This window comes from Echiichthys vipera, assembly GCF_963691815.1.
Source record: "Echiichthys vipera genome assembly, chromosome: 1".
Classification (NCBI taxonomy): Eukaryota; Metazoa; Chordata; class Actinopteri; order Perciformes; family Trachinidae; genus Echiichthys; species Echiichthys vipera.
In genome coordinates, this window is record NC_139826.1 from 12,801,691 (window position 1) to 13,378,406 (window position 576,716).

The window sequence follows — 576,716 nt, forward strand, 5'->3', positions numbered from 1 at the left end:
TGAGAGATCCACTATCTCAAAAGTAACTTTGAAAAGGGGCCAACTTTTCATGGCTGAGGGCAAGGTCATTAACCCCAAACAAATCATCCTCAGAAAGAGCGTATTTAAAATGCATGTCTATATTTTTTTTCCTTTTCAGAAGTTTAACCCTGGTGTATAATTTGGCTTCAGAACATTACTAATCTAAAGGCGTTTCATAACCATAGTTAGCGTTCCCTGTTCTGAATCAGTCGATGAGTTTGTAAACTTTGAGCATTAGCCCCTTGGTTTGGTTTATTTTTACAGTGTCCAAGAGAACCAAATTGCATTGCTACAAACTATGCAAAAATGTGGCTAATATTGGTCCGATGTGTTGGGGGCTAGAAAGTAAAAACAGGAAGAAGGTTCTGTCCTACTACCACTACAGTACATCCAAGATTTCCATTTAAATGAAATCAAACATTTTTCCGCAAGCAACATTACTATGTCTGCTCTACTTGCCGGGATTTTGCTGTGCTCTGCCTGTGTCTGTCACCAAATTTAGTAGCTACGTGTTTGACCAGATGCAAGTGACTTGAGTAATTTAGCTCAAACTTGTGGATTACACCCAGCAGTTGGGTCAAATGACATTCTCAACACAAATTAACCATACCAAAGCATACCTGTGTTTGTTTGTTACCTGACGACACTCAGATATGCCCCCAAACAACCTGCAATGGCTGTGTTCACACCCCAAACTTACCGTACCGAGGGGGTAAACGCTCCAGGGTTTGATTCAGTGGAATTAAACAAGGCAGGTGTGAAAAAGCCCTTAGATGGCATCACAAGGCAGAGCTTTAAGGGGAACTCCACCGATATTACACATCAAAGTATGTTTACAGGTCTTGGGGATCCCTTCTGCATGTGTGGAAAAGTTTCATAAAGCCTTTTGTGGCTCCAGAGGGAGCTGCATGAAGTCTGATAAATTGCCTCGAGTCATATAACTTGAGTATGCGTCAGCTGGGGCAGAAGACTACAAGTTTAAAAATAAAAAAAAAAGAAATCCGGAGTTGTGGAGTTACAAAGAAGTGAGCTTACCCGCTCCTCGTCTCTGATTGAGGCCAGCAGCTCGATGATCAATAACACCCAAGCATGACACGCCTGAATCCCTGACCCAACTGTTGGTGGTTGAGTTGCATTGTGGGTATTGTAGGTGACAGATTTTGACAGCGAAGGTGAATGCATGGAATAAAAATTATCCCTGGTTCTGCTTCAGTGAGTTTGATACTTTTTTTAAACTGTCCATAGTGAGTTCAACAATATTATAGGAGCGCAATACTAAATCAGTTTCTCTTTTAATTGGGAATGGACTACTAGCAGTTACTAGCTAGTGACAGGTCATCCCATATACTGAATGTCATTAATTGTTCATCACAGTCTCAAGAGTTTCTATTAGCAACAAGCCACTCGCCTCTGTTTTTACCTCTTCTCTCACCCTCTGACAGGCTCATGTTAGGGAAGACTCACCTTTTTGACATTTGGCAACTACTCACCAGAACAAATGACAACCTGTGACCATGATAATAGGATATCCCAGAACAAGGGTTACTCCAGGTGCTGACTGAGGAAAATGCTGACAGTTCCGTACTTGAGAACATCAGTGGGGCACAATCACAAAGACTGAAAGTCCTAATGAAGGTTCACATTTTTTTTTACATTTTATACATTTGATCTGGTTTATTTTGGTATCACATTGCTATGATGCAAGCAAAGAACTATACATGACATACCTACAGTATGTCATGTCCTCATCACCCACAGTAAGTGAGTTGCATCTTCCTATACTTGACATTGATTGGTTTTGTAGATCAGCTCTCCCATCCTCTCGCATCCTCCTGCATCCTCTCACATCCTCTCGCATCCTCCTGCATCCTCTCGCATCCTCCTGCATCCTCTCACATCCTCTCGCATCCTCCTGCATCCTCTCACATCCTCTTGCATCCTCTTGCATTCTCTTGCATCCTTTCTTTCTCACCCTCTTAGAAAAATAATTTAGTTATCGCCAACTGGGCTTAGCCTTGGCACTTTTCCTAGCAGTGGGGAAGGAATACACATGAACTTTGCTCTGATTTTGTTGTGCAGTGTTTAATAATGGACAAAAAACCCTGAAAACTAAACTATATCTATACCACTTGACAACTTTGCTACTTGTTTCTCCTCTGCCAGAACTTCCTGTAATTGTTCCAAAAGAAGCTATCCAAAAACTGCTTTCACACTAGTAGTAAATCAGACCAATTTGACCAGCTCTTTTTGTCGGACAAAGGTTCAGCTTTTTGGAACCTTCGACCACGGCAGGTTTCACACCTATATTTTTTAGTTTGGATCAAACTGAAAAGTCAGAGAGTTCGGAGCAATCGTATGTGTGAAAAGGCCATTATTCTCATCTTGGGCACCCCATTATGCAAGTGTGACTGACCTGTAGCGAAACCCTTGGCAACAGAGATAGCATTATAGGAATGACTGAATGATGCATATTATCTAAATCTTAGCAGTGGGTCCTTGGTATTCCAAGTCTGTGTACATTCTTCCAATATGAAGCTGTTCAATCACAGAGACAGTGATGTCATGCTGTGTTGCTATGCAGTGAAATCACTTCCTTATAAGAAATTAACAAATACCTAATAAACAGCTGTTACACAAGTCAATAAAAGCTTAGTGTGGAGTCAAATTCAAGCCCTGATCGGACAACTTGGTGACCTCAGACAAGTTATGTGTTCGGGTAAATGAGCAAGAAGGAACATTTGCTCAATGCACCCCCATAGCTGTTTTCATATACTTAGTCCTAATTAACTCTGAATCTATTTACTGCACAGGTGCCAGTTACTTTGTGTATCCCATACATACTGCAGTGAGCACTTTGTTTAATCTACCATGCAACCACACTCCCTTGAGGTTTCAAAGTCGAGATTATAACAGCAGGCACTTCAGTGGGTGTGGTCGCCTGCATCAGACACGCAATGGGAACAGCACTGCTCATTTCCACTTGCAGCAGCAATCCCCTCACCAAAGGGAGCAGTTGGCTATGTCTTAATTCAAACTGCATCGTTGGCTGTATAACATGGTATCAACGCAATAGACCTAACAGCAATGACAAAGAAACAAAAGTAATATTGTTGAAGAGAGCATAAATACTTCAGTGTTCTCAAAAGGCTTGGAAGAGCCACGATTTTCAAGGGAGGATTTGTTGTTGCAGTTCCATGGGGAGAGTTGAAAGGATAGAATGGTTTCATTTGGGTCAGGTCAGTCATGCAGTTTGAGCCCTAGAGTACATTAGAAAGAGCTGAAATAACGCTCTTAGACAGGGCAAGGAGCTGACTTGAGTGCCACGTCTGCTCTGTAGTGCTTTTAACACGCCCTGTGGATCCTCTGGGTTCATTAAGCAGTTTGAGGGTCATGTCAGAAGCCTTGCCACAACCTGCTATGACATAGGGAAAATGCCCTTGACTGATAGAGAAAAAAAGAAAGAGCTACAGGTAATGCCAGTGGGAAAACACTGAAGGGCAATTTCTGTGTTAGCCATTTACAGAGTGAAAAGGCAGCTGCAACATAAGCCTGGGTGTGCATGGTATTTAATTTCCATGCAACAATAATCCAAAACTACACACGCTAGCTATACATATGGTATAGTAAATGTGTAGGAAAAAAGTTAAACTTTTTGTAAAATAAAAACTTACATTATCTTTCAAAGTTCTATTTCTGCGTTTAGTCATCTCACACAAAGAGTCTTGTTTTAATGGTGGATCTACTTCGCAACAAAACTTTTTATTTCACATCTCAGGCTTCTGTTGCTTCTTACAGCCTGTGTGTTCCAGTGATAACAGAGAACGGGATTTAAGGTGATGATATGCAGAGGCGTCATTCTCATCTAGCAGACGGATGCTGCAGTGCGGTAAAAAATGAATCCCTTCAGCAGTGAGCACGTGTTGCTCCATAGCTGCTTCCAACTTAGAATTCCCCAGAGATAGACTAAGTCCGCTGGCACTTATGCCAGAAAGTCACTGCCTTACATATCATTGCTCTGTTCAATAGCCGGCTGAAATATGGTGAGGTTTTCTCAATCTGTTTTTGAAGTTTTAAAAAGACAAAGACTATAAAGGATCTGAAGTATATGTGAACCTGCACCAATAGAGGGCTCATTATTTGTGTTCAGTGTAAGAAGTCCTCAGCCTCATAAGAAATTCATATGTAAAAATCGATTTTTCTTATATGCAAAATGATATACTCTCAGTTTAAAAGTTACAACACTAAGCTTCAGATATGGATTTCCTGTTTCCGTTTTGATGAAGGCTGATGGAAAGTGAAAACATGATGGACAGCGATGGGCAGTAAGGGAAGACTGTCCTTCCTGACACAGAACCTAGAAAATCAAAACTGAAGCAAAAAGAACACCAAACTGATGAATGTTGCCATCTCCTTTTCAAATTTGGCACACCTATCCACTTGGTCTCAAGGATGAACTGATAAGATTTTGATGTTCAGAGATAAAAGGTCAAGGTTACTGTGACCTCACATAACACATTTAGGGCCATATCTCAATAATTCACACATTCATTTTGACAACAATTGACATGCCAATTATTCAACGCCATAACTCAACTCAATCTTGGAAATGTGGTGATTGAATAGATCCTTTATGCTGCTAGGTTGACGATCTATGTGAAGCATCCACATAAAAAAATACACTTTATACCAGGGGTGCCCAATTCTGGTCCTGGCGGGCCACAGTCCTGCATGTCTTAGGTTTTTCCCTGCTTTTACACACCTGAGTCTAACGATTATTAAACCTGTGACGCGCTTCAGCTGCTTGATAACAAGCACATCATTAGAATCAGGTGCGTTAGAGCAGGGAGAAACCTAAAACAGGCAGGAAAGTGGTCCTCCAGCTCGCTTTATACCTTTTATTAAATCCCCTTGAAGTCTTATATAGTATGTCTTTATATTAAATAGGAATGTGTGTGTGAAATTATTGAAACCATTAAATTCCTTTTGTCAAAGTTGGCGGTCACTTAAGCACAACAGTGAAGCAGTCAGCTCCTCTGCTCAGGCACTGATGATTGTTTTTAGGATTTAGCACTTTGACCATGAGAGCACTATCCACACAAAAACAGTGAATCTCAGTGTTTCATATGTTGAATATCAACTCATCTGAACTGTCGGCAACCTGTTCTCATACCCTACTCTTCATAAACTGACACTTTTTGACACTCCATGGTCGCAGTTTTAAACATGTGGTTAAAGTTGTGAAGTCGGAAAAGAAATGATCAGCGTTACTTAGGTTTAGGCATCAAAAGTATATGGTTAGGTTTAGCAAAAGATCATGGTTTGGGTTGAATTATTATCATTATGGATTATGTCTGTTATGTCATTAAGTTTCAATTTCACATGAGATGGTACATGAACTATGGTCTCACAGGTGAAAGTTCGGTGTGTGTATGACCCAACCATTCTCCTGGCATCATCCTTCCGTGGAGTTTGAGCCTTGTTACACAACGTCACGCCGGTGCGTGTCATACAGACTAGAGCAGGGGTGGGCAAACCTGCTCCTGGAGGGCCACTGCCCTGCATGTTTTAGGTTTCTCCCTGCTCTAACACACCTGAGTCTAACGGTTATCAAACCTGTGCAAGCCTCAGCTGCTTGATAACGAGCAGATCATCAGCTTTTCACAAACCAAAAGTGAATAGATAAATACACTTTACCTATACAGTGGTCAGGTAAAAACACTTTTGGCATATGTTAAATGTCTCCTCCACTTTTTAGAGACACTATCCCTGTAGTATTGTATACAAGCTTTGTACACGACAAGCTGATACTTGATGTCTTTGGTCTCAGTGCATTAATGTGTACTCACTCACACTTGGTCTTTCCACCCACAAAGGAAATTGTGCATTTGGAGCCACGTTATCAATTATTACTAGCAGTGGAGATGGAAGCAGTGAAGTGCACCATTCTCTCAATCCAATGCAATAATCACTCATCTAGATTCTATTTCCTGATTATTTTAGAGGATGAACTCCTTTAACAAAACAACTGTACAGTTTCTCATCACACAGCAGAAAGCCCAACAGAAGTCAAAGCAGTAAAGCAATCATTTCAAACCAAGGTTGCAAATGAAATACCATATATGAATGTTATTCCAAAGTTGATAAATCAAGTTTATTTTGCATATAATAGCATATATTTTAATTAATTCTGCACAGAATCGGTTGAAGCTGAATAATGGGATGGTTGTCCCAGCCTGTGATACAATGCTTACCCCTGAAGTCGTTGAATGGCTCTGGGGTCACACGTTGATTAAAAAATACTTCAGTATAGTTAAGACCTCTATGGTTATTGTCAGCTAACTAAGTAGTATGGCACACCTGCAGATCTCTAGTTGTTGGATTTCATCAAGAGAAGGTGGCAAGTCATTCAGCTATATATATAAATATACAGTATATACATTATACAAAGCCACATGTGATGAACACTAACAATACAGGCACTTTTTAGGGTTTATTAAGCCCCGTAAGCCCTTCCACCGCCAATGCCTCAAATCAATATTTAATGTTCATTTTCACTCCGTCTCCTGCTTAACTATAGTGAATTGGTAGCCATGTGCCAAACAGAAGCTGGCAGATACCAGAGTCAAATATATGACTGCTGGACAAGTCGAGTCATAACTCATCACTTTATACTTTTCTGAAAGAGACAGGTCATCCTGTGGTCCTGACACAGACATGAATCCTTACCCGAATAAAGCCATCCTAAAGCCCATCACCTAGTCTGCAGACAGGTGCTCTGAAACAGATACCAATGCTTAGAGCTACAGAAGCTGTTTATTTTCCTCCCTGACAAAAGAGGCCAAAGAAAAATATCTGAGGTCAAAAAGAAACGAGGCTGTGCAACAATAACAAAGACAAGATAAAACGGCATAAAAACACTGCAGCTACTTCACAGACACCACGTACCTACAGCACAGTCAGTCGACTTAGCATTAACACAGTCTGCATTTTTTAAACATTACCCTGAGCTGCCTGTCTAAGTATTTCCAGATTATTGGCATATAAAGAGTGAAATGTACAGCCTGTGGTTTATCCATCCTACACATCTTCACGCTTGGCCTAATGCTTTCTGTCCACACCCTGATAGTGGAGCACTCAGCCAGGGGATTGGCTGCCCACGTGGGTCCTTGCCTGTCAATTGATCAGGGCCTGACTCCAGCTTAGTGCACCCTCACTGGAAACCTCAAATGAGGCGCAGCACAAATGCATTCATCTTCATCCGAAGAGCACAGGATAAAGTATCAGGGAGTTTTTGTGCAGCAGAGATGGTTACAAACAAAGGACTGGCTATTTGCAGAGCTTCAAGTGCTATCACTATCACACAATATCTGTGTTTTGTGTCCATGGCTACATCATAGGCCCTCTCACCATATCTAAATACTTACTGGATGTGCCATTTATGTTTTGGAGTGAGATGTGCCAGCCATGTAGACTTTTGCAGAACTATAATTTACATACTTTACCTATTTTTCATTTTGAATATTTTACAAGTTATGGAAGTACTATGTCCTCAATTTTTGTGTTAGTCAAACCATTCTTTTTTGATATATCTCTTTGATAAATCACCGCTTGTGGTGAAAACACAGGGGACCTTTGAGGCTTTGATCTGTGTTAAAATTGAAGATGTTTGTATGCGGTGTACCAGTCAATACCAAAGAATAAAAAAGCCTGCAGATAGAAACTCCTGGATTTATTCTGGTCAGTGTAATTTATTAAACTGTTGCTCATGCCCATTTATCATAATCAATCAAAGGGTAGCTGGGCCAAAAGAGCAATTTAGAGCACTGCAGAAGTATGCCATTGCTGAGTCTGTAATAAGTTTGAGGAAGATTATATAAGGCAATATTGGACCCCGGGGTGCAGTTTGTGTCAGAATGTAATGAATCATTCATTACTTGAGATCCATAGCTTACAAATTTGACCAAAAATGCAGATACTGTAAATAGTAAAAGATGAAAATGAGAAAATTCCGCGTGAACGATTTGCTTAAAAGCAAACACGAATGTTGTTTTTAAAAAACAATGAATATTTCAATTGCACCAACTTGCACCAACATGTAAAACATGTACCGTGAAAGACCCCATAAAACTTTCAGTTCATCTAAGACAAAAAAAAAACAGTAACAATATTCTGTGGGTGCTATATAATTGGCAACTGCTTGCTCTGGGCAGACATTGGATCCCTACACTATTGATTATGAGTAACACCAGATGCTGGAGTTGGATGAGCGATGAGCAGTGAGAGGATGGAACTGATGAGTGCGCCATGAGGGGGTTGTTTGTCTTTTGGCCAGGGAATTGTGTCAAGACTCACAACCTCTAAAATCCATCAGAAACTTGCTGTCCAACAGACTACATGTTCATTAAAGCACATTAGACCAGCAAATGCTTCCAATCCGAGATAGTGTTAAATTATGCCATTTACTTGAAAGGGGAACACCGCCAATTAAAAATCCTGATATGTTATTTCCATGGTCTAGCAAATTCAATCAATATTTTTGAACATGAGCTACTCTCCCTCAAAGCCAGAAACCAGAGAAGTTAAGTCTAAAACTTGTATTAGAGACTATGTATACTATAAGTATAAATTCTGTAGCTGCTTCATAGACAATGAATGGGACATGTTGTATGTTTTCTTTATTATACCCAAATGAGCTTCATTCTATTATCGTGTTGTTAAGTAACCTGACTTGTCAGATGGTTTGTTTCACAGAACAAGCTGAGATGGCATCTTTAGAAATTGATTGGGAAAGGGCAGGTGCTTTCAAATATTCCTTGCAAGTGATTGGATGAACCATTTGTCCATCAAGAAAAGAAGAGAGAAAACACCTTTCCATCGAGAAAAGCATTATGTGCCGTTCTCTTCTTTCCATGAAGAACAACTGATGATATCGTAGCCTCTAAGCAAGCCTCCACAGTTGCTTTGAACGAGTGGTCACCTCTCGTGTTGTTGTCCCGCCCTCTCAGCTACTATAAGTTTCTCGGGACGCTGATTAGCCGGATATCTTGTAGCCAAAACACAAACACTTGACAAGATGGATATTCATTTGACATGTGAATGGGGTTCTCACGTCTTATCTCAATATCGCGAGAGTTCGGCTGCTGTATGTAAGGACTGGGTAAAAATTAGGACCCAAATGCAGTCGTGGAACGATTGATGCAGGCTTTATTTCTGACACCCTGGGTAACCTCTTTAGTCAGAGTGATAAATAAAAAGGCTATAAAAAACTCTTTACCCATGAGTTTGGACGAGGGAATTAAAAAGCAAAAAAGACGTGGCAAAAATCATCAAACAAATAAACTGGAAAGCTCTCCCGAGGCAGGAAAAGGCTATAGGCTATAACTGCACTGATCTGAATATCTATCTTTGAAAGTTGCACAAAAGAAAATCACTCATGAGGAGGAAAAACAAAGGCACTATGAAACTTAACTAGTAACAAGCTGCCCAAAAAACTTAAGAAAACAAAAATTCACTCTTCTTCAGAGGTGCTTTAGAAATCAGAAATATAGAGGAGGCAATACTCAGAGACAAGACAAGGCTGTGGAAATGGTTGGCAGTACAGAACAAGACAATATACTCTGGCAACAAGACAGGGAAAAACAAGACTATATACACATGAGGGAGGATGACACAGGGGGACACAATCAGGTAATCTGGGAACACAACAGATCAGTGACACAGGAGGAAGGGCAAGTGACCTGAAACGAGAGGAGAATTACTTTTCAAAATAAAACATGAATCTCACAAGACAAAAAAAACAAGATAGGACACCTCTCACAGACACTGCAAGGCAAGTTGTCAAGCAGCTCAATACAACTGTATACTTGATGACATCACACATTTGAGTTTGGTTCGGGAGAGAGTTGTTGATGTTTACTAATATTTTTGGACTGTCTTAGACCATAGGAGTAACATGTATGAATTTGAAAATGGGTGTAGTTGTTTCTTGAGCAAAGTCATCAAAACATATCAATAATATATAATAAAACTATCACACAATTATAGCACTGATCTAGCACACACTATTATATAATCCTTAATGACTTTTCAGTAGCTCTTATGTTAATAGCAGAGCATGATGAAATGTATTTATCTAATGGATAACATACAGATGACATCATATTTGAGTGTACAATAACACATAATCTGATCCCAGAGTCTGTCTTAATTGTGATAATAACTCATGACACAGATTTTCCACAATATAGGGAACGCTGATGATTTTCAGCATATCTTGTCAGGTCTGCTGATACCACACGCAGTGAACAACCCACAGTCCCAGCAGAGACATGCTGCAGCTGCTGTGCTGGTGCCTCTTAGATCTTCAGGACTTGGGCGATGTTTTGCCCCACTTACATGCAGCAGCTTTGTGAATTAAAGAGGCTCTACAATAGACCCTGCTTGGGTTGCAGTGGATAGCAAAGCTTTCCTGTGGGTCTGAATTAGTGTTCTTGGACTTGTACCCAGAGTCCCTGTAGCCAAACAAAGCTGAGAGAATTATTTGTCTTTGCTGCTTCACCACCAGCAGAGGGGGGTGTGCTCAAGTCAGGAGGAGCGTGAGAGCTTCAGCTTTGCCGGCTGAGGCCTGGCATCTTTCTTAGCAGCCACACCCTGATATAAGACATGCAATGACATGTAATATTCATTTGAACATAAATGGTGGTATACTTGCAACATAACTGTTACATTTATACATAGTTACAGTTGAACAGTTACACAAATATCTTTTGTCATGAAATCATTTCTTCTACTTGTAAACATAAAAGATTGGAAACATAATAATTAGACATTACATCAGCTTTGACCAACTCCAGTAGCTTGTGCCAGATAACAGAGATGACCTCGCCTGGATGTTTGAGATTCAAATAAGTCTTAGCCAGTATCTGCGATAGACTTTCAGAAAGGTTCTAAATTGAGGTTTTTACTTGTACAAGCTGTCACTTAGGAAACAAAACTGAAAAGCATCCTGGCTCAGTAGATCCAAGTTAGTCGTGTCACTCCTCCGCAGCGCAGAGGGCTAATATTTAACGTTTTTTTTAAATGAAAAAAACAGGTTAAAGAAAGCCTTTCTGCAGGGCTTTATGAAGAGATGAATTATGCACATCTACTGGCTTTTGATATCCATCCCACAGGGCCTTTTCTCTTTTCATTAAAACTGTTTTTCCAACTATGCATCCCTTTTTGGGGGGGAGAAAATTACTGGGCAAAATGCTTTGGTTGAAATCAATCTTATATAGTGCAACATTAAACAGTTTGTGTCACTTTTTCTGAGGCTGATGGCTGTAAGCTGTGATATTTTACACCATAGTCTTATTTGGCAAGGCCATTGTGTAGAAGTGGCACTTTGATCACATAGAAAAATCAATACAATCACAAACACACTGAAATCAATTGTAAACCAAGAGTATATATCCCGAGAAGGTTGTCTGAGGCATCAAAGGTATAGCAGGTGGACTCTCACCTCAGTGCACAGCCTATTGTGATGTGCCTCTGGAATCCATACTGTAATGGTTAAACAAGAATAGTCGAGTAAATGCAGTCCGACCGGGTATTAGTTTGTCAGAAAATGATGAAAAATGTGATCAGTTTCCCAAAGCCTAAAAAGACCACCTCAAATGTCTTGTATGATCCAGACCTCAAAGATATTCAGTTGACTGTCAGAGGACAAGAGAAACAAAATATTCACATTTAAGAAGCTGGATTCAGATGATCTTGAGTGTGTTTTCCTAAAGAAAATTACTCAAACCGAATATTGATTAGTTGACTATAAATTTAGTTGACAACTTAATGATTAATCTTTGCAGTTGAAAGTCTGACATCAGAGATAAGTGTGTAAGTGAAAAACATAAGCTTTTGTTAATATATCCAATCACTAATCCTTCCCCCATTAAGACGGGACTTCTTGGCAGAAAAAGCCTTTAACTTAAATGCTAAATGCAGCTGTAACAAATTGGAGACACCAATTATGTCCTCAATTGAGACGTTGTGCCCAAGTAATTTGTTAAAAGTCTGAAAAAGTCATTCTCAGAAACAAACACAAACACACACGAACCACCCCACAAGGACACTGGCACTGTTTTCTAAATCGTAATCAACACCTAATTCATAATTAATTAATGGCGTTGGACCATCGAGTGGATATATCTCTGTGTCGCATCTATGTTAAAAATAGGCTATCTTCTCAGCTGTATTCATTAGCCGTGATACAGTGAGCCCTCGCAGCGCGCCATGATCCCGCCATTTGGCAAGGAAAGACGGGTTATAATAACGATGAGACACGGAGCTCATCCATATTAGAAGAGTCTTTAATAAACTCAGACCGAGAAAGACACTCCTCCTGCTCCCGGCTCCCTCTACTCCGCTACCGGACCGAGTCGATGCGCGGGAGGAAATTCATATAGCCCCATCTTTATCAGCATCAGCACCGCCTTGACGACAAAGAGAGCACCGCGAATGAAGATGTGCTCCGGTAGCAGGAGAAGGAAGTCTTAAAGTCACTAATTCTGCAGTCGTGCCCGCCTGGAGGCAGACAGACATCGGTCCTCGGAGACTCTTCGGGGATGCGCAAAGATGTGAGAGTCAAGAGCGAGAGGCATTGTGATTGGCCATACTCTTTCTAAAAGCATCAGGCACGGCGAGTCATGTTTGCTCCAGCCAGAGCATCAACGGGGTGCCATCAAACTTGAAGGAGCTTCATGGGTGTCGTTCTCCGTCTGCACAGTCGATGCGTTCACAGCACCAACCTTTAACTTGCATCATTCCCCTAAAAGAGGCGGACGCGCTTTCCGTGGTGCTGAAAGAGAAAGACCTGGCTGATCAACTAGTGAAGAAGAGGAAGACGCTCTCACTTCGCTCACCTTCTGCTGAGCTTCGCCGTATCGGGCAGCTTGAGAAAGGTAAGTCCAATACCGGATGTGTTGTACAGTAAAACACGCAAGCTGTTTTAGTCATGTCTCTGAGATATTGTATTACTGCCTCTAAATTCACTCTGTCTGCTCTGTGTCTGTGTGTTGTCCCGAGTGCCTGCTTGTGTTTTATTTTGAACTTTGATATAGATTATAGATTTACTATAGCTACAAAGTTAGAGTATCAACCACTCCTGAGTTGATATGGCTTACTGTGCATGCTGTAGAGGGGGAGAAGTCTGGATTAAGTATTGACCCACAGATGTCACAGATTGCCTGTTGATATCACTCTGCTCATCATTATGTTACTTTACAAAATTTCCTTTGATGGCCATTCAGCTGTTCCCCTCCCACAAAAATAGCTGTTCCTTTCCGCACCCAAGTTTGAGAATGGATGCAGTGCTTATATTTTCCCTTTTCTATTTATTTGCTTTGAGGTTGCAGTGCATTATACCATTTCGTTACTTTGAATTCCAACATAATTCATCAGTTGAGATGGGACCATGGGTTCATTGCAAACTTAATAATGTTATTACCTACTATAGTTTGTTTTCTGTGCTGTAACATATTTTTACACACATGTCAAGATATGACAAAGGACATATTTACTGATGGAGAGACAATGAGGAATGTCTATATCATAGCTAAGGGGCGTTGTTCGGCCGATATAATCCCAACAAATCACAGCCTGAAGTGAGCTATTGTTTGAGTAGCATGGTTACCAAGTATGGCAGTACTAAGGCGCTGGGCATATTCCAATTTAAGCCATTTATAAACAAAAATCATCCATAAAGCATTGTTCTTACAAAGAAATAGGCCCTGCTGGCTGGAGGTTGCTATGGTAAAGTATCTTGACTTAACCTGTTGCTGCCCTTTTAGCTTGCCCGAGAGTAGCCTATTGTGTTTTTAACGTTAGCTTGTAGGGATCGCAGGGGTTTCTCAAACTGAATAATTACAACATACAGTAAAAAAACAAAAACTCCTTTGCTAGCTCACTCTTGTTGTAACTAAGATATCAACTAATAAAATACATTTTAAGGGGACAGATTTAAGCAACAGAGACTTTTGAGTTATTACCCCCTGGTGAGTAAGCCAGTCAGCATAAGCTAACGTTAGCTTGTAGAGGTCATGTTTCCCAAACTGAATAATTACCAAATATAAACACTAAACTATGTTGCTAGCTCAATTTTGTCGTGATATCTGCTGATAAAAATAACCTTTCCATGGACATATTTAGCTACTACTTCCGTGAACATGTAGTGTTAGCTTAAGCTAAAGATAGCACTCTGTCGCCACCTTACACCACAAAGCTGCACAGCTGATTGACATTTCCAATAACAGAAAGCATTGTTAAAATAAGACTAAACAATCACTTAATAAATATGTTGAATTTTTCTTCAAGTTTATGTTAACTCCCTATTCTGTATCAAAAGATAAAAGTAGAGTGATATAGAATTGTGACAAGGAATTGGACGTCATAGCCGTGATATACAGGAATGATATCGATGGCTTAATTTGAGCTGTCATTTTTATAAATGCAAATAATTCACAGCATGGTTTGACAGTGCTGTAGGCATCACATGGCATTCTTTGTGTTGGCTAGGGTATGTACAGTAAAGACGCTTTGTATTGCAGCAGTGACTGAGCGAGCCAGCCAGCGGTTTGTGTTGTTCTCTAAATTTTCTGCCTGCTGGTACCTGATAACTTCATGCAGCACCCTTCTGTATTGTACAGCTCCGCTAGTGCTTCCTGGGTTTCCAAAATCAATTTATGTTTAGTGTCTTTAAAAAAAAAGAAAAGAAAACTTTGTAATTTATTACGAGGGTCAGTGATCCATTCTACAGTTTTAAATTACTTTTATTTATTATTTCTTAGCCTCTCAAACCTGTGGCTTGAGTACAATCAGAAAACAAAAAGAACAGGGCGAAGTTTATGTGTGCTGTTGTTCGGGTAACATAGGATTGATGTATTCACTAGACCATACACATAGCCACTTCACAATAACTGGCCACAGGCATGTATTTTGGGTTATGTTACTTTTATAGAGCAACTGACTTTGCTTCAGCATCTTGTACACAACCTTAAGCTTGGTTGTGACTTTAACACTGATGGTTTTTCCAGAGTGTTGTCTAAATGAATCAGAATAAAAACTGTTAACTTATCATGTAATACAAAGGTTTGGATTGTATATGTGCCACTAACACATCATATCATACTTGTTCTCCACTGCTTTTGCATATGTATGTTGATTATCAGTAAAAATGCTGTACTTACGAGTAGCCTACTGTGATTTAATTGCTTAAATTAATAACCCTGTCGAGCTGAAAGCGTGCATAGGTGTCATCAAAACCAAAGGTCAAAGTTTTTTTTCACTTTGTTTGTATTGAAATACAAGCTGCACGTAGCTTAAAGTATATTGTATTTAGTGTACATTGTATTAGTATAGAGTCAGGGAATCTAACTTTATCAAATACAGCTTTAGAGGATAGTTTGTATTTAAATGTTCTCATGGACGTACAAGAATTACTGTGTCCATTGCATAATTTGAGTTGAGATCTTCTTCCTTAACCCAGCTAGACTTTGTAATTAACGCAGAACACAGGTGTATTTATATCTGAAAAGCTTGTTGGGGTACTTGACCCGTGTGCCAGATTTTTTACAATTCACTCCTTGCAAAGACAAACCCTCCACAAGATCATAAAAAGAGATGCAATTACTAGTAAGGTTGCTTAGTGGCTTTAATCAATTACTGTGCCATCCTCCATCCAGAGAGATGGGGAGCGCAGGTGTCATCAAAGCAGAATGAGGCTCCTTTGAGGTGGGAAATGCAAGACTGAATGACTTCACTCAGCTGGGTCACTGGACACACAGCAGAGCTTTGACGCGTACAAATTGTGCTTGAAGATGCTGTGTTCATCCTGGGAGGCTCAGCGGCTGGCAGGGGACCAGCCGAGCAGGGACATTGCACTCCAGATGGCCCAGAGAGGCCAGAGGAAGAGAGCTGTCCAAACCCAGCTGGGAGTTAGGGAAGCTGGACTGCAAGTAGTGAGTGTGTTTGTGTGTGTACGTTATCGTGGGAGGGAAACCGTAGCAAGACAGAGCAAAACAGATATGTATGTATGTGCATATGAGTGTGTATTGAAGGAGTGATTGGGAAAGAAAGGGTGGGTGAGAGAGCGAGAGAGAGAGCGAGAGAGAGAGAGAGAGAGAGAATGAAAGAGGCGCCTGTGTGTGTGTGTGTGTGTGTATGTGTGTGTGTGTGTGTGTGTGTGTGTGTGTGTGTGTGTGTGTGTGTGTGTGTGTGTGTGTGTGTGTGTGTGTGTGTGTGTGTGTGTGTGTGTGTGTGTGTGTGTGTGTGTGTGTGTGTGTGAATGCACGGAAGTAGTGAAAGGAAGAGTGTGGGAGGGAGAAGAAATAAAGAAAGATGAAGGAGTGTGTATGTCTGTGTGCTTGTGTATTTGCATGTGTGTGCGTGTGTGTGTGTTTGTGTGTTTACACAGAAGGAGTGACAGGGAAGCAGAAAGGGTTGAAGATACAGAAAATGAAAGAGAGAAAGAAACAGGCGCAAATGTGTGTGCGTGTGCCTGTGTGTGGGTGGGAGAGAAAATGAAACTGGAAGAAGCCGGAATGTGTATATCTATGTGTTTGTGTGTGATTTGAGAGAGAAAGAGAGAGAGAGAGAGAGAGACAGAGAGAGAGAGAGAGAGAGAGAGAGAAGAGAGAGAGAGAGAGAGAGAGAGAGAGAGAGAGAGAGAGAGAGAGAGAGAGAGAGAGAGAGAGAGAGAGAAGCAGGAGGGGCCAAAAACAAAATGTGGGAAGAAAAAGGGAAAGTGAGTGTATGAGGGGTGAGAGTAGAATGTAATGAAAAAATGTGGGATGTTTGCTTTTGTGTGTGTGTGTGTGTGTGAGTGTGTGTGCGTGTGTGTGTGTATGTGTGTGTGTGTGTGTGTGTGTGTGTGTGTGTGTGTGTGTGTGTGTGTGTGTGTGTGACAGTGTTATTCACTGCTAGTATTAGGCAGCAAATCAAAGCTCCATGGAAAATTACACGTAGAAAACAAGTAAAATGGAGTGTTACCTAAAACCGAATTAGCTTTCCATTCAGCCAGTCAGCTCTGACCTCTGACCCTAATGTATTCACATGCTCGTACAGGATCCCTGTGATGTGCATATGTCATTATGTATGTGTTTTATGGCACATGGCTTCAGGCACATGGCCTCCTGCTGTGAGCTTAGAAACTGATATTCACTCCCCGCTCTGATTGAGAAGACGTGTTGCATGTGGGACGCTATTTTTTCTTCCCTTTTTGTACTGCATGTTACACCTCAAAGGGAATGCTCTCCTTCCAAAGTGAAGCCACCTGAGAACAAGTGCAGAGCATTATGACGACAGAAACACAGTGGCTTCGCAGAGATAACTTCGCCTCAGTGTTTCCATTTGGGAAGTCGCTAGAGAGTCCGCGGAGAGAAAGCGTGCTCTTTTCTTTCTGCCACATCTGCTCTCTGATGGAATGGAGCATGATCTGCACTTTGATCACGATGAATTATTCCTATCCTTGGCTATAAATATGGTCTGTCTTCAGCACCCGTTCTCTCTCTCTACTTAAACCAGGAATCTGTGCTCGCCTCAGAGTAGCACTCTCCTGAGTGTGTCACTGCAGGGCGGGCGTACTGCAGCTCTGGTTTTCTTCCCTTACACAGTGAAGAAGCCAGAAGCCCTACCTCAGTGATGACTGTGATGCATATATTCAATCCAATACAGCAATAGCACTATTTCGTACTCAACATTGTATATAGGTAACAACTAAAGTGCTTGCGTTTGTGAATCTCAATTACAATTTCACAAATAAACTGGATATTAACATTTAGCAGAAGGGCTGGCAGGTAACTTATTCTGTTAAATTGTCCCACAGGACTAACTCTGTAACATTATATATTATATGTTAAAGCATTTTAATAAACACAACACTTCAGGTTAACACCAGCAAATGCCTGTGTCTGGCTAGCCTGCACTCTGCTATGGCTTTTGTGTCTGTGGACACTCAACAGTAAATTTCTACAGCATGAAACCAAACTGCACGAAAGATAGCTCCTCAGCTTCATGAGTGTCGCTGCATTTCACTAGAATTCCCTTTTAATATCCCGTATTGGGAGATTTTCATCTTTAGTGATTATTGAGAAGGTTGAGGGGCTGTGAAAGTATCAACAATACTCAGCCCATAAAGAAATGCACACAATCCACATTCAGTATATATGGTACCAGCTCCAGAGGGAAAAAGCGCCCAAATGCTCCACTGTGTTCACCAGATAGTCTCCAGCCGTGTCTGTCTACTGTTTGCTGCTGAGCAGGTAGTGAACACTTGGTTTTTAGAACTTTTTTGCTGAAAACAGCTGCCCACTGCAGACCAAAACAATGCTATGAGAGCTTTGAGCGTGAAAAAATGAAAAAAATATTATGTCCACCAATTGCTCAAAACTATGTTGTTATATTCAAAATGTTTTTGTGCCTGAAGAGGGGAAGAATCTGTGAGCTCCCTCCTCTGGCTGTCTGCTTCAGTCTATTTCAAAGTTATTCCATCATTTTTCAGATTATCTTGCATTTGCAAGGAGAGGGCTTCCTTTCTTCTTAAGGTCTTTGTTAATTTAACCTGCTGTTTTTTAGAGGCCTGATTGATGTTACTTCCTGTTAAAAGGAAGGTTTTCATCGCCACCGTTGCTGTTGCTGTTTGCTCATGGAGTAAATTGTTGGGTCTCTGTGAATCATAAATAAATCACACAGTGAGGTCTCTAACTTCTCTATTCATTAAGTGTTTTGAGATAACTTTTGTTATGATTTGAAGACTAAAGCTGTGTATGGCGGCCCCTGGATGTATCAAGGAGAAAATCTATGAAGTTTACCGCAATCTCAATGCTGATTGGCTGTTGCGGCGCAATGCTGCCTGAAAAGTTCGATATTTTCAACTTTATTCGCATTGCTTCAGATGCCCCAGTTGCACCAGAAGCTTCAGACGCGTCATTCACGCTCCGTTAGCGCCACCGCCACCTGAATCGCACATCATTGAGCCATTTACATTGATTTTCAATGTAGAGTTGCTGCTCAATTTGCGTCAATTCATTTTAAAAATTGATATTTTATCATTTTACGTAATAGCTTTTATCAATGTTAACCTGAATTAGGCTATTTGCACAAGATATTAGCATTAGCATTAGCATTAACATGAACTTTAATCTGATCTCAAAATTTCCTCGGATATCTAGGTACAAAAATATTTTAGTACCAAACATTACTCAAACAGGAGTATACAGTATAGTGCATATATGGGTAATAACAGCCATAGGTGTAGATTTATGGATGATTTGAACAATTTCGTCATTTTTACTCCATAAAGCAAGCAAATAGGTAAGATCCTTGAGATTGGTACGTGTGTAGCCTGAATAAGCAACCCGTTCTCACTCTTGTCAAACACGACAGCTTGTTCAAGGCACCATTTAGTATCTGTATGAAAAGCACTGGGCTTCCAACTGCTGGGCCCCAGCTCTGTGAGATGACAGAGCTGTGAGTGTGACAGGGAGGATAATAACAAGGATTTTCGACCAGGAAATTCATGTTCGTTGTGAAACCAAAAGTCAACAATGAAGAAACCTATTAAACTATATAAGTTAAGTCATGCTCTGAACATACAAAACTAACGATATTTATGACTTGATTACCTATGTCATACCACTTATTTTAACCCTAACCTGATCTTTTCCTGCCCCTTACCAAATTGATTTGTTGCCTTAAACTAACCATACCTTGCACGTTGAATAATGACTCAAAGTAAAGGGTCCTGACCAAGCGGCTGCATGTGACAAGCTGGGAGTAAGAATGCGTGTGAGATCAGCAGTCGGCTTATTATGGGGAATCGTGACATTGTTATTATTAGTTAAATTAGCTCCTGTGTGTGACCCCTGTGTCAAGGCCACTTGTTATGATGTTCTTTTTGTAAATACAATGCATCATTTTTATCTGCAAAATTCCTGGTAGAAGCAGCTTAACCAGCACAGAGATACACAGGCAGATGGAGCTGCAGGCTCTCAGGTGAAAGTGAAATTGCAGGTGCAAGTGCTTAAAACTGAGTAGTATAAAGTCGAGTTAAACTCTATATACCTGTTTTAAACATTGACTGTACTCTCCCTTTACATTAAAGCACAGAATTTGAAATATCACTTCAGATGCTATATAGTGTATACTGTACTATGCAAAAATATATTACAAATGCAGGAGGAAAATGACTGGCTGAAATGACAGTGCAGAGATGCTGAAAGCGCACATGCAGAAGACGCTGAAAAGCTGACCAATCAGAGCAGACTGGGCTTTTACAGGAGAGGGATTTAAAGAAACAGTTTCTGTTTGAACATTAAAGCATGTAAACACGTTCTAGTAGAAACTCAAAATACAAGTATGAACCTGAAAATGAGCATAATATGGGGCATTTAATGACCGGACACTTAATAATACATTTATAATTCAAATGAAGAGTATTACTTATTATCATAATGACAGAATATTTTCCATTTTGGATACACAGTGTAGATTACATTACCTTGTTGAAATACAAACACGGAAGTAGACCATAATTCATCAAACCGGACCTAGCCAATTGAGCTAGGATTAACTTTGTGTTAATACATAATTTCTGATTCACAGAGGCGTCTGCAAGCTCTTACAGTCATCATGCAAATGCCTGTGATGTGTCAGGAACAAACTCTTGAATCATTCTTGGACAACATGGAAGTAGTGACAAAGAATGGCTCCAGGCTGGGCTTTAGGAACAATCAACAGAGACCAACTCTACATCTTTGTGTAGCCATGCCTCCCGCTGGGACGTGGTGTGTTTCTTTTCTTAGCATCACTGCTTGTGCTGGAGAATTTGGCTGATTTTGACACAGAATACAAATTCCTAGTTCCTCTGCACAGCACCTTCACATTGTCTCACAGCCTCACCCACAAAGTATGGCGCTATCAACCTATCACCTCTAATGGGAACAAAAGGTCAGGCCTTAATTATTCATTCGGGATGTCAAACAATGCTTGCCGGCTGTTATTTAGGGTGGGGGAGACCCATTGAATAATTCAGAGGCAGGATTCTCTTTCCTTCGAAAAGCAGCCCGGTGGTTCCGATGTTTGTGAGAGTTTTATCTCCATGCAGGAGCCCTCTGTCATTCGTTATGCGACCTTGGCTGTCACTGCAGTGGCAACATGGGTGGCACAGAAGGTGGCAGGGACTTGTGTTCTTCCTGTATCTGCAGGCCTCCTCCACACAGCGAGAGTGAGTAGGAAGGACTGCAGGGAGCTGGCTGCTCCGTGTCTAAGTTCCCCCAGTGTCTGTTTACAGTACACCATGTGCCTCGCTGTGTGCTGGTGCCAATGTATTTAAAAAAAAAAAAAAGCAGATTACTCCTTTAGACTGAGTTATTCATGTTTTTCACCCATAATATGTTTCTGTTTTGGTACACATGCAATGTCAATTGATCTTAAGCTGCTTTCTTAAGATGTAAGGGGTGTTTATTGCAGCTGAAGAGGCAAAAGCAGATATTAATGCTATTAAAGTGCATTAAACTGACGAATGTAATGTGAGTCACTTTGCTAGAAGGATTAGAGCCGGGATCCTAAGTAAGGAGAGAAAGTGAAAATGTTCATCTTGTTATGTGAGAGGCAGGAGGGAAAGATGAGACACAGTGAGAAAAAGAGTGTGTGTGTGTGTGTGTGTGTGAGAGAGAGAGAGAGAGAGAGGGAGAGAGAGAGACCAACACACAGACACAGTAAGAGACAGAGAGAAAGAGAGAGGGATACAGTATGTGTCTATCAAGCAACTGATAGCTAGCAGCCCAAAAGAATCAAATAAGAGGTTTGTCAATGTAAATGCAATTAACAGAATGACCAATCTTCCTGTGGCCACTATCTTACTTATGTCTCTAGCACTCAGTGCAGGCAGAGAACATTTTGGCTGTGACTGCTCTGTATTATACATTAAAGTCATAATCCGTAAGATTTGAGATAGCTTGTTTCTGGCGGCGTCTTTGGCGGTAAGATGTAATTGCGGTAAGTGAGCTTGCTCTTTCAGAGCCCTCCATCTTGTCACGTTCATGGTCATTATGCATGTTAACGTTTTGTTTTGTTTTTTCTCTTTTGTAAACTTTATTAAAACACATTTACCTCTCCACTTCCAGTCTGTCCCCATTATGTTACCCTCTTAAATCCCTACACACACACATGTTCCTATTACACTTCTGTCCTTATTTCAAGCCGGATTTAGAAGTTAGAAGTTCCCGATTTCCTATTACAATGAAACGCAGCATAACCGGCAGTGACGAATTCGGCCGGCAGACCAACTGCTGTCAGCAGCGTCAGTAACATGGCGGCCTATTTACATCTAGGGAGGGAATGTCGCCACAGACACGAATATTGGAATACTCAGCAAGAAGGAAAGTAGAAGTGCTTTCATTAGTTGGTCATATGATCAATCACCATTGTTTTAACCCACTCTGTGATAGATAGTAACTTTAAGGACAATTATCTAGATGAAAATCTTACGGATTATATAGTTCAATTCAGTAATCAGCTGTATTGAAGGATGCTCCAACTGAATCTGATGAGGTTTTAGAACGGTCACGAAAATGAAATGCTTTACTCAATTACTTCCTGAAAACAGAATTGTTGAGTAGATAAACTGCAAGTGTTACACAGAACAGTTTTGTTCTATATAGCAAAAGAGAGACAATAGACACCCAATTATTACATTTCCTGGCCTGACAATTAGCATGTATTGCCTCTTTACTAGCAAATCATGTTTTGTTTAAATGTGTGTGCTAGTAGTCTGTATGTGTGCCTGATATAAAGCATAGTACTCGCTGTTGCATTTTGGTGAAGTTAATCAAAACAAGTTAGAGTGGATGGATATATATATATATATATATATATATATATATATATATATATATATATATATATATATATATATATATATATATATATATATATATATATAGCTATAGTTATAAATCATCGTTATTAAGTGTGGGTGAAAAGTGTGCCAAGACCAAAGTGCACAAGTTTTGGAATAAACAGCTGACTTTCCCCACCACCTGGACTTTGGTTCAGGATCCAGGCTGATGTATCGGGGAATGAAAACAGAATGTTATTTGGAGACGCAGATGCTCACGGGTCAGCTTGTGATGCCAGTATTTCTTTGTGAGATACTGCATTTATTGCCACCATACTATGTGCAGAGCAGTGACAACACTCGTTTATCTTTGGAGCTAAAAAATGGTTTAGGAGAAGCACCTTTCATCCGTAAAAAGTGCAGATGATGTGGATTGCCCCAAAGTAACTGAGGGGTGAGGCGCAGCCTTTTCTTTCAGACTTTCAAAGTGACTGGTTCAGAGGCTGGGCCAGGTTCTCTGTAAGTCTGACGACAGCACGGAGCCTGAAAAACCCAGAACCAAGGACACAATCTTGCTCGCTGCCAGCCTCTCGCTCCACTGCGGGAGTCTTAAAATGTTAACTCTTCTAGATCCACACATGCCCAAGTGCCAGGGTGTTGATCAATCAAGCCAGAGTGTAGCTGCCCATGATAATTACAGTAATTTATTTTACCCAAGCCAGTAAAGACTTGGCACCGCATTCAGGTGTTTCTGGATGCAGCAGCTAGATCTTAATTTTTACTGTAGGTGGGCTCAAATTGATTGATCGTTCCTTAATAGAATAATCAGATAAAAACACCAATTAGGAGAATAAATGCCAGTTTACAGTCAAATTAAAATATCACTTATCCAAGTTTATCCAACAATGGACACAATGTCCTAGAAAAATGCAATTCAAAGCTCTTCATCAGCACCTACACTACACTGCTCTTTGTAAATGTAGTAATCATCATGCAACAATGGCAACAATGTGAAACGTTAAGTAAAGGCCCAGAAGGCTTCAAAGTTCAAATTAGTGTGATGAAGGTGCTCTTTGGTTGTTAAGGATATAAGGTCAAAGGCGATCTTCTGGCATAATGCATCCATACAGATGACAATTTCATAGTGAAATTGTAAAAGCATGGCACAAACAGCCTTGACCTGAGAGTACCCTGAAGAAGGCTGTTTGTACCATGAATTAGGCATCTGAATCAAAGCCTTTTTTATTTTTCTCGGGCATTTCTTCTTTTATGAATAACTGAAATATATTGAAGTTGATATTCAGATTATAATTGCTTTAGAGTTAAAATCAAATTTGACTTTTATGTGGACAGATTTTATCTGACAACATGAATTTTTAAATTGTGTTCTGTATAAAACCATGTGTGTTGTATAACTACAGTATCTACTATATATTTATATTATATATATAAATTTTCCCCTATTTACAGTATAACCCCTTATATGATCGTTTTTCCAACTTAAAATTGGATTACTTTTCCTAAAGTGACCCTATTAGAAAAAGGTTAAACACTGACCACAGTATGCAGTCACTCCTGTGCACTCCCGTGTCTCTAGCAGGTCTCTAGCGGAGATTACACCCACTCCCAGCATTTATGATATACGGTATGATATGACTGATATTCAACACAGTACCATGCTCATAGACTGTGAAACACCAACCCCGAATCCTCCCTGTGCTCCAGGTTAGCATCAAGTGTATGTGTTAAAGATAGCACCAGGCCAGGCCCTAAACAGGTTTAATTATGCTGTGAAAATCAGCCTATTCAACATGGGAGTCAATGAGAAACTGCTCTATTGGGCAAACTACTCCTACTGGCCATTCGAAGAACTGCAGTTGTTGGCACTTCCTTATTGGATCATCAGGAAGTTGCTGTGGTGGGGGCTTGGTTAAACTAGTATATATACTATTATAGTAAATAGTAAAAATACTCCATACTCCATATAAGCAAAACAGCACCTCCATGGTTTTGCTCCAATTTTCCAGAATGTAAAATGTCATCCAAATGACCTTAATATTGTCCCAATGCAGTATGGCCACTGAAATTATATAGAAAAATATGTAAAATAGACATTTTTATATAATTGTAACGGCATATATATCATCCTGTTGTCAACCCCTACTTCAAATCTTTGTTTACTTATGTGGAATGCAATCAGAGTGGGGGTCATCTTCTATAAAGGTGCTGCAGAAGACAGTGCCCCACACATTCAACGAAGGGAGCACCTCCCCCGCAGCAGTAGCGCTTGTGAAAGCTGTTCGGGGAGCTGAATCTTGTCCTGATCCACCTGAGGCTGCAGCTGTGGCATGCAAGCAAACAAGATGCCAATTCTGCAGTAAAAAAGGACTGTAAATTACTGTCTCATTTCTCATTGGGTAGTGCATAAGAATATACAACTATGTTGCCAAAAACATTCTAGGCTGTAATTATTTATTTACTACAATTGTTTCCCTTCAGTATCTTTTTAAATGTGAAGAGGGAAAACCCAGATATTCACAAGCTGATAGGTTTTTGGGTTTAGTGAACACAGGTTACACACTTTCTGTTTTCCTCAGAGCTAACATTACCAACAACACAGCACACCCGTGTTTCCAGACAAACTGAAAATGGAGACAGTGATAAAATATTTTAGCTCCATTGATCTTCATATGAAAAGCTAGCTAGGCTGGCTCTCCAGTCACTGAATCCATCAGTTACTTGTTCATATCATTTGCAATATGTCTACAGTTAGCAGCTTGGACACTGTCCAAAGCAAGAAACAACTGTAAGAATCCCAGTTTGAACCAGAAACCCGATTTCTGATAAAGGCAGAGTGAAACGCATGGTATGATAAAGGCAGAGTAAAAGGATATAATATTAAATAAGGCAGGTAGGTTTTGTTACTTACTGCTCTAGCTTAGTAAAAAGTAGAGATGCACCAATCCGATGCCAGGATCGGATATCGTACTTATACTTAATATCATACACAGCAAGTTGGCTTTCAGGCAGCTCCTATATTTAATATTACATTTTAAAATACGTGTTTGCAGTGCACTTTACATGGAAGTGTTATTTATTTATTTTTGCTGCTAATGTTCACTTTGTTATTTGTTAATAAATCATTTTAAGTACATTTATATCTGTGTTAATTTGTTACCTTTTTTTTAAAACAAGGCTCAATGTTTATGTCAAGCCCGATGCCTTCACTGACATGGCAAGGTATACGGTTCATTCATTCAACAGTAGTATCAGATTGGATCGGAAAAAAATGGATCGGTGCATCTCTAGTAAAAAGAACGGTTCTTATCACTCTCCCTCTTCCTTTTAAAAGCTTCCACAGTTACTCCAGTTGTTCCACTGTCCCTCGCTTATGCCGACGTAACTTGAAGATAGCTTCTCTAAACTGTTTGTTGACTTGCCTCTTAGTGAATTGCTCTCTGGTAGGCAGTATTGTGGTTCATTGTGGAAGGTAAGAAGGAAGTAGTGAAGTTGTGAAATAGTGAAGCTGTGAGGCGCCGATGTTGACGATTTGGATGGCAAACTAAGCCTAAGATTCCGTCTTATTATTTTACTACTATTACCATTATTTAAAAATGTAAACTGAGACCTTTTGACAAATTACGGAGTCAAGCTTAGCGTTAGTTCAATCAGAAAAACTGTCACTGTGCTTATTCTATCTATCATTTTTTCTCTGTCTGTTCCTGCTTCTAATGCAATCGGCTGACTGAGGGTGTTCGCTCATTCAGTTAAACCAATCACATTTTGCCACAACCTCTATGAGACTATCATCTTGCTGCTGTCAAAGTTTAAAAGGGTTTCTTTCTCTCCTGTTGTCGGTTATCATTTTAGTGCCAGATCGATGCAACCCTTCCTCACCCACCCCCTTCTTGTCTCCATAACAACCAGTCTTCCCAGTTGGTCCTTCCAGTGAGCTCATCAGACGTCCCACTCCACATCGCATCCATCCAGATCTTCAGCTATTGCTCTACACCCATCCATCACTACCTAGACTCCACTGGGAACAGAGAATATAACACAGTAACCTTCAATAACACAGAATGGAAACATTTTACAATTTTACCATACCTCAAGACATGTTGTGCTGCAAGCTTGATGAACTCGCTCTCTGAGCTAAAAATAGCACACACAGATGTGCCACATATAAGACAAAGGAAGTTCCAAATACAGTGTGTACTGTAGAAATGTTGATACATAACCACGCAAGGTTCTGTGTGTAGCTTTTTACATGCAAACAAACATTGCAAAGCCAGGGATTTTAACCACTGACATACAGGTTGGACTGTAAATAACACCTACATACAGCAATGTGTTTTACACAACTCTTTTCACACAGTACCATGTTGCTTTAAGTAATTTTGTGCATATTATGCAATATATTCACCATTGGACTGATACGGTTAATCGTTATTTATTATTTGAGGTAAATTATTAAAAAAGTTCCTTATAATCAATCATGTATCATTTGATTTGATGGGTTTAGTTGCAGTGAAATTGACCTTTGAGCGGTAATCATTCAATCCGTCTTTAATTGAGTCAGTACAAACATATCTACCTTGATTGTTATTTAATGTTAATTGTTCAGTGATCAATTTTGGTATCACCATAATTACACACCCCCCCCCCCCCCTTGTAAAAGAAAAATGAATCCTATTTTTTTTGTTATGTGCTTCTCCATATGATTAAACAAGAACCAGAGGCAGTGAGTCTCTCATTTAATTAGAGTTTCATTTACCACATTTAATTACCCACAATTTCTGCCCTCTTTGACCCTGCAGGAAGCCTCATATGACTAATGAGTGCACTTACCTGATTTCCTTGCTTGGGAAATCACATCAGCGTCTATTTCCCAACATCTGCTCGCAGGATTGCAGTATATTTGGTGACAAAAGATTAAAGGAACTTTTTGGCGGGATGAGTTTGTATTTACCAGGGAAAGATTTCAAGCCTGTATTGAAGGCCGCTGTGATGCCTCCAGCTGGTCACATTACTCCAGCCAGACACTTTGATCTTCCAAAAGCCAATGTTGCCACAAGTTGTCACAATTATTACTGTGTACCTGTTAACATTACATGCACATTAGAAAAAGGCTGATGAATTGCTCTGACCTTGTTGGATTTCATTTTGCACTGGATATATCATGTGAACGTTTTTTAAAACAGGTGCGCAACAATTTTAGCCAGCTCTCTTCACATGCAAATTATTCATGTTTCATTTTGGACATTGTGTGTTTTAGAGTTGAGGCTTGTATACTCCCGTAATAGGCCTTTCGGTTTTAAAACAGGCTGTCCCTAGTTTTTTTTAACTGAATGATGAAATTCCTTTTTTCTTTTGCTTTGCTTTCAGATACCATGTATCACCATCCTTTCTTACTTCTGGTTTGCTGGCAAATTGTAGACAGACAAATTGCAAGTTTCTCACTTTTGCTTCATTGAGCTTTTATCACACTCACAGCTGGTGTGTGCAAAAGGAATACTAAGAGAAAGGCTTTTTTGATTACAGCTTCGTACTGCATTAACTTTTTGCTTCTGCATAAGATTCATGGGAGAATGACCTGCAATAAAATGGATATCAGTGTACCTCTACACCGAGAAAAAAAAAAACTCACAACTTACAATATGTGAAAACTGCATGATGCTTTACTGGGATGCTTTCCTCAGGACACACCAGCAGAAATACGTGAGTGACCTCTTAACACTACATTACGTGGCAGGACTGAGGAAACAATTGGAACGCCAATTAGGATTCTTTGTTGTGGTAAAGAGCAAAATTCCCTCGTTCAACAAAGCCATGTCTCAAAGTCCACCTAGGGAGGAGGATGGTGGATTAATGGGTCAAACAAACAAGGTACTTTCAACCAGGAGACCGCTGTTTGCTTAACATACTTTTTAACCCAAACCATGATCTTTTCCTTCACCTAACCACTGACTTTTCACGCTTAATTGATAATGTTTTTGTGATGCTGGCGCATCATTTTAACACATTACGTGCCACCACTATGTAATGCGGTGTTAAGAGGTTGTGGTCAACAAATACAACATGGATACACATGGACATACACTCTCATATCTCAGTTACTGCCAGGGTGCTGTTGTGCTTTACATTACATCTATCAAATGTTAAGTTATACTCAATTGTTTTTTTTCTAAAGAAACTTGTTTTTCAGTTGTATGTGCTGCTACACACCCTCAGCGTGCTCCTTGGAGCAAAACGCGTTGTGTATAATAGATGAGTCTCTAGATTTCAAGGTTAGAACCCAGAAAATTTCACCTGCTGAATACTTAAAGTACTTATAAGATGCATATTGGTCATGTTTTGGTGCATGTTTTGCTCTCTTTTATAATTGGCATGCAAATACGGATTAGAGTCACAAGACACATTTAAAACTTTAAAAATGCTCTTGGCATTTAAATCTGAAGAAATCCACATCACTTGTACAACACTGCTAAAAATAAGTTGCCTGTGACCTTTAGTCATTTGACAACTGTAGGCAGAATCGGTCAACTGTAGGCAGAGTGTGTTGCAGTATTTGTGGCCAAGTTCTTCTTTTTCTTCAAATTTCCACGAAGAAGCATGCTTTGTGAAAGTGGACTGATGCCAGGCTGAATAACTGTGGCAGGTTGGGACAAACTCAGTTCAAGTTTGATCTCAGCCACTCGTTTTCAGCCATGTTGTTTCTCAGCGTCTTGTTATGATATACACCTGCTGTTTAGCACATTAAGCGGTGGAATATTATTCTCTCATTATAAATGCTTTGCTTTAAATATTAATAAAGGGTGGCTATTAATATTTTAGATTGAGGATTCCAGCATTAGTGTCCGACAGGAAACCGAGTGTTGGTATCTTCAAAATGGCTGTGATAAGTAAACTCTTGCCTGTGCTGTTTCATATAAATAATGATCAATCTATGAAGCCATTAAAAATTCACAATAGCATTCAGTTACTGTTAATCATCTTCCAATCACATGTGAGTCAATTATGCTTTAGCAATTCCAGCATGGTGTTAAGGCAGCTATCACAAAGGGTACAGCAGGGCATGGTGGGCCAGGAAACGTGTTACTCATTTATAATAACTCCACATTACCAATTTACTGTAAAACAGTAAAACATCTTTATATCTCATATAACTCACCTTGTCCCTTTTTCAAGGAAAACTACTCTTCTTGGCAAATGCTAAATGTATTTACTGGCTGGACTTTGACACTAGAGACACAGCTTTTGCACGTTAAGACAAGTTGTTTTGTTTGCAGTACATTAAAACCATCTGTGACCTGGATCTAAGTTGTCCTCATTCAGTAAGTGAAACACTTGTGGTTAGGTTTTCAACAGAATAAAAAAGCACTTAATGATACCAAAGCATCAGGATACCCGAAGACCACAATATTTCCCTGACCATGGGTTTGTGAGTGCCTTAACATAAATAAAAAAAGTTGAATAATATTTTAGTTAAGTGGATTTGGTAGGCAAATACATTGTCAGGAAATTAGCAAATATTTAAAGAACTAGAAACAAGCCAGAGTGTTTGTTTTCCTATGCCAGAGTAAGTTTGGCTATGCCAGACTATAAAAGAGTGAGGGCGCACAGCCGTGCACAAAAAAAAACAAGCAACAGGTTCGTTGATGCACATGCGCTACTTACACAGGTTGTCTGGCCCAGCCGTTATTTTAAGCACATCCTGCCTCATCATTCATTCAGGTATACTATCCAGTTCAGATATTCTCACCTGCACCTGCAACAGATACTAAAGGTTGAAAGAACATTACTCATTCCCTTTTCCTGGCCACACTTCCCCAGCTGGTTCAGAAAATTAAACTAACACCTTCTTGATCACAAACCTGCTTTTGTTACCTGCCTGTTTCATATGCTCTATGATCCTGCTCATGTTAGTACGGAAGCCCTGAAAGGCAAGATGTTTTTCGGTTTCAGTTTATCTCCTACATGTAAAAGATAAACCTTGAGGCTTAAGTAGACTGTTTTGAGGGTGAGACTGCAAAATGCAGCATAAAGAACATGTTTTACTTTATTAGTGTACTACAAATGTCATGATGGGACTGTGCATAGGTGCCAACTTGGGTTAAAAAGTGTAGATATAAGGTCTGATGAAATCATATTGTGAAGAGACTGCGTGTTCCACATGGCTACTTAATATTTACATTAATGGATGACGTAATCATGATGGCTGCAGTTAGTGTATGTAGTGTACCTATGTATAAAAGATGCATATGGATGCAAGAAGTGCAATTTGTAATATAGATGTCACAACAAATAGCAAGTTAAGTACACAGGTGGACTTATATATACATATATTTGAACATCACACGTCTGGACATGGCTGATACACAGGAGGTCTGTGTGTTTTAACTGTAGCAGACTGCTGTTGTTTAAGGTGATTTAAGAGGATAAGCATTAGATCTACAGTATCAGTCAAAAGTTTGGACTCTCTTCTTCATTCACCTTTGACTGGTAGCCCACTGTATGTCTCCGTGTAAAATTATGCACGGACATACAGTACCAGTAATGGGGGTAGTGAAGTGAGCTGCTGGACACAGATCTTGTGTTCATGAACACAGGACAATGAAATTGTAAACATGACTAACAGTGCAGAATGCAAAGGGTGCGGGTATAAATATGGAACAATTAATGTGACAGGCTGCTTTATATTCATGCAGTAGGTGGATGTGACGATATTCTATAGTTGGTGTATGCAGCAATACTTAAAAACAGTGAGTATATAAGCTATGAAATATAGGCCCTAGGTAAGTTGTAGGTGGATGCTTGGTGTGACAGAGTTATTGCACAGGGATTGTTCCTGACTGGGTCATAACGTTAAGACATAAAGACCGTCTTTGTCCACGCATAATTGCGCATTGATCATGGAGCTAGCTCAATTCACTACCTGCGTTAATCATGTGTCAAAATAATGTGTGGATTCAGGTTTAATTGCAGTCACATTCACTTCACCAGTGTGCATGTCCGGGAGTGTGTGTGTTTGGCGCTGACGTGCTCACTGTATGTTTATTTTCTCAACATCAGCTCCTGTTACCATCAAAAGATCTGATGAAAAGCTTCAGGTGTTAGGTCAAAACGCATTTTATTTGTGACTGATAGCTGATGTTGACTGTGTGGAAAATAAGCAGTTCACTGATCACACGTCATGCAAAATCTCTGCACCACACACAAACACACACGCACGCACACACGCGCACACACACGCACACACACACACACACACACAATAACACACACACACACACGCATGCACGCACACACACACACACACACACACACACACACACATTAACTGACTTGACAACTCACGTTACAATATAGCCTATAATTGTGATTAATAATGATTAATGTGGGTAGTGAATTGAGCCCTCACAGCCAGTTTCCAGCTCTGTGCGTAATTTTACATGCAGGCATACACATGCAATCATGAGAAAAGTGTGTCCAAACTTTTTACTGGTACTGGGAAAATCTCATCTTTATCTTTTTAAATCACCTGAAAACAACAACAGTCTGCTACAGTTAAAGCACACAGACCTCCTGTGTATCACCCATGTCCAGACGCATCAGCTGTGATGTACAAATAATGTCCAGGTGTGTACCTAACTTGCTATGTGTTGTTACATTTATTTTACACATTGCATTTATTGCATCCAGGTGCATCATATGCACAATATGTAGGTTTACACTGCCTGCAGGCATCATGGTCACATCATCCATTGAAGTGAAAATTAAGTAAACACGTGGAACACACAGTCTCTTCACAATATGGTTCCATCAGACCTTATATCTACACTGTTTAACCCAAGTAGGCACCAAATTGTTTTACATACATTTGTAGTTCACCTATAAGATAAATCATGTTGTTGCTGCGTTTTGCTGAACTTTCACTTCCCTTTGCATCGTGCCTCAGGCAGGGCTTTCTCACCCTCAAACAGCCTAATTAAGCCTCAGAGTGGGAAATTAACTTCTGATTCATGTGTTGCTGACTGATAATGCCTGCCGTACTTATGTACAGGTGACAGCATCTCAGTAGAAGCTCCATTGTAGAGTTCAGTGTTTAATACATTATGGGCATCTCAGCCAAGTTGACAGGGAATTGTTTTAGAGGAACTGATAAAACGGCAACGGTTGCAGGGCAAATATTGCATATCCTTAGTATAGATTTACAAAACTTGGTTGTTTAAACATTATTTTACTTTATCACAGGCATAGGTGTTGTATTTTCACCTTTATTTGACAGAGGAAAGTGTAGAAATGTGTGTGTGTGTGTGTGGGGGGGGGGGGTGCAGTTATCTGGCATGAGCTGTAATCCACTACCAGTGCGCTCCGTTTTTATTTTATGTTCCTTCTATGTTGTTGTTTTTTTTTCATTATCACAATACAAAACTGTGAATTAGGTAACCCTGAGTTAATACTGCACTTTCTTCCAGAAACATTTTCTTGTGTGTTGTCTGCTCTCCTGAAATTTTGTGAAATGAGGATGGATTTTCAAATGCAAATTTGTGCGCACAAAGACAGAAAGAAACCAAAGGAGGCATGTGAGAAATGCATGATCGGATTCCTGTAGCAAGATAGACATGTACTTAGTATCCCTAATGCTCAAATGTTATCAAACTTTAGTTGCTTAACAAGAAGAGTCGACTAACCTTTCCACTTGACAAGCTGGGAAAAATAGCACATTCAGTGTGTGCTTCCACTACATAAATTAGCTAACACTACATAGTGTTTGCAATCAGAATCTACAAAAGAACAAATCCAGGCGGGCATTTATCACTCAGTAGTGATAAGGTGGAGGTAAATTTCAGCGATATAGCCGCAAAAAGGAAACATTTATGAATATCAAGAGACTGTGTAATAAACCATATGCTTACAGCTTTATTGTTCTAATCCCACAGAATGCCACAAGTGCCAGAAATAAACGCTGGACACAAATAAACTTTGATTTCTACAAGTTTTTTGCAGCAGCGCAGATCAAATCAGCTCAAGATCCTCCTCTGAATACTATTATTGTGTATGTATTTGTGATTGATAAAAGACTTTTAAAAATTGCCATTGTGCATACATTTTTTTAATTATTAATATTAATCAGCAATTTTTATTTTGGCTCTCATTAATTTCTTATAGAATTAAACAAATCTCTTGCCTACCAGCCTTTTGGCCTCTAGAACGAGTGTTTCGTAACTTGTTTGGGAGAGACCAAATTCTCCAGTCACACTATTAAACATTTGTTGTAAATATCCTACTGTATCACTTGAAAATGTCTTTGTGGAAACACCATTCACCACTCATCTATATTAAAGCGTAAAAAATAAAAAACAGAACATGCTCATGTTGCCCCAGCAACACCAGCAGCCATAATCCATGATTTGATCCGGTGAGTTTTCATTTGTGGTTATGAAACAGCCTCATATCCGAGAAACAAATACAATTCAGAAAAGGAAGGCATTATACCTTGCAATAGTGGGATCATATGACCATAACTGGCATGGCCATGGTTATCCTGAGGTCTTACTTTGTAATCACATCTCCCACTTCCATATCTCTCTTTCTTTACCTGCACAGAAAACTAGAGAAGCCCCTTTACACCAAAGTGATGAAAAAAAGATCTTATAAGTCATTACAATGAAAAACGTTCCTCAAATAATGACTGAGTATCACAAAAAAATGACTTAGCAAAGGATTTGTGTATAGCTCTTTTTTTAATTCATTTTTAGTTTTGTGTAATTTTATTTTCTAGTCAATGGGAAAGCAGTTTTAGAATAATCGATAACCAGCTGCAGGCTCAGGCTGCATTATTGTCGGTTTGAACCTGTTGGGGGAACCTTTTGATGAATGCATTTGTCTCTAATCTATACATAATAATCCAACTTTATTTGTATTGCTAAGATGAATCTCCAAAATAAGTAGTGTCTACAGTTGTAAAATAAATAAAGTGGAGTAGAAGTATCGTACCATAAAACAGAAATACTCAAGTACTTATTATTATTATTATTATTATTTGTACTACAAATACCTTAAAATTGTACTTTAGTTCTGTACTTACTTTCCACAACTCTCCTAATAACTATTAAATAAGCAACTGCAAGGTTTTAGTTGGTGTACCCAGCCTCATAGTTATGACCAGGTTGGATAGTTTTTATTTTTTTTAAGTCTCACATGAAATCAATCAGGGCACCTTTTGGAGACACTCCTGCCCCAGTTGTATTTCATCCATATTAAATGTGATGTGTTTATCTTTCTATGAAAATGGTTCATGGCAGAGAAGATGTTGTAAGATAAAGTCAACCGTCCGTATAATCTGAAATGCTTAACATCAGAGAACATGCTGCAAATCATTTCACACTGTGATGTTGATATGGTGATTGATGGAGTGCTGGTACATATATTTCTGTCAACGTAATTAAAGAGCAAAGACATGGTGGAAAATTTAATAATGTGGACTAATCCGGTGATTTACAGTAAAATATGGGACCTATTCACAGAGGTATAATCAAGCTGATTTATCTGCTGCTCTTTCCACTGAACATATTGATGTCGATTAATCAAACCTAAAGTAATCCCAGCTGGCTTTGAGTTCTTAATGTCAACTGGGTTCCTCTTTTATAGCCTGTGGAGGGGCTGGGAAATAATAATTGTGTTTTAAAGTACTTGGCGGGCTTCAAGAGAACGGGCACACCTTGAAGATTTTAATTTAGAGGACTGAACTTCTTTTTGGTTTGAGATTGACCTTGAGCCATTCTATGCTGGGAACGGTGTACAAGCAAACTTAATTAAGTATTTCTGGATTCAATCAATTTTCATAAAAGGTTTAAATAACCCCTTTCTGCTTCTGTTTTGAGGATTTAGTAAATTCTCTACCAAAGTTAGGTACTGTGCCTTAAGGTTTTGTGAACCGTACTTTTTTTTGCTGAGTCATGTTCAGAGTGAATGCATAAATCTTGCCTTAAGTCAGACAAGTACTGTAGACTAGATCTAGCACCGCAGGTTTTCGTGTGATGTTAGAGCTGATGTTGCACAGTTGCTAGCTCTATTCAGCAAAATGACTTGAATCAGTCAGTGCCAGAACAGTGAGGTAAGGTGAGATGTAAGTAGGGTTTCCCAATGCACACGCCTCAGCCTTAAGCTCTCTTGTTGCTCGGCAGTTCCACCATTTGGTCCAAAGATGGATTGCCATGAAATTTGGTGCAAACATTTGTGGTCCCTAGAGGAGCACTCCTAGTGACTTTGGTGAACCACTGACTGTTCCTACAGTGCCACAATTAGGTGGCCAAATTTGACCTTTAGTAACATCTCTTGTCTATCCTTGACTGTTGGTTAGAATTCCATTACATTTGGTACAGGTTTCCATGGTGCCCAGAGGGCCCTCTCATAATCCAGTGATTGATTTATGTTTATTTATTTTTAAAGTTAAGCTGTAGATTAGGACATTCATGGTTCCCAGACAATGGTAATTGTCGCATCATCATTTTTTACATTGGAGATTGCCCAACTTTTTATGTTACTTTTTTATTTGGCCAGTGTGCGTTAAGACTAAATACCTGCAAAACTAATGACATCCCCCTCACTTTCGGTTGTACTTGTTTAGTGTTTGCATTCTGGCATTGTCATATCATTGAGCATGTTCACATACTGACATTTCGCTCAAAGAACTACTATACAGCCTCAAAAGGCTGCAAATTTGGCTTCAGAGTCTTGGTCTTGCCAAAACATTCTATAAAGGTCTCTAAAGAAAGAGTATAACTCACACTCTTAGCACCGGGTGTAGCTGTTATTTGGCATAGTTAATTTTCAGTGACACTACAAGACTGGCAGATAATAGAGGAGATACACTTCCATTGTAGAGCAAAACATCAACAGTGACATGTGACTAAATATAAACACAGAGCTAGATAAGGAACTATACTGTATCAAGTGCAGCAGACTTAGCAGAATATAGCAGTGATTTTTTTTTTTTTTTTAGCAATGTAGTTCTCAAGGTTATAGTTATAAGAAGATCCAACTATAGAAGGCTGCTGAGTATAGCACAAAATAAATAAGCAAAATTCTGATGGTGTGTTAAAGTCACAGATGTGCAAAGAACCTGCAATTGTGACTTCCAGCTTGTGGAAGCTGAAATCGCTGCATGTGTGACTGGCTGTAACCTTTCTGTTGACAGGCTTGCTTTTGATAGGTCCGACCTTGACGCACACTGAATGAAAGGCAAATAGGAGCAAAGGCCAGAGACAGCAGGGTCATTTCATTGCTGTCCAGTGTGAGGCTTTTTTCTCACTAATTTTAGCTATTAACAAACTGCTTGCGGTGAAATAACCCAGCTCCAGCGCTGTCAACGAAAACAGCACCAGTAGCTGCTTCTACTTTGTAGTGCTCAAGCTCACTTAATGAGGTTAGTCAGGACTATTCAGTAATAGCAATAATTAGTTGTTTCTCTTCAGTCAGTCGGTCTGGGCTCCTTGGAGCAAGGAATTACTGACCAGATGCACAATTTAAAAAGGCAAGATGTTGAAAAAGAACATCGATTTATTTTTCTCAGTGGTTTATTCAGCAAACTTTTAACTCCCACTGGCAACCAGACATCAATAAAGAAACTCCTACATTGTGTATATTTGACATCTTATAGATCAAATTCAAATGTGGATGTATTTCCGTTCTTTCCTTCTTCTTTTTTTTTTTTTTGGTAACATATTTAAGCCAGAAATCACACCTGCACTCTTACACACGGCATGATACTGCATATCTTTACATCTAAGTTTTTATGTTAGATTTTGCTATATCACATTTCAATGTTAAGTCTGCAGAGCATAACAAATAACTTAAATCTTGTGAATTGTCTTTTCATCACGGTGTCTGATGTAATTAAAAAGGGTTTCAGACTGCGATGATCCCAGGAAAGATCCCTTCCGCTCACAAGTTGAATATATTCCAAAATGCTGACACGAAACTAAACTACAGCAGACATTACAGACACTAACACACAGTGAGGAGTGTGTCAGATTCAATCCAGCACCAGCTAAATTGCATCCATCAGTACTAACAGATGTGTTTTGTCAAAATGCTATTTAACAAAGTGCTGACTGCCTGCTCCTAAATCTACATTAGGAATGCTGGGTGAAATCCCCTCTAATAAAAGGAATTTAAAACCTCCTCTTACTTTTTTTGAAATGTTTTTTTAGTCCTTTTATGTTTTATAGTTTATAGTAGTTTTATAGTTATGTAATATAGTTGTAGGGATATAGTTGTATTATATTCCTCGCTCTGTATTCGTATGTTTTGGGATGCAGTGGTTGGGAACTGGTTTTACTTCTGTAAGGCTGGAAACCTGCACAACCAATCTCAACCTTTTCAGAGGGAATGGGCAACCTTTTTACCAGCTATTGACCCATCTAACAAATTAACAGAAAATACTCTCTAATCTGCCAGAGCGGAGGAACTCAATGTAATGGGTATGTTTTTTTTTACTGGCAATAAATTAGCTACAGTCTAGTGTCTCCCCCCTCCTAAATTCCATTAAACTAAGGCACCTCCTGGTCACCTGAATCGAATTTGATTACATTAGTGAAATATACATTTTCAAATTTGTTAATCTCACCCCAGATTTTCTACACATGACGGGAATTAGAATGAATATATGCAACAAAATGTGATCCTTTTTAGATTGGTTTGTGTTGTGCACAAATGTCAGGTGCGTGTGGGTGGTTGTGGCTCAGCGGTAGAGCGGGTCGTCCTCCGTTCGCCCTGCAGACTTCACCCGCCAATCCTCACACTCCTCTCTGATGAGTCTGCGGCCATCGGCCTCATCAGGGATGGGGGCGAAAGAGAGTACAGAGAACTGTACCATTACTTTGTGGACATGCCAGCTGGACCACCTCCAGATAAATGCAGGGAAGACTAAGAAACTGGTGGTGGACTTTCGCAGATCCAAACATCATCCACCCACACCGGTGAATAGACATTGAGTCTGGTCTTACACAGGAACCTCATACAGAGACTCTGGTGCTTTGGAGTGCAGGGGATGCTCCTGAAGACCTTCTATGACTCTGTGGTGGCATCAGCCATCTTTTTTGGTGTGGTGTATTGGACAAGAAGAGACTGAACAAACTTTTTAAAAGGCTAGCGCTGTCCTGGGGTGCTCGCTCAACTCGGTGGAGGTGGTAGATGACAGGAGGAGGGTTATGGCTAAGCTATCATCTAGGTTGGACAACATGTCCCACCCCCTTCATGAGACACTTGTGCAACTCCCTCATTAGCAGACTGATACATCTGTGGTGTGTGAAGGAGAGGTACCGCAGTTCTTTTCTTCTTGCAACAGTCAGACTTTACATTCAGCACTGCTCTCACAGATCATACACACACACACACACACACACACACACACACACACACACAGACGCACACACACACACACACACACAAACGTGAATGGGTGAATGTAAAAAGTAGTGTAAAAGAGCCTTTAGTAGTCAGAAGACTAGAAAGGCGCTTTATACAGTAAGTATGAGCCAATTTACCATTTACCATGCTGGGAGGAGCTAAACCAACTGCCGGAGATCTTCCAGTCATGACATTTGCTTAAAGGCCTTCAGTAAGGTGTGCATGGCCTTTCAGTTGTTTGTGTCTATAGGAGCATGGCAGAACAGGCAAGGTTGGTGTATATTGTCCATATATCTCTGTGTTTGCTGCCTTGTTGATTGTTTTTTTTTATTGCGTGAGCCGAATTGTCTTTTCTGTTTAATTGTTTTTTTTTGTTGGGTAGGACCTTTTGGATCGACATTTTTTAACAATAATATACACTGCCGGGTTTCTTGATCTGTAATAATACATCATGGTTTATATGTTGTATATTTGATATCTGAATATGCAAAATAACTAGTAACTACAGCTGTAAAATAAATGTATAGTTGAAAGTCATGTTTGCCTCAGAAATGTTATGGTGTAGAAGCAGGCCTACTGTTTAAAGTAGCAGAAATATTAAGTATAAGTAAGTGCTCTTAAGATAAGAGATAAGAGAGACTTTATAGATACAAACATTCAAGTTACAAAATGATTCAATACTACAAACAAATAATGTAAAGATAAAATTATATACAGCAGTAAAAACACCTCCCTAGGTGGAAGTAGTGAGAAGTGATAATCCAACAACCACATGTGCTTGTGTGTGTGTACGGTTGTGTATGTATTTGCCTTGATGGGGGGTTGGGGATGGGGTATCGTTATGGGTGTGGTGTCCCTGTGTGTGAATAAAAGGGTGGGGGAGGGGACGTGCCCTTTGGTCTGTGCTTGTTATGTTGAGCTTGGGGGCAGAAAGGTGTTTAGGAGACTGAATGAAGTCGATTGTCATCTCTTTTGTTTTATCGACTTTGAGAGACAGGCTGTTATTGTGTCACCAGAGTGCCACATGCTCCGTCTCACCTCTGTATGCTGTCTCATCATGGTTGCTGTTGAGGCCTGCCAGTGTTGTGTCGTCCACAAGCTTGATAATATGATTAGAGTCATATTTGTGGAGCATTTCTTGGTCATTAGTGTGAACAGCAGCAGGCTGAGCGCACAACCATGCGCGTGGTGGCTGGAGGTGATGTTCCCCATGCACACTGATCCAGTTACAAAGGGAGGTGTTCAGGCCCAGGGGATCCAGCTATCATACAAGCTTCTAGGGGATGATTGTGTTGAATGCTGAACTGAGATCAATGAACAGCATCCTCACGTGAGTGTTCTTGTTACCAGTGGTGGCTGGTGGAATTTATTTCAGGGGAGGGCTTTGTCAAAAATAAAGCAGACAGAAAAATATAACCTGTTCTAGCAAGAAACAGTGAGATTGCAAGTTAATATAATGTACACAGACACAGTTCATATCGTCCCTACTTGGTTCCTATCATTAACCTCAAAAATATAGTTTTAAGATAATGTTTGTCTCTGTTTTGTTAGTGAACAGAACATAACTAAACATACGTTGTTTTCTTTAAGATGTCTTCATATTTTATTTTGCAAAGAATTGTATTGTATTTTCAATAAGGAATCTTCAGGCTTGATCTGAAAGAGCAAAGGAAAGCAGCATTGTTCCTGAGCATCATAACAGGCAGTTAGCTGTGACGTTTTTACAAACCTTTTGTTCAACGATCAATCATATTTTTTTCCTCTCTAACCGGTTGCCTGGTCAACTGTAACATCGCTAATGGGCTCCAAGTTGTTTGACAACAAGTTTATCTGATATATTATCTGATCTGACAGTCATCAACACCAGTCGGCTCCATATTGTGGTTGCCTCCCTCATTTTCCTGTCACGCGTAGGCTGTCAGTCATCCATCAAAGATAAAGATATCGCCCCAAGGTCCCATGTGTTCGTCCCATAGACTGAGTAAGCTGCATGCACAACCTATTAATGAGTGTGTATATGGAAGTGATGGGCGCTCCACATATCACTGTAAATCTCGCCCGAGCCCTGTAAGTGCGCAACATTTCCTCACCTCTGAAGCGGCAGGATCTGCAGAGATAGAGATGAGAGATAAGATAAATATTTCAATCCAGCCGAAAATGCGTTACAAGCTACTCATTGACAGCACAGCTGTAATCATAGGATGGAAATAATAAATAAATCAATTTAAATGAATATTTATTAATTTCGATGTAGAGCAGGAATTGCATTACCCACTATTTATTATACAGGTAAGACAGGGCTTGGTTGAGGGTAGATGAAATGGATTTGCCTGTGGATCTGCTGGGGTGGTATGCCAACTGGAGGGGGTAAAGTGAGGTGGGGAGACAGATTTTGATGTGGTCCATAGCTTTTCGAAGCACTTCTTTGTAATTGGTTTGAGTGCTACTGTACAGGGCAGTTGACATTTAGGCACTCTTAACTTTTTGGGCATTAGGATAATGGTGGTCTTAAAGCATGAAGGTTCAACTGCCTGACTCATGGAGATGTTGAAGATTTCAGTGAACACATTTGACAGCTGGTCTGCACACTCCCTTAGCATCCTGGCAAGCGTTCGCCTGATGTCAGGTGTGGACAGAGCACCTGGTGAGGGGGGACCTGTAGTTCATGTCTTTGAACTGAGCATAAAAGTCATTCAGTGCCTCTGGAAGGAATGTATTGCCGTCACAGTTGCTTGGTATGGACTTGTAGTCAGTGATAGCATGCAAGCCCGACCATATACGTCATTTCTCCTGAAAAGCTTTTCAACCAGTTTCACAATCAGTCTGTAAATAGGAACACCATCACAGAGATGAAGTCTCAGTAGCCAGAGTCTTTGATGTTTGTGTAGAGCAGGTCCAGAGTGTTTGTCCCTCCTGTTCAAAAGTTTACACGTTGAAAAAATCCGGCCACAATGAGGATATTGTCGGGATGTGTCATTTGGAGATCACTGATGACCTTGTATACTGTAGAACAAATAGTGCCTCTGTGTTTGTGCTGGGAGGGATCTACCAATATGATACCCTCCATAGATACATTCATATACTCCACCAACAGCGAACAGTGGCCGTAGACCGCAGTAGCATTTGTTTTAGTAATGTATATACTTTTTTTTTTTAACCAAGATTGAGATGAATTGCAGCTCAGTAGTTATCACTAGGCTACATAAATTTCTTTTCTAACTAATTAATTACTTTCTAACCGTTACATTGAAAAGATCAGGGCACCTGTTTTTGGAGAGACTTCTGTCCCAGCTATATTTATTCTATATGGTATATGATTTTTATCTTTCTAAGAAATGGTTGAAACCACAGAAGATGTTAAAGCCAACTAACCGTATGATCTTAAATGTGTTAACATCAGAGAACAAAATCATTACACACTATGATGTTGATTGTAACAATGATTAATAGTGCTGGTACATGAAAAAGAAATGCAAATAATACAAGATGGAAAAATGGTAAAATAATGTACACTAATCCTTTGCTTTACAATAGAAAATATGACCTGTTTGCAGAGGGATAATCAAGCTGATTTATCTGCTGCTCTTTCTTCGGAGCATATCCATGTCTAATTATCAAACCTAGAGTCATCCCAGACATCATCCAACAACCAAAAGATCATAGGTTTGATTCCAGCACCAACTAATTTGCATCCATCTGTCGTGTTCTGTCAAAATGCTGACTGCCTGCTCCCTAACTAGGTGAAATGTAAAAACCCACATCTCATGAAAGCAAATGTTTGGCACCCAAAACTGCTTTGTTGTGGGCAAAAGCAACTGACACCATGCTATAGTGTGACACTATATATTATGTAATTGTATGTGTTGGGATGCATTGGGGGGAATTGGTTTTTACTACTGTAAGGGTAGAAACCTTTACACATTCACCATTTAAATCCTTTCAGAGACAATTAGCACCTTGTTACAAACCATAGATCCATCTGTAAAATGAATAATAATTAAAAAAAAATGTTATCCATAATCTTCTAGAGAGGAGGAATAATGGGAATGTGTCTTTTTGTGTTCTTTTCAGAATTAATTTTTTTTCTTTAAATGAAGGTCCCCCATCCCTAAATTATATGAATTAGGGCTTCTCCCGCCATTGTGAAATATAGCTGATCAAATGTATTCATTTTGCACCATATTCTTTCCAGCTGATGGGAAATAATATATGCTACAATATCTGACTCTAAGAATTGGTTCCCCATGTTTTCCTTTTATGACTACCTAACCGAAGAGGATAGAGGGAATTGTGTATTTATGCATTTAAGTGGTTAGCGTTAGTGACAATATATGTATGCATTCACATAATTCATATTTTATGACTAGAGCTGTGCTTGCCTGTAGGAAAAGGGCTACTTGAGCCTTACTGAGTAAGAATCTTATTTAAATCTCTGCAGTTACTTCAATGTCTGTTTAATACACTGACATTCATCATTTTCGCCTACCAAATGTATTGTTGCAGTTATAGGACAGATTATACTAGGCATACATTAAATTGTTGTGGCAATCTTAGGTACTTCATTTAATCACATGTAGAGTGTAACATTACTGTCACTAGGACAAATATTAGACTATCTTAGTATCTTAAAGGGCACATAGTTTCAGATTCATACTTGTAATTTGAGTTGCTACTAGAACGAATGTTAATAAATGCTTTTATGTTAAAAAAAAAAAGCATTTTGATACTTACTCAGACCTTTTTCAAAATGTAAATGTCTCATCGGAAGACAATTACTGAATGTACCTGAGTTTCATCAAACACTTAGATATACTATCCTCCCTGTCCATTGGTTCAGGAGTGTAAAGTGTATATGCATTTTCAGTTCAAAATCAGCCTGGAACCTTTGCTGCATCCCTTCCATCCCTCCTGACTGATTATCACTGAGTCGATAAAGCAGAAATATCAGAAAAATAATCTTTTAAACTTTATTTCCCCTCAAATTCTCAGGTGGTCCTGGGTCATGAAGCTATCCTGGGGGGAGAATCTTTCAAATCTTTTTTTTAAACCATCCATTTTTGTGTGTCGTATAGCCTCTAGTAAACATTACTTTCAAGGGAGACAGATGTTTTGCACTTGCATTTCTTACAGATTCACAGTGGTCTACAAAAACATGTAAAAGATACAATGCAACATGTAACTGAACCACTTTGAAAGCTAGAACTGCAGCAAAAACAGTTTTCATTTCTACTTTCAAAATGTTTGATGGAACAATAATTACACTCACACACTTACTATATTTTGTTTATGTTGTACAGGTTGAATAAGAAAATAACTTTTTTAAGTTTTTTTAATGATGTTATGAGAGGTATGATAACATCTTTCACCCATGCTCAATCATGAGCAATACAAACTGCATAAGAGGAAGGAAGGCATCAGTTCCAGGTCTGGGTAGCCTATGTAAAGTTGTAATAGTGATAATGAAATGCTACCTTGGTATTTCTGTCTGAAAAGACTATCGAGGAAGAAATGGGCAGGGCGAAAATGTGCAAAATTTATAGTTTTAATTTGAAATAAGCATTAGCACAATAAGCATTGTAAAGAAACTCCTTACTTAAGAGAAACTGCCCCCAAAAGAGGTTAAAAAAATACATCGTAAATTCATATATATCAATTTGCATTATACTGATTATTCTTGGTCTCAGCTTTAAAGATCAAATAAATGCATGGACATTTAACCAGTAGGGACTGACAGACAGTTTTCATCAGATTATTTTAAAGAAAAGGTATATTAAAACATCAGGATCATTTTCAGGTTTTTGTATGAGAGTAGGGCCGGCGCGGTAGGGTGGTGATCACTGTCACCTCACAAGAGGGTTTCTGGTTCGAATCCCAGATGGGGCCCTTCTGTGTGGAGTTTGCATGTTCTTCCCATGTCTGTATGGGTTTTCATGAAAGTGATGGATGTGGCAGCATACTTTAATCTCGTCACTTGTATAAGGCGCTCACACCTAGAGAATGACTGTGAAACTTCAGGAGAAAAACAAAAGTAGCCTGCAACCTGGAAAATATAATAATAATAAAAATATATCTCAGTATGCAGGATTAAATCAATGATGACTTTAAATTCAATTACTTGAAATTATCCCACCATTAAAGAAAGAATTAACAATAATTAGATTGTTGTTTTAAAGCAAATGTAGATGTTGTTTGTTAGAGGTGTATCACTTCTGTGACGTGTCCTACCAGCTGTGCTAATACGAATCAATGCTGTGCCTCCCCCCTCCATACTGTCTGAGCAAATGTGAAGAAAGGTCACCTTTTGTTTATTCATACCTAATGTTAGAAGCTGCATGTATAGATATAGGATGACATTCCAGTGTTTATGTATTGTACAGCTACAACATGACAGCTCCTGCACCTTCTCGGTATGTGTTCATGTTGCTGTAGTTGCTGACAAGTCTTAGAAACAATGGCATAGAGACTGAATGATTCCTTTTTCTGCATCAGGACAAATGCATTTTAAGGTTTTTTGTGAAGGGATGAACATCATTTGTAAATGTTCATATCTGAAAAAATGGAAAATCCAAGAACTGTAACTGGTAATCTAACCCCTTCTCATCCCAGCTCATCACATACTGTCATTTTGTCAGGAACTTCAGGCGTCACTTGTCAATGCACTGTGGATCACTGCCCATCAAATAAGTGATGCTTCACTACAGTCACTGTTTTAAACATGAGGAACACATTGTTAACATTGTGAATTTATACAAAACTATGTGGTTAGGTTTAGGAAAGAAAAGGTTAGGGTTAGGAAACGATTGTGTGTGGAGTTAAAATATGTGCATTTGTAACAAAACAAAAGTGATGCATGGGACGGACGTGACATGTGTGGCCTCCTGGGTCTGATGTTTGTTTGATCCATCCACCACCCCAATCTGTGTCCTTGTGCAGAATTTGGCGCTCTTAACACTGATGCACTTGTGTGAAGCCTCTAATATCAACGTGGACAGGTTTTCAGTTGAAAGCTGAGGGTCGTGACAGAATGGCGGTATTTAATGCCCTTGGAATGAGAACATGCTGGGTATTCTACTTTGTGAAGGGCTCATTGCATGGATGGAATATGGTCTCAAAATATCTAAAATGCAAATCACCTTCAAAAAAACCCAAGGAGCACTTTAGGTTTTCTGAAAAATTATTTTACATGAAAATGTTTATTTAAAATGACCAACGTGTTGTGACCCACATGAGCTTCATCAGGGTCATTGTCAGCAGTCACTTGCACACTTACGTTTTGTTGCACTAAAGAGTGGGGTGGTCACTTTAAATACATATTGCCATGTAAAAATGTTTTTAATTTTGCACAAACCCTTAGGAGACTTGCAGTCATGGTAGGGTCGCTTCCTGCCTGCCTATTGGCTTGGGAGACACACTAATAAAGCCAATCCACAAGCTGTTTCCTAGACAGGGCTTTGTCAGCCACAACAAACCCGAAACACACAAACAACTGTTCAGTATGTCTGATGGGGGCTGTGCATTCAACATAACAAGTCCAACGTATGAACTTGGCAAAGCAGATGCAATTTCACCTATCTCTCACATGGAGAGGACAAAAGGCATCTAGCTGTATATTCCTAAATCTAAAAGAACTTCCAAAAGTTCTTTGAACAAAAAAAGGGTTTTGGCCTGAGAGTAGCCCCACTACGGCCACCACGAAGCAGCAAGTAACTGGGATGCACAACAGGGCAGTTAGTGCACAGACTCTCTTAGCTAAGGACAGTGCAGAGAGGAGTGCTCCAGAGGCTTAAAGGGATCCTCCACCAAGGCCTTGAGCACCAACAGTAGTTCCCATTGAGGGTTCCAGGCACGCATCAACGGTGTTGCCTCCTGACCCCTTGCAGAAACCAAAGGGTGGCCAAAGACTGGTCTGTTACCAAAACCCCTGTGGTAGAAAGACGTGGCTGCTGCTTACGCCTTAATAGTGGCATGAGACAACCCTTTATTTATCAAACATTGCAAAAAGGAAAGAATAGAACCAACCACAGGGGATTAGGCCACTTTGCCTTGTTACAGGTTGTGATGGATCCTGCTCTTGCTGCCTGGATGGTCTGCACAACCTGTACGGAGCGGCCAGCCCCCCTCAGCCTGTCCGTCTCGGGTGCTAGGCATGGAGAGGTTGTCCCAGAGTGGGCAAAGCCCCCAGTTCTGAGACAGAGTTCATCAGAACTCAGGGATGGTCCAGGGCTCGGCTGCCACCATTTAGGTCATTTCTGCATATCACCTCACATGGCAACCCGAGGCTACCAGAACAACTTGTTCCAATCTCACGCTCTGCAAAAGAGGAGGGATTAGACAAAGTGGTAGAAAGGTTGTGAAATATTATAGACCTATCAGTGATGTGAGTCTGTCAGTCTGTGAACGCATTTACGCCGGCTTGGCTGCAAAAGATGCAACAGCTAATATTGTGTCATTGTGTTAAATCCATCTCGTCTCATGTATGGAGACACAACCACGCCCTCAACCCAAACTCTCATCTGCAGCAGTGGGCAAATATATGTTCGCTGAGGAGAAAAAGGATAGCAGTAGTGTGCACTGCCTTACTGATCAACACATATTCAGGTAAGCCTGTCCTGGTTGACCCCATACGCTTATGATAATGTTAGTGGGTGATTGCATGCTGTTATTGGAGGAGGGTATTATAGAGTCTAGTAGAGTGTAGAGCCTGTGAGAGGTAGAACATGTTACGTGGTTTTCATATACAACCACTGTACAGGTACTACAGATCAATATCCATAGTTGGTGAAAGCCCCTCTACACTGCTGCTGAATCCTTAAAGACAGAAACTCACCTTTTCCTCTTCACTCATGCAACTTTTATAACAAAGTTCAAGCACCATATAGGTATTTTAGCATGCTTTATCCCATTCGGCTGAAAAGGTGTGCTGTGGGCTGTCCTGTGAGTTGTTGTAATGTGCTGTGGGAACCTAGAATCGCAATATTTGTTGTTCTTTTCTCTCTTCTGTCCCTGTAACAGTGGTGTTATGTAACTTATCTGTTACCATTAGACACAAAATTAACCACCTCACATGCCTGACTCTTATTTATTCTTACCATAGTTAGTTTCACAACCATTTGCAAATATATATTATAAAAGAAAAATCTTAAAAAGACTGGTTGTTTATAAATTCATGAGCAGAGAGCAATGTTTTCTCTTCACAAGTACTTTTTTTTTTTTTAAGAAATGCTCTGTCTGTTAAAATAATACAGTGATTGACATTATGGAAAAAACATGCAAGGTTAGTAGTCACTGGCCTCATGAATTATTGGTGGGAGGAATTTAAAAACCACTCTTAATGCACCTTTAAACCAGTCAACCCACAGGGGACCTTATTGTTCCTGTCTGTCTCCATAATGATTATTGACTTCAGCTAAACCTCACATGCCCTGCACAGAACCCTTTGCAAGTTGTGTAGTGGATATTCCACTGTGTTCAATTTTATCGTGATCTATTGGAGCTGCCAACTCTGATCACCGCAAAGGTGCTTGTGAAAACGTGTGTTCCTGCACATTACAGTGATTTCACAGGGGGAGGAGACACAATATTTCCAACATTGTTTGTAACAGATCTATGGATTTTCATATCTTTTACTTTTTTTCCGTGAGGCTTGCCTTCATGAGTGTTCCAAACTCTGCTAACTGCACATCCACCAATCCATCCATCTTCAACCGCTTGTGCCTATCGGGGTCACAGGGAGGCTGGAGCCGATCCCAAACAAAAACAGACAATCATTCACACCTATGGGCAAATTAGAGCAATTAATTAACCTAACACATGCATCAGACACATGGATTCAAACCACCAACCCTCTTGCTGTGAGGCAACAGTGCTAGAGACCACGCCACAGTGGCACCCCCTAACTGCTTAACTGCCGAGGCTTGCCATAAATCACTTGTTTTAACTTGATACACAAGATCTGTTCATGAGTAGGTTTACAAATTACAGTGACAGGGTGATGTAGGACCCTGACATGACTCGAGTATTCAAAAAAAGCTGTGTGACAAATAAATATTAATAATAAAATGTTTTATTTTTATTTCTTTATATTAGCAAAACTGTATGGAAAGGGTACTCCTGCTTGAATTGGCTTTTAGCTCCATTATTCTGTTGTCGGTGGGGTCGATGGCCAAGGCAACTTGTTTTGTTTCCAGTTAACAACCTCTGCTTCTTCTACCCTGATGACTGGTGGATTATGGCCATGCATAGTACATAACACCAATTTCTGACCAACTATGCCGTAGCCTAGTTTATTCCCTCCAGCTGATGGAAATGCGTTGATTCAAATTTACTTTCTGCAACATTTCAAAAGTTTGCTTCAAATTTGCTTGACGATTGAATGTAAACATGGTTTATGGCACCCTAAATTTTCACTGCTTTGTTTTAGTGTGCGATTGACCTCTAGTCATGCCTCCTTCATTATCCTTTCATGGTAGGAACATGTATTTTTCTCCTTTTCATGTACTCAAGATATGATGGGACTGTAAATCTCAGACATGAACCAAGTCAAGAATCTGCATCTATTTATTTACTTTTAGATATCCCCAAATGATACACAAACAATTAATCTTACACAACTACTAAAAAGAGTAGATTTGTTTCATCAAACAAAATAAAAACAATCAAAAAAAAATATCTCAAAGGACTGTGGTTTTGACCTTGCTCATTAATTAAATGTGTATCCCCCCCCCCCCCCCCCCCCCTTCATTTTCTGATGAAGGATACAAACTGCATGTATTTCATGTAATGTTCCAACTCCCAAGGACCCATTGTTCCATTGGGACAGTGATTAGACAGGAACATGAAAGAAATTCAAAAGGGGAAATGCATTTAAGTTCAGTGATCTGCCTCGGTATTCAGGTTGTTCTTTAACACTACCAATGGTGGCTTTTGCTCGTTTCACACCAAACAAGATGTTGGCACTTTGCTTGCCTTTCTTTCCTACTAGACATTTGCATGGAATTAATGAGTACGTTTTAAAGTAAATGTGGCAGGCTGTTTCAATGGTTTTGTTTTTTCAAATTGAAGACTGACTATGCTTGCTTTCCTCTCATCAGTGGACTAGAATCCCAAGGGAGTAAAGAACCCAGTGCTTTTACCATCAAGCTTTGCTTTGTAATGAACTGAAATCAAAGAATAAGAAAATCAGGAAAGAAAGACCAGTAAGCTCCCACAGAAGCATCTAGCAGATGACCAAGCCACTGAGTATGTGCACTTTGCTCTGGGGAAACTAGGATTTAAAGACCTTAAAGGTATGTTAGATCATGGTAAGGGAATGGTGTTACCTGTCATGGGCCCCATGAGGCCCTCACTGCAGGATGCAGTGATAGGTCAAACCATCATTTCACATGAAAACTGGGATTTAATAGGAATGCTCAACAAACTTTTGACACATTTCGCTGTATAATGATAACTGTAACTGTTGTATGCTGCCACTTTTATTTTTATTTTATTGCTGTGTTACCACCACAAATGTTAATGAAACACACACACACCAACCTCAGGTGCAGATTGAGAATCTCTTTCATTAACCAGTGTGTGCTACTGTGACCATGTCTGACATCGGTTATTGGGAGGGATAGTGGGATTTATGTTGGGGGTTTTGTTTCTGTTACTTCACCTTGAGGCTGAAGCACTGATATACTCTGTAACTGCTGTACTCTTTTGCTTTGATCATCCGCAAAATGTAATAAAAAATAAACCAGTGTGTGCTCATATTTACATTTAAGGCATGCAGCTAAGCCAATGTAATTTTCTTAGATAAATTGGTTTGTGGTTGGACCTCTTTGAGACATTGAATCAAGGCCAAACTGTTGTGAAATTTGTCATTTGTCATGTATATGTGTGTTATTGTTTCATGTGTGCTCAGCTTTGCACTAAGACCAGTTTGCAGGTGTCCACATGTCCAGATCCCTGTAATCAATCCACTACTTGCACTCAAGTGCTGAAACAGATCAATGACTACAGTACACTCAAGCTAAGGCTACATCCACACTAATATGTTTTAGTTTTAAAATGATGCCTGGGATCCAAACTACTTCGTGTTCTAAAAACAAATAAAGACTTTTGGAAACACTAGCCCTGCTTTAGTTTAACAACGACATCAGCCTTGACTATACCTGTGGTTGATCCCACATGGATAAGGACTCACAGCTGTTTGTAGCAGCTGTTCTTTTTTTGTGCAGTTTTATGATGCTACTTTTTTATTTTATTTGAGCGAGAGTTACCATGTCCAGCAGTATTATCGTCCTTCCACCTGTTTATGAAGGCATGCACTGCAGTGTACATGAATGGTCTGTAATGTGCGTTTTTAGCTGTGTTACAGGTTTTCTAGATTGCTAAAACATTCTGATCTTGATTGTCTGGGCGGACGGCTGGTTGGCGGTGCTTGGTTTTGGCTGACTTGATCACAAACGTTTTCATTTTACAGCTAAATGGGAACACTGAAATGTTTTTCTGAAAGCATTTTATGCAAGTAATAGGCAATGGAGTAACATAATCATGATTAATATTTGATCAGCGCTGCCTGGTTTCACAGTTTGATCAGAGTTCAGAGATTGACACTGCGTCAGAGACTGCTCAGCTTTTTTCTTCGGGCATGGTAGGAGCTAGCAGAATATGTAGCACAAGCCATTAGGAGCACACAGGGAGAGCTCTGGGAGCAGACAGTAACAGAAGGTGGAGGTAGAGATACATTACTTTTTAACAGAATGTCTGTCTTATGTGCTGTCAGGATATTGTGACAGTTTTATGGAATAAATGTATTTTTCAAAATGTTCAGAATTCAGCGTTAACACGGGTCTCATAAAGACTCAAAACACTATTGGATTAACTGTGATAAACTAAAGGAAAACAACTATTCACAATTACTTACATTATTATGAATCTCTAATTCACCTGTATGTGTGAAAGTCCTTTGCACAATTCTTCAGTCAGCAATCAGTCAAGAGCAAATGAACTAAATGAGAAATTTTGACTCTTTATTTTGTTTTGTAGATATTTCTACACGTTTTTATATATTTCTTTGGTTACCTGTATGTTTACAGTATATGGCTGTTGTGGTCCAGACAAAAAGACTGGCATAAATAATTATATATAGCAACAATTATTTTTGAGTAGCCTTTTTTTAATGTGGGAGACATTCTTTATCGATTCTTTGGTGGACAGTGAATGCGATAGAAAAGCTGTGCCATAATGATAGAATTTGTTCAGTCTAGGTGCTTATGATAGGAATGGAAACAGCAGTCCATGGGCATGTAAAGACTGAAGAATGTAAAGACTAACCTTTTTTGAAAAGTAATAAAGTAGTAAAATCCTCTTGGGAAAAAAAGAATTAAATTCCTTCTTTGATCTGTTTTCTTTCCTATTTTGGCACATACACTATTATAACTTTGTGAACAACAAACTAAGGCTGAACTGATTCATATTTTTAGCAGTATTTTGTATTTTGTTGTCGATTGTAAGGCAAGGAAAGGCAACTTTATTTGTATAGCACCTTTCAACAACAAGGTAATTTAAAGTGATTTACATAAAACAATAAAAGCATTGGAAAGAAACTAATTTAAATAAAAATGAAAGAAAAATGAAAACAAGGAAATTATGCTGCTATAACGATTGACTATAAAGTCAATGCAAATTGAGGCTTCTGAGTTTGGAATCTAGATTGTATAATGAATGATTCAAAGAATATATGCATTGCAAGTTGTTTTGTTTGATGAAATGATTTGCTATTGTTGCCTGTGTGAAATGTTTTGTCAGTATTAGAGCAATTTGCAAATATAATGTGTGTCCAGTGACTTTCAGTTTAGGCCTGTATGTGAACTGTTTTGAAAATGAGAAAAACTGTAGCAAGGATGGATATTTGTTTTGAAGCTGTGCTAAAATACTTCTGAAGACAGAGATTGTTTTCATTTTAAAATAAAAATGAAGAAATATCTTGACTCAAACTCTGCTTTCTCCTTGCGATAATGAATAATCTTTGTACATGTTGACTAACACTAATGTATAGTGTCCAGTATGTCTAGAAAAGAGCCATGGTGGGGCATCTGTTTTGTTGATTTTATTGGAGACATTAATCCGAGATATGGGATGTGATGGTCGTTGTGTGTTTGTTTCATTGAATTTTACGCTCCCAACACTCAGCTCAAACCTTGTCCGTACAGCTGATTCCTTTAATTCCAACGTTCCTCTTGATTACTTGCTCCCCCTTTGACAGGCCCATGAGGCATAACATCAGAAATACCTCAATGCTGAGTTGCACCAACATTGCACCATCTGTTTCTCAGTGTGTCAAAGCCTAAAAGTTCCTCAGCCTGTCTCCTCCCTTCCATCTTCTTCTTCCTTTCATGATTGAGGTGCATCTAATCGTAGATATAAACAGTGCATACTGTAGATTTTGGCTGGGTTCACCCGATTATTCTGTTCATGGGAGAGTAGGCCTTCTGCATGTAGCTTTTAATTAGCTGTGAGTTGTTGGTGAGATTCAGTGCACCATTACTACAGGAGCCCATTGAGGTTTTAATTATATAAGCTTTAAATAGCAATGAAAGCATTATACAATGCAGTCTAAAGGTTGGCCAGATGAGCCATTTGTCCAATATATCAGGGTCAGGTGTGTTGCTGGTAGAGCAAATGGGCTGTAGCTTTGACCCTATGTGTAATGGACAATCCAACTAGAATATTATTATCTAATCTGATAGAAATTTAGAATTGAATTACAGCTGCAAAAAAGCTTTTTGAACAATGCCGAAACCACACACAAAAAAATCCCATGCCATATGAGAGGAGCATTCATTTCCCAACTATGAAAAGAAATGTTAGCAGCGCAATTATAAGAATCCAAATCACAGAATCACATCAAAAACAAGGTATAGATTTTTTCTAACTTGAATTTAAAGCATTATTTAAAAAAAAAAAAAGGAGTTTGGAAGTCCCTTTTGTTCTACCAAATAGGCTTGCATGTCATTTATCTAGTCTACTATGCTGGTCATTGGGCTGCTGCGAGGCCCTTTATAAATAGAAACTAATCTGTAACCTCATCTGAGAGGTGTGTAGCGGAGCACAGCAGTACCCTGTGGCAGGTATTGGGCTGACATGATATGGTGAAGATGTGTTGTATTTGAGCATGTCTGATTGTGCTGGAGCTGTCAGCACCTGCTTTGCCTGAGCTGGTAGCTTTCCTGAGGCCAGTGTGTCAGGTCACCGTCACACAGCTTTCACATTTGTGAGGGAGTTGGGAGATGTTTTTGGCGGGGTAGTACTTTGGGAGTTGTTACAGCACTGTACGTTTTTATACATGTATTTATATATAATATGCATAATTATGCCATTTTATTTGACATTATTTATTCATTTGGCTTTATTCCAAATGGTAGGGTGCTGCTTGGAATGGATCCAATAGCACAGCTATGGTTCAGTATATGTCCCACCTAAAAGTAGAGGGATGCATCACAAGTTATTGTGGTTAACATTGTGATTAGAAACTCAAAACCGGTTGTGCACACTTTCTGATTGTATGTAGGTTTGATCTCACATTTACAGAAACGTAGTGTATTGATTTACTTCATGAAGATATTGGGTAAGTAGGTTTTATTGTCTTATTTCTGTTGCAGCTGATTATTTCCCACAAAAAATTCAAATAAAGCTTGTATAATATGACCATGTTCTTCTTACCTTTTAAGGGACATAATTTGTGCAGAGTGCCCAATTCTTTTGCCAAATTCTCTGCACAAGTTTGTCATGCATTAAAGAATCTGACTCATAAAGAAAGTAATGGTCATTTTTGTTTGGGCATTCCCTTTTTGCTGTAGAATAGGAGAATCATTTTATACATATTTACAGACCTTTTCTATTACTAAGCAGCAGTGTAAGATAGCTAGTAGGGTTGATGGCTGATCTCCTACACTGATAAGGCTCATCACAGTGGTGTGAAGAATGCATTAATTCGTCCTAGAGATCACCGGCTGTCATAAATAAAGACGATTAGCAATGCTTTGAAAATGATCCTATATACCAGCTCCCGTTCTCCCCTCATCAAATTCCCTTGCACATAATCATTAATTTATAAAAGAGGCGTGGCAACAGCTTCCATTTCTTTTTGTTTACTAGCCAACTCTGTGAAACACTGGAGGGACTGGATATGAATGATATTTAAAAAATGATCCAGGATATTTTCTAGGACATCTGATATGCAGTTAGATATTAAAAATTGAATTAGTTAGCTTTTTTTTGTCAATTCATGATGTGAGGAATTCTTCCCATATTTGTTAGTCGATATGCTGCACTGACAGGAGGGTTAAGCCTGTGAATATTCGCATTTGTCCAGGTCATCATTACCCTCAAAGCAATTTAAGTCAAAAGCAACTGGACTTGGTTATTTGTCTAGGAAGACGTTTCACCTCTCATCCAAGAGGCTCCATCAGTTTGTGTACGCATCTGACCAGGCTGGGACTATTCCCTCTAACAAAGGGGGGGGGGGGGGGGGGGGGTCAACACACACACACGCACACACATCTGTCAATCGCACTAACTGTGCTCATGAGAGAGATTAACCACACCAACAGCCAGCCCAGTAACCAATTCCAGCCCCAACACAGTGAGGCTTGAAATGTTTGATTGAATGATTTTATCTAACGATAGAAAAAACACATACAACACTGTACTGCAGTAACCACATATGTTATAAATAGCTGAGGATAAAAACGCAGTTAAGCCTGAAGGTGTATTTCCATTGTGGTCCTCTAGTTGATAAAAGACTTAACACAACACAGGATAAAGCCACACATAAGCAGGACAAGTGCCAACAATACAATCAACATATAAAAAGCAGGCCCACCAGCCATGCCAATGTGCTACTGTCTTTTTTCACACAATTGACACAATTTGTCATCACTATCACCAGTTGAGGGTGGAAAATAAAGCATCAAGCTGTTCTGTCCTGGACCTTAATTAAAGAACTCCGGTGTTCTTAGGTACTTGAAAGTGATGGTTCAGTGAGTGCAGGGTGTTGCAGCAGAACACTTGATGAAGTAAAATTAACATGTAAAAAACCAGAGCTTCAGAATCTAAATAATGCGCGTGTGGGGATTGAGGAAGTGACGTCAGCCAGACGCGAGACTGGGAGAAAACTACAAAATAATAATAATAATAACGTAACTAAACGAGACGAAAGAACGTTATTTCGTTATTGCATTATATATTTCATCTGAGTCATCGTCACATGCCCAGCATTTTCGTTTCGTTTCGTCTCGTCTCGTCTAGTTTTCGTCACGTTATAAAGGTTCGTTGACGGCAATATTTCGTCATCATTTTCGTTGACGAAAGCAACACTAGTGCAGACTGAAGCGTGTCTCCGGTCTGATCTACCAGGGACCGGGCAGCACCCTGTACAGCTTCAGAGGTTAAATCTCTGACGGCCAGACCCCTGGTTAGCACTAGCATCACTTTCCTTTCAGCACAACAGCAGAGTAGGCTGAGCCGGTGGTTAGCTTCAGTTCCTTAGCCGCCTTGGCTGAAGCGGATTGAAGCGATGATCAAAAATGTGACAAATGTGAGCAAGTGACACGAAACTCACGTGCTGGGCAATTTAATTGCTTGCATTGCTTTTGGTGTGAATGCACAGTTAATGTTAGACAAAGAATATGATCAGTGTTTAATTCAGGAAAAAGTATTGTATACTAGTATGTCATTGTGTCTAAGTAATAAATCATTAATTCACTGTTTAACCAAGATTTAACCTTATTGGGCAACAAACTTTGACCCACCCTCACCCATGTGATGTATCCCCCTTCATACCATCTTTTGTAAAAGAATGTCCCCTCTGGGATGAATAAAGTACAATTGATTGATTGATAGGTTGATTAATATTAATATTGTATTTAAACAGTAGATCCGTTTGACTGGCATCATTTTCATTTGAAACTAAAAAGCACAATTCTTTGATGTGTATGATACATGCACATCAAACACAGAATCATCCCCATTACCACTATGACACAGAAAGTATCTTTTCCTGCATAAAATGGGACGAGTTATGTAACTCCTTGGCATATACATCTGTTTGGAAGTAAAGTACAAAGGCAGTGTCTTTAAAATGAAATGTTGTTTGATCATAATGAGATGTTTGTGTCAAGTTGTGACAGCTGCAGCAGTTTTTTGTTTTTTTTATCTTTTGTTTTAGTAATTCAGAGTAAAGTTGACTGATAATGCGGCTTTTATTTCAGCTTTGCTCGGTTTCATACTTTGGTTACACACACGAACACACACACATGCACGCACACAAACACACACACACAGACAGGAGAGGTGAGAGAGAGAGAGAGACATCTTTCAAGAACTGCCGCACACTTTAGGCTGTTCTTATTCAAGGTTCATATAATATCATAAAAAAAATCACAAAAAATGCGTGCATTTCATATATTTTTAACTCGAAATGAGTACATTCAATTCATGTCCAAATAATAAAATGAGCTATAAGACTGCTGATCTCCGCACCAGGAGTAATATAGCCGTTTCCAGCATGTTAATTTAACAGCATAAGAACATAAGATATTATTCGTATTTTTGTGCATTACTTTTCGTATGATATCCTACGAACCCGTTGATGAGAATACGTTGTAACCTACACTTCACTCTAGCTGTTCTATTTAACAGAAATTTATGATAAAGTTAATCACAGCATTCTCATGAATGGCTGAAACATATTTTGGAGTATTTTGACCTTCTATTCTGATGGTGGTCATCTTTCCCCCTAAAGTATCGAGCGCCCCAGGGGTATATACTAGGACCTGTTTTCTTCTTGCTGTACTTATTTTTCTAAACTTTCATTTTGAGAATCACAGTAGCAAGATTATCCAATCAAGACAAAAACTGATACAATAAACAGATCTTAAACTCCATTTTTGTGTGTTTTTGCTGTTTCCAATCTTACTGTTTTTTTTACCCCACTTTGTAACCCATGTTTTGGAAATAGGTAAGATAGGAAAAGTGCTTAAATTGCAGTAAAGTGCAAGTAGACATAAGTAAAATGTCAACAGCAGTAACCCTAACTCTCACAGTAAGGAGGGTTGTGTGACACAGTCTTAGTTTAACAACATATCCGGAGCCGCTGAAACCAAACACTTGCTCGAGGCCAACAAAACAAGGACACTCTTATGAAAAGACTAAAAACCACACTGACATAAATGCATGCTTTTCTTTTGATGAATCTGTGCTCCATTGCCATTGCTTGCACTGAATTTAAAGGAGTATAAATCTGAATGATAGTTTGTGCTTTCAAAAACATTTCCAATAGTCATAAACAACAGATGGATGTTTACCTGACCCCAATAGCTTGTACAAAACGGAGGTGATGAAACTGTGGGGTGAGACCTGAAATAAACAATATGGAAATGGAAGTGAAAACGTGGAATGATTTCCTGTGATAAGGTTACATTTGGTGGTTTTGTACTGTCAGTATGAATGACGCTGGGAAGCAAAAGGTCAAACTGTTTAGAAAACAGAATGAAAGGATAGAATAGTTTATAAGTCTCAGCTTCCCATCATGCATTGAATGTTTTCATGACTCTGAACGTGTCAGAGTGATTACATTTCAGGAAATATGCGAACAAAGATAGTCTCTAACCATCAATGCAGTTAAAATATGATATTTTTAGAATATGCCTAATATTTAGCTCCCATAAAAGCTGGAATTGTTTGTGTCCAAACCCATATAGTATGATACTAGTAGTAGCACTAGTAATGTCTTAGTTTTTCAGGGATTCACATGGTCATGTATGGTTATGTAACTTATGTGCTACCTATGGGGACTTTGACACTCTTTCAGCTCAATGAGCTGATGACTCAGCTCATCAGCTCAATGACCAAAGTGTCTATAATCCCAGGAAAGAACGCACTCATGATTATTATGGCTTTAATAGAATGAATCAAAGTGCATGTCTACTAATTAAAAAGTTCTCTTCAAAGAACAGCAATATAAATTAATATAGTTGTAATGTATGCATTTATTCCCATTGAGCAGTTCTTCATAAAAGAAACACAACATATTTTGCATAATAATATATAGGGATTGTTATTTCCTTCTCTTTATATGAGTTTCCCTCCATTAACTTTTTCCCCTCTGTTGCTTAGGAAGTGAAGATCAGAGAAAAAGCAGAAAATGTGAAATAGCTTCTCAGCTGGTTTAAAACTCAACACTTGTTAACTCAACCAGGCAGAGGGTACAATATTCTCATTATGCGTCAACAATGAAATGAACCTGACTGTGTTTACCGAGCTTGCTTCCACCATCACATAGAAAACTTGCATCTACAACATGTACAATAGGATATTGTAGAATAATATATGTATTCTTCTTTGTTCTAGCTACTTTCATTCTGCAGGGCTTGTAATGACTATTGCACTGCACTGAAATGTTAAAAACACACCTTTTGAGTACTGTAATCACAGTATGAAGAGAGACAGAAATATAAAAAAAGTATATCTATCCTTTATATCATATATATAGTTGCCTGTTTATAATGACTGAGAAATCCTTTTTGTGGCCTATGGTGTGACAACTCCATGACTAGTTTAATCACCGCAAAATCGAATGATGTTATGTTGTTCACACTGATATGGTTTCCATTTAGCCTGGCATCACCTTTTATTCCATTTTCGATGTTAAGCGGCTTTATTAACGGTGCAGACTAAAATGCCTCTGTACGCAATAAGATAGACCTACAACCAGACAGAGCAACAAAACAACATAGCATTGAGCAACACCTGCAAGTTGGGGCGTGTTTGATCTGTTTTGAAGCAGGAAAAGGTACAGTCGGGTCACACACATTCTCAAATTCAGTTAAACCGTACACTCAAGTGTGTTTCTGAATACTTTTTAGTGAAAAATAGGTAATAATCTTGTGTATCTAGTATGTGATCAGTACTGCGTTGTTTGACAGTTTGATGTGAGTTTAGGGAGCCTTTTAAGCGGTGCTGGGCGTAGAAGGCCAATTACCTTCAGTAGCTCCATTCCAGCATATGCTCTTCTGTCAGTCACCATCTTAATCCCGCCCTACATGAGATAAACGATTATGATTGGCCTGTCAGATATCAAGTTGCTGGAAATCTGTCTGAATGTGAAGGGGGATGGGCACATCTGCCAGAGCCAATGAAGCATGATCTTGGCAAATCCCAGACTAGGTTCCACTGCTAGAAAACATCAGCCCATAGAAAACATTTCATTGTAGAAATTTCTTCTCTTAATATCCAAAGACAATTCTGAACTTTGTATTGAGTTCATTCAAAAAAGAAGAGGCTCTCTTAACCTGAAGTAACATCTATACCTTCAGTCAGTTTAGGCATGATGACTTGTCTTTCAAAATAAATAGTTGTCCCACCAGCCCTTGTTGACACTATTCGAATAAGCTGAGCCATTCCTCGTCTTAGTGGAACAATGTTGTAGCTGTAATGCATCAGCAAACTGTGCTTCACTCCTGCTACGGCTGCATTTGCACTGATTAAAGCCCAAAAGCAAAGTTTGGGTATGCAACCCACAATGGCTAATTAAAAAAACCCTGGATGCAACACAAACAACATATCCTTCATCATTCTCTCTTTAAACACAAATGCACACACCCATACTCATTTTTTCCATTCTCCTGCATGTTGAGTTGTTAATGTCTTGTGTGTCATTGTTTGTTACTTGATTATATGGTAAGACATTGTAATCAGCCTTTCAGGATTTGTGTTTCACCTGTGTGTTTGTACTTCACCATATATTTCATCGTCTCTGTATTTCATAATCCATATAAACAAGATGACAGTAAAAACTAAAACCCTTGTATATTCAAGCATCACGTCATGAAAAATGTCAGATTATCATTTATAGCTTATTTATAACTTCCGATTTTAGCACGGGGTGCAGCCTGAAAGTCAAGTTCTGGACATCACTAAAACACGATGACAATACATGCTTGACTAGTCACTGAAGCTCATTTGCATATTAATTTGAAGAACTATTCTACATGGCTTATATTCTGTATGAACACAGCCTCGAGTTGGTCTGCGCTTAAGCCAGTTGAACTGGAATTGTGTTTACCAAACTGTATCCTAACAGGAATTAGGTGTCAGCTCATCTTGCTTCTATGTTGATTTTTGAGAAACTTACTTTAAGTAATCAAAATTCAGAGATTTTTGCCTCGTATTAAAATAGACAGAGGTGTTGGGTTCAATAAATAATACACACTACCTTATTTTGTCCTTCTGTCCGTCTATAACCCAAATTGAAGTGCCTGTCATGTGAATGTGCACAGTGAAACAAGTCTTAATGCTGAAGTAAACACTATAATCAAGTTAAAAATGATAGGATTACTTCATATCTCCTCAACACAATATTGGAATATGTATTTTCTTTCAACAAATAAGTAACTTTTTTCTTTAATCTAAGACAGCTGGTTTACACTACAAGTAGACACAGTATCCATCTGAAGAAACCATTCACTTTAGAACAGTTATTTACATACATATACCAGACGTCTAGGCATAATTCAGATCATTTTCCCAAGTAAAAATACTGGAATATCAAAATACTCTATTGCAAGTAAATGGCCTGTATTAAAAATACAAAAAAGTGTGTAAGTAGTATTGGTAAAATGTACTAAAAGTCTCAAAAGTAAAATAACTTATAATTCCCCAAAAATGTGAAAGTTTTACTGTATATAAAATTGGATTGTTATAACTGATGCAGTGTTAGCATTTTACTCTTACACTTGGTTGTAGATCATTTTAACTATAGGCCGCTATTAGGTAATTTAAACTACAACAGTGCATTATATTTGTAAAGTTGATAGTAATTTAAGTTATGAATTAAGTGCAGTGGAGTAAAAAGTACAATATTGACCTTGAGTACAAGTAAAAGTTAACGTAACCTTAGTTAAAGTAACATAAATTGGAGATGCTCATGTAAAAGTGCCTCAGCCCTTTGAGATTTTTGAGGAAAGGTGCACTATAACAAAATGTATTATTTTTATTATCAGGTTTGCAAGCTATTTCAGTGAATGTATTTAGTTACTTTCTACTACTGCCATTTACTATACTGTTTGATTTTTTTTCCCATGTAAGATTGTTGCAGAGAAATGAAAAACACACTCTACCTCTTGTCACAGCCCAGGCTCAGTGGGCTGGACAAAAGGGGAGGCCCAATGGGATTTAAAGTCATTTAAACATTGTTTTTCTTTGAAACTAAGACAAAAACATGATGAATGAACCTGTAGTTTGTAAGTAAGTGGTGTTTGTAATGCTGAATGTATGTGTGGTGTTGTGAAGATGATGATGATAGTGAGAGGGGGCAGTCTAAATTACCTATAGAATCAGGTGCACAACATCATTTTAGATGGATTTTCCCATCTTTAGCTGCAGACAATAAAGTGACATGTGAAGGGACACCACACAAGACAGCAGGACTGGAGAACTGACAGGGTCAGATCCGATCCAATCCTATTATGTCCATGCCTCTCTTTGCCTCCTGATCTTCCTATGTCATCGTTTTATTTGATTTTTTCCAGAACATATTACATTAACGACCCACTGTGTTGCATCATGCTGGGGATGAAGTGGAAGATGGTGGTGGACTCTCTGCGTGGACGGAGAAGGAGGCTGCCCTGGTTCCTTTGGTTTGTCCTGCTGTTTGCTGCTGGAGGTCTGGTTCTCTTCATCCACCAGCGAGATCTGTCGGAGATGGTCCAGCAACAAGGCCCAGGTTAGTCTCTACTTCGCTTTTGAAAGAGGAGCACACACTTGCCTGTATTGAATGCAAAACACGGCCATTACTTTTCATGAGGAGGTGCAAGAGTGCCATATCCATGCCAAAACAAAGAGCTGTCCAATCACAGTAAGGTTGATGAGGAATATATAAATAGTGATCGATTATATCATTAAACTTATTTGTAACTTTTTTTGTCCATGGTCATCAGTATTTTGACCTCTTAACTATACAAATGACCTCAAAAGTTTGAAAAACTTTCCTTGTTATACATTTTACATTACCTCTGATCAAATGAGGAAGGTTGAGCTTTATGGTGATATAGTGTTAATGTATTCTATAACAGACCAACGCTGGTTTTGCCCACAGTGTGATTGGGCAGACCTTCAGCTGTGGTCTGCCGATAACTAATGGAGTTAGGTAACAGAGCCAGTTAAACTAGTTTTCTACACTGTGTTGAAACCGGCTGCTGACTTGGCTTATTGAGACAAGCTGTTGCTGTGACCGTAACCATGAGATGACATATCGTTGGCTGTTGCTTCCATCAATTGTGGCTGTAGCAATGGCTGGGCTTTGGTTGTTGCACATTAGTTTAAAGTAGTAACACTGACTATAACTGACTATAGTATGAGTGTGTGTGTGTGTGTGTGTGTGTGTGTGTGTGTGTGTGTGTGTGTGTGTGTGTGTGTGTGTGTGTGTGTGTGTGTGTGCGTGCGTGCGTGCGTGCGTGCGTGCGTGCGTGCGTGTGTGCATGCGTGTGTGAGCTTGTGTGTGTGTGTGTGTGCGTGCAGTAAATTGACATGTTAGTGCTGGTTGAGCATTGTAGTGAAGCTATTCCTGAACTCCTATGTAGATCACTAACATATCTTTCATATCAGATATAATCACTGCAGGTTCAGATCTCATGTGGCATTTGGTGATAAAGTCACAGTACAGTTTCCATAGCCCTTTTCATACAGTAGTACCAGAGATTGTAGATATCGCCTGAGCAATAACCTTATCCTCAGCCACAATTTTAACCATCGCATTAGGGCAGAGTAGCTACAGCTGCGGCTACAGCCAGTGGCCCTCAGATAGAGTTTCCACGGAGATAGAGGGGGGCCCTACTTTCAATTTCCAAATGAGTCAAACCTTTGTCCTCATAAAGGGACCCAATGTGCTTCTGCTTGGCACTCAGCATTAAGGAGATTGGGGTTTAAGCTGCCGTGAGTGTCCTGACCGTGTAAAACAAAGCTGCTTCATGTCTCATGAAACAGGAGATCAGCTGCTTACTTATGTCCCTTTGGCTTGTGCTACACTTTCAACCTAAATGACAGCAGGATTAGTTGTTTTCTGCATGTTCCTGCTGTTTGTGGAACCGCCCCCTGACTTGTCTTGAACTCAGATTTATTTTTATAGACATCAGGGACTCATTGGTGATTTTTCCTCATTTTGCCTTCAGAAACTACATTTTTTGGGGTTATTCTGTGTAGGCATTTTGGATTGAACTCTTTAAGATATGTTTGTGATTTTCAAAGAACATGGAGATAAAGTGGTTTAGCAGGCCCTCTGGGGATAAATCTGTAAACCAAAAAAAATCCACTTTTTTCACCAGTTGAGAAACTAAATCACATGTTACAGTACGAGCCACTTAGCCAAAGGGGACTTTCACCAACCCTCTAATTTCCCCCTGATTGTCAGATGCTTTCAGCATGCGTTCAATGACACAAACAGCAGACCATACACAAGCACATATGCAACGCTGACACACACATCAAATAAAATACAAACCATGACAACCAGTATTATTTGGTATTTATGAGAAATATCAGACCAAGACCCAGGTAGTCAGAAGTTGGTTCATGCATTTTTGGATTACTCCAATTTGTTAGTCTTACATATTGTGAATGTTCACTTTTATTCACGATTCAATGACTTAATTAATTTAGGTTTTTTATTAAAAGGAACAAACACAGTTTAAACAGTAGTGAAAAGTGTTTGTAACGTATACATGCTGAAAATGAAGTGTGGCTTTTCAATGTCTCTCTCTCTTGTGACTTTCTCACCATTTTTTGAGCATGTAGCATATGTCTTAAGATAAGGTTTGCAGCCTAAGCACATCCTTTTATCTCTTCTGCTGTATCGCGCTTGAATATTGAAGTAAGAATTCTGGTTTACTAAATCATGCATGAGACTGTGTGCTGTATACTGAACACAGCGGCTGCACAGTCTTCACAGCCCCCTTGCTAAAGCACAATGAGCAAGCAGTATCTTTGCCTTAAGCTATGGTGCTTCACCCAAGCAGAAGCTCATATCTAATAGAGCTGAGTTATAATACATTGGGTGTCAGCTTTTATCTGCCTCCCCCTCCCTCTCCACCTCTTTATTTGGCTTGAAGTGTGCTTGAGACTGTTGTATCCTATGGTTTAGATGGCCTGCACAATGGTTGCTGAGAAAACTGCAGTTTAACTGGCAGCAGTCTCCCCCTGATCTCTTCCACATAATTGGTTAAGGACAATTGGAGAAACAGCAGCCGGCCTCCCAGAGAGACGAAACACCTTAAAAGCCAGCAGTTCAGATAAATTGTCTGCACAAATTTACACCTCTAGGCATTTTTCAGATGAGTGTGGCAGTAAGGATCAACTGCTCTGGTGAGTAGAAGGTCAGCCTGTGTATCGCATCACAAATCTTAAAGGGAAGCACAAATTAAAATGTCCAATATGTTATTTGTTGAAAGTTCAATCAATATATGTGAACATGAGCTACTCTCTCTCAAAGCGAGAAAATAAGTCTCAAACTTCTTTCCTAATTTATTGTTTATGCAGCAGTTCCACATCTACATACGTGATGGCATCACACAATTGAGTTTTAGCACTCACAATTTTGGATTTGGGAGAGAGTTGTTCATGTTTACTAACACTATTTACTATACTTTCTAAGACCTTGGGTATAACATGTATGAATTGGGCGTAGTTCACCTTTAATGCAGAGAAATCGATAAATGGAGCAGAAGAGGCAAAATTGCTGTTTCATTGCATGTGTGTTGGGAAGAATGTAGAGCCTTGAATTCAGTATAACTGATTATAACAGGCCATTTGTTAAGTGCCTTTAATGAAAGTTGTCTGCATGAACCTGAGTGCATACAGTTTAGCATTGCTGACCTTGGCTGGCTCTCACTTTTCAGAGAGGTCTTGCACAAACCCTGAGCTATGTTAAAGTCCCAGTCGGCAACATTTGTTTGATCATATTCACTGAAGCCAACACTATGCTCCGATAGAACAACATAAATCATCCGGTCTTAGGAAAAAAAAAAAACACACGCCTCTACAGGCACATAGAGCTTGTTGATTGTTTTGTAACAATTGACAGCACCCCTGTCATCCTGTCCAACTTTAACACAAGTGGCCTGTTGAAACATGTTTATCTGATGGTTCTCAGTTGAGATTTTCCTTTTTCAAATAAATAGTCCAGATTAAATGAATTCATTTTGCATCTTTTTTCACTCAGCCCACCATGTTGCTCGACCCATCAGCTTCAGCTGCAGCATGCAGGTGTCAACAGTGTAGAGCACTGAAAATCAGATGTAAATGACACTGGCAAAGCCCTGTTCAGTATGAATGTGCCATAACACCTACTTAAATAAAAATCAAGGGTGTGAAAACAGAATTAAATTCAGTTGTTGATAGTGGTGGAAGATTCCGGACAGGTGTGATTGGAAAAAAACTGATATTTAAAAGATTTTCCTTAGCATGACAAATTGTTGTACGTATCTTGGTTTGCTTTTGTAACCATTATACAACAACAACAACTACAACAAATTATTATTTTTCTAAAAACCAGGAGAAGTACAATAACAGCTCAAATTACTATGTGTAATGTGAAAGAGGTCGGTAGTGATTAACCCACAGATACTTATCACCAGATTCTGTAGTTCCCCTCAGGTGTTTATGCTTTTCACTTGCCTTTTACCTTATTTTCTCACTCTCATTGGCCCATAGTGTTGGGTGTTTTTTTGTCCACATCAGGCAGGTTCTTTCACTGAAAAAAGCTATAAAAGAAAAAACCCACTGTACTGTACCTGCCAGCAGATAGATACTCGCGTTAGCTGGAGAACATACAGTAGTGGATCATTTATCAGCTAAAGAGCCATACACATACATTCAACAGGTGGCCATGAAACTCAACTACAAATTATTGATAATGTGACGCTGTATCTGCTCAGTGAGCAATTGTTTGTTAAGGAAGTTGTCATTTCAATTTAAGACACAATTCAATGTCAATGTTGAGTTTCTTCACTTTCTGTGTTTTTACTATAAACTAAAAAGCTGAATGTAAAAAGAAATAAGAAACATCCTCTAGAACAATACAGTACCTTTGATTTTTGTAGGGGGGGGGGGGGGTTCTGAAAATGTCAGACTCCATTGACTGCTTCATGAATGAAACATAAAAGCACATCACTACTTTCCTTCCAATGCCATGTTACATTTAATCTCATGATATTTTCCAGTCAATTCTACCAGTCAATATCTACTTCTGCTACTGCTACTTAGAAGAAGAAGAAGTAAAAGGTCCATATTGATGGATGCAACATTTAGGCAGTATGCCACACAGTAAGCTGGCAGCTTCAGAGGAAGCATAGTGTTCAATAAATCACTGAAGAATAAATCGTATAAGCTGTTGGAGAAACACAGAGAAAGCATTGCACATGCAGGAGAGGTTAGACTATATTATACTCTAGGCAGAGGAGGTAAAGTAATCAAGATAAACAATATCTTTAGATGCTTAGAGGCTTGCTTTTTTTGGCTGTGATCATGCCAAGTTTATCATGAAACACAATGCTTTTCTACATGCAGGCCATATAAAATACAGTAAATACAAATTGAATAAAAATAATCATCTGGCTGTCCACTGTTGGCAGCCCCCTCCAACTCCCCTTCTCTATCTCCGTCCACATGGAGCCTGCCAGCAACCAGGCATATTGTTTCACGCTCTGAGGTAAAATTTGATCTCTCCGTCAGAGGTCCAGTAATCCCTTAAGCCTTGTCTGTTTGCAAAGTCCAATTTAGCTGTCTCTTAATGTAATTAAATTGTGCTGATGACCCTCAGAGCAGTGGAACGGCACTGTATTTGAATGCAAATCCTCCACTGGATGTTTGTGGGGGGAAAAAAACAGGATGTTATTTTACCCTGCTTTTCCATTCTTTCATCTGAGTGGCAAAGCTCCTTTAACAAAGCCTGTTTCTGCTGTGCTGGCACTATTCCACTATTCCTCCCAGAGCCGGAAGATCATTGGAAAGCAATTCTTGGCAAAGCCATCTTTATTACAGTGGGTTTTTTTTAACTAAACTTAAGTACAATTTTCTCCCTGAAAACAAGGGGTATTGTGTCTTTTGAGGATAAATACCAAAACATACCTTGATTGAAATGTTAAATCAGTGCAAGCTGAGCTTTGCCATCATGCTCAGTGTTAGGACAACAGGACATCTGTATCCCAGCAGCAAGTATTATAGCAACCATGGATCCTCATTCAGCTCTGCTTTTCCCTGTTCATCTCACAGAGCAGAGGAAACCTTACTGGGAACCTCTGGGATCCCCTGAACAGAAAAAAAGAAAAACAAACTATTCTCATGCATGGATAGCAGGTACCTGCATCACAGTCTCTCCAGCCTCTTCCAGACTTGGGCCATGTCAATTGGATTTAAAATGGAGCCGCTCAGAGGCAACTGCAAGGTCATGTGGTTTTCCATTAACATTAATGCCCGGGGTTTTGCCACGGGAGCCCTGCAACATAATCTGTTTTTCCTGCCATCTGATCCTGCTCGCCAATGGCTTCTATATGCCAATCTATACAAATAGATTTTATTTTTCACGTTCCTGGTCCAGCAGAGGTCAGTGTAAAAAATACTGTCTAGGGAAAAAATCCAGTTAGACACAATAGCTTAAGAACTAAATGTTGCTTGAAAAAAGTAAGACATGAATGGTTAAATTAAAGTTTAAAAAACAGACAAATAATGGAACTTTGTCAGTATCTTTTTGATATTGTCAGAGACAGGCTTATCCGTGTGGCAGTCCAATGGCAATGGGTGCGCAACCACCAATCACATTACTGCAGAGCTTCCCGATGAAGTGTTCCTCACTCTCTAAAAGTAAAAGACTTCAAAACAGCTGATCTTGTGTTGTCCAGAAAACCATGAAATATGACACGCAGACCCAAAAGCAACCATATGAGAGGAGGAGAGAGAGGACGTTGATTGATCCAAAAGAAAAGAAAAAAAAACATGCTGTGATTTTTCTTTCACACTATCAGAGTTGAAGATGCATATTTGAGCCACTGACAAGCAGGCAGGGTTCAGACCCCCACTGAGCAGCAGAACATGGCTTGGCCGTCCTGCTTGTGGCGGTGGGGCTTTCAGGTTGCCCTTTTCTATAATGACACGCTGGGTAATATTGAAAACTCCAAAGGAAATAAAAACAGAACAGGGATAGAGTACCAGGTGGATCCAACAGTGGGGAGGATTTTTGAAATTGTCTTTGAAGAGTGTAATCGCAGATGCTGCCTCCCAAAGCTGTCGTTCTGTCCCAATCTGTCACTGCATGGCTCAATACACTCTTTGTTGCTGTGTGAACACAAAAAAGGGTTCATCTTTAGGAAGCCAGTTTCAGATAAACATAGACAGTTGGGAAATCATAGACATAACAAAGGCCAAGTTCACAGTGGCATTCATGCTCCAAATTCCAATTTTCTGCCCATATCTGATTGTTTTGGATGACTGACTATATCTATTGTAGGATGGAGAACCATATCCAAAGGCTATACAAACCAATAGAGATTTCGAAAAATGACATCTGTAAAGATGTCACATCTGTTTTTGTGCCTTTCTTGCCTCTCATAGAAAAAGAATACATATTAGTTTAGGGCCGCTTTGAGTTCTGACTGACCACTGAAATGCCAACTGAGACACAACAATGTATGTATTGAAACTGTGTTTCTGTAATTATTACGAACAGGTCAGCACGCAGTCAGCCAGAGACTGATTAAACTCAGGACTTGGCTTCTTATTGCTTTTACATTGTCCTGGCCAGGGCATGAAATTTGCACCCTCCCACACACCAAATGCAGGTAACTTTTGGGATTGGCGGGTGAAACTGTCAATCTACCTGCCACGTTGGCAAACAACACTGAGCACCCTTTTCTTGGACTTTCAAAATAAAAAATGAGAAGAAGAAGAATAAAAAATATAAAAATGTGGCAGCGTATTGCTGGCGTGAAGAGGCCGCTGGCTGCAACAGAACAAAAAGAGGATGAGGAGGACGATTAAAAATGTGTTATATTAAAATATGTTAAATATAATATAAATGTTTGGCAAGTGGAGGAAGCAAAGGGGAGAGTCTGCTGCTCTTCCTCTTTAAGGACTCAGAGCCCTCAGTCTATGGTCTGTGAAAAGGGTTTTTCAATCAGTGTCTGACCTTGACATTACAGTGGAATGTAGTTTGGCTTCTGTTAGTTATTATGATTGTTATTTTTATCATTTATCTGAATGTTATTTAGTCAAAATCGTCAAAATATGTCTTATCTTGAAAAGCAAAATAAACGTAAAAGTCATTTGTTATAAATGTAATGTTTATTGTTGATCTAAAATTTAAAAAAAAATGTTGAACCTGGATATCTAATGACGCTACAGTGACAAAGAAACAGTGACTAATGGATTGCAGTTGGGTGTTAACTAAATAAATATCAGTGACCATCAGTGAGATGATATTTCTGTTATTTTCTATTCTAAATGCCTGCCACACCAGGTGGATACAGTTGTAAGTCATTAATGCAATTTAGTTGGTTAACAATTCAAAAGCACTTTAATGTGTATTCTATACAAGTTCAAGAACCATTCTTATGCATTTTCCGAGTTGTTCACTTTTATTTTAGGGACAAAAAAAATTTGGCTGGTAAAAAACCACTGTGACAGGTGGATTTTTTGTGGCTGGTAGCCAAAAAAGTTAACTTCAGTCCCTGGTTCTGGCTGTCTGGGTCCGGAGTCATTCTGCTATCTTGTTCCCATGGGAGCATCAAATTATCTGGACCGGACTGGTTATCAAAAACTGCTTAATAACAACAATGTGACTGACACATGTGGAGCCAAAACTGACATCTCTGCTCTGTATCCAATAAACTGAGGGAGGGAAATAGATTTTATTTGTTTATGTTTCCTTTTTTGTCATATTAGCCCAAGTCAGTTTCAAAGACAGTAACTGGATTTTTTTTTTTATACCAATTAGTGTTCAGTCGGTTACATTTGCATCATACTGCCAGAATAAATGAGTCAAGAAATGCACAGAGCCTCAGTTATATTGTAACTGCTGCTGAATAAAGTCTACAGTATGTTATACACATTGCATACTATAGTGGTATACTTACTATCAAAATGGTTTTGCTTAATCACCACTTTCAAATATGAACAGTATGTGTTCCATTTTGTTATCTGGATTTTATCGATTCTGCTATTAGGTCCGCCAGCCACTAGTGTCGCCGTAGAGCATTTCTAGCTGTCTTTTGTTTGCTTGCTGGTGCTGCCTCAATCAGTTGGCTAACAACGTTAAACCGGGAGAAGGCAAGTTTACCTTACAGGTTTACTGTTGACCACATAACGTTAATGTTACTACGTTATTAACTTTAACCATTACACTGCATTTGAGAGGCTGGAGGAATTTTGATTTATTTAACAGGAAGAGCTCGCTGACATTAAACATTTCTTCTTTCTGAGTGCCCTGAGAGAGACAGCAGCACGACTAACAACTTTTCTGACAAACATAATGAGCAGCCAATACAAAATACATGACAATAATACAATTAAAATATATAATAAAAACGAGTAAAAGAAGCAGATATACATCAAAATAGAGGATAATCATGAATGTATCATGCAGAATATCTACAGCCAGATGCATCTGCCTCCAAGTTATTATCAAAGGTCTTTAAATCCTCCAATGAGAGCAGGACCTGGAGTTTCAGGTGTAAATAGTTTCAGGAAATGGGAGCGGCAGACTTTCTTTATTTACACTAGATTATAAGATGTCATTAGTTGGGACTTTGTGTAATTATACAATATGGTTGCACTTCAACCCTATTTTATTATTTATTAAAACCATAAAAGACTTGATAAGGACTTGCTGCTTCCCTCAGAGACTTGAGACTTGTGACTTGTTACTGCTGCTGTCCAGTCAGAGCCATATATTGTGTAATTGATTATTTTTTTATTAATTCAATCCCAGTCAACGGAAAACTCACAAGATGTCAAAAAATCACACCTCCCCTTTAAAATTATTCAGTGTGTAGTGTATTGTATAGAATCGTATTGTTGGCTGAATTTTGTGCATCGTATCGTATCGTAAAGTGAATCGCTACAGCCTTATTAGACATGGTATGGCTATTGTTATTTGGACAAATATACTGATCATCACAAATGTTTGGCGAAATACTCGCAAAAGTTCTAATTCAGTGATCCTCAAAAGGAGGGTCAGGGACCCCTTAAGGCTCATTTATGCTCCCATTTCGTACGTAAATAGATAACGTGTGTTATCAACGTTCTAATCGTCACTCCCCTCTTGCTTTCATGCATCCTTTACGTTGGAATGGACGTTGAGCAAAACATCCTCTAGAGGGCGTCGTTCAGATTAAAAAGTTACTCCAATAAAGTTTGAAAAAAATAAATTAAAAACTAAGCTTATTACAAGATATATTGTGTCATACCTCTCCCTCAAAAGAAAGACAAAGAAGTGATTAAGCATATTTGTAATACAGTTTACCTCTCTGTCTTCTATTAATGTTGAGTATTGAACCAAATCAATCATCTCTACAGGCCTAAACGTTAGTAGTCATATTTCCGCTTTCCTTAAGGTTGGTGGAAATATTATCCACTCCTATGCCTGTCTGGAGTCAGAAAGAAACTTTGTCTGTACAATTAATTTCATCAGACAGCTCTGATGTGTTGCGTAAGCTGTATGGTTTTTCTAGAACCACTGCCTCCGTATGGGTCTGTTCATTTCAAACATAATGTTCCTTCAAAAAGCTTGTCTTCACAAAAAAGCTTCATCTTAAGTATTTCCAACCAAAAAAATGTGTGCTTTTGAGCTTTGTAGCTATCTTTCAGTAGGTTTTGAGAGGCATAGACAGGAAGAGACATACAAAGAGAGAGTGGGAGGAGAGAGGGAGGTTATATAACCACCGTTCTCACCAAGGAGACATCTTGTGGTTCAAAAGCAAAGCAGTGATAATAAATGCTAATGTTCAAGGTTGTCATCCGCTCAAGATAGGACGATTATGCAAGATGGGTTGTTGTAAGCACAACAGAACTGTACATACATTTTATTTCTCTGTTAAACAGGTCAATTCATATCTGTGAGTATTAAGTGACTCTCTCCCACACATAATGGCACCCAAGGTTCAAATACGTAGTTACTGTGAAAGATGTTACCTGCTTCTAAATTCTAGTGAACTGCCTCTGTATTTCATTAATATATTTATTACTTCATTTGTTCAAATGGCTTCCAGATTTCTCCTGCAAAATATTTGAGCCATGGAAATGAAGTCTATCTGGTTTGCCATGAATGATCTAAAGTAGAACAGTCAGGACAAAAGAAATAACAGCTGGCAGACCAAGGTCAAAATGTAACAGAGGAAATGTGATGTGTTCTTTGTGGAACCTTGGCATCTGGGGCCTGATGTTTTTTGATAAAAAAAAAAAAAAACCCTAGTCTTCAACCTACGTTGTGTAATTTGTTTCACAGTAGCATGGTGTTCTTGCAAAAGCTTCTGATACTATAGGAAAAGCTTTCCTCTAAATCGTATCAGTATAAGCTACAATATTCTACAAGATCATGCCATTACCCGCCCCTATTATGATCATGGATATTATTCCGGGAGGGATTCTACATGATTGTTCCCAAAGGACAAGCTTGGCCTTGGGAGCTGTGATCCATTTCTCCAGACTGAAGCCAGCATTCCAATTATCAAATCAGACTTGAACCCATCCCCTGTCTGTCAGCGAGACATGTTGAATGGATATCATTGTGCACTGCTGAGGCTTCCATCACTGTAATCCCTCTACAAAGTGCAGGCACTCTTAGAGGAAGATGAAAGAGCGGAGGAGAGAGTGGCCTATTCACAGTGTGTGTCACTGCAGAGGGCACAAGAAGGGAAGTCAGTGGAATCAGTGGCCTGAGCTGACGACTCCTCAGCCCTACCCCAACCAGAAAAGAACAAAAGATTAAGCCCTCCTGCTATCCAGAGTGATAACAAGCTGTCAACTTCTAAAATGTAATCTGCTGACTCCGGGAGAAGTGGTGGTGTCAGTGGAGTGGTCCGCCATCTGATGCTTATCGCCTCAATTGCGTGCCATTGATGGAGAGAACCGTGGCCCTGCTGGCAGATACACAAAAGCCACCTCTGTCTGCCACCAAACAAAGAGGTTCGCATGAGCAAAGGATTCCATACCAGGCCAATTTTCGACATATTTATATACCTATATCCCCTCAATACCTCGCCTCTCTCCCTCTCTCTCTGATGCGGGCCACAAAGGAAAGGTGATAGGAATGATAAATCCCATGAAAAGAAGCCAATAGACTGGGGATAATGAGGCATTGCCCCTGACAATGCTGACAAGTGATGGGAGGCTCCCTTCTGTCAACTTGTCCCTCAAGCCCTTCCACTCCATCGGGGCACAGATTGTTAAATGTGAAAGCCATATTGCTGCCAACACCAAGTCCTAATGCACACTTCAGTGGGCATTTGAGGCGGCAATATTGGAGCTGTCACCAAACTTCAGCCAGTAAATCAAACCAACCTGGACATTATTCAGCCTTTTAACAAGGGGATTGACATACAGCTAGTTGCCCGCACCCACTGTTTCTCATCAAGCTTTTGCTGTTCCACCCCCCTTTGTTTCCAATGCCCACAACATTACTTTCACTGCCAGATGGCTATTAAAACATACAGGGCCATCTTTGATCATATTAGCTATAAATATTGACAAGCTGTTTTTTGTTGTTGTTTCTTGCTGGATATGTGTGGGGGTTGCCTCTAATAGGGTGAAGAATCTAATATTCCTGTTCATACATAAAGCCACTTGAAATCTTGGTAGTTCTGAAAGAGAAAGAGAATTAGTCACACAGGAGTTATTTCAGACTGTTTGCAATTTGATTTCAGACCAGGGCCAGAGGGTTTTCCCTTGTGGACTCGGAGCTATTGATCCTGAAACACCAGTCATATGATATGAAATAGATACTCTTATTTTTTTCAGGACAGCCAAGTGAAAGAGAAATGACTTTGACCTGGTGCTATTTTGGATACCCCAGAGTCAGTCTGTGCAGGCTGGTTTGATGGTGTCTGGTGCTCAGAAGTAGCGATTGATAATTATCAATAACCAAGACAACAGAACAAAGTTGTACACATTTTTATAGTAACTAATGTTGTATACTAATGTTGTATACAGTATTAGGTATCTTATGCATCCAGAAAAAAAACATTTATGTTTCACAACAAAATACTTGTTGTTTTACTGAACATCAACATGCGAACATGCTTTCAATGACAATAAAAAAACTCAGGTAGAATGTTTACCATGTTTATCATCTCAGTTTACCATGTCAAAATGCTAACACTTCCTAATCACCACTAAATGCAAGATATTGATGATACGTGCGTGTCAAAAAACTGAAATATTTGAATTGTGATGTGATTATGATGCTAGATTAAACTTCAGGGCGTCAACGTTATTAAAAATATATCCACTGCATACTAATGTTAATGTCAGTCCATCCAGTAGTTTTCCAAATATTTCAAGAACAACTAATAATGTAAACTATCAGCATTCATCTTCTTGGGACCATGAATATCAGTGCCAAATTTCATGGCTGTCTATCTAATAGTTGAGATTTTTCAGTCTGGACCAAAGTGGTAGACTTACTGAACATCCAAAAACCATGCAGCAAGCTCAGCTAAAATTATACAGATATTGCTAATATAGATATACCTTTTTCAACCTCACAAACCATGAATAATTAACATTCCTTCCTTTTGTTTACATTTACTGCTGGAGTACTATTAACAACTCTCGTCTTGAGGTGTAATCCAGATTGCTTTGTCTCATCAAATATGAGAAACTATGAGCTCACTCTTTGACAAAAAAGTCAATTTCCTGCCTTGTGGCTGGGTTACTGGTCTGGAAATGAGTGTGGCCGTGCCAATGGCTTATGTGTGTAAAACCAGAGGGCCAAAGAAAGGAAATGATCAAGACCGAAGATCCTGTTATGTGTCTTGCTTGATTCTTTTTTTCTCATCCATCTATCCTGAGGTAGATTGACATTATCAGGATGATGATATTCAGCACCATCCAGCTTCCCATTGACCATACCACTATTGTTTTCATGCTTCAAATGAACCAAGCACAGCCTCAGCTTGCACTTGGCACTCAGCACTATGTCGTTTTGTTAGTCTCATTGCTTGTAGATCTATCCAGTTGCGTACTTGTAGTGAAGCAAGTCTGTATTTAGCGACCATCAGAGTTGCATGAGGCAGTGAGGAGTAAATTAACTGTCCGATGTGGTTCACACATCTCTGTATGCAAGTGCAACGTTAACCTTCCCATAATATAAGCTGGTGTTCACAAGTATGATCAACAACACCACTTATAAATGATCTATTTTAATTAAATTAGTGCTAGTATTATAATCACAGCATGTGCATTTTTTTTTTTACTTTATAAACATGAAGTGCAAATGGAAAATTTCCCCTTTGTGGGATGAATAAAGGATTATGAACTGAACATGTTAAGTAGTTATAAAGCTCAGCAGCTCTTACAATGTATTAAATGTATTTTTAATTTGACTATTTAAGTGTTTTAATTAATACAAATAACTGATTTTCCACGTTCTGTCATCTAATATTTTATTCCATTACTTTACTTGATGATGTTTGAGTTTTTAAATGTCAGTATCAGTATCGAGATATTTTAGGCAGGTATCGTACCAAAGTCATTATTTTGGTATTGTGGCAACATTGTTTTCACAACAATAGCTATAAAATAGGAATTTAATCAAATTTCTTATCCTTCTGTTATTACAAAACACATTTTTGTAGTTCATGGCATAAAAACATCTCTTTACCACATCTGTAAGGTGCTGGAAAAGCTTGAAAATAAACCTTATAAGTGCTTGAAAAGTGCTTGAATTTAATCTTGGTAAAGGTGTAAGAACCCCGAAAATACTTATGGGAAAGCTAGTGCAATATATATAATATTAAAATCATGGTTGTTATATTATTGCTTAAATGAAACCGTGTTCACTTCTTATCATGTGCAATATTAAAATCATGGTTGTTATATTATTGCTTAAATGAAACCGTGTTCACTTCTTATCATGTGCAATATTAAAATCATGGTTGTTATATTATTGCTTAAATGAAACCGTGTTCTCTTCTTATCATGTTCAATAAACTAAAATCACCTCACCCTTTGTATCTCTACTATGAAAGCAGTGGAGATGAATAAGGTATAGAAAAGTACTTAAGGGAATGTCAAGAACAAGTGAAAAACACGCAGACAGGGAATAACCCCTTTAGATGTTGGGGATGTGTAACATTACTTGTTTTCAGGTTACATGGGTTAGGTTCATAGAAAGATCATGTTCTTTCAAAATTATCTTACATACTGTTTTTAGTGTCAAATGTTACTGGAAAGTCCACCATATTTTTGCTAGTAACATTAATAGTTATAACGTCTCACTGGGATAAGTGTTGAAAAAACATCAACTTAACATCAACAAGTCTAACTAAGACAGAAAACAGAACCATCCTCCTGGAAAAAAGTACCAACTCACATTTCCTTTCTCTCTTTTCTTCCCCATGAGAAAGAAATCTCTGAGCTGCTGCTGTCTTGTCATCTTAACCTCTGACCAGTCGCCACTAGCCGGCCTCAGACTACCTCTGACTACAAATGCTGTCTCCAAAACGCCCCCCCCCCCCCACCACCACCACCACCTGCTCCCACGCCCTTGCCTCCAATGATCAAAGGACAAGTTATCATCAGTGATCATAGTGATCAGATCCATTCGTCATATTTTTGCCTCTGCTGGCCATTGGTTTCCGATGCAGAAGACCTTAGTGTGTGTCTATCATAAATTAATTCAGGTGCAACTTTGCATTCAGATAACACACCGTATGATTTATCCGACTTATTTTTTGTACATAGGCAACATTCCCAGTGGGGCACTTATTTCCAAATCCCAGCCATTACACAGCTCAGTATCTTCCCACCTTATCGCTTAGCTCCAAAGCTTTGTCCTTCTTTAGCTAATGGCTTTCAACAACCTAGTGAGAGGCCATTAATGTCAGTTCAGGGGATGTAGCACAACAGCCTCAACATAATTTCTGACTCTATTAATACTGTCAGAAGATATCAGCATATGTGATGAGGAGACTTCTATAAAATCATAAATGAGTGCTTATTTTTCCATTGACAGTCTGTACTATTGAATGCATTTCCACTTGACACTTAAATGAACTTCTGTAACACTGTCATTACTTGAGTATATCTGACATGTTTGAGGTAAAGCCAAATAGAGAAATTTGTCTGGGGGTTTTGCATTTTCTTTTTTTCTTTTCTTTCGTCATTTATTCTAGTACCTTTTAACACATCTTTTACAGAAAATTGAGACGCTTTCAGGTAGCTGCCAGGCAATTTGCTGCCCTTTTCCCCACAGTCAGAAGCATTTTTTGCTCATTGTGTTTTACTGCATTAGACAGAACCCATAACAGGTACAGGCCATTAAATTACATCAAGACAAATTGAGCTATTCACTACCCATTTCCAATTTTCTGGAGGTTGGCATAAAAGAGAATTAGACATAGATCCCCTGATATTTATTTGCTCATATCTCGGTAAGTCTTGAGGCGTTTTGTCCTCCTCTACCATAAAATACAGCACTGCTTGTGTTAAGAAAACTGGCTTAAGTGAGGCAGAGGCCAAAGGACTTAACCTCCCTATATACAGGACTGTCTTCCATTTATAAATGCTGCTGTATCACATTGGGGGATTTTGTCCACCTCCACAATGGAATTGATACACTCACCCCACTCTACTGTGTCTCATTGGTCTTGTATCCTCAGACAGTTGAGGCACAGAAAATAGGACCCCATCTCTCACACCTCCATCTATTGATTATGAATCAGACTATATTTCATGACAGAACATTTCCTTTTATTCGCTTCATTGTGGGTGTTTATGTGCAAAGAGGATTCCGGAGGATCCATACAAAATGGTAGGAGCGCTGTTAAGAAATAAGCCCACTTCAATAGAGGGATTTGCAGAGCCCACTCAGAGGTAGGAGGGAGCCTTTCAAAGACGCCCTTTTTCTAAGGCTGTTTACTGCACTGTACTCTACACAGTGACTGGCACCACTCAGCATGTTTCCCTCAGCCTACAGCCAGCACAACTAACACCTTATTCAAAGCATTAAGGCTCCACCAAAGACCTGCCTGTCAAAACATGATGTTTCTGTATTTATTGTTTTTAATTGCTAAGAAAAAAAACGTTAAAAGCTAAAAGCTTCATGGTGAAATCTGTAACCACTATGACTTTTTTTCTGCACTATTAACCAAAATGCAATACTGCCTCTGTCCACAATGTGAAATATGCGCATTTTTTTTCAGTTATTAGTTTCTGGTGATCAAAGAAAATGAGTGCCTTTTCTTTACGTGACACTGTGACAAATAAAGATTCTGCTAAAGGATCGATGTAGGCTTAAATCTGACAAATACGTGCCCAGCAATGTCTGTCCCATCATGGTACGACTGACCCTTAAATGGCAACTCTATCAATTCAGTGTCAATCCTCCTCCCAGCAGAGGCACAGAGGGAAGTGAGGCAGCATTAATTATGAGCCTTCAAGCTCCAAGGGACAGTTAATCTTTGTCATTTTGCGACTGGAGACATTTGGATCTGCCACTAAGATTGGAGCCAGGTCGCAGCTCTTGACCCTTAACTAAGAATAAGAATTCAGCTCACGCTTATGGAAAAAAAGCTATTCTACTTTTTTTCCACACATCCCCCCCCAGACTGTTTTAGTCTGTGCAGCAATGTCTTCTTTGACTGAAAATTTTCTCTGATTTAGAGAAAAAAAAAGAATAGATAATAAATCAAGATAGTTTGAACTCAGAAACTGAACTAATGCCTTTTTTTGTATTATAAAGCGTTGTTAAAATAATGTAACAGAAGTTACATATGTATTAATTAATGTCTATCTAATTATTTCAACTTTCCTGTAATTTAATTTGCTAAAGCACAACAACTATACTACAAACCAGTTGGAAAAAATAAGTGCCTCCTTCCTCCAATGATGCCACAGTAACACACCGAGGCTAGTGGGGGCCATCATGACCCAGGTGTAAAGAGTTGATTGATTCTTACAGGCGAGCCAGGCAACAAAGCACCACAGAAAAAACCAGGGAGGACTCAGTGAGGGAACATTTTGACAGAATTGGGGCATCGCCTCGATCATACCTTCTCAGTGCCCTTTTGTGTGTGTTTAATATCTTCGGAACAAGACAGGTTTCACTGCAATAAAAACGATGACGATAATAAATACAAGCTTTTTTTTCCTTTTCTTCTTTTTTTTTTACTGTGAATGTAAAGTCCAACTATTCACATGAGGCAGGCCCTCATGGGTTCATGCATACATTGTCTGCTGACAGCAGGCTGAGGGCACAAACTCTCCGCGTTAACAGTCTAAGCTGCACTGCAGTATGCAGAGTCACAGGCACAGGTGTAGAAAATATAAAGAGGAGATTTCAGAGCTGCTTAAGCTGTTAATTCTCTAAATGCCTTCATGCAGGTTATATTCAAATACATGCCCTGTTTGCCTTTCATCTGCTCCCTACCACATGCTCAATCTCTTGCTTTGACAATGTGCTGCACCTCCAAGATGTTGAATGGTGCTCTCAAGAGAATATGCCACCAAGCGCACAGGCATAAAGAAGAGGGTAACTCTCGAGCTGCTATAAAGATTAATGAGGCTCCGGTTGTCCATGTCAGTTTTAGGCCATCTCTGCATGGAGACAGGCGTGGGATGTTTGAGGATAGAGACCTGCCGTGCAGCGTCTCCTGGTGTGAGCTCTGTCCTTATCTTGAAGACAGGAAGATGTGGTGGAGAGGAAGGCAGATCATGATGTTGGCAGTGTGCGTGTTTAGGGGGTGAACGTGGGGCTTTGATGGAGTGGCACTGTGCAGAGCTGGAGCAAGGGGGATGTGTTGACTGTGTAAAGTTCAAAGGCATCATCAACTTCATCTGTGGCATCAGAGGGACTCAGCTCAGTTAAACTCCAGCACAGCTGCTCCATCTGGACACCTAGTTTCTGCCATTATCATTTCCACAGTAAAGCTGTACAGTAGGAGGAGCGTAGTGAGCTCACCACCATGTTTACAAATGTGGATGACACATAATGAATGGTTGTGTGGAGTAATAGGAGACCGAACATCATTCTTGCTATAGTTCTATTGCTGCTTTAGCCAATTACTGTAAAGTACTCCAATCACATTCCACTTTTTTTATTTGTATATGCTTGGCATATTCTGTATATGGCTAACTTCTGACTGATACCTCACAGCTATTTCCTTCCGCAGCTTTTAGATTAGTTCTTCTAAATATCAGGAACCTGTACTGTACAGATCTTTCCTGGTAAAAAGCTCTTGCTGTGCAGAAAATCCATTATGTTTACAGATACGGTAAAAGCTGCTTCATACAGTAAAGAAATACAGGAATCACTCAGATGAGTGAAACAAATAAAACATCAAAGCTGCCTTCCCATGGTTCAAAAATAAATCTGAAAGATGAGTGATGATGAAAAATGTCCGCTTTTTTACAGTATAGGCTTCAGCCTTGTCTATCATTCCCACCACCATCATATTGATCCAGTGCCCACACTGGCTTGAACATTAGCCAAAAGAAAACTATTTGATACTCAAACATCGACATATGTTTCAAATCGTTGATCAAATAAAACCAAACTCTGTGTAAGGAGAAATTGTGTAAATAATATTTTATCTTGCAGCTGTCAATGGAAATACAGTAGAATGTATTTGAACTATTTAAAAAGTGTGGGTACTGCGGCTAAATGTTTTATTTGTAGTTACTAGAAGAGCTTGTGGTGTTGTGAGGAGAAGGTTTGGGAACAGCCAGAAGTAACATCAAAGTAGGACTGCTGTAAAATAATGGTGCATGCATTGACGGCTCATCACCAAATATGTCACCAACTAGAGAATCAACATTATCTTTAATCATGACTTATTTTTTATTCCAACCTCTACTTGTATTCATGCCTATTGTGTGGATTATCCACCTCTAACAGAGCGTGGGTGAGAAATTAATTTCCTTGTGTTGTCAGCACAGAGGTGTTAATGCATTTTTTTCTGATTGATGAACAATTGATGGATTAGGGATGGGATGTGGGTTTTCACACTTCGGAGATGTGCGTGCTACCTTATTTTTTTTTTTAGCAGAGGCTGAACATATTATTCAAAACAAAAGATTTAAGCACACACATTTGTGTGCGTTGATGTTGAATGTTGTGCATTCAGGAAATGGGAAGAAAATTTGTCAATAAAGAGAGGAACTTTTCCTGGACAGCCATACATTAGTAAATGGGTTCATAGAGAAGGTTTTATCTGGCTCCTTACAGCTCCTGTCATGTTTTGAGTGACTCTCCACCAATCACCACATCAGAGAGATGATTACCATGTTCAAATTTGAACAGCTGAGTAGGTAGGCTTTACTGTTTACACACTATTTAATTGGAAGGGCAGTGTCGTTCTGAAATACAGGTGCTGACCATGGAATAAGATATGCAAGGAGGCCTCCATTCTGACTTCATACTAATCACCTTGAGAAGGTACAATGCCTGAAGTAATGGGATCATGCATTTAAAATTTAGTATCCACTGACATTTTGCCAGTTTAAAATCTTTTTTAGAAAGATGTATTTTTGCTTGAAACTACATCATATGTCTTATCAAAGTGAGACAAAGCTGTTAATTCAAAAAATTACAAATTACTCCTAGTGGTGCACTATAATTGCAATGTTCCAAAAGTCACTGGATGAATGCGTCGCAAAGAATTAATCAGAGCAAAATGTATAAAATATCTTTCATCACCTCACTCGGGTGCCACCTGAACAATGCAGCACTTTATAATATCGGGCCTTACTTCATCCTATTTGTCACTGTCCACAGGGAGACAAAGTTATCTGCAACAGGGGATTAATCTCTTGCTTCTCTGCCTTCTCTGTTTCAGTGTGATGCCAAAATCTTGAATACCCAGAGAACAATCTTTTATTTGCTCTTGTCTACAGTTTTGCACAGAGATGAAGTCGTTGATAAGTCATGGCCTGTGGAGCACATGTTGGCTGATAACACATTACAACAATGGTATTTTTGCCATGGACAAGCAGTTCAGCAAATTATGGTTTAGTTTTCAGTGATTATATTAATTCACACGTAGCAACTAATGCTGTGATTAATGTGCATAATTAAAAATGAAATAAAGGGTCATAACCTGTATTTAAACCCGCAACTTGTATAATGTTATTGTTTTTCCCCCAATATGCGTAATGTGCAGGTTATTAGAGCTGATATTGTTTCATAAATAATAACCTAACTTAATATGTAAACAAAACGAATAATCCCAACATTCATTTTAATTGGATTATAGTTAACATATCACACAGTTGCCACATATTTTGTTGCTCCTATACTTCATTTATTATATCATCAAAATGCCACATTTATGTATCTCTAGTCTATGATTGAATATCTCTACAATGAGTCATCATCATCAGATTATATGAATCTCACCTCTGATACAGTAGCTGTGTTCGAAATTGTTCCCTCATACACTCACTCACTATCCCCTATATAGTGTTTATTAAATAGTGCACTCTATAGGGAATGATCAAATGAGATTTCGGATACTACACTGGAATTTTCTAACAAATCGTTGCATCAGTACATGCGCTGGATATATGTGTGATGGAAGCGGGTGCATCCAGCATCATGTAAACAAACGGAGCTGTAAACTCATTTTCACTTTGTTTATGATACAAACTTGCACTCAGGAGGAGGGTAAAAGGTTGTATTTATGTTGCTTGTTTATTTCAATGTTGAATACCGAATAAATTGTTGAAAATTTGATGGTGTTCATGTGTGGTTTTGTTAACAATGGTCATGTGTCTGGATTGCCAGCTGTAATAGCCCACGGTTAATTAATTTCAGGAGCGAGTAACAGCAGTAAGCTTGTGAGGAACTAGTCAGCCCGTGAGTAACGGTTGTTCGTAACAGTTGTTCGTAATGGTTGTTTGTGATGGTTCGTAACTGCAGTTAGCTCTCTGGCTACCCTTGCTGCCTCTTCTCCTCCGATGACGCATTGCATTGCACAATGTAGTGTACATCGTATGTACACTCAAATTACTTGTGCATTGTGGGTATTTTATAGTGGACTATATAGTGAATGATATTAGCCATGGAGAATTCAAACAACGCTACAAAATGGCGTACACACAATGTAGTGCACTACCTCTATGATAGGGAAAGATTTCGACCACAGCTAGTGTTTTTCCTGGCAGTGGATATTGGTGCTTCCCTCATTTTCGTAGACATCTGCGCTGGCAAAATTACCACACACCCTCCGTATCACGTTCCTCCAAGTCTTATCTGTTCTTTTATCTCATGATACTATCCTCTCTTGTCACCTGATGCACACTTGGCCAATCAAGTTACTGAAAGTCCTCTAGTTTGGAGGAACACATGGTTACCCTTAAAAAAAAAAACAATTGTTTTAATCTCTGTAGGTGAGTGAGATATGTAGGGCAGAGGGAGCATGAAGGTGAGGCCTCCCCACGTAGCCAAGCTCATCTAATGAGTTGGCTTAATTTGGCCTCATGGTCCGTCTCCCTCCGGTCCCCCTGCTCAACAGAGCTAGAGGGGTCAGCAGGCTCAATATTCCCCTCTTTAATTACTCACCTCATTAACACAGGGCTCCTCTCACTCAATGGACGCTCAACAGGAACCGTGGCAACCTCCTCTCATAACACAGCCTGATCGATTGGGCTCGCTCTTGTTACAGCTGTTAACATTATTGGCACAATCAGAAAAGATGACTGGGATGGAAGCTCAGGATGTGTCAAAACAGGAACAAGAGGATTTTAATATCCGTGCAAGGTGTTATCAGTCCAGGGGGAAGATGAAATAATGTACTTAAAGGGAACCTATTTTGCTTTTATGTTCAGCATACACTTATATTAATAATATTTCTGCTATATATATATATATATATTTATATAAATATATATAGCAGAACTTTTTACCTTGAAAATTGAGAAATAAGGGATTCTAAGCCTAAAACTACACAACAGTACATGTTCCAGCAGGAATTTGATCTGAAATTCGGGGAGTAGTTTATGTAGTAATGTGCCTGACGTAGATAACCATATCAAAAAATCTGGCACAAGTTGACATAAGCTTGAGCGGAGAGTAGAAAAACTGTTGAAAATGGTCACAAGGATGAGTCTATCTATATGATTATCCAGAAATGCATATATATATATTTACCTAGAAGACAGAAATCAAGGAAAAGCCTAATAGGTGCTGTTTAAAGAGGCAATCTTCAGCTCTAGTTTATTTAGGATTTCTTTTTGAGTGAAAACAATGGGATGGTGCTCAGCATGTAGCGGTCTGGAGTCTTGTTGCTGATTAAAGTTTTCAGAATTGTGTGCATAGCTCCAATTCTTATGTATGTAAAATACACTAGAATACAGCATTTTCTTCCCCAGGAATGCCACCATAGAATAAATATTGCAATGCTGTCCTCAGTGGGCACCAAGAGTAAATCACCAATGTGTTACAATGACTTCACAGGCATTTAATCAAACTTGAAAATCTTTCAGATTACAGCTTTACTTTTGCCGGTGAAGATAATTCATGGTTTCACTGGTGTTAGCTCTTGGCGTCTTAGATTCATACACAACTAAACAGTCAAACAAATTGGAAAACAGAAAGCATATTTGTCGTACGCCTTTGGAAAAGAACTGAGCACTTCTCCCTCTAATCCCAAAGTGGCAGATTAAAAAAAGTTTTGAATAATGCATAAACACAAACCTCTTTCAGGGAACACTAGCCTCTCTGCTGGCCAGTGATAAATCATGTCTGCAGTATCAGTCCTGCTAAAGTTAAGAGGACAATAAGAAAGGTGCTACGGAGACAATGATAAATACTTATCCTTTTCATGAGAGATGGGGGAGGGGATTTTTGGATCCGCTTTGGTCTATCTTGACATCTGTATTATTGATTCTTTCTTTTGTGCTGCTTTGGCTTCTAATTGGATCCATTCTTTGCCTGTGTTCGTACCATATGGTCGCTTCAAATTATACTATTCTTCTATATCTTTTTTGTTCAAGTGTCATTTCAAAGCTATTTTAGTATTTTACTACAATATGACTGGGACACAGTTAACCCAAACGCTGTCTAAATCTGAGCCAGAAGCTAGTGGGTATAGTAGCATCTAATATTGGCATAGAGGCATCTAATATAGTGACATATCACTTCCAGACAGTTTGTTCCATTTATTTGATTCCTCTCCCTGGAAAGAACCTATTGTGTTTGAGGCCTGGAGTTATTGCAGCCATTTGTTTGCTCAAGAGAAGCTTTTTCTAAGAGCCGCTACAGTAGAATGTGTTTTCTGAATATGGCAGGCTGCTTCCGTTGTGGAGGTTTGATGTGATTAATATTGTCATGGACAGTATTAATGAAAATCTATTTTTAACCCCCAGACAAAAGTGGAGCTTCTGCTGGTGCAAAAAATAGATTGAGAGCTTCAGCTTTGTGGATCGAATAAAACAAAAATGAAGAGGTTTTTTGTGATTATTCCATGACTTTTGACTAATTCCTCTGCACATGCTGCTCTCTTCTTATTGTATATTCTCTGTTTAAATGTCACAGTCATGAGATAGTGTGTTCTTCCTGTTTGCCACTGTTTGTTTTGCTCTGATACCCTGTTGTTTATGATTTGCATAATGTGCTGATACAGTACATCTGTCAGGATACACTGTTAATGCCTATACCTATATGGTGTTACAGTAATCTGGACCACTTTCATTACAATCCCTGAAAATTTATTCCTTGGCAAATAATTATGTTTTTGATCCACGCTGCATGCTACAACAACGTCTTGTGTGTCTTCTGAGGGTTTATGAGACAGAAATACAGAGAAATGTATTAATCACCGTACTGCTGTCTGGGTTTTCTATAGCAGTTCTTCAAGAAGTATCATTAAGTGTGATCCCTAAACAGTAAAAATGTGCGTGTGTGTGTGTGTGTGTGTGTGTGTGTGTGTGTGTGTGTGTGTGTGTGTGTGTGTGTGTGTGTGTGTGTGTGTGTGTGTGTTTGTGTGTGTGTGCGTGTGTGTGTGTGTTTACTGACTCAGGGGACACATTTCAAACCGAAGACCAGTTAATTGGGTACGGCTCGTCCAAATAGTGACAAAAGATGTGCCCCCAATCTGGACTTTTGAGCCAGTGTTTGAGGATATGGTTATGGTGAGGATTGGAGTTATGGCTAGAGTATAAGTCTCCAGCAAATTAATGTAAGTCTATCTCATTTAGTGAGTTCCTTTATACTTTAACCAGTACAAAAAGCATAGTGTAAAAACGACAATTCAGGGTTGTTGTTTTTTTTTTTTTTGTGTGTGTGTGTGTGTGTGGGGGGGGGGGGGGGGTGTTATGTGCCTGATGAGTTACCAGAGGAAACTCCAGGAAGTTACTGCTCCCAGCCAAAAAAATTGGGAGTGGTTGCCTTAATTTTTCGGTTTTTGTATCGATTACACAAACGAGATACAGTATATCATGTTAATTAGTGAGCTTTAGAGGCCGCCTCCTACAATTTCCAGTCTTTGTGCTAACCTAACCAGCTGCTGATGGTTAAATTTACATTTGGTTAAATTTTAATGTAAAGAAGCAGCACATTATTCACTGGTATGCACTGAGCTGTAAGAATGTGTGTGCATAGTTTTAGTCCATATAGCCATGTTCATACCAGTCAACAGAGGCCTTCCCCTGGCTTGTGATGCCAGCATGCATGGTTTGCTGTGCAGCCACCCATTCATGTGTGTTCTTATGTGCCCTGTTTACTGGCACTGCTTAGTCAAAATAATCGCTCCATTATCAAAATGCACTTTCATCTCCATCAGCTAGGCAGAAGTGTTTTATAATCATTTTGAGACTGATAGTCTAAAATGCTTCAGGGTATCTTCATGTCAAATGGGAAAACATAAACATACAGAAGGAAGTAGAGGAGGCACAATATGGATTTATTAATTTATTAATACAGATAACTGATAATTACCTGCCTCTCAAAACCGATAATTGCACTGTTAAAAAAAAGAAAAGAAATTCATAGTTTTTGCGCACATGAGGGTAAGGGAGGCTAAGGTGTAGTGAGCAAAGATGGATGATTGAGTATTCTCTAAACTAACCGAATCTAACTGGCATCACTACAAAAACAGTTGTGACTCTTCAAATGTTCATTTATTTTTCAACATCTGCGATGTGATGTACTGACTTTTACCTGGTCCTCAACCTACTGTTCGAAGCTGCAACTTCACAACCACATTACAGCGCCACATATTTTAAACTGTGTATTTTAAAAACCTTCCCAGTTTTTGAGTTTATAAAACTTCCTGGATAAGTATCTTTGAATCCTCACATTATCTTTGGGGCCTGAGCTGCTTCTCACTTCAAGTCCGTCCTCTCTACAGAACTCGCCCCAGTCAATTATTGTACTGTGACAGACATAGGACTCTCAGCAGTTCATAATCTATTAAATTACACCTTCTCAATGAATATCAGTCACCTATGGTGTATTAATATATAAACTAGGTGAAGCGAGGGGCAATAGCTATTTGAAAAAACACATTTGGTTAATGAGCCCTGCGTTTCCACAGCAGCATGGGGGAGCACATTGGAATATATGAATATACAGGCTTGGAGTTCTCCTGTTGAGTGGAAAGTTCCCTGTTTTCGGCCCATGGCGCTTCCTGTTATGGAGGTCTTAAGGGGCCACACAGAAGCAAATGGAGAGAGTCATTATCAGTAGTTTTCCTCAGCAGCAGGGTGGGTCAGGAGTTTAGATTAGTATTTTAATGAGAGGAGCACTGGAAAAGCACAGCAGGAAGACCTATCAGGTGACACTCGGAGTATGTTAATGATTAATTACAGTCTCAAGAATGCATTGGGATCATTCACGTGTTCAGTAAATGAGGAGCCTGTCAGAATGTTATCCTAGTTTTGATACTCTCCCTGTATCACAGTTTTCCCCAAAGTCATCCAACCAAATGGAATGTGATGATAATTAATGAGATTTCTCAAGCTCATATTTAAGAACATCGTCCAGTGAAAGCTGCTATTAAAGCAAGCCATAGGGGCCCGTCAGGCTCAAATGACACATTCCCATTGTTTCATTGTTTTAATGAAATCCTCATTATACCTTGGCAACATATCATATTCAAATGTTTGTTTTGAAAATGAATATAGATTAGCAACCGTTAAGTTATAGACAAATTAATTTGACCTTGATAAGGAACAAGCTGGAAAATGCATTACATACTCATAAACAAAATGTTCTCTCAGTATGTGATGTATTTTCTCTTCGTCTAAATAAAGTAAAGCAAATGTGACAAGACAGAAGTCTTAAAATTTGTGGGCAATGATCATGATGAATATTACCCAGCGTTGGTTTTTATCATACCATTTAATTACTTAAATTTAGAAATTAGTGCTGCCCTCCGATTAACCCTTTCTTTATGCTGGCAGGAACCTTTATTTGCATAACAACTTGTTTAAGCCGTATACACCGTATACTTGTAACAGCACCTGATAATTAATCACACACAAGTCATGTGAGCAGAGTAAACATGTGCGCCCAGGTTAGAAAAAAACAGGCTTCGGTATGAGAAATAGAAGTTGGTGACTGAGTGGAACAAAAAGTGCGATGTGACTTTGTTGGCAAGGGAATGAAAAATTATCTGTGTAACATTTACTGCTTTTATTCATTACAGTATTAAAAGGCAGTGATAAATCTGTATTGAGGAACAAGTGACTTTTTAACCCTCTTCCCTCAAAGGCTTTTAAAATGTATCTTAGAGACTATTTGTGACATTTAATGTCTTCCATAACTGACATTAACTTTGTGAAAGCTGCACTTAAACCTTGATGTGTGTCACAGGTCGGAGTTGCAGTGCCGAGGTAAGTCATTGTAACTAACAAGTAGGGGGTGGATGGGGATGGATATGATTTTAGGTCCCCCTAGGAGATGATCTATGGGATATTGTGAGTCAGGCTGGGTGGGGCAGAATGTAAATAATTTGTAATAGTGTGTCTCTTCAGGTAGACACTACTGCATCAGAGGTGCAGAGTGCTGGAAAAGAAAACCTATCAGTATCACACCAGGTGTACCCCTGATATAGTGTGTTCCCAGTAGAGAGGTTCACAGTGAGGTTAGAAACAAGGAGTTCTCCTCACACAAGTTGTAATTTTCAGACGATGTTTAGTGTAGGAGAGGGAGCTGGAGTGGTACTTTCAGGCCAGAGAGGGGGAGCATCTCAAATGTAACCATGCAGCAAGGTTATTTTGATGGAATTTACTCCAGTCAGTAAAAGGCCGGACCACATTACTGTTTTATTGTATGTACGGGGCAAAAAAACTTTCCTAAACTCATTCACAGCCAAAACACCTAACTCATACGTACACTGTTAAGCAAGAAACTAAATTATATTCCAACCTAAATGTAAGATTATTTTAAACCTCCATTCTGGTTAGCTCCTGTATTTTTGTCTCTCATATTTAGGAATGCAGTAAGTGCATTTCGAGTATGAGCATTGCATACCTGTTTAATTCCCATGATGCTGGATTACAAAACTATCTCAGTTTGAGGTCATGTTTTTGTTTTTTTCAGCCAATTATGTCTTCCTGCATGCACAAGCCAAGTCTTATACAATTCAAGGCCAGTGAAGCAAAACCTTGAACAAAGCTCAGGCTGGTAGTGTATACATGTAATTACCACCCAGGGACCATGCTTAGTGGTTCATGGCATCCAAAACACTGCCTGCCCCACACTTTCTTAATTACTCTAATTATGCTGCTGATTCTTTTCGCAGCTTTCCTTGTGATTCCTTCCAGAGAAAAAGCCAGTGGGAAACACACATACGATTTTAGCAAAGCTTTGTAAACGAAAACTAAAAAGCCCCTGTTGTAACTGTGTGGCCATTACAGACTAAATGCAGATTTGAACCATACTATACCAGTATACCATGCTTTATATTGATGATGTTTGTGGCTTGTGAGGCTTGCATGAATATGAAAACATATTATACCTGGTGCCTTCAAGAAATATTAGTGGTATGTTTGATTGTATGTTTTAGCCAATAGCAGTTGGTTTTGAAGTGAATGGTGTGTAAAATTGCATAGTTTAGGCTACAAAAATTAACTCAATTGCACAAGTTTTTGCCAGTAGATGATGCCATCCCCATTGTTAGCAAAATGACCAAAATGCATGCCCCTTGTTATCCTATATCCCATATCTATGAGGCTTATAACCATAAGGCCATTTAATGGTGTGATAACGTCTAAAGCAGGGGATAAATCCATGACTCTGTCCGTGGTATTGAAGTAAGAGACAGAGTCCTGCCCCTCTGTCGGTTTCATCTGTGATCTGTAATACTCTCTAAACTATAAAAACCGGGTGGGTTCCAGTCGCTGATTCGGCTGTTCGCTAGTCACTGGTGAACCAAACAAGCACTCCCCCATGTTAAACATGCAAACATGCAAATCACATACTGCTTTTATTTCCTCAAATAAAACATGAGGGTCCCTGTAAAATCAAGCAGGAAGTTAAACATCATTATCTCCAATTGCATTCCCATCATAGTGCTGCATTGTTAGTTGTGTGGGCAAGCACATGAATAACGGAAGAGACAATGAATATTGTTTTCATCATGTTTTTTTTTTATTTCCATATCATACAACAACCTTTTATTTATACTATGATCACCGTCCTCACAGTGCCTGATTTCAATTTCTGTTCTGTACCCCACTGCAGATGTATATCTGCAGGTAATTCATGATTATATTGACACCATGCATTTCACCACCAACAACAGCTTGTGTAAAACTTCCATTTATATAATGGATAATGTGGTGCACAGATATCCAAACAGTATTGACCTTGAGCTGAGTAAAGTGAAGATAATACTGACTCCAGGGGCACTGCCCTGCACTTGACCTACTACTACTCTGTCTTCATTGGTAGTGGAAGCGATCAATAAAGTATCACACAAAAAAATAAGTTAAGATATATTTCAATTTTATTAATTCTGACATTCCTCCAATATCAGGAATGCCATTTGTAGGGGGTATAGATGACAGAGGATCTGCAAGTCAGACTATCCCCTTACATTGTCACAGGGTAATAAACTCACAGCTCCTGCTAACAGGACATCTGGCAAAGTGGTAAATTATTTTTTGCATTACTGTAACAAGAGAGCACATTGTTCACTGGGGAAATGGAACTGGTGGGTGCCAAATCTATTAATTAATTCAGAGATTCCCATAATGCCATGGAACTGCTCTGTAGATTAGCAGATTGGACCACAAACAAACTGTCTTTTTTTAATGAAAGCGCACACCGTGGTCGTATTTCACTTAACGGCTGATGTCAACAGATGTTATGTTATGGGCTTGTGCTGGCTCTTTTATTTCCCTTGGCTTTGTTTCCTGTTTAGTGCACAAAGCTGCACAAATCCCCCGATAAGTAGCCATTGTAGCTGCCTCATTCTTTAGCAGAGATTTATTTACCAAGCCATTTGGAAAATTAAGTGAAAAGGGAAAAAAGAGAGTTTTTGTTTGTGATGAAGCTGAAGACTTTCTATGGAGAGAGGATTTCTTTGCTGCAGATAATAGTTTCTTCCTTGGAGACAACACACAGCAGTATGCCAAACCCAGCTCAGTAAATGAAAGGTTGCAAACAGTGGAGTGTTATCCCTCTGTAATAGCAACAGAACCACTCTACCAGCCAATAATGAATGGAACAGATAATAATGTAACCAACTATATTATTCAAATGATCCCTCACTAGTCAGAGCTGCGTGTAATGATGCTCTCTATTTGACAGTCTATGAAACTGCAACCATTCATTCCCAGGGCAAAAAAAATTCAGAAGTAAATGACGTGTTAATGCATGGCCTCTCATGTCATTGGGAAACATGAAAGGCCATGCTCGTTGCTCTTTTTGGCCAAAATACTCATTCACAATCTCTTTATTATAAAAGAACTGTAAAAATGGATGAAATTATTACGGTGACATCAGTGCAGACAAGTTAATGCAGTAACACCAGAGAACAATTTGAGAAAGTTTTTCCAGAAGCAGATAACATGACACCAGCGGCAAGAGTGAAAAGAGTATATGTTTAAGTATTAGTTTATCACTGCTGCTGGTGCTCTTTAAGTAAAACTTTTTCAGATAATTTGCTACTTTGTGACACAGAAAAAACTATGATAACCCTGGGTAGATATAGTGTACGGCTTCTGTTGATTGTACTTGTTAATGTTTAACCATGTGGTACGAGATGTCATCCCATAACTGAGTAGTCAAAGGGTCAATAATACAAAAGCCAGGGCTTATAGCTCTAATAGGGTTGGCGAATTGTTTCTATTTTCATATCGCCCAAACAGGCCTGCTTAAGATTGATTGTCGAAGGGGCAGTGGTGTGGCTCAGCATCTGATGGATCTTTGAAATACTCAAACCTTTAAGCTTTCTACAAGCAATACAGTTTTGTCAATACATATTAATGAAAGAGTGTGAACCTTTTATTTTTTTTAAATATTTTAAACATTTAAAAAATGATTTAATAGCAATGGCTTCTCTTATTGAACAATGTCTCCCTTTTAAAAGTATCTGTGTCTGTGTCAGTGCTTGGGGCGCAACAGAGCATTGTGTTCCGTTTAACATTATTATCTTATTTTTTTAATATCACAATCCAAATCATATCCATAATGTTAAAGGGAAACTTTGTGTCACTGCAGCGTGGTTGAAAATCAACAAAGATTCTGTTTAACTACTCTTATAAAGTACAGAGCAAAGTTATGGAGAACGGAGATTTGGGGTGTGTGGACGGCAAATTCACTCATCACTTGTGCAAACGAATGGAGCTCAGTGGTTGGGCATGCAGCACCACCAGTAACCTACAAAACTGCCATAACAATGGCGTAGGAAAAAAAATAATTATCCATCATCCCTTTCATTTTCAATATGGGATTGAAGAGATCATGAAATGTCTTTCAACAAGGTAGTGATCGCGTACCTACTGCCTAGGCAACTTACTGCCACAGTGGTATCAAAACATACGCTACATCTCTTTAAGGTGCATTAAAAGTAGAATTTCCTGAAAATACTGTTCACAATATAGAAGTTGAAATGCTCCAATTAAAAAAGATCCTACCTGGGGCCCACGGCTTTGGCACAGGTGATTGGGATGTGTAGTGGGAAGAGAGATGACACAGCAGAAGACAGTCTGCAGCTCACAGGCTGACTGCATTATCTTGTCTACCCACCCACTTGCAGGGAAGAGTGAAGGAACCAGCAGGGCAGATGGGAATCTGACTCATTTAAATAGGCCTAGGAGTTGCCAGTTGGCGTTTAGCCTGTGAACTGAGGCAGAAAATAACACCTTCTAAATAATGAAATAAGCCTTCATTTAATGAAAGATTCAGGCTCCATGTCCTTTTACTAAACCTGAAGGCCTTGGATGAGGATTATTTTACTATGGCAAAGATTCCCCACATACTAGTGAGTGATGATGTGCATTATGAATATTGCCTCTGTCTTTCCCCTCTGTCATAGTTCTTTGAGGTCTCTTCCTCCTTCCGCAGGACCAGAACTGTTTTAATTTGTTGTATAAAATAGAAAACTGGTTGTTGCTGACACTTAACAAAGCAGCTAGACAAAAGAAGATTGTCAACTTACAAGAAGGACACAACATTAACAGACACAACATTAACAGGTAACAGATGAGACATATTGTCTGATAGCAGGAAAAAACATACTGTAAGTATGACAAGTATAGGCTCAAAGCCAAAGATGTGTGTGCATCTGGAGAAGAACAGTAAATAAGATTTCTACTGTGAGCATCGAACCATCATGTTCTTCTAATTAGCCTTTTCTACTGTGCATTCCAGTGTCCTCACCAGCAGTCAAAAAATGTGACTTAACAACAGAACATGTGAATTCAAAGCAGCGCAGCCTGCACCATTCTGTGTTATTGGTAATAAACAGTCCCCTAAAAAATTTTTTACAAGCATAATGTGATATAACAATCAAAAACACTGCTCTACAGTCTCCGAACCACTGTGGGTCCATTTTGAAGGGTTGCAAGTACTCAAATGCTACTTTGATCAACCTCCTTTGGCAGAGGTAGGAAGTGACTACTTGTACTCTCAAAGAGTGTAACTTAATATAGAGACAACACTAACAGCTTTTCAAGTCAGTCTTTTCAAGAGTCAGTCTGTTGTCTACTCTGCACACTAACTCATCACTACATTGAGCACGCACCATCTGTCATTTGTGTGGGCCTTCCTCTGTTAATATCTAATGCCCTGGTGCCTTACTCTATATGCATACCTTTACTTTGCACTATTGCATACTGCTTGTGGATTGAGACATCCGGGTTCAAAATGAACCACATGCGATTGGACAAGTTAGATACAGTTTCTCTGCTTTTAAGATGCACTGCCCTCTTACTCATTGCCATGTAACGGTCAACCAAATGTTATGTAATGTTTGATTGGATATCATTTTCTAAGTCAGTGGTGCGTGACCGTAGGCCTTTGCCTTTTTTAAAAGGGATGACCTACTTGTTGGTACCAGACGCAGAGCAGTGCCACATTATTCCTGTGTGGACAGCTTAGGTGATTGGCTTCACAGCAGAAGACCGTGGAAGACAAGGCAAGGCAGCAAGGCAAAGAAAAGAAAAGTTGACAGGTGTTTGCTCTTCTATCAATCAAGCTAAACTACTTGGCAAGACAGAGGGTTCCCTGAGATTACATCTTAGAGCACCAAGTTGTCACATGATGCAATACTAACAGCACTGTCTCCAACAGTGATATTCCTTGCCAAAGTCTTTGAAACAAGTAGAAGGCAACAGGATCTTTTGGTCTTCCTGCAACTGTTCCTTTGGGCTCTGTTTTCATTTGGGCACCTAGACATCCCATGCACCTCCTACCAGCTTTCCCTAGATATGTTTATATTTCTCCAATGTTGGTCTGATTATATGGGAATTGCAATAGGCTAATCTTGTACTTTGAATGCAACCTTTTGTTTTGACTTAAGGGAATTCATAGACAATATTTTCTGCTGAGCATTGGATTTTATTTCTGGTCTGAGCAAACGACTCATTATGATAATTTGGAAAATGAACTGTGGGTAGCTGAATTTGCACAACAACAGTCTGTGTTCTTGTGAAGTCAATGTGCTTTTTCTGTTTGTTAAATGATTCTTTTCATGGTTTTAACTATATTTAAATAATAACATGAATGCAGAATAAAGTAGATTATTTTAAAGAGCTAAATACAATACATACAATACAATACAATAGACCTGAATAAGGGGAGAGAAAAAATACATTCATTTTTCTTGGATCTGTCACATCTTATCATAAATATGATAAAGTAATCCATGATGACACCTACATGCGGATGCAAAAAAAACCTTATTTAAGCATTCTCTACCTCTTTATGTAAATGTGATACTATCCCTCTTCCAATTAATATTTCATGAACTTTACCCAATGTATTACACATTGCTACAGAAAAAACAACAACAAATTGCAGACAGCAGAAATGAAGCAAACAAAGCAGGAGAATTATTATCTGAAATAAGAGGCTCTTTGACAGGATCCCACAGTAGAGGTCAGATGTCTTCGGTCTGAGGCGCTCCCCGCTGATTGGATTATTCGGCTATTCAAGCAGAAGCAATGCTTGGCACACAAATGTAAAGTGAGAAAATTCAATGTGTAAGGTCAGATGAGATGCTAATAGAATAGAAGAATTGCCCCTTGGAAGAAATTCAAAGGGGAGGCAACGTATATAAGATATTTTGAGACTAAGGGCATTTCTAACGCCATCTCAGCTCTCCTGCTGTAAGAGGATGGGACTCAGTGTGGGATAATGAGAACAGCATGATCAGCTTTTATGTAGGCAATCATAAAAGCAATAATCCCTTCCTATCCAAACAATTCCAATGTCTACATGCTTGTAGCTAGCCAGTCGGCCTGCACCAGCCACTGGCCAACGTCTTTGGAAAGCCTTTGACTGTTCCAGTGGCTCTTTCAACTCCTCTGTCTCACTCACTCTACCACAAAAAAACCTGATCCTACTACAAAAATGTAACCCTCCCTATTACACAAACCTGTGGCAGTCAGTGGCCACCTTTAATTAGCCGATGTAAGCAGAGCCATATTCATAGCAAGAAAAGCTGTTCCTCTTTCCAAATTAGTCTGTCAATCACAGAACATTCCCAAGACTCTCCTATTTCCCCCTGCTGCTGATTAATGGCATAAAGTGAGTTTATCAATGTGCCATAAGAGGAAAGCAATTCATTACCCACATCTCCAGGTTTCAGCAAAAAGCATGTCCTGTCTCACTACTAGTGACTGTCCACAAGCAGTGGAGATATAGCATGCACACAGTAATGGTTCTTGTTAGTATGCTAATGTGAATATCTGTTAAGCACACACCTACAATTTCAGCACAACACGTTATGAGGCAAGCAAGTATCCCCTCCAGGTTGGCATGCATCATAGGAGAGGCACACAGGGAAGGGTGGACATTAATCAAATCACCAACAAGACAAACATTTTTTTTTTCACGATTAGCAAATTTGAGCCTAGGGATTTACAGCTGGTTACATATGCAGTAACCCTGTGGTGACTTTAAACAAATCTGCTTTGAATATTGATCGGGCGACATTTATTCACCAATCTGCTTATTATTTTACGGGCTTGGAGAGACTTTCTCACTGATGATTTATGACGAAGCCCGTGTCATATCTGCTTTGTGCACTTATCTTTAAATAATCGCAATAAAGGGGATTCCCAGTAGGTAAGCTGTCAAGATTGATCCTCCAGTTCTAAATATATATTTTACAAACTGGCTTAAAATGCTTTCCTAAATTGTGTGAATGTTCTAAACTACTCAATCAAACATCAATTCTAATTAGGCTAAAATGTTCCATTGATTTAGTGAAGAACATTTTTTCTCAATCACTTAACTGAGCACTTCACAAATGATTCAGAGCTTTGGATCTGCAGATTGATAACTTATGAGGAGCAATGTGATGTTTTATTTCATATCAACTTCAGCTGCTTCAGACTGCTTTTTGGAGTCGATGTTGCTCCGTTCATTTCATTTTATGACATGGTTGTTTAATGAACCTGGGCAGCTGTGTACTTTGCATAAATAACCCACATGTGGTAGTGACACCGGAGTGCCCTTACACTGTATCATTCAGTGTTGCTATAGGTAACAGCACTTTATCTGGTGAAGCAAGGCTTCAGTGACTCTTGGAGATGGCCCTAAATAGCTTGTGCCTTTTATCCTTGTGTCTCTAACTTTATCTTGGCAGCTGTGCGATATCGTCTGAGGGAGAGCTCCCCAGTGAGGCCTTAGGCAGAGTATGAACAGAGAGGTTCTCCATGGTAAAGATCTGCAACACGGCCAAGGAGAAGCCAGTGTTATAGAGAGAAGGGAGTGAATTGCTGGCCTAAGGGTGCTGAAAAATCTTAGAACATTTGTAGTACACATACCTTGAGCATAAACAGGTTTGGCTGCATCATGGAACACAACCCACGATTCTGACTTAATCATATTCAGACCAGTTATTATTGAATGAATAACATTATTTATCCTTTTATACATACATGAATTACATATGGTTATGCCAGTTGGCCAGCAACACATTGAGTTATCCCGCCAATGCTGATGTGCTTTTTATGCTGCATGTTATGGTATCTATCACTGCTAGATAATGACTACATCATTAAGACCAGTTGGACAAGTTCCAATTTCACAAAAAATAGGAATGATTGCAGCTAATGTGTGTGTTACTGTGTCAAATAAAATCTCTTTGAGACTTAAGAGAAAAAGGTTTACGAGCAGGTTTGGACTTTCTTGTTCTATATAAGATGATAAGATACATGATGGCATGGAGGAATAAGCATGAGCCAGGCTTCAAACACACAAAAAACAATACGGTCACCAAAGGTCACAATGTGCCTGGAACAGCCGTTCTTTTTGACTATTCAACCTGTGTCTCACATTGTAATAAACACATGCTTTATAAATAAGAAATGTGTGATTTATTTGTCCATGAATCTTTAATTCCTAATATGCTTTGCAAACATCAGCCCACTCTGCCTACTCTGCTTTTAATGTCTCCTCCACCAGCCTAACCAAAGTTTCTATGGTTACAGGGACTCTTTGATGTTCACATGTGCACCTGCACCTGTGCAGCATTGTCTGCGATTGCAAAGTAGTGGTAGACAAGACAGGTTTTGTAAACTGACACTGGACATACTCAACTACTGGCCACACACTTGGAAAACTTAAATTAAATATCATTAAAGGGGATTTGTGAATGTGGAAAAAAATAAATAACTTGTTAGGTATCATACTATTTAGTCACAGACCTGAATTAACTTTATTTTTGACCACCAAAGGCAGAAAATATGGATTCATGTTTGGTTATAATTCAATAATATATACAATTCACAGATATATAACATTTTATTGTGTATTTATTTACTGTACAGTTGTTTCCCTCTGCACAGGTTTGGATAATGCCATCATATGTGAAGCATGTACTGTATGCATTGCACTACAATGAGCAATTTTGTTTTACATAAGTCGTACCATCTTTCTAAGCTGACCTCACAAATGTCAACATGATTTCCTGCACTGAAAAAATATGGTGATCCTTAGGATGATATCACAGATATTACATGAAGATTTTCTGAAATTATATATATTTATTTACACACTCCACCATAAATATGAACACATAATGTACAATTCTGTGCAGCCAAATACACAACGTCAAGGAAATGCGCCACCCTGTGCATGACCCGTATCAGTGAATCGGATTAATTTTCTTCAATGAGAGATACAAGTGGGAGAACCGTGTGGGAAATAACATCAAATTACAGTTTAGTCTACAGACTAATAGCAGAATATGTTCGAATGTTGGTTCTATTACCATCATGGAATTGCAGATTGTGATCTCTTGTGAACTCAGTGTTGGCAGCTATTACTTCTTATTTAATTTGCATGTCAAATGAATCAGGAGTGCCCCCCCTCTCATTTACCAGTCTATTACTATAACAGCTATTGAGAGGACTGACACATCTACACTCCCTATTCCTGCGCGCACACTGTCACACTATAATGCAGCAATGTCTAATGAAAAATTCTCAGTGTACAGTAATTAGAGCTCCCCTCTTTTGTAAGAAAGTCTTTCATGAGCATGGTGCACGAAAATGAATTATTCCTGACATTCATGTGATGAACAAGCTGACAGGATGTTATCAGTGGACGAGAAAATTAAGGCAGCCATTGTTCTTAAAATATGTTGTATATTCAGTGGGAGACACATCTGTCTGTGTCTATATTTGGGTTTATGTCTATTTTTGACACTTAGATGTTGGTTATGTTTGTGGGCATAAAAGCATTCACATGCATAGTGCTGCATGTGTGGTCAGATACAGATTGTCTGTGTTTTTTGATTACTCGCGAAGCAATTCACTTCTGCTTTTACGATGATGAAATGAGGCCTCTGAAAGAAGCAGTGCGAGAACATGATGGTGATAAATTTATTATCAAACAGGGCTTAGCGCTGGGGCGGAATAAACATGAAGCACATTATCTCATGATGAAGATGTTGGGTCGACTGTCCGTGAATACTGAAAGCTTTTTTTCTGAAGAGAGGTTTTGAGCACTGGCTAGTGATTAAGTTGCAAATCGAGTAGAGGCAGCAGGGGTGCAAACTGCAGGGAGGATAATAGCCTGTTGTTTTCGGGGTCAGGGAAAACTAATCATACAAACTCCCCCTCTATATCACTACTCACTCATTCTCAATTCTACTCAAGAGTAAAAATTATGCACCCACTAAATTTGTTAACTTCCAAAATGTTGGGCAGGGTGCCATCTGGAAAGAAATGATGTCAGGAGAAGTGTATAATTCATAGCAGTATGGTTTTGCTTTGTGAGTGCTGGGAAAGGGAGTTGGTTCAACAAAGTCCAAATGATGTGGCCTCTATTATTACAGTAAAACAGCAGTTTTGATGTGAGCATATTTGGAGATCAGACTGTGGGTGATTCTCTGAGACGGGTGCCTTTTGGGTCATACAACTTTTGCTTTGGAAAAAAATACTTAAATATATTAAATGTAAATAAAATAAATAAATTAAATTATATGTACACACACACAATATATATATGTGTGTGCATATATATATATATATATATATATATATATATATATATATATATATATATATATATAGACACATATATATTGTCTGCAACTAATAAAAAAAAAAAAATTTAATAATGGAATAATTAAGCAATAGCAGGAGCTGTGGCAATATTAAAGTGATGGACATAGTATTCTAATTTAAACAGTTTCTATTAACAAAAATGATCCATAAAGCATTGTACTTACAAGGAAACGGGCCCTCCTGGCTGGCCGTTGCTGGGTTTCTGGGTCTTTTGCATTTGAACTCTTGGTGTCTTTGCATTCACCATCATTGCAGCTAGATAATGACTAATGGCACTGTAGCAACACTTTCTTCCTATATATAGTATTGTTGAACCATACAGAAGTCCTGCCAACTTCTTTAAAGGCACAGTTTCTGAATACAGGCTGTGTATATTTCTCTCTGGATTGAGCATTTTGATTTTTCACAGTATTTAGCACCTCGGCCTGCTTTATAAACAAAAGAGGCATGTAAATCCTACTTTTTACAATATGGAACCTTCAATGCTGCCACAGAAAATGATCTGCTGCTCAGTTTGTCTCACTGCCAGCAGTAGCGGACCTTGAAGTCATTACCCAGCTTTGGTATTAAAAAGTCCCCTGAGTTGGGACTATGTTACACAGATAGCCCCCATGCTACAGAGCTTATATAAGGGTTGTATCAACTTAGAGATACACATGAATGGTGCCTGCGGAGCCAACAAGCTGCCAAAGATTTTATAGCCACTGCTTGGAGCCCCATTAAAATAACACTCTGAACCCGGCTATAACTCACAATCCTGGAACATCTCCACATTGACCCATTGCTGCTTTGATTGGGCTTTTCTGTCAAAAGGTCTGTCATCACCATAGGGGAGGTTTATGAGGCATAGCGAGAAGCAGTGTTTATTTTATGACAGGCATATCAAATGAAAAAAGGAGACGAAGACAAGAACACAAGCAATGTCATTAATTCCTCCACATAGCCATGAAATATTGCCTTGTCTGCTGTGGTCTTTTCTACATGGGGTGTTGTTAAAACTCTCCTTTATAGTTCAACATTGCCTGTTTTGATTCAACCCATTTAATTCAGGCAAACTTCCTCATGGTCGGCTGGACCTTATTGCACCTCTGGCCACTTACTACACGTCCACGACAGAAGCATGTGTGTGATATACTGTGCTAGAAAAAAAAGGATGTTGAACTTATTAGCACAGCTGGTACAGCCTTGTGGCAGTATGTGTAGAACTGACTGACTGAACTGAGTGTGAATAGTCGGCCATTATGCCTAAGCATTAAGATACATTTATTAATATTCATAGTAGAGGGAGATCTGATTATGCTTACTCAAATTTTAGGCGGGCCTGCTGTTTTTCTTCTGGAGAGTATAAATACATTTTTTTTTATGTTTTCAATAGTAAATGTTATACATATTTTGTAATTATTATGCATTACTGCCAAGTATCAAGTCTTCATATGCAGTTTGTTTTTTTGTTTTAATCTTATTAGGATTTCATTATTTCCCGGCCTCTTATGATAGGCAACCCGTAGTACCATGATGGACCAAACTGAAAACACAAGATTAATGCCTGCACGAGTGTCATTTTCCTTTTATTCCATCTCTTGCAGTTGCTGTTATTATTCTTGCTTATTTACCCTGCTGTAAAATCTATCAAAACTACTCTCAAGATGCTTTATGAAAGAGAAAATTCATGCGGTGTCTCCTGAGACAAATCTGCATAATAATCTTCATGAGCAATATTGAAGATTAACTCCTCCAGCAAATCTGCAGAATTCCACATCACCTTTATTATACGTGCTTTGCTTATGTATTTGTATCTGAATCTGAATCTGAATCTGTTTTCAAGACACACAGCACAGATGTGACAGTGTCCTGTGAAATAAATAGATAAAGTAGTGCTTTAATTAAGATGTTTAAAGTGCAGTGATGCACAGGATGAATTGGTAGATCAGTCAATCTGTTCAATAGCAGAGAGGTGGCAGTGTCTTCTTTATTTTTATCAACAAACTGGATTCAATGCCTGAGTAGACGAAAATCTCAAGGTTTCTCTCAGTGTCATTCCTGCTACAGAAGTGTCGTGGGCCTCCTTCTTGAAGTGATTACAAACCTTGAACGTGCAAAGGCCCAAACTGTGGAAATTATGACCATGGTTTGATTGCTTTTTTTGTTCATTTATTTATCAATGTAGTCAGTTGCCTCTCTTATTCATTCAGAGAAGACCTACATAGCATGCATAAGTACTTGATGCAGTCTTCTCCTGTTAATCTTTTGACAGCCAGTGTTGGTTGTTCCTACGCAAACTATGACGAAATCCAGATACAGATTGCATAATAATGTCAAGTGTTATGTGATAGTAGTCAGTGTTTTTAACCACAGCCTTTTAGAGTTCATACCCTTTAACATACCACATACCTACGTAGATCTATTACTTATAATTACTTTGTATATTACACAATGTATGCATTCAAATTTTAAAAGGGACATATGCTCTATTTTCAGGTTCTTACCATAGTTTGGGTTTCTGCTAGGAGATGCTTTAATGTTAAAAAAAACAGGCACTTTCTACCTATATATAGTATGGCTGTGACATCACAACCGTACGGAAGTCCTGAGGGCTCATTTAAAGGCACAGTTTCTGAATACAGGCTGTGTGCATTTCTCTGTGGACCGAGCGTTTTGATACTTTCACAGTATTTAGCACCTCGACCTGTTTATAATCACAAGAGACATGTGAGACCTTTAAACAATTCAAAATACACTATTGAGTATTTACATTCGGATTACTGTGATGTCTTTCCAGTAATTGGAATGGATCATGATCACCATCATTTGCAGCTTCATTATTATACATCTGTGTCATATTTAGTTATTGCCAAGCCTTGTGTGTTACTATAATCACACCACTTTCTTCTGTAGCACAGTGGCAAAAATAAGACATTAGAAGTCTGGCAGTTGTATTAAAGTACATTAGGCAGATTTATCGTTCTCTCTAAGAATGCTTATTTGAACCAAACATCCATTTCACATTTCCAATGAGTCATGCTCGATTAAATTCAATGTGCTGAAGATGGAAGAGAGCATTATGAAGCCAAGCGGGTATGTGAATTAATTAAAGTCCTACTTTTTAATTCAATATAAATGTCAAACTCTGTGTGTGACAGGATATTGAAATAAATCAGGCTTTAATATTGTGATATCCTCCTCCTGTGACAGAGATCCACTTTTCTGCATCACATGTTGTCTGCTCCACGTGCATGAGAGTGGGAGGAGGTCTGGAGGCTCAGACTGTCTGTGCGCCGATCTAGAGCTGTTTCCATGTGTTTGACACCAGAGCAGAAGCGCAGCATTGAAAAATAGCTCCAAATCATTCTTAAGTACAGTGAATCACTGCCGGAAAACTGGATTTGTTGTGGCTACTTAACACTCTGTTGTCATTGTTGATAGGAATATATATTTTTTTAGCATTCTGCCACATCCGACAGAAAATCAGTTGAATAAAAGTGACAGCTAATCCCTGGTTTTATATGTACCTTTGTGGCAGCTTTATGAGGTATATATAGCAAAGACAGGGATTCACTAGGAAAAAAAACTCATGGCTTCCCCAGCAAGCCTTTTGTTTCTTAGATGGGTTTTTTTTAGGGAGGGATAACTTCACAGTCTCTGTGCCAGTCAGGAAGTCAAATTTATTTCTATACAAAATCTACTTTAAGACCATGGAAAAATTCAGTGCAACGACAAATGTGAGCAAAACACAAGGCAAGTCATGGGCCAGTACATAGTTCATTATATCACACAGCACACTGCATAAAACTGCATCAAGCCTGTCATAATGCTAGCAATGTCAGCATTTACACATATACCACTTGCAGTAACACCAGACAGAAAAACATGAGAACTAAATTCTTTCTAAAGGTAATGGGAATGAATAGGGAATGGCAGCAGTACCACTAATACCCCCTTTTCTACCAAAATAAGCGTGTGTATGCAAGTTTTTTTAAAAGATGGAAAAACCTGGTAAAAATAGGAGATTGACTCTTTTCCCGTTGCCAGTTGTCTTTTCTGGTTCGTCATGTTCAACGTTGCGAACACAGTAAAAACGAAATAGAAGAAAGCAGCATGGACGCGGTGACTTTTGTATTTGTATCTTTAACTTATTCTGCTCTCTTTCAAAGTATGTGCCGATCATTTGGATCGATGTCCTAGCGCTGCTTGGGCGGAGTCAGACAGAATTTGTGGCTGAGATTACTAAAAAGTCACACAAGTTACAGACGGAGAAGACACCGGAAAAGGGTCAAAATGTGTGTGTCTATTTGTCCTACGAATACCAGTTGTAACCTTCCCCACTAAAGACAAAAGCCAGATGTTAGTGGGTGTTAGTGGTTTTTTTGCCGATGGGAAAGGGGCCTAGTTCGCTGATCTAATTGGATGTATGATCCAATAATACATTAAACATATTAATTTAGGAGCAAGGGAGAGATGGATAAAGTTTGATCTTATTTATTAATTTTCATTAGCGCACAGGGTACAGACAACAATGAATCCAAAAATAATTGAGATATAACTTTTGCACAGTTGCATTAGCGGTAGCTGTGACAGTATGAGTGTAATATGTACTGATAACAAAGTACCCTGTCCTTTAATCTCTTCTACCTCTGGCCAAAACGTATCAGTTGGTCCAGTTCCTGAGTTGCAGGTAGTAATCATAAACCAATTTATATTTTAATGAGCATGACATTAGATGGAAGTGTTGAATGCGCCATGCTCAATGATGCTAAGCAGAGGCAGGGATGGAAGTTTTGAGTCCTATTAAAGGAAGTAGAAAACCAGCTGACTATGATTTGTGGTAATTGGCAAGGCGTTCCGCTTGAGTATGCAGACACAGCCCATTCAGTCACACTGTGTGGCTTCGATTCAAAAAGCAGCAAAAACTATAATTATATTTATTACTTTTGCCTACACAAAGTGAGTGCAATCGATCCCAACTGGAAGGCTTCAGTCTCTCACAAGATATGACACTCTGTAATATAACACCTAATTATTTTTGCTGTCTGATCTGGAGCCTGGCAGCATTCACATAATGAGCTGCACTTCTGCCCTTCCCAGTCGAATTGTTAGGCTCACCGGCTGTAACAGTACAGTGGTAAAACTGGGAAACTATACAAAAAGGTATGCTCCCCTGGAAACAATATTACTAAAAGCTAGAGTATGACCAGCAAAACTTCACATTTGTGCCATGTTGCCATAGCCACTCACAGGAGAAGCAAGAGTAAGTTGGAGGACATGGTGTATCAAGCAGTCAATAATTAAGAGCAAAAAGCAATTCATAACTGACTTGCTTACATACTTGGTACAATTCTTTAAGTTTGATAGAAACTACATTTTGTCAAAGATCCACACTTAAATGATTTGCCTGATTTGACCTGTTTTTAGGGCATTGTCAACATCTACACACTATTCAAGTATCATGGTAAAAGATATACAATAATAGCACTCAATCAGCAGTAGATGAAGCATTGAGAACATTTTACTAACATTAAACCTTGCTTATACATCTGCTAGTGCACATTTTCCTTTTATGAATCCCAAATCAACGCAAAGCACCACATGAATATTGATGCATAGGAAGTAGCTTGCTGATCGATTGGTTTCTTTACTGTGAATCATTCCAACGCTCCTGGTATTGGCCTGATTAAGCAGATCAGAAATCCTTCAGCAGTGACCTATCAACATTAAATACAGTTTCTTCGTCTGATATAAGTTGAAGTCTTGTCCAGCATGTAATGAAATATTCAGTGTTGTTAATACTGTATTATCACACGGAGTGATAAGACGGCAATATGTTCGGTATGCACACTCTTAATAGCTGTCAAATAAATGTATAATTTGTATGTGATATTTGCCTAATAACTGTAGCAGGGTAAAAGTAGCTTCAAATGGAGAACACTGGATTTACAGTATTGAATGAAAACCACTACAACTACACTGCCTTCAATGCCTGCGAGAAATATCAGAATCAGTTGAAATTAGTTATTAGTGATAATTAGAATAAGCGTGTGTGGAGTGTTTGTCAACAGTATAAAGAATTGAAAACGGGGATTAAAAAAAATTGCTTTGATCCCTATATTACATATAAGGGATGTTTCATTTATTTTGAATTAAACAGTATTATCCCACTCATAAAATCACATAGTGCTCCTCTTCTCTGCTGTTCTCTGCTTTTAATACTATTTCCTATATGTCCTAACATACCAAGTGATGTAAAATGCACTTTATAAAATTATATTTTGTTTCCTCCATAATTTACTTGTGCACCTCTGAGTCTAACCCTTAACCCTAAAAGCATCAGTGCTACGGACAGGCACTTTAGCTCATCGACACAATTAAAGCTATGTTGAACAACACTACAGGCAGCACTGTGAATGAACCTCACCAAAAAAATGTGTCAGTATTTTGCCAACGAGTAATGTTGTCAGAGAGCTGGAGGATAAACTTCCGTCTCAATACATGTACCTTGTTAAATGTGAACATTACATTACTGGTCGGCTTGTTGTAGTTCAAATGAATTATAAAAAAACCTCAAGCATGTGAACTTTTCTATTTATATAATTATAGAGAAAGCTCCTGTTATTAAATCTGAATACATCTCTAAAGGCTATTATGCTAATTTCTACCGTGGTCTGCAGGTGGGAATAGCTATGTGGCATAACATTTGCGATTTGATGGACACTTTCTCCCCAAATGCCTCACAGTAACATACCCTCATACTGTTCTGCCATACAGGTTTGCATTTCAATTTAGTCCTCCGCTCTGTGATCGACAGCTTATCTGACACCATCTGAATTGACAGTCCCTCCTGTACTGCTGCCAGCAGTTCAAAGCAAACATTAATAAGTATTTGCAAATGGTATTTGAGCCATCTCTGATCTGTTAATATAAGACAGGAAATCTATTACTGCAATGCTTATATCTATAGGATTAAATGTTAACACAAACCCCCCATTAATTGAGGGTAATTATAGAATATTGATGGCCTGTTTTGCTGGATCACTGATTAAAATGATAATGATATTTGCCAGCATTAGCAGCCATACCATGATTTACAGTGTGAAAGCCAGTTCAGGCAACTCCAGCTGTTGTTCTCATGATATAATAAGGTTTTTTATCATGGACTTTGTATCAAAGGAATAAAGGACATTATGCTAAAGTGTGAGGGAAGTTAGAGAATGTCAGACAAAGATAGATAGTGTATTTGTGTCGTTCTAAACTGTAACATTTTTGTTTGCCACTGTTTCTCTTTTTAGTTTGCCTACTTACCCACGTCTGTTTATTACGCATGCAGCTTATTACGACACATATTTACGTCAGTGACCGCCAATGGGCTTAGTACAAAGAGCGAGAAAGTCCAAGTTGGGAGGAGGTTGGGGTGTATGGATGGGTCAGACAAACACAGGACTTTTACCCAGGAGAACGCTGCTTGTGTCCCGTGTGAAACCAAATGTCAACATTACAACATACTTTAATACGTAACTACGTGATAGACTTATTTCATTGAAAATATGTACACATTTTAATGCAAACCATGATCTTTTTCTCAATCTGATCAAGTAGTTTTGTTTACTTAAATTAAGCAGCTTCCTTTCAAAAAGTTAACCACCTTTAAAACTGCGACAGTTTCACAATGTTAAATAGAGCAGTCATATATTTCATGACCTCAGGTATGCGGACATGGTGGCACAGCAAACCCAATTGCTGTGGAACCAAATTATTTAAACCAGAACCAGAGAAATAATAGTGATAAACCAGGTTATAATGCTCTTTATGTATTTGTTGCAGGGATAACAGTGGGAACATGAGGGATTTAAACTCATACAGCAGCCTATTAAAAGCAACGCTAATGAGCAGCAGCACCCAGTGTATTTTCTAAGCAGTGTTACTTTAATAGCATTAGACAATGTTCTTGCCTGAAAACATTCCTAAATATACTTTTCACCCTTCAGCTTTGCCTCTTGTTGCTGAAAGCCTTCGATTTACCCTTGCCAAAAATATTTAAGTGATAGTTCTATTCCAAAGACACTAATAGAAGAAATTAATTATATAAACAATCACTGTCATCTGCATAATGGTTCATGGAAGGGTATGTATGTGTAAGAGCTTTATACAGTAAGTGCAGACCAGCCACCTACAATGATTTCCTTCATTTAAACAAGCCGGGCTATATTAAACGTAGATTAATTGCCAAGGTGAACACTTAATTTCATAAAATATAATTTCCCTAATGTTTTATTTAATACAGGTACATAATTAATTAAATCGCCAGCAATTTATTATGAAGCAACAACACAGGTTGTAGACACTGAATGGGATAATGACATGAAAGTTGTGCTAAAACAATGGCCTGGATTCATTTTTTTTTCCAAACTGAACTGCATTCAGTTTACATTCACCATTCCTGCATTGACTAGAATGAGCAATCAGAAAAATTGAATTGACTCCTCAATCATTATATGTTTTCTCACGTCATCTGATAATCCCAACACCCTCTCACTGTTCCCACATTGATTTTGGTGTGTGTTGCCTTGGGCAAGGCCTCAAAGCCAAGCTGTGTAGTCATGCTGAAGGAAGCTGGGGCCAAGGGCAGTCCTCACTGAGGCCCTGGGGCTGATGGCTGTGGGCAAGAGAATAAAAGACAGAGGCCAATAGAGGACCACAGGACTCGGGTCTGGCATTAATTAACAGAAAAAGAGATGAAGAATTGCTTTTAGGGCAGAAAAACAGTCTAAAGGGATTGTCTTGAGATTGTCTTGAATGGGCCCTGGAGATTTCTCTGTTTCATGGTAAAGAGGCTTAGTTGCTCCTCGCCCTCTATTGGGTCCAGCTACATGATGCTAAGAGCACTGTGCATACTGTATGTCCTTTTAATGTATTTTTCTTGTTCTTCTAAAACTGGTCTTTCTCTGCCTACATGTGCATGCTTTTCACACAGAGAGAGAGAGAGAGAGAGAGAGAAAGAGACAGAGGTGGAGAGAGAGAGAGACTTGTGAATGTTCTCATTCAGAGAGAGAGACAGACAGAGAGAGGGGGGGTCACACATATCTATACACTAAAAAAACTTAAAGCTCACTAATTAACACAAGTGGTTCTGGTGGGCAAATTTTGTTACCATCAGACAGAGCCATGCTGTGTGTTTCCAGTCTTTTGCTAAGCTCAGCTAACCAGCTTCTGGCCTTCCTCTGAATATTAGACATTCAGAGCAGGTTATCCAGATGTAAGTGGATGGGTCAAACCAACCAAAATTTGCGATATTACTTTGCTGAAGAAAACAAGACTGGATGAGCCTAGTGGTATGATGGTCAAAATGATAAGCAGTAGATTAGATATTTGAATGAATGTGTCACTTTAGTTATGTTACAAACCCTCAATCTTTATTCAAACCTAAACAAGTAGTTTCGTTTGAATTCACAATGTTAACCACATGTTCACCTTGTTTAAAACAATGACCACAGTGGAGCGTCACGAAGGTCCTGATAAAGCATCTGTATGCGATAATTGGGATGGGTTGGGATCAGGTTGCAAAAATAAAAATTGCCAGCGTTACAAACCATAATTGTCCCATGTTTACCTGCTCCTTGCTACGTTTTTTACACATTGGGTAAATTGACAAAGAAACTGATGGACTGTGGAATATGTACCTAACCTTGTATCCTCTCTATTCCCTTTTCCCATCTCTTTTTATGTGTGACCATTCAATCATCTGTTTATGCTGATGCCTGGCAGGTAAGCACCATCTCTACTCCTACTATTACTTTCAACTAAACACCACTCTGAATAAATCAACAAGCCTCACCAGCCTTAAAGGGTCCATATTAAGTCAGTTCAACACCTCATTAAACCAACAGTTGAAATCATCTTTTAGAAATGTTTCCAGACAGCCACACAGGCATCACTTGAAAGTATGCAGAACTAAGTTGGCCGAGAGTACATACAGCAGTCCTTAACAGTGCCGCATTGTTAACTCCAAGAGTTAAGTAATGCAAGTATTAGTGAATTTCTTCCTCTCACAAGAGCCCTTAGATTTGGTTGCCTGTAGGCATTTGTCGTTGGCAGACTTGAAAACAGCAATGAGCTAAAAATTGATTTCAAAAGAAATATGAAACAGATTTCGGATGAGTTCCACAAGGTTGCTTGTTCACAGAGAAAGCACATAATAGATATGCAAAGTACATCCCTATGCACTGTGCAGCAAGGCAGAAAACATTTCAGCGGAGCTTGCATACTTGCATTTGTTTGAAGATATCAAGGCTATTGTTTTTTCCCTTGAGGATTTTGGCTTGCTGGAGGAGGACATTTTTATGAATTGTTTGCTATTTTGAGGTGGTTGCGCAAAACGTGTAATGAATCTGTTTATGAGCAGCTACATAAAAGTAACCTTAGAAAATGAATATTGTTGATAGGGTTTAAAGAATGCTTAGAAACTGTGGGCTGAGGGCTCTTTGTGTAAAGTGAATATTCACTCTTGTATTATCAAATCACAGAGAGAATGGAGACAGTGATCAAGTTGTTCCTTGATTCTTAACTATGAGGGTTATTTTATATTGACCGTGTTGATAAGGATTTGCTGAAGGTAATATGATCCACTTTGAGTACCAACAAGCCTGCAGACGTCGCTATCCGAAATCACTTATGTTATCAGTGCTTTGCACTTTTTAAGCTAAACATAAAGGACTGAAATCTTATAGAGCCGTGTGATTTAGTCTCAACCACACCCTCGGAGGCCATTTCAGCAAGGTCCCCGAACTATGAAAAAATAGTGTTTGCACTGTAGTGACTTTCTAATCACATCCAATTTATGATAGCCATATTTTTTTTCTTATCCACAACTCAAGACGGAGGCGGATCTTTGATGTCCACCCAATTTGTCACATACAGCTGTTTTGTCAGGACCCTGTGGCATCACTTGTCAACACACTGGGTAGGCCTGCACGGAAAACGTTAACGCTCTACTGGTTAGGTTTAGGCAACAAAACTACTTGATAGTGGTTAGGAGAAGATCATAGGTGGGATTACAATAATTGCGTTTGAAACAGAGAAACATGGGACACACAGGACACAAAGGACACACAGGACATTAACAAGACAAGAACCATAGTCTCCTGGGTGAAATCCAGTGTGAAGTGTCTGTGTGACCAATCCACCACCTAGACATCCTCCCTTTACAGATTTTGTTGTGCTTAATTCTGGAGCACTTAATATCTAATATTGTCTAATATCATCATGAAAGGGTTTAGAGTTGAAAGCCTGGTGCATTTGATACCGACACTAGAGGTGCGCATCCGTAGTAAATGCAGAGGCCGGTAACAAAAATGGCAGTATTTGGCACCCTTGGAAATGAGAACCGGCTGATATGATACAGGGTATGTAGGATGATTTGATTCGATATTGTATCTGTAAATTGCGCTAACTAAGTCAGAAATCTACTTCAGTGGCACTTACATACACCAAACTCCCCAGTTTACTTCCTATCTATAGCCGTAAGGTTTTTATAGATATGTTTGTGATATACTGTATCATTCATAGTCTGATCACATTATATTCCTAAAAACAAGATGAAAATGGATGCTACCGTATTTATGGAGTGATAAAAAGATATATCCAAAATCCCCCGTTGATTCTAATAAATCAATAAAATTAAACAAGAATTTTGAAGCTGCCTTTATCCAATGTTCACATTTATGTTCTGCAAATGTATGTAAATGTATGCATATTTAAATTGATACCTCATTTGCATATTTAAACGAACCATTTCAGAAAACTTGTAATATAAGTTAATTGTCTTAATGTAAGTTATCCGTTGGGGAATGCATTGTGATAAAAAAATAAAATAAATCCTTGTGCCACATTGGGTGAGCATATTAAAACCTGGCTTGGATATTAGAGCAAATGGGGATTAGTTGAGTGTGAGTGAGTGTCACTGGGTGTTGAAGTGTGCTCCTCCTATCACAGATGTGCCATTCATTTAGACACATGATGCCTCCAGAGGGCTCCACATTGCTCAATGCTAATTTCTAGAATCCCATAACAATTCTTCTCAACACACCCACTTAACTATACTCAGCAGCACTGTACTGTATTGTATTATGCTGTACTGTACATCCTAATACCCAATAATTTCACCAGTAGTCTCGTCAACAAACTACGATAGCTGAGTATTCCAGATACAAATGACTTCCTCAGTGTGTCAGGAAACTGAACTATATTGACATTTAAATGCTAGGAAGATAGCAAAACCAGCAGTGAATGCCTGATTTGTATAATAATGCTGCTGCACCCAAGACATGTTGTCCCAAACGGAAATAATTTATCACGTGCGGATGCAATTCTATAAAAATGATTTGCCATACACATAGCAGCTACAACAGTAATTCACTGGGTGGTGCTGTAGTGTGGACGTGTCACGCTGTAGAGAATGAAATAAAGCTGAAGCGGTCCCATTTTTTTTGTGATATACTTTAGAACAGACGGTAATTAAATACTCTGCAAGGACAGTCCCCCCTCCTATCTGTGTCCAGTCACAGTAGTGTCCTCTTGATTTCCCCCTCAACCCATTTTTCCATGCCCCCACCCACAGCTTGTTTATTGCATTTGTAGCACAGTCCTCGATTTTCACAGGGCAGGGACATGACACATCAGCTGCCAGCGTATTGTTGAGATGACTCTGTCAGAGGCGTCCGGCTTGTTTGTTGCCGCTGCTCTGCTGAGACAGGTGGGCTGCGTTGTCCGCCTGTTTGGCTCCCATCTCACACTCCCAACTAGTGCAGTCTTCCCACAAAAATTGAACACCATACCATAAGATTGTCTCCACAAAATGTGACCATGCCGTCTCACAGTCTGTGGAGATTTATCAGGGTTAGCCTCCCATGGCTCAGAGCCACACAGCCAGACCTGAATATAATAGTGTTCTTACCCGCATCCCACCTCATTGATGAATCAAGCTCATGCAATGATTCAGCCATGCTAGCACGTGTGTGAGGCAGGGGAACACACATACACAGGCTTATGCATCCATTTGTGGGCAGAGTACAGACCGCTGATGGAGTACAGTGGCTCTTTGTGTTGAAAGATCGATGGCTAGTGACAGACAAGCGTCTTCATAAGGTTTTTCATGAAAGATAATCTTTTGAATTGATTTATATGCAGTTTATAGGAGCCCTGATGGAGGGATTTGATGAGGACAGACAATAAGATATAGCTTTAAACTTTAATGTGCTACAGTATTGTTTTGTTTTTTTCTATTAACAAGCATCATTTTTTGGTCTGGGCGGCACAGGGATGGAGTGGTTAGCACTGTCACCTCACAACAAGAGGGTTCCTGGTTCGAATCCCGGCTGGGGCCCTTCTGTGTGGAGTTTGCATGTTCTCCCTGTTTCTGCGTAGGTTTTCTCCGGGTTTTCCGGCTTCCTCCCACAGTCCGAAGACATGCATGTGTTAGGTTAATTGATGACTCTAAATTGCCCATAGGTGTAAATGGTTGTCTGTCTCTGTTCGTCTCTATGTGCCCTGTGATAGACTGGCGTCCTGTCCAATTGGTACCTCGCCTCAAGCCCGATGTCAGCTGGGATCGGCTACAGCCCCCCCGCGACCCTGATAGGGACAAGCTGTTGAAGAGGGATGGATGGATGGATTTTTTGGTCTTTTTGATCTTGGTTTTTGGCAGCGTCAGATGCACTGATACATAGCGTCCTATTGGTGCTGAATTGGATTTGGGTCAGAGCCTTCGTCATCCAGAAACTGTCTACACACTCTGGTCACACAAGGCCAGGCATTGTCCCTTCACCAGGAGTAACTGAGGGCCCACTGCACCAGCGTAAGGTCTGACAATCACTCTGAGGATTCCATTCTAGTACCTAACAGCAGTGAGGGTACTGTTGACTTTGACATGGGGGTCTGTGCGACCCTCCAATGATATGCTTCTCTACACCATCACTGACCCACCACCAAACCAGTCATGCTGGATGATGTTACAGGTAGCATAACGTTCACCACGGCGCTTCCAGACTTGTTCACACCTGTCACGTGTGCTCAGTCAGAACCTGCTCTCATCTGTGCAGAGAACCAGGCACCAATGGCGGACCTGCCAATTCTGGAATTCTGTTTGCGAATGCCAATCAAGCAGCAGGGTGCTGGGCTGTGAGCACAGGTCCTTCTAGAGGACGTCTGGCCTCACGCCACCCTCATGGAGTCTGTTTCTGACAGTTTGGTAAGAAACATGCACACCAGCAGCCTGCTGGAGGTCATTTTGTAGGGCTCTGGCAATGCTCCTCCTCTTCCTCCATGCAGATAACCGTCCTTCTGCTGGGTTGATGCCCTTTTACGGTCTTGTTCAACTCTCCTCGTGTAACAGCCAGTCATTTGTAATCTCCTCCATGCTCTTTAGACTGTGCTTGGAGACACAGCAAACCTTCTTGCGACTGCACGTATGGATGTGCCATCCTGGAGGAGCTGGACGACCTGTGCAACAAGGACACTAGCCTGACTTGGTGTTATAATAAGATTATTAAACGCTCCCGGTAACACATAATGACTAACAGCGAATGCATTGAATGGCTATTGCAGAATTGCATCAATTTAGAGCCAGATCCAAGGCCCAAATGTGACCTCAAAATATAAGTAGGAAAATTTGTTTCAATCTACCAGCCTTTTCACGCATTATTTTCTTTGGTTTCAAGGTCTCAGGCCTCTAGGCTGAGGAGTACTTCTGTAAGACCATGTTTCATTGGCAGCTCAGTGGATTATAAGCTACATGGCTGAAATGTGTCACTCACAGTGGATTGGCCTTGAATCTGTTCAGCCTATTTGTCAGTTGTGCAGAGAAGCCCCCTTCCCTTTGTTCTCTGTTTCTCTCAAGCTTACCAAATGCATTGCAGGAGCTACTGAAAGATGTGGCATCCTCTGCATTAACTGTATAAAAGCTGTGTGATCGCTGACTGAGTGACTTGCTAAACTTTTCTGCTTACTATATGCTACTGAACAATACTAATTTGTTTTCTAATATTTATCTGGCCCTTTGGCAGACCATTCACAAATCTCAGAAATTCAGATATTTTCCCATCCTTATAATTATGTGTTCATAGCCTTGTGGCATTGATTATTTATCCTGCTCTGCCTCAGTGCTGTCCTCCTACAATGATCAAATAGCTAGAGGATAGACAACCACACAGGCCTTATTCACCAGCCCACTGGCCCATCATGATTATCCACAAACCCGGGTAGAGGCAGCACAAAGCAGCCTGATTACCACCTAACCGCCGGCTACTTACGCACAGTATGGATGGCTCTGATGGAACTGTTAGCTTTGAAGTTACTGAAAATCCCATGCCATCTTAGCCAGTGCTTTTATTTGTTTTACAACGTCCTCATTCCTTCAAATATTTTCTGTTCTTGGATATAACTCGTTAAATTAATTTTCCAGACCTTTAGTCTCATTAAAAGGGAAAGTCAAGCTCCTTTCTGTTGTGGAATGTTATCGTGTTATCAGTCAGACACTTAAAGGTGACTTAACTATTGAGCTCATTAAAAAGAAAAAAGATCAATTAATTAGCTGTTTTTTTCCAGTCAGCTCCAGTTACACTGATAATGGTGTTAGTTTTTATAGGATGAGGGTTGTGGGGTTTGATGTATGCCTTGAGCTGGCTGCCATGTTACAAGTACAGACTAGAATTGAGAAATGGGTTTCAGCTCATTCTTACACCTGATGACTGGCTCTTACAGTCACACATCAAAGGCTGAGAGCGCTGAGGAGAGAAAGGTGATTCTTAAGGACTACTATACCAAAAGAGCAGCAGAAGACAGACTGCTACTTGTCAGTCTTAGATTTTGACATCACATACCTACAAGTCGAAACCTAAGAAAAGTAACACTTAATTTGTCTGTGCTGCTAAAATGCTTCCCTATATCTGTTAGTTTTATAATTAAAAAAAAACACCGTCTGAAGGTTTTATGTCCACTAATATGTTGTCCGTTATGTGCATAAATCTTAGACAGTCTGTCTTCAAACAATCAACGCAATGACTCATACAAGCGAGGACTTTGAATGACAACTGGGACATCTGAAATCTGGCACACTGTGGTCAATTGTCTGTATAACATTATCAGATAGTTTTGTCAGTAAACTATTAGTCTTAAGTTATGTCTACTCTAGAGTAGACAAAGGGTGCACTCACACCGTCCATTTGTACTGTGCCCAAGCACGATTCATAGCTAATGTCCAGTTAATTTGACCAGTGTGCGTACAACTGTTCCACTCCCAAGCACAGCACACTTGCCGGCTGCGGCCCGGTAAAATATTCTAAAACAGTTGGACAAAACTGGACTAACAAAACTTGTATAAGCAAGAATGATTCGCGCCGAGGCTCGGATCATTTCAAGTAAGTGAGTGCAGGCTGGGCCTGGGTCGTGGGGGGAGGGGCAGGCAATCACGCTAAAGCACAGCACGATTCATCTGGGCCAAGTGTGAGTGCGCCCTTAGATTAGACACAACTAATGCCAGACTAGACTACGAATAATAGTTAGATTTACTTACCTACTTACCTTTTTCAAGCTATCGGTTTACTAGTTTTTTTTTAAGTAAGATCAACTTGTCGGATTTTACAGTGTTGTTACCATCCACTGAAATGGCCACTGCCTTATTCATGATTGCATGTGGTGCAGAGCTAAAGGAAATTGAAACTCAGTGGTGAACAAAAAACACGAGCTGTAGATGTTGGGTTCGCTTTATATGTCAATACATGTTAATTAAAGGGGACCCTTTTATGCCTTTTATATCTGAATACATCTGTATTCCTCTTTTGTCTAAAACAATTCCTGTTTGTGCCTGTCGCTTCAAGCCCAGGCTGCGCTGATCGGTCATTGTTTCTCAGTCTATTGCATCTGTGCTCTCGACTTCTCTACACCGTCATTGCAGACGGTATGGAATGACTATAACAGCACTGTAGCAGCACTTTCTACCATATATTCTGAATATGGGCTGTGGGCATTTCTCTGTGACCAAAAGTTATCCATTTTATACTAAATTAAGTATCAGTTCAAGTTCCATTTCAAAAAGAAAACACACCTTTTCAAACCACAGCTGTAGCTAACATCATTATACAAAGCTTGTCTAAAGCTTTAGCAAGCAGTACAGAACAGTTCTGAGACTGGAGTTAGCCCATCATAGCGGCTGGCAAAGCAAGGTCACTTCCTTTCTTCCCTGCATCGAATGCCAGTTGACAAGAGAAAAACATAACCTTCCCTTCTCAGACACTTAAGAGAGAAACTACTCAAGAGTTTAGAGGACTACTGCTCCTTTTTTCATGACGCAATGCTGAGTAAATACTTGTGCACCTTAGAAACTTATTTCATGCTACTGGAACATTTCTGTACCCAGCTTGTGTAAGCTTGGCCACATGCTCTGTCTTTATGTATGTTCATTACACTCAGAGTTGAGTAATACTCATCAGAAATGAATGAATAATGAATTAAGAACACTGATGCAAGCCTATATAAATGATTTACAAAAAGTAGGATGTTAAACTTATAGCTCTCTAATGCAGGACATGGTTGATTTCTGAAACACTTTGTGTTTTGCTTAACATTAGTCAAAATTAATTAGTTGGGAAATCTTCATCACCTTTTTATGTAAATGTTGCAATACAATATAACATGTGATGTCCTGCTTATCTTTGCATGCTCCATAATGAATCAGTGGAGGGATTGTATTGGTATGGAAGACAGAAACAGTGACATTTCCAGGTGGCTTCACTGATGGAGGAAAGACAGCGAAGCAAAAGGATTTGAAAACTTGTGACAATCGCTCCTATTTATATGCAAAGGAAACAGATTTATGGGCCAAAGATTTTGCCTATAAAGTCTTTAAAGTGTAAAGGATTTCTTATTCCCATTAACATTTCTCGCATGCATTCCTATGACAGTGACAGTTTATGTTTTGAGTTGATCTTACATCATTTCCTCACCATACTGACTTTACCTTTACTGTGATAGGTGCAGTGAGCTATTTCCAAACCACCAAAGTGCCAGAGAGCTGTAATAGGTGACTTTTTGCAACATTAACTATTTATTGGAATTCTGTGCTGCACCTTCAAACCCTTCCACCCCCACCCCCACCTTGCCATCCATTATCCTTGAGGAAGAACAATGCATGGATGTGAACACAAATTCCAGGAGAGGATGAATTTGAGTCCATTTTTCTAACCCGACAATACATTTGTCATCCTCACCTCCTGAGGAACGCTGCTACCTCCCAGGTCTCTGATTAAACAGGCGAGAATTAATAACAGGTGTCTGAGGAAGCGAGGAACTGCCTATTGGAAAAGAAGGTTTCTTGGGAAGAAAGGCCAAGCAATAAGCCACAATCTGCAATTAGAGCAAAGGAGCAGCAGGTACCTCTAGCCAGAGTGTATTTTCAATGTCACATCGCCCAATAGTTTTAGGTGCTATAGTTGTAGAGAAATACAGTATGGCCAGACGGAGCCAGATGAAAGGTTGCCATTAAGTAAATAAGGGCCTTGATACAGTCACAGTGAAGGATTGCTCACTGTAAATTGCCACAAAGAAAAGACATTGTAATAGTTGCATGTCTTTCACAATAAATCTACATGAAATCAGTGATTTATGTCTGTCCATAAGGTGCCCTTTAACTGCAACCGAGAAGGAAAAAAATAGAACACTCAAGGTGCTCGCTGGAAGCCAAGGTAACAAATTCAGAAGAATCTTTGATTACCTCTAATGTGGTTATAGGTAATGGTGACCTGTCTCTAAGGAGCCAAGCCAGAGCTAAATTATATTTCAAATCCATTAAACCTTACCTCAGATCCATGATTTGCTTCCAGCAAGCATCTACCCAGGGCAGCGGGTAATTGAATTTCAAACCTGAAGCCAGGAAGCAGAGAGGCCCCTGAGCTAAGTCCCCTGCATGAGGCAGAATACTGTTATGCATAAAGTCATGATATATTTGTGCCTATCAAATCTTGTAATGGGCTGCTCTCTGGCATGGAGAAGAATAACCCCATTTGTTGAAACAACACGTTCGTGGAAAAAATTAGATTGCTATGACCAACAGACATAAGCAGTTATTAAATTTAGGTATTTAACCTGACTCCTGCTGAGGAAACTTTAACAGGATGGAGGGACATGCTTAATTACACAGAAATCAAAATTTGAACAAGGCACCGTTATGCTATGCTTTGATATATCTGATTAATTTGCACTTACTGCTACACAGGTTAGGATCATCAGGCCCTGAGGCTTTTCACTTCGTATTTTTTTAAATGTAGATTGCTGCTGCTACATCCCATCATTACAAACCGCATATTCAACGACCTCAGATCAGTTATTGAATAAGGTAATGGATCAAAAACAGAGGTAATAAAAAATAAAAGATCCTATTTAGTGGGGGTTGAAATAGAAAGCCCTTCTTCATAAGCTGCTTTAATTCAGCCTGGTGACAGCCAGACTGAGCCGTAACCTTGCTGTGTCTAATTGCATAAGGTGGGCTGAACTCTCAGGGAGACTCTGGGCTGTTAATAGGGGGATCATGCACTCGGGGGATAGTATTGGCTCCTCTTTCTCTTTGCTGTCATCCCTGCTATTTCAAGACATCCTTCACTGCGGAGTCAAGACAGACGACACCAAACTCAATAGTGAATCAATCACTAGACCAATTTACCAATTAGGCTCATTGTACTCTATAAATAAACACACCCCATGCTCTTCTCCTTGAGAAATACCATCTCAACATCCAGTCCGGCAATCAGAGCACACAGGCAAAGACATCATTGATCAGGGACCTCTGTTATACTGTTGCTTTCTTTGGCAGGGAAATCGTCTCCTGATTAGTTGTCATGTTGCAAACAAACTAAATATACATCAGCACCAACTCTCTGCTGCAGTATTTGGGTGTTTTGGATCTGAAAACTGGGATTCGAACATAGTTATTACCACGGTTTGACGTATCCTTGCACATTACATGCAGCCTTGAGCGTCTGTATAAAAGGCACCAGGTATTTAAATGTAAACCCAGCAGTAAGAGCAAGCGCTCTAGGAGCAAGAGCAACAAAGTCAGCAATTTTACCCAGGACACTGGTTTGCATCCCATTCAATTCCTGTACGTCACTTATTATTTTAAGCCAATCCATGATCTTATCCTAACCTTACCAAAGTAGTTTTGTTGACTAAATCTAACCAAGTACTTTTGTTGGAAGTCCAAACTTTGAGCACATGTTTGGTGTGTTTAAAATAGTGACATAGTCGAGCATTTTAGTTTGCTGGGGACCATCCACTGCAGGGGTTCTTACCTAGCATCCGTATGCTACAAATATGAACATGTTGATTACATACACTATTCGCTTGGTTTTTATAACTTTAGCATGCATAGTCTTTGGCTAATGAATGCTTAACACGTGCCTGTAAAGAATTACCCAAGTGTTCACCATCATTAGTAATGCAAGGATTCCCCAGGGTATATAGGTTTTTTTTATCTGTTTCATCTTTGCAAATTACAACTTCATACAAAAAGTCCTGTTCTCAACTACTGTGGGAATTCACTCAGGTGACATCTAAAATGTTTGGAAACACCAGAGTGAAGATTTCAAGACGTAATATATAATTTATAATGGAAAGAGAGGCTTTGTAATAATACAACAGCTCTTGGCATCATCGCCTCCCCTGGCAGGCCTTCTCCTGCTCTCAGCCTCAATGCTGGAGCTGCCACTGTACTGCCGCTGCTGGTGCACTGCCTGCCAGAGCTCCAGCATGCTCTACCCACCTGTCACCATGCAGAGAAAAACATTTCATTCATACTGCAGATACATGTCACTAGTTCTCACAGAGAAACACAAGCATTTACAATAACTGTCAAATCACAGAGTTTGGGGGTAAAATACAGTACCTATGGCTTTTTCCTGATATAGGTATCTGTTTTTCAAGGCATTAGCATACAGCAACTGTCAGAGCCAGGATCACTTCATTTAGCAAGTACAGTAACATTTACAGGCATTGTCCTGGTGGTATGTAGGTGCAGAGACATGTCTAAAGCCAAGGATGAAGCCTAATAAATACTGACGTACGTGGTATGCGAGCAGCAAATGTAGAATAAAGAAGACAGTGCAGGATTGTTGAAGAGGGTTTTTTTTTGATAGTTTGTTAACTTCTAAAACATATTACTCAGTACACTGCAGAATAGAAGTGCTCTGAGAGTTACTGTGAGTCTTTCAACACCAGTGTTGCTTCAGTGGACGACCTCCCAGAAACTAAGTGCATTCCCAGAATAGAAAAAGAACTGGTTATTGACTCCGCAGTACGCCCAAGCGGGCTTCATGATTTAGTGCAGTGAGCCGTCAACTCTCAGAGCAATGTGCAGCAGACAAAAAACATTTTATCAATATTCCATCAGGCAGTAGCCCTCTCCCTGTTAATATAATGCCCAGACGCATCTTAGCACCCCAGAAGATCGTGTTTTCAGGCAGCAGCTCAGCTGAAAGCCTGCTGCTGGTGGCTCATGGGACAGTGTTGAATTAATTGGAATGCCATTGGCCATGGCAATATGTTGACAAGCACGTGACATATTTTTTTTCCTATGTCCTTTATTGATGCACTGTAAATTGTTTTATCTCAGAAGATTTTGTGACTTGCAGCTAGCTGTTTAACATTGATGCGTGCAAGATTTGATTACAAACGTGATCTCTTTCAAAATAGTATCATTTAACAGGATAGATAAAACTAAATAGAAAATGATTATTTACGTGTATCATTCAATATTTCAGTAAATTCTGAGGCTATAAATTACAGCAGAGTCCCTTCATGTGGCAGCGTCTATTGCAAATTTTTAATTTGTACATGTTATTCCATTGCAAGAGTGCTAAAACTCAAATTTGTGATGTCATCCCTCTCTGGTTGCAATTTAGCCACTGTTCTCCCTTATAGATTTGATTACTATACTTATTTAGTGTCAGGACAGAGGCCTAATGTCAGATAATACATTGCCTTAGTTACTCTATTAGATTCGTTCAAATGGAGGGGGAAACACACAACACACTTTCATACACTGTATATTGTCTGATAAGTGCTCTTTCATTTATAAGAGCATGTTGAACTCCATACTTAACATGGCGCGAAATATGAGGGCCATTGTAGGAGTTAGGGTAGCGTTCAACATTAGATATGGAAATAGAAAAATTAAAGCAATCAGACACTTAAATCGACCTTGTTATGCTCTGTAGTCTGAGACTGAGTAAAATATCTAGTTGATTGGTTTAAAAAAGAAAGTTCATCACCGCTATAATGACTGAGTTTATAATTTGTTAATGCGACCATGCTTTTTGTTTTGCATTGTACTGATGAGAATTTAGCAGGCTGTCATGCTTAAAAGCCCTTTTTCCAAGACATGTTAATGTTTTCCCCAGCACTGCTTCAAATTCATTCCATGTACATTATTCATGTCTGCTATTTAGCTCTTACCTAGAGTGACATTGAATGGGTGCACCAGTAGAGTACTTTTTAAATTTTGAAATATGCAGATTTACTAGCACCTAATAGTCAGAAGTACAATGTTGAAACTTATCGTGTTAAGGCCGAATACGATATTATGCTTTAACCTTATATTGGAAGGCAAGTGAGAACAAAATTGTTCTTATAGTAACGACCTTGGTAGGTAGCAAATGGTCAGAGTTAGGGGGTACATCTGCAGGTCCTATGTTTCCCGGGTCTTATGTTCCGCTTGGGGAACATTGGACCCTGTTGGGGAAAAAGGGTCCGATGTTCCTCGGTCACATAAGCCTATGCCTCCGCTGATTTAATTCAGCATTTTGTTAGGGCTAGGGGTTATGATTAGGGTCAGGGTTAAGGGGTAGTGTTAGGGTCTACATAGGCCTATTTGCTGGGAAACTCAACACTGACTGTGGAAAAAATAACAGACCAGGGAACATAGCTTCCTGATTGAAACCAATGGATGATTATCATTTTGTCTATTTTAGTAAAATTACTTTATCCTGCAGAAGTTTATCTGACTTATTAGCTAAAATAATTGATCAAACAGCGGGTGGACACGTTAGAATTAATACATACAGTAAATGATGCCATATAATACAAGCACTGCAATAAATGTAATAATAATATTTGAGGTCATAGTTTGTGTTGCACTACATTATAAAGTGCTGTTTTTAGGTTATTCTAAAACCATAAATGACCGCAGAGCTGAATTAACAGCTCATTTACGCACCTTAAGCTTCACAAAAGGTTTCATTGCATTGCTTTATATTGCACAGGTGTTGCATCGAGTGTGCCCACCCTTTCTATAGCTTAAAGTAACTCTTTCATTGTGCCAGGAATTCAGCTTCCTGATTGAAGCCATAGACTGAAATGAGAAAATGTGATATGACCGCCACACCATCCCATTGCTCCAGCCACTTTGAAGCTTACTGCAAATTACTTGCCTGAGCTGTCACAGCTTGTTGATTCTATTTATTGCACAGAAAGCCCAAAATAAAGCACAACTTCAGTTAATTTTATTGGCAATTGATGATTGATTAGGAATATTCTAGCTCACACGAATATAGCGCAATTCAGCAGTGCTTTTTAGTGTCCAGTGTTGCAGACAGCCTGTGCTAGATGAGTGAGAGCCTCAATATTAAAGCGCAATATGCATCCTGCTTTGTTTTTCCCAAATTTTCTATGACAATTTGTTGAGCTGGGACTGAGGAGGCCACAGGGACGGAGGGGTTTCTGGGGCGAAATCAGCAAGGCAGCGATGTGTAAAGGGACACAGAATGTGTAGCGCCACTTGTGTAGTGGATTATGATATTCATCATATGGCAGCTTGCCATTAAACGTGGTGTGGTAATCCAAACAGCCCTCTGTGATAAGTAGATGGTGCTGAACAGATGATTGCGGCCCTGAGGAGAGTGGAGTTGAGCTGCTGAACCAGAGCCCAGCAGAGGAGAGGGCCACAGGCTGCACTGGGATGAGCACTCTTCACAGCCATCAGAGAAATAGAGTCTTTACTCAGAGTGGAAATCACTGGAGCCATGCTTTACAATCACAGTAGGCTAATTCACCACTAAACACTATGATCAGGATCTTCTTTATGGTTAACGCAATTGTGAGTCTATTGTGTTTTACATAAATTGCAATAATGTTTAAAAAAAAATATGATTGTTTGAATCAGAATCAATGTTTTTAGGGAAGCACCAATCCAATACTGACTTAAATACAGTTGGATCAGGTATCAGTGACAATGGGGACAATCTATTTGATACAATCTTATGTTTATATATTGTATACCAAATTGCTGGTAAACATATTTATTTATTTGAAGAATAAGTAACAATACACTAAATGTATGTATTTATTTGTTATATTTTGATTTTACAGTTAGGAAAGCAATGTTTTAGTGAAGTCTGATGTTGCCTTAGCACCCTAAAGTATGATCCCGGTCACTTCCACACCGTAAAACAGCTCACTAATTAAACACTGGTTTGTATCATCCAATAAATAAAGTATACGTAAGTATTGTTATCAGGACTGAAAAATTCATACTACTGCATTCCCAAAACATATGATCAGTTCAAGATTATAACAGGTTGTGTCATAGCTTGCAGCCCTTTGTCTTACTTCATACATGTAATGAATTACACAAGCAGTTTCAGATGTGCACCATAGGCTCTACAAATCAAATGCTTAGATTTTAAATTAGTCTAGTTTGGCGTAAGGTTGGAAATTAGACTTGACTTTAGCAAGCAAGTGTCAAAATAACATTACCTGATAAGCTAACATCAACAAAATATACCTCCACAGACAGAACACTATTTGCAGTGAAGTAAAGGCAGATTTGATTTGAGTTGGTTTGATTACTAGCAGCAACAGCGATGCTAATATGTTTTCACCTGTGTGTGTGTGTTTGTGTGTGCGTATATGCGTGTGTGTGTGCGTGTGTGTGTATGTGTGTGTGTGTGTGTGTGTGTGTGTGTGTGTGTGTGTGTGTGTGTGTGTGTGTGTGTGTGTGTGTGTGTGGCAATAATTGTTAGTGTTTGAAACCAACCAAACCATTTCATCATAGAATAAGGGTTGGGCAACTACAATGTATTGCACATAACACCAGGACTCATTACTATTTCATAAATGTGGTGGCAGAACTGTACATTTAAGGAAGGACTGACTGAAGAGTGTCCTTGAAGATGAAACTGAGGTTGCCACATCCCAGTAGTCAGGAAGCTTTACTGAAAGCCAGCTGTGAGCCGAGGTTGAAAGCATACATTTTGGACAGCAACCACATCATAATTCTCTCCTGGCAAAATGAAATCAACCCAAAGTGTGAGCAGGTGACCCCGGCAGAATGCCGAAGCTGTGGGATGTGCAAAACTTGCCGACACAACACATTATATGGTACCTCAGTGTTGGCACAGTGGCAAATGAGGGATTCAATAGGGAGCACTAGAGCAGTGGCTTGAGTGGCAGACTGCTCCTAAAGCCCCTGCTAGTCCTAATGAGGCAGCTTGATGTAGCAACTAGGTCCACTGGGCGCAGGAAGGACCAGATGTCGTCCGTACACTCACTCATTCCTTCCAGCACAGCCTGCATTCACCGTTCAGCCCATCTGCTGCTATCAAGCACAGTCAATATTTAGCCACTGGGAAAAGGACAGACATGCTCTGCACCTGGATCATTATAGTGCCTCTGGTAAATTGGAGATATTTCTTTCTCTAAGCCTAACTATGTTAAAGTAAACAACCCAATTTCAGCCCACACTCCATAACCTCTTGGACTCGACCTCCTGATGTTCCGGATACTTCGTTTCACTTCCCTTAACAGTGTATACTAATGAGGAGAAAAGATAACACATATCAGTGCTAGATTGCATCCAGGAACAGTTGAATAAGCCCCGCAGCTCATGTTGCATGACTCAGCAGTGAATCATTGGTTGCCAAGGCGCCACTGAGCAACACTGACATGCAATATGCCAATTCTCGCCTCAAGATGAGAGATTAACAAATTACTGAAAAGGCAGAAAATAAGAATCCATTTCCTGCAGAGACAATTGTTAAATATCTCTCTCAGTTTGTCTCTTGGACACTGTGTGTGAAAATGGTCTGTTATATAATCAAGCTCAAGGCCTCATGATCTGTAAGTGTTACCAGACTGTGAAATGCAGTGAAGTTTAGTTAGAGGTGCAAACTTTGTACCAGTTAGAGGCTTCTGAAAATTAGAAGTAAAATAGAGCTAAACCAATTCTAATTGTTATATAATTGTATCTATTGCAATAATATCAGTAACTGCATATACAATACCTAATGAGTGCAGTGTCTTTATAATTCTACTATTTATTATATTATTTATAATTCCCTTATTTGGGGTCCCCCTTGCGGTCATGTGGTCTAAAGTCTGAAGTGGCCTCTCATTGGTTAACAAGTTACCTGTACCAAGACTATGAATCATAACCATAGACTGTATATAAAGATGGATGTTAATTCTTGACCTCATTTGGAGCCAGATTCTAATTATGTGGTATCAATGTCCTGCCAATTAATCACAACATGTGTGTGTGTGTGTGTGTGTGTGTGTGTGTGTGTGTGTGTGTGTGTGTGTGTGTGTGTGTGTGTGTGTGTGTGTGTGTGTGTGTGTGTGTGTGTGTGTGTGTGTGTGTGCGTGTGTGTGTGTGTGTGTGCATGTGTGTGTGTGTGTGTGTGTGTGTGTGTGTGTGTGTGTGTGTGTGTGTGTGTGTGTGTGTGCGTGTGTGTGTGTGTGCGTGTGTGTGTGTGTGTGTGTGTGTCTGAATTTAAGAGGGTAACATATAAGGGACAGACTGGAAGTAGAGAGGTGAATGTGTGTCAAATAAAGTTTACAAAAGAGCAAAAAAAAGTCAACACACATAGGGACAGTAAACGTGACAAGATGGAGGGCTCTGAAAGAACAGGCTTTCCTACAATTACATCTTACCGGCAAAGAGGCTGCTAGAAACAAGGAATCTCAAGTATTACAGATTATTACTTTAAAACAAAAATGATCATAAAAATAAACACTTGAACAAACATCAGCATGATAACAAAAACTACCTGAAATGACAGGAACCATAAAAAAAAAAAAAAGTATTCAAAGTGTACTTTGAATTTTTTAGTTCGGCCCACGTCCCATGGTGACAGGAGACAGGATTTCTGACCTATGCCAGCCACCAGGGGGGCAATTGACATATTTTGGCTTTTCTTTCGGGGAGCTGTCATGGCATACATCTTTTTAAACAGTCTATCACGATCATAACATTTAAATGCTTGGAGTGTTCCTCTATATGCAGTTTTCTCCATTCATGGTGGTAATGCACCTTGATAAACACTGCAGATTAAGTATCAGATTTTACTGTGACCAGTTAACTTTCATAGCATTAAAAGCAACAGTAGGATCTAAATATCAGAGGGCCCAGCTCTGGCAATTCATACAAACACGTGTTTTGCATGTATTGTGCTGTAGACATCTCCTGGGCAATCCAGGGCAACTGTGTGCTCATTCTCTGAGGAGTGGGCATGGTGTTGAACATGATGAAATAACAGTAAAACTGCTGTATACTATTACCCTACTTAGACAGTTCAAAGATTGAAACACAGGGCATACATTATATTAGACATTACACACTACTTAGTTTCCTCTCGACTCTGAGAAACCTGGCAAAAATCTTTATTTCCTCAACATGTTAGAGGGTGCTCTTGCGCAAGTTCGTGCATGGGTGCCCTGCATCTTTGCCCACATTAGCTAGTAAATGATTTTAAGGTGGGACAGTATGTAAAGAACATATATAACATAACATATCTCATATTAGTTGTCCTCTCATCATGAGCCTCTGCTCTGGTGTTTATTTGTATTCAAATTCATAGAACAGCATGCAGCAACACCAGTCTGCTTACATGAGGAACTTGAAAGGATGTGTTCATGTCAGCCTCAGCTTCCTGGCAAAAAGAGGGGAGTGTTGTTTCACCACTAATTCCTCAGTTATGAATTGGATCATGGCATTACCCTGGGTGGCTCTGATCAACTGAGGAGCCAGAGTTCATTTGCATTCTGTGGAGCTAGTACTATACAGTATGTGCTTGACTTGTACTATTATGGAAATGAAGGTTGATCAGCCGTCATTGCTTCAAACTTTCCTTTATACTCAGAGCGATATATGCTAAAATATTTAACACCCTCTGCTCTGTTTTTCAAGTCATAGGTTAAAAGAAGAAATAAATGCCTTCCGGCTCCTAGAAGCGTTAAGTGCAACAAAGGGTTATCTTGTATTACTTAACATACTGAAAGAAAGTCCAAAACCTTTTGGATTACTTTACTGCTGCACTGAAGCACAAAAGCAATGAATCCAAATACAATTATAAAGCTCTGAAACAGCTACATTTAAAAGTCCAGAGTGATGAGCTGAAACTAAACGGGCAGTCTGCGGCTTGGGCCAGATGAATAGTTATGGCTATGGCTCTAGCTATGGGAAGGATGTAACAGAACTGCATGTCGCCTTTCTCACTAACCATGAATCATATGAAAACAATCCAATTTCCAAATATGTAACCATAACCCTACCTAAGTTGCCGCTCATGCAGTTGTAAGCCTACCAATAAAAACCTAAAGAAGAATACCACTAACAAGTACATTATTAATTAATTAATAAAATAATGATTTATCAACATGTGAAAAATGTAGTCTTTTCCACCTTTGGAAAGACACAGCAAGTACATTGAAAATGAATGTGTTTTATAAAACATCTGCTGTGGTTTTCTATGGACTGACATCTCTGATCATTTCCACTTCAGTCATTCAGCACCACCAGAGCCAGAATGGAATAATACATTCTTTCATAAATACATTTTGCGCATTGTGAGATTTGCAGTCGAATCAGACTCCTCAGAGCAAATCGTTGAATAGTCGACTATTTAGGGTCACCCCTACCGCATTTGTATATCTGCTTATGGCTTGTGGTTTAAATGTCTAAATGTATTATGGACATAGGACTACATGTACTAGGGTGTTGTCACATCACAACATCCATTAGCCCACTGCCACGTTTACGTGTCATTGGATACACATCTAATGGGGCTGTTATGAGACCAATGTGCCTTGGGGGCCAAACTGCCCTTTTCAGTTTTGCGCTTTTTTTAATTACAAACAGTAGAGGAGACAAAGGGGAAAGGGGTTTAAGCAGGGTTTATTCTCCTAAAGCTAAGGCTGACCAGTTAAAAAAAATACTTTGTCAGACAATCGCCTCTTTTTACCAACCAAATTCCTCTTGCCATTGAGGAGAATTTTGTTGTGCCTATAGCTATCATTATTCGTTAGTAGTGCCTCCTGGTCAATAGTTTGAGGGTAAATCGAGGCCCGCAGAGTGCCGAGTTGTCTATCAGCTCTGTCAGCTCTGGTGCCCTTCAATTTACAGCATAGGGAATGAGCCTTTCTCTCCTTGTAAACATCGGATGATAAGGCGAGCAACCCTCATAATCTCCTCTGATTTCCATGCTCCACTACTCTGCACATCATACACATCTTGGAGAGTTCATTTCCATTTGGATTGGAGGCCCAGTTCAGGGATTTCTTCTGTCATTTCAGCCAAATGCCTTCAGCGAATGAGGCGCATTGCACTGCTTTAATCTAAATAAACACCTTCTGCACTGTGCACCGTGTTTACTGTCAGAAACATTTTGGTGTTATTGGTCCAATACAATGTTTATGAAAGTGCATTAACCCTTGTATGGTTTTCACTTTTGGGACCCTGTGATATCCCTCAGGTCAAACTGACCCGGGACATATTCAGGGGGTTTTGAAAACAAGTCTGAGATAAAATTTTACTTAACTCATTAACATATATTGTCTTTATCTCAATTTAGATAATAGAGATAACATAGTGTATATGTTCAATTATTGCAAGAAGTCTCTACTAAAACCTAAGTAACAATGGAAGTGTGGTTTGTTATTTTTGTGCGTGGACACATGACAGAGGGCAAAGAGTGAGGGCAAATAGCATCTCTGTGCTTAGATTATAGTATATAGTAAGTTAAATTATATTTCTGTGTGTGTGAGAGTATGTGTGCATGACTGTGTGTGTGGGCATATTTCTGTGTGTCTCTGTGTATGTGGATCAAACTGACCCGAAGACCAAATGAAGGATGTAAATGTGTGACGAATAGTAGCATGTGTGCTCTTTTATTCATTTTTTTTGTTTGTTTGTACATGTTTATCATATAAAATAAACTAAGGCCATTGAGTTTAGGGTAGAAAATTTTATACTTTTACTTTTACTTTCTTCTTCAAAAACTTGAACAGGTCAATTTGACCCGGATACCATACAAGGGTTGAATTAAATTGAGGTAGCATCCAAACCGTCAGCTTCACCTTTTTTCAATTGTTCCCATCAAGTGAGTGTTTTTGGTACAGAGGATCTTGTGAGTGAAGGAATACTCTCCCTTAGAAAAGTTATACAGCTATAAGGAAGTGCAAATAGTCAACCACTTGTGTTTATACTGAAAAAAGAATATTGAGTCAAAATGTATTTAGATTCTATATATTCTGTGCACTATTCTGTCATCTGCTTTTCTCAAACATATGCAGATGTACTGTATAGTGTTATTCATTTATCAAGTAATGCAAACTGTACAGCAATAAGCTATGATCTATTTTGGTGAGCTATGAGTTATCAGGATGCGTTCTTCTTCCATCATTATTTCATCAGCAGTTGATCCATCTTCCATCTTTATCTCCACCATGGCGCTGAACCTAAACAGCCTCTGAGCAATCTTCCCTTTAAACGGCTTGTGACCTTTGGGTGATGCTGATGCTGAGCCGCCATCAGAGCTAATAATATCTCATTAGAATACAATACCCAAGTAAAAGCCAGCAAAGCTATGCCAGGGGGATTTACCCAACACCCACAGTGCCTGCCAAAAGCAGAAAATATCCATTGGTATTTCAAAAAAGGTAACTTCTCAGCATACACACCAAGGTAGCATACACTCAACTATAGTGTGCTTTTTCTTTTTTTTATAATTATTAAAGCTGATTTCATCAGAGCTTGGAAGAAAAAGAAAGTTTCAGTAACATATGGTGTTTGTTGGCACTTTTCAGGTAAACACTTTGGTACTGAAAATATGAGAATCTTCAAAGTTTTATTCGTTTTCTGACTGCTTGCTGTTTGTGGGCGGCTCTTGCTTGCACCATTCTTTCTTGAACCCAGTAGCCAAGCAGCCTCCCACTAACAGATGTTGACACCTGAGCCTGCACTGTGTGCAGTGAGAGCTGCATTAATTCAGTCAAGGGGATAAAAGTTACCTGCAAAGAGAGGAGGGAAAGAAAAAAGAGATGGTCTTAAAGCAGATGGTCTCAAGTGTGTATGCATCTGTAGCTTGTGGAGTGGTGAAAAACAACAAAGTAAGAAAGAGTAGCAATGTAGCAGAAACAGGGTTAGTACTGTTACCTGATGGTTTTTCTCACATGGTTATAACACCCAGTGATTATTTAATTATTGCTAAAAGTACCCCATTACTCAAAAATGTATTTCTGTCATGTTTATGTCGTCTCAAATGTCTGTGCACTGAGTTCACTCTGAGTTCTGAGATTCAAACCCATCCCAGGCAAGCTATAGTTGATAAGTTAACTTATCCATAAACCAATGACTTAATCACTAAATGACAGGAGAATGACTTCGACACAAAAGCAGACTGTCAGTAATAACAGTACAAAGAGAAAACACCTAGATGATAGATGCTAGATGCAGAATTTCTCAATAAGCAATATGCAGAAAAGATGTGCATCAAGTTCAATGTTAAACAAAATATGAATCACAGCAGAATAGGTTTTACATACTTAAAAAAGTGTCTGGAATGGATCGTTGGCACTCACCGTGGCTGATGTCTTTGCGTCGTCCTCCCTACACGATCATTGTTTTGGTAGTTACAGCGAACTCTGGATCACTGACTTACTTGTTGTTTTTTTTGGGGGGGGGTTATATTTTAACAGTTCTTTTCCTTTTTGTTTTCTATGTCTTTTTCTATTTATTTATAGTATTCAAAATATGTATTCATCATGTCTATTTTGCACATACAACATGCACAAAGCACTTGATGTCCACTGTGGCACAACAGGGCATGCTTACTTTAAATATTATATAAATAATTTTTCAATTTAACTGTGCAATGGAGGATGACCAAAGTAAGAATTACATTGTGTGGTGTAACATCTGTTTTTACTGTTCATATGACAATAAATTAATTGTGTATCTTTAAACTATTACATCAAACATTTGGCTTATTTCATGAAACACGTTGTGTTTCCTGATAAACAAGCTGATAAAGGTCAGCCTTGTGTTGATCACTGCAGCTTAAACAGTCATAAATATAAAAGTTTTTTGTACAGTCAGGGGTTAAAGAGAGAGTTGGCAGGTGGGGGAACCCTAAGATCCAGTGTGGAATGAAAATGTTGCATGGCGGTTATTTAAAAGAAAATATGTCACTTTTAAAGCTGGTTCCTCTTTTACTGCTGTTATTTTCTCTATTCAAAGCAGTGGTGAAGAACAGCAGGAGCAAATGCCAGGAGTTGAATTTTCATTAAAACACAATTATGACTGTTGTGTTAGCTGCATGCCAAATTAGTCAGAGTACACAGGCCAAATTGCCTCCCAAGTTACAGTATGACCAGTTGCTGACAAGGAATTTAAATGACTTTTTTTTAAACAAAGTCCAGCGCAGTGCTCACTTCACTCACTTACATTCCTTCCAGCAAACTTTACTGAGAATATTGAGGGCAAAACAGCATCACCATCTGTTTTAAATCCATTCAGAACCCAATTATGTTCCAAACACAAAAACAAATATATGAATTGAATTTCTAATCTAAATTATTAGCAGCACTTACAATACTTTCGCATAGGTCATTTTCTCTGTCCGTTTCAATAGATTGAGAATCTGAATGAGAGAAGCCATCAATTGAAAAAATGGCAATAGACTTAAGAGACCTTTTTTCAACACAAACACAAGTTCATACATTTTTTTTATGAATGGTAAACTCATATCAATGAATATTTGAATTGAATTTAAAATTATTTTTGTGTATGTTTTTTTTGTTATGTTTTTTCTTCCTGCAATGGTATGGTTATTTTGCTTTATTATTTATTTTTTTGTATTTGTTTTCTGATATAATTTTATTTACATATTTGAAAGAAACATTTCAATCAATGAAGTGATGCTTCAAAAAACATTGCATGTATATTTTGTATTTTCTTAACAAAATAATTGATAGAAAACAGGGGTCACTCAGGGGTCAGTGCTGAGTTGAATATGCTGTGTACATAATCAAAAGGGTGCATCATAAGCTGATTGTATGATGAGAAAATCAATCATAGCAGTCAGAATAAATCAAGACTTTATTTCCCTTCTTGTGACATTCAGGTCCCCCGCCCATTCAATGGAAACATGCGACATTGCATGAGTAATATAACATCTCAAATTGACTTTAAACACAGTGTAAACACAAATATTATGTATTCTATTGGAATGGTCAGGGGATCTGAACAGGTTGAACAAATATTCTCACCTAAAAGCACAAAACTGAATTTGAGTGGAGATAACTTGGGTTTTAAAATAACTTAAGAGTGCCCATAAAAGTGGGCAGTGATAGCAATAAAAATAACAAATGCTTAGTCTCTTCTGTGCTATCAGTCGGCTGAAAGGAAACAACTTGGGGTTCTGAGACATGTAATTCTCCATGGAAAGTTAGAGTCATTCACTCGAAGGAAGAATGAATGAAAGAAACATGGCCAAAAGCTCATCTCAGTACTTGATAGCAAAAACAGCCTTTCTCTCAACCTGAAGTGGGACCCTAAGAAGATTGCATCAGTCACATTTCTTTCTGTTCTAAGATTACTTTGATATACAGTACGCAGCTGTAGCCAATCCTATTACTCCCAGACGCAGAGGACCACTGAGTGTTCTCACCAGCTCAGCGCTTTACACCTATGTGGAAAATGATAATTTTGCAGGATATCGTCATGGTCAGGTTGTTACTACCTTACCCCTTTGCCCTCTGATTGGATGTTGTAAATTGTGTCACGCCTGGCCTATAAGCTTGCCCTTATGAGTGCCACTCAATCTCCCCAAGCAGTTAGAAGTAAGTGCTACTGGGCAGCCTATAGGGAGAATATGTTTTCAGTGCAGAATACATAAATCTGAAAGAGAGGCTTTAAATCAGGAGAGATTACACTCTCCCATTCGCCTTGCTCCATCCATGTGGCATTTGTTTAAAGTCAACTTCATCACTATGTACAAAAGCACACAATCCCTTGGCAAAAGTGTTTTTTTATTCCCTGTAATTGCTGAAGATCGATAGAAGAAGTCAACGATCCACAAAGCTCAGAGGTTGATCAGGGGTCTATTTAGAGCAGCCGGTGTATTTGGTTTGCGATGACTCGCAATAGCATCGAACCCTCAGTTGTACCTCGAGTTCAGGCATGTTAGAGAGATAGGTGCCGGTGTTAAGGACTCACTGATAAGATGGTGGTGGTAGGTTTGGCAACAGTGGTGTTGATGGCGGTAGCAGAAGTGTAAAACTTGACTTGCGAAGTGAGGAAATGAGGTCAGCGGTGCTTCCACTACGAACGCTTCCAAGAGTTTGTTTATGAGTCACAGCTGTGAGTTAATGCAAAGTGAATAGGGGTTTTACAGAGTGCACTGCAAAATCCCAAACTGTAATATTAAACTCACATGGTGCGGAAGAGCAAGTAATCAATTACAAGCAGAAAATAAATTGGATGGAAGGCAAGGAAGGGATGGACAACTGATGACATATTTATCAAGGCACAATCACCACCGAGGAATTTTCCAGCTCCACGCTCACTGAGTGACAGATGGAGAGTGCTGCCTCTATAACAGCTTCCCTGGGAGACATGCAGGTTTTAAGGAAATGGGACCATGCAGTACATTTGAGTTATTTTGGGGAGGAGACTTGTGTTTCAAAGCTTGTAGGCATGTAAAAAAGAATTCATCTTTTACCTGAAATTATAAAATGGGGGAGGTTGATTTATGCATCTCATCCCAACGAGTGCTTTTCTAAATAAGTCGGAATTGAAAATTACAAAATAAAGCTCATGAATCACAAAGAATGAGCTTCTCTCACCTTATTACCACTATATTAATTTTCACAGAAGCTACACACAGACACTAATTTAGTTGATAAAAAGGAGGAAACCACATTTCTCTGCTCTACGCATAGCTTTCCGTCGAAGGCTAGGATATTATCTTCCTTACTGACCAAACAATGCAGCTCCTCAGGCTATACTCCCTCTCAAGATGTGATAGCCACAAAGACAGTCACTGTGAGACATGTTTGTTTTTCTGGCCCACGGTGCCTGCCCCAAATGAATCACATTAATGTTTATTTAAAGAGATTAATTCCTTTAACAGTGTATTATTCATCAGGTTTTTGAGGGCATCCTGGCTTATAATGTAGCTTGTCATTTTCTCCAACTGACTGAAGCAGGGCTAAATTGTCCTGAATAATTCAGGGGGCTGGTAAATAAAACAGCAGACAGGGCTGGCATTTGCCTGGAACAGACTGAAAGGACTCTTCTGTCTCCAGGTGAGGAGTCTGCTCCTCTTTCAGATGCAGGGATGCAAGAGAGAAATGCACATTTTTCAAGCTTGGAAACACTTGGCCTTCGTCCAACACAGGAAGCTACTGTAGGAGATGGAGGGAGGAAAGGAGGAGCAGAGGACGAGCAGTTGGCAGCCCGTGGTTGTGCCTGGAGTGGGAAACAAACAGTACCAGTGAACAGAAGGTAGGACCTCGGAGGAGGGGAAGGCTCTGAGGGCAGGACAGCACAGCACAGCGTCAGAGCAAATACAACCTGTGGTGGTATATTCAAGACATGGGGCACAGTTTGGAAAGATGTCCTCTGACATTATCTGAAATTGAATAATGTTATTATTCATTTTAAAAATATACATTTGTTTACCGAATCAGGAGTATGTAGTAGTAGGTATGCACTTGGCAAGGGACACAAATCACACAGCGCCGGAGAAAGTCTGGTTGCACAAGTTAAAATTCTAGGACAGGGGAAACAACATGTGGCTTGTTTGTATTCCTGCAAACCAATCACAGTTGTCTTGGGCTTAGCCCCAAATGCCACAGTGTTCCTTTGCAAAATAGATAGCGGAGATAGCAGAAGGGGAGGAAGAGGCCATTTGAAATAGGTGGCCAATGGAACCTATTTCAATAAAAGGTCTATATATAATGTTTCTGACTAGGGAACCAGTTCAAATGTATCTATCCTAAAAGAATATGAAAATGGTGATCAAAAAATACAATTTAAATATGGTTAGGGAGATGCAGAAAACATACCAACCACCAAGGGTGCTCAGAAATCCACGTGGGAATGCAAAGAAAGAACAATGAATAGTGCAAAGATGAAAAATGATTTGAAAAGAACAAAGGAAAATTAGGCATAAATACAATAAAGTACTAATATAGCATATTCACCATGCAATATTTATCTCAGGTATTCCAGATCATTGCTATGGTTGTCCATTTGTACTTTAAGCCCACAACCCCACACCCCTTAAAATGATTATCAAATTTCACACTTCGGTGCTTTCTCAGTATAAAAATAAGTTGTACAAGACATCTAAATGGGGAAGCACATGCGCAGAGTTAGCACACCCTGAAGGAGGCTCAGTGAAGTGTCTGGTGTGTTTAGGCTACTTTCTATCCCAGCTTTAAATATATTTTAATCAACCTGAAAATGTCTGTCCCTGTGTATGTTCCCCAAATTGAATGTCTTCCTACATTTTCTTAAGTTAAATTATCCAAGATCACATTTATTTAAATTGGCATAGGATCAGACAGAGGATGTCACAATGTATTAATCTGCTCTACCATCACAGTTATGGATCAGACTAGGTTTATTGTGGTGAGACCTGAGTTACTTGGCCTGTTGCATAGGAACGATATGGGTTTTTTGTTTTGTTCAGAATGACTTAATGTAATGAATGTACACTATACACTAGCTGGACTACATATTTTATAGAGGGGATCCTGGGAAAACATGGATTACATAATGGAAATGGCAAATGGTAACAGGGCAAATAGATGACTTTAGACAAGTGAGCATAGGCATAATAATAAAGATGGTAACCAGGGTGTATTTCCTATACACGGCATGATAAGATATGATTGCTAGAGCACGGCCTGCCATGTCATGACAGGTCTGTTATAAGGAAATCTCAGAGACAAAGTGGCATTGGAGAGCTGTGTTTCCTACAGTGGATAATTGCCAGCAGAGAAGAGTCCAATTTCACTGGGAGATCTTGTTGTTGTTGTTTTTAATGGCAGTTGACAATCAGAGTCCTAGGGACATTACTGCCACTCTCAGCTTCAAAGTGTGGATCTCAACTATTAATCCTTTTTGTCATATAAAATCTGAGTTATTATAATTATAATAAACTAAAATGATACAGGCTCTATTGACTCTTCTACCTGACACTGATTACATAGACCAGTTAGATGCCTATCAGGTATCTTAAGTGTGCTGTTTAAGTTATTGTGATGATAAGTGTTATTCTGTTAAATGTTACTTCCTCTTTAGTGCATTTGCCTGTATTTCTCAATGCTGAGGTGACGGTTTAAATTTGTAGTTTAAGTTTAAATTGAAAAGAAACTCTCCTTTTGTCTCAGTTTCCCACTGCTCTCGCCACGTTCCTATTGAATTATACTCTTGGGCTCTGATTTACTTAATGCGATTTCAAGATCTTTTGTGTCTTTGCTGAGCGTATTAAGCAAGACTTTCCACCTCTTTATTTTCTTTCAGACCAATATGAGCTGGAACCCACAGAAACAATAGATGCACCTGCAACACATTGAGTAAAATCTCCTAACAGCAGGAGTTAAAGAACCTCAGGCTCTTAAGGACTGAAACAGAGTAGGAGCAGATCAAAAAACATGTTCAGGGTTATTTCCCATTGCAGAGCCATGAGTACTGCTGGCACTGAGTATATGCCAAGATGACTTGATGTTTGCTTTATTCATTTATTCGTTTATTAGTTTTTTGACAGGGACAATCCACAGCTGGTTAGCAGTACCTTAGGTAGCTATAAGCTAATTTTCATCAGTAGTCCTCTGGGCAGGAAACAAACATGATAATAAGCCACAACATGAAGATGCCACTACATCAACATTCCACAGAATTAATTAAAAAATCAGCCTGGCAACAATAAAATAGGACATACATTTATAACAAAACTTTACAACATTACATGTAAAATCAACCATCATTTATACATTTATACTAATGATGAGTACATAATTGGGATGATTTTAATCCTAGAACACCATTGTATGTGATTTTCATTATGCTGCGATTTTATGTGTCAAGGGTCTCTCGGTAGCTTCAGCATTGTCTTTGACATCTTTGATGGCATGGGTGTTTTCCTAATCCAAAACACACTTTTTCCTACAGGCACATGTTTGGGTGATTTTCACCCAGCATTAATGACAGAAGGTAAAGTAGGGTTTTGGTGGATTCTACCCAGGGGAAATGTTCTTTGTGTGCCAAGGACCCTGAGCCTTCACCAGGAATAGGTAGACCAAAAAATAAGTTTCAATCTTCATTTTTTTTTAAGAATTTCTTGTTTCCAAATTCCTACTTTTCCAGTAATATTAGAGCATTTTTATATGGTCCCCTCATTATGATTTTCTTTCATTTTGTCAGACATGACAGTTTAAAATAAAAGAACACTACTCAAATTTGTCATGTATAGTCTTGTTTTGATATATGTTGGTGACAAGTACTTTTTATTGGGTGTATTATCTTGGGTAAAAATCACTCTGCATTAGTGATGGTGTTTTGAATTTTAGCGATTGTGTTTTAGGGTTAAACAGGATTTTATCTTGCATTTAAAACCAGCAAAGCTGTCCCACTCTCTCATCTCTCTTGGTCCTGAGTTCCAACACTTAGAGGCTCTAAAGGAGAACAATTTGCCAAACTCTGTAGATCTGTGCTGTACTGTATATTCACCTCTATCAGTCATCCTAGTTCTCCTGACATTATCTGGGCGCAATGATGACTCATTTAATGGAGGAGCGGCCTCTAATAAAATTAAATACAGTTACAATGAATACATAGCAGTCAGCGGTATTGTAGGTACCCATCACTCAACACCGGGATAACCACTGTTGGACTCAACAGTCTTAAGTACATCTTCTTCCAACCCACGTGCAGCCTCTTCTATGACTGCTTCCCTGTTCCCAGAACTCCTGTAATCCCACTTTAGCATGGTGATGTTCTGTTTGACCTTTGATGTGAGCCAAGTAATTGGTCATTTGTTGCTTTCCTCTGACATCTAGTGGCATTTCTCTTGCCATAACCTGCAGGGCTTGGATGGGGTTTGACTTTCTCCTCGGCACTGTCTCTGAGCTTGTGTTTGAATTTCATCAAGTGTCTCCAACACTTTTTGAGTCTGGACCATAAACCACACTACTGTAATGAAGTACACACTGAATCAATGATACACAGAGAGGCATTCAACTCCACTTAGACAAAACTTGTGTTTAGAGCTCTCTGACCCCTTTACACAAATTTATGAATAGGGTTAAGACATCTCCATTCACACTTGTGTAAATTATGCATCTCCAGCTGACCATGTGTGTTCAGATTTCCTTACTGCCTATGTCGCTTCATTTAACAGGTCAAAGGTCCCTGCATACCATGATTATGTCCACACTCTTGCCTGTCACATAAGTGTCTGTACAGCTGTCAACAGTATCCAGCACATCTCTTCCCATAGAGGCAAAATTATGAACTCATCATAAAAGATCACAGAAACAACCGCCACACCCTTAATGACATATTTCCCTGTTATGTCCTCATCTGCTATGCTTCAGGACGTAGTAAAGTTTACAAATATGCCCAAGACTACTGCAGCAAGTTGTTTGAGTGGTCTGATCACAATGCATTTTGGTGATAGTGACCCACATTAATCAAAGACACAGCAAGTGAAGTGGTCTAAATGCTCTTTAGCCGTGATCATTGGTTAACAGAAAAACAGAAGAGATCAGTGTGATAAATAATAACTTGAAAAATTACTCAGAATTACTTTTAAAGGACACCCTCAAACTAAAGTTATATGAGGTAAAGGTGCCTGCAAAAACCCTCTCCTGAAATCTCGAGTGAGTGTTAGCTCAGAGGAGCTCTTATTTCATTAGCAGCTGGTCTCTGTGAGCGTCCCCACTATAATACAGGCTTTGCAGTCCCCCAGGAGAAACCAGAGTGGCTGTGCCAAAAGTCAGGAAATGAATCACCATCTCTCGGTCTAATCCCTTCCGCCACCTTCACATGAGACTGAGAGGCTATACGGCTCTAGTCTCAATGTAGGATGTAAACACCATTGTCTGGACCACTCTTCATTGTATATACAGTACACAGCACTGGATTAGGGTTTGTCTGCGTCCTCCACAGACACAACTCCAACAAACCATCCTGAGCCTCCAGAGGCAGTCACTCACCATTACCCAGCCTAATCACTGAACATGCTGCTGTCTCCCATTAATGGGCTGACAGTGCTGGACGGCATCTGGAATGGGAGTTGAGTGGCACATGGCTTGCTTTACTGAGCACCTTATTGGCCCGTCAGCGCGGGAGCAGTTTATTGTTTTGTTGTGTAATCTAATGAAATACCCTGCCTTGTAGTTACCATGTGAGGAAAAGGGGCTGGTCCTATATTGAGATGAGCACCACTGGAGAGAGAAACGACTCTAGCTCTACCTCCACAGTGGCAATGGACGATGTATCTCTTTCTAGATTGAGCCCTTTTATAGTATGATATGTGCAAAGTCCTTACCCAAAGTAAAAGTGCAGGTGATGTTGCAATAAGCTTTATCGATCCCATCCTCAGATAATACAACTGTATGCAAGCTGAAAACCATTGCCTTTTGAGTGGAAACTTCTGCTTTGAAAAATAAGGCAAGTGATACATTTTACATTACATTTTTTATTTTAGTTTGAGAGCTGGTGATTTCAACTATTTCACTATTGCAAGCTAATGTATTTCATAAAAAGGAAAGCTTTGGGTGTAATTAATTAGGCTCTATTAGTTCCTAGCACCAAAGATGCCCTATAACAAAAGAAGAAGTACTAGCTATGCCAATGGCATGCAATGGTTTTCACTTCCTTTATCATGAATGGGTGCAGCTGCCTATCCACCCCAATGCCCCCTCATCATTTTGAAGGGCTGTGAACATCATGAATAATGCCTGTATATTTCCTTTTGCTAACATTAGATATTTACACAGACATGTTTAGCATTACGAAAATTAGTTTGCTAGGGCGTTCACAAACATTAGATTAAAAAATGAATGCTATCTGTGTTGCCAGATCTCGAGTGTCATTCGAGAAAGGTCACGAATAAAGTTATTTTCCTCCGGATTTATCTCTGAAAAATGCCATTTTAGTGTCAAAATGTTTGGAAGCTATACGCCTTGTGAAAAATGAGTCTAGTATTTACTTTGGTGACAATGGGGCGAAGTGATCGGTCATAATCTGTGCTCACGTTCACTTCTCCCATTAGACTCAGGACCTTGTGCTAGTCTCCCAAAGGGGCTGGGTAGTGGCAAAACCCATGTGACACAAAAATATGAAATGTCTCGTAATGAACCCTTCTCTTTTCTATACGTCTCTGCTAATACTAGTCCTTTGTGAAGAAGGTCAGCATACTGAACAATTTTAAAATCACAACTAAGAGAAATGATGAATTAGTAATAAGTATATAATATAGTCTTGAATGGAGTAGGATTTCCTCCTCTCTGCACATCTATATCACAGAGGCTTGGAGGCAGGGACAGGGCAGTAATGGGGATCATGGAGAGAACTGATCTCCTTTGATTCACTTACACTGTATGCCTTTTCTGTGATACCTGGATGTCTGGATATGCTGTAGAAGTACAATACACTGAAAATGGCTTACTTCAGCATTTAATTTCTTCAAGATCAGTTTTCTTTTTTAAGTGTGTCTGACATCTGGGTCTATTGAGTGGTGGTCAGCACAATGTTTGCCAGAAAAAAAAAACAGAATGGAATAGAATAAAAATATAAAGCATATTCTGTACAGCTACTACAGTACCTCTACTTTACTGAAACCTGGCAGCTAGACAGTCAATCAATGCGTATGGTTATTAAGACTGAATGTATGTATGTCAGACCTACTTTCATTTCTGGCATTGATATGTTTTAGCTTGTCCCTGCCTGCCAATAACTAAAACATACTCTCCAAAAGATCCTTCCCAAACATCTCTTAATAAGGCACCCTGTGGTAATACGCACAGTGGTGGAGGAAAAAAAATGTCAAGATGTTTTCTGCCTCCCACTGAGCACAGAAATCCATAGTAAGAGTGAAGAATTGGCTGCAGTGCCCATTTGGCTACTGACCTAGAAATTAGCAGTCATACTAGAACCATTCAGAGAGCATAAGTCTTTCCTCACAAAGTACCAAAATACCTTTCATGATCATTGACAGAACCCTTTGTATAACTTTACAGTTTGCATACAGAAACCAAGGGAAAGCTAGAACTCTGTCTAAGATTATTCAGGTTCTTCTCAATGTTGGTGAAATGTGAATACAAGCTATTCACAATGGCACAAGATACTATGAGATTATCTTTTTCCCACAAGGGCAACAACAAAAGCCGTATACCCATTTCGCTCACCATTGTAATAGAAACACTATTTGATCCAAAGCAGCTTGATTGAATGATCAGACTCTCATTGTCTTCTACCTGTCAAGAAGCAGAGAAATGGGGACGTTTAAGAATAAGTGTGGCAGTCTCTTCAACCCCAAACAAAAAAAGCAAGTGATTAAATACATTGGCCAAAAAACAGAAATCACAGAATTTGTTTTGACCCAACATTAGGCCTGGGTATCAACCAGTACCAAATAGCAATGACCCACCAAGTAAAATTAAGTCAAACAATACCTACATTAGATCCTTTTTGTACACAGATCTAGAACAACAATACTATACGGTGTTGCCCACAATCACAGAAGCTGCAACGTAAAACAGTCTGTTATTTGTCACTTATTTAATAAATAATTTAATAATTTGAACACTTTTTTAATGTATTTGTGTTAAAACCATTTGGATGGGGACGAGTGGTGGTGGCTTTTTACGCAAACTTAATACCTCCATTCATATGATGGGTTACAAAGGAAGAAGAAAGATAAGATATCAAATGAAGTACTCAAACAGGGATCTGTGAATGATGCATCACCAAAGTTGAAAGTTAGAATACGTAACCCTTTTGTTGTATCTTGCCTATTTTGTTAATTTGTTTCTGTAAATTTTGACTTTTTATTATTGGTAGTGGGCGTGCGTGAGGACATACACAGTAACATCACTGCCATGGCAAGAACAAGCTGAGCATATCTGTAAAAAAACACAAACCAGGATTTTGTTGACTTTGTCCTATTTGTGGTCCAATCTGGCAGTCTGTGTGTACAGTATGTATGTGTGTGCTCGAAAGCGAACATCAGCTCACACCCCCACACACAAACCCTGGAGGAAGGGCCATGGATCATTTTAGACAATGAAGGTGAGTGCAGCGAAGTGGACAAGAGAATGAGACCATACCAAACCTGTGAAAGCATCTTTAGCTGTTCAGTCACAGACAATGTTTGATCAATTGATCAACAATTACACCAAAATCTGTCCCCCACCGTCACCCCTAAAGACACACACATACACCCTCTCATCCCAAAACAGACAGACACTTTAAGATCTTAACATTATCAATCATAGCACTGAGCCTGCATAGTTGTGCTCCAGGCTCAACACTCAGTAAATATCGTCAAACTACAAACTAGTGGTATGTAAATACGCCTGATGTAAATAGTCTTGATTAGGAATTAAAATTCCATTAAGTCAAATTGATTGTTGACCTTCTTTCGCTTAGGGAAAACTATTTGAGCGGTAAACTCTTAAAACTATTATGCAAAACGGCTTCTTCCAAACATAATTTTCAAGAGAGATTCAACTGCAAATATGAATCATTACCCACCAGTGTGGATAAAAAAAACAGAAATATCCTCATATCATTGCCATGAAATTATTATTCAGAAGTGTCACTTAATGCACTACATCTACATTTGCTGTCACTGAATGTAAGTTGCAGGGAGCAGTGTCAGAAAGAGAGACAAAAATGAATCCTGTTGAGGATATTAAATTATGAGGATATTAAAACAGCTCTTCGGGGGGGTACGAGAAACCGTCCATGAACCAAAGGATTTTAATAACAATAAAATATTGCTTTGGTTATTCATAATAAAAAACGGCATGATCTTTTCACACTGCTTTCTTTCATTTTGAGAATTATTTATTGGTTTCTGGTGAACTGCAGTTCAATGAAGTGGCATTTTGAGCTGAGCTTGTCTTCTTTATCCAATTTACATATGAAGAATTGCTGTCTTTTCAACTTGAGAGCTTTGTGATATTATTCCCTGCGTACAGTGTGTTTTTTTCATGCAATCCTACATGTGATAACAATCTTGAAAATATTTTCAGTTTGACATGAGACACATTGAAACATATTTATACGTAAAAAAAAAATGACCTAGTTGCTCATTTAAAAACATTTGTTAAATGAGCAAAATCATGCTTTTAGTTAATTTTTTGTGTACACATTTCTCAACAAATATGGTTTATCTTGAATCATGTAGAATATATACAGAGAGATTATATCAAAAGACTGTAGCAGTACTTTACATAAATGCTCTGATGCTCACTTTTCCTCATTGTAGATGTTTGGATCTGTAATACAGTTGCTTTTGTTGTGGGCGGCACTGCAGTGTGGGGGTTAGCACTGTCACCTTTCATGTTCTCCTGTGTCTGCGTGGGTTCTCTAGCTTCCTCCAACAGTCCAAAGACATGCAGCTGTTAAGTGAGGTATGAATGTGAGCGTAAATGGTTTATGTGTCTTGCGATAAACTGGCGTCCTGTCCAGCCTGCCACGACCCCGTCAGGGGTCATGGCAGATGACGGATGTTTTTTGTTGTGCTCACGTCATGTTGGATGAAAGTTACAGTAGCCATGGGAAAGATTCCAGATGATTAAAATTCCCAATTGTTCATGTCAATGGAATATGAGGCCATTTAAAGTGTACAGTATATATTAATGAATGTAATTTTCCTGATGAATGAACAGTTATGACTGTCTCTGTATTCTGCCCAAAACCCCTCAATCCCATTAGCCAAGAGTGAGACTACACCAGCATTTTCTCCTGCAGTAGCTCCATATGAATGATTAGTGCTACAGTCCAATAAAACAGCAGCTGGCAGTTAGTGTTTTTCTTACACAAACTGATGCTTTTTTCAATTCAATACCACATGAATGTACAGTACATCAAATCGATGGATTACTTTATATTCTAGGTAAAGGTTCATTTTTGTATTGTTAGTGTTGACATTTGTTTTGAGAAAGTGCTTTTTCTACCACCACTGCAGCCAGCCACATTAGTTTTCAGGTCTTAAACTAATCCCTATATATGTGTGACCCAAAGGGACTACTGCATCTTGCAAGCTTTTTAAGGTTTTCCTCTATCTTTGTTTTCTTTCCTGTTGATGTCTCGATAAATCGCAGTTGTACAGCTTTGGGAAATCACACACAAATACGATCAATTTCTTCTCTTTGACTGAGAATCAGCAGACTCTCATTTCATTTGTCAAGCAGGATAGCATCCATCGATTGGTCAGTCGTGTGCAGCCGCACCATGACAGCTTTTCAGAGGCTGACTCAAATCCAGCTTTGCCCGGGCAGGTCTGCAGACGGCCCAGGGCCTGTGACATACACCAGCAAAGCAGTTTCATTAGAATAAGCTCCACTCACTGCTCTTCTTTCCACTCTGCTCCTTTTTATTATTCATTTATTTAATTGCTTATCACTACTGGGTTGCAATAGCATACTTCAAAGTCTGTTTTCAGCCACACAAGGAAGCTCAGCACCAAACATTAGTGATACGCTTAGACAGTAACTGGTGAATATAGTGGAACATTGCAACTAAGAGCCTGATATTTCCTTCACCGTCCTCACCTATAAAACAGCCATATAGATTGACTGTTCAAGCAGCTTATAAGAATGCATATTTATATGTTAGTTGCGGTAGTAATTAGGAGCAAACGAAGAAGTCAAGTGACATGGAATAAGAGCCCCAATGTTGACTTGGAGAGGTGAAGTCACTCCCCTTTCAGTGGACCACCATGGAACATGTTTTAGAAATAATGGAATAGAGAAAGTGAAGGTAGTGAAGGGGAAGTCATAGAGTGTGGTCTTAAGTCATAGAGTGTGGTCTTTACCTACTCTGTAAAGTGTCCTGAGATAACTTTTGGTATGATTTGGCACTATAAATAAAATTGAATTGAATTGAATTGAATTGAAGAGTGAAATAATTTGATCCGACTTGAACTGTGCCACGAATTACACATATGATGCCCGTCAATTTAGAAGATAATTTTGAAAGTCAAGAAAGCCAATTTTTCATAAAACTGTTGAATTATACGCTTGGGAAAAACGACTCACTTCAAATGCCTGTGTGTGTCTGTATTTTACTGGGATGTAATATTATTCACACAAAACAATGGGTCTTGTTCGTTCTTTTGCATCCAAGTTGATAAAAAGATACATTGGATAAAACACAGCAGGTGAGATAACGTTACGTTGGTTTTGGAACATCGCTAGGTTATCCAGCTAGCTAGCCAACAAGCATTGGGACGTACATTGTGCGTAAAGAGAGAGTAGTTCGCTGAGCAGTTTAACACAAAACTAAATGGTGCTACGACAAACCCGAGAGGTAGTGTGACTTTCTTGACTTGCAAAATTATCTTTTAAATTGATGAACATATGTGTAATTCAAGGCACAATTCAAACATGATTGATGATTAACTCTAACCAAGTAGTTCTGTTTCCTTACTTAAGCAGTTCCACTTACGTTATTCATGTGAATAAAACTGCCACTGCAGTTATGTGTTCTGGTAATGTGATTAAAAATGTTTTGCAAATTTTGCCAAATTTTGAAGAACAAGATTAAGGTCACAACAAGAAAGGTAAATAAAGAAAAGTGTATTCGTTCATCTCCTTGTCTCTTTGACATAATAAGATCGGATTTTGGTGTTTATTTATTTAATATTGCATATTATCCCTTTGTCTCATTAGACTATTTTTAAACAAGAATACACAGAGTTGGTAATAAAATAACTCCTGAACAGGCACACTGGAGATCAAAATTAGAGAACAAATTAAAAATACTTGATTCATTCTAAAATACTGTTAGATTTTTTTATTGTTTATAATGTGATATAATATGAATATCTGCTGTGTCTATACCACTGCTGTACTAGCATGTATTTTTTAATAACCAAGGCACTTCAACAAAGAATCTTTATTTTGTGAAAAAAAAAACAGTGAGCAACATTAGAGAACACTTTCAGATCCCTCCCAGTTATTGGTGTTAATCTGGCACCTGGTGACAACTGACTTCATTGTTGGACACACCCTATTTATCCGTCAGCTCTCCCGGTTACTGTCAAAGAAACCCTGAGAAAGCAGGTTGTCCAGATGAAGGCCAAAGGGACGACCCTCTCAGTCATCAGAATGAGGTTGGGCGTTCCAAGCCTGTGAGTTCAAGAATATTGAAACTTTACAAGGACACAGATTCATTAACGTCCGTCAAAAAGGCCGGTCGTCCACGTACACCAAATAAACAAGAGGACAGGATTATGAGAAGACTCTCAATGGGGAATCGGTTCAACACTGAAGCTGGAGTTGCTCGACAGCTCAGTGCTGAACAGGGAAAGGATCTGTCTCGACACACAGTGTCTCGTCGTTTAAGACAATTTGGACTGAAAGTATACTCTGCAGTGACCAAACCTCTCATGAGCAGAAAAAATAAAAAGGCTAGACTGTCATTTGCTGAGGAGAATGTTGTGTGCCCCAAACTAATCAGTGTTAGCCACATCCTTTTGAAAGCGACTCTCCCGGATTTCTCTGTTAATGGTTCTTACAATAGAAAGTCTTGATGGCTTATTTGATCAGTGTATTTGCCGAAGAAGACCTTATGATGATTTTACGCAGGAATTACACTATATACATTTGGTAACACATCCCACAGATATCAGTTTTTATTCTTTATAATCCATGGCGTTATCTTATTTTCTCCGGCTCTGTCCTTAAACATGTGTGTGTGTGTGTGTGTGTGTGTGTGTGTGTGTGTGTGTGTGTGTGTGTGTGTGTGTGTGTGTGTGTGTGTGTGTGTGTGTGTGTGTGTGTGTGTGTGTGTGTGTGTGTGTGTGTGTGTCTGTTGGTGTGTGTGTGTGTGTGTGTGTGTGCCCCGTAGAAACCTAGAGATGAGCTTCTGCTGGTGGGGGGACACTGACTTTTGCCTGATGTATTGTTTTCTCCCAAATTAAGACATAAAAACGTGTGTGTGTGTGTGTGTGTGTGTGTGTGTGTGTGTGTGTGTGTGTGTGTGTGTGTGTGTGTGTGTATGTGTGTGTGTGCCCTGTAGAAACCTAGAGATGAGCTTCTGCTCTGCCATGTAATTATGTACTCCTCTTTCACCTCCTTCCACTCGCCTACTCTCCAATACCTCTTCTCCTCTCCCCTTTTTTTCCTCAGCCCTCATTCTGCAGCAGCTCCCAGCTGAGCCGCAGGTGGTGGCAATCTCTGCCTGTCCCACTGCTCTGACTGTATACACACAGAGCTGAGAGCTGGAGGGCTGCTGCCCAATAACACAGGCTTTACCTCTCAGACAGCACAACCACACTGCACACGCCTGCAGGAACAGCACAGACGTGTGCAGAAAAACACACGTGCATATACCAGTGCTCTTGCACATATTGTTTAAACACAGGCACACATGTATTCATGTGAAAATACACACTCAGCTGTATGGTGTTTCTCTTTTATATCAAATGTTTTAATTCTACAACTCTAGCTCTTACCCTCTTCTTCATCACAAAGCTTAAAGCTGCACCAGACATGGTTTTGGTGTACAAATGTCTCATCCACACTCAGTGAAACAACCTTCAGTCAAGCAAATGAAAACCAAATTCTGGGCGAAGGTAGCTGTTACAAAATCAGAAACCAAAGTACAAATTTCTTCAAAAGGACGACGTGTTCCAAGACAAAAAAAAGTAATCATGTTCAGCAATAACTAACAAAAACTTGGGCTGCATGTGTTTTAAAGGGGGTCTCTGCCCATATTCAAATTTCATACATGTTATTCCTATGGTCCAAGGCCTTTTCTGAGATAAAAAATATTTCTAAACATGGACAACTCCCTTCCAAATCCAACAACTAGAGCGCTGAAACATAGAGTTTTTGATGTCATCAAGTACTATAAAGTGATTGAACTTTTCATGGCCATGGAAATAACATATTGGAGTTTTTAATTTAAGTGGTGTTCTCCGATGAATGAAAGGCAATTTTTCGGTGTGAAAGATTAGCTAAAGGATTATATTACCAATTGAAGTATGTTCTCAGATTGCCTTTAAATTAATCAGTGAGCCTGACACTCTATCAATCTTTACTTTGCGTGCAGTTTCATCACACTTTTAATTTAACATTTATTTTCCATATCCCTAAATTTAGCTTTTAATTTGGATACCTCCACTTTTGTGGCTTATGCTTAACAGTTTAGGATAGAATGAGCTGATGAGTGTCTCTGTTTTCTTTAAAAGAGCTATATTTGAATCATGTAATCTTTTGAATAATCAGATCATAAATCTAATCACATCACAATGTGTTATTTAAATTTTCCATTTTCATGTTTTTTCAATTTTTAATTAAAATCCCATGCTTTTTCATTAGATCAATTTCTAATTTGAGTGAACAGTCATCACCAGAAGCAGCTTTGATATGACTCTATGGTTTCATCACAATGTCTACAATTAGCTCAACAGGAAGCATTTTGTTATGGGAACATACAGTCATCTACTCTTTCTTTCCCTCTAAGTCATTTTCTCATGCTCTCTCTATAACGAGTACAGCTCCTTCTGGAATCTCTCTTTTTCTTATGGGGGCGCTGGTTTCATTGTATATGACGGTGGCCTTTCGTTTTGCTAATGTAGGTGATTTTCTCTCTATGAAAGCACTGTAATCCATCTCCTGCTTGCATGGGGGTGGCGATTTATTGTGGGCACCTGGCGTTAACACACCACAGCTAAGAACAGATGCAGTGCTTTAACTGATAACATGCCTGAATAAGATGAAGCATTCAGATTAGCTGTGGTGTCAAATAAATTGCATGCTATTGGAGTAACCCTGGAGTTCTAAAACAGTGTCCTCTATATCAGATCTGCAGTGGGTTTTGCCATGACAGAGCGCAGGGTAGCTTCCACACGGGATTCTTAGCGTGCTTCCTTTTTGACAGCTGTGCCTTCACATGTGCACATACATACAGTTCTCTCCTGTCAGTATCATGCTAATATTTTCTCAGTAGTTTCTTTGAAAAACCTACATGTGCAAATATGATCAGCTGGGTTTGATTTCTTAAAAAGCCAAATTCTCTCTGGTGGATCCTTTAACTTTATGGCCTGTCATCAGGGTTTGACAGGCATAATCCAGAGAGCGAGAGCATATAACTTTATGCTGTGAAATTCAATTCCACTCTAATTTCCTGGTATTAATGTCTAATTTCCTGCACCATGACCATGTTCACTAGAAAATTCCATTTCTTTCTCAGAATAAAAACATTTAGGACTTCAATTATCTAAGGGGTAATTACAAATGCATGCCTGTAGCTGCATTAACGTTGTAATGATAGTCTTAGTTTGGGAAAAAAAGTGGTTTGAAAATGAGATATCACCACATACGGGGTTGCTTTAGGTTTTTGCTGGAGCTCAGGATTCTTTCTTTTATAGCATTTTCTGTGAGAGGCTCCTGTTTCACTTTATTTTTGGTTCAAAGCATAACACGTGCTGCTCCGTCCCTATTAATGCTCTGTCAGGTCAGCAGCTTGAATCAAACGGCCAAGAGAGTATTTTTTTTTTTTGTTGACTTATGAGAACTATTGATTGAGTGGTGCTGGTCCAAGTCCTGGCTTTCTCCTATAATCACTTAATCAAATTTCCTCAATAGGCTATGTTTACATAGACCCTACTGACAGACCCAGGGGATGAGAGCAAAACAGGGACATGCATTCTGAAAAAGCCAATACGTGCAGTGCATCTGAGAATGGATCTTGACAATCAATGGCTACATAACTGAAGTACCCATTTGCTCCGGAATATTGTGGGGAAGGTGGCATCATGCTAAACAACCATACACCTGCCCCCAGCCCCAGCCCCACCGCCAAACTTTTTGCCTTTCACTTCCACAGACATTAGAGCCGTCTGTGTGGTGGTGAGATGATGACTGCAGCTTTTCTTTATTGATGGGAACGTCTATGAATATTTGAAGGTCCTTTCAACTTGGCATGAGAAGAAATAGGAAAACAGCGGCCTTTGTGGGTGGCATTTATCCTGCTGCAGCACAATATGCTCCTCTTCCTAAAAGCCCTTTATAACAGCTGTGTGAATCCTCCTCTGTGGCGAAATGTCAGTATCACCCAAAGGCCCACCAGCCACGCCCACTACAAGAGTGTAATTCACATCACACCTTTATTTCTCTCCTTCTATCTATTTAATATGAATGATTTTTGCAAGAAATCAGCCAGAGATGGCTACAGTGGGAGGAGGCGAATCCAGAAATATTGCTCCTCTGATTCATCTTATAGCAGATGGCTGCCTTTGTGCGAGCTTGCCCGTGCGTTTGTGTGCATATTAAACAGAATCCGTATAAGAGCTGTGAAGAGAGGAGAACAGAAAAATGGAGGGAAAGATGACCAGAGATAGTGAGAGGCGCCCACACAGCGGGGGTTGCTGCCAGGTCAGGACGATTCGCCTTTCCACCAGCTCTCTCCACACCAGTTACTTTGGAGTAAATCCAGCTCCAACTGCCTCCGGTGAAAACAGAGCTGACCTTTTCCACTTCTCGGAGCTGCAGGATATGGACTCTGAAAGGGTTGTCATCCTCTTCTTGGCGTCGCTCTCACTGATCTTTATTGCTTTTTCATGTTGTAGAGCCATTCAATCATCATAGTGCACGCAGTGTTATTTAGAATTTGTGTTCTCCCATATTTTTCTGATCCAGACATGCATGTTAGCATTTCAGCAAAGGGGTCGCAGCGCAGGAGTAAGCCTCCTGTATTCTCTCTCAGACAGTTATGGGTTCAAGCTTCTCACTCACTGCCACTTCAGGGATGGAAACATTCAAAAAGCTGCAGCCTGCCCTGTCATCACTCTCCACAAACTCACCCATGTCACTCCTCCTACACGCCACAGCTCCTTCTGGCTGCTTCTATTCAACTCTGATATTGGTACACAGGGCTATGATTCTGCTGGTGTAGGAATTGATGCTTATTTTATTGATCACTGCGCATTGCTCAGAACTAGCGCATCACCTACATGACTGTAATGAAAATGTGGCACCAAAGACATCGGGAAGGTTTCTACAGGCCACACAGCCGTCACCTTAAAAGATAGTGATTCATTTGGTCTAAAACCACCGATATCACAAGCTGTCCATCAACTTGAGACTGCTTGGCAATGTTAATATTGTCCTCTTATCTGTCTCACATTTCATCGACATAGCACAGAGAAAAAAGAAGCTGATAGTGCTCAGCATCTTTGATCATGACAGTCTGTCTTACTCTGCTCCCAAAGGGATGTGACTGCATATTTTTTTATTTTCTTGATATGAGGCCAAAACCTAGATGGATAAAACATTTTCTCTAGATTTTGCAGGAAGACAGTTGGAATACACCTTATAAAATACCCAGACAGATAAAACAAAGAAAACAGGAGCAACTCCTGGTATAAAACAAATCATTAGACCTGAGGTGAAGTCATCTCAATGAACTGAGAGAACTCAATCACCATGATGAAGATGATTCTATTTCTCCCAGGTTTTATCTTAACTTTGAAATCCCTCACTTTGGTGGCAGAGCATCTTCTGGCTGCTTTCATTTTTCCACATTATGACCTTATCCCTGGGTACTAGTGACAGGCCGTCTCTCAGGAGCCAATCTCGCCTCTAATGCTAAAGTTTAGGAGCGAATGAAATTGGAACTAGATGTGAAAAGCTGACAAATAAGGAGAGCGCCTCCCCACTTTTCGTTTGTCACGGCTGAAACATTCGAATTGAGCTCCAGTGTATATGATGCTGTAATGAATGATGCCTCCCAGGTTTCATTTGCAATTAAGGTTTATTAGCAGATGTACAGTCATGTTTAATATGTGCTGGATGTGGATAGTGGGACCTCTGTATGACAGAAGGACACCCTATGGACCGGTACTCAACACATACTAAAGGTGAGACGGTAATCAGCTTACATTTGGTCTCTGTAGTGTGGCCAAATGGTTCACGTCATTCAGCACTGCAGACAGGTTCACATTTGTACCAATGGGAGATGTGCGGGCATGTTAAGATTATGCTGCTGTAGCTATTGCTGTGGGTGAATGTATAATGTGCCTTTACCACTGACACACTGTCATACTGAAGACGAGGACAGGAGTGGTATATGGTCTTATTACAGAGCAGTAGCTACAGCTTCCTCTCATATTTCAACAGATTCTTGAAGCCAGTAACTGCAGTTTGTACATATCTCATGTAAACCCCTAATGCTGAAACATACCAAGATTCAAGGTTCTTTATTAGTCATGTGCACAATAAGTGTATTAGTTAGCAAAATATGAATCAAAGACTAAAATAATAGTGTGAGAGTGCCAAGATATACAAATAAAATATGAAAGAAAATGTGATTTGTGTAGAAAGTGTTGCAAATTAATAAAACTGAATAATAACAGGATGTAAAAAGAATGCACTAAATGTTATATCATAATGAGAAGTAATATATGTGTCAATGAAAAGTGATGTTGCTATTTTTCAAGCAAAACCCCACCTGCATCTGTTTATTCTAGTTTTGTCTGTGTATACTTGTGTGTTCTAAAATAGAAGTTGGTGCAAATATAGCTTTTTGTAATTTGCTCTAATGTAATATTTCTAGAACTCATATTCCCTTTGTTCTATGTTGAAGTTAAATTACATCGACCATACTATGGACACTAGTTGTTAATTGGTTGATATTTTTTGTCACAGCATTCATTTGAGGTTCAATCTAAATGCATTACATTTGCATGACCTGTGTATTACTAAATACATTTAATGTAGCATGATGCTGCACAGTAGCTTTTCTACCTATACACTGCTCAAACAGCTATACATCTCATTTACAACTATAACTCTACCATAACCCATAATATGAAAGGTAAGCTCTGCTCCTGAGCATAAAAACCATTAACTTCTAATTTCAGGTCACTTTTTATAACTTTCATGAACGCTGGGCTTATGATCCACTTTGGTTAAATCATCACAATCTTTCACGGTTCCTGGTAAATGTTTTTATTGTAACCGTTTGATCCGGTCCACACGAACACCAGAGAATCACCTTAAACACAGGTCATGGCATTAGATATTCAAATGAGGAAGCTTCTGTTACATCAAAGTGCCATAACCTTCAAAATGATGGAAACACTCAATAGAAGGCACTCGTTCCATGCTGTCAGGCGGTGCAATTACCGCACTGCACTGTGGGGGATGAAGGGTGCATCATAGCACAAATAACACTTAAAACTTGCTGTCTCCTCGCTGATGGCTGGTGCAGTTTTATTTCTGCTAAAGGGTATCTAAAATACTCTCCATGTTAACTGGGTTGGATAGAGAGGGGTTGAATTAGGGATTTGGGGACTGGGACTGGGAAATTAAACTTAAGCCAAGAATTATTTAGATAGCACCTTTCAACAAGTCAATTCTGCTTTTCATTAGACATAAAAGGCCTATACACAAGATGCAAAGGAAGGAACTTAAATGTATTCTCTGTGACTTTGTCATAACAAGCCACACTTTACATCTCACCCTTTCCTTTTACACTTTCATATTAATGACAGCCAAAGTCCATCTGTGGCTTTGGAGAGCTGATCGAATGACTTGTCCATTTTCTGTAGAACCATTGTGAAGATTAATGGCAGGTATTAAGTCTATAGCCATATCAAACATCAGCTACTTAAGTTCCTTTGAATATAAAAATTGGCCATGGGGAATAACATTATCACATCAGCACATTATCTCACCTGCTCATTTCTGCTGTCTGACAGCCATTATTATAAACTGGCAGCCATTGTTCTTCACATTGAAAGTGTGATTGTACAGTATAGACCATGCTGCTTTCACTTTTATAAATTCCCTCCCTCCTTTCTTATATTAATGTAGCGCAATATTATTTTGGTGGAATGGTTAAGCGTGTCATTTATTCATTACCTGGCCAATCCCCGCCAGACTGAACCTCGGGGCCGTCAGGCGAACCTACAAGCTGAGGCTGTAATACGGTTTTAAGTGTCTGCCATTAATAATGCTGCACTGACACGATGCAAGGCTGATCTACCCTGGTATGTGGGTTTGTGGGCCTCCATCATTAGGCGGCATGGCTGGCAAGGCCGTTGACTCCCTCGCTCCTCTCACTTCAGCGGCTGTAAGTCCCTTTAAAATCTGTCAATCACGGAACAGACAGCTCATCTCCCTGGTAGCTTTTGTCACTGTTGTTCACTTAAGGCCAACATGGACAGCTCGCTATTAGACTGATGCACAGGACAGTATAATGGATTAACTAGCGTGACAAGATGCTTCCCAATGTACAGCTCATGCTAATGTCTAAGCCCTATTGGGATGTTTCCGAAAGTGAACCTTAATCATATCCTCTTTTTTTTTTCACTTCAAGTAATAATTCTATTTGCAGCTTTCATTTTGTTGATTGTAATCACCTGATTCTGGAACTTGCTCTAAAATGAGAAAGTTTTCTCCTGCTTCTCTGCCTTTCTTATTCTACAGCTGAACAGTACGCTAAAATATGTTTCTGAAAACATCTGAGGCCAGAAATAGGCTATGCAGTAACAGAATATTGATTCATATTTGACAGTTTGATCGGCGTTCACAAGCAGCAATTGAAACTGCGGTAGAGACTCCTCAGCTCGGATTGGTTGTTAACCTTTAGACACGGTGGAATCTAGCAGATGCCATCAGCTGCACCAGGAGGCAGATGAACATGTTTTTTTTCACAGACTATCTGTCTCATGTACCGCTGTCAGGACATACAGTAGTGACAGTTTAAGAAAATATGACATGAGTTTCCTAGAAATTGCATTCATATTAAATTATTTTTCCCAAATACATTTTGATAGAAATGTACTTTCTGCAGATATTTTCAATTCAGATTCAAGTTGTGACATGCTGGTATATTGCACGGATGTGGTGAGGCAACGGTGGGCATTCAGATTGCAGGATTTTGACACTGCAGACAAGGGTTTGCGTTCGTGCTTGTGATTATGTTTTTAAAGTTAAGGAAAGTGATACAAATTAGAATGGAAACAGGATTTCTGGAAACAGGGTTGCAAAATCACAGATGTGGTCCTGGTACAGTAGATAATTGGAGGCTGATGTACTGGGATTCTTTAAATATAAAACAACAGAGGACAAAGCATAAGCATTGAGATTAGCAGTAGAAGAACAGGTGCAACTGATACTAGATCAGCATGTGATTATCAGGCACTCCAATATATGAATGACTGACCTCAGTTCATGAATAATTATAGTGTGAGAGGCTGCAGTGAGCATCCCCTGTCTAACCACTTCTCTTTCTGTTTCATTTTATTGTCATATTTGGGTCACATATTGTTCTGCTGCGCTCCTCTGGCATTCTGTTTTTGTTTCTTGTGCTTCTGTGCATTTTGTTTTTTGTCTCCCTCCAATTTCTTGTTATCTGTTTCTCTCACTGTACCCGTTGGTGTCACTGCCTCTCTCTCGCTCTGTTCTCCATCTATCTGTCTTATCTTTCTTTCTTTTTTGTGTTTTCACCCCACGCCCCATGTACAGCCCACCAGAGTTTCTGTCCCGGCTGTCGACGTTGCACAAACTAAGAACTGCTACATTTGTTATACGTCCATTGTTAGGCACTGAGCAAGGCAGCAAGTTCAAAGTGAGCATCATTCGATAACACAGATCTACCGAAGAGACAGTGCTCTCACAATGCACCGCCGGCCAAAATCCCGCCCCGACCAGAGCCCTCATCAGTTCAACCTGCCTTTCATGCAACATCAGAGCTGTCAGTCGATCGACCCGCTGAGAGCAGAAACCGGTCAAGTTCTGCAACAAACAGTCTCATATCACAACATACAACAAAACAAGACAACAATACTCTGCTATAAAAGCAAGCAGTCACAGCGGGGGGAAGGAATAGCTGCTTTCACTTTTTCATTGTAGGCATTTCACTGATGCTGTGAGTGCAATGATAAAATAAGCTTAAAGTTTTAGGTCAGCAACATCAAACAGCCAGCAGCACAATAACAGTGTTGGGGGAAGGTACATAGTTTTAACCTAAGATGACTGGGCATGGAGCTGAAGTGTACACTTTCTGGAACGCACAGTAACACAAACTGGTAATACAAACTGAAGCTCAGCGGCCCATTAGAGCCACAGTCCTCTACTGTTCACCAGCAAATACTCTTTTCTAAAGCTGCTGAGAAGTGAAGGGAACCGTCCTCCTCAAAACGCCACTATTATGTCTCATCATTCTGTATATATAATATTTAATACACAGTGAAATTTAGTGCTGTAATTAAGTGCTGTAATTAATCTCTCTTTGCTAAACCCCAACCTGTCTCAGTTGTATTACTTCTTTATAAGATGTTTTTTTTTAATGGGAAACTGCTTTAAATGGATGATAACAATGAGACAGTGACAGCAGTTGCAGGACAGTGAGTTTTCTCCGTAACTGTCTTGTGAAGTTGCAGCACTGGATTCTCTCTCTCTCTCTCTCTCTCTCTCTCTCTCTCTCTCTCTCTCTCTCTCTCTCTCTCTCTCTCTCTCTCTCTCTCTCTCTCTCTCTCTCTCTCTCTCTCTCTCTCTCTCTCTCTCTGATTCTGAGGGACTTCAGCCAAATTGTGTCAGGCAAAATAGCAGGGTTGAATTTCCTTTGTACCCATTCATTTTATAGTACAAAACATACCAAATTTTGTAGCAGCACACACCACTTTAAGTGCTCAAATCTGCTCTTCCTGGCTGCTTGACTTCACTATGTTGTGACTTCTGTACATTAACGATCTGCAGCAATTACAAAGGAAGCACAATATGTTTGCATTTAAGTGTAAGCAGTCTGGACACGGTGGTGGCTCTAATTGCTGGACATGCAGAATAAGTAATAATAATAATATTGTATTGTTTAGCCACTTTTCATTTCTGCAACTAAATAAAATACATTTTACATTTTCAAGTTATTGGGTATAAAATGTTAGTCAAAAAGTAGACAAACTAAACAAATTCAAAAAATAACACTTGATGGGCCTAACACAAGATTAAAGAACACAGAACATGTACAAGACTCAACAATGTCACATTCATTATTTCGTTCATTATTGCACATGTATCACACGTCACCTCTACTGCTGCAGCAATCTAAATAGTATGTTAACATTGGATCATGTGAATTACAGTGTCACTTAACTAACTTAATATAACTTAAATTTCCTTTTATCTAAATTATATGTTTTTTAGCCTAGAGTTCCTAATCTTTCTATAATCAATTGCAATTTCGGGTAAAATCAAGACATTTTTGTCATTAGCTGCTCCACCACCATTTTCTTCTACACCCCTTTACATAAAAAAAAAAATCTAACGCAGACTACACTAAAAGCAAATGGATCAATCATGCTTGGAGGACGGCAATAGAGACGCACTGCTGTATTGTTACAACCTGTGCAAATTAAGAGCAATCAGACCCACTTCTCTCTCTTCCACTTGAAACAAGTGGATACGAGGTACTACAATCATTTGTCATTTAGACTATTTTGTGCTTCATTTTTTTTGTGTCTGCTGATCTGAGATGTCTCACTGCACATTCCTTGGACGAGAAATGTGAAAATTAAGGAAACTAAATGAAAAAATAATAATAATAAGATAGAGGAAGGAATGTAGTTACCTAGTTCAAATTATAATCATTTACTCTGCTTGCTACTGAAAAATGTAATCACATCCCTGGTGTTGGGTTGGGTTGAGGCTGCGTGTTGTAGGACTTTCCCCTCAGGTGGACACAGCTGACAGAAGGCCTGTAAGAATTCACTGCATGCATGAAACTCTCACTCCTTTTCATTGATGGTGTTTCTGCCGTTTATTTCCCTTTTCAAGTCCATACCCTTCTTTATTCTCACTCTCTCCCAGTACATCTAAACCTCACTCCCTCCAACTTTTTACCTTATTCATCTCATGTTGTTCAAGCTTTTTATTTCCACCACATCTGTCTCCCCTCCTTCTGTCTTTCTCACATCTGCCCCAATCCCCCCCCATGACAAGATATATGTTTGCTCTTCCACCCTCATTCACATGTGTGCACATACACACGCCCCGATGCACACATCCCTTTCTCTCTTTCTTTCTGTCCATCTTATCTGGATCTCTACCAGGATGGCAGTTCTGGACCGTTGCTTGCCCTCCTCGGGGGAACACAGCTGAGCGGAGAGAAAAGAGGAGCAACGCCTAAAGCCCAGCCCCCTTAGCCTTATCATATAGACTTACACATATACACGCACACACACACACACACACACACACACACACACACAAACACACACACACTGTCATATGCTCAAGCCGCCAACAATGTATGGAGTTTAAATGAGCACTTGGGTTCTTTCAACTTTACTAAATTGCGATTCTCATGGGTACGTTTCCTGAAGAATCACACTTTTCACTGCAATTTAAATTGCATTCTTTTTTTTACTACTAAGGCCTTTGATTGTACAGAATTGGAACAATTGAACTGTTCTTGCAGAAATTTCTAGGTGTGCATGGCACTGTTAAAAGAAGGCAGCGCTCCCGTGTTGACAGAGTGGACAGCTACCTTCTAAAAAGGGACATTTTTTAATGAAAGACATGCTGCTTGGCAGATGGCTCGCAGACAAATTCAGAAAGACCTTGGCCTACACTGCATGACAAGCAAGAAAAAGTTAGAACATTCTCTACCTCTAAAAGGGGAGAGACTGCATGTAATTGCAAATGAAAAGATCTTGTTATGACAGTGCCTGGCATTGTGTTATTTTCCTTGTTTTCTTGGAAAAATTGTTTTAAACATACACACAAAGAAACCTGGTCCTAAGGTGTGTTCAGACAGAAAGAAAAGCTAATGTTCTTCTGCACTATGAGACAAAAGCTACTTTACTATGCAGCATTCAAAATTACATACTAACATATTATAAGTATGACGTAGAATTAAGCAGTGTGCGTTCCAACGGCAACAGTATGTACGTTATGTGTATGATATACCATAAATGCCCTGATATATACACAAATTCATGCGTGTGCGATGTGAGCTTTCTGGGCAAACTCAACTGCCCCAAACGGATTGTATGATATCGTACGAAAAGTAATTTGTATGATATCTTATCATATCAAATATGTTGATGAGAATATGTTGAACATTCTATGTTTACTAAAGGGTATATTCAAGGGTAAAAGAGTAGATTTTAAGAGGACAGTGCCTTATCTTAAATTTCTGAATAATTCCTCAAGACAGACTTCTAGAAAGACCTATTTATTTTGGTAAAAATGATAAGGATAGGATAACAGTTGGTACATTTCCAATTAATCAATTAATAACTTGATCCTTGCTGAACAAAGAGGATTTTTGTCAGTGCACAAGAGGTCAACTGGACATACAAAAGTGTGTACTCTGTCTTTGTCTACAAAGCATATAATTTAATATATACATCTGATAAGGTTTATAATATAATTGCATAATTATACAGTATATCTTGAATATTTGCTTTGGTTTGAATGGAGCTTTTGTTTTAAATAAATATTAGGAAATTACAGACCCATGAAATTAAACATTACTGTCTTGTATTCGGAAAATGGACCAGGAATTAATCATTTTCCACATAAATGCAGAATTGCAATAAAACAGTAGGTATAAAGACACGCAAATATGCCATGCTATCACCCCAGAGCCCAGGAAGTGATCTATCTTTTTGTTATCAGTTTGAATGGTCTTAATGGAGGCTTTGTTACTGCTTATCAAACTCACAGTGCTTAACAAGGCATTACCCCAGCTAGCAGTATCATGGCAGAAAATCTGCCCACTATCAGGAGCCTGTAGGGCAAACACTACCTGAAGTGTGTGCTCAAAGAGTGCACTGTGAACACAAACCCACACAAACGTACAGTACGTATGCATGCAACACATATAACATACACATGGTCCTGTTCATAAGCGCACACACACTACTTACGCCTGCCACCAGCAGCAGTGGGTAGTCCCGGCGAGACAGAAACACACTAATGGATAATGACAGGGTTTGACAGCAGGAGAGTGAGCTGAGTCACTTTGGGTGCGCAGGCAATGAATAAAAGAATGGCAGGGCGGTCTGAATATCCCTCACTGACTAGATTTCCTTTGATACAGTACTATTCCTGCCAGTCTACCTTGGTAATCCTGATCATTACACTCTGCTGTCCCTCTATTGTGAGATTGGCAGCAGGAGCCAGTGCAGGAGCAGAACAGGAGGAACCAAAGCTGTCCTTGATGGATCCAGAACCAGAGAGAGGTTATAACCAGTAGTAGGTATAATTTGAGTTGAGGATATAACTGTAGACCTCTCTTTTGGCAAACACAAGCTCTGATAGATGAACACATATCAGCATCTCTTCAACATGGCAGCCTCTTTTTCCCAAGATGTAGGAGAGCATCGGTGCTACTGAAATGTGATGTTTTTGATGAAAGATGTGGGGTTTTTGCCCGTTCCCCACCTCCAGAACGAGACAGGACTCATGCTGTTTTGCTCCTCCGATGTGCTTATAGGAAGATTCACTCCTTTTATGTTAGAAGCTATGAGTCTGTGAAAAGAAAGTAATTACAAAGTTTTGTGAAAATGTTTTTGATAGTGGTTTGGGCCGTTTGACAAAGCAGGACCAGGAGCAGGTAGTGCCAAAAACTGCAGTTCCTCAATTAGCCACTTGAGTCTTGTTCCCCATAGACCCCCATGTTAAAATGCCCAACTTTACAACCTGGTACATTAACAGCTGTAATTTCTATAGCTAGTTTCAGTGTTCATGACAACTGTACAGGGTGAATTTATAACTCACGTGTTTAAATTATATTAAGGCTTAAAGTTCTGCATAATTAAGAGCTGGCTGCATTGAGTGACAGGTGGGTGCCATAATATAAACTGTAGGCTTCATTTGGCCCATGTCTGCTCCAACCACGCTCCACCTCTTTGGTCATTTTTGGATTGGTCTGGAGTCAGGCACTGCCAAGACGGCGAAAGCCAGAGCAGCCCACATTCAACTTGTTTTAGGCTCTTCAGAATCCCATGGGTGACGTCACGGAGACTACGTCCATATTTTATACAGTCTGTGTTTGACAGACGTATTATCAGACAAAAATTACTTGTTGCATCAGCTGGTATAAAGTAGATTGACTCTTTTGAAAAATATCCCATTGGAAAGCAGCCAGTCATATCATCCTGTTGTCTTTGGATGCATCTGTCCCACAGCGCTAGGTCCAGTTAAAACCATCAGCAAGCCCCTGCTCTGGCCAGCATTGGCTTGTTGTTCACAAGACTGTGCTTTGGCCAAACTTATCATTTGTATTGCTCCACTCTGTTCTCCCAGAGCCTCAGACACAAACAGCTCTGACAAAAGGCCAGCTGTCTAGTTTGTCTGATTAACCCACTACTTCTTTAGCTAGACAACTTGTGAGATTTATTCTAAGAATCACAGACTTGCATTTTTTACCCCATTCCCATTACAATCAGACATGTTAAATGTTGAGCTCTCTGCGTCAGTGTCACATTGAGACATAAATGCTATTCCAATTATTTTGCACCTTCTCTGCTCACTGTCAAATTACCAGCGCTGGGAGCGTAGCATGGCTCTCACTGCACCTCTCTGGCATTCTCCCTGACAGGGAGAAGAAAGAAGCCTGAGAGAGCAGAAAGAGGGAGGGCTTGGGGCTCAATGAGCACTTTAAATGCTGAAGCCAGGTAATCAGACAGATTCAGTGAGACCAGGAGGGAACTGTGGGATCGAAGACTTTTTGCTACAGATGGTTTTCAGCTGATTTTCCAGGCAAGACTGTAGGTCATGAATACCTGACAAGGTAATTCACATATGCACACAAAAAGCTTACACACTGAATTTATGCTCCCATTTTTGTTTTTTGTTTTTTTGTTTTTTTTACATCATAGGCAGTAGTAAGCTTAGCCCTAGTCCATAAATACAGGAGTATTTCTTCTACGTGATTTGGGTTATAATCCGCACACAAACTAAGTTTTGTGTCACTGGAAAACTTCTTCCAGGGTGAAGGTTTTCAGAAACACTGTTTTCAGTTATGTATTGTAGACAGGGAGAGATGAGTTATTGGCTTGTAACATCAGAGTGTGCACCGTTACCTCATTTGCGAGGCATCTAATATGAGGCTACATTTTGTAGGGGCCAAAACCGTGCTGGTTCTAACAGCTTATAGGACTCATTACACGTTGACACATCAATTACAGTTACTATTCCACTATATTAAGAAACAGATGCATCTGAATAGGGTACAGAGCGATCGATGCACCATTGCAGCGAGAAAGAAGCCTTCTTGTTCTTCTCAAAAAGCTTGAGACTGCATCATTTAGCTACAGATTTCAGACATTTTTCTGTCATATTCAGGTTCAGTATCTGCCACGGCATTGTTGGATTTATTCAGGTAAATCTTTTTGGTTTTGTTTTCTTCAACAATAAGCAGAGCAATGGACTGGCAGTCAGCAGCATGTAAGCTGCAGCAAAAACAAACTGTTTCTTAAATGACACCTCAGCACTGGGGACCTTGGGGCAACAGCCACCTGACGGGTGTAAGAGTTATTTCAGGCATAAGGGAGTGTCAGTCAGTGCGACAGCCCTTTGCAGATATCACACACGCACACATACACACACCTCATTAGCACAGAGCTGTAGAAGGGTTGAGTAAGTGTGGCTGTGTTCAGATGTTCACACACACTTCACTGCCTGTCAGCCCAACCACACAGAGCACTGTGAGACGAGAGGCTCATGTAAAAGAAAAAAACTGAGAATAAAACTTTAACTGTCATTATTTCCAGGGTTATTACCGTGCAGAGCTGAAAACAGAGAGAAAACCTGCTGTAATAGCACAGATTGCGTAGGTGTGTTGTCATGTTTATTGTTTGCTGCTATTTTTATTGTTTTGCTGGTTATCAAAAATGTAGCTGGGGAGCGATGCAGAGGGCACGGGCGGAGGCAAGAGGAAATTATAGGTTGGAAACTGGAGGCCAAAGGTGGTGCACAGCAGAAGAGCAGAGTGGAGGGGAGAGAAGAGATAAGACACTTAGGGAGGATGGAGTAAAAGACCAGCATTTGGAAGGGGAAAGAATGATAATGGATGGAGAGGAAAACTGGAAAGAGCCCAAGGCTAATCAGGAGTTGCTACGAAGGCCTAGAATGGTCTTGTTTGTGGTGTGTTTGGAGCCCAGCGGTGAGCTAGCAGGCATGTTACGAATGCATGGCTTGAAAGCCACTGACCAGAATGGCCGGGTCCTATTATTCCCAACTCATAATGTGCGCTTTCTTACGACAGCTTATCTGAGCTATTTCCTGTTCAGTGTTTCACAACCGCAATCATCTATTTTTTCTGAGCTGGATTTGTTTTACTGGAGAGGCTTATATGTCATTTTATTAGCACTGTTTGTGTAATCCCAGACAATTGTTTATCCAGGATTAAGGGAATTTGTGATTTCACTGAAATTACTCCTGTATCTTGACCCTCATTCAACTAAAAAGCACTAAAACGTGTGTTGCTTAACCACAGGGGAGACAATGCAGCGTATTATCAGTGTGATATGACATTTATGTGCTATACTTTATATGTACTATATATCAATATTGAGCTAGATATTTCAGTGATTTATAAAATCATCTATTTCGTCATCATCATCCTCTACTTAACACAAACTCTATCTTTCTCCTTTCAGCAGCATTTGGGGTTTTAAATATCTTTTTAGGGTAAAAAGAAATCAGACCTTTTTCAATTTGTTGACTTTATATGACTGTGTCCAAGAAATTATATTAGTCTCAATTATTGTCTGAGAAGTTTCATGAAATACAGGAATATGGGTAGTATTTAATTGATTTCATTTACAAATCCTCTTTCTTCATGTTCATGCGATGGACTAACGCAAACTGCTGGCAGAAGGTGAACACTGATGCTTTGGTATTCAGACGTGGTCCCTTTGCTTTACTCACATGTCTGGACTCATCAGTTTCTGCTGTAATCAGTAGTGCCCTGACAGGAAAACAAGGGGTGTGTAGGAGAACGTGAAGCTAACTCAAATGAGAGGCCAGGGTAAACAGTGACAGGGCCAATTCCAGTTCCCAATCTCACTGGAAATAGAGGTGAACAGGGGAGCACAGAGGCTTAACGAAGACATAGCTGCATCTGATCACAGCACCTCAGTGTACCAACCAACACGTCACAATAAAAGGATTTGGCACTTACTTTAATCTACAAGAAATGAGAAATTGTGGAGAAAAAAAAATTATAAGAGGTCATCAAACAATTAATTTAATCCCTCGCAAAGCCAGTGCACAAAGCCTTAAATGGCTTTGTGAAAAGAAAAATAATGAATAAAAAATACAGCACTAGCAGTGCCAATTAAGTTATGTTGAATTCTCTTATTTGTTTGAAAGGTACAATCAAAGTCTGCACCACGTTGCCAATAAAAGCCATTAGGTCACTCTCAAATCAAAGAAATAATATAGTGGATAATGAAAACTTTAGTTTTACTTTGAAAGTGCACAGAGATAGATTTCCCAGGCAATTCCAGTTTATCACTAGGCTATAGCTTTTTGCAAATTAGATAAAACTTGAGATAATGCTGACAACTATTTGCGTTTGAATCGAAAATGTATGAACAGATCCAGGGGGATAATGCTTCAAAGCAGTAAATCAAGTAGTCAGTCATGTTAGGGTGTTTTGAAGCAAATAGGAGTGGGGAGCGTTATGGGAGGACAAGTGAATGACATTTTTTAGGAACTAGATTTCTGATACATGAATACAAAGCTTTGATTCCAATAAGAAAACTATGGTGTCCAAGAAGTGTGGAACAAACTGCATATCCAAAATACGATAAACACAAAGGCAAAAGTATAAGCAGTTTGTTTAGTATACAGTTGAAGCTTTTGCCGAATCTCCATCCTTCTATTTCACTGACTAATTTTCTTTTCACAGTATGTCTGTCTCCTCTTTGACTCAGTTCTCAGGCTATACTGTAGATACGTGGGAGCACACCGTTTCTCTCATATCATCAGCAGCTTTGTTTATCTAGCAGTGGCTGTGCAAGTTCCAGGACATCTCCCCTCACAAATTTCAGGCTTCTTACCAGAAAAAAAAAAGAAAAAATCTCAATGCATTGACTTTTCGATTCCATCGGCTTCCCGTTGTCATCAGCAAGGGAGTGGTTCACAAATGGAGTACTGCAGTGTGTACTCGCCTAGGTCAAGAGCTCTGCAGCATCTGAATAAGATATGTGTCAATTAAAGACTCCTGCACCTTGTCTCGGCCAAGATAATTCACTTAACCCTGGGCTCGCAGCTGACAGGTAGCATTTGTTTACACATCCCTCTTCATGCATGCTGCGAGGCCCCGTCCTCTACATAGTATTAAAACACATCGCCTCCCACCACACCCCCACATACAGCTCTTTGACTCTCTGTTTCCATGGAAATCTGCCCTGAGAAGTCTTTGCATCTCCTAACCTTGAAAGTACCCTGGTAGCATCGATTGTGAGAATATATCATTGTCCAAATGAATTGTCATAATGGTAAACAGTGGCACATTTGATACCCCCTTTCAGCAGCTTCCTATCTGTGTAGTTCATTATTTCCCCTCCTGCTGTGTTCAGTGCCCGGCGTTCTCAGCATGACAAAATTATTTGAAGATCGCACAGAAAAAGAAGCCCAAGATTGGAGCAAATTAAAACATGACATGGATTGTTATAGCTACTGACATTAATGCCCCATAGAGGCAGTTTCCCTTTTTTTTGGCCTAGTTTGGAGGGTTTTATTATTAAAGCACTATAGAGTATAATCATTTAAAGAGGAAAAACCTATTGCCTAAATTTCATAATTTAATCACTCTGAGATATATCCAATCTTTTTGAAAATTTTTAAACAAAAATAAAGATAACCCCAGTGCTTTTTATGAGGTGTCACAGTTTTCAAATAAATTAAAAACATTTAATTCAATACTAAATCGGAATGTAACACCCTTAACCCATGCATAAACTCATACTGTACATGGCAGTGATGTTATGATGAAAGTAATGATGCATGAGCAAAGCAGCTGCACTGCCTCAGAGCAGGAAAGCAAAGTGCTCTGAATATAGTGCAAAGGTGTTAATGCAGCACCACAGCTTCACGTCATAAATAGTCTTCTACCGTTCTCATTTTCTAATCCCACAAGGAATTGCATTGAGGAGGGGAGCTTGAGAGGCAGGTTAATACACGTTAATATGCACCACAGCAAGCTGCTGTTTATAATATTATATTGTCCTTCATTATAAAGGGAAAGCTTCAATTTGAATGCAGAGATGATCTACACTTAAAAAAAATGCCCTCACAGTTATTGTCAACAACTCTCATCCAATGCCCTCTTTCATGTCACCCTCACTCTCATCAATGCACTAGAAAGTTAGAGTGCCATATTACCACGTGTGGCTTCATTAACAATAACGTAGCTCTAAAAGGAGCATAATCATCTATGACCTTTATCCAACTCAATTGATGAAATTGAAAAAAAAACTACACCACAACCCCTACCATAAAATCTGTAATTAATTATCCTGTGCTTGAAACTAACAACAAATACAGACTATTAAGGCGTAATAAGGACATAGAGCCAGAAACAGAAATGTCAAATGTGTACAGAAGGCTTCACCATGCACAATGCAGCAATAATGAGACGGGTTTGTCATCTGGCCTGAGAAGAAGACATTTAAGCTGTGACGCTTTTTAACCTTTGTAGGTGGCATGTATTGTGATGCCAGTTGCTTGTTCACTGTGCTCTGTCACTGAATAGTCCAGTAGGTAGGAGAAGGAGAGAACAAATTCCAGTGACTGAGGAGTGCTTTGTTTGAAAAACATAGCTAAAAGTTTTACTTGCTAGATATCATTACCTGGGGGAAACAACCCTAACAACCCCTGCCGTAATATTGTGATCACTTTGTGCTGTGTAAGAAAAAAAACAGCTAACATTGTATTCAAGGCCAAATGTTCTTAAAATTGCTATAATCCCTATTTTTGTATCCAAGGAGCACTGTGTAGGTTTTTCTCCCATTATGTGGTAAAATTGTATATTGCATGCAAACAAATAGTGCTCTCTGGTGCCTTCCTTTTTTAAACGTGTGTATCAGCCTGGTTGCAACTGCAGGATGCGCTCTGTGCCAAAAAGCTGTTTAATTTTCGTTTTAATTTTCTTTCGCTTTTTTTGCGACGAGTGAAACGTATCACTCATAAAGTCAAAAGCCCACAGGGAACCCGTTTGCAGTTCTCCTAAGTGTTGGGTGTCTTGAGTAAGTCTCACTGCACTCATGAAGCTATTTTCAGGGGGGGGGGGAAGCTCTAAAAACCCACTGTACGCAATCTACCCAGCAGGAGACAGCAGACAGATATGGTTAGCAACTAGCTGGTGGACCTAGATGAGCATTGAGCAGCTAAAGAGACAGATATTTCCCTCAGGAGCTTGCAGATGAGTAGAGGTGAGGGAATGTTAGAATAATATTTATCCGAGGTCCAGAAACAAGACTTCACATGAATGATAATGTTGCACTATGTCTGCTGGTTGTTTAAATAAGTATAAGTTTGCCATATCAACATGTAGTATGTCAGTGTTGTGTGCAGGGATTGTTTCCAGTTCCCTTAAATGGACAAAAAAAGTAACTTATGGCAAGTTAAAAACATAAAAGTATAATTAAGTACTCGATCTGTAGCAGAATAGATGTGAGTGCTATAATATTACATATTACATATTTTTATTTTTATGATGATGATACATTCATGTGATTAGTGTAAGCAGCATTTTGATGTTGTATTTGGTCAAGGGGGAGCTGATTTAATAACTTTAGTTAACTGTTAAGTAGTTAAATATATGGCAATGCATCATATTTTATAAGCTGATCATATGTTTTGTATGTAAACTGTTTATCTGCAAAGTCTGCAAAGCTCAGTCTGCTCTGATTGGTCAGTGTTTCTGGGTCTTTCATATCTGTGCTCTCGGTTTCTCTACACTGTCATTGCAGCCAAGGGACGACTGCTGCGGCACTTTCTACCTATATATAATTGTGATATCACAACTGTACATAAAATAAAATTTAAAAAAGTCATCTCTCCACTGTCTGTAATAGAGACATTAATAATCCAGTACAAATTATGCCTAAAACTAAGTACACTACATGTAAGTACTTTTACTAAGTTACTTTCCACCACCAGGCATTGGACATAAATCGTGACGTGCAGAATTGCCAAATAAGGATTAAATTCCTATGATATTGCCGAAGTCAGTGCATTTCCCTGTGCAATTAATTCAAAGCACTCTGAGTGTTTCACATAAAACTTGAATTAATCAAATTAGAGAGGAAAGTCTGTTGGTATTAATCTCTTCTAATGCTAAATCCTACTGATCTGATATGACGTCATTCTACTGACACAGTGGTAAGAATCTGTTTATTGGTGTCCTGGTTGTTTGTTTCGTTTACAGTACAGCACATCCATTACTGGTTGAACTAAAGTTGTATTATTGATTCATTCTTGGCCAAACCTGTGCTTTGAGTTGTGAACAACTAAGAAAGCCTTAAAGCTTCCAAGCCTCCCTTGAAAACACAAGACAGCCCTCAGATGATAATACACAAATTTTAGACGGGTTGGTTTGGTCTTTAGAGAGCCTCCACAAACCTCAGTCTTCAATCACTGATTCCTCACCCGTCACCTCCTCCTCTCCAGCACCTGCTCTCTCTGGCCCAGTCCTGGAGGATTTCGGCACCAACTGAAACATTGTTTTATCTCTTAGCACAACAAGTTAAGACATCAATGGACCAGAGCTTAAAATGTAAAACCTCTGTTCTCAAGTGTTTTTCCTTTCATAAACCACCCCAGTATGCCAGAGCCCTCTATTCTCACACAGAGTCAAGTGGAGGAGGAGCATGTGTGCAGAGTGCAGGTGTGGGCGGTTTGTTGGGGAGAGAGGAGAGTGCAGCTGGTTGGGGTCACAGTGGCTCAGTGTGCTGAATGACTAATGAAAGGTTTATGGTGGAGCAGCATGACTGCCTCTTCTGAATAGTGGGCTAGAGGAGGACACGCCTCGTCTGGCTTCTAACACCCTCCTGGCCTGTCTCTGGTTAAAAACCAGGCATTTGACAAGTTCTCCCAGAACACAGGGGCCACAATCCTTCACTTAATAAGCTCATTATTTCACATTGTTTTTGTCCTTTGCTCCTCCTCTGCGGCGATGGAATGGAAAGGGTGTTTGATGTGTGTCTCTGTTAGAGAGTTGTACAAGGGTCTTTGAGAGGGAGGGATGATAATGGATCTGCTAATGATGTGGCCCTTGCTTATATGGATACTTGCAATACTGCTGGGCTGTCTGCATGAATATTCAGAGGCTCTGTCTTTGAGAGAGAGGTGGATGCTCAAGGTTACTTTGGAGGGCAACAGAGGACGAAGCCCAAGAGCCTCTTTTGCTTTTAAATCAGCTTCCGTCGTCAATGAAATTACACCTGAGAATCAAAGGCAAATTTATCAGAGGCCCTCTTTTGATCAACGCTTTGAGCAGTAGATATAATATTTGTATGAGTTTACCAGAACCCCTTAGAGCTTCTAAAAGAAGACACCAAAGCGGTTTGACATTTAATGTCTGGGGATAAAAACAACTTTAGCTTTAGTCGTTTCAGAATTCCCCCATGGTACATTTATCCCAAATCTCTCCATTAGAGCTGCAGAGAATCCTTTCTGTGAATGCTACAGTATATTGTAATACATCCTCTAATGCCTCACAAACAACTTCCAAATTATACCTGCAAGAAACGTGGCATTGTTATGTATTATTAGATCGTTTACCAAATCATTTTTGAATAACTTGGGCTTCTGCCATAGCGTCTACATCTATATGTGGAATAACCCGGATGAATTTTCTGCAGCTCACAGGATGAAACCTCAGTCTTAACAATTCATCACTGTTTCACCGCACAGCAGTAAAAAATCAATAGCATAGTTATACTGAGTGGAATTGACTGAGTGTGAAATTGCAATCAAACAGCAACTATTACCTTCAACCAAATAGACACTACAGAGATAAATGATGTTTACAAATCCCCCTGAAATTCAGTTAACATTGTTATATTGCTTGTTTCAGTTATGCTCTATCATGGCAGAATGTTGTTCTCATGAAATGTAATTTGAGAGGAATGTATTTTCAGAGCCAGAATTCATTCACTATGTGATTTTCAAGCCTAGATTTATCAAATCAAATCAAGCCATGTCAGATTAATTTTCAGAACAACTTTAACAAGATACCATTGTCACAGAGTACTGAACCGAACAACTGGGCGTCCTGTATGCTCAGTTCAATGCCTTGGGCGTGAATCTAATTTAACCTTGTTGCATATCATTTTTTCCTGTTTCTCAAAATCCCTTTGCAGAACAAATGGTATAATTGAATGTCAAATATTCAACTAAATACATGCATTGCATCAAATATGTGTGTCCCGAATTCTGTCGGTGGTTCAGCGGATTGGCACAATGAGGGCTTTAAAATGTTGCTCTGCGTGAAGGTGCGATATGGAATGGGAAAGTGTGACAGTATTGACATCAACAGCTGTGACAAACTTGTAACAACAGCCAGACAAAACATCTCTTGGGGGAAACCAATTAAAGCTTTGGAGATTTCAATTACCACCTTAATGGGCTTTTCAAGATCAATAACTAAGTGTGTATCTTGACAAGATGGACAGGGCTACAAGGGGCTTGGGCTGCTCCATCAGTCTGGAACCGCAGACAGTGAAAGGACGTGGCTTTTGTGGATGTGTTTCCCTGGTGATGACATCTGTGTGTGCTGTGATAAATATTCATGTGTTTCACATGCGCAAATGTAAACTGATATCAAAGATGCGCATCCTACATAAGCTATCATTAGGGTGAGCAGATCAAAAAGAACAGCAGCATCCAAACAAGATTAGGAAATGTCACACGCCACCTCCTTAGCCCACTCCCCTTCATTTTCCTCCTCCGCCTCTTTTTCCAGTGTCTCGTTCAGAAGAATGAAGACAAGAAAAAGATTCAACACACAGAGCGAGACAGCAACACAGAGCTCTCCAGCGCATACTAATCTAAAACAACATTGTATCTGGCCGACGCATTTTATTCCCTCCCCACTGAGGCGTGTTTAAGTGTGAGATAGGGCTCTGCAGATCTCATCACTTAGGGAAGGTTGTGGCCTGCATCTACAGCACCCTCGCCCCCCCAACCCCACCCCGCCTTATGCAGGTTCCTATCACTTCCACCCTTGAATTGGAAGTGACAGGCCACTCAGGCAGAGGTGTCTTCGCTCCCCCCATCAGCAGCCATGCAGCTCCACTCAGAGCTGTCAGCCTGATTATATATCAGCAGGATGGGGGGGGCCTAAGGAAAGGAGATGTCCAGCTGGAGACAGACCACTAAACATGTCGTCTGTCCGGCTGCCACACATCTGCCAATACACATACCACCTGTCCCCAAGGCTGCCACAAAACCAATATGTATGTCTCTATCCCTCTCCTGCTGTCCTCTGGAAATTCAGCAAACTCAATCTTTCTTTTCCTCTGTTTTTTCTCTGGTCTGCAATTGACATCTTTTACAAACTCTGTTTCTCTTCGCTGGTTAACTTCCTTCCTTTTACTCTTTTTTGCTTGCTTGCATCTCATTTTCCCTTTCTTCCCTGTCGTCAGTGCTTGCTACTGGGAGCAGAACTCATTTACCAACTTTTCATGCTTGTGGCAGCTTATTACACAGATAGAGCTACCTGCCTTCACTCTGTGGACTAGTAGAGCAGTGGTGGTTTTCCTGGGGATCAGAAACAGTCTACTAAGTGATAGGAAGTGTTCAATTATTGGGAACCTCTTGTGCATCTAAGACGCCTGATTCTCTTCTACAAGGACAAAAATACATGTTGTTTACTTAAGTGCTGATTTTGTTTTGTCTCTTTTCTCTTCTCTCTCCCCAGGAGTGAAGCTTAGAAGCACTCCACGGCAGTCCAGAGAGGTACATGTTTACTCCATTTCTCCCAAAACACAGATCCGCAGGTTGCTCCCAACTGTTATCTATTGCAAAAAGTGATTGTCAGCCTTGTTCCTCTCAGCGTGTCTGATAGTATCTGTGTAGAGAGGCCGACCTCACACTGTGCATTCAGCCAGTAAGACTTTACTGAGTAAACGATTCCAGTCGAACCAGGCCTGAGTTCCTCAAGGTGTGATCACAGGTAGCTTTTTTTCTTGTATTTATCTTTTGGATAGTTCACATTCGTTATGGATGAATGGTAATGCAGCATTTATAAAATGAAGTCACATGGATTCACAAGAAGCTAATTTATTCCATTAGGCTTTTCAAACTTTAGCAGCTACTGGATAACCAGGATAGCCCTCACCCAAAAAAAAACGTCTGTATAGTTCTATGATGCAAGCAGCTTTAAAGGACCCGTATTTATGTTTGTTGTTAGGCAGCGACCTCTAATGACTGTAGTTATTATCGCGAGAAGAAACAAGTAAGTAAGGTGACAGTTTTAAGAGCCCCAAACAGCGCGTTAGGAGAAAGGCTGGGGTTGTGGATGGATGAAACCAAAAGTTAACAGGGACATTTGTAGGACATTAACTTCTGTCTGTGACTTAGTTCTGTCCGTGACTCATATTAAGCCAATCCATGATCTCTTTCTAACCCTAATCAAGTTTGATTGTTGCCTTAACTGAAGTAGTACAGTTTCACAACACTAAAAAGAACAGTCTTATCATTTTTGGAGTCATTGGCAACGCCCTAATCTGTCATTTAGGTACAGTATTCTGACGTGTGGGGTCAACAGTAATGACTAACTCTGATTATCCATTCCTTTCCACGTACAACATTGATTGTATTTGCCCCAAAACAATTAAAAACAACAACAATCAACAACAATTGCAGCGGGAAAAATGTGTCCTACGTTTTCCACTCAGCATTATAAAGTTATGGATAGCTTACAGCTAAAGGGTCATATGAGATGAAAAGAGAGAGCAACATTATGTTTGACTCCAAGATTATCCATAAACTAGGTTTCTAAGTCAGACATGCAGCGCTCATACTACCATATCTGCTCTCAGCTGACCCCTGCTTGCTCTGATCTCTCCTGTGACTGTCAGCAATGATGAGAAACTTGCATCAGTGCAAACCCTGAAGAACGTGATGTCTGGCGTAAAGGTTGCTGCCCCGTGCTTACCTTGCACATTAAACAGACAGAAAGGAACCACTCCCTCCTTTTTCCCCCTCCAGATGTCCCTGCAGATGAAAGAATATGGTCATTTAAGTCAGGAGGGGGATGAGCCAAGATTCATGATAGTCTCATCACCTTGTCTGTTGTAAAATTAAAATTATACATCCAGTCCATTGGCTTTATGATGCCATTACAGCATTTAATTGAAATAAAATGTCAGAATACATAATGGCCTCAGGCATCATCTGATGGTAATAAGGCAGTAGATGATTCTAATTTACATTCCCCATTAAGTGTTTATAAGACATTTATTTGATATTACAGCTCAGTTTATTGATAGGTCATGGATGGCGCTAGGTAGTGTGTGACATTTGCATGTAACAAAGTTAGAACTTTGTGTAAGGTGTGGTGAAACAGCACCATCAAATGGCCTATGTGAATACTGCAGACAGCATGTGAGGTAAATGGGACTGTTTCTGATAATGCAGCACAGATTTATAACCTCATTAAGTAAAAAAAAATCAATTCATTGTTCTTGCACATGTATCCATATTATCATCTGAAAATGTTGCTGTTTGTTTTGGTCACATCTGTTACTTTCTACTTCAGTCTGTGTTGCTATTGTTTTCTAGACGCTTTCTACGCAGGACAAAGAGAGAGGGAAATCTGAAAATTATCAGGACCACCTGACAACAAAAGGCATCTTGTCCAGCCCGATTCCTCCAATGCAGTTCCCACACTTTGAGAAAAATGGACAGACAGCCACCCCAGGGTCTCGGGAGCAGAGTAGACAGACACCCACCCCAGGGTCTCGGGAGCAGGACATAACATCCCTTCGTGTCTCCAAAAGACAACGCAAGCTGCTAAAAACAAGTCCACCAATCTATCATACAACCAAAAGGGATTCTTCATCCTCCTCTGCTTCCTCCTCCTCAACCTCAGTTTCCTCCCCTCCTGCCTCTAGCTCTTTCACCCCTAATAGCTGGAAAAAGCTTGCTGATATTCAGACAGAACGCCGGCAACTGATAAAGGAGATGTGTGCCAAGTACAAAAGCAGCATCTCTAAAACCATCACAGGTAATCATGTGAGAAACCTCTTTGTGGAGGACAAGTACAAGTTGTTGTACTGCCAGGTGCCCAAGGCAGGCTGTTCCAACTGGAAGAGGACCCTGATGGTGCTTTCAGGCAAGGCCTCCGATGCTCAGAGCATTCAACATGACACAGTCCACGATGGTCATCATCTCAAGGAGCTCAACAGCTTTGACCATCAGGGAATAATGCACCGTCTGGAGACCTACACCAAAATCATATTTGTCAGAGAGCCCTTGGAGAGATTGGTGTCGGCTTACAGGGACAAGTTTGAAAATCCTAACAACTACTACCACTCCCTGTTTGGGAAACCCATCATCTCCAGGTACAGAAAGAACGCATCCTTAGAAGCCCTGAATACAGGCAATGGGGTCACGTTCAAGGAGTTTATCCAGTACATGCTGGATGTTAACCGGCCTGTGGGAATGGACATCCACTGGAATCAGGCGAACCTGCTCTGCAACCTTTGTCTCGTAGACTACGACTTTATTGGTAAGTTTGAGAACATGAAGGAAGAGTCCAACTTTCTTCTGCGATTGACTGGTGCTCCGCCCAACGTCAATCTGCCCAGTTTTAAAGACAGGAACCCAGCTGACAAGAGAACCTCGATGGCAATCACAGAACAATACTTTTCACAGGTCAGCACGTCGGAGAAACAAAAAATATATGACTTCTACTACATGGACTATCTGATGTTTAACTACACCAAGCCTTTTAAAGATTTACATTGACTGCCTCCTATCAACTCTTGAATCCCAGTCACATTTCACGTCTACATCACTACCATGATAATCATCTTAACATTAAAGAGGCTAACTCACATGCTCACATGGATATGCACCTAAGCAGAGATATCAGATACTAAACTTCCTCTGAATTTAGCAAAAGCTGTTTTTATGGATACATTTCTACCAGATTATTTTCTTTTTCAGACAGCTGTGTGATTGAAAGGTCCATTTGATATAAATTACTCTAAATTCACCTGAAACAGTTATTGGTTATTGGTTATGTATTCAGAACTAGCACATGGGGAGGTACAATATTAACATTATGAATGTTATGCTTCTAAAAAGAAGTTTATTGTTGATCAACAGGCTTTAAATGATGCCTTACCGTGAGTCAAATAGGATTTGCAAATGTGTTTTATGGTTTGATTTGACATAGGCACCACATAGGTGCAATTTAAGCTCTAATCATAGCCCTGAAGTAAGAAGTGATTTCTAAGATAAAGATCAAGTAATGATCCCTGCAATGTAGACTGCTGTGCTTGTTCATTTGAATATCCACTTGAAAAATTTGCATTTACTATTGGACTTACAGCAAATGAGGCATCAGTATACCTCGCTGTATCATACAAAGACAGATATTTAATGTAAATGGTTTTACTTAACATGAGCCGTCACAAAATGAAACACTATAAATAGTACAAATCTTTGAAATGTGTCAAGTGCTGCCCACTCGGAAGCTGTGTGCACTTATTGTAGCATTTTTGTACCTCTAACTTTGTCGGTTATGTTTGTGCTTTAGTCTAAGATATTCATGTGCTGGAGGTCCCCTATCACTAGTGGTATTTACGTGGCTGGCTGTTGTTAAATGCAGGACATCCAGGTACTTACAGGGAACAAAGTGTTGCTGCCAATATCTCCTAATGCCTGTAAGTGATACAGACACACTAATCATTCAGTTTCCACAGAGTGCTAATGGCACTGAAAGGAAATGGGTACAAGTCAACCAAAAGACAATACAGATGGTTAAACCTGATTTCATAACACTCATTTTAAGAGGATAAGAAGAAGAAAAAAGTGTTGCCAAACTACTCCATCTTTCACACTAAACACCCCCTGAACAGCAATTACTTCATCTCACAGTCAGTACTCCATACCCTCTGTATGTATCACATCTATTCTACACCTCCATATAGGCTTTTTCTGACACTACTGTGTACAATTGTATAATGGGCATTCAGATGACTATATATTTTTCTATGTATTTCTAAAATATATATATTCAGTGCTTTTGGTGTAGGTATGTTTCTTTCCTTCTTCTCATTTCTTGTTCTTCCAGTATTAACAGTGTAGAGTTGTTGTGTAGAAGAGGTTCTTTCCAAAACGAAATATCCGCCAGATAACATTCAAGAAACTTAAGTGACTGCCATTTAAAATGCAGAACATAACAATGGTTTGATTGATGAATTGATTGATTTTTTTTTCTTTAAACGAAAATGGATATATACATTTTTGGAAATTAGCTCTTTTATTACCTATCCCTGATCTGTTTGGTCTTTCTATATGATAATAGACCCTGTACAGATGAGCTGCATTCCACCTAGTTACCCATCCTGGCTAATGACATTTTTACCCATAGCAACTGCACTGTGCATTTAACGTAAGACATGAAGACATGAAGACATGAAGACATGAAGACGGGAGGATTACTGATGGACCTGTTTGTTTTACAATCTTTTTACCTGCAATCTTTGGAAACATAACACTGCTAAAAGACACAAATCGAAAGGTAAAGTTTCCTGTGTGTAACATTACTAGACTGGTATATTCCCAACACATCACCCAGCTGGCACTTAAGTCAGAAAATAAATCTGTACTATTATGAACTATGTGATGCAGGTCATACCACATTACAATGTGCACTAGTGGAAAGAGACTGAGACTGAGCACAGAGCACAGAGACTGACGATTCTTATGACCTGAGCATTCATACCTTTTTAAATTAGGGCTCTATTACAGCCAACCCTTTTGTAAAATTTAACATGTCTAAGAAGCGGTACAATTTAATATGAGGTGAAAAAATGGAAAAGAACCATTCATCAGATAATCACATACTGCAAATGTCCAAGGTTATTTTGACTTATGCTGACCACAGCGACGTTTTGGCCAAATTAAAGTTGGTTTAAAGGAGAACTACATCCATTTTCAAAATTCATACATGTTTTTTCTATGCTCTATAACAGTCCAAAAAAATAGGAAACATGAACAACTCTTTCCCAAATATAAAAACTACACTGCTAAAACTGAATTTTGTGATGTCATCAAGTATAAAGTGTTGAAATGCTCCATTGACAATGAATTGGGAAAGATGTTATAGACACTAAGAGCACCCAATGGAATTTTGTGAGCGTATTAGTAGCCTTTCTGTTTCACAAAAACTGCCACTGACAACACTAAAATAGAGTACAGTTAATTTGGGTATACACAAGGAAACAAACATTCTGTGAGTCTACAAAACCAGTAGTCTGGCTTACCGAATGAGTGCGTATAACGCCTGACATCCGGTACGGCACCCTTCTGCTATGAGTTTTACAAGGGTACTGATACTGCGTCCAGGGTTTGGATAATCCTCCAATAATGGAGCTTAATCTTCTATGTAGCAGCTCCAGACTTTATACTTGATGATTTTACAAGTTTGAGACGTTTTTAGTTTCTGACTTTGAGAGAGAACAGCTCATGTTCACAAATATCAATTGAACTTTCCTTGCCCATGGAAATAACATATTGGAGTTCCCCTTTAATCTTGAAGTAAGTTTAAGCTTACTGTGCAGTTAGTGTGATGAAGAAAAGACTACATGTGATGACTAGGACACCAAAATACTGAATAATGAAGATGCAAATGAATACTGGGAGTAAATAAAACCGATAATCTCCCATAAAGTAGCAGCCACTATTCAGCTATACGCCTTGTAGTTCACTGGAGATGTGTTATTTGTAACAAAATACTTTATAAAGAGACGTATTTGAGAAAATGTATATTATTTAAATCTATATACATTATAATCAACTTTTGAAGAACTTTAACAATCTTGGTGGTATTACCCTTTCACGGTGATGGTAATTGTATGAACTATGTCAGTATACTGTGTTGGCTTTTGCAATTCCAAAATTGAATCTTTGTTGAGGTTGTGATCAGATTCTTTGTAGGTATAGCCAATATCTGGCTAAAACAGCTATTGCATTATGATGAGTATTACTCTTGCAAATACTTCGTCCATACCTGCCATTTAAGTTTTCTTGGTATGTGGGTGTATGGACAGATTTATCAAAACCGTAATTACAGTAACAAGTGAATGTATAACTGTTTATTGTTGGTGCAAAAGTGTATAAAATATGATCTTAAGCCCTTTGCCTTATTTTACACTGCCAATCAAATGGTGTATTTCAGGAAGACATTCTTCAGGAGGTTATTATTTCTGGCTAATGAGTGTCTACTAATAAAATTGTGTTTAGCATTTTCAATGTTTGTTTTCTTTTCTTCTTTTTCTCCTTGTTTATTGCCTCAAGGACAATGCTGATTCTGACCTTTAGAGTCAGTTAATGAGCTAATAAGTTCCAGGATGAGAATCTGTATTGTAAGGCTTTGCTTTGGATTATTGTTTTTTGTTATTTTTTGGTACATTTGTATTTGTGCCATTTTACACTCATGATGATGATTTTTAATTCTGAAAAAAACAGGACTACGCATCTGCAGCCATGTTACTGGCTCGAGAGGCTGCAGGCACAGCAGAGCTTTGAGGAAAAGACTGGTTTTAGCATGCTAACATGCTTGCAATAACATCTTGAACATTCTGTTGTTCGGTATTATGTTAAACATGTTCATCACGTAGTGCAACTGATGGGAATGTCACTACTTTTGCAGGTATTTAAACAAAAGGAGTAATTTTGACAAGATGAAGATGCTAAATGAAATGTCAACAAAGATATTATAATTCATCTGGAGGGGGACGTGGATGTCTTTTCAAATTTCATGGCAATCCATCCAATCCGATTTCATTTGAAGTCACAACCTCATTTACCATTAATTTTATTTATTTAAAACTTACAAAAACACATTGAGGGAAAACCCTAATTTTCAATGGCCTCCCTATAAACACAGTGGCCCTCATTTATCAATCTTGCGTGAAAACGTGCGCAGATCTGAGCGCAGAATTGGTCGAAGGACAGGACTCACGTGTGATTTATGAAACATTCGTATCGGACCAATCTCAGCGTACGAATGAGCGGGCCTTGATAAATGCGGCGGCTGAATTTGATTGTCATTAACATGTTACGGCCTTAAATATTCCTGGTTCGGAGGCCTCGCCCACTGAGGTCAAACATGGAGACAAGGAAGACGGGGAAGAAAAGAAACTTTTCAGACACAGAGATGGGCATCCTGACATCTGAGATGTAGCAAAATAAAGATGTGCTTTTTGGCAGTCTTAAGAGTGGAATAAAAGGGGCCCATGAAAAAAGCTGTATGGAAAAGAATAACTGAGGCAGTCAACCCGAAGCAGCGCTCCACTGTGGCGTGTGTGCGTGTGTGCGCACTGCTGAACCTGCGCTCCTGCTCTGTAGCGGGGTTTGCCAGCGGGGTTATTAGGTATTCCGTTAGAGGATAACCTTTTTCAACTACAAGAACCATACCAAAATGTTAATCATCTGATACCTTGTTTGATTTAATGCAATTTATCGAGGGTAGCCACTAACCGAGGAGATGACTTGATGTATGTACGTTCGTTTGATAAATGAGGGCCAATGAATGAATCTGAAAAAACAAATATGCACCAAACATAGTGATATAATGCAATGTCAATGAATGTCTGTAGAGTTTGTACCAATCCATCTAATAGATCAAGATGGGGCATATTTCCCAAAATAACTGCAAATGTAGGTACACAGCATCTGGCTCTGTCCCGTTCCAGCTGTGCTTCTGCGCTTAGTGCCACAGAGGGTCTTAAAGGGGCTAAGCTCCTTCAGTTGTATTTTTTGTGCCTATGGTTAAGCGTTATGTATCTATAGACAAATAGCAAAACAACTAAATTATTGGCAGAGACACATGTGACTACTGCTTTACTGTTGTTTGAGAACATGCGCTGCTGATGTTGGAGGAGATCGATAGACATGCAGAAAAGTAACCAAGAGCCTCAGTTTGCCTTCTTATCCTGATTGATTTAAAAACCCTAACCCTAACCCCATTGAAGTAAAACTTTCAACCCTAATTTCACCCCCCACCCCCCCACCAGACAGAAGGGAGACAACGACAGGTAAGTGAAGGGATGGAGGGAGAGCTGCAAGCTGCAAACAGCCATTTCCAAACTCCTGAAGTGCTATGTTCTGATGTGAGTGCTTTGATTAATAAATTTATTCTGATTGATTTGCTTTTAAAGCAGTAGCCTTTTGTCGTTGTTGTTTAGCCTTTCTATAGCATAGTTAAGTCCATACATTTTTATTTTTTGGAAAAAAATGTCAATCCCTCTCACAATTTTGAAAAGCCCCTTCAGCCACTTCACCTGGCTCCGGCTCCGTCGCAGACTACAGACTACGGCAGCATATTTTGTGTATTACAGGCATGAATGCATATTTGGATTTAGCTCATTCAAACCTCCTCTGTGATCTGCTGGTCAACATGAATTTATGGGCTGCAAAGACATCAACATAAGTAAATGAGAATAACTATATGGACTGCATTCAAACACAGTAGGTGATCACAGAGAGCAGGAGAGAAAGCACTTGGGTTTTAGAGGGGATCTGCAGTATGTAATGTATGACAATATGCAGTACTTTATGCACTGAACTGATTTACTGATTTAGGTACAGCTTTAAGGGACTTTAAGTTAGCCTAGTACTGAAGTCACATTACTAAAGAGGTTGATACACTTATGTTATTAACCAAGAGTTGTAAAAGTATTTGTTTGATGTTTGCACAGTGAGTTAAATTGTGTGAGACTGTTTCTGAAGTGTATAGTTATTTGTCTAAGAGAATATTTGTAAAATTGAATGCAAATTGAATATTCCAAATTAATTTAATAGTACTCTCTGATCTAAAGAGTAGCCCTGAATATATTTTTGTCTGATAGCATTTAAATCGCACCTGCCAACATAAATCATCATAAAATAAGGTAACATAAAACATAAAACTAATCTTGTGTCGGTAGTAGTGAGCTACTTATAGCTCATTCATTCTCAACCACCGGTCAATGAGTATCGTATCAACAGATATCACAGGGATAATAGAGCATCTAATACCGACAAAACCAGCTCTCAAAGATTGTTTGTTGACAAGAAAATGGTTTCAGTTTCACTTTAAAAGAAAATAAACCCCCTCTCTTACGTTCAGTTATGTGTCATCTGTCTGTGATGTTCGCCAGGGGGATTTTGTAATAATTACATTTTCCTTTGGTGCAGTCTGACTCACCTACTTCTACTTCATGTAGTGGTTTCCAACATTTCCCAGGACAGCCTTTGAAAATTCCTAGAGAATAACATGTTTCATCCAGCTGTTGGTTTTATATGAGGGAGGAAAGAGAAACAACGAGAGCAGCACAGTTTCCAATTTTCCAGTTCAGCTTCTAACAATTAAGTTTTATAGTCACAACAAAGAAAGTGTTGACTATGACTAAAATCAAGGTACCGTTTTTACTGTCTGCCCTTTGATGGATTCCTCTGAGTATGATGACTTGACATTGATGCAGAATGGCAGCTCTAAAGAGAAGCTTCAAGGCTTCAGGAAAAAAATCTGTCACTTATTAATTTACTTCCAATGGGCATAGATCATTTAACATTTTTAATTTGATGTCATTTGATGGTGCATTCCACTATTTTTGCCTGGTAGAGAGTAAACTCCAACTACAAACTCACAACAATAAGAGTTGATGAGTTATATGATATGAAGATCTTCTGGCTCACGTGTTATATCCAGCAGAGTCCTCTCTGATAGTCAGTCCAACGTTATATGAGCAAAGAGAGACAGATGTTTTTTTGGCTTTCTAGATATTCGACTTTTTCGACCACTGGCTCCTTTACTTTTGTAAATATGGAAATTACTAAAAATGTACGTCACTAGTTTTGATGAACATTCCACAACCAGTGTAACACCAGGCCAGAATCACTAACCAGATTTATTCATCTGATTTAACACTTTGCAGTTAGAGTATCTTCATGAAATAATATACTTTATTAATCGCAAAGGGGAAATTTTGACATTGCAGCAGCTTGGAGAAAAAAGACAAAGACAATATGCAGAAAAAAACTATGCGATACTTCTCGACAATAATATATGCAACCTTGGTGTGTATAAATACATGACCAGCTGGATCACAGTGAAATCATCTATGTTAATGTTCGCTTTGTTTCTTTTAGTGGTTGAATTGCATGTCATGACATTTTAACCAGTCAAAAAACAAACCCGGTAAATAATAAGATAAAAAACACACATGTTGGGGAGAAGTTGGCTTTCACGCCTTTCTTTCAGAGAGGCTTTTCAGACAGAAATAACTTTGGTTTATGCACCAAAACTATTGGTAAAGTTTAGGAAGAGTTAGTGGTTTGGGTTAAAATAAACCTTCTCTGGCAAGAAGCCCTGTGCTAACTCACATGCCAAACTTGTCTCTGAATTTTACATATTATAACCAGGAATTTCTCAACACATTTAATTGTTACACCCTGGTATGTGCATCTCATCTGGGGGAATATTAACCACCTGTAGTTACAAACTAGAATTATTACCTTGTGGTTGTTTGTCTCCGCCAACCAGTCAAGTTTCAGTTTACATCCAAACTATCCAGACTTACATAATATATGTAGTGACTTTGAAGAAGTTAAATAAATAAGTGTATTTTTTGGTGAAACATTGATGCTTCACACACATCTACAACTGGGCAGCACAGAAGATCTTTACCACAGTTTAAAGTCAGTCAGTCATCAATTCAGTATCCGACCAAATGTTGTTCCTTCTGTTCTGAGTTATGTCGTTGAATAAAGGACAGAAACATTATGTTGTCACAGTGAAGTTGACCTTTGACCTTTTGGATCATCTCTTCATTTTATCCTTTTAGAAATGTATGTGAAATGTCATAATTAAAGAAAAAAGATTGCCTTCAGCCATGGACGTTGCCAACGTGGAGGCCTGACAAAAAGGCAGAAAAATTGAGCTTGTGTTCAGCTCGACGGCAGGTAGCAGATATTATCTCCAGCGTATCTATGTCTCAAATGGGTTTCAAGTTACCTAGTTAAACCCGAAGCACAATAAAATTGGAATTAAAGATATATTTAAAGACAAACCCTAATTGATTAAAAGTTCCATAATAAACCTTTTGACCTTTGCTGCCAATAATTTATGTCCAGTATTTTTAACCATTTACATTTGCTTGTTAATATGTACATAAACACAAGCCAGTTGGGAGTTTTTAACCCTTCAGTTCAGCCACAGTCTACCCACAGGGATGTCTAGATCCACTATGTGTCACAAAGGGTTTTAATTCAGATTACAGCCCCTGAGGATAAGTAACCTCACTTCACCTCACACACCCACACTGTTTCATGTCTAGAAGTGAAACTTTTCATTTTGAGTTCTAAGTGCTTTTCAAATTGGTGCTTTTATTCTTCCATCATATGTAGCCAAGTGGCGCCTGTTCTGAGAGAAATTATTTGCTTCATTTCCATTCTGTGATTAGATCCGAGTAGCGGCCGTATGGTGCCTGAATATGAACTAATTTGTATGATTCTCACACGCTCTACCTACATTTAAAAAGGGAGGAAAATCTGTCACAGCAGCATTTTCGTCATACTAGCATTTTGCCTTCCAATTGTTTTAAGAACAAATAGTATTCTTTTGTTGTTGTTGTGTGGGTATGTGTGTGCGTTTGCGTGAACGTTGCGACTATGTTTATGCTTGTGTGGCAGATGAATATTGCAGCACAAATTGATCACTCTGTAGAGTTAGAAATTTGATTAAATGCTCAAGGCTGATTTCCGCAACAGCTCTTGTATAAGTCATGAGAGCACTTTGGGGGAAGTTAAAACTGTGAAGGAAACAAAAGCCATCCATTTACCTCATTAGTGTGCGTGGAAAATCTTGACATGCTTTGAAGAGAACGTGCTTGTGTAGTTAAATCAGCTTAAGGGCCCAAAGCAGACATACAAGGCAGGCAACCAAACATCTTCTCCGAGTGATAAACAACCTCGCCTTGGTTTGGAGGACTGTAAAAAAAAAAGAAACTTTGCTCCATTTTTCAAGTATTACTATTATAGGTTCCTCAGTTAATCTACATGTTTGCCTTGGAGCCAGCATTAACAGGGCTGATGACAAGTTTCTGCTGATTTGTCGACGACAGAGCTTCATCGTGCAAACATTCACAGTTACACACACGTATAGTACAAAGACTCAGTTGCTCACACACACTCACAGGCTCTACAATGGCAACAACTGCATCAATGCCATAAGCAGAACAAAACCAATTTGAGGGTTTGACTACTCGGTTCCTTGGGGCGACATTTGAGAGACAGAAAAATATCTCCTCAAGCGTCAAATACAAAACTTCTCTGATTTACATGCATGCCAGGTTAATTCTCCCAATTTCACATGAAACCCTTGTTTGTTTTGGCAAAGCACGCTCCAGACACGTCTCTCAGTGATATAAACCTCATTAAAATGATTTGCGGGAGCTCTGTTATTAATCAAGCAAAGCAAAATGACAAGTGGGAAATAATTTTACGGAGGAAATCTCAAAGTCCTGTTGAGGATATGTGCTTCCCCCGACCCGAATATCCCATTTGATTAACTATCTGAGCGCTTTAATCAGCATGCTGCTCATGCTGGAAACAAGCACTTATGTGTCATTTGGCAGGATGGAGCCAGTGAGAATAGTTTTAGTGAAATAAAATCTGAATCTTTCACTTTGTATTTCTTTTCCTCCTGTGCTCCATCTGGAACTTCCAATGCCATAAATCACTTCCAATTGTACACTGTTTGTTTTTAATTTCTCAAAAAATTGGACGCTCTGAGGTTCGGAAAGAAATATTTAAGAATTATTTAAATGTACTACACAATTCAGATGGGTGTCACTGAGGCAAACATTTTACAAAAGGTCGTTATGTTATTACTGTATATTGAAAATGCTGGAAAGCCTTGCTGTGTATTGTTTCATACTGTAGACATATTGTACATAACCACAAGATGGCAGTACTGCATCTGAAATATTACAACACTGGTCTTGCTTTTGGAAGAACAATGCACCCTTTCAAGCACACAGAGCTCTGTGCCGCAATGTGAGCACTGGTACCCAATTTGCTGCCGCCACCTGTCATGCTTCTGTTTTGACACTAAAACACCCATGAAAGCCACTGCAAGTCTTCTAATTAAGCTATACGCTGGTATTGACATGAATTATGCAGCAGCTTTAATGAAGTTGAATCAATAAACACAGGATCTATATTGAAACCAGCCACACAAGCTGCTGTGGGCAGAGTGGTTCTCTAACCTTGGGGCGATGTATATCTCTACCTGGCTGACACAACGGCTCGGAATGGCGGAAACATTTGGGTTGATGAAATAATCCTCCACTCTGATTTCTCACATTTAAACGACCACAACCCCCCACCCCCACCCCCGATTCTAATGACAGCATATTGTGGATGTATTTTTAATGTATCACATCAAGGGTTGAGGCAAACATCTGGTGGTGATGCTGATGGACAAGAGGAGGAAAGAGGTACGCAGACATGACAGTGTTAAGAGCAGGTGAGGAAATGTGAAGATAAACCATATTTATTAATCCATTAGAACATTTTAAAAAACATACACACACACACACACACACACACACACAAACATCCATAAGTTAAGTTGTAGATCTCTTACTTTTGTAAAGGTAATATATCAACTGTTCACAGTCCTTATAATGATACAGAATCGTCATTTCTCTCATTGGCATTAGAACAAGGTGTGCAAACTTTTGCAGTTGATTTGTGTTGCAGCATTGGTCGCTTGTTCCCAACAATGCCTTCCAACAGTGAGCACAGTGTTCCAATGTTGAAAACAACATTGCCAACTCTCTTGGCTGAGCAAGAAGTCAGATGACATCACACAACAGTTTGTAATTTAGTATGTTTTCTGTGTCAAAGCACGGTGATCATACTGTTTGTATCAGACGAGAAGATGATCAGCATGGATAATACCAATTTGTCTCCCACAGAAATATTAAACATTTTCCATCATGGTCCGAAAAAATGTGTTCGCTACTGTTAGGTTGCCAAGGACTGTGAGAAATCCTCCGACAGACTCTGTATTGGGCAACAGTATCTGAAACTTAGTGAGAAAGCTGCTGAGAGGGCCTGAGACATAAATTGTTTGCAGTGGTGGAAGAAGTAATCAGATGTTTTATTTGGTAGAAATATCCTTAGATATACTCTGTTACAAGTCCTGCACTCAAAATACAACTGAAATAGAAGTATAAAAGTGTAAGGAAACTATAAAACTAAACTTTACTTAAAGTACAAAAGATGACAATACCACTCATTAAGCATAATGACTCATTTCAGAATAATAAAGATTACATCATTCGATTATAGTTATTGATGCATTCATGTGTTCATCTGTTTAGTGTTGCAGCCGAATCAAGGGATCAATAAATGTCTTTATCATAATAATATCATCATTTATTTGTTGATTATATTTTGTATTACTAATCTGAATCTGCAAAGTAATTAGTAACTACATTTTGTGGAGTAAATAGTACAATATTACCCTCTGAATTGTGTAAGTGTTAGGCAGCAGAAAATTGAAATACTCAAGTCAAGTAAAAATACCTAAATGTACTTAATTTCATTCCCATGTGTTTATTTGCTGGGAAACAATATTGTGCCCTTTCATGTCCAAAACCCCACTGGTGAACAGACCTCCAATCACTCCAACCAACAGAAGTCTCATTGTTATGTCTTTTTGAGTACACAACTGTAGCGCCAAAGTCTTCTTCACGTATTCCCAACCAAACAGTGTTGCTTCTTAAGCAGAAACAACAAACATGTATGAGGAAACACCTTGTGCTGGGATCCCCTGCAGTTTAAAACAGCTTAGCTTCTTTATCAATAAAGGTGCATCACACATCAAAGAACGCTTCAACCTCTCAAGTTTTATTCACTTTGGAGCAACTCTCAGAGCTTCAACAGTATTGAAAGCATTTTCACGTTCTCCTCTTATTTCTTCATTGCTGGCAGCTCTCACAAACACCCAAAAAAAAGGCAGCCACTGTTTCTCTCTACTGCTCCCTTTCAAGGAGAGAGCAGAGCTTTCAATGAATCAACCCCCCTGCTCCTGCCGTGTTCTGAACTGTGTCTTCCCTTCGTCAAGCAGCGTGAGTGATAGAAGTGACAGAGAAGACACCTGCCCTGAACCACCGCTGACAGAGAGGGGGAAAAAGAAGGAGAGAAGTGGAGGGAGGGAGGCGCACTGCCTGATGGGAGTAACGCACAACGAGGCAACAAACTTGCAGAGACTATCACTTATAGTGACAGGCCAGGAGGTGCCGTGCTATTAGCAGGCCGTAGGGTAGGCCCTGAGCGCGGCCCGTCCTACCTACGATGGATGGGCCTCTCTCCTGGGACTAAATTAATACTGGGAGTCGAGTGAATTGCTTTTGGAACAATGTCCTCCTAAGGAGCTAATCAGACAGGAGTTATCTAGAAGTGCCTGTAGGCTGGCTGGCGTGGCTGCAGCTCTGTGGCTGCCTGGCAGAAGGCAGGTGCACCATGCCGACTCACAGCAGCTCATTCCCGAGCAGGACACAGTGGTTATTCATTACTCTGGTGATGATGAATCCCAACATTCAGAGTTTCCAAGCAAAGAGTTTTACTGGTAATACTAACAGTAAAGAAACATGGCAGGTTTAAACTGAGCCATTTACAGAATTAATTAAAACTAATTTGGACAATATAGTAAACTTTAATTGATTATTCAGCCAAAAGAGGGCATGAGATCAAGCTGTGGACATTCATTCATCCATTCATTCATTCATCGTCAACCGCTTGACCCTGTCGGGGTCGCGGGGGGCTGGAGCCGATCCCAGCTGACATCGGGCGTGAGGTGTTTACATATTGTCACCTTATAATGCTGATAGGGTGAATGTGTTGGCAAGCAATGACTACAGAGCAACCTTAGCATTCATTTGAATGTTTCCAGCCAATATTCGCTCTCTTTTTAGCTCTGTTATGCTCTCCACTGAAAACTGAGGGAGATATCTGGCTCTTTAGCTGCTGAATGCTTCACTATGTTAGCTAGCTGCGAAGTTGTTTTTTTCCATTCTGTGCTGAGCAGTTTGTGAACAGTCAGATGGGTGAGAGCGATGACAGTGAACCCAACAGCCCAAAAGACTGCAGGACAAATGAGCTTAAACGGTGGAATACTTTTATGCTTTTTACTTGAAGAAAGCAAAGTAGTATGTTTGGAATAAAAGCTTGTGTGTTTAATATACTCTATGCAACTGACATAGCAACCAGAGGAAACTGATTTTTGAGCATTGGATTCATATTTCCAGACAAAGATCTCATGTCTGACAGTGCTTTTCTAGTCATCTACACACACAGTGGCTTCACAGAAGTGGAGTAATGCTCCATATCAGAGGTATGAACTGACAGGATGAGGTCAGAGCAGAAACAGAGGGGGAAAACAACACTGAGACACACATACACACACTAGTGAACCGTAATGATGTGTAAGAGAGAATCAACTCTGGTTGCATGCATAATGGAAACCCAGTATTACTTATGGCCACTTAACCCAAAGTGTTGGTGAAAGAAAGCGATGTCTGTGGGGCTCTGGCATCTCAGCCTGCATCAGGCCAACCCGGGAGAGATCAGCGCCTCTGGCGAGCCCAGTCCCGGCACTGTCTTACCCTCTGGAGGACGGCAAACACATTTGGACTGATTCACTGCACAAAACAGATACATCATAGGTTAACAGGACTGTAACACCATATGCAACAAAAAGTGTGTGAGTGTGTGTGTGTGTGTAGAAATATGTATTTGTGTGTGTAGAAATATATATAGTATATATACTGTTCAAAGGTTTTTAGGCAGGCGGGAAAAAATGTAAACTAGAATGCTTTCAAGAATGGAAGTGTTAATAGTTTATTTTCATCAATTATCAACATGCAGTGACTGAACAGAAGAGAAACCTAAATCAAATCAATATTTGGTGTGACCACCCTTGTGTGTTTGGGCTCGTTGTCCTGCTGCAGAATACATTTGGGGCCAATCATACGCCTCCCTGACGGTATTGCATGATGTATGAGTATCTGTATCTGCCTGTATTTCTCAGCATTGAGAACACCATTAACCCTGTCCAAATCTCAAACTCTATTTGCAGAAATTCAGCCCCAAACTTGCAAGGAACCTCCACCATGCTTCACTGTTTCCTGCAGACACTCATTATTTTACCTTCTACTACAGCCAGATATTTCAAATTTTGACTCATGAGTCGAGTGATTTGGCCTTGGTTCCACGTTGGAGGTTCATCTTCCATGATGACCACTTCTGTCCAGACTCCTCAGGACAGTGGATGAGTGGACCTGGGTCCCACTGGATTCTGCCAGTTCTGGGCTGATGGCACTGACATCTTCAGATTTTGAAGGGAAAGAAGCTTGATGTGTCTTTCATCTGCTGCACTAAGTTTCCTTGGCCGACCACTGCGTCTACGATCCTCAGCGGTGCCTGTTTCTTTCTTCTTCTTCAAAAGAGCTTGAACAGCACATCTTGAAACCCCAGTCTGCTTTGAAATCTGTGTTTGGAGAGACTATGCTGATGCAGTATAACTACCTAGTGTCTTGTTGCTGTGCTCAGTCTTACCATGGTGTATGACCTATGACATGAAACTGTCTTCCACAACCTCACCTCAGTAGCCTAAAACTTTTGAATAGTAGTGTATTTACAGTATATATACTGTATAACATTGACTAATTTAAAGTCAGAGTTTCTGAATATGGACTGTGTGCATTTCTCTGTGGATGAGCGTTTTGGCTTTCACAGTATTTATATCGCACCTCAATCTGCTTTATAATAAAGACATGGAAATCCTACTTTTTACAATACAAAAATTTCAAAATAGAAATACTTACATTCAAACAAAAGTACAAGGCAGAAGTGTTATCAACAAAAAGTAGTCAAAACATTGCTCCTATTACTGATATGATATACTGTATGTCCCATTCTTAGCTTGTTAATACTGTTGTGTCAATGTATAAGGAGAACTTTCCTGCTGTAGCTGGTCGACAGCCTGGTAGTTTAATCTAGTCGTGAGGTGATTAATGGTTTAGGAAAGAAAAAAAAACAAAAGTTCTTCTACAAATTCTATATTAGTTATATTGTTGCTCTAATCTTCTCTTCTCAAAACATACTATTATCCCTCTGACTTGCACTGGCCCGCCGGTGGGCCATGCCGACTTTATGTCTTTTGGAGGCTGTAGCAGGCTCTAAAGAATCCATTGGTGCTAACCATGTCATGTTAGACTGTCAAGAAAGGGGCTAAATCACGCTCCAAAGTTACACTAAATTTTCCATTTTCAAAGTGGTCCCTTTACCTCTGACCTCAAGATATCTGAATAAGAATGAATTCTATTTGTACTCACGAGTCTCCCCGCACACTTTATGTTCATTCAGACAGAGAAACATTTCTGCACACCGGGGTCCCTAAACAATCTTGGAATAACACATATTGGTTCTGACTGGAAAGCTGAGACTCTTATATTATTTAATGAGCCAATGTATTCATGTGTGATGATGTTGGTCCCCATAGTGGCCATTTAATTGTAGCGAGAGCATTTAAAAAAATAAAAGAAAACTTGACCTCACTGTAAGAAATGAGCTGTTGTGACCTCTAGGACAACCAAAGCCTTGTGAAACTTTACAACCACAAGCTAGAGAACTTGAGCAGTCAGAGGATGGATGGATTTCCAGAACAGAAGTACTCGCCATCCAATCAGTGAAAAATGCAATTCCTGCAGAAATCTCCAAATGTCAAAAGCTTATGGCCCCCCTCAACATCCCCTGTCCCCCACCCTCAATACTCCCCAACTAGACATTGACATAGTCACATGGGTTGTAAGGGTCGTAAACCAATCTTTAATCATTATATTTCATAAACAGTATCGCTATATTTATATACTGTAGAATCTTAATCTGAAAAGTAAACGTATAATGTAGTAAAAAGGTACAATATTTCCCTCTGACATGTAATGGAGTAGCAGTATAAAGTAGTATTAAATTTACTTTAAACAAGTACAGCACGAGTAAATGTACTAACATTCCACAATCAAGTGCAAACGAAAGCTCATAAGTGAAATTATGCTCTCTTATTTATGCTAAATAAAAGCTACAAAACTATTTTAAGAAAGTCTATCCCTCCATATGGTATGAGTTTAGAGATTATTTTACCACCCACTGTTCTGTTTACTGTAAGAGAAGTAAAACTCAAAGGACATGATGACACGCAAAACTGCGTCATTCTTTGTGTGGCTGTAACCAACAAAAAATAAAACATTACCGTTCAGAGTATGAAAACTGGATTTTGGGTAGGATTGCATGTTGTGACCATAAAATGTCATCAGCCAGCAGCCTCAGTCCCTATCAGGCTGTCTGCTGCACAGAGCACTCTCCTCTAGCCTTGGGCACTGGCCACACTAGCTGGTGCACCCCCCCCCCCCCCCCCCCCCGCCTCACCCTCTCACTCTTTCTCTGTCTGTCTCTCTTTCTCTCTGTCTCTCTTTTACCAGGGTGCAGTGACCCACCCTCCACTCCCCTCCCTGTCACCCTGAGGCGCTCAGCTTCCATAGTGTCAGTGCGGAGGCCTCAGTGTTGACAAAGCAGCAGGCCTTCAGAAGACACATCAAACCCTGTCCCTTCTCTGTGCTGAGCTCAGTGCACAACAAAAGGACAGGGACTCCAGTTTCAGTCTCAGGCCATTACTAGACTCAACAACATGGCTACAGACAGAAAAAGGCCCTTGAGGATGCAGTACGTATCACGGGTTACAAACACGAGCCGGATCGGCTCAAACCGTTCAAGACGAGATTCGTGTTCTGTGACTGTTGTGGTGACAGTGTTGTGATGGATGATTGTAAATATAAAGCATAAGTCAGGGCTGCGGGTTGATGCCATCATGACACATGCACTCTAATGAGGACTGTGGGTGCTCCGCAGTGCCAGGGACTCAGCCCAAGGCACGTTGAGCGGGGGGGGGAATGGTATGTGATGCATACCAGATGTGATTGGAGACATCACACTGTTCACGTTGTTACTGCTAACCAAATAGTAGCAGCAACAAAAGCAAAATACCATTTTTCTTCTGTTCACATATTCAAAGCATGATGCTGGATATGTGTAAGACTGGTTTAAGCCAGAAGCACAATAACACATTTCAGAGGATCTTTTAAGAATTTCAGAGAGTATTGCACTTAAAATAAGTGCCTGTTAGGAGAGGTGGTGAAGAATATGACAATGGACATAAAATGAAACCACACAGTTTCATCCCTAACTTCCTGACTAAACACAGTAAATACCTCAATTCTTGGCATTTTGTGAATGTATCCATTACATTCAGGTCATAATTTAACCTTTACCCACAAACAGAAGTTTGGTTAGAATCCTCCTCCAAATACGAGAATGGCCTCTATCTGAAGGCCTTCTTCACAGGTAAGTTGTTACTTACAGCTTGTATAAACTCTGTGATTAGAGCCTCAGACCACATGATGGCAGCAAAAGAGATTCTTTAGCCAAATCTCATCTACTGGTCCAGATTTTGATGTTTGTAAGACCAAAGAAGTGATGTAATGATTGGATTTATTAAGGTGACTCTGAACTTGAAACAGAAATCCCCTCTAGTTTTTTATGAAGAAAAAAAAATCAATTTTGGTTTGAAACAGGACATCAGCACTTGAATCAATAGTTAAGCTGTCACTCAGTTACACTTTAATTTGCCCTGTTATATATATATATATATATACGTATATGTATGTGCAGAAAATTTCTGAGGGCAGTGGTTGCTAACTGAGTCACTCCCCAAGGAGTCGAAGGTAAGTGTTAATTAAGGGGATGTGAGAAAGTATATAGTGAGGAATAAAAAAACATTTCTGTTGCACCAAAGTCTGTTTATTTTGTCAGATATTTCTAAAATCATTGTTTTTCACTTATAAAATACTAAATATATTACCCTCTCAAGCTTATTGTTTAGCAATTCCTAAGAATAAAGTTACAAGTAAAGTCCTCCAGCGACAGCTTTACTTGAGTAACATACAGAAGTATATGTTAAGTGTCAGATAAATAGTAAGTCAAAGGGATAATAAGTAAAAAATATGAATTGCCAAAAAGTAGCGCCTGTGGATGTTCTATTATTAGAAAGCTGCAATTTACTGTTGGAGTTATAAGATGGAGCTAATTTAAGATGTTACACATTGATAGGCATATGATGATGTATTTTTTAATCTATTTTATTACATGATATGTTTGTATAATTTTAGTTTGTCAAGGAGCAACTATACAAAAAAGTATACTTAAATGTATTATAAATATAATTCAAATTTACAAAAGTCATTATACTTTTGACCTTTTTTTTCTGACTCAAAGTCAAGGACTACTTTAGTACACTCTGCACTTGAAGGCGACAAAATAGCCCAAAGTACAGTTATATATTAAAATGTACTGTGTACACTCTTTTACAACTATAACTGAAGTATAATATTTTTTCACAAGAGTAAATTAATATTTTTTTAAAGTACCTTATTTCCCTCTTTACGTTGGTTAGAAGTATACTTGAAATGTACCTCTGCACTTACACGTGCACTGCTCTTTATGGGGTAAACATCTACTGTGTTGGATGTTTCCACCAATCATGTGATAATCTGAGTGAATCAAAGAGATCATTTGACAGCACCAGGGTCAGTGCAGCTTCACCTGTAAAAGTGAGATTTGACTCATAACAGTAACTCTCAGAACAAGTACACAGAAAGTACACACTCTCTTTGTGCTCAGCTTTTTTGGAAACTTAATTGCTGGCATTAAGCACTTGAGGGAATTCTGCTGTGCTTGTTAGGTGTTTGTGTGCAACACAACCCCACACGTTCTATTAATAAACTGACACCCTCTCTCTCACTCTCTCACTCTCTCTCTCTCTCTCTCTCTCTCTCTCTCTCTCTCTCTCTCCCTCTCTCTCTCTCTCTCTCTCTTTCTGAAATAATGAACAATAAGTGTCGCTGCTGCACCTCAGACATACACCAACATCAAGCAGAATGTCAAATGGCTGGAAGAATGGAGCGATTGACAGCAACCGGGCTCCACGAGGCATGCAGATTACCAAAAGCAAGTTCTGAATGTTCTTTTCAAACTTTCTCCACATGCCAGAGGGGGAAGCAGGAGTGTTGATCTCATGTGAAATGCTCTAAAGAGATTTTTGCAAATGCCCGCATTTAGAAGGGCGGATGTGACTGTATTGTGTCTACTGTTTTCACCTCAGTGCGTGAGTACAGTTTGCAGGTGACCTGGATTACGTGGATCACAAAAAGACGCCCATCGGCCAAATTACCTCAGGGCTTTGATGGAAATCACCTGAATTTGAGAGTTTAAGAAAAACATATGAATAAGATTATGAAATGAATAGCTCTCACAAAATGATCAGAATAAAATAATATGTTGTATATATTAAGTGACACCACAATTGCTAATGTAGGTCATTAACAAACAATAGTAAATAGATGGAGGAAACTAAACCTTTAAGCCCAGACAGAACAAGTCTTCTACTAACCTCAACCTCTGAATCTATATGGGCGCTTCCATGTACAGTAATCTTTCAGTATGATGGTTTATGCATACCATTGCTCCTAACCAGAAGATGGTACTATGTCCCAGCTTCCTGAGATCCAGCATCATTAGTGTTTAAAAGCAAAATGTATTGATTGATCAGCGTGGGACCCTGACCTATTGCACAATCTCCAATTCCCACAAGACACAAACATAAATCACACATTTAGTTCATCAAACCACTGCTTTTAAGTCTAATGAAGTGTTTAACTGTGTTTAGAATAAATGAACATGGCAAAATGGTATTGTAGCATGGACTAAGATTACTTCATAATCTGTCAAAGTACAGTAAATAGGGTAAGGGAATGTTTATGAGGATTTCTTAGTAAAAGTGTTTATGCTACTTCATGTTGTAACTAAAGAGTAATACAGGATATGTTAGAAATGCTTTAAAAGTCATCTACTAGTAAAAAGGACGAAGCTGTGATCACAGAGAAAGGCACAATATTGTCCTGTCTCAGCCACTTTAGGCAACACTACTAATAGCACCTGCTTTTGAACCTACAGGCAAAGTTATTCGTATAGGGTCATGCATTAATTCACTTCATTAACATATGATGGCTGAAGGAGACTTTGAATTTTGTGACTGATTTTCAGTAGTGCCTTTCATGTATGCAGATTATAATCGTTCTTATTAATCATCTTAACTCGAAACTTAGCAAAATCTATATAGATTTAGTGGAAACCTCCTTTAAGGAAAACCAGAACAGAGCTGTTATCTCTGTCTGTGCGTGCATCAGGGAGACGAAACATCAATAATCTCATTACTTGGGTCAAATATTACAACCAGATCTGCATTTTTCATCCCTTAAAATGAAACGTAATGTCTTTTTGAATCATGGCGATGTTGATGTGTCAGAAATAGAGATTTTTTTTTTTTTTTTTATGAAAAAAAAGAGCTTGGAGTGTCATTTCACCTGCTGATGCTGGTCAGGGGGGCAAATGTTTGGATCTGTTGTAAAATCTCAGAGCTGCATGCAAATCTTCAAGATGACCTACTTCTTCCCTTCGACATAGACACTCCGCTAAAATCCATAAATTAAGGAAATTAACTGATGGGGCCGGGGGCCACTTTGTAAGCTATTTAAATCTTTAAATTTACAACATCCCTGCATACTTCGTGTAATTGAACTTACCCCGGGCTTGTTTCCTTTAATGAGAAAAAAAATCCAGTTTCCCCTCCAGTCTGTACCTCTGGAAACAACAAATCTGTGCCAGAGGGGAAGATGGGATCGCTCTGAGGCGCGCTGAGGTCTGTCTAATTAGACTTTGCCCGCTTCGAGGAGAGACGCATTCTCACATTCCCACTAGTCCTGCTGTCAAATCGCAAGCATAACAATTTTATTTCCTTTTTAAATACTTGTCATTTATTACTTTATGCATAAAGTAGCGGTAGAAAGATGCTATAAGTCCTCAGGACTCCAGGGAAATCTTATTTTGGTGTTGCCAGATGCCAAGCAAAAATAAGACAATTTAAAGTTCCACAGGATCAATTCGAAAGTATGTGGATTTCTTTGTTTGTTTGTTTTTAACAATATGTTTGTTTTTTAAACAATAAAAACGGTTCTCAAAAAGTGAGACTACAGTATATTTCCTGTGGACCAATAATAAGTTCCCACACTGGTTGGCGCCAAATATCAAGAAACGAATATTACACCTCTCTCAGGATGCTGGTACAGAGTAATTACTGGGCTCAATGTTGCATCAATTATTCACAGTTATTTACCCGCAAATAAACAAACATGCAAATAAATAAATAATCTTCTCCTTGGTGAGAGCACCTGCTTAACTCTTAAAATACGCGCACCACTTTAGCGCTTTATCACCTGCAGTTTGTCTTTATATGTTTAAAAAATAATAATAATCATCATCCAGAACTTAATTTTTTTTCTAAAAAAGTCTGCAGGCAGCCTGCTTTCATCAGAGGGTGAAGAGAGGGGGGTGTTCTGGGCAGATATCTCCATCTAAGCCCTGCGCTATAATTGAAATGGCGCATTTGGCTGCAGGCGGGTTGTGAGGGCGCTTTCTGCAGCAGCATGCATGCATGTCCATAGACGTCATTTGATTTTAATGGCCTGCAGGAAATTTGGCGTTACAACTCCAGACATTAAGGCAAGAGAGAGAGGGAGAGAAAGAGAGAGCGGGGACGCGGGGAAAATCACCGCATGAAAGATATTGGTTCAAGGATATCTCTTCATTTTCAACATATTTTTCTACTGGGACTTTATCAACAAGTTACTGCGCCTTTATTGCATGTTGTCTGGGTGAAGGACTATGGCAGCTCGCCTGGCTTTAAACTTTAGATAGAGGCTGGAGATGGAGATGGAAATGTATGCCTACTAGCTGGAACTGCCTGGGGAACTATTACATCAGACGAAATGACAATGATTAAAATCTGCTTTTTGCTGCTCTAAATCTATTGAGCGACAGTTGCCTGTTAGGTTTCCTACCCCGTCTCAATCACAACTTCACACCGTTAAGAGGAACGGTCTACTTTAGCCGGGGCAAAAATAGATAAGTTATTGTATCTGTGCAGTCATAATTTCGAGAATAGGGGGGGTATCACGTTTTCCTTCCTTGAGAAAATTGCCTGGGCGAGAGAGCGGAGTTGAGCTAATTGTAGCCTAATCCCTGGCCCAGAGGCGCTTGGGCAGCCCGGAGCAAGAATTTTCTTTTTTAGCTCTGCTCTGTTATTTAGAGACGGATTATTGGCTTTCTTCTTCTCATAACAAACCACAGGGGCAGTTTCATTTGGGCAAAAAAGCAGACAAGAAGCTGAAACACGAAGCAGGATTCCAACAAGAGCGCACATTTTTACGCGTATCCAAATAAGAGCAAAGAAGGGGAAGGAGATCATCTCATCTATGTACAAGGTAAGGACGCTTCCTGTGCGCTTTGGTACAAAGAAGCTTGGTGAGGACAGGTCGAGCCAGCTTTGCAATAGAGCCTTTAAAGCCACAGAGACTCTGTGCGAGCAGCCCATCCCGGCCACAGCCTATAGTGTCTTTTAGAAGGCAGTTTTGTGTGGGATACGAGCAAAGACTTGGCAGCTCCACGCGGCAGTATAGATTCGTACAGGAGCTGGATGGTGGCGGTGTAGTTGTACCACAAACTCGGGGGCATTTGGAGAAAATATTTGAAAATTTTGCGGGTTACGCGGAGAGCAGCTGGGACTGACCGCCGGCACGGATTTCCTCTGGATTCCCGACAATGTTTGAAACGGTAGGACGAACATTTTAATATTACAGAATCTAATGTTTTTACCAACAGTGCTGGCTATAGTCTGCACAGTTTCCGAAGAGTGTATAGTCGAACCGGTGCTAAAGAGTAACGTGGGTACTAAAGAGGTTTTCCTTCTTTTCTCACAGACTGGACAGTAAACACGTGTGGGTTGTATCAAGCGGGTGATGAATTACACGTGTCGGGATTATGCTTTTTAATTGTACAGCAGGAATAAGACGCCATGTTGAGCATTTGGTAGAATTAAAGGCAGAGCACGGCTTGGTGTTCGTGTGGAGTGGGATGTTGTATCGGATTGTTCCCTGTTCCAACGTTTCCGTGACCGTTTTTTGGTCATTTTAATCGTGGGCTATTCGGGTTTTGTATGAGGATGTATTGGCCACAGCACTTGAACGGGGTCAGTAGAAGGAGACAGCAACACTGCAGCTCTGAGGGGAAAGTTGATGCTAGGAGCTGCTGTGATTTTGTGGAGAAATGTATCATATAGTGTGTGTGTGTGTGTGTGTGTGTGTGTGTGTGTGTGTGTGTGTGTGTGTGTGTGTGTGTGTGTGTGTGTGTGTGTGTGTGTGTGTGTGTGTGTGTGTGTGTGTTGGGGGATGTAGACTGTAGACTGATTATATTTTTTAAATTGATGGCTTTATGGGTCTTTTTCCTTTTCATTTGCTCCTTGTTTTTATGTATATTGTAATTGAATTTGGTCAATTGATTGGCTGAGAGAGTGCGTGTGTGTGTGTGTGTGTGTGTGTGTGTGTGTGTGTGTGTGTGTGTGTGTGTGTGTGTGTGTGTGTGTGTGTGTGTGTGTGTGTGTGTGTGTGTGTGTGTGTGTGTGTGTGTGTGTGTGTGTGTTACCAGCGGTGGGACAGCCCCGTGTGTACCCCAAACTTCTTAAGTCTTTCCAAGTTTTTTTCCCCCTTTTCCTGGGAAACGTAGTCCCGATCTTGTAATCGTATTAAACGAACATGATATTGCTGTGAGCCTGAAAACACCCTGAGAAAAAAAAAAAAAGTCTCATTTTGAGCCGCCCAACGGCGCTTCTCTCAGTGCCGGGGGGCTGATCTGGCCTTTCACAACGGCCTTCAGTTTACCAGTTATGACAGTAAAACAGCTCATATATGCGCAACGACTAACTCATAAATTCGGCTGATTTACTGGAGGGTGGAATGATATTATTTCAACCTGTTTAAACCCAACCATGTGTGCCTACTTGTACCGCGGAGCTGTGAGTATTATTTAAACATTTGTTGTAAATTGCGTCAGGAAAGGTCTGCATTTCAACCAGAGCCCGGAGGGGAAGAGATGAGTAATGATAGCAGGCAAACTGTGACCTTTAGACACTGATCGTTAGGACAACATGAAAATAAGAAGTGATACCGTTCAGAGCAGCATAATCCAAACCTTCCATTTGTATTTACTCATTGTGTGATTTACACTTGGACTTTCTATGTGGCCAGTCTGATATTAGGTGGTGCACCTGCAGCTGTTGGCAAACAATTTACGCGCCAGTAAGATGGAAATAAACGCCTCATCTGCTCTTCTGGAAGCAGTACGGGAACAACTAGAAGCGTGTCGAAGCGAATTTAAAATATTTATCATTTGTCAAACATTTCAGCAGCCAATCAAAGTCACACACTGACCTCGGAGTGCACCAGCCTGCTGTGGAGTCAGCTCTCCCAAATCTGCGCCTCCGCAGTCCCGCAACTTATTGAATTGGCCTGTAGCTAGATAGTGAGAATTTAAATATGTTGTACAAATGATTTCAAACACCATCCTACTGACACTGAGTCACCGCACATATGGAGTGGGATACTTTATGGTCAGACCTGTTAGTGTGGACAGCAGGGGGTTCCTTTTGTGTTTTTTACGCGTATTCGGTTACAAAGTTATATCTGGTGTTGGAACAGTCACACGTATCTGTAGTTACACGACGAGTCACCGCTCTTTTGTTTTTTTTGTTTTTGTGTTGAATGTGTGTGTGTGTGTGTGTGTGTGTGTGTGTGTGTGTGTGTGTGTGTGTGTGTGTGTGTGCGTGTGTGTGTGTGTGTGTGTGTGTGTGTGTGTGTGTGTGTGTGTGTGTGTGTGTGTGTGTGTGTGTGTGTGTGAAGAGGGAAAAGTTGCCCCCCCCCGTGTTTTCTTCGCTCTCAGATTGGTGGTTGGTGTGTCTGTGCGCATCACGTCTAACACATAAGGCGACCTTTAATTAGAATATTGCAGCAGCAGTTTGTTTTATTCCCCTGGAGGCTGACACCTAGCATTCCTCCCTCTGTGTGTGTGTGTGTGCGTTCGTTTCTATCTGTCCATCTCTCTCTCTCTCTCTCTCTCTCTCTCTCTCTCTCTCTCTCTCTCTCTCTCTCCCCGGTTCTCTCTCTCTCCGGTTCTCTAATAAGCATCCTCCTATCCTCGCCTCCGGTGCTGCAAGAAAAGATGCAAACATACTTAATTAGAGCGGTGGCAATAATTTCCAGGCTAAATATGCGACCAGACAGACATGGAAGTGATCTGATACAATTCAGAAAGGATACTTTCTGCTCCCCGGTGTAGGATCACTGTGGTGTTGTTGTTTTTGATTTGTTTTTTTTTTAGCTTTACCTCTACTCCCATGGCTTTTCTGTACACTTGCTTTCAGGAGGGAAGAAGCATGTCACGGCTGTCCCTGACCCGGTCCCCGGTCTCTCCTCTGGCCACCCAGGGGATCCCTCTGCCGGCCCAGCTGACTAAGGCGAACGCCCCGGTGCACATCGATGTCGGGGGACATATGTACACCAGCAGCCTGGCGACCCTCACCAAGTACCCAGACTCAAGGTAAGACACTGGCTTTCTCACATCAGCCTCATTGCTGGAGTTAGTTTATTCATTCATACCATTAATCTTATTTATGGAACATCATTGTTATTATTAAAGTATTATTGGCACATTGAAGAGTGAGATTTGCATCGTGTTGCTTTTGTTTTGAATGTGAATTTAGCATTTTATGTCTCCATTTCTACATTTTAATGGCAATCCCTTTCTAATTAAATCTTCAAGAAGATTTCCATCAGTTTACATTTTTATTTAACAGCTTCATTTGGCATTTTAGTCATGAAAGTAATTATGAAGTTATTGACTGGTGTTTGTCTTGCTTCAGTCTAATTGGATGTATGCTGTTAACAAGTCATTTAGCTGACTGGCATGAGGACAACTGCAACCTCTATACTATTCTACACAATTACCCTCAGATGCTGCATATATTTTCAAATCATGTGATGACATTTCTCTACCCCTCATTATATCTTAGCTCTGGTGGCTTTAAAATTATGAATTTGATTGCTTTTTGTTTGCTTTATTTGTGGTTATTTTAATTGTTTAATAAATACCTTCAAGGCTTTTTTTTAATCTCCTCTCACGCGGTATAGTTGTATTTGGATATTCAGCTGACAAGTAGCCCACAGATGCTTTCACAAGTTTTAATTGTCATTTGAATGGTGGAGAAGTGACACGAACATTTCTGTGTGCACTACACAGACCAGTTCTTTTTGGTCAGTGGATCTGGGTTCTGTTAATTCTTGGAGGAAAAACAATGACGTAAAGCTTCATGGCCCTGTCATCAAAGCTGATGTGGGACAGTTTCAAATCTCAAATCCAGCTCATTGGTTTGTTACATATTGATTTTCTTAACTATTTTAGAACCAGCATTTACGACAATCAGATCTTTATTTCTGAGTTAGTTTAAGGTTATAAGATGCGTATATTCTAATAAAATATCTATGATTTTTATACTGTATATTTTTATTTTATGAGAAAACACAATTATTATTGTATTTCTTTTTTTAAATAACCTAGAACATGGCTTATATTGCAATGAAACTCTGAAGTGCCAACACGTAAAAGAGTGACTTTCTAATCACTGAATATATGTGTGGACAGGCAAAGAAAGGAACTCCTGCTTTCTCGGGCATCTGAAACAAGGCTTTTATTTTTGATGCCCTTTAGTTGTTAGATTTAGTCATGATGATTCCGGTTGTGTAAGAGCTTGTTGGCAATCCACCCTCCCACTTTATTCACGCTTTTAGCTCCATCCACAAACAAGGTGACACAATCGGAGATAGCTCTGAGTGGGAACGTACAAAAGTAATGATGAAATATCTGTACTGTTTTCCATTGTAGGAATTCCTTTGCTTTAAAACTATTTTTTCCTCTAATGCAGTGTCATTCACTCCATTATACAGTCTTCAATTCTGCATCAGCTGACAGAGTCCCACGTGGGCCAAGGTAAACATTCGCCAGGTTGTTAGAAAATCTGCCAAATTGGCTACAGGAAACAATCCCCATAATCCCTTGGTAATAAAGTCTTGATATTCATAGAGGCTGCTGACAGGAAATCCCTGGCAACTCGCCTTTTATTCCTGACAAGTAACATGAAAAATAAAGCTCATCCCAGACAATGGTTTATTGGGCCACAAGACAAGTGTTTTTCTTTTAATCAAATGTGCAAATGTTATTCTATTCTTGACCATCTTGAAGCGAAATTTGAACTGAGATTTCCGTTTGCTCTAAAGCATGTTTGAGCACATTTCAGAACGTTGTTAAAAAAAAAAGCAGCACTGTTCAGTTCTTTTACATTCAGTGTTCGTGTATTGCTATTGTGTGTCTTTATTTTCTTCTTCTTTACACTTTACAAAGAAGTTATTCATAGGGAGAGACACACAGGGCACCATGCAAACGGAGAACAGAGACGTGTCAGAAAACCCAAACAGTGTTTTTACAGTGAGAGTAAAGACCGGATACCAGTGTGAGTGTTGGTTGCAGTGCTCTCTCCTCATTCTCTCTCTCTCTCATTATCTCTCTCTCCCTCTCTCTCTCTCTCTCTCTCTCTCTCTCTCTCTCTCTCTCTCTCTCTCCTTCACACATGCTCCTTTGCACCCTCTCCCTTTCTATTCCTCTCTCTCTCCGTCTCTTTCTGCATCTTTCTCACTCTGGATCACACGTGCATACACTCACAGTTTCTCTCTCCCAGCCTCCTCAGTGTACAGTTTGCCTCAGGGCTCCACTTTCCACTGGAGCCAGTGGAAGGAGGGGCCCTTTTGTATGAATTAGGATAATGGCTGACAGCAGAAAGCAAAACAATTACACTGGCATAGGCGCATACGTTGCGCTCGGCCATGCCCGGTTGAGCAGAGCATGGTGGCAACACTGAAAACGTGACGACTAATAGAGCAGGGTTAAAGAGAATAAAGTTGATGATTACTTTTAATAGATTGCTCCCTAAATAATGTAGCATGCCAAGAGAAAGTTAGTCTAGTAACTAATGTGTGGTCGTTCATCTTCTGTGAGGGCCATATTAAGGGACAGGGGTCATGAAACATTGATGCACACTCTGTGTAGCTCTCAGAGAGGACAGTCTCAGCAGTCACTTGAACAGAAGATGAGGAAATTATGGGAAATGTTCAGAGACAAAGAAACTATTTTGAAAGGACCACTGGACATTTTTCTCTTTGAAGACGAGTCTTCTGGGTCTGCAGACGATAGATCTGTACCGGCTTCATACTCTTTTAGAACTCTTCTGTATCTAGTGGTTGACTTTTTCTGCAAGCTGAAATCACCATTATTAACACAACAAATAATATCTCACCATTTACAGTTAGCATGTGCTATATTTCCTCTCATTTTTATTCCATTTCATTGTTAGGCCTCAAGTGATTTGTGCTTTTTAAAGAGGCTGAATGGCACTAACACATTGCCATGATCTAAAGTAAAATGAGCTGTTTGATATAAGACTTTTAGTTTTAATCACTTAACATGAAATAATAATGAGAGTTAATAGGTTGCTCTTGCGCAGGAACAGTCGAGTTATGTAGCTCCAAAATAACAGATATAATGTTTTCATAGATAAACACTGTGAAGGTTAGCAACACATATTATAAGAGTGAGAGAAATAGATAAGAGTTATCAGTGTTTATGATATTGAGTTTCTTAAAAAAAAAAAAAAGCACATCAAGGACCTATGTCGGCAAATATTGGGCAATAGAGCCCTACGTGATTTATTCCCAGAGAAGCATGTAAGAGGAATTTCTGTTGCTGTTTTAGTGTTGAAATGTAGACTTGTGTAAAAGTAGTATGAGTTACACTGGAACCTGATTTGTCATTGTCACAGATTCTCTTTAAGTCATAATATTCATCCAAATTAAAAATGCATTCCTCATTTTAAAACTTTAGCTGAGAACTGTCAGTTTATATAATGTCTTTAAGCAGGACTCGGCGAAAACAAAGACAAGCCCAGTAGCGGTCAGCGTTATTCAACTCTGCATTAAAAAAGCTATTGTGGGCAGCTCTTGATGTCAGGCTGGACACACTCATCGACATCCCTGGGTGGTTTTGCAGGAAGCTGCTGGGTGTCTTACATTTATTAGATGTCCATTAGTGTAACAGTTTCTAGATAGCATCAGTGATACCTGCGCTGCGTCCCCCTCCCACCTCCTGCAGACACGTCTCTGGCAGCTCCGAGCTGCCAGCCAGCTTTAGTTGCTGCAGCAAGGATCCTGCCAGATATTGCCCACCTACTGCCCTGCTGCCTGCCCTCATTTGGCACTGCTGGGGTGGGAGATCTGAGCTGTTCCTGTCCTTGATAACCTCCCACACCCACCACCCTCCCTCTCCCTGACTTTTTCTCTGTATTTCTATGGAGTTCTGTCATAGCTTTTTTTTCTCCCTCTCTCTCCATCTTTTCCTGTGTTCTCTTTCTTTCTCTGCCTCTTTTCGTTTTCGCTGTCCTCTATTTCTCTCTTCTGATTTCTTTGTCTACTTTCCCTCTCTTTAATCTGCTCGTCTTTTGGCCTGTCTGTGTGTGTATCTTCTCTATGTTTCTACACACCCTTTTCTCTCTCTCTACCTGTTAAAAACACCTCCCCTCCCCTCCAATTCAGGGACTTAACTGAAAGGGGAAAAATGAGGAGACCAACAGAGAAAGAGAGAGAGTGAAGGGAGCAGAAGAGAGGGAAAGAAAAAGAAAAACAGGCAGCATTTTAATTGCTTTTTAAAAAAGTGGAGATGAAAAACAGAGTTAGCCTGGAGGGGTATGGTGAAATTCTAGCTGGAAGAATTGCAAGACCATATGAGAAAGGAACACCTCGGGCAAAACAGGGAGATGAGTATTGGTTTTTTATAAAGCATTTTGCATCGATTTCCAGAGAGAAAGCGAGTAAGGGAGAAGGATGGTGACGGAGGGAGAGAAAGAAAGAAAGAAAGGATGGCAGGAGCGGAGAGAGGGAGGGAGAACCATCTTTGCTCTGCTTCTTCACACAGTCAAGTCAAAGAAAAAGAAGCATGGTGAATTTGATGTGATAGCTTCAGTGTGTGGAGCCGACACATCGGGGTCAGGAGATACCTGATACAACTATTAAATACAGGCTCATACACTTTTACAAAGTAGAGGCTTGTAATTGTAAATTCAGTGAAATAAGTGTGTGAGTGAAGCCAGCCCTGCTGTTTGTTCATTGACATTCCCAATGCGGCTCCCTTCCAGTGTCTTGTAATAGAGTTTGACAATGCCAGTGCTCAGGCAGTGTTATGTGTGTATTGGTCGGCGCATTTGCAAATAGGCTGTTGTGATTTTTTATTTATTTTTTGTCATACAACTTTGTCAACCGACCTAGAAGCTGTTTCCGTGATTAAAGAGCTGATGACATCAAGATGATGATAATAACAGCAATGCAAAGCCCTGCCAAGAACTGTTTCTCTAAAAGACGAAGGGAATGTGCAGTGAAACCATTAAGGAGGTTACGGGCAACAGATTCCTTATGTAAATCACTGGTTCAACTTATTTGCACTGCACAATCATGCCAGGTTTCTCTGCTGAGGGAGTTGCCAGCTTTGGTTCAAAATGTTTCACGAAATCAAAGCACATTTTTAGCACTTCAGAGTTTCATAAATGTAAGATTTGGGAGTACAAAAGTTTCACAAATACTTAATACACACTTGTGTTTTCAATATTTTAGAGATGCCTATATTTTGAATTATTGAATAGGTAATTGAGCATATGGAAAGGGATAAATAGACAGAGTAGATCTGCCCAGATGATATTATTAGACAGCGAGAGAGGGACCTGCAGGTAAGCTGCAGGAAAAGCATGCAAAGACGAAGCAAAATGAATATCTGTCCAAGGGTATCTCGAGGCACAGTGCCAACATGGTGTGATGAAAGTTTAAAGATAACAGCAATTTTCACTCTTTGCCTTGATGAGCCCCTGTAGCAAACTTCATCTAAGCCCTTAATCTTGCAGTACACTAGTGGAGGGTGTAACAAGTGTCTCATTGTTACACCAAAGTCTTGACAAAATGTAGTAAAACCTTACACACATAACTGTAATTTATTATTGTGGTTCTTTATATGACAACTTTCTTGTATGTACGTAATTTCAGCTAATGCTATTTTAATCATTTCAGCTTTTGCTTTCTCTTTTAGATGTTTCTCAAACTTTTCGTTGTCTTTAAAAGTGGTCCAAATAACTCTTCTAATTCCTTTTCCTAAACTGGATTCCTGACAACAAACCAAAATATGTATAAGGGTTTGGAATTAGATTAGGATTAGGGATTGCTACAGATTCAATTAAATATAATTTTAAATGGGCAGCACAAGAGTAATTCATTTATCTTCAAGCTTTCATGACATTATACCGGCAGAAGGTTTGTTGGGAGATTGTGTTTCATAGAAACAAAATACGGAGCATCTGATAGTTCATTACAACTTTTAACTCTGTATTCAGTACAGACAGAATGACTTACAGTAGGGGTACAGCTGTCCAAATCGATTTTACATTTATAACAAAGTCATACAGTAAGAGTAAGTAAGTAAAACACCTTTTTCCAGATGTCCTTCTTCGCATTAGTATGTGGACCTCCACCATTTCTCCCCTCTGTTTCATTTCCAGCCCTCTGACAGATTGAATAATAGAGCTGTAATGCTACATTCATGCTATTAATTTCTGTAAGTACAAGCAGCAAGCGTGTGTGTTGTTGTAATCTCTCTGCAGAAGGGACACTTCAAACAAGTCTGGAATGGAGGAACTGCGCCTTAAGCCCCTTGTTTCAACCTGGGATGCTAATGCATTTCAAGCTTAGTGCTAATAAAATTGAAAAATAAATGGAGGGTAATTGTTTCATGCATTTGAAGGGAGCTGGCTCATTCCATTATTCGCCTGTGTGTTTTTGTGTGCGGCTGCCTGTTTGTGTGTGTGTGTCTCTGTGTGTGTGTGTGTGCGCGTGTGTTTGTGCGTATGTATTTCAATTTTCAGAATCAGTCGTCTGTTCAATGGCACCGAGCCCATCGTGTTGGACAGCTTGAAGCAGCACTACTTCATAGATCGAGACGGCGAGATATTCCGCTACATTCTCAGTTTCCTCAGGACCAGCAAATTGCTCCTTCCAGATGACTTCAAGGTATATATCTGCACCACAACTTACTGTATTGTTTGTAATTGTACTATCAGTCTGAACAATATGACAACATAAAGAGCTACGTAATATATACGTACGTAAACCAATCTGCCCAGACACAAAGTCATATGATGTGAAATTCTGGATTTTTCTCAAAGATAATACACTAAAGTGTGACTATGTATACCCCCCTTTCAGGGGTTTTATGTTATCAAAATAGACCTGAACAGAGACAACAGTTCTGTCTTCACCTTTGTCCCATTCAACACATGAATTACCTGTAGTCTAAGTAAAAGGGGAAAAAGAAATGAAGAACAGACTCAGTTGGAGTTTACAGCGGTGGAGAGGTAAAAATGCTAACTGGCTAACTGGAGCGCGGCCCGGCGCTGTGTGTGCCAAAGCCCTGAGCTGTTGTTTTTCACTCAGAGTTGTTTCTATAGAGGTGAGCCCAGGTGAAATAGCCTGTACGCCCCTCTGTTCCCCCACGCTCTGATGACCGGCTCCCACTCAGACAGGAAGTCTGACTGAGAGTCAAGGACTCGCTGGGAGAGCTGTGGCATGTTGGTGCAGTTTAATACATCCTAATACCATGTATATATGCATCTGTGCACACACACACTTTGCTCTCTGTGGGGTGAAGTATCTGCTTTGGCTTGTACTGTATATAGACTACTGAGGCTGCACACACCTGGCTCCTGTTTTAGCGCCTGCATGAAAGAACTCTATTGTAGTGAATGCATGTAGAGAATACCATGTACAATATTAAATGATCCAAAGCACATGGCAACAAAACTAATTCTGTCAGGCTTGGTATTAAATAAGGCTTTACACCCTCTCAGGTGTATGTAGATGTAGATTTCCCATCCTTGCAAGATAGTTTTAGGTCACCAGTGAGACAAATTTAGCACATAATAGTGACAGCACATTCCAAGTCACGTACATACTGACGTGCATTAGTTAAGTTACGTATCAAACGTTTTTATTTTAGCCCAAACCATGATCATTTCCTAAATCTAACCAAGTAGTTTTGTTGCCTAAAGGTCACCAAACTGTAACCATTTCACAATGTTAACCACATGTTTAAAATTGTGACTATTACAGGCATGTATACTATAAATATGTATATGTAGATGAAGAATGTGATGCTTATTTGTCAGGCAAAAAGCAAAAATAGCATCGATTTGAAGTCTGATAAATGTCCAATATTTGCTCCCCTTCTAGCTCTCATTTGTCTCCACCACCTCAGAAAAAATATCCTGCTCTTTAGCTGCTAAATGCTCCAATGTGTTCACCAGCCAGCCGTTAATGTGGTCTGTCTACCGTTCAGGGCAGGTAGAGTTCAGGTGGTTTGTCAGTACTTTTTGTACAGCTGCCGTCTGCTTCTGACAGTGACGTTGATGAGAGCTGAGAGAGTGAACCGAAACAGTGAAGTCGCTGTAAAACCAAAACAATGAGCTGAAAGATGCTAAATGACCATCCTCTGATGTTCATCCCTATGACAAACCTCTTTCAGTCAATCCATAGTTGATACAAAAATGCAAAGCTTTAAACCAAACTGAAGGCACTACTATTCTCACCCCACAAGCATCCACAAAACCATATGTTGCTTTGTCAGAATTATTATATGTTCGGCCTACAGCTCCTTCCTCTTCAAGGTTTTTATTCAGTGATCCTGTTTCCTAGGTGCATTCTATTCTTCACTTCTACTCCACTTCAACTTGCATGACCTTTCCACCGGGCTGGCACTTGTTCATCATTCTCTACAAGGGAACAAGGCGAGGCCGAGCCTTTCAGAGCCGGGGGCAACTTCTCCAGGCCTCACGGATAGTCTAAACGAGAGCCAAACCTCAGACAACAGAACACGACATGAAATCCCCACATATTTTCAGCAAATGATGGCCTGACTCAGTACCGATTAGTTTTCCCCTTCTTATTCATGGTTTTCCCTCCCTTTCTGTGAAGTCTTGACAGTCCAATCAGGCACCGCGGTTGAAGAGAATGCATTGGACTTCATTGTTTCAACTCATTATGATCCCCTCGCATAAGCCTGTGTTGATCTGCATACCTTTCAATTTGCTTGAAGCCGGGGAAGAAAAAAATGCAAATAGTGTGAGCAGGAATTGAGCATGTCCTTATCTGAACACAATCAGGCTTGCCGTCGCCTGAGGGCTGGGTCTGTTCTGCTGCTGGCAGCCACGGCGCTGTGTGTTTTGCTAAATCAATGTGAAAGTCTGAGCAGAATAGGAAAAGATTTTTTTCAGCCTACATCAGTGGAACAAAATATTCACTACTAATATCCTCCCTCATCTCATTATTCAAACTACAATTAATCACAAGAGTGTAAGCAAAGCTCAGTCATATTGAGGGCATGGTTATAAACCGTTAAGAGTTAGTGGTTCACTCAGGCTTTTGGATCACATTTAAATCAATAATGCTTTGTTTCTTTAGGTATTCAATGCTATAAAATGATAGCATTTAATACATGTTCATGTTTTCTTTTCTTTCATGGGTGCTGTGATAAATATCGGAAGGATTTTTTTGTTGGTGGCCTCTTTAATCAACAGCCTGTAAACCCCTACTTGTGTGGTTTCAGTTATTTTTTCGTCCAAAGCATATGGTATGAGTCCTCCCACACCCGCATAGTGACAGTTTCCATCACTGTCTTCCTCTTCTTCTCTTTCTCTGCCTCCCTCTCTGTCTCTGCCTCCCTCTGTCCTTCCCCGATGTTGCCTTGCCGTTGGGCAATCAGGTCGGATCATTATTTTAAAGCTCAAATGGGCTGTCTGGACATAGGATTGGGGGATGAATTGTCTCATAGAGCTGGCAGCAGTAGCAGCAGATCCAGCAGCCAGGACGGAGCTGTTGGCCCTGTCTCCCTCTCATCCTCACCTCAGCGCTTAGGATTACTCTGTTGTTTTCGGCACTGCTCAGGATGACTAAAGTGCCTCGCAGACAGACCCCTGTTAAAAACATATCCATCCATGGCTTCAGACCTGTGAAGGATGAGGAGCTACACTTTGATACAGAGAGCTGCCTGAAGGGGAGCGTCTCAGTATGAGTTTTGTCAGCTGCAGCAAGAAGGCCAGGAGAGAAAAAGACACGGAGAAAGGGAGAGAAAAAGGGAAAAAAGGACGCCCTCCTCCCCTCTTTCGCATAACGAAATCTTAAATATTAGACCGCCAGCTTAAGATGTGTTGCGTCAACGCTCGTCCAGATGGAGTTGTATATGGGTGTCGTTCACACGCCTGAGATGAAGGCACAGTTTAGATGATGGGGTAAAGCAGCGAGGGAGAATTTTCAAGGCTAAAGAGTCTGACAGAAGCGGCAGGGTTAATGAATATGCTGTTTGCTGCCATGCTCTGTTTCTATACCCAGCAGTGGTAAGAGGTAGTGAATGGGAAAAACTCTTTTTTTTAGATAAGGGCTCCATGGCAGCTCTGGCACCTGACACCCACAGCCACCAATGATGCAGACTGTATGAAACATATGTTGTTTCCGCAGTAGAAAACACACACTGTCTCACTTTTCAAGGGCTTTTAGACTTTGCACCATCATAAGCAACCTCTATCTGTATTAGGGATGGTCATTTTAACATCAACTTGCTAACCTATCATTAGAATTATTAAAGTCATCTTAAACCCATACAGCTACTGTAGATAATCTGTGGCAAATCAGTTGTGGGACAGCCCAGTGCTGTTATACCTGGAGTAAGGTTTTAACATTACTGTAGTAAGTAGAAAGATATTGACAGTTACAAAGCAAAAACAGAAATAAGTGAGTCCTCGATGAACAAATACTGGCCGAGTACTCATGCCCATTCCTAATCTGTATCTACTAAATATGTAACCAAATGCACAATGGGTTGTTTGCAGTGGTTTGACAGTGTCCGTGCACTAAAACAAACTATAGCCAGGAGCTAAGGAACAAGAACATCGTGTACAAACAAACTTTGAGTGGCAGTGATGCAAGTTTATAAACCAAGAATGGATTGAGCTGTCATTCTTTGTCAATGTGAACCACTAATCAGAACACAGATTTATTAATTGCTAATGTTTTAGCAGAAAGATTCACAGCATTTAGATGTAACCTAATTAAAACTTGTTCTAATAGAAGCTTAACATCGGGCCATGAGCCTCATTAACATAAAACTCCCTCCATGTGAGAAATACATTAACATGCTTCTTGGCTGATGATTGTCCTCATGTTCACTTGCACATATCTTTTCCTCACTTCCCGTCTGCCTCCAATAGAGAACCTCCGCCTCCATGTATTTTCTATGGTAGCGGTGAATGATAGTGCCATCTGGTCTTGTGGGAAATTAGAGGCAAGAGAGCAGGGGCAAATGGCCCCCAGCAAGCCCTGCCCAGGAGGGAGAGGCAGGCAATCTGCTGCAGACTGTCTGCACACAGGAATGCACCATCCCACTTCACCGGAGCCCTACTGACGGCCTTTCTGGAGTTAGTTCACTAAAACATGCTAAAGGCTAGCAGAGCTCTGCCAAGAGTTACTGTGGAGGAGAGCTGCAGCATGGCTATGCTTTGTTTACCGAGTGTTGTCCTGCTGGTCGGAGGCCATCCCTGATCTTGGTTTATTGTTCTTCTCCAGAAGATGTATTACATTACTAAAAGTGAGATGTTAAACATTGCCCTGTTTTCACTGGTAATTAGATTTCCTTAACTTTGCAAGAACAAGAAGTAGTTTTACATGTATATTTTGGGTTTTTGTCAGATTCATATCCAGATCAATTTACCACGAGTGCAGGAGTATATGTGCACGGCTGACATTACATGAAGCCTCAGTGATGAGTGTATGGGTTAAAAAAAACATGTTGCCTTAACACTCCTTAGTCATGGTTTCTTATAAATAGTGAGGACAAAAGGAAGCTATCTGACACACATATATAATTGTGTTTCCTAAAAATATTCAGAAATATTGTGGGCCGTTTTGAACATATTCCTCACGGTGCAGATATCCTTCCTGCATGCCTGTACTGCACCGTTGGTGTTCCACTACTGCAGACGGGTCAAGGTGCAGATGCAGCCGGAACAGCACTCCTGGGGTAATTAGTGGTTAAGTGTCTTGCTCAAGGACACTTTGTCATTAGTTGCTTTGGGGATACCCTGTAAATATACCTGCCCCTGTCATCTTAATGTTGCACAGTACTCTATATGTGTAGAGTATGTCCCAATGACCTTGATGATGAACTGTAATGTAGTGAAACTCACAGTGTTAGTCACATATAGCCAGGAGAAGGGTACAGTACATACATGCAAATTCACTGCACTCATCTCCATGCTCATCTTCCTGTATAGGATTTCCACCTGCTGTACGAGGAGGCTCGCTATTACCAGCTGATGCCCATGATCAAGGAGCTGGAGCGCTGGAAGCAAGAGCGAGAGCAACGACGGATGGCGCAGCCCTGCGACTGCCTGGTGGTTCGCGTTACGCCGGACCTGGGCGAGAGGATTGCCCTGAGTGGTGAGAAGGTCCTCATCGAGGAGATCTTCCCTGAGACTGGAGATGTTATGTGTAACTCAGTCAACGCCGGCTGGAACCAGGACCCAACACACGTCATCCGCTTTCCCCTCAATGGCTACTGTAGGCTCAACTCCGTCCAGGTAAAACAATGGACAACTGACAACTGTTTTTCTCCCTCTACGCATGTGGCATATTTAATACATACCAGACAATTTATACAAAACACAACTACCTTATCTAGTTGGAACTAAACCATTCGATTTGACAACAATATTACTTGTTAATGCACATTGTAAAAACACATTTTATGTCATATTAGTGATTGAAGAGACCCAGCAAATTGTTTTCACAGTGTTTTACAGGAACTCTATTCTATTGTCCTGTTGGTGTGGAACATTTTTGAATAGCAATATCGCTTTTTCATAATCGTAATATGTTAAGGTCACTATGTTTCAAGTTTTTTATTTGCATGTGCACAATTAAAAGAAGCAGTCGTTGGCAATGAAAATCTACCCTCCCTTCAACAATGCTCATTATGTCAAATATCCATGCATTGCCAGATACTAAGTTAATTTTAAGATTATTACAGAAATATTATACTGTGACTGAAATCTAAATAATAAGCTAAATAATAAACTAAAGTAAAGTAGTGGTCTGAAATGAATATGTGCATACCAGATAGTAAGAAGTAAAGTAGTATTCATAATGTAAAATCTTTTTCTTTGTTTTTTTCCTTGCATTATGATGCAACCCAAACAAGTTCAGCTTTGATTAAGACTCATGATATTAGGTTCAAACCACTAACAACCAAATTATGTGCCACTACTCAGTTTGTATAACTACCTGTAGTTTGACAGCAGACAGGGCTACTTGTTTCACAAGGCACAAAAAGCTGTACTGAGTTTTTCAATTAAGTGAAATTAAACTCAGAAAAGGGCAGGTTTACACTAAGAGAGTCAGTATGAGGAACATGAGGACACCTGGTTAAAGTAAAAACTAACTAAAACTATGGTGCTTATCTCAGTGGTCACTGTAGGATTCAAACCATTCCCAAAAGACTTGTACTGTGTTAAAATAGATGTCAAAACGCATTATGTAATGCATGGATTTAGTACTGAAACACTTTAACATTATATATAAGACTTCAGGTAAAGTGTTTCCAAATAGAAACGGTATCTTTACCATGCAGCCGTTACTTTTCTAAGAACAAAATATGTTCTGCATCAGAAAGTGAAAGATAATTATTTCAATGCTCAGGTCTCCTTATGAAATCCTTGTGCGCAGTGTGTCTAGCCACTGTAGTTCAGCATCTGTTTAAATTTTCTGTGGCACTATAGGTGTTTTATTGCACCGGTCCCGTCTTTGAGGTTAGTCGTAGGATGCCGATTTGCTATGAGTCAGTCAACATAATTTCTAGCCTTGTGTATAGGCTACACTCTGCATGTTGCCACAGTAGAGAGGGTTTTTTCTACCTTTATTTACCCAGGAAAGGATTTTGCTGAGCATGCAAACGATTTTTCACCACCACCCTTCAACACTTTCATACACACTTTAACACCTGGCTAGCATTTGTACTGTACAAAGAGAGCTTTGATGGTGACTGAACAGCTCCACTGGTGTTTCTGCATAGCTTCTGTTGAGAGAGAGAAGACTGTCGCTTGTTCATCCTATCAGACGAGGTACTCTGTCAGTCTGCAGATTATGTTTTCAGGTCAATTGCAAGTGTAAAGCCTGATATCTTGAATTCCACCTAAGAACTTTGCTTCAAGGCAGTTGCCATGATTTGTGGCCCTTTGTTCTGCGTTTTGCCACAGTAGAGATAATAGCTCGTTGTCACTCACTGAGATAATAGTCACTCTGATGGAGCTACAGTCAGTTTGTCAAGAGGTTATGGCAAGTGTGCAGAGTTTGTGTAGCTTTTCATTTTGGACTTCCAAGTGGCGGTTGCAGCATGTTGTTAAAATCTGAGTCCGGCCTGTCCTCTGTAGCATGTAACTGCTCATTGCTTTGCTGTACGAGATCTCCTTGTAAAGCTGAGTCGACCTCAGTGGGTAGTAAAGCAGTAAGACATTAAAAACAACTTCAGAAAACTAGTTTTACAGTTGTTTTACCCAGAAAGGTCTGTGAGGGGGAGAATAGGGGTAAATATAACAGCCTCACACCACAAGCTCGATATAACACACTTCAGTGCCCACAGCAATGAACAGGCTAACACATAGAGGAGCCTCCCCCCCTCCAGCACCCAGAAGGAGCCTCTCCCAGGCAGGCTAGTCTGCTCTGACACCTCCACCTCCCTCCTGCCAGTGTGAGAGACCACCTCCAGGGAGGAGAGCCGAGCAAAGGGGGACAAAGCACGTGTGGACTGCGGCCATGTTTTCCTGTGAAAAAATCAAGAGGAATGGAAAGGGGGGGAAATGATATGCATAATTTACGCTTTACTCCTTTTTAAGACACAGCTCCTTTTTTAAAAAGACTCCAATATAACACCGCCCGAGGCAATTGAAATACACGTATTGCATTTTTTAATACCATACTTACAATTTCTCAAACAGCCTAAACCGGTTTATACTTCTTTTATAGATTTTTAAATGACTTGCAATATAATTAATTGGCCGCATCAACTAACACAACATTTTCCCACTCTGTTTACCAGTGAGACTGGTTATAGGATGTTAGCGCGTCTGACTAACATGGTCTGAAAGGAGTTTATGGGGCTGCTCCTCTGAAAGCGAGGTGAGCTGAAATCCTCTTTTCAGACAAAGTGTTAACAGAAAGAGGAGCTGGATCTTCACGGATTCCTGTAAGGGATGCACCCCTTTGTCTCACAGTAGCTGTGGCGTCAGACACTTGTTTTTGTCTCTTGCTTGCCTCTTTAAGCCACACATATACACAAAGCTCTGTTAAAAATGAAAGTAAAAAGCACAAACACACACATATGCAAGCACAGTGGTAGGGCCCGGCTCATTGAGTCGATGTAGATGAGGACACAAGGAGCAGATGGAGTTGTTTTTCGGTGTAAGGAGAGATTTTTCTAAACAACTTACTCATTCTGTCCTCTGTCATTGTTGCGTGAAGGTATGAGAAGGTTAGGAAAATAATCCTCGTCTTACGCTAATCCCCCGCCAGACAATGAGCCTCTGATCTGATTTCAGTGCTGGACCTCAACCCAGGGGAACACACACACAGCCACACCCTGGTCACAGAGGAAGACCCAGCAGAGAAAAGGGAGGGGGCTGTCTGAAACTGAGTATTTATGACTGGACAGGTTTTGAAGAGGTCTTGACAAAAAAAAAGATGGCTATATTTTTAAATCTAGTCAATTTATTATGTCACTAGCATAGAGGATTCATTTTAGTATCACATGATTTTATTGAAGTAAAGGTACTGTTGCTGTCTTACCCGGAGCTGGAAACCGCTAGACCTTGTGATACTTTGGTCACGATGAGATAACATGACATTTCTAAATACTTGTATACTAAGCACAACCACTTTTCAGTTTATTATTCGGGTTTTACTTAAGGGCGACATATAATGCTCATATTCAGGTTCATACTGGTATTTTGGGTTTCTTATAGAACATTTATTTTATTTTTCTCATACTGTTTGGCTGAATATACCTGTATTCACCCTGTGATTGAAACACTTGGTTTAAGACCCCCTCCTGAAAAAGTCCAGTCTGCACTGATTGGTCAGCATTTCTGGGTCTTCCGCATCTGCGCTCTCAGCGTCTCTGCACCAGCATTGCAGACTGTAGCTTCACTTTCTACCTGTATGTAGTATAGTTGCAACATCACAACCGTACAGAAGTCCTGATGGCTTGTTTAAAGACACGGTTTCTGAATACTGGCTGTGTGCATTTCTCTGTGAATTGAGCGTTCTGATACTTTCACAGTATTTATATAGCACCCCCACCTGGTTTATAATAAAAGAAGACAAAGAAATCTCACTTTTTACAATATGGGACCATTAAAGATAAAGGAACACCCTTAAGGTCAGTGAATTTGGTAATACTTTGGAGTATAACAACTTATTCAATTACTCGGCCATATTCAAAGCATTTTTTTAAATTCCACTTTTTTAGGCTTTTTTCAAACGAATCAATTTTCTAATACGTTCTTGGAAGTTTTACTGTATTACCGAGCATATTGTAAACATAGCCCCTTTTTTAGTCCTTCATCTTTTGTATTCAAATGTGAGAGAGTGAGAATAAACAACTCCACCTTGGCGAGTTTCTCCATGAAGTCATGACTTGAATTTAGAAAATAATGCAAACCACCTGCGCTGTGATGTAGATCCAGCGGAGAGAAACAGAGAGCAGCAAAGGCACTTAACAGAGGGAAAACATTTAGCCAATGAGCCACAGAGGTGTACACACACGCGTCCCAGAGCTGGAGCCAGGCCTGCTGCTTCATACATCACCATGATGAAGCACTCAGATCAGACCAGAGCCAATCCGTCCTTCATCAATGTGACAGCTGAGGCAGTCACAGAGAAGGGCCCCCTGTCCCCCTGCTGTCCAGGCGGGGAACGCAACGCGTCGCAACACTCTCTTACATGTCACACTGCCACTCCATCAATCCTGCGCTGGGTGGAAAGAGAAAGCACAGCTCATCAGAGCAGACAAGGCCACACAAACACCTCAGCTGTGCTCCTCAGCGGCAGAACAAGGCATTAACACTTCTGTGGTTAGGGGTCTCTGTAACTGGCTGTGTGGCTCAGTGGGTAGAGCACTCAGGCCCAACAGGCAGTGGATTAGCTAGCAGTACGGTGAGGGTAAAGACTGGGTGATGTTGCCTGCTGACAGCTTCAGCAGTCAGTGCCAGAAAAATGTTTGAAAAAATGTTTTTGTTGGACACAGCATGGTTAGGTAGTGGGAAATAGAGCTTTCTAAGAGTGACTCTGGCAACAGCTAACTGGACATATGAGACACCTGGAGGAAAAAGTAAGAATGATGAAAGACAGGAAGAGAATGATTCAGATTTTTCCCATGTGCTAAGACAGTTAAATCAGAAGAAATATACTTGAAATAGCACATCTATCCACATAATTACAAATACTTTGAAAGAGTGTCATAAAACATCCTTCATCAGCGTTTTGTAGTAATGTCACATAAAACATAACCATCAATTGTGGAAAAAGTATCCTTCAGTTAAGTAAAAGTAGCTTATTCTACTACAATGTTACAGGGGAAAATATTTTATTCAGAGTCACACTTAAGTAAAAGTACAAATGTATCATTAACAAACAACGTAAAGGACCCAGATTGTAAAAAGTGAGATTTCCATGTCTTTTTTTATTATAAAGCAAGTTGAAGAGCTATATTAATATCAATTCACAGAGAAATACACACAGCCTGTATTCGGAAACTGTGACTTTGAGCAAGTTGTCAGGACTTCTTTACAGTTGTGATGTCACAACTCTACTATATATAGGTAGAAAGCACCGCTACAGTGCTGATACAGTCATTCCCTGGCTGCAATGACTGTGCAGAGAGGCTGAATGCACAGATGTGAAAGACCCGAAACACTGACCAACAAGAACACACTTGTTTTTTTTTTCAGGAGGGGGGCCTAAAGAGACAGGTGCTAAAACGAAGCGTTTCAGACAGAAAGTGAATACAGGAATATTCAATCAGATAGTATTAGAGAAATCATATGTTTTTTGAACATGTAACAATATAATGCATTCAAATATGTTCTAGTAACCTAAAAATACAAGTATGAATCTGAAAATGAGCTAAATATGTTCCCTTTAAAGTACTCATAATTACTCATAATTCACAATGTCCCCTGAGTGTTATTTGATGTTAAATTATTGGATATTTTTTAGTGATGGATTACTGTGTAAGCAGATTATTAATGTTGCAGTTGATGGAAGATGGAACTAATAATGAGTTCTCACGCTTTAAGGTGGTTTAATTTATAAGACTGCATCGTATTTTTAAAGTGGTCCATTTACTTTGTATGTAAAATATGAATTTGCAGAGCACAGCAGTAACTCTTATCGCCAGATAAATGTAGTGGAGTAATAACTACAATAGTTGGTACAAAGCAGGAAAGATACCGAACCGAAGTTAAGTACAAGTACTTCAAAATTGTAAGCATGTACTTTGTTATGTTCCACCACTGGTGACGATAGTCTTAGTACCACAAAGCCAGAAACCACAGAGATCAATAAGAAAATGTAACTAAATGAGTCAGATAGTGTGAGATCCTTCATTCTCACATGTTCCAGTCTGTTCACATTTGTCTGAACTGAAGTCCCTTTGAGGACTGACCGAACCCTAAATACCTCTGTTCCCTGTCTAGCTCAGTGGGTATTTACACAGCCAGGGTTAGGGGTTGCTTTGCCACAAGGGCGACCCTAACTAAATTACTGTGTGGATTCATACTGCACAAAGACACTTTAAATCAAAGCGTCCATTTGTAATGCTGAGCTCAGTCTTGTCGGCTCCACAAACATAGCTACTTGATAGATGTGGTGCAAATGCTGTAAGAATATATTACACTGCCAAAGTGTTTTTGTCGCTTGTGATTCCTAAGAAAGCTGGCAGATGGCTCGGAGAATTAGAAAGAGTTGGAGCTTCTCGGCTGTTTTATGCCAGATGCTTGCGATAAGCAGAGGATACGATGCAGAGACTGTGGTTAGCGCTCCTTGTCACATATTAAAGACTGTGCATAGTTAAACAAAAGCGACCCCCTGAGTGCAGCGCCCATCACATGCTTCACTGTGTGTGTGTGTGTGTGTGTGTGTGTGTGTGTGTGTGTGTGTGTGTGTGTGTGTGTGTGTGTGTGTGTGTGTGTGTGTGTGTGTGTGTGTGTGTGTGTGTGTGTGTGTGTGTGTGTGTGTGTGTGTGTGTGTGTGTGTGTGTGTGTGTGTGTCATACATGTCAATCACCTCAGAGTCCTGTACCATGAGGAGCAAGTGTCTTCCAGCGCCTCCTGAGAGGTGTTGCAAGTATGTGGCCATCAATATTACATTGTGCTCTGGTTTTCAGCCCTGAGACTCATCCACTTTGATTCCTGCCCCGCAATCTTTACGAAAGAGACGGTGCTGGGGGGTTAGAGGAGCGAGGCTGATGTATCCCTGCTTCATCCGCATTGTGACCCTCAGTTGAGTGGCAGCTCAGTGAGATGGTTATATGCTAAATGGATAAGGATCACTGGGGATAAAGAGAGACACTTTTATTCAGCTTTGTAGGAAAAGAAGACAAGCTCAGGGTAGAACTTTAGCAAACTTTGGTTGAGCATTGTTACATCCTTTGTATTCTGATTTCCTGTTTTGAAAACATTAAGGTAGTGACATACCACAAGCATGGTCAGACTTGGGCTGTGGGAAGGTCTTCTCAAAGTTCAAAGTAGTGTGCATGAAAAGGAATAATTAGCTATAATTAGATCATCATGCTTGGAATGAAACTTGGACCAATCAGATTGCTTACACGAAACTCGCTGTTAGAATCTTTTGCTATGGTTTCGCTCAAGTGAGGCAGGAAAGTAAGCAGAGAAATCTGCATAAGTTCAACATAAGCTGGGATCTGAAAGCCTGCAGTCACAAGTATGTTGTGCTCAACTGAGCCACCAGGACATGTTTTAGCTTTTTAAGAGGGTGCTTTACTTTCTGTTGTCAGCTGGGATTGATTTCAGGACATTGTCCTGTGGACATTGAAACCTTTTGCTTGGATACAGCTTTAATTATTCAGTGTATTGTTTATTCCCCTGTGGCACTAATTTATTGTGTCAAAGTGAATGTGGCTTCTTATAGTCATTAAAGTAGTCTTGAATCAGTTACAACTATCTATAATAATATCCTTAAGTTTTTTATCCCTTTGTGTTACCATGTATTAATGATAAAAGTGTTTTCAGACTATCTTTATTGATCAGGCCATTCTCCTCTGTGACCAAATTCATTGCCGAACATGACAGTCCCACATGCGTTAAGAGATGATGAGGAAAAATGCAATGTGATGCAATGATCAAAGAAGGCTATGTAATATCATTTCCATAATCGTTAGGCTCCTACGTCGTCTGTCATGGATTTGGGAGTGTTTGATGCTTGGGCAGGTCTCTTAATTAGCCATCCTCACCATCAGCTGTCTGCCGCCCCTTCTGTCTCACAAATAACAGTTTGTCGTCATCGCATGGCCAGAGGACGAAAAAATAAGGGGGGAGATCTTTTCCAAGTGGTCCTTTCTGCTCAAAAGCAGCATGTCGGCCCACATTCCAGTTTAATCCGGGTGTAGGGAGGGGGGTTCAGGTCTGTTCAACAAGTTTGTATGTGTATACTTGATTGTAAGTTTGCATTCTTGCTCACATATCATCTTTGTGTGTTTGTGCATGTGGTTTCTCTGTTGTGCTAATCCAGACAGGGGAGGTTTCAGCCCTTTAACCTGGAGGCCTAAATGCCCCAATTTAGCCCTCCGATGGGGCCCTCGCTCCTGTAATTAGAGAGGTCATCCTGAGCCATGAGTGTATGCATCAGTGTGTGCGCGTGTATGGGCTTCTTAAGAAACTGATCTATTTGGTGTGAACTTCTCTGTATCTGGCAGGAGAGGTTAGCCCTCGGCAGGACCTTTCATTTTTCATGCGCTGCACACTCCATTAAAAAGGACGGGGGAATAAGTAAATACACAGCACTCCTCACACTGGGATTTAGATATACCCCCTCCAAAAAAAAACAACATCCCATAAGGATTAGGGCAGATGAGGAGAGAAAGGGGATCTTGGAGTTCTCATGTTTGCGTCTGAGCACATTTGGACTAGTGTGTGTATCAATGCCCAGACTCCAGGGCTAACAAGCATCCCTGTCTCCCGTTCTCTCCCTGCAGCTCCAACACTTTGTCCTCCTCACACGGATCGCCCATAACTCCCTATCTTCATTCCCAACACGTCGTTCTCTCCTTCGCTCACGGACCTCACTTCTCCTCTCACCCCGGCCTCATTACTCAAATTAGGAGCTCCAGTAATCACCGCACTGAGCTTCACTCAGCCCCTTAACACACCTAACTCACACTCGGCTCTCCTCTTCCCTTTGAGCTCATGCCCTCGGTTCAGGAGCCAATCCAGCCCAAGCGGCATGAATATTGCAGAAGCGGTGTGATGTTGGAGTGCCCGCTAGTTCTCTTCTATCAGTATGTGTGATTGGAGGAGGGGGAGGTTAATGGCACATGGTGTATGTTGTGACTGATGAAGATCTGAGAATGATGTGAGGATGGATGGCTATAAAAAAAAAAGTTACGTCTATCCAAGATGTACTTATATTTGCTGCTGATGATCATTTATTGCACCAGAAACCTTTACATTTCTGGGAATGAGATATCACTAAACTTTACTTTATAGTTATATGGGAAGATTGATATCACTCTCAGATCTGTCCGTTATAGATAACGCCACAGCCAGAAGCCGCTTAGCACAATGACTGTAAACATGTTAAAACAATTAGCCTGGCTCTGCCCAGAGGTAGCGAACTCCACCTACTAGCACCTCTAAAGTTCACTAGTTAACACATTGTATCTGCTTTACATTTAATTCGTACAAAAACCTAAGTGTAAAACTGGTGCCATTTTACTGGGGAATGTAGCTGTTTCCCTGTTTCCAGTCTTTGTGCGAAGCTAGGTTAGATACTTCATATTTAGCAATAGACAGGAGAGTGGGAAAAAAAAGTAGGAATCCTGAAAGCTGTATTTCTAAGCTGTAGTTATAGTTCTCAGTTAGATAAAGCTCTTTTGAAATTGTCAGTTCTGTTATTGAAACTCTCCTCCTCTTCCCTCTGTGCTCAGGTTCTGGAGCGTCTTTTCCAGAAAGGTTTCAGCGTGGCAGCATCTTGCGGAGGCGGCGTGGACTCATCCCAGTTCAGCGAGTACGTGTTGTGTCGCGAAGACCGGCGGAGTCTCTCCATGAACACGCCCATCAGGATAAAACAAGAACCCCTGGACTAGAGCATTCTGGGAGAGGGACTGCCAACCATACCAACACTCCTTCCACCTTCTCACACCACCCCACCCTATCTACCCCTGCCCCCTCCATGCCCTTACAGGACCACAACCAACCCCCAACATACACACAGTATTAGCAGAGGCTTGTTAACCTCGGCAGCTCTGCAGAACTCTAAGGGGAATGTAGTACCAAACAAAGGAAAAAAAGCATCAGCAGCAAAAGTTTTTGATTATGTTAAATAACGCCCAAATATCTGGGACTGTGATGAAAACGACAAATGGACTCAATAGCAGCTCACTTGAACCATTTAATCACCGTGACTGGTTTTTCCCTGGGTGTCCTGACCCTTTTAGGAGTGACACAACTGCCCCCCCCCCTCCCCCCCGGTCCTTCTACCTTTCTTTCTGTGGTGTATAATCCACTTCTGTGTCTGTAGGCGGCCCGTGTCTGGCCTGCTGTGGGACAAGAAAGTTTTGGCAGACAGGACGCTGTTAAGGATGACAGGAAGAGGACATAATCCCATTTCGCCAGTCCCCCAAAAGGCCCCAATCCCCATGACCCCACAACCCTCCAACCCCATCCCGCCTCACTTCGCAGGCCTTGCTAGAGACGGCGGGGTCTCGTCAAAAAAAGCATCGTTTGCCAAACTGATTGTTTATTACAATTTTCGTTGTTGTTTCTAATGTTCTTCTTGCTCCTTTTGCTGTTCTTATCATGACATGGTGTAAACAATTATTATTAATAGGATTATTTTTAATGTCTCTTTTTTCCTTTCTCCAATATGAAGGATGTATGAACGTTGTATTCATTAGGCTTCGAGAGCTTGTGAGGGAGCGTTTCTTGGCAGTAGCGGCAGAAACTCAGATGTCTGCAGGCTATGTGGCTAAAGCAATCTGGCTGGCAATGCATTCAGAGCCGGAAAAAGTCCCATTGTTCAAATGAGGATAGAAGAGAACCTGGATCTTTCAAAATTGTTTATAGTCAAATGTGTAGCACACATAAAAAAGTGCTCTGGAATTTCTGCTTATTAGCTCTAAAACATATCTCGGGTCTCTGATCAAATTCTGTCTCACGAACACAAACCAGTGCAGAAGCTCAAAAGTCCGACAATTTGAAATTCAGGTGGAAGTTGCACAAGTTCTAAATGTATTGCAGTTTTGTCGAGTTAGAATGTTAAAGACTTGAGGACCAACGTTTACCAGTATGTCTTGTGATCAGCAAGAGATGTACTCTAAATGCTTAATGTTTCTTTGCACTTAAACATTTCCTACAGAGCTGCCCTGCCTAGTTCCCACCAACCCCCCAGTGACGAGTACCAGGTCAAGCTGTTTATCTTCTCATGTTTTTGGAGACCAGAACAATACTGTAGGTACCAAAGGAGACAAGGTGCCTATTTTGTTGATTGTACAAACATAAAGGCGTCATCTCTTTTAACAGTTCATAGCTGAAGACACAATGCATTATAAAAAAAAAGGGAAGAGTGCCAACATTTGTTCCTCCAGGCTTCACAGTTTTGTTGAGAATAGCTCACAGTACCTTCCGACAAAGTTTGAGAGACAAAGTCTCTGTTTGTTTCAATATTGTCACTTCTAAGCCAAGATTATTTTGACGGTTCTTCACATGTATGTATGGCAGAACCCAAAGTGAACTGTACTCCCAGCATCAGTGTCTCATATACAAAGAGGCGAGTGGGCGGGCAGCATTTACTCTATCCTGCTCTCATTCTTTTGGTCTTATTCTCAACATTTCTGGATCAAAGACAGAAACAAGAAAGGCCAAGTTTTCATGCTTTGTATTTGTGTGTAACTTACAGATGCTGTTTCTTCCATTCCAAATGACTGATAAAAAAAAAAGTCCATTCTGATCTTTGTGCACTCTGGTATTTGTTTGAGTTAAACTGGGGTTGTTTTTATAAACTAGTTGTTCATTAAAAATGGGTGGTAGTTCTTCTGACAATGTTGTCCTAATATCTGCTCTCTCCGGATGGCCGCTGATAAAATAAGGCCAATGAGTGGATAAAGATGAGCTTGGTTTAAGTGTAGCTCCCAGTGCAGCTCACTCCTCCCTGGGGGTCTCTCTCACAATCAAGCCCATCTTTGTTCTGACCTGCCAGTGGCCTGCGCCTTTGCATCCAGTCGCCTCAAAGGGAATGGTCAACCAAGCCTTTCAAGTGCAGAGGCATGTTGGGCTCTTCACAGCGCTACTCGCCCCCCTCCGCCTCCCTGAGGGTTCCCAGCTCTGTGGTGCCAGTAGAAACTCGGGTTGCACCCCCTGCTGCTGTGTCATCCCCATGCCCTGGTTTTCAAAATGCCCTCCTACACTGTGGCTTGCTCGACCACACTGCAACAAACCAAACTGATGAGTCAAATCTGAGTGTACTGAGAACTTACTGTACAGCCAGGCGACTTGACTCTGCTGATGATCCCTAGATCTTTGATCCAGTTGGTATGAAGTGTGGCAACTCATCTAGGTTAGTTCTTGAGGAAACAGGGCAAAAAAACAATTTGTGTTGTACAAAAAACACTCATGTGCAAGAATTGCTTTATTCAGGGAGGGAGGAAAGAAGGCATGTTTTCTCCCAGATGTGGCATTAGGAAATAAAAAAAATTGGCTTTTATCAGCTTTAAAGAGTGAAGGGGTTGAGCAAATTAGAATAAAAACATAAAGGGAGGGTCAAACCTACATATAAAGTGAGAAAAAATTGCAGTTTGGGGTTTCTGTCTGCAATAACCAAGCCTGGGACACGTTTTTTGCTTCAGCGTAGTGATAGGTTTACTACAAAAGGTAGACAAACTCGGCAGGGCTGGAGACTTCAGAGACATGTCCACACATGCTACCCAGATAAAGTACTGGTCAGTGTTTCAGCCAGTTCACATGGCCTTCACTCCACTTCTGAAGTGGGTCAGTTGTACAGTTATTGTATATTGAATTATCAGGACTCTTCGTGCTTTTAAGAGACCTCTTACTCCTCTTCACAAAAAGAATGAAAAAATGTCAAAGCATCACATTGTGTACATATGGATTAAAACATTTCAAAGGGTATAATAAGGTGCAAATGTATATTATTTAAAGTGTTTAAAATAATTAGACTGTGGTATTAAAGGGCATGTGTTCATTTACAGTGTCTCCATTTGACTTTTCTTGAATATTTGCGATAATAAAAGGATGTACTGATGTATATCTGATGTGTGTCTCATTCCTCTCATATTCCATTAACCTTCAAAAGGGAACAATAAACTTCTCATGTAATAGAGAAGCATTTATCGCAGATGATGCCAAACGTGTGTCGCAGCAGTATTCAGAATGTTGATCTGTGTGTCCTGTAATTGAACTGATGAACCCTGATCACTCCCCATTCTACTGTACGTGAACATATGTGGGCTCCCCAAAACGGGAATGTCCAGATCAGCAGTCTACAGCTCAAGAGGGACTGAGGAACAGGCCAAGATCGTGAAAAAAACAATATGCTCCCAAACTCCAATATTTTGCACTGAGTTAAACAGTTTGGTCTTTTCAAAAATGCTTCTGCTTAATTAGCAGCAGAAACCTAGGGGGACTTTTCATAGTTGAGCAGCAGCGCTTGACTCAGTTTGTACTTAGCATGTGCAATGTTAGAAATGGAAATGAGGCAGGCTGAATTAGTAGTTGACTTAAGTAAAACTGTCTTGCAAAAACATAACAGCTTATTTTTCCTTTTAAAGAGTAAGAAATGGACACGGGGAAAAATATTGCTTGGTTATTATGTCATTTGAGAGTAAAATTTACATTTTCTCTATTCCTGTTACGACTCCCACAGTACCTACAGACATTTTAATGGGAATGCTGCAAGAGTAAAACAAAAGAAGAAGTAGACAAGGTCAGCATCTGCTCAGTTTAGTAAACAGCGTATTTATTCTTTTACAAAATAGGTACAAATACATAAGTATTGTTTTCACACAAACAGGACTTTTCAAGATATGTACAAGAGTTTACCAAAAATAACGTGGTTCTAATAAACACATAGTTTTGTAAACAATATTTACAAATCATCCTTACACTGAAATGTTATTTCCCCACCTATACATCAGTAATAGTGTCCTAATAATTTGGCTAAAAAGCTGTAATAGTAGTAGAAATGTCTTCCTGTGAAACAACCAGAAACCATAGAAACCACTAAAAATAATTTGAAATTGCCACAATAGATGTTGTTGTGCTTGTTTTGAAAACATGGTATTTTGGAGATAAAATTTATGAAAATGTTTTGAGCATAAATGCCAATTAAAAAAAAAGAAAGAAAAGATATTAATTTAAAAAAATAACTGTCTCTTGACAGACGTTGGCAATATGTTTTACTACTTAAAAGAGTCATTTCTTTGCTATAATACAGTGACAGCTTTCAGTTGTCAGGTAAAATAGATATTAAAAAAAGTGCTGTCAAAATGTACAATGCACAACAATTGTTCCAAATGTCACCAATATTTAAATAAATTTCAATATGACAAGAAAAGCTGCATAGAGGCCAAGATATTTAGTTAAATAGAAAAAAAACATAAACAAAAATACATAATGGACAACATTACATAATACAATAAAAACATAACAAGGCTACAATGCAATACAACGTGTAAAAAGCAGACATTTTGTCCGGTTCCTCTCAATCAATCAATTTAGGCTGGAATCAACGGCTTCCTTCTACAGTAAGTTTACAGTCAAGATATTTGATTTGCTTTTGTCATTCAGTCATTACCAAATACGTTGGGGGCTAATTGAGAAGAGCTGAATTATTATTTTGAACTTCTTCTATGTGCAGATAGGACAGTGAGAGGAAAAGATGCAGGAATGTCTGTTTTGATCTGAGGCTCACCCTTCCATCACCGCTCCGACTACAATATTAACCAAAACTTACCCTCTTGACCAGGTGTGTTTTTGAAGAAGTGAGCATGATAGTACACCACTTATCAACATCTAGTCATAAAAACAATGTTCACATTATGTGTGGGTAAAAAGAAAATGGGTGACCAATCAATCAGAAACTGGTGCCATCATTTAGTTTCATGACCTTTGCAGAAAGGTGACGGGGACTCTATCTTATACCCAAAACTCTACAGGGGAAAGAATAAACGGTAAAATTCTCAATCATTCATGTTTATACAAAACATCAGGTTTTATAATATCGACACATGGATTATTCCTTTTCTTACTAAGCTTACATGTGGTAAAAATATACATGCTGTAAAATAATTCAATCCGAACTATTTACACATACAGTGAGGAAACTGAACGTGATGCTGTTATTTGGAATCCTAATGTTTCAAAACGATGTCTTGGTATAGAAATCAGTAAAGGCTCTCCTTTATTGAGTTCAGTTAAACTACATTCATTGAACTATGTTCAACAAATAGCTCGTGGAGATTATTGTAGGCTGTATCTAGGTGTGAACATAATTCTCTTTGCTTTGAGGTGGTTCATTGCAAGCTACTGCAAAATAAATAGCAACCCAACATACATGGAATGAGTTCAGGCTCAAGTCCTGCCCAGCAAGTAACACTTGGTTCCTTTAACAAATTCAACACAAAGAATTTGATATGGCCTTTAAACTCAAGGATCTAACTACACACCTTCAATCTAAACGGAGAAGACAAGGAACAACAGTTTTATTTTTCTATGTTTTTTTCTCTCTCTCTGTCTTTCTTCTTATTAAAAGCTACATCAAACGTCACTACAGTACATATGGAGACATAGAGCTGAAACATTAGACCTGATCTGAAGGCACGTGGCTGGGAAGGAGGAGGAGGAGGAGGTTGAGGTGGGCGCCGAGCAGAGCAGAGGCTACTTGAGCAGGGCACGGTAAAGGAGGAGGGAGTGGGCGGTCTCTCTCTCCTGCTCCATGTAGAAAATTAAGTCCCTGAGGTTGACACGAGTGATGCGTTGCCGTGTGTACTGGCGCGATGAGGTGGACGGGGTGGAGGAGCTGGCCAGGGAGCCCGCCGTGCTGCCTGTAACCTGGAGACAAGGGAGGGGTCATAAGGTGAGATGGGGGACTTCACACTGGTTCCTTAACATTTTGCATTTACAGGTCCATAGTTGTCAAGGATTGATATTGCCTTTAAACATAGAATGACAAGGATATTCAGTTTGTTTCCCATGCTGTGCTTGGAATAAACAGAACAGCTATCTTGAACAGGGATATTTTAATGGCTGAGCCTCTCTGCTAAACACAATAAAGAAAAATGGCATCATGGATATAACTGTGCTTACAGGTGGTACTAATCGTAGTTTATTTTTTATTTCCAAGGGGCCTTGGACGCAGTTTGACAGACCTACAACCAGTCACCGTAGTGAAACGGCAGTGGTGATTGCTCCGTCAAAAACGTTTTTGAAAACATTTTACGCAAGAACAGGAACAGAATATCGGGTTATTTTGACCAGCGCTGCCAAATTTCATAGTTTCGTGAGCCTGAGCACTGAACGGACCTGCAGATTGGACGGTGACGCTGTCAGTCATCGTCTTTAACCCGCCCCACATGAGATACATGGATGTGATTGGTCGGCCAAGGGCCATGTCAGCTGTAGAATACCTCTTTTTACACCCATACCTGTCTGAAAGGGAAAGGGGCCAAACCTAACTACCAGAATAAATGTAACATGAATTTGGCAGATTTGTCTGGTTTCCAGGCTAGGTAGTACTGGTATTCAACACTACAGCTGTATGTAATTCATATAATAAAATAATAATATAATATTCATATTTCCCTCAAGGTAACTTTGTTTGATGAAGTGTCGTGATCAGTCAACGTTTCATCCAGTAAGAACACGTGGAATTGTCAATTTGTTGAATATTTTAATTTACAACCAAATATCTGCAAAACTAATCACATCCCCATCAACTTCACATGTACTTTGTATTTAGTGGTAATTATCACGTTCACCTGCTAACAAGCAAAAACTAAGATGGGAGCATAGAAAATATTGCATCTTTGTAAGCACTGTTATCATAAGCATGTTAGCATCCTGACGTTAGCATTTAGCTCAAAGCACTGCTGTGCCTTGGTAGAGCCTGTAGCATGGCTGTGTAGGCACCCTGAAACTAATCAGAGGACAGGAGAGAAAGTTCCAGCTTTGCCCTTTCAACCTGCAAAGGTGCTTGATACCTTAATCAACAGCGGCCGTCAACACTCCTTCTGCAACACTCTGATCCCACGGCACTCCACTTGCTTGAGACTTCATTGCTGAAGTGCTTTTATGCGTTAAGATTTTTGAGCATATGTGTTTTTGAGGTGAGCTGAAAATAAAATGATAGTGCTGTTTTTCAGAGACATAAAATAGCTACTTATTTGTTAGGGTTTCATCGGCTTTGTTTTCTCCATTATAGAAGTCTCTCTTTCAGGCTATTTGTTGAGGGGATAGCTCATGAAACATAGTAACTGTTTAAAACTAACAGTACTATGTTTCCCAATGTCCATAAATGAAGTAATGGTTGTTGGATGGCTAACACATTGATGGTATCAATAGTAAGGAATGTTGTGGCCTTGACGCAAGTATACACCTCCAATTAAGAAAAGTAATCCCTCTTGCAGAGCATGAATGAGATCAAACAGATGAACTAATAACATCCAGATCTTCAGGTGCAGCAGAGTGTTCTGAGATTTTTTTTTCCTTCAACTAGCTGAACACGAGGCAGAGAAAAAAATTGGCGACGTGCTCAGACGGCAAGGGAAACTATCATTTTTATTATGGTTCTTTACATCGCCTTGAATATGAAGAGATTTTCCCTCTAAATAAACAACGCTGCTGACATAAATCTGAGCTGACGTCCCACTCTGAAATGGAGCCCTTGTTGTTTGTATTTGATCCAGGAAAAATGAGAACGATAAAAAAGGGAGTGTATACAGAGGCTGATACAAATCAAGGGATGCATTTATATTTGGAAATGAGAAACATTGGGAAACAAATCCAGCAAATGTGCACACTTGAACCCAGGCAGAGAGAAATAGGACAGACATTTCAGTCAGGAACACCCTCTCACAATTACATTGATTGCACCACTCTGTAAACACACAGTACAGACAGGCTTTAATTGCAAACATATGATGGGTATGGATTTACAAGAACCAAACCAAAGTCCCTCCAGCACCTGCCCCCTCATATGCTTGCCTTTGTGTACACTGTATGACGGTGCTTTGTCTTAAATTTCTCTTAGTACACTCTCTGACCCCTGGATGCTGGTTGATAAGTGAGAGTAGCCAGTGACGTCACCCATAGGTTTCTGAAGAGCCATCGTGAAGCTCAATACAGCTAATACAAAAATGGGCAAAGAGGTGGAGCGTGGATGGAGCTGAGGCAGAATGAAGCCTACAGTCTATGCTAGGCACCTGTGACAGCACCCCCCCTGTCACTCAAAGCGGCCATGTTTAATTATGCATAACTTTTAATATAATTAAAACGGGCAGTTACAGTTTTTTGGTAATTTGGAAGCACGTCCAGTACTCAGACCTACCAGTCCAGTCAGAAATCTGAGGAAAGTGGAGAATTCCTTAATTATGGAAATGCAACTGACAAACTATTGAATCTGAAGGCACTTGGATGTTTGTTTGCAGTTTTGTTTGTAATAATGAAACTAAAAGATATGTCACAGGCATAAACAGTAAAGAGAAAAAATATTTCAACAAAAAGATTACAGTTTATGCTGTCGCACACTTGAGTATTTACACAATAGGCCTGGATTGATGTTAAATCCTGGTCTGGTCTCTGGTCAGTAAATCTGACATGCTGGCTGCGGGTTGAAACCCCCCCTAAGGCACACAAGACCCTCACTTTGGGAAGCGACCCCAGCCTAATCAGGTCAATCATAGCTGACCACATGTGAAAGATGGGCCTGCCTAATGCCATGCCAATTACTGCCACTCACAAGTAAGCCTGGCGACAGGGCCACAGATTTTACCAATCAAAGCCATCCATCCACCTGGACAGATGGGCAGTAGTAGCCACAGGCAGTTGGTGCTGGGGTGGTGGGGTGCTGCCGTGGCCGCAGTGGGTGATGGTGGGGTGGAGAAAGACAGTGAGTATAGCCAGATATCTCCGTTCAGGTAGTGTGCCACAGTTCCCAGAACGTCTCATTCCCTTCAGGGACAGGGGCAGCCTTAAGTGATCCAAATACAGGCAGAAAGGTCAGTGCTCATCCAGGAATTCACTTAAGGCAGCCTCTCCTCTTCCCTCCGTCTTTATATGGCCTACACATGCCAGCAATCCAAACACGGGTATGTTGTTGTCGGTATCTATGGAGACCAATTCCTCTCGCCAGCACACGCAGGAAATCATGTTGTGGAGGAGGGAGTGGGGATGGGAGGGGTAAACACCAATGCTAAACAAAGCAGATGGCTGAGTGTCAGTTAAAAAGGAAAGCGAGACATCAACAACCACGCTTTCCCTGTCGTCCGCAATTACACAGTAATTGTGTCTGAAATTAAATGGAAAACAAAATGGCAGGCTTTGTAAGGTCACAGTGGATGAAAAGAAAAAGTGAGATAAGGAGAAAAAGCAGAAGAGCGGAGGCACAGAGAGAGAAGGGGAGAAAAAAACTGAAAGTCTCAAAATCAGCTTGGCCAAGAAAGATCCATGAGGCAAAAAACAGCATCTGTCATTTTATCTGTGATGGGCGCTTGGAGGCATTATGTCATATGACATATCCATCGTACAGAACGCACAGGGATACTTCGATACATCTCTTCAGACATTTGACTTGTTTGGAGCGGGGGACAGAGAGAAAAACAGAGACAGAGAGAGAGAGAAGTGGATAGAACCTGAGGAGCGGAGAAGAGCGGAGAGGAGAGGAGAGGAGAGGAGAGGAGGCTCTACTCTTATATGGCCTCTTTGCTGTCTCTGGTCTTTAGCCACATTCTGTTGACATACATGACAACGTGCCAATGGGCCAGACACATTACTTTACACTGTGGCTTCTCTCATACACACACACACACACACGCGCACGCACGCAGGCACGCACGCACGCACGCACGCACACAATTGTCTAGACAATTAGTATAATAGACTGCAGTATAACAGAATGAAGGAAAAACAGAAATACATGACATATTTTACAATTGGCCATTCTGATACAGGAATCCGGCAAATAAACTAGCAACATTTCAATAGTTAAGCTTTATTTATAAATATGTATAAATGCTCCAACTAGAGTTGTTCCTGATACCAATACCAGTATTTATTTGGAAATGTTTTACACCGGATAATCCCACCAGTAAAACAGCGATGTATACAGTATGCAAGGCTTCAGTTTTGAGGGGTGGCAATTGTGTTGCCAATTTCAGTTGCCGTTGTACTACTGTTTTACAGTATGCTATTTAAAATGTTGTTGTTTTTTTTTACTAAATTGTGGCAACATTATTTATTTGTAGATTTATTTTGTATTGTTCTTTTTCAGTTTGACGGACTGTCAAACTAGATAATAAAAGAAAGTATGGCGTCTGATACAGAGAATATCTTGTTGTGTGCTTCATGTGTGAAAGGGTAACTCCAGACTATGTCTGCACCTGATTCTCTTGACACTGTTCATATGAGAAAATGGTTTCTATATGAATTTGTTCATGTTTTACAAAGGGTTAAATCTGAGCCCGGCCACACAGTGGTACTTGGTGTTGGTCGACTTGCAAGTTCAGGAATCCAAATAGGTTTTTGGAAGGAAAAAATTATATCAGAACATCCCTACTCCAAGCATGTGTCAAGAGTATTGGAGTGATATCATCATCTTTAATAACAATATTTAGAGAGGTTATTCACAACAAATACTGAATACAAAGGATCAGACTAGCGTTATTCTGTATTTTCCTTATTGTCTACAAATCCCATGAAAAATCCCAAACTACAGAGTTCACATGGTGCAGCTGAAGATGTTACTCTACTACTGCTAACAAATACGTTGTTTTAAAAGGCAAAGTTATTTCCTTAAAATAACTTGGAACTGTAGTTCCTAGTAACATTACTCAACAGAATTAAATTTGGTAGAGACTATACTTTCAGGTCAGAAACTGCAGATCACAAGATGGCCTGGGATCCATGAAGGCTTCTTTTCATGCACATTGATAAACAAAGAAAATGTTCCTGAACATCACACACATTCAGAACTACTCTACTAACTACTAAAAATAACCACAATTTGAACCTTTACGTGCAATTATGTGTTACCGGAATGACTGGGCCACCATGTTTAGACACTGTATCCATTATTTGATATGTCTCAGCGGTACAGAGTAAATCTGAGTATCTTGACAGAAGGACCAAGACAGCAGGTCACACTTTCATGTTTTAAACCCTCCTATGACCAGCAATGTTCACCTTAAGCTTGAGAGAACTCAAATTAAATCCTGTTTTGCTAAATTTACCTAACGTAATAATGTATGTTTTTCACCCTCTTTCTCTCTCTTGCTGCTTTTGACTCCGTCTTCAACTGTGTGACGGCAGCGATGCTTGTAGGTGTCTTGAGGAATTTGCATTCAGCCCTTTATTGTTTGAGAAGGGAAAGAGGGTTGGGGGGTTGGGGGCAGGGTTCTTGCTGATCTGTGGCTTTGAACCCTGAGTGGCACGTGTGCCTTGATGCCGGAGCCAATATTGGATTTGGCCCAGGTCACACCTTAGGGCGGTGGGTTAATGGCCCACTTTGCCAGGCACACAGAGCTGCCTGGCCCTGCACAGACCAACCTGCTGTCTCAGCAGTCCGCTCCACACAGCAGAAGTTGCAAACGGGCTGCATGGTAAAAGAACGCGCGCGCGCACGCGCACACACACACACACACACACACACACACACACACACACACACACACACACACACACACACACACACACACACACACACACACACACACACACACACACACACACACACACACACACACACACACACACACACACACACACACACACACACACACACACACACACACACACACACACACACACACACACACACACACACACACACACACTGTATGTACTGGTATGTGACAACACCCAGGCTAACATACTGTGATAACTAAAACCATGGGGGAAAACATTGCTCAGCATTCACGTTGGAGGATAAAGATGGTGGTTGAGAAACAGATAAGCTGTTCATGATGCAACATTACTCTTTTGTTGTTATTACTTTGATGCTGAAAAATCCGTTTAAACTCTGATGTCTACGCTCCAGGCAGGGAGGACATATATAGCACAACAGAGACAGACTGTTGACAAGCTAAACAAAGAAGTGAAGCAAAAGCTGAACCAGGTGGTGTTTTGTTTTTTTGTCAAAAGTGGAAGCCAGGGTGGAAATTAGCAGCAGCCACTAGCCAAGCACTGATGAATTTTGTGTATGATGTTGGCCACTGGGGCAGGTAGCCAGCCATGATTTTTGATGGTCCAGCTGTATTTGCCAAGTGCAACTGGCTGGTAGAACCTTTAACATGGCTTGCAGGTACAGGTACGAGGGGCGGCCCATCAAGAGGACCTGACTGACAAACTAGTTTAAATGCTGGAGAGTGAATGATTTGCTGACTGATGGACGAACTGAAGAACTAGTTGTTTGGCTGACGGAGTGACTGGTTGACTGACTATGTGCCAGGAAGCAAAGCTTTCCCACATGTTCTCCTCCACGCCGCATTTCAGTTGGGGAATGCTGCCTCGTCCCTTCACAGTGTTTACAGTGTGGAGCCCAGCCGTGGGAGTGCAGCCCCGCTTCATCTCCACACTCGGCCTGAAACGCCTCTCCTACGGCCGTCATTAATCAGCAACAGAGACTTTCTCTCTCCCTCTCTCGCCTCTCCTTCTTTTCCTCGCTCCGTTACGCCCACAGACATGCTGGATGAGGCCATTTTGAAAGAGTTAACAGATGTCGGCTGATTTGCCCCAGGCTTTCTGACATTGCCCCAGTGATGTATTTGATGTGGAGTTTATTCAGCTCTAATAAACGTATAAAGAATTAGAATAATAATTCACAGATGTACATATCCAGATTATATGCTGGAGCCTCTCTTTGAAGAAGACAAGGCAGCCAAGATTAACAGAACCAGGGGAAAGGATGAAAATGGTTTTGGTTCAGCCCACTGATAATCAGAGAGGTCAGGTAGGACTAATACCGCAGCTTTATGTTCATGCAGCGACACAAACGGCCTTTGTCCCCATCACAGGTTACTTTTCTGTGAACCAGAGACTGCCATTGTCACTGTGCTTTTTAAAATATGGAGCAGAGTGAAACGCGTTTGCTATATCTGTTTTTTCTTGTCTCATACAAGCTTCTGTTAATTTGTCATTTTGTGAACAGCAGAAAGAATAAAGGGGAAAATACAAAGGGATAAGAGTGAGGTCTAGCATTCTGATCATGGCAAAAAAAATGAGGGAATTACTTTCAAAACAAACAACTTCCATTTGCTTCACAGCTAAAGAACAACAAATCTCAAAAATGGCCAGTTGCAGAGCATCTTAATACCCACATAAACCATAAAAACAGCTACACAGCTCCATGGCAATGCATAGCAACCGTGCAGAATTTCAGTCAAGGAGAAAGAAGGCAAAAAAACACCTTATTACTTCTAACTCCTGCAAGCCATTTTGGTCTCCAAAGGTTTTAGAGCGCCGCAGGCCATGTGTCTGCAGTGTTTCGGGAAATGACTTGCCTTCGCACGAACACTGCTATGTTCTGCAGCACTGCTGCCCCCAGCATCCCCGCTCAATTTCTGTTTAACCCCTTCCTGCCTTCCCTCACACTGACTCACTGCAACAGAGAGCTCACACCCAGCACAATACTGTCACATTGTTCAGCCTCCCACAAACCAAGGCATATCAGACCAGCTTTTTCACAAACTAACACATTAACTCCACATCTAATTTGGCTACTTAAGCATGTGATGGCTCTTAACAAACATGGTGCAGGAAAGGCGTAAGGTTTTACGGGGCAGAGATGGAGCAAAAAGCCCCTTCACCATTCAACTTGATCTATTACATTGTGCGACACAGTTTGCACACTTGAGTGTGTATCAACGGTGGATTAAATCTGCAAACTCGTTGACACAACACATAATTAAAACATCTTGCTCGAGGTCAGGAATTTTCTAATTAGTAGTGTACTGACAAAGCTGCAATTCCATCGCCCTGAGTTTCAAAGTCCACAGGTTACTGCTAAGATGAAAGCTGACCCTGGAGCACTGTTCTGCAGGGCTGCTCATACAATTCCTCAGAAGACAGTCACAGGGTCACCAAGCTAAACAGCGTGCTGCACCCGGAACCTCGCTTCCAAACAAAGAACTTCAAACTTTCCTGCCTGGAAACAAAATGTTGCTTCCCCTCCCCTCTCTTGTGCTCTCTCGCTTTCTTTCTTTCCAACCTGAGAGAAACAAAAGATTGTGTAAAGGCAACCAGATGAAGAAACCATAACATTGTTTTTAATCTGTTTAATTAAAATGCTCTAAGCCTGGCTAGCTGAACAACTTGTTAAATACTACAAAGGCTTCTTGAGCCGCGTCTTTGTAGCTGAAGTTGGCATCACCATATAGGATTGTGGGGTAATAAGATTCTGTCACATATTGGTTATTATCATGCATTACATAAATAAAAGTCATCCTGTTTTACAATGAGAATAGCACAACAGCAGCTAATATAACAACAACAACGCATAAATCAGCTTTATTTGTCTGAAGATCACCATCTAATCAATAACCCGCCAAATGATGCGTTCAATGTCTTTTCCTCTGTTTTTTTCCATGGAGAGAGCAAAAGCAGCTGAGAAACTGCTAACAGCTTTCCTGATAACCTGGACAATTAGCACGGGCCAAGTATCTTTGGCTACATAAAGTATCAGGAGCAGAACTTTTTCAACATTAAATATTTAAGGCGTTTCATATATAAAATGAACCCAATTAGAGTTAAAATAGGAGAAGTGTAATGAGTCTCAAGTCAGAATGCTGGTCTTCAGAACTATTCGCTAATGAGCCCTTGTTGGTTTTGCACACTTTACTTTCAATGGTGTGGCACTGTCATTTCTGCTGGTTTTTAATTTTTAATTCAAGTTGAATGAGAGGGTGGTGACTGAGTTAATAATCAAGGCACCGGGGTGTTTTGCAGCCGATGGATAGCTGGGAGAAGTTGCCAAATGAGGCTTGTGGTGCGCCCTTTGATGTCTTTGCGAAACATACAACCAGTTAACAAAAGCCTATCAGTTCAGAGTAGTATCGAACATAAATGACCACACTAAGGGGGACACATCCTGCAAATGGCCTAATTAGGGAAAAACAGTAGGCTAGCAAAAAAGCATGGCCCTGAATAACACAGAAACCGGAAACTCTCCGACACTGACTTGAGAATGAGATAAGAGACCAAAAGGCAGCCGGGTCTGATTCTCCCACTCTGCAGACATGTTCTGTATGCTGAACTGTCAGCCTTCACACAAATCCTCACATGAGCAGTGACACTTTTCACTTACAAGAAAAGGAATGCACCAAGGGGCCACAGTAGATATGCAGATGGAGGAGATTAGAAAACACATTTACAGTGGTGGCTCACACTATGAATTGGTCCTTGATCTCAAATTGACATAAATGGGGCCATTTTTGACATCATTTAGCCATCACAGGCTCCGTTCCAGCACCGCTGTCACTGGTCCCCATGCACCTGACGTGATGCCTGCTAAGGATAAGAGGCAGGAACAGGGTTGTCTGAAAAGCAGGTCTGATTAGAATCCAGGCTCTTCTGGGGAAAGAGTAGAGTTTCATCTTTTATATAGATGGCCCAGAAAGACGAACCAAAACTTTACTGGAGTTTTTTTTATTTTTATAGAGTGCCTTTGTGAATATTTGTGACCCCCAGTGTCATTGTTTTTCATCCAACAAGCCGCCAGGGTGAGGGTGACAAGAGTTTTCATAGCTACTCAGAAATAATTGTTTCCTTTTACCATTTTGGGTATTTGGAAATGTCAATTCAACTTTAATATATAATAATACAGTACTTATACTACTAGAACTAGTTCTGCTGAGAAATATGACAATAAGACATGAAAAATAAGACATAGAAATGAAATGATTCCACACGTTGGCAATGCAATGTCAAAATTAAAATCGTATAATACACTGTCAATTAGTAGTTTAGCTGGGTTTGGGGGGGTATTAATGGCAGGGAGCATCACAAAATTTGGACTCAGCTAAAGAGAGGTTCTCATTACAGTTTTTCTGGCACTTTCCTGGAGGCCTCATTCCTCTCATCAGGTTCCTCTTCCACAGGCCCAGAAGGCTTCCTTCCTACCTGCACAGCAATTTGGCAACCTGCTTTATTATACCACATACAACAGCATCATTTTCCAGGCAGCTGTGTGTGCATGTGTGCGTGTGTGTATAGAACACTTATCTACATATTGACTTGGTATAAATCCACACCCTTGTCTGCCATAATAATTACACATCTTGTAAAAGGAAGTACTCAATTCTTCCTGCACCTAAGGCGGGCAGCTGCAGGACTTGCCCACTGGCGCCCTGCAAACACACCTCCGGCACTGCCTGATATCCAAACAGCTTCAGAATACACCCACAGCCATTGCTTTCCATGGTGTAATAGTGCCTTTCTATTAGACTCCAACTGAACACAAAGCGCCAACACAAGTGCGGTTAAATGTGCTTCTATGTTTTGCAGGAACAAAGTGGTTGGGATAGGTCCGACAGGTAATAAAGACAGCAGGGGCCTGTTTCAGGGTTGTCAACGAGTCAGACCACACACACGCATAACTGCACACACATACACAAACACACAACAAAGCGGGAGTGTGTAGTGACACAGGCCAGCCCAGGAGGTATGTTTACATTTTGTGGCTCTCCGGACCTTGTTGTATGTGTATATAAAAATCAGTCCAAAAAGCCACGCAGGTCTTTTTCAGCCAAACCACATCTATTGCTCAAAACTGCCATGACATGTAATCAGAACACTGATGCCGGTGATAGAGGACTTATCCAGCTATTCACAACTCTCCCAAAGTTCTATCAGTGGAGGGCGTTCATTAGTCCAACAAATACATAATTTATGCAATCTAAAAAATACATGTGATCATGAATCAAAATGGGAATGAGACAGAAACATCGAGGTTCTCTGGTGATGCCAATTCTTTGTTTCGGGAATAGTGAATAGAGGTCAAGTGTTGGGCAGCTGCCCTGCCAAAAATGGGCAGTCGTAACATTGTTGTTCTGGTGCTAACTGTCTATTTCAGAGACAGTTGTTTCCTCTATTATCGAGTCAATGGTTAAGTGCACTGAAAAACAGTCACGTCAAATGTAGCCTGTTAAATTGTGTGTACAGTACGGAAGTGCTGGGCCATATGAAAATATATATTGTCAAAACAACTGTCCGACATATACTGTATATTTTCTATATCATTTCTATTGTAGTGTCGAAAAGCCAGCGGCTGCATTTTGTCAATATTTACGTCATTCAGATGGTGATCAGATCCAATAAATTTCTTTATAAAATGAGAGAAAACTCTGTACTTTTCATTTGTCAAGTATTTAATCCACACAGGAGGATACAAAAATAGGCTTTACCAATTTATACAGACTACTGATTTGGTGAATTACCAGAAAACGTAATCTATCGTGATATATATCGTTATTGAGATATGGAATTACCTTAATTGGGATAAAAGATTTTGTCCCTATGACCCAGCCCTACAATAAGGCATCATATATTTATGGCTTTAGTTGAAATAAGGAGTGGAATTTGGGAGATAGTTGGTTAGACTGCATGTTAACTGACATGAACAACACACCAGTGGGAGCATACACACGTCTTCAGCAACACAAGCAAGCATTGAAAACAGCACCAGCCAATAGCCTTTATCCTCTCTCTCCTTTCAGGACTGATAAGATTCATGTGCATGGTGATGTCTGAATTCTGCTGAGATTATTTGTCAAAAATGCCTGAATTTCACAGTTAATTGGCCTCCCTAATTAGCACAGGATGTCTAATTCCCATTGCAGTCAGTGTTCTAAATGGTAAAGCTTTAGCAAGCGGATACCATTTCTTTTTCGTCTGAGGAGAGAGAGTCCCCATGCAGGCTGAGCTACACTGTACATTACACACTCATGATCGATTCTAAATCTTAATTAGGGAAACGACAAACAAGCAAGGGAACTTAATGAACTGTGTACCTTTCCAAACAGCTGGCTGATTATATTTATTGAGATATATGTAAAATTTAATGATTTGGGCAATTAACTGTAGACCCCTTTGTAATCTCTGAGGGACTTAAAGGGGCCAGGAAGCCACAGACCTGATGGAAAACAGCTGACAAATATTTGTCATCCCCAGAGTGCTGAGACAGGCATCGGTGCCTTTGGAAGACCTTGTGCTCAGGAATAAAGATATCACACAAATTCTCACTCCCTAGTGAGCTTCAATCTCAGTCATTTACACTCCTGGTTTACACTGCTCTGATGCTGTGATAAGGCATGTTTCAGACACCCTCTGCTTTGCTGGGCCCTCATCCCATTTAATGATCTGAGATGTTCTGCAAAAACAATACAGAAACATAACAAAAGATATCTAAAAGTGGGCACAGTCTTTATTATCAGCGACTTTTTTTCATGGCCATCCATTTCCAACTTTTTTTTCTAAATTGGTCAAATGGAAAGCAGTGAAAAGCGGGGGAAAAAAATTAAGCCGAGCCGAATAGTGCGACTTGGATTTAATATTTTATAATTGCCAAGGGACATTCTAAGATCAATGAATTTTTGCCCGGGACGCACATCAGAAAGAGATGTACTTCAGTCTTTTTAGGGAACATTGGTCTATTTAATTCCAGTGTCTGATGCATGTGAAATATGCCTTCCATGGCCTCCTTCTTCTTCCCCAGGCACTGCTGCAGGCAGACATTACCACTTTTAATGGCCCGCCATGAGAAGAGGCAAGCCAGCCAATAACCCATCCTCACTAATGGATCGCCTTGTTTGTTCTCTTTCACCATTTTCTGAAGCTAATTTTAGATGTTCTGTTTTTCAAGACAGAATAGAGAACATTGTAACACAACAATATGTTCACAAAACAATTAAATAAATCTTTGGACTAAAGGACAGATAAGAACTGTGTTATTTGAGCAATTAATTTACATGGACCGTCCCTATCGAATTAAAGCTGGTGGTGGGTCAAGGTTGTGAGGGGTAGGTCAACTGTAAATGGAAGTCAGAACAGAGCCTCTCAGAGTGGGCCTTGTAGTAAAAACTTAGAGTGGAATAAAGGGGGTAGTGAATGGGTAGTAGTTTTATTGTTGGGAATGATCAAGTCACTGAACAGTCAATAGTCAATGGCTGATAAAAATCCATTATCCACAAATATTCCTGTTTACATGAAGCTGTAAATACTCCGATTAACAAGAACACTAAAACTACATCAAAATAGGATTTCTTCAGAGACGAAGGGGATTTCAACCTTGCAAACAGCCTCCCTCTTTCATTACTTTAACCACCTTCCAAAAGGTCTGCGTTGCAATACTTGCGGTCGTCCGACAACCTGTTGATATGATCCAAGTCTTTTGCATATTCTGAATGCGCTGAATAAGTCCAAAGTATGCTCCCATAGCCTGAATAATATCAGCATATCCCACATGTCCTAATCAGAAAATGCTACACTTGGAATATGGCCTAATTTTAAAAAAATCCAGTTAGAATATGCTGGGTTGTTTTTTTTACCCGTATCCAATTCTGAATAATAGTGAATGTAGTCAATGACATTCCTACATACATAATTAAAGACATCAAGGTTATTTGTGAAGACAACCAACCACAGCAAAATTATATTATACAGAAGAAATTCAGTTTTTAACAGAAAAGAATAAAACCCAAACTGCTTGAGATAAGCTACAAAGCAGTAAAGATGGTGCCCCATTATTTTAGTATTGAATTCTAAACATTAAGCTAAAGGGTGCATAATGTACACCTCCACAATAAAAAGTCCTGAATCAGATTCTGTGAACTCTAACTTTCTATGCTGGCATTTCTGCCATGTAGTTGTAGTATTTTGCCTACTCTGTACATATTACAACCTCCCCCACACCCTCTTTGGCATTCTTCTGCCCCCCATCCTGCCAGCACCTAATCAAAGATCTTTTTCTCCTTTCTCTCCCCAGGCTCAAATCTTGACAGCTGACAATGGAGCTGATATAAAACTTATAGTTGAGGGAAAACAAACTTAAATACAAGAAAATGAACTGCTCCCTGGTAATGCCACGACTCTGTTCTGCACAAAGCAATCAGGGTTAAATCTAACAACATCACAGGAGGTCCTATAAAAAACAACAGTAAGTCACACAAAGACACAGGAGTTTCTTAAGTGAGCCATAACAGAAAGAACTCTCTGGGCTCTCCAGGGCTCCACCATGTAAGATTCAGAGGCTCTGTGTTGATAACTTCATTAGCAGCTCCCGCGCTCTCAAACTCTCATGTCGTTTAACAACATTATTGCATGTTAAGAGTAAGAATTTGGAGGCCAAGAGATTCCATGTCTTCAGGATGGAGGAAACACACACAGGCGCAGAATGGAAAAGCAGTGATTGAGGCATTTTCTCTGCCTATCCCTATGAGTGGTGAAGGCGTAGGAAGAGGAGAGTGGGTTTGCACAGTGCGGTATAGCACAGCATGGGGCCCGGGATGTTAGGCTGTCCCCACGTCCCTGGCCAGCAGGCTAGCTAGAGAGGCAGCCATTATCGGCTCGCCTCCATAGCAGCGAGGCGGAGGGGGTGGGGGGCAGCAAATTTCATTCTTCAGAAATTTAATTATATCAAGATTAACAAGGGAGGTAATTAATTTCTTTAAGATGGGTATCTTTTAAGTGCCTGGGGCTCAACTTTGTTGTCAAAACTGTATATTTAACCATTATTTCAGGGCAAAGTTTTAGAGGCAGAAATGAGGGGGATCACTACTTTTCCATGAATATGAATATATAGGAGGTTCTTATCTAAATAGGGAGATTAAAGTGTTAACACTAATGTGTACATTTATGTACATATATAAATGTAAAGTCAATTTAGGTATTTTCAAAAATGGGTTGTATAAACTACATTTCAAATTAATTCCCTAAATTTTCAGTCATTGTTTAGCGTAGACTGAGAGCCCTTATACCTTCAGCCTGTGGATAGGCATAGCACTCTTAGTCACAGCTCAAGGTTGAAACTGTAGACCTGTCCACCATGTGGCCCATGAGCCTATCCAGGACTTGTTGTGTTTTAGGCTTTAGTGTAAATGAAGCACTAGCTAGCATCAGCTACATAATTCATCAATATCCACTGATGCAATCTAAATGTATACAAAAAGTGAATTTAATGTTTTTTAATAGTCCCATAAGGTGGATCTACCTTTGTGATAAACTAGAAAATGTAACCTAAATGATTGCTGGAATGTGGACAGCCCATGGAATATGTGTGTGTGTGTGTGTGTGTGTGTGTGTGTGTGTGTGTGTGTGTGTGTGTGTGTGTGTGTGTGTGTGTGTGTGTGTGTGTGTGTGTGTGTGTGTGTGTGTGTGTGTGTGTGTGTGTGTGTGTGTGTGTGTGTGTGTGTGTGTGTGTCTTACTGAGCTTTGAGGCTCTTTAAGACCCCAAGTTACCACATATCCAAGACCCAGCAGGTATCTCTCAATTTATAACTTTTCATTTCAAATCAAAGAAAGTCGGAGCATTATACAAACAAAGTAAATTATTCTTTTTACGCCTCATGTCTGTTTTACAGCAGAAACATGTCCGTGCAAACCACACACGTATACTGACTGGTTAAGAGCACAGAGGCTGTGAAACAAACAGGCTATTCAGAGATTCTCCTTAATACAAACAGGCGACTCCATTTATCTTTATCAAGTATTTTTTAGGTCTAAACCATCATGCATGTGACGATTTGAAATTAAATGCCAAACAATGTGGAAATGTGTTTGTTGTTCTGCCAAACTGAAGAACTTTTATGATTAGGGGACCTATTATACTCTTTTTCAGCTTCATACATGTATTTTGTGTTTCTACTAGAACATGTTTACATGCTTTAATGTTCATAAAACACCTTATTTTTCTCATATTGCTCATGGTAGCAGCACCCTGTGTCTGGGACGCTCTGTTGCAGCGCAAGCCACCCTCCCGATAAGCCCAGTCTGGTCTTCTCCCGCTGTGGTGAAATATGTACTGTACAATATGTGTGCGCATTTCATTGACTAAATACGCGCTAGAAAGCCTTCATCTTTTGTTCAGAATCAGCTACTTATCACAGGTAACCGGAGCAACTTCCTTCTCATTCATCCCCACAACGCCAAGGTGCTTTACACAGTCGGACGCCCAGTTTCTACTGACTTCAGTGGGGAAGCGTAGAGCGGGTTGTTCCCCTGCAGCAAAACTAGACGGTCATTGGATAAATGCTGGGCTTTGTCCCGCCCATCGGGGTTGTCTTTGGGATAGCGCTCAGCTTCTGCATGATGATTGGATGAGGTGTCTGAGGCGGAATCGTTTTTTGATTGACAGCTAAATGAGCAAATCAGCGATTTTGGAAAAAAAAACATCCACCGGAGCATTTTCCAAGTTTTTCATTCCGTTGTTCTGAACTGAACCGGAGACTTTACCGATCCCCAGCGACTTTGTCTTTGTTAAAAACGACTAGTGTTGTGTTTGGAGACTCTGTTCTGTCACTCTGCGATTTCTTTCCCCAACGAGCAGCGGCAGCTGCGGAGCTTCTCCCCCCTGTCACTTACACTCACAGGCGGTCACACTTCACAGTAGCCTGGCGCAGCAGCTCCAGCTGGGCAAAGGCCGTTTAAGCAGCCTAGCTCTGCTGGCCATTGAGAGGACACTGGTCAAGTCCCTGGAAAAGATGCCTAGTTGGTACAACAAGGTCACAGATTATTTTCAAACAAGGGAGTGAAGGATAGAAATTACATATAATCAAACAAACACATTTGTTATGTAGGCCAGAAAAATTAGCTTCCCCTCCTTGAAAGACCAGCAGCCGCCACTGTACTAGTAGTACTAGTGCCACGGCAGTAGTAGCATGTAGTAAACAGCACACTGTGGGGCAATAAAGCAGCAATTTCTACCGTCAGAAATCACAAATTATGCTTTAGAAACCAAACACAACACAACCAGACATGTTGTAGCAGGCATGTGCTCTCAATTGGAAGCACGGCGTGCTGTGCCTGGAGCAGATGCCCTCATTTGAAAATCCTTCAGGCTTGATGTCAGACCACAGAGAAAGTGGAAAACACTGTCTGAAAGAAGGCATTGACAGCAGTCTGTATCCTGAGCAGATCTGCTTATGGGAGGTTAGACTGGTTATCCATTTACACGTTTACCTCATTATTAAGGACTGGTACCAAAAGTGAGTTGAGTCTATCTGAACCATGCAATGGTAAAACTAACACTTCCCTGTGTGTGTTCACTGTGCCTGAGTATGAAGCAAAGACTGTATAAAAAATGGACAGGAGTCGCCATCTTGTCAGTCTTTGACTCCGCCTCATTTCCTCTTACCAAAAAAGGGCATTGATGTGACATTGGGGGGAGGGAGCTACGTTCATCTGAATTATTAGAAAACTTTAAAGATGCCCTATTATGCAATTTTTTTTTATTTTCCTGGTAAACTACAATAGGTTTACATGCTTCAATCTTTAAAAAACACATTATATTTCTCATATTGTCCATTGCTGCAGCACCCATGCAACATGGGCAGGACCTGTCTGAGCTTGCCCCCACCCAAAAAAGTCCACTCTGCTGTGATTGGTCAACTGTTTATGCTACGGAAATGTTATGCCCCTTACCATATACGGAATCAGTTACCTCAGCAGCTGAAAACACTGTAAATGGAAGCTAGCCATGTTAGCTGCGCAACATGCTAATGTTAGCTTTAACAGGTGAACTTCCAAAATAAACACCAAACAGCATAAAAGTGTCTGAACTCACAGCTTACAGTTTGAGCCTGTGTGTAGCAGCATGACCAATAGGGAAGTCAGGAATCTTCTACGTAGACAAATTCTGGAAATTTGAAGAAATCTCTAATAGCGACCAACACCCTAGCGTTCAGAGCTGGCACAGCCAACCCAGTTTTGAGGCCCTGATTTGAGCTTTGACTTGGCAGAGATTCATTCCATCCACAAGCCATATGTCTACTGTATCTATTTTTAACACTTCTATCAATTAATATTGGCAAAAGTAATTAGCCAAATAAGAGCCCTTTGTCGGGCAGTTGATGAAATGTTATAATATATGTGGATAAACAAGAATATTGTGTTTGTAGTCAGATGTATTTCTATCTAAGATATCTGGGTTTTATATTTTGTGCACTGAACACAGATCTAAACAGGAGCGGATAAAGCCATACCTAAAGAACAAATGTATTTATCTTTCATGCTAATATTCAAGCTGCATTTTAAATGCTTTAACCAACAGACCATAGTGCAATAACCAGTGGTGGGCTCTGTGCTCTGCATCGTGCAAGGGAAGGGAAAGTTGGCAAAGGGCACTGTTATAAAGCTCTAAGAACACATGGCATCCGGCCAAAGAGCCCTTGTAACCATTCCGAAAGACTCGACTCCATCTCCTTTCTGTCCTCGCTGGAAACACCGAATTGCCTTGAGACGTAAAGTCAAACTAATATTACAATCTTCTTGACATTATGCAGCCAACAGCAGCATCTCTGTGCCCTCTTTAATCACAGTATGTAAAGAAGGGGAACCCACACAGGAATCCTTATGCTTCATTACAGCCTGATATTAGTAATGCTACAGTCATTACACAGACTTCACATCCCACCCTGCATGGCTTTAGAGGTGAAACAAATAAATAAAAACAATGGCTAATCTGTGGTTAATGTCAATGCATCCAGTGGATTTAAGAGAAACCTCCATATTGTTAAGAGCAAAAGTGGAGCTCAACACGAAAACTAAAAAAAGGTCATGTTAGCTGTGTGTACTGTATGGTTTGCACATGGCGAGGAGCAAGAGGAAAGACGGAAGGAGGGATGCTGTGGTAGTAAAAAACAGGAGGAGGATGTAGTGAGTTCTGTATACTCACACAATACTGCCATTTCTCCCACTGCACCAACAAGCAGACATGATTTCTAAACCAAACACTATCCCCATTCTCCAGATTGTGAGCAGAGAAGTGAAAAAGATTGAAAGGAAGAAGAGACGGGGAGGAGGAGCAAGTGATTTCCTCCATGCCGTCCCTTCTACTAGCATTCAGTTGGCCAGTCTCTTTCTTAACCAAACAGAGTGGTTGGTCCTAGTCCTCTGAGTCCCGACGCCCCCCTCCCTCCAGCTCCGGAACCCTCGTGCTCTGCGAGTTTCCTGTTTGTCTGGTTGAAGACCTGGCCGTTTTACTCCCAGGCGGCACACTGGGAGGGACGCAGGAGAAGGAGAAGAAGAAAAGCTCAAGAGAGAAGGACAGAGGGGAGGTTGGCGGGGAGAAGGCAAAGGGAGAGACACTGAACACTCCCGAGTTGGGATTGATTTACTTCATTAACCGAGATTACAAGTTTAACTTACAAACCAGAGGTCAAAATTTCTCATTAACAAGGGGACCGTGGAGAACCTCAGGGCCTGGAGACCACTCTTATTACTGACTACACATTTCAATCTGTCTTTGATGTTCCATGTCTGCCTTTCTACCCCCTCTTTCCCCCTCCTATTTTTTGGCAGCGAGGTTGATTTTAATTGTAGCTATAGAACAGAGCATAGTTTGCCTGTAAGCCAGCCTCCACATCTGTAGTGAGTGCAGCTTTAGTGATATTGGGTGCAGTCCATAGCTCGGGGCTAATTTTAATGGTCCCCCCCCACCCTCCCCTCCCTCCTTCATTGGAGACTCAGATTGTTTTCCACGTGATTCCTGTTAATTTAGCTGGAGGAAAGGGCATCAGTTTTCCTTGTGCTTTTCCCCCTCTCTCCCCATGCCTCTCACTCTATTGCCTCACTCCTTCTTTCTGATCTACAGCCTCAAAGAAAGAAGGTGAAATGAATTCAAATGGAAAAATAGACCGTGCTCACTATTAAATCGCTCGCCTACCTTTGTCCCTTGCATTGCGCCTGGTCGAGACAGATAGGAGAAAAGGCAGTGTGGCTGTACAAACTGGGGCAATTTAGCTGATATTGTTGCTTTTACGTCAACAAACAAAGCTCTTGCTTTGATGTGATAAATGGCCTGAGTGCCAGGATGATAACTCTGAGCTCATAAATGTGTCAAGGATGTTTCAGAGCTCTGAGCATGTTTAACACTGCAGGACATTGTACGTCGAGGCCCATTTTACATCGCAGATCCTTTAATGCTAACCTTAGATGTACTGGAGGAGTCTCTGTGCATTTCATGAGCTAGAAACACAGAAACACACAAAAATCAATGACGGGAAATGAAAAAGTAAAGTGCTCAAATATTGTTAAATGCGTGAAAGGACATAATATAGAAGGTGTGATGGAATAATCATTGTGAATAAGGTGCAATTTGACAGACTATGCTCTATCAACAATTGAGTGAACTAAAATCTATTTTTCTCTCTTCTGTGTACAATATATGTGGCTACAGAGGAGTACAGAGCTGAACATACAGTCTACCTATGTAGAAGCTGTTACCACCTCACACATTGTTTAGTGATGGCAGCAATGTATAGATGCTAATAGTTTTATAGAAACATCCTCTTCTAGTAGCAATGCAAGTTTTATTTTGTGTACATTTTCCACAGAGGTGTATGTGTTTTGGTGCCTAACAAGAAAACATGCACTAGGAATGGCGATATCCTTTTTCAAGCTTAGATTATCTCTTTCAATAATCAGGCATTATTTTATTATGACACACCAGGCGGTCGGCCATTGGCCAATGTAAGGCCGTCTGTGATCATCTGTTGCCCTAGTAGTGTGGCTTGTCCCTTTCCATTGGCAGAGTGGAGCCCGTCAATGAGATAGATCACTTTGATTGGCAATTCAGCCCAGTGTGTGAAAAGAGATACAGAAGTGAGAAATGCAATCAAATGACAAAGTCCAGAGGGTTGAGATCGAAAAAAAAACTATATCAGGTCAGATTTTCTTTTTAGCAATTTATCAGAAACGGTCCATACTTGTTTGTGCTATTGTTCTTTCAACATTGGATTTTGTTGTTAGTGGGCTAACTGGCTAACTAGCATCTTGAATCTGTCCTGTCTGTGTTTCCGGTATCCCTTTTGTGCATAACGAATACAGACTACTGCCCCCTGCTGGTAAAGAGAGTTATTTATTATTATTTCCTCTCACACAGGCACAGAACAGTTAGTTTGTGGTTAGCTGTAGTCTTTGCGGTGTTTTCAGGTGAAACTTTTGACCAGTCGGCCTTCATCACAGTTGGTGTCTTTGATGTCAGTTTGGTCTGCCGGGCCTTCAAGCTAATGTTTTGAGGGCATTGGAGCCATCACATTTCCATCCTCCTTCATCTGCCCTCCATCCCTTCACCTTCTTCAAGGTAGCTCACCCTTGACTTTTGTGCTGAACTTCAAAAGAATGTGTGTTCTGATTGGAGGGTTAGGGCTGTGGGATTGGGACTATTGAGCTGGAGGGGCATTTGCAGTGTGTGTGCCTGTGCGGCCCCTGCCTGTGCAATGACCCACCGCTGGGGCCACAGCAGGCCCTCTTCCAGCGAGCCAGCCAGCAGCCCCAGCCATTGGCTCCTTGGAACTAATCCACCCTGCGGAGCCCTGTAAGGCCCCCTTTGTTCCCTCCTGCAGACTAGATCAGGCTGGAGACAGACACTCCAGTCTTGACTGGCTATCAGTTTCACAGCCTGTGGCGATCCACATTCAAGCAAAGGCCCAAGCCCGGCCAAGCCACCATCAAATTAAAGGTGGGAGAATAGGGGCTGGGGGTTGAGTTGGGGGGAATATAGCGAAATTGTGTCACCTGAATTCCGTCACAGTCCGAACACGGTGGAAAGGGGGTCTGATGAGGAAAAGAACAAGCAGTAGGGAAGGAATATTGAAGAGGGGGATTTCAACATGAGCTCTGCCTCTCGGTGAACAGAGCAGGATCTCACAAGGCCATTATCTGGCTCCTAATTTGAGCTCTGGTACAGCACTGAAGGGCTGCCTTTGTCTGGGATTAATGCGGAAAGCTCAGGATGCGATGTCAGAGGGAAATAATCAGCATGGGCCCTTCATAACGTTGGCTGCTTGTGCTCCTGGCCAGGGCCCCCCGGCTCATTTCTGTGGAGATGAAATCTATGACAAGCCCCTCAGTGAAGCTAAGAGCAGGCAACAGTCCAGTAACACCCACAGGCCTCCAGGCATCCTGTGACCCCCTTAGAAAAGTCACATTCACTTTGCTCTGGAGAAGGGAAAGAGAACGCTGCAGGCGCTTCCAGCCCATGTGAAATGAAGAAATGTGAGGAGGTGAAAACGAAGTGAAAATAAGTTAAGATTCCTTCTCCGCCCCCTCTGCAATCACTCCAGAGGAGGGGCACACTGTGACTTCGTTTCATTATGCCTATCTAATTAAATATGAACAGGACATTAAAAAAAGGATGAAATAGAAATAAAGACAACAACTCGGGCATAATATATATTCATGTTTATGTTGTGTAACTGCAATTGGGAAAGCAGTTTGAGAAAGCAGCTTCTTTTGAATGCAGCAGAAGGTCGCAGGCTAATACCCATCAGGGTAAAACATTCTGAAAGAGGTTGGCACTGCACTCAAGGACCAGAAATAATGCTTTTATTTTGTTACTTATGCTTTTTTACCGGGTACATTACTATGCTCCTCTGCTGCATACTGCTGCTAAGTGAAGGATGTGAAGATGCAACTCGATAAGCAGGTTATTGAAATTACCAATTGACATTCAAAATTCAGGCTTATTTTAGATTCATCATATTTAAAGATGAATATGTGGAATTTAAATGTTCCCCCTGCTGCCTAAAGGAAAATGTGACTTGGTACAGTAAGTGCATGACTTCATGTATGGCACTGTGCTGGAGAAATATGATACTCAAGTCACTGCTTTTCCTCAAACAGGAGACGGTTCTTGATAAATACCACAGTTCAGCTTAATTAAGAACAGACTGGGCAGGTCACATGGGAGCATGTCACCATGCTCCATACACAGCTATTTCCAACCATATTTGTCACTTTCATCAGCTTAAATTGTGGATAGTGTATTTCTAGATTTGGCTAGTGTTAAACATGTCAATCATGAAGAGGATGTGTGGTATTAGGAAGACAATGGTTCTCAAAACTAAAGCTGTGGGGGAAGGGAGACCAACAAAGAACCTTGTCCACAAAACAGGCCCGCTCTCTGGTGCATCCAGAAAGGTAGTGGCTCGGGACTATGGTTGCAGATTTCAGATTTGTTCATCTTCATCCTCTTTGTAGATGAATAAACATGAGAACAATGGTTCATAGGGCTGCAAACTGTGTCGCCAACCCACCGGCGCACTTCACAGCTCCCTCACCAAACAACCTCAGTTGTGGATGCGCACAATCAGCTCGAGTCTGTGTGAATGAGGATGCCAAACTGTAGCTGAATTCACACTCACATTGGTGATCCGTGGCCACTCTGCAGAAAACATAAACATGATGTTTATGATCATGATGTTTGCTTCATCCCATCTGAGTTGTTTGCATTTATTCAAAGAATTTGACTTGGTCCCTTGGACAGTAAAATATGTTAACGGAGGATAAAAGTAAGACATTGACCAGCTCATGTGCATGTCACACACACTATGGCTTCTTATCATTGTAATTCCAGGTGCAGCAGCTCATGTATACTTTCAACATCCGTATGACACGTACGGGCTTTCAACTCCAATGTCAACCCATCGGCAGCAGTAATATTAGCAGCATTTGCAACGGCTCCAGAAGTCAGCTGACGTAGTATATGTAGCAACAAAATCTGCGAAGGGGAGAGATTGGGGTGGAGAGATGGGTCAAACAAACAGGACTTTCACCCAGGAGACTGCAGTCCTGTGTGAAACCAAAAGTTGGTTGGTTATTTATATTGACTACTTAACTTCTTTATGTAACTTAAGTTACACAAATGTACTTATTCTAACCCAAACCATGATCTTTTCCTAAAACTAACCAAGTTGTTTTGTTGCCTACACATAACCAGATATTTTTTATGTTATTTGACAATGTTAACCATGTCTTTAAAATTGGGAATGAGAACTAGTCCTACTTATGTACTTAAATTACAGTATATTACAGTTTCCCCCCTATTGTATCCATTGCTCTGAATCTATGTCCATTTTGAATCAATCAATAACCAGTTATTAATTTATGTACAATTGTTGTTGGAGTGTATTATTATATATTATCGTATGGCTACGGTCATCATTTTTATCCTCTCATGTGCTCAACTCTGTAAACATTAGAGCTTCTAACTAAAACTAAAACGTGTTTTCTACATGAAACTGAATGGCCAGCCAAAGAGAAAACTTTTAGAGAGGTTAGGGTCATACTCTCTGTTGGGTTTTATTTTCTAATCTCCATGTTTTCTTATGTATTCTTACATCTTGACTTCATTTAAAATACATGACATAACTTGAAAGAATGAAACACTTAAATTGTGCGTTGGTTGGTTGGGGCTGGTTTTTACTGCACTATAAAAACTTCAACAAGCAAACAAATGCAATTTTGGGTGGATCAAAGGATTTTGTTTGTGTGAATTTAAATGAACTAGAAAAAACAACCTATTGTTTGAAAGGTCCCACAGAGTTGACTGTGATGTGATCACGATCCACCAGGAGAAGCCACATGTTATTCTATTAGGAGTGACAGAAGATAAAATGAGTTTGAGGCCAAGACAACAATATACTGCACAGAGGTGTCTGGGGATTTCGGCGTCAGCCCTTACTGACAGAAGTTCCAGACTCTTGTTGTCTCTCCAGTTGCACATTTTCATTTCTGTATTTAACTCTTCTTCTTCTCCATTGGAAGTTTGCTTACTTCCTGTTTAGCCACACAATAGAAACGTCATCAACACGCCCACACACTGGCGGTTTCTCACACTTTGGGCTCAATCAGACATTACACAGGCTTTGTACTAGTGAGCTGGAAGGGTAGAGTCTGTTAAATGTCTGGTCCAACTGACTTGGACATTTGCGTTCTACCATACAGCTCCTCAGGGTAATGTCTACGTTGATTCAGGTTTGCAGTGCATGGGTGAAAGGGCCTTAACTTTTGTTCTTTTTATTTGATTTGCAGGATTTCATATCTATTCATTTCCACTACAGTCTGAACATCTTTGCTATGAGCTTCTTTTGACCAATCACCTCAGAGCTTGAGGTGTAAAGTTGTGTATTACTGATAACAGGGCTTCAGACTAACTTTTTTCACTAGGAGCACTGTGGCCCCCAACAGAAAATTTTAGGGACGCAACCAGAAATTTTAGGAGCACACACGATAAATCAATAATAGATGCAGAAATTACAATCTGCGGTTTCCAATTCAGTGTCACATTTTTATTGTGCTCTTTTGAAGATGCAACAAAGAAGGTAAACCGGCAGCACCATCACTGTCATGACAGTACAATATAAAAAAATATATACCATACATTCAGAATAAGACGAGACCCTCAGCTCACAAGACGAGATGATAAACGATATTGAGTCCACGAGATGCGACAACATTTTAGTAAAATTTCAGTATTTTCTTTACAGATTTTAGCATAGAGCTGTGGTGGATCTGCAGGTGTCTTTACATAGTACTGGTGTTAGCCGCGGAGTAGCCTACGGACTCAGGGTGGTAAAGTATAACCCCCCCCCCCCCCCCCCCAACCCCGTCCACTGCGGGGGGACCTCGCCATCTAAAAGAGCCCCGCCCGACAACATAAGGCACTGCTCCACATAGCCAGACCAAGAAGCGCTTGTGACAACCGTCACTCGCTCATCTCCCTTTATTAGGTAGATTGACCCACGACCGAGTTTTCTCCCGCTGTATACAGGTATGTGTTTTAAACATATGAACCGTATCTACTACATTGATTGATCAGCTCAGTCTGTGTGTGTCACCTGCCGTGTCACCGGCTGCCTCACTTGCTGCGCTGGGCGGAGAAATAAAGTCAATGAATCAGTTAAACACTGTTGATTTATTCAGGTAGAGCTGAGAGATAAACTATTTTGGTTTAGTGAAATCTGCTGTCACTCGGCTCGTCACATACGGAGACTGTGAATAGTTGTGGGAGCTCACGTGTTACGTTTTTATGTTACTGTGCTGACGGCACTATCTTCTTACACTGCTTACATATTTCTCCTGTCTTATCTGTCACTCTGTTGCTGTTTAGCCTCTTACATATTCATATGGCGAAACATTTGCTTGCGCATGTGCTACTAGACGTAAAATACAGTTGCACACTCTCAAATTTTGGTCCATTTGGTTTGCAGCCTGGAGCCCTGGATAATGTATGCAAAACATACTGACCATAATGACTGGCTGGCTGCACTGAGGCATTTTGCTTGTTTTGGGGAAAGAAATATGTAACAAGATGTGTTGCTGAACAATGACGCAGCCACATAACTGTAATTAGATTCTGTAGAATATCCAGCATTAAAATACAACAAAAAAGTGTCATGCTGAAGAGGATCAACAGCCTTTGGATTGAAAATCGCTGCTCTACCTGCAGTGATGGATTTCTATTTGTTATTCACTGTCTCAGAGAAAGATATTCAATGACCCATTTCTTGCACATCTTGCAACCCTCTATGTTTGCTTACTTGCTAAAGTCAGGGATGGCAGGACAATGAAAATTACCATTATAACCTTGAGAAAAGATTACAGTATTCTTTGTAGAAAGTCCGGTTGTTACTGTGTTTAATGTTATAATATCAGCAGTAGGGGGGGTGGCAGCTGAGTAAAAGTCAGATAAAGGGATGATTATTTAGGTCAATATGTCATCATTATAAGAGCACTGAAGACAAATTGTCAGAAAGATTTCTACAAGAGTGAATGGTGAAAATGCTGTTGTAGAGGGTAGACATCAAGGGAACACTAGCAACTGGATATGGACTAAAAAGATTTACAGTATACCATGGAGTGAGTCTAGTTCTTACCTCGGTCCCTGATGAGGTGGCCCCTGGCGAATCCACTTTACGTTTTTTGCGAGGTCCAATGGCGGCTAGTGCTGTAAGGTTGGCATCTCGCTGCCTCATCTGTGCAAGTTCCTGTTGTTGCATCTGATAAAGAAAACACAAAGATAGAAAAAAACCCTCAGCATTATATGTGGTAAAGTCCTGCTCCAGGATCATATGCATCTGTTAGGATACGTAGTTGCAACGTGTGCAAGGGATCAATATGCACCAATCCTCAATGGACACCTGGCAAATTCAAGCACATTTTATTATAAAGCAGGTTGAGGTGTTGAGGTGATGAAAGTATCAAAACCCTCAATCCAAAGAGAAATGCACACAGCCTGCACTCAGAAACTGTGAGTTTAAATGAGCAGTCAGGACTTCTGTAAAGTTGTTAAACTGTACTATATATTGGTAGAAAGTGCAGCTACAGTGCAGCAGACTGGGCTTTTTCAGGAGGGGCGCTTGAAAAGATCGTTTCATACAGAGAGTTTCTACAGGTATAGTCAGATGTGTTCTGAAAATGGGCCTAATATGGGACATTTAATGTCTCTTAACAAGAAATGGATTTTACACCAATATTTACAACTTTTGATTAATGTGTAAATACTGTATATAACATGTCCTGTATGTGGTGGCTTTGAAAATTACATAACATACAATCACACCAAAAATAAGTATCTGTGCTGAATAACTGCCCTAAGCTAGCTTTTTACTTGGTAGCACTGATGGTCCAAACGTTAACTCTATAAAGTTGCTACACCATGATAATTACTTAAAAAATCTTAAAAAATAAAATAAAATGTAAGATTTTAAGAGCATTTGCCACCAAATCTGTCAGACTTTAGAGCGCTTTAAGACCGGGTGAGAATGAGTAATGAGCAATGAGACATAAGTAGGCTCAAATATAGAAGTTAAAATACACGTCTGTAAAAGAGAAAGATGTCCCTCTTCTTCCTTCTATCAGTCCGTCCATGTATTGTATAAGCTCTTCTGAGCCAAACAAAATGGACGTTTGTTGTCAGCCATTAAGGGAGCTCCTGTCAAAGATTGAGTGTGTGCAGTCACATGGTGCCATTGTGATTTTTGCAGTTTGTGATATATAAAGGAGAGGTTGTAGGGAGAAACTGCCCGAGGTAATGTCATGTCTAGCTGCAGGGCTGAGGGGAATCCAGCGTCGCTGGGAGCTGCCCTTTCTATTGGGTGGATGTGTGAGGGCCTGGGGCCATGACACTGAGGGTGTCAGCACCCTCCAACATGCAAACAGAGTGTGCGTGCACACACACACACACACGCACACACGTGCCTATCAATCTTGGCCACAGCACAGGGAATGCCTACCCACCAGCTTGCCTACGTGCTTGCCCGCTGGGGGAGAGAGGCCTGGGTTGAAGCGAACAGGGACAATCAATGTGCGCTTTCATGTCTTTCATGTTCTTTTATGTTATCTCTCAGCATGTGTGCGCTGGGCGCTGGTGTTTGTGTGAGGCACGTATGTTGTCTGATCGGGGGAAAATTTCATGTTACTTTCAGATGGCACTCTGTAAAAGGTTGCTTTGGTGTATAAAGTCTGATCTAAAATGTGCATGCAGTTGCCTCTGATTTTCTTCTAAAACCCCCCTGGGAAGGCATGCCCTTTAGGGTGTTGCCACTTCACATTTAGCACGGCGGAACTGTTGAAAGATTCAAACACGCTGACAACACAAAGTAGGGGGAATAATAGCAGTAGTACCAACCGGCTGAATATCTAAGCCATATATTTATTTGTACACGTTGAAAATGGATGGTGGTAAAAATGTATATATTGTAGTTAAACAAATACTAATTAGTGTCAACGATATGGACAAGTCCATGAAATGATTTGCGTCAGTGTTGAGTTCGGCTTTTAACACTATGTAAATGGAGAAAGAAGGTATAATGGAGTCTGAAACTGGGGATCATGGCTGGATGTGGGTGGAGATGATTATTGCGCCTTTCCACATGGCAAATGTAGCATTAATGTTATCAATGCTGCTAACCTTATTAGACTTTGCTACAACCAACACACAAATCTCTCTAGGCCTGACCTTAAAGAAACCCACTGCAAAGTGAGCTGGGAGAGGGAGGGAGGGAGGGAGGGAGGGAGGGAGGGAGGGAGAGAGAGAGAGAGAGAGAGAGAGAGAGAGAGAGACAGAGAGAGTGAGAGAGAAAAAGAGAGAGTGAGAGAGAGTGAGGGAGAGGTCCACTATCTCACTGATGGCACCAGGATGCCGGCATCTCTGCCTGGCAGTTGGCACCAGGCATGGGCTCCCAGCGCCCACAGCAACTGCCTGCATTTTCAGATTTATGACTGTATGATAAATGAAGACTTCATTTTACCATCTGCAACCCTCCAGTCTGCGTTTCCCGTCAGTAAAACGGCCGCCATGACACTGGGAGACTGATTTCTGATTTCAATCTGGTGCCACTATGCCGAATCTACCTTCCTTCTTTAATGGCTGCCAACTGATACAAGCCAGATTTGAGCCAGGCTTTCATAGATTTGTTTTCCCTTAGGAATCGTTTCGACTACCATTTAATTCAAACATTTACATAAAAGTATGTTCAGTGAGACAGACACAGGTGCACAAATGCTATGAAGCAGTAGCAGTAGCTATGAAGGAATGTGGATACATGTTGTCTTCAAAACCGTTTCAGTGCTTAGATTGCTGTCATAACTGTTCTGAACTGTACAGGCTTTGTTGAGATTTAGTCACGATGTGTTGGTTACTATTAACTTTTTGTATATTATGTTGTGGTGTTTAAGGACCCATATTGTAAAAAGTGAGATTTCAATGGCTTTTTTTATTATAAAGGAGGCTGAGGTGCTATATGAATACTGTGAAAGTATCAAAACGGTCAATCCACAGAAATACACACAGCCTGTATTCAGAAACTGCGCCATTAAAGCAATTCCTACCTTTCTGGCATTTTTACACTTTTCTTTTGTAATCTTAAAATGCTCATAATAAGCGTATCGCACACTAAAATGGAAGACTATCAGGTGTTGAAACTCATCAATATTAAATTCTCATATATTTCTGATAAAGGTCTGGCCAATTATCTTATACACAAAATGGTAGGTATAGGTAGTGCCACTACAGGGGCCGTTACAGTCTTTGTAAACACTGACTATTCAGAGTAGACTGGGCTTTTTCAGAGACAAGCGCTAAAACAGAGCGTTTCAGACAGAGGGTGAATACAGGTATATTCAGATAGACATAATGTGAAAATTAATAAACTAGTCAAAATATAATGTAAACATATATGTTTGAACCTGAAAAGGAGCACCATATGTCCCCTTTAAATAACTCTTCTGTAAACAATGCCATTCACCACGTTTCCCCTTAATGCTGTTTTCCTTTTACAGAACTTGTATGGATTGCAACTAACGATTATTTTCATTATCAATTAATCTGACAATCACTTTCTCGATGAATGGATTAGTTGTCTGTTCCATAAAATGTCTGAAAAAATTGTGAAAATTGGGTTTCCCAAAAGCCCAAGATGGCGCCCCCAAATGTCTTGTTTTGTCCATGAAGATATTAATGTGACTGCCACAGAGGATGAAGGTCACCAGAGAATTTTAACATTTTAGAAGCTGAAACCATAGAATTTGGACTTTTCTTTTTAAAGTGATTTTTTTTATTTTTTATGTTAATAGTTGACAACTAATCCATTAATTGTTGCAGCTCTAGGAACTTGTCATGATTTTACAGGTTGGTACTGTTGGTATATTAAATGATTTTGCAATGTCAGCCATCAGGGCATCTTTTTGGTAAAGAAATCAAAACTGTGACCTACAAGAACAAGAATCTTTCTCTACCTTCGAGACTATGTCGACAATGTTAAGACATAGGTACAATCACCGCCAAATACTGCAAAGGTCATTACAGGTATTCAACCCAGCCTGGAAAAATAACCAGCTGGCAGAGTGCATCCATTTGCCAGGTCCGATCAATGGTACAGCATAAATATCTGCTGTTCCAAAGTCACTTAAATACCAGTGCTTCCAGTCTGCCTGTATGCCCTTTTAAAGCAGGGAACTGGAACTTGTAAAGTCAAATTATTAGCAAAGGTCAGGAGATGTAGAACATTTTCAAGATGCCCGACAGAATCAATCTGCAGCTTTGTGAGAAAAGGGTTTCAGTCTTGATGCAAAAATGTCAGCTGATAAAGTTATGGACAGTGTGAGGAAATTGGAAATACATTTTTGGGGAAACACGTGTCACAGTGGCACAAAGCTCTCTTACAGATGCTGAGTGCTCAGCTAAGTGCGTATCAGTTAACACCATGATCTGATATTAATCAGATCAGCGCCTGTTTTCATCAAGGCTCTCAAAATTTCTAATCTGTGCTGAAAACTTGATTACAGCTACAAATACACTGTTGGATTAAGCCTCTACACAAACTTTTTGCAAAAAGTAAAAGCTCTCCTTCAAGAATAAATGATATCACCCAATATCTAATGACAATACAAAAATATAACATGAAATTACCAACAACCCACCCCCCAAAAAAACATCTTTTCGAGCTTTGAATCCAAATGATAAATGTTTTATAAACCACACCTTGGATATCAAATGGCATGCATTCATCAGCTTACTTGTGTCATGGAGTCATGTCCTGGAAGATTCTTACAAAATCATATTTAAATAAGACTAAGACCTCCAGTGTGAGGGCAGTATATAATGTCACAATGCTAATATTTATCAGCAGTGCAGACAGCTGGTTTGCAGGTAACACCTAGTGAAATTTAAGTAATATTATGCAAAATTAGTAATATTTTCCCTTCTGGGCATGTTTTGGTTTTGATGTTATTGACATCAAAGACCTGAATGAATTGGACCTGAAAATTATCAACCGAAAATTATCAGATCTATTTGGCTATGATGCAATTGTTTTTTTTTAATTACCCACATCTTGAATTTTGAATTGTAACTTAAAGCGTGTGCCCTTAATACATTGGACAAAATGTCCATCAAGAGCTAAATGAGAAATAACAGGCCTATTTATCAACACGGAAGAAAGAGAAGTATGTTCCCATGATGCAAAAATTTCCAAAAGACGGCAATAACCTTAGAGAGCTCTGATGCGCTTGGAGTGAAAAAGAGGATGAGCTGCAGGAGCCATGATGGCCAACCTGCCTCTCTCCATCTCTGCTGTTTTTAACAAAGGCTTTTCTCTCCATCTTCCCTTCCTCCTGCCTCGTGGCCTGAGGGGCTGCTTGCGGCCCCCCAGACGCTTACAGACAGATGTCCTTGGTAGAGCAGAACACGCTCTGCTTGACGTCACAAGCAGCTAAAGGGCTGTGGAGGAAGCTACGAGGCTCTTTGCCCTGCAAAGACCACAGTATAAAAGCCAGACCGTGGGTTTTGAGCTGGTCTGTCTCTCCCCCTCCCCCTAGAGAGCTCTGGTCCAACAGCACACAGCAGGGAGCCTCTCAGTATATAGACATAACATATGCCACTATTTTGTGAATGTTTTTTATCCCCCTAAAGAGCCCTGGTAGAGTGTGGTTGGCTTCAGCTCTATCTCTTAAATATCTTATCATGGCTCTATCCTTTGCACTACAAGCCTATAGGTTGATCAGTATGCATACAGTGGAAAGTGTTTACTGGAGTATGCTTAACAAAAATTAGCTGCATCTCAATGAATAACTAAACATATTTAAAAATGATTTTAGTACATGGAAGAAAACATGGGTATGGTTAATGCTAAGTGGAGCGAAATGTTCAGCTTCAAACTAACTGCTCGTTTGGTCTATATACACATTAGCACAGTGTCAGAGAAAGGCTTGGAGGAGGTGACAGGCATTCTATCAACTCAAAACTTCATGTGAAAGCTAAAAGTCTTGATTTACGACCAGAAACCTAGAAATGTTTGTCTGCTGTCAGGTTTAGAAAAGCCACAAGAGAAGGACAGACAGTTTCTGTACAACTGGATATTGTTATCCCAACACTTCCCCATAAGTCAGCATCAATGTCAGGTGGCAGTCAAAACTACTACTATTCTTTTATCTTCTGTGAAGATTCTTTGTCTTACATAAATGTATACATTCTGGGCTGCATGCAGATTTTTATCACAAAGGCTGAATACAAAAAGCAAATTTTTATTAAATTAATCAAACAAAAAACAAAACTAGTAAGTCTTTTGGAGTGTTTAATATTTTCGTAGTTTTAGCCATGCTGGCTAGCCTGGCATCGCACACTAATTTGCAAATACGGTTTCGTCTGGTATCTCTCAGTTCATGTTTGATTTCAAGGTTCATTATCAACGGTGCAGACCAAATGCCTCTGGACACCACTGGATAGATCTACAACCAATAAAAGTGATGAAACGTGACCTACAACCAATCAGAGCAAAGAAAAGAAGTGCACTGAGCGACACCAGAGCGAGCAGTGCCTGGTCAGTTTTGAAGCAGGAAAACAATGGCAGCCAGGTCACAAACTTTCTAAATTACAGCTAAATAGTAAACTAAAATGTGTTTCTTAAAAAAATTTATGTGAGAAATAGGCAATACAGTAAACTAATCTTGATTGATATTTGGTCAGCGCGGCCTTGTTTCATCTGAGTTTCCTAAGCCTGGTAAGCTGCGCTGGACATAGAACGCCAGTTGCATTAGTCATCATCTTAAACCCGCCCCACATAAGACAAACGCATCTACACAGGCATTCGTGTTCTCATCAGGATGTATTAAAATAACTTAGGTGAACTTCTGACATTTCAGCCAGCGCCATCATCAAGTCAAGATGTCAATTTGTCGAATAGCCAGCCTCCATATTTGGTATTTAATTCTAGTTATGAAATGCCAATATCTGAAACACACCTTCTTGTGTGGAGTTTCCCACTACTTCACGAGAGTGTGTGGACATTTTACATGTTTTATGCATGTCTGTAATCCATGGATCTCATTCACCTGACACCCACATGGCCGACATTATGGGAACATCTGGGAGCTGCATCCTGAGGCCTTTCTTCATGTGAAGTGCCTGGCAGTTAGTTTGCTGCAGGGAGAAGGCCATTTGCATTAACCAATCACGTTTCACTTCTCCATCTGCACTCAGACACTACAAAGAGACGAGTTCAGCACTGACCTGCTAATGTAGGCAAACCTTTGTGTTAAAAATGAATAGAGGCATGTATGACTTCATCACTAGAACTCAATAACTATGATGTGGCAGCAATCCTCAAGATAAAATAGTGAGTATTAAATTAATAAATTATAATATACAGTATGTGTAATGTGTGCATGATGTGTTGTGCTGGAAACTGTCCTGTCTATTTGCCCTTATAGGTATTGGATATATACAGTATATATTTATCCATTCAGTCATATGCATAGATTCAGTACAGTATGTTGTTATCACAGTATGTATTGAGACTTATCATAATAACCTTTACTATATTTATCAGACACGACACTTCACAACTTGTGCTTGCACTATTGTGCCAATACTGTGTCTTCATCGTCTTGAATAACAGATAATAAACCCGTCGAGATTGAAAAAGTGTATTAAAGATGGGCGAGGGGGGCGCTTTGAAATTCTGTTTCATCATCTTTTCAACTCACATAAATCTCCTTAAATATTCAAGTAAATCTGTTTGTGATTATATTATTTTACCTATGGAGATGAATTCAAAATACATGCACGGACTAATAGTCTTGGCTGAAAGTGAACTGATTTCCTCTGAAGCTGAGTATGTGTTGCCAGTGCCAAGGACCAATTATTCAGAGCCCTCAGCTGTCCCTGGAGCTAAGGTCATTATGTGAGTGTCACTATCATGACCCTACGGGTTCTCTTCATTTGCAACTTATTTGCAGGAATTAAACCGTGTAGAAGGAGACAGTGTGAAATACAAGGATAAATTGAATGTGTCTAAAAGAATGTCTGGAGTGTCATTTTTACAAATAATAACATTTGCGCAACACATTTTGTCAAGGAACACTGTTTAATGAAGAAGCCAGAAATCAGTGTTAAGCAGATTCTGACGGCCTCACACCGGAGTGTCGGGGTGGGGGTGATCATTAAAAATACTGCTTATCTAAGGGAAAATTTCCTACTTTAAATGTTCTCTCGCTTTGTCTCATTCGATACTGCCGTGCTTCGTCTAGCAGTCTTCTCTCTCCCTGTCTCTCTCTTTTTTTTTTACATTTAGATTCGCCGCTCGTCACCTTCTATTGATCACGCCTAATTTGCATCCAGGAAAAGATGAGAACTCAGATATTCACACTCCGAGAGAGGACGATCTCAATGATTTATTCATTTCCAAATCAAAAAAAAAGGAGTGAAAGGTAGATGAGAAGGGGAATCTTCATAGGCAGCAGGCGACTAGCGGGCTCTGAGGCTGGGCTCCTCTTCCCCACACCGCCCCCAGGCACATGGTGTGCAAGTCCTCCTAATTAACAAGGTGAATCATGCTGCCGCTCTCTAATTAGCCAACATGACAATCTAATGGAAACATGCAGGCCGAGCTGGCACACTTTGCATCACCTCACAAAGACCCCCGGTACTGTCCTTCTCATGTGAATTCCACATAAATGACACCTCAGATTTTAAATGGAAAAGAAGAGAAAAGGTGGAGCAGAACGGTTCAGGGAAGTGTGTTTTAGGGAGAGGTCAGAAGGGAGAAGTTAGCTGGTGAGGTGTTTTTTTCCTCCTCTCCCATCCTATGTGTGCGCTGTTTGTTGCCTAATTGAAACGTGTCCTGCCTCCTGCCTCCCTCTCACTTATATCCAAGGCACATGAGGCTGGCACCTCGCCACCAGCGTAGCTCAGCAAGCCCAATTCCCCTGTTGCTCGAGTCCCAAGGAGTGCTCTGGTGCACAAAGAGAAAAGTGAACCTACAGGCTTGTACAGCGAGGAGACGAGTCGCTATCTCCCTCTGAGGCAAAAAAAAAAATCTCCTTTTTTGTTGTTTTCCTTCTCATTACAGCACTTTGTAATATTCGAAAACACACAGGAACACCAAAGGTACTTTTAAAGCCTGCTTCTTTTTTTTCTTCTCATATGTCTTGAGGTGAAGAAGAAAACTGAAGTTGAGACTACCGGCAACAAAGCAACAAATAAAAATAGGGTTACAGTGTACTATTAAGTAGCCTGCACATCATTAGGAACTACAAAACAGACCTTTCTGATGTGATAATTAAATGAGCTACATCAACATTGTTTTATTTTCCGAAGACACAGAAATCCAGCTGAGAATACATCAAATAAAAGGACAGCTGCTAAACAAATGCATAACCCCATTTGTGAAAAAGAAACATGATCTTTCCACTTGAGCGGATCATAATGTTCTCCTACTCACGATTCCACAAGCTGATTATATTGAAGTATTGTGTATCTGTGAAGCCAGAAGACACGAATATAACAACTATGAATTGGGATGCACAAAACAGCAGGAATTCTCTTTGAAAGTCAGCGCAGACAAGGAGCGAACATGGAGGAGGGTAGCAGGCTTTTGCCCCAGGGCCTGCCTAAAGCGGAGAGCGCCTCTTTGAGCAGAGCAGTTTGTGCAGGGCCAGAGGATGAGAGCTTGTAAACTCGCAGATAGACTGGCCTAATAAAAACTAAGGGGCTGCTACATTGTCCTCTGACACACAGGAGCCTCTCCTCTCTGCAGAAGTGTGAGGCTCCGGCAGACGGAGCTTTCAGTGTGGGTGGATTCCAGTCTCTGTGTGACCTGGTCACTTGTGGAGGATGCCAGGCCAATCAAGAAACATATATGTGTGCATTAAGGCCCCGTGCATACTGGATGAGCAAAGGGTTATGATTTAAATACCATGCGCAACATAAATGAACACTTCTTTATTGTGTGAGCAGTGAGGCTAAATATGCTCAATTTGACCATGGTTGCGCATATGTCACATGAGTATTAGAATTAGATTAATTCAAACATAACATGCATGTTCGTACAGCAAGGAAGGATTTTCAACGGCATGTTTTTAATTGGACCCGGGAAAGGTTCAAAGTTGAGCTAGGGTGGAATTAATTCGGTAGAGGTTCAAGACATTTCAAGCAATTCCAGTACGTCGCAATGGCCAAGATAAATCCATAAATGCCCGAAGAAGAAAAATATTTGAGAAAAATTATTCTTGTAAAAACTTTTGAGATTCCTATTAGACATTACCCAGCAATCACTATGCTAGAAGTGTCACAGTAATGTGGACGACTAGAAAAAAAGCAATAGTTTGTGATAGTTAACCAATTCGTATTAACAAGGCTATACAGTGGAACTATTAGTGCTGTTGCAGCTGAAGGGCCCTAACAGGAGCTTGTGGCCAGATTTTGGCCAGCTGTAGTAGCTAATTTGTCTTCCCGCTCTTCCCTCGTCTCTCTTTGCCTGTCCCTGCTCCACTCCTCTTCTCCAGTTCACTCGTTTCCTGTGTCCAGTTGTGCCTGCAGACGCGGTTGCGATGATGAATCTGTGGCTGCAGTGTGTCTGTGTGTCTGACATTGTGATGTATCTCTGCTGGCCTTAACTCCCTCTCTATCTCTCTCTGCCTCCCCTCTCTCCCCCCCCCAAAGTCTCCTTTTCTCTCCATCTCTTTGTCTCTGTCTCTCTGTCTCATTCTCTCACTTTCTATGATTAGGCATGGCCTGGCCTCCTGCCTCCTGCCTCTGTGATGGAACACACAAAACACACAAACCCACCACCACCACCAACAACAACAACAACAAACAGGAACTGAGCTCCACAATTTGCCCATTGATTTTCACTGGGGGCATTTTTGAAATAGCCCATCTGACCTTTCGGCCAAATGGCAGTGAATGGAGGAAACAGGGGCACCAGACTGCTCTGCCTCTCTTTCTCTCTCTCTCTCTCACACACACAAAACCTCTGCCAGCGTCTCCCTGACCGGCCACTCAGCTGGTGACAAGGTTGTGGGTTAAGCTGCTGGTGCAAATACAGATACACAATCAGAGGCACAATCCTAAAGCCCTGCTAGTGACACCTAGAGCCTACAATGTTCATTACTCCTCAAAACATAACTATTGGATAAAAACCACTGCAGTGTTTAGGGTCTAATATATAATTAAGTTTATCCTGATACCAGGTTTAGAAGACATACCATGGAATCAAAGGTTTTACCCCCTTGTGAGCATAAATATGCGCTGTAAACTTCATGGCAACTTCATTTGATTGTATTATTGTGAAGCATGTTATGTCCAGAGATTTGGCCTGAGGGTGGCACAAGCAGAAAGCTCACGGATTGTCCACATTATAAAGGTAACATCTGCTGGGGAGCATGATTGTGCCCAGTGAATGTCCTGGCAATCTGCCTATTTGATTATGTTATTTCTTTGCTTACAAGTGAACATTTTGACCTGATAGTAGCAGTAAGGTAAAGATCAAGAGATGACAAAAACATTAGGACTTATCCTCTGGGAAACATGAACACCGAAATCACAGTGATCTGGTCAGTAGTCGTCCGGAAAGGTGGTCAATCGCACTGGTTTTATTTGACTCCAACAAACAACACATTTCTATCTCATCTAAACTTATTTTCTATTTTTTTATCAACATGCCCTTATTATCACCATATTAACATTTATTCTGTTAGGCTGTATGGCTTAAAGAGAGACTGTGAGCAATGCTAGTGAATTATCTGAAACCATTTCAGCACCTATTATGTGGCCTATGTGGATCTACTGTACAGCCTGTAAGTGATATCACATTCTCAGACAAAAAACACTTTCAGGGGCGGCCGGTGACGTAGTGGTTAGAGCAGTCACCCCATGTAAAGAAGCTGAAGGTCCTCGAGGCAGCGGCCGCGGGTTCGACTCCGACCTGCGGTCCTCCGCTGCATGTCTCCCCCTATGTCACCCCATTTCATGTCTGTCCTATCTAATAAGGATAACGGCAAAAAAATATATTCTTTAAAAAGAAAAAAATCTTCCTAAAGATTCTGCCCTTTTTTTAAATGGAGTTTTTCCTTCCTTTAAATGGGGGGTTTAAAGATGGAGATGTTGCACGTTGCACTGATTGTGAAGCCCATTGAGGCAAATTTGTGATTTTGGCCTATGTACATTAAATTGACTTGACTTGACTAGACATTCAACCTTAGCTTGACGGTTCATACCAATTATTTGTTGCTCATTATTATTATTATTAATCTTATTAATAACTGGATTAATCCAACAATAGTTGCACAACACGCTGCACCTGCCTTTTTAAAAACAAATCATGTGCCAGCTCAGTTCACATGCCAACACTTGGTTCAAGTATATAACACGCTGTAATTCAATCTCTCCAAAATGATGATTGTTTGTGGTGGTGGTTGTTTTTTCGATGTGTGTATGTGTGTGTGATCGGGGAGAGGGTTTAAAGAGAAGCTGGCTCCCCTGCCTGTCGTCGGCTGGAAGAGTAGCTCGGGCTCATTATCCTGATGAAATTTGCACAGATGTGCGAGCTGCCGACATACTCTGCAGTGACACAAACAGCCAGCTAAGGTGATGAAAATCGGAGAGGCACGGGGGCTGAGAAACGATGGCCATTAAGCAAAAAAGAAAGAGGTGAGAGAGGGTGGAACGGGGTGCTGTGTGTGTGTTTGTGGGTAGCTGGGGGGGAGGTTAGGGGTCTTCCTTGTCTCTATTTAGCTGGAGAAAGCATTCCATAAAGTAACAATTTCCAAACCACATACTGGAAATTCCAGCTGAAAATGAAAATGTGCACGCCGCACCAGGCGTCTTCTCACGAGGCGCTAATCTGGCCGTATCCAGATGACGAGCGGACTGCCACTTAACAGGGAGGAGATCCGCTTTGATCACATGGCCCCTGGGGCAAACCTATCGCACTGCCTATTACGCTGCTTCATTTGCATATGTGAGGCTTATGGGTAGGCTGAGATGTAGTGTGAATGTTCTAAACTGCAGCAGGGTTCACTGTTGCTAGAAAGAGATGTCCGGGAGAGATGCAGAGAAAAGACAGAGTGCTGCCAGTAGCCAGAGGTAAGAGAGGTCCACGTGTCACTTGAAGGTCAGAAGTTCAACACAACAGACTGGCTAGGAAATCCTAACAATTAAATACTTCGAACAACAATACTGAGCCCCTACTGTGCCCTTCAGCGAGGCATTTCATAGTTACCCCTAAATGTAAATGGTTGAGTGTCCAACATTAAAAAGATAGTGGTTGCACGGAGGAGCTGTAAAGTGGAAAATTGTAGAACTGTGTAAGTAGAAATTTAGTGAGAAAAGTGCAGACGTGCTCAGTAAACTTTACCTGGATGAATAAAAGGCTTTTTGAAAAAAGCAACTTAGAAGAAACCACGTCTGCTCCTTAAGTTGTACATCAACAACAACAACATCAACAGGTGAATGGTGCCTGTTTTATCCTCCTACCTACTCAAAGTACTCTATGGAAGCTCAAGACAATCCTCTTGATCTTTGTTAGCACGTAAGGACTGAAAGCACCCAGTGAAGTTATTCTGGAATAAACAAGGTAAAAAAACAAATGCAAACTTCCGCTGTGACGGAACTATTGTGTTTGCGTAAACAACATTAATCAACCACTAAAAGAAGAGTGGTCTAGTTTCTGCAGTCCACTGGGAATATTAGCATATATAAAACCTGCACTTAAAATAAGAAGGATATACCAGCGTGCTGCCAACAGATGTGCATACATCAGTAAAAAGTTTCCCAATTTGCAACAATACGTGTGCCTTGGCCTGTTTCTTGAAGAAGGAAATAACTCTTTTTATTCCTTTGTAGTAAAAGTTTTTAAGTCATAACATAGCAAGTAGGTGTGAAACACCTAAAACACTACTAAATCTTCAAAGGCTACAACAGTTACCACTGTATATCCATCCCCTGGTAGCCCATTGACCAGAAAAAAGACAGCAGTTAGTCAAAATTCAAATGGGTGCAAGAAATAGAGGAAAAAAGGAAAAAGAAGGAGGGGGTGTAGGAAGTGGAGGAAGTGGAGGGTGTCTTTGGTGCGCAGAAAATCATTTTCCACACATGGGCATCAATCGGCGAGAATAATTCCTCAAACTTTTTTAAGTCCGACTTTAAATGGCATTACATATGTAGTGAAGCATGAAAAATTAATACGCTGGAGTCGGGGAAATGTCAAGGGTAATGATCTCCGCAGCAGCTTACCTCCTTTGCTTTCTGTTTCAGTCGAGCTTGCTCTGGGTCCTCTTGCCTGGAGCGACTCTGTGGAGCAAAGGGGGGGGGATACACAGGTTAACAGCTGGTTTAAGGAGCCCACTCCCCCCCACCACCACCCCTTCGCTACTCATCTGTTGCTGCTGCAGCAAAAATAGTGCAAAACGGGAACAGGATACAGAGGTGTCAAGGACATCGTATTTGAATTCAGAGAAGTGCAATGGAGCGCCCCCCGGGGGGTGGTGGCCTTTAAACCCGCTCCAAATCCAGCCCTAAATAAGCCGCTGGAGGGGGATTCTAATCAAAAGAGGTTATTAAAAATTCTGCAGGAGCCAGCACACAGACACACACACACTCATGTGTGTGTGCGTGTGTTCGTGTGTGTGTGTGTGTGTGTGTGTGTGTGTGTGTTTGTGTGTGTCTGGCGTAACAACACAGCACTTCTATTTTAATCAGCAGCCAAGATCCGGGTGACTGTGCTTGTCCCTGGGAATCCTTCACCACACAGCCAAATGTACATGTACGGCTGACCACTGCAGGCAGATAAAGCAGATTATGGTACCACACACTAACTGAGTGCTTTTATTTTTGGGGATCTGATATTATCTGTGTAGTTTTATTTTTGCTGGATTATTTCCCTTATTGTCCAAAATGTCTATATAGCAGTACATGTAGTTTAACAGCTTTCTTTTATTCCCCAACACGTGTCAAAAGGTATATCATGTTATTTATTGACAAAGACAAAAATCCCTTAAATATATTTTACAGTTCACTGAGTATTGATATCTATTTAGGTTTTATTCTTAATTTTCCCTTCCAATACTAAATCTATAAGAGTGAGCACAGCAGGACTCTCTACCTCCCTGTCTCCCCTTCCTCTCCTCATCCTCTCTTCCTTTTGGATGGGAGAGCTGCTCCTCACAGTCTTCCTCCTAATTGGCTTTAAATATATCAGGCGGTTCACGTACTGGTCGGTATCTCAATGAAGACTAATGTGTTTGCCCTCCAGTCGGCCAGAGCATCCCTTAAGACTTGAGTCATATTCTAAATGGACGGCGCAGAGGAGGGGAGGGCTTGTTGTGAAGGAAGGAGAGAATACGGGGGTGGAGGGGATCATTTTAGCAGGTTTCTTATTGAAGAGGTCAAATTAGCGGGCACTCGAGCAGGAGAGAGGCAGGCAGGCAGGGAGGGAGGTGGGTGGTGGAGGGGCGGAGGAGTGGGAGGGGTTGGTACAGATGGACTGTTTACAAAGGGCAGCGGTGCCACTGGCATGCTTTACATCTCCTCTGTCAGCTGCCCTGGTTTTCTCACTTACAGGAGAGATCAGAGGGGAGAAGAGGAGAAGAGGAGCGGGTAGCAGACATTGACTCTGCCAGGTTGAAACGTACTGTATTTAAATAATAAAGAAAAACATCCACACTCCGATATAGTGTTACATGATCAATCTGAGATGTTGATCAGATTCCAGGAGTTTTTTTGTGATGATCTTTTTTACCAAGTTTTGTCAACTTTTACTTCGCCAGTTGGTTTTCTATGGTTGCCCAGATGATTTTATAAAGCCCCAGAGGGTTGTACTTTATTCATTTAGCTGTGGGTTGAATGTGGAAAGAGTCAAGTTAACTTGATATTGAATATTCTGTCAATATATTCTCCCAAATATTAAGTCCAGTGGGTGAAACTTCTGTTCCTATCACTCCTCATACAGTAGTCACTTATATAATTTATTCATTATTCACCATTTTCTCATTTGCTTTACAAATTACTTAAAGTGAAAGAGAGAAATATCCAGCAAATAGCCAATAATCAGTATCAAGCTTCACTTTACTTCATCTCTTTTAGATAGGAGAGCATTAGTACTGTGAGCGGAGAAAAGGTGAGATGAGCCACTTATACAGTATGTCTTCTGGCAGCATAACATTATGGAGTTTTCAGGTTTATGATGTATTCAGTGATGGATTTCTCCCTGTAAACCTGGTCTAAAATAGAGAGTATGAAATATAATTATGTCTTTTCAGTGCCTTTTTAAAAAAACAAATGCCAAAACATGACATTTATGATTTGACAGTTATCATTGGGAGTAAATTAAATAAACATAAAAATAAAAGACAGTAAAACCAGTTACTATTTTTACAGTCTTCAAGTGGATGGATTTTCCCTATTTTCTTTAAATCAGCTTGTTACATTGGCAGCAGGGATCAGAGCTGATGTTCTGGTACAACATATGTGATAAATGCTTGGATCAAAACAATAATATGGAAACGATATAGCATCCATGATTAAAAAGTAGAAAAAAATACTAGCATCTTATCAGGCAGTGTGGTGGTGTAATATATCGTACAATCACCAGGCAAAGATTTGCTCTTCAAACTTCTCCTTGGGCTGAAACGCCATGGCAACAGGGGCCAAAAAGCCATAGACATGGCTCTGAGGTGAAGTCAAACTATCGTCAATGATGCTCATGCAATTCAAAAAGCCCCGAGGTAAGCCCTTCCAACAAAAACTTGGCTAAATTTGCAAAAAGTTTTTCACTAATCTAGAAAACTAGAACTAAGGACCAGTGGCGGATCTAGACCATTTCAAATGGGGGGGGGGGGGGGGGGGACATGTGATTTTAGGGGTACAGAAGGCTCTGGTCTAGCTACACCTGGCTTGTTTGTATTTTTTTAAACCAATCACAATCGTCCAACCATAACACTAGAGATAGCAAAACAGGAGGAGAAATGTCTCCACGCTGAATGTCTTAATATTACAGGGGCCCTGGCCCCCCCTTAGAACCGCAATTCCTATAAATGCTGTGGTGTGTGGCATTGGTTTATGCTACACACTTGTTCCTGTACAAATAAACGTTAAATCAACTGTTCATAGTTAGAACAACAAAGATTGTTGTGATCAGCCATGTAGAACTGGGTACTGACAGAAGAGATAAAAGCACCACTATTCATTTTTTTTTTACAGCACACTTGAAAGTGTCGTGTTCCTGCTGAGGCAATGCCTTTTTTCACAACCAGGAGCAAGGCTATCTGGCTTCTCCTAAAAGAAGAAAACAGACAGGTCATGAGATTTGGTGGCCAGTGTTCATCAACTTGAGGATTTTCTAATATCCTGCATGGTAGGGCCGGAGCGTAATAATGCAATTAAGACGGTGAGGTGTGCTGCAATGAGAATCTTTACGGTGGGACATTTGCTCCATTTAAAATTAATTAAATTAACCTAGCTTTCTGCTAATGTTGCACCGTGAGGCATTTTCATTTGCAAAAGATCCTCTTTTTTTTTTCAGTGGTGATCTTTCCAAATTTGAAGACTTTTTTTCAAACTAATAAACAAATGTCTACTTTAACAGGGATGAGATCAGATTAGTGGACAGATAATGCAAAGAAACTGTTGGAAATTAGTAGTTTTAGTTATTTCTTGCAAAGTAAGTGCAAGTATTTCTGTTCTTTATGCTTTATTGTGTCATGAGCTCTGTGCAACAGTGATCAGTCTATCAGGTGGGGATAAAATGTAATTTAACATCTTGAATAAAAAGGGAAAGGGAAGTTTGGGGTCCCCTGCTAGAGCTGCTGCCCCCGCAACCCGACCCCGGATAAACAGTTGAAGATGAGATGAGAGATGAGATAAAACAATTTAGACTATACCCTCCATATAAGTGTCTAAACTGACTGTACTTCTTTCGTAAGGACTATACCAGTGATATAAACCATATTGAATTATTAGAAATCACATTACTGCTGACCATTGTTTTACTATGTGTGTTGTTGTGTATGCAATTGAATTCTAATTGTGTTGGGGTTTAATCTACACCGTAATGAGAATTTACATGTCAATGTTTTCACCTACTGTACCCACAGCTAATGAAATGTTGATCAATATTAAATATAAGTCTTGCTCTATTCCAGCTGGGTTTAAATTATTCTCTGCCTTGGCAGTAATGTGGATGTTAGCAACTGGTAACTGTTGAAATGTTGTGCTGGCAATTACATTGCTCTTCACTGAATATATACTTGTTACAGGTCCATGAATTAACCTTTACCAGGTTCAGTGGAAAATATCGCCTGCAGTTAGGATTGTGTAACAGTTGAGATGAAGGTCACACTACTCTGCCAAAGCCAGAAACAAAACTTGTGCTTTTGATGCATCTGTTAATACAATGATGTTTTTTTTCTGATTGATACTTAGGATTCATGGCAATCAGAGATCAACTGGGGATATTCCTTCCAGTTCATTGACGTTACAATGGAAGTTGAAACTTAGAATAGTCGACTAAATTGAGCACAATTAAATCTATTTTTTCATTTTCTATAACCAAATCTTATTTATAACGCCAGTGAAATCAATATTTACCCACTCTGAATGCCCTATTAGAAATATGCCTCACAAACTCTGTGTGTGATGTAATAATGGTGAATCACCAACTGTGACTGTGGTCAAAGAAGAGTCATGGCTTAGCATTGCCATTAGTTTTTAGCATGCAAGTTTGACTCATTGAGCTAGCTGGCTTTAGCTGCATTGATTCATAGCACGCTAAGTTGCTAGCTTTAGTCTGAAGCATACTTGCTAGTCAGCCAGCTAACTAGTAAGCTTGTTTAAGTGTGCTGCTGGCCTCTCCAGTGGAACAGGAAAGATTGACCGCTGAACCCAATCGCTATTTTGGAAAGAGGAGGTGATGGCAGCCGGGGACCGGCAGTTGATTAATATTAAATATATTTAATGTTATTTTATCGGTGCCGTTGTAGACCCTAACACTACCATAACCGTAACCACTAACCCTAACAAAATGCTAAATTAAATCAGCAAAGGCAGAAGCCTATGCGACCGGGGAACATAGGGATGACCCCATGCTGATGAGGTCATATCAGAGCAGAGTTGCCACTTCTGCAGGAGAGGCTGTGCTGGGGAGCGAGGATGGTCAGGCAGCATGGTCCCATAATAATAATAATAATAATAATAATAATAATACTAATAACAATAATAATAATTAATAATAAGGTTGACATACTAGAATTGCTGGTGCTAGTGAGGGTAGCAACGTTTAGTCGACTAGTCAACTAATCACACACATCAACATGTCTTATTGCACAAAGTTATCAACTGTTTTTATTTTGAAAGCTCTTATATACTCAACGTTATTGCTGTAGTATATTTGTGCTTTCTCTAAAGACCACCTCATCAAGCAGTGAGGCTTGTTGGTTGGAATTTATGTTCATAAAGTTTAAACAATGCAGCTATCTCTATTCATGATTATTCATGCAGTTTATACCAAACAAATGTACGTAACTGCTGTTGGAAAAATGCAATACTTGCAATTGTTGTGCACAGTGCAATTTTCCTGCTACATTAAAAGCCTACTGGACACCAGATGTTTGAGCAACATAAGTTAAATGTGTATACGGTGACAGATAGTTTGATAAATATATATATATATACTGGCTTTGCTTTTGTTGCTCTGTTTCGCCTGAGCCGTCAAGGCTTTTGATAGAGGGATGTTGATTTGTACATGGGGATGGGTAAGCGTGTGTATGTAGGCTGCTTGGTGCATGCGGGTTGCGTAGTGTACAAGGTGTGTGTACACTGTGTCCAGTGAGGAAGAGCCAGGACAGAGGAGCCCTGGGGCCAGGAGCCTGGGAGGACGCAGGGAGGTCACTCCATCCACCGGTGTCACACTCTAATTCATCCGTCAGAGCCTGCGCAGGACCAACATGCATACACACACACACCAGCACACACACACACACACACACACACACACACACACACACACACACACACACACACACACACACACACACACACACACACACACACACACACACACACACACACACACACACACACACACACACACACACACACACACACACACACACACACACACACACACACACACACACACACACACACACACACACACACACACACACACACACACACACAGACAGACAGACAGACAGACAGACAGGATGGCGGGGTGACAATAACTTACTTTAGCGGCTTTCAACAGGATCTCTCTCTCCTGCTCGTCCTTCCTCTGCTTCTCCATTCTCTCCAGCTGCTCAAAGAAGCGGAGCTGAGAGCGAACGTCTGCAGACTGCTCGTAGCACTCATCATCCTGACAAGTAGATAGAGAGAAAATTACTACGACGCCAACGGTTGAAAAAAAGTTGCAAGTACCATTTAGTGTTTGATAGCCGGTCCTACCCCAAGTGTAGGTATTTCACGTATTGAGGAGTGGTCTATGAGATCCGTGTGGACGCAATCCAAGTCGGCTTTCTTTTCTTTTTTTTAAGTGAATAAATACTTTGGCATAATATGTTAGAAGATTTAAGGAGGAAATAACACATGAGCTTTCTGCTATTTTCATGTTTTACTCAAAGTTTATATTTTTAGTTGTTAAAAAATAAAAATGCATTTTTCTGATACTGTATTAATAAAACACTTTGTCCTTGTTTGATATATTGTGCCCATTGACTGTAATTGTGGTGAAAGTGTTCTCTGTATCCTTGCCCTAAGGCTGGGTGATATGGCCAATCCTTCTATCCTGATATAGGTCTTTCTGTATCTCAGTAACGATAATATATAATATAATATAATATATATATATATATATATATATATATATATATAAGATAATCGTTTCTGGTAATTTAATAAATGAATGGTCGGTATGAAATAACCACATGGTAAAGCTTATTTATGTATACTACTACATTTTGTTAAGAACTTTAGTGCAAAATTAACATAATGTGCAAGGATCAAAACTTAAAGCACTGTAGACATAAATATTGCGGCAACGCAGTTCGCCCGCTGGTTTAACAACACTGTGATAAAAACGGCAGAGGAAAAAATATATACAATAGGCATTTTTATATAATTTTGATGATATACATCTTCCTTCATCTATCTCCTTTATCGTACTTTATCTCAATATACAACGATATCTTCTCACGTATGTGAAATCATGGGTTATGTTATCCCCGTTGAAATTAATCGCATTCAACTTTTTGGTAATGTCAAAATGATTCTAAAACCAAAGAGAGTAGTTAAGTTTGAGTTAATGTAATTGTGTATCATGAGACAGCCATGATCCAGTGAATAAAACACAGTGATAAAGCTCCCAAACAAGAGAAAACAAGATATTAACAAATAAATAATCTATGGTTAAAATCTTACAATAAATAAGTCAGACATGCCCAGCTGATGAGTTTGAAAAATACCGTCATCATTAACCATACATTTGGTAAAACCAACTTTAAGACACAGCTCATCGGGAACAGCACCAGTGTGATCACAACAACAGACTTGAACACACACTAACTTTTCTCTTTAAAGACGACGCTTCTCTTGGCATATGATGCATCACGTCCCACTTGGGGAATGGAAAGGCAACTGTAAAAACAACTTTTGTAGGCCATCAAAAGTTAATAGGATAATTGCCTATTTCACATGTTTGTGTGTGTATGTCTGTATGTCTCCTATGCATCTGTTCTGCTCTTGCACTTGATTTCTATATCACTCTTTTCCGTGTGTGTGTGTGTGTGTGTGTGTGTGTGTGTGTGTGTGTGTCTGCGTGTGTGTTTCCAAGAGAGGATGAGATAAGGCTGGGTGGCACAGAGCACAAAGAAACATCAGAGGAGGCTCATCGCCAGCACCCCTCCGCCCCCCTCCTCTTTCTCTCTCTCATCCAGCCTCCTTCTTCTTTGTTGCAGCGCTGAGCCTGCACTCTTGCCGTAGCTCCTGCCGCCGCTGCCGAAGCCCGGTTGCTCTTTAAGGCCGCTTTGTCTTTTGGTCTTTTTCCCTTTTCTTTTTTTTCCGCTGATGTCAACAGAGTGGCTTCACAGAGCTTCGTGCCTCTCTCACACACACCTCATTTACAAAACCACAAAAAAGGAAAAGAACGAATGAATAGAAGAAGAAGCACCAAACAGGATGGGGACAGCCGTAGCTGATGTTCTTTCTCTCTCCTCTTCCTCCCTTCTTGGTGTCAGGAAAAACATATTTTCAAAGTTTCCCCCCAGTTCTCCCAACAACGCCAAGATTTAGGCTTGCAGTGGAGATGGATTTGCGCTTTAATGTAGTCCAATTAAATGTGGTTATATAGTTGCATTCAAGGGCTACAAGAAATAAAGTCACCAATAACGAGAAAAGTAGGCAGGTGTACACAGACAAGCACTTAGAAGTTATTTTATACCTCAAGTTTTGGCTGACTGACTGAGAAGTCTGGGCTCTCCTGTTTATATCTATTTTATGTGTTTATGTTAGTTGTACCACATTTCTGTCTGTGAGTTTATGCACAAGACAGATTTAAGTGCATAAGTGTGCATGCCATCGTGTATCTGTGTGGGAATGTTTGATCATACATGTATAAGCAAATATTTGAGTCTGTGTGTTTTAGTTAAGCTTGTCAAAAAAATTGATACTCAGAAAATAATCGATACTAAAAGTTTGTATCGGATTAGATACTAACTTGCAAAAGCATCAATACTTTTCAGACATGAACGCTGGTTCATCCCGTTAACAACTCTGACCTAACTGAACAGAGCTACACTGTCGCTATGGTTTTCAGTAGAAAATTAACAAAGCAAAAGTGCCGCTTGGAAGTATTTAATATTTGAGGTTAACGACCAAGAAAAGGCTAGGGATGTAAACAAGCCGATACGCTAACAAAGCTAAAGTGGTGGAGACAAAGTCGAGTAGGATAACAAAGTTGGCTGAACGTCTTAAAGATTGGACAACATTGAAGAATTAAATGAGTGTGTGTGTGTGTGTGTGTGTGTGTGTGTGTGTGTGTGTGTGTGTGTGTGTGTGTGTGTGTGTGTGTGTATGCCTGCGTGCGTGTGTGCGTGCATGCGTGCGTGCGTGCGTGTGTCTGTGTGTGTTCTCCTCACCTTACAGGAGTCCAGTCGGTGCTGTGCGATGGTAGAGACCTTTTCTACCACGGTTCGAAGTCGTGACTGTGTGGCGTGTGAGATGAATGTCACCGCTTCCATAGCGACCTCCGTGACTCCAAACTTCTTAGCTGTGAAGAATACACGCACACATTTAGAACAAGATGAAACTTTTGCCATCAGTACATCAATTCGACACCTATTTCTCACACAACAGGTACACTTTTGCTCCCCATAATTAAAACCAGATTTCTCATTCACCTCACTGATTCTGTCACAATTAAAATGTTGATCCTCCACTTTACCATCTGGGAGTTTTATAGCCTTTACTCATTTCATTTACTAAAGGGGTAAACAGGTTGAAAGTGATTGCTTTATCATCACTTCACTTGCTTCCATGATTGGCCATTTGGAGAAAAACAACAGCTAAGCAGGTAGAGGAGAATGGTTTCACTACAAACACACACACACACAACTCATAAAAACACACTAACTGAAGATTACAAATTTCATTCTCCACTCATACACATCTACAGTACTCACACACACACACATTCAAACAGAAAAAACTCTCTGGATTAGTACGACAATTAACTCCACAAATAGGACTCAACCCACAGAAAAGTTAATTTGTTTCACAGTCTTAGTGCAAATTCCAGTGTGGCTTTACTAGCTTAGCTCCTCCAAGTGTGTAAACGACATTGACCATCTCTATTCACAGGAGAAGGATAATTTAGTTTCCTTGGAGCAAAACTCATCTAAAGTCATAACAAAAGAGAGGAGGACAGACTTTGGTGGGGTTACTATCTGTTTCCAACTTCCTTTTAAATTATTCCATTACCATAATTTTCTCTCTGGCACCCTTTTAAGTAAACCACACCAATTATTTAAATCAGCTGAACAATACATATACTCCTCATCCGCTCAAGCTTTGAAATGGATGGAGGGAGCCCTGTTAGCCTTGTAATTACAGTGGCAATACATGTGGCAATGTCACAAGGTCAAAAAAAAAACACTAATAGGCTTCTGCTTCCTAATAAATAAGATCTTTCAGGGACATTAATATTTCAGAGAAAGTTTAAGAGACTTGGCAGAGAGCCTCATTTCTGTGAGCAAAAACACATTCTTGAACTTGCACTGATACAAATTACTGTTATTCACCTAGAAAAAAAGGCCTATAACAGCTAGAAACAACTAATGAACTGAACAGCTTTGATATATTGCAGAACGCAAAACAGGAATAACCTGCACCAGAGATTGTTACATCTGTAGTTGAGTGGACGTTTTGCATTTTTATCCAAGCAAGTGGAATTGCTCCAGGGATGGCAATGTCAGCCAGTGGGTTCGTGTGTCTGCCACTTTGGTCCAGATTGAACATTCTCAGCAATTATTGGATGGACTGTCATGAACTGTGGAGCAGATATCCATGGTTTCCACACAAGACCTCCTAATGAATTTGGAAATCCCTTGACTTTTCCTCCAGCGCCACTATGAAGTCCACATTTGAAGTTTTGAGTGAAATGTCTGAGACATTCACGTCCCCTTTAGGATAAACTGTAACCACTTTGGTGGCCCCCGACTTTTCATCTACTTTCAAAAATAAATGTAACTCAAAAATATTCAATTCTCATATATTTCTGATAAAAGTCTGACCAATAGTTTTATCCGGACCGGATAAAATTATTGGCCGAGCTTCCTGCCTGTCATCTGTCGCTCTGTTTCACTTGCGCTGAGGGACATCGACCTACTCTGAATTCGCTAGTAGGAGGCATTCCAGTGCACTTTGCCTAGTTGGAGGTCGGAAACTTCGGACTTCCCATGGCACTTGAACACAGCATTTCTCTCTAATTGTTTGTTTTACCCATCCACCCCGACCTCCTCCCTACACGGACTTAGTCTGTTTATACTATGTTACCTGACTTCCTCCTTTGCTGCCTTCATATAAACTACGGCCCCTAGAGGCCGTCACCCCTATAGACGTAAATATGGGTCACAATAAGCTGCTCGTGTCCAGATGGTAACCCTAGATTTGCAAAAGCTTGCAAAAACTGCTACTAGACTCGCTTCCTGACCACCGATACTAAAATGACAACCTAACTTGGACCATCTCGCAAGACTTTCGAAAATCTTGGGTTACCATCTAGACACGACCCAACATGCTGCTTGTACAAACGACCTATGGGGTTGGTTTTTTTTTTGGTGAGGGAAAGGCATTTAACCCAAAGCACAGCTGTGCTTAAGTACAGCGTCACAGTAGTAGCTAGTATGGCTCTTTGTATGTAAGACTGTTTGTGTCGAACACATCCACATACTCAGACATCCACTGATGTATAAAGAAATGCAGCAGTTGCAGAGCTTATTAAGACTTATGACTTATTCTGTGTGCCATGCTGCTCTCTTGTTACATAACTTTATACATTCTTTATGCCGTAGCTGTCTGCTCATCACTTTCAACACAGCAGACAACATCAAGAAATCCAATGGAGACACAATCTGCATTGAGGCCGGGTAACTTGGATATTTATTTAGTATAGAACTGAATGGTATCCATAGAAACAAGGGTCCAACTGAAGAGTACAGTAGCTGACAGTGAACATGGAAAAGGTCCTGAATGACCCAAACTATATTAGTTTAAATCTATCAAACATGTGATTCTTTCTTTTCTCTGCCCACAAACAGATAATAACCAAAAATCCTGAGATACTTAAAGTCTTCTTGGGACAGCTGCTGCCCCTCACCTCAGCTGAACAATTGACCTTTTCTGGGAGGCAACCGTGATCGCAGATTCACATGTGCTGATGTTCATCCTGATCACGATTAACTCAGCTCAAAATCATTTCCACTGCACATCAGGAGTCAAGGTCCAGTAAAGCCATACCATCACACCAAGCTGTATCACAACCCCATAGAAATGGACAGTCCACACCCATCTTAAAGGTGATGCCAACATGAGCACAAAAGCAAACCATACTCCCACAGCCGAGGTGCTGAGCATGCTCATAAGCTTTTGAACATGTTCGAAACACACATAAACCATATTAGCAAATTCTAATGACACCTTGATGATCAGTGATAGGATAACCTGTTAGTGTACTGTTCTGTGTCTTGGAGTGAATTTCACATTCGTGACTGTTCAACCGGAGGTTTCATATTCTCGTTTCAAGGACTCTCACAACCTTCCCTGAGCAGTGTGACCCCTTTTTTTAAAAACACAATGCGCAACAACCTTTTGCCAATGCAGGTCAATAATCCTGACCTCCATGTAACATTTAAAACATGTCTGTATTTAAAGCTGTAAAATGTGTTGTATTTATTTTTGAATGCATTGAATACATTTATTGTCTTTTTATTTAAACGCTTTGTGTATGAATTAACAGGAAATGCATTCAAACAACACTTAGTACTATTAATGTAATAGATGGGAGTATAAAAATGCCACAGCATGGGGAAAAAAAGACCAACTCGATTCAAAGCTGCTTGCAATAGCATTTTGACTATTTAGTGGCAATGTCTTCCAATGAAAATTTAAGCTCAAACAAGCTCAAGCTGCTAACATCATTGTCGAGCAAAGTGACCGCATCATTCCCTGTCTGTGATCTGCTATTTAGATACTGTAGTTTAATAGCTGTATTGGTAATTAAAATATCAGTTGATCATGCCATTTGCACAAATTAGAAACCCAGAGAGCAGACACCTTGTTTAATGGTTAAACACACCCGAGAGACATTAGAGCTCATGTCGCACAATTAGAGGGCTGGCATGTTTGTGTTGAGCAGTGTTGGTACTTGTTTCAGGGTAAAACTGAAGTGATGTCAGCGTGGCATGAGGCGTTTCCTTTGTTTTGAAAGTGAATCATGTTGTCAGTTGCAGTCAATCATGCTTGAGAAGATATAGTAACCAATACAAACTAACCATTTATGTTTCAATGCTTCCATCTACCAATATATATTTGAGAATGATACTGAATTATTAATCCACACACAAAGTCTTATTTTAATATTAGAATTTGATTATTTCAACCCTTAAAAGCCCACCATAGCACCGATGCTGAGTGTGCATGCTTTTAGTGCTAGCAGTGAGGTATAAAAATTTTATTTTTGAAAAAGTAAACAACTGCAGTCTTCCATATATCGACAGATTTGGTTGCCTATTTCCCAATGCCGTACAACACTTTGGTATTTACTCTCAGAGGTGATACTGATCAGAATATAAAGACAGCATCAAAATGTTTTAGTGTCACATTGTCTACTGAAAAACAGCCTCAACAATGTCCAATAACTGTCTGTAATTCACTGAGGGAACGATGTATTTATTTGTATCACATGGAGCTCCAGAATACCTAAACACAACTTTTCAGATTGAAAAAACAAAAATGCCCTGGTTGACTATGGAGTTATTCAACCAACAAAATGTATGTTGTTGACTTTACACTGCACCAGAAGGAAAGGGTGGGTTCCCGTGTATCATACGATGTATAACACTTAATGCTGATTGAAAGAATAAAAAGGCAAAAAAATAAACAAAACTATGTTATATATATTCAGGCGTTTCTTTGAGGGTTTTAAGCCTCATGTGTGTTTTCCCTATCATGTTTATGTGTGTGTGTTGCATGTCTGCTCTGTGTTTCAATATCACATCAGTCTTCCAAATGTATACATTTATGTGATTAGCCCGTGTGTGTGTGTGTGTGTGTGTGTGTGTGTGTGTGTGTGTGTGTGTGTGTGTGTGTGTGTGTGTGTGTGTGTGTGTGTGTGTGTGTGTGTATGTGTGTGTGTGTGAGTGTTTGTGTTTGCGTACATGTACGTGTGTGTGTGTGTGTGTGTGTGTGTGTGTGTGTGTGTGTGTGTGTGGAGACCTTAAAAAGTATCAGTGGACTATCATTACTTTGAGGAGCTTTTCTGCAGAGCTCCAGCTGTGTCTGTGTTCTGGTTCCCCATATCCAGCTCAAGGACCAGCCTGAAGAGTTATGAGGGGAGGGGGAGAGAGAGGTATGGGGAGAGGAGAGCAGCACAAGTGTTTGTTTGGAGGGGATGAATAAAAGAGGAGAGGAAACAAGATACGGAGAGACATAAAGAGGAAAATAAAGATGGAGATAGATAGAGGCAGCCAGCATCATCTCCTGGAATCAGTTTTCAAAAAAGAGGAAAAGAAATAAAGGGGGTAAATAATGGGGAATCAGGACGTCTCTTCACTAATTTAATGATAAAAGAGTAACAAAGAAAAGAAAGATGCTGCAACCCATCTTTTTCTTTGGGGGGGGGGGGGGGGGGGGCAACCGGAGGGCAGGAGAGGTCACAGTGAAGTTTCAGTAGGATGTTCCACAGTAAATAAGAAGGCAGAGCAGAGTCAAACTCGGTACTTGTACTGGGAAGAGGTGAGTACAAGGTTTCCTGATTGAGTGGAGCTGGCAGGCCGGGGGAGCCTCCCTCGGACTGCTGTCACACGAGTGCGCGAAGAGACCAATCACTGACACAACAAAGCTGCATAAGTGCCACTTCCCCAGCAGGGGGCGCCCTGACCTCCTGCCCTGTATCATGCTGCTTGCCCCCCCTGAGGAAAGATTTATATTTTTAAACAACTTCTCTGCCCCAAGGTGACGGGATAACAACCATGCCAAGAGTCCACGTAACAAAACATGACCCGCAGGCTTCCGTGCTACACTAAAGATACTTTAATTGAGATGAAACAATATGAGGGCGCCAGACACCCCGTCACGTGGAATTATGTTGTGTGTGTTTTTTGATCTGATGCACAGAAGCAAGATGCTAGGCACGGTTTTATTTTGAGTAATAACGCTCATTATGCTTTTTCACGGGATTCACTCTGCAGCGAGAGCCTAAAGTATATTTCAAGCAATAAAACTGACTGCCGGTAGCAAAAATAGGTAATGAAGACACTATCACTTTCGTGTGATGCTGCAAACAAACCGAGACCTTTCCGCCTGTATTGATTAGCACACGCAACACTGTGTGTCAAGATCCACTAAAAAGAGAGAAAGAATCCAGATCTCACTGCCAAGTCTCATTCCTCTAAACTCTGTTCCTTTAGTCCAGAGGACAATCTGACAGCCAGCCTTCAAAAGACAAACCCATAAAGTATTTATATGTATGCCTGGGGTCCAGTGAGTTCAGACAGCCACTGAAGAATTCATTAAAGGAGGTGAAAGAATTGTTAAGTGCATCAAATTTAAACCGAGGCCAAACAAGAAAAGGCTCAGACTGAACCACTAAAGGAGAGAAAATCAAAACTGTCTTTAGTGATGACACTACACATACAGAGACAACATGTTCCTGACGCAAAAGACAACAGTTAGTGATTTCATCACTACTATAGTCTGGATTTTTAGCTTTGGATAGTTGTGTAGAGTAGAAGGGTGGGGGTACATATTTTCCGCTGCTACATTAACCACTTTATTTCAGATAGACGGTAGCATTCTCAAATTCCAAGTTCAATGTTCTAGAGTCTCGACACTGCAACGCTGCAAGATGGGCAAAACGCACTTATCTTACCTGTTTCCAGAATCCGTCGATGGAGCAGTCCCGGGTGGAGAAAGGCCTCGTCTTTACAGGAGCGGATATGTGTTCCCACAAGTTCAGAGTTGGTGGCGAGTATTCTTGCACTCTCCTCATTCAGGTTCACCCCAGCCATGGAGGCAACGTCATTGATGTCATCATCATCCCTGCAACGTCAAGGATGGTAAATAAGCAAAATACATGCAATGGAAAACATTCATTTGTAATGTAGAATCCCAACTACAATAAATCTAATGCAAGTATATCAAAGTTCTTCTGAAGTGGGGTTGTATGAGGTACTTATCCACAGTCAGTGTGTTACCTACAGTAGATGGCGGTCGACACGCCTTCAGTTTGGAAAGGCAGACAGGAGGACCGACACAGAAGCGAAGAAATGTAATGCTGTGCAGCTAAATGGATTTTAGATGCCTAAAATGGCCCTCCATCGTGTTCACTTAAGTGTACACTATATTGAGAATACTTTTACCATTTTACCTTGGTATCAGACAGACATGTTTAAGTTAACGTAGGTGGAACTGAAGCGGGTCTTTGCTCTCGTCAATGCCGGTAGACTCCATTGATAAAAAATAATAAATTTACCTTGCAGAACACAGGAGTTGCTGGTTTATTGCTGCCCTCATCATTTAGTTTGTTCGTACTATTGTGTGTTTTTCTAAAGGGGTAGGAACTAACAAACAAACTAACCACTCAACGAACACTCCTGTGTTCTGCGAGGTAAAATCACCATTTTATAGATGGAGTCTGTGGATTGGACAAAAGCATGGATAACCCTGCATAAACTTAAACATGGCTGATAAAATGGTAAAAAAAAATATAATATAATATTCCAAATATATCATACACTTGAACTGATGCTGATATTTTTAGATGGATAAAATATGTTTAGCTGCTGCACGGTGGTATAGTGGTTAACACTGTAAAGCTTCTGGATTTGAGCCCCTTCTGTGTACCTCATACAACCCCACAAAAATCCAAACTATCCCTTTGTGATGCCTTGGTGGTGAGGATTCAATGATACTGGCATTTAATTTGAATTTGATAAAGTGAACAAATCCTTTATAAAGCCCTAAAAATAGAAAAACAAATTTGATGTCCTTTATCTGGTTAGGATTACAGATTCTGAAGTTTTAACACATCGTGGTGCACAAGCCATTCCGAAACAAACTTACAACAGAGGTACAAGGTAGTCCACTACACAACTAAAGTCACTAAAGTCAGTGAAGGTCACACACTTATTAGGGCGCCCGGAGAGCGCAGGGGGAAATGCTCATTTGGGAAGCTGTCTTAAGGGATCTTGTCCTTGTTGCAGCATTAGTAACTCCTACTGGCTCGTGTGTCCACATTGTCTCCCTCTGCCTACACCCTCCACAGTTAGAAGATACCGGCTGTAGGCTGTAGTGCAAGGGGAAATTGTAATGTTCAATTGTAAGAAAAAAGAGAAAGACAAAAATCCTAAAGAGAAAAGGCTTCATGCTCCTTTATCCACTATAGAAAAGAATTCAGTTTGGGCGTGGAGGAAAAGCCTTATACACAAACCCTTACTTAATATCAGTATTCATGTCCTAACATTATCAACATATATTCCTGCTTTTATTCATGAATATTTCCTTGGATGACAATATGCATTCGTTTTGTCATAGAGAGCCATGCTTTGGTCATAATGGCACAGAATTCCCATCACGGGGTCTATTTGTGTCGGTGCTGTGAGGCAGGGAGATAAAGAGCGTTTGGACGGACTGTAGCTCGGTAAGGATGCTCCTGAGGATTGGCACCGAGCTGTAATGTATTTGGCCATACACTAATGTCAGCAAGCTCTATTTGCAGACTGCGTTTGCCGTACTTTGCTGGTTATTTCTCACAAGCATAATGCTGATTTCACATTGTTTACATGTTATTACACATAAGCAGAGACATGGAAGAGGGAAAACATGCATAATTTGTGTTTGGTTCATTGTATTTGACACTAAATAAGGCCCAAACATCCTATAAAGGATGAACTTTCTTTGTGAGTTGTCATCAAGACAAATTCCTCTACAGTTATTGTACTTGGCAAGTAACGATTGTGATCCTGGCCTGAATTAGCCAAGTGGTGACGTGTTGTGCTTACAGGACTGGCCGGGAGCGAGCAGGGGATTTTCTGAGTAGCTTTGACGGAGGGAACAAAAAACCACAGAACACACACAGAGTGGCCTCTCGCCACTCACTGGCTCACCTCCACAGTCATTTACATTCATGCCATCGATGTTGGTTACGACAGAGCTTGTGCATGTGCTGCTGTGCTTTTGTGTATGCATGTGTGCAGCATGGGGCACCGAGTTCTTTCAGGCGCCTGAGCGTGGGCACACGCCATCAGCCAACTCCACCCCACCGAGGGAGTCCCTCCTGCTCCTTGGTGCGGCCACAGAGGGCCGATATGAAACTTGACACCACAGCGGGAGGTTGACAAAGACGATTAGAGCATCTCCCCGAACCTCACACACCTCTACTTTCTCTCCTCTCTTCCTCCTCTGCTCCAGTCTAATTATGCCTTCACAGAGAGGATCTACATAACACAAACATGGATACAGAGGATTACACCCTGCGCTGCACCTCAGTCTGTGCACCTTTCTTCATCACGTCCTTGTGGATCATTTGACCTGTCCTAAAAAGGAACATGCCTGAGGCCCTGCTCAATCAGGAATAGAAGAAACGCTGCTACCTCCACTCTACATATGTCATCAGTGCAGTGAAATGTGCCAGTCACGTTGATAACCTTATTTTCATGCTACATATGAAACATTCTCTTTTGTCTCTTTTTGGATAAATCTATTCTCTGATGTACCAAGCTTAGTTAAGCAAGGCACCTTGAATTGAAACAACAAAACATGTTCGATAAGATTATCTCTGTAAAATAGGTTGTTATTCACCTTAGGGGTTGTAAATTGAAATCTGAAGCATAGCTAGCTTGGAAGTGAAGTGATTGAATTATTTATTTGTTTTTTAAATAAGATAGACCAACTTAATTTGACTATACCTTTAGCATAAAGGGTTTTAAGTGTATTCCCTGCAAACTGGCTTACAAATTACGATATTTGGCATTAGTCTATTAAGTGCATATCATAAAAAAAATGTTGTTGAAAAATTGTGTTCCGTGGCCTAAAATGATCGGCCCATAAACAAATTACCTGAATAAAATAGAGAATAAGCTACATGAAGCCATAGAAGTTGCGTCCTTTTTCCACTGTGCTGTAATCTAGCTAAATCTCTAAAATGTGAGGAAGTGAACATAGGTACATAAAACAGTACCCAGTACCCAGGAATACTAGTAATATTCATGACTATATTAAGTTTCTTTTTCTTGGATGGTCCGATTTCTGGGTATCTGGGATCACCGGGGTACAAATCAAATGAAAATGCCAGAGACAGGTCTGACATTAAAAGGAGGGAACGAGATATGAAATGCAAAATATTCCCGACTATACCTCTGCTCTAATAAAGCAGAGATGTAATTAGCTTCCACCGAAGCTAAAGAGCAGCCTCTCAGTTATTGGTTTGGGTTGGCTCGGGGACATGGAGCCGGTGGTCACATGAATACATATGCATGTCGTTTACATATCAAGCTTGTGTTTTAGAGAGGGCATGCCATAGGTGGTGAGAGGATTGCATTGCCATTTAGAGGTTGTGTGTTTGAGTGTGGATAGATGGGGTCGCATCCCCTCACCCCCACCATCACCACCACCATCAAACCAACCCCCCACCACTGTGGATAAAGGTCCCTGTGCCCAGGCAGGGGAGCCTGATTGATCCCTGTGACTAACACCCAGGCCATGCAGGTTTGTTGCGCCCACACTGAGAAATATGGAGAAGTATTCTCCATAAGACACCCAGGACTTTACTGGGCAGCTGATGGGATTTGTGTTTATGATCCAATGGATGACAGCACTGGTGTGGTACATGAGGGGCCATTAAACTGCTCATCAAACACTGCTAGATGTTAAATAATTAACTGTTATTAATTCGACAGACCATCCACACTAAAGATGTAATTATTCACAACCGTAACCTGGCTGGGTTCAATGTAGATTATGTTTTGATGAAGTAAATATGATTTGGGTGTTAATAAAAATGTATTATTGAAGCGTTTTGGACAAGCAGCAACCTCAGGAATTGAAAAATGAAGCCAAAAACAGCAGTTCTTCAAACGGCCACTGGCTCAATCCCCATAGACCCCCGTGTAAAATGCCCAACATTACATCAATGGTTGCCACCATTTTCTTTATGGATTGGTTGGAGCACAGCTCCCACTTTGAACATTATCTGATCCTGTGGCTTTGTGTGTTTCTAAGTCTCTAAATCAACAATATTTGGGAGGTTACTTTTGAGTTCTAAATGAGTCAAGTTTATTTAAAGCCTTTTTAAAAAAATAGGCACATCACATAGCAATTAACAGGGCGACAAAGGATGCAACCACAACGGCAGAATGAACTCACTTTGCTGGTAAATGATGGAAAAGGGCTGGTGGACTTCCACAGGCAACAGTGACTGGGGAACAAAACATTTGTTCCTCACGTGCACATGTGTCTTTTTCTATGCAACTATGTAAGTCTGTGTGTTTATGCGCACGGTTGTGTGTCCACCATGTACGGTAGGACCGGGTTGGATCTGAGGGGCTGAGGCTGAACTCGGAGGTTGGCAGAGGGCTGAGGGCCTCGGCTGGCTCGCCTGTGATTACAGCGGATGTCGAGTGTTTACAGAGAGACCGAAAGGGGGAGGGGGGCACAGAGACAGCTGCTTTCACTCTGTACTGTAAACTACACACACACACACAAACACACACACACACACACAGAAGGCTGTAGCTGCACTGGAAACCCTACAAGCCCTGCAGTGTGTGTGTGTGTGTGTGTGTGTGTGTGTGTGTGTGTGTGTGTGTGTGTGTGTGTGTGTGTGTGTGTGTGTGTGTGTGTGTGTGTGTGTGTGTGTGTGTGTGTGTGTGTGTGTGTGTGTGTGTGTGTGTGTGCGTGCGTGTGCTACAGCTGGCCCGCTGGGACCAGTGGCGCAGAGCGACAGCCATACACACATCAGTCCCCGACTACAGCTGAACACGGTGCCGGCTGGATGAGTGAGAGGCTAGTGGGTGCTGACTGACCAGGCCGGCCGCACTCAGGGGATTCGTTTTTTCTTTCTTTATGATCACGTTTGCTCCTCTCCTATGTTAAGCCTTTGTCGATTTGTAAGCATTCATGTCAAAAACATTTTTATGAATAAATCTGACCTGACCATCTGACATTGGCATGTTGTGAGCGCATAGGGAACTTTGAAAAACTTCTAAAGCAAATATAACTCTTTTTTTTTTCATTGTTATTTACAGGAAACACAGCGGCCACCTCTGTTCACAGGTCAAGCCATATCATGTTCATGTTACAGGTTTCTGTTGTGAGGACACAATGGCGTCCGATGGATCGCCTTGTAAACTGAGCTCTGCTCCAACATGTTTATATCCTCAGGTAAGAAAAGCGACAGCAAACAATAAACAGTGACTGAGGCTGAGAGGTTTCAGACGACAGTCCAACTAATGTCCCGCTGAAACCTTAAAGGAGAACACCACCTCAATCAAGACTTCCAGTGTGTTATTTCCATGACCTAGGAAACTTCAATCTATATTTTTGAGCTTGAGCTAATCTCTTTAAAAAAAATGTCATCAACTGTGGAGCTGCTCCATAGACAATGATTGTGAGACTGATTTTGTTTGTTTTCTTTATTTTTTACCCAAATGAGGTTTATTCTAGTGTAGTGTTGTCAGTTATATGAAAGAAAATGTTCTCTGCTCTTCTCTCAGTGTCTATAACATCTTTCACAATTCAGTGTAGCCGGCTCTACACTTTATACTTGATGACATCACAAAATTTGAGTTTTAGCACTTTTTAGCAGTTTTTTGGAGTTGTTCATGTTTACTTTAGACCGTCTTAGACCATAGGAATAACATGTATGCCTTCGAAAATGGGTGTAGATGGGTGCGCTTAATGCTCACTGTTTGCAGTATAAACTAAAAAGATACCGTATATGATGGTAAAAAATGTGTATAGCCGTTTCCAAGATGTACAGAAATGCTGCCTGAAGAAGAGAAAATAACACAAAACAAATGAGATGAAGATGATGTTAACAGAGGTCCATCACTCATTAAACATTAAAATCAATATCAGCCTAACCTCATATTTGACTTAAATTAAAAATGTGAGTCAAGGAAGTTCAGCGAGAGCGTGTTTTCGGAAGCAAACAAAGTATCGGCATGTAGAGACAAACACATGCCTGGAGAGCAGGCATCGTGTAGCCTGTTTAACACATATATGCAGATTATCACCTGACCTGGATGAAAGGAAAATATGCAATGAAATGTCAGTGACATGCAGCTTCCGTGACAGTGGTGCTGTGCGTTATTGGGCTTATGTTGAAATCAGTGCGTTTGTGTGTGGAGGGCCACTGTGAGCACCGCAGGGGGAAAAGGGTCGACAGTAACAAGCGAGCCTGACAGCTTAATTACCAACGCAGCTAAAGATTTATTGGTTTATCAATCAGAGCCTCAGGCGCTGCCTTTCCCCTCAGGAGACGGGAGCCATTACCATGAACCCGTTGGCCCATGTGACCCAGACTCTTCTTGTCCCGGCCCGGTCACACCAGGGCAATCCTAAAATCCCTGTTCCTGTCAATACATGCAACAGTATTCTCAGATCCTTAGGATATACACATATGTTTATGTGCACCCAAGCAGGGACACAAACACAAACAAACAGAGAAATAGAGACATACGTGTATATAAAAACATACAAACACACACACTAGCACATATATGCTGCACACACACACACACAGACAAACACAAATACATAGAGACTCACACACAACATGAACCACAAAGGCCAGCATGTGGGTGATGAACCTTTTATGTTTTGAGACAAAAGCCCAGCTGAAGCAGAGACGAGACCAGAGAGAGAGACCAGAGAGAGAGAGAGAGAGAGAGAGAGCAAAGCTGCGGGCTAAACACCGTATGTTTGACTTAACCAAAAGGTATTTTCAGAACCGCATCCAAAAATTCCAACCATCTGGACACAATTACCGTATTTCTAAATTAAGATGTAGCTCATTTGTAATTCTGCCGATGAGTTGTGACACTGACACAAGAAGGGCGAACGCTGAGGGTGATCTATTGGCTGGCAATGTGTTGCTATGTGGTGGGCGCAGAGAGAAAGGACCACTGATCAACCAGCCAGCCAGGCAGCCGGGGCAGGCAGGCAGCCAGGTGGCCAGGCAGACAACTGGGATAAACACTCATAGCCTTAGCTGAGAGTGTAGCCTGTAGTCATGCGGAGGCATTTTAGTGAAATGCTGCCCCCATGTGACAGCTGCCCAGAACAACAGCCGCTCTACAGTCCGTGTCCTAGCAAGAAGAGTTGTACCTGAAAGAACCTCCTCCAGGGTCGTTGAGCTTGTTTTTCTGATTCCCAGAGATCTGAACAGCCAGGCCCATGGGACATTTGCCTGCTTGGATGATGCCTCCCTTCCCCATAGTGCCTGTTAAGAAAAAGGGGGATAAAGACAAAGAAGAAGACACTAAACAAAACAGATAAGGAGTAATGTTATCATTGAAATGTCCCCTTCTATCTGCGTCAAATATCCTCCTGTCTAACGACTACCTTCAACTGTCTAAGTCATCCTCGCAGGGGTAGATGAAGGGGGGGTAGGGGAGCGGTACTGTCGCTCTCCCCAGGTTGGTGCAGAAAGCGTCGCTCTGTCAATATCACTGCGCTTCACCGGCTCTCCTTACACTCCTAAACCGCATCCTGCTCGGAGACACGTTTTCCAGAGAGGCACAAGGACTGCCAGAGTGAATTTAAACTTGATTTTAACAGGCATGTTCCTCGCCAAGAGGCACAGGAAAGTATTTTTAGAACTATCCCCGCATTCCAATTTATGGGCATAAAACAACCTACAGATCTTTCACTGCAGGCAATCTTGGGGAAGGGGGCAGATCAAATTTGTATGCACCTCCGATCATACACACACACACACACATACACGTACACACAATACACACACCACCTGAGAGCACACAGCTCTCTTCGGGGAGCGTTACACCCGGTTGTTGTTGGGGCGATATTTGTGGGCTTCTGTGGGAAGAGTGTTTGTGAATCAGTGTGAGTAAGCAGCAGCGCAAATGTTTGAGAAGGCTTTGTAACCAGACAGGGAAAAAAACACCTGTTCTCTCTGTGGCGCCTGTCTGTTTACACTTCTTACAGCCTACTGAGAGAACATTTAGGGTTTCACTAATAGCCATCTTTGTTTAACCTATTTCGCTGGCTCTTTATTTAACCAGAAGGTCAGGCTGAGTTTGAGAATCTTGAAATATCTGGCCGAGCATGTAGCTTTACTGGGAGTAGTGAAAATTGAAGGCCAGGACCAGAAGCAGAGTGTGTGTCAGAGGACTTCTTCAAAGACAGAAAACTGAAACTCAAACCGATGTCATTGTTTAATACTTTATCCATAACTGAATTTCACTCTCTCGCACAATTTTAAAATGTCTTCTTCTGAGAGGGACAAGAGCAAAAGAACGCCTGAAATAAAAATAGCGAGACTGTATATGTGATGGAAATCAGAAGGTTGTATCCAAAGTGTGTGGAGAAGGCCTGCAGATGTCCTACCTTGTGCTCTGACAGACTGCGTGATCACCACAGGCATCCGGACCTGGCCTGCTGTCTTGATGCCCTGAGGAAGAATAAATAGAGATTGTTTACTTTACTGTAGTGTTTCAAAGAATGGAACAATTTGTAAGTGAGAGGGGAGATTAAAAAGAGTGTAAAACTGCATGCCTGCTGAACCACTTCGGCACTTTTATGCCATCCCCAAGAGGAATTGTTCTGGGGGAAAATCAACTTTTGCTCCCATTGCAGACTTAGTTAGTTGCAAGAAATGATCCATTCAATCTGAGCCGAGAGCCACTTAAGTTTTGTGTGTACTGAATTATGTTCTACTGTAAAAACAAATATACAGTATATATATATATATATATATATATATATATATATATATATATATATATATATATATATGCATTATTACTGCAGATATATATATATATATATATATATGTATATACATATATATCTGCAGTAATAATGCAGGATAAATGCAGAATAGATGCATTTTAGAATTTTCACACAGAGAACGTGGAGATCAATGTATATGCTCAAGGAGGATGGATTTCTGTCACAGTACATGACCTACATTTGCTTGCTTTTCCAGATAAGACAAAGGCAATAAGAAGTCAAGACAGCAGTGAAAAAATAGTTTAGAAGAAGGAGAAGTAGTGGTAGAAGAAGAAGGAGCAGGCGGGTGGGGGATGTGCTGGGCTATTAGAGTCACTTCCTTCCTTGGTAGCAGCCACAGGCCCAGCCTCAGGCTCAGCCATCCATTCCTACCAGTTTGCTTCTTGCTGCATATTTTTTAGCCTTGTTTTCCATTCCCTGACACATGCTATATTACTGTTCAAACTACTGAAAAAAGACAGAGGCCATTTTTCCCAGAGATCCACTGCAGGGGCTTGCGAGAGTGGGAGGGAAGGGGGAAAAAATACATTCAGCACAGGCAGAGATAGCTAGCACCTCTGGCCAGCCGGCGACACAGTTAAGAGGGAAAAGAAGTCAGGTAGAAAGTTTGGGAATCAGAGGCTAAAAGGGAAGACACTGGAACAGAACTCACTGCTCGTCTTTCATTTCAAAACAAAGTCAAAATTAGATGTGATAAATGCTGGAATGTAACATATCTAATGTAAATAAATTATATACTGTTTATTTTGAAAGATTGCTACAATTTGGCACTAACTAATGATTTCATTACTGCTAGTATTCTTCTGTGTCAGCTGTAAAAATATTATATTCATTCTATGATTTCCCACAAAATCCAATCCAGTCAAACAGAATTTAAAGGTCCCATATTATTCTCATTTTCAGGTTTATACTTGAACATGTTTACATGCTTTAATGTTCAAAAAACATTATTTTTCTCGTACTGTCTGTCTGAATATACTTCTATTCACTCTCAGTCTGAATGGCTCTGTTTAAGCGCCTGTCTCTTTAAGACCCCCTCGTGAAAAAGCCTGGGCTTCTCTGATTGGTCAATATTTCTTGGTCTTCTGCATCTGCACTCTGAGCATCATTGCAGCTGGGGAATGACTGTAATGGCATTGTAGCGTCACCTTCTACTAGTGGTGCAAAATCACCGATGCGAATCCGAAAACGATTTTCACCATATACTGTTTATAATTTGCCCCGAGGTAGTTTAAGGTCCAGCAAGTTTATTTGACTAATGGTGTCAATGTTTTAAAATAAATAGTTAGTAGATATTCCATCCTAAATGCGTTAAAGTAACACAGACGTTGTTCAGATGTCTTGCAATGAAAACAAGCTGTAATTAATTAATGAATTAAACCCATGTCATGCTATCTCCAGTTGCAGTATATATACCTTTAAAAATAACATTTTGAAAAAAATTACGCATAATTCTATTTCCTTGTGTAGTCTATAGACTTACTTACTGTAAGAAATGGTGCCCGAACTACTTTAGGAAGAGCGGATTTTTTTAGCCTAATTCAACTAGCTGTCTGGTTTCAGACTGTTGTCTGTGCCAGGGGCAATCATTTACTAATGTTTTGTGTGATAGCTTATGTTGGTGTTTTATGCATGTGTGTGTGTGTGTGTGTGTGTGTGTGTGTGTGTGTGTGTGTGTGTGTGTGTGTGTGTGTGTGTGTGTGTGTGTGTCTGTGTGTGTGTGTGTGTGTGTGAGAGAGAGAGAGAGAGAGAGAGATTTAGAGACCAGAGGCATGTTCTGGACATAGACTGCGGCCGCCACATTGCTTTAAAATTGACCCAGGGCTGACCTAGTTACCTCGCTTCACCCTTCAACGGTTAACGGGTAGAGGGAGGGAGAGAGGGAGGGAGGGAGATGAGAGAGCGATGCGGGGGTAGATACAGTGAGAGAAACTGTTGGAAATTGATGGAGAGAGAGCAGAGGATGGAAAAGAGAGAAAGCAAGTGAGAGAAAAAAATTAAATGGAACCCTCTGGCTTGCTGATCCCTCTGCCTAGACCAGACCAAGCTGATCCTGGCCTTGCTTGACCCATCCATAGACTGCCTGTGCTCATCATTTTCACTGTGCACATGCACACGCATACAGTATACCCACACACCCATGGTAATACGATACTGCTGTGGGCTGTCGGTGTCCAGTGCTGGACCCTGCAGGTTACCTGGCCTTACTTCATCTGTATCTCCACAATATTTATCACTGGATGAACTGCTCACAACCTTGGGTACTACTTGTCCAGTTGCAAAAATATCTTTAACTGGGGAACAAAATTAGCTTAGTCCAAAGGTGTTGCCAAAACCTAATACTAAAGCTTTCTGCACTGAAACTAACTTAAAGTAAACTAAACTAAAAGGAATACAATAAAAACAAATGTATAACCTTGATCATAACTACTGTATGGCAATTGACATTACCTTTTGTATCACACTTCATAGAAAGTCACAAATGATGTTGGCCTAAAACAAGTAAATACACTTTATCTATATATCACCTTCCATTAATATAGTGTTCCTGCTCATTGGTCACATACTGCTAACTAGCAAGGTGTCAAAGTCAAAACAATAATAATAATCAACCACCATCTGTTCTGGCAGCGGAATTGGCAGCACATTGGGCATACTGAGAATGTCCAAAGTGTGAATCTGTAAGTTTACAATATGTGTGTGTGTGTGTGTGTGTGTGTGTGTGTGTGTGTGTGTGTGTGTGTGTGTGTGTGTGTGTGTGTGTGTGTGTGTGTGTGTGTGTGTGTGTGTGTGTGTGTGTGTGTGTGTGTGTGTGTGTGTGTGTGTGTGTGTGTGTGTGTGTTCTTATTAAAGTCCCGCAGACAGAAAACGTTTCTGTGTGGAGTTTTGTGTTTCCTGTGGCTGCGTGGAGATGTGTCCACGTTGTACTACTTGATATTTAGATAACTGTGCATATCTTAAAGTCCTAAGCACATTAAAACTAAAACAAATGTTGTCTGGTGAAGCCAATGTGAAACCTCAGTGGGTCTGGGAGGTGGGTGTGACTCTCACTGATGGCTGTGTGACTCCCAGCCATGGCGCTGTGACACACTCCAGCCTGATAATTCAGCCTTGTATAAGAGCCATCAAAACACACAAACACACACCACCCCCCTTCAGGTCCGCATCCATCATACTCTAGCACTTCTCTGTTGAATGTAGGAATATTGTGGGTAAATGTTTATCACATCTATTACCGGACCTCTAAGAACTCTAACCCTCTCCATCCACACACACCTCATACACATTTCTCTACACATTTTAATTATAATACTAACTGCTATTGCACTGGACTATAATATATTGTATTTGCTATATTTCTAGTCTTGCCATCACTGTAAATCACTCTGGATCTCAATTCAATTTAAATATAAACTAACAAATGTAAACATTGTGATGCATTGCACCGTGTCTGCACCGTCCACACATACCATGCCAGCTGCATGTCCGAGCGTCCCAGTGGGTAGCGCATTGGCACCCGTAGTGATGCTTACGCTGTTAGGGTGGCGTATGCGGACAGCTGGCCCTGCCACAATGGCAGGAGGGGGGCCGCTGGGTGCTGGTTTGACCCCCTGCTGCGGGGGTGGGGTCAGGGACTGCTGACTATTCAGCAAAGACAGCCTCAGGGCCGGGAGGCTCTTCTGTTGATGGGCAGAGAGAAGGCAGAGTTTATAGTCAAAGAGAACAACAGACATACATGAGAAAAATACCACGCACAGCTGCAGAAACCAATACTGCTGCATAATGTTATCATCATCATTCTAAAACAGTTGAATTTGATGTCGGTGAGTTAACCTACAGTGTGTTTAATACTGCATACTCCATACATGAAACATGGCCATTAGCCATTTCTGATAATCCACTGTCACTGCCGACCTGAGGAGCTGATGCTACCATACAGACTATTTCAGGCAGATTTTTTGACGTAAGCGACCTAACATTGCATGACAACATGTGTTTGTGGACGGGTTGGGCGGTCGGCCGCCTTGATGTGACGCTCATCACGGTTGGCTGGAGAAACCTGCTGGCTACTGGCAGGGACGGCTGCGGGGGCCACTGTCACACACAGTCAGAAGTCAGGCCAGAGGGGTCCGTGTTTGTCTGTGTGTGTGTGTGTGTGTGTGTGTGTGTGTGTGTGTGTGTGTGTGTGTGTGTGTGTGTGTGTGTATCATTCTACTGTCAGGCCTGGCCATCATTGGCATTGGTGCCAAGGAAAGGACTACTTTAGGGGATCAGTTTAGGAAACTACATGAGAACACCAGCTTAAGGAGCCACGTTAAGGGACGATTAGGGAGCAATTATTTTAGGGGTCAATTAAGAGCTAAGGGTTAATGTAGGGCATTGCAAGAGCAGCGGAGGAATGTAAAATTTACTCAAATACAGTACTTAAGTACAAATTCTACCTACTTTTACTTTACTTGAGAAGTTACATTTGAATCTACTTTATACTCCTACTGGTAAAGATGACTACTTTGTGAGACATATAATGGTAGGCTTAAGGTTAATTGTTAAGTAGCCAGTTTAAAAGACCAATTTAGAATAACAGTTTTGGGAGAAATTTAGAAATCAAGGAGAAGTGTAGGGAAGGCCATTTAAAGCCACAGGTTTTAACAGCAACAGCAGTGTGATTTTCAGTAAGGAGTTGAGTTCAGGGAACAACTGCCTCAGTCAGTTTTAAAAGTTAAAAAAAAGGTTTAAAGGCAAGAAGCACACCTTGAGAAAGGGCACCAGGTAAGGCTGCGGAGATGACTTGAGCTCAGCCTGCAGCCGACTGGTGAACTCCTCCGGTTCAATCTTGGCATCCTGTTAGGTGAGGGGTAAAGTAAAAACATCCCTTTACAAGAAGGCCTAAATAGTAACTTAAGCACATCATGCTGACTTGAACACAATAAGATGACATCGCATCGCTGGGACTGATGATCAGCCACTCAACTCCCATCCTGCCACCTCTGGGCGCAGCTCATGAATGTGTAATGTGTACAAGATGAAAGTTTATGATAGAGAAAGGAGGGTTTTGGAAAGAGTTTCATGCTGCCATCTACAGGTATAAGATATCCAATACAACAACACATTTAAGAGTGACCTTTGACTTATTCCATCAAATATATTTTTGATCACAAAAAAAGTTAAGTTTCTTGGAAGAAAAATAAATTATTGAGGAAATAGTCAAGTTAATCAGATACATATAAAAGCATGGGTATAGAAAAGAAGCAACAGTTAGAACAAGCAGGTCAAGGTTTTTAAAAAGGTTGATTCTCAAAACACACAAAATGCTGAAAAGTGTGAGTGAACATGATCTGGGCTGGAGTAATTGACAGTTTTCATAAACATTCTTATTTACAGAACCACAACACTTCCATGATGTCCATAAGCGTGGTGTTTGCTTATTGGGTTTTTTTTAAGCTCACCAGCAGGTCCTGAACCAGAGACTTGACGTTCTTGGAGGTCTCAGGGGACGGAGAGTTGTGAGACGCCAGCTTGATAAGTGTGGCCAGGAAGTTTTTACACTTCTTGACATTCTCTTGCATTTCCTGTAGGAGAGAAGAAAACAATGATCTTCCATCTCACAGAATTGAGGATCAAAGATCTTATTTCTAAAGAATAACATTTAAAGAAATTATCTTCTTATGTTATTAATCTTGGATGCATACAAGTGTTTAAAGAAAGGTATTCCTTTCCTCTCCTGAGCGGAGAGGACGAGACCTTGTATTTGTGCTGCGTTTCTTTTATTAATACTAGATACGAAAAATACTACAGAATAAAATGACTTGGATTGATCAAGAAGCTGACAAGCATCAGTCACAAATCAGAGCACAGTGCACGCTGCCCAGTCATGTTTGCAGCCAAATGAGACATGGCACCTGTCCAGTCAAACGGCCAGGGGCAACAAACTGTAGCACAATGAGGGCCGAATGTATGAAGATGTGAGGGTCTGTGAGTGTGTATCTCTGTGTGCATTATGTGTGTGTGAGCCTGCATCTACGGCTGTATCTGTGAATCCATGTGTCCCTGCATGTGTATATACACATGCGTTCATGGTGGCTCCTTGGCTTTATGTCTGCGTCTGTATGTCCTTGGGTTGGTACACACTTGTGTGAATGTATGAGTGCGAACGTGTGTGGGCATGTGTGAGACACTTGGTGTATAGCCAGCTGTGTGAGGCGGTGAGGCTGTGGGTCCCGGGCTGAGCTTGTGACACAACTAGCCTGCTGGCAGCTGTGACAGTGCCTACGCCCTTGAGGGTGGAGTGTGGGCGGTGGTGGGGGCAGGGCGGCATGAGAGAACGGACCTGGGACACGACAGGACCTCCGGGGTTCGCGGTGATGCCCGTCTGCGGAGGCTGCACCGGCTGGGAGGCAGCCTGGGCCGGGGCCTGAGGGGCCATAACCACGGGGGTCTGCTGCGGAGCCGTCACTGCCACGGCCGGTGCCACGGGGCCCTTCTGGAAGAGCAAGGAAGAGACAGAGAGATAAACAGGACGTGACGCCTCGCTTGCAGCAAGGCCACAGAGAACAGGAGGCAGGCGCCACAGCGCTCCTGTCACATCTGGTGTCCTGACTTCGGTGGACATTGCTTAACAGACAAGGAGGAGGAAGAAGGGGAGGTGGTGAGAAAATAGAGGCTGGGGAAGACAGGAGGCCATCAAAGCTTTTCTAAACAGACACCTACCTGATAAAGGGTGCATCTTATCAAGATTTGTCACTGGTAATTCCAAACAATAGCCACTTTGTCCCCTTTCTCAAAATGATATGTGAGGGAATGAATGACTAGAAAATATCTCACATTCCAAACACAAACCAATGAGGTGCCATCAGCAGTCTCTCACTCTAAAGCCCTCATCACCTCTTTGGAATCTCTCAGGGCCTGTTCACACTTGGCAATAAAATACATCTTATGTGGTGCAATCCTAAGTGGACAGTTCTAAATACAGTTGTGAATGCACCCAAAATGCATAGAGGACACATTGGGGTCCGATGATTCAAACCACATATGGATGGGGTCAAGGCCACATGCAGATCCACATATGTAGTTGTGCTGTGTGGTGTGTTTCTATCTACACTGAGAGGCTGCCTAGTTAGTGTGTGTGTCTAACGAGAAATCTCCTTAACAGAGAGGAAAAGGTCTTTGAGTCTGAATCCAGTCACAGCAATCCTCAACTCTGACCAAAAATGTACAATATATTGCATGTTTTCTGTTAGGCCAAATATCACAGTTTCTCCTTGGATGAATTCAAATATGAGCAAGGAAATTAAATCTGCTCTGCATCTCAGCTGGGTCTAGATGCAATATGGATATGCAATATTAGGAAAGGAAACACTGTCTGATCAGAGCCTCCAGAGCCTCAGTTCTACAGAAATGAGAAGAGTTCAACTTAAAATATTATCTCCACCAGTGCCAGTGTACAGTACAGGATGTTATGATGAGGACCCAAGGCAGCAATATCCTGCAGCTATACTTATTATAGCTGCAGGATAGCTATAGTTATAGTTGGAAATCTGTTATTGTTCCCAATTTTCTCTGCAAGCAAATAACTTAATTCCAAGATTATGTTCATGTTCGTTATTGTATCTTTACAAACCAAATGATCACATCCCACAGTAACTTTGAAAATAAGCAAGGTAATTAAAAGCCTCAACAATGAATTATGATTGTGCCTTTATGTGCTTACAACCTACTGTGCATCCTATACCTACTACCATAAGGCCACAGTGCTATTTCTTGGCATCACTTGTCAAGAATGTCGAAGGAAGAAAAACATAAGGCAGAAGACTGAAAAATTGGCAAGTAAGGAATCTCACTGAGCGGAGTGCAGGACAGGAGGAGGAAGAAGAAGAGGAACAGGTCTGGAGAGCAGGGCTGGAAGGAGTTGGAGAGGGAGACGGTACCATCTTGGCCGGGGTCAAAGGACACTGCCTGGTGGTCTGTGAGGTCACAGGAGACTGCAGGGAAGAAAGAGAGCAACAAAAAGAGGCAGAGAGAGGAAAAAGACGAACAGGGAAACAGAGAGCAAAAAGATATCAAAGAAAGTTGGTGAGGAAGGGGAAACGGGGGAGCTGAATGAATACAGTACAAGGCACCTGAAAGGATACAACGAAAGGAAAACAGCGAAGCTGAGTCTGTGTCAGTTTCAGAGGCGAAAGAAATAGCGAAGAGGATGTGAATGGAGGGTAGAGAAAAGACTGGGAGCGCATGCGGAGGAGAAGAAAAGAGCAATGGCGTGCCTTGCAGACAGATGAGGAAAGGTCATGACAGCAGGAAAGAATAAAGGAGGTGGCAGCATGTTGGTGGTGTTGAGGAGTGAAACACAGAAGAGCATGTGGTCATCGTTGCAGTGGACTGTGGTGTCATACTGCTGGGGTCTCACAGCAGGCAGGGAGTGACATGTGCGTCTACAGAACCAACAAGACCAAAAACATGCACCTATACAGATCCTATTGTTGCTTTTTCTAATGGGGAAAACTGGAAAACAAAGTGTGAAAGTCCATGTAAATGATTTGACTTGTAGCACAATCTGACCAGCAGGTTAAAGGTCACATATTATGCTAATTTTTTATACTTTAATTTTTTTTTCTACTAGAGCAAGTTAACATGCTTGTGGATTAAGCGTTTTGATACTTTCACAGTATTTATGTAGCACATCGACCTGCTTAATAATTAAGAAAGATATCAGCTACACGGTGGTGTAGTGGAGAGCACTGTCGCCTCACAGCAAGAAGGTTCCAGGTTTGCATCCCAGCTGGGGCCCTTCTGTGTGGAGTTTGCATGTTCTCCCCGTGTCTGCGTGGGTTTTCTCTGGGTACTCCGGTTACCTCCAAAAACATTCACGTGTTGATTGATGATTCTAAAATTGCCCGTAGGAGTGAATGGTTGTGTGTCTCTATGTGCCCTGCAATAGACTGGCGTCCTGTCCAGAGTGTACCCCGCCTCACGCCCGATGTCAGCTGGGATTGGCTCCCCCAACCCTGGGATAAGCGGTTGAAGATGAATGAAATTCTCATTTTTTACCTTTAAAGTCTATGAGTAACTTGGTTTGGAAACAGCAGTAGATGTCTGACTTGCTGTGTAAACAAAAGACCGCTTCTTACTTGCATTCAGGGTACAAAATAAGCAGCATCTACTAGCCAAAGTCTGGTAAAATATGCAAGCGGCTGGTAGATTTGCTTCACTCAGCAGTCAAAAAAAACCCCAATGGTAATCTATTGAGTGACTGGTAAAATCTGAACATTCACTAGCCATTTGGCCAGTGGATAAAAAAGTTGTCCTGGTTGCATTGCAGTATAATTTTTAAAGCATAGTTTTAGCCTAATTTAGCATATAAGCAGGATTTTATTCATATTCTCTAATATTAGCTGATGGAATTGTTCACTGAATCCTGAAGTGTTTGGCAATGAATTCATGATAACTGTAGGTGATAATGACAAATGTCTTAATTTCATTGCCTGGATTCAACTTATTTAAGGCCTCAGCATTTACACACTTTCACCATGAAATACAGACATGAGATGATTAGTTTGTGGAGGCTGGTTTTCCTCTGAACACATAATTATTTGTCCAGCGAGGTATTAGCTTCTCTAACTGGAATTTGTTTTAATGAACCCTGAAGAAACCATATGAATTGGCATGGCTAATGCAACTATTAAAGACATTTGCATAAGCTGCTACCTACAAAGATCCAATTCCACGTAGAAATATGACTATCTATCTATTCATGATACTGTCTAGGAAGAGACGCCTGACTTAGATGTTAAAGCGGAGGGAAGTATGGTCATGATAAAATGAGAAATTCCCTTATTAAAAATGATACTTATATACTGACCTACAAATTTGCATTATTGCATTTACTGTATATCAATCAGCCAAATCACCACTGCAATACTGTTACGCTCCAGTGATGTTTTATCCAGGAGTCTCCTGTACTAGTGGCCACCAAATTAATAATGAAAACTTAAAAATGCAATTTCTACGGTACACTTATATTGGTATTATATATCGGCCAATGGCCACCCTGCTCTCTATATATCAGCACCGGCTCCTGTCACTGAAAAACCTATAACGGTCGATCACTAATGTGAATTGTTTTCAAATAATTTGCCGAGATACATGCTGCATCTCAATATTGCTGATCCTTGTAGATACACTTAGAAAAGCAAGTGGGTTTTTGTGATAACACTAAATAAATATAATTGTTTTAGGAACTCTCATAACTGTAATGTTTCTGTTTCTATGTTACTTACTAAACAGCAACATAGTTTATTATCTGAGGTTTGTAAACACGCGGTTAATATACATCTCTACCAGGTGTCATTGTTATATACTATTCTTGTAAACATAAACAGTTACATTTTTTAAAGCAGTTACCAATATAGTGCTTTGACATGCTGACACTGAGCTTACTTTTACATACTGAACAGACTTTAACAACTTTCTTACTGTACAGAACATTACCTCTATGCACTTTACCTTACCACTCTAGGCCTAAACACATAATATAAGATGCAAGCTAAAGGTGTATTACAAATATTGTTTTGAAGTAATATCACTTATCTTCTAAAGCTAGCGAAAGAGACTGAATCAGTCCCTTTGAGTTTACAACAGCCCATGTATCTTAAAGCAATTCTTACCTTTTCTGGCATTTTTACACTTTTCTTTTGTAATCTTAAAATGCTTCTCACAAGTGTATGGCACACTTCAATGTAAAATAAGTTCACCAGGTGTTGAAACTCAAAAATATTGAATCCTCACTCATCTTTCACTTGCACTGCTCATGCTGCTCCTACTAGTGAACTAGTGAATTTTAGGTCTGTTCTGATGACTGCTTCATCAACAGTTGCACACCTCACATAAGACATATGGCAGAGATATAAAACTTTTCATTCAGTAAAACAGGTCATGCAGAACATATACACAAGGGTTAGGCTTTTATTGCTCTACATATACAGTAAAGTGTTGTTTGAGAATATTTACATCCATACTGTTTGAACTGTATTAAAATTGCAGCCGTCAGTCGTAGAGCCCAAAAGTCATTTGGAGAATTGGTTGGTCAAATATTTCTTGGGTTTTTGTTTTTCATTTAATCGTTAATTCGTGATACAAAAAAGCAAGATGTCGAGTGTTGATTCTAGGTGTGATATCTTACACTGTCAGCTATCTCTTTCAACCTCAGTAACAAAATGTGCATTCTTAGGTCGAAAGATTAAAATAAAACAATCATAGAACATAGATACTTGCATTTCCCATTGGAACAATATACTCAATCATGAGATATGTATTTAAAGTAGGTTCCAAATGTGTGGAATAAGGTCAGAGCACAGTGTAGTATGGAAATACTGTAGGACTGTGCAAAAACTAACAATACAAACAAGGGTTTGAAAACAAAAAAGACTAATTGTATTTTTATTTTCATTTTAAATGTGGGTAGATGCTGACATTTGACATAACTCAGGTTTGTTTATTAGCATGTAAAAGACACGAGAGCAAATGAGAGCACACACACACACACACACTCACACTCACACTCACACACACACACACACACACACACACACACACACACACACACACACACACACACACACACACACACACACACACACACACACACACACACACACACACACACACACACACACACACACACACACACACACACTCACACACACACACGTAGAGACAAACACACACACACACTCGTACACACTTTCTGGCTGCTATTCTGTCTATGGGCCAAGACAGCCCAAGAGGGCCTCTGCCCCGACCTCTGGCACACAGCCTTCCATTCACAGGCAGGCCAAGTCATTTACACACACACGCACACGCGCACACACACGCGCACACGTGCACACAGGCACGATAAACTGCACTTGTCTTGCACACAAATGAAAACACACGAACAGACACCCAACGGTGCCAAGGACAGAGGGAGAGAGGCAAAGAGGCAGTAGCAGAGCGTAGAGGAGAAGAAGTAGGATGAGAAAGAGGAGGAGGAGGGAGTTTCCCCTCCACTAAAAGTTTTGTAGGATCCAGAAAGAATGTTGTACTGAGGAGCTGGGGGAAGTGGGTACATAAGGGATGAGAGGAGAGGGGACGGGGGTGACGGTGGGGGTGGTAAGAGCCACGGGGTGCATCCCACCGCTAGCTATGCCTCTCTCTTGCTCACTCTCTCTCCCTCTCGCACACGCAGACAGACACACACAAACACACTCAAGAACCAAAGCCTTGTTAGCTTTTTAAAATAATCAGGCAGTTGGATGATGAATGATTTAACAGGTATGGAAGGAAGGAAGCTCAGGATGCCTTCCGTTTCTCCCCTCAGGGTCGAGGGAAGAGTGACAGGCCGACAGAGGGGTTGAGCTCTGGGAATAAACACCATTCCCTTTCATTTCCCTGCTTCTGCTTTTCCTGTCGAGACGGCAACGCCGCAGCCCCCTAATTTGTCATCAGTGTGACTTTGAGAGGTGATGACAATCTGCGACTGTCTTTTGTGAGGGGTTCATATCAGGGTGGATCCAGGTATGAGTACAGGGATGGGAAGGGGCTGTTGTTGTGTGACTGAAGCCAGCGGGCTTTTGTGGAGTGACTATGGGCTGTATTAGATTGATTTTGGTCAACATTTTCATAAGATGTACCAGTATTAAGTTCTTTAGACTACGAAAAGTATCAGGGGGGACTTTTACATTGATAGGTAAACTTAGGTGTAACATGGCCACTGACAGCTCAGTCTGTAGTGTAGCAATACTGTCTGAGAACATAAAACTACCAGGACACACTGTTAAATATTATGAATGTGTTTCTACTCTTGGCTCTATTTCCGGGACATTTATTGTCTGATCTGATACTACTAATGCTACGTTATTTTATTCTTTGTTTCATTCTTTATTTCTTATTAAGAGATACTGTTTATAACACTCATAATAGCAGTATAAAATAGGATGAACACGTCTTACTGTAACCCTGAAAACAAAATGTTAGAGGAGCTAAATTCAAAAGTAGAAGTAGAAACAAAGAGGAATGTCTAGCTGAACTGATTAAAACAATGAAATGCTGACCTCTAGTGTCAGTCTTTTGTCCTCGCAGTTGATACGATGAACAGGTGCCAAAAATCTTTAGAGGGCCTCTTTACTGCATGCTTGCAAGGCCACAAGGATGTGCTGTAAGAAATTAGTCCTTAAATTTGGAGATAAAATGTAGCACTTAGCTTTGAAATGAAAAAACAGGCTTCTCCCTGTCATATTACTGCCCATAATCTGACCAGATGGTTATAACCAATGATCAATTGAATTAAAGGTATTATATGTAACATCTCCACATTAAAATGTCTAAAAATGACTAGACCGGTGTAATATATTTGTTGAGTTGTGTACTTACATTATGTCATGGTCAAACCCAGAGAAAGTCATTGTTGTGGTTGTCTGCCACGACCTTTCATGAATTTTTAGACCTTGGGTGTTTTTAACTATATATTTTTATTCCTTCATCTTTTGTGATAGTGAACCAAAAATCTACATGAACTCAGTAATTGGGCTTTAGAAAACTACAATGCATTGTCTTTCTCTGACATTTTGTAGACCAAATATTGATCAATGTACCAAGAACATAATGAGTAGATTAATTGATAATGATATAATCATTTGTCACAGCCTGACATTATCTCAAACTGTCCTAATGTGGTGAACTGATCAATAATGCTGAATCCCAATTTGCAATATAGCAAACACGGTTTAGTGTAACACAATGCAATATATTTAAAGGGAATCAATCAAATGTATCATAACTAAATAAATCTTTAATTAGCGATGCATTGGTACCAATACCAGCAATATGATTATTATTATTTCTAGAATTAATTTAACTATACATAAGAATTCATTATATTCATATCCATGTATGAATTTGTTACATTTTGTTTAACAAAGTTAGGAAAGCACTAGTATCTAATCAGTACTCGGTATCGGCCACTACCCAAAGCCTAGGTATTGGTATCACTAACGGTTTGGTATTAGGATTTCAAAAGTTGGATCAGTGTATCCTTATTTTTTAGTCAGAGAAAATCTTTTTTAGTATTCATTTTTGTTCATGTTCTAAAACCGTATGCCTTCTATAACATGCCAATGTGGACAACTCAACCCCGCTGATATATCAGTGTAAATAAGAAAGACAAGTTGGTTAAGACAGTCTAATCAGACGACACAGTACAGTATTAATTGTGCCATTTCAGCTGTTCACACAGATTCACTGGATTTACGGAGAAGTTGTGAGAGACAAACTATCCGGTAATCTCATTATTAAAGCCAATTAAGTTCCAGAGGTGTGGACCCAGCAGCACAAGCTCAGGTTTCTACATGAATGATGTATCCACAGGTGATAATAAGCAAATTCCAATTAATGATTCATCGGCTCGTTCAATTTTGATGAGAGGACCCCATGGAGTCATTAAGGAGCCTTGAGACATTAATTCACCTATTAATCTCATCTTAATCTATACGTAAAATAATCAAGGATATTCATTCATTATAGTTACGCTGTTAAACATATTAATCACATCCCAATTAGGGGGTAGAGCTCAGCTGTTCACTTAATGAGGTGCTGCCCACCCAATATCAGCTGAACATAATTAGATCAAAGTTTCTCCAATCTAATCTGTCAAATTCATTTTGACAAAGGTCACCAGTTGTGGCGTTAACACTGACAGAAAATCTGCGGCGCTCCAAAGACTGTACAATGTCACACTTTCAGTCATGGTTGCTCTCATACAAGGAAGGCTGAGGTTGGTGCCCTTTGCATTGTGTGAAATAAAAATGAAAAGAACCAGGAACTAGTGTCAAAACTATGTCTAGAATTTCACATGAAATTACGTAGCATCATATGATTGTCTTTAAATTCTTGTTTCTCAGTCGTCTTTGTCATTTGTCATGTGTGTGTTTTTGAGACCATATTTCAGCACCAGAAACTATCCACAGTCGAACAGTATCTGTTTGATCAAACCTTTCTCGGATGATAACCAGATGATAACTCATTTTCAAAACTATGGTGTCCCACAAGAACCAGTTTTCAGCCCATTCCATAGATTGTCACCATGTCCAGTGAAAACCATGTTTATAAAATGTTCTGCTCAGTACATCTCTAGAGATAAAGGATATAAATATGATCATATCCACAGCCAATAAAGAAACATTTACTGCTTCGATTTATCTGAAACAATCTAAATCATGACATTTGAGGACACATGGATTTCATAGGAAGCGACATTATGTTCCCCAGAGGCCACATTATTTAGCAGCATTAAGTCAATTTTTTGCTGTTATGCTGCTGATACACAGATGTCCACTGAAAACCCTTGACCCGAACTAACCAGTCCTTAAAGAGGAATTTCAGATTTTTCAGCCTTGACCCTATTTCCCCATGTATTTCTATGTACAAGGCAACAACTTTGTTTGAAATGCGTCCAGTATTGAGCGAGAGAGCGGGAGTCGGCCACCGTGATAAGGGTTACAATGTAATGGAATGGGACACCTGTGCACCGACTATATGTCCAAAGTGCTTGTTTTTGCCACTCAGTCTGCCTTTCGGTTTCCCTTTTTGAATGGCAAATACAGACTACTGCCGCCTGCTGGTATGGAGGGTTATTTCCTCTTGCGCATGCTGGGAACCTCAGGCTAGTTGGCTGTACTTGTAACCCTAGTGGCTAAATCTTACCCCAGACGTAACCTTAGAGGGTCGGGTTGTCAGTGTTTGTTTAACTGTCTTCAGTATTAAGAAGGTGTGTGTGTGTGTGTGTGTGTGTGTGTGTGTGTGTGTGTGTGTGTGTGTGTGTGTGTGTGTGTGTGTGTGTGTGTGTGTGTGTGTGTGTGTGTGTGTGTGTGTGTGTGTGTGTGTGTGTGTGTGTGTGTGTGTGTGTGTGTGTGTTTTCAATTGCACCTTTCTGGCTAAGACACAGGTGACATGTCGGTTTGGTGCGTCTGGGACTTAACTGTCACTAGAAAGTGCTAGCCTCTGTGGTGCCTAGGAGCAAAGCATTCGCTGGAGAATAGGGATACTAAGATTCTAGAATATTCCTCTTAAAGGAAAATACTTCAGGGTTTTCTATTGGCTAAACAAGGAAAGTTGACATACTGTATGCATCACAGGCTCAAATCAAACAGAATCTGAGCTGACACAAGTGTTTTGTTGATTTATCATGATCCATTTATGATCCTGTTTGTTCTGTTTACTCACACCAGTCTTTGCATGTCTATTTTTGCCAGATGTGCTTGAGTTATGTAGCGTTGATGTGTAATTAATATCAAATCGTGCCCGTGGTGTGTTTATACGAGTAAAGATAGCACAAAATTGTTATAGTAATTTTTTGTTTTAACAGTGATGGACAAGTACATGTTCTAATATACCGATTTGAACTGTTAAAATAATGCACATTTTTGGTGTTCCCCTGAGGCCAATTAGTGACACAAGCCTCATTCACAAATGTTGCAGTGTTGCAACAGCTCAACCAACAGACAACAAAGGAATGACAGTTGATCCAGATGGCAGCCCTTCTCTTCTAGTACTACTTACTCTGTTGTTTCTGTCAATATTTGTCTCTGATTTTCTAAATATTTGTTTGTCTTATTTGTTAAAAAAAAAAAAAAAGTAACAGGAAAATTTGATAACCCTACATTCCATTACTTAAAGATTAAATTTCTGCATAGGATGTTTCATGAGCAAAGCCCAAAGTGACGTGCACTTGGACAGACAAATCAGATGATACATTATCTGTTCTGTGATTGGAACCTAACCCGTTATGCCATGTTTCCTGATAAATGTCAAAACCACATGATGTGTATTTAAGAGCACAGTTCTTAAACCTGCCTCACCTCTCCTTTTCTTGCTCTTAAACAATATCATGCTGTGGTCATACTAACCAAGTCTATAGGTGGCCAGATACCATTTGGGTTCTGCAGTCTCACCTGAGGAGTTGTGACTCTGAAGGGTGCTCCTGTTGTGGGGGTTGCAGGTCGTGGAGAGATGTTGTTCTGGGCCTGAGCTTGAGCTTGAGCCAAAGCCTGCTGAGGGACCATCACTAGCTGGCCCAACTCTGTGCGTACCAACACCATCCCTGGAGAATGACAGGGAACATTAAGAAACACTATACCATAACAGTCCTGAATGGTATTTACTATACCTACCTAGCTAAATGCAAATATATATAGTGTGTAAAAAAAATATTTTTAATGTTTTATGGGATGTAGATGGATCTCAATACAAAATGGGAAATCCATAGCAGAGTGGACTGACTGGCAAAACCGCTTCAACACAACTTTAACATCTTAATGTCTTTTTTCTGACTGTACTAGACTCCATTTTGAGGCATTTGGATAGCGAGCGCTTCTGTTCTGGAAACTGTTCAGAAATCCCATTATTCCCAATATACCTAGGAAAGCCATACATCGCCTTAACGCCCACATTCTGTAGTTTGTAGTTGTAAAGTTTCACGAGGCTGTGATTGTCCTAGAGATCACAACAGCTCATTTTATACAGTCAAGTAAAGTCAAAAGTCAAGTTTTTAAAAAATGCTCTCACTACAGTGAAATGGATACTATGGGGACTTATATCAACACATGAATACAGTTGGGCTCATTGAATAAAACAAGAGTCTCAGCTTTCCGGTCAGAACCAATTTATGTAATTCAAGACAAGGCAAAAATAACACATTTGTACTGCACGAGAAACCCATTTTCTCTCAGATATTTTGAGTTCAGAGGTCAAGGGACAACTTTGAACATGGCCTTGAACGTTTTTCCCTCACCACAATTGAGCCTGACTTTGAAGCGTTATTTAGTCTCCTTCCCAACACACTAGCATGACATGGTTGGTTGATTCCAATGGATGCATAAGGTCGTCTAGATAGGAGTCCTCTACAGCCTCTTAAAGGAAGTAATGTCAGCGGGGTTTGCCGGTGGTCCCACAGGTCTCAGAGTCCCAAAGGTGTTGTTCTGGCAGATATGTCTGGCCCCTTTCCCAATAACACAGATTTCCACCAGTATGAGATTATATGGACCAATCACAACTGTTTATCTCATGTGGGTTGGGTTTAAGATGTCACTGGCCAGTCTGCAGTCTATGTTTAGCGCAGTTTCCCAGGCTCAAAAACCTCTAATCAAACTGAGAAACTAGACACCGCCAATCAAATATGACTTGATATTCTGTAACTGTATTGCCTACATCTCACATAAATGTTTTCAGAAACATATTTTAGTGTACTGTTTACCTGTTATTTGACAGAGTTTGTGACCCGACCGCCAATGTTTTCCACTGACCAGGCAGCACTGTTTTGTTGTTCTGATTGGTTGTAGGTCTATCAAATTGTGCTGTGAGGCATTTTGCACAGAAACTGAGGATGAACTGAGAGGGCCATGACTAATACACAATTAGTCAGGTGATGTTAGGCTACTAAATCAGTGCATTACAAATATTAACCAGCAGTTATCCATAGCAACAGCACTTTGTTTTGTGCTAGACTACCTGCAAAAAGTGAACCTTAACAAGGTTAAAACAGAGCTAACCATGGGTTAAACTACTTACAAGCAAAATGATGAGCTTCTGTCTGTTGTAAGTGACTATGGTCTAAATGTGGGGTAGTCTATTGTAGAAAACGACATCTGTAATTTACATAACTCAGGACAGTCCATCTATGTATTCACTGCTTACAACGTGCCTCAAATTATCATTCCAAGATATCAGCCTAGTGCACAAATGAATAGTAGTATAATGCTACACTTGTAAAGCGTCCCTTGCAGGTCAACATAAAATGTTCTATTACACATTTGTTTAAAGAAATTAGGTTAATAGAAAGGTTAATTGCATATTATGATAATTCTCTTAGATATCTAACAGAGCCATGGTTCCGGAGGTGAGATGACTCAGCATCATTCAAGACAAAAACATCTGTGGGGCATACAAACCCCTCCTGACCACAGTCTGCAGTAATATTATTACTTAATGACAGAACAGGAGGTTCATACAGGTTGGCTACCTGGAAAATGTCTTCTGCTACTTTATTTGGACAACCATAAATCTTTACAATGAATGGTAAGTTGATGATTACATAAGACCTCTGATACACTTTATTATCTTGGAAGAATGAAGATCTCCAATTCTCCCAGTTTTAATGAATAAAGTGATTTACACTCACAAACATTATATCCACAATGTCTCCTAACAAAACACTCCAAAGTGATTAAAAAAACAGTGAGCACCGCTTGCTCATCTGAGTGGCCCAAAACAGTGCCCAGTGCATCTCCAACTTTACTTACGGTTACAGAAGAACACAGAAAGTGAGGGCAATGGGTCTCCACTTATTAAACCGCATTTTCTTGGGCAGGAGTAATATTATTCATAAAGTAACACCCACTGAAAAGTAAGGGCCATTGTATGTAGCATGGGCCACTTTTCAGATAGTAATCCCAACGTACTGTTATCTTGAATCATCTAAAAGGATTCTTTGAAGGAGACTTGATGCTAGGACTGTATAGCCCTGCTGTATGTTTGACAGTCTTTATTGGCTAACATTTAAAGTTTTTGATGAGTTTGCCCTAACTTTGAGATATGTCCCTCTACATTTTTACCTAGCAAAGCAGATCCTTTGAATTATTATTATTCAAAATCCTATTGGGAATAACAGAAATGTCTGAAACAGTGATACCACCAGAGTAGCTGCCATTCACCCATCTATAGCGCAGAAGGAAACACTTCAAATGTCTGACGATGGATGTGACATTTTGTTAACAGTTTATGGTTCGTGCATACATTTGTGATCACATTTGTACACGAATTCATTAGAAAGAGTCTTGTCATCTCCTGACAGTTAACTCATAAAATGATTTGCCTATAGGTGTGACAGCATGATCGCATTATAGTTTTTACTGTGAATTTGACATATTTTATGGAGACTTGATAAAGACTTCAGCTAAATTACAAAAATGTATAGATACATTTCATTGGACACAGATTGGTCTTATTTCTTATTGTTAATTTCATAATTGTGATACTAATGTTGTGTTATGGTGCCGTTAAGAACACTTGGTGTAAATGTAATACTTTGCATGGGTCAGTTGTCACTGGCTGGGTGAAATGCGCACACACACACACACACACACACACACACACACACACACACACACACACACACACACACACACACACACACACACACACACACACACACACACACACACACACACACACACACACACACACACACACACACACACACACACACACACACACACACACACACACACACACACACACACACACACACACACACACACACACACACACACACACACACACACACACACACACACACACACACACACACACACCCTCTTAATACTGAAGACAGTCAAACAAACACTGACAACCCGACCCTCTAAGGTTACACGTCTGGGGTAAGATTTAACAGGTGCAAACAACAGCCCCTTCTTGTTGCTCTCCTCCCTCTCCTGCAAACCTTACCCGGTGGAATGGTAAACCCAGGGGGCAGCTGAATGGTCGTCTGCTGCTGAGGTGGCCTGACAATCAACTGGGGGGTTACAATCCTTTGAGGTGCTGTAAGTCCAGGACGGGGTTGAGACTGTGCAGAGGTAGCCACAGCAGGTGTTGGGGAGGGGGCTGTGGGCCTGACCATGCTTATAGTGGTAGTAGTCACTGATGTAGTTTGACCAGCTCCACATGCAGAGCTTGCTGTAACACAAGCAGCAGCTGTAGCAGAGCTCATAGGCTGGGTTACAGTTGTGGTTGTCGTAGCTGCTGCTGCTGCTGCTGTAGTTGTTGTTGGCGTGGCAACGGATGAAACAGTGTTTATGACAGAGTTGACACTACCAGACTGGCTTGACATTACAATTTTGGACAGACAGTCGTCTGTTTTGGAAGCACCAGTGTCTGTGACTGTTTTGCTGTGGTCCCCCTGTGACGCTGGAGAGGTGACAGGTCCTACGCGAGCGCCCTGCTGGACCAGGGCCGAGGCACTGGTCCCGTTGCCGTTCTGGGCTATGCTCGCTACAATATGACTAGGGAGTCTGTGCAAAGCAATGGTAGGAGTCCCCCGGTCGAGAGCAATAGCCGACTGACCCACAGGGAGGTTAGCGTTTGATAGAGTGAAAGTGGAAGTGTTAATAGAGGATGTCACCGGTCGGGTAGAGTTTGGTGTAGTTGCGTTGGTGTCCACGGCGCTAACGTGTTCAGCCACCGCTGTGTTGCTGTTCCTCCTCGTCGTTACAGCAGCGCCGTTCAAACTCTTTATCCGAGCCGAAGCGCTCCTCCTCGGTGTGGTTATGCGTTTTCTCGGTGGGTTAGCTTCTGTCGACACCTCACCTGAGCCCGGGCTAACCTTAGACCCCCGGCTGGATGCGGTGCTGATGACGGCTGGCGTAGATACCAAAGTTGACACAGCACCAGATGCAGTCAGTGTTGTGATGGATGCTCCATGTGATTCCGAGCCGCTGCTGGTGGCGTTCACACAGGCAGCCGAAGTGGCGGAGGGCTCGCCAAAAGAAGAAGGGGGGGATGTGACAGTTTTATCCAGGCTCACGTCTTTAGAGTTGATCTCCTGGCGCATCTCAGGTTTATAACGCCGTCCTTGTTGTTGTTGTTCTTGTGTTGTGGTGCCCACTGGAGCTGATAGCGTTTTTCCCAAGTGATGGTTAGCGGGGGCCACTGAGCCAGCGCCTCCGTTTTCGTCTGCTTTACCCGCCAGGTTGCTTTGGCCAGCAAGCTGTGACTCCAATGAGCCCACCAGGTCGCTCACAGCTTTTTCATCCACCTCGGAAAAGAGCATATCTTCCAGGGGGTCGGAGGCGCCCGCCATCTCTGATCACAGATAGCTGTCTTGTGTGTTTTTTTTTTTCCTTTTTTCCAGTGCGCATGCGTGTTGCTGGGCATTGTGGGAATGAAGCTGACGTCATTAGAGGAGGGGGGCACCTTAGTTGTATTTTTTCATGATTTTCTTCGAGTCTAATTTTTAAAGTGTATTGAAGAGCTGTTATAACAGTGTTACATAACAACCCCAAATTATGATATGTTGCATCCGTGACATAGCCTACTTTATAGCCATCCAAATGTCAGGGTTTATCATGAAAATCGTGCAGTTTTATCATAAACAAATGCTGTGGTAGATATACATTTTTATTTTTTTTAATTAAAAAGATCCAATACAAACATTACTTGTCTTACATGTTCCAGAGTTTTACACGATGCAAAAAATGTAAATCGAAATTTTGAAACAAAAATAACATAAATGTACAACGACAGTAAAAATGGGATGAAGAATAACAAAAACAAAAACATATGGGGTCTGCTAAACTAAGGGGTAAACCTGAAGTACCTAAGTAATCTAATAGGTTTTGTATATATGAAATAATAAATTGTATACATTTAAAAATGTATTAACTGGAAGTGTGGGGGCAGGGCGGAGAGAGCGGCCGCCCTGTGTAATATCGCGATATGATAGAATGGCTCCATCTCAAACCTCTATTAAGCGTCCTATTTATTTTCTACGCTCGATGGAAAACATAAAAATAAACAAAAATGCGTGTGACGTCTTGACATTACTGAATTCGCTATTGTTTTGTTAAAAAAAAATCCGTCGTTGCATCATGAGAAAGGGCAGCATTTAGATGTAAAAGGAGGTGACGTGAGAGTAATGAGGCCCAGCCTTTTCTCCCAGCATACTTAGCGGCGAGCGAAGGGAAACGTAAACGGCCATGTCGTGGTAAAGTCAGTGCTCAGACCCGCGAGGCTTATTCACGCTGTAACTTTCCATTCCATGTAATGTAGTCTTAAAACTACAGGTCTGCAAGCAACACACCCGACCTCTCGCTCGACAGAAAACGCTTCCGTGGAAATAAGTGCGTAGTTAAAACCGGAGAACCATCATGAGCGGAGGAGGGACGCCGTATATCGGCAGCAAAATCAGCCTCATCTCCAAGGCCGAGATCCGATATGAAGGAATCTTGTACACCATTGACACTGAAAACTCGACTGTAGCTCTCGCTAAAGGTAAGATAAGTCACCACGAGTTGGGTTAAAGTGCTTAAAAGTGTTGTACCTTAAATTATATAAGTGTTAAAACGATTCAAGACGGCAATTGCTGTTAGCGCAGTTAGCTATGTTAGCTCGCTTTGTAGCCCACTAACGTGAACAGCCCAGCGGTGCTGCAGTTAAACCTGCGCGTCCTTTGTTTACCTTGTGTTTGTGTCTAACGTTAAATGTGTGGCCTTAAAAGTGGCATACAGTGTACTAGAAAGTACATCATGTTACCATCAAACAGCTCATATCCAAGTGTTAATCGCAGGCTATTTTTAGGTCTTTATTCTGAACTCCGATAATAACTTTATTTCTCACTTTTGTAACTTACTCTCACTTTACCTTTTTTAAATCTATTCAACCGTAAAGTAGTTTTGTTTTTTGCTGCTTATTGGTGCCTTATCCTCGTTTGCTGTTGTAACACTGTTTTCCCCACGGCAGAGCTAATACAGGATTATCTTATCTCTAATCAATATATTACGTTATAACCTGAAGCATATAGCTTAACAGCAACACGCCGACACATTAGGCCACTTGACAGTCTTAGTAGAAATAATTGATTCTTAAAAGTCACTTTGAACGTGATGTCTTGACAGGAAAATTCACCTTTTAGGCTAACGTTACCTCAGGCTCATTTATATATAATTTTTTTTTTGCTAAACTCAACATTTTCGTAGATGAATCACTATTCATAGTATTAAAAGGTACACAGAATCACTCTTAAATGTATTGCCCTGTGTAAGGATATAAACAGGAAGCATGTAATATGCTAAGCTTCATTAACAATAATGATAATGTACAGTCATGTGAATTATCCTGTGAATTTTCCCCACAGTTCGGTCTTTCGGCACTGAAGACAGGCCCACTGACAGGCCAGTTCCACCTCGGGAGGAAGTGTTTGAGTACATCATCTTCAGAGGAAGTGACATAAAGGACCTTACAGTTTGTGAGCCACCCAAAGTCACTAGTTCCCTGCCTCAGGACCCTGCTATAGTTCAAGTATGTTGGTTTGTATGCATTCTTGTGCTATAAAATGGCAGTTTGTCACCTGTTCTGGACATGGGAAAGCTTTAAGGTGACTTCTTTGGAGTTCATAAGTTGTGCATATTGGCTTACTTGGACACTTGGGTGCAAGAGTCATCATTTACTGTTATTAGCAACACCTGTGCTTTATGTACAATAACAACTCAAAAATGACTGCTGTGAAAAGGGTGTACTCTTTCAGTTTGGCTAGTTCTCGAAGCCTCTGAAATACGTTCAGTTATTTATCCAACTTCTAAAAGCCAATGCTAATACATACAGATGGGCAACACACAAACCTACTACTGCAGCTAGTATAGTGTGATTTATTCATTTATTTATTTTTTACATAATTAGAAAGATTGCCATAGACCGATTTTGTTTTTTTTAGATTGGTTTTCTTGTGTATTGAGAACCAGAATCGGTGCGTTTAGATGTAGTTTTAAAATTCCATTTTCCATTTTTGTCTTAGTTCTATCCAAAAGTCGGCCATTTTCTCCCTGCTTTCCAAGTTGTTGTGATTTTGACACGGGTGAACCGGAAGAAAAAGCCACATTTCGACTAGTTGTATGTTTGCTGCGCGCCACCTACTTCACTGGAGGACAAGTTACTCTTGTCATTTTCCCATTCAACCCCACTCATTTTTAAGGGGCGGACATCAACAATCCCATTATTCCCTTAGCTGGAGAAGGACCATTTTTGCTTCTGTTTAAATGTAAACACACTAGTTCAATTTGAGGCTTTTGTCAGAACACTACTGTTATGGAATTTGTTATGAAATCAAATCATCACATCCTCAGACTCAAGACATTTTTAATTGTATTTGTTTTGTTTGAAAGGCACAGGTGCATCTAATACTTTTTAATTTAAAAACGGCTCTAACTCACTAATATCTCCCAGTAAATCAGCGTGCCAGGGCTTTGACACCACAAAACCTAAATCAAATCAGCAATCATGATTAATGTTGCTGACTACTATAGTGTGCAGTTTAGACATTATGAAGTTTTGATCTTTCCTGGGAGGAAATCTTAGTAACTGGACCACTTAGACTTTGAATTGACCACCCCTGTACTAGTACTGGTGTACTAAACTCTAAAATGTGTCGGATTAAATAACTTCCATTTGAAGCTGATACTATTGTCCATCATTTCTGCTCTGTTATCAAACCATCTTGCATGTCAATGAAACAAAGAATAAACTAGACTTTTTTTTTCCATAAAATTGGTGAATACAAGTGAAAATGTTGTATGGTCGACTTGCACAACACTGGTAACTGTGACAGTCACAATGGTTTTTTTTTTAGCGGTTATGTTTCAGAACTACAGTTGCACATTCATGTCTTGTAGATGATGATTTTATTCCTGTCAGTGGTATGAAATGAATGGGTTTAAAATAAAGGTTTGTTCATCTCACGTGTACCCCATGTGAATTTGGAACATGGTGCTGTTCACAGTCGGTGTTTTTTCAATCAACTGTGTATTCGTTTTTCTAGTCGTCACTTGGATCAGGCAATGCTGCAGCAGGATCATCATTCCAGTCGGCCTATGCGCCACTCAGCAAGGCCCCTGTTCCTCCATACAGCCAGTTCGGTGTTACACCTCTTGCAGCTCATCAGTTTGGATCTGCTGGAGCAGGAGGTAAGGAGTAGTTAAAAATAAGTGTCTATTCACTGTTTGTATTGTTTCACAGGGTGCACCCCAAAAGAGAGTCATAAAAATGGTTCCTGTTCCAGGGAAGTCTAATCAAATTGTAAATGCTTGTATGCATCAATTGGCACACAAATATCATCTTTAAAATATTGTGATGTCAATGTTGCCTAGCTCTAACTCTGTTCAAAGCACTTTGGGAGCCACTGACCATAGTGAATTAATGGAAAGATTACTGTCATGATTTGTTGAAAGCCCTTCTAATGGCCACTCATCCATGAATGATTTTCAAAAATGTTTCACAAACACCTGATTCCTGCTGATTTGAACAGGGCACAGCTACATGTCTTCCTCACAGTTTCTTGCTGTATACCTGAATGAAATGAACTGGGATTAGTGGCGACGATTATACAACATGTCCTGCTGAGTCGGGGACATTTTAAAAGGGATACATTTGTTGCAGGGTTTTCTTAGTAAATACATGGATTGCATTTCTGTCTTTGTTAACGTATTTGATTGCAAATACATTGAGCTAACATTGGCATTATTAAGTATAAGATGTCAGTGTTTTCTATCGCTAATATAATGGAGGAACTTTCCTGGTTAGCGTTGCATTCATTATTTCCAGGTATTTTTCCATAGTCACACTATAATGAATGTCATGTTCTATTACTCATCACCCCTGCTTTTAAGAAAATCCTATAGTATGGATCTCACTCTGCTGTTTTCTGCAGGGCACACCAGTATGCCACAGGACTCTTTAACAAAACCTCCCAACCTTGAGCTGGCAGTGAAGGCCCCACAATCTGCTGCCACAGCACCACCTGCACCTGTTGGGCAGAGGAGTAAGGTGGCGGCGGTGGCAGCAGCAGCAACAGCATCCGCTCCCAGGCCCACTATCACCACCGCTGGCAGCCAGAAGCCTCCAGACCTGTTGGAGCAGAGAAATGGTAAGGATACATGGTTAATTGCCACAAAGATAAAAGTGTGCTGTATCTGTGCAATGTCTAAAGTGTAAAAGTATATTTTATAAGTTGCCATTGAGTGCCCATGCATGTAATGCTTTCCTGGAGCCTTATCACTTAAGTTCAAGGTAATTTGATGGTAAACAATGGTCTTTTTGCCGTTCAGCTCCTGAGGTTCAAAAGGTGTCACAGCCAGATCATGAACATGGTGCTCTTGAAAACCGAGATCCCAACAAGCGTCAAGCTGGTAAGTAGTTTTGCACTTTTACTTGATAATATCCATTAACACATTAAATTACATGCACTAAAATATTTGTTTTCATTGGTTCATTCCTTGTATTAGTAGTGGGGTTGGGTATCGTTTGGGACTTTTTTTAATATCTGTGCTTAAACTATGCTTTTAAAGCATATTTCTGAGCAGATTTCGATACTTTTAAAATTAAATAAAAACGACGGTTGGCGACATTAAAGAACAGCTTTTTTTTTTTTATTGTGGCAAATTTTGAAATTAAAGTTGAAATTGATAAATCTATATAATGGTGTTAGTTTCTTCTTCCGATTATTATACAAAAGTCCTGAGAGCTGAACACAGACACTTTTGGGGCCGGAGTCTGGCCTGGTGACGGAAATCTGCATTCTCATTAGGTCCAGTAGATACCGTTTGTTAAGGAACGTGTTTTGGTACCCAACCCTAATAAGTAGTTGTCAGTTTAACTCGTATTTAAAAGGTTTTAGTTTGATTAAGTCTTTTGTTTTCCTCTAAGAAGGTGTCTGATTGTTGGTTACCGTTCACATAAAAAAAAGATATACGTGCCAGTTCAAACAGCAACGCATCAGTAAACATCGCAGTCCATTTTCCCCAGAATTGCAAGAATTAAGTGTCCTGTAGGTTTAGCAAAACAGTCATTAGTCATCATAGTCGTGGATGTTGTTTCTGCGGTCTAACTCACTTGATTGAGTTTGATGAAGAACTGAGCTTCAAGTCCTGACAGTCAGCTTTAATACATTTAAATTGGCACCTATCAGGGGGTGGTATATGCACCGTTCATTTGAGGTGGGTATTAACATCCTCCAATGAAAGCACTTAAATCTCAAAGGCCCGGTTTCATTTTAGAGTCATTGTTGTGTAGTATAAAGCTATGTAACAATGTCCTGATTTTTTGACTGCACAGTGGGCCTAGATGTTGAAGTGTTGCTGGATTTTTCTCCTGTTGTTCCTCAGCTGGTGTTCAGTCCACCCGCCGTGGCCGTGGAAGAGGAAACCGCAGCAGAGGCAAAGTAAACGTACGTAGGGATGGTGCCATGAAATTTGAAGAAGACTTTGACTTTGAGACTGCCAACGCCCAGTTCAACAAAGATGAGATTGACAAAGAGCTGCAGAACAAGCTCAAACTGAAAGGTAAAGCTTCAACACACAGTCCTGTGGGGCAGTGACAAGAAACGCAAAGTTAAGAGGAAAAACGTCAGCTTTTTAAATTGGCTCAGATTGACATTTCCTCCGAACATGTATGCATTGATTGAGTCAGTGTGTATCATCCAAACTATGGGAGTGAATCATGTTCCAAAAAGCCCAATACAACAGGCGCAAATATTTAATGAATAGAATTTTGTTTACCCATCACTATTGAAACCAGCCAGTGAAATCCAGTTTTGCATCCACAAGCAAATCTATGGGAGCAGTGAAACGTTTGTGTTAATGCCCTGAGTAGAAGTTTTGGCATCTTTGATGTTAATGCCTATAGCAAGACTGCAATGCAGGTCTGGGCATCATCTGTATGTCTTTTCCCAGCCCGGGTGGTCATATTCTTGTTAGGTTACTTTGTCTTTAAGGGGATTTTTGTTTTACAAAATGTCTTCCAATGTAACCACAGATGACAAGCCTGAAAAGAGTCTGAATGGAGAAGAAGCTGTCGAGTCAGAACATCCAGCCACTGAGGGGACCACCAACGAGGAGGAGGAGGCTGTGATAAACACCTACTACGACAAGTCCAAGTCCTTCTTTGATAACCTGTCCGCTGATGATTTAAGGTACCTCCCACACAGGACTCTGGGGCAAAATTCATTGTCGTTTTAAATGAACCCAAACCGATTCTGATAGGACTTCTAATGCCAATTGTTAGTGCTCAACACTATGTTCACAATGTAGCTGCACTGCTTACAAAATGCAAGGAGCTGTGTTAGGGCAGTTGCCTGTAAAAAATAATAAATACAAAACAGGTAGTCCAGTTTGAAGGCTCATCAGACTTGAGGTTTGATTTTATGACTCTGGAAAGTCATCATTAGTTGTTTGCTTTTCTGCCTCAGCGCCTGCAAGTTGAACTATGGAATTACACCTTTGCCACTGGATATTATTCTAACTGGGCATGAGTGATTGGGCAACAGTGTTTTGCCAGATCACATAGGACTGCGCAGCAACCACAGTTTATTCGGGATCAACTTTTTGACACTCTAACCTGTTACTGTGAGGGCTTAATTGGAACAAATCAGGGGGCTCTGGCTAACATTGTTATTGTCGGTCTGTCTAGTGTCTGTGTGAAATACTCTTTAAACTAACTATATCTCTTTATATTGTAAACATAAGCCTTAATGCATTTATTTAAACCTGGAAATTTTACTCCATTAATCCACTGAAATACTTTTGTTTTTATCTCTTTCAGTAGAGGAGGTGAAAGAGGATTTTCAAGGTAAGTCTAGTGATTTCTTTGGAGGCACCGTGGGATAAAAATATTCGATTCATCTTAAAAATGCACACTACTACTACTAAAGCAGACACTTTTTGGGGATTTAGTTGAGTATGTTTGTTACCTAAAAAGATGGAAACCAAATCTGCGCGCCTGGGCGAAATCTGCCTCACGCTTTGATTATACTAGAGAAGCTTCTACTTAGTGTGTTATTTATGGAGTGTGTACGTAAGATTGTAAGTCTGTGGCTGTTCTGTACTTCTGAGCGATGATGTCAAATTACTGGACCTGATGTGTATTTAATTAAAAGTACACTACATGATGGTTTCTACACTTGAACTGAGCTAAATAAGGAAAATAAAAAAGAAAGAAACAAAGAAAGAGAGATGGATCCTGATGGGTCTTTGTGTGTCAGGGAGCGAAGGACAACCTGGGCAGAAGAGAGGCGAATGAACGCTGAGACATTTGGCATCCCTCTGAGGCACAACCGAGGAAGAGGAGGTTTTCGTGGCAGAGGCTTCATGGGTCCCCGCGGAGGCCGAGGGAGACCACTGAGCAGAGGTTCCTTCGGGCCGCCCCGTGGTCCTCCGCCTGGGTTCAGAGGTGGATTCAGAGGTGGCAGAGGAGGCCGGGATTTCTCTGATTTTGACTACAGGGTAAATCAGCTGCTTTTTAAGCTCAGATATAATATTTTTAAAAAGTATGTAGAAAATGACAACCATTTTGGACCCTTCTAAACTTTCTTGTTGCTTTTTTGTTTGTTTTTCCAGAAGGACAACAAGGTGGCTGCATAGTACTGCAGCGATATATCCTCAAAGAATTGTAGCTCCCTCATCATGAAATTATTCCACTTGAAGAAATTCTTTGGTCTCAACATTTGACAGAAAGAATGAAGACATCCTCTGAGTCACCAGCACCGGGTTTGACTGCTTTACATCAGGGGGTGAGAGTGCAGCTCCCTTTTCTCCACTTTGAGAATTAGGCTTTTTGTTGTTGTTGTTTTTTTGGCCCAGACATTTTGTTTGTTGAGCAGTCACCCGATGGATGAGAACATGTGTAAATATGTTGCTTTGGAGTAAGTCTGTATTTTTGCATCAACCAAGTTCATTTCTTACTGACGTTGTCTTTGATATTGAAAGCCGTATGCAGGAAAGCCCAGTGATACTGTGAGCAGATCACAGTTCATGTGATCAATAGCTTTATTTTCTTTCAGTTTTTGATCTTATGATGTGTGTTGGCACCAAAACTCACTGCATTGCCTGTTGCACTGTATTTTCCTCTGCTCAGACTTACCTAGTTTGGTTGCCATGTGTTCAGTATACCCAGTTTGCAGGAAATGTTGTTTTTTTGGGGGGGTTTGGGCATCCAATCATTTCCAATGAAGTAGTGAGATCAAAGCCAGCTGAAAGAAACGGAATCTGAAAAAGTGAATATTGTAGTAAATGAATGTTATCTAGCCCATCCTCTTCTTGGTGCCCCCCCCCCCCCCCCCCCCAGAAAATTGTGGCCCGCCGGACCGACTAACTTGTAGTTTTAGAAATGTGCATTCGGTATGTAGAATTACTTTGACCCCTCCGAATGAATTATTTTTCTGCTATGTATGTGGTTGGCACTGTATTGCTGTTAATGGTGGCAGCCTAATGCAGGCAATCAATGGGAGATGTGAGGTTTACAGCATTAGCTTTAGAAGCATTTGTTGAGTGTAGATTTGTTTTGACCGGGTCTGTTTTAGAATATAGTTGACTAAACAAAGAGCATTCCCATGATTTGTGTCTGCGAAAGAGGAACATCCATTACTATTAATGCCTTTGAAAATAAAAAAATCTGCAGTCAGAATGACTTTGAACAAGTTCGATTTTGAGTTTAAAAAAAATTATCCGCTGTTTTTGCCAAAAAGAAGCATTTGGTCGAGATAAAGTATTTGTCTACTAGACTAAGTGCATGTTTTTTAATTTAAGTACTTGTCAGATGTACCGCTCCACGTCCAAAACATACTGAGCCACCCGTTAACGCATGTTTCCTTTTTATCAACATCCTTTGAATTGTCTTACATTATATCATCTGCATTGGTTTTCTTCAGTCAGCTGGTTCCGCCTCAAAACGATTTGAGCAGTGTTGTAAGGATTGTTAGCTGAAAAAATGAGAAATCTTGTCAATGATCAAATTATGTCTCAACCCATAGCTCAAAACGTACATTCAAACTTTCTGATATCAGGCATCTGGTTTGTTCGTATCTCCTCTTTGTCGTCAGCGGGATTGTTGCCTGGAGTGACTTTATATTTTTTTTACTGACTTGTGAACAAAGGGACATGACCTGGATTTGGTGCCAGTTTGTCGGGGGGAAGGATGGAGGGATTTTTTCTCTTTGGCTCTGATTTGTTAGTACTTTAGGGAGTGCCTTCAGAGTGGTGGATTTCTACAGCGCTCCCTTTAACTTAAAGGTTGACAAAAGTATTGATAGCACTACAAGGTGAGACAAGCTCCTCCTCAGTAGCTGTGGCTGTTTAGAACAAAGCAGCCCAGTGGAAAATGTGCTCTTTAACTGGATATTGCACACGTTGCCGATCACTGCATGATAGCCGTAGGAACCATCGCTTCATATGGGCTTACGCAATAACCAGCAGGTTTGAATTTGAGACGAAAAGTATTACCTAACTATTAGAAACTGACATGTTTTCATATATTTGTTACTCCTTCCAATCACTGGAATTGTAAACCAGGAATTGTTTTCATGAAGATATCGGCAGAATTGAGTTTTTACGTAAAATAAAGAGTTGTACAATATCCATGTCTGTTTTATTTTCAATCCACCTGTTCGTGAACCGTATCACTTACGCTACTTCTGCAGTGTGCATCTCAAAGTCTCCCCTTCAAACAATACACTTGTATTTGTTTATTAGAAAAGTGGTTGTATTTGGACAATTGTAAATTTTACTCAAAGCACACTCACCCACATAATTCCTCAGTATTATCATTCTGAGTCAAATATTTCAATTTAAAATCCAATATTTGCAGAAACTGCAAGTGAACAGAAACAAAAGCACTGAATCTATTTATTTATCTTTACATGCAATCTAAATCAGGAAAAAACGATTGTGTGGCTGCAGATGGAACCCCTAGTCTTTATCAGTATTTATTACTCTTACCTTCACTACATACTCAATAGCCATTTAATGTTAGAGAAATACAAACAATATATAGCATGTTTTCTGGTAATTCAATAAATAATCGATATGAAATGTCAAAGTGCAAAAATGAACTTGACATGCAAGCATCAGAATGTAAAGCAGCATCCAAATGAGAAAGATTGATGTAACAGTCCGGCTGCTGGTTTTATTACAGTGGCATAGAAACGGGACAGAAAAATATACATGATAGACATTTCTATATGTCGCCATATCAACCAGCCCTATTCTTGAGATTTCTTACAGCTCATGTAGTCAAATCTGTAAGATCATATATCAACGTTTGAAACGTACAATATTTTTAATATATTCATATTTTAACATGAGAAAAACCACAGATGGAATTAATAATAAGGGCTGCACTACAGAACAGAGCCATTGTTAATCGTATGAGGCATGTCAAATGTCTATTATAGATTAAATCAAGTCAATTTGATTACATATTTAAATATTTAATTATAAATATATAACTATTAGTACTACTTGATGATGGTGAAGTACAGTATCTGTCCACTGTCTCCTCAAAGTGCATCCAATTTATTTAAGTAATTGACCACAAATGGAAGACTGAAGACATTATCTCTGTGATCTGCGATGTATAATATGGAAATTCTAAGTGTTTTGTCATTTTATACAAAGCTTATCATGGCTGCATTTACACATGCTGTTTTTCCCAATAACAGGGACTCTTATCAAATGACATTTCTGTAAATAAAGGGAGAAGAACAGAACTGAAGTGTTAGCAGAAACACCTCAGTAATTCAATCACTGTTTACTCACTGGGACTGCGGGCTAAAACGGTTTCTGTGAGTGAATTCTTCCCAGATCATATGAGGGGTTACAGCTTTGTCTGTTTGGATCTTTTGGCCTGAGGGTGGCACAAGAGGACAGTTCAGGGAGTGGTCGAATGCAAAAGGTTATCCTCCTGGGACAGGATGTACTGCTTAATTGAAGTATTTCTAGAGTATATGTACAATGTTGGCCCACATCTGCAGACAATGAACAGAGTAAAGATGGGTCACTTTGGGGTGGGTTGAATAAAATATTCACATTATGAAAAACTTCCATCAAATCAAAATTTCACCATTTTAACATGGGATTAATCATGGCCAGTGGTGGATTGTAACTTAGCCTACTTTCAGAGGTAGACTTACTTTAAAAATAAAAATGTTTGCATGCAAAACATACAATAGTATGATATTTTGTCAAAAATTGAAGTACCCAAGTACAGCTGAATTGATCGATCAAAACTAATTATTTGGGAACTATTTGATAAGTCATTTTTCATGCACCTTTAGTGGGTCAGCCTCATACATGTGGGGATTTGCTGCTTTTCTTTTTTTAATTGCTCTAATCATTTCAATTGAGTTTTAATCATTTGGAATTGTGGACTATAGGCTGGACAAAATGAGCTTTGTGAAGAGGTCACTTCCGAATTTTTACGAACCCAACAAGCGATCGGTTATGGATAAAATAATCAACCCCTTCATCCATAATGCAAATATTTATACAATAGAGCAGTTAAAAAGCAGCCCCACATTCACCAAAACAGTAAACTCTTGCTTTAACATGAATGCACCAGTAAATATAATATACTTATATAATATCTAATCGTACAAAGTCACAGGGGACATTTGTCTACATTGAGTGATTTTAGTTTTAATGATTTAGTTCAGGGCTGGCAGACTGAAGCTCTCCAGAAGATGGCGGCAGCACAACAAAGATGGCACCGCCGCCGATCCATACAGCCGAAGAAGAAGACGACGAGGAAACCAGAAGAAGAAGAAGAAGAAGAAGCGGCTCGTTACAAACAAACAAGTGGCAAACCAACAGCGACTACACAAACATGTCGATTGTCTTTGTGCCAAAGAAACTACGAGGAAAGGCGAAAATTAACCAAGAAACAATACAGAGGGTACGACACCAGTGAACGATATTTCACTGTTAGCTTATGTCCCCGTACTTGAACCTTTGGTGCGAGCTGTAGCAGTTAGCCGCTAGCTTGTTAAGTTCATCTGTTTATCCACGCTTTGTTCACACTCACTTAGACTTACCGCAACATTCATTTAGTGTCTTACTTTGTGAACGTGTTGGGTGTCGCTCACATTGGTTTTACTGTTGCTAAAATCAAGATATTAGCCACGCCAATGTGTGTTATCTAGTTACGTTGGTTCGTCCTTGTGTTTTCTCTCGCAGTTACTGGATGAAAACGACCAGTTGATTCGGTGCATCGCTGAATACATGCAGAAAGGACGAGCAGTGGAGTGTGTTCAGTAGGTCAAAATAAGCCCGGCTCGCTGTCAATGCCTAATGAATACCTAAGTGGTTAGCACAGTCCTGCAGCGTGTTTCTTTTCCAACAGATACCAACAGATCCTGCACCGCAACATCGTCTATTTGGCAACCATAGCAGATGCCAGCCCAGACATCATGCCCACCCCCTCAAATGTAAAGACAAACCATACAACTCACGAGTCAATACTGCAGGAATGAAAACATGGAAGTGTTTCGTTGATCAGTCCTTATACTCTGTTATTGTTTCTGTTTCTAGTCTACAGCCAATGAAACCTCAGCCTCAACGACGACTGTGAATGGACACGGAGGGACATGAGGATGGCAGCGTCTGTCAGAGATACATTTATGATAACTTGTTTTGTTGCTGTACATCAGTGTTTTCCCACTTTCTTAAAAACCGACTATTGTACATGTAACTATTTTATTTATATTTTCAGTTACGTTACAAGGGCTTTCCTTTGATTTTTCCATACTAAAGGTTATATTAAATGTTTGAAGGATTGCATTTGATCTCAAGGATAGTGTAATGAAGAGCTGAATTTTCAATTTTAAAACACTTAGTTTCATATATTTCGGATGTCTTTGTTTTCCTGGAACAAACGGGTTAAATAACCAAATAATCACCAGCATTGTCTGGCGACCAAATTGTTTCTGGCTCACAATTTCACAATTGCGCATCCCTAATGTTATCCATACCAGGATCGCTAACGCTTCCGTTCAGTAATGCCATGTTGAAGGTCTAATACTTGGAAAGATTCTGTGAATTCAAAAAGTATTTTTTTTTAGTATGAATTGTACAATAAAGAATCTTTTCTATTTTATTTGTTGTCAGTTACCTGAATCACTCGGTTCAAAGATCACATTGTATCAGGGCACATGATGTTAAACACATGAAATGTTTCCAGAAGAAGCTCAGGACAGTTTAAAGATTCAGGGGGAGAAGCAAGTGTCTACTCAGCAGAAAAACTACAAAGACAGCATTTCCAATTGCTAGTCATTTTTATTCATTTTTTGCATTGCTGGTACACTTGGAAAGATTCAGTTGCCAGCTCAAGAGAACAATAAGCAACATAAGCCAAGCAGTCCCCTTCATATCTTCTATCAGGGCAACATGTTTTTATTATATTTTTGTCTTTTTTGTAGAAGCCACTAGTAAACCATTTGACACAGCTGAGAAGCTAACAGTTAGAGTCCAAGGTCTGTAATGATGTCTTTAAAAAAAGGCTGCAACAGTTAGGGAGATAACACAGACAAAAAGCAACAAACCCTATATCTTGATTGTGCAAAGCACATTAACTATAAAAAGATATATATTTATATGTATATACAGCAAACAATTCTCTGTAAACATGTTAAGTATGTTAGTTTTCTGAAAACATGGTGTCATTTCATAAATACAGGCAACATTGGCATCTGCAAACATCACAAAAAGATAACATTCTGGGCTTTTAAATGCAGCCCATTGCCATAGAAACCGAAGAAACGAGGGCTCCAAAACACCCTCATCACACAATGTTTTAGTGTTTAGCATGGCATATTTGGTAACTTTTATAGATAGATGGTGTAGTTCAACTCTGTAGGAAAAAATGTGCTTTTTCACATATTGGGAGATGGAAAATAATGTTTTATGTAATATGCCTACAAGAATACTAACATACAGTAATGGTATAACATGTAAGAAAATACAAAAATAAGATTAATACTGTCAATAATTGTACAAGAAAAATATTGTGTTATTAAACAGAAGAAAAGTTAGGTGTATGGGAGTTAGTGTCAATCAGGAGCAAACAACTGCCAATTAGAGAGGAGGAAATGAATGCGCTTGTGAGTGAGTGTGAAGATGTTCCCTAAGGCTCTCATCCAATAGGGTGTGCAACTTCACTGTTTATCAATAATCTCTTATCTCTTCAGCACCATTCATCTTCTGAACAACGCTTTGGTTGGGAATAATATTCTGCAAGTGCTATCAATACCAACATGGCACATAGTTACTGCTATAATCCTTAACTCTGGTCAGTTGTTGAAAAAGTAGTGTATTTCTGTCAAATCACACCTCTGCAGTGACTTACTATATTTATGCTGAGCCTGCTCAAAGCCTCTTAATAAAAAGAACTAAATATTCATATTTCAACTTCAGTATTTTACAAGCTATGAAACAGTAGATAGTAGCTGTATTCTGAGTCATCTTGTGTGAGATTTGGCAGTTACAGCTATGTAGACACAGTATATTTATTATGAGAGCATTTCAAGCCCCTGCCCCCTTGTAATCCCCTCATTTACACACGTCCAGCTGCACAAGCAAGTGGGTGACGGCCGTGCACGTCTCCAGCTCTTGTCTGAGGAGACGTCAGCTCGACAGACAGAGAAACGACCACTAAACTAACTGCCAGCATGACACATGCACCTGTCGTAGTTAAAAAACTTCAAAATCCTTTTCAAATGGGGATGTCTGACATGGAAAAATATAGATACAAAAATGTTGAGCCAGTGTGTATACTTAATTTAGCCTCTGAGGCTTTGAAATCTTCCAATTCAGTGGGTGTGGACTGTGATGGCAGCTCGGCCCACTCAGTGGCTCATCTAACAGAGCCACAAGCCCTTGGTGTCACTTCACCGCGGACTCGCTCCAACATGAGACTGATCAGTACTGGTGAAGGTAGGAGGGCCTGTGCTCATGTTTGAGGGGGAAGGATTTAAAGCCCTTGGTCATGGGTTTGTGTTGTTGCTGCTGTTGTTGCTGTTGTTGTTGTTGTTGTTGCTGCTGCTGCTGTTGCTGCTGCTGCTGTTGTTGTTGTTGTTGCTGCTGCTGCTGCTGGGTGAAGGAAAAACCAGAGGAGATGCCGGTGGAGGGGGAGCAGTCGCTGGCAGTGGACCACACTGGAGACTGCAGCATCTGCATGGAGTCGTTCCACTGGGAGGAAGGAGGGATGTTCATCTGGAACAAGGAAGAGCTGGGATTGGGCATGGTGTTGGTGTGGGTGGAGTGTTGCCATGGCGCTTTGGGAGGCCAGGTTTTAGTTTTGCTGTCCTGTGGAACACAGTGGATGGCAATCAGCAAAGTTGGAAAGGCCTATAACCAACTAACCAACCCCTTTAATCCCAATTTGCAATGCCCAACAATTTCTAAGCACTGTTCTAACTTACAGGTGTCGCTCGGTGCCACATTGTTTCATTGTTCTGAGTGGTTGCAGGTCTATCTAATTGCGTCCAGAGACTTTTTGGTCTGCACTGCTGGTAACGCGTCTTGGAAATCGTAAATTAACTGAGAGGTTCGGGGTTAATAAGCATTCGCAAATTAGTCTGGCGATGCCATGCTAGTGTGGGTGTGTACACTTGGTCAAATGTGCTTGGTCCACTAGCACTTTTCTTTAGCATTTCAAACTGCTCCTCAGCTGAGACACTTGAAGTATAGGTTGGGTCAAACAAATGTAAACAAAGATTTTGGTTTCTTTTTTTTCAGTAAAACAACCATCATAACTATAAAAGGCATAAACCATAACGTTCAAGACAACTCAGAAATTCCTTGAGACAACCAGCGATATTCAAACAAAATAAAATATCATTTGAAAAAATGTTTTCCCAAAAGTCCCAAAGTAAGCTCCATGCACAGGGCTCTCAATACTTTACCTGGTTATCATCGCCCATGTGATGGAGCGGTGGTGAGGGCAGGGTGCACACCTCCGGCTCACCACAGCTGTGTTTTCTGTCAACACAGAAATTTACATTGAACTTTTATAAGCAGTCACAAACTGTACATTTTTCACAGTAGAGCTGGCACATCCTCTTCTATACATAACTTTAAACAAGTGTGCAGTTTGTAAAAGATCACCATTTACTTTTGTGGACATCGTATCTGACTGAAGATGACGAGACAAATCCAAGCCAGGGGATGAGCTCGGGGCTTACCTCCTTTGTTTAACTGCAGCGACAAGGTCCGGCCCAGAAAACATGGAGAACAGACTGTCACCATTGGCTGAAGACGTCTCGTCGCTGGAGCTGGCCGAGTCCCCCTGATTGGCTGACCAGCTGCTGTTCACGGCCTCCCTGAGGACACGACCAGAGGAGGTGTCAGCACCGTTACCATTACACTCAACAATGTGATATTTGATGTCTACACACACAATTCACATATTTTAAGAAAACTCTGTAATGTATGAAATTGTGAAATTTCTCATCTTTGTGTTTTGGTGATTTGTAGGGTTAAAAGACAACTAGGTATCTCTAATGAGTGGGATATAATTGGTTTCTACACGATGTCTTGGTGCTATTTCATGACAAGCGCTGTGTCAGTGGGTAAAAAGCAAATTCCTACAACATTTTTGCCCAGAGTTTACAAGTGACACACTCCCTGTTTACATCGGCCTACTTGGATTAGTCTCAAAGCAGGATAGCGTTGTCTCACACTAGTGGGCTGAAATAAATGTCAACAGTCATGATTTACGTGTTGAATGCCTCACATATCTAGAGTATGTGCTACATTAATAATTTAAAAACAAGACTCTTTAAATAACCGTCCAACAATTCAGCACTATACTGCTGCCCGGGACAAATCCTGAAACCTGGCTTTATACGTTTATCTGTACGCGTATATATATATATATATATATATATACACACACATATATATGTATGTATGTATGTATGTGTGTGTGTGTGTGTGTATGTGTGTATGTGTGTGCGTGTGTGCGTGTGTGCGTGTGTGCGTGTGTGCGTGTGTGCGTGTGTGCGTGTGTGCGTGTGTGCGTGCGTGCGTGCGTGCGTGCGTGCGTCATCCTATTACAAGACCAGATTTACTCATAACACATTGTGGGTGTCATCTAACTTTTGTCCATGGCAACATGATGCTGTGTACCAGTAATCAGTTTGAGGTTAATTCCATCGTTTTCTTACTTTTCTTTCCATGCTCATGTTAAAATGTCCGTTTGTCTGATCTTAACATTACTTTCCCCCCATTTATTGCAGTGGATCGGTGACACAGCGATACCTACCCTTCACTGTAGTACTCTGGGTGAGACCAGGTCCTGTGTTGTTCTTCAGGCATTGGCCAGTTGCTGCGTGTGTTGCTGGGGCGACGGATGTGCTGCACCTGCCGTTTCTGCTGCATGGCCTGACTGACGCCGGCAACGTAACGTGCAAACTCTGGATCGGAGCCAACTGCGTGTGGAAAGGGAGGATAAACGTAACTATGAGTTTCTGACAGCCTCAGCTTTTCTCTTTTGCTCTCTGGAGCTCAATCCATTTAGCCAGACTGTCTACCATAGCAGAAAAATCACAATAGCTGTAAGTCAACTCCGCACAAAAGGCCTTGACTGCAATCAAAAGAGTCTGCTTCACTGTAAAAATAGCAACTGAGACAGGCTAAACTCAGCATAAATTGTCAACTTGAAGGGGGAAAACAGCTGCTCACACTCTGTCTGACCTACATTGATTATGTTACTCTATCAGGGTCTAACAATGTCTGAAATCTGCTTTAATGGTTACAAGAAGGTATATAAATAGTATTAAATATAGTATTTTTCTGAAAGCACAGCGGAACCAGCAATCCAGCAGCCAACCACCAGACAGCTGGCTAGTTAGCAAGCTTGTCAACTCCACCAGGTCCCCACGCCACACCGGTCACAGAAAACGAGCTGAACAAAGTTATCACTCATATGGCAAAAGCAATGTGTTGCTGAAGCATTAAGTTGTTAAATTATTACTAATTTAGCGGCTGGCTATCCTAACATCACTACTCAACTGCTCGTTTTGCACTCTACCGCAAAACCTCACCTCTGTGACTTGCAGCAAAGCTTATAAGCAAGTTCATATGCGTCTTAGCCTGTTGCTTGGCAACGGTACACATAAAAATGAACACCAGTCTCACCATTCTGTTCTGTTGATTTGAATGGGAATGCCGTTTAGTTTTATTTCTCAGTACAACTCATGGACATATAAAAAAGGAGGTGGATCTCACCTGCTGGGTCGAAGGGCAGTGTGTCTCCCAGGACTCCAAACACTCCTTCACTCTGGTCCCTGTTGGGCCAAGTGTTGTTGCGGGGCCCCTGCGGCTTTTGACCCAGCATCTCTGACATGACGCTGTCCATGTAGGTGCTGACCAGACCCAAACTGTACAGATCTGAGCTCAGATCTGGCAGACCAGGAGAGCCCCATTGCCCGATTGGACCCAGGGGTGACAGCCCCGCTGGGGGGCCTTGCGGTGGAGGCTGTTGGCTGGAGGTTCCGAGCCACTTGCTTGCTACTCTTTGCTGTGACAGGACCTGGGGTGGGGTCGGCTGAGGAGGAAGCTGAGGAGGAGGTGGCTGCTGCTGACTGATGGGCTGCAGGAGGTGCTGGTAGTACTGCAGGGCCTGTGGGGAGGGCTGTTGAGGTGGCGGAGGGGGCTGCTGCTGCTGGGGCTGTTGTTGCGGAGGAGGTGGCTGTGGTTGTGGTTGAGGCTGCTGCTTCTGCACTGATGGTGGAGGTTGGGGCTGAGGCTGGGGCAGGGTCTGAGCTTGGGACTGTAGGGCACTGTGAGACATAGCTTGTGACGCTGGCTGCAGTCCACTCGGGGGCTTCAGCTCAGCAGGGTTTGCAGATGCCACTGAGTTCCTCCTCTTGACCAGGGGCGAAGCCTGCTGGGATTTTCCCATGTTGAATCCTGAGAGAAAGTCAATGACATCCTGCATCTCTTGGTCAGTGGGCAGGTTCATCCCCTGGTCCTCGGACACTAGGCCGTTGGCCAGCTGGCTTTGCTGGCTAGAGTCTGCGGTGCAGGACAGGCTGCTCATCTGCAGGATGCTCTGTAGCCTGCCATCGCTGTGGCCCAGGCTTTTCGCCTTATCCTCAGAGCTACTGGTTGTTAGCATGCTGCGGGATGGGGTACTAGGGATGGAGTAACTGCCCCCACTATTAGAGCTGGATGACACCTTCCTGGTGAACTTGGAAGTGAGCTTGGATATTGTCTTGGGCAATCCACTTGACGTCTTGGAGGTGGTGCCCAGAGGCAGGTCTGCATGGCCACTATAGTCTGGGCTCTCCCGCTGCAGCTGTATCTGAATAGTGGGCAAGACTTGCTCTCTTTAAGAGGGAAGAGAAAGACAAGTAGTTAGTTATTTATTACTAAAAAGTATTTTATAAAGTCATCTTAATTCACTTGACTACGGATGCTTGCACATCTGTTGTTTGGTTCATTTGGTTGAGAGACCAAGAGGGGTAAAATGATAAATGGTTGCATTTTAGTTCTGGACTGGTAGTTGTTCACACTGACCTTTCTATAAACAAACCAAAAGAAGTAAACATAAAGTTATACAGACTGACTGGTGACTCTGTAATTTGACAGTTTGGCGATTGTCTTCTTGCGTCATCAGGACCCACACGGGGCAATTAATGGTTGAATATGTAGAATTTTTATTAAAAGCTATATAATTGTTTTTTAAAGATACACCCACGGAACATTTTGAGGGGTACAGAATGAAAGTATTGCTTTTCGATAAAAAAAAAATATTGGTCTCTTTAGAATTAATATTTAAAAATGTTTTTGACTGGTTTGACAAAGACTTTCTGTCATGTTCAGTTTACATTGTACCAGCCAATAGCGGCCGGCATTGCTGGTTGCCATGGTTGTCTGTTGTTCGAAACAGCGACTGTAGACTGGCACTGGTTGAAATGGAGTTTGCCAATCCTGCAGCGACTGACCGGAGACGGGCAAAAACCAGAGTCAATATAAGGCCAAGCATTAACTCGATGGAAGAGTTCAACAGCATTAAAACGATTTGCTGCAGGGGATGGATTCAAACAGGCTCAAACCGACTCTGATCTCCTGTAGGCTACTGGTCAACAAACCTGACAACCGGATTTACAGAATTATTTTTTGTTTATACAACTAGGATCTTGAGACACTAGATGGCGGTGTTCTGCTCATTCTCCATATTCAACCTTTAAATTCCGGTGTCTACAGAAGTTTATGCAGCACCTCCATGCTTTTAATGTGTATATTTATACACTCTGGTGTCACAAAGAGCTTGCAAAGAAACAACTGATCATATAAGCCTTATAATAATATAAGCCACGATTATGAGACTTCAAATTGAACTGCATGTTATGAAACAACTAAAAGGCAGAAACATAAGGGAAAAGAGGCATCTTGTACAGTATTACTCCAGGCTGTATTATTGTGGGATCACACACGTAAATGGACTAAATGAACTGTCAAAGTACACAGAGAGCCTTTGTCGGATTAATCTTGGAAATCCCCAGCACTTACATGCCGCTGACACGCATATATGTTACCATGGTTACCAAATGATTATCATAAATATATACATGGCTTATATAAATCAAATTAACTGATCACAGTCAGCAGATTGATATAACAGCAGTTTAGCGAAAATAAGGGACTGTTGGAGAATACGGTGGTTGGTCAATTTGTCTTCACACCACAAACGAACCGCACCAGAGTAAACTTGGAAAAAGTGGCAAGACTCTCTTTTCATGTGGTCTCTATCCACACCAGGCTTTCTATTGGCAGCTTTCACACCAGCCCAAATGAATTATACTAACTGAGCAAACGAACCAGGGTTCCTTTTAACTAAACCAAAGAGGTTACTTGTGACATCTCAACAAATGGTAAACACACCATCTGCACAGAAAGCTACCTGATAGAGCTGCTTGTTAGAAAATGTATTATTTAACATTCACTCACTTTCTCTCCTTCCACTTGTTGATGTCAAACACTGCTGTGTAGAGCACATCTACGAGACCAAGTGTCTTCTCCGGATCCAGGCTCCGCTGGAGCAAGGACATAGTGGCTGGGTCCTCCTTCAGACACCTGAAGGTGTACACACGCACACACGCACACATGCACAGCATGACGAGACAGGAACTACAAATCTGCACAATGTCTTGCACACAAAAGCCCAGGTGCATTTGCTACAGATATGAATACTTGACATTTGACAAGCTACTCTTTCAGTTCACAGACTGGTTTAGCGTCAAGTTTCCACATCTTGGAAATACATGTCCTTACCTGGATGCTCATTCAAACGTCTCACATTATCTAACCACAAATGACTTGAATGAGATTTTGAAGAGAAATACTTTCACTTTTCTCAAATAACACGGACGTTACTTTGTGCAAGATCTGCCAACATAACTGCTCCAAGAGAGTTGTCAGGTATAATAAAGCTCCTCACCATGAATGTGTATGTTACTGTAAAAATATGGCAATACTTAAAAAGACACGTTATAATTGTATCTATATTGATTTATATTTCCAATTGAATAAAATGTAGGTCTCAGCTGACAGTTTGACCTCGTCCAAACCACAATGGCATCTGGATTTTCTAATGTTAAAATCCACTCCTGTTACAGCTGTAAGACAGTCTTGAGCATTGACTGTAAATTTCAGCAGAGAGCTTTTAGCACGATGCTCCCACTTCACAAAAAATATTTCTATTTCAAGATGTGATAATGCCTGTGACTCGGTTTAATAATATGCCATTTTAGTACGGTTAATGCATATGTGTAACACCATATTACAAAGGTTGCTGAACAGCTTTGTGCACTCTACTATCTAAAAGTAGTATCAAATCTAGTATATTAACCAGCCTCCTCAGTGTGTCTGTGTCTCTCCTTCCATCTCTGTATGCATATGATTTACATATGTAAGTCGTCTGCTCACTTGACTACACTTACATTCTTCTGTGTGCACAAAACCACATGAGCAAATATTGATGCATGTAATTGTACCTGAACAACAATCCAACAATTTGAACTGTGACGAGGATAAAACTGCAGCTGTCACTAGTTGGAAGAAATGTCCACATAAAAATGTTTCACAGTTGGACATCTGCTCCTTTGAAAACAAAGACCTTTGATGAACTTACCATGTAGAGGGAACCTGGACCACCACCTTGGAACCCTCAAGAGTGATCTGTGGAGCATAGGCCTCCTTGTTCTCAATCTGAGCTGTATCAACAACCACCTGTTGGGACACAAAAACACACCTGCATGAGCATCTCCTCCTAGCAAAGCTTTTTTCAAAGCCATTTTATCTATCATCCAAAACAGAGCGTTTCAGACAGGGTGAAAATAGACAGAATGAGAAAAATAGTGTTTTTTTTAACATCAAAGCAAGTAAACCTAAAATATGAGTAAAAACATGGAAAAAGAGCATAATGTGTCCTTTTACAAAACCGAAGACAGACAGGTTTTACCCTCTACAGTATGTATGGTAAAATGGAGAAACATGGCCAGAGGTCAAAGACGTTTCATTGGTGTGTGTCTGGCATTCATTTCATATCACAGAGGTGTTCATTCAATCAATCAATCAATCAATCATACTTTATTTATCCCCAAGGGGAAATTCTTTTCAGTCAGCCAGTGACAGCAAACAGGCGAGCCTCCCTGCCGGCTGCTATCAAAATTTGTTTGAAAGTTCTTTGAAAGTGGCCTTGGCTCCTTGAGACCCACTCAGCTGGGTCACAAAGAGGGAGGGAAGGTGGGAGGAGTCTATTTCCTGTATTGCTGGAAGTGACCCTATTGTTATTAAAAACGCAGGTGCATCCTCGGAATCCCCGGGCTGCCCAAGTGAGAGGGCCGCGCATGCACGCAATCAGTCCGTCAGCCATACCGAAACACATACAACAAGGTTACTGGGGGCAAGAAATAGGAGGAAACGCACCAAAACAGACGAGGTGAACTTCCTCACTGGACTCGGAAAGCCATGACTAGTAGGGAAAGAGGAGTTGCTCGTGATAACGTAGCCAAGAACAACAGCAGAACAGATATGGTCGATTCTTACTGTGAGTGTTGCGTGGGAGTGTAAAAGAAAGAAAAGAGGGAGGAGAAGGACTGTGTGTCTGTGTGTGGAGGTATGACTAGTGCATGACAGTGAGCATGTGATTATATATATGCAAGCGTGGGGAAGACACTCTGTGTTCAAGTGTGTGTGTGTGTGTGTGTCTGTCTGTCTGTATCAATGGACGCTTCTGTGTGATCTATTTTGGGCTGAGTGGCTATAGGATCAGGTAAGGAGCTAATGCAAAGCGCTCATCCATCATCCAGGGATTGTTTTACAGTTAGCACAGGGCTGGATAGGAACACTCCCTCAGCTTGACACACAAAACAGGGCAGACCACACAGAGGAAATAAACACCGGAGCATAAACACAACGGTGTCGAGTCCTGCCGCTGACCCTCCCTCCCCGTGACTCTCTTTTTCAACAGGGGGGGGGGGCCTAGGCGAGCCCATCCTTCATCCAGATGCTACAGGAATGTATCTTCCCTTTTGTGTCTTTCTGGTGTTTGTTTACACCTCTCGGCTGCCTTGAAGCAAGCAGGCAGATCTCACCTCATCTCCATTACATTTCTGACAAACAATGGGATGCTAGCACAGACGTACAAAAGAGATTCAGTAACTTAAGCAAAGGTGTCAGTGAAGTACAACAGGCCCGTTCACGTCAGCGTTTCACCTCCTTTTTATCGCTGTGTAGTATCAACTACACTGTGGTGATGGATGTTAATAAGAAGAAAATACGGAATGAGGAGCCAAAAGAGAAATTTCTGTTTATCTTAGTATACCTTGCACAACAACAAAACTACTTTCTTATGAAACAACAGAGAATAACTGGCTTAGATTTCAATTTTGTGCCTTATGTCACCATCATGCCCACTTGAAGTTGTTCTTGTTACAGTCAAATTCTAAACTGTAATTGAAAAAATATTAAACATTCATTCATATCCAGCTAGTATAAAGGTGGTGCACTATATTTAAGATAAATATATTTCTATGATAACACAAATCAGAATAGAGATCCCTGACAAATTATCAGTAACAAACAATCAAGAACTACAGCTTTACTGTAGCAACAGCAGTCTTTAACATCTCTACTCACCAGACCAGCCTGGGCAAACAGCAGTTGGACAGCTGTCTTGCAGGCTCCTCTCCAACTGGATGGGCAGACTTGGTTGAGGACCTCGGTGACAGGAGAGTCATCCCTGGGGGTCACTCCGTTCTGGCCCAGCGCCTCCTTGATGAGCTGCAGCATCGTGTGCTGAGGAGACAAAACGCAGTGTGGCTATAATACTGTCGGCTGATGTTACACTACTGATAAGACGATATTGTTGGCCGATACTGTCCCATCACAGACATACCGGTATGTATCGTAACAGCATATGTGTTTTCTGACATGAAAACTTTTTTACAGAACATATAATGCAGAAAATGACGCTAGGGCTGATTTTGAAGTCACCATCTAATGGTCAGCAATTAACTGATACTGACAATCTTTTTTACTCATTTATTTTTATTCATTCTTTATTTTCTCAGTGTTCACTTCAAGAATTGGTTGTCAATTTAACATAGTGGTGAATATAGTAATGACTGTGTATGTTGTCTATTTTCATTCCAGCTCAAAAATTCCCTACATCATCGTAAAATTGGTATCGATCTCAAAAATCCCATATCAATCCAGCCCTACTGCAGATGCCACTTCAAAAAAATTAAACTTGAGTTTTCACTGGTCCACATATCTGCAAAGGTTATCGCCCAAAACATTGTGAAAAACTACTGAACAAGAAAAAATTGGTGAATCTGAGAGTGACACAGAACAGAATCATGAATTTTTTTTGTAACAGACACAGCAACAAGTATATATAAGTAGTATAAGCTGGCTTGTTGAGTCAAGGACCGTACCGTTTTCAGTTTGAGGTTTTCAGCCGCTGACTCATTGAAGGACACTCCTTTGAGGAAATGTGGGCCGATCTGTACAGGGATGGTGGGCAGCTCGCACTGGATGGGCTGTGAGGTGGTCTGCATCCTGCCCGCCTGCTGGGCCTCCGCATCACTGCAGCAGCTCTGCACACACACACACACCAGCGTGTAAACATACACACGACAGTGCAAAACACAAACAAAACAATGAGACTTGACCACACACACAAACAGCAATAAAATAATAATAGTTGCTCTTTTAACATTTTAAACAAGTAAAAGGAAAACAAACATTATCCATAAGGCTAATATGTCAAATCAATAAATGTTACATTTAATTGTCCGGTAACATGATTTTAGATTATCCCCTATTTATCATTCAATCAATCTTTTGCCATTTTAATTGACTTTTGAGAGAGAACCCACCTGCAAGGCCGCCTCCACAGCTTTGGGGTTAAGATGAAAGCCTGCCTTCAGTGCATACTCACTATGGCCCAGGCTCTCCAGTGCTGCTTTGTAGGCCTGGAGATGGAACAAAAACATAACCGGCTATCAGTCCAACATTAATATCATCATCAAGAAGAAAGGGTTTTGATGTTATTCTTCTGTGGTACTGCAATTTTGTTAGTGACAAACAGTTCTCCCTGTTTGTTAAATAAAACTTACTACACTTTTACATAAACTTAAGTATAGCACAAGTCTATGTCCATATGATTCTTAAAACATGTTTTTTCTAAATATGCCTCTGGAATATCAGTAACTGTAGTTCCCTACCCTGGTGGTGTCAATATACCTGTAAAGCATTGTCAATCTTCATGTTGAGCTCCTTTAGCTGGTGCTCAGGGATGGTGGTGTTGTTGGAGCAGAAGAGCTGCTGAACCTGGATGCCTGCCAGGCAGCCGTCCCGGCCCCTCTCCCTCAGCCTCGCCATAGCCTGAGGGTGCAGAAGAGTACTGGGTCAGAGTGACAGCAGGAATATCTACACTGCTACAGCACAATCTCACGGAGCAATGCAAGAAATGCTTAAGAGTGGGTTGTACTGCAATATTAGATGACCAGCAGTTTATAAAAAAAGTGACTGTTTATAAGGACGTATAGAACTAAATTTAAATAAAAAGGTGTTTTTAAAAAGGATAGCGGGGGGATTTAAAGGGTTACGGTTAGTTTTCTTTGAATATTACAAAACATTGCAAAATCATCAAAGTTTGGACAAAACAGATGTTTGGCACTGGGAAGTAAACATTTTAGATGACAAAAAGCATGCATGCAGCTTCTGAAAAAGAGTCCTGGCTGCCTCCCTCTGCCTAAACACCCGCCCAGCACATTCTACCAGGGTCTATCCAGGCCTAGTCCCCCCCAGGGCTTACAATCTGCATGCCAGGGCTTAACAGATCAATCCACCCACTATTCTCCCCTCTGCCTCACATTATACAACAAAGCTCAAAATGGGCCAGAGGGACTGATTAGCCTGGGGATTAGTTGGGTCCTCTTACAAAACTGCCTCCCTTACATGGTTTGGGGTGTAGTGAGGTACAGAACATAACACTGAAGGTTCACAGACAAAATGCAGCCCAGGAAAGAGGAAATTGAGGCTAGAAATCCTAAATGGCTGACATTTATCAGGAATGTTTAACAAGTCAGCTTTACACCTCACACAGACAAACCCCAATTCTAAAACCCAGACCGGGAAGAGTCCTGGGGTGACCTGTGGCTGCATACCTGAGCTGCACCTTTCCACGAGCGAGAGGCTTCCTCGAGCTCTGTGAGGGGCCCGAGATCGGAACTTTGGGAGCGGGCGTTGGCGCAACGCTCCTGGGCCTGGGCAAGAGCCTCCGCCAGGCAGGACTGGGCCACGGGCTGGACCTTCTGTAAAGCCTGTGATAAAAACTGGAAATGGACCTGCATCACCGTGAGGAAGCACCGACCCAGCACCTGGAAAGAGATGATTGAGACTACTGTTACAACACTGACATCCACGCTGGAGTGCCTAAGTCAGAATGTTTGAGACACCAAACAATATGGATGCCTGCAGGCTATGATACTAACATGTATCTCCACATGCCTCAGTGATTACTTAACACTCTCAATATTCAACTTCTTGCACAACAAAATACTTTTCTTTTGTTTTCCAATACCTCAAAATAATGACTAGCTGCCTTAGCAACAAGTTATCTGTTGCTTTTTGTACATTTCAGGTCTTTTCCACCAAAATTCAAGATTCAACAACTAAGAAACTAAAAAGAAAACACAGAAGTTATGAACTTTTCCTTTTCCACACTTTAGGAACAGAGAACATTAGGCTTGACAGGAAAAGGGCAGCTGTTATTATATATGCCTAGGTCTGTAAATTTGCAAGAAACATAACATACTTTTTCATTCACATAAAATATGCTTTATTGCAAGGTACACAGTGTGGTTTAAGTATGGTATTTCCCTTGGAATGAAATGCAAAAGATTAACTTTTAAAAGACAGTATTTTCATAAAATAATGTCTAACCATTAAAAAAGTTGACTTATCTATCACATTTGCTGCTCCTTTTAATAATCATAAAATACTCTATAATATAAATAAAATAATAATAAAAATATATTGATAGGAAAGCTGAGAGTCAAAGGCTGTGTCGTGAAGGAGGAATCTCTCAAAATAAAAACATCTTGCTAGGGTAGATTCAAGCAAACTCAACATGTGCATGTGTTTGCATCTGAGGTAAATTGTGTGCTGTAAACAGATATAAAACATCTGAGAATGAGTATAATATGTGTTTGCATTTGCAAGCAAAAGACAGATGGAGAACATATTGGATTGAATATGCATGTCAGTGTTCGTGTCAGAGGGTAGCTTTGCCTGTTCATACTTAAAGATTGGAAAAGTGCAGCAAGGATAGCAACATTCATTGTTACTTTGGCTGCAGTTTTCATTTTCTATTTCCTCCTTTTTATGTAGTTCAAGCACAGTTTCTCTGTATACAACATCTTTACCTCCGTAAATCCATCTCCCTTATCTCAGTAGCTCGGCTGAACAGTGTTTAAATTGAGTAGTGATTTGCTGATCAAATCATGGAAAATGGATTTGTTCAATTACAATTATTAGAACACAGCTGAAGTATTCACACAAACATAAATATTTTGGAGTGGCATACATTGCTCCAGTCCACACCTACTGGGTTAAATGTAAAGTGTGTCTGTTTGTTTGGTGAGAGAAAAGTTCAGGCGTAGAGGCTGTTTGTTGTTCAGTTAGCAAAATAAGAGAAACAGGACACCACAGGGTCCACCATGGTCACAGGGTTTTCTTTTCAGGTACTTGCTGAAAATATCTCAAGGGGGAGGCTGAGTTGCAAAGACATAAATATGCTGCTGCTTTCTGATGGCAGACAAGGACAAGACACAGCCACTTTCATTGTTGGACATGGAAACTAGAGCCAGACTGATATATCGGTCGGCCGTCATATTTGCACAATCCACATAGAAAAGGTTTTTTTCATGTCTGCCACCATATCAATAATCTGTGAAATCTTCCCTCTAAAATTTGTGTCGCATCCATCTCAAAAATCCCATATCGGCCAGGCCCTAATTGAAACCAAAACTAAAAGAATACAATAATGCCCTCTGAGGGAGACTCAAAAGAAGGAATACCATTTTGCACAGGAAATGTCAGCAACAAATGGAGTAATTAACACTAGCACAAAGTTATGTACACCGGGCCATACAACATATTAAAGCAGCGGCCGTAACGATGTAATAACACAGAAATCCTCGGGGTGGGGGGTGGGTAGAAGTTACGTAATATAGCTTTAAGACAGGGGAGTTTAGCATGAACTCCCCTGTCATTCTCCTTAGTTTTCCAGCCATATAGCCACAAATGGACAAATCAGAAATTTGGGTCTGAAGACGACAATAGATAAAAGGCCAGGTTTTTAAAGTTTTTACAGATCATCCTCTGGGGACCACGAATGTTTGTACCAATTTTCACTGCAATCTGTCCAATAATAGTTGAACCATTTAAATGAAAAACAAAGTTGGGATCCCGCTGGTGGCACTACAGGGAAAGTACAAGGATCAACAAAGTAAGTAGGACTTATCTTCTAGAGACCGAGAATGTACGTACAAAATAGTAGTAGTAGTGGTCAAGATATTCCCATCTGAACCAAAGTCGAGACAGACCGACCAACCTACTAAAAGGCTGACCGACTGACATTGCCATCACTAGAGCCACATCACTAACAAGGCCAATAAAATGCTGTAAGGTGAGAGTCTGTCCTTACACTCAGACCCATCGTACCAAGTATAAAATAGGACGATATACTGCCTAACCCTCCACCTATTCTGAGCTGACTCTGGGAGGCTTGATAAACACAGGCCCAGCTCCAGTGTGCTCAAGATGTGAAAATTCCTGCTCCTGCCGATGACGCCGACAACTAACCAGAACTCAATCCTTCAACAGGGATTTAGTCTGTATGCAGAGTATACATATAATAGATAACAGAAGACGCATATAGCCTGATAATGAAGCTTGGACACAATACATACAGGCAGATAATGCAAACTGATATTACCTGCAGGTTACAGCATGAACACAAGCTGACAATGAGATCAAAGGCAAGTGTTACAAAGTTGTCTACAATAACCAAGTGAGGGGAAAAAATGAGGCCATGGCTACAGCACAAGATAATGGATAACACATGTGATTGGCTGCACAGTGTCCCACACAGTCATGGAAAATATGAGAAATAAGTGCAGCAGAGCCAAGCCGATGTTGGGCCCCTTTCAGGCCCAAACAAGGAAAATCACGAATCAATCAATATTTACTTCTATTTTCTAAGAACACCTTCACGATAAGTGCAACACATCTATGGGAGTGGTGTTTCTGAGATCTAGGACTCCTCTAGGGAAAGGGAGTGTGAAGCTATTATGATAACCAGATGGTCACGTTCCACTGTCTGATCTGTGAAAAAAAATACATGTAGCCTAGCTTTGTTGGTTAATGACAGTGGTAAATCTTTGTCTCTTTCATTCTAGGGAGACAGGACGGCCACAGTTGTCTTGACCTCTCAATGAACTGCTTACTTATGATGGTATTCCATGTACCAACTGACCTTACTGTGGTAAACTAAATGAGATTTTTTTTGTGTGTTTTAATTCCTGCATCGTTTATGTCCATATGTCCACCTATTTTACCTACGTTTTTTAAAAATTATGTCAGATCTTTAAATATGTCAGACCTTGAAATAGCATGAAACCATCGGCAGGAATGTGTATCACGTTGCTCCATAGCAGTACTTGACAAAAATTCCAGGGAGTATTTTCAAAGCTGGTCTGAACTGAAAACAGAAACAAACCTGTGAGCAGCAGACTACACTATATTTCATTACAAAATCACACCAGTGTTTAGCTTTGCTCCAACTAACATTATGTAGTAGTGTTGGTTCAGACATTTTTGTGTTAATTTGTGTTGCCTTGTGTTTTTCTGGCTGCCATACAAATGCTCATGGCGTTAGTCAGCAGCAGACAGGTATTAACCTCTTGTCACAAAGGCTTTTCGTCTTTTTTTTCCTCTCCGACTTTGTCTCTTTCCACACTACACAGGTCAAAATAGCCAACAAAAATAACTCTTACAATAAATACATCATTGTAGATAGTATTTCAGCAAACAACCAGTTGTATGCCTTTGCCAAACCAGTCAAGTTGCACTTTACATCCAAACTGTCAAGATTCACATAATATATGTATGAAAGACTTTGAAGGAATTTAATAAAAAGGTTTTAAATGTAATCTTTGGTGAAATGTGGATGCTTTTCACATCTACAACCGAGCGGCACAAAAGACCTTTACAATCGCCATAGTTTTAAGATTAGTGTCATCAATTTGCAGTGTACAGTGAATCTACTGAACAGTGTATCTGACCAAATTTTCCCTTCTGATCCTGAGTTAAGAGTAGAAATGTGATAATGTCACCGTGAAGTTAACCTTTGACTTTTTAGATATAAAATGTCAACACTTCCTCATTTTATTGTATTAGCCATTTGAGTGAAATGTTGTCATAATTAACAATCAGAATTCTATGCCTGTTGTCAAAAATATGTTTTCAGGTCACAACAAACTTGACCTGACCTCCAAAATCTAATCAGTTCATCTTTGAGTCCAAGTGGAAAAATGTGCCAAATTTAAAGAAAATCCCTCAAGGCGTTCCCTAAGATATCGCGTTCACAAAAATGAGACGACCCAAAAACATAAATGCTGTCGCTGGTGCGGACGCATAAAAGAACTGTTTTTAACAGCTGAAGACTAGGGGATTGTTTTTCCAGTGTGCACTGGAGTTGACTGGGAGAGCCTACGCAGTCGTCTGACCAGAGCAGCCATGAAGTTCTTTCTGGTTGTGGGGACCTCTCTGTCTGCCTCGAGTCTTTGCTCTGTGGTTTAAACTTACAAGCTCTGCAAACGGGTTCTAAACAAACCGTGACATTTTCACGCATATTTGGCAGTGGAGTCACTCCGAGCAGCCAGGGAGCTGAGCTCTGAATCGGTAAAAAAGTGGTTTGTTTTGCAGATTGCACTGACCTGAACTTTTGGGGGCTCTTCGTAAAAAAATTTAAAAAAAGGGTGAGGGGCAAAAGAAGGAAAGAGGAGAAGTAGACGTGAGCTAGAGAACACAGGGAAAAGCTTCACATACCACAACTCCCCAAACTCAGAAATGCATTTGGATCTTTTTGAAGACCTCATAATACATCCAGCTGCCAAACAGCATTCCTTGACTCATGCAGAAGGAAAAGGAAAATACCTTTTACAGTCACAAATACATCACATCGTAAAGGAGCGACTGAATTAGCAGCATAATCTGTGCATGCACAGAACTTCTACCAAAAATAAAACACGGGAGATATGCAGATAAACTACGTATTTATAAGCAATGCTATACCATAGATAACTCATCGCAAAGTCCTAAAGTTTGTTCCAGATTAATCTAATAGTTGTATAACAAACACAATGTTTTGGTCACTTGCTCATCATTAACTGATATTTTTCTTCTACTATTAATACACTTCCTATGTCCAGCACTTCTTTTACAATTCTACTTTGTAAACACTTCCCTACAACTGTAATAAATATATAGCAGAGATCAAAATTTGAGAACACAGTATAAATACTTGATACGGTTATTTTTTATTGTCCGGAATTTGATAGAATATCCGCTGTGGCTATCACACTGCTGCCCAAGCATGATTTTTTAAATAACCAAGTACTTCAATAAAAAAAAAAGAATTGGGACGAGGAAATGTCATGGTTTGGGGGCTGTTTTCTGCAGCAGGAGTTGGGCCTCTTGTACAGCTACACGGCAGGGTGAAGTCAAATGTTTATGTGAACCTTCTTCTGCAACATGCAATACCTTCACTGCAATTGTCAAGGCCCGTTACACTGCAAAACAGATGAAGCAATTCCTTGAAGCCAGCCCAGAGTCCAGATCTAAACCCTATAGAGAATCCTTGGCAAAAAAGAAATGGCTAAGAAACCCACTACAATTACCAAACTGTGGAAGAGACTGCATATATACAATATATATATATTCAATTTTAAAAATACCTTTACTGTCAATGTGTCCTGTACAATGAATGCCAACATGATATTATTGTGCATGTGCAGTGTTTTGTTGGTTAACACAACTAACACACTGGAGTAAGACCACTTTAAAGGAAAGTATTAATATTTTTTCTTCTCTGCTTTAACAAATGTACCCTTTATGCCCAGGGCCAGACATCAAGTGTGAGTGCCAAGCCATGCGGTCTAAACTTTCACAGACTTGGGCTTCCTCTAATATTCATCTCTGCATTTTCAAGACCACAGAGATTCAGATTTACTGACTGCGGTGCAAAAGTGTTTCCTGTTATGGGTTCAGCCACATCCACTGAGGTCCTGCAGCCCCTCTAGTGTCCTGGCTTTAGCCATCAACTCACCCCCCTCTACGTGTTAAAATATTATGGAAACACTGATAACCCCCATTATTTTTGCTTTATATTGGCATGTTTTACCAATAACAAACCTACTGTGGCACATTGCTATAGATTTGACACCCAGGTGCCTTCAATTTTGTGGTGGCTAAATGTGTTAAAAAGTTAAAATAGATTGCTGTTTTGCTGTCTTCACATTTTGCACAATCCACTTCCATTCAACAAATACTTGTCATTTATAATTTTTTTGTCTTTGCTTTTTGGACGTTCTCTTACTTCAAATATTATTACATACTTAAAATCCCAGAAACTACTGAACTAAAGTTACAATGTGATTATACTCAATCAACTGTAAATCTCTATATGCTGCCACAAATATAAATTATGGATGCCATCTCCTAATCTGTGGAATGAGGGGTGGGGGAGTTCGACAGGGTCACAACTGTGTATTAAATAGAGGATAAATAAGCAAATGTAGCAATCATAAGAAAGCATGGGGTTTAGGCTGCTTGGGTGTGGTGTAAGCTGAAAATACAGCCACTTGATGGAACCAGATGAGAGACTGTCTAAGAGGGCAGAACAATTATGGCCAAATTGCCAACTGGAATTACTCTGATAATACTGAAATTGAGATGTTTCTTCACAAAGATCAATTCATGATTATTACTTCTCAAAGCAAGAGCAGTCAAGCAGCAAGCAAGTCTCTTCATTTTTAATAATAGTGTCCAGACTCCAGACCTTGTGCAGGCGCCCTTTTCAGACAGATGCTGTAACCTGAAATGAACCTGTGTGAGGGCTCACAGCATCAACATGCATCATCCAACCTGGCCTCATGAACCTCCTGACCAGGGTTCAAAGTGGGTCAGACACAACCTAGATGTGGTAGAAAATGACGAGCAGGGATTCAACAACCATTGGGTTACTACACTGCAAGTGACTTCTAGATCTCTCAATCGTAAGGTTCTGCCCTTCTCAATAACGTTCAGGTTTAACTCTGTCGAGTATATTTATAAAAGATGTGACACAGGGCAGATGGAGATCTGGTGTTTGTATGAACTGTGACAAACACACATTAAGCACTTTGAATTTAATGGTTAGACACAGGTGCGTATGTGTGTCCTTCTCTGACTTTTAGGATAAGCTCAAACTCTGTCGATTCATACAGCGTGACAAAAGTCAAATGATAAAAAAAACAGAGTAAAAGAAGGGAGAAACCTACAAAAGAAATTTAAGACTGTAAAATAAATAGATTCCCATATCACAGCTGAGCCCTTTTGTTATGTAGTGCATCGGCCTCCAAATCCTCACACCAAAAACACCTCAGCTACAGTGTTTCACATTTTACGCATCAGCAAATTGAGTGCTGTGGAAAGATGCTGTGGTATTCACAGTGACAAAAGATGACTTTTCTTCTCACATCCTCAGTATTTTTCTCACCTCGCCCGCAGATCCTGACACCAGCTTAACACTGGGCATGAGAAGCCAGGAAACACTGATTCATGGAGCTAGGCTTCAGACAGAGTGCAGCTAAGCATCTTAGCACTACTGCTCGAAGACAAGTCATGAGCAAATGAATATTACACAATATGTGGTGATTAACTAGTCACTAGTGCCTCAGGTTTGTGAGCTTAACGAATACATTTCAGGAGAGCAAACAGTAGACTTGAATGTAAATATTGTTTTTGTTTAGTTAGCAGACACGAGGTCGAATCAGTTTACTTAAGTCAACACAATGGGACATGCTAAATGAGTCTACCAAGTGGAGATGGTGTGTCTTTCTGTGTGATCACCAACCTCAACATCCTGCAGGCTGAAGTCATTCTGGTCTTTGAAGTTGGCGGCCCCGGCGCTCAGCTCCATCAACATCTTGGCGATCTCAGGCTTTATTGCTGCAGTCAGCCTGCTGGCCGCCTCCATGACGTGTTCCTGCACGTCCTTCAGTTGCATAGCTGCTTTGGAATAGTGAGAGTTCCTGAACACACTGCTGAACAGGTCTGTGAGGAAGGCGCTGGCCCGGCAGAACACGTTGAGAGCATCCAAATATTTGGAGATGCCTTGCTGGATGTCTGCAACTGCGGTGGTGGCGCCAGAGGCAGGTGGGTGGCAGCTGCCAGGCATAACCACCCCGGTACCCATGGGCGAAGAGGCTGAGCAAGAGGTGGCCAGGGAGGCGCTCAGGGTTCGGCTCAGCTCAGGCATCTGGTACTGCTGGTGCTGTTGTACTTTCTGCTTGGACCCGCCGAGCAAAAAGCGACGCTTGTAGTCCATTTTACTTTCCTGCGCACTACAACAATACATAAGTGGTGCAACAGCACCGGAAGCTGCGGTTTTTAGTTCGTTTTCCCTCGCAAAGCGCTCTTGTTGTCTTTACAAAAAACAAAACCCGTCCACAGTCCTGAAACTGTTCAAGTTACGTAAAAAGACAGCTCAAGGACTCTACCTGCCAGAGGCTCATCTCAGTGTGCCTTGTAGAGAGGCGGAACAGAATTGGGCGATGTCGAAGGGCGATCACAAAGACTGGCAGGCTGAGTGAAATGCTCACATGCAGCCCTGCTGCAGATACGTCAGGCCCAGCTTAAAAAAAACAGCACTGACACACCCCTAGATTCTCTGTTTCCAGCTTCAAACTAAATTATCATAATAGGGGAGGAAAAGTCAAAAACACTTCTTAAATTTACTTGAAGTGATACTACAGCCAATTTTTAAAGTGCATTAACTATCCTTTAGAGTGGGGGAAAAAAATCCTTCTTCATACAGTACATATAGAGTATATACACATATGCATGTACATATATAAACCTCTACCAGTCTGCACTAATAAAAGTAGAAAATCCTTTTAAAAGCTGAAAGCAAAAATTAATTGAAGGAAAATCAGACACTGGTCAACAGCACAGAGAAAAAAATGACAGGAATAAAAAAAAAAAAAGTACGTAAAGGCTGGAATCAGAGGATGTGGTTTGCAGGTAGAGGAGCTGTGGGAGGTGAAGGGTGGACAGATCCAGTCCGTCTCTAATCCTCTTCCCAAATCAGGACTCTGCAGGCAGTGAGCAAGTGACCAGCTGATAGCTCCGTCTGCCTGTCTGAAGTCACCAGCAGCTTCCTGGTTTCTCCCCTGTATGCTGGCTGAGGTAGATATTACTCACCGCGGAAACAAGTGTGCTTCCAAATCTCGCTGCTCTCTGCGGATGCAGATTGGAGCGACAAAAGCACAAATGTATCTGTAAGGCCTCTAGGTCATTTCCTAAGGGAGGAAAGGGCAGAGACACAGAGGAGAGAGTTAACATGGTGTCAGAGAGAAAGGATGAGCTTCTTTTTTGACTGTCTTACTGTTGAAGCCCAAAATAAACTGGGCTGCCCTTTACACTCAAAAATATGACAACATACATGAAGCTCCTTTACTTGACTTGCAGAATTTCCATAAAGTTAGTGGCAAATAGGAATACTTTGTGTATGAAAGTATGTAAGGATTTTATTAAAGTTTTAATGACAAGCCTGTGTGACAATGTGCCTTTGACAATAGTCTAGCAGTAATTCATTTTCTGGTATAAAAACCTCATAGGCGGATCCCACTGAAAGCAGAAGTGAGAAAGTTCACAACAATTATTTTTGCACCAGTTAAGCATGGATGCACTTCATGGTAAAAAAGTGCAAGCTATGCAATAATTGAATTTTGTTCAGTTTTTAGATACATAAATACATTGATGAACCATGACTATAGATTGTGACATCCAAAATGTTTTGGGATGTATCAACTGTTGTAGTGACAGATAAAAAAAAACTGTTATTTTCCTGCTCCGGTTGGAAGGGGATGACATTTAGCCCCATTTCTCCAAACTTGGAGGTAATATTAGATTACTGTTGTTTGGTAAAGCGCTGTGGTTTAAAGTTGGACATTTCTAGACGATTACTAACACCATACCTCACAGAGAGCGTCTCTGAAAAGAATCTCCGACAGTGTCTGGTTTAGCAGAACACAGCTGCAGAGAGAAATTCCTGCAAGAAGCCATTGTTGGAAGACACTGCAGTGTCTGTTGAGCGACGCATAGTAGGAGTCACAATACTCTCATTCAATACCCCAAGCATTATTAGACTTGTCCTTCTCTGCTTGGCCTTTTCACTCGATTAAGAATATAATATTTTACATTGTCAAGATCAAGGAGGGTTTGGCCTCACATCATTCCAACTCAAAGATGGCCAAAGGTCAGCTGGTGACTGCACATTTCAGAAAGACACGTTCAAGATTGAACAAAGTTAATGACATTTCTGACAGGAAAAAAAAAGAAGCTACTGATCTGCAATCATCTAAAAGCAACATGCAAACATTCCATCACTAAACCTGTTCCTTTGCTATGTGGAGCCCTACTGGCTCTGAAGTTGGTACAGACACTCTCCTGATGATGTCACACAATTGGACACAAAACCTCAACATGACAGACTAATCTGTTAGATACACAGCTCCCTACACAGCAGGGCTATCATTCTGTGGAACAACAGACTGTTATCTTGTAGCACCATGCTACAAAGCTTCTGTGTTTTGGGATGAGTCAGGAAAAGAGACTTGTGGGGGGAAAAAATACCGTTCTCAACTAGATAACACCATCTACCCCGCTGTTGCTGTATGGTAAGCGGCTGCGTAGTGACCTTTCATGCGTACGTTCGTGATGCATCCCCACAAACATTCCCCTGACCTTGAAACCTTACTTCCTTTTACAAACAAAGGGGTTCGCCCGGCACAAATCAGCCCACCCTCATCAGTCCCTGGCCGTAAAGTGGAGAGGCAGAGCCAGGGGAAACTAGTGACCTCCTCATGAAGGGACAACAGAGATGTGCTTTGCGGATTTTAACCCTTACACTACAGGCAAGTTGTTAATATTTTAGTTACTATTTAAAGAAGTCGCACAGAGGGTTTATCTACTTACACAGGCACATGCATTGCACACTTGCAATAGAGCCGATGGAATTTTATCTTGGTCATGGGCACTGCAACAACACTTGTTCTGCCAGTGTTACTTGTTTACATCTTCCAAAGCTTACCTAAACTATGTACACTTCACTCCAATGTTTTTTTCTAAACAAAACTTGGTGATTTCCAAAAATACAGAAGGTTTCGTAGTCAGGTTGGTTTTCGGCTTACGGTGGTAAACACTTTCCAGATCTTTGTTGATACTAAGGATGGACCGATAAGTCTAATCAGTATCTACAGATACAAACCTTTTTAAGTGGTATTAACCATGACATGAGTTATGGTAGGGCCACATTAAATATGTAAGCAAATCAGGAGTCTGAAAAAGTGTTTTCTTTACTGTACACAAAAATACACCATCAACCAATAAAGTGGGAAGATACAGAAGATGATGCGTTCCAGCTGTCCAACATGTCGGGTTTTAATCCAACATGACGGCACTCAGCATCAACAGAGGTTAAAGCTGTAGGTATATATAGTTTATTCTCACTTCTGTCTTATTTGTGTCCCATTAACCCGTCTTTCATCTATGGACAATGCAGCTATAGTGTTTGTAAGCACAAAATACAGCTGTTATCAGCTGGTATTGCTAACAATGCTAACCTGGCTAACCCATTAAATATAATATTTTTGCAACTTTGCAACTGGAATGCAGTCAACTTGGGTGTGACGTCATTCCCAGTTCTCGCCAATAAATGCATTTAAGGTACGGTACATTGCCAGCTCTTTAAGGATGAACTTTTCAAGATGAACAGCACATGCAAACTGTCTACCTGTTACTCAGTTGCAGTTTGCAAGCTGCTAACTAGAGCAACATTACAGACTTCTAAATCCCGGGGATTACAGTCACAGTGAGAACCTGCCAGGTGCCCCACAATGCCTGCTAGCTGACACAGTTAATCGGATATTCAATTCTGCAAGGTAAACAGGAAACCTGAGTTTAGCTAACCTGGGGCTAACTCTAGTTTTCACACTGGGCTAGATAACAGAGAAGAGTACAGGAATATAGTATGTGCTTCAGGTTATTTGGAAGAAGACTAAACAGGTTGGTGAGTCCACCATAGAAAACAAAACCTGCATTCCCCAGTAGTAAAAACAGACTAAATCTTAGATTTAGTTTGTATATCAAATGTAAAAACATTATACATGAAGCTGTGCAAATGGTATATATACACTGTATGATGTTAGTATGCCGTATGGCATTGAGACACAGCATGTGGCTTCAACCATTTCCATGATTTTAGACTCTTCATAGAGTGAAAACCTCATCTTGGTTTGATGCAGTTCATGGCTCCACACTCCTCAAGACTGAATAACAAAAGCAGGAACTGATTAAGTCTAGTGAGTCACAGTCCATTCAGGCTGAACAACAGAGACAAATTTTTGGGGGAGAAAATTGTGGACTACTTGCTTTGTTACAAGGTTGTTCCAGATATAATTTCTCTATGCAAGTTACCATTATTAGAGAGTGTTAGTGGTCTATATTTCCTTCCTGGCTATAATATTCTGTATGCAGAGGTTATCCCAAGAGGAGCAGACATGGCATCAATTTTAATGAGGGCTGTTGGCTTCTCTGGGTAGCTCTATTGGCTGCCAGCCTCCTGTTGCAGGTCACAATGTATTAGAGTTGCACCCAAACAAACACATGTGATAGCAGGGTTCCTCCGGATGTACTGGAGTTGTGCCAGCCCACTTTAATGTCCTTCCTCCAGCAGGGGCTGCTTGAGGCTAATGTTAGCTCCACTTCCCCACGCAACATACATATCAGCTGCTCAGCTTCAACAGGAAGGGGGTTAAGGTTTCCTGGAGCAAGCTCCTTGTCGCCAGTAACAAAAAATGTCAAACCATGTATGCCACTGGGTAGGGGAATGTAGTAAATCACAGTAGCAAATATGGGTTACCTGTCTGTGCAAACAACTGCAGCTACAAACAGTTGAAAACCTTAAAACCTACCTTACTTTCATTATGCGCTAGTGCTATTGCTCAAAGGCACCTTCGCACCAGTTAAGAAGAATTTGCCTTTTATTTGATTCACTTTCTGCACTCAGAATTTTTCTAAATAAACCCTCTGGTCATAAGCCCACTTCTGTAACCTTCAGGATACTGCCTCTCATTATACCAACGGCAGTTACTTTTGGACCTGCATCAGCCATACATGTGTGAATCTCGCATCACAGCTAGGTAGTTTAATAGCTGTGGATGGGGCAGCTGTTACCCTTGCTGACAGCTCCTTATCCACATGCAACTGTGAGGCAAACACGGGCCCTCTGACGCTCCAGCCACAGGCCCAACATTAGCTCTCTCATGAAGTCTATTTCAGCCTCCATGGGCAAAACAGCTGCCCTACGGTCCACACCGCACTGTTTTTAGACACTCCAAAAGGTTCAGCTCAAAGAACAAAAAAATGTCCTCCCCTACATCTGTTGCTAATGAAGCAAAGGAATGCATTTCCCCAGAACCCTCTTAATGTGGGTTCAAATGAGAACAAAAAAGGAAGTTAGAAAAAACGACCATACATACTCCTCAAAATATTGTGCTATTTCGTACAAATAAAAATATATATATAAATGTATAGTAAAGTGTAATTGAGTTTGTAGAGTAAAACTGTATATTTGATAGGAGAGCTTCACCGGAGACATTCCACAGAGTAGATAAGCTACAGTAAAGTCTGAGAATCAGCAGACAGGTCGAGGAGGTCAGTCCAAATGACAGGACAAGTGCCGTGAGCAACTGTGTGACAGGAGCTGAGCCAGGCTCCTCTTGCCCACAGAACACAAGGCGAGTATTGTGGCAGGCCCAGGTCTCTTCATACCAGCACACAGGAAAAAAAAAAAAAACACTCGCACATGCAGCTGCATGACTTTGTGAAACGAGAAAAATAAAGGCCTTGGCTACTATTTGATATTAACTGCAGGGATAGATTTTCTGCCATCAGTATAGTGTTTCTCCTGGAATTATTTTGTAGGCAGCTGCAGGTTTTGGTGGTTTGAGGGTAATATCTGGTCTTGTTCCCACAACTAATCCCGTTTTGGTCCCATTTTTGTTCAGAGGGTCCGGGACTAAAAATACATTTACTTTGATACTTAGTTATTATAAAAGGTTGTGCATTTACACTTTCTGTGAAATTCTAGCAAATACTGCTGGACTGTATTTTTTGGCAGATTATTCTTCACTTCTCAAAGCAGTAGTAAAACTTTGCACTATTGAGAAGGTTAGGACAAAACCTAATACTCATATCAGTTAAGGGGCTAATACTGTTGGTGAATAGACTGGATAATATTAGGTTAACCTATACTGTCATGACAGACATTGTATGTAGTTTATGGGTCCAATAAGAATAGCAGTCTCATCACTCTAACAAAGGACATACTTGAGGGCCCCACAGGTCTGAAACATACATTTCACATCATAATAAGATAATAAATAATAATTCCCATCTGATTGTATCTAATAGAGCCTTTGCACAGCGTATACATGCCTTTCAGTATTCAACTGATGCAAACAGAATTGGCTCAGACATCCTTGCCAGAATAATAGCGTACATTAGTGTTTGTTTAGTGAGCCTAACTGGTGGGTTTCAATATGTGCGAACTGTGATGAAAGGCGCTGATGTCAGTTCCATTCATGAGAGGCTGGTGGCAACCTGTGGGGATGAAAATGCTTCCCTCAGCCTATATTGAGCAGGCTATACTGAGGTTGCAGGTTGCACTGCATGCCAGCGACCAGGATGCTGTATTTTTAGCCAGGATAAGAGTAAGAATTTATTCTTCCAGTTTAAGCACAATCAGACAGGATATAGGGGTGCCATAGTCAAAAATTCAGTCTTGGTCTCTGTCACACACATGCACGCACAAAGATAAAGAAAGGTCTCCTTTACTACATGTATATAATTATATGATAAGAATAGAATGGAAGGTGGTGGAGTAAGGAACCATACTTTTAAATTGGACCGTGGTTCAAGTGCCCTTGAACAACAGATCACATCTCAATCAGCTCCATTATTTACTGTTGTCGCAGACCCTGACTCTTGGTGGAAAAGCAAGATATTTCCTGCAGGGATTAATAAAGATAAGTATCACACTATGTGAGAGCTTTGATTCTTGTTTTATGTGATCATCTCTAGTGCAAGAGCATTCATGCATCTCAGTGAGAACATTTGACTGAGGGGCAAATAGCTGACCACAAACTAAGGCTAAATTGGTTTCCCAGGAGACACGGGAGAGATTTCCCATGCTGCAAACCCTGCCAGTCCCCCTCTGGATGAGAACCCGCATCTTCCTCAATTCTGCCAAGAAAATAGCTTTTTTCATTCAGGTGCACAAAATAAGTGGTGCTAACCAAGCAGTAGATGAAACAGCAGAGGACCAGATGCAGAGCTGAAAACTCAGAAATCCTGTTACAGAAAAAGCAGACCTCCGCCCCCTGCCACACACCAGTGCAAATATTGTTGTTAGTTTTGTGCATCCAAATGAAAATCCTGTCACACAATACAAACTCAAACAAGCCTGAATCTCTCTGATGCATGGCCCAGCTAAACTTGTTGTAGGTGGATATTGTCTAACACAAGAAGATGGAACTGTATCAAAACCATCCATTGCTTTTAAATCTTACGCCAGAGGTGGACAGTGTAGCATAACTGTCCCAGAACATTCCTATTTGTGTTGGTCAGTCTTTGGATATTCATGTAACTATGAACACTGTAATGATATCTAATTTGAAAAATATACTCCTACAGGGGTGCATGTATTTAATATGCATCTTCATCCATTCTTTGTCATGAATTTTAGTGCAATATGTTAACGTTGATTAAGTGTCCCAAAATCTTCAAATAACAAAGAATCAGTGCCACAAAAAACTGCATTTGTATTTAATCCACACATCAGTATACAGAACTAGGCTATGCTGTTTGATTATTTCACATAGATTATTTATTTATTTATTGAATTACCAGAAAACATGCTATATTTGTGATATATATTGTTATCGTGATATGAAATTATCTATATCTGGATAGAAGATTTTGGCCATATCGTCCAGATTTAACCAAGCCATGAATAACTAGGAATATTTCTGTAAGGTGGTGTGTAGTGGAAGCCACCGACCAAAGGCAGCATTTAGCTTCCATTTCGTAACACCTGTTGTTCCTTTGATATCATCCTGAGGAAGGCAGCTTTTTCAAACGTCAGTGATAAAATAGCGCGTGGCCACAGACAGGTTCTCAGGTTTTCAGGTTCTAATAATACTAGGGCCTTGGTTAACTCACCCATTGCCCGAGCAGAGACTTCTTCTTCTTCTTCTTAAAATTTGTCTGTATTTCAAAAAAAACTTTGCATCAAGATAAACGCTCCTTTGTTGAAGGAAATAACATTCAGGTCTGTGGAGACAGTCTCTGTAACGCACAGGCCAGGCCTGTACTCCACCCGAGGCAAGCGCAAACAGTAATCTTGTGACTGTATGTCGACTTCCTCACACATGCATCCGGATTCAAAGTTAGACTAGGGAAAAATGTCACTCCTGAACATATCACATGTTGACAAATACAAACAATGAAGAGGGAGAGAAAAACAGGAGTCCTAGCTGTCCACTAACTAGTCCACTAACTGCGATGATTACCATTCAGGCACACAGTTGAATAAGCAATAGAAAAGAATGAGTTTAAACACAGACAGGAATTTTGCAGAGCAAAGCACGTATCTCTGTAGTGACACAGCTGTGGCAGATGTCAACACCAAGTTTCAGGGTTGTTTCAGTGAAAGCTGTAAGAGTCTGGAAAAACTCAACAAAAGGAAGGCAATGACCTTAACATGAATGTCTCCTTCCCTTTAAGTCTGACTAACTATACTGGGCACCCATTCAACATGAAATCCATATGATCTTCATAACTGAAAATAACACAAACATTTTTATACATGATTCAAAGTTTAGAAAGGTCCTAACTTTTTAGTCATAATTATCAACACTGTTACCAACGTACCAACCACCAACTATGTTTTTAATAAACTAAAACAAGTTAAATTTTATTTTCCAATTCTGTTTATAAAAAGCATCCCCCCGTAGAACATGGATGATATAGTGACAGTGAAAGCCAACTTTAAGACTCCACCAGTGAGCAGATTGGCTGCTTTATGACAGACTTTGCAGCTTTTACTCCAGACATCCAAAGCACAGACACCCACTGACCAGTTGACTGTGATCAGGAGCAATCTCCTTGTTTTATTTGATCAAATCCTATGGGCAACTAAATGGCTACTACTACTTTAATTTTGCGCTCCAACAACCAAAACAGGAAACACTTTCCACATGTTGTCAAAACACAGACCCCTGGCTGGACTGTAGGTGCACACACACTCCACCGGAGAAGTTGGGCAACGTTACTTAGTAATACAATTGCAGATATCCCCTCTACTGTAGAGACTATATAAAGCCACATTACCACATCACTGTGGTTGTGTAAGTTACCGGTATTGACAGAGCAGAATTATTTACCAGAAGTAGATATAAATTTATAAAACACATAGTTCCTAGAAATTGTGTTGCATGACCCAAAACATGTACTCACTATGTATGTACATTTTTCTGTGTAATGCATAAGATACGATTGCAACACCTCTGTAGTAGTCCCTGTTGATCAAACACAGTACGACTAACACTTGAATATTAATGGAACAGCTAAACACTGTTTGTTACTTAATACTGAAACTTCAATGAGGCAGAAAACTAGCTGGATAGTGTTGGACTTGCTAAGGGATTATTTTAAACCCCGATCACTATTTAGCAGGAAGGTGTAACAGAATACCCGCAAGCGCAGTTAGCCGGTTTCATCGAAACTCTCCGGGATGACATGGCCCAAGCCATGGGAACACTATGTCGCAGCTATTAATACGGCCTTTTTACGCCCTAAATGCAGAGTCGCCGGAAAGGCTTCCGCGGCATCAGTGCATCAACACACTAAAGCGTAAGAAAAGCGAGTGACACGGAAACATACAGTGACGGTAGATGCATTCCCCACTTTGACACTCGTCCAACGGGCACACAGAACCAAACACTCGCTTTTTAGCCAACAAGCTAGTGCACTTTTCCCGGAGCATATTAATATTGTCAGTCCAATCTCACACAAACAGCAAGTTACACGACCAAGCGAGCTGCAAATCACGCCTTTGTCGGCTGCAGTTAACCTACATTCCTGTTTGTGCGGTGGGCGATGACCGACTGCAGCCATAACTTAACGTTACCACCAACAAACGCCCGAGTCCGTTATCGGACATGCAGTCTAACTAGGTCGCTGCTAACGCTACAGCTCGTTAACTCACTACTCCGGCTAAACGTTACCTGCGTTGCCACGATCAAATCTGGATCGTCGCCCACAGATACAAACCAGTGGCGGTGAAAACAGGGGGAAAAAACGACACCGCCGACCGCTCCTCCTTCGTTAGCCTACTTCTGCGCTTCATCTGCAGACATCAATTCGGGTCTGTATACCAACAAATGAGCTCATACATGCACAAAACATCGCGTGCATTTTCAGCCATTTTTTAAAACATGGTTATGGCGGTTTAATATTTAAATTATGAGAACAAAAATGAAAATATGCACCTCCGACTCAGGCATGTCCGATAATGGACGCACCAGTGTTCCATCGGTTCTAAGCGGGCTAGCTACAAAGCTTTGCGAGCTAACGTTAGCGCCGCAGCTAGCTCTCTGCGACACGATTGTAACCGCTGGTGGAAAGAAAGCAGCAAATGTAAAGCGGCCCATTGGTGCTCCAATACAGGCCGACGACAGTCAGTACCACCACGGCCCAGGAGAAACCAAACCGCTCCCGTAAAACACGAGAACAATGTTAGTACATGTAAAATTAATCACCACATCGCTCACCATCTCTAGGCATCCACCCTCCTGACAGCGAATCCCCTGTCTGTGTGTATGTGTGTGTGTGTGTGTGTGTTGCCGTTAAGAACACAGCAATACAAACAAACACTTCCGGGAATACCTTCACAATAAAACTGTTGCACATATTAAGGCTAAATGCAGAGTATTGTGCGTAGCTGTAGCCCGGTGTAGCCTAATACTTTCTCTGGTCATCCTTTAGTTTATCTTTATCAAGGATGTGCCTACTGGTTTACTCATCTGGCCTACAGTGTTACGGTTTTTACACATGCATTTTGTTTGCTTTTTCTTTATTGCTGTACTTGTCATGTTTTGCTGTTTTACCATTTTGAGTATGTATGTACACAAAACAGAGAAGTTCAGAATTTGACAGAATATCCGCTGTGGCTATACCACCGCTGTACATGTTTTTTTAAATAACCAAGGCACTTCCACAAAAACCTGTATTTTGTGGGGGGGGGGGGGGGGGGGGGCAATGAGCAAAATAAGAGAGCTGTAACCATTGTGTCAGAGGAGAAGATTATAAAAATGTTTTCTTCGGGCCATAGGATTAATCAAGAATAGGATCTGCGCCCACAGAACATCATTAGTTTCTCACACTGCTCTGGTTTGATCTTGGTCCATTCTGACTCAGTCTGACTCTTCCACGGTTCACTAACTGTAGTGGGTTTCTTAGCCAAGATTTAACCAGAGATTCTCTATGGGGTTTAGATCTGAACTGTGCTCTCATTGTTTAACTATTCTTAGCTTCAAGGAACTGTTTAACCTGTTTTGCAGTGTGACAGGGGACATTGTCTTGCATGAAAGTTGCAGCTGATAGGGAGACAATTGCAGTGAAGGTATTGCATGTTGCTGAAGGAGGTTTACATAAACATTTGCATTCACCCTGACATGAAGCTGTACAAGAGGCCCAACTCCTGCTGCAGAAAACATCCCCCAAACCATTACACTTCCTTCTTCAAACTGACTTCTTTACACTTTGGGTTTAGTCTTTCCCCAGTCCTGCGCCGAAAACAATTTTTCCCATAAAAGACAAAAAAATTGAATGTACTCTCATCACTGAAGTCATTCTGGACCAGTTCACCTCTGTCCACACAACATGCTCCTTAGCAATAGCAAGTCTAGCCTTTTTAGTCTCTCTGCTGATGAGAGGTTTGGTCACTGCAAAGTGGACTTTCAGTCCAAAGTGTTTTTAAACGATGAGACACTGTGTGCCGAGACAGATCCTTTCCCTGTTCAGTTGTCTGGTGAGCAACTCCAGCTTCAGTGTTGAACCGATTCCCCATTGAGAGTCTTCTCATATTCCTGTCCTCTTGTGCACTTGTTTTACATGGACGACCGGCCTTTTTGACGGACATTAATGAATCTGTGTCCTTGTAAAGTTTCAATATTCTTGAACTCACAGGCTTGGAACACCCAACCTCACTCTGATGACTGAGAGGGTCGTCCCTTTGGCCTTAATCTGGACAACCTGCTGTCTCAGGGTTTCTTTGACAGTAACCGGGAGAGCTGACAGATAAATAGGGTGTGTCCAACAATGAAGTCAGTTGTCACCAAGTGTCAGATTAACACCAATAACTGGGAGGGATCTGAAAGTGTTCTATAATTTTGCTCACTGTTTTTTTTTCACAAAATAAAGGTTTTTGTTGAAGTGCCTTGGTTATTAAAAAATATAAATTATAAGTATTATTATCTGGCCATTTTCGCATTGATTAACATAATAATTACTGAAAGGAAAATAACAGTGCATCTATTTAAGCGTCTAGTGCCACGAAGGCATATTGAAGTACTTAGTCATAATGATTACCCTAACCAACCATTCGTTGTGATTTTTTCCAGGGTCTTCCACTCATAGACTGTATAACACTTTACCTTTATTTTGAAATTAAAAAGCAATTCCAGAAATTCAAACGGCTCTAACTCCCGCAACACACACACACACACACATCTTAACAATAAGAAGGAGTGTGAGAATTACTCACAGACAGTTTCACATATTTTGGAAAAAAATCTTTCCCCTTGCGCTCGTTGTAAATCCCTGTGGAATATACAAGCTGCCTACATTAGAAACATGCTTTTACAACATAAGATACTTTTCAGAAAGTATTCCATTCAGATAATCTCTTTGTGATATTCATATTTGGTGAAATATCTTGCTGTTGTTCTTGTCATTTTGATTTACCACCCTGACTATTCCTATACAAAAAGGAATCATGTGTTCTAGCTACATACTAAGCTTTTCTCGCCCTCTAACGTTTGATACAGAACATTACACTCGAACTCGAACACTCCGCACTTTTAAAAACGCTCACTTGGGGGCGTTGAGGTCCACACATTGCTGCTGGATACAACAGTTGGTTGTTTTTGTCTGGGGCTCATTTATACGGTACACAAGCATAACGTTGATATCCAATAAACATTGATCTTCTACCATTTTGTGTGTTTGACCAGATCATTATGACAGACATTAAATTATTGTTATAATATATATACAGGTATATATATATACTTGTATATATACACAGTATACCGTATATACCATATATACCTGTACCTATACCTGTACCTATATGTATATATATATGTGTGTGTGTGTGTGTGTGTGTGTGTGTGTGTGTGTGTGTGTGTGTGTGTGTGTGTGTGTGTGTGTGTGTGTGTGTGTGTGTGTGTGTGTGTGTGTGTATATATATATATATATATATATAAATAACTTTAAATGTATATTTTTACTTTAATGAGATTATCTGAATGTAATCACAAAATGAAAAAATAATAAAAATAAGTTTGAAGACTTTATGTGTATTCAATAAGTAATCATTTATAACTTGTTCTAGGGTTGACTGTTATATAAATGAATGTATGCAATGTTGCCTGTAATGTGAGTGTTAATGTCTTGTGCAATGACTATTTCTAATATAGACAGAAGGATTTACAATGAGTTCAACAGTAGGCTGAACTGCCATACAGTCTGTACCGTGTGAACTACATGCCACTGAGTTGCTCCCCTATCAACATGCACTGTAACCCTGCAGGACAGTGTGGAGGTGTGACATGACTATAGTGTGTCTCTTGTGGGAGGGGCAAATGCGGATCTGGTCTGAGCACCCTTCAAAAAGCTTTCCCTCTGACCTGCCCGGTGCCACTCAGCCCGTTTGATTGAGCACAGCGGAGCACAGGAAGCCCTTCTGGACATCATGGGACTCACACAGGACCCCAACTTCCAAAAGCTGCAGGACTGGTACACAGCCCACGCACTTAACCTCAACATGAGGCATATGTTTGAGGCTGACAAGGAGAGATTCAACAAGCTCAGGTATGTATTCTATTAGAACTGGCTTTATTGTGTAAAAATGCAGTATGCACAGCATCACTGAACAGGATGCAGATATTTTGTTTGTACATAAATTAGTAAGATTTTGGCAGTTAATAATCTGTTGGCAGTCAACTCTGCAGCGTCATTATGTAATACTGAAAACTAGACGTCAAACCACGACTTGACCACAGATTCCGGTTTGATGGATATTATATTTGTAGGTCACAATCTCTGCTGTTCTGGTCACTGATGTTCTCTGTGTTTGGACAGCCTTCGTATGAAAACTGAAGATGGAGACATTCTTCTGGATTACTCCAAGAATCTTGTCACTGATGAAGTCATGAAGATGTTGGTTGATCTGGTAAATTCATTTACATTCAAATTATCCTTTGTTTTTTTAAATGCTAAAGTGAATTTGCTTATTATCTCCCCTTAATTGGACCAAGAGCTGATGTTCAGCAGCTGTAAGGTGGAAGTCTTTTCACCAGCTGTAAGTGGGGGTCCATATATCTGATACAGTCTTCATCTTGAGACAATATATGTGTCTATTTATTTACACATGTAAGATGTATTGACTGAAGAATCCATTTCAATCACCATGCAATAGACTCTGGACACCTCAACATTATCGTCCTCCTTAACCTCACTGCTGCTTTTGACATCATCAACAACCCCATTCTTCTCTACCTCCTTGAATCAACAACTGCATCTTCTCTCCCGCTCCTCTGTCCCAAGGTGTCCCCCAGGTTTCAGTGCTTGGTCCTCTCCTGTTCATCCTCTACATGCTTCCCCTTTAACATTATAAGCTATCATGGTTTCCACTTGCACCGCTACGCTGCTGATGTCCAGCTCTACTTTTCCACTAAATCCATCAATATTGCAGCGCAATGTTATATATTTTCACTGTGTTGTTTTATATGATAATCTTTAACTCATGAAGAGGGACCACGTGAGTGCATATCCAGGGAAACAAATACCCCAAAGAAAGCTTTAGTTTCGTTCCCTGCAATTTTAGACTCATGTCAAGTGTCTTTGAGAACTATGGCAAGCATTATATAAATAAAATGCATTGCTTTCGTTATTATTATAATTATTATTAACATTTATTGTCTTTTTCAGGCCAAGTCAAGAGGCATCGAAGCCGCCAGAGAGAAGATGTTCACTGGAGAGAAGATCAACTTCACTGAGGTGCTCATTGTTGACCACATGTCATCTGTAACTTGACTTAAGGCAGTGTTTCCCTCTTGACATTTATCCTGGTGGGGTGAAACAGCCACTGACACAACACTTACACCGTGTGACACAATAACTCCTGCACATAAGTTTTTGGCTTCTTTAAAAATAAACACTGAATACAGTGAATGCAACAGCTGAATATTATTTAACTCTTTGATCACCAACAGTATAAGCAGTCAACGGGACTGAACGCTAAGTGTGTGTTTTGTTTCCTGGTGCTGTGGATATGAAGGGCCGCGCTGTGCTCCATGTGGCTCTGAGGAACCGCTCCAACACTCCGATCATGGTTAATGGCAAGGATGTGATGCCAGACGTCAACAAAGTTCTTGAGAAGATGAAGGGCTTCTGTCACGTGAGTGAAGTGCATCAACAGCAAAATGCCAAATCACAAAACTTTGTCGCACTGGCGTTTGCACATTTCACAGTATGAGTTTAACAATCCTGCTCATGAAGATTTAATGCACTTACCAGCACTTTGTAGAGAAATCTGGTTCATGTTTACAATGAGTGTGTTTGTCTGTTGTAGAGAGTTCGCAGTGGTGAGTGGAAGGGCTTCACAGGAAAGGCCATCACAGATGTTGTCAATGTTGGCATCGGAGGATCCGACCTTGTGAGTCCATTTTTTTTGAAAATGTTAATGCATTTTATTGCCAAATCTCAGTGGCTGACAGCTTTTACTGCTCCATCCTTTTACAGTCAAACACATTCGCTCTAGTTTTATCTAACTTTGATCTTGAATTGATTTTACTTGCAGGGACCCCTGATGGTGACTGAGGCCCTGAAAAATTACTCAAAGGGTGGACCGCGTGTGTGGTTTGTGTCAAATATTGATGGAACGCACATCGCCAAAACCCTGGCACAGCTGAATGCTGAGACAACCCTCTTCATCATTGCATCCAAGGTAAATTAAGATTTTACGCAAGCAGATTAATCTGGTTGTGCTGCACACCATGAAACGCTCTTTCCAGGAACAGATAAAAGATTAACAGTTCCTCTAAAATAGTTTTTTACTCCATATTTAGTGGTAAATATCTTAGCAGATAAACAGATGGTGAGATGCTTTATTTTTTTTTCTGGTGTGTGTTGTGTCATTTTGTACTCAAACTCTCCAGTACCTCGATTGCAGGCAGATGCATGATTTACCATATGTTTTAATTTCATTATTCATTATTATTTGGTTATCTATGTATTTAATTTAATTCTCCTTTTATAGACTTTCACCACCCAAGAGACCATAACCAACGCTGAGTCAGCCAAAGCATGGTTCCTTGAACATGCCAAAGATGTGAGTATGCAGCGGCTTCAGACAACAGCAGAAGTTTGGTAGTTGGCAGATCGATATCCTTCAATTATATCCGCTCTGTTTCAACAGAAAGCTGCTGTTGCCAAGCACTTTGTGGCCCTTTCCACAAACGGAGTAAGTCACAAAACATTCTTTTACAGGTTAAACCTTCTCTCTCTCTGTCCAGACATCTGATTCTAACGGTCCTTCTTTTCTCTGTCTCTCCTTCAGCCCAAAGTGAAGGACTTTGGCATCGACACAGAGAACATGTTTGAGTTCTGGGATGTGAGTGCTCTTTTAGCAATAAAGTAGACTGTGTACAGAATTTGCTGTCTTCATCCAGACTGTGATTGGGGCTGAAGGCAGCGGCTATAAATACACTAGGCTTTTGACCTGTGAAGTAGGTGGGACAAACGCTCTAGTCAGCAGCTGCTGGGTAATCAGAAGCCTCTCTCTTCAGACTCAGTTATTATTGGTAGCGACCTTCTCTCTTGCAGAGGTTACCGTAAAGGCTGGGTTGCATCAAAGGTCAGGCAGCTGCCTTTAGTTACATTGTTGGTATTTAAAGGGCAACAGCTACTGTATAATATGCCCTTAATAGAAAAAATGGCTGCCAGTTTTTAACACTCATCGCATGTACAGAGTACAGTATTTTCTGTCCCACAGAGAGAGAAAAAAAATGTGTTATGCAAGAGATCAAAGGGCAAATGATAAATTGCTGAGTGAACTGTGTTTCCTTATGTTAATGCTTATTAAAGATACAAACATTTCTGTCCTGGGTGTACAGGTAGTTAGGATTAGGATAAATGACATTAATGTTCCTCCTGTAGTTACCAGCATCTTCTGTTGTGGGTTTCTCTTTTATTAAAGCCCTGCATTTTGCAAAGGAGTTTTGAACAAGGCATGGTTATATTTTCAGTCATTCGGTCATTTTCAGTCACTTTCTTTTCTTTTTTAGTGGGTTGGTGGTCGTTTCTCCCTGTGGTCTGCAATTGGAATGGCCATTGCCCTGCACATTGGTATGTACAGTAAAAACACATTTTTGCATTTTTTTTACAGCAACACAAAACGTAAATATTTAAAGCAACTTTGTTTTAAATTTGAACATTTCTGACTTTGTTGCCAGTATTATCAAAAAAAGACACCGTGTACATATCACCCCTCTCATTTCAAAGGGTTCTACAGTGACATAACCATAGACTGTATAAAACATGGACCTAGTCTCCATCCACCATAGGTTTCTAAAGAGTCAAAAGGAAGCTCAATGTGGGCGGCTCAGGTTTGTCCCCATCTTGGCAGTGCCTGACTTCCTCTGACTTCCGGCTAATCCAAAAATGGGCAAAGAGGTGGCGTGAGGTGGGCTGAATGAAGCCCACAGTCTATCATTTAAAGTGGCCATGCCCTTAATTATACATAATTTTAAAAATGTGTCATGAATGGGGAAATAAGCTGAAGAGACCAAAACCGATTTTTTTGTACCAGGCTGTAAACATGTTTATTCTGCATTTAAACATGGGGGTCTATGGGGATTGACCTGCTTTTTGAGCCGGCCTTGAGGTGACCATTCAAGCGGCAGTTTTTGGTGCCTCCACATTATTTAATTTTCATTCCCCAAGGTTGCATCTTGGACACAACTAGACCAAACAAACACTTTGATCTACAATGCTGATGTTAAACAGGGATATTGTCAGCCATTTTAACCACCGTAATGATGAGCAGGTGCTACCTCATCAGGATTCAGGATCTGATCTAATTGTTCAGATGCACATTCATACACCGAACATCAGGAGCAATTTGGGGTTCAGTGTCTCACCCAAGGACACTTCAACTTGCAGACTTTGTGGAGGACGGTGGGCTCTACCTCCTGAGCCACAGCCTGTTTGGATATTATAAGTCTGGACCAAAATGGTGGCCAGTCTTTCTGAACAACATTTCCATTCATAAAACCACACAGTGTTTTTAGTAAATGAATATGACTTTATCTTGCTGGTGGAGCGTCAAACTGAAAACAATCAGTTCAACTGTTTAATCGATAGTATTTTCAGTCAGTAAACCTTTCTGTCACATCTCTCCTCATCAGGCTACGACAACTATGAAAAGCTTCTTTCAGGAGCTCATTGGATGGTAGGTAGTCCTCCATCACCTTCAGTTCTCCACCTCTCTAGAGTAGAAAAAATATCTGAGCCTTTTTGGAAAAAAGATACAAACCTCACAGATGTAAATAGGCATCCCTCCCTCCTTCTGTTGCAGGACAACCACTTCCGCACCGCTCCTCTGGATAAGAACGCTCCCGTGCTGCTGGCTCTGCTGGGCATCTGGTACATCAACTTCTTCCACGCAGAGACCCACGCCATGCTGCCCTACGACCAGTACATGCACCGCTTCACTGCCTACTTCCAACAGGTCTGCCCCCACAATACCGCAGGCCTCACAGGTCTTTGCGAGAGCTTCCAAAAGAAGATGAAGTGGAATTTTATATTGTTTAGTAATATTAATATTAATATTTAAAAGCATAGTATTAATAAATTAAAAATAGCAGACAGAGCAACACTATGTCTGCCTTAATTGTAACAGTAATAAGTGTTTATTTTCTAGGGTGACATGGAGTCAAATGGAAAGTACATCACTAACCATGGAGCACGTGTAAACTATCACACTGGGCCAATAGTGTGGGGAGAGCCAGGAACCAATGGACAGCATGCCTTCTACCAGCTCATCCATCAAGGTAACATCACAGAGACCATCATTTAATCACAGCAACATGTGGGTGATAGTCAGTCAGCGTACCTAGATTTCTTTATTGCTCACAGTGCTAACTGGTTAGCCTCATGCCATGAGTTTGTGGCTTACTTGTGTGTATAATTGTTCCACTAATGCAGTCCAAATGTGTCCAACTCAGGAACACGCATGGTGCCTTCTGACTTCCTGATCCCAGCTCAGTCACAGCATCCGATCAGAGACAACCTGCACCACAAGGTATCAGTGTTATCTCAGAACTGTTAGAATAAAGCAGTGCATTGAATGGCGAAAAAAACAGTAGTGTGTTCGGAAGTATGTACGCTGACACAAAGTTCCTCCCCTTATTTAATACCTATATAAAATAAATTGTGTTTTTTGTTTCTTTGTTGTAGGGAAGTTTGTGTAATCAACTATCGGTTGAAGCCCGGACGTTGTAAGCAATTTATATTAGTTTTATAGGGCTTTATTTATTCACAGCATAAATTCAAGATTTTCACATTCCCTAAACTATGTCACAGAAGGCAAAAAATACCCAAATTGTGAAACTGTGAACTAAGCTATCGTTGCATTGTTTGTGTATTTATTGCAAACCTGAGCAATATTTTTGAGAGATCATCTTTAAAGGTCTTCCACCACAAGAGCCATCTGAAAAGGCTGTAACTGAATATGTATGTTTTTTCTGTGTGTGTGTGTGTGTGTGTGTGTGTGTGTGTGTGTGTGTGTGTGTGTGTGTGTGTGTGTGTGTGTGTGTGTGTGTGTGTGTGTGTGTGTGTGTGTGTGTGTGTGTGTGTGTGTGTGTGTGTGTGTGTGTGTGTGTGTGTGTGTGTGTGTGTGTGTGTGTGTGTGTGTGTGTGTGTGTGTGTGGTGTGTGTGTGTGTGTGTGTGTTATGGGGCTTTAGATCCTGCTGGCCAACTTCCTGGCCCAGACAGAAGCTCTGATGAAAGGTAAGACCACAGAGGAGGCCAAGAAGGAGCTGGAGGCCAGTGGGCTGAGTGGAGAAGCTCTGGAGAAAATCCTGCCACACAAAGTAAGTCAAATCAAGAAAAAACTGACTGATTATGAGCTCTGATAACAATGACGACAAACTTAAACCTGATTTTGAGTGGAGGCAAAATGAATCATGCTTGACACAAAGGACGCAGAAATGCAGGACTAGAGTGAGGAAGCATGGTAGGTAGTGCCCCCCAGTGACCATGAATAAGCATAGCTATCAAAAACCTTATTTAGAGCATTTCTGATGATGGCATGCAAGAAGTGGACTATATTGTGAAATATTTCTACTTGTTTAACACAGGTATTCCAAGGAAACAGACCAACCAACTCAATCATCTTCAAGAAACTGAGCCCATACACACTTGGAGCACTTATAGGTGAGAGTAAACAATATTTCTTGTGACTTACAGCCACTGGTTATCCCAAAATTAAGCTCTTAAATGAAATAGTATATAGTAGTAATAGTTAGTGACAATACAGGTAACTTTGTTTTGTTTATTTGGATCTATTATAGCTCAAGGCTTGTTTTGTCTGAAATACTATAAAACACACCTGTACACATTATATATACATATAATTTACACATTTACATAAACACATCTGTATATTTAAACTAATGCACACATACTGAGAGTGCCATAGTAATGAGAATGTTGACAGCCACAGTTAGTTTTACTATTTGTGTTATTATAGTTTATGACAGTTTCACAGCTTCCTGGTGTTACCTCTGAACCCTCTGGAGTTATTTCTTTAATTATTTCATTGTTGTTGTGATAATGATGATTCTTTATTCCTGTTTTTTCAGCAATGTATGAGCACAAGATCTTCATTCAGGGTGTAATGTGGGAGATCAACAGTTTTGACCAGTGGGGGTGAGTTTTTACTATACACATTACACTACGCATTGTAGTTCCAATTTTGTAACCCCAGTTCAGTGGCAGTGCACTGCAGCCATAAAAACATGGAGTCTTGGTTATGGGATGTTAAAGGTCCCATATCATAAAAAGTAAGATTCCTATGTCTTCTTTTATTATAAAGCAGGTGGAGATGCTCTATGAATGCTGTGAAAGTATCAAAATGCTCAATCCACAGAGAAATGCACACAGCCTGTATTTGGAAATTGTCTTTAAACAAGCTGTCAGGACTTCTGTACGGTTGGGATGTCACAACTATACTATAAATATGTCAAAAGTGCCGCTACAGTGCCACAACAGTTATTCCCTGGCTGCAATGTCAGTGCTGAGATGCCAAGAGTGCAGATGCGGAAAACCCGGAAATGCTGACCAATCAGAGCAGAGAGGGCTTTGATGGGAAGGGGTCTTAAAGAGACAGGTGCTAAAACTGAGCATTTCAGCCAGAGTGTGAATACAGGAATATTCAAACAGACAAATGTTTTTTGAACATAAAAGCATGTAAACATGTTCAATTAAAAACCCAAAATACAAGTTTGAACTTAAAAACAGGCATAATGTGCCCCCCTTAATGAGTCAATAATAATTGCTGAAATCAGTGACTTGTAGTAATTGTGTATTTTGGTTCAACCCTGCCCTTTTACTTGGAGGTCAGCTCTAAAATGAGCATTTTGGGTAAAATTGGGACCTACCATTACAAAGTGATCAAAAAACCTCTCAGTTAACATTGCAGGAATTGTCTGTTTTTTTTTAAAATTAAACCCTTCACATGTTCTTCTTCACATCACTGAACCCATCTTCGCTCTTCTGTTTGTGTCTCCTCTCCTTCTCCTCTGCACTGTCAGAGTCGAACTGGGCAAACAGCTCGCCAAGAAGATCGAGGCCGAGCTCAAGGACACCGCAGAGGTCCACTCCCACGACTCCTCCACCAACGAACTCATCAACTTCCTCAAGAAAAACTTTGCCTGAGTCAACCTCCACTTTACTCCACATCATTATCCATCTGATTAGCTCACAAGCTGCATGGACAGGAGACTCAAAGAGGCAGCTGGTCACTCCCACATAGGCAAGCGTTTTAGCCTCATTAGGAATATCGTGACTGTCCACAGTGCTGTATTTTCTGTGTGTTCGTTCACCCCTGCAAGGGGAAGAAGCTTTTTGTACTAGAGTTGTGAGGGGCAGAGTGAAATGTGCTCTCACTGTCTCTCCACTGTCACAAGAAATGTGGAATAAATATATTTACACAAAGTCAGTTTCAGTGTCATTCATAGTGTTAAAAATAAACATACACAAACACAGCAGCTGTTCGTCATGCTCCTGTGTGCAGATCAGTGTAATTATGTCTATCAAAGTGCTGGGGAAAAGATGCATGCATTCTTAACCTCATAAGCGTGTGTAAGGAACACGTCACTAGATGGCATCAGAGTGCCAGATTATATGACAGGGAGCAAATCAACCACCCAGTAATCTACCATTTATTCAGTGGAACAAAGGGTCAAAGGTCAGTCCATTTGCACTGTTCCTCCCCACAAATCCCCAGACGCCACAGCATCCATTTAGAGAGAAAAACAAACAGCTGGACTAAACAGCATCTGGACTAAAAAGCCAGCCCTCCCTGGCACAACATTTAAACATCATTAAAATGAATTGGCTCAATGTTTCAGTCCAAGGCTGACTACTAAATGTACTGGTGAATTTCTCCTGTAATGGTATTAGAGACAACGTTTCCCACAAAACATCACGTGGCGCCATTAGCCACAATGCACCAAACGAGATAAAGAACATTTCACTATGTTTTGTCCTCTTCTACTCATTGCTGGGTACAGTTACAGAGTGTGTATGAGGACAAACAGAAAGTAAAAAAAAAAAAACATAGACACCGCTGGGTTTTCAATGCTGTTGCTAGGCAACAATACTTTACTTGAAATCTGACTTGTCCTTTTTTTATCTCCAGCTCTGACTGAGGATTTTGGAGGAGTTGGACTGAGGATAGAAAACCCTCCTTCAGACCTTTGCACACCAAGTCCGTATTTTTTGACTGAAATTTTAGTACGTTAAAAAATATATACAACTTACTTTTGTGTCACTTATGTTTACACACCGACTCGGAAACCTTTGTTAAACTTCTCGGAACAGCAACAGTTTTCTACATTTTTTGCATCCGTCAAAAGTTTTTGACCACTCAGAGCCAACTTACATGCAAAATGGTCCAGTGACACAAAATTTAAAGATCGATTGTGGCATGTGAATGCAGAACAGCTTGGAATCAGGGATGGTAGGTACTCACCCCAAAACAAAGTATATACAAAAGCAAATGCTTACACTCTAGGTAGCTAAACGATAGCGTACTGCTTATTTAATTTATTCATTAGCTTTGTTTGGTACTAGCATTATCCACTTCAGTCACGTAATTAATTCAAGAAGTCAGGGGAACACAGAATCATCCTCCCTGCTTGCGCCTGACTTGTACTGTTATTTTTCATAAACAAACAAAAAACGCATCTGACTCAGTGTGCAAGGTTTCTGTGTGCAACGATTATCTGAAGATGGATTAAATAATACATATGAAACACAGACTTAGTGTGCAAATGCATTTATCATCATGTTTAGGATGTTGCAAATTATTAGTAGGATGCTCCTCAGTTTCTAACGTCCAAAAAAGGACATTAACCTCTATAGAGGCCGGCTAGGTGAGTCACAGATACACTCTTACAACTGCTGATACTACATGTAACTGCATCTATCTTCCCATCTATGTAAGCCAGGTGCAATAGGCTGAAATAAACCAGCAGCAAGTCAACATGAGGAAAAATAAATGATTAGGCTCAGTTCATCTGGGAGAATCAAATAGCAGCGTGAAAGCATGAAAAAGGTTCTGTGTGCGTTCTTGAAATGTTTGTTGAACAATGGCGCTGCCCACCCTCACATTCCACTTCATGCTTTATTGGTCAGCCCTGTCAGTCATTTTTTTTCTCTCCAGCCTGTTAAAGAGCCCCCCCCAGCTCGATCAGGGTCCTAAGGTCCTAACCTGCCCCAGTGTGGTGGTTGCCATGGCGACGTCACCCCCTCCATTGTCAACAGCGCAGTCCCAAGTTCATGGTGGTGTCAGACAAATGGTAGGAGAAGAGTTTGGGATTCTTCTGAACTGGCTGATACACCGCCAAGCTTTGCTGCTGCCGCTCAAACATCGTCTCCATGTATTTGTATCATTTAAATATTTAAAGTGTAATTCCAGCACAAAATCATCCCATGGTCTTTTTCGGCACTTGCATACATCAAATACACCATCGAGACAGTTTTTTCGTGTATGGACTATCGAGTCGGGGAAGTACGGTGAAGGTATTAAAACGGCTTTTTTAACCACTAATACTGCTCAAAATAACACCAAACCTCTGCAGTAGCATGAGAAGAGTCCCTTAACATAAAACGAAGCACCAACCCAGGGGTTTATTAAAAGAGTGTTTTGAAAGACTTAAGTCCATTCAAGTCTATTACCAAATGCAGTCCAAAAGGAAGGAGCCCATTGATGCTTCACTTTATGTATAATGATACTTAGCATGCTACTGCAGAGGTTTGGTGTTATTTTGAGCATTGTAAGTGGTTAAAAAATCTGTTTTTTTCCGTTAATGGTTTATGCACAAAAAAATTGTCTCAATGTCTTATTTGAGGTATGTACGTGCCAAAAAAGACCATGGGATGATTTTGCACTGGAATTACACTTTAATTCACCATGAGCCAAAATGTACGGAAGCGGCTTGAGGGGACGCATCTGTGCATGCAATCAAGCTCTGAAATTCACCCTCCGAGGAGAAAAGTGGCCTGCAGGTCCAACCCCCCCACACACACACACATACACACAACCAACACTGAACACTCTCACAAATATCAAACTCGGTGGATTGTCCCTCTCTAGTTTCCACTCTGTATTGTGAGGCTGCCATTGACAGTAGTGACACAGAAACCCTGAAGGATGTACAAAGAAATAGCCATCAAGTCAAATCCAGCTTCCCTCTTCCCACGACTACTGGAGTTATTTAAAGATTAGCTTAAGTAGGTGGGCAGAGCTCATCATGCTGCAGCATAGGAAGTCAGCAGTAGTCCCATGAGGCTGCAGGGGGCTCCAGCTGACCCCTTGTCACTCAGTGTCCCTGTCTCCCCCCAAAATAAGTCTCTTCAGACGCCATTAGCTGGATCCTTCTTTAAATGCTAACATGCCGAACCCTTTACCCTTAAAAAAAAGAACAGGAAGAAGAACAATATCATCTAGGATCAGAGTTTCATGTTATTGCACATCTACAGTATGTGGTCATCTGGAGAAGCAAGAATAAAGCAGTGCAGCTCTCACGTCCCTGAGAATGTAAAAATATTCTTACGCGATGAAAACATATTTTAATGTTTTGGTAATAGATATCACATGGAAATATCTGAATATGGGGAGCCCACTAGCTCACCTGGTAGAGTGGGTGCCCCATATACAGAGGCTAAGTCCCCCCCATCGTTTCCCATCAAGCTTCAGCGAATATTTTCATGCTTCATATCTGAATCATTTCTTTGAGATGTTTCTGACCTCAGAACAGTCAAAGGTTTCTTTCCGTGGTTCATCTCTACCAAATTACCAGACAGCTGGGCTTGTTTATCCTAATGGGACGCCTCTAGGTCAGTCATCTGGAATACTGTGCACCCATTGTAATATTTTTTTGTCTTCACTGCCCCTCTTGAATCCACAGAAATACAGAGAGACCGACCAACATCTGCCTCTTATTTAGCAACACAGGTGGTTTAAAAGTAAAATAAAAATATGTGTTTGCACGCTGATTTCAGCCTCTGTTGGTCTGTTGGTGACAAAGTATATCATAATGTTCAAAGTGACAATTACAGTTGGTATATCTCACATTTCTCTAGACAAAGGCTGTTTGTTACGTCACAGAAATACTTGCATGCAGTTTGGTGTCAGGAAACACATACCCGTACCATTAACGTGTACTAACAGTCAACAGTGCAACTCATAACATGCCTACTTATAGCGTAGTTGGCTGTAAAATAGAACCAGCAATGGTGTCAAGTTCTTCAGAGTCGCTGCAGGATCTCCTTCCTTTCAAAAAAATGATATGTTATGCTGTGTTGAACAGCGAGAGAGCAAGTGAAATTTACGTTAAATGGCAAATGGACATTAATCCATCAAGATAAGGACATTGTTCTCTGGTTTAAGAATAAATAAGCCTACCTTGGAATCTTTGAATACAATGAAAGGGTCTATTGGGTGCAGGTGCGGCACAGCTGTTTATTGTTTTTTCACAAAGAGGTATGATCAATTCTTTTCATCGCCACAGTGTTTTAAGGTTGTTTCATGGAAGTGGCTCAGCCCATCATTAATGAAAAAATCACCTCTGCACTGTTTCTTTGCAGGAAAAAAAGGGATGATCGGTGTAGTCTACAGCCTGTTACTGGTTTGTTATGGATGAAGAACCCAGTTTCAATTGATCAACTGCTGTAGCAACTGAACCACACTGCTGCACTTCAACCATGAAGGGAAATGCACCTTTTTGTACTCCAGTGATTTAAAATTTCACTTGCTAAAGTCGGGCAGCATAGTAGCACAGTGGTTAGCAATGTCATCTGGGTTCAAACCTGCTGACCAGCTTGGGCCATTCTGTGTGGAGTTTGCATGTTCTCCTCGTGTTTGTGTGTGTTTTATGGGTCCTCACACAGACCAAAGACTTGCAGGTTAGGTTAACTGTTGACCCTGAATTGTAGGTGTGAATGTGAGTGTGAATGGTTATCTGTCTATACGTCCGCCCTGTGATTGACTGGTGACCTGTCCAAAGTGTACCCCACCTCTTGTCCAATGTCAGGGTCAATGTGGGATCGGCTTGCTCCATCCACAACCCTGACCCAGGGCGGGTCACCACTTCTCTCTAACCTCTCAGGGATCTTCTTGTTGTCCTCAGTCGATCAGGCTGCAGCTGTCAAAAGTTTAAAAGAGGTCTCACTCTGTGCTGTCAGCTGTCATTCCAGGCGTCAGATGATGGCAAACACCCACCTCCACCCCATTCACCTCCATGTCTGCAGCAGCATCATCTGGACTCTTCTCCACTGCATCCATCTCAGTCATCTCCTCTTCACCACCACCAGTGTCTAGACTCCATCGGGGGGTATCCTACTCTACCCTTGGTTTCAAGACCCCTTTAACATGAAGTCTGGATGGTGTCTAATCGACAAAGACTCTCATTCAATCATTATTTGTCATGCATTGTTAAATAATTTCTTACTTTCACATCTAATACGGAATAATGACGTCTTCCTGATGGACATATGGATGGATGGACCTCAAAGACCCTGCTTCTCACTTGATTTATTGAGCTAAGGTTAGCTAGCTAGCACTAACGCTAGCTTGTAAATTAAGGCTCTGCAGCAAATGGTGCCAGCACACCAAGATGATTCCTGTCAGCCAGTTGAATATCGTCAGTTTCCCTCTTTAGCATTTAGCTTAGCACAGGGTCATTGAAACAACAGCTGTAGGATTGTAGCCACAACAAATATAGCATGCAATCTCCACCAGAAATGTCTGAGGTCAAATTGCATTGTGGATGATGTAGGCACCAGGTTGTGAAAAGAAAGAAGAATGCATGGAATTTACCGAACAAGATCTTTGGTTCCGCCGTTGAGCTTTTCAAGTGTACAAATATTCATTGTACTGACAGCTTCATAGGAGATATATCTCATCACATTCTCAAATAAAACCACAATTATCTCCCATGTGTCCTAAACGTGAATTGGACTTGTGTTTTCTGCAATTGTAGGCTCTAAATATTATTATTCTACCATTGCAGCTTTGCCACATATAACATCACCTTATTTCAGGAGGTTTCCCAGAGAGAGTTGGCAGTACTTGTTTAGAGCATCAAGCGTGATAGCTTTTATCAACTAAGTCACTCAACCTTTCATTGAAAATGCTGGGGGGCGGAAAAACTTATCACTTATAATAACTGACGAATCCGTAACAGGGAGGAAACAGGGGGCCAACAATTTTTTTTTTACAGGAAGGGAACAAAGTGTCAGGAGTAACCAAAGATTCAGAGTGTATGAGGTAATCCTGTGGTGAGCATATTTTCACTCATTTCCTGGCAATGGAGGGACCTGTATGCTCCAGAGGGAAGGTGTTCTTTTGTGCGGTGTAACAGAGCTCACCTCACAGTGGATCCCCTGGGGCTCCGCTACCTCTGCACGCACACACACACACACACACACACACACACACACACACACACACACACACACACACACACACACACACACACAAACACTAACACACAGCTCCCTGAGTCACAGGGTGGAACCCTCACAAACATAAAGGGCGCTTTGTGCCCCAACTCATGGAGCTGACAACCAACACCAGAGAGCTCCTCACACTGAACACCACTGTTTAGCTAACAGGAGAGCTCAGTCAGCGGGCAGACTGCTTTTATGTTCACCCACACAAAATGTAGCTTCATCTCCAACTATCTTTGTATCAGTGGCTTATAAATACAGCTGTGCCTACTGTAAATGAATTTTTGAGATTCAAAGGGTAAAGCGGGCCTGCGTGTTTTCAATTTTCTTTTATCCTCAGCGCAGGTGCAGGAACTGTGAAGTTATCCTTCCCTCATTTCCCCTTTTCCTTTTTCTTTTTAAAGATATACAGCCTTCCATGAGCCTGTCTCTCAACAACACATATTTCCCCAAACTGAAAAGAGAGGATGACTTGATTTCTTACTCTCCTTGGGATTGAGCCAGGCAGCAGTAATCTATCAAGCGAGCAGTAAAAGAAATCGAACTTCACTGTACTTCATCTGAAACCCACCCACTCACCTGCAAGATTTCCAGAGAGATGACAGCAGCACTTTACTATGTATCTTTATAACCGACTTCACACAGGGGCATCATTAATGACTCTTGCAGCTGCTATTATGAATATTTTTATATATTAACAGTGCTTCAAGTAACTAATGGTAGGCTAAACGAGCGAGAAGGTGAATTGCTACAAGGTTGCATTCGTGGATGTTATTATACAACAGTACACACTTGCCAGACACCACCAGCCTAGAGCATTTTTAATGCAGCCCCTGATGCTTTGTGGGAGTCAGCGAAGACTGAAAACGGAGCTAACAAGGCCGTGAATATTGGACTTGCATTCCTCAGGTGGACAGTAAGCCTGTGAATGTTCTCATTTGTCCAGGTCAGATGGACAGAAACTCAACTTCCAATGAATGCTATCGTGCCTCCATATCTGTTAGATGTAACAAGCCACTCGAGCTAAGATGTTAGCTATAGAAACTGTATAAGGTGATAAGACTTTCTGACCTAATGTCCTGAAAGCTAACTTTTACCTATGCTATATGTCCAACAGGCAGAAGGGCAGCATTTGTGCAAACTGTCAATCTCACCTCTAAAACAAAGCCCACGAGACAAACTCTGTGTTAAGGCGTTAAGCCTTAAACAGAGGGTGTTAAAGTCCATCCATCCATCTTCAACCGCTTGTCCCTATCGGGGTCGCGGGGAGCTGGAGCTGATCCTAGCTGACATCGGCCGTGAGGTGCGGTACACCCTGGACAGGACACCAGTCTATCGCAGGGCACATAGAGACAAACAGAGACAGACAACCATTCACACCTACGGGCGATTTAGAGTCATCAGTTAACTGAACACCTGCATATCTTTGAATCATGGGAGGAAGCCAGAGAACCCGGAGAAAACCGACGCACACACGGGGAGAACATGCAACTCCACACAGATCCCAGCCGGGATTCAAACCAGCCACAACCTCTTGCTGGCAGGAGACACTGCTAACCACCACACCACCGTGCCCTGGACAGTAACTTGCATTTTTTTAAAGGAAGGTGTAATCATTCTTAGGGGTTTATACCTCTGTTCGCAGCACTTCTCTTGCAGCTGTCTTAGTAAAAGGATCATATCGACTGTTGAGCTTCTTTTTCTGAATCTGCAGTGTGCCTCAGGGTATACCCGTTCTGCAAGTGGCTGCAGCCTCCTCAGTACTACACAGGCGAATGCCTTGCCAACAATACTGAGGAGGGTTATTCCTTTCACTATCCCTGAGATCTCCTTTGTTGTTGTAGATGATGTTAGCATCACGCATTGCACTGTAGTTGGAGTTCATGCAGGTGGTTGAGGAGAGCACTCATCTTGACGAACAACACCAGCTAAAGTGGTGTACCAGTGTATGGCGCAAATGACAATGAATGGGAGACTGATAGTTTTTTATTCTCAAATGAGCTTTATTGAATTGTAGTGTTGTCAGTTGTGAAACTGATGTTCTCATATACTTGGAACATCCTAGTGTCATCTATAACATCTATCAAAATGCATTGTCTATGGAGCAGCTCCACACTTTATACTTGATGACATGACTATTTTGAGTTTCCTTTCTGGATTTGGGAAAGAATTGACTTGAGAATTGGGTTTTGGACTTTCTTAGATCATAGGAATAACATTTAGGGTTCAGAGTTGATAGAGAAGCTCCATTGACTTTTCATATCCTTTATGTGTGTTTCGCTTTAATCCATTTAGCGGTACTGAAAATAGTTGAGATTCTTTTGATTGCATCTTCATGAGACAGCTTTGGTCGTTGTAACTAGGCGAGTTCATTCAGATCACACTCGCTGATGAGGCATACAGTCAAACAGCACAGTTCAACTGAATAAACAAGAAAAGAAACAATATCAACAGATAAAACAAAAGCAAGTGGAAAACTCCAGACCCACTTTGCGTGTGTTTGGTTTCTGAACATGGTAATTAATTGCAGTGGCTTTAAACCCCAGCACAGTCCAGTATGTGTACAATATAGAGGCCTGAGGAGTTCACAAATATTGATTGAAATTTCCATGGAAGTAACATATTGGGATTTCTTAATTCTTAATCTTTCACACTTTAACCTACTTGCTTCAATTAGCCCATTACTCTCCTCGTTCACCTCAAAAGCTTTACTCAAGTAAAGAGCAGTTTAAAGGAGACAACTTTTATAATGCAAATTTAGTTACAGGTGCATAAATCTGAAGGTTTCTCCGAAATTTTTTTATCTCATTCTGACGATTTCTGCACCTACAAATCAAGGGTCAGCAAAAGTTCTAAATGACTGATGTAAAATAAAAGATCATATGTGTCCACCATGCAAAAATAATAACGTGATACATTTAAATTGCAAAAAGCTTAATAAATTCAATTGACATCCCCACTGTATCAGTTTATCATGGCGGTGTGGTATGTCCAGGAACGTTCATGTGCTGCAGCAGTTTACTGAAAGGGTCATTGCCAAGGAAACTGACTTTCTCAGCCACTGTGTTTCCGCTGGCTGCCATCTGTCTTTTCCTCTTATCATGTATTCATGGTCCTCAAATGTTGCTATCATGTCTGTTTTCATTTATAGTTGTTAAACCGTTTTGGATAAAGGGTCTCTGACCATCAGATAGCCAGGCTGCGTCCCAGGAGGGAGTCCACCATGTGACGTGCTATCTGGTTGCGTGCATGGAAGTAATTATACAGCAATATTTCACTGACTGTGGACAACACCGGCCCCAAGCACATATTTAATGAAGCTAGTGATGCTTTGTGAGTTTTTGTTGTTGCCATGGGTGTCTCAGGTAAACTGTAGTTTTTAGTTTTAGGAGTTATTTCAAAAGATGGGTGTTGTGAAGCCTCTTGAGACTTAACTGCTGTATAAATAAACTTGACTTGAAAAAAGTAAACTGCAATTTGTAAATCAGCAACATTAGAGCCCAGCGATATTAAAGGAGCACAGTAAAAACAGCCAGGGTGCTCCAACTGTAATCCAGCGAACCCTGGGTGATCATATTAGGGACATGTGTCAACAGAAGACATAAGGAGCTCTGGAGAAATAGAAGAGTGCAATTTGAGTGAGTAGAGGAGATGGGAAATTATTTTTCAAAGAAAGTTAAAGCTTCAGTAGAAAGACTGGGAAACAACAGGAGATCTCCATCTGAGTCTCATCTACATCCCAAATATTTTAGAAACCAACACGGCCGTGGGAAAACCACTTACTGTACTTTTGGTCAACTCCAAACCATTCTTGACTTGTCTCCAAATGTTGTTCCTGTCCATACCCCTAAACTTTGACATTATTTTACGATTGCTTTGGCTCAGTTTCAATGCTTAAATCTCCTAATGCAGTTCAAGTTTCAGTGCTTATTAGGCTACTACGTGTGTACAGTTTACAGAAGCAATACAACACTCCTAATTATTTCCCCACCACAGCAGATCATTTAAAATGCGTATAAGCGTAGAAGAAACAAAAATGTACGCAGTTATATTGCTTCTGATTATTGGAATGTATTGTGTCCTTGTAACCGTGGTATAAACTGTGGATTAATCAATTTTTTCCAGCCTTACAGTGTTACTGTAGCTTACTTTAGGTCTATTTAAGAGTGAAGAATGACGGTGAAACAGCTCATCTTTGTGTCTTCAGTAAATGCAAGCTTGTGGTTGATACAGAAAAGAAAAAAACAGACCGAAACGAAGAACAATCATCACTTTGCCTTGTATGAATATAGGATTTACCGGGCTCTCCGGTTTCCTCCCACAATCCCAAAGACATGCAGGTGATAGGTTAATTGATGACTCTAAAATTGCCCGTAGGTGTGAATGGTTGTCTGTCTCTGTTCGTCTCTATGTGCCCTGTGATAGACTGGCTTCCTGTCCAGGGTGTACCCCGCCTCACGCCTGATGTCAGCTGGGGTCGGCTCCAGCCCCCCGCGACCCCGACAGGGACAAGTGGTTGAAGATGAATGAATGAATGAATTCTAAAGACAGACTTCAGACTTCAGTCTCTAGATTTAAAGTAGTGTATCATAATTCTATAAATAAAATGATAAAAGTCACACTTCACATAATTTTAAATATTGACTTCTTGATAAAACATGAGCATTTTTCTCCATCACATTTGTAAGAGTCAGAGGAAATGACCAGTGCTTACTCTGGTTTGAAGAGTTAGCCTAGTTAGACTTGGACCTACTGTTGGACAGCATTATCTGATCATTTAATTTTATTGCAACAATAAGATAGTATGACAGTCTGGGAAAGACACCCTGTTGATTTCTTGTTGAGAGTTAGATGAGACCCCTCTCGTATGTGTAAACATAAAGCCACAGCAGCCGATTAGCTTAACTTAGCTAAGCTTAGTGCAGACTGGACACAGTGGGATACCACTGTCCTAAATCGACCGCAGCACTTTTATAACTCACTAATTAAAATGTTACATCTAGTTTGTCCTTAAAAAACACAAGTGTAAAAAGAATAATTTGTAGTTTTAAGGTGAATTAAGCCACCGGCAGCTGGCTTCAGCTCATAAATACTGTAATAGAGCCAACCACTTTCATTCAGCCTGGGAGAACACACACATCCAATGCAGTTCTGGTCCTCAACTGTCCATGTTGACATGCTGTCATAACTACTGTACATGCCTCGCTGTGACACGTGTCTTTGCTGTTATGAAACACACAGGTGTCATTTAGTGCAATATGGCCTCAATGACGGCTTAAATATCTCTTAGACTGTCTGTCTGTCTGTGTCTCTTTCTCTCTCCTTTTTTTCCTGCCCAACCACTCAACACAGATGTCCGTCCTCCATAGAGCCGGGTCTGTTTGACGTCCCCGCCTGTTAAAGGGAAGGTTTCCGGTGCCACTGTGTGCACAAGATTGCTGGCTTAATACTGTATATAATAAATATGATTATTATTTTTTATTAAAGATAGTGCGACTTGTTGCTTCTCATGGAATTGTTGAGTTTCTGCAAATCATGAATAAGTCATAGAGTGGTCTTTTACTGTAAATGTAAAGTGTCTTGAGATAACTTTTGTCATGATTTGGCACTATAAATGAAATTGAACTGGAAAAGACTGCAAACATCTCTTTAAAGAGTAATATTAAAGGCAAATATAGTTCAGTATGTTCTGGATAGAAATCTGTCTGTAATTGCAGCCTTTCAATTGCAAACCATTGTTCTTTATAGTTCAATTTCTGCAGACTTGAAATATGTGAAATTTGAGTTTTAGCTTGATAGCACTCAATGTGGAGTGCCAAAGACTTCCAAAATAAAATAAAGCATGTATGTGAAGTCTGCCCTTTCAGTTTCCTGTCTGTAGTATTTCGTAACAGGGTGTATTTTTGCAGTGGTATGTTTCATATTGTATAAAAAAATAAATATATATAACTCTTCGTTTACTAAACAAGGGGGGAAAACAGACACCTGCCACTGTTAGCTACAAAACCACTTTATTGAAAAAGCAGATTATGTCATCTACAGTTAAATGATACGTCCCAATTTTAATACATTAAATAACTTTAGACTTTTTTTCATGTTTAGATAAATAGATCTAGTTTCCTTTTTTATGAACCATCTAGGTAATCAAAACATTTAGCGATACAAAAAGTGTGTGACAGATGTGCTTGTTGGAACTACCAGTAGGAGAAAAAGAAGTCTTCTCTTTCCGAGTGATTTTTGACAGAAAAATAAAATTAAAAAAAACTAGCCTCTTTATGTACAGGGTAACTAGCAGTGTGCTATGCAATAGAAACTGGAGTAGTACTTTTAAAAGGGAGAATTACAACATCTTCAACAGGGATACACTCTGGTCTTGTTAGATTTTTCTTGGGGGGATGATATTGTGCAGACAAATTCACAAAATGCCTCATTCTTCAAGTATAGCACAAATTACTTGACCAGAACCCTTATACAAAATTGAGGTCAATCAAATGACAAGGGGAATGTCTCACATACACAGTCCTTTTCATTTCTGCTTTTACAAATATACAAAACAAATCATTATTACATTCGATTAATCTCATTACATCAGGTTCTGCCTGTGGTGAGCCCTGCCTTCAGTCTCTGCTTCAGTCTTGACACATTCAGTAGTATTTATTCAGACCTGCATGACCAGTGATACAGTATGAATAGCAGCCAGCTTTTGCATATAACAGTCAGTGATTGTTTGACTTTAGTTTGAATACCAGACCGGGGGAGATTGCCCAGATATCAGCTACTGGAACGCAGGTGAACGCCACTAATATGGCGCTAGACAGGAGTTCAAACAAACACCAAGAATTAGACGCAAAAATCTGGAAGACGGTGTGTGACGAACAAACGCAGTCATCAGGTCACTGGCTTAAGAGAGCAGGTCATTGTGTCGGATGCTGCGCTGCTCTGCAAACACAGTGAGGCGCGCACACACACACACACACACACACACACACACACACACACATACACGCACAAACACAGTAAGGAAAAGACGAGCAGACTCCCTAAAAACGCGGGTGAGACCAGCAGCTCCGGGTTTTCAAGGATGTCCTCCCACAACACAACAGCAGGCTGCATGGCAAACCAGAGCGAGACACACAAACATACCTGTTCTGTTTTAAGGCATGCGGACAAGTGGAGGTTTCTCGTAGTAACGCACTGTGTTCTCAGTGCTCATATGACAGAAACCAGTGTCTGGAAAACATACCAGGAAACAGTGTCCTGAACACACCTGGAGCAAAAGGTATTTGCAAATAAATCATTCAATTGGTTTTATTCCTCTTTGAGTACCAGGGGAGCCAGATGCCACATGCGGACACTAGCAGGTGTGAGTGATGGAATATGACTTCCAAATGACCAGAGACCTTGGACATGAGTCTCCTATCTAGGGGAGTTTTTACTGGGTGTTGATCACTAAATCATTACACCAGACGACATGTGTTTCATCAACAAAAGCTTGTAAAAGGTATAAATAAGGAAAAAGGTCAAAGTTGATGGTTTAAACCACAGAGCTCAACAATATATTTATTTTCCTTTTATGTTTAATGTTGGGCAATTTCTCTGTGAGTTTGACATTTGGTTTCTATGATGACCGCTGAATGTCTTTTAGTGTTCCCCGAAGGGGCCTAAATCTCAGTATTTAAAGACCAATTTCTAGCTAAGCGCTCAGATTTTAAGATTAAGCTTAAATCTTAATCTTAGAGCTCTGCGTGAGAACTCGGCAGAATAGTGGCACCCTCGACAGAAGGTCAGAATGGGTAAAAGTCTGAATGAAAATGAAACACATTTTTTGGGGTAATTTGTAAGAATTAGGAGCAGCAAAAGGAATCGAACTTAAACAGTATCATTTAGTGCTGGAGAGAATAACCAGGTCAGCTTGTATGTTTAAAACCGATAACCGGCAACAATTGTAATACAGTGTTAAATAGTCAAAAATCATTGTTAAGTTTCATTTGATTTTAGCAGCTTGTATTTACAATAAATACACTGCTTGAGGTTTAACCAAAGATAGTGTCTGGCTGTGTGTTACGGCTGTCTACAGTCAGTAGATACAGAGGCAGAAGCAGATGCCTTCTAAAAGGACCTAAATGTTTGCTTAAAACTTGAAACAGTTGGTACTCAAAGTAGAAGAAAAATAACCAAAGTTAAATACTATTTGAGCCAGGTCTGCTCCTACAAAGCCAGTGAGACTGTGACCCACTGACAGACATGAAGAGGCTTTGTGTCCTGGAGGAGAAATGATACGACAGACTCAAAATCTTCAGAGGCTTCAAACAGCGTTTCACCTCTGAAATAAATTGAGCGCAGCAACAAAAAAACAACAAAAAAAGAATCTACATCTATGATCTTGTGTGGAAAACATCTGCAAATATATATTCATATATAAAAGACATTCTATGTGCATCTAAAATTTTCTTTTTCTGTCATAATATAATCATTAATTAAGACACTGCTTGTGAATCTCTCGAGGTCTCGTCTAAGACTTCTAAGTGGAATGTCAGTCGGTCCTCTGGGCCTGTGGTGCTATGGTGCATCTGTAATTTCGGGGTGGTGCAGCATGGTGACGAGCGATGAGTCAATAGTTTCCATCGCAGCCCTGTGTCCTGATGCTGGTTGTCCTTTGCATAGCCTTTAGCAGGACTCCATTTCAGTGTTCAGTGAGAGAGCCTGCTCTGAAGGCGCAGCATGCCCACCCTGGGGTCTGTCCCCTCCAGCCTGTACTGGAATGTTGTGGCTCGTTCACTGGCCTCCCTGACGCCGACAGCAGCGGCGTTCTCAGACGTGACAGCACCGCTGAATTCACTGCGGTAAATCGCTTTAGTCAGAGCGCAGGAATGAAAAACATGGAAAAGAAGAGAGGGAAGCAAGGGGAGAGACAAGTTTGCGTCCTCTCGTCCAATCCAAAAAACCCTCTCTTTGATGAATGTGCAGGGGTCAGACTGTGACGTCACTGGGGGGCCTCTGGGTGAGCCGCCGTGTTGGCTTTCAGGGTTAGGCGCCCAAGGGGAAGGGGGAGGAAAGGACCACAGATGGAGGAGGAGGGGGACCCTTTTTCCCAGCCCTGTCATGTGACAGCAGAGCTTGTGGTGGGAGCTGAGTGTGTTAGTCCACGGCCTGTCCGTCCAGAGGACAGGGCCAGTAGCTCAGGTGGCCACACAGAGGCTTCCCTTGAACTGCTGGAGGGGGTGCAGGCCTGTTTTTTTCCCCCCCGCTGCTGGTGTCTCGGATCACCTGGGAGGGCAGGGCTTGCTGCCCACCCTCTTCCCCCTCACAGCTCGGTGACGTGGAGGGGGTAGCTGGGGGGCAGGTGGGTAGGGACCTGCGACTGGAGCCGGTGGATGTGGCAGCCGTGGCAGAGCAGGTGGCCTTCCAGTGGGTAACAGCGGTGGCCCTCTTCGTCGTTCAGCTGGAGACCGCAGTCCTGAGAGACACGGACACACCACGAAGACAATCAATAACTAAACCCAGATGTGTGTGTGCTTTGTTAATTTAAGGGATTAGTTTTACATTTTGGGGAGTATGCTTATAGTTAGATTGATAAGAGAGATTGATAGCGCTGTCAGACATGGAAGTCACGATCGATCTTATTATCTAACCCTTGTTTCTATACAGCTGATTATGGGGCGTTTACTCTTTGAGTTAAAACAACCAGATTTAGCCACGATCTCTCCTTGCCAGTCACATCTTTGCTGTCAACATTTAAATCTCCTCTCCTCTCTGTTGCAGCTGCCGTTTCAGTGCGAATCATTGCAGCCCCCTTCCACCTATTCACCTCCACTTCATCATTTCCACCTTCCAGGTCTGAGCTCACCAGAAGCCTCAGTGAGGGTGAGTTGTTGGGTCACGGCAGAGAGTGAAGGTTTAACCGGGTGCAGGACGGACTGATGCATTAACATAGTGACTTTAGTAATGCAGCTGTTTCACTGGAGCCAAAGGTAAAAGGGTGCCGAGCCTGAATGCAAAGCTCTGATTCAAGTGAGTGTGTGCCGATTGATCCTCAGAGAGTGCGGGGGCTTCATTGTAGAAATATATATCATTCTGAAATCCTATCTTATCTTAGTTTAGGGTGTCATTTAAGATTGAAAGACCGAAATACAATGACTGAAAGGCTACCCAAACCGTATGATGGTGCTTATACACATATATACAGTACATATATATATTTCAATCCAACCTGCGGCCCTTCGCTACATGTCATGTGCTATCGTGACTCAGACCTTGATAAGCAGCAGCTGATAACCCATGTATTATAAAAGAGTTTGCACTATAACACCTGGGTTATAGTGAATCTCACGGCCCCTTCTGCTCAGTATTGTCTTGTTGAAAGGTGCTAAAAATGAGAAATAAAATAACTTCATGTGTTACAGAATCTTTTTTTTCAATGTGAAATGGATTTACAATCTCCAGGATGATTCAGCGTTGGACTTTACCCTTCTTCTGTCCACAGCTCAGCTGAATCATTACCCACTGCACTGATCTGATCCATTTCTAGGAAGTGGAATGTCAGTCGTTCAGAGAAATCAGTCTGTCTGTCCATTCAGTAACCACTATTCAGACTGAAATTCAGAATCTCTGCAGGGTGGCGTGAAATGTTCATTTGTTTTCGTGAAACCTTTCTGTTGCGAACCATCTGACAGAGCTGAGTGGCAGAGTGACTGGGGGATTGCACAAGTCTACTTTGAGCAACAAGTCCCCAGCTGACTTCAGTGCTCAACACTGGAATGTGCTTTGTCAATGAGTCACAATGTTGAGCTGTAACCTTGGGATGGTATCTGTCTGTGTTTTCTGTGTGTGTGTGTGTGTGCGCGTCTCATTCATTCAACAAGAGGACTGCGGCACTGATTCACGCTCACTGGCACAATACAGAGTCTAGACTCGTCCCACAATTTGCGGTCCTTACCCCGGATCATTGTGTCTGCTGGCCTGAGTGGATGTGCACGTGGATGCGTCTGCGCATGCACAGGTGTGTGTGTGGTTTGACAGGGTGAACTGTGTCTAAATATTTTCTGTTTCACAGCAGCCTGAAAATGTTGAATCACTCACAGTGATGCAGAATTCCCTCCAGTCAAATCACATGCATGGTAGACAGCCATTACTCATGTGTGTGCGTGTGTGTGTGTTTGTGTGTGTGTGCAGACAGGAGGAGCGTCTCACCTCACAGTGGTAACACTCCACATGGTAGTCCTTGTCCATAGAAACGACCCGGATGGTTTCCTCAGAGCCCTGGTGGGACAAACACACAGTCAGATCTTCACATTACATTACATACATAGATACATACATTACAGTCTAGTGTGTCATTAAAGTGATGGTCCAATAACCAGCAGGCGCAAGTTTAATCTCTGCAGCTGTCACACACACACAACCCACTCCTCTGTCTCAGTACAGAACATGCTTTTATGGCCAAGACAGGGGGGGAGGTTTGGGTTTGTTTTAATTTTATGATGATGACATTTTGTTTATTTTGATCAAAGTGACTAATAAGAGAGATATTATTTTTCTGTTTGCTACATGACACGTGAATGGAAACCAAGAGGATCTAACCTGATGCACATTACTCTAACATGAAAGTGCTATATATTCAAAAGAAGCTCTCATCTGATGTTTATCTCTGAATCTTTACAGTCTCGTCTGTAAAAGTGTTCAGTTCAAATAAATGAAACAGATATGTAAGATATTTTAGAACTGACATGCATTTAACTTAGCCATAACGCAATGTGATAATTCATCGTCTTTCAATGGAATCAATATTGTAACAACATCATAGAGATTTTGTTGTCTAAACTGGCAATAATACGCACATGCACCCAAACTTTTCAGAAAATGTTATCTGAAATACCTAAAGGAATATCATTGGAAAAGTTTCAGTTTTGGTTTTATCATTAAACTTTACATTAATACACAGATTAACATCTACCGCATTACATAAAGCCAAATATGGTGAGTAATTGGGATAAAGTCGCTGGGAAATAAGATATAAAAATAAACAATATAAAAATGTCTGTTGAATTTACTTTGATTTTCTATCACTATGTCAAATCACCAGCGGCCAAACAGCATAATATTTGAGTCTTTTGGACAACGCTTTACGTTCTGTTCCTTACGTATTTTGTTCATTTTGCATTAAAGTTCTCAATAAAATGAAAAAGTCGATTTCATCTGTCAAGTATTTAATTCACGTAGGAGGATAAAAAAAAAGGCTTTACCATGTGGTTATTTCATATGGACTATATACTTATTGAATTAACAAAAAACATGCTATATCATGACGAGTATCTTTCTCAAGGTTAGAGGATAGAAACTTTTGCCCCGTCCTAATTTAGAAAAGCTCCTTACCTGGGCTGGGAGGATGGGCTGGTTGCAGGAGGCACACTTGGGAGCAAAAACCCTGTCATGGAAGAGACGACAAAAATGACAGATTTGAAATTATATTTGGAGCAAAAATCCATTGACCTCTCATTCCACACTAAATACTAGGGTAATACTAATTAAAAAGAAAGTAACAGCAGAATATATATATAGCAGGGTTCGTACACCTTTTCTAAGTTCAAGCACTTTTCAACCACTTTTAAGGTCAATTTTCAAGCTTTTCCAGCAGCCTACAGCTGTGGTAAATTAGATATTTCTACAAATACATACATGTTGAAAATTATTTATTCACTCTTCATGCCAAAAGAGATAGTATTACGCTATAAACAACTAAGATTGTGTAATTGTAATAACAAAAGGATAAGAAATTTAATTCATATCTATCTTATTCTATAGCTATTTGTTGTGAAAGAAATACGGATTATTTCGTTACCCAAAATTCAAGCACTTTTCAAACCCTAAAAACACAACATTAAAATTTAAAATTTTCAAGCATTTCAAACACCTGTATGAACCCTGAATATTGTGAACCATACATTTCGTGCTGCTATTTCCAGTGTGTTTGCAAATCCCAGTAATCACATTCTGTGTGTGCAGAGCAGAGAGCTGTTCTCCTTACGTGTGGTAGTCTTTAACACAGTAGATGTTGTTCTCGACGTCCACGGTGAAAGGCACTCCATCTAGACCCTCTTTACACACCACGCAGCGGAAACAGCCAGGATGGTAGGACTTGCCTAGCGCCTGGAGGATCTAGACAACCACAAACACACACACACACACACACAAACAAGCAGAAACAAACCCACACAGGATAAAGGTAAGACTTGGAAGAGAGCCATACAACTGGCTGCTATCAAAGAGCAGTCTTAAAGTCCAGATTAAAAACAAACTCAGTGCTATCACATGTGACAGTGTTGTTACCAAGCAGGGAGCTGAAGTAAACAAGGCCCAAGAATGTGAGTAATTGAAAATTAAAATGTTTAATATACCAATTTGAGATCCAATGTCTGCACAATATCTTGTGAACTTTGCGTTACCTACCCTAAACTTTCAAACTTTTCCTAAACATTCACTTTACATGTTTTTTTGGATAAAGATCTTACCATTTCCATGATGAGGTGACCGCACACGAAGCACTTCTCAGCCGTCTGCTGGAAACCAGAGTACTGAAAGACAAGAAACAGGACTTATTATCCAATTAGTGAATTTTGGAGAATTTTCTGCTGGCCATGCAACCAGTCGAACATGTGCAGCTTCCCACCTGATGCATGAACTTGTTTCAAGTCCAGAACTCATCTATAGAGGGTGCTGCTGCGCTCTTTAAATGTGCCCTTTGTCTCTCAGCTGGCATGTTTCATGAGGCAGCCGCGACCAGTGGCGTCCAACCTAATGTCATTTTATTTTACGGCTGTTTTTACGCAAAGTCCGAGACAATTTTCATACAAATAATTCAATTTACATTTTCCATGTGTTTGTTGGCCGGAGAGCATCTCCACTGGAAGGGCTGGGCGTGAAGTGTCTTTTGTGCGTTACAGGTAACAAAACTTCAGTAGCTCCCTTCCCTTAAACCCAGAGCGCAGGAAGATAATGAAGGCGACCATCTGCAGTTTAAAACCCCCTCAGGGTCATGACCTGATGACTCGGGGGCGAGCTGTTAGAGGAGACATGGCTACCAGGTGGAGGTGGGAGGTTGTGATGGGCAGGCTGCCCCCTGCCCTGACATCTCCACTCTAGAGCTACCATCTGTCACCCCCCTACTCCCCACCCTAGAGACACCCCCGGGGTGACAAGCCAGACTAGTCAAGTCTTAGCTGTATCAGGCAGGCGGAAGAAGATTAGTCTCATCCCGTCATCTGACCTCCAGCATCAGTTAATCGCTGAGAGGCAGTGATCGTAAAGTGCAGAAACAGGAATTTGAGTTTTTCCCCAACAGATCAACAGGTTAAGGGGAAGCTCGCTACAAACAGGAAGTGCTGATAGCGAGGGCATGCGTGATATTGTTTTCGATCATAAAGCTGTTTTCAACATTTTTGTTACAGCAATCTTTTGTGAGCTCCTTCCTCCATGTTTGGAAATACATCTGTCACATTTGATTTTAATGTCATGGTGGTAATAACAGCATACAGTACACGATCAGAAATGTCATTTTCTCAGACAGCATCTTTGTCGAGTTTATCTACGTTATACTTATTATCACAATATTTCCTACAGAACATTAAGGCATCGTGTGAGCAGGCCCTGTGTCTGCCCTGTTAACCTGAAGCAGATGGACCAGGAGCCTGAGAGCCCCAGCTGTCATCCTCCCGCTCTTTAGCTGTAAGTGCTGAGGAGCTGCACATGGGCTGATTGAGCGCCTTTGGGGAAATTAGTGTGAATTGGAGGGGTGGTGCTAAACTCCTAATTATAGCTGCCATGTCCGTTTCCTCTGGAAGGCAGCCGAATGTAGCTTGAGATCCTAATCCCTGGCTCTCCGCTCCGCCTGGCCCTCTGTCACCCCACCATGAGGCGATGATACGGTGCTACTGGCTGATCTACTCATCACAGAACAAAATCAATGAGCACGAACACACAGGAGACTTACCAAGAAATCCTCCTCACAGTAGACCTTCCCGTTGACGTTGTAGAACGCTTTCCCTCGCAGCCTCCGTCCTGAAAGGGAAGACAACCAATGAAATCTACACATTCAAGTATGGAAAAGTTTAGGCAATGTGCTGCTGCAGATACGCTATATGGCCTAACGTATGTGGACAGCTCCTTAATTGAGTTTTGGTTGATTTGGGCCAGTTTGTCATAGTTTGGGCAAGGTTCCTTAGTTCCAATAAATGTAAATCCTAACGCTGCAGCATATAATAATATATTATTGCGTGCTTCCATATTAGCGGCAATAGTTCGAGGGCAACACTTTACTATTTGAACATGACAATACCATAATGTAAAAAACCAGGTCCTTTGGGCTGTTCTGAGCCAGGCCTTATCACCCAACCTCACTAAATCCTGGTCCAGCATTCAAAATCACAATCAGTAAAGATGTTTCATGTTCATCTTTGGTGAACTCCCCCCCCCCCCGTTGACAAATAGTAAGCAATGGGATGAAGAGCTGGGACTTGGAAAGTCCAAAAAAGAGGAAGCTTTCAAAGCTCAGTTAGATATGTTGCAACCTCTTCTGTCGAAATTAAACTGTTCCACAAGAGTAATGGCAAAATTGACTCATTGTTATGAGACAGAAATCAAAAGGTACAAATACATCTCAGTCATATTCATCAGAGTGCTTGTTCTCAATGGCCTGTTTTTTTTTTTTTTTAACTATTTCTCCGATAGCAACTCGGATAAGCTAACAAGCTTTAGTTTCCCTCTTCAACAACCTTTTATTCAACAAATTGATGTACAATGTTGAGCAAAAAGCCACAGGGTGTAAACAGGACAGTACAGAGAAAATGGAGAGGCGGTCCGGGCGCTATTGTGACTGACTAACTAGCGAGTTAGCCGTTAGCTAAACAGTTACAGCAGATCCCTGAGTAGCCCTGCAAGAAGGCCTGCGCTCACTGTGTCACCGAGCTTCTAGACACAAATACTTTGCAGAGGCGTGCAGATTCATTTCACTGTACCACTTTCTGGTGTGATCTATAATCCAGGTTCCAAAATGTTGTGGAAACCCTTCCCAGGAGAGTGGGGAATGGTAAAGCCTCTGAACACCCACACAGGTGTTTTCAGTTACTCTAGCTGATTAGACTTCTGCTTGGGTTGAAGTTGGGCGGGGCTTTGATGAGAATTTGATTGGAATTTGAGGTCATAAATAAGAACGATACAGGTGTACTTTGTCCCGCCTTAACAGGTGAAACAAAACAGACAGGAGACTCGGGAAGATGTCAATCAATCAGAGTATACACACTAGTTAACTGAAAACACCTGTGTGGGGGTTCAGGGGCTTTAAAGCAGTATAGTAAAAGGCAAACTCAACCAATGGCGCTATAGAGAAAATCAGATATCATGATATTTTTGACCACATACCTCAATATTGATATTGCGGCGATATTGTAGGGTTGACTATTGGTGTTTTCACTTAATATTTACACAATGATTACACTGATTTTTGATAAATAATCGCCAGTAATGACGAAGTGGGTGAAGGCATTTTAATAGAATGGTCTGGTAAATTCAGAAAATGACATCACTTTACTGTAATGCAGCCTTTAAAAGAAATATTCCAATATCTAAAATCTAAGACGACATCACAGTCTCATATCACAATATCGATATAATAGATATACTGTCGAGCTCTACAAGAGATTATGTCAGACACATCACGCCAAATTACATTTTATTACAAATTCTTTTCAATGTCTTACACACTGAGTCAAAATTCATACTGTATGATTCTTCCTCAATTTATCGACATTATAACCACAGCAGCAGGTCAGTGAAGAGCAGATGGCTGGTCAGGTGTATTCAATGCCCTGCCCGTGCCTCTGTTTAATTACCTCGACCACTGATCACAACAGGATTCCATTCACAACCCATACACAATCAATACAGCAGGCTGCTTTCCAAACCTCCCCCCAAAATCTCTCCTCTTCCCTTCCTTGCCATTGTGCACCGTTCACAAACAGACCAACAATAGCAGGCAGGAGGGAGGATGTCCCTAACTTTGACACCAGAGCCACTAGCCTACTGAAATGCATCAATTTGATTATCTATTAAAACTACTGGTCATTCACAGAGACACAAGACCAAATGCTTCCATTATTGGTTCCACCTATTGTTCCACATTATTTTCATATAAACACTGAGATTTTCTCGGCTGCTCGTTAGAATGATGAAGCAACTTTTAGACGTGACTTCGGTGGTCTAAAATATCATGAAAACCATCAATAGTTGCAGTCTTACACCCAAACACATGCACAGAAACATGCCCACACCGCAGCGGGCCCAGGTTCAGCATACTGAGCTTCCAGCTCCGAGTGTGAAGGCTGAATTCCTCTGGGTGAGTCTTCATTCATCAGAATCCAAGTCTGAATCCAGTCTAAAAGGAAATTCTGCTACAGGCTGGCTTCTGCAGCCCCCTGCCATGCACCCCTCACAGCTTGCCCATTCAAATTCATTTAACAGCAGCGGTGTCTCTCTGGCAGCGCGATGACTTCACCCAAGCCTGGCAGACGAAGCACACGGATCTCATAAATCTGCTGGATTAGTCAGATTTAATTGTCGTCCTGAGCCACCATTGATTTTATGGGTGTCCCAGCATGGGAAAGACAAGCCCCCCCCACACACACACACTCTTTTTTTACACTGAAATTTATGCAATCGCTGTATTTCACACACAAACACAGTGTCACAATGATGGGAGATGGCAATACATTAACACCCACATAAATGGCTGGAGCAGCCGAGGAATGCTGTCCACACAATAGGTGAGACTTTTAAGACTTTGAGACTGAGGAGCAATTAGCATTTTGGTGGCGTGGAGCAAAGAGAAAAGCAGGATGGAGGAAGAACTCCATGTGAAGCAACTTCAACAGGAGACACTGTCTTCAAAACCAAGACTTTGGAGAGGTTAAACTTGCAGGAACAGTGAGATTATAGCGAACAGTACAGCAGCAAGGCCTGCGAGGTGTTGCTGTGTGCTCGTCTGTGGCCTCTGCTCTGGAGTTTGGGGTCTGGAAGGTGAACACAAAGGCCCCAGAGCTGATGACTGTGTGGAGCGCTGCTAGGGGAGCGGGCCGACTGAGCAAACGGGGACATTCTTTCTGGCTGAGGTCACTAGCTGGTCCCATTCAACCCCCCACACCTCTCCAACACCCGCACTCTGCCCGCTTCCCTTGCCGAGAAAAGGAGGGGGAGGGCTCTGTGCCTGCCTCTCTCTCCTCTGGCCTTTTGTCACCAGACAGCGCTGCACAGAGCCCGAACCTCCTCACAGCACTGATAGAAGCAGCAGCACGTTTACAAGTTGCTACTACATTTAAGGCATCTTTAACACTAAATGGAATTGGATGTATCACAAACATAACTGGACAATGTGAGTTCCAAATGTAAAGCTAACGAACACCAGAGCCCTCCATCGCTCTCAAAATAAAACACATTTTGGTTGAAATACACCGAAAATGTCATTCTTTTTATGAGAATATATAGTATTGTCTTAAGTTTTACATGGACACACATTGCCATGTTGGAAGAAGACACTATTTCCCATAGAACAGCTACTGAAACTTAAATGAGAAATCGTAACCTAACCACAAAATGGTTAATAATGACATAATAATGAGTGACTTTCTCCTGTCACTCTATGCTCACTGTGTAACTGTTGAGGCTTTAAGACCCTGACCTCTGCACCCCTTAAAGCTGGTTGCTCGTAATTTTTGTTCGTATAGGAATTAGAGCTCATTCTGCCAACGCACTCATTTTGAATAATGGTGTTTCCATGGAAATGAGCTCTGGCCTGGTGAAAGAAGATTGATGTGTCACTGTTGCAATGGTATCATTGGGCTAAATGTCCCTGTGGTATAACATTTGTGTTGAGCCTGATACCTGACCAAAGCTTTATTTGGCCTAAGAGTGCAAACCCCTTGTCTAACTGCCACAATCATCCTCAGGACCCTTGTCAGAAGTTCGTAAATAAAAAAAAGGCCACCACCGATTAGACTGCAAGATTTATAAGCAAGAATATGCGGCATATTGCTGCTGTTTGAAGGACGTTTTGAGGATGAAGACAGAACTGGAGCGATGATATAAACTTGAAAGTTGCACCACAATCTCAGAACAATAGTGCAATTGTATGACACCAAGCAGTACTTCACTTTTAAAAAAAGTGACAGAACGAATAAGAGTAACTTCTCCTGTCCTAACAGGTGCAACAAAAATAATCAGAATCACACAGATGTCAGTCAAAAGCAGTCTGCACACGTCCACACAGGCTTCAGACGATATCTAATCAAGCAAAAAAGTGCTTACGTGAAGCATCAAAATGTGCAAGTGCTGCTAAAAAATTGGTCATCAGGTCACATTCCATGTAGAAGTATCTGTCAACTTCCTATTGCTCATATGGCTGTTGGTGCGTTTCAAAACTGTTCCGCTTTTGTGAAGGCAGTTTTCCTGTTTTCACATCTCTGATTCTGGCTGTGCAATCAGGTTGTTTTTACCTTGCACTGAATCCTCGCAAAAACACGCAAGAATCGCGGATTCACACGTCACACGAAAACCCATCAGGTCAGGATCCAAGTAATGAGTTTTGTGTTCAGAGCAATAGTGAGACAGCCAATCAGCGTTCTGTAAAGAGCTACTGGCAGTTGAGGGGGGAGAGCGGGGGGTGGCGACGACACAAGAGGCGACCACTCGTTCAAAACAATGATGGTGGCACCTAAGGTGGTTAGCTTAGATGCTACAATAGCATCAGTTATATAAGAACTGGAGACTGAGGAGAACAGCAGTGAAGGCTTTTTTCGATGGAAAAGATTTTTTCTGGCTTCCCCTGATATTGCTGCAGTTTTGATCTCTTCAATCAGGTTGATTAATCAGAATGTGTAACAGCTTCAGAGCGTCCAATCACAGCCCGGACCTTCCTGCATTCACACTGAGAGCTCAAGGCGTGTCAAAGACATTGTTGAGAGGACATGTTTTTACATCTTTTCCTCAAATTGTGCCATCCACACTTACAGATTGCATGCATTTTATCTGCTCAATACTTTTCATTCCATAGCTGCATCGTTTTATAACCAGCAATAAACCACTCTAATGGGTATTGCTCTTCTTGTTGGCGGGATGCACCACTCTGCCTGTTCTGTCTCTGGCAGAGAACACAGAGCTTTGGCCAGGCTACAAGGGCATTATAAATGTGGTGGTTTGTTCACAGAAGAAGCTTCAAACTGATTTTTTAATACTATGTCTTGGTGAGCCTGTGCAGGCCTGCGGACTCAACAAGATTTTGAATATTTTTGGTGAAAGCAAAGCCCTGGAAGCTACAGCACAGGCAGCAGTGATAATATCCACAATGAACGACACAGTTCTCCCCTAGAATCAGCAACATATCACCTAGTAGTTGCTGCCACACCCTTCGAGCCAGCCAGTAATAATGAAACCAAAACACACATTCCAGCAATGCCGTATATCGTGCTCTGATTACAAGATTTCCCATAATTTGTCCCACAGAGCGTCAGGAAAGAGGTGTGCTCTGACTTCCTGTTCTGTGCCAATGTTTAGAATAGAAGATCTGGTAAGATAAATGGTTTACAGGTAAGATTTTCACTTTCCAAACATCAAAATATTTTCAAATCTGTTTAATATTTTTAAGAAATTTTACCAACTGTCATCGCTTTTCTGAGTGGACCCATAGTGGACAATGGGACACTTTTTCACAGGGGGAAGAAGAGAGGACTTTTAAAATTACACCACAAGGCCGAACTACATGAACTGCGTACACGGCCCGGGATGCCCGCAGCGGAGTGTGCCCGTGACATCCAATTGAATCTGCTACATGTATTGTCACAACAATAGTATAATTTATGAAAGCTGTCAGGGTTGGCTGTTTGCTGCAGAGGCTAAGATGTCTTCAGTTGTGCAGAAAAACAAGAGATGTGAAGAATAGTGATGAGAATGTGTAAGAGAGAGCTTTTTCTCTGCAGCTCAACTGAAAAACAATATGGATGATATTGTCTGTGACGTGTTATTTACGTGTTATTTAGGTCTGAGTGCTTTTGGGATTTGGAAGCAGATCAGTGCTTCAAACCATCTAGCACCATTAAATTTGTCCGGCGTATCATGTTAAAAGGGACAGTGAACTGACAGTTACAGAATGATATATCCTACTTCCTTCAAACTACTATTGAGTTATAATTATGGGGTACACCGTGCAATGGATATGTGCAAACAGCTCAATTTTATTTTCTGTCAGCTTTTCATGCAAATGAAAATAAAGACCTGAGGCACAGTGGTGGACTTCAGCCCACACATCTCTGGTAACAGACAACAATATGACTTCTAATTGTTTTTGGTTTCTTGGTAAGACGGAAAAATCATGTCATGAGTTGATATTTCCTTGACTCTAGAGTCAATCTTTTCCTTTTTGTCAATAGTGAAAATAATATTGTGACACAGATCCTTGGTGCAACCTGTCCCACAGCATCCAGTCTGCCTTTTATTCATTAGAAGAAGAGGAGGAACTCAACTGTATGGCTACAAGTCCAACCAAACCAAAAAGGTTAAATCGAGGCTGTCAAATATACAATACTGCTTCAGGCTGTTAGCGGGTTCACTGACCACATGCTGATGAGAACACTTGTTAGAATCTAACCAGCAACTGACCTGTAAATAGGCTATATACAGTATTTTATTGATATACTGGTATACGTCATATGAATACATGTCACATCTATAGAGAATATTTGGATCTTAAAGATGAACTTAATGTGATTTATAGGACAGCTTCCACAGTCAGAGTATTGTCTCATTCCCATCATAATCTAAATATAGATAAATAACGGCTATAACTAATGTGTAAACATATTTTATGACTCTAGGGACAATAGACAAAGAACTCATCATTCCCTATTTTTGTTTCCCGCCACGAGGCAGGTGCAACTGATGTGGCGGGGCATGATGTGAGAAATGTAAGACCCTGAGCTCTCTTCCTCTTCTTCCAGGGCTTTCAGAGGCCCATTTGATTAATGTAACACAGAGATGAGTCATCAGCCCTGCGGCAGACAGTCGGCTCATCCAGCCCGAAGCAGCATGTTTATTTTTTTCTATTACATCTGGAGAAGGCATGCTTATTTTCAACAACATCCTGCCTCACACTCACACAGAAATCTGTATATTCACTTTAATTCAAATGTTTTTCTGTGGGAAATTGTATTTAGTGCAACCCCTCCTGCTACAATTAAAGCTGCAGAGGGACACAAATGCCTCGTTTAATGGCATATTAAGAGTAGCTGTGTTGAGGAAGCGTTGCTCTTCAACGTTATGCACAAAAATGTACCTCAGCATGTGGCATGTGTACAAAAGAAAAAGAAATAAAGATGTCTAATGCCATTCTTAAAAGAGAAAAACCAAACTGTCCAAACTGTGTGTCTGCCCATGTGGGCGTGCACTTCTCTGTGCATGTGCACTTTAATGTGAGCCCATGCCATGCCAGGGCTGCCCCCTCTGATAAGCAGGTCTGGTACACTTTGTGACTGTCTGATTGAGGTCCTCCAGGGAAGGCCGGCTGAAGTGGAGGGGGGTAGTTTGCATTCTTAGCCATTTCATGAAAAAAGGGTGCAACCATGGGAGTAAGCCAAGAGGAGGGCTCAATTATGCATGGTTAAACAAAGCCCAAGGCTACCAGCGAGCAATGTCTCAGCAAACTCCGCCTCACTCTGGAGCTCCAGACTCAAGGAGGACCCTACTCAAGAAAAAAAAAAGAGAAACCAAAAAACAAACAGGGACATGAGAACGTAGCTCCTGATAAATCACTGGATTGTGTTATGACAAGTGCAGGCACTTTCAAACTAAACTTCTCAGAGGCCTTCAAAACACTGCTTAAAAGAAAACATTCTCATTCACATGAGGTCAAATGATACATCACAAAGTTTATGTTACCAATAAACCATCTCGAGAGGCAGGATGGCCTGTGAAGCTATCAACACGACCTGCGCTGGGCGCATAAAACGACTTGTTAATTCATGCTGGACATGATTTCTCCAATAAACGCAACAATAATTCTCTCAGGAGCTGTCTGTGGGTTTTGTCTAACAGCAATGAAGTCCCACATAGTAATGTGTATAATGTGAAGTAATTACCCACTCAACAAGTAGCCTAGCCATTCTCTGAGAGTATTTTAAGGAAATAATGTGGTTGTATCACAAATAAGAGTGAGTTTGAGTGTAGCTAGCTAATGACTCCGAACAACATAATCAGCACTATTAAAACAGCACTTAACCAAGTCAGAGGCCACTTTTCCACAGCAAACCCCTCAACTTTAGCAACTGGACACTCAGCATCTGGCCCCTCTTTCTTCAGACACACAATAAATCGGAAAGTATGTGGCTTTAGTTACATGTAAATTATAGGCAGTTCTTCCAGAGCCGGAGGGGGTGGGGTGGAGGATCAGTATCCATGTATAGTACACATATGAATGGAAGAAACCTGGCTAAAAAGCCCTCTCCCGACATCTTCCTCTTGTTTCCCCGGGAAACAGGAGAGGAGGGCTGGAGTCGGGTGACAGGGGCGTCCAACACACACACACACACACACACACACACACACACACACACACACACACACACACACACACACACACACACACACACACACACACACACACACACACACACACACACACACACACACACACACACACACACACACACACACACACACACACACACACACACACACACACACACACACACACACACACAAACACACTTAATTTTGGTCTTAGAGACCAAATAATGTCAGCATTTTATTTCTTAGTGACATTATTAGCTCATTGCGGCTGCAGAGAGAGCTGAGTTGCTATGTTACTCCACTGAGCAGACTTCAGGCCTGAGAATTTATTTTAAGCAGCAGATGTTTTCAGTCTCCACCATAACACTACCTCTGACAGCGAGCTGGTGATATTAATGATGGTTTTTCAGCAGACACAGCAGCAGCTGAAGCTTAGAGCAAGGTTCAGTGAAGAAATACAGAAATCTGGAGGGGATCCCGGAAGCAGAAGCATGAGCATACGTTTTCCCCACTGTTTTCTGAGAACAACTGATGCAGCAGGATGTGGGATGCATCTAAAGCCCAAATGCACTTGAGGCATCAGACTGATGGATTTTAAACATATCACGATGTCTTTAATCAACTGAAGAGCACTAAATCATGAAGTGGCTAACTTGGTTTGGCTTTACACCAATTGATAAGCTTGAGTTCACCATTTTTACAATTATTAATCAGGAAATCATATCATCATAGATCTGAAGTTACATCCAGGTAACTACTACATATCCTCCAAGTGTACAAAGTGTTGGACAATTTGCAGTCACTTTTTGACGGCATTATTTGCAAATAAGATATCAATCCTCTATAACAACTCCCTGGTTATTACGTAGATATCCAAAATGCTCCAACGCTGCTAATTTAAGGTGCTTTTTTGGCAGGTGTAAAGCTGGAATGACATTTCTACTAGCTTCCTGAGACCACCCTGATCTCTAGAGCTCCATGGTATTTTACTCGTAGATCAGTCTGGTAACGCGTAACGGAGAAAATTTGGAGAAGTTTGTCAAGTGAACGTCCAATTGTCATTGGTTTTGAGGCGGGTTTGAGGCAAGCCGCTCGATAACGCTTTTTCTTCTTGGATCTTTCTCTTGGATTGAATATCCTTTAGCAACATGTTGTTTACTTTCTTAGCTTTGCCTCAACGCTGTTAGCACGTCATATGCTTTGTTAATCTGATTGGTTGATTTGGCCCGTATGTTGGTGATAAGACAAGACGGATGGTTTATCCAATTAGCAACCAGTATTTTCTCCCCTTCCCAAAAGATCTCCAAACGAGAGTTCCCTGGCGGAGTCAGGTTGCATTTTTACAGCTTCTCAATGCTTCAGGTGAGTGACACAGTGACTCCCTCAAACACAAACAGCTTGCAGGGGGTCGCATGGAGGGAGAGATGTGAGGTGAGGTTACTGTGTGAGATTTTAGGGTATCGAGGTAGGTTACCATCCACATTTGCAGACCGGATGATGAACTACATTTACTTACCACAGGAGCAGCAGGTGAAGCAGTTTGTGTGATACAGGTTCCCCATGGCCTGGCAGGCTTGGCTGGCTCCATACACACCTTTCCCACATTTGACACAGATACCTGTTAGAGATACATTGTCAGTTAGCCGATGTTGTTGTATCCTGAGCAAAATACTTTGTATGCAACAGTAGTATAATCCTACATCCAGTGAGTGTAGAAAGAAAATCTCCATGTGACCGTGAATGACAGCTCTTTGTCTTCAAGAGATTTGAACACTGTAGGAATTACACATTATTCTGTGGCCTCTGAGCAAAGCGCTGTGTGAACTATTCTTTATGGCCAATCTAATGCATAAGAGCGGTTTGAGTTTTGGTGGATGTTGAACTAGTTTATGTCTGCTACCACTGTGCGCAATTAGAATCAAACCATTTCTGGACATGCTGCCAGATTTGCTGGAGCTTTGTTGGAAAGCTGGTCATAAAAAGCCACTCTGCCAAAGCATGTGTGCATTCCTATAATTATGCAACAGTCAAAAAAGAACAAAAAGAAAATGATTAACCTGCAACAAATGGCATCACTACTGTATTTCATCCAGTTCCCTCTGCAGCTTTAGAAGACAAACATCACAAAGAAATGATGTCAAAAGGTGAAAGCATGTCAAGCTCTGAAACCACACCGTGCCAAACAAAAACATTAAACAGACTCTAAGAGATGTGTTTTCCAACTTTCAGTTTGTCATTATTCACAAGTCAAATTTCTCAAATTGATTTATATTCCAGTTGAATAGTCTAACTTAAACTTCGGTCATTTCCATGTATTACATCACACCGTTTGAAGGCACAGTACTAAGGGAGAACTGTAGATTACATTAAAATACGCTGGCAGGAAATGCAGTGGATATGAGGGGATAGTCAGGAAGTGCGGGCTTGAAACAATGTGCACCAACAACTTTGTGTTTCCTCATTACCAGGAATAAACTGATTGAGCATGAAGAGTCAGTGCTGTTACACAATCATACCAAAGTAAGAATCTTTAAAACCTCTGAATAGACTTTTAAGGGTATTTTTGTCATTGCTTAGGGTCCATTTTTATTGAACTATGTTAAAAAACATCTGCTCACTCAACAACTAGACTCTGTTTTGGATGTTTTGCAGATGAGGATTGTGCTGTTTATCCCCACTCTTCTGCAATATTTTGGGTTGATAACAGGATTTCAGAAATACTGAGGTCATGACTCATGAGTCCAAAGTCCCCCAGTACATCCCCGTCCTCCCGAGAAGTGTCAGTAGTCACCAAAAAATGTTGTACAGTTGTCTATAATTAGCTAAAGAAAATAGCCTATAAGCCCCCCAAAACACCATTTTAAATCTCATGTCTTTTTTAATTATAAAGCAGGGGCTATATAAATACTGTGAAAGTATCAAAATGCTCAATCCACAGGGAACTGCACACAGCCCATAATCAGAAACTGTGACTTTAAACGAGCGGTCAGAACTTCTGCATGGTTGTGATGTCGCAACTGTACTATAGTTTGTATAGTGTAGTAAGAGCTATGGTGCCATTACAGTCATTCCCCGGTGTGGAGCTGCTGAGAGCACAGATGCGGAAGACCCAGAAACCCTGACCAATCAGAGTAGACTGGGATTTTTCGGGGATGGACTTAAAGAGGCTGTATTCTATATTCAGAACATTAATATAGCAGCAAACAAATATTTGCTAGGATATAGTGGAGTAATGGCATCCTGCAGAAAATGAAGTCACTCTCCCCCTATATGTGCTGTAATTCTAGTTTCTCTGTTTGTTTTCATAGCTGGTCTGGCGGCGAGTACATGTCAGTAAGCACCTTGTGTGTTAATATCAAACGCCAAGGGCCGTCCCAAAACATCTGTATTAGACAAGGTTGGGGATTGGTGGGTGACAAAAGTGTGGAGGCAACTTTCTCTTCAGTATTTCAAGTACAGCCCCCTTGAAAGAGACGGGCATTAAAACAAGTGTTTCAGAAAGAAGGTGAACACAAGTGTATCCAAACAGTGTAAGAAAAAAAAAATCGATACACGGAAAATAAGAAGAAGATAGAAGCTACAGCTTGTCTCTCTGAGCACATGGCTGGCGTCTAATAATAAACAGTAATGTTAACGGCGGAGCTAAGCAGCTAAAATCATCCATCCTGCCCGTCTAATTTTAAGAGACGTTAATTTAACAGGATGACCAATGAGGTGTCTGAAAAGTCAATCAGGAACGCGACAGAAACAGTGGCAGTCTGCTATACCAACTCTATATAAATCAGCAACCATAATATGGAGCCAAGTCCCCAGAAACACAGAAGATAAACAGACTGTAGCTAAATACATTAGCATGGCCCAGATCCCTGTTTACACTGTGGAGAAACCTGACTAACAACTTAGAGCGTACTCACACTGTCCTTCCGGACCGCGACCCGGACTTTAGGGTACTTGTCCCCCCTCCTTCTCCCCCCCGCGCCCCAGCCCCGTTTGTACTCACACTGCCAGGGCCGGCCAATGCTTCTTGCTGTCCATACGCCATCACTCCGTAACACGTCACACGCATTGATCGCGTGTGTGTGGCTTCGTTTACAAATCTTTCCATAGACCTCGGAGTTTTTGTGCGTCTTGTCGACTGTTTTTGAATATTTTCATCGACCAAATCTGCAGTAAACACTCCACCTCCGCATCACACCAACATGAACCTTTCACCGCCATTGTTGTTGTTGTTAAATGTCCGCGCATGGTCCGTCCTTCTATTTACATGTCCGAACAGGTGCACATAACGCTACTGCCGTAGGGCTCGTGCTCGTTCTCGCACACGCTCGTGCTCGTACATGTGCAAACGGCTCCGCTAAAGCCCACCTCTTGCAAGCGGACCGTGGACAGCCCGCTGGCCGCAGTTGTGCGCGGAGTGGGTGCACTCACACTGCTTAAAGGTACTAGGCTTTAGCTGAAAAAACGGTTATGGCCCCGGCCAGAAGGACAGTATGAGTAGGCTCTTATTCACCAAGTTTTTTGTTTTCACCTCCTTCCTGGAATCATTTATTGTCCACAGAAATCCCCGAGTAATACAACACATTAAATAAAAACTAGAGAATTTGAACATGGTATTTGTCATGATCATGGTATTATTATGTACACAATATAGTTACGTGCTATGTTGACTGACCATGCCCAGATAGCCACAGGTACACAAGTACCACACAGTAGCCTGAACAAACAAAACAAAGCTACAAAGAGCATTATGACCTTTACTGAAGAAATAAGGGGGGGGGGGCTTAAAACTATTTGGACGCAGAAGCAGACTAACGATCTCCAAACTCTCACGCACAAGACGACCTCCACTGGGGTCACATTCCTCAGGGAGTGCAGGGTCAAAGCCTGGGTGGGGTGAGTCCAGGGTCACAGTGCCTACAGGACACAAGATCCCAACAGGGAGCTGCACAACACCACCCCCTCCTACCACAGACAAATTATTACACGGACTTGTCTTTGAAATATTTATATATATTTCAGGAAGGATTCAGTGACATACTCGTAGAATTCCCTGACGATCTGAAGCAACAATTCCCTCTCATAACAGCTCCGGTGCAGGCTGTGACATTGTAAGAAACAGATAAGAGAGCAAGAAAAAAGATTACATGTCTTCCCTTTAAACCTGAAGTGTTTACACAAATCATCGGAATCAAAGTCAAATATTGGCATTTCTGGACTTGTGACTTTACTCAAGCACTCAACCAAGATAACAGAACACAGCAGGTTAATGTCAAATGAGCTTAATTGGTGGAACAATTTCTCCAACATAAAGGTCTATGAAGGTAAATGACGCAGAATAAAACACAGACACCTGTATGCGCTAGAGCCTGTATGATTTGACCTCCTCCTATTGAATACTCGAAAACTACTCAGTGAAAAAAATGGTCATCTTGATAAACACATAGGGTTTAGCGGCCCACGGCCAATGATGGCGGAGGTGGAAGCATTCGCCCAATCTGCCATTTAAAGCAGGAAGCAGGCTCCCCATAGTTGATGTAATGATGTTACTGAATAACATTACTGTTGCGTATCATTTCACACTCCTGGCAGCGTTATTACCTTTTCATTATATAACCATCCACACACTCAACATTTTCTCACAGTACATAACACGCTGCATTTCGATCAGATAGCATTTACAAAACGTTAATTAGGCAGGCCTTTTTTAAAGTTAATTTCCAGGTTTTCAAATGGAAACGCCCACTCAGCCTTAGCAAAAAAGCAGGGACAGAGGCATCATCTCAGTTGCTGTACTAATGACCATGGATAAAGATAGATGTAGCAACGTCATCATACGAGACCTAGGTCAGGTGGAAAAAGGTTTTCAGAGGGCTTTGGTAAACATTATTTTGATGCTACAACATACCTCTACCAAATTGTAAATGTTACATAAGGAACACTAGGAAGCTACAGAATTATATAAAAACCTTACTGAATAAATTAATAAATAAAGAATGAACCCGTCGTTTAATGCTTTTAATCCTTAATGCTTAGTGTTCTGTACTGTATGAAACAGAAGAAGTTTATGACAGTGATTGATTTCTTTTATGGACTCGCTACTCTACCTAAAATGTTGCAAATATATATAATTAGCTTATTAGTAAATGACAGCCTATTAATATGGTATCTAATCATTGTTTAATTTTCTGCTATATCTATTGCTTCTCATTCTTTTCCAGTGTGATTATATTAATCTTTTATAAACAATGACTTATCTGGCAGTATGAATCTCGTATTCTAGTATTGTTGCATATCATTGGCATGTAATTATAAATACTGTTCATACAGGTGTTTGTTCCTTTTCTGCTACTATATACTTCCTTCTCTGCTTGATTACAAAGACAACAATGGATGCCATGGACCAGCTTCTTTTGATGAAGTAATAATCCAAAGATTATGAAAATTACCGGTAACTGCTTGTGGGTGGAGTGAAATATAGTCTTCTTGTGACTAATGCCAAATCAGATTACAGCATCTGATGTGGTTGTTAGTCACTGCTATGTTATTTGTGCGTTGATTTGTATGCTGTACTTATTGTCATCCTGCTGCCTGTCCCACTGGTACACTAACACTACAATGTAGTTACTTCCAGGTAGAAAAACCGACAACACATACATCTGAATGCCAAGAAACACAGTCACCGACTCATTAGACAGTTCACAGCTAGAGGACTAGCACAATGACGAAAAAATGCGTTTATATTTCAGTAAACAACCAAAGGAACATTTTGATGGGAGTGGGAGACAGGTGCGTACCCAAATAGCACAAATAGGTGTGTGTGTTTTTACCCCCTAAACCTCACGTCACCATGTGTCTACTCTAATGCACAATCATCTAACTTTACGATAAGAAGAGTTTCAAGCAGTTACAGTTTTATTTCTCTCCCACTGAATTGATCTATGGCCATGCAATTACAGACATTGGCTCTTTGGCTTTGATTCTACCAAACCCCCAAAAAGTATGATTTATTGAATAAACTAACCTTCATTACTTTATTCCCACTGATTGTAACTATACTGCATATTCTTAAAAACTTTATACCATGTGTTGGCAGGACTGTCTTTCGTTTGTCAACATGAAAACGTTCTTGTTCATGAGAAAACCCCTGAGAACTGTTCATAAAGAAAAAAAACAGTCATAAAAACGTGATTTGTCTTTTGAGTGAGGATGTGGTTCGGATTTTACAGGACAGCAGGGAACTCTCTGAAACACTCTTGTTATTCATTTAAAACAGGATGCTGAATCCCTCGTGTGCCCATTTCATAACATGCCCATGTGGCAAAGACAGGATGTTGTGCATTCACTGGGGTTAAAAATAAAAACGGCATCACTTGCTGCACATAGGGCACCTTAGCGCTACCAGTGTTGAAGTCAGGAGTCAAGGAGGGCGAGTTCTTACGCTCAGACTGAACAAATGTGATGATGAAATAAGAAGCGGGGATGAGTACAGTATCTGCATGCAAGCACACCCTGTTATTTCTCAAAGACAAAACTCAGGAAAATGTAATGTGGACGATCAAGCAAAGGAAAAGCTTTCTGATTCTCTGATGTAATTGGGACATAGCATGTGATTATGTGACGTGAGGTTAGAACATATTAATAATAAGAATCCATTTGAGCAAGTGTTTTATAAAACGGCATATTCAACAATCACTCAATACACAGAACGCGCTGCGAGTTGTAAGAACGTCTGCACAGCCTGATTCATGTAACGTTAACGACCGTTCGGTCTGACTTTGATGTCTCACAGCACAACATCAAGCCCATCTCCGAAGGTATAAGCAGGTTACATGAGAAGTGTCAAACAAATGGAAAGGTAAAAATTTACACAGGTATGAATTGAGGATTTGTAGTTTGTGGAGTCAAATGACACCCAATACTTCAAAACCTCTGCCAGTCTCGTAGAAATGATTTAGTTACTGCGCACAGGGCAGGTTCTTGTACCGGGACAAAGCAACTATGGTCCTGTATGATAAGTCACAGCACAACATGACGTTAACAGCACCAGGAACTGTTGCCACCTTCTAAAAAAAATCATATTTTGGTGAATTGTGGAGCTGGTGTTTGATTTGTTCCCTGAAATCATACTGATTCTGCATTGTGAAAGGCTGCAGAATTTTACTTCCAACGGTGAAAAGAGGGGAAGCAGATAACATTTATAGCACCAGAGCCTGAAAACATGGCATCATATCAGGAAACAGGTCTTCACTTTAAATCGGAGAGCATTTGACACATCAGAGGAGACTGTAGGCTTAAAACTTAAAGTGAGACTCATGAATACACATAGAAACTAATGTCAGCTGAAATCTGTGCACGAACAGTACATACAGAGGGAGGGCCAGTGTTGTCCACAAGTCAGCATGTGTGTGTGTCAGACATGTGCATGACTACTGCCATTATAATTCTGGGCAGGTGATCAGACTTGACACCCACCAACTATGTCTGGCCCGCCAGCCAAGATCGTGTGCCAAGTGTCTGGTGTTGCCCGACTCCCCACTGACTGGTTAATGAAGGGCTTTGCGGGGGAGTCAGGGCGGGGTGGTGGAAGAGAGAAGGGGAGGGGAGGTAAAGGGTGGGGTGGGGTGGTCCTCCCCCTGGTGCTTCAATTGCAGGCTTGTATCAGGCCAGCTGTTGATTCACAGCTCCTTCTGCACCACAACAACAAACACAGGCTGCACGGGGGCCGGCAGGGCAGAGCAGGCCAGTGTGGGACACTGGCAGGCAATGCCCTAAGCCCCCCCCCCTTAAAAAAAGAGAACTGGCAGTCAATTTCTCCACTGTCGCTACGGAAACAAAGCTGTCTCTATTAGGCTCTGAGCGAGGAGCGTCTGACTGCATTCTTCTCTCTCCCTCCTATTCCTTTCTCTCTTCTCTCTCCATTATCTCTCCTGCTCTTTACCCTCGCTGTCCTCCTCATGTCTTCCTCCTGTCTCCCATCCTCCTGCTCTCACCTGCTCCTCTAGAACAAATCAACAGCTGTCTCAGCCTTACTCTGAGCAAGTGCACTGGCTATAAAACAAACCACTGTTCTTTGGCTGAGGCCATATGTCTGGCTGCTGATTCAAAGGTGGACAGAAACTTCCTTGGCAGGCTTTCTGTGGCTGTGTTACTGCAGACAAACCAATTTGTACATCAGGTCTCAAAATCTCTATTCACAAAAATAGCGCCACAAATGGTCAATTCTAGAAATCAGGCAAAGACCGAATCCATGACCACAATCTGTCCTCCGTCCTCCACTCTGCTCTGAGTGAGTGAAGGGTGTCTGCTCTGGCAGAACAGAAGGCTCCATTCAGCGAGGTGCAGCGCTGTGCAAATGTTGGCTCTGCCAAGATAGAAATTAGTATTGCGCTGCAATGACACTCTTATCTGCCACAGAGGGACCTTTTAACGGTGATGCAACATTAGCAGGTTGCAAATAGACCTTGAAGGGATGACAATCTGCACAGAAAAACACCAACAAACTACTATTTCTTTGAATTCCAATCTCAGTACTCATCCGTGTTATAATGCAGAGGAAAGTAAACATAACATTTCACGCTGTAGTATTACATGGTGGTTCAATTGTTGCCATGGAGAATTCTTTCAATTCAGTGCAATAAAACAAACTAGTAGAGGAAAATGTTGCTTTGCTGCTGAAGACATTCATTTTGGGCCATTTTTGGAGGATTTTAAACTGGCTCTATCTATACAGGACCAAACACCACAGCAGGTTTTTCTTTGAAAGCAACACTGTAAGGGATCTGAGAGACACCTGTAAGGGCTGAAGTGTGAAAGGAAAGTGTAGTGTAGAGAGGGAGTCAGGGTCAGAGCTTTAGCCTTAGGAGGGCATCTGAGGAGGTTTTATGGCTCACATTGGTTTGACTGATCTGGAGCTAATGCGTTATTTTACATCAAACCGGGCACCCACAGCTCATGAGAAAAGCATCTCAGAATCTCAATCAAATGAAGATGTTATACCTGATTTCCTAATGAACCTGCTAGCTGCAAAACCACAGTCTATATGAAACAAAGTGGATTTTTATTTTAACTCTCAGGGCCACAGAACCAAATAACTATCAACCTACACCAAAAAAAACTGTTTGATAAGGGGAGTCTTGTGCTCTAGATACTTAATGTTGGTTCAAAGTGAGCTGTGTAAAAATACCAGTGGTCTTTGTTCTGATGTTGTTTCCAATATCATCTACTTGCACGTTTTGGAGAGAAAAAAAATCCAATTGCAATTATTATTACCTACCAAAGTATTCCTTTTTCATGTGCATCTCTAACTCCTTCTCCAGCTCCAGGGTGAGCGCCTCCAGCCGCCTCTCCGCCTGGCTTGGTCCACTCTCTCGGCTGGGGGTCACCTGGTAAGGCAGCTTAAACCTCTGGCTTGAGGAAGCTGTTTTTGAGGCTATCCCATAACTAAATGATGATGGAGACCCCGCGGTCATCTCCACAGTCCCTCCCGTCTGGCCCGCCTGCTGCTGGGGCTCTGGCACCGCCGAGAGCCCCTGGAGATGGATGCGATTTTGGATCCCGTTGGAGTCTCCAAACTCCTGCAGCAGCGTGTCCTCCTGTAAACTGCTGCCCAGCATCGATGACCTGGGTGAGGGCAGCTGCAGATCCGGGTAGGTGCTCATAGACCCCCTGGAGCTGCGGGAACTTCTGGAGCTGTGGCTGGAGATGCTGGACCGGGGACTGACCACGCAGTTTGCGGTGTTCCCCGGTCTTGCGCTCCCGTCCTGGCTGCAGATGCTCGAACGAGGACTTGCCAGCGGCGCCGCGTGTAAAATCGCCCCCTCCAGATCATGGTTGACCACAGGCCCGTACCGTGAGTCAGAGTAACTGGATCTCGGGCTGGTCGTGAAGGAGTACTGGCTCGCTGTGCTCGACCTGGGGCTGGCGTGCCTCTGGTCGTAGCCCATGCTGATGCCGCTGGTGCGGTTGCTGCTGGGCTTGCTGCAGCAGTCACAGCTGTTGAGGCTGGCCCGGGGACTGGAGTGTTTACTCGTGTCGCTGGCCGTGCTTGCATAGCTGGACCTGGGGCTGAGGACACTGTTGCCCTCACAGTGAACTAAACTAGACCTGGGGCTCGTGTACCTGTCCTGACCCGGCACCACCAAACTAGTGCGCGGGCTGCTAATGCTCGACCTCGGACTGGCATGCTTGCTTTGCTCTTGAGAGGACAGGGACGACGCTAAGCTGGACCGGGGACTAGTGGCGTTGTACCTCCCGTCGTGGCTGCTGGTAATGCAGACACTGTTGCACCTGTTGCCGGGCAGTGCCACCGGCTTGTTGAATGGCACGCCGTCAAAGGCGGAGCCGGTGCTGTACCTGTGGCCCTGCACCTCCAGAGAGTACCTCCTGTGCCTCTCGGAAGCGCCCGTGTAGCACGGCAGAGCCACTTCGGATTTGGTGCAGCAGCCCTCCTCGGTGTAAACTGCGTCTCTTTGAGGGGCACAGAAATCCACAGGAACAGGCCGGTTGCAATTCACAGGTCGCACTGGAGCCGCGTTGTACACTTTATTCCCAGTGGTGAAATTCTCCACTGTGTGATGCTGCTGGTGAAGCACAGAGGTACCATTCATCGGCTTACTTTTATGCTCTGCTACCGCCGGAGCCGAAAAGTCTAAATCGGGGTTAATCACCAAGTCTCTCCTCGCATTGTACATCCCGTCTTTATACGCATCATACAGGGAAAGGTCCTCCATCAGTTTGCTGGCCCTGAGTCCCAAATCTTCCTGGTAGTGCTCCATGTTGTGCTCCCGAGGCGAGAAACAAGTTCAGAGTGTGCTCCGCTCCGCGAGCCAAACTAGCGAGCACCGCGGAGCACTAATTGCATTTCACATGGAAATCAAAACAAAACGCCGCGGTACAGCCGTCGCTCATTTACAGATAACCACCAACGGACTCGCAAACCTCCACTGTGTGCCGCATCGTCTTCTGCTGCTTTGCCCTCTCCGCCGAAAAAACAAACTCTTTCTCACAGTTTCAGCCGACAGGGATACGTTTGTCAACTTCAGTTTTTGTTAAGTTGAAAGGTCTTTACAGTCAATGGCGCGCTGCGCGGAGGAATTTCCTCTTGTTGGTTTTTCCTCTACTTTCGCTTACGGTCAATATGCCAGAAATCAAAGTAGGCTGGATAATCGGAAACGCCATAAATACCCGTTGTGTATAGGTCTGAGCTCACCAAGCGAGCGAAAATCTGAATAAAACGCCGTTTTACACGGGGGACTCGTTCGCCTAAAAGGAATGCGGGGATGGAGACAGGATGCGCTGCGTCTCTCTGGAATGTGGTTAATGCTGCAGAGAAACAATGATTGCGACCAACTCAGCAAGGGGCTGCCGGCTCTGAAAAGAGAATAGTTTAGAGAGAAGGGGACGTCTGCATTCATCCCAGGCAGACTAAAATACCACACAAAGCACGCCTCACCTGGTCCGACTCCTTTTGCACCAGGAATAAGCTGGAGTGAGTAAGTAATATAGAGGGCAACGCATTCTAAAACTCAAGTTTATCCACCTTTTTAGTCTGATATACAAAAATATTCTAAGGTCGCCCTGACTCAAGTTTAGCCTGTTTAATTCATATTATGTCCAATTATCATTCTTCTTTTAGGGATATTAAGATGTGGGCAACAAAAGACGAGTTGAAAGAGACATCAATTCAAGTAAAATATTCTAAATTCAAATAAAACTGCATCAAAATATATTTCATCTTAAGTGGAACTATCTAACTATCTATCGAGTGTTGTGTAAAAAAGGAAATGAAGTAATTTATTAAAAAACAGCTAAAGATCTCCAGATATCTATGATGACCACAAATGGAGGTTAACTTTGTATTTTGTATATTATCACTGTGCGATTATGATGCAAAGATATGCCAGCAGGCCAGAGTGGATATGCTGTAGCTATTATAAACATGGTAACATCTTTATTCAGGGTGCTAAAACATGAAAACCTTATCAAATAAAATAGAAACCAATCTTAAAATTAAACCTTAAATACATGTTACAAATGAAACAAACTACATTTTCCTTGTACGGTTTTATTCATTACAGTTTTCCAGAACATATATAACAATGTCCATCATTTACATTTTTCTATATCATTTCTTTCACCATTGAACTGCAATCAAACAGCTTTACAGCAATATCATTTTCAGTCATTTGGACAACACTTTGTTTCGGATCCTTGCATGTTATGATCATTTTGCGCTAAAGTCCTAAACACAATGAGGAAATACTGAGAACTTTTCATTTGTCAAGTGCTTATACAAAAATAGGCTCAGGCGTTGCCGAGATATGAAAATTACCTATATTGAGACGGACGTTTTTGGTCGTATCTTCCAGCTTTAATCTGTATTAGGTTATTTTCAATCTGTCCCCAGACTTGTTCTCTCAAAAGAAAACTGGAAAACGGAGGTAGCATTTGACATCTAGTCTCTGACAGTAAACACAACCAGTGGACATAAAATTAAGACATTAAAATACAGATCATACAAATATTTTCACATGAGATGGGTGTGTAAAAAGGTTTGTATAAAAATGTAAAAGCACCTGCCAGTACTGGCTGATTGTGTAACTAAATGTGTCCATGGAGCTTGTCACATTAAGACATACAAACATTAATGAACCAGTCGATACAGGGTGTATAGCATTTTGCAAAGTGTCAGAATGATATTTTTGCTTCCAAACTACCAACAAATGGAAGAAAAGAGAGAACTACGGCAACAAAGGCAGAAACAAACAGGACGTCTAATAGCAATCGACTGAAGAAAGAGCTGTGAGATTTTTTCCCATGGCCCCTGCTTTGGAACCATTGTACAACCTCATCCAGGTTGTACTCCTGAGGCTCATAACCAAGCTCCGCCTCAGCTTTTGCCATGCTAAAGTAATGTGTCACGCCGGTCTTATACACCTCGGTACGTGTCAGCAGTGGCTGGAAGTTATAGAAGGGCCCGATGAGGTAGTGAACCATTTCTGTGAGAAAGGCAACAAAGTAGATGAGGGAGATAGGAAGGCGTAGTTTGGGGAAAGGGTAGCCCAAGCCCTCTACCAGAGGTCTGAAGAATTCAAAATTGTTGACAGGTCTGCCATCTGAGATAAAGTAGGCTTGGCCAGCAGAGCGGTGCTGCTTCTCTGGGGTCAGGGCCTCGGCAGCAAGCTCGTGTGCCGACACCAGGTTGTCCACATGGACAAACTCCACCAGGCTGCTGGGTTCACCGTAAACAAACCTAAAGATCCCCTTCTCTATGTAGCCAACTATCCTCGGCAGGTGCCTCTGCTCACCAGGCCCGTAGATTCCTGCTGGACGCAGTGCACAGCTTCTCAGCACCCCGGAGCTGTCCTTCAGTGGTGTGCCGTTAGCTTTTAGCACTGCCATCTCAGCCAGTGACTTGGTTCTGGAGTAGTGGTCGGGGTGGAGATGGAGAGGTAGATAAGGGAGGCTTTCATCCCCGTTCTCTATCACTTGGCCTCCGAACACCACGTTGAAGGTGCTGGTGTAAACTAGCCTGGACACTCCGTGCTCAACGCAAGCCTTCAGGACGTTCTGTGTGCCTTGAACATTCACCGCGTCAATCAGATGTCGATTCAGTTGCTCCCTGCCAGACATGCCGTAGGAGGCGATGTGGAATACACAGTCCACACCAACGGTGGCCTTCTGCACTTGTGCATACTCGCGGATATCTCCTTCAACAAACACAATGTCCTCTGGCACTTCTTGCTTCGGAGGGACTGTGTCAAACAGAATGATCTTGGCTCCTTTTTTATGCAGGGAGCATGCCAGGCTGCAGGGGGCAACACATTAGTAAATATCAATTCATCTCTGCATGAAAGTCATTACATTTTTACAAAATAAGTAAATCTAATTGTATTTATTTTTCTAACAAAAATACACGAATTGCGTGATTTCCTACTTCTTAATCCACTTGACACCATTTCTGGAAGTTGATGAGTTAAGCTGTTGCGGTGTACTAGAAGTTAGATGGGCTACCAAGGAGGAAGCGGATATACTCTCCTATTTATTCCAGTGTTTTTTAGGCTGATAAGTGGATATACTGTAAACTGCCAGAAGAAGAGGTGCAAATACCTGCGTACTCCCTCCACTACACCACTGACCACACATCCATTCTTATTTAGTTATTTAGGTAGCTCATTTAGTTTATTTCAAATGTGCAAAATAAACTACAATAACATGAACACTACACATATAGGAAACTCAGTATAAACTCGCATGGATAACATAAATAAATCAGAAAACGAATATTAGGAGTCCGAAAAGGAGTAGGAAGAAGTTTACCCTATCTGGTCCTGCCCTTTCTACATAGCGCAAAGAATTAAATCATTTTTTCTCAAAGACCCAACTCAAAGACATACCCCAGTGCTCTTATGCACCACCTGAATCTGACTCAGAACTGGCGCGATAACGCCATCTTGTTGTGGTAAAGCAGAGTGACAGCACAGGGCAACTGTAAAACCTTTACTGACTTTACTGACTCACTGACTGTGAGTGTACTTCGTATTCTCGAGTAAGACACAACATGAAATTGTTCTTACCGATAACCAACATAGCCACATCCTCCAGTTATCAAAAACGTGTCTGCGCGTGCACTGTCCATTGCAGGTGGGTGACTCTGTGAATGTGTAAAAAGACAGAATGAATTTAAACGACAGTAAGTGTAGAAAAGTGCGCACACACACACACACACATGTATCCTCATACGTGTCAAAATTAGACCGTCACAAACTGTAGCTGTTTAGTTGACATTGCCTGACCTGCAGTCTGTAGGCTTCACTGACCTACTTGAGTAAAAGAGGCTACCTTTTATGCAACAATACCTAGGTTACGCTTACTGCACTACTTTCCGTAAGGGGTTATTCAGAATAGCATCCATGCCTCAAACTCCGCAACAGAGCAGCGTTAGTGTGCTGTGACAAGCTAGACAGTAACGTTAGTCAAGATAAACCCACAGCCTGTGCTCGAAACTATTTAAGTTCACATACACCGTCGGTACCAACCTCAACTTAGGTAGAAAACGAGGGACATACCTGCTGAATATCACTCATTCAAAACTCTGCTGCAACACTGTTGAGGGAGCACCGTCCTGCACTTCCTTGGTCGGTGCTGTACGTGCTTTGTGTTACGTAAGTTACGCAACAACGTCAAAAATCAGTTGGATACGTCTGGAAACGGCCCAGCCCCAGCAGGGTACGTTCAATCTGAACACGGTGTGCAACTATTTGCTACGGTTCCCGGGTTAAGCGACGTTGCTACGAAACGGTGTGAAGTATGTTTTCTGCCATTGCCTGGGAGATGAGAGGTGTAACCCAGACAGCAGCGACCATAGACTGTATAAAAGACGCAGCGACGTGTTTGTGAACCTGATGTACAGACAACAGTATCTTTAACGCACCACTGCTTCATAAACGTTTTGCCACGTCTCTTCGGCAGTAAGGCTCCGTTATCTTCACATTGGCAGCTGGTTTTAATTGAAAAGAAATGACAGTTATCAAAATCATAATTACATACAAGTTTAGAGTTTCGCCAAAGATGCTTTATTTTGAAAGTTGTAATCTTGACGCCCTCTGCCAGCAACAATAGAACTTCCGGGGTGCCCCCTCAGAATAAAAGGCTATTTTGTAATGATTTTTTTTGTATTTAATCAACATACCCACTAAACAAAACTCGTATTTCGCATCAACTAAATAAAAATAATAAAAATACCATAGGCGTATGCGTCTTTTTTAAAACAAAATACTATTATGTCCATCCTAGTGTCAGAATTAGACACATCAAATAGGAGTTTAAGCATGAATGGTATGTTTACACCTGCTGACCTGTAAACCTACTTTATTCCCATACTCTCATTTAATCTGTAGCAATATGTAAGAAAAATGGCATTTAAACAAAATAAAGGAACTCTGTAATGTGTTGGTTATTAGTGCCTCTGGCGGCGAAACGCGTGTGCAACCGCAAGGAGCTCGGCCGGCTCCAGCCTTTCTCACACAGGTACAGCACAACTGCTGATCTTCTGCCCTGCAGCTGAAAGTAACGCTACTTTCACAAGGTAAGAGTTTCTCAAAGGCTGGTTGGCTATTCAACGTGAATCAGTGCAGTTAACTATTGGACGAAATAACGAAGGCGAGGAACACTTTCAGCTTGTTTAGAGTATATTATGCACTTTAATGTATCCCGTTGACAAATGGCTTATCTAACTTTTACAGGGAGGGGCTTCTTATGTCATCTCTGAAATACCGTTATACTTTTGCAAAAATACTCGCACGAACTGACATAAATCCAAAGTTATGTATTAGTTATTAGGATCAGCTTAAGTATTAAAGTATTGGGAACCAAAGCAAAATACATACTTAAAAGCAGTGTTGTTTTCCATTATGAAACACTGTCATAACTTTCTTATACCAATGTAAGATGCTGAGCTCCAAGTGAGGTTATCAAGTTATATGCTTGGATGACCCCAACTTTGTCTCATCTGTATTCTATGTACTCATATCATATATACTCACCATACTTAAATATTATGCTGATAAACATTTGAATCTCTTTCTTCTGACATATGGCTGAACCTGTGATTTAGTAAGGGGGTTCGTCGGTACAATGAAATGCATTTGAAGAGAGAACGGGCCAGCTCAGCAAAAAAAGCAGTAAATGTACTTGAGAAGCCTTCAAAGAGCATATTAGATAGAATGACAACAATAAGATATATTACAATAAGATGTAAGATACAATTGCATAATGAAAAAAAATGAACGAGATATGAGTACAGGATTTGAGAGAATGGAGTGAGATAGTGAGAATAAAAATATAGCACTGTGTTCGAAACTATGTATGTGTGGCTCAGTTTTTTTTTTTTAAACAGCAAATGGTGCACAGAGATAGGGAGATGCTGTATGTGATTTGGAATATATAGGTTTATAAATAAAGAGGCCTGCTGGTAAAACCTATCATTAAAGCTCAACTCGGTAACTGTCTATTGAAAATATCTTGTGTTTGTTCCACATTTGCTGAAACCGTCACTTTATCCAGACAGCACAGTGAGCCAATCAGAGCCGAGCAGTCGCTGAAGCACTGTCAATGACTGCTGTGATCTTCGATCAACTGTGAAACTAGGCAGTGCTGATCAAATATGACTGGATATTATGTTACTGTATTGTCTATATCTAACAAAATGTTTTCAGAAACATATTTTTGCTCGCTATTTTGCTGTAAAATAACGTTTGTGACCAAGTCGAGCCCTAGCCGCCAGCCGACTCTCTGGACAAATGTTCTCATTTTACAGCTAAACGGGACAGTAAATTGTGTTTCTGAAAACACTTTATTGCAAGAAATAGATAGCTCTTGATTCATATTTGATCAGCGTAGCCTGGTTTCACAGTTTGATCGGAGTTCAAGACGGTTCAAGAGCAGTCATTGACACGGCGTCAGGGACTCTTCTGTTCTGACTGGTTGTCGGTCATGCGCAGTGGAATCTAACAGATTCCATTAGGAGCAGAGGGTGGAGGTTGAGCGACATGACTTTTTCACAGACCGTTGGTCTCAGTGCTGTAAAGATAAAGTGATAGTTTCAACAAATATGAAAATAAAACATTTTGCATAGAAAGTAACCAACATCTGGTGATACTGTACATGCAGCCATGCTCCTGTGTCGTCTGTCAGACAGTAACAAGGAGAGCAGGTTGTATGCAGGCGGCGGCTGTAGTCCTCAGTGATGCTGTTTGTCTTCCGCAGGCACCGCTGCTGACAGATATCTTCAATGGCCGGGAGAAAGTTGCCAGTGACATGCTGAGCCGCCTTCACCCCTCTCTTTAGTGCTGAACAGTCCCCCGTACCAGACTGAGATGCAGCACACCAGCAAGCTCTCAATGGTGTACTGTATCTACATAAGTTTGTGAGGATGCTGGTGTTTATGCCAAACATCTCTAATCGTCTCAGAAAATAGAGCCACTGGCGAGCTTTCTTGATCACAGTGTCTGTGTTGTGGCGTCTGCGGGCTAGCTAGCTGAATGACGAGGAGACAATGGCAGGCGTTTAACCGCAGAACCTGGTTTTATTACCCTCTTGTACAGGCGGTACGGTGTTGGAGGAGTGCCCAAAACAACAAAGGCAGGTAGCTGAACACTAGCTAGTAAGCGAACTTGTGGAGTGTAGCAGCATCTCTTTGCTGGCTTTTTTCCCAAACTGCCTGTCTCCTTTTTCCACCTCTCTTGTTTCCTGTGGAGTGGGTTCTCCTGTAGCCCACGATCATCTGTTTAGTCTTGCTGACATTGGGACAGGGGTTGGAACCGGTTTAGGGTCCCAACCTCTTCTCTTTATGCAGTCTTAGGGCGCGCTCACACTATCCTCCCGGACCGAGACCCGGACTTTAGGGTACTTGTCCCCCCTCCCTCTCCCCCCCGCGCCCCAGCCCCGTTTGTACTCACACTACCAGGGCCTCGGCCAATACTTCTTGCTGTCCATACGCCTTCAAGCCGTAACACGTCACACGCATTGATCGCGTGTGTGTGGCTTTGTTTACAAATCTTTCCATAGACCTCGGAGTTTTTGTGCGTCTTGTCGACTGTTTTTGAATATTTTCATCCGACCAAATCTGCAGTAAACACTCCACCTCCGCATCACACCAACATGAACCTTTCACCACCATTGTTGTTGTTGTTAAATGTCCGCGCATGGTCCGTCCTTCTATTTACATGTCCGAACAGGCGGACATAACGCTACTGCCGTAGGGCTCGTGCTCGTGCGCGTACACGTGCGCACGCTCGTGCTCGTACATGTGCAAACGGCTCCGCTAAAGCCCACCTATTTCAAGCGGGCCGTGGAGGGCCAGCTGGCCCCAGTTGAGCGCGGAGCGGGTGCGCTCACACTACTTAAAGGTACTAGACTTTAGCTGAAAAACCGGTTTTGGCCGCGGCCAAAAGCACAGTCTGATCACGCTCTTATTATGTGTGATTGTGTGAGACAGTGTGAGTGCGCCCTTGTCCGTGATGAGGACCAGGATGGCGGTGTGGTCAGCAAACATGAATTTGACAGCTGGTACCCAATGCTGGACATTAGGCATGTTTTCATTAGCCCTATAGATTGGCCTCCTGGAAAGTTGCAGGGCACGGCCTCTCAAATGGCCTTTCACTCGCCATGTTTCCATAACAAAAAAGGCCCGAGAGGGATTTACAAGACTCCGGAGGTGACGTTTTCCTCAAGAGACATACGGAATAGTTGTAGTATGATTTAAGGTGGCCCCTATCATTCACAACGTCAACTTACGTACAAGTAGGCAGGGTATTCGACCATAGTGGAAACACACCTGTTATTGGTGGTGAACAGAGAGGAGCTGCTGGAATGACCCGATTCGGCTAACCAATCAACTGGCAAGTCTGGTTCCCAGATCCCCAGAAGCCGCAAAAGCCCAGGTTAACTCTATATTATTTGGCTGCAACCAACAGTTATTTTCATCATCAATACATCTGACAATTACTTTCTTTAATAATCTATCACTACACTGTATAAAATGTCAGAAAGTATTGGAATTCATTAGAGCCAAAGTTAACATATTCTTCAAATTGCTCCCCAGCAGGGAAAAAAAAAAGAAAGGGGGGGGGGACCAGGGGAAACTTGCAAATATTCACATCTGAAAAGCTGGTGTAGTGAATGTTCAATGTTTTAGTTACTTAAACAATTAATCAGTAACCTCTTGGGAAGTTAATCTGACCCTGACAACTAAAATTGAAAAAGAAAAGAAAAAAGGTTGTTTTGTTTTGTTTATTTTCTGCCTGTTTCCTCGTGTACTCTATGGTGAAGCAACTCTGGAGCAACACATTTTGTAGAGCACTGATTAACAAAAGGCCAATGTAAATCTTGTACTTATCCAAATACTGTCAGCTTGTACTGGTTAAAAACACCAAGAGGTATGCATTTCTTTTGCTGCTCCACAGACATACTGCCTCCTCTGAAGACATCATTGTTACTGTGCACACAATCAACAGATATCAAAGGTAAGGTTAAACACTTTTCTCGCATGTTTTCTGTCGCAGAATTCCAGAGGCTCACACTTGATTTACGTTGAATTTGACATTTCAGACATGTAGTTATGAAATTAAGCCTTGTAAGCTTTAAGACAATTCAGATTACTTTGCAAAACTAGTGCAACTGTGTAACAGGTAGATTGGTCCTATAACTCATGTAAAATCAACTATTTCCCAGGCAACATGAATTTGGAGGACTACTTCAAAAGAATTGGTTTCAATGCCTCTTTTGATAAACCGGATCTTGCAACACTGAAGTTGATCCACAAACTGCACGTCATGTCAGTTCCTTTCGAAAACCTCAGCATCCACTGTGGTGAGAGGATTATCATGGACATTGAGGTTATTTTCAACAAGATAGTGAGGAGCAGACGTGGAGGTTGGTGCCTTGAAAACAACTTCCTGTTCAGTTGGGTGTTGAGAGAAATGGGCTATGACACTAAGACGCTGGGCTCCAGAGTTTTCAATCCTGTCCTCAATGATTTCTGCCCCAGTGAAACTCATCTCATCAACAAGGTTGTCATTGATGGAGAGGCTTATATCGCCGATGTAAGCTTTGGCGTGTCTTACCAAGTGTGGGAGCCCCTGGAGCTGGTCTCTGGAAAGGACCAACCTCAGGCAGCAGGTGTCTTTCGTCTCTTAGGAAAAGGGGACACCTGGGTGCTGGAGAAGACTGGGAGAAAGCCAAGGATTCTCAATCAAGACTTTGCACAGTCAAGTCTGGTGGACAGGACGGAAACAAAGGCGATCTACTGCTTCACCTTGGTGCCTCGTGAGGCCGATCATTTCTTTGAGGAAAACCAGAGACTCCAGACGGATCCTTCTTCACTGTTCACCAATAAGTCCATCTGCTCTTTGCAAACACCAGCAGGATTCAGAGCCCTGATTGGCTGGACCTACAGCGAGGTCACCTACAAACCCGAGGAAGGTGTCAATGTCTTAGACACGAGAAATATAACGGATGATGAGATAGAGCAAATTCTGAGGGAAAAGTTTGATGTAAAGCTGCAGAACAAACTGCAGCCCGTAAGCAACAAATTATTGTTCACATGGTACACAGCCTGAAATCCTACATATTCTGGTCTGAAATCGACCTGAAATGATATGACAATTTGTGTTAATTCAGTGATCAAACAGGTATATTGACAATGTTGATTATGTTGTTAAGCAGCCTACTTGTGTTATGCCATTTGATTCATTGCCATATTTTGCGGTCCAGAGTTCAGAAGTGATGGAGTTAATTTAAATAATTTACTCAAGTATGTCTGTTTGTAGAAACGTTCAATTCAATTAAATTTTATTTACAGTGCCAAATCATAACAAAAGTTATCTCAGGAAACTTAACAGAGTAAGTATAGACCACACTCTATGACTTATTTATGATTTACATAGACCCAACAATTCCCCCGTAGAGTACATGGGCAACGAAAACCTTCCCTATAACAGAGAGGAACGTCAGACAGACCCAGCTCTGTGGAGGACGGACATCTGTCTGCACCGGTTGGGGAGGAAGAAAAGGAGAGAGAAAGATAGAAAAGATGGACAGAGTGAGACAAAGACAGACACAAAGAGACAGACAGAGACATACTTCCAGAGATGCAAGCAACGACAAAAGTAACAGTGACTATAGTAAAAAAGTAATGTAAATATGACTTACATGTTAGGGCAGTTAATACAGCAGAACAGCAAGAAACAGGCGCTGTCAGTGTGACGGCATGATAATGGCAACAACAAATGGTGGTAAATATAATGTTGAATAGATACATACATTGATGAGACATGAATGATACAGACTGACAGGCTAAAAGCTCAGAGTATTAGCAACAGTATTATCTCCAGGCAGACTAGGCCTATAGCAGCATCATTCAGCAGAACAAAATCAGCTTTAAAGTAAGGGACGTTGTGCTGAAGGATGTTTAGATGAGACCAAATTAAGCTCTCAGCTTAATCTCATTGTACCGGTGTTTTCTCATAAATCTTAAATTGTTATTACTTTTACTTTTGAATGCTTGTTTTCTGTGTTAAATTGGATTTCTGTCATGTTGTTGCCACAAGAAAGAGGATATATGTTCCAAATGTGTAACAGTAGTTGTATAAAAGTTCTATCTTTTTATAAGACTGAACTCTCAATATTTAAGTTGGTCGGCACTCATACTACTACTGCTACTGAAAAAAAAAATCTTTCAACTGTTTATCCATTACCCTGTTGTCTTGTAATGTGTCAGAGAAGGGCGTTGAGCTCAGTCCAAAGTTCTCCTCTGGAGGTCAGTCAGTATCTCTTAGGACCATGTCGCCGTATGATTACTATGATCACTGTGGCACATCTGGTCTTCTAAAGTTAAAAGATATGATGATGATAATATATTTATGTGTATGAGGCATGTTTTCCTCAGTCAGCCCATACACCACACGTTATGACACATATGCTCTTCTCATATGGCCCAGACCTCTTGAGCTCTGTGGCAGTCCATTAACAAGGGTTGTGTTTCCTCATAGGTGTAACTCTGACAGGGAGTCTACTGACAGAGTAATATTTCTTTATCACCTCAATGCATTTATCAAAGGCAACATTCTTTAAATGAATTATTCCGTGATTATTTAAATCACTGATTTATGTATGTTGTTTGTTTTTGCTGGAAAAATCAAATCAGTTTGTTTGTAAATGTTGATGCTTTGTTATTAAAATCACTGTAAAGTAACAATTAATTATAATAAGTTTCATGTTTTGCCCTGCCTGGTCTCTTTCAGCAGCGATAGCATTTTTAGAGATGACAACTGAAACATTATTTGATTTTTTTTTACAAAAGTAATATAGGCCTACAAATGAGTACCCAGCTCCCCATGTATTTGCTTTTATACACTGGTTCTCTTTTGGTTACTTTTCTAGTTGTCTGACCAACTAAGTTTATACAGTTTCTTGAATTTCATTATTTTATTGAATGGAGAAAAAGTGTTTGCCTGAAACTATTTAGGATGAACATTTTGACAATATTAACCCTTGTTTTATAATTTAATTTTTACCTCCTCTTTAACTTCACACAGTTTTACCCCTGGTGACTGTCGCTGCAGTCCCTGTTATAGCCACAACCTTCCCCAGGTGTCCCCGGGAATCAGTCACTGGTCCCTGGGCTTGTCAGGGCTACATAACTTTAGTGGGCGGGACTCCAGGTCTTTGCACCGCCCTTTATTTGGTTTACACCCAATCACGTTAGAGCTGTGCATACGGATTGGCCAATGAGGTTTGTCCTTCAGCGCAGCGGAAGCAGCAGCTCAGCCAACAACAGCAGGTTGCTGAGACTAGGCTCAGCTATGAACTCCCTGGAACAGGCCGAAGGTAACCAGGACACACATTAAATTACCACATATTTAACTCGCTACTGATTTGTTTTACCCTCTTACCTACAAGCACCAAAACAAGTCAATACAAGCGACTTAAGAGGGGTTTACAAAATTAGATGCAACCTTGAGTTAGCCGGCTGGTCTGCTGACCACATTTAGCATGTGTGCTAGCTCAACTTACAGCAGGCGCTCATTCGCTTGTGTGTGTATTAGCTAACACATTTTCCGTTATTAAGTCTGTTAATAGTTATACTTCCACAGCTATGTCAGCCTAAACTGTGACAGCTGTGTTGGATATTTACCAGGCTTTAGTCACGTCCTGCTCCTGTCTTCACAAACAGGGCTGAGGCTGACATCATGTTATGATTTAGACATTTATCCTGAGTGTCAGTATAGTCTGGAGCTCTGGAAGAAAAACGATTAAAACATTCAAAACAATATCTTAATTAAATCGGTAGCAAAATATGTAATTATCTTCTATGAAAACAAAAGCAAAAGAATACATTGGATTGTCAACTTATTAGTTATTAAAATGTCACATCTGGAAAGCAAACATTTTCAAACTTTAAAACATTTAAACCCTTCAAAATTGAATTTCAGAATTATTTTGAGTCCATCCAAATTATTAATAACAAGAACATTGTTTATACATCTGATATACTACAAGGAAAGCTTACCTTTCAATGTATTCTTTTGTATATTTGTTTACTTATTTTTACTCATACTTATTTTGTATATTTATTTATTGTGCATTTTCGTACTGTCTTCTTAAATTTACTTATTTTATGTCATCATAATGTAAGATTATAAAAATATAAAGTAGTCACTTTTCCTTTCAATGAAAATTCTAAAGTATGATGCCGAACTGTTCCTCAACTGTTTGTTGAGGATGTTTGTAAGAATTTGCAAAAAAAGTTGACTGAAAATTCAAAAATTCATTTTATGCTGAACAGGTGTTGTTGCTAGGTCTTACATTCATGATATTAAGTCTAAATACAACAAGATACATTGTGCCCATGTTTGTTTCAGACCTGAAGGCGTTTGAGAGAAGACTGACGGAGTATGTCTCCTGTTTGCAACCGGCAACTGGCAGGTGGAGAAGTAAGTAACTAAACTGTTGGGGCCAGTTGTCAAAACCATGGCAGAGAAAATGTAGTGGCTCACATGGTAATGTCACCTTTTATAACCCTGTGCATTTCTGATGAGCATTGACTTCAAGAAAATAAGAAGGATTTCGGTAAAACATGTTTCATGTTGTTGCTGCTGGCTCTTCTTCTCCTGTCTTGTTTCAGTGATTCTGATAGTGGTGTCTGTTTGTACGGCTACTGGGGCTTGGAACTGGTTAATAGACCCGGACACACAGAAGGTATGTATTAGTGGGGGAAAAAATAGTGCCTAGTTGTGTTACTTATGGCTTAAAAGGAAACTCCATCAAGAGCATATACCTTGTGGTCTTATTGTTGACCCCTACAAAGACAATATAACCAATAGCATAAAGATGATTGTCTTCCTACCTCAGGACTAAGGGCGCACTCAAACTTTTCCGGTAGACCCCGTGGGACCTCAGCTCCTGGAAAATTAACATTGGTGTCTATTGCAGTGGAACAATTATGTTCTGGTCTCAGTCATTATCTGTCCTGGATTACACATATGATGTTTGCAGAATTAAATAATAATTATTCATGTTAAGAGTTTGACAGTTTAGTGTGAGATTGTTCAGTGAAAGGCTCAGGAAAAGCTGTTATGAGTCTAACTTTTCATGTCGCCTATGTGACGTCGCATCACGATTTCCCTCCACTTCTCAACTCTGAGTGCTGCTGCTGCGTCTTCTGCCAAGATTGAGATCAAGACGCCAGCTTGTTTTGTGCCAGAATGTCCATATTCCAGCAAGAACAGGTGTCCTTTCTTTTGATTCCCATTTGACCGTAAGATTAGGGAGCAGCACTCAGAGTTGACTAGTGGAAGGAGAGCGTGATGGTGTGGCGTCTCATAGGTGACATGAAATGTAGTCCTTCTCAATATGCTTTTCCAGAGGCTTGAATGATCATTTCATTTTACAAACATATGTGTTATTCAGGACAGATAATGACTCGGACCAGAAAATAATACCAGCCCTATATGAGACCAACAGTGCATACCTGCTACGGAACCACACACCCAACAATAGTTCAGTAGCCCTCTGCCAAGCAAGGCAGCAGTGAAAAGGCGGAACTGCTTTGGTCACAATTTACATCTTGTAGTGACAAAAAATGTTTCGGACACCTATGAACTAAAGACCATGTGTGTAGGGTTGTTGCCTTCTTATTGTGAATCATTGCCCCTCTGTCTGTTCTGCATTAACAATCAACAAAGATTTGATTTGTTTTTAAACTGTGTGGTCTTTGTCATTTAAAGCAATAGTATACCCTGAATAATATTCTAACAAAGCCTATTTATATAGAGTAATCGGGATTAAATTAAGTAATTTGCTCTTTATTTGTAAATACAGCATACAACCTATTATCCCGTTCTAACCTTCCGCAGTTTAATTTTTTAATTTGCGTCACCACGACAGCCTTACCTTGGGCTACACCTAAGGCTGCTTTGTCACTTTTTGACCTACGACCCGTGGTTCAGCTTTGTGAGCACCTCGGTTGCTGTCTCAGAGACGCAACAGATCTGTCCCTGTGCCACATAATGGGCAGATCATTCATGCTCTCAGTCCAAATGCAGTTTAATGTGTGCTCCCCTTATTGTTATGTTTGTAAAGTAAGTCAGTGTGCAAGCTCCATTTAAATGGAATCCCTTTAATGCCAGCTGCATGATATTTGTCATTTTTAACAGTAAATATTGAATAGATCTAAGTTGTGATTGGTTACCAAGCTGAGCTTTTATGAGCACACAGTTGATTTATTTATAGCTCCACACTAACTGCCGACCATCTCATTATGCTCTTCACGACAGCTTGGAGAGAATGTGGGGAAAAAAGCTCAAGAAACGTAATTCAGTGTGTTTTTTTTCCATGCTTATCCTTCCCCACATTAAAAACATGATAGGATTCAGTTTTACTCTACCAGATTGGCAGACAACCACATTCTCATGGGACCCAATACATTTTCCCAAATGTTTTACGACACCTAACTTTGATTTCCTAAGCTCACTATAGATGAGATCTGTAAGAGTGAAAGTTTTGGTTTTGACTTAATCATTTATGCCGTTTTGTTCTGCAGGTCTCTTTCTTTTCATCGCTGTGGAATCATCCCTTCTTCACCATCAGCTGCATCACTCTTATAGCTCTCTTCTTTGCTGGGATACACAAACGAGTTGTGGCGCCATCAATGTATCCTTTGTCTATTGCAGTTCATATGAAGTCGCCTGTTTTACCATGTTTATGATCCCAACATCTGCACTAGGGTCGCAACATTTCGGGAATTTTCAAAGTTGGAACCTTTCCATGGGAATTAACGGGAACGTATGTGAATAATTGGGAATAAACCTGGAATTTTCAAAAATTGAAGGTTGGCCCTTAAAGTGTAATTCTGGTGCAAAATCATCCCATGTTCTTTTTCTGCACTTGCATACATCAAATATGCCATCGATATACATTAACAGGGATTTTAAATATAGTTAGGGAAAATATATTTGAGAATTATCTTGACTAAAACAACCGGATTTCATGCAAGTACTCTTGAGAACACTATGCAGGGGTGTTAAGGCCACGACCCCTACATGCACTGGGCCACGCCCCCTTCATGCACTGTGCAGTCCTCCACCACATGCACAGATGATTTATAGAACCCGGCACTGTCGAAGCCATACATTTGTGGTCGTGGACTACATAAAATATCAGCTTGGCTTCCCATGGAAAGTTTCCGGAAATGTTCTGCCCCTTTGCAACCCTAATCTGCACTGCTATCGCACATCCAATCGCAGCCGTTGACAGAAAAGTGCAGATCATGCAGGACATGTTTGCATAATTGCACTGATTCATCCTTGTTCAAGTTGAGTTCTTTGACGCGTTTCCCTTCAGTATTGCTGCCCGCTGTCGGACAGTTTTAGCAGAATACAACATGTCCTGTGACGACGTGAGTTCCCAAATCTCTTTTGTGTTGTGACCTGTAGCCTGCTCCGACAACTTGTATTTTTGTAAAATTGTTGACACCTGTTTCATTTGTCTTTTTACAGACGGGGAAACTTATTCTGAAGCCACGACCGAACATTCAGTAACAAGCTTGAGTCGGATGTACCTGGTCTTTGTTGGTAGACACCGATCACTCAGTGTCTTGAGACCTTTGGGTATTCTGGACAGCACCTAGGGGAAAAGCACTAAGGCAAGACATTGTCATCACAGTGGACATGCATTGGGAAAAAGAAGAAATGAACTGACGGGGCCTTTTATCAGTGGTGCTCAGCTGATGTCACGATTGAAGATGGGAGTTCAGATGTGTTTATTTCTGTTTCTGATGTTGAGCATGTATTTTATCTAAATGTTTCTATTTTTAAAGTTATTTACCTAATAAATACTCCGGGTGTGATATTGAAATTTTGACTTATTAATGTAAAACCTATGTTCACCTGCATGCTCCAACTGAGTTTTGGCTGTTTTTGCGAGTTAAAGTGATAGTAATGGCTTGTAGGCACTGTGAAGGGTAGATGTAAATATCAACACAGGTTCTCCGAACATTTTTAAAAACCTCCAGATAATCTTTATAGAACGTTCTCTAAAGCTTCCCTGGATGTTTTTGAAAGACCTACATAGACCTACCATAGAAGGCGCCAGTGCATCTGCCTGTGGTTTATTTGGTTTATACACACACACACACACACACACACACACACACACACACACCCACCCACACCCCTACCTCTCTATGGTTATATATCTGAGACATGGGGGAAAAAGAGATGGACTGAAGCTTTTATTTTAAATCTTGTCATTTTATATGATAGGTTTATCATCCATAAATACAAATGGTTTGAATGGAAACCCAATTCAAGCATCGACTGAAACTTTTCATTATCCTCAATGCCTTAAGAAGCTATTTTTAATTTAAATGTGTATGTACCCCCTTTCATCTTCTTGTTGTATGTTACTAATCGTATTCCACATGTTTTTTTGTATATTTTTTGATAACTAATAAAGGAGGTTTGTGGGGGGAAAACACTGAAATAAACCAACAAACACTTGGTGTTGTGGTTTTGCGACAGCTGCTCTGCTTTCTGTTACCAACGACCCCTTTACGGCAGAGAGCAATCTTCCACATGGCCTGCAGCCTGGTTGGAGCTTGTGTGTGAGGTTTGCTCGCTAACCCTGAGTGAACAAGAGGAAACATCCCCTTACAGGCGCAGCTCGCACTTTAGCAGGCACCGAAATGGGTAAAAGTAAAACCACTAAGTTTAAGCGTCCGCAGTTCAACACAGTCGGTCTGCCGGTGAATGCTGTGAAGGAGGCGGACGCTGAGGAAGAGGAGCCCGGCGATGACACTTGTCCAGCTGCGGAGTTGCTGGAAAAAGTATGAACACAACCTGTTTTCTCACTAAAATGTTTCTGTTTAGCTGTTTACTTATGTGATATCCTTATATTTACTTTATTATAACTAAGGTGATCTCGAGTTTAGTCAGTCCACGTATGAGGATGAACTTAAATGTTAACTCTAAAGAATGTTATTTAGCTCTCTTATTGGGCTTTTGTTTTAAAGTTGAGAATTATTACTAATGTACTTTTTCAGGGTAAATGAACTCATGAAGGCAGATTTGATGTCTTATTACTCGCTACTTATAGTTTATATGTCATCATGATGTGTGCTCTACAAGAGATTTGAAACAAGTCCGTCCAAGTAGTTAGTGTCATGTTTTGTGTCATGTTTTGTATGTAGTTGCAGAGTCCCAGTGCAGATGTGCGAGAGTTTGCATGTGCCAGCATTTCTCGGGTGGTGCAGCAGAGTCAGACCATCCCAGGGTTCCTCCAGAGGGATGCTGTGAGGCGCCTCGGGCCCATGCTGCTGGACAGCAGCCTGGCTGTCAGAGAGACTGCCACTGGGGCGCTCAGGTGAGTCAGTATTGGTGTGGACTGCACCAACACAACCAGGTCAGGTCGTTTGTTTGGGGTCATTCATCCCTATATTCCCCTGGGTCCTAGGCTCCCAGTTTGCAATACATACCAGGGAACATAGGACCCTTTTTCCAGCACCCTTTGTCCAGCATTATGCTCATATTCGTTCTGTTCACCATCAAAAAAAAGGTGCACCCTGATTGTCCACTCACAACATTTTTTTAAAAGTTGTTGATAAAGTAGTTATTCCAACTGAGTGCATGCACGAGGAGGCCAAAAAATGAAGCTGTGTACAAGAATCAGGATCATAATATGGGAGTGTCTGTTTGAACCCGGGGTTAAATATGCTATTCTTCTAGTAGTATAAAGAGCGGATATGTGCAGTAACAGGTAACGGAGACGGTGAAGTGCTGGACTTTCAAATGGGAAGTCCATGTTTGAATCTTGCACGTTGGGGCTGTAGTAGCTCAGTCCATAGGTGACTGGGCTGGGAAGCGGAGGGTTGCTGGTTCAAGTCCCTGTGTGCACCATGAATGGAGTGTGGACTGGTGGCTGGAGAGGTGCCAGTTCATCTCCTAGCCGCCGGTCACTGGCAGCCCCCTCGCTCTAACATCTCTCCATTAATGGCATGTATATAGGTCCTGTCTGTGCATGTGTGTGTATTTTGGACCTGTCTGTGTAACATGAAAAATAATAGAGTGAAAATTGAATTTCCCCATTTGAGGGACTAATAAAGGAATTCTTCTTCTACTAAACTTTAAGTTACTTATGATTTTTGCAGTTTGGTCAGATTTAGGCAACAAAATTACGCAGTGAGGGTTATTCAAAAAAATAAAAACAACTGTGTGCCAATAGCGTTGTTGGTTAGTATTTTAGGGTTTATACAACCTGTGCAGCCATCAGTCAGGCCACATTGTGATTTCATATTTAGACAGCTAGAAAGCATTGGCAAAGACAGTACAATACTTTTTTTCAGTGACCTCAAACCATGTTATAATATACATGTTTGAGTCTAACAGACAAGAAAAAACATGTAACAGCAATAGCCTATAGCACCTAAAGACAATAGACAAAAGAGTAAGTGTAGCCTATTTGACAATGCATAGCGAAATAGGTCTTTTTAAAAATGTGGCATATTTCAGTTTTTCCCACCACGATAAAGATTACATTCAGTGTGGTATAGCACAGCATCATGGGTATGTATTACAGAAATATTTATCATGTTACTTCTACAGGGGGCGCCGTGCTACAATAAAAGTCTGGCTGAGAAATGAATGAATGAATGCTTTATTTCAAACATATGAAAAATAAATTACACTTGAAGCATGAGTCATTAAAAACCCTCTGTATGTTTGAAAAGGAGCAGGAAGAAGCACTAGCTTATTAATTCCTACCTAATCTCCAATTAGTACCTAGTACTATAGGTTTTCTTACTTCCTGTGTATCCTGTTTTTTTATTTTTTTTTATTTTTTTTAATACGCTCAACAAAACAAACAATAACTAACAAACAACACAATAACCGCTTGTGTAAAAATAAACAAGTGACAAGTATGGCAAAATGTAAGAACCCTAGTGTTTGTCATCCCCCTCTTCTTCCCTGTACCTTGTAAACACCATCTGTTTGTACTGTTGTTTGAATTTGCTCAAGGTTGGACATTGTCTGAGCTCCTCCGCTAGTCTGTTCCACAGTTTCACTCCACATATTGAAATGCAAAAAGTTTTTAAAGTTGAGTGTGCATACAGATGTTTTAGATTCAGTTCCCCCCTCAGATTATAAACCCCTTCTCTCTTTACTGGTAACGAGTTGTTTGTTGCTGTATACATGATTTATGCTGTTTGGAAACTGACCAGATCAGTGAGTTTCAGCATTTTTGATTTTGAGAATAAGGGGTTAGTGTGTTCTCTGTACCCAGTGTTATGAATTATCCTGAATAATTTTTTGCAGAATCGACAGTGGTTGTAGTGTAGATTTAGTTATTAAGTATTGCCCCCAAATCTCTGCACAGTAACTCAATTATGGTAATATCAGTGAGTTGTAAAGAATGTGGAGTGATTTGTGGTCCAGAAAGTGTTTAGCCTTACCTAGTACTGAGATGCTCCGTGACAGTTTACTTGCTTTATGTGAGGTTTCCATGTTATTTTTCGTCTATAATTAAACCCAGACATTTATTTTCATGTACCCTTGCAATGTCCACCCCGCCTATCTGTATTATTGCTTGAGTGTTCATTTTACAGTTCCCAAATAACATGAATTTGGTTTTGTTTAAATTTAAAGAAAATGTATTTCTATCAAACCACCTTTTTAATTTACACATTTCTTCAGTGATAAACCCCAGAAGCTCCTGTAATTTCTCCCCTGAGCAAAACATGTTTGTGTTATCAGCAAATGGTACCAATTTCAACATATTCAATATATCTATCTATATCTTTTTATATATACAATATACAGTTTGGGACTCAGCACTGACCCCTGGGGGCCGCCACAGGCAATGTCCAAACAGGATGAGCTATAGTCTCCCAACTTCCCAAATTGACTCCGGTCCTTTTAAATAACTCTCAACCCAGTGCAAAACTATCCCCCTGATCCCGTGTCGTTCCAGTTTATTAATTAATATGTCATGATTAATTGTGTCAAAGGCTTTTTTAAGATCCGTGAATATTCCAATTGCATATTGTTTATTTTCTATGGCATTAGTGATTACTTCTAGTGATTCCATTAATGCCAGTGATGTTGTTATTCATTCATTCAGTTGTTCCATTTTTTTCACCACCAAATAATCGTTCAACTCCCCCATAATAGAAAAATGTAAAGACGCAAGAAGAACTCATCCTTATCACCCTCCTCACAGTCAATATTTGTTTTTGCATCAGAGTGCGAACTTAAATCAGGTTCCATGTACTGGATATCACAATGACACAGTCGCTCTCGGAGCCCCCCCAGACTCTCCCTCTCACACACACCCACACAAGCACGCACACAAACGGCATCTCCGACAGCGAATCTCCTCCGACTGAACCATGAGTGTGTGTCTCCCCCTGACAGAAATCTCAGTGCATGCGGAGGTCAGGAGGTGTGCGAGGACATGGTGAAGCACGACGTCATGACTCCTCTGACAGCACTGCTTAAAGAGGTGAGACTCTCCCACTGCCTTTAGCGCACCCCATCACTTCAGTTCCTCCTCATTAGCAGCAGCTGTTACAGCATGCTACCCTATCCTCAGCAAAGACATTCACAGTTAGTGACGATCTCTTGGACAAATTGGCCTCTGGCATCAGATTAACGCTCACTGTTGACCAGTGGATGAGGTCAATAGGTGTTGAAACACCCTTAACAGTGTAGGACTAAATTTAATTTAAAGGTCCCATGTTGTAAAAAGTGAGAAAATGTTATTTAATGATGCAAAAGTATAAAAACGCTCAATCCACAGAGAAATGTACACAGACCACAGAAACTGTGTCTTTAAACGAGCCGTCAGGACTTATGTACAGTTGTCCTGACTACTGAGTCTTAAAGAGACAGGTGCTAAAGCGAAGCGTTTCAGAGAGAGTGTGTACAGGTATATTCAGACCGACAGTATGAAATAATGTGTTTTTTGAACATTTAAACCATGTAAACATAGTCTAGTAGAAACCCAAACTATAGTGTGAACCTGAAAATGAGAATAATATGGGACCTTTAAATATGATCCCCCACTTTTTCAGAGTGAGCTATATTATTATTACATAGGGTTAACGCTTTGATCCGTTGAATACTTTATACCTTATGTGGTTTCTTTGTCATCTGCAACACAGCGTTGTTATCTTTTCAGAGCTGTGCTGGTTTTGAGAGCGCCACCGTGCCGATGAAAGACCAGAAGAATGCAGTGGAGGATGTAGCCAACGAAGCTGTGAACCTGTTGTGGAATCTATGGTAAACCGAGAGGGTCGCACAAGCTGTTTTTAACCTTTTGTTTATCGAGGCATGCTTTACTGAGCATACACGCAGTTTTCTTTGCCGCCCCGTAGTTACATGCAATTTCTCTCCTGCTGCCCTGTACCACCAGACTCCTGCTCTTGGCTATTAAGCAGCAGCCAGTAGGTGTCTACTGCCTGAGTAAAGATGTATATACTTCAAACTGCTTAGATTTTCTTCCAGAATATTGTAGTTCATCTTCACAGAAAGATGATGCACCATGTGTTTCTTTGTGCATTTATTACTTGTGTTGTGATGTCCTTTCAGTGAGAGCAGCAGCCAGTCACTATCTGTGTTCAACAAATCGGGTCTCCTTGATTTGGTTGTCCAGTGTCTGGAGAGACATCCACAGAACCTGGAACTGGCCATATCTGCTGGTAGGTCTAATTTAATATACGATTAATTTGTAGTCAAACTTGATTTCTAAAAGTGTTTGTATATCCTAGCTGGCCAAGATATTCATAATGAACCTTTGTATGTCCGGTCACAATATTAGGACGAAAATTAGAGTGCCGCTACTGCTGGCAGTGTTGCCATAAAAGTGAATGCACCTCCTAGTATCACTGGCATTTAGACCCCATCTATCTATTAAAGGTTCCCTGTGGCATTTTCACCTCTAAGTATGCTATGGAGATGTTTCTTTGGGTGAAGGGGATCCAATATACTTTGCTGCCAATGGTCTCACATGATTCCCGTGGTGTACAGGGTGTGGCAATGTCATAAAGCACCTGTTGCCACATCTTAATGAACTGCAGATGTATATTTATGCTGATAAAACATTAAAAAGTAAGCAAACAAGTCTAAACTTTATTAGAAATATGGCTGCGGGGGGCCCCAGTAGCTCACCTGCTAGATCAGGTGTTCCATATACAAGAAGCTAAGTCCTCGTTGCAGAGGACCGACCCTTTGCTGTCACCCACTCTTTATCTGCCCCATTTCCTGTCAGACTTCAGCTGTACTTTCAAATAAAGGCATAAAAAGCCAAAATAAAAATAAATGTGGCTTCTGAAGAGCAGGCGTTCCGCTTCTGAAACGTTTCCACTGTACATTAAACCACAACAGAGCAAGAGCGCAGCCGCATGCTGTGTGCATTTAAAATAACCAGCTTCTGGCTCCAGCTTTATATTTAATGTGCCGCCATGACAGTGGCATTGACCTTTTCATTTAACTCTCCAAAGGGAATGAGCGTACTATTTCCCAAAATGCCAAACTATTCATTTAAGACCACGCCCAGCCCATTATAACTACAGGCCCACCTCAATATGAAGATTTTTTTGTAAATTAAAAAGACTAAATGCACGGCCACATGTTGTTTGATATTATTGTTACTATCATAGCCGTTATGTGTGACGGGGCAAATCATTTTGTGGTGATGACTGTGTAAATGGAGCTTCCATTACGTGCTCTGGAATGTATGAGCCCGATTACAGAAATGACTCACGACCTGTGAACTTGTCATTGACTTCAGACACATTACAAATGTCCTGTATTGGCTGTTACTGTACAGGCACGGTCCTTCCAAATAGGGCTTTAAGAAATCTTCATATTATTATTCACGGATGCCTTAGTCAAGCTTGACCTCAAACTCATTTCTCAAGTGTGAGAAATCAGTTTGTAAGTCTGTCCTCTTTTTGTCTGATCAGCCCACTGTTTGCACACTGTGACTGAGGATAACCCGGAGCTGCTATGTAGCATGAACGCTGCTGTGCTTGGAGTCCTGGAGAATGTGCTGCTGACATCTCAGCCAGACATGACACACACTCTCCTCAGGACGCTGGCCGCAGGTACAATTTGTCTTTTTTCGAAACGGAATTGTTATTTATTTATGTTTCATTATACCCCTTCCTAAGCACTAACCCTGCCTGCTGTGTCACTCAGGGACACTGTGGAACATGAAGGGCAGTTTGCCTCCTGCCCGACAGGCCCAGACCCTCAACGCTGTGGTGGCCACCTTGTCAAAGTGCCTTGACCTGGACCCAGGTACACAGATACCCGAGCTCAGACAGGCAGAAGAGGTCCGTCACCGAAATGGTCCATCTGCCGCAGACATAGAAGACTCGGCTGCAGCAGAGGTCGCTGTGGCGGAGGTGGACGAGGAGGAGGAAGAAGCACCGAAACACAAAAGGAATGGAAAAGCTGTGAGGGGCGATAACGACTTCTCTGACCTTTTGCCTGTAAGTGCTGTCTCTCATATGGTACTTTACATGTTGCCATACAAGGTGACCTTTTGAACACCGTAAATGGTCACTGTCAGTAGCATGCTTTCCTTCTGCGTATTGCTTATACGTCATCACCCCTTGGGGATTTAGTTTTGTCAAACTGTTTTTGAATGTCTCATCTGTCCAAATCTGCTGGAAACACTCCTCCTTCACATCTCTGCATCAAACCACCACGAACCGTCGGCTGCATCTATTTAACCGTCTGTTGCGGGGAACAGACGCATGTAAACAGACATCAGGGTCGCTGTCAATGCTCACGTCTGTGCTCGCGCTTGTGCTCGTACACATGCCCGTACACGTGCGCACGCTCGTGCCCGTACATGTGCATCTGTGCTTTACTAAAGTCCACCTCTCTCAACCGGGCCGCGGCCGCCAAGAGTGCCGTGCCTGGGCGCGGTACGGTTGCACTCACACTGGTCAAACTAACTTAACTTTAGCTGTGAAGCGTGCTTGGGCACGGTATGGATGGACAGTGAGTGCTCCCCAAGTCAAAGTTTAGCCCTGTTTCTTAGAAGTTGAATACATAGAGTTTTTTTCGAGGACAACATTTAGACCCTTTAAAATCCAGATGAGTCCCCAGTTAACATGTAACAACTACATCGTCAGAAGTTACATAATTGACAAATAATGGATTACCAAGGCTCTTGTGGTTGAGAAGTTTACCACCAGTTTTATATGCTGTACATTTTAGGATGTGACTTGTCTGTCAGTCTATGTTTATGGCGACGAAGTCCAGTTTTTTATTTCGGAGAATCAAGTTATTAATGCCAGGTGAAAAGGTGGCGTATGAGTCACCCTGGATTGCGAGCCAGACTGACAGAGCAGACAAACTGTCTGGTTCCGGGGAGAAGATTCAGGACACTCAGCAAGGTTCAACTGGGGACCAGCTTCTGGCTACCACCACGCTGACAGTCCCCAGACCTGACCTCGGTGAGACAGAGCTGTCCCTCTCATCTCTGTCACAAACCAGAGCTCCAGGGTTGTGGGTGACATTCATGGGGATGTTCCAAAATTTCCTGTAATATTGTAGGTTACGTAATGAGGTTATCTCAATATACGCTTCGTTTTTTTCTAGTTTAGCAGTTTGTATATAAAAAGAAATATATATACACACATACAGTATATATATATATATATATATATATATATATATATATATACACACACACACACACAGTTATGGAAAAAAAATATCTGAGGCAACCAGCTAAACAGACTGAATAGATATGTTCTACTTAAACCTCATGTGCCCTTCAAAAGTGACACCCTTAAAGCAGATTTCACTTGCATCACAGTTCACAAAGCGCAGGAGGACATGTCTGAGTAGATCTGTAGAAATAAATCTCTCCTCTGTGGTAAAGGAAGCTAAACTCCGACTGGGTAATAACTGTGCTAACAGTCATCGTTTTGATAGGATGTTGACTCACATGGCTGCCCGTTTTTTTCCAGAGGCACAAGGAGGAGCTGAGGGAGGCAACGGCCTTGCTGACAGCCCAGCAAACGTCCTTTGAGATCATCGTCAACATGTGCTGCTCTGACGGTGAGTGTTCAGGGCACGGACAGCAGTGCTGACCCCAAGCACTTTTTTCATCAACATTGTCTCATGTCACACAGTGTTTGCACAGCGGAAAAAAGCCTGTTATAACAAGAAATACACCAAATGAAAGATGTTATTCCGCTTTGGTCGCGTTTGTCTTTGTTTCCCCTCATCGGTTCTGTGTGTGCGCCTCTTTAGACCCTTCTGACGACGAGTGGGAGGAGGAGTCTAGCAGTGATGAAAGCGACATGGGTCCGGATGGCCTTTGTGATGGAGTGTCCAATCTTATGTCTCCACTGTGTTTGTCAGCCGAGGTCCACGAGGCTTTGATCAACCACAGCATCCCAGAAAAGGCAAAGACCCATCTGCTTCATCAATAACACACATCGGAAATGAAGGAGTTGATCACAGTGTCAGAATGTTTGACTGTCATTTTCGTAAACTTTACTGCAACAAACCCTAACATATGGTTATGATCATGCGGTGAACCCCACTCATCTACACGCTGAACAGATCGTATTAATAACCTGTGCAGACACGAAATGGTGTAAAGATCATTGTAGTAATATACTTTTCCCCCACTCTCGATTCAAGGTCCTCAAAAAGACTGACTTTCCCAGAAAAGAAGCAGTGGATGTGTGCCATCAGAATCCCTCCTGGAGAGGCCTGATCAAAAAGTAACCCTTTCATTTCTTGAACTTAACTGAAAATTGTTTAAGGTATCTCCTAACTTGGTGATTTCTCTTTTACTCAGATTTAAATGAAAAGGTCTCACTACTCTATAACAAATGTCATCTTTTCTTCTTTCCTTTAGGATGCAGCGCGTGCAGTCACGGGCGCTGACGTGCCTCCATAGTATCCTCTCCACCATGGACTCTGAGTCTCTGGGAGGAGCGGCAGCCCTGCAGGGAGCAGCACAGCACCTGTCCACGCTGGTTTTTGGTGCAGCAGGTCTTACATTTATGTCATCTTGTGATATAGCACACAGTAGTCACATTTATTTTTCACTAAAACTAACTCCAGTTACTATGATACCAGATTTAGAAACCACATTGCGGTGAAAAGTGAAAAGCACAATATAATGATAGTATACAAATGAATGTGTATTCTTAGATCAGCTACAGCAGCATATAGTTGCAATACTGAAGCAATACAATTTACTTTCTCATGTTTCAGAGATACCCAAAGAGGAGGAGTTCCTAGAGGCCGTCATCAGCGCCATGCGGTCTCTTTTACAGATGATTGCCTCCAAAAATATCCCCCAGGTACAGAATACACCACGGCTTTAGCCTCTCCTTTGGTGGTTTACAACATTTGCATTCCTGGGTCATTTTAAAGGGTTTAACCAGCGGTTGAGCATTGCACTTCCATAAATTTGCGGGTCTCACAGAAGACAGAATAAATAAAAAGTATGGTGAAAATCTATGCAGCAGGTTTTAGCGCCTTGTATGGATCTAATTGACAAAAAAAGGGTGGGTCCTACATTTCCCATAATGCTCCATAGCATCTTTATTTAGACTTCCCGCCAAATAAATGTCTGCACCTTGCAAACGACCCACCTTTAGTTTGTGATGCAGGATTTCCATTAAAGATTTGTAGTCTTCAAGCTGAGTTTGCCCTGATGACATCACCAGGGCTACTATCATTTTAGACTTTGGAAAGAGTACAATATATGACTGTTTTTACAGGCTACAGAGTAGAAAACTGAACTGAGGAAAGAGATTTAAACATCAAGGGACTTCCTACTCAAATGAAGGTTAAATAAAGTGAAAAAAAACATGTACATGTACATTTGTTTAACCTCTTTAACCTATGTTCATGTTTGTTAACGGTGTTGACCGAATATATACAGAGGCACCATAGAAGCTGGACTTTGTATTCCTCTCAGACTAAAAGAACCCACTGCCAGTTCACATTAACCACTGTTGACCATGTGTGGTTGCTTTTGTTTTTGTTAGTGTATGACCCCCCAGCAACTGATGAGCCTCAGCGAAGCAGCCACCCGCTGCGATGTTGTCAGTGTGAGGGTCAACGCTGTCGCCATTCTGGGCATCACTGGCAGCACGTTAGCCAAAGAGAAGGGCACTGCTGAAACCCTTCAGGTATAATCTTTCTCTCTTGTCTTCTCTTGGAATATTTGCTCTTCCTCTAAAAAAAACTCTGCTCCCACAGATGATCGGAAACGCCTTGCTTCAAGTTGCCACAAGGGATGCCAACCTGGTAGTGAACGGAGAAGCCCTGGATGCCTTGTTTGATGTTTTTGCGGACGGAGACGAGGCGGAGACAGCTGCCAAAAACATTCAGTTATTACCTGCACTGAAGTCACTTCAACCTGTCTTTAAGGCCAAGGTACCAAAGACATTTTTATTTCTTTATTGAAAACTGTTAAAAAAAAAAAAAAGAACGATCTTTTTGATCTTTTCTATAAGATGTGATTTTTTTTTTTTTCTTACATTTTTAAAGGGGATCTCTGCCCAATTTCAAATTCATACATGTTGTACCTATGGTCAAAGCTGGTCCAAAATATTTGTAAACATGAAGAACTCTCTCCCAAATTCAAAACGTAGGGTGGTAAAACTGAAATTTGTGATGTCATTAAGTAAAAGGTATGGAGCTGCTCCATAGACAATGAATTGTGAAAGATATTATGGATGACACTAAGATCACCCAGGGCCATGGAGGTGGATGCATTTTCTATTTCACAACTGACATAAAACTTATTTGGGTATAAAAATAAAACAAAGTCAGTCATTGTCATTCAGCAGCTCCAGACTGTATACCTGATGACATCACAACTTCTCTGGTTTCTGGCTTTGAGAGATGAAAATAACATATTGGGTGGTGTTCCCCTTAAATAATTAATGTACTTTTTTTGCTAGATTCGTAAAGAAGGAAGAGGCAGGTACAACCCCCAGCAGCTGTGTGTTCTGGACAACATCAAAGTCAACCTGAGGAGATTCATTGGTTATCTGGAGAAGGTGGTGAAAAAATAACGACTTGACATTGCGATCAGTTGAATCTGTAAGGTTCGGACAGATGTGCTCGCAGGAGCATAAAGTGAAACGGTATGTGGTTGTGCAACCATCAAGTATTTATAATGTTGGTAGGAAATCGTTTTTTTTTTTCAATGTTAATATTCTCTGAATAAGGATTTACTATTTGACTTTGTGATGTGAAAGTTTATTTGTTATGAAGAAAGACGGGTTGTAATCTGATAATAGTTAGACTTACTGCAACTTGCAGGTTTTTATTTTTGCTCCCTGAGATGATTTGTATCATTCCACCCAAAAATGACATGTCCCTAAGAAACATTTTTAAGAGGACACACACACACACCAGGTTTTGACATGTTTGCCCATAATTTTGTCCCATGTTTCAATGGGACCAGCATTGATGTTTGCAATTCTGCTACAAAGAGTGGGAGGCAGAGTTATTCTATATTACAGGCCCTTTATTGGAAGGGTTGTAGCTAATTAATGAAAAGGAGAAGATTTGCGTTGTGAATATTGTGTAATAGAGTCACAATTGAGTTGAAATGAAATTGGCTTACTTAAAAAGAAACAAAATAAAATGTACTGTAATTTCAGAAATTTAGTAATCTGAAAGGGTTTGGCACGCTTGTTGCTGTTAGGTTGTGATAACTAGGGCTGGGTATCATTCAAAAAAATTAGATGCCATTATACAAGTACCCTTCTAGTGATACTGATACCAATAGAGTACTTCATTTTTTGCCACGCTAAACTGACAGCTCTTCAAATACACTGCCCTCGACTTCACCACGCCACGGACTACAGCTGACGTTCAAGTTTGTTGAACGGACATATTAGCCCTAAAAAATACACACATTCTCTACCTCTACTTCTTTAAGCTCCTTCTGCCTCTCATCTCTTAGCATTATATACACACTAAGCCAGGCACCACTAGATCTTCGCTGTGGTAGCTAACTTTCCACTGAAAGCCTGTGTGTCTTTTATAAAGTAGTCACCCAAATTTGAATGGGATCGGGTGTCCCGAACACTAATAACTTGCAATGATGCATCGGCATTCAAAATTGCGGCTACAACAGGCTGGTTTTAAATATGTAAATCCAGGATAGTGCCATCTATTTTTGTTTTTTAGGTTTTACATTGTACAGTTTCTCTGGATTTCCACAACTTTTCAGGGAAATGCTAATAAAATTGCATTTCACTGATAAACAATTTCAAAGATAAATTTGAGGGAGATCATGTCATCGGGTTGTGAATGAATGCCTTTTTTTTTTTTTTTAATAAATCCTGATTTCTTAAACATTTCCTAGAGTTTTCTTTTGCATCATATAAACTTTCTAATATCCTACCAAATGCCTTAGACAGTTAAAAGGTAGCAGAGCTGCTGAAGGTTTGATGCTTTATATTTCTTCAACCTCCCACATTTAAAAAAAAAATGTATTAAACAAATAAGAAACAAATAATAAAAACGCCAAACAATATACAGAATATGCACACAAGAGCTACTTTTGACCCTAACTATACAATCGGTTAGAACATGATACAAGTGCAAAGGTGATTCATCAATGAGACTGACAGTAAAATAATAAAAACTTCAGATAATTGATTTGAGCAAAAGTGCTCAATTTCCTGGTTCCAGCTCCTCCTCAGATGTGTTGATATGCCATGGATTTATGGAACTGAATTTACGGAATTTATGGACAGAGCAATTTGGGAAATTATAGGAATTTGTTACAAGAATAATTGACGGTCATTGATTGTGAAAATAATTTAGTAAGAGCCCTATTTGATTTTTTTTGATCACCTCTTGTTAACTGTAGGTGCACATTACAATAAATAGTAATGTGTGTTTGTGTCTTAAATTTCCCACTGAAAAGATGGGTAACATCCTGGGCTATGAATACAGTGGTAAACCATAACCAGAGTTATTAGTACAGTCAAAATCTGTGCGGAGAACATGAAGCAAAATAACAATAATAATGCATTAGACTTTTGTAGCGCTTTTCTGGATAGCCTGCTCTAACTCGTTTTTACAAAGAACAAACGTGTGCACGTCTTAGTACTCTTAACTTGTCCATTCCACTTTGACAGCAGAAGAATAGTCACAAGTCGTTATGTAACACAAAAAAGGTGTATGTTGCGTAACCCGTTTCTCCGCCCCTTTTCACTCGCACTGCGCAGGCGCAGTAGCACCGTCCCTCCGCCATTGAGAGACCCACGATCATCAGGAAAGGGTCAGAAGCACTTCGACAGGCACCAGCTGCACGTTTCTCCAGTCTTCACACTCAACTTTGACTTTAGCTATCATTCTTAACACTTGACTAAACACCTCGTCTTATTTTCTGTGGATTATTTCGGTTGACACCGTGTATCGTCAATACTCAGGAGCGTGTTTCTTTCACCAAACACTAGAAGTAACGGAGCACCGCAGCTAGCGGCGGCTATAACGAGGCTGTAGCAGGCTAGCTAACGTTAGCTAGCGACCTGGCTAGCTTCACACGAGCTGAGCACTGCTCGGTGGTGGGGTGGGGGGGCGGCTTGCCTACAGTATCGTTTGATGGATCCGAGAATCGCCTGGTTTCAACCAGAACAACGTGGACCAGCTAACAACCTGTGGATGCAGATTTGGGAGACGACACAAGGGCTCGGGTACTTGCATGTGAATAACAGCTACACTACCGGACCTCAGAGCACGTCGAGCCTGAAGGCGATCATTAACGGGGCGTCAGGAGCCGTCCTCGCCGGCAGAAACGGGGCACTCGACTCAAACACCGGCAGCGGCGAAGCCAGGACTCAGGGGATGTCGACTTCTATGGGGGACAGAGAGATAACGGCACAGCGGGACTTTATACCACTGGAAACCAATAGCAACCACAACAACCGAGCCGGCGGCAGGGGCGGTGTCGGTGCAGGGAGGCAGCAGCAGAGCAGCGGGGACGCCGTGCTTTGGAGGGGGCTGACAGACGGACACCCCAATAAAAGGAAAAGAGACAACAAAGCGAGCACTTTCGGATTCAGTTGCAGCCTCTTGAACAGTGGCAGCGGCTCCAACACAGGAGCCTATGAAGGGTTCACGGGCACGCCATGGAAAGTCAGGAACTACTCAGAAGGAATTGTAGGGTAAGAGAGTTTAATAAAGTTGAGTCGATGGTGTCGGTTGACAAATCACACTCGCTTCTCACAGAGCAAGCCTGTAAACTATGTTTTAATACACTGCTGTTCCACCTATTTTAAAGACTTGCACACCGAAGTGGCATGTAGGGAGAAGAGGTGTCAGTCTCACCCCACCCACTTTTTCTTCCCCACCCACCGAATGACAGTTGGATAACTTTGAATACTAACACCAAAACGATGTGTGAAAGTGAGTCTATCCACCTGTGGGCATGCACTTATCAAGACATTATTGCTTATTTCACAGCAAGATGAAGGTGCAAATCATTTAAAGTCCTTAAAACGAATGAAAAAGAAAATGCTCACCTCCAAAGCTGTAGAAAAGTTACTAGAAGTCTTTAGAAGTTTAGAGTTTATTTACCCTTCAAAGAACTTTCAAACCATTTAAAAACCTATGAATGAATTGTTCCAGCACTTTTGTGTTCTGAATTACTTTTCAAGAAAATGACATGAATAAACATAAGTTGAAACTAACCTTAAAAGATTCCAGGTTTAACCAATTCCTGTTTCTTATACATGGATTTTGAACAAATATACATATGGAGGAATAAGAACACCACCTAGAAGGACATCCCATAATGCCCTGTGTATTACTGTTGAAACAACACTGCACAGTTTAAATCCTGGATTGCAACATTATGGTAGCCAATAAGGAACCAAATGTTAAATAAAGGAATAGGGACACATTTGTGCAGCCAACTACTGCTAGGTCATCACCCAATCAGTCAGACTTTATGGCAAAGTCTACATATACAACCATACGTGACAGCATTCGTTAGAACAACATATAACTGAACAGGTATGGTACATATTTGTATAAACCGGTCTGTCAACAATATTGTGTAAATGAAGAGTGCCAAAAGGGAGCCTTGAAGAGGTAACGCCAAACAATAATAACATTTTCACTTGATGATGTTGTTGTTTGGGACCATGTCACTCAGTGTGTTTAAATGTACTTTAAAAACCCAATTATAGTCGGGTTAAGGGCATACTTCAGTTTCTCAAACAACATGTAAACACAGTGCCATGGGTCAAATCGGAGTGCTCATACCCCGGTTAACAGACCTAGAGAACTCCTTCAGTACCCCGATTATTCATGCATGTATACAGCCTTCCCGGGTTACTATCGGGTTTCACGGCTGCACATGCTCCGTGGGTTATAAGCCACCCTCCCCACCCCGCGGCAGTGGCGTTTGACCCGGAAATCGTATAAACCAGGAAGCAACGGCACTGAAAGCAATGTTTAAAAAACCAACAACAATAGAGTTACTTCGTCATTTTCCCATTCAACCCCCTCTCATGTATACGCAGGGAACTTCAATTATGCGATTATTCCCATAACCGGGGTAAGGCCGTTTTTGGGTTACTAATGTGCATGTAAACGCTCTGACTGATCCTCCTCAAGCCCCCTTAATTCCACAGATATTACAGTAGCATTATTTCAGAGGAGGTAAAAGGTAATGTAGTTCCCAACGTTACCAAACTCCTTTTTGATTGCAGCACTTTTGTGAACAAAGGTCAGCACGTTCACAATGACCTGAAGTCATTTTTTGCTATACTGTGAAACTCTGCTTGAATAACATAAATTGACCAAAATGGCATTATATTCCTTTTTAAAAACACTCAGGTTTGAATATTCAAATATATATTTTCACACGATTTCCATAAAGTGGCAAACTGAGACTACTTGTATACAGTGTATTTATTTCAAAAGATTTAAAAAGATCTACCTACATCTTACGCATTTAACCAATTAAATAATGTCCTCTACTGTAAAACTTAATTTAAAGACCGTAGACCCCTCTCCCCCTCTCTCTAGAGTGTACTGTAGGCAGGACACAAAGTGGATCACTCCGCGGTCACGTTACTTTAGCTAGTTTATGTGGTCATAAACAACGAGGGATGCAACTAACAATTATTTTCATTGTTGATTATTTTCTCAATTAATCAATTGGCTGTTTGGTCTATAAAACGATGAAAAATGCCTACCAGTGTTTCCCAAAGACAGATTATCAAAATAGTTGTTGATTAATTTAACAGTTGTCAGCTATCGATGGATCTTTGCAGCTCTGTAAACAACCCGGTCTTTTGACGTTGAATTTGTTTTGACAAACTTTTTTATTTCCCGAATCTCGGTGTCTCTCCAGTTAGACATTTTAGTTGGTGTCTTTGTGGCGTTATCTTCCTTACCCTTGTTGTTTTCTTCCAGTAGCACCAGTTACATGGTCAACATGTTATGTAGTATTATGTTATGTAGTAGTTTAACTTGCAGTCACCTTTCAAACCAACAGGAGCCATGTGTTTGCTGCTCAAAAGATTAGGGTTAAGTATTGCCACTGATTCCCCAAATGGATTACATTCAGATTCACAAGGTCCGGATTTCCAATTCAGTTTGATCCAATATTGATTTGATGAGGGATATTTCAGTTAGAAAACCATTTGCTTGGATATAAAATAAATTATGAGTGCACAAATGCTGTAAATTGTACATGAAACCCTCTAACCTGGTTTATTATATAAAAATATTATTTTTTTCATAGAGAATCGACCCCAAACCGGTTGCATTAATGTACTTTTTACTTAACATGAACACTCTACAGCGGTCAACAAAATAAAGGGCAATTCTACAGTCAGTGAGTACTGAGTGACAGTTTCATTCAGATATCTTAAAAGTGAGAGGTCAGGGACCTTTGAAATTGGCAATGCCAAAGCATTATTACCCCCCTCTCGAACAGCTAGCTTGACATGGTTGGAATCATTGGATTCCTTAGGTCTTCTAGTTTCATGGTACTAAGAAAAGATCAGTTATTTTGTATAAATCAGTATCGGATCATCCGAATGAAGACTGATTTTAATTGTAAAACACATTTTTTAAAACTCAGCCGTATAAAAATGTTGTGGTTGAAGTATAGCTTTAATGCTAACTCTTACCTTTGCACTAACTCCTGCATAATGATCAAAGGTATTGTTCCTGAATTCTTGACCAAAGACTTTGAAAGGCACACGCATATAAAATTGAACTTGAATAATCTTTTAGGTCACGTATTATGTGTTTCTGATTCTTTCAGTTCATTAACAGCACTTCCAGTTACTTCAGTAAATAACAAACTAGAGAGTCCCACTTCATTCAGTGAGTAAGAGATTTGACCTGTACATGGCTGCAGGGATGAGGTAGTTTTGCATTGTATTTTGGATTATTGCAGAAAATGATCACAAATAGTTTAGTGACCACCGACGTATAAGCTTCAAATTCACAAGTGGGGTATCGACTGACATATTTTTAAGCTATTAAGCCTGTGTTAACCACATTTTACCCAAAACCCATTATAAAACCCAATGGCTTCTAGGCGAGGGGACCAAGAGTGCTAAAATGCTAACTCACTTTTGGGTCATAGGACTCATTCCTACAGTACACTATTATAGATCATGTACATTAAGCTCTACTCCTAGAACTAGTCCTTTTAACGTTGGACAACAGTATGAAGTCACAAGACATTTATTAACTGTAACTTCGTCAGTGACCTCTATTACTTAGTAGTGGTTCTTTTAGATGTTATGACTTGAGAGCAATATTTTGGTGGGTTGGGCTCTGTTTTAAAGACCTTTTAGGTGCAGAGATTTGCCCCTTCCCCGCCCATCTCTGTTAGACATGTGTGGACAAGCAGAACACCAGAGTGTGGAGCTCAGGGTTTGGCCGATTCTCATTTATAGTAATGTGGAAGCTCTGTGTTTGCATAAGGACATTCCTTAGTGATTAGCTCTGCTAATACCAGAACCTGAACCTCAGAGGCTTGGTCACACTACCCACCACTGAGGGCTCTCTGTCTAACCATACTAACATAACTATTTAACAATTCACAAAACCAGCATGCTCTGTGTAGGGATGTAACGATGCATCACAAAACACTGCCGCTGCTGCCTGCTAAAGAGCCGCAGAGCATCCATTTGAATCAACAGTGCTGTACTAACCTGACTCTGCTAGTTGGATTGAGTCGCATTATTGGCACGCATTTGCTCTGCATATCCATCTGGGAATTCTCCATTTTGGGAAGAGACGGAAATACTGGTTGCTGATTGGATAAATCATCTGTCTATCACCACCCATGTTGGTGATAGATCAATCAGATCAATGAGGCATATGACGTACTAACAGAGTGTGGAGGCAAAGTAAACAACATGTTGGTAAAGGATATTTGCCGTTTGTTTAATGTGAGCCTACGGATAAAAGGCACAATTTCAGTTGCCCGGTCCATATTCCAACAGAAGGATCTAAGATAAATAAAGGTTTAGCGAGCGGCTTGCTAGCTAATCTCATCCACGGAAGCCACTGTTGTTTACACTGAACAGTCGCTTCTCGTTGCATCACACTTAGAGCCGCCTCAAAACCAACGCTGATTGGTTCGGTTTACTTGGGCAACCGTCTCCAAATTTTCTCTGCCGCAGGTTCCCAGACTGATCTGCGAGTAAAATACAATGGAGTTCTCGGGACTAATGCTGTACGGGCCTATGTGAAAAAGTAATTTATGGCCTTAGTGGCCAATGTTGACTGTTGTCATCGCTCACATCTCAGTGCACGCGTTTTCAGCATAACTGTCTCAATGCATGTGCTTCCTGTAGGCGCGCGGCCACAACGCTCTGCTATGTTCTTCTTCGTGTGTTTCTACTGCATCGCTCCTCTCCATGCTTATTGTTGTTCTTGCAATCATTTCAGTCTGGTTAAATCTAGAGATGCACCGATTCAAATTTTTCCGATTCAGTTTTTTCCAAACCAATCAGATAACGATACCTGGGCTGAACGAATCGGCCGATACCTGATACCAATCCGATCCTACTGTTGAATGAATGAACTGTGTACCTTGCCCTGTGAGTGAAGGCATCAGGCTTGTTATAAACATTTTGCATAGAATAGAAGTGACCAGATCGCTGTAACTGTATTGCTGTGTATGGCATTAATAAAAAATAAATGACTGGATCGGAATGCTGGATCGGCCTCATTAGTCAGTATCGAAGCCGATGTTCAGTCCGGGAATGGGATCGGTGCATCTCTAGTTAAATCTACGGTTAAATCAGTAAATGGACAGAGAAGTATTTCTTCATCAATGTCACTGCCTTTGTGTTTACTCTGCAATGAGTGTATATTTTTGTGTAGAAAAAAATCTTACTTGGTAAAGTAACTAGTAAATGAAGTTATCAGATAAATGTAATAGAGTAAAAAGTAGAATATTTCCTTCTGAATTGTAGTGAAGAAGAAGTGTAAAGTAGCATGAAGTGAAAAACAAGAGCCTCAAACTTGTACTTGCGGTTACAGGCTCCATAGTTAATTGCATGAGTGCTGACAGGTTGTTTTTGAAGAAGTTAATAAGAGTAGTTACAGGAAGTGTCCTTGAAAGTGACTCTTTTCTTTGAAATATGTGCTGTGGATCTAATGTATGCTGATGTGAAGAGTGGTTCATGTGGATTTTTGAAAAGTAACTGATAAATGACTAAAATATTTAAATAAACTTTGAATTGTTACATTTAAGAAGAGAGTTTGATGTAGTGGTAGGATGGGTTGGTTTTGGAACACCAAAAATTAAATCATGAGCCCTCTTTTTGTTATTTTATTTCTTTTTTTTAAAATCATGTTGCTGTTGCTAGTTTGAACCTAAGATTACATTGTAATAACTAGCTCTGTGGCATTACAGGAAATGTATTCGAAAAATGCACATATATAGACTTGCAGTATGTGGATGCAAAAGCTCACAATGTAAAGCAATGTTAACTTCATGGTTAAATCTCCACTCATAATACATGTTTTGTGTTGTTATCAAACAACAATAAAGTAATGAACACCCTGTTCCAGGGCTGGAATAGCGCACCATTTGCGATCAGCCAAATGGAGTGTACTTTGACTCATTTACTGCAGTTAGCCATGTCATCATGGGTGGTAGCATGTACTTAATGAGGATCAATGTTTTGTCAAATTTTCAAAGTCCCTCGTGGTCACAGTGCTTCTTCCCATATGTGATTAATTATTGCTTTAAAATGCACATTTGCACATAGAAACTGCCATCTAGGCGTGTACCCCCCCTTTTATTGCTAAACAGTCAGAAGCAGGGAATAAGATAAGGTTTGACCATTCAGTGAGGTTGAGTGGTTTACGGAGTGAGCAAAGGTACACCCTTGAATTGTTGTCGCATTTGAAATGTGCAAGTAGCAAAATGAGTGAAGGATGGAGTAAATTAAAATGCATTTTCCACGGGACAGTTTGTACACTATATTTGGCCATGGGGCTTGGCTAGAGGCAGAGGTATGTGCTTATTTGTGTTTTACACTCCTCCAGTCTTTGTGTGACTGAGAAGGTCCAAGCCAGCGTCCCGCCTCACGATGGAAAAGGACCAGTGTTTACATGCTCTACACGGCCTCACTTCCACAAAACAAAGCCAACCCTCCGAGGGAGAAACCCGAGCCCCTTCAGTGCCTGTCCAATCAGATTGGGAGTTGTAAGGGAGTGTTTCCACCTAATTTTGTAGTAGTGTACAACAGTTATTTAGACTCTTTATGTGGGCACAGGAAGTCAGTGCAGCCCGGGAGAGCTGTGGCCCATTTCTGTCCTGCTGAACTGTGTTCCGATCTGGTGGTGTAGGTTTTTAATGTGTAGGCAGATATTGTTTAAATATGGGCATATGGCATCGACTTTCAGACAGTCTCTCACTTGCAGTGACTTGTACGTGACAAACAAAGCTACTTGAAAAAGCCAGTCACCTCAAGTTAAACTTTATTGAACTTTGCATCAATAGCAAACTGCCTTATCAGAGTTGATCTTCAAAGGGGCCATGTCTAGATTTCAAATAAACCATTAGAGGTCAATGCCTAGCCTTAACCATCTCGCAAGAATTTTGTAAATTTTGGTTGTCTACCATCTAGACAGGACCGGCTTGTCAGAAAATACACCCATGGAACCAATGGAGAAAGCTAGTGTTTTAGCTATTGCAGTTTCAGACACTGCTTTTATGGTAAACATACCAGGGTAAAAACTTTGAATGGGTTGCAGTCATTTTAGCTAACATTTTAGCTAGCCTTGAATACATGCTTACATGTTAGCTAGCGTGACACATATTTAAACCCTAGAAAGATGGGAAAAGTACTAATGGTAGCTAATTCTAGCTAACTGACTGTTAGCTACTGTAATAAATGATCAGTTTAATGTGTGCTTGATTAATTGGCCCACTATAGGTAGAGCAGACAACATCTTTAATGTATAATAAAAGTTTCCCATATTATTACACAGTATCATGACTGTTGCCCCTTTGTTTCGTTTGTAAATGTCTATCTTCATGTTTTGTTGTTTTATTGCCTAGTTATCATGGGTTTATGGTATGATACATGACAGCATACCAAGGTCATGTCTGTATTTGGTCAGCCTAGATTGCCAGGTCAATGAGTTCTTTAGTTGAATAAAGTTGTTGGTTAAGTGTGTAGTTTGCCCACAAAAGGTGTATTTTTATCACCGCAAAATCTTTTTCAAGGGACAGTTTGCTTTCCTTTTGTATTGGGGAACGATTTTTTTTAGAGCATCATTGTTCTGCACAAGGGCACCAGGACTATAAGTTTGCGTTTGAAGTTGTTTTTACCTTGTTTTGCTAGCCTGCCTGTAAATGTAGGCATGAGTTTCTGTTCTTTCTTCTGACGTCTTCATTGTCGCCTCACGTCCTCACTTGCGTTGAATGCCTTATTCATGCAAAGTTATTTGCTCCTGTGGCCCAAGATGGTAATAATGACAGAACAACCTACACTTGATTAATTTTAGTGGCGTCTGGTGTTGGCAGCTAGTTCCAAGCGGTGAAGCAGAACATTACTTGCAGGCTAATGAAATGTGTGGTTAATCGCTTACTGATGAGTAGCCCCGACTCATGCTTTTATTGCCATTTATTGCTGCTGTCTGTTGGAGAGTTATGAGTCCCAGCACACAGATAGCACCTCTGTGACCAAAGCGCCATTATTAGAACTGTGGCTCATCCGGCCTCTACTGGCTTTGACATCTATGTCACGCTCTCAGCTCGTTGGCTGGCTCTCAGCCAAAGCATGTAAGCCTGTGGAGAGAGAGAGGCTTGCATGCTGGTCATTTGGACTGTAGGTGAAACAGGCCCCGTCTGAGCAGCACGTGTGGGCAGCTCTCCATAACTCAGCTTTCCCATGTGTAGTGAGGAATGTGTGTTATTCTTTTTTTTTTTTCACTCTTCCTGTCCAATAGAAAGCCTTCCCATGATCCAGACTGAATCAGTCAGGGAGCGACACACAGTGTACTGTTTTTTTTCATAACATGTGCTCAGACTCTGACCTTCTCAGCATGTGTACAGATCGTCTGGGCTTTGACAGGTTCATATTTTTAAGGTTTTTTTTTGTCTTACTGCGTTAGTGTTGTCATAAAATCACATTTTCATTGAACTAAACAAGAAATCAATTAGTTAAGAAAATGATCAACACTGAAAATAATTTTTCGTTGCAGCCCTCGCTACAGCAGTCCAAACAACGTAGACTACAAAAAACAACTACCATATTTTCCGCACTATAATGCGCACCTAAAAACTTTCAAATTTCTCAAAAGCCGACAGTGCCCCTTATGATCCGGTGCGCCTTATATATGGACCAATATTGAGCCACAACAGGTCTTGCAACTACGGTAAGCAGCCGTCAACTCTATTTTCCCCCATAGAAGAAGTAACGCGCGGTGCATGTTGAGATATATGACTGTGCGAAGCGTGCCGTTTCATTTCCATTTGTGTGTTTGTTTAAAGAGCCCAAAATGGCTCCTACTAAGAGTCACGCTTACGACGCAGAGTTTAAACTCAAGGCGATTAGTCACGCAGTAGAATACGGGAATAGAGCAGCAGCCAGAGAGTTTAACATGAACCAATCAATGGTGCGGAAATGGAGGAAGCAACAAGACGACCTCCCCTGACTGTTTTGTTGACATTCCCTTAAGCGCAGCTTCATCTAATGGATGCATAACGTAACCCCAGCCTCGACTGTAGCGTCTATTCTATGCGCCTTATAATGTGGTGCGCCTTATATATGAAAAAGGTTTCAAAATAAGCCATTCATTGAAGGTGAGTCTTATAATGTGGTGCACCTTATAGTGCGGAAAATACGGTACATTAAAGCTATTTCACGTCAAGAAATGTAATAAACAAATAGAATGGATTTGGGCTGTGGTTAGAGGGTCACAGTTCATTGCAAAGGCAACTGTGCACATAAAAATGGCTGCTGCTCTGACCTGCTATGTTGGTTTGAATGGGGATGTCTGTCCTACTACCATTATATTTTTATAATATTACCATATTTTTATTCCAACTGTTCCTGTTTTGACCACAGTCCTCTGCTGCATCACTCAGAGATGACAAAGCCTATCACTGACAGTCAGCAGTGTTTGGGCATCTGTGTAACTTGAGCCGATGTGTCCCAGTGGCAAACCCTTGGCACCCCAGATAGGTTCATTGATGAAACATTAATGAATCTGCGAGACATTGACACCTCTGCCTCTGTTTATGCTTGTCTTTATTTTGAAAAGCTGTCTGTGATGCAACTTGTTTTACTCCTGGCCACCCTGTCAACCTATACAGAGCGGTGTCACATAACCCACACTACCCTCGTTTGTTGCAAAATTTCCACCCCTTAAAAGGGTCATGATGTTGGGTCTTTTTCTGTAACAATATGTCCACAGCAACGGTCACAATAGTCTTATCTTAACCAACTGCTCCCAACACTGCGCCGCTGTTCATTGCATTGAACACGGTCATCCATTAACAACCCCATGCTGCAGGTTGGTGTATTTTGACGCACAAAAGTTATGTTCGATCATACCTGTTTTAAGTATTCTACCGCTAGGCTGCAGAAGCATTGAAAGACAACTTTGTACTTGTAGTGCAATATGTGAACAGTCAGTGGTCGGGGATGTGACCGCAACTTTTTTTTCTCCTTCATTATACACAACTTAACAGATGGTTTTTGTTCACATGACGGTATTTCAGCACTTTAACCAATCCTCTCTCTCTCTCTTTCCATCCCTCCTCTACGTTTTTTATTTTTAATTCCCCTTTTCCAGCTTTCTCTCACCTTCCCCTCCTACTTTCACCTACGTAAAAGCTGAATTAGGATTATTTGACAAGGTGTTTTGTTGCCTTCCTGGGTAGGCTTCGTAGGAACGTTGAGGGTACGACCATGCACTTCTAGCTTGGTGTAAGAAGATCGTTTATTACTTATTTTATCCTTCATTGCAGCCTCTCATCCCCTTTCCTTGCTATCCTTTATTCAGGTTTTAGTCATACATGCATTGCAAAACAGTTCAAAATCAAGACAAGCTTTTACTACAGGAGCGTAAACATTACAGACATCCACCAGTTAACATGTCTGGCAACATTTCAGAAACACTAGAATAATCAGGTCAGAGTGAAATGTGCAAATTAAGTGCTAGGGAGGAGAGAGAACAGTTTTGCCTCTCCTGGAAGCTTTGGCTTTGGAAATCTGTTTCTTGAGATTACATAACATAATGTGATATAGGCAACTGGGATTATCTGATAAACAGTGCCCAGGGTCCATGTGCTCCCTGAGCAGGGCAGGACTGAGATGAAACTTGATCCAAGTAGGTGGGGCATGAGATGTGATGTTGCTCCCAACACGTGATGTCAAGAGAGCAGCAGAGGCCGGTTTGCTGTGAAATGAAACCTATTGATGCTGTTGTGGAGTGGAAATGTTAACATCTTTGGATGCAAGTTTTAACAGAAATGTTTTTTTTTTTAGTTTATTATGTTACTCACAATAGGAACAAATTAAAACGATTACGGTGGATAGATGTCCTCTTTTGGCTGGATGTTTAAGGAGGTTTGAGATCATACATGCCTCAAACCTGTAACATCCTTCATTTCAATTAATACACATTAAATTAAGTTGAATTGGTCCTAGTCTTTGGGCTCGTGTGTCTTTGTGATACAGAACTGAGCCACAGAGGGAAGACTTCTCTGAAATCAAAACTGTTATATTGTAATGCAGACTATAGCTGCTGAGTTTCTTTTACCCTTAAATGAAACCTAATGTCTCTGTGATGGCTTGAAAAAAAGGGTGGGACTTTAAATCTATTGCTTGTCACCCCATAAACAAGTTCGAAGTCCCATGTAATGCTGGGATAAAAGCTTAAAGCATTTGGTAACATACAGCAACAAACACAGAAACTTAAATAGTTATATCATATGAACTCGGGACAATGCCAGACATTGTCCAAATTTGTCCTTACTAGAACGACTCCATTTGGTTAATGCGAGGGGTGGCACCTGGGTAGAGAGTGCAGGAGGCAGAACGGTGAAGACATGATGTGGATTACACCAGTCACACAGCCAGTGCATAGTTGGTTTGGTCATAAACAACTGAGTCTGTTGACGTTCCTTGAATTTGTTTTATTTGGCATCTGTTCTCAAATCTTGTTGTCTTTCCAGTTAGCCATTTTTCGGTGCCGTCTACGTGTAGGCCCTTTTTCTTGACCCTCAGAGTTTTGTTTTCCTCCATTATTAAGTGACCAACTTCCCTCTGAAGATTTCCCCTGATAAAATCACCATTTCAGTTCATGGTTGTGTCTGTGTGACATGTGTGCTGGTGAAAGCAGAGTTCTGACACTACATGCTACACAGTACTTGTGTTGTCATGGACTTATAGTGATAGGCTGTGTACAAAGAGTACGACTTCAATATATTAAACCCAGAACCTCTTCATTTATATCCCTGTCTTCTTGGCACATCCCAAATGGAGGTTTTTCTGTCAAAACAAAGTTGGTTCGGGCTTGACTTTGCCAGTATACAAATTAGGGATGTCCTGAGTATATCCTAAGGACAGTATCTGGTCAACCCAGACATATTATAATGGATTGTACTTATAATATTCAAGGACTCTGTTAGGGATCGGGACATCCCTAAGTCTAAAGTCAACCTTCTGTGGCAAATCAAATACTGTACTGTACTGTAATACAATACTGTGCATGAGACGAGAGCTGAAATGAGTAATTGACAGAAAATTAAGTATCAGCTACAATGATTCCTAGTCCTAGTCCCAGCATCTCCTTTTGTGATGATAAACTGTTGGTTACAATCAATGTGGAGAGCCAGCTTTTGCCGTACGAAAATTATGATTAAAATGAATTAAAATAATAGAGAAAATAATGATTAATCAATAATGAAAATAATAGTTAGTTCCAGCCTGAGTTGAGACGGCTGCTAACTTTGAAAACGTTTTAAAGCATACACTGCTGTACAGTGTCTTGTCTGATAAGTCTTCACAATAGCCGTCTTGGTTTATATTCAAGTGTAGCACCATGCACACACTTGGAGTAGGTACGTGTTTTTAATTAATGCATTGTTATTGTCGGTCTGATCACAGCCCTACTGTACTGTTGGCCACTGAGCAGTTTGGCTGCAGGAAGTGAGGGGGCTTTGTTTTTTTCTCAAGGTCACCATGGCTTTGGTGAAGAAAGCTTGTTTGGGCAATTTTTTTCCCTATATGGTTAGCACACAAAAAAAACTTTCAGTGCTGCATCCTGGGCTATCTACTGATGTCCGAGACCCAAGAAATAATAAAGGTGAAACCCTGTCAACTTTGACTCTTGTAAAATGAAGTGTTTCTTCATAAAACCCACTAGAAGCACACACATTACTCTTAGAGGCAGTCATTCAATGTTGGTAGCTGCTACTTCTTTTTTGTCCAACTTTCTGTGGTGTACACAGGCTTTATTTTGTTGCCTTATTTTGTTAGGCAAAACTGGTCAGTGGAAAGGTCAGCGCATGTGGGCAGGGTGACCAGTTCCAAGGAGAAATGCGGTACCCTTGTTTAGCCTGCCCTCACTGAGAACACAGTAGGGGTTCCTGTTTAGTTTTTGCTCAAGGAAATAGTTGGTTTGGAATAACTTTAAAAACACAGCTGCTTCTCTTTGGGAAGATAAAATCTTTTTCACTGTTTTCCTGGTGAAAACGACCCCTTGTTGTTTTTAATAATTATTAACTTCCACCCGTATCAGACACGTGATGGACTGCTCATATGGACAGTACATACCAGTCACTAATATTCCAAGCCTTTCTCTGCTAGTCATGAATCTACCTGTAGGTCCACAGGAAAGCAGATAATGGAAGTACTCAGAGAACTGGGGAAGCCTGCTCTTTTTATTTGCCAAGGGAAGGTTGATGTTCTTGGCAACACCCTGCTTCCCTCAATCGGCACTGCAAAAAGTCTTCAACCGTTGGTCATAAGATTTGATTTGTTCACCTTATTAAAAGCCGTAAATCAGCTCTGTGCTAATATTCAATTTTTGCAGCACTTTTTTTCGGAGGAGATTTGAACCAAACAGAAGAGTGAAGTTTGATATAACAGACACCCTTGTGAGGTGTGAACAGCTCTCAGCTTAATCTGATTAGTTGCAGGAGCTTTGTGTGTACTGCTATCATCTGTGTCTGACATTGAGTCAGTGTGACTCGATATCTGACATCTGTTTCTGTGGCAGTGACTGTTGGCATTGCATTTTGTTTCTAACTTTTACTTTTGGTTGCCTTTTGGTCACCTTTTATATTTTGAATAATTAAGGTACTATAAAAAAAATTGACATAAAATTACCTCAAATGTATTTTTTGTTTTTCGTTCAGGTTCATCTGGTACTTTGTCAGTTGAATCAATTTGCACATTTGTTTGTGATGTTGACGGGCTAATCACACTTATCACCCCACAGTCAAACAACATTTGCTTTGCCAATGTCTCTATAACAAATACCGGTAAACGCACCAATGCACACGCACCATTGCCACATGCATTTGTCTGGTTACAGTTTTTACTGTAACAGCAAAATGTTAATATCACTAGTGCAAAAAAAATATAAAAAATGTAATCATTTTGGGGGGCACGTTTTGCTATTTGCTGTCCCTATCTTTTTATATGTTAAAGTGCTTACCACAGAACTGGACATGTATTTAGACTGTGAACCTTGATAATATACTGTATGTAGCATATTGACATAGAAAAATGTTCCTTCTATCTGACTTTTTTACCAATCTTTTTTATGTTTAGATCATTCTCGTTCTTGATGTCAGTCTATATGCCAAGCAGTCTTTTTCAGCATGGCTCGAGAATAAAATCACCATTTAAACTTTGGGTGCTTTTTATCATTCTGGATCTTTAATCCGCTGTGTTCTGTGTCATCTGCAGGTTACACGAGGAGGTCAATGACTTCTTTGAGTACATCTCCCCAGGGCCAGAGGAGGAGAAGATGAGACTGGAGGTGGTGGACAGAATAAAGGGAGTCATCCACGACCTGTGGCCCAGTGCTGAGGTACGCATCACCTCAAACCTACAAACTGAGTTCACTTTTTTTGTGGTTTTGGTTTGTGCCACTGATAATTGAGAATTGCCGCGGTTTGCGAGTAAATCTGGGATGTAATCTTAAAGTACTTAGCCTCACTAGAGCTTATTCTGTTTTGGCAGAAACAAATAGATTTGTCTAATTGTGCAAATAGTCAGACAATTAAAAAACACTTAACACTATGTTATGAGTAAGGTGACCTTGGAAGTGGCTCTTATTAGGCTAAAACAATCAATTACCATCCAGGGTTTCTCCCAGAAAAGTTGTTAGTCCCAGCGGCCTAAGCGGGTCTCTGAGGAATTACAATGTCAGTGGCTGGTTCCACCATCCACCTTTACTAAGGTACATAAAGGCACATTAAAAAAAATGTATTAAGGTGGTGCTGAGCAAAACTCTGAGGAGCAGCTCATCCTCAATTATCACTAAATTGAGGATATCCGCTCCACCTTAAAGGCAGTTGCAGTGTGACTCTGCTGAAGTTATTAGCTTCTGGACTAACTCCCGTCACTAACTAATCTGTAGGTAGCAGCTAAGACTTGGGGACTTGGTTTGGGTCAGTTTTATTCACCGACAATAAACTGTGCAGACTGCTCTGCTACATTCACAATCGCTAATTTAGTAGTAACTTGATACTCTCCGTCACACACACACTCATTCTCACCGTCACTGACAGTGTGTGTGTCAACGTGAGAAGCCTCAAGTTGCCTGCACAAATGTGCGATTATTCAGTAAGTACTCTTATTTTTTTATTGTTCAGATAGATTTGATAGAGTATCAGCTGTGGCAAAACCACTGCTTTAATAGCATGTTTTTTTTTTAAATAGTAACCACTGTGTCATAAAAGAAGATTTCAACAATGTTAGGAAGTGTAGAGGCCACAGCTTTGAATGACATCAGCACATCTGCGCCCACAGGACATCACTAGTTTCTCACACTGCTCTGGTTTAATCTTGGTCCATTCTTCTTCAGTCTCTTCCACAGTTCACTAACTGTAGTGAGTTTCTTAGCCATCACTTTGTTGCCAAGGATTTTCCAGAGATTCTTTATGACGTTTAGATCTTGACTCTGGCACTTCCTCCTCCAAATTTAACTGACTTCTTTACACACTTTGGGTTCAGTCTTTCCCCAGTCAGATGCCAAACATAATGTTTCCCATCAGTCCCAAATAAATTGAACTTTAGCAATGTCATGTCATGGTTTGGGGGGATGTTTTCTGCAGCAGGAGTTGTGCCTCTTGTACAGCTACATGTCAGGGTGAATGCAAATGTTTATGTAAACCTCCTTCAGCAACATGCAATCACACTGCAATTGTCTCCCTATCAGCCTACAATTTTCCCACTGCAAAACATGTTATGCAATTCCTTAAAGCTTAAAATATTGAAACAATGAAATGGCCAGCCCAGAGCCCAGATCTAAACCCCACAGAGAATCTCTGGGAAATCCATGGCAACAAAGTAAATCAGTAAGAGTCTAAGAAACCCACTACAGTTACTGAACTGTGGAAGAGACTTAAGAAGAATAGACCAAGATCAAACCAGAGCAGTGTGAGAAACTAGTGATGTCCTGTGGGCGCAGATGTGCTAAAGTCATACAAAGCTGTGGCCTCTACACTTCCTATTCATTTTTAATCCTATAGCCTGGAGAAAACGTTTAAATCTTATCTTCTGACACAATGGTTACTGTTCTCTTATTTTGCTCACTGTTTTTTCCCCAATAAAGGTTTTTGTTGAAGTGCCTTGTTTTTTTTGTTTTTTTTAAATGCTAGTCCAACAGTGGTATAGTCACAGCAGATATATTTTATATCTAATTCTGAACACTAAAAAAATAACAATTCTTCAGAATAAATCAAGAATTAATACTTTGTTTTCTAATTTTAAAAGTGTAGTGGAGGAAACCCTGCCCCGTTGGCATATGAGCCAGCTTCGGCTTTTGATAAAGCATCCTGTTGTTTTCTGTTATCTGCACAGGACTCTGTCTGGGCCATGTTATCAGTGCCACCTCAGGCATTCTTGTACATGCTGACTTTGATCCTGCTGATAGAGCAGTGTGCTGCAAATTCTGTCCGCTCTGAGCTTAGCTGTTCCTAAATTTAAAGAGCACAATACTGTCCCAAGTCTGCCCAGTTTTGCTCCTTTTCAACTGTGGAGGGAGAGAGGACAACTTGGTCATCCTCTTAACGTGGTGATGGTTTAATTGATGAGCTTAGATGTGCAGACGTCCACCAGACACTCTCAAATTCTTTCACTGTCTGTTGCTACACCGAACCATGATCTTGCCAGGTATATTTGGACGCTTGTCTAGCTTAGCTATACTAAAACATGTCCACGAAGGCTTCTCTAATGCAGTTCAGTGTAGCATTTTAAATGTTTTTGAAACTCTTAAAAGTCTGACTGCAGAGTGCCAAGTTGAGATAAAACGGCTCATCTTCGTGACCACCTGTAGTTACCTCACCTTTAACAGAAGTCTTCAGGACTTCTATACGCTCATTCACAAATATGGCTCTACAATCAGCTTAGCCCTGGACATGTGACTGGGCTGTAAACCACAGTTTTTACTACTGGTTGATGTGCAACGTAGAGAAGTGGTTTAAGGGAGTATAGGTAGGGCTTAAATCTATTTCTGTTCCGACACCAATTTGTGCACTGCTCAGTGGGAGGTTAAAGGATGAAGGTTGGGGATATATTAGTCGCTTCAATAGCATGCAGGTTAAGAGATCAGTAGCTCTAGGTCTGTTTTGTATGTAAACCATCTGCAAGTTTCGAATTCCACGTCAATGCGATGTTAAACGGAGGATTTGTTGTTTCTTCGAGGCCAACCTGGTCTTTAATTCCTCACTTAAAACGTAACTGAACACTACTCACACTTTCATTTTCCCCTGAAAGGTATTTTTACCACACCTGTGCAGTATGTTTCGGCTTGTCATTACATAAACACCAAGTTCAGCTGAAGAATAGTGTTATTTCTGCTGCTTGGAGAACAGGTTTGCGTAGTTGTGATGATGCTCGGTGTGGGAAAATCAAAGCACAACAAGTAGGGCTGGGCAATATATCTTTATTATATAGATAATGGGATATGAGGCCAGATATCGACTTAGATTGGATATTATCCAATGATCCCATAATATGACGGCACAACTGTTATATATTCCTTATTTTAAAGGCTACATTACAGTAAAGTGATTTAGTTATTAGGGTTATCAAAATAATGTGTTAGTTTCGATTATTAATCAATGACAAAATAACATGTCAGATTAAATGTGAGATACTTGTTGTTTATCACTGAGGTGTATGAAGTACACTGCAGTGCAGACTGTAGTCTCTCCTATTACTGATGATTATTTATCAAAGTAACTTGTGTGTGTGTGTGTATATATATATATATATATATATACTGTATATGTGTGTGTAAAACTGTGCCCCCTATCTTCCCAGGTCCAAGTGTTTGGGAGTTTCAGCACTGGTCTTTATCTGCCAACAAGGTAAGCCATTTGTTTTCCTGAATTAGCCTAGAGATTTAATCACATGCTTTCTCTTTTTATCTTTGCTAAACTGTGATTGTGAGCTGCCCTTCCAGTCAGCAAATCATTAGTTGCTTTTGTTTTGAGGATCAAGTGGTTAAGTAATTTTTAGCGCTGCTGATCCTGGACCTTTTTTAAAAACTTTATTCTGAGAGGCCTGTGGCAGACAACCAGCCACACATACACAGAAACACACAACTGCCTACACGCACAACACATAACTGCCAGACAAAGACATGTCATCTGGATTAGTGGACTCTTGACACCACATTGAGCACTTTAATGGAATTAAGCCATTAGTAGGTGTGTGGGTAGGTGTGCGTGTGTCTTGTGGCACACTAAAACAGTACACACATTGGCCAGCTTCCTTATTATGCATATTGCTTATCCACAAGAGGGAAGCAAAACCACCTGTCTGCAGTAAGCTGCCATGTGGCGGATATTTAAATATGGCCGTTGTAGAGTTTCCTTTCTACTTTATTAATGATCTGTTCCACCACAAGAAAAAAACACCATTAACTAATGCCACTTTGACGATGCAAGGCAGAGAAACCTTTGAATTGGCAGGCTTATATAGTACGCTACTAGTTAATGCAGTTTTGTGTTACAGTTCAACAGTGAATGCTAAAACATAATGTAACAGTAGCACAAGTAGAAATAAGTCATGAAGTAAATGAACAGACTGTCATAGAGCACCCTTAATCAGAAGTTTGCTGGCATTAGCCACCATCGACTGTTAGTCATAGCAGACCAAGTAAGGTGTGGCGATTTGAGCAAGGGTGTGTTTTTCTTTTGTAAGAGGAAGTTTGACTTATTGCTTATTTTTAAAGTTACATAATCTACCATGAAAAGCTGCATAAACTGTATACACTAAAACAGAGCGTTTCAGACAGAGGGTGAATACAGGTATATTGAGACAGACAGTATGAGACAAATAATGTGTTTAATAATAATGTTTTTGAACATCAAAGCATGTAAATATGTTCTAGTAGAAACCCCCAATACCATTATGAACCTGAAAATTAGTATAATATGGGACCTTTAATGCTTGTACATATAGGGCCACATGTAATTTAAAATGTTTTGTCATATGAGGAAAAGAAAATGCTCCTTTTCCTGCCCCCTTTGCTGTTTTATGAGTTGCTTTGGTATGTTATATAGTGGACCTAAGGGATACCTGTCATGTCTTTTTCCACCAGTGACATTGACCTGGTAGTTTTTGGGAAGTGGGAGACCCTCCCACTCTGGACGCTGGAAGAGGCTCTTCGGAAGAGGAACATCGCAGATGAGAACTCCATCAAAGTTTTGGACAAGGCCACGGTAAGAGCGTACTCACCAAGGATATACTGTATAATCAACTGTCAACAAGTTTAAATAGATCTATCAGTGTTGCACCATGCAATTGTTGTTTCAGTCCTTTATCAGTTTGGTGCTGTCATATTCTTTGATGTTAGTTATCAGTTAGTTTCACAAGCCGTAAATCACATCAACACATATGACGCTCACAAAACGCTCACTAGACTGGTTAGCATACATGACTTATATCCACGGATGTGTGCAGACATGTGCATTGAGGGAAACGCCTTAAGTGTTTCACTCTGATTTCATCCAAATGAAGGATATATTTTTGTACTGACCAGTGTTATAGACACAATATTGGTAGTGTACTGAGCTCTTTGCTTTCTGTTATGTTTTCCTGATCATGTTTTGTTTTTTAAAACCACTCCCAACCTCATACTAGCGATTTGAGTTATTTTTAAGCAGTTGGATTTTCTGTTCCATTCTGAGTTTCTTTTATTTTAGGACTTAAAGGATTTGAATTAAGCTTCCACTTCTGTTAGGGATTATAAATAGCAGATTAGCATGTCAAGTCTTGCCTCAAGTAGTTTAGTTAAAGATGTGATCAGCAAACGTGGGTTTGTGTATGATTGCATGTGTGTTTTGTGTTCAGGAGGCACTTGAGTCATGCCTTTGATTGTTGTGATGGTTTCCTGCCCGACTGCCTCAGTCTCAGCACCTGTATCGTGTGTGTGTTCCAGGTTCCCATCATCAAACTGACCGACTCCTTCACTGAGGTCAAAGTGGACATCAGCTTCAATGTGAAGAGTGGCGTTAAAGCCGCCCGGCTCATCAAGGAATTCAAAGAGGTACAGTTTGCGAGGCTTGTGCAACTTTTTGGAAATGTTAGATTTTTCATATGTTCTTGGAATACATAACCTTCATGATTATGTATGTAGCCTGTGCTGTTGCACAATGTACACATTGATTGAGCATTATGGCAGCTTGCCTGACTTAGACTTTACTCGTAGAAATAGTCTAAGAGAACAGAGATGGAAACACTTTTCCCAACCCTGCAGGCACTCCAGATACTAATATTGCCTTAAAAAAATGCTTCTGGCATTCCCATAAAATTCCCCTATATCTGTGTAAAGCCTGAAATATTGAAATCTAAATGGTACCTTAGTGGTTCTTATTAGCATATATAGCTTTTAACAGCACCTTTTAAGATAATTTAACATCACAGAAAGCCATTTGATTTAAAACACATTGCTTAATGGAGATGTAATGTCTTTTGTGGCATATTAAGAGCAATTGTTTTTTTAACCCATTTGAACTGGCATTATCAGAATGTGAACTTTTTCAAGTGGGCTTTCTGTATATTAGAGGTCAGTATGACGGGCCACCTGCACTTTTTAGCCTTTTAAATTCCTGTTTTCCTCTAGAGGGTGCTGTAGGTATCAATATTTATTCCTCACTATATCCTAACTGTGTCTGTCTTTTGTCCTGTAGAAATACCCCGTGCTGCCTTACCTGGTCCTGGTGCTAAAGCAGTTCCTACTGCAGAGGGACCTCAATGAGGTTTTTACCGGTGGAATTGGCTCCTACAGTCTCTTCCTCATGGCTGTCAGCTTCTTGCAGGTCCGAGACACTTGGTCATTATCAAAAACTCTTGTTTTTGTTAACTCATTGTTTGCTTACATATATTTTTTTGAACAATTCTTATTGACATAGCTATAACAGACATCGGGCCCTAACAGCGACCTGTTTTACATTTCTGTAGTTTTATTTCTGTCCTTTTCGATGAAGGTTTTGCCAAAAACAGTGAATCCTGAAAGAACGAGTTTGAAAAATCCACAATAATAACCAAAAAAAAGTTGGAGGCGGCTCTACATTATTTAATATTCAGTGTAAACCAATGTAATGTCATGCCATGCTATCTTAGCCTCTGAAAGTCTTAACAGTGACTTGGTAAAATCAGTGAATTCCCACTCCTTAACCACTTGCAATAATTCTGACATCCACTCGGACTGTGTATTTTCCAGCTTCACTACAGGGAGGATGTGTGCAGTCCCAACATCAACATCGGTGTTCTACTAATTGAGTTCTTTGAGCTCTACGGTCGCCACTTCAACTACCTGAAAACTGGCATCAGGATAAAAGATGGAGGTTGCTACGTCGCCAAAGACGAGGTTCAGAAGAACATGATGGATGGCTACAGGCCTTCCATGCTCTACATTGAGGACCCGCTGCAGCCAGGTAGGAACAATGGAAGAATAAAGGCTTTGGCATCGAAATGGCATGTATTGGCACGCTGTCAGACTCTCGTATTCACACATGATGACCATCTGTCTCGTCCAACAGATAACGATGTCGGTCGGAGTTCATACGGTGCCATGCAGGTGAAGCAGGCATTTGACTACGCCTATGTGGTTCTCAGCCACGCTGTGTCACCCATCGCCAAGTACTATCCCAATAATGAGACCGAGAGGTAAGATTAGGATAAGTGGTCGATCAATCACAGCATCTCTCATAGCCGGTCAGTTTATTGTTACAATATTCAGTTGCATACTGTCACTGTTGTGAATATGTTCAACATAAGATTAAAGTATTTCACTTGTTCTTTCATGTATTATTTGATCCCTCTGATAATACCTGTAACATTGCTTTCAGGCTGCATTTTAAACACTGGTTTAACAGGTATACCTTCTTCTCTGTCAAATCACAGCATACTTGGGCGAATAATCCGGGTAACACAGGAAGTGGATGAGTACAGGGAATGGATCCGAAAGAACTGGGGGAGCCCGTCTCAGAATGATCTGCCACTCAACAGTACGTTAAAACTCTTTCTTGGGAAATCTAAATTTCTTGAAGTACTAGTGAAACTAAAATTTCACCCATATCCAGAAGAGTGGTAAAGGGAGGGTTAAGATCTGCTCTTGGTCACCTGGTCAGTTGAATCTGACCCACGATGCCCTGGAACTACAGTAGCTGGGGTCTATAAGCTGAAATTTGAGTTGACCTTTGTGTCTACGCTTTTCTTTTCTCTCTTTCCATAGGAAATGATGTCACACTGTTTGGGTCCCAGCAGCTCGATGAGTGCAACAACAACGTTCCAGATGATGATGATGACGATGATGTTGTAGTTCTACCGTTGGCTCCCCACAGCAAAACTTCCTCCAATTCCTCCTCTCCATCCCCTTCACTTCGCTCTTCTCCCTCCTCCTCTCCACTGTCGCCTTCTTCCACAACCACGACCTCCAGCTCCAGTGATGCGGTCAGTCTAGCAGCTACACTCGAACACACAGAAAACTTAAAATATTGTGCTATTGCCTTTATTTGCAGCACTTACATCTTCCGTGAGTAAAACTCCATGGTGACAAAAACGTTTTTTCCCAGGACTCTGATGGCACGCCGTGTAAGACGGCCAAGCAGCAGTCTGGCCGGGGCTCCAGCGCCCACAGAGAAAAGTCTGCTGTCGTCAATAATAACCGAACACAGAGCCACACTAACAGCACTCCATCTGGAAGCAACAAGGGAGGAAAGGTACGCTAAGCTGCACTTAACACATATACATATAACACATTGTGCAAGATCGAAAAAGAAACTTTGCTGTTAAATGTACATTACTGAACACGCCACATAAACGTGAGTGCGTACAAATAGTTTAATATTAATTTCTGATCGCTGTAACACATTTTGTGGTATTTCATTATGAAGTATGCTTGATAAATGAAAAAATGATCATTTTCTCCACCATAACCAGTCTTCAGCATATCGTATTGAATACCCAAGGGAAGTCTTGTAGGAACTCAGATTTTTCTTCTTCTTGCCCTAATGTTCTTTCCCCCAGGCAAGGATTCCCCGTTCTCACCATAAGAGTGGCAACCACGGGCAGCAGAGCTCCTCATCCAACACCAAAAGTCATCCGAACAAGCCACACCACCAGGGCAACAGCAAGAAGAGGAAAAATGTGCGGGACTCTACACAAGAAGACCTCTGCAGATAGGGGTGACCTTGCCTCCCCCTTGCCCCCTCCCCGTCCTTGTCTGCACCTGACTGACTGCCCTGTCCCACTTCTGCTGCCAAACTCCAGCCTCGGGAGGTTGTTAGAAGTATCTGTCTCTCTGTCGAACTCTTGCGGGTTGACAAGCAACAATTTCTAGCAGGAATCAAAAAAAAGAACAAAAATAAGAAATGGGGTTTAATTTCATGGACCTGAAATGAAATCACAAAGGATAAATGCTCATTTGCTTCCCAACAGCTTCTTATATGGAGCGGTTTTCCTTTCCACAGCCAGCACCTACACAACATGCCTCTTGCGCCTCCTGCTGTACAGGAATAGACAAGTCGGGTGTCTGGAATCTACTGTGGAGCAATACCTGGAACTGCTAGCTGGAAAACAGGATGAACATTTTTATCAAAAAAAAAGAAGAAAAAAAAGCTAATGGCTGAAAATGTACAAAAACATAAAATGTCATGTTGAACAACAGACATACATGTACAAAGATTTTATTAAGATGGTAACTCACAAATGCAATCAGTAAGAGGGGGACATAACTTATGCATGAGATTTTTTTGTTGGTTGATTCTTCTGTTGGTTTAATCTGTTTTATTATGTCTAAACAGGTTATATAAAGATTTGTACAAAAATGCATATGCAAAAAAAATACGCAAAAAAATACAAATAAGAAGAAAATGTTTCATATTACCTTTTTACAAGACATACCGATCAAAGACATGTAAACATGCCCATCTTGTGCCCTCAGCTTTTTGGCCAAAGCCAAGAGCTGGTTTGGGTCCCATTGCCAACATAAATCATCAGCATCTACTTTTACTTCTGGTTGCTCTGTGAGTGTGCTACAGTGTTAACAGCCTAGTGAGCCTTTAGTGAGCCAATGCTCACATACAGCCCTATAGATGACTGGGTGGAGCCTCTCGCACAGCTCAGTAGCACAGCCACACCAGTGTAGCGGCTTTAAGACTACAGATTTAAATGAATAAGGGGTGATAGTGGTTTTTATCAAGAAATCCTACACTTGAAAAAAAAATGTGTTAACAATACAACTGTGGGTGATAATATGTTCCTTTGGTCATTTACCCACTGCAAAATCATTTGTATTTGTTAAATGTATTTATTTTTTTATTAATTATATGAACATAGTATGGATAAATGTATTATTAACAGTAGAGCCCGTATCTTTGAGTCCTATATTGAAGTAGGATAAGATGCGGGGAGGATGGTTGGACAGTTGTGTTTAGATACAGTAAAATTACCACCTGTATTATTTCATTGGGTTGTTTTTTCTTTTGTTTTTTTTTGACCAAGTTACTTTGAAAACTTTAAGAGACCATTTTACAAGTCCTGCGTAGAGAATTCTGTTTTAATATGTGGCTGGTCTACTCACTATAAAAGGGAGATGATTTTTATTTTATTTTATAAACTATCATAGCAACAAATAATATTCAGTATGTCAATCCCCCCCCCCCCCCCCCCCCCCCCGTTGTTGCAGTACAACAACTAACCTGTAGATGGAGACATTGCTCTTAGTCTGAATCCACAGAGTTTGGGCTTGTATACTGCATTTTGCGTGGTTCATCTTTGCGTTCGTTTTTGTGATTTACTGATTATATTGGTTTATTTAATATTCTGATATTTCTACTGAATGAGCAGCTGCACAACCTGCGAAGCTGAATGGTTGCTAGCGGGAATAACACACCAAAGCACACCGCAATCCTCTTTATTGTCTCTCCAAAATGTGACAACCACCACCCACAGTAAAACAAAACAAGTAGCCAGCAATAACAACCACATTTCATGATGTACTATTACTCCACGATGACAACTGCAGCCACAGAATGTCATGCTCCCAGCTGAGCACCTTTAATCTTCTGTGTTAAGACAGTGAAGCACATTTGATGCACTAACTCACAGCCAATCGTATTTGGTGTTGAAATCTTGTCCTCAACCCCTTTGGTGGTACAGTTGCGGTTTAAATGCAGTATGTAAGCGCTGGTTTTGTGGTAGACTGACAAGGAGAAAGGTGGATAAAGTTAGCTGTGCCATTTGAATGTCCACTGACCATCTCTCTTCACTGCAGGAAGGCTTCGAACCCAACTGTACTCATCTGAGACGTTGTTTCTCTGCAGCTATTACAATTCATGCAATAAAAAACAGTACAATTAAACCGGTGGTTTAAGTTCTTGCTTTGCCCTTGAGTTGTGTTCTGGCTTTTGTTTTTCTGCTAGAGTAGTACAGATGGTTCATGGAAAGTCCACATACTGCCATGTAGTCTTTTTTTGTTGTCGTTTGTTCCAACGTTTCCTTGAAGAAAACGAGGCAGTATGATGTACATACAGAAGGCTTTTTCAGGGTTTCCAAGTCAGTATGACCTCTTCATCCATCCCACCCCCACTCCCCTTTCCCCTACAGGCTTCCTCAACAAAATGACACAGGAGCAAACAACAAAGAATAAGCAAATAAATAAACAAATGGACAAATCGGATAAGAAATGAAAATGATATAAATCTGTCTCCATATTGCTTTGTGCTGATTCTAAAGTTGTTGCGATGTCATTTTTATATTGAAAGTTGAAGAAAAAAAAGTGAGTGTTGGCAGGCGCGTGAGAGAGATGGAGGAGGGGCATCGCGGAGCGCGGAGAAGCGCGCGGGGGACCACAACACGCGCTCATCAGTCTCTACCCACCGGTCATCTATGCAGATTTCCTCTCTATCCGCGGGACATTACTTAAATCTGTCAGGTAAGACAATGAAACTTCGTTGAGCAGAAAAGAATGCCCCCTGGTGAAAGCCTACAGCCTCAAGTCCACACCGCTCGAGCGAAAGCTTTAATTGTTGCTTCAAACACACTTAAAAGACGGTTTTCTTGTCTCAAAAGTTTTTCACCTCGGTTAGGAGATTTTAATTCGGGTCAAAGGTTTTACTAAGGTGTGCATTTTAGCCCGAGTTTGGCGTTAAAACATCTCTACTGTGTTGTGTATTGTTTTCCTCGCGGTGTTTCACCTGGCTGCTCTTGTCATCCACAGTCTTGATGTGTTGAGTTCACGTCGGGTTACTCGAGCTAGCACCGAGGCTGCTCACTCTTGACGAGAGCTGTCGTTAGTTCACTTCAAAGTCTATTATCTCGTTGATATTGTCGCGAGATAAGTGGCTCAACTATGAGCGCTCAGCAAACGCCACGGACAGGTATTTCCATGAGCTACAGCAGTCAGTCAGTGTGTTATTTCCCTGCTGACCATCCTGTCTCAGCAACGTTACATTGTGAATTCATCGCGAATATCATTATCACAAGATAGGTCGATTATCAGCAGCAGAAGTGTGTGAAACAGTGTTCAGTGTCCAAATATGATGTGTTTTCTGAGATTGTCTTTAAAAACGCTCATCGTTTCTTCAGGGTGGGCCTATACATTGCAGTGAAATCTATACAAGTCTACCAGTCATCTGGTGTTGTCTTTTGTCAGTGACTTGGTGTTCTTCCAACTCAGCCTGACCACAAACATGTCAGGGGAGGACAAGTTTTTTTTATTTTTTTTTATACAAGTATGCAAAAAGTGCTGCTGTGCCTTCTAAGATGATTGAAACATGACTTAAATATTTCTTCATATCTCTTCCTGGAACATTATGCTATGACTAGCGCCTGTCTGAGTGTCTGTACCCTCAGAGTCACTAGTGATTTTAGTCTGTTGTAAAAAAAACAACCACCACCACATAAAACAAGACATTTTGAACAATAGAAATGACATAGGACTATAAAAGTTTTTGTTTTATTACAACTGGTACATCACTGGGTTGTTCTTAAGTGATTCTTCCCCAGATGTGTGTCTGTGTGTCCTGTGTGTCATTCCCCAATAAAACAGGGTTGAATTTAGTTTTGTTGTATTGCAGAGCGCTCACTGTCAACAATTTTCTTTGGAGCTACAGCCTATTGAAGAAATACTCCTGAATCGGTTGATTTACTGTGATATGTATGTCAGTACATCACATTGGCTGTTGAGAGACAGTTTTTATGGCTAGCTCAAAGGTAAATACGTTGGGGGCTTATTTTGTTGTTGTGGAGGAGAGCATAACTGTTTTCTAAGGGCGCACTCACACTGTCCTTCCACACCGTGCCCCGGGCTTTAGGGTACTTGTCCCCCCTCCCTCTCCCCCCGCGCCCCCAGCTGTCCATACGCCATCACGCCGTAACACGTCATACGCATTGATCGCGTGTGTGTGGCTTTGTTTACAAATCTTTCCACAGACCTCGGAGTTTTTGTGCGTCTTGTCGACTGTTTTTGAATATTTTCATCCGACCAATTCTGCAGTAAACACTAAATGGACAGCCCTGGCGCTTGGGGTCAGTGTCAACCTCACATTTTCATACCCTTTTTTAAATTAACCCTGCAGTTCCCAATATTTCTGATGCATGTCATGTTGTGGGCTAGTTGATTTGACCAATGTGAATGCAGAAATTCAAACAACATACAAAACATTTGGAGCAGAGATTATACTGGCTGGATTTTGCTGAGCAACCATACATTGGCTATGTTTCTCAATGTGAGTATTTCACTCCCTGTTTAAACACCAGCCATAATTCTTCCATGCAATTCATTGGCAGCAGCTTTGAGTTGTAAAGTGGACTTTTCCAGATATCATCATGTAGTTTAAACACTGGATGAAAGGAAGTCTTGTGGTTTCTCTTAGTGGCAACAAGAGATTGCGTAGCTGTACAAATGTCTTGTGAAAAGAAAACATCATAATGCACTGTTTTTCTTCACTAAGAAATGCTCTTCTGCTGATTAAAGCCGTTTACTCAAGCTTAACAGCTATTGTTGTTTGCGCTGCAAACTAAATTCCTTGTTTAATGTTTTCATTGTTTAATGAAAAATGTTCAAACCCTGGCCTCAGATAAGAAATGTATTCCTGCCACTATAATGTAGTGCACATAGATACGTAAAGCCTCATGTACGTGTCCATAGTGTCACCATCTGCATAGGGATGACAACCATGGTGTGTGGGGGGTGTTTATCATCTGGATGATTACATCACTAATCCCTTTGTCAGTTCTGCCCTAGCAAATGGAGATAGCTTATGGGGTCAGAAGTATTTGATTTTCTGTGATGAGGACAGGGCTTCAAAGCTTTTGTTGCCTCGCCAGCAGCAAATGTTAAGGTCAAATATACTGAAATAGTGTGTTTAAATGTAACTGGTTTGTCACAAATGTCTCTGAGAAAGAAAGAAAAATAATGCTCGGTTAAAAATGAAGCGAGAGCTGAAAGGGCATTGATTCTGATGTATGAGCTCATCTATAAGACAGCAGAGCGGCACTACAGTAGGCTGGGGTTAAATTCTGGGTCATGGGTCAGCACATCAAAGCACTGCTGTGATGCCGAGGCCCGTGCATAGAAAAACATCATCTAGATTTCGAAACATACATTGCCATTGGTGCGCAATCATCCATTGTGATGCTCTGATGTATCTCTGAAATGATGGGAAGCTTGCGGTGGTTGTGCATGTTATTAGATTAATTTTACAGTTTGATGGATCTGGACAGGGGCCGCCTGTTGAGGGTTGTGCAGCGTAGACACGTACACACACAAACAAAAAACCCTGGAACAGATCTGTACTGTTTAGAGTGACGCCAGAGTCTGCTATCCTCAGCGTTGTTTTGTGACGAGTCTCTTAATGACCAGTGGTGGACTTGTTTTGTGTTTCTTTTTCCTCTGTCATGCAGCATCAGCTGACCATGTTGTCACGTTAAGACAGTCAGTTTGGGTTGTCCAAAATGGAGCATCTATTTTTAGAGAATCTTCGGTTCTCAGATTACCTATAAACTGCCTATACTGTTATGTCACATCCATAGTAAAAACTAGGGCTGCTCCTCTAAGTCGCTGAGGCTTAATCAACTAATTGGTTTTGGTTGACTAAGATTTCTTAAGTCGATTAGTCATTTTTTATCCTTTTTTCATGCTGAATGACTTATTTCCAAGAAACTTATGAGCTCTTATCAGAAAGTGGTGCTTTAGCTTGATTTGTTTTTTGTGTGGAGGAATTTAAATCATTAATTAGTCAACAAAATCGTATGAATGTTCGTCGACTAAGAATTTATTGAGTCGAGGACAGCGCCAATAAAATGATTCAGATCATTTAGGCTTTTGTGGACTGATGTGCTTTGGTTCGGGCATCAATATCATCAGTCTATCCTTAATTGTACTGTTTATCTGACCAGGCTTTGGCTGTGGCTCTCGTGTGCCTTTCTCGTCCGAACCAATACAAAAAAAAAAGAATTGTTCTAATTAGTTTTGTAACCAAGTGGTGGTGAAATGTTTTATTTTTTGTACATCATCACTGGTGCTAAAGAGAATCCTGCTTACTTATGTGGATTACCTTAATGCAGACGTACACAAATCTGCTAACACACATGCATTCAGTACAAACTTTGTCTCAGACTGTGCTTGAAAATGACGCTGACCTTGACAGGAAGTATAGGGAACCTCCACAGGAAATGTATGTTACATCTTGCAGGTTTTCTTTAGAAATAGGGGCGACGTGTCTGTCAGTGACACACCCACACACATACACACATACACACACACACACACACTCTCTCTCTCTATCCTTGTACTGCTTTCAGTATCTTTCATGCTCAGCAGCTAACTATCTGCTCTGTTGTGTTATAAAGGTTAGGCTAATGTTATTCATAAAGACCTATACTGTCCCGGAAAAAGTATCAAGCAATATCTGATTTGCGCAGCAATACTTCAGTAAACCTCCCTAATCTCCCAAACAGCATTACATTGTGAGAGATGACTACACAAACTTCAGTGTTGGGGAAGGATGCGTTCCAGAATAAACCTACCCAACTTCTCTCTGGTGCATACCTATCTCTGTCACAGTAGAGAAATTGCATCCAGCTCTGTCTTCTCTAAACACACTCTCACACACAGAGGCAGGATTGCTCACATAATAGGCATTCTCTGTTGTTCCCTGTCATGTTTTTCAAATGAGCCACTCATGAAGCTGATGCCCCCCCATCGTCTCTCATCCCCCATCCTCACTTTCTCTCATCCACCTTCGCGCAGGCTCTCTGCTCTCTCTCTCTATCTCAGGCTTGAAATGAGAACGGTTCCTCTTGGCGGACAGTGTGCTAATCCCTGAACACTCATGGGGACTAATCGGACTCATTAACTCAGACGCTGGTGCTCCCAGCCAGAGATCAGCACTAATCCTTCCTAAGCACAGCCTTTGCCATGCGTGTTAGAAATCTCCTCTCTCCTTTCCTGTGCTGCTTTTTCAATGCAAATTAAGAGAGACATAAAACTTAACAGAAAAAAATGCCTTACCTGTACAAATTGATTTTCCGATGTCATAGTTAGGTTGTATAAGAAGATACAGAGGTCTACTTATAGCTCCAAATGTCACCTCAAAAGGATTTCTGACCATGTATTCATAACGCTCTTTTGACATCACGTCACGTCAGAATTTTTAACGTGGCAAGGATGTAAATACAGGTTTAAAAACGTAGCAAAAACATTGTTCATCAGATCATCAGTGATTCATTGTCACCAACATGTCTGGATTGTTTTTTCACTGCTTAAGCTTTTTGATCTATTTAAAGTGACCCTAACCTCATGTCAATACCCACTGGTCTCAGCGTGTGACGCCAGGGTGTAGGGTGGAAATGACCTTTACTTGGGTGATGCCTCTCTCTATCTCTCACTCCCAGGATTTCCCTCACATTGTACTGTGAAAATGTAGGAAGCTTCCCCCACTTTAGCAAAACAAGGAATATGAGCACAACGCCTCTGGGAGCAAGCTCTCTAAAGTCACTTAAAGTTCAGAGGTTTCTGTCGTTGACGTCATCAAATCTGCGGGAGACTCAAACTCACTGCTTTAACTGTCCAGTGGAATCTTTAAAAACAATACTTTCTTTATGTTTAATACGTATTTGTCTTATTTTAACCTAGTCTTGACAGTTTGGAAGACAAGACTCTGTCAGTTTGCAACCATGCAGTACAATGCTGCAGGATTCAACACCTGGTAGGGGTGAAAAATCACAGGTTTTGTCAGGATATGATGTATTGATTCTTCTGGACAATGATACGATATTTACTTATATCACAATATCTGCCACACTATGATTTGTATTTGATGCAGGGGCCTGTGAGCGATATGAGATGATATTAGGGCTGAGAAATATGGCCAAAATCTCCTTTATGTCTCAATATATATCAGTTATACTCCTGTAGAACTTTAGTGCAAAACAACAGTTTCAAGAGAAATTATAGAGAAGTAGTATGTAATTATTATTATCTATTTAGACGATATAATTGCACATCTCGATATTCAATTGCAGTACAACAGCTATTGAAATATGACTTGACAGGCTCTTCCAGACATTTTTATTGGAAAAAAACCCAATCAAATATATAAAAAACAAACCCTTCTTTTCAAAGAAAAGAATGGATATAAACTGCACATTTCAAAATAAAGCTGCATCTTAAAATTGATATTTTCACTTTGCATCGATGATATTGGATCGTTGATCATTGAATCCATATACAGTATATATCGATCCAGTTCGATGTATTGTAACACCTGGTGTTAGTTTCCCGTTTTACAGACATGGTGGTTGACATTCTTCATTTCTGTGTGGAGTTTGGATCTTCTCCATGTCTGGGTTTTTCTTCAAGTGTAGCCATGCTGGTTGGGTCAAGTGGAAACTCAAATTGCCCCTAGGTGTGAATGTGAGTGTACAGTACTTGTCTATATGTGATAATCTAGTGACAAAGTCCTCCAGGACATAATGTTTCTTGACCAGTGCGTTGTGTGAGATGCCTGAAAATATAAGTAGCCATGTATGGATGGTTAATCATAAGAAATGACTGAGACACTGCTTTAAATATAGCCTGTCAGCTAGTATTTTCCCAAACCTTGTGACTGGAGTGATCACATTAGAGAGATGCCGGTGAATTAATGGAAAATATGCAACAAAGCATCCTGGCTTGACATAAGCTGGGGACATTGCGGTTCATGACAGGCACCTTAACCCCTAGACCACCAGGGCTTCCAAAAAATTTTTTAGAAGTGGCATAGGAGTGCCATGTTTGTTACCAGTTCCTAAAACTCTCTTATTTCCTGGTGGTAGCACTGCAACAACCTGTTTGTGTATAGTTGGGATATTAATTATGCATTGTGTTTTCATCCTATATTCTATTGACACTACCTAACCTCTAATTTTAAGTCACGCTCGTTCAAGACTGCTAATGTAGCTTGCTCAGGAAAGCTCTCGAGGGTCCATAAAAGGCAGTGCCCTCTTTTATTTCTGCTGTTTGGAGAGGATCAGTGCCGCTGAGCTGGGATGCTTTGGAGTGCCATTATAGAAATGCCTCTTCACCCTATTGTCTGTTAAATTGTTCCATTTCCTGGGCACCTTCCCCGCCCACAACCCCTCTGTGAAAACACTAATTAGGCTACAATCTGCCTTCAGCAGTTTGGTGAGAAAATGTATTTCAATGTAAGCACACACTCAGAGGGAATTTATTTACTATCAAAAGATAGCCTACAATCAATCATACATTCAGACCTCTAAATCCTGCATCCCTTATTCTATAATGCACTAGGATGAGATAAAGTGTTTGCCTTGAGATGCTTAGAGCCACACGAATACGTATGAAATAACCTTGTGTGGCTTGCTCGAACGCTGCGTTGAATGTTGAAATACCCTGCAGCCAGTATGAGCCGATGCATGCCTCCTGTGAACGTTGGTTTAAGTGTGGATAGTGCAGATGTGTGGGTGTCCTGCTCTCTCTCTCTCTTTTCCCCATTTCAATTTCAGTGTTTTTGTGCTTGCTGTGGTTCAAGGACATTATGCAATGCTTATGAGAGCATCCCATCTGGAGAAGTGCCATTGAGACGCCGAGTTTGCAGAACTCACTTTAGAACTGAAAAACAGCATACCTGTGAAAGACATTAGTAACTGAGGACACTAAATGAAAAGAGGAATTGGCAGTACAGAACGTATACAGCTTCCAGGCATGAAGAACCTTCTGTAACTCTGTGAAAACCTTCTTTAAAGATTTGTGATGGATTTTTGGTGAGTGTAATTTCTATTGTATTTTTTAGGACATACTGCTTAATAATATAAAAAATAATGATTTAGGTAACACACAGAGGTCTGCACTTGGTGGATGCAGTTGTGTCCTTATCGTAAGTATTCAGATTTTTTTTTTTTTTTTAGAAATGTGCATTGTTTGTGTGCACGTCACTGGGAGGCTTGCAGCACTTTACTGCTTTTACAAGCCACTCATTGTGCTCGGCTAGTAAATGAGTGATTAGCAAGGATTGGCTCTCTAGTAGATTACCTATCAAATGGATACAATGGAGACCCTAAGATAACAGGGGGATATGGGACTGCATAGAAGCGCCGGCTAAAATAAAGCAGATTGAAATCTGAACCTTTCTTTACTGAACCTTAGTCTGCTAGCATTGTAGTTCTGCTCTCCTGAATGACAGCTGGATTTATGAGATGGTGTGGCAGTCTTCTTTCATTTGAGGACCATCAGTCACCGAGCAAGAATTATAGAGGGCCACAACTATAGCTTAGTTATTGGTGATTTTTCAGTCCATGGGGACCACCCCGTGTGCCACATTTATTTTAAAGAGTATTAAATCTTGTAAAACCTCAGGACAATACATATGGCTGAGGGTGCACGCCGGGATCTGAAGAAATTCTCACCTACTCCTGAAAAGAGTTTTGCAAATTTGTTTCTCAGATGGTGCCTGTGAAGTACCTTTAACTACTTTTAACCTCTGACCTGTAGGCATCGACAGGAGTTTGACTGAATAATGCCAAACTTTAACATCCAAAATTAAACTGCGCAAATACATTCTCACTTAGTAACTTCTAAGTGACTTAAGAACAAAATATAAATCCATAGGCTACTTGATTTACCAAAGTTATTTGGTTGATATTTTGTCTCATGTAAGTTTGCTATAAAGCATCACAGAGAGGTTAAACAAGAGCATATGTGCAGTTTACTGGCATACAATTTATGGAAGAATCACTGGTTAAGCTGTTGCACCATTTAGGCCCTATACTGCATCCACAATATGGAGAAAATACAACAATTTAGGACAATATCCTTGGTGATGGTAGAGATTTCAGGAATGGGTTCTTGTCATTAAATCCAGATAATACAGTTTTGCATTATAGTCCTCTTGTTCTTGTAGAATAGACTGATGCAGGTATCAGTCTTAAAACCTGGAAATAAGTTAACATTTCTGTCTCAAAATCAACGTTTCTTTGAATGGGTTTTTGTTTAGATGCCTTAAAGTTCTAATCTGTAAGAATTGAAATACGTTGTTGTAGCGGCCTTTTAGGCGGTAAGATGGAACTGCAGGCGAGGCTCTGGGACCTCATCTCCCAGAGTTCCTGCAACGGTCAGACACACAGGAGTGAACCTGACTCAGAGTTCAGGCTTGAACGTTCCTTTTCATTTCACTTTTACTTGTCAGAAGTTGGAAGTTCCCGATTTCCGAGTACTATGGAACACAGCATTATCGATGGTGACGACTTCCAGACAGACATACTTCATCTTTGCAGCATTTTATTAGCACTGAAGTGTTAATCTCCCCACACTGATAACAAGGAGATAACAATGACGTGACTGACATGAACAAGTATATGAGTATTTGTTTGTTTAATGCTAATAGGTTTATCTAACACCATTATAATAAAATTATTCACTTACTCATCTTGCCAAAAACCCTCTTGATCTTTCAATGGCAATTCTGCCTTTTAAAACATCCGGTTCCTGTTGCTATGTCACCCAACACACACACACTCGCTGTGTCCTTTGTGGGGCTGTCACATGCTGCTGTCACCATTTGGATGCAGTGGTCCAGTGGAGCGACCCAAAGCTTTAGGCTCAGATGTCACATAGTCAAAAGGATGCTATTCAATTAATACATTATGATTATTGAATCCTGTGAAGTAATATTTACCAGTTAATACAAGAAGAACTATTCTGAGACATTTTCACTGACCAAATTTGATTTGTGTTATGTATTAAGGTTAAAAATCCCTCTCATGTGTCACTCTATGATTTGAGGATTTCACTGTAACAACCTTTAAGGAACACTTAGGCTACTGCTCAATACAAGGGCAGAAACCATGTGCCCTTGAATCAATAAATATTTGGTTCTTATCTCTATCTGTGCTTATCCAACCCAACGAGATCACTGTTTGCCCTGACATGACTTAAAAACAGTGGTTGCTTTCATAACAGCATCCATCTGTGACAAATTGTGCAGTGGCGACAGGTTCCCTTTTTATGAAGCTGTCCTTGCTGCGTTGTTAGGGAAATGATTCACAGTCGCTAAGGAAGTGAGATGGTGTGCGGTCGACTGTATGTCACAGGGTACGGTTGGCCTTCACTCAAGAGAGCTCTCAGAGCATTGAAAACATGCAAGCTAGTTTGACGTTAGATAGATCTCTGTACAAATGCATTCAGATTAGGGAAAAAAAAAAAAGACTGATAGAGGAAAGTAGAAAGTCGAAGAGTGCAATACGAGCGGGAGAGAAAAATTGTATTTACTATCAATATTCTGAAACTTCCTGTCTTAAAACATGGTGCAATCAGCTATAGATTAATTAGAAACACACACCTTAGACTCAGACTTCTCTTTATTGACCCCTTTGGGATGAGTCCCGCAAGGAAATGGAATAACACATTCACATTTGCAGAGGATGCGCCTTACCCTGAAGGTTTTTTTGGGGAGATTAAACCCCAGCACATCTACGGTGAAAACCGGCTACTTTGCAGTGTGCGGCAAACGTAATTTAGTTCAATGATTGCTAACAGCTCTGCTGACAGTACATTTAACAAAAAGCGCCCTGCGTTCCTCTTTCAGATAAAGCCTATGTCATGTAAGAGAGTTTGTGTGTGTCTCAATTAGCCAGGAATTTTCAAAGTTGTAAACCATGGTAGTTAACAGGAATTTATGGGAATAAACGTGAATAAACCTTGAATTTGTGTTTGTGTGTTTGCCTTTAACGGGGATTTTATATATAGTTTAAATAATAGTTGTATAAATATATTATAGCATAATCTTGACTAAAACAACCATATTTCATTCAAGTACACCTGAGAATATCTATGCTATTCCTCACTACTTACTGCAGGGTTATTGAGGCCACGCCCCCTACATGCCTTCCTCCATCACTTGGTACTGGGAATGGGACTTTTCTAGACACTCAACATTCATGTTTTTGTTGTTCAATAAAAAAATTAAAACTTGATAAAGTTCTACTTACAAATAATCGGTTGAAATGTAATGTTTTTTTTTTTAAAGGTTTTTTGCATGGATGCTTGTGGATATGATACAGTCCATTTAAATTACCCCCAATTTCCAATTCATTTCCATTAATTCCCATAATTTCCATGGAAAGTTTCTAATTTGGAATATTTCCAAAATTATCCAGCTTATCTTCCCATGGAAAATTTCTCAAAAGTTTCCAGAAATTTACTGTATTTGTCCACCCCTTTGCAACCCTAGTCTCAATACAAGGTGGACTGTGGTGATTTGGTATATAAGGAACAATGATATTGGTGGTTTCTCGTGCATTGGTAGCCAAAGTGCATCCTGCAGGGAGACAGCGATCACTGACAAACAGTCTGGCCAGAAGCATACATTGTTGAGCAATCATTTTTGAAACAGTTGTTTAAAAAAGGTATACCTCCAAAGGTGGATGGAACATCAAGCACGAGTCTGGTGATATTTTATTTTTTACTTTTCAAAAAATCACATGAAAAAAATGTAACTAACTAGGACTGCAGGGTGAACTGTATTTGCCATAACCATGGTTACATAACACCATGGACATGGTTTCATACTGTACGAATTGAAGAAGCTATGATATCTATGGTGAACTGATTCCTGCATTGTTGCCCTTGAAAATGAATCTCATGAGTCATGTTGTTTGTTTATGCAGTGAAATCTGGTCTTGCCAGTCACATAACAAGTGTGTGTGTGTGTGTGTGTGTGTGTGTGTGTGTGTGTGTGTGTGTGTGTGTGTGTGTGTGTGTGTGTGTGTGTGTGTGTGTGTGTGTGTGTGTGTGTGTGTGTGTGTGTGTGTGTGTGTGTGTGTGTGTGTGTGATTTGCGTGAGTTGTGCCACTCACCTGACTTGTTGAGAAGAAAAGCTGTAGGGAACACCTTAAATCAGCAGTTTGGTAGCATTTTGGACTGCAAAGGGTCCAACACTTTAAAGATGTTCCAAGACCTTTAAGATAATCATCCACTCTGTTATGCTCAAGTTAAAGGTAAACAATAATAATAATCAACTAGTGTATTGACTTTGCTGGAAAAAAACTGTTTAAACTCAGCCATAAGTAGTTCACAGTGTGCTGCCATTTACTTTCTGAATCTTAGAGCGATATATAGTAGTTACCTGGATGTGACTCCAGTTCTATGAGTATGTGTGGATTATATTTCCAATATAAAGTAAGCTAGACATACTTGTTTTATGTGTAGGGATGCTTGTTTGTCTTTTTCCTTAGATAGTGTCAAATAATACATGTCCCCATCATCTTCAATCATGATATTTCCTTTGACAAAAATTTTGATATCAAAATCTCATATTGGGACACCCCTAGTCACAGGAAGGCTGGGAAGTCAGAAAGATTCATTGAAGGACAAATACAGTGGAGATCAGAGAAGATTTAAACAATGTTTTTTCTTCGGGCTATAGGATTAAAAAATGAATAGGAAGTGTAGAGGCCACAACTTTGTTGCCAAGGATTTTCCAGAGATTCTCTGTGGGGTTTAGATCTGGACTCTGGGCTGGCCATTTCATTGTTTCAATATTTTAAGCTTTAAGGAATTGCTCATCCTGTTTTGCAGTGTGACAGGGGACATTGTCTTGCATGAAAATGGCAGCTGATTGGAAGTCACCTGCAGTGAAGGTATTGCATGTTGCCGAAGGAGGTTTACACACAAATTTGACTTCATCCTGCCATGTAGCTGTACAAGAGGCCCAACTCCTGCTGCAGAAAACATCCCCCAAATCATGACACTTCCTCCTCCAAATTAAACGGACTTCTTTACACTTTGGGTTCAGTCTTTCCCCAGCCGTACACCGAACATAATGTTTCCCATCAGAAACAAATATACAGCAGGTTGTCCAGATGAAGGCCAAAGGGATGACACTCTCAGTCATCAGAAAGAGGTTGGGCGTTCACAGTCTGTGATTTCAAGAATATTGAAACTTTACTAGGATAGAGATTAATTTAAGTCCGTCAAAAAGACTGGTCGTCCACGTAAAACAAATAAACAAGAGGACAGGATTATGAGAAGACTCTCGATGGGGAATCGGTTCAATACTGCAGCTGGAGTTGCTCGACAGTTCAGTGCTGAACAGGGGAAGGATCTGTCTCGGCACATAGTGTCTCATCGTTTTAGGCAATATGGACTGAAAGCCCACTTTGCAGTGACCAAACCTCTCATCAGCAGAAAGAATAAAAAGGCTAGGAGAGCTGCCCGATAAATAGGGTGTGTCCAACAATAAGTAAATTGTCACCAGATGCCAGATTAACACCAATAACTGGGAGAGATCCGAAAGTGTTCTGTAATTTAGCTCACTGTTTTTTTCACAAAATAAAGGTTTTTGTTGAAGTGCCTTGGTTATTTAAGAAAAATGCTAGTACAGCAGTGGTATAGACACAGCGGATATTCTGTCAAATTCTGAGCAATAGAAAATAACAGTATTTCAGAATAAATCAAGTATTAATAACAACTCTAATTTTGATCTCCATTGTATATGGTTAGTTTTGGTATTTTCAAAAGATTTGTTGGCAATAACAAATTTTGCTGTATCTAGGCAATCCAAAAACACTGAAATGTGATGCTCAGTTCAAACTATTGTTTGAATCAGCTTTTTTAGGGATCTTTCTGTTTACAAGCTACACATGAAATCTAGCCATTTGTTCCCACTTTTTGGAGTGAAAAATAACTATCCATTGACTGTTAAATATACAGGCAAAATCATCCTTTTAGTTAAGGTTGGGGTTAAACCCTCAACACTTTGGATGAGTTTCTCACACCTGGATGACTTTGTCTATATGCAGCACAGTGAGACTGTGACTCATATTTGGGAGGAGCTGAGTAAAAGACCAGTCATCTTAAGCCAGTTCCTTTGCGAAATCAAGTGGGAGTAACCTCGCCTTCACCCAACTTAGCCCAAATCTCTTCTTCCCACTCAGCCACAGAAACCCCTGTTGCCTGCAGGCTATGTGGCTCTTCAAGAGTGAGGCTTTCCTGCACATTCTTCGGCTCACAGTGGTAAAAGATAGGGGGTGGCTTTCACAAAACGTGCAGCCATAGCCGTGCCCTATACTGTAAAAGACTGCAACAGACAAGGCCTTCATTGAGAGTCAAGAAGAGAGGAGTGTGCCTTTGACCACCATGAGGTGGAGTAAAGAGGCTCAACTAACACAAGTTGGTCCGCTGTATGAAAGGGCAGTACAGGAACACAAATGGTAAGAATGCTAATGAAGACACTGAGCAAAGAGACAAGGATGCTTTTAGTTAAATCCTCAGGCTTCATCCACTCCAGTCATCCATAGCTCTCAGGAGGCATTTGAGGTAATGAGATCCCTCTGTGCTCCTTCTGCGTCACTCCCCCCGTCTGACCTCTCTGCTGCTGCACAGCTGTAATTGCAGGCTGAGTGCCATTCCATGCGACACTTATAACACATGCAGTCAGCATTTCTTTTCCATGTTACACATGTGATATTTTTCTCAGCACAGCTATTCGTGCAATTCACCACATTTACGCCAGGGAGTCACTCAATCAACTTTGTGGTACGGCAGTTGGGTATTCAGCATAAGTGAAGCTCAAACAATATTTGACTTACCTCTGTGTGTCCTATCTATTTAATTGGAATCATCAGCAGTCATAGCTCAGTGCCTGTGGACTAGCTCCAGTTCTGAAGCGTGTGCTTTGAAGGGCAGCAAGAGGAGTATTCATAATAACTAATGCCTAACGTGCCAAGTGCTAATCACTGAGTCACTGTGCCACCATTCAAAGTTTTACACTGATGGCCTCTGAGCAACACTGCTGGTGCACTTGGGGTTCAAGTGGTTGGTTCAAGGTCAGTTTATCAGTAGTTTTTTGAGGGATGAGAGTGCTGCTGATGATCTTGTCGCTCACCCCTCATGTGATAGCGGGATTAGGTTTGGCTATTTACAGTCTATATCATACTATATATTTTATATATTTCTGCATAGTGGGGCCCCTAAACAGTATAGAAATGGCATAAATTGGGTACAAATGAAAATCTGAGTCTCTTCAACGAATAAAAATAACATATAAAAAAGTCTGGCCCCTACAGTGTGCTAAAAAAAAAAATCCTGGCCCTTGTACAAATGTGGTTGATGACCCCTGGTGTACATGTAAGTGTGGATGAGGGTGTGTGGACAGGGTGCGTTTGAAAGCACTCATTGGTCCTTTGTGTTTGAGCCAGAGCCAGGCAGCTCTTAGCCTATGCAGACAAGCTGACTCCTCCCTGCTTGCACACCCAATGTCATCCACAGTCCACACTGTTGTAGGCGATACACTCTGATAATCCTATCATTTGTTAGGTTTCTTTTTTTTGGACCCCTTGGAGCCCTTAGACTTGTTACATTGTTGATGAATGTGCTATTTTTGATTTCTTGGGTGCCCATGTAGATGTGCGTATGCATGGAAAAACAGGAATAACCTGTTGGCATAAAGGTTGTACAAAGGTGGATGAGGGCTTAAGATGAATTATCTAAACTCAGAGTACCATGGCACACAGGACTGTATAATTAGTTTAAATTCTGAATCAATTATGTTTCATTTATTATGGATTACCATTATAGTCCGGTTGCAAAGAGCATTTGTGCCAGATTCAAATGAAAGGCACACCTACTTCTCCCTCTAGATTCCCCCTCCTCTGCACACAGATGCTTTGACTAACAACGTGCCGGTGCATCCTTCCTGGCTTCCCACCCACAAGCACTACATGTTTCTGTACAAAGTGAAAAACGTTTGTAAGAGTCCTCTTGTCTGTCAGAATGTTGCCTCCATAAACTCACAGTTCACAGTTGGACCTTAATGTCTGCATTGACGTGTAAAAAAGCAAGGCACTGAACCTACTGTATGCACCATGGCTGTGCCTCCCTTTTCCCCGCTATAATGTGCTTCCAGTGTATTCTACCCAAATGTAAACCTACATATTTAAAATGTATTATTGAATGTGGTAATTTGAGCACTGTACATTTTCAACTAAAAATCCAAGTATGAGTCTTTTGCATCTAAACCAGGGGTGTCAAACTGATCCAGTAAAGGGCCTCTGTGGCTGCAGGTTTTCATTCCAACCAAGCAAGAACACACCTAACTCGACTTACTCAATCACCTGAATCGCCTTCACACAGTTGATTTGTTGGATCAGGTGTGTTCTTGCTTGGTTGGAATGAAAACCTGCAGCCACAGAGGCCCTTTACTGGATCAGTTTGACACATGTAATCGAAACGCTCTGGGGATGGAAGTGGAATGTGTTGCTTTGATTTTAAAAGGTTACAGATATGGCCTTGTGAGAGGCAGACATTAAAATCTTGTTTTAAAACCAAGCCAGCTTTTATTTACATAATACATTGTCTCTCTGTGTGCAGTGCGTCTGTTAGAGACCTTGAGGAGTGCAGGAAGAGAGGAGGGCATGATATTCAGGAAAGAGTTGGAATGCCTTCATAGCCACATCATTAGATATACCCGAACACAAGAATAAAATAAAGCTGAAGATGTCAAGAAGTCACTGTCTGTGTGAGGACTCATCCAGGGAATTTTAATCCCCTCAATCTAAAATCTTAAATCTAATGTCATACTAATGCGCCGCTGTATTTGAACATCAGATCGTCTAGTGTGAGAATTGCTGTCTTGTGTGGCAGTAAAAGCTGTGTGGGAATTGGGGGCCGCAGCTGACTCATGCTATGGACCACAGTAGTTTAAACTAAAGCTCCAGTAGTACACTGGTAGTACTGTATTTCTTGGTCAGATCTGACTTTGAATAACTCATTGTAAGATTTATTTCTTAGTAGTGTTATTGCAGATAATTAGTATAGTGGGACAATAGGCCCTTACACATAGTATGAAGACAACAGGACCTTATCCACAGTGGAAGGAATAATGCAGGACATTGTACAGTAAACTACATGCATGGTATTTTTCATTAGAACTGTCATGTCATGATAAACATCAAAGCATATTGCGGTATCATTTTACAAGATAACTGCTGTCTAAATGAATGCTCACAAGCAAATTGTTAACAAAATTGTAATATTTTTCTGCGGCAATATGTACTCTTACATATTAGAATCAGAAATACTTTAATAATCCCCAGGGGAAATTGTTTTGGTTGCAAATATTTGTAGAAACAGAAATATAAAACAGTATATATATATATATATATATATATATATATATATATATATATATATATATAATATCAAATTTACAATAGTAATATATACAGATCAAAAGTACTGTAATAATGTGCAAAGTACCATATAAATATCCAAAGAACAGAATGTTTATGATTGAGTCCATAGTGCTGTGATGCAGAGAATATGTAGGAAAACTTATATTACAGTGATATTTTAATGGGGCTGGTGGAACAAATGATGCATGAAAAAAGAAAGAGCACTACAGGAATGCTAAGGAACAGTTAGCTGAATTCTTATTGATGTGTTTGCACAAGAATTAGAAAAGCATTTGACCAAATGTTACACCAAAAAAGATACGTTTAGTGTTGTCCATGAAGTGCCTACCTATATAAGATAATATTATAAGAATCTTTCCATCGATTAACAAAGACAGCACTTATACAGGGAGATCAACTTTTCATTTCAAACACATCTTGACAATACAGGCATTTCAAGGTCATTTATATTATAGGCTCAATAATCTCAACCTTTAGTAGTCAGTTGACACAGAAAAGAAGAGAAAAGATTCAAAAATGGTTTCTAGACAGGAGACATTGTATCATAGTCTGGGGTATTCCTAAAAAACAATACAAGCCATACCGTGCATGGACACACACACACACACACACACACACACACACACACACACACACACACACACACACACACACACACACACACACACACCCACACCCCTTCCATTTTTGTGGTATTGTGTAATAGATGTTATGTAATTCCATTGTCAATTTGGAGTATAAATCAGTGCTGTCAGGCCCCATTAACCTTAATTTGAATTTAATGTGGAACAAGACCTCACCTTGTTGTACAAACATCCATGAGCTAATATTGAGAATCTAAAATATATCTACAGACAGAGTATATATACACATATACACTCACATAGTGGGGTTGAAACAGATTTTAATTCAGAAAAGGCCAAGTTCCACTGCCCTTAATAGCATTTTACTGTATGATTAGTCAACTATCTGTTTACTGAGTAAATAAGCTACATGCATGAGGAAACCTTTACTGTGAAAGATTAGAACTATTAGCCTTAGTGATTTCACAGGGAAATACATTGTTGTTATTGTATATCCCATTTTCTCTTATTTCAGCACTTTAATGCCCCCATGAGAACTAATCTTAGAAACAGAGGAGGAGACATCTCTCTCTTGTGTTTCCATTTCTAAGGTCACAGGATGCAGGCCAGTTGTCACTGCTGACAGATGAGGGTGTGGTGGTGATATAGAGCGACGCACATACAGAAGAATTGGTTTGCAGGTCAAACTCTTACAGCAATACAGGGATTTTCCTACAGCTAAAGCCCTTGCAGTGTTGCTAATTCCAGGTGGGGCCTCCATTGTCAGTGCTTCCCAAAGATAACAGACAATGTGTTTAATGAGGAGGAGAATCATGGGATATGTTTCCCTCTGATGGCTGGGAATTGCATGTGGGGAATACTTAATCCTTGCTTCTGTAGCATCAAAGGGACTCCCTCATAAGCGCTGTAGGCTAGCTTGTAAACTTGTGTATTTACACATTGCACTGTAAACCATATTGATGTTCCACATATTAGCTTCAGGTGTTTAAAGGAATGTCATCCTCCATAACCAAATGCTGTTTGACAGTGAAGGTCAAACAGTGCAGTTATATGGGTGTATGTGCAGTGTAAAACAACCCTACTTATGACAGTAGATTGTAGAAAACATGCACCAGATGTCCCTGCCTGCAGCCCGGGCTTTATGGTAGCCTGGAAAATTACCATCATCAGGCTGATCTCAAGCGGCCACCGTTTCTTTTGCAGCAGTTTTGTTTAGGTTTGTAAACAGCAGCTCGCTGCTTGCAGATGTTGAGGTTTATCTTTGAATGGCAGTGCCGGTAGTAAGCTGGTTGGCATACACAGGGATAATTATGGTTTTCTTATTGGTGTGGTGATTGAAGGGGCTGGGCATACAGCGGGCCGTGCTGCTCCACAGTTACAGGATGGAACAGGTCCAGATATGAAACCTGAAATGGGGATGTGGTTGGCTACACCAATTGGAAACAATGGTCTCTCTCATTGTACCACATTCTTTCCACCCTGTTTTTCTTCTCAAAGTTTGTTTCCAAATTATGTCTTTAGGAAAAATGAAAATCTAAAATGAATCGACACAGTCCACGAAGCTCATCTTTCAGTGTGTATGATTGTACACTATATAGGCCATATGTTTTATAAATGTGAAACTGGATAAAAAAGCTACGATAATATTTCCAAAAAATCAATAATGCCCATGTATAGTACAGAATTCTTACTGTGACAAAGTTATACGTTTTATTAAGTTTGTCTGAAACAAACAAGAATACACATTCACACACAAAAGAGGGTCAAAGGTTCAGACATGAACAATAAGTTCTATTGGCTGCTATTTAAAGAGGAAATCTACTGATTTCCTTGCTGCAGTAAAATCCTTTTACTAGTCATGGTTGCACCGTATCTGTCAGAGAGAAGAAGTGCTCTCCTCTCTATTGTCATTCAGCAAAACACAAAAATGTCGAGCAGAACAAAATGAGGTCCATGGCTCTGTTAAAACACAGAATGTATGAATAAATAAATATATTTACAAACCGAAATAGATAAATAATTAGTAAGTTATTGTACAAATATGAGATGTATATGACTAATAAATTGTTTTATATGCAAAAATGTTTTACCATAGCTGGTTTCACTGGATAAGACAAACTTCTTCTGAGCTTCATCTAAGTTTGTATGGCTATGCTGACATTATGCTAGGGGACCTCGAATGACTGATGGACAACAATTTTCCTTTGTGAGCGTGCAGGTGTTTTCAAACCCAAACGGCATATGAGAAGGAAATGGCATAGACTAATTCAATGAACGCTATTTCAATATTGGATTTGCCCCATGGCTGATATGTTTAGATCTAAATTCTATGTATCTTTAAATCAATAAACCCCTCTTTGGACTGTGGTTTGTGTCAAGCAGCAAAATTGATGGTTTCACTTGTGCTGGTGCAAATCAGCTCCAGTTTGTGGAAGTAAATGTGAAACACTTGAGCAGTAATGGCCAGCTTCCGAGCACGGGTTGCTCTTGCTTGCACTTCCTGTATTTATTATTATCAATGGCATTTGAAGCTTAAATCAGTGCTGAGATAGCATCCTGCTAATATTGTTAGGTTTCAGCAGCTCCTTCTGGTGAATGTGGCTAATTCAATACCAGTAGACAGTACTGGGAGGAGAGGGGGGGAGATGGGGAAAGGACAGAAGGCCTAATCTAATCTGCCCTGTGAATTGCAGTACATACATCAGTCATCTGTTTATTAAAGACTGTGTATAGGCAAGCTCCTGCAAGATTACGTAGGTAGCTTACCCCCCAACCCAATTCTGACTGGGATAGAATTTGTCCCATCGACATGCTAAAAATAACCCAGGGCAGTTCAGTTTTGATAAGTCACTGATTACGTCATTGTAAGTATTAATATTGGTAATATAATATGCGTTCAAAATGGCATACGTTTGAGTGTAATTGAATTATCAGTTCTTCAGTTAAATCATCAGATGGCCATCTTTTAAATTTCCCTGCGTCATTGTCCATCAAACAACAACTATTTTTCAAAGCAGCCCACGCCTTTTTGGAGTCATTTTTAATTGATCTTGTTTACAATAACTCCCCTCCAAATGACCAGTAAATCAACGAGACAGCTATTAAATTGTTAAAAATAAAGAATATCCTCTGTTGGAGGTTGATTCCTCAAAAGTATGCTGACCCAAAAAATATAACATCTTAAACTCTGCAACACTGAAATTGAGCGAATTAACTGAAAGGTGAATTAATTGATTATTATTATAAGTGCCAAATAATATCTTCATAAAGTTATCAGCTCCAAAAATTGAAAAAAGATGATAAAGTTGTACATACATTTATGCTGATGGCTAATTGCACACTTACTTTAAAAGGAAGGGCTGTCAAAGTGCCCTGTTATACTCCGAGCATAAGATCCTGAGATATAAACTGGGTTGACATTTCCAGGCTTGGTGAACATGAGTCCTATCCTAACTATGGACAGAAGAATAATTTAATGATGTGACAAAAAGAAAGAACAAGAGAACACACGTGGGTGAGCGAGAAGTAGGGAACATGTAGTATTGAAACTGAAAGTAATTAACTATATTCTGTAAGTAGTTAATGTCTTTGTCTTCTATGGTTTTGTGTGATTAACCTGTCAAGTATGAATAGGTGCGGATTGGACTCTTATTCAGTATATGCATGCCGACTGTATGAAAGGATTTTTAAAACACCGAAAGGCATATTTTGTGCTTCTTAACTTGACTGCTGAACCGAACCAAGCCAGCTTTACAGCTGATGTCCACAGGACTGGTTCCTTTGGTCTAGCTGACCTTTACCCGCATCGCCTTTGACCCTGTATCTGTGGAGCATGGGCTGAGAAATGTAGATCGCTATTTTCTTTTACAGAGGTCACTCTTTGTTCCTTTTTTTTGTCCAAGCTTTTTGAATGCCAACACAAAGACGGCCATAAAAGCAGAGTGATTTGCTAAGGAGAGCGACCTGCCTGTTTGCTCTCCACAAAAAGGCTTTGAATTGGGCGTAGGTTTGGTGAAGATCTGACTGGATCTTGAGATAAGGTTGGTTTATTACCAGAGCGATCACTTGGCATAAAGAAAATGGATTAGGCAGTGAGAATGCAGCACTCAACATGCTTAACATGCTTCCTTGAAATTAAAACATTTTAATATCCCTTGGTCTTCAGTCAGACTCAGGTGGGAGGAAAATTCTGATTAATTTAGAATAAATGATGACCTTTCAAGCAGACAGTTAGCACTGTAACCTCATTGTCAGTGTTTCATTTTAAATATAGTATACTAAAGTACAGAGCCAAAACAATAGAACATTTATCACCATCCAATACGTTGTGACTGCATTGTATCTGTCTACTTGACAGACCTCCTCCAATTGCTTCCTGTTTGGCATCCGGCATTGTCTGGTGTTTTTAAGGAGGCTGCCCAGCAGATACCTACTCCTGCTTTGTTTCCTGGAAGGCTAAACATGTCACTCTGCTGCTCAACAGACTGCTTGTGTCACTTGTGAATAAACCAGAGCTACCACATATTAATGTAGTGTAAATAGTAGTTGGGATCAAAAGGCCCCATGTAGAGTAGATTTTTCTTAATAAAAATCTTTGGAAATTGGCTTAAGCCTTAATATCTCCCAGTAAACAGGGTATTGATGTGTATTTAAACAAAATGGTGACTCAGTCTATAACCAGTAGTTAACCAGATTGTTGCAGTGTGTGTTGCAAAACCACCACAGAAATGATGGCTTAGTATAAAGATAATACACAAAAACATCACACAGACCAATTTTGATGTAATGCACAGTCTTTAAAAGTACCAAGAAAAGTTACATGATGCAATGTATTGGTCACCCCCAGTGTATTTAATTAAAAAAAAAACCCACTCAGCATGGTTTCGATGTTTTTCTGGAGCTGTCAACAAAACACCAACACACACCGCTACCAATCTCTGTTACACTTCACCTCCTCTTTTCTTTGACACGAGGGTCTGTACGTTCCTGCGTCTCAGCAGCAAGCACGCAGTGACGTCAGTTGGTTTTGTATGGCTGCTGTTCCAGTATTCAGTGATGGCAGTTTTACAAGGCTGCTATGTGATCCCCCCTCAATTGCCAAGCTTTCATAGTAAAAGAGCTGGCAGTCAATGCAGCACAGTTCCAGCTATTCATCCGAGCCTGCTGAGAGACTCAGCTCTATTGCAGCGTACATCCCTGTCTGCTCTCTCAGCTCAGCGCTACAGCACAACCACAGGTCTGATGGCGCTGCTTTTTTGCCATGGTAACTTTAGAGCTGGAGCATAAAAAAAACCCATCACGGCAAGGAGCTTTCACATCTGTTAAATGACAGATCTTTCAGTGTCAAACTGCTGTCTAAAGACCAGACAAACCCTTTAAATGCTAAAGTCCCTGGGTTATCTGACCTGAATCATCGATTCAAGAGCTTTTTATTAACCTTTTACATGGTTGTATCCAGTCATTGAGGAAAGAATGGAGCTTCGAGGCATATTGGCTTTGTGCCATGATTGCACGTCTGCTTGCTTCCTGCTCATGTTCTGTCTTGTCATTTACTGGTTGATCAGTTTGCTTGACAATTACGAAGAAACAATTCAATCAAATCAATGCATTTGTCCATTCGAGCATGGATTAGAGGAGAACCACCTACATGAGAGGCATCACGCTGAAAGATAGAGACGATATATATTTTTTTAGAATATACTATGTTAGCAATGTGGACCTTAGGATTCATCATGGTAACCTTATTTAAAATGGTTTAGATTTCACTAAAAGGGATGTCCACTCAAAAAAAAAGCATGTGTTCTATCTGTGATTCAAAATAAATCTTTGTTTTCTTAGAGTTGTACTCCATAAGATTTTCATCTATATAATTGTCCTTTAAGTTCCTATCTATCAAGGAGTGAGTTAAAATGATGGTGATTGATTATATGACCAACTAATGGAAGCGCTCCTACTTGCCTTTTCGCAGAGTATTCCAATATACATGTCTGCGGCGACATTCGCAGGCTAGATGTAAATATGCTGCCATGTTGGTCACCAACATGGCAGCATATTTACAGACGCTGACAGCAGCGTCCGGGTCTGCCGGCTTAGATCATCACTAACGGTAATATTGTGTTAATTTATAATCGGAAATCTGATTTAGAAATCTAAATCAGGCTTGTTCTAAGGGCTGAAATTTAGGAACATGTGTGTGTATGTATGTATTTAAGAGGGTAACCTATAGGGGACAGACAGTAAGTAGAGAGGTGAATGTGTGTCATTAAAGTTTACAAGACAGGATGGAGGGCTCTGAAAGAACAGGCTCAACTGTTCTAGGCTGCTAGAAACAAGATATCTCAATTCTTATGGAGCACAACTTGAACAAAATCTAAGTTTTAAAAAACACTTTTTTAAGCATATTTTGATGATGAATGAGAAAATATTGTGAATCACAATTGGTTTGGCTGGAATATTTTTGATCAATACCTACTGACAAACAGCTGATGGTTCCTTTTTTAACTTCTTTTTCTTCCTCGTGTAGTTTCTTCCAAGTAGGAAGGTAGATTAGAGGAGAAGTGCTTTTCTGTTGTACACTGAAAAGTAGTTCCCTTGAAGGTCTACTGTAGATGTGATAACAGCTCCCTTGTTCCGTCTCAGACTCATACTGTCTGGTGTCTGGCCTGTATCCGTGGTTTCAACGGCTTTGTGTTCCCATGTCTTTGCTTTCAAGTGTTGCCACTGCCTTGTTTAATGCTTCTACCTGAAATGAACATTCCCATGCATGTGATCATAAAAATATACATGGCTGACATGTTTATACCTGCTTTGTCTACCAGTTATGATGACATTTATAGTAACATGTGCTTAACAATGTACATCAGCGCTGCATGCAGTTGTTCCCAGGTTTAGGATCTAGACATGTATGCAGAGTAAATGATTCTACCATTGAAAACAGCCAGTAAACATCTACCCAGGGTTTACTTCTTAAAGGCCAGCTGGTTCTTATTGTTCAAAGAGGAAGACACAGTCCCTCACCAGTGCTATGTGTTTTGTATTACCTCCCTGCTCTCCATCTTGCTTTTACTGCCCTCAGACTGCCAGTGGTGTATTATCTGAGCTGGGGAGAGCCAGCTGAATGCTGTTCTGCAGCAGCAGTGAAAAGGAAAGTTAAAAGTGGTTGTAAACTCATGACACTGCTTACTGTGACGATTTATCGCTACAAGATGGAAGCATTGCTGCTGACTTTTCACTCACACACAAAACAGTGTGTGTGTGTGTGTGTGTGCGTGTGCGTGTGCGTGTGCGTGTGCGTGTGCGTGTGCGTGCGTGTGTGCGTGCGTGTGTGTGTGTGTGTGTGTGTTGTCCCTTTTTTCGCACTGCTTTTCTCTTTTTATGACACATAGCATCTGTTGCAGACTGTGACTCACAGTTGCTATGTGAGGGACAAACATTAAGCAGAGCCTTACACAGACTGCACACTGGGACAGCGATATTAGCAACTGAGGAAATTAGGTTTCTATTGACAGCGGTGCGAAGTTCACATGGTTTCTATTGAGCTTCATGCCAGTGTCTCCTCCTCTGTCCCACATGAATATATGTCACAGAGAGAGAACTGGATAAAAGAGAGAACTGGATAGCTGCGTAATGCACATTTACCCTCTCTAGTTTTTAAACAATATAATAAAATCGCAGCATTTTTCAGAAGAATTGTGGTAGGATTTATTTATTAACATAATGCAGCAGTTACCTTATCTCCACTACCTCTGCCTATTGTCTCGTAGTGAAGTGCCTACAGATTATATATTGTGATTATCAGGACTTCTTGCATTGTACATTTTGACAGAGCCTTTCTGGCATCTTCTCTCAAACTCAGTATACAACATGGTCCCTCACTCAGCAACAGAGGTATAGTTACAGGAAACATGGAGTATAAATGGTTCATATTGCATGCATTTGTGTCTAAGCAGATGCTCCGATTATTGTGAAACTGACAATCCATAAATCAATTCATCCCTCAATGATGCGAACACCATATATTTATACATATTTATACACAAAAGTCACACGTTTCCCTTCTCATTGGTGTGTCTGCCTGTTGTCTACTTTTATAACTGTAATCTTGGCTGTGGATTTATCTTGTTTTTTGGTCCAGCTGGGGGAGAATTAAGTGGTATATGTGGTTTGTGGTTGTATAGAAGTTCATTCCATTCAACACTGTATTTTTTAGTAAATGGCTCCAAAGCAACTGCTCTTGTTAGTAGTGTGAGAGAACTGCTCATCATTATGGCTGCTTTCTATGAAAGTTCTGGCCAAAGTGAGCCAGGACCCTGTGGTAAACACAGACAGGGCTTTCTGGGTTGTGGAAATTGCGGAGTATCGTTATGAATCAGCATGTGCTCATAAGACCCGGATATTTATGTCTCATTCTCACAGTATTCCCAGTGATTCAAATGTAGTGCCTGATTATATCCTGCCTTTTTCAGAACCTATAGACAGGTTTTCTGATCAGTTAAGCCATAGTTTTTGTTGTATATTCCCATAATTCTTTTTTTATATTATAATAAGAAAATGTTCTTAAAATTGTGTTTTGTCTTTGCCACCAAACCTTTGGTAAAATATATGTCTTTTTTTCTCTCCCTGCCCCCTCCCTTCCTTCCATGTGCCTCTAAGGAGTGGAACTGCCAACCTCACCACTTCATTACATCCTGAAACCTGGTGGAACCACTGATGACCTTTGTTGCTGCCCTCACCAGCTCCTGTTTTCCTCCTGCTCTCCCTCCTTATCCCTCTCCTCCCCTTTCTTAAACTCCCCTCCCCTCCTCCTCCATGTCTCCCAGGCTTATTACTCCAGCCCACTGAAGGGAGCAACACAGTAGCTGGCAAAGGATGAAGCAGGTCTGCCTGCCAACACCAGATAGAGGATAGAAGACACAAAAGGACTAGCAAAGGGGAGAGAGACTGAGAGAGACAGAGAGGACGACTAGTGGAGAGCGCTCCAACGAAGCTGTGAGAGAAGCAACGACAACATTCAAGATGCCACGACGAAGGAAAAACACAAGTTTCACTTGAGCGTCATGAGCTAGCAGGGGCCCCTAACAGATTTAGAACTGTGGACGTCTTGTTAACAAACTCCTGGCCCACACACACACACACACACACATATATAAAAGTTGTGGAGACACACACTCCTGCTCTCGGTGGCTCCTTGTTAACACCTGATATGCCTCTGTAAGAAGTGTGAGCCATGCCAGCCAAGGGGAAGTACCTACTCAACGACCAGGAGCTGAAAAATGAGGCACTATACCGCAAATTCTCCTGCATCAGTCAGTATCAGCCCCTGGTGCTCCTGTTGGGCCTCTCCATGCTCTCCTGTGGAATCCTACTCATCCTCTTCTTTGCCCTTCAACTGGTGAGTCTTCACATCCATATGTTTGTTAAAAAACAGAAAGAAATGTTGCTCTGTGTGCAGATCTGCCATGGAGAGTGATGAAGATCAGCATTGGCGTTTTTCATAATAAATGGAATGTTTCCTTCATGATGCAGATAGCATATTTAATTGTAACCCAAAACCTGTGCATCAGACTGTGAATTTTCTGTAACAGTACCCTACTAATCAGCAGCTAGGTCAAAATGTCTGAGCTGGTAAAAAGACATCAACTAATTAGTAAGGAGTAACACTTTTTTTTGTAGATGCGCACGCAGTTGTCATGGAGGTATTTTACAAGGCAAAAAATCGTCAGTGCTATACCCTGACAGGTTTCCTGACCTTGATACGGTATTTCCCTGTTTTCTTAGTATTGTTGTGTCCTTGCAGTTCACATGGTGCAAGTGTCGGAGGAATGGCACAACAACATGATATTTTGGTGCAAAGCAAGGTGTTGTTGACATTTTTAGCTGTCAGCCCTCGACCCGACCCTAGCTTAATGAATTGTTCATTATAGCTTTTTTCCCCATGAAAAAACGACAAGAAGGGCAGTGTGAGTACCTATTTATGATTGTAACTTGGTTTCTTCCATATTCATAAAACTCACCAACGCTCTCCTCTAAAGTCATTTTTTTCAGCTTTCTAGTTGTAATCACTGCTGTCTAAAAAAAGCCTCTATGAGTTAGCCGCGACTCGATTTGCTCATGGACTCTCCTCTTCTTTGTGACCTTTCTTTAGCCCACAAACATTTAGGGCTCACGGGAAATGGTGCTCATTAAAAGCTGCCAAATACATAAATATGGGGCGCTCACTAGCTCACCTGATCGAGCGGGCGCCCTATATACAGAGGCTAAGTCCCCGGTTTGACCCTGACCTGCGACCCTTTGCTGAATGGTTCCCCCATCTCTCTCTCTCTCTCTCTCTCTCTCTCTCTCTCTCTCTCTCTCTCTCTCTCTCTCTCTCTCTCTCTCTCTCTCTCTCTCTCTCTCCCTCCACCATTTCCTTCATCTGTCCTGTCAAATAAAGGCATACAAAACCAAAAAAAATCTTAAAAAAGCAAAACTTAAAAAACAACAATATCAGAATATAGGACACTCTCCATCTTTATCTATATGAAGCAAGTCACATGATATACTGTTGAGAAAGACTTTGTTTCAAGGCTTTATTTTTAGCTATGTGAGTTGTTACAAATGTCAGTGCGATTATGACGTGCCAGATGGTTTGTTACACAGAACCACCTGAACGCCTATCATTAGGAACAGTTTGGAAAAGGGCGGGCACTTTCAAAATCTACCTGGCAGGTGACTGGATGAAGCATGTGACCCTCAAACTCTTGCTGAAGCCAGACTGGAGAAAAAAGCGAAAGCATCTTTTCCATCGAGAAAAGCCTTCAGTGCCTATCATGTTCGTACCAGAAACGCAACCCATTTTTTAACCCATCATAACCCCCTGACCAATGGGCTATCTTGACCCTAACCATTTGAGGTCAGTGCCTACCCTCAACCATCTTCGCAGGTGCACAGAACGGATTGGTCAGCCGCAGTGCCTTTATTTGCTCTCCTTTCAGTGAAGAAACCCTCTCCAGTTCTGACGCTATTGCAGCATCTCCTCTAACCTCTTTAGGAGCCTCAATTGTTGTTTGGAACGGACAGTCGCCCCTCTGTGTTGTCACGCACACCTAAGCTGCCAGTACGCTGATCGGTCCAAACCGCTGGTGTCTGAACCCTGACAAGATGGACTTTGTGTGATCTTGTGATCCAGAAATTCTCCCGTCATCTCATAATATTGCAAGAATCCAGCTGCAGGTGTTAATTGAATTATATGTTTCAGCCCAAAGGTCATAATTAGTGATGGTCGCATTATATTGAGAAGTGTTTCAAATATTCGTATTCATTCATTAGGCGAAAGAATGGAAATAAAAAATTTAGATGTAACAAAAATGCATTGAGAATTATTTTAGAGATTCGTAGCTGTATATAATTTTTCCATCACAGAAAGGATTCATTGAGTTGGATAGTGCATGGGGCATATTAGGACAGTTGATGTAGCCTAATGTTTAGAAAAGCAGGATGCGACTGGATGGTCAGTTTGGTTCTCTGGGTTGGCTGTGAAAATGTGACAAATGAAAAACTCTCCTCTCCCTCGACAACTACTTAAATAAAGCACTTTAGTCCCCTTCGCTACCAGTGCAGCTGCACAGACGTATGAATGAGTGTGTGATTGTGTAACTGTTTGAATTTGAAGAAGGACATGCCTGAAATAGACACATAGAGGATGCATATTACAGCTCCTCTCCCTCGATTAGAAAAGGGAACAGGTTAGGTACATGTTTGATAATGCTGATGATACTTCTTGGTCAGGAAATTGTCTTGCCTTTCTCCATGGAGAGGTCAAGGCTCAGGGTAAGCCACAGAACTGTAGCCCTGGAGCTGGTAGCACTTCGGTTTTGCTCAAATATACTTCCAACAGCAGATAGGCCTGCTGACACGGGGTCTATTCACTGAGGCACCTTGTCTCTGTTAAATACACTATCCTACTCCGCTTTAGGTCTTTGTAAGGTTCGTTTCAAAACTGCATAAAATAAAATGTAGGTGTCAAAAGGTAGAGAGTGTAATTACAATTCTGACTGTGACAGGAAAAGGCCGTTATTCATTAAAGTTGGCTGATTGGCGGCTTGTTGTTGATTTTGGCATGATGGCAAGTAGTGTTGCAGTCAGTCAGTCCTTCTGTTCATATTGTGAACTGACAGCTTCCGTCACCAGAGATTAAATGACTTTCCCCTGTTGGAAAAAACGTCTTAACCTTCCCTCTATTGTGTTTCTGCTGACTCTCTGGCACGCTCCCTGTCTCTCATCATTGTACTGGTACATAAAGATCTTCCACTCACACACAGTCCTTTGAAATGGCTTCATCCCTCTTGTTTGTACATGTGTATATCGCCGCATTGATTTTGTCTCATGTTTATACACCAGAGATGGCCACAAGTCACTTTCTGCAAGTCCACGTCAAGTCTCAAGTCTTTCAGGGAAGCAGCAAGATCAAGTCTCTTATGGTTTTAATAAATAATAAAATATAGTTAGTTAAACCATATTGTATAATTACACAAAGTCCCAACTAATGACAGTTTATAATCTACTGTAAATAAACAAAGTTTACTGCTCTCTTTACCTGGACTAATTACAGACACACCTGAAGGTCCTGCTCTCATTGGATTCTTTTAAAGAAGTTTTAAATCATTTGGTGGCAGACACATCTGTTTGTAGATATTCTGCATGCTATATTTATGATTATGGTCGTTATGTATATTTGCTGTTTTCACTTGTTATTTAATATATTTTTATATTAATTGATATATATTTATCTGCGAGCTCTTCCTGTTAAATAAATCAAAATTCCTCCAGCCTCTCAAATGCAGTGTAATGGTTAAAGCTAATAACACAGTAACATTAACGTTTTGTGGTCAACAGTAAACCTGTGAGGTAAACTTGCCTTCTCCCGGTTTAACGTTGTTAGCCAACTGATGGAGGCAGCACCAGCAAGCAAACACTTTTCAAAAAGATGTAATTTAATGAACGCCAATCTAAAAGTTTATCTTTCACAAAGCTAACATTAGTAACAAGCTAACGTTTATAGTTTATGCGGCTGAGGTTAACACAGACGTTGCATTCTGTGATTCTTTTGTAACGGTAATGAAACTGCAGCAACAGACCAGGGTGAAGTTAGTTTGAGGTTGGAACTAACTTTGGCCTGGTCAGCAGCAGCAGCAGGTGATGTGTCATCTCTCCGTGTCATCTGTGGAGTGTGAATGCTCTCACATCTCTGTAGGAGATAATCACTTTCTGCTCATGATGTTAATGCTCCAAAAAGTACATAAATAAAAAGATTGTGCACAAGTCTCAAATCTCAAGGTCGAGTCTCAAGCCGTTGGGGGCGAGTCCAAGTCACATTTGTATATGACTTAAGTGCGACTCAAGTCTGAGTCTCAAACTCGAGTCCCCATCTCTGTTATACACACACAAACACACATACACTTACAATGTTTTATGCCTCGCAATTGTCTCGTTCATTTTAGTTACTCCTAGATTTGAAATGGTGACATTAAAATATGCAAAACTCACATACTCCCCCTCATCCATCCTGGACGTACCATCACTCACTTCTTCTATTCCTTTCTTCTTAGCTGTCTAACCACACACACACAGTTGCCAGGGGTACGGAAGAGTTAAGAGAAAATGTTGTTGTTAAATGCAAAGGAGGGGTAGGGTGCCTGTTAGGAGTTGGCTACCCGTGTCAAAAAGCTACTGTCAACTTATTTAACTCCTCTCCGATCAACATTGGATGAAGAGTAATGCTGAGAGGAAAACCGGCTGAGCCGATGTTCCAAGTGCCACTTGAGGCAGCAGTCCCAGGCCCTGATTGGATGGAGAGACGGTAGCCTTTTTGGATTCTTAAAATTGTATCCAGATACAATGGGTCTATATGATTCTTGTGAGATGTTTGTGGAATTCATGTATCATGTCCGTATCCTCCAGACATGGCTCTTGTGTTGTCATTTCACACTTTTTCATTTTTTAGCCGCACCAGTTTTGAAACTTGCCTTTGTTGTCTATAATTTTAAATAGCAAGAATCAGGTAGTTGAGGCATTCTTCACTGTTGAGCTTATTGTAAATTTACATAATTCATGCCTTATTTTTCACTTGTCTGTAATCAATAACAGGGATGCAGTGTTTAAAGCTGTCATGAGTTTCCACTGGTGACATATAATTACAATTACATACATATAGTGCACTGATTAGCTACATCAATAAAGCTGAGGCTGCAGACATAAGTACCAAAAGATTATTCTGACAACAATGCTATATCATACAAATAATGCAAATACTATAGAATAATACATCTGGTTTCATGGCATGTGTTATAGCTGTATCTGTTCATGTGGTTTTAGCCCTTATTCAGATAAAATCATTCTTCTTCTTCCGCCTACCAAAAGGTTTTGTCAAGACTCACAGCTACGTAGGGAGAAGTATGCTTTGGTTGAGATCTGGCCTTTCCCAATGCTGCCATGGTAACCAGAAAGCTCAACATACAATGCAGAAATGGCCTTCTCTGAGCAGAGATCTATTAACACTGACTTTGTGCATCTGCCTCACTCTTGAGCTCTCTTTTAACCCCTTGTTTTCCCTCATGCTCTCCCTCCGACACCCACACTCTCCCCCACTCACACCAATGCAATATCACACATCTGTACGCTTGGACAAACATAATTGTTGCGTCCATGCATGCATTTACAGGTACAACACACACGCAAGCACGCATGCACGCATGCACGCATGCACGCATGCACGCGCGCAGTCAGATTGAATGGTTTTAAGTAGATTCTTATACTCGTCTAACACTCAGGTTTACAAAGTCAGAGTCCAGCACATTAGGCAGCAACTGCATGGTCACTTTGTCCCGCTGCAAGTTGCCTAATGTTGCCCTAAAAAACTAGTTTACAAAAATGGAAGCTTTCTTCTATTAAAGTGGACATATACCAGTATTTGTAACTTAACTTGTGTGTATAGTTCCAGTGCACGATTTACTGATATTACTGGAATAAAAAAGTGTGTTTATTTTTCTCCTTCTCCCTTGCTGCTGGAGCAGAGTGCAGCGGAACACTCTGCCTTTGTGAGCGTAGTGAGCGGCAGCCTGTGTGTGTTTTTGGCTGTGTTCGTGCTGGTGTGTACAGAGATTCTCTCACAACGATGGAGACGTCTGCTGGGCCTGATCGTATGGGCCACACACCTCACCATGGGCTACACCTTCATCTTCAGTGGCCCCATCATTCTGCCTTGGGATCAGGTAACTTCTCCTCCCAGCCGGGTTCAGATTAAGGCTATATTTTTGCTGCGGGTGACTTTTATATTATCCTCCTCCCACACAAACTGGCAGGCATTGAAATCTTACTTAACAAATGCAACAAGACTACACAGATATGAAGAAGCTCAAGAACAGTTTACTATTTTTTGATAAGGTCTATTAGGCTGTAACACTTAGATATTTCCCATCTACACCTATATTTCTACCAGTTAATGAGTGAATCAGCACAGTTGTGACACCAAAGATGGCTTCTTGAAATAATTCAACCTTTATGTTTCTAGGTGCCTTTCTTCCTCTTCATCATCTTCACAGTGTACACCATGCTGCCGTTCCAGTTGTGGTATGCTGTGGTGCTGAGCGTCATCTCCTCGCTGTCCCACATTATGGTACTCACACTGCGCCTCACCATTTACGACGATAAGCCCACTCCTTACCTTGCCAACCAGGTAAGTACAGTGGTATAAAAACTTTGCCATTGTTTTGTAAAAAAAGGAAATTGCTTTGTAATGCTCATATATCAGTCTACAATGTGGGCATTGTGTTCAGATGAATGGTGTTTGGCCTCGCAGACAGAGCATCAGAGATAATCTGCCGAATGCGGCGAAACAAGGCATTTCACTCCCTGCTGAAATCCACTGCGCGGGGACTTGCGCATTCATCAGAACACAAGGCCCACATTGCCATGACACAGACCTGGATTAAAATAATATTTTTTGTCTAAATGTTCTTTACCATTAAGCTGAAGTTGGTAACTTTCTGTAAAAAGTATGTTTTTTTCATATTTGCTGAAACCGTCACTATATCCTGACAGCACAATGAGACAAATGATCTGAGAAAAAGAAATGAAGCTCTTTTTTTGCATGTAACAATTTTTCTTACTTTACAGCTAAACAGCACACTAAAATATGATTAATAAAAACAGAATGCAAGAAATATGCAATACAGTAATAGAATATAAAGTCATTTGATCAGCACTGCTGCTCAGCTCAGATTGGTTGTCGGTCAGGCACATTGAAATCTACAGGAGCAGACAGAGAGAGGTAGGGTAACATTACTATTTCACAGATTGTCTGTCTCATTGTGCTGTCGGGATAAAGTGACAGTTTCAGCAAATATTAAAAGAAACTAAACTTGAAAAGTAAAACCACTTACAAAGTAAATGAGTGATTTCTCAAGTCCTACTACAGTAGGGACACAGGAGTTCTGATACATGCATGTGTTTCCATTTGATCTCTAACATTTGCCGCTGTGTCTGTTTCTGTAGCTGCTGTCCAATGCAGTGGTGTTTCTGTGTGGCAGTGTGGTGGGAGCCTTCCATAAGGTCCTGATGGAGAAAACCCTGAGGCAAACCTTTCAAGACACCTTAAGGTGCCTGAGCATGCGGATGAAGCTCGAGATAGAAAAGAGACAACAGGTAAGTGCAATACACTGGCTGTTAAAGTCTAGTTTTTAAGTAACTGTCACGATAAATGGCCATTAAATATGATATCCTACAGTACGTTACCAAAGCCTTTCAAAGTTGAGCTCACTATGTTAGTGTAAGTAGTAAAATAATAAATATGTTTTTATTTTTGTAAAAAGAAAAAAAACCCTACTGCAGCTGTACACATAGTGTCATTAAGAAAGGTATAGCCACAATGTCCAACAAATGCATTAAATGTATGATATGATATTACAGAAGTAATCCCTCTCACTCAGCACTTATGACCCACTAGAAGAGTGTGGTGGTGTCTGTAGTTGCAGAGACCCTGCCCTTGGAGAGGATTCCCTGTTTACTTAATTTAGAGAGTGACAGGGATGTTTCTGGGTGTAGGGGTTTGACCCCCACCCAATAACCGCACGCAGAATGAGCAACCCTCTGTTCCCAACCACTACTTTGTGATGCCCCTCCCCCTCAGCGTCAGATACTGTAGCACATGGTAGACACAAACAGAGACAATGAAGCTCTGCATTCCCTCATAATCCCTTATATCATAAAATACCGTTTTATTCTTCTGATTTACTGTTTTGTCCTCACTGAGTGGAGCTCGCTCTCTACACTCAGACTGTATGTGTGTGTGACTGGCTCTCCATCACTCTTTCTCTCTCTGGCCGTTGAGCGTAAGCCGGAGAGAAGGGGCCAACTTTTTGACCTCTGAGTGTTTACTAGCGATAATTGTTACAAGGTACAAAAACACTAAACATATAAAAGAAATATATACAAATGAATCAGTCTAGTACTATTAAGAATAAAATATCAGGAAAAATATAAAATGTGAAGTGCACTAGTCTGTATGGCTTTAGGATGATTAAATAGCTACACATTGTGTAATGATCCCTAGTACAATCCTGAAAGAAAAAACAACGAAACATTTCTTTATTTAAAATAATAGGTGGCATACCACTATTTCATTAGTGAGAAAAAAAAGTGTACTGTATCTTCTAAGCCATTTGTGGTGAGCATTTGAATACCTTTATTTTTCCGCAGTAAACAAACATTACAGACAAATGATGAAAATACTTAGTCAGTAATTGTTATTGCCATATTCTCATAATTGTATTTTCATCTATAAGCTTTGCCTTTGGCTGGCCTCATATTGACTCTCCCATGGATGCTTTCATTGCGACTAACAAATCCTTCTCAAATTAGATTTCCCTGTGATGCCTTTTAAATTAAATGCATCTGTGCTGACTTGCTTTGACTTCAGATACATTTTTAAAAACCATTTTTCCCCTTTAGTCATTTGTTATGACCGTTGCTTAGTGCGAGACATAAAACGTGCTGACAGGGAAGCTGTTGTGTTGCCTAGCAGGACAGAAAGGAATGATAAAATCCATAACATCTAAACCTCCTGTTGTATTTGAATTGGGGCTGAACGAGTACAGGGACATAATAGCATGGTGCGGGAAGATCCGAAAATGTTCCAAATGGGGAACCAATGAGGAACTTGCATTGTGTTCCCACATTCATTTCAACAAGAGTGAGTCCAGTGTGTCCCTCCTGAAATGTTTCTTGGCAGGGTGTGAAGGAAGTTAAAAATGTCTTTTACGCTTTGATGTTAACACTCCCCGTTGAAACCAACACTAATGAGATTCTCTTAAACAATTGACTCCTGTCCCTGCATGCATTTAGTGACAACACAGTTTTTTCCCGTATTGAAGATATGCACTGTAATTTTATTTATTCAGACATAAAAGACTCAAGCTGTTTTCACACTGCCGCACGATAACTGCCCTGACAACCACCTAACTGTTGCAGCTGTTGCCACTACGGTCCTACTGCCAGAACTCAGCGCAGCAGAACAATATCACATGCATGTTCACATGGGCAGCAACCGCTTCATACGCTGGATCGAAACAGCTGCCCCTCTGCTGCTTTCCCCTATTGATATGATTGGGGGCGGCAAGTTACGGCGCAGTAGTGTTAAAGCAGCACTGCACCATGTGACACAGCCTACAGTTGACACCATCACCATCATACAAAGGCCTCTTCATGCTTCAGACTCAATAGGAAACTAAAAGGGTTATTTGAACCCTGTGAGGTCAGCCAGAGTGAATGGAAGCTGCTCAGGTAGCAGCAGTCTCTCTCTCTCTCTCTCTCTCTCTCTCTCTCTCTCTCTCTCTCTCTCTCTCTCTCTCTCTCGCTCTCTCTCTCTCGCTCTCTCTCGCTCTCTCTCGCTCTCTCACGTTCTTACAGAGACAGAGAAATACACATACACACAAAAGGAATTGCCTTAAGTGAGTATTTAACCCTCTTGACATCTCCCACATTTTGTGTTGTCACAACCTAATTTAAAAAAAATATTGAATTAATCAATTTTATGTTTATTTTAGATCTTTAATCAAAAGTGAAAAGCTGGAATGCTTTGAGTCAAAACAAATTCACCTCTTTGCAATAACAACCCAAATTAAGTTACGGTGCAATTTTATTCTTATGAGTCTTGAGATGTCTGTATAAGCTGGTGAGTGTCCAAAGCACCCCTGGAAAATAAAAGGCTCATTGCAGCACACTTGGCTTTTGCAAAGAGCCACATGGAAAATTCTGACATGTTAAAGCAAACGATCCCGTGGTCTAATAAAAAGTGATCTGAACTGTTGTCATGTGAAGCACTGTGTCAGACCAAAACTGAGCACAAATCACCTTCCAACGTGTGGTAGTGGTAACATCATTACAAAGGGGTGGGGGGTTATTTTCATGTCTATTGACTAGCAAAAGAAAACTGAAGGATCTGTGAAAAGAGCCAAATGCGGGATATTCTTCAGGAGACATTTCTAGTATATTAGATATAGACAGGACGGTGACCTGGAGTACACAGCCAAATGAACTCTGGAATGACTTCAAAACAAGAATGTGAATGTCCTTAGGTGACCTGGCTGTAGTCCAGATCTAAATCCCTTTTGAAAATCACTGTAATGACCATAACTGTACGCACGCACGCGCACACACACACACAAACACACACACACACACACACACACACACACACACACACACACACACACACACACACACACACAAATATTAAAGAGAGATTTGGAAATAATGACAGAATCCAGATGTTATTGGCTGAAGTACATATTCATAACTCACAGGTTTAGATGATTGAATACCGAAATTAATATTTAATTCTAAAGCACAGTTCTAAAAGAAAAGATTAGGTTTTTCTGATAATTAACTTTTGTCAGAAAAAATCATCCACAGACACATACACACAACTTGGTGTCATAGTTTTATAGTTTCTCATACATTTGTTTTCTCAGACCTCCTCTTTTTACATCCACTTGTTTATTGTAAAGCCCTCTGCGGTGACTGCATTATATAAAAGCCACTCTATAGATGAACGAAACGAGTAACAGCTTGACTCAGTTAGTGAAGTCAGATGATCTAACGTGACGCCCTGGTGATGATGTTTTGAAGAGGGATTAATCATTTCTTAAAAAGTTGCCTCTTCAGATTCCTGTCTTAATCAAACCATTGAACTTTGAACGCTTATCAGGCCTCTGACTATTGTGGCAGACTGATCCAATGTTATTTCTTACTGTTGTAATGCAACATGCCATAGCCTTGCTGGTGCAGTGGTCTTCCACTTTGTCTTGTTTACCAATATTTTGCTATCGTAGCAGCATGGTGTTATAGCGTTTGAATTCATTTGCCACCACTGCATTTAAACCTGTATGAACATGCTGATTCTCTGCTCTGAATACCACTTAAAAGCTTACAGGTGTGGGGACAGCACTGAAACACCACTAGGTGATGGGGATTGGTGCCACTGTAGTTATACCTACATTTTTCTCATTGAGTGTGACAGTCAAATAAGCCTGCCTCACCTAAATCGCAGTTATGTAACTACATTGTGTGTCTGTTTGCAGGAAAACTTGCTGCAGTCTGTGCTGCCAGTCTACATCTCCATGAAGATGAAGCTTGCAATCATGGAACGCTTACAAGACTGTAAAGACAAAGAAGAACAACAGCGACTGGTCAAAGACAACAACTTCCACAGTCTTTATGTCAAGAGGCACGAGAACGTTAGGTACAACCAAAAATCACTTTGAAATACATAAGAGCCATAGATCTTTGTATGTATTGATCATTGAATAGTCCAATCGGCACACACTTAGGGAATGGTTAAAGTGATCAGCCATCAAGACCTTCTGACGACATTCAGATCTCCTTCTACACATTTATAATAAAAGTATCAATGGAAGTATATTGTCTATCCAGGGCTCAACAGTAGCAGTTGCCAGGTTGCCACTGGCAACCATTTTGAGAAATTGGCAACCAATTCTTGGCCTTCGGTTACCATCAGTGAGAAGTTCTAGGAACCACTTTTAAACATATAAACAATAGGGACAGCAAACTGCATAACACGCACCCCATATAAAGAAATGTTTAATATTTGTTGCTGTTACAGTCAGAACTGGACCCAAACTACGCTGCATGTGACACCTGTTGATGTGTGAACTTGAAAATTAAGTTGTTTGACTGTAGGGTGAAAAATTAGACTCACACTCCACTGACAAAGAATCAGACAAATCAACCTTAAATTCTTAAAGCTGGCTATACTTTATATCTAAACTAAAAAGGAAGTTATTTAATCAAACTGATTTCATTTACATATTTGTCTATCACTTCATAAAACATAGATAGGGCACAAAGAGTGCAGACAAATAGCATATTTCTATGACCACTTCTCGTAACGATGGAGATTAGTAGGTGTTTATTTCCAGAGCAGTGACCCAGTTACAGGTCTTTGTTTTACGAGGGTTTCATTAATTTAGCAAGTGCTGACAGATATCGGGTCAGCTTAAACTTGAACTTTGGCAGATGGTTCATCATCTTTTTTTTTCTTTTTTTTTTGATAAATGTAGTCAAGATACAGCCTCTACCTAACCTCAATAAAGGAATTACATCATAGTGCTTTGTAAGAGGAAAATGAATACCATGGAAGAAAACTTAGTTGTGGATTCTATATCTGCATTCGTTTTTAAATGCAAATGTTTTTTTTAAAAGATGTAATAGTGGCATAAAATTAAACTGAAATGGCAACACAGATAGCAATATATATAGAATATGATTGGGCTGTTAATATCCATTAAGGTCATGTTCTTTGAAAAGGTCAACACCATAAAATTGATAAAGTTTTGACCATCAAGAGGTCCTTTTGAAGGCATCAGTCATGTTTGCTGCCATGTTCCTTTAGTAAGAAGGTGTTGAAGGACAGGCCCTTACCTATCCCTATAATTACCCCAGGCAGACCAGTCATTAGTTGTGTTTTCTGTCTCACAAAGCACCTGGCTGTTTTCAGTCAGGCACGGGAACAAGTGCAGGTTCTGTGTCCCTCTGCTGGTCACCAGACGGACAGTTGTACGCAGGCCAGGCTGCAACTTTTAACCAGCCTGTGCCGGTAATCGGCATTGTCATTACAAATCATGCAACAGCCTATATGTAGTGCTTTTATCGAACATGCACAGATCAATGGATGTTTGTGGTGGTTTCGGTATATATATATGTGCATAATTTGAAATGATGTGAGCCTCATCTCAAAGTCAAATAAATATCTCCCATCATGCTGTAATTTCCATGCACAGCATTCATCACACTTGCTGACATGTCCTGTAGCTCACTGAGATGAGCATGATGTTCATTGAGGCTTACATCGCAATGGATAGAATTTCAGTTCCCACCGTGGCAGCGAGACAGCTAGGCAGGTCAGGTGCTCTGGGAAGGTTGGACTTTTGCCAGACTTCCAGCTGGTGGTGGGTCTTTCAGAGGTCAGATGAGATATCAGTGTCCCACTGTAGTCCGATGACTGGCAGTGTCAATGATGCCTAGGCTGTGACTCAGCATTGAACCAGACAGGCTTTTTAATCAGTCATTGATCATGCTACTGTAGTAGATGATAGTTAATGAGAGGATGGTCAGGAGCTTTTTTTGCCTGCAATCCTACATCCCATTCAAGGGCTATAATGGGTCTTAATGGGTTATAGTAGGCGGACAGAAGTGCAGAGAAAATCTGGCCTAAATTTGGAGGACACAATGGTGTTAGCTTCATGGTCACGAGTATGCTTAAATGCATTGCACCCCGTTTAACTGCATTCAGGCGGTCTATATCAGTTTGTAGTTGGATCAAGTTGATTGACACATTGGAAAGCCAGGGATATAAGGACATGATATCACACAGCATTACAGATGTAGATGTACAGATGTACAGACGTTACATGGATATATATACCATTTCCCCCTCAGTTATGCATTGTGGTGAGGCGCAATGTCATTACGTAAACTTAAAAGCACCCAATTTTTGTCTCTGTGAGGTCACTTATTGGGGAGTCTGCAGGACTCACCTTTGTTGATTGGGACTTTAGAGGATGTTATAGTCACTGTGTTTTTTTTGGATTCTACAATCGCAGCCAATCGTAAAAGTAGTATTTGATTTAAGTGTGTGGAAATGTAAAAATAGTTATTTAGGTAAAAACATTTATTCTTCATATCATCAATAATACTATCTTTATGTGAAATCTTGTTTTACACGTCAGAGCAGACATTATTTCTGTTTATGTGTGTCTATTTTGTGTGTTAACTTTCTTTTAGTATTCTGTATGCTGACATTGTTGGCTTCACCCGATTGGCCAGTGACTGTTCTCCCAAAGAACTTGTCATTATGCTCAATGAATTGTTTGGAAAATTTGACCAAATTGCAAAGGTGAGTCATCATTTTGAATTTATTTATGTCATTATTACAAACAACACTGACCTCTAAGCTTAACCTGCTGTTGACAGTTTACCTCCTTAAGAGATTGTAGCAGTAATAATATAAAGATGAGGGTAATGAGGGTTCTTACAGGAAGATCTCTGCTAAACCTCGCAGTGGCTGGGAAAATCTGCATTGTGCAAGGAAACACTCTCTTCTTATCAAACCACAGCCAAGGCACTTAAACCTCAGTAGTACAATACTGCAGCTGTATTGATTGGCTCCCATGTGTTGGCATGTGTACACTCATATACTGTCTGTCTGCTTAGCCATATTTTATGCAACCAGGCAACCTTTCCAAATATAACACCCAGGTTTCTCCTCTCCTCATTCATTTAAGGAAAATGAATGCATGAGAATCAAGATCCTTGGAGATTGCTACTACTGTGTGTCAGGGCTGCCGGTCTCTCTGCCTAAACATGCCAAGAATTGTGTCAAAATGGGCCTGGACATGTGTGAAGCCATCAAGTGAGTCACCCTCAACCCTGACTGAAACATACACTGTAACTCTTAAAAGAGATGAGATAAGCACACTTAGTTTTGAGATTAAGTATGTTGATAAAGTGTGTTAAAAGCTAATTGTCGAGCCTCACAGAGAATACTGTAATGGTTGATTGTAGGGTGAGTCATTCTCAGTCCTGTCTCAAGTTTAGGGAAACACAGTTTGAGTTATTTAAAACATCTTGTGCAGTAATGCCTAGAACTGCACGCGTAAAGGACATTTAAGAGTACGTTGTAACAGCAAAAAAGTCTGGGCGACGCTTGACATGTTGTCTCTTCCAGGCAGGTACGGGAGGCCACAGGAGTGGATATCAACATGAGAGTGGGTGTGCACTCGGGCAACGTGCTCTGCGGCGTCATTGGCCTTCGCAAGTGGCAGTTTGACGTGTGGTCACATGATGTCACACTGGCCAATCACATGGAGTCAGGAGGCCTTCCAGGGTAGGTTGTATTACTTTTGTATCATTAGTTTCAATACCCTTTATACATTTATTTATATATTATATTATTATAATATTGTGTGTGATGCAATATCACCATTATTATTGGCTGTTACATAACCAAGCGGAAAAACAAATAACTTTTTACTTTGAAGTTTAAAAGGTGTAATCCGTAATAATTGAGATACGTTAATTCTAGCGGGCGCTTTGGTGGTAAGATGTTATTGCAGTCGGTCTCTGGGGCCTCATCTCCCAGAGTGTCGACTGTATTTCGTCAGTAGATTGGCAGCTCTCACCTAAGTGGTGCAGCATGATGTCTTCACATGCTCCACACTGATAGGAGGTCCAAAGAGAGAATGGGAACGACGTAAAATGCATCACTAACTGTGCAGCACATTTTGTTTTAGCTCTGGATGGTCGCCACAGACACACAATCACCATTGCTTTAACTCACTCTTTGATATATAGTAACTTAACAGACAATTAACTAGATGCAAATCTTACAGATTATAACTTTAAGGATGGATGTGTGGATGTCTTTTTTTGAATAACAATATTTACATTTCTACACTCCATTAATGATACTCATACATTGTCTTTTATACAAAAAGTTACATTTTAGATTTATTAAAGAGAGCAAACACAATGGTGAATATAAGGTGCCATTGGAATAAAAAGGAAGGAAACAAGTGTTACATATGCCATGTTGAGCATTTAATTCTTTCTCCTGCTCTTTCCTCACAGACGTGTCCACATCACAGAGGCAACGCTGAAGCACCTAAACAAGGCTTATGAAGTGGAAGACGGCAATGGCTGCCTCAGGGACCCCTACCTAAAAGAGCTCAACATCCGAACTTACCTGGTCATTGATCCACGGGTGAGTTTCACCTTACACAAACATGCACATCGTGACAGGATGATGAAGCATATTAAGAGGATAATAATTTGAATCATGTAAATCATTTTAAAATCTGTGATCACGTGGTTTGAGTACAAACACATTTGTGTTTTTGATTCTTGTTTTGGCATGGTGTTGCTTCCTTCATGTCAAAGAACGATACAGGTTTTAGTGTTGTGCAAATGCTACAAATCATGGTTGATATACTGTATTTACTGTAATATAATTTTAAAACAATCATATTGTCAACATCATTTTGTACATTTTTAAATAGTTTTTCCCACCAAACTGGTTGCTATTGGTTTCTACCAAGATTCAATTTTTTTCTTTTCTGGATTTCTGAATGTTTGGGTTCTGGACACATTTCTGAGTATAAGCTGCACACCATTACTGCATAAATAGTATATAATATAATTAGGGATGCTCGATATTGGCTTTTCTGCCGATATCCGATATCCGATATTGTCCAACCCTTAATTTCCGATACCGATATCACCTGATACCGATATCACCCGATACCGATATCACCTGATACCGATATATGCAGCCTTTTTACACCAAAATTCATCACATATCACCTATTATGGAATTAACACATTATGCCTAATTTTATTGTGATGCCCCACTGGATGCATACATAAATGCAACACGCTTTTCAAATGTAAACACAGTCTGTACAAAATAAGTTATTGAAAAAAGTGCCATTCATTTATTTGTTTGTGTTTTTAGAGAGAATATTTTGCCTCAAACAACACTACAGACAACATCACAACAAGGAAGATGCATAGCTTCAGTCCAGAGTAGTGAACAAACTTAGTCCTCTTTTTCCAGACTGAGTAACCGGCCGTAACTTGGCAAATAATACAATCAATAAATCAGCAGTCAAGCTCAACATGCTAACCTGTATTGGATCTAATGGATACAGCACCAGAAATTACCTTCTTGACGTGACGGTAAACAATGCTGTACAGTCCGGGTAAACAATGGTCTGAGAAACACTTGTGACTGGGCGTTATAAGGACATAACGGGGCTCCAGGAACTCCACACGTTTGGTGAATCCGGCATCTTGAACGATAAAAAAAGTTTGTTTCTCGGTGTCGGCTGTTGCTTCTTCTCATCACTTTGCTGCACAGATGTAGCGTTTAACTCCGCATGATTCTTCTTGAGTTGCGTAATCAGATTAGATGTATTAAAGGAAGACGCCTTGTTTCCTCCTCTCATAACTAACGCCTTGCAGTCATTGCAAAGCGCACATATACTGTTAATAGGTGACACTTGGAAATACTTCCAAACCACGGACATCTCATGCACCGGGCGAGCTGAAGCTTGTTAGCCACGGTTAGCAACCTACGAGTGAAGCGTGTTGTTGTTATACGTCATCAAGCACGCGCTTGTAAACGGCCCGTGTTGCATTCAGGTACACTCGGAAATGCTGAAGCCTACGGCCCGTGTTGCATTCAGGTACACTCGGAAATGCTGAAGCCTACAGAACTAACATCGGTTGTAAAAACCCGATACCGATAATTCCCGATATTACATTTTTAACTCAATATCGGCCGATAATATCGGTGGGCCGATATTATCGGACATCCCTAAATATAATACAATCCTGCAGAATCGGATAAGATTCTGCCAAATCTCCAAAACTTGATCCAGATCCAGGTTAAAAACTGACTAACAAATCTAACAGATTGCACAGCCATATTGGGAATATGCTGTCCCTGACCTTTATGATTTAGGAACGTACTCAACCTAATTCCCTTGCCACAAAGCTCCAGCTAAATGACCACAGTGTACTGTAAATGTAATGTTCTTGTGTGTGTTAAGTCTAAGGACCCGTCACTGAACAGCCGTAGCGCGCCTAAACCTCGGGTGAATGATGGTCTGAAGATGAGAGCGTCCGTGCGCATGACCCGTTACCTGGAGTCGTGGGGGGCCGTCAAACCTTTTGCCCACCTTCAGAGCCGAGAGGGCTTCACACCAGACGCTATTGTCAATGGCAAGACACGCTGCAAGGTAAGCTGATGATTGTTGTTAGTTGTATTTGTAATTATCTGCTGTATGTTGTTGAAAGCTTCAGACAAGTGTGAGAGAACTTAAACATGTTTGAAATTGAGCTGGACCTTCAACACCCACATAATTATGCCTTTGTAACATTGTCCCCATCTTTTTCAGGACATCCCTCTACGATCAACCCCCGGCTCCAAGATCACTGAGAGGTAAGAACAACTCTGAGCTGCAACAGTAGCTACAAAATTAATTCACATATGAAGTTGCCATTTGCTGTCTACTATTAATTTTACCTGTGTTGTGTTAAGCTTCACCTGAGTGAATGTACTCACACACGTTCATCCTTCACCTCGGAAGCGGGCCCATGTAACAACACTGTTGCCTAATAGTATCAAATGCTTCCCATCAACTTTCCCTGCCAGGACTTTCCCATCTGTTCATGGAATCGCTTTAACACATTTCATTAACAATATTTCATGGTACAGTTAATCAAAATGTTATTTTCTTTCTGGCGGGAATTACATTATTGCCAATGTTGAGCAAATTATCATTGATTAATTATATAAGTAATGTAAGAAATTAAAAGTCCCATATTTTAAAAAGTGAGATATCCACATCTCTTTTCATTAAAAAGCCTGTTGTGGTGCTCTATAACTACTGTGAAAGTATCAAAAAGCTCAATCTGGAGAAATACACAGTCCGTATTCAGAAACTGTGGCTTTAAATAAGCCATAAGGACTTCTATATGGTTGTGACGTTACAACTATATTGCGGAAGACCATGAAACACTGACCAATTAGAGCCGACTGGGCTTTTTCAGGAATGGGGGCGCCTAAAGAGAAAACATGCTAAAACTGAGCGTTTCAGACAGACAATATGAGGAATTCCATGTGTTGTTTATGAACATTAAAGCATGTAAACATGTTGTAGTATAAACCCCAAATACAAGTATGAACCTGAACATGAGCAGAATATGTCCACTTGAAAACTCATAAACATCGCAGTGGAGGTGATAATGGTGAAATTGATCTTAAAATCAAGCGTTATTCGACATTAAGTCAGCATATGTTTCCAAAGTCAAAGGAGACTTAGAGGAGTCAACCTCCAATAGCAAATAAAGCATTTGCCAAAAAAATGTCGTCACCAAGGGTCTGCTCATTACAGCTGTGCTGCTTTGGCAGTGGTTCCTGCAGAGTGGTGGGAGTGCTGAGCTCTATAACGAGCCCTTCCATTAGCTTCAAATAATGCATAGTCAAATTGATTATGGTCGTAGCTTATAATGGATAATTCTCTTCAGCCGTCTCTTACAGGCAGTAAGCATTTGGACAAATATTTAAAGTGTAGCTACTGATTAGCGCACAGGACTCACCTACACAAACAGTGTGGGCTGGAGTAATGTGATAAGAAAAGATAAATGTGTGCCTAAAAGCACAAACATTCAACCCTGTGAGAATTTATCTTATCTTGGAAATCGTTAATTTCATTCATGTATTCACAGCCCGCTGTAGATCAGGCTGCTGCTAGTGAACATGTCTGAGGCTGAAGTGACGGTGAAATGAGGTGCACCCACTCAAGCTCGATGACATTAAATAGGAGGGTATATATATTCCTGTGGGTAAAAGTACCAGTTATATGCTTTTCCTGTTCACAAGTGTACATTTAGCTGTTATTAACTGTTTAGGATGGATTTTCACATTACTTTGATCAATGGCCCTTTGTTTTCTTTTTTGTGGCTCCCCACTGCTCTGTTGTGATGAATTTGTGTTTGTGTTTTACCGTTGGGCCCTGACAGCTTTGATGAGTCACTAGAAGAACCGTTCTCCTTGCCTACCACTCCGTTCAGCAGCTATAAGTGAGTGGGGCCTTCATGGCCCGCAAGGCCCTCATATCCTCAGTGCAGTAGTTCTCAACCCTTTGGCTTGTGGAGCCTAAAAACAAAAACAAATGGATGCATGTGCATAGCTACTTGTTTTTAAGTGTAAATACGTTGTAAGTGGTAAGCTTTCTTATACAGAGCAAAATTTGAGTTTCTACCATCAGATTAGTACCTAGCAATCAGTATGCGTCAAGTAGTTTTCCAAAATATTTTTGTTTTTTGAATCGATTCATTTTTGTGGGAGTAGAGGCTCAAATGACTCACACATCACAATGATTAATAAAGACATTACATATTACACCATAAGTTCCAATATAACAAGTGTAATTCCCACACCCCAAAAAGTGTCTGTGTGATGTCCTGTCCTGCTGCAGGGTGAGAACTACTGCCTTACCCGAGAGCCTTGCCGTCCTAACACTAACCTGAGCAGTGGTGTAACACTGTTCTTTTCTTACTGCTACCTCTGCGTAACAGGGCGACATAATAATCTCAAAAGCCAAGAGAAACTCTGAAATCTGTAACCCTGTTAGTGAACTGACATTCTCCTATTAACACTGATCACTGACTGGGGCTTGTGTGTATCTGGGTCTGAGTGTTTCCTTCCTGATGGAGTAGGGGGTTTCCAAGCAGAAACACAGCAGAATCACTCCAGCTGAAAACCGCGGAGATCATCTAATACACAGCATTCTGCATCCGGCTCACTCCCTCTTCATAACTCTCTCACAGGCACAAACCATATTTCTCTTTTCTCACTAATGCTCAGAATGGCATTAACCATGTTGCCTTCAAGCACAGCTCAACTGGACCTGAGTAACCTGCATGACCTGATCTGGTTTTCAAGCATCTGTTCCAGTCAGTTTGTGTGGTTCAGTGTCTGTTTGTCTGCCTCTTTCTAATTGTCTCTGTGATTTCCGGTGCAGGATCAAATCCCAGAAGAGTAAGTTTGATGAGGAGCTCCACAACGAGATGACTACTACAATAGATGAGCTCAGCAGCAAGTATGGTCATCACATTTATGCATGTAGTACATTTCAATAAATAACGTAACTGAAATTGCATGACTTAAGGTTTAACCTGCGCTGAATCACATAGAAACACCTGTGCTACACGGTTCTCTATGGGCTCAAATGGTCAGGCAGGTTTGTCTTTGATGATATAGCAGGTATTTCATAATCAGACAATGGAAAACACCTGTTGTGACATCACTGATGGTTTGCCAATATTTAGGCATGCCAATATGAGAAATATCTCTTATCGAGATACTGTGAAGCTCGAAGCTCTCAAGTTTGATTATTAGATTTAAGAATGCATAAATAGATAAATTGATAGATCGATCATTTAGCTCAAATCAACGCTATGCCCAAATACAACCTCACATAGCAGGGCTGTAGACTCAATGGTAACATATCTTTGCAAATACTTTAGTAGACATTGTAAAACACATATATATCAAGATAATGCTGCCATTTATTTTGCCCGTGTTAATCACACCTACTTAATGCTCCCTTCCTTTCTTCCTTCCTCTCCCTCAGGCAGTGGTCGAAGACTGAAGAGAGTGGCAGTTTAGCTCTGTGGTTTCCAAAGAAAGATCTGGAAAAGCAGGTTAGTTTAATACAAATCTGCAAATAGATCATTAAAAGCATGGTTTTATGATTTTCAAACACTGTATGTATGTTGGTTGTTTGTTTTTTTTAAAGCAATTCTTACTTTTCTGGCATTTTTACACTTTTCTTTTGTAATCTTAAAATGCTAAATCCTAATAAGCGGTAATTCGGTCCGAATAAAACGATTTGCTGAGCTTTCTGCCTGTCATCCGTTGCTCTGATTCACTTGCGCTGCTCATGCTGCGTTCAAGTGTCATGGGAAGTCTGACTTTTCGGACCTCCAACTAGGCAAAGTGCACTGGAATGCCTGTCAAAGTGGAACCTGAGGGAAATCGACCTAACCCGAATTTGCTAGTAGAAAGTTCACTTTGACAGGCATTCAAGTGCATTTTGCCTAGCTGGATGTCCAAAATTTCGGACTTCCCATTGCACTTAAACACAGCATTTCTCTAAGCGCATGTGTCAGGGGAGCGTCAGTGGTCAGGCAGGGGGAAGAGGGTGGGACTTTTGAGGGAATCGCTGTGAGACATGCAAGAATGGTAAGAATTGCTTTCATTGTCGGTGATTATAAAATGATGTATGCCATTCACCGTGTTGCAACAGATCTTCCCTGGCGTAATAAAGGCTAAATTAATAAGTAAATAAAATACATTTGTGATTACACATTGTGATAAATTTACATCCAAGCATTCTGGTGCTGAACAAGAGGTTCAGGTGTTTTCTACCGTCTTCCCTCTTCTCAGTACCGAGCCCTGGACTTGCCGATGTTCAAACACTATGTTGGCTGTGCCACTTTCATCTTCCTCTGCATCTTTTTGGTTCAGATGTTTGTAACAGAGAAGTGAGTATGACTAGATATTGCTCTGTTATTTACCAACAAAAATCAATCACCAAGTTGTCAGCAGTTATAATGCAATTCAACGAGGAAGAAGAAATACACTATTAAGATGCTAATTGTACTAATAAGAAAAGGAGAGGCTGGAGACGGACCTTTGATGCTCTGGTTTCATCTCCTTCAGTCGACAGATGTTGGGGATGTCATTTGGAGTGTTGGTCTGTGTGTTGCTGCTGACCCTGGCCATCTGTTTCGCGGGTCACTTCCAGGTCAGTGTGTTAAGTCTTATGTTAACAATTAGATATTCAGGTGATCGAAGTTCAAGTTTCAGCTCTTTTCAGCCAGTTTGTTTCAATTAGCATTTAAGGTTTGTAGAAAGTGGGGGGAAAAACAAGCCCCACAGGCACAGCAAACCTGTCATTCCTCTTTGACAGCAACCTCTAATCCCACTGGATGCTGGTCAGGCACCAGAGTTGTCATAAATCCAGCACCACTTGTTAAAGTCCCACATGCTGACCTGGCCCTGACCCACATTACGAGTGTTTTGTTCTAGAGCGGTAATTAATTAATTACATTTCCTTGTGCTTAAGAAGTGAAAATGAAATGGGACGTTATTCATTAATTATTATATTGTTGCTTTGTAAAGGCCACACAAGATGACTACCAAAGAAAAGCCTTTCAGAAGGATGTCATTTTACTCACCATCTGTCAGTAACCTTCCTGAAGCTTCCTCGCCCATTATCTTTCCAGTATTATCCAACAAGCAATGTACAGATGTGTGATACCGCAAACTCCTGAACAGCTACTAACCTTGTGCATGTGCTAACACTGTTGTGAGAACTGTTATATCCGAGGTCAAGAAATGAACTTTAAATCTCATGATAAATACATGCATTCTGGGTCAGGCAGTGTGTGGTTTTTCACAACCATTTCTGTCTCAGGAGCAGGTCTTTACATGGAATTATTCTTTATTATTATTATTAAAATGTTTTTGTTACATTTGACCGTATATTTTTCACGATTAACAACTTCAAACCGTTCATTTCTTAAGGTTTCATAAGGTCCTTGTATTTTTCTATATAATGCAGAGGTTTTTTTTTAGTTTTATCATAGAAGACAACATCAAGGTGTCCTAAGAGTGTTGTTTTCTGCGCCTTTTAGTCAAGTCAAGTTTATTTATAAAGCACAATTCACAAAACAGCCAAGCATTTCAAAGTGCTTCACAAGAACATTTTTAAAAATCGGTAAGAAAGACATAATATTACGTTTAAATCACATATTTAACGACATTCAAATAAAATAAATAAAAGATTAGAAAATTTCTTGAAAGGAATTAAAGTGCAGTACAGTTTTAGTGAGAGAAGAACAAACACATTATAATAGGCAAGTGGTTGGTGAATATAAGGGTGTGAATGATGTGTGAGGCTTATGCCGCATTTCCACGGCACAGCTCTGCTCTATCGCTCTTTTTTGGTTTTCCTTTGCAAAAGTTGTGAATAGTATTTCTAACTTATTTTTAAATAGCCAAGCCACCATCATTAGCGACTGCAATTTTTTTATTCACTTGCCCCAGATTTTATAACACAGCCTACAAAACTATGTCTTACACTAAGCTGTACACCTGAGGAAATGCAGACGTTCCTGTGTTAGGTCGCCGAGGAAAGGATCCAGTGAGTGTTGCATTAAATACGTCTACGCTGACTGATAAACTAAATAAAGGAGCTGGTAATTAAAAGTGAGTTCAGTTGAATTGAGCCGAGCCGAACCATGCGGTGGAAATGAGGCATCTGTGTGTGGTGTGTACGTATGTGCTTCACTGTGGCAGAATTAGCCAGTGTGTGGGTGGAAACGTCATGGAATGGATGCTATCCCTTGCATTCACTGTGCTGTAGCTTTCTATAGCCGACCTACTGACTTGGTGGATGACACCTGACCATCAGTCCTTGACAGGCCGTGTTTCCTCCTCTCAGACAGATTCCTTTGCTGGAAATAACCAGCGATGTCACACTCACACACGTCCGGACAGGGATGACTGTAGAAGCCACATGCACCTCACACTCCCATTTTATGCCATCTTTCCTCTGTCTTTCTCCTCACTTCTCCTTCTCCTCTGCAGCGCTTGTTTCCAGAGAAGTTGTCCAGGTGCCAGTGGCTGCCAGCTGTGTCTGAAGCGGTGGTAAAGCGGCCATGCGTGCGCCTCCCTCTGGCCACGATCACTACTACGGTCATCATTATCTTGGCAGTGTTCAACCTGGTAAGACTCGCCTCACGTGCTAAGAGAGGGTCATTAGACTATGCTATTTCTAGCTGTGCCACACTTCATAGCTGCCATGCAAGACTTCAAAGCACGTTGTCCAGTGGCTGCTTGTCACTCAAATCTTTTTGATCCCCCTGCAGTGCTTCATCCGGACACCTGTGCCAGAATGTCCCACTGATAATACTGACCTGCGTCAAACAAATGTGTCCCATGAGCTGGGATTAGAGGAAATTCTCTTCTACCTGCCTGTGAGTGATGGATTTATTAATCATAGACAATAATGAAATGGCAATATTTCATATTTTACAGTTCAGTCCAGGTTAAATAGTATTTGCAAATAGTTATTTGGTTTGATTGAGTACCAGAGAGGACATAATGCTTCACAGGGGGAGTACAGTTGTTGACAAATACTTCAAAATGTCCTTATCTCTGCCTACAATTACATAATCGTGTGTTATAAAATATTTTCAAATGCAAAATAGGGGGTCATTAAAATTAATTGTTTCAGATTTGTTGCTACTAATCTCGTCTAATCCCATCCCTTGGCTTTCTCTTCCTCAGTACTCTGTGTACTGCTGTATCTTATCGCTCATTGCATGTGGAGTCTTCCTCCGTGTGAGCTTTGAGCTCAAAGTGCTCTTCCTCGGCCTGGCCTCCACAGCATACTACATCATCATCCTCAGCACCAACAGGGAACTCTTTGTGGTCTACGGAAACTTCCTCTACGCTCAGCAGCCCGACGGCTGGAACTGCAGCAGGTAGGAATGAATGTATAAAATAACTTAGGTAACCGCTTTATGACAATTATAATCAGCTAGAACGGAGAAGCCGGCCTTCTAATGTCAAAGTTGAAGGATAATGTGGAAACAACATGGACACTACAAAGAAGATGTATTGTATTTTATTGCTCAGTGTTTAAAAGGATTTCTGGATCTTCCCTGTCGTTTGGATCTGCTTCAAAATTGAGTGGGTTCTTTTTTCTGTAATCTTGCTGACAGACAGACAAACTGAGACGGAAACATAACCTCCTTGGCGGAGCTAATTTGTGCTGGTGGTCAGCAGACCCAGTTCCATAAAGAGATGTTACATTTTTTCCCCCAGTTAACTCTGTACAGTCATGTATGGAATGTGTAACTCAAACCGTTTGTTCTACAGCACGGAAGATCACACCATCCTGAGATGGTTAGGGCTGGTGAAACACCCCCAGGTGATGAGCTGCATATATATCACCCTGTTCCTGGTCACTATGCTCATCATCTCACAACAGGTATTGATAATGATGTCTTCACCTGTCTGTCCTCTTTTTGAAAACATTAAAATATTAAACATGTTGGCCTGTCATCAATGGTAACAAATATAACATCCGGAAATCAATCAATCAATGAGGCTTCCAAGAAATCAGGAAAATTCCAGTGAAAAATTGTTTGAATATGGTTTCCTATGTGTTCACTCCATGTCTGCCAGAATGAGTCCTGCTTCCGTCAGGACTTCCTGCTTAAGTATAAGAACCACACAGAGCAGGACGAGATCGAGACCAGGGAGAACCTGAACCGGCTGCTGTTGGAGAACGTGCTGCCGGCCCACGTGGCAGCGCTGTTTGTCGGAGAGAATAAGAAGAACGAGGTGAGACGAGGGCCTCCAGCTCGTTAAATGTGATAAATGAATAAATGATGAACCAGCAAACCACAGTTCATGTAATATTATGATAAGTTGTTCACTTTATGGCGACACGGTGGGGTAGTGGTTAGCACTGTCGCCTCACAGCAAGAAGGTTCCAGGTTCGCATCCCGGCCTGGGCCTTTCTGTGTGGAGTTTGCATGTTCTCCCCGTGTATGTGTGGGTTTTCTCTGGGTACTCCGGTTTCCTCCCACAATCCAAAGACATGCACGTGTTAGGTTAATTGGCGACTCTAAAATTGCCCTTAGGTGTGAATGGTTGTTTGTCTCTGTTCGTCTCTATGTGCCCTGCAATAGACAGGCGTCCTGTCCAGGGTGTACCCCGCCTCACGCCCAATGTCAGCTGGGATTGGCTCCAGCACCCCCCCCGACCCCGGGATAAGCGGTTGAAGATGAATGAATGAATGAATGAATGTTCACTTTATTCGGCCATCATTTACCAGTTGAAAGGAAAATTATCAGAATTTATCAGAATTATAGTGAAACCAACACAACCTAACATTAGTTACCCCTAGGGACCCACAGCTTAAAGACACACTTTAACCATTTGAATCCAGTCTGTGTTATGGCACGTGACGTGATGTTGTCATGACACAGACAGAGATCAAGACACGTTTCGGCATATCTCTGATGCTGCATTACACTGGGACCACGTAGACAGGCCAAACACCGCCCATCTGAACACAATGCCCACATTGCTATGACACAGACCTGGATTAAAATGGGTAAAGTCTCTCATTTTGTCATTTTAAGATATTTTTTTCATCTTTTAATGATTACACAGATCTCAGTGAAAATGTCGTGTAACTTCTAAGATGGGACAAAACTTTTACTCATGCATCATGGTCATGAGTGTTAACTCAGCATTAAAATAAATGGAAGTAATTCTAAACTTCAGCTGGTTTAGTATCATTACGCTTCAAGACAAAAGCAGAGAGGATTTTGTTGCCCTCAAGTAAAACCCTGTGGTGTGTCTGGGTATTTCATATGTCTTCAATTCAAATGATGTAGTTACATGTTAGGAAATTAGTGAAAGATTCTCCAGGCTAAATGATCTGCGAGGTTGAAAAAAAAATGCATCTTCAGTTAGTTTCATACAGCTTTTCTAAACAGGTTTTCTTGACCCCTTTCATCTTAAGATGTCCTTTTATCCTAACAGAACTGGTACTCTCCTCGTGGGTAAAACTATAAACAATTGCTTTTCTGTTTGTCCCCCCCCCCCCGACAGGACCTCTACTACAAGTCCTATGACTGCGTGTGTGTAATGTTCGCCTCGGTGCCGGATTTTAAAGAGTTTTACACCGAGTGCGACATCAACAAGGAGGGCCTGGAGTGCCTGAGACTCCTGAACGAGATCATCGCTGACTTTGATGAGGTCAGGAAGACAAAGAAACCTCTCTTTCATTCTCATCCATCGATTCATTACCAAGTGCATTCTCTAGGATACGTGAGAAAGCCCTGTAGCACCCAATAATGCAGCATTTGCCTGAAAATTATATAAAGTCTAATGTCTTGACTGATATTGAAATAACAATTTTACTGATAATGTAATAACTTATTACATTTATTATGAAAGTGAATGAGATTATATATTAGATAGTATTCATTTTTTTATATATACACACTTTCCATTTATTGTAGGGAGCTGTAGAAGTTTTGAAAAATGACCCACCTGAAAGGTAAAGATCTTATCACAATATCAGACATTTTATGACATTATTGGTCAAGTTCTAAAACTATTGGGTTTTATTACATTTTTCTATTAGGAAAAGTGCAAGTTTTATCACATTTTCAGGAAATGATGACATTATTGGGTGATACAAGCCCCAATCTGACCGTTAGCTCTGTTTATGCACTTCTTTTCTTTTGGCCTTTTAATGCCTTTATTTTTATAGGACCGCTGGAGTTTTGACAGGAAATGGGAGAGGGGGCCTTACTACAGAGCGCCCCTGTTCATGTACTTCTAATGTTAACCATGTGAACTCTGGGCAAAAACATTTCAGTTTTATTATCTACACTCTCAGGATTAATAGCTGAGTCCCTACAACGTAAATCCTACAGGATTAATCACCGTAAATGAGGAAAGGAAAGATGAGGACGTTTCCACTCGTCAGTCTGTTTGTTTTTCTCTAACCCCACAGCTGCTGTCCAAACCAAAGTTCAGCGGCGTGGAGAAGATCAAGACAATTGGCAGCACTTACATGGCTGCAGCGGGGCTTAGTGGTACGCCTGGTCAGGAGAACAACCAGGTACAGCTTCAGACCGGGGTCACACCCAGGTCGAATCTGCTTTCTTTTAAACTGTTTCTTAGCAAGTCATCAACCTGTCATACACGCCATAAAAGCCTGAAGCAGCCATAATGAGGCTGTGGAATATGTTGTTTCAGGACAGAGACCGGCAGCAGGCCCAGATCGGGATCATGGTGGAGTTTGCCATCGCTCTGATTGGCAAGTTGGACGGCATCAACAGACATTCCTTCAATAGCTTCAGGCTTCGTGTGGGTGAGTGTCCGCTTCAGCACAGACCTCTCATTGACTGAATACTGCACCTCGCTGTATCCAGCTCTGTCAGGGCTGACACAATAACCCAACAGGTTTCCTTGGTTACATACGTCTATGTAGTGTCCTTGCCATGAGAGCAGTTGCATTCACTGACACTCGATAATTATTCATACCAGCGCAAACCTTTATTAGCTAATGTAATGTAACCGTTGACAGAAATTCAAAGCATCTGCTTTGTTATGTCATAGGTATAGAAGCTCATTTCAAATTTCCACTCATAAATGACTGTGGTTAACTTAAGTACATCTAATAATACTTTATATAAAGTGAACATCATACTCATGAGATAGAGAACCCATTTGACTGTGTGAGAAACCTTAACCTTTGCCTGTCTTTGCAGCCCTGACAGTTATTCCCAGACAGCTTACGGGATAAAGGTTTTGGTTAAAACATTTACATTTCTCAGGAGATAAAAACATACATAAGGCGTAAACACTGAAATTTGTTTTGAGTGGGATAAAGCGTCTTATCAGCGACTGTGTCTCAGCTCCTTGAGACTTTGAAACAAAAGCTACTTTTGAAATGCATGTTTATTAAAAAGCAACTAAAGTGTTTGGCACAGACTTTTTCTGGGAACGGTGACGTCTTACTTTAGTAAGTGCTCTGCTGCCAAGAGGATTATCACTATTCTGCCATTCATGTATCGGTCTCTCCAGGTTGTAACGGTTTCCTAAATTACTTCATAGTTTGCATTAAAATTCAAAGTAATGGAATGAAGCTAAACTCTTCTCCCCTTTTCTCGGGAACATTGCTGCGTCAGAGTGAGTCTGTGTGACTTTACTGAACAGCAGGATGATAATAAATGCTCAAACACAAAAACAGAAGAGTCATGAATCCAGAAAACGGACTCAGTAATGTCAGTTACTCAACATTACCGTTCCAATGTTTGCTAACATTACCAAGCATAAGCTATTGGTCATAACAAGGCTGTAACCGCAAAACCAATGAACGTGTTTTACTACTAATTATGAATTCAACTTTTAATTTGTAAGAGATGGATGTTGTGTTGTTTCCTCCATGCTGTGAGGTTAGGTGTAAATATTATTGGCCAGTATTGGACATATTGGCATCTATCAGCTTCTTCACATACAGAATGTTGTCCAATACGCGCTGATATCAAAACTCTTTACAGAAATGGTGTCATGATGTAGTTCTTTATTTTAATGGTCAGCAATTGACTGATACTGAACATAGAGTACTGATGTGTATTTAGCTATTTTACTTTTATTTATTCTTTATTTGCTCAGAGTTCATTTCTATAATTGGTTAACAATGTAATGCTTTGTATGTATATATAATATTTCAAGTTATTTGTTTAGGAAAGCAGCCTTCTGACTTTTGCATAGTCACGTCGGTGCACATAGAAAGGGTCTATTTTTCATATTTTGTGATGTAAATTAAGTAAATCCAAAGAATCTGATGATTTTAAAGATGCGCAGCAGTCTCCCAGTTTTAGCACTCAAACGTCTTGATAGACCCTGTGAATGTTTAGTGTCTTTGCTTGCTGGGTACTCAGGGAAGCATCTGATGCAGTGTTTTCTGTTTTATAAATCGCTGGCACCTTTAAGCACGGCTCCAGTAATGTCCGAAGCTTTTTCAACCAGTGTCTCCTGCACAAACCTCTGTGTAAGACTGACTCGGAAAGCTGTGGGCCACTCAGAAAATCCCCTTTGTTGGTTGATATCCAAGACAAACTGCAAACTGAGAGCAGTGTATTAATGAATGAAAATGTTCCTTTTCTCTTCTCTCAACTCTCCTAACCACCAGCTGAGCCAGTGTGCAGCCTGAGATCAGTCAATGGATGACTCATTTTTTTTTTCTCCTTGAATCTTAGATTTCACCCTGTTTTATTTCTTCACTCTTATTTTTCTGCACATGGACATTATACAATTTGTCATAACATAACAGAGGGAAATCTGTTCTTCCACAGGCATTAATCATGGCCCAGTAATAGCCGGAGTGATCGGGGCGAGGAAACCTCAGTATGACATCTGGGGCAACACGGTGAACGTGGCCAGCAGAATGGAGAGCACAGGGGAGCTGGGGAAGATCCAGGTACGCTCAGCACAGTCCAACAGAGACAAACAGTGATATTACATTTGGTGTTCTTGAAGGTCAAATGGTCAAATGTCACTTCTTAGCTTTCTATTGCAGATCTCAGCACAATCGTGGTTAGTTTTAAAAAAGATCCACCTTTCAGACTCTGGCCCAGATGTCTTTATCTGCTTTGAACAGTGACAGAAACTATTCTTAAGAGCATCGAATGACATGAACATTTAATTTGCTTTTCCCTTGCAATTGCACTTTATTGCTGTGCATCACTTCTAAAGTGGATTCAAAACAATTCATGCTCTAGCTTGACAAAGCTACTTCAGTTACTTTGCCTGACGCTGCCATAATGTAATATGACCATAGCTACAATATAATGCTGTCATAATTAAGTTGTAAATCAACGTCTCTCCAAGATGAGATGTCAGGTGTTACTTTTTGCTGCAAGGGAGTACTATGTAATTTCATGTGGGTCTCCAGATGTGACTATTTAGCAACTAGACACAAGAAATATTATAAACGTGCTTTTCAAAATGGCCGTGCCCTTAACTGGTTCACTTCCTATCTAACAGGTCAACATTTCTGTTAGTATAGGTCAGTGGTGCCCAACCCTGCTCCTGTGGAGCTACTGCCCTGCCTGTTTTAGGTTTCTCCCTGCCCCAACACATCTGATTCTAATGATGTGCTCGTTATCAAGCAGCTGAAGCTCGTCACAGGTTTGAAAAACGTTAGAATCGGGTGTGTCAGAGCAGGGAGAAACCTAAAACATGCAGGGCTGTGGCCCTCCAGGAAGGTCATGGGACATCCCCCAGGTCTCAATTTTAGGTCCCATCCTTTTCTCCCTTTACACGCGCTCTCTGAGTGACTTCATACAAAACCATAACATTCGGTTCCATTTCTGCGCTGATGATACGCACCTCTACCTGTCAATAACAAAGCCTACCTAATTGCTTAACAGGCATTAAAAGTTGGATGTCTGACATTTTTCTCCAGCTCAATGTCACCAAATCGGAGGTTGTCCTATTTTATGTTAATATAAAAAAATTGCCCACGTAATACATGATTTGTTACCTGACACTTTGCCTCTCTTCCCTGTGTCTTTCAGTGCTTTGCTCTGTTTTATGTATGAACAGCACTGTGTAACTGTTTTTGAAAAGTCCTATATAAATAGTTATTATTATTACTTCCAGGTGACAGAGGAAACGACCGGTGTGCTGCAGAAACTGGGCTACTCCTGCGAGTGTCGAGGGTTCATCAACGTCAAGGGCAAAGGGGAACTGAAAACCTTCTTTGTGTGCACCGACTTGAGCAAGCACCAAGGTATGGGCCTGAGCTGAGGCCAGGGCGCCACAGCCAACACAACTGGAGACAGACTCACATACACAAGCCAAGAGTTATAGACTTGTGCGAGTGGGAAACAGAATTGACTGTGATACAGCTGTGTTCCTCTGATGTTAGTAAATGAAAATACTGAGGCGTATTAAGGACTTTGCTGTGAGGTGGATGCGACAATCAACACACACATCTACTCTGGACCTGTTGAATGCATCAGGCCTTCATGGTGGAGAGATGGTTAGTACAATCACCATCTTTTTCTACACACGTTAAAATCCAGTGATCAGTCTCTTTTGTACTTTTTTTGTCTTTAACCTCGATGTTTGCGATAGATAAAATGTGTATTGTACTAATGACAAATACATTTGTGTAATTTTTGAGGACCTCTCCGGTCTTTTAAAAACAAAACGATGGATTCTGTTTGGATCATAATTTGAAACCCATCTAGTTTTCCTGTTTTGAGATGGGATGGACACGCTGCTCTGTTACTGTGTAATGAGCATGACATGTGAGGCAGAACTGTTTCAGAAACGGAAAATAACATTTTCTTGCTTCTTGCTTTGGGACATATACTTTTCAAAAAGTAGAACATTTTCCCTTTCTTGCCAAGCTTCCTGTATCAACACTTCTGCTCTTTGGGAACATCTTTAGGCTGCAGCTGTGTAGTTGGCCAGAGTAACAAGTGTTTCATTTTACATATATGACACGATATTTGCTGCATTTCTAAAGGAAATACACGATCCATGTGTAGTATGTACGTCAACTGTTAAAGTGTTTATTCTGCTTGTTCGCATTTATGCTGCAATGAGGGAAATCTGTGACGCTCTCCTCGGTGTCCTTAGTCTGTGTGATCTGACAAACTGCCTGCTGTAAATGTCTTTCTGGCTCCAACTCAGACGATCGCCTGAACTGACGTTGATTGTTCTGTCTCGAAAAACTTGATTTGCCTCGTGGCCTTATCTTTTGAGACCATTAGCTTAGTCTGTAATTGTGGTTACATAATAATAATAACGATAATAATAATAATGTATTGGCCTTTATGTGAACAAATGTGACATTGAATTTTGTACAGTTACAGAGTGTAATAAATGTTTTCCTAAGTCTGCAGTCTGCTATACAATATTTTACAAGAGCCAGGGTGTATATTTAAAAAAACAAAGAGGTTTATTGACTGAAATGCATACAAATGTAACACAAAAAGCACCTTTCATACAAAACTTAACTTATTAAAACTGTAAGGGGGGGTTAAAATGTGATTATACAGCGACAACTGGAACTGTATACTGACAACTGGACATGGTCTCCATAGGTTCAGCCATCTCCTGCACTGAAATCATTAAAAAGCATAATATTAGACACTAAGTTATGCTGACAATTAAGTTCTTCCTAAGATGCAGAAAAATAAATACATGTTATTCAGTGGTGGAGGAAGTATTCAGATCTTTCACTTCAGTTAAAATACTAATACCATAATGAGTAAAGGTTCTGCATTGAAAATGTTAGTTAAGTCAAATAGTTTAGAATAATCAGGAATATTAAAGGATTGAAAGTAAACACTCAATGCAGACAAATGTTACACTACTATATATATATATATATATATATATATATATATATATATATATATATATATATATCACTAGATTATTGTTACTCATGCAGTCCTGTAATAGCAGGATTTTATAGGTAGTGGAGGTGGAGCTAACTTTTTAAATATTTTGTACTGCAACTAATGAATTTTTTCATTGTGGATTAATCCTCTGATTATTCGATCCATTAGTTGAATAATTGTTCATTTTGTAAAAATTCTAAAACCAGTCAGGGAATGTTCTCAGAGCCCTGATGTTTTTCAACACAAACAACCAGAAATGGTAGTATATAATTTGATTAAAAACCAAATTAGTGAGAAAACAACTTTAACTTTGTCCAGTCAGACATTTACCTGTCGTGAGGTCAATAAAGGGCCCAGGTGGTTCTGGAGGTAAAGTGACGCCCATGGCCTTCCTGATGCCATAAACACTGCTGACGTCACATGGGGCCACTTGACTCGTCAGCTCGGCCAAGTTCCCAGTCACCTTCTCAGCTGCAGATGAAGAGAAGAGTCAAAAGGAAACAAGTTTACCATCATTTCAACCTTTAGCCTGAACATTTTATATTTGGTTAAAGGAGTTGTTTGACATTTTGGGAAATACACTTGCTTTCTTGCTGCTGAAAGTTAGATCTGAAGACTGATACCACTCTCGTATGTGTACGGTAAATATGAAGCTAACATAGCATAAAGACTGAAAACAGGGGGAAACAGCAAGCCTGACTCTGTCCAAAGGTGACAAAATCCCCCTACCAGCTAACAAGAGACATCTTCTTTATTTAATTCAATCCAAAAAAACAAAGCAAAATAAACTGTTTATTATTATTTTATTACTATGGCTTAACAGGGGCCAGGAGCGGTAACTTCTTAAAACTTCTGAAGCTTCTTTTCCGCTGGTTATCCGACAACCTCACTATGACAACAGGACTTCAGAAACTAGTTTTTTGTTCCAATTAAACAAACGAGATACACATGTTTAAGCTTTTAAGCTTTAGAGTTGGATCGATGTGGTTAGGGCTGCTGTTTCTGCTAGAAAATAGCAGAACACCAAATAAAAGTGGTACTTAGCCTGAGCAGCAATAACCTACGTCAAATCCAAGAAAAATACAGCACTGGTCATCTTGACAAGTTATCTATGGGTAGACAAACCCTTAGCACACACTACACCAAAATAATGAAAATAAAGTATGTCTCTTTAACAAATACATCCCTGGGAGTGTTGGTGATGTGAACTGTATCACTGTCTAACTGTAAACGCTTATATGAAGTTAAGAGACACCACATCTGTGTAGGGTGGCTGGTAAAGAAGCAAATGGAGTGCTGTTAGAAGTCTACAGCTGGTGGTAACGGCTAGAGTGGAGCAACAAAGGGGGCCATGCACTGAGAGACTCTTACCCAGCTCCAGCTCCTTGGCAGTTGGGGCCAGTAAGCAAATCATGTTAGGTGGCTGCTTGGCGCTCAGCCGCTCCTTCTGTGCTTCCTGCAAGTCACGCAGGAGCTTTGTAGTCTCGTCCAATTTCTGCTGGAAGTGCAGGGCCTCTGTGACGGATTGGGGAGGCGGGGGAAAGAAAGGCAACACACACATGCGGTTAATACTTCCTCTGGGTTCCTCTGGTTACCTTGTGGTAACCCCTCCTGTCCTCGGTTTTACGTATTGAACACAATACATGCATTCTTTCTCGAGCCTGATATGGACCCCTTCGACTTACATTAACATCGGAGAGTGCTGAGAGAGGATAAACTTTGATGGGCTGTTAGAAAGATCTAAGAGGATACATAATGAGATGTTGAATGGCTAAATGGCTCATCTTACTACTTCAGATGAGGGCTAATTTTTTGTTTTGAATTACCTTAATGGCAACAGCCTTTACAGTGTAATTATGAATCTCTTTGTTCATGCTCCTTTGAGACACGCATAGAGCAGTCATAGCTGACCAGGTTCAGAAACGCGTCCTGCTCTCTGGGTTGGGCAGATCTTATCTGTGGTCTTTCATGAGACTGAGTAGTTATTTCAGTTGTATAGGTTCATTATCAATGACACTGAAAATGTTTTGCTGTCTATCTGAATGGCTTTTTGTTTTTTTCTGTCTGATTCTGAAACGATTGATGTGTGCATAATTTACCTTCACATCTGGTTCTCATATATCCTCGTGTGTGTTTTTATTCATTTTGAGGCAGTTCACTTGATATGCAATCTAACCAGAGCTAAGACAAAATAATTGATCAACAGAAAATCAACAAACATATTCTAGTTCCAGCTTCCCAAATGTGAGGATTTGCTGCTTCTCTATACTTATATCACTGTAAATCGATAGTTCGGGTTTGAACTGTTGGTTGGACAAAGCTATAAATTAGAAATTTTTACCTCGTTTTTTTCTTTAATATTTTTTGACATATTGTAGACGTAGTAGTTAATAAATTGACGAAATGACTGATAGATTGAACTGGAAAAGAAATGTTCAGAACCTGGAGATACCATGGTTTTTTTTTTCTTACTGATAGCTGACTCTATAATGAAAGTGATTGTTATTTGCAGGCTTATGTGGAACACACTAACCCCCAGAGAGCTCCTCGGTTATCTGCAGGCCTGCAGCAGAGCGCAGGAAGTCGAGCCTGTTGCAGTTGGATGCTTCGGATTCAGCTACCTACGAGAGACCCGGGGAGAAACGACATGTTTAGTCAGGTTATAAAAAATGCATTCCACACAAGACAGCTGACGCTTCAAGGGAACATCCAGGCCTTTTGAAGCCTCTTTAGTCACGCTGCTTCTTCGCTCCAATAAAATCAAACCTAATGAAAAGCTGTAACACCCGGGCAGGGGATGAGAGTGAGCTGGAGAGTGGCCAAAAACAGCAAACAGCCAGGACAGAGGGTTGCTGTGTGCCTGGTGGAGGGGCCTGTACTTTGGTTTCCTCTGCCACTCTGAGGAGCGATTCAGCCGCGCAGCCAGCAGGCACTGAAAGAAAACACGGGCCTCTCCAAATTCTCCAACAGCGGGCCTTGAGCGAGCAGCACCGCTGTGTTTCGAAGGGAAATGTTCTTTCCATGCGTGGAAGGGGAGCAGCTTAAGGCAGGCCCATGCTATGTTGACACAGCTGGTTGACGTAGCAACCATCTGCAGAGGCCATCTATAATGACAAAATGAAATGAAGTATCCACGCATGAGGCGTAATGTGAGAACACGTGCTGTACGCAGAATAGCGGCACAGCTTGAGCTCCTGTTCCGAACATCACATCCAGCACTGATAAGGTGAATGGCTTTTGTTTCGGGTCTCATTACGAACTTGATGTCTTTTTCCATTTGTGCTGTACAGCGGGACACACAACGTACACAAGCTGCTAATCACTGACAGCAGGTTTTGATCTGGGTATCAACTCTCACCTCCATGTCATCTTTGTCCTCTTGTGTATTTGTTGCCAACTCCACCTGCTGGACAGGCGACAAAAAAAAACCTCATTCAGTCAATTAATACTCTTAGATTTCCATACTGTGCCATTTCAAAATAAAATAAAGTTATGAACTCAGTAGTAAAGAGAGCCATCTTGGATCACTTAAGATGTCACAGTAGGTGCTTACTGGCTGTGTCTCCTTCAGGGTTTTTGAATGCTCTCCATTTGTCAGTGCATCCAGAACATTGTCTGCCAGTTTGTACACATACTCGTCGGATTTGGCCAGGAACTCGGACAAGCTGCTAAACACACACCGAAAAAAAAAACACACATTAACAGGTAGCAGAAGCAGGGTACAAACAAGAAACACGTTCTCAGCCAAGAATGATGAGAAGTCGATATTGACACGGCTGACACTTGCTGAAGCAAAAATCGAACCTCCTCCACAATGGAAGACAGATATTCCAATACATGTGCTACTAACAACAATTACACATTTCATACGTGTCAAGGCCAAGCAGTAACACTAACTGCTGAATAAAGTAAAACTAGATAATGCTTCCTGCCACAATGATTCAACACAAAAAAATGGAAAGTAGACTGAAAAGGCTGAAAACACCCCGCGAAGGAAGTCCACAACTCCAGACAAACGGAAAGCTACTTAAAAAGTGTAGTTACGATGAAATCATTCAGAAAGATAAAACTGTGTTCAGTACAAATCTTTGACTACACACTTACAGTGTAGTACCGGTGCAAAATCATCCCATTACATCAAATAAGTCATTGAGACAGTTTTTTTTGTGTAACAACTATAAACAAAGAAATCCCGGAGAGTCCCTCACCGCCCGGGGCTCGGGGGCATTATGGTAAAGACATTAAAACGGCTTTTTAACCACTAATACTGCTCAAAAAAACACCAAACCGCTGTAGAATGATAAGTATCCCTACATATAAAACAAAGCATCAATAATAATGATAATAATAATACTATGAGAGGAGCTGGTACCGGGGCCAGTAGGTAAGTCTGTAGCACCACTCCAAACAGTAATGCAGTCTGAACAGCGACGCTTCCTGACAACGCTGCAGTCTGCAAATTCGGGCGCCATGCATTTGTCTCGTTCTGAACTGGCACTCGCTGCGAACATGCCCTGCAGTGAGTTAAGTTCTATAAAAGATATATTAAACTAAGGCTGTCATGAGTGTCCAATAGCACAGTGACCCAGACCACCATGAGATAATTATACACCAGAAAGAAGATGAAACCGAAGTTGAAGCCCTTCGATTTGTTGAAGTCAGGATGAGGCCGTGTCTACTGATGACCTCCTCCAGAGTGAAAAAGAGAAACATCTGGAAAGCAATGAGCCAGGAATGCCGAAGTGATGTTGTGTGTAGACGCCACAGAGCCTGAGTGCATTTGTAGCTATGCTGTACATACCCGTCTGAGCTCTGAGGACCGGACTCCTCGCCATATAGAGAGTAGATAAGGTCAGAATCATCCTTGCTGATGTTGGCGAAGCTGGAGTCGTAGGTGGGGGCGTAGGAAGTGAACGGCCCGTAGTTGACGTAGGACACTGGAAAGGGTGTTACACACAGATCTGTCACGTTGGCTCAACCAGCAGGGAGGAGTCTGATACTAGGACTCTGATGTTAGTGATGTGTAGAGACATTAAGCTGGAGCTATTACATTACCTGGAGTTATCCTGTTCCTCTTGTCCTCCCTGAAGCCCTGCAGGGTGTTCACACCGCTCTGCAGCCGATTGGACATCATACCCAGTTTCACAGGACAGTAACCAACATCTGCAAGAGAAAGCACTTTTTTAACCAATGTTCATAAGTTCCCGTCTCCACACCATTTTTTCCCTGCCATTTCGGCCAGTTCTTTTCTAGATTAACCATCTCGAAAATTATGAAAAGGGTCCATCACAATTCCCCAGAGTCCATGGCCACATCTAAAGTTTGTTTTTCTTGTCAAAGCAGCTCCCCAAAATCCAAAGATATCAGTATACACATCCATAGAAGTATGAGAAAAAAAAACTGATATTCAGATTTCCAAAGCTGGAAACAGGGATTTCATTCTGACATTTTTGCTTATAAATTATTATGATTTTCAAAATGAAGACTAAGTTTGAGCTCTCATGGTTCCAGGCGGACCTACCTCCTGCTGACAGATCTGCTGGGTTGAGGATTGCCAGAGTGGTCGAGCCATCAGACTTCCGCCTTGCAAACTCCAACTACACAACAAATAGATGATAGAAAAAAAAAAACACCATAAAAGAGAACGTCAGATAAACTTCTAAACCATCGCTGATAGAACAACATTCCCACCCAGGAAGTAGGATTATAATCTCAATTTAGGACTTTAAAATGAGCTAATTCTCTTCTCATGTTGTTGTTTTTGAAACGGCAGGAGTCATGGGATTTTTCACATGTCAATTTGAAAAAAATATAATAAAATCCTGAGTTTAACCCTGCATCTCACATCACACTGCAGCACTCTGTTGGACAGCTTTCCTCCAGACTCCTCGATGACCTTGCGGATTTCCTCCAGCTCTTTCTCTACCTTTGCGGCTTCGTCCTTGGAGTCTTTGTCCTGTCTGCAAATGAGAGAAAAATTGAAAGGCGGCAGATGAGACACTTCGGTCATAAATGAAAAGGTTTTCATTATATGGCGAGAAGAGAAAAAGCATCCACACTGCTGCACAATACTGCAGGGAAGAAACCTGTGTGAGTGCTTCTGTTCATTAAACACCTACATTCTTCTTTCCTTCCTCAGATAATCTACCTGTAAGGGTTCTGTTGACGTCAATGAATGCGACCGTGACTTTAAACACAGTATCTTTTGTCCCAGTACAGAAGGTACAGAGTGGATGAATGAAAAACAGCACAGTAAAGGTTTATTTGGCCGTTCCTCTGACAGTGAGTGAGTCATAACCAACACGTGACTTTAATTGTCAGGTTGCGTTACATCATTGGGGAACAACACCCACCGATTTAAAAGACATACAGCCTTCAGAGAAGACACGACCAGGCGTGCTGCGAGGCATTCTTCACATTCTTTGCATCCAGCTTCACAGTGGAAAACTGCTTCTCTCTAGTGCCAAGAGGAAAACAAGCTCACAGAAACTAACTGTATGGGAAACCTGTTCCATCAGCATGCTGCATTTTTTACTTCTGGCTAACTCTCAGGGACCTTCAACTGTAAATGTGTTGACGTGTGACCAACAATTTCCCAATTATTTCAGTTTTAAAAATCTGATTGTGGCAGGCGAGCTGGAAACCCAGAAAGAAAGAGGAAAAAATTAGACATGGAGCTTCCTTGATTGGCATGCGAGATATCTGAGATTTTACTCATCATCCAACTTTAACTGACTTTAGTATAATGTAAAATATCAAGCTAAAAAATACTAAAAATGAGAATCCATAATGACCAATATTCATGGTTATTAGTGCACAACTGACATTGAAATCTGGGCTCTCCTAACTTAGGGGAATCTTTGTTTAAGTGGGGTATGTATGACTGTGACTTAAAGGCAGAATGAGGTGGATTTCTTCGTTGGGGTATTGTTCAAAGCTAGCCCCGTCTCCTCCTTTGCTCAACGACATCCAGAAGCACATGCCCTGACTCCTTAACCCCTTCACTCTCGTTTCACCCATCTTCGTATGCGTTTTTCAGCGCTGTATCTTCCATTTTTGTTGCTTCCTCTTAGATGCTTGTATGACCCTGTGTAGGGGCTACACATCGCCAGTGCCCAAAGGCTGACGCTCAAACAGCCAAATAAACCCATACACTTACAGTGGTTCATAAGTGAGAATTGAGAGGGGTTATTTTTCGAAGAGTCCCTTCATGGTTTTTTAGGAAAGTCCTACTCATTGTGCCTTTAAGGAAACCTGTATGTAAAGTCAGCGGGTTAAAGGACCTGGGTGTGCTGGGAGTCTGGGATCTCTCGCTGGCGAACGTGGCCGAGGGTCCTTCTCCATTCTGGTCCAGGCTGCTGCCGCCTTGTTCCTCGGTCTTTCCCGGCAGTTTGGCAGAAGGGTCGAGGCCGGACATGAACTCGATGCTCTGCTTCAGGCTCTCCAGTCTTTCCTATTGGAAAAACCATTAAAAGTTGGAGAAGAGAAAGTAATTAGAGGGAAGAATAATATCTCAATAAATATGTTGGTGCTACTGCTACAATGTGATGCTCTGGTGCCCCCATCTGCTGCATTACAGCAAATGCAGTCATTTCACTTTTGCTCCATGAGAAGTTCAGGGTGAACACAACACTGCTGCGAAAAACTAGTTTAAAGAGAAATAATGACATCTTGTGGTTTTCATTGGTATGATTACATAGCAAATACCATTAAGAAGCAGTGAACAGAATTTATTTTTGTTGAAGAATAACTTTGAGACTTTTCTGTCACTTGTTTGGTTTTTACAGACAATGAAGTTGTGTTCACTGTTGAACTAACATCCATATACTGACTGACACGGTTTCAACATAAACCTGGCTACATTTGCTGTATCAACAAAAATGTATTTGAAGTTTTTAATTATAAAGATACATCAAAAATAATAAATGCCCCTTTTAGCCCTTTCAAACTAAAAGTCCGTTTTTAAGTAATGCTCGTTGTTTTCATTCCCTGAGTGAATGATGGTTTGAATGACCAAAAGGGGACAAACCAAAGATGTCAGCATCCTTGTTCACAATAACTGCAGATGGAATGATTCCTCAAAGAGGTCAGCTTTTTCTGAATCTTCAGTGTCATACCTGGCTCAACATCTTCATTCCAGAGTGTAACAGCTTTCGAGCTGCTTTGTGGTAAATCGTCTCAGGTTTGTTGTAAATCATGGCGTTTTCACACATAATCCTGAAATCCACCTGCAAACACACGACAAAAACCAGCTCCTGTGAAGTTAAATGCGAAGAGTGTATTATCTTGGTCTACATGACAAACCTTATACCTTGGCCCACGCTAATGGTTATTCAGGATCATTTAGGTATTTCTGTTTTATTGTACTTTATTTTTTCCTTTCTATGCACGTGCTCTTATTTTGACATTGAAACATCATCATGAATGAATCAAAACTTATTTTTAAGGTTGTCCCAATCAGCCCAAGCCTATACTTCTAATTACAGATATATTGAATGAATGTGTAGCTGAGACCTTTGTTGCATGTCATACTTCTTCGCCCAGTCCAGACCAAAGATTCGCAACGCAACAAAACGTTTGCGTTTGAACGTCGCAGGTGAAAGTTGCAGCAGTGTGAACTGACCCGACACGTTGCGAATCTGGCCGGCTGATGACGCCGCCTGCGATTCAACTTGTTAAATCGCAGGCAGCTGGTAACGTAACACACGTCACCTGTTTCAACAGCCAATCAATCAATCGGAGGCTCAACAAGCGTGAGAGAGAGAAAGAAGAGACAGAAAGAGAGAGGGTGGAGAGAGCAATACAATACAACAAATAAGGAGAGGGAGCGCCGGCCGTAATCCAGAACAAAGCAGTGAATCAGTGAAATGTATATTTGCAGTTTCATCCCAACTAGAAATGCAGCTGTAGCGATTATCTCACCATCTCTGTCCCCATTTATATTTTATAACGCTACAAATTATATCCAGCTACAATGAAAGCCTGAAAAGTCAGAGGTTAGAAAGAAAGTACAGAGAGGCGTTGATATGGAGACGATAACCCGCTCGTCTCGTCTCCTTGGTCTGAACGGGCAGCTTTCAGAACGTTGCTGCATGTTGCAAGTAGTTGCAAGTTTCAACTCGACTCGTTTGCGAATCTTTGGTCTGAACTGGACTTAACTCTATCCCATTTCCAGCATGCCTCTACAATCCAATAAACAAACAAATGTGAACAATACCCCCCCACCCAAAAAAACGCTCCTGTTTGCATGGTTGTGCTACAGAGTGATGGTTGCAGAGAGCCCTCAAAGCTTTATTTTGGCCAAATCTGATCCATACCTTGAGTTCATCCAATGACTGATAGTATTCTTTCTTTACTTTGTCCTTCATTGTACTGAAGTCCATAGGCCGCCTGATAATCACAGAGTAGCCGGGAGCAATGAGGTCTGTCACCGGAAATGAGAAGAATGCACTGGGATCTTTCCTGCAGAGAAAAATTGACAGCACCATGCATACGATGCTTTACTGAACAAGCAGATACACAATTATCTCATAACAATAAATGATTATTGTACCTCTGCAGCTGCCTGATGAGCTGATTCAAAGCTTCCTGCAGGGGAGTTTGTTCCTTTTCTACGAGGAAGAATGACAATGCATCAAGAAAAGTGTTTTGCTGGAAAAGTGTCGACATATTCTGTATGAACAACAAGAGGGAATTGCTACCTTCCAATTTGTCCAGCTCTGAGCGTATAGGAGTTCTGCTCCGTTCATCATCTCCATCTACATCCTGTCCTTTCTTCTTCTTCGTCATCTAACATTACAAAAAACAAACATGAAATGTAACATGTGGACAATCCATGCACACTTCCTTTAAGAGCATAAAACCCTCTACTTTCCTATCTACAAGAAGGGAATATGATTTTTAGTGATGTTACCTTTTTCTTTCCTTTGTCCTCCTCTGGTGACCCAAAGCTCCTCTCTTTATCCTTCTTCTTCTTCTTTTTCTTGTCCTTAGGTTTGTCATGGCCCGTCGGCTGCTCATCATAAAAAGTGTCCAGACTCGAACTTCCGGTGGTCACTTCGTTTCCGGACACTTTCAACACCAGCTTCAGTGGTCTCTCTCCGTACTCTGCAGATGTCAAGAGAGAAAATAAAAGAAAGCATGCCTTTATTAGTCCCGCAAGGGAAAACACACACACACACACACACACACACACACAAACACAAACACAAACACAAACAAACAAACAAACACACACACACACACACACACACACACACACACACACAATATAGACGGTCACATATTTTGGTTTCAAAACGGCGAATTCCGCCCAAAGGTGAGTGGTTTTCATGGTAAGTCGGCCCGGTAGTTAGCCTAGCAGCACGCTAGCTCATCAGCTAGGTTTGATATGCTCGTGCAAATGAGCGCGAGACTGGCATTTCAGCCTGTGTATTTTAAAAATCAAAGTAGTCTAAGTGGATAAGTGTTTGGAGTATGCATGTTAAATACCTTCATATCCGTGTTTGTCGGACTTGTGCTTCTTGTGTTTCTTGCCCATTGTTTGTGTTTTGATGCCCGGCTGGCTGGTTGTGGTCCGTGTTGGCGGAAGCGCTACAGGGGAAACGGCACACATCGACGAGGCCTGCAGCGACACCTGCCGGCGAGGCGGTGATATCGCGAGGTGATAAGAACACCCTTATGGGCAACAGGGGGCGAAGTAAGCTTAGTTATAAAATGACCAAATCTTGTCTGTGTATTCTACAGTGATGGTGCTATTAATCCCTCAGGGTAGTATTTCCTTTGAACACATGCCCTCCTATGCACTTATATTTTTATACTATCTACATTTGTATAGCTACTGTAGATATTTGTGTAGTCATAGTGTTTCTGTATTGCGTGATTTTCTCTGTGTTATTATGGCATCTCAGGTTTGCTTCAAACTAAGTTTTGTTGTACTGTGCAGTGACAATAAAGTATCTATCTATCTATCTATCTATCTATCTATCTATCTATCTATCTATCTATCTATCTATCTATCTATCTATCTATCTATCTGTCTGTCTATCTTTCAATCTGTCTATCTATCTATCTATCTATCTATCTGTCTATCTTTCAATCTATCTGTCTATCTATCTATCGATCTATCTATCTATCTATCTATCTATCTATCTATCTATCAATCTATCTATCTATCTATCTATCTATCTATCTATCTATCACAGGGCATAGCAGTCAGCGAGGCATGTGATATTCATTCGACCAGCTAAGCGCTCTTCTTGTGCAAAACAATGAGCTCAGCTCCACTGGGCCAAATGTGTTGCTAATTCTGCACTCTGGGACAATACAGAATCTCTCTCTATATATATTTTTAAAACAACCCCAATACCAATGCATCCACATAAAAAACCCAAAGGGCAGGTCCATGACCAATAAAAGGGTTTGTCCAGCTATTTAGCATTGTACTTTGACAAAGTTATATACTTGCAAGTCACACATTTATAGAAGAAGAAACCCAATCATCAGACCTCAATGTCCAGTTCGTGATACAGACCTACAGTATGATTGTGTTCACAGGCTGGATTCCTCATGATGAATAAAAGGAACTTGTGTTATATGTCTGAAATCGGTGCAATGCCCCTTTAACACTGATTTGTGTTGTAACACCTAAAGGTTATGTGTGTTGCTTTTTCATGTATTCATTTTATTTAAAAAATGAAACCTCCCCAGAATTTCTCGGTTGCCTATAACAGCATGTGGACTGACTTCTATGTAAAGAACGATCAGGGCAAATGTTCAGGGTCAAATTTTAGTCCACATATGCTGTCTTTCCATTAACAGCAGCAGCCTGGAGAAGGACCTAAGGTTGGTGGCTATCCTGTATAATAACAGCACCCAGTTTGCTGATCCGACGGGGAGTTGGGGCGGTCTGGGGTTTGCACTGGCTGAGACTCTGTGGGCTGTGTAGTGGAGGCACAGCATGGAGAGTCTGTGTTGTGGTTGTACAACAAGTGTCCACTAGGGGTAGTTTGCACAGAGCAATTTCTCATTGACCCCGATGTTAAATTGGCCGTTTTCACAGCATGATTCAACCTATTTAAGGCCTGGTACCAAAAAACATTCTAGTCTGTATGTTAAGGTAATATCTCCATGACAACACTGAGGGGGACAATTTTTTTTCTAACGGACTAGTTTTTATTTTTCTTGAGGTTAAAGTTTATGAATCATTAGGGGCCCGGCCTCTTGAGTGACAGCTAGCTGCTGACCCTCATTTCTACTCGGAGGTATACGTCAGCCAGATGGACGTATCTCCCACATCAATGCCTTTTTTTGGTAAGAGGAAATGAGGCGGAGTCAAAGTCTGTCAAGATGGCGACTCAAGTAGGCGAGTACAGTTGGATCAAGTTGAGAGAACGCACTCCGACGGGTATGCTACGTCCATTTTTTTATACCGTCTGTGGTTCAGTCTCACTGTTTTAGACAATGCTTGTGTTTACAGAGTTTGAGCATGCAAGCACGAGCAGCTGGATGCTGACTGCGCTTCACTAAATGGCCACCAGTGTCGCTAAAAACAATAACACAGAGAACATTTAATTTATGTTGGATACCCCCCCTATTTTTTTATAGTTCTACAGTTTGCATTAACTTCAAAAAGTAAATTTAAGTCCAACTGAAATAACACTAGCCATCCCTTTTTGTAGTCAAATATAATGTAGACAAAAAGTATATTTCTTTCCCCTTTTGACTTCTGATTTTTTTCTTGAAGGGGAACAAAGGACACGTGCTTTATAGAGCAGATGTGTACATGCTGTAGCAGTTTCAGCTATTGTAACTAATTACGGTTCCACCTGAATTAAACATGGGAATGAATCTTGTTTGAATAAACCAGACTAAGCTCCTAAAGTAGACAGATGACACTTGGTTATGGTTGTGCTCTATAGGACACTGTACAGTCTGGAGCGTCCCTGCCTTGCAGAGCTGTTATGCTCTGTTAAATCAGCATATTGTACCGGCTGATGAATGACAGATGTTTTATTCATGGAGGAAAGATAGTGTGCATTCTTTGGAGCACATTCCAGGTTTTATGAAGAGGGTAAAGGATGGGGCCAGAAGGTTTCAAAGGAATGAAAATTGACTGAATCCACCATTTCAGCCATTCCTGTCTTCAGATGAAGAGGTGATTCTGACACTATGTTGATGTTTGAGCCTCCTATCTAAGCAAACCCATCCCCAACAAATGACCTCCTGATCTACGTCAAGACATTCCAGCCCAATACTACACCCTTTACATACAGTATCACTATGAATATTAGCTCATACTCTTATGGAGAAAGCTTCAAATACAAAAGCAACAAATTATTATCTGTGGAATGCAAGGATCAGAGAAATGCCCTCAGTTGCCCTGCCTGCAACCCAGCGAGGAGGGTGGTTCTTTTTTTTACTCTTGTACACATCTTTAGGGAATTGAATACAACACAGAGATGAAATCACGTTTTGTGGATCTTCAATATGACTGATTTATTTCGTGTAAAGGATGTTTATATACATCCCCAAGTGTGACACATCCCCTCTTGTTGATATGACAAAACACTTGCTCATTCACGCATCTAGCAAATATGGATGGCATGTTTCTGTCCACCTGATGAATATGTGTCCAGTATTCACTCTCCTTAGCTCGGTTTTTGGACGGGTCGACAGCTGAAAGTGTAGCCAGAACATCTGGATCACCCCCCCGTGGCTGACTGCAGTATAAGTCATAAATCCCACCCCCTCCATGTTAGCAGATGGGGCATGGGCAAAAATCGAAGTACACATCAAAGAGTGATTTAGGACAAGTATAACAGGTGAAAAAGCTTAAATGCCTTCATTACAAGCAAGCAGTGGTCAAAGGCAGTGTGCCTCAGCGCTGTGTGTCTCACACTCGAGGAGAGTAAAGGCAGGATATATGCCAGTCCTGGGTCTGGGCCTGCCCGCTGCAGCCCCAGAGAGGCCGTGGGATCCATCTGCTTCATTCCAGCTGCGGAACTGCACACACGTTGGAAGTCCACAGATTAAAAGGAGATCAGTTACACCAAACAGGGCTAACAAATGACAGATGTTATGAATTTCATTATCCTCTGTCACAACAGAGAGGCTAAAGGGACCCAGAGACTGTCTCCACATGAAAGCAGCATCCCAGCAGAACCATGGGAAACCGCTTCCTACTCAGCGGACTGCATGGGACAGGGATGTTGGTCTCTCCACATATACACAACAAAAATACAAACAGGCATGCAAAGACAGGCTTTGAACGGTTTATCTGTCTTGCACATGGTTCAACTGAACCAGGCATTGGAGATGAAATGGGCTGTTTGGATGTCACTGAGCCAGAGCACTACGGCCATTTTCCATTTTTTAAGGTTCTGGAAAAATTCAGTTTCAGCTGCTCTACATGCATTATTTCATGCCAGGCTGACTTTGTACATAACTTTTACATGTCAGTGACTGTCGTGTATCCACACCATCTCTAATTTTCTTTATTTGCTTTGACTTAAAGGTTATTAAAAAAATAGACCTCGCACTAAGTTCATAAACACATTACATGTTTTCTGCTTCCACATTGGTAATATTGTTTGTTTTTGTTTTTGCCATTTGAATGGTTTTAAAACTTGGATTTTAAAGTTGTATCAGTGTAAGTCACTTTGGGCAATTACATCAAACTTAAAGCCTGTGACAAATACAAATGAATAATGTCTCTCCTTATGGATGGATATAAGAATATGGCATGAAGTTTGGTCATTGAAGTATATTTTTTTTACTGGAAATTGTCAGAGCGCTGTTCAGATATGACAGATGAAATGTTTGGGGTCATTACAACTGTCAGCGCAGAACAGTTTTGAAGATGTAACCAGCCATCACAAGTAAGTCAGACAGAAACATCAAAGAGGAGAAGCCAATCATTCTGCCTCAGTGTTTTTCTCCCGCCTGCCTGTCTGTCATGGCAACATCTTTGAGCATCAATCACTCATCCCTGTCAAAGCCTTGTGTGTATGGTGACTATTTTTATCTTTAGCCAAAACACTTTGGTTTTTGTGCATTGCTTAGATATCAATTTTTACAGCTCACCACTGTCTTCGTGATGTACTAGGCTTGTGGTCCTACCCAGGTCTGCGGAGGAAGTTCTGGGCCAACCTTGTGCTAACTACTGTCATGTTTCAATGCCAAGACAGCGGATACAGATACAGATACAATAGGTAACTTTGTCAGAAATATCAAAAGCAGCAATGAATTTTATGGACAAACAAAATTTGTGACAAAAAAACGTGGTGCGATAAAGGTTCTCAGGGCAGATTCACAACTCGTACATCATGACTTTACTTTAAGCATCTTGAATGACTGAGCTAACAGGACGACCGACCTTTACTTTTTTTTAACTAGCTGAAGTTACTGAATGCGTTCGTCTTAGCATCTGACATCTCCGATGTTTAGCCACAGAGTCTTCAGAATTGCATTCTAACATGTACTGCAAACTAAATTAATGATTAAAGCTGGGGTAGGCAGTTTTCTGGAAAAGGCACAAAAACAAAACAAGTATAATATGTTAATATGTTAAATGTTTTTTTCTACAGTATGAGTATAATATGTTAAATATTTTTTTCTACAGTATGAGTATAATATGTTAAATATTTTTTCTACAGCACTTTATACATGCAAGCGGCTGCATTTTTCATGTTTGTATATGCTCTGTTGATGGCTGGTGCCAGAACGATCCTGCCTCGCAATCCACCATTGAAGAGACGCAATGCATTTTGGGACATTTTGTCCAGTTAGCTCACGTTGCACACTCAGGAGTTCTTGCTAATCTGGCATACATTTGGGCATTTCTTGCTGCACAAAATCTACATAATATTCCGTTTGAATGTGCTACATACCCAATTTTACGTAATAATTTGTATGAATAGAAGCCTATGTTAGTATGTGATTTCCAACAGAGCCACAGTCTTCTCTGATCCAATTACTCTAATGTATATTTCATTGGGCTTGCTTTGTGGTTCTGTAGTTTAAAGTCACCCTCTGCTTTAAGGTACTTAATGCATTATTCTGTTTTAAAAACTCCATTATAATGGAGCATTTTTTAAAGGAGGCTGGTCTGATGTGTGACTCTACAGGGGATGCTTGTTGGGAGTTGTCTGTGTGTATTTTCATGGAGCACACACATCAAAATGTGTGTTTGTGTGTGAGTGTGAGCATGTGTGACAGGGCAAGCAGCGTGTGTGTGTGTGTGTCTGTGTGCAGGAGGGGGGCTGATTAATGTCGATCTGAGCCTCAGAAGACAGCGGTCCTGCGGTGGGAAAAATACACAGGGGAGACGTGTTAAAAGCCTGTGAGCTTGGTGACGATCCTTCGTTAGATCCTTAGCCGTTTGAAAAGTTCATATAAACTGAAAGACAGCCACTGGGAAATGGTCTTTGGAAACTCAATGAGAGTTTAGCATCTCTACACAGGGAGAGGTAATGTTTGAGGTGGAAACACACAGCCTGTAATCTCAGACTCCTTCAGAGGTTTATTAGGGACCCCTCCCTCCCCAAAAAAAGGTAAACCAGGGTCCTTATAAACAAGGTATCTCATCCTTCTTAGCCCGTAGCACTTTAAACAAAACGCAACATTGCAACTCCTATTTGAGACCTGCGGATGCTGAAATACAATGATGAACTATGAACTTCCATCAACTTTGACAGACTTCTATTTCTATACAAAACTGAATTTCTAGCAATTATCTGTGAACGGCTGCTGTGCCCCGTGTATTTTGGCCGTTAGGATACTTGTCCACAGGGACTGTCATTTCCCCACATCCCATTCATTGTCCATGTAAGCAGCCGTACAATGCACTGTGGTAGTGTGATGGCATGTTTCGATAGATGGGTCATCGCTCCTCATCTGCATAAAGTTGAGGTCCAGTTAGTAGTTATTTGTTATATAAAATGTGAGAAAAGATTGCTTCATCCTTTTTTGGCTGCTCTAAGTACTGTACCAACATAGATGTGCATCAAAATCTAAGCAGACATAACGTGAGAAAGCGTTCATCCAGCTGACTTGACCGGAGCGTTTTAGAGTGCTGCTGTTGCACTGCACTGCTCTATCTCTTCTGTCTGTGCACTGTCAGTGTCCTGTTTTCGTGCTGAGATGTTATCAAGTATACACTGGTAGTCAAGGCTGATGTTTTCTTCCGTATAAGATAGAACCCAAGATATGGTCCACTCAGGAAGAGAACATGGATGTCTGTGTCATTGTCTCCAAAGACTCTCTGTATCTTCCCGTATCCGAACGCGTCCCAGGAGTTTTTCTTAAACGGGGTGAACAGCGTTTCAAAAAGTCTCAGTTTAAGGGTCTTGGAAACGCCGGAGTAGTGTGGTCACCAGGTGTAAAAGTGGCAGAAGTTATGCATTAAAATGTAAAAAGTTTAATGCATGTACATTAGATGTAGCATAAGACCCCTTTACAGGATTCTTGTTTTAAAACAGAAGACAGCCTTTTTAAACAACTCATGGAGCCAACATTAGCTTAATTAGCTAGCTGGATGATGCTAATCAAATCTGCTAGTGATCGTTATGATCATCTCATATATGTTCAATAAATTCCAAATTTTGAGTCGCTACTTTGTGACCACTGTGTGAAACCAAGAATCTATTATTTCCAAAGACTTTCAAGGGGTAAATCTGTCGCTGTGACCATAAAAAATGGCATACGTGTTGTGCCTTTGCTGAATGTTAAAAACACTTTGATCTTTCTCTGACTCAGTGTTAACACCCACAGAAATGTTTTGGAGCATTTATCAACAGTTGGAAGAAATTTCAGTTTAGGAAAACTTTCTTGTAAAGTAAACCTTGAGCTGCTGGTGGCTGGTTGTTCTGCAGTCTTGTTCAGCCTGCAACAGGCAAACTTGCAGTCTCTCTCTCACGAACAATCAAATCCTTCCCACTGGTTAGGCATAAAAAGACCCACATGACAGTGATTTCCAGGGCATTGGAAAAGTGGGAGGAAACCAGAGATGACTGTGAGGGGGTGATGATAATTGTGACATTTAGAGACTGATGCCCACAGGTAAGAGTAATTATAGAGGGCCGTTATTCTCTCCTGTCTGTGGGTGTGTGTGTTTGTATGCTGTGCAGGCCAGTCTTTCAGGCGGGTCGTAGCAGCAGATTTCAAAGGTGTGGCTTTCACGTGACATCCAAATGTGACACATAAAAGACAAAAGTGTGGATCAACAGAGGGTGTCTCAGCCCCATTCCGCTACTTTGCCATCAATCTGACAGATGGCATGGGCCTGTCTGAGGCCCTGGCAATGAGGAGAGCGGTGGCTTCAAAGGCCCACTGTAATCTGCAGAAACATCACAGGCTGAGAGAAAGTGACTCCTAGACACCCACCGTACTAAGAGGGCGAGCGAGGCACTAATGAAAGGCAGATAAAGGGATTGCAGGCACAGACAGAACTTCATAAAAAAAAACTGAAAACATCAGGTAGGCTCGCCTTTTTTCGTCGCCCTTCTTTTTCTTTTAAAGACTCTACAGATAAATGGTCTCGTCAGTCCTTTTGTGTTCTCTGAAAAATAGCAACACACAGATAGAGTTATTTTCAAAGCTCTCCTCCCCCATTGAGTGTGACTCAATTCAGACTAAATGGTCAGTGCTGGGTATGGGGTAAAGTTAGTGATGATGGGGGAAGGATGAAGATTGTGCTTTCTGTTGGAAACGCCACCAGTTCCTTGTGTTTTTGGTGGCTTTGATGTGCCAGTCAGGCCTGGCGCTTGCTGACAGCCACAGCATTAATCAGAGGAACTTGGTCCTTGGTCACACTTTGCAGCATTCATTATGGCCCAGAAAGGAGCCGCATCGCTTCATTTGGACTAATCAGCTGTTGCTTTTTGGTCACACCTCAGTGCACTGCAGGTTCTCGTCTCCTTCTAGGCAACACTGATGGCGCCAATATCAAAAGCACAATATGTCCTTTTACCTTCTAGGAAACGGTGGGGTGACATCAAGCTGTTTAACCCCCTACTATATAGAACATTTAGATGCAGCACATTGTATTTTTATTATGAAAAAGTGATACAATTATGATCCTCTGCTTGAAATCAAAATAATAGTGATGACCAGGTTGCTCCACAAGCCAACACAGTGTCAGTGTTGTTGTTTACTGAACAAGAGCTAGCTCAAAGCTCAGTCCACACAGATTAAAATTTACTAAAAGGAACACATTTTATTCTTCCGTTTTCTTAACATGAGCTGCTCCGAGCAATTCTTTTTTCAGTCCAACCTCCTGAATGCTTCAGCTCGAAGTGCCGTTTTAAATGTGTTGCTGATGTGGCTGGCATCGTTTTTATATGCAGACAGCACTAACTGTGTCTGAAACATTTGTGGTGTGTGGACCTGTTCTCCCACCCATATGTGTCTCCTACTTCCTAAACTTGCACTGTATGATGGGGAATCTGGACATCTTTCAGGTCCCTGGAGGCCTTCACAAGTTTACTTGTAGCAGTACACAGTATGGATGGGTTCAGTGGAGCGAGCATGGATCAGTCTTGTCTGCAGAGCCGGGGGATTTGTTAGTTGCTCTCAGGGTAACCAGGCCACTCTCCATTTCAACACATTTGACTGTTATTTCTGACAAGCCACTGGACTGTGTAGGCCTGTCAAAGCTGGTAATGGCTCTCATTTTCAGGGAATAAACCCAACCCTATGTTATCCATCCCTTTCAGTATGTAAAACTACATCACAGAGGTATGTAGCAAAGGAAAGAGAAACAAAGTTTTAACAAACAGGCTAACTAGGCTAAACCACGGAAATGTAATGTCTTAAAGATATAATCTGTAAGATTTTCATCAGAATCCATGTATCTCGATTCTTATGGATTATGACTTTAAAGCAATTCTTACCTTTCTGGCATTTTTACACTTTTCTTTTATAATCTTAAAATGCTCCTAATAAGCGTATGGCACACTAAAATGTAAAAGAAATCCACCAGGTGTTGAAACTCAATGATTTAACTCAATATTTAATTCTTATATATTTCTGATAAAAGTCTGACCAATCATTTTATTCAAACGAGCTTCCTGCCTTCCTGTCATCGCTGCAGCGTCCCTTCCAGTTTTCTACCACTGTCACTGCTTGCAAGTCGTACATGTAAGTGATGGTCCACAGACTTTATTTTTCAGCCCGTCTCTGCACCCATACAGCAATTTTTCTTGCCGACATATCAGTTATGATTAATGGGGTTCTGGCTCTGATACGGATTAACCTTGGCTGCTGGTGCTGAATAACCTGACTCCTGTCTTGATTCGCTTTATTATCATTTGCTCAGCATATCCATCTGGGAACTCTCGTTTGGAGATCTTTTGGGAAGGGGAGAAAATACTGGTTGCTAATTGGATAAACTATCTACCTATCACCAACATACAGGCCAAATCAACCAATCAGATCAACGAAGAGTATCACGTGCTAAAAGCGTCGAAGCAAAGCTCAGAAACATGTTGGTTTGTGTAACATGAATTTATGGATAAAAGGCACAATTTCAGGTGCCCGGTCCATATTCCAACAGAAGGATCCAAGAGAAAAAGCGTTAGTGAGCAGCTTGCTCGATAACTGCACTCATCAGTGCAGCTGCCATGTTGTTTAAACTGACAAGGTGCTTCTCGTTGTGTCATACTTCCACCTTTCAAAACCAACACTGATTGGTTCTGTCGCTTGGCAAATTTTCTTCGCTGCGCGTTACCAGACTGATATGCGAGTAAAATATAATGGAGCTCGCAAGATCATGATGGTCTCACAAGGCTAGGTGCTGAATCCTCTCAGTGAAATGCTTCAGATGCTGCTGCTGCTTATTTAAGTGTCAGGAAACAACCAATTTGTTTGTGCATCCATTTTGGACAATGTTTACTGCAACAATAGGAACTGCTGATGTTTTATTTGATACTGATTAAGAAAATTGTGTGTCAATATTGCCGTCGTTATAATTATATAACTACATGGTTAGGTTTAGGAAATGATTAGGGTTTGGGTTAAAATAGGTATGTTTGTTACATATCTTCAGTTACATACTAAATTTACAAGTTAACTTTCTTGTGTGACTTAAAATAAGTTGACTTTTGGTTTCATACAGGACATGAACAGAAGCCTGCTGTTATATGTATATTCATGCACGGCATAACTCGTTATTATGTTAACTGCAACCTTAAAAATTATGTGATACAAAATACAAAAGAATAGAGTAAGAAAGTATCACCACGGGCATCTAGCTGGCACAACAATGAGTTAAGCTCATAGATCACCATCATTACAACCAATTAGCACCAGCGTGGACCCTCTACAGATGAGGGATGTGTCCATAAAGGCTTTGAGTTAGAGCAGCATTAAATGTCTGGGTGTCAGCTGCTGTTTCACTTTTAGCTCTGTCAGATTCCTCTCCTCCCTACGCCCAGCTGGGGATACAAAAGTCATTCAAGAGTTGTGTAATTAGCTGGATTTAATTAAAGGACAGGTTGAAAAAAAGGCAGACAAAAAGGCAAATTAAAGAGGGACTTGTAAAATGGTAAATGAAATGCTTAGCAGTATCCCCATTCAGAGACCTACTTTGCACGGGGAACCTTTACAGTGAGCATGTTAACAATTTTGTGGTTTCAGTGTCACTGTTACTATAAAGTTGAGATTCTATAATTGAAAAATAACACAGCAAACATTTTACAGCATGTTTGCATCACGCTCATTTTAAGCTTGTACTATGCAGGCTGTGTGTCACCCAAAACAAGACCTTAAAGGTCACATATTGTGCTCATTTTCAGGTGCATACTTGTATTTTGGGTTTCTACTAGAACTTGTTTACATGCTCGGATGTTCAAAAAACACTTTATTATTCTCATACCCCCTGTGTGAAACTCTCTGTTTTAGCGCCTGTCTCTTTAATTCTCTCTTGCAGCTGAGAAATAACTGTAACAGCACTGTAGTGCTACCTATGATGTAGTATAGTTGTGACATCACAACCATACGGACCTCCTGAAGACTTTTAAAGACACATTTCCTGGTTATGTGCTGTGTGTGTGTGTGTGTGTGTGTTTGTGTGTATGTGTGTATGTGTGTATGTGTGTGTGTATGTGTGCATGTGTCTTTATACTTTTTTATACACAGTATTTATATAGTGGGCGACACGGTGATAGGGTTGTTAGCACTGTAGCCTCACAGCAAGAGGGTTCCTGGTTCTCCGGGTTCTCAGATTTCCTCCCACAGTCTAAAGACATGCACATTTTAATTGATTACTCTAAATTGCCCGAGGTGAAAATGTGAGTGTGAATGGTGTGAATGGTTGTCTGTCTCTATGTGCCCTGCGATAGACTGGCATCCTGTCCAGGGTGTACCCCGCCTCACGGCCAATGTCAGCTGGGATCGGCTCCAGCCCCCTGAGGCCCCGTTAGGGACAAGCAGCTGAAGATGATGGATGGATGGTATTTATATAGCACCTAGACCTGCTTACATACACAACTCACTTTTTTTTTTTCATGATGTGGTATACTGTGATCTGCAAATGAAATGTATTATATATTTGGAAATGTGGCGAGTGATGTAGTGTGCACAAGTTAAATGTTGTCCAAACAGTGGAAGTTTCTAATGCTGTTACTCCAACACTTCCTTTTAGCTAAGTTATAATTAAAATAAGTAAGAAACAGGAGCCTGTCTACCCGCAGTGCAGCTAATTGCCCCGGAGGGAGTCCGAAAAGCCACAAGCTGTTCTGCTCCATGTCATCAATGGATTGACTGCAGAGTGGTGGCCCCTGTGCTTACACATGTACACATTTTTCAGTTATTTTTTAATTAATTTTGTAGTTTTACAGATCTTCTTTTGCTAAAAACAGATTTTGGAAACGAATGAAATGGTTCCTAATGAGAATCACTGTTGATTTAAAGAGTAATCTAAAGACGTGGACATTAACATCATTAATTAATAATAACTTAAGAATACAATGTGGTTGATGCGTTAAATGGGTCATTGTGGAGATCTTGGCAATTGTTATGTAGCTTCAGACCAGGAATCTTTCAGCTCGCTAAAAAGTGGTAAAAATATGAGACAGAACCACCCAACCATGAAAACGTGTGCCACGAGGACATGCATCAAAAATGACAATATTGAGCTAAAAAAAACTGAGTATATAATATGTGACCTGTAAAAATCAGCTTGGCAGACCTTTAAAATGGAATTATATGACCCCCCACCCAATTAAATGAATTTAGAGGATCACAACTTTCAGCAAATGATAAAAACATGATTACCATCTGCGCGTTTGAGGAGCTCTTTCTCTGCCAAGGCTTTTGATGAGGCTGCAGAGTTATCCAACAGCTTTAGCAGATGTTGTGGTATATTGAGTTGAAAAGCAGTTCTCAGACATTTCACTCCTGTTGAGAGATTGTTTTCAACTGGTACACTTTGAATCTAAGAACAGGTTAAATGGGATCTACGGCAGTGGGAGCAGCACTGTCTAGATCTGTTACAATCTCAGCACCTTGTTCTCTGCTCTCTGAAAACGCCTCCGCACCTGTAAGGGCTGCACTCACTCCTTCAAATAACACACACATGCATTGAAAGCTTGCACATTATGAGGAAAAGGGGATTTTTGCCCAATCCCAGCGACTGTAGTGTCTTTGTTGTTATTTGCACCAAATAAAATTACAAATATAATTGCAAAAAAAAAAAGTAATTCAAAATTTCCTTTTATGCGCTTTAGATTATTTTCTTTCTCAGTGAAATAAAGCTACTGTGAATAGTCACATTAAAAAAAAAATCAATGAAATGTTGAGTAATGTGTAGCAAATTAGACTGTGAAAATGACATTTACAACCTGACGCACTCAGGTGGCCACTCAGCAGGGTGGCAGTGTGTTGAGTGAAGCAACCCATTGGATGTTTCTCAAACAATGACACCCGCTTTCCTTGGAGTAAAGAAATAAGAGAGAGAGAGCTGTCGATTCTGGAACTGCTGCTCCTTCAAAGCAGCCTCCTTTACGGAGAAGCTGGCATGACCTTGTTTCCTTGGGAGTAAAAGATACAGAAAGCTGGAGGGGCTGGGTGAGGAAGAGGAGGGGTGGAGGGAGGAGGCGGGGGGGGGGGGGGGGGGGGACATAGTGGAAGAGGTGGGGTAACTTCAAAACCCACATCAAAAGGAATAAATAATTGTTTCTGCTGGTTTTGTTGTTGTGATACGGATCGGCGAAGCAGCAAGTGGCGAGCAGGAAGCTTTGATTTGAGGCAGCCTTCCTGGAGAGGGCTCCTTCTGTCGGCAGCTGAGCTGAGAGAAGCCGGGCCCACTGATTAAAGTCCTGTTTGTTTTAATCTTCTCTTTTGCCCAGGGGACGCCCACAGAGAGGGAGAGAGCCTGCCGGGGGTTGGGACGACACTTTTGTCTGGGGACCAATTCTTTCTGGTTTTGCATCCCGAAAATGAGACAAAGTGTGCATCCAAATGCAAGGCGAGAAGAACGAGTGAAGGGTCGAAGTGGGGATGACGGAATTCATGAAGCGTTTGGGGTGACAGGGAAATTATTTGGATGATAATTCAGTGAGCCTGTAGCTAAATTTTGCTCAAAACCAGATTTGTTTTTTGTTTTTAGTAATACTATCACTGGGGTTTCAGCAGTCTTATTTCTTTCTTGCTCTAATTGCTATGTCCTGCCACTAATTAGGTCTAATTACATAAGCAAGATACCCACTTCATTGTGACTTTAAACCTGTCATATTTGGCTAATTGGGAGCAACACAAACATTAGCATAATATGATGCTATAAAGTTGATCTGGTGAAACTCTATCTTATGATTCATTTGAGGTTGTGTGTATGGCATTCCTTTTTAGGTGAAGGAAATATCTGTCTCTTTAGCTGCTATATGCTCCAGTGCCACCAGCTATTTGCATACTTTATCTGTCTGTTGTTTGGTGCTGGACTGGTCGTGTACAGTGGGTTTATCAGAGCTTTTTGTGGAAACAACATTGATAGGAACGGTGATGAGATGGGGAGAAAACAGAAGAGTCCACAATGCTAGCAACTCTGGAGCTATATGGTGCCACCACTTAGCCTTGCTGCTCATTTGTCCCACTGGCCACTTGCAGTGCTGTTCTGAAAAAAATCCACTGCAGCCCAAAAAGCACTTTCCCCATAGACCACTATTATAAAAGAGACGTATGTTAACAGGACACCTCCAACAGCAAACAAAGTCAGTTATTAATCTTTTTATTTTTAATCTCTAATTCAATTCCTAATTTTTCAGTGTGTGATGTCATCCTTGCATGCTCCAGTGACTATGCTAATATTAGATTAATATATATTAATATTAGTGTTGCAGGTTTAACAGTTATCGTATTTAACAATTCTTCCCATGCAAACTATACATCTCTGTACAATATGTTTTCAATCCACCCAATAGTTGATACAGTATTTCAGTTTGGACCAACAATATAAACGTCACATAAATGACACAAAATCAATATATTCTCTTTTTTGTCAACTCATCAGTGGAATAATAAACAATAGGGGAGAGAATACTCATTTGCATTGATTCATTTCTATTAATAAGTTGATTTCAGTGAATTTCCATTGTCAGGGTCATTGTGAATATCATGAATATCTTCAAACCAAGTGCAATTTATTTACCGGTACTTTACAAAAAATTGAATCTTCTCATTTTATGTAGCTGTGCAGTTAACATCGCTGTGCATGTATCAACCACAACAACATCTGAAATAAAAGAATATTTAAGTTGTTTAAGGAGAATTTATTTGGCGACCCAAATAAAATCTCCTGTGACCTACATAGACTCAGTCTTTGGGAATGACTTCCCTAAAGGGATAAGGCTAAAAAAAAATGATTAGAGCTGTTTTATAGATAAAGCACTCCTGACCTCAATTTCAATCTTTTGTCATGTTTTTTCATTGTTGCATCTTTTATCAATGCAACCCCACTCTTGAAATCTTAGCAAATACGTTTAATTTCTAAAGATCCTGTGCTGTACCATTAAATGAATGTGTGGGATAGCAGAGCAACTGGGGCAACTTATATAAAAAATGCATGTGCTCATGCTGTTTACAGCTGTTTAGATTAAAATCATCACGCCACATGACATGTGATATGTTACTAGGCAGCTGTTTGGGTAAAAGTCGACATCAAATGGCATATGATACTGTTTATTAACAGTTTGTGCAATGATGCAGGCCTGCAAACCCTTCCTGCTCACTTATGTCATGCATTTCGTCATGAGCTACGGAGAAGCTCATGAAGAAATGAGGTGTACAACCTCCTGCTGACAGCTGCTGTGGAAAATGGCAGATTTAAAGGTTCGTGTTGACATGGGTCAAAGGTCATATATCATAAGACAGAAGATCACTGGGGGGGTTACATGTTGAATGTCAGAGTTTAGGAGGATGGAGGCAGCTTACAGAGGAATCTCAACAAATCAGCATGTATTTGCACACACACACACACACACACACACACACACACACACACACACACACACACACACACACACACACACACGTGAACACATGCACGCACATACGGCCTCAAGAATCCTCCACTCACATTATGGAGATGACATATAATATTAGAGGAAGAATAGCTCAACACAGAGAATGCTTTATAGTTAAAGGTCTCATATTGTAAAAAGTGAGATTTACATGTCTTTTTTTAAATTATAAAGCAGGTTGAGGTGCCTGATAAATACTGTGAAAGTGTTAAAAACACTCAATCCACAGAGAAATCTGGGTCATCTGGGTATTTTTGGACGCGGAAGTTGAACTTTTATGGCATCATGTGCCCAACGGTGCTCCCTCTCGAACACTGTATCCTGTTGTCTTAATACATTCATGCATTACAGTCATTCATAAATGTATTCCTCAGTACAGAAGCTGTGCATAAGCCGAGTGTTTGACTGAATTGCGATCACACTACCCCCTAGGTCTGTCATAATTTCTAGTTACCTGCAATACCCCATGCATGCAATTACATTAATGAAAATGTCACTGTGAAAAGTTGAAATATCCAGCGCCACCAGACCTCTCGCCTTAAATTAACTGAATATTCACACTATGATATAATCGGAACGTTCCCGCTGATTTGCATCAACTGATATATGCGTCACCGACTCTTTGATTCTGACAGAAATCCAGTATTGGCAAAAGTGTCATCAGAATTGCTGAAAGAATGAAATAGACTTGCTGAAGTGTGCGTTGCTTGGAGCCCTTTATGTAGTTATCCAAACAAAGTACTCTCATTGGATCTTATCGCCGTATGACGAAACAACTGAAGGCGGCATTTTCCATCCCTGACAGTAAACAGCTGCTTCGTCCACAGGTCTGTCAGTGTTAGAGACGTAGCTCTTTAAGAGCTGACATCAAACGATTATGGAGACTGATGATTTAAATATTGAATCGACTAGCGGCAGCACGCAGACAGAGGAGAGCTGGTATGTGCTGACACTAAGACAGATGTATATTTTAGCAGCCGTTTCCCAGATAAACTGCCTAATGGCCTTGGGGAGGAGGCAGATGAAAGTCAGACCTGCAGATCTGCTGGGACGTCACTGGGGTTTGCTGTACTGTAAGTGGCAAAGACCCCTGTCACCCCCCACCCCACTCAACCTTCCCCCGTTCATACCCCTAGTCCCCCTTACATGCTGCTTGACTCTCAGTAGGATCAGAGAAGAGGTTCCCCAAATGGAGGCCCCTCGCCAGGCCCCAGGCAGCAGGGACACTAACAAGCTCTAACGATCTCCAGCCAGGCCTGTCTCTCTGCTCTTCCTCCACTCACTCACACACACACACCACAACCTGCAGAACAGGCCTCCGAGTAGTCAGACAGCCTTATTGAACCCACTGCCACCAGTACTGCATGTACCGGCTCCCGTCCAGCTACTTTCAGTTTAGGATCAAGATGAGACAACCTCTGCCGGGACTGGATGGACATTTCTTTATGGAACACTCCACATGAATGTGCACTAAAAAAAGTATATGGATGGGTGTTTGCTATGATAAAAACTCAGTGACCCCCGTTTCTTTCTGCACTTCTGGTCTGCAGGTTCACATCTGCTCTCCAAGGGGAGACCAGATGTGAGGCCCTGGAGGGATTGAAGATAATTCCAAATGTGTTTTGGCCTCCTTCTTATCTTAATGGGTCCAAGTGTATCTATCTAGACCAAAGAGGAAGAGAAAATGCTGCTCTCCCACATCACCATGACCGAAAGGCCGGGAGCTACAGTACAAGGTTGTGTCTGCACAGATCTTAGACTGTTGACCATTAAGTTGAGATTTTTTCAGTGCGGTTACAATACGGCTTAATAACGCATATGTTTTAAGCTATCTTAATCAGCCGCACTAAATGTAAGATTTTGATTTCCCACAGAGCTAAAATGAAGAGGGGCTGTCTTTGGACCAAGAAATTAATTGAAAAACAAGCTTATACAGTACGATTTTTGTGAGAGGTCCCATATAATGTTCATTTTCACATTCATACTTTTATTTGGGGTTTCTACATGTTTGAATTTTAAAAAAACAGTAATTTTTTTTATTCTGTCTGTCTAAATATACCTGACTTCACACTCTGTCTCGTTCAGATTTAGTACCTGTCTCTTCAAGAACCCCTCCCAAAAAAGCCCAGTCTGTTCTGATTGAGTCTCTTCAGAGTGTCTTCCGCACCTGCACTCTCTGCACCATCATAGCAGTCTACCTATATACAGTATATATAGCTGTGACATCACAACCGTACAGAATCCCTGACAGTTTGTTTACAGATCCCAGATTCTGAATATGAGCATTTCTCTGTTGAGCGTTTTTATACTTTTACAATATTAATATACCACCTTGACCTACTTTACAATAAAAAAAAGAAATGGGAATCTCACTTTATTTGATACAAACAACCCAAACGGTAAAGTTGTGGGTTGAAAAACCAAAACAATGAGCTGAAAGATGCTAAAATACTTCGCAGACATGGGGATCTACAGATACAAAGTCCTTTGAGCAATTGTACATGTAAAAATATTGATTAATTCAGCTTTAAAAACTTATCATGACTTCAATTAACACACAAATACTTGAACTATGTTGGTGTCTTATGGGCCCCTGAGCATTTGCCTAGATACCTTGGACCAGTTGTGGGAAAAACAAGACAGATAATAAAAGTCGATAGTAACAATATAAATCTTAAAGCTGCTGGTGTCTAGGAATGATAACGTGAGTATCAGGGGTAGTATTTTATGTCTGATGTATTACTTAAGGTTTGCCAGCAAGTTGTAGAGAATGGAAATTATTACCATCACCATCGTAACAAATCAAGATCAGCACCTCCTTTGTAGCTGTTTCCCAGTCGTGTGAAGTATAAAACTAAACAGAAGTCTCACAGACTTTGCTCCTTAAGAACAGTTTGTTCTAGAACAAATGGGACCTTTCCCACAAGGAGACAATTTCGTAAGGAACTGTTTTGTAACATAAAAGTATGAACGTGATTGGAAACAAATTAATTACAGCACTAGCTGTTGTTCAATTTGGATATTTTTTTTAGCACATAGCTAAAGAGAAAATAACACATGGTTGCATTTAAGTTTTTGTTGATCACTTTTTGGGTTTCTGGATCTTTTACAGTGTAATCAGAGTAAAATACCACCTAATTCAATTAATTGTTGTGATTGAACTGGATTAAAAAACAGCTTGGCGCTGAGTTGTTTACATTGCTGGTCTGCTGCTTGATCTTCTGACAGAAAACAGTTGATCTCACCCACAGGACCAAATCCAGTCTCTGAAAACCATCAAAAGGATCGAGTGGATGCTGGCATGCAAGCCAGCTGGATCATAAAAAAACTTTAGCAAGTTTAGCATTAGCAGCACATTGTTTGGATGCTGCTCAAAGTTGAAGACTATAAATTAGTCAGACTCAGGGGCAGGACTGCTTCCAGTCTGTCTGTGTACTAAGAGTTGACCTCAGAGACAGACAAATGTCTGCATGTCACCAACATCATATTCTGACACAGATGATTACACTTTAATCATGCAAAGTTTCTGTAGTCACGATTTTATGCTCATGCAGTAATGTGCTTTTTCTTTTGTTCTTTACTTAACTCTAAGGGGGGTAGTCACATACAGTGACACGAAACACTTTGGAACAGATTAGGCTGCATTGGAAACAAATTAGATTGCCAACTATTCTACTTGTTTTAAGTATATTGTAATTTTAAGGCTGAATAACAAAAAAAGACTTCTTACAAAGGCCACTTTTGCAGTGCACTGTCTGCTACAAGTCAGTGTCCTCTTTTGTTGTGGAGTACATTCTCCTCAGGGAGTAATGAGCATGAAGCGATCAGACAGCAAAGCTTGTTTCACTCTCTGAAGTTTGTGCCAGAAACGAACATCCTCGTTAGACTGGTCCACAGCCACTGGGAACAGAAAGTTCCCAACACTGGCTTTTGTGAGCCATTGTGTTTGCATCACTCTCTAACCCCTAAACCTTCAAGTGTATAATTAAGTGGTTACAGAATATTTTCATTAAGTCAGAAGTAGCTGTCCAGCCCTGGCAAGCAGCACGTCTGTGCTCTCAGCTTAATGTACTTCAAAGTTCTCTTGAAACTTAGCTCAGTGTTTATTTCTGTCAGTCTTGAAGCCCGTGTAATCAACGGGGAATTGACTTGAAGGTCTTAAAGGGTCCACTTTGAAATAGATCAGTACTCGCTTACATCCACCCTCATGGATATGAGAGGTGTGGACATAAATTTCATATTGGACAGTGAAAGAAATGAATATGAATTTTCAACATTTTGATTTAAGCATTGAGTGCGGATAAAAGGCACAGTCCAAAGCGCATCTGAAAAAGGAGCTTACATTTTCTATAATATTAAACCTAAGTCAGCCTTTGATCTTTTAATCCTGTGCTCATAAGGTTGTGAGATAAGCAGGCATGACTAACGTCTCTTTCTAATAGTCAAGAAAGAGCAGAGCCCACATAATGAGCTCTTTTACCCTGTTTGAAGACAAATTGGACTGAAATTCCATATTTAATGGATCGTCCTTTCAATAGAATTCTGTTTAAAGTCAAGAGAGAGATGGCCAGTCACGTTAACAGTGCTGTTAAACACAGTGTGGGCGCCCGGCCTTGTTTTTCTCTCAGCCTTCCCCCAGATGTCTGTCTGCGCTGTCTGCTGCTGTCTTTGTGGAATCATCCTTGTCGTTTCTTTATTTAGCCAACACTGTCGTTTACACTGACTTGCAGGGTTTATGTAAATATGAGAGTGGAACTAAACTCTGGTGCAGCACTGGGGCTGGAGGTGTTCCTTGTAATCACATCCACAGTCAGATCTGCTGATGCTTGTTCATTAGAGTACTGAGGCTGCTGGACTGAACTCAAACCACAATTACAGCCACACATGTACAAATATTGAGTAATATATATTTTTCAAAGCAGCCCCCTTAAACAAAACATGTGAATGATTTCAGAGTAAAATAAGATATAAGATTTAAAGCCAAAGCCAATGCTCTTTACACACAAGACCAAGAGAATTCTTAGCTTTATTATTATAATACCAGTCTCATGTCCATGTGGTGAGTATGGAGCTAGGGTCTGAAAAGAGATTGGTCGAGTTTGCTGGTACTGAAAGTAGGAGAAACACTCTAGTTATGTCCCAAATAAAAAAAAAGCATATTAAAGTAAAAACACCTTTTTTTGGTTTCACAGAGAATTACTGGCTGTACAGTGACTTCCTAGTGTCTTGTCGTCACTGTGAAGTTGCCAGGCAACCAACGTTATTCATGAAGAAACAGTACAGCACATAACAATCCCTAAAACCATATATTGTTGTTTTTGTTTGTGGGTGTCAGCTCTAGCTGCACATCATCCAGCTCTTGGCAAGAAAGTGAATAACTTGTAATATTAAAAGTTGAAATATTTATTTGAATCCATTTCATACTAAGATGTCCAGCTCTATCGTTGACATTTCGCTTGTAGTAGTATTACTGTATGTTCACAGCGCTGTGGGGTATGGTCTGGTTACTCCGGTTTATCCTTCTGGGATGGGGGAAAACATGCTCTAGCTTGTTTGTATTTCTTTAAACCAATCACAATTGTCCTGGGCAGTGCAAAACCAATGTTTCCCTTGCAAAATAGATAACAGAGATCATGCAGAGTAGGCTTACAGATGATGTTGTTACCACCTGTCACCAAGGGTTCCCAAATCCACTAAAAGAGATTTTCTTCAGGATGAATGAAAAATAAACACCCCCCCACTAAACCTCAAAGTTGAAAATTAAATTAGAAAATCAACTTAATGCAGATCACTTAGACTCTCTGTCTGATTCTGAGATGTATAGGGTTTAACATCATTATATGCGTGATCTATTATTGACATGGACTCTAAATTGTAATTCTGATCTTTGACCTTTAAAACACACAAATAACATTTGACACTATTAGCTGTTGCAGGGCATCTAATCACTTTTAAAGATTAGAGCCCTTTGTGCGTGGCTTTGTAACCACAGCCAGTTAATAGTTTCTCTCTGGCTCCCACAGGCTGCGCTGAACCTTTAATTGGGTGACACTCATTGCTGTTGGTCTCTCTCTCTCTCTCTCTCTCTCTCTCTCTCTCTCCCCCCCCCTCTCTCTCTCTCTCTCTCTCTCTCTCTCTCTCTCTCTCTCTCTCTCTCTCTCTCCTTCTGTTATTTAAATCACTCTAATACTTTCATCTCATATTCTCTTTGTCCCATTGTTATGCAACCACATGGACTCAGATGTAAAAGACAGTTTTTCTGATTTAATGCATTACTTTGCTTCACATAACTTGCATTCTCTCCAGACAAATTATACTCCAGATATGAAGTGGTGGGGTTGGGCAAGGCAGAACAAGGCCAATTTGTTTAAAGGCTGGTCCTGAGGACAAGGCACACAACAGAGCTGTATTCATATATTACATTTGTGTTTTTACACTTCTGACGGGCGCTCTATCGTGTGGCTGTTTTCATCTCTCCTTTTGATGCTGGTTAAAGGAGAAGGCAGTCATTGTCCTCTGTAGCCTGCAGGCATGTTTACAGCTACGCCGAGTGAGTCAATGGAGCGCTAGGGGCCGGCTAAATGTCAGGCGCACATGGCCACGATCGCATAGCTTAATGCGGGCCTGTGTCTGGCCCTTGTCCCCCTCCAACTCTGTGTCTTTATCCCTCTGTCTCCTGCTTCTCCCTCTGTCTCAGATGAACATGCCATCTGGTCTGGCTCCACATCTGTGGATATCCTGTCTACAAAGCCTGGACAGCAGCGCTCTTTGTGCAGTGACTCTTGCAAAGCGACTCTTTGCGCTCTGAGGCACCTGCCATGGCTCAAATCAATTTACCCATGCAAAAGAGGCAAGCCCATTAATTGTGTCCACCACTAAACATGTTATATAGCTCTTGCTGTAGTATGGTTTATAGCCATAGGCTGAGATGCGACTTTGCTTGAGAATACCAAAGAGGCTCTACAGAGGAAGGACATTTGCTAACCTGTCAGAGACCTTTACGGCTACAGAGCACACAGTCATTACGATGTCAGCGCTTTGCCAAAGGGGGAAATGTGCCAGAAACTGTAGAGAAAGAGACAAATTGTGTTTGGAGGAAAAAATAAACACAGTTCAATCATTAATTACTTTTTATGAAATGAGCTTTAATCTGTTTTCTTTCTTTCCTTAGCTTTTTAGAGCCTTGTTTGCTGGCTTCAAACAATGATATAAATGCAGAGATTAATTACTCTTCACAGTATTTGGCCTTGACAGCGCTTTGCTACACAGATGTGTTCAATATGGGAGCAGTTACAGCTTGTTTGTGTGTACCAGGAATGAAAAGCCATGTGCCACGGATGCTTCCCACTGGGACAAGCGAGTAAGACGTTTGATTTATTATACAACACTGCGATATCCAACATGGACTGTCTTATATAAGTCTGTTTGTGAAATGTGCCTTAGTCAAGGCATCTTTGTGATTGCTTTAAACCTTTGTCAGATCGAAATTAATTCAACATATTTTTAGGTTCTGCATCCTCGTTTAAACTGGGCATCAAAAGAGAAAACACTCATGAGGATGTTAAAATCATTGCATTTTTTGATGTGTACAAATCTCTATGGAAACTTAATCCCATTGTTTGTTATCTCATCAAAGATCCCGATCAGCATTTTATTGACAAACTAAAATTACAGCGTTACTCACACACCATGAAAGATCTAAATTTCCTTGGAATCAGTGACGCAAAACCAACCTAATATCAAAAATTGGTAAAACAATAAACCGAACATATTTATATAAAACCATGATCAAGATGATTATTAGCCTGTCTTGCAACAGTGAGGGTATTTTTTATTTGTATTCCTCAATATGACACCTCATTTCCGATAAACCCCATTGCTTCCTGTCAGAGGGATGCTGATTCTTGCCTCCAAGTGATGCTTCTCGACATGTATGTTTTAACTCATTTAACTCAACTGATGGAGATAAACATGTCAGCAGTCATTTTCCCAACTGCCTTTGACTTCTCCCAGGATCTGCCATTGCCAGTAGAGATATTTGACTTAATTTAGGCTGTAAGACCAGTTTGTGCTGTGAAGCATTCCTGGAGATTTCTTTTTCAAACTCAATTGACAGTGTGGACCAGTATGACAACAATGTTGTTCACATTTATATTCAAATGTGTCAAAACTAATGTTGTAGTTGTTTAAGAATGTTAAAATTCTTTATGTATCACTTAAGAACTACCTTTGCAAAGTGCGCCATATTTTTCTTGGAAGCCATCAGAGCAGACTGGGCTTTTTCCTTCAGGGGGGACTTAAAGAGACAGGCTCTAATACTGTGTGTGTTTCAGACAGAGAGTTAATAAAGGTATATTCAGACGGACGGTCTGAGTAAAATAATTTCTTTTTTGAACATGTTATAGTAGAAAACCAAAAATACAAGAATGAACCTGAAAATGATATGGCCGCCTTCTTTAAAAACATACGGTGGTGGGTCAGGCTGTCCTCATTCTCTGTTCATATATACCTCAGTAATACACTGTAATCCTTGTATCTATTATTATATCTTTATAAATGATGTCCAGAGCAAAGGAGGAAATCAGGTTACAGTACAACAGCACCAAAATCACGAAGGGAGGAGGGTAGGGGTGGTGGATGGGTCCCAAAACACAGGACTTTCACCCTAATGACCGATGTTTGTAGCCCAGAAGTACTAAGGGAAACCACAACCTTTCCACTAATCTCCAAATTGTTTTGGTGCCTAAACTAGTCACGTTAAAATCACCCTTTCACAGGATTTAATGTAATCGAAACTAACCTGTTTCCATCATGTTTTGTAAGATCTCATACAAACCCTTTCACAGCATTAAATAGAGCGCCATATTTCATAAGAGATTATACAAATTATTATGCATACATTTTCGTAAGATATCATACAAACCCATTTATGAAAATATGTTGGGTTGGGTATCAAACCAGTGAAGAAGGTGATGCTCGGTGAGAGGATGAAACATTCATAGCACTCAAACAGACTTAAACCAAGACAGCGCTGAGAAAGATGAAAAGACCTTTATTAAATTGCTGGTTCATAATGTAACAATATAAACTTTATCCACCATGTTTCAGTGTTGTACCCTCACGGGGAGAGCAAGAAAGTCAAATATGGCTGTAACCATATACAGTAGATGGTTCAGTTTCTTCCATATTAAGATGTGTATGAGGGATGTCTTCAGCAGGATTGGTATCAGACAAATCCTCTGTGTTGGAAAATCATTATCTGCTCATCCCAGCAAGAATGACAATGCTTTCTTTAACTGTACACCCAAGAAGAAAAGTAATGAGTCCTTATGGTGACCAGAGCAATTCACAAGAGCAGAGTCAACAGAGCAGAACAGGGAGGCGGAGCAGAAGGAGAAGAAACGAGATCTCTGTCAAACACTGGGCACCTGCAGGCACTCACCCTGAACAGACAACACTGACTCAGGACACACTTGTCCTGTCAAAACACAAGACAAGAGGCTGCCTACAGCAGCATGTCTGATGATGGGGCAGTGTTGGCTGGTTGTGGGTGGGAGGATGGGTGTGTGTGTGTGTGTGGGGGGGGGGGTCCTCACAGACTCATCTGGGCTCATATGGAGTGGGTTTCTCTAACCAGTTTTACGTACGCTGTATTCCATGAACGCAGAAAGTGATTGTTTTGATAGACTGGCAGGTGTGTTGTATTTCTATAAATAAATGACAAACTCGATTTCCTTTCTGGGTTGTGACATTAGGAGAAAGCTGTTTTTGTGTTTTGGGCCATGTATGTGCTTAAAGGTGTACTCTGTAAGATTTTCCTCTATTGAATTGACTTTTAAGTTACTACATACCAAAGAGTGAGATTAAAACACTGGTGATTGATCATATGACCCACTAATGAAATCACTTGTACTTATTACAACCTGAGTGCCTGTGGCTACATTCCCTAAATGTAGTCACCGCTGACAGCGGTTGGTCTGCCGGTCGAACTCGTCACTGCCGGTTATGCTTTGCTTAATTGTAACCGGAAACCGGCAGGGCTCTGTCTTGTAGTAAGGACAAAGCGTAATAGGAACATGAGTGTTTGTGTGTATGGATTTAAGAGGGTAAGAGGGTATATAGGGGACAGACCGGAAGTAGAGACTTGAATGTGTGTCAAAAAAGTTTACCAAAGAGCAAAAAAAAAAAAAAAAAGTGAACTGTGTCATATTTTTAGATTGAATCCTGAAACACAGTTGAATGCACCAGAAGTCTTTGACAGTGGATCTATTATTTATCAGTGATGCCTGTTGTATTTTGTCGTGCTATTTTCCTGGAAAAATGACTCCACATGTTGTCTCCACATGCTGTCACCTTGGCCAAGTCCCCTCGTCTCTTTCTGCCTGCACTGCCCAGTCCTCTGAGCATGAATCCATACTTTAGTTAGCAGCTTAGCAGCTCAAACATGTCAACCCATTGGTTGTGAACCCATATTTCAGGGAATTAAGGGAGTAAAATTTATTAGTTGTCTGGCAATCTAAAGCATCACATTCATCCAGCCAGCTTGCTGGTTGCCTTTTTTGGTTCCCGTCTGTCTGCTTACAGGGATATAAGAGCAACGTGAGTTTGCCAACAAAGATCAGAAAGTTGGAGTGGAGGGGTGTTTTCTGCTAATCTAAACACCCCAGGACACACCCAATTCTTACATGCCTTTCAAAAATTCTCCCACGTTTTCAACACATCCTTTTTAGGCAGAAAAATACAGAGCGATAAATGTGCTTACACACATGTGGCAGAAAAATTTACTGCTTCTCATATTTTCAACTCACTGGTGCTGCCCATATTTTGGAGGTCCTGTTTGACTTTGCAGAAAATAAAACATCTGAGATCAGAGCACCAAAGGAACAACACTGGTGCTCTCTCAGTGGTTTCATGGCTGTACTGAAGTGGCAGAGTGGTAATACCACCCGGCTACAAAGCCACCATGGTTAAAGTGATTGCCCAGTTAATTGGTGCCGTGAAAATACACAAATGTGCATTTGAGAGTTGCATCCAGCATGAAACCAATGTGCTGTTGTCACCCTCGCATCTCCATCAAACAGCCCGAGTCGGGAGAGACTCTGATCACAGAGAGCTGTGTACTCTCTGATAATGCTGTTTCAGACCCTCTACAGGCTCACATAGGCCTTTCATTTGTGTTATTTATGTAATTATTATGCTCATGAATTGGGGATTGTCAACAATAGTTTGAAGATGAAGCACTGTGTCAATTAAAGTGATCTGCATTTGAAGTTGGCATCATCCACCACTACAGAGGGAGCAGCTTCTCTGATGTGCAGGCATGAATACAAGCAAATGCATGTGATTAAATATTGTTTCCTATTATTGTTTACTTGGAGATTTCTCTGAAGTTAATTCAGAAAGTCTTTCACATTGGATCACTTTGAGCTGCACATCAGAGGAAGAACTTGAAATCAAATAGTTTTGGTTTTCGGCTTTCTCATGGAAAGTTATTTGAGAGATTTATTTCAAACAGTTACTCTTGTCAGGCTGATCTAAAGCTTTGGAATTTCAGAAATGTGTGATTCTCTCCAGAGCCATCATCAAACCAGACTGAACCCAAACTTTCCACAACATGTGTTCAGTCAAACACATGTTGACTTCTCAGAACTCCTCTCCAGAGTGGACATGTGCCTCTAGTATTGTTGTTTTTGTAATATGGCTGTTTTTTTTCATTTAAAATCCCAATACACCTCTGAATTGGCTTGTATTACTGGTGGTCTTCAACTCTTTGACTCCATTTACACCAGGGGTCCGTTTCACAAAGCAGGTTCAACAAACTCTGAGTCTAACCCTGAACTCTGAGTTGATCTACTCTGAGATAGGAAACTCTGAGTTTTCGGTTCCAGAACAGCTGATTTGAGTTAGTTTGATCAACTCTGAGTAGTTTGACCTGGAGTTAAGCGCGTGCAC

The 576,716-nt window shown here is 40.7% G+C and overlaps 15 protein-coding genes across 20 annotated transcripts; 10 read left to right on the forward strand and 5 right to left on the reverse strand.

The window, feature by feature from the left end:
• Positions 1 to 62,911: 62,911 nt before the first annotated feature.
• Positions 62,912 to 178,246, forward strand: chst8 (carbohydrate (N-acetylgalactosamine 4-0) sulfotransferase 8; the record flags this gene model as incomplete). The annotated part of the gene is made up of 3 exons (XM_083914322.1): positions 62,912 to 63,071; positions 175,194 to 175,231; positions 177,059 to 178,246. 3 exons carry the CDS (start codon positions 62,912 to 62,914, stop codon positions 178,244 to 178,246), a joined length of 1,386 nt encoding a protein of 461 aa, XP_083770448.1.
• A 22,043-nt stretch (positions 178,247 to 200,289) lies between these two features.
• kctd15b (potassium channel tetramerization domain containing 15b) lies at positions 200,290 to 229,267 on the forward strand (the record flags this gene model as incomplete). 4 transcript variants are annotated; one of them, XM_083912092.1, is made up of 5 exons in its annotated part: positions 200,290 to 200,340; positions 203,988 to 204,163; positions 210,627 to 210,771; positions 216,081 to 216,386; positions 226,022 to 229,267. In XM_083912092.1, 5 exons carry the CDS (start codon positions 200,290 to 200,292, stop codon positions 226,178 to 226,180), a joined length of 837 nt encoding a protein of 278 aa, XP_083768218.1. In that variant the 3' UTR covers positions 226,181 to 229,267. The 4 variants fall into 4 exon arrangements, with proteins under 4 accessions (XP_083768218.1, XP_083768217.1, XP_083768216.1 ...); XM_083912091.1 differs by lacking the exon at positions 200,290 to 200,340 and adding an exon at positions 200,447 to 200,997; XM_083912090.1 differs by lacking the exon at positions 200,290 to 200,340 and adding an exon at positions 201,274 to 201,346.
• A 1,801-nt stretch (positions 229,268 to 231,068) lies between these two features.
• Positions 231,069 to 319,711, reverse strand: LOC310950836 (transcription initiation factor TFIID subunit 4; the record flags this gene model as incomplete). The annotated part of the gene is made up of 14 exons (XM_083918842.1): positions 231,069 to 232,160; positions 259,190 to 259,312; positions 273,328 to 273,384; positions 279,317 to 279,442; positions 282,219 to 282,349; positions 288,728 to 288,897; positions 296,185 to 296,299; positions 297,427 to 297,490; positions 301,302 to 301,511; positions 302,584 to 302,673; positions 303,279 to 303,401; positions 304,160 to 304,312; positions 314,811 to 314,959; positions 318,361 to 319,711. 14 exons carry the CDS (start codon positions 319,709 to 319,711, stop codon positions 231,987 to 231,989), a joined length of 3,036 nt encoding a protein of 1,011 aa, XP_083774968.1. The 3' UTR covers positions 231,069 to 231,986.
• An 884-nt stretch (positions 319,712 to 320,595) lies between these two features.
• lsm14ab (LSM14A mRNA processing body assembly factor b) lies at positions 320,596 to 330,014 on the forward strand. The gene is made up of 10 exons (XM_083918449.1): positions 320,596 to 320,901; positions 321,764 to 321,927; positions 323,441 to 323,585; positions 324,329 to 324,544; positions 324,726 to 324,806; positions 325,782 to 325,958; positions 326,431 to 326,587; positions 327,217 to 327,243; positions 327,656 to 327,896; positions 328,011 to 330,014. The coding sequence occupies exons 1-10, from the start codon at positions 320,778 to 320,780 to the stop codon at positions 328,032 to 328,034; spliced, it is 1,356 nt and encodes a 451-aa protein (XP_083774575.1). The 5' UTR covers positions 320,596 to 320,777; the 3' UTR covers positions 328,035 to 330,014.
• Positions 330,015 to 332,206: 2,192 nt separating this feature from the next.
• ss18l2 (ss18, like 2) lies at positions 332,207 to 333,450 on the forward strand. The gene is made up of 4 exons (XM_083917339.1): positions 332,207 to 332,340; positions 332,622 to 332,698; positions 332,788 to 332,872; positions 332,976 to 333,450. Exons 1-4 carry the CDS (start codon positions 332,272 to 332,274, stop codon positions 333,033 to 333,035), a joined length of 291 nt encoding a protein of 96 aa, XP_083773465.1. The 5' UTR covers positions 332,207 to 332,271; the 3' UTR covers positions 333,036 to 333,450.
• A 285-nt stretch (positions 333,451 to 333,735) lies between these two features.
• On the reverse strand, positions 333,736 to 366,225 carry garre1 (granule associated Rac and RHOG effector 1). The gene is made up of 14 exons (XM_083913881.1): positions 366,188 to 366,225; positions 355,144 to 356,590; positions 347,129 to 347,341; positions 346,203 to 346,343; positions 345,836 to 345,931; positions 345,392 to 345,553; positions 344,592 to 344,750; positions 342,583 to 342,680; positions 341,400 to 341,525; positions 338,673 to 339,775; positions 337,708 to 337,873; positions 336,626 to 336,763; positions 336,347 to 336,422; positions 333,736 to 335,747 (listed from the first exon to the last, which is right to left on the reverse strand). Exons 2-14 carry the CDS (start codon positions 355,645 to 355,647, stop codon positions 335,361 to 335,363), a joined length of 3,369 nt encoding a protein of 1,122 aa, XP_083770007.1. The 5' UTR covers positions 355,648 to 356,590; positions 366,188 to 366,225; the 3' UTR covers positions 333,736 to 335,360.
• Positions 366,226 to 369,329: 3,104 nt separating this feature from the next.
• On the forward strand, positions 369,330 to 377,922 carry gpib (glucose-6-phosphate isomerase b). Its single transcript, XM_083939986.1, has 18 exons — positions 369,330 to 369,512; positions 369,783 to 369,873; positions 370,632 to 370,700; positions 370,981 to 371,100; positions 371,275 to 371,358; positions 371,503 to 371,649; positions 371,962 to 372,033; positions 372,121 to 372,165; positions 372,262 to 372,315; positions 372,989 to 373,049; positions 374,111 to 374,154; positions 374,281 to 374,433; positions 374,626 to 374,755; positions 374,930 to 375,006; positions 375,669 to 375,797; positions 376,065 to 376,140; positions 376,569 to 376,635; positions 377,520 to 377,922. The coding sequence occupies exons 1-18, from the start codon at positions 369,394 to 369,396 to the stop codon at positions 377,641 to 377,643; spliced, it is 1,662 nt and encodes a 553-aa protein (XP_083796112.1). The 5' UTR covers positions 369,330 to 369,393; the 3' UTR covers positions 377,644 to 377,922.
• Positions 377,923 to 393,038: 15,116 nt separating this feature from the next.
• Positions 393,039 to 419,500, reverse strand: wtip (WT1 interacting protein). Its single transcript, XM_083919676.1, has 8 exons — positions 417,818 to 419,500; positions 409,061 to 409,162; positions 398,930 to 398,997; positions 397,452 to 397,514; positions 396,968 to 397,098; positions 396,316 to 396,367; positions 395,134 to 395,202; positions 393,039 to 393,400 (listed from the first exon to the last, which is right to left on the reverse strand). Exons 1-8 carry the CDS (start codon positions 419,316 to 419,318, stop codon positions 393,248 to 393,250), a joined length of 2,139 nt encoding a protein of 712 aa, XP_083775802.1. The 5' UTR covers positions 419,319 to 419,500; the 3' UTR covers positions 393,039 to 393,247.
• A 1,730-nt stretch (positions 419,501 to 421,230) lies between these two features.
• sdr42e1 (short chain dehydrogenase/reductase family 42E, member 1) lies at positions 421,231 to 423,217 on the reverse strand (the record flags this gene model as incomplete). The annotated part of the gene is made up of 2 exons (XM_083915415.1): positions 423,120 to 423,217; positions 421,231 to 422,350 (listed from the first exon to the last, which is right to left on the reverse strand). Exons 1-2 carry the CDS (start codon positions 423,179 to 423,181, stop codon positions 421,231 to 421,233), a joined length of 1,182 nt encoding a protein of 393 aa, XP_083771541.1. The 5' UTR covers positions 423,182 to 423,217.
• A 5,563-nt stretch (positions 423,218 to 428,780) lies between these two features.
• On the forward strand, positions 428,781 to 429,662 carry LOC310948333 (arylamine N-acetyltransferase, pineal gland isozyme NAT-10-like; the record flags this gene model as incomplete). The annotated part of the gene is made up of 1 exon (XM_083915426.1): positions 428,781 to 429,662. One exon carries the CDS (start codon positions 428,781 to 428,783, stop codon positions 429,660 to 429,662), a length of 882 nt encoding a protein of 293 aa, XP_083771552.1.
• A 2,169-nt stretch (positions 429,663 to 431,831) lies between these two features.
• On the forward strand, positions 431,832 to 436,345 carry cnep1r1 (CTD nuclear envelope phosphatase 1 regulatory subunit 1; the record flags this gene model as incomplete). The annotated part of the gene is made up of 6 exons (XM_083915437.1): positions 431,832 to 431,931; positions 432,966 to 433,037; positions 433,229 to 433,302; positions 435,146 to 435,255; positions 435,946 to 436,000; positions 436,101 to 436,345. The coding sequence occupies 6 exons, from the start codon at positions 431,832 to 431,834 to the stop codon at positions 436,140 to 436,142; spliced, it is 453 nt and encodes a 150-aa protein (XP_083771563.1). The 3' UTR covers positions 436,143 to 436,345.
• Positions 436,346 to 437,212: 867 nt separating this feature from the next.
• On the forward strand, positions 437,213 to 449,939 carry heatr3 (HEAT repeat containing 3). The gene is made up of 15 exons (XM_083919688.1): positions 437,213 to 437,428; positions 437,792 to 437,964; positions 441,012 to 441,099; positions 441,778 to 441,878; positions 442,188 to 442,297; positions 443,564 to 443,704; positions 443,799 to 444,094; positions 445,589 to 445,679; positions 445,875 to 446,029; positions 446,271 to 446,353; positions 446,491 to 446,627; positions 446,853 to 446,941; positions 447,635 to 447,778; positions 447,849 to 448,025; positions 448,556 to 449,939. The coding sequence occupies exons 1-15, from the start codon at positions 437,288 to 437,290 to the stop codon at positions 448,667 to 448,669; spliced, it is 2,040 nt and encodes a 679-aa protein (XP_083775814.1). The 5' UTR covers positions 437,213 to 437,287; the 3' UTR covers positions 448,670 to 449,939.
• Positions 449,940 to 450,899: 960 nt separating this feature from the next.
• tent4b (terminal nucleotidyltransferase 4B) lies at positions 450,900 to 477,112 on the forward strand. The gene is made up of 12 exons (XM_083931456.1): positions 450,900 to 451,783; positions 466,046 to 466,169; positions 469,631 to 469,677; positions 470,916 to 471,036; positions 471,756 to 471,863; positions 472,507 to 472,635; positions 473,040 to 473,253; positions 473,359 to 473,485; positions 473,723 to 473,826; positions 474,054 to 474,271; positions 474,394 to 474,540; positions 474,848 to 477,112. The coding sequence occupies exons 1-12, from the start codon at positions 451,221 to 451,223 to the stop codon at positions 475,001 to 475,003; spliced, it is 2,058 nt and encodes a 685-aa protein (XP_083787582.1). The 5' UTR covers positions 450,900 to 451,220; the 3' UTR covers positions 475,004 to 477,112.
• Positions 477,113 to 477,651: 539 nt separating this feature from the next.
• On the forward strand, positions 477,652 to 537,701 carry adcy7 (adenylate cyclase 7). 2 transcript variants are annotated; one of them, XM_083915506.1, is made up of 27 exons: positions 477,652 to 477,755; positions 503,752 to 504,490; positions 510,150 to 510,347; positions 510,647 to 510,811; positions 511,630 to 511,779; positions 515,715 to 515,875; positions 518,437 to 518,548; positions 518,937 to 519,064; positions 519,380 to 519,538; positions 520,282 to 520,414; positions 522,264 to 522,452; positions 522,612 to 522,655; positions 524,239 to 524,298; positions 525,243 to 525,320; positions 525,855 to 525,924; positions 526,670 to 526,767; positions 526,946 to 527,030; positions 528,878 to 529,015; positions 529,159 to 529,266; positions 529,580 to 529,776; positions 530,174 to 530,285; positions 530,483 to 530,641; positions 531,923 to 532,069; positions 532,836 to 532,943; positions 533,081 to 533,195; positions 535,186 to 535,310; positions 536,495 to 537,701. In XM_083915506.1, the coding sequence occupies exons 2-27, from the start codon at positions 504,326 to 504,328 to the stop codon at positions 536,639 to 536,641; spliced, it is 3,351 nt and encodes a 1,116-aa protein (XP_083771632.1). In that variant the 5' UTR covers positions 477,652 to 477,755; positions 503,752 to 504,325; the 3' UTR covers positions 536,642 to 537,701. The 2 variants fall into 2 exon arrangements, with proteins under 2 accessions (XP_083771632.1, XP_083771633.1); XM_083915507.1 differs by lacking the exon at positions 524,239 to 524,298.
• Positions 537,702 to 537,839: 138 nt separating this feature from the next.
• On the reverse strand, positions 537,840 to 548,837 carry brd7 (bromodomain containing 7). 2 transcript variants are annotated; one of them, XM_083916998.1, is made up of 17 exons: positions 548,743 to 548,837; positions 548,165 to 548,358; positions 547,953 to 548,040; positions 547,805 to 547,862; positions 547,569 to 547,713; positions 546,369 to 546,479; positions 545,535 to 545,704; positions 544,097 to 544,211; positions 543,773 to 543,848; positions 543,307 to 543,414; positions 543,053 to 543,188; positions 541,805 to 541,916; positions 541,610 to 541,657; positions 540,785 to 540,872; positions 539,623 to 539,766; positions 538,582 to 538,722; positions 537,840 to 537,966 (listed from the first exon to the last, which is right to left on the reverse strand). In XM_083916998.1, exons 1-17 carry the CDS (start codon positions 548,789 to 548,791, stop codon positions 537,896 to 537,898), a joined length of 1,854 nt encoding a protein of 617 aa, XP_083773124.1. In that variant the 5' UTR covers positions 548,792 to 548,837; the 3' UTR covers positions 537,840 to 537,895. The 2 variants fall into 2 exon arrangements, with proteins under 2 accessions (XP_083773124.1, XP_083773123.1); XM_083916997.1 differs by having other exon boundaries at positions 541,805 to 541,919.
• Positions 548,838 to 576,716: the final 27,879 nt, after the last annotated feature.

What these genes read in the sequence shown, in the direction of transcription:
- lsm14ab (XM_083918449.1), top strand. Translation starts at nt 320,778, where the DNA reads ATGAGCGGAGGAGGGACGCCGTATATCGGCAGCAAAATCAGCCTCATC. An exon ending in AGGACCCTGCTATAGTTCAA is followed by an intron (nt 321,928 to 323,440) that starts GTATGTTGGTTT and finishes TCGTTTTTCTAG; the next exon opens with TCGTCACTTGGATCAGGCAA. An exon ending in CTGTCCGCTGATGATTTAAG is followed by an intron (nt 326,588 to 327,216) that starts GTACCTCCCACA and finishes TATCTCTTTCAG; the next exon opens with TAGAGGAGGTGAAAGAGGAT.
- ss18l2 (XM_083917339.1), top strand. Translation starts at nt 332,272, where the DNA reads ATGTCGATTGTCTTTGTGCCAAAGAAACTACGAGGAAAGGCGAAAATT. An exon ending in CGAGCAGTGGAGTGTGTTCA is followed by an intron (nt 332,699 to 332,787) that starts GTAGGTCAAAAT and finishes CTTTTCCAACAG; the next exon opens with ATACCAACAGATCCTGCACC. An exon ending in TCATGCCCACCCCCTCAAAT is followed by an intron (nt 332,873 to 332,975) that starts GTAAAGACAAAC and finishes TTCTGTTTCTAG; the next exon opens with TCTACAGCCAATGAAACCTC.
- garre1 (XM_083913881.1), bottom strand. Translation starts at nt 355,647, where the DNA reads ATGTATTGTTGTAGTGCGCAGGAAAGTAAAATGGACTACAAGCGTCGC. An exon ending in CGTGGAAAGGTGCAGCTCAG is followed by an intron (nt 346,344 to 347,128) that starts GTATGCAGCCAC and finishes CTGCACCCTCAG; the next exon opens with GCTATGGCGAGGCTGAGGGA. An exon ending in AGATTGACAATGCTTTACAG is followed by an intron (nt 345,932 to 346,202) that starts GTATATTGACAC and finishes TTCCATCTCCAG; the next exon opens with GCCTACAAAGCAGCACTGGA.
- gpib (XM_083939986.1), top strand. Translation starts at nt 369,394, where the DNA reads ATGGGACTCACACAGGACCCCAACTTCCAAAAGCTGCAGGACTGGTAC. An exon ending in GGCCATTGCCCTGCACATTG is followed by an intron (nt 373,050 to 374,110) that starts GTATGTACAGTA and finishes TCTCCTCATCAG; the next exon opens with GCTACGACAACTATGAAAAG. An exon ending in CTACCAGCTCATCCATCAAG is followed by an intron (nt 374,756 to 374,929) that starts GTAACATCACAG and finishes TGTCCAACTCAG; the next exon opens with GAACACGCATGGTGCCTTCT.
- wtip (XM_083919676.1), bottom strand. Translation starts at nt 419,318, where the DNA reads ATGGAGCACTACCAGGAAGATTTGGGACTCAGGGCCAGCAAACTGATG. An exon ending in CATGAAAAAGGAATACTTTG is followed by an intron (nt 409,163 to 417,817) that starts GTAGGTAATAAT and finishes TATCTCTAACAG; the next exon opens with GTATCTGTGTCAAATGTGGG. An exon ending in TGTGTTAAAGACTACCACAC is followed by an intron (nt 396,368 to 396,967) that starts GTAAGGAGAACA and finishes CTTCCATGACAG; the next exon opens with GGTTTTTGCTCCCAAGTGTG.
- heatr3 (XM_083919688.1), top strand. Translation starts at nt 437,288, where the DNA reads ATGGGTAAAAGTAAAACCACTAAGTTTAAGCGTCCGCAGTTCAACACA. An exon ending in TGGAGAGGCCTGATCAAAAA is followed by an intron (nt 446,354 to 446,490) that starts GTAACCCTTTCA and finishes TCTTTCCTTTAG; the next exon opens with GATGCAGCGCGTGCAGTCAC. An exon ending in GCTGGTTTTTGGTGCAGCAG is followed by an intron (nt 446,628 to 446,852) that starts GTCTTACATTTA and finishes CTCATGTTTCAG; the next exon opens with AGATACCCAAAGAGGAGGAG.
- tent4b (XM_083931456.1), top strand. Translation starts at nt 451,221, where the DNA reads ATGGATCCGAGAATCGCCTGGTTTCAACCAGAACAACGTGGACCAGCT. An exon ending in TACTCAGAAGGAATTGTAGG is followed by an intron (nt 451,784 to 466,045) that starts GTAAGAGAGTTT and finishes TGTCATCTGCAG; the next exon opens with GTTACACGAGGAGGTCAATG. An exon ending in GAAGCAACAAGGGAGGAAAG is followed by an intron (nt 474,541 to 474,847) that starts GTACGCTAAGCT and finishes TCTTTCCCCCAG; the next exon opens with GCAAGGATTCCCCGTTCTCA.
- adcy7 (XM_083915506.1), top strand. Translation starts at nt 504,326, where the DNA reads ATGCCAGCCAAGGGGAAGTACCTACTCAACGACCAGGAGCTGAAAAAT. An exon ending in GACATGTGTGAAGCCATCAA is followed by an intron (nt 519,065 to 519,379) that starts GTGAGTCACCCT and finishes TGTCTCTTCCAG; the next exon opens with GCAGGTACGGGAGGCCACAG. An exon ending in AGAAAGATCTGGAAAAGCAG is followed by an intron (nt 525,925 to 526,669) that starts GTTAGTTTAATA and finishes CCCTCTTCTCAG; the next exon opens with TACCGAGCCCTGGACTTGCC.
- brd7 (XM_083916997.1), bottom strand. Translation starts at nt 548,791, where the DNA reads ATGGGCAAGAAACACAAGAAGCACAAGTCCGACAAACACGGATATGAA. An exon ending in CTCATCAGGCAGCTGCAGAG is followed by an intron (nt 547,714 to 547,804) that starts GTACAATAATCA and finishes TTTTCTCTGCAG; the next exon opens with GAAAGATCCCAGTGCATTCT. An exon ending in AGCAGATCTGTCAGCAGGAG is followed by an intron (nt 543,415 to 543,772) that starts GTAGGTCCGCCT and finishes TTTCTCTTGCAG; the next exon opens with ATGTTGGTTACTGTCCTGTG.